At 39.3% G+C, this 576,716-nt stretch overlaps 6 protein-coding genes, 2 non-coding genes and 1 pseudogene across 10 annotated transcripts in view; 3 read left to right on the top strand and 6 right to left on the bottom strand.

Annotated features, from left to right (window-relative positions):
• ATP10D (ATPase phospholipid transporting 10D (putative)) overlaps positions 1 to 103,247 on the top strand; it is a 110,298-nt gene extending 7,051 nt beyond the window's left edge. Inside the window, exons 2-23 of the mRNA XM_056111437.1 lie at positions 22,219 to 22,539; positions 27,411 to 27,605; positions 32,306 to 32,510; positions 36,207 to 36,292; positions 41,306 to 41,412; positions 43,514 to 43,645; positions 44,494 to 44,621; positions 44,902 to 45,154; positions 55,228 to 55,466; positions 60,984 to 61,172; positions 64,533 to 65,133; positions 65,702 to 65,808; positions 69,209 to 69,335; positions 71,762 to 71,946; positions 78,477 to 78,786; positions 81,548 to 81,624; positions 82,809 to 82,934; positions 87,379 to 87,579; positions 90,936 to 91,016; positions 92,660 to 92,764; positions 96,150 to 96,337; positions 101,448 to 103,247. Coding sequence (XP_055967412.1) covers positions 22,256 to 22,539; positions 27,411 to 27,605; positions 32,306 to 32,510; positions 36,207 to 36,292; positions 41,306 to 41,412; positions 43,514 to 43,645; positions 44,494 to 44,621; positions 44,902 to 45,154; positions 55,228 to 55,466; positions 60,984 to 61,172; positions 64,533 to 65,133; positions 65,702 to 65,808; positions 69,209 to 69,335; positions 71,762 to 71,946; positions 78,477 to 78,786; positions 81,548 to 81,624; positions 82,809 to 82,934; positions 87,379 to 87,579; positions 90,936 to 91,016; positions 92,660 to 92,764; positions 96,150 to 96,337; positions 101,448 to 101,739 — 4,218 coding nt within the window. The 5' untranslated portion in view covers positions 22,219 to 22,255 and the 3' untranslated portion in view covers positions 101,740 to 103,247. The remainder of the gene's footprint in view (positions 1 to 22,218; positions 22,540 to 27,410; positions 27,606 to 32,305; positions 32,511 to 36,206; positions 36,293 to 41,305; positions 41,413 to 43,513; positions 43,646 to 44,493; positions 44,622 to 44,901; positions 45,155 to 55,227; positions 55,467 to 60,983; positions 61,173 to 64,532; positions 65,134 to 65,701; positions 65,809 to 69,208; positions 69,336 to 71,761; positions 71,947 to 78,476; positions 78,787 to 81,547; positions 81,625 to 82,808; positions 82,935 to 87,378; positions 87,580 to 90,935; positions 91,017 to 92,659; positions 92,765 to 96,149; positions 96,338 to 101,447) is intronic.
• On the bottom strand, positions 1,863 to 1,989 carry LOC130020850 (uncharacterized; annotated as a pseudogene).
• A 2,344-nt stretch (positions 103,248 to 105,591) lies between the features above and the next one.
• On the bottom strand, positions 105,592 to 343,707 carry CORIN (corin, serine peptidase). Of its 3 annotated transcripts, none has more exons than XM_056111214.1 (22): positions 343,534 to 343,707; positions 310,402 to 310,546; positions 292,725 to 292,922; positions 274,152 to 274,353; positions 259,116 to 259,297; positions 205,331 to 205,444; positions 191,481 to 191,588; positions 185,321 to 185,431; positions 184,038 to 184,154; positions 176,307 to 176,414; positions 167,262 to 167,493; positions 164,285 to 164,430; positions 161,541 to 161,648; positions 152,743 to 152,856; positions 149,878 to 149,988; positions 148,402 to 148,531; positions 129,853 to 129,969; positions 128,777 to 128,826; positions 128,442 to 128,616; positions 116,649 to 116,920; positions 113,926 to 114,059; positions 105,592 to 107,561 (listed from the first exon to the last, which is right to left on the bottom strand). In XM_056111214.1, the coding sequence occupies exons 1-22, from the start codon at positions 343,615 to 343,617 to the stop codon at positions 107,379 to 107,381; spliced, it is 3,141 nt and encodes a 1,046-aa protein (XP_055967189.1). In that variant the 5' UTR covers positions 343,618 to 343,707; the 3' UTR covers positions 105,592 to 107,378. The 3 variants fall into 3 exon arrangements, with proteins under 3 accessions (XP_055967189.1, XP_055967190.1, XP_055967191.1); XM_056111215.1 differs by having other exon boundaries at positions 176,310 to 176,414; XM_056111216.1 differs by having other exon boundaries at positions 292,725 to 292,874.
• On the bottom strand, positions 247,064 to 247,170 carry LOC130020867 (U6 spliceosomal RNA). The gene has a single exon (XR_008792062.1). It is a non-coding gene; the product is annotated as a U6 spliceosomal RNA (small nuclear RNA).
• A 9,850-nt stretch (positions 343,708 to 353,557) lies between the features above and the next one.
• On the bottom strand, positions 353,558 to 409,672 carry NFXL1 (nuclear transcription factor, X-box binding like 1). The gene is made up of 24 exons (XM_056111220.1): positions 409,641 to 409,672; positions 409,086 to 409,275; positions 408,439 to 408,491; positions 406,057 to 406,233; positions 400,346 to 400,455; positions 396,620 to 396,750; positions 393,865 to 394,043; positions 393,491 to 393,652; positions 393,292 to 393,392; positions 392,114 to 392,228; positions 388,552 to 388,676; positions 387,735 to 387,857; positions 384,915 to 385,005; positions 378,825 to 378,945; positions 378,235 to 378,394; positions 377,530 to 377,621; positions 374,678 to 374,699; positions 373,917 to 374,057; positions 369,904 to 370,070; positions 362,733 to 362,802; positions 359,340 to 359,444; positions 356,041 to 356,127; positions 355,147 to 355,200; positions 353,558 to 354,686 (listed from the first exon to the last, which is right to left on the bottom strand). Exons 2-24 carry the CDS (start codon positions 409,271 to 409,273, stop codon positions 354,513 to 354,515), a joined length of 2,748 nt encoding a protein of 915 aa, XP_055967195.1. The 5' UTR covers positions 409,274 to 409,275; positions 409,641 to 409,672; the 3' UTR covers positions 353,558 to 354,512.
• Positions 409,673 to 426,049: 16,377 nt separating this feature from the next.
• On the bottom strand, positions 426,050 to 448,108 carry CNGA1 (cyclic nucleotide gated channel subunit alpha 1). The gene is made up of 8 exons (XM_056111194.1): positions 448,002 to 448,108; positions 443,073 to 443,183; positions 442,087 to 442,149; positions 439,154 to 439,189; positions 438,680 to 438,796; positions 436,347 to 436,454; positions 434,844 to 434,950; positions 426,050 to 427,449 (listed from the first exon to the last, which is right to left on the bottom strand). Exons 1-8 carry the CDS (start codon positions 448,106 to 448,108, stop codon positions 426,050 to 426,052), a joined length of 2,049 nt encoding a protein of 682 aa, XP_055967169.1.
• A 29,446-nt stretch (positions 448,109 to 477,554) lies between these two features.
• NIPAL1 (NIPA like domain containing 1) lies at positions 477,555 to 500,904 on the top strand. The gene is made up of 9 exons (XM_056111193.1): positions 477,555 to 477,590; positions 477,635 to 478,044; positions 479,717 to 479,768; positions 487,409 to 487,478; positions 489,895 to 490,158; positions 493,961 to 494,017; positions 497,165 to 497,255; positions 499,096 to 499,256; positions 500,291 to 500,904. Exons 1-9 carry the CDS (start codon positions 477,555 to 477,557, stop codon positions 500,902 to 500,904), a joined length of 1,755 nt encoding a protein of 584 aa, XP_055967168.1.
• A 19,309-nt stretch (positions 500,905 to 520,213) lies between these two features.
• TXK (TXK tyrosine kinase) lies at positions 520,214 to 565,249 on the bottom strand. The gene is made up of 14 exons (XM_056111219.1): positions 565,179 to 565,249; positions 563,795 to 563,897; positions 562,955 to 563,160; positions 560,585 to 560,650; positions 557,017 to 557,071; positions 552,571 to 552,650; positions 550,989 to 551,116; positions 546,033 to 546,107; positions 542,775 to 542,946; positions 540,289 to 540,505; positions 532,187 to 532,251; positions 525,640 to 525,758; positions 523,252 to 523,409; positions 520,214 to 520,282 (listed from the first exon to the last, which is right to left on the bottom strand). Exons 1-14 carry the CDS (start codon positions 565,247 to 565,249, stop codon positions 520,214 to 520,216), a joined length of 1,584 nt encoding a protein of 527 aa, XP_055967194.1.
• Positions 541,835 to 541,938, top strand: LOC130020842 (small nucleolar RNA U13). Its single transcript, XR_008792045.1, has one exon. It is a non-coding gene; the product is annotated as a small nucleolar RNA U13 (small nucleolar RNA).
• Positions 565,250 to 576,716: the final 11,467 nt, after the last annotated feature.

Raw genomic sequence — 576,716 nt, 5'->3', positions numbered from 1 at the left:
AACTCTGCAAATCTTCTCTGTTGGGGACTGGAGTGATAGTATAGCAAGTAGGGCATTTGCCTTGCACACGGCCAACCCAGGTTCAATCCCCGACATCCTATATGGTCCCCCAAGCACCGCCTGGAGTAATTCCTGAGTGCAGAGCCTGGAGTAACTCCTGAGCATCACTGAGTGTGACCCAAAAAGTGAAAAAAAAAGAAAGAAGAAAAGAAAACCTCCTCCTCTGTTATTCTGTATATTCCCTAAGACTCTTTTAAAATGCTGTCTCCTAGAAGCTTAGTCTATTTTCCCTTTCCAACTTCCAAAGGACATTCTGTTTCCCCTGAATTACTTTTGTGTTAGTTTTTTTTTGGGGGGGAGGGGGGTCACTCCCGGCGATGCACAGGGTGTATTCCTGGCTCTGCACTCAGGAATTACCCCTGGCGGTGCTCAGGGAACCATATGGGATGCTAGGAATTGAACCCGGGTCGGCCGCGTGCAAGGCAAATGTCCCATCCACTGTGCTATTGCTCCAGCCCCCTGTGTTAGATTTTTGTTGTAGTGGAATTGAGTATTTTGGGGATTCTCTCTTCACTCTAAAATGGCCATCATTCTACTGAAGACAAGATAAAAATAATCAGGGCTAGCTAGAAGGTAAGCTTGTATGTAGTAGGTAGAGTTTTTTGTTGTTGTTGTTATTAATTGATTTTCTGTATTATTTATAAAAACACTTGGCTTTAGAGCTCAGCAGACATTAGTTGAAATAATGAAGAAAGTATGTTAGGTAGGCACAGTGAATTTAAAAAACAAATTTCTGTATAAAACTGTGTGAGGTAGATGATGGCATTGCCTTAGATTTAGAAGCTGAGTCTAGGAGCAGTCAAGAGCTCATGGTAAGTGACTGACAGTCTGTTGGCAGAACTTGTATTTTTCCTTCTAACTGCAACAGTTTTTGTCACTGTTTTGCAAACAGCTGACTTTACATAAGCACTTCATATTCAATCAGGATGAGGTTTTTAGTAGGCAGTGTTGAGAAATTATTAGAAGTGATTATCCTGAAACATTTTATAATTCTAGGAGCACCATAATTAATGTCTTAATTTCATTTAAAGCATTTGTCTGCCTCTCACTGGTGTTTGTATGTCATACATATTTAATCACATTTAGATTAGAGATGATATATATAATATGTAAAAATGTCCGTGTATAAATGTATATATCAATATATTATAATCTCCCTCTTATAATTTTTACCCATTGTGCAGAATACATCTCGTGTATGTGTGTGTGTGTGTAATATATAAAACGAATTTCATATCACCTGAAAACTTCCAGGAGTTACTCTTTAAATAGTCTTTAGAAGTTTTCCATTATGCTGAAATCTTCTTGTTTATTAGGGAGTGCTCCCAAGTGGTGCTGAGGCGTCAGGGAGGGTGCATTTTCTTCAATAACTGGCCAAGTAAGCCTGTGGGTTCAATGGTAGGGTCCATGGATATGCCAACCAAGGATATGCCTAGGCTACCCTGGCAGATTTGGTACCTCAAAGTGTTCAGAGTACCATATGGTGATGGAGTTTGAACTCTGGTCCCAGTACATGCAAAGCTGGCCCTTGAACGCTGAGCTCTGACCCAGTCCCTGAAATGTTCTTTTAATTCTTCACTTAGAATAATGACTGTCTACTGTATTTCCAATAGTATAAAGAAAAAAAGTATTTAAGTTTTATAGTCTTTGATGTGTTTTTTATTTATAGTTATGTTTCATATTAATAATCTTTAATTTTAGAAAACACTAGATGTTTTCATGTATGACTTAGCTTGTTTGGTAAATACATAACATCTCTCAGTGGTTAATTCTTTCCATTTTAGCTACAATTCCATTTCCCTATTATTTTTTGTACCATTCCTCATTCTTTTAAGTATATATTAGTTTTTGCTTTTTAAAAATTACTCATGAGAAACTGATAAGAACAGATACTACACTTGATCTTAGCCAAAAGGCCGAGAGCGATAGCAGGGCTGGAGCGATAGCACAGCGGGTAGGACGTTTGCCTTGCATGCAGACAACATGCTGACATGAGTTTGATTTCTCTGCCCCTCTCGGAGAGCCCGGCAAGCTACCGAGAGTATCTCGCCCTCAAGGCAGAGCCTGGCAAGCTCCCCGTTACCTATTCGATATGCCAAACACAGTAACATCTCACAATGTTACTGGGCCCGCTTAAGCAAATTGATGAACAACGGGAGGACCGTGACTCATTTGAAAATAATTGCCTTTTTTCATTTATATGAAAATTAGTCTCATCAACTATTTATGACTAAATAATATTCCATTGTGTATATATATTCCACATTTTCTTTATTCATTTGTTGGCTGAAATTTGAGTGATTGTTATATCTTAGTTACTGGGAAGAATTCTGTATTGAACACAGAGGCACATGTATCTTTTTAAATTGCTCTGGTGCTCTGGCTCTGGCCCTCCCGTTGTTCATCGATTTGCTCGAGCGGGCCCAGTAACGTCTCCATTGGAGACTTTGTTGTTACTGTGTCTGGCATATCGAATATGTCACGGGGAGCTTGCCAGGCTCTGCCGAGCGGGCGAGATACTCTTGGTAGTGACTTTGTATTTCTTGAATAAAACTCAAAATCGTCAAATCACATGAAAGTTTTATTTTTATAATTTTGAGAATCCTCCACACTGTTTTTCATAATTCCAACTTCCATTCCCACCACAACAGTAATATACAAGGATTCCTTTGCTTCCAAGGTTTATTACTTCTTGCCTTTTTGATATAACTATTTTAAAATGAATCAGGGGAAGTCTCATGTGGTTATACCAGATATTTGACCAATAGTATGTATACTATTTATATAGAAGTGATTTGGTGTATAAATAATATTTCATGATAATCCATGGACAAATATATTTAGGAATTTGAAATACGTCTTTCCAGGGCAGACCTGTACTGTCATAGTCAATTTTTCTTATCCCGCACTCAGAACACCCAAATGTGCTCCTGGTTCAGTGCTCTGGGGTTATTCCTAGCAGTACTCAGGAACCATATATAGTGCTGTGGATCTAATTCAGGTCAGCCCTGTGCAAAGTAGGCACCTTACCCAATGTACTGTCTCTCTGGCCCCACCCTCAGTTCCTAATCCAAAACTTCCGCAGGAGTGCCTGAGAATTTGCGTCTCCAAAAACTTAAATGATGTTAAATGATGTTGAGCACTGCTGGGTGTAATCTCCCCACCCTCCAAGTTTGAATTGAAACTCCTTTGATATATATGCATTCCCTGCCCACTGGATCTGAATTTTCTAACATAAAGAGCTATGGCAGTGATGTTTGAATAAAACATATTTTTGGGGGGGATTCAATGGAATATTATTTAGTCATAAATAGTTGATGAGATTAATTTTCATATAAATGAAAAAAGGCAATTATTTTCTCATGAGTAATTTTGAAAAAGCAAAAATTAATATATACTTAAAAGAATGAGGAATGGTACAAAAATAATAGGGAAATCGAATTGTAGCTAAAATGGAAAGAATAAAACATATTTTTTGGGGGGATTCCTTGGCTATCTAGAAATGGTTTTGCCCACATTAGTACAAGTTATTTTATTACACTTATTTGAACTTTGCAAAATGACACTTCAATTCTATTTTCTCCCTACGCAAAACTATCTGGACACTTAAATAAGTGTGCTCCTACTTCAGACACCTCTTGGCACGGGTCCGTGGCTACAAACTAAAACAAATGTTGTATTACTGCCATTTGTCATAGGTGTTTGCATGTTATTAAAGTAAATAAAATTCCACTGCATGATTAAAAAAAGTAAGTGTGCTCTTAAAGCTGAGTCAGATTTATGAGATATTTTTAGCAACTATCTTTTGACCGAAAGAGACCTGAATGTAATTGTGGGCTTTCCAACATTTTAGTTGATTTCCTTTTTTCCTGGCAGAGACACACATTTGCCTTTAAGATCAAGCTTATAGGTTTCATCATGTTTTTCTTGTTTTCTCTAATAGAATACTGAGTATTCTTTTTCCCTTTCCCCTTCCTTTGTAGCTGTCATTGCCTAAGCTGTAGTAGATGGACTCTCATACCAGCTTGGTTGTGCTACATGGTAGGGACCACAGGCTTTTCACTGTAGTGCTTGCATGTGTGCTCACCACGTGCCGAAACCTGACTGAGGGGCAGGTACACTTTTGGTTTGATTGTTTTGCTTTTGGGGGCCACATCCAGCAGTTCTCAGAGCTTACCTCTGACGCTATGCTTAGGAATCACTCCCGAGGAGGCATGAGTTTTTTTTTTTTTTTTTTTTTTTTGTGGTGCCAGAGATAAAACCTAGCTAAACTAAGAGCAAAAGCAGGTGCCCTATCCATTGTACCATCTTTCCAGCCCCTACTTTTTTTTTTAATTGTGGGACATGCAAGGGATCCCAGACTTCAGTTGTGCTCACTGACGCCTGGCTGTGAGATCCAGGAGAAGATATACTGTGTTGAGGCATGGAGAATAGTAGGCAGCAGAGCTGTCCCGGCAGTGCTCAACACATGTGGGCAGCATGGTGGATCAAAGGCCCAGCATTACACTTGCAAGGCAGGTACTGTAGCCAGTGGGCCATCCCCTCTTTTTTAATATTATTATTATTAGCACATATAAATGCTGTTTGTATCCGTGAATGGAGCATTCTTTTTCAGCGCTGAGGCAGCGTGCTTGTCTAGCATTTTATAAGATTGTACCTAAAAACAAAAATAGAAATGATTGCATCATTTCCCTCTCTGTAAACATAGAAGCAGTGCATGAACTTCTGTGTATGCTTTTTTTTTTTGTACCGTAAATATACTCTTTGGCATTCACTAAAGTTGGATAGGTTTTATGTGATTAGAATTTCGGTATATTTCTAGATGTGAATTAAGATCTCTTCTTTAGTATAAAGTCAAAATATATGGTCATGGTAAGACACAGTTACAAAAGATAATGTGTAACTTCAAATTAAGCAGTAGAAATGCTTTTAAGAATATTTTATTTTGTATTTATTCTCTGTATGTGTTTTATATATTATATGTGTACGTCTGTCTGAGTTGTGACCTTACAAACTAAGCATTTTCTTGCTCATAAAACTTCATTTGTGGGGCTGGAGCGATAGTACAGTGGGTAGGGCTTTTGCCTTGCATGTGGCTGACCCGGGTTCAAGTCTCAGCATCTCGTATAGTCCCCTAAGTACCACCAGGAGTAATTCCTGAGTGCAAAGCCAGGAGTAACCCCTGTGCATTGTCGGGATGACCCACAAAAAAGCAAAAACAACCCCCAAAACTTCATTTGAACACTGCTTATTTTAGGGGGTGAGGGGTGGTTGGACTCAGGGCTTATTCCAGGACTCTGTAGTCAGGGATCAACCCTGATGGTGCTTGGGGGACCATATGTGGCTCTGAGGATTGAACCAGGCAAGTTAAGTTACCTTAACCCCTGTACTGTCTCTCTGGCCCTTAACATCACTTTTATTAGCCTGATTATAGTTTCATTTAGATACACCCCAGTTAAAACACAATCCATTTTTTTTATTAAAAGACATATGATTTAGTGCCCCTTCCAGTGTTGAACTGAGCACTTTCCTACTCAGTACCAAAGAAGACAAACATTTTTAAGGTGTACTACCTTCTTCTACCTCAAGAAAAGCAAAAATAAACAAGACCTTCCAAAACCATATAAAAGCTTGTATTGATTGGGCGTTATGAATAAAGAAAATATTTGTCACATTCAAGGTAAAAAAAAATATACTCAGTCTGGACCAGAGAAGCATGTCATTAGACTGGGTGCTTGTGAAGGCCTAGGTTTGATCAACCCAAGTACAGAGCCAGGAATAGCCCCTGAGCACTGCTGGGTATGGCCTGTAAATAAATAAACAAAAATACTAACTCTGATTTAATTAGTTTTCTTAAGCTACTAATGAGCTTGAAAATATTTTGTCTGTTTTTTGAAACTCGTCAACCTTGGTGTTTGTTCATGATATTTTACCAAGCATGCACTTGTACATATTTAAACCCAGAAGAAATAGTACTGTAGTACTGTCTTCCCATTGTTCATTGATTTGCTCGAGCGGGCACCAGTAACATCTCCATTGTGAGGCTTGCTGTTACTGTTTTTGGCATATCGAATACACCACGGGGAGCTTGCCAGGCTCTGCTGTGCAGGTGGAATACTCTCGGTAGCTTGCCGGGCTCTCCGAGAAGGACGGAGGAATAGAACTCAGGTCGGCTGCGTGCAAGGAAAACGCCCTACCCACTGTACTATCGCTCCAGCCCTTCCAATACATACATGGAATAATAAAATTGAAGAGGAGAAGATAGGAGGATTACTTTCCTAAGGTGATGTGTATATCATTCTCTCTGAACTCACTTTTCTTGGGTTTACATAACTTTGTAATTGAATATTTAATATTTTTTTTAATTTTAAAACCATGCATTTTCTCTTATGTTTCCAAGTTTTATCTTTCCAAAAACTTTTTTCCAGCAATAAAGTTGATATCAAGTAATAAATGATCTCATAATAGTAAAATGCTGCCATTTATCGATTATATGTGCAGTCCTTTGCATATATTTCCATTTATTTATCACTCTAAGATTATGGAGTAATTATTACTTTTCTGATAAAGAGTCCTAGTATAGTTGAAGTGCCACTGAACTGTGTTCCTAGTCAGAATTTGAACTTGTGACTGGACAAAAATTTCCTCTCTTTGTGCTCTGCTATTTACGTCTCTTAAACAAATATAATAGCTTACTCTGCAATAGTATTTTCAGAAATAACATACTACATATTGGGGGTCACATTATTATTGTTGTGAAGAGGCTACCCTATGCATTATAATGACATCCATCATATTAATCCATTGTCAGTGTTTCCAGATATTACCAAATGTTCTCTAAAGCATTAAATTTGTTCCCAGTTGAGGACGATAGGTTTAATACCTATCGTTTAATATCAAATTTATCTTGGAGGGAAAATACAATAATCATCTTTGACAGAGGAAAATAGTTTTAGACCTGTCTTGGATTTCCAAGGTCAGGATAGAATTGACCAAGACGAATCGGAGTATAGGACCCCTCTTCGTCATTCAATACTTGCTGCATGCTTATTGGTTGTTTGACTCTTACCCTCAGGAGATAATTCTTGTTTGATGAGAGCTTATTCCCAGGATGTATAGTATACTACCATGAGACTGATGGGGCTTCAATTTACTTTAAAAGATTCATTGAGTACTTGCTGTGTGTTAGGCATTGTCAATTTCTGGCTAAAATAGAAAATGATGTGGTCTTGTATAGGTAGTAGGTATAAAAACAATTATTACATGTTACATTTTCTTTGCTTTTCTTACAACTAGATATCATTATCTATATATCTATTTATCTATGGGGAGAAAAAGAGAGTCACAATCCAGTAATTATGCTTTATATACCACAAGTTTTCACATAATTTTTCCCACATTTATAGAAATAGCTAAAGATCAAAAAATGGGTATTTTTCTACCTGTTTAAAAAGATACTTTGACTTTAATTTTCTTTCCTTTCTCTCCTTTTTTTTTGAGGAGATTGGTGGGAGGGGTACAGGGGCACCCCTGCCAGTACTTGGGGCCTATTCCTGATTCTTTGCTTCTGGGGTAGCTCCTGTATAGGTAGTAGATATAAAAACAATTATTCAGGAGACTAGAAAGTGCTAGAACTCAAAACCGGGCTCTGACTTTTGTTTTCAAACTGTGTCCATCTTTGAGGGAAAGCTTCACTTCAAAAGTTACTTGTTTATCTTACTAATATTGGCTGGCTATTCTTTTAGTTTTCTTAGTGTTTTGTTGCCCTAAACCAGGCCCTATACTTGTCAATTTTTCTCTCGTGAGAATTAACCTGCAAGGTATTTCAGGTAATTAGGGAATCTTCAGTAGCTCTTGTCAAATCCCTCTACTGAAGAATGTGCCCCGGAGGACCAGAACCATGGAGTTTACATAGGCCTTTTTATCGTTTTAGTTTTAGTGCCTGCAAGTGCCTAGCTGGCACAGGTTGGCTCTCAGTACCTGTTTATTAAGTAAATATCAATACTGAAAATAGGTTTTATTAAATAAGCCTTGTTAAGCTTTTATGTTTTGGTCCTGGTAGTCCACTGAGGTTATTGATTCAAAGGTATATATGTTTATTAGCTATTCCAAGGTTGTTGGAAGTGCACATTGTCTTGATAAAGGCAGGTATGTATTTGGACAGTGAAAGAAGATTCAACCCTATAGAATTCAAGGTGAGCACTCATATTGAAGAGGTCTTCTATGACTAAAAGGAACCTGTAGAAATGCTTCTGAAGACACAAGGGCAGCTTTGCTACTGAGCACTTTGTGATGATTGGTACTTAGAGGACTGGTGCAGAATTTTCAGAAGAGAACATTTATTTAAAATTTTGTGTGAATGACAGGAAAATTGAGAACAGTCTTATAATTATTTTTTTCACAATTGAAATTGTTTTTTCAGTATTAAATGGGACAAACTGTAAACTGTCTTTAAAAAAAGGGAGAATAGATTGCTATATAGATTTTTTTCCTGAGAGTGTTAAAAACAGTGACAAATTCTTCAGTTATTTAAGAAATTAGATCCTTCTTGTTTTCATTTTCTTTTTGTTTTTCTATCACAGAGTTCTTAGTAGTGACTATTTTAGAATATGAGATGTAATAACTTGCAAAATAAGTCATAACTTGCATATGTAAACTACCATAAGAAGCCCAGAATTAATTAATCCTATATCACTACTACAGCCAGTGTGTGTAATATTGCTACAAGAGTTTTTATCTTTACTGAAGGTGAAAGATGCTATTATTCATTCATGAGTTCATTCCATAAATATTTATTAAAAATCAACTTTGTGCCTGTTACTTTTCTGGCTCTCAGTGAACAAACAAGACATTCCTTTCTTAAAGGGGCCTGAGTTGGAAGACAGACCAGAACTAAAGTAGAAATATAAATGACATATTGTTAGAAGGTGACGCAAGAGTTCTAAGAAAAATGAAATGAGAAAAGAGTGTAGAGGTTGGTGAGATAAGACTGTATAGAGGGTGGCTAATGATGGGAGATGCATGATGAGAATAGACTATAGACCGAACATGAACATGATTGCCACTCAGTGTCTCTTTTGCAAGCCACAGCACTCAAAAGGAGAGAGAGAACAAAAGGGAATGCCCTGCCACAGAGGTAGGGTGGGATGGGGGGATGGGGCGTGGGAGGGATACTGGGACTGGTGGTGGTGGAGAATGGGCACTGGTGGAGGGATGGGTATTCGATCATTGTATAACTGAAACCCAAGCACAAAAATTTTTAAGTCTACAACTGTACCTCATGGTTTTTCACTAATAAAACTTTAAGGAAAAAGAAATTAAAAAAAATAAAAGACTGTATAGAGGGTGGGGCACAGAGGGGAGAACTGGTAGACTAGAAGGAACTTGGGAAGGCATATATACACATGGGGCATTGGAGTCTGCTGTTCTAATGAAGACAGGAGTCTTCAGAAAGTTATAAGCTATGGAAATGCTAGGCTATACTATAGGTTTTAACAGGGTTAGGTAATAGTTTTGGACTAGAGTGATTGGAGTGGAGGTGATGCCTTGTGATGAGCTTCTAGAGATGTCTATCTGTCTATCTATCTATCTATCTATCTATCTATCTATCTATCTATCTATCATCTATCTATCTATCATCATTCTGTCATCTATCTATCTCCAGTTGCTGCTGCTGTTTTTGTTTAGGGCTCACATCAGACACACTAAGGGGCTGCCTCCATTTGGCTGTGGGCTCCAAGGTGCTCAGTGGGCACCCAGCCCTCCTGCATATGGAGCCTACTATACTCGAGCCTGCAGTCATCTCTTTGGCCCCTGGATATATTTTAAAGGAAGAACAAGCAACTTACCAATGGACTACAGGTGGATTGTGAGGGAAAGACAGGGTACATACAATAGTTAAAGGTTTTTGTTGGCCAAGGCTCTGAAAGAATGGAGCTGCCGTCTGCTGACAGGGTAATCTTCAGGGGAAGCAGTTCTGTAGAGTGGGGATGGTGCTTAGTCAGCAGACAGATCTAGAGTCGGGTTCGGGAAGGAACTCTGCTGAAGTGCAGTTACCTGGCACCTACCTCTAGAAGGAAATTCTCTTTTCATGGCTTTGGTTTTCTCAGTAGAGATATGAGGGCATTAGCAGGAAGAAAGTTGGGAGGGAAGAAAGGAAAGTTTCAGAAGAGGAGAAGACATGAAACAGATGGTAGAAATCAGTGTGATTGCAGTTGATGTATTCGATGGCTAACTTGTGGTTCATGATCAAGAAGATAAAGTGACACTAGCCTGGGCTGCTGCTTGTCCGTCTTTAGTTTCAGCATGTAGGTATTGGAATTGGGTGCATAGCAATTTAGCTGTAAGTGATTTAAATGGTACTTGGGGAAGGATTTCATCATTAAAGAGGTGAGGGAAACAAAAGCTTTAATAGAAGATACATCGAAGTAACAATGAAGGAGTAAGCAGGGATTGAAGGCCACACACAGATGAAAGACGGTGAAAAGATGGTGGCTTAGTTCTTTTTTAGAGAACTGTGGCTCCTAAGGATATTTAAGTCAGGTTAAAAGGGAGTTATTTAGGGATGAGGATACAAGTCATATGCAATGCCTTAAGTTTCATCCCTACCACTACATGGCCTACTGTCATCACTAGGGGGCTCCTTGCCTCTGTTCCTATACACTAGCTGGTGGCCCTAATATAGCACTGTAGCACTGTTCTCCCGTTGTTCATCGATTTGCTCGAGCGGGCACCAGTAATGTCTCCATTGTGAGACTTGTTGTTACTGTTTTTGGCATATCGAAAACGCCATGGGGAGCTTGCCAGGCTTTGCCATGCGGGTGGGATACTCTTGGTAGCTTGCCGGGCTTTCCAAGAGAGACAGAGAAATCGATAGCACAGCAGATAGGACGTTTGCCTTGCACATGGCCAACCCGGGTTTGATTCCCATCATCCCATATGGTTCTCCAAGTACTGCCAGGAATGATTCTTGAGTGCATGAGTCAGGAGTGACCCTTGTGCACTCCCGAGTGTGACCCAAAAAAACAAACAAAAAAAGGGGAAAAAAGAGAAAAGTTCCATTTTTAAAATAAAAAAAAAGGATCATTGCTTTAAGTGCTAGTTTCTCTATCACATATAAAATTATTTTTCAAATACACGTAGAGAGCTTTCTTTAGTGTGCGTCTAATGAGTAAGTTTTAAACTTGTTGATACAAATATTAGAATTTATTTGCTCATTTGAGGTATACTTCATTTTTTTCTAAAGTTATATAGTTTTTTTTTAATGAACTCTTTTGAGGGAGGGGCCATCAGATCACACCTAGCTGTCTTCAGGGCTTAGTCCTGTGTTCAGGTATCACTTCTGGTGATGATCAGGGGACCCTATGCTATTCAAGGAATTGAACCTAGCTCTTCTGCATGCAAGGCAAGCACCTCACTTGCTGTATGTCTCCATTCCCCAAACTAATCCCTTTATCATCTACTCCCAAACCTCACATTCTTTGATACCCTGCCAGAGGCTAGGTGTTTTCCAGCACTTATTGCTTAAATGTATCAGCCTCATGTGTGTGGTTTCTAATAGTTGCAGAGGCCCTTATTCTATCTGAGATATTTGAATTAGGCTAGTCATCATCTATCAAACTGTGTCATTTAGGTGAATTTGTCAAAAGATAAGAATGTCGCTTTTCTTATGGGGATAATGTGTGCTTTGTTGTAAAAATTAAAGTGATTATATGTTTAGTCACACAAGCACAGAAATTGACATTCTTTTATAAGATATGAGTAGAAATATAATGAACTTTGGTTTAATGAATAATATCTAATTAGAGTTGAATAACTACATCATTTTGTTTTGGTTTGGTTGGGGACCACACTTGGCGGTTCTCAGGCTTACACCTGGCTCTGCACTCATGGTTTATTCCTGACATCATTTCGGGTGTCAGGGATCGAACTCAGCTCTGCTGCATACAAGGCAAACTCCCAACCCAATGTACTATTGCTCCAGTACTTGAAGAACCACATATTTAAAAAAAAAAAAAACATGATTTTCTTTCAATACCACTAGATTACTTAGGAGTATCTAGGATTACCAGTGTCAAAAAATAGTGTTAGAGATCATTATTAACTTTTGTTTGTTTGTTTGTTTTGGGGCCACACATGGTGGTGCTCAGGAATTACTCCTGGCTCGGTACTAAGGAATTACTCCTGGTTGTGCTCAGGGGACCACATGGGATGCTGGGGATTGAACATGGAATGACTGCGTAAAAGGCAAATGCCCTATCCATTCTCCTATCTCTTCAGCCCCAAGATCATCATTATTATTAACTTCTTAACATAGATATGTGGCATTAAGAATAGAAAAGACTTATGTGGGTATAGTTGAGATTTTGTTTTAGATCCCAATCATAGAGAAATAGGTATACACCTGCAATATTTTTTCATCTTTGTTGCAGCTTAAATCAATTTCAACAAAAGGTAACTCAATGATCTATTGTAAAATAAGTTGAAGAGTATTGAAGAAGAGGTAGGCAAATTTTCAGTGTCGAAATCAAATACATGTGTGTGTCTAATTGCCACAGAAGAATTTAAGAAGCATTATATTTAATGTACATTTGTAAACACTGAGTATGGGAACGATCTCATTTTAAGGCATTATATCTAGACCCCACAGTAGTAGTTTATAGCTACTAGGAACATGAATATTCCAACACAAGTATATTATATTTGAAAACCCTAATATGACTATCAGCAATGATAGAAAACCTAGCACCTGTTGCTAAGGAAGGTCTCTTCCATGAGCCATAATGAGAGGCTGATTTCATGAAACAGGAAAATATCTTTTAGTTTCTTTCTCTGCTAGTGTTGTTATGATTTTTTTTGAGGGGGTCCCACCTGGCAATGCACAGTGGTTACTCCTGGCACGTGCACTCAGGAATTACTCTTGGCAGTGCTCAGGTGACCATATAGGATGCTGGAAATCGAACCCGGGTCGGCCATGCATGTGCAAGGTAAACTCCCTACCTGCTGTATGATATTGAGTGAATGAGAACTGCGAAAAGCAGGATCCAAGTGCTCTTTTCTTTTAGAGAGTATCCAACTGAGTGAAGCTAGTCAGCAGGAGAGGGAGAAATACAGGATTCTTTCTCTCATATGTAGGGTTATAAAGAAATGTAAGGTAAAGGTAAAGGTAAAGGCCCTCCCGTTGATCGTCGATTTGCTCGAGCGGGCCCAGTAACGTCTCCATTGGAGCCTTTGTTGTTACTGTGTCTGGCATACCAAATACTCTCGGCAGCTTGCCAGGCTCTCCGAGAGGGGCGGAGGAATCGAACTCGGGTCGGCCATGTTGGCCGCTTGTAAAGCGAATGCCCTACCGCTGTGCTATCACTCCAGCCCAATGTAGTAATGTAGTAATTTACTACAAAGAAATGTAGTAAATTACTACATTAATTTGTAGTAATTTGTAGTAAATTACTACTTTGTAATTTACTACAAAGAAATGTAGTAAGGGAAAAACAAATGACCAAAAGTGACAGATTCTGAGAACTGGTCTACAGAACTGAACTTACCAAAGGGATAGTCTGGGGTGAATGAGAGGGGACCCTGAGACAATGACAGAGGGAGACAGGCACTGATGGATGGCATGATATTGGAACTAATATTATACACATGAATTCCTAGCATGAACAATATTGTAAATCACAGTGTTTCAAAATTTTTCAAAATTCTCATTTCTAAATATTCCTAAGGGTGATGTGCTTGAATAAATTTAATCTTTTCCCATTTTTGATCCTGAAAACAATAAAACTACCATAAAGTTTTATTATTGGTGAAAGTTAGCATGATTTAGCTTTGTATATATTGGTATAGCATTTATGCACATGATAATATTTAACAGTTATCAAAATGAATCAGTTCAGTGCTTTTGGTGATGAATTACCCTGGTTTTGCCTTTTGGCTATACCCCAAATTGATATCCAAAATATGAAATATATACTTCAACTGGAGTTTTCATGCAAAGAGTACAATTAACAGAAAAAAAAATGGACAGCATATAGAAAACCTCCAAGATAACTGACAAATTTGATTCTTCCTACCCAAAGGAAGAACACTGAGGATTAAGTGATTTATTGCTCAAGGTCAACCATTTTATTTTTAAATAAATCAAATCTACTCATGACCAAGGTCCATAGTAGATATCTTTATAATAATTCACATTTATCTTCTTTTCTAAATGTTACCTTGGGTCTATCCTCCTCCAATGGATGTTAGGAGAGTAGTTGCTTAGGGAGTGACACCCACACATTTCATTTCCTCAACGCAAAATGCAGCAGAGCAAAAACACCAAATGTTCCAATTCCTGTCTTTCTTAATGGTTCGATAAGGGGTTGATCTCCTTAAGAGAATAAGCTTCTTAGAGAGTGTTGGATAAATAGATCAGATAAGAGCACGTCTCAATTTTATTCATGCTCTTTGTGCTTCAGACCTATCTATAACGTATAGGTCAAGGGGACTTTGAATCTTCAGTTATTTCAAGATATATCAAACAGCTCAGAATCTTGTAGCTATAATATTTCTCTCTCCCTATCCTCTTTCTCCGTTTCCCATTTATCCTGTCCCTCACTCCTTCCAAGATTTGAAGAACATCAACATTTTCACATTTTGATAGTGTCTTCTCATCTTGGGTGAGAAGGTTTTATAGGTGTCAAAGCCAAGATGCATGGTGCTACATTTACTGAGATTTTGGAAATATTTGAAACTGGTTATGTTGCAGTTAAAATCTACAGAAAGAATTAGTCCTTAGAGCTGTATCACCACCCTCTCATGATCTGTGCCAACTAGACCTTCCCTATTTTCATTTTAGTTAATTCTTGCATTCACTGGGAACGTCTTTTGTATGAGCTTTCCAGGCATTAGTACATAGCCTTGGCTTACAAAACTCAAAAGAAGATGATCTTCCCAGTAACAGAAGGGATAGTTAATCAACTTTCACTTCTATTTTCAATTTTACGTTTTGAGACTTAGCATAGAGAAGTGATTTAGTGTGCTCCTATCATGAACTGGCACCTAGAACCACCTGGAAACTTATTTTTGTTTAAGACCCGGATTAATTTTGAGTGGTTGTGTGTGTGTGTTGTGTGTGTGTATGTATGTGTGTGTATGTGTGTGTTTGTGGGGTTCTGGTTCAGGATATTTTGATGCATGCTAAAATGTGGCAGGCATAATTATAAAGCACCTTGAAATGACTTTATGTAAGAATGGTTTTCTCTTTTAAGACAAGTGAGCTCATATGTATATTTCAAGTTGTTTGTTGACTGGTTATGATCTCAGAAATTTTAAAATACTAACTGGGCCCAAGGGAATTCATTATGTCTATTTACCTTTGGAAATCTGCCCTGCTTTAAACTTTTCATGAGCATTCACTAAGGGAAACAATTTTGAGAGTCAAGGTCCCCTTTAAAGGACATTGATAGAAAAGAAAAAATGTGGCATTGCAGATTATTTTAAGAATATTTTGTAACCAAGGGGTTTCAGTTGTCAATGTCTTCTAGAAAATGATGCCATCAGTAGAAGTAATATAATTAAAAATTATCTCATGATTATTTTAAAAATTATATATAAATAGTATGTAATATTTGGAAAGGCATGACTTTGGTACTTCTTAAGTTATGAAATCTCTTTCTGACTTTTTGTTTCTGATTCTGACAAATGAATATCCATGCCAAATTATGAATATTAAATTGAGTGTCAACTTTGAAAATTATTTTAGAAACAGGAGAATTTATTGATACAAGTGTGAGAATTTATGATGAAGCAATACTTTGCTTATATTGATTCATTTTGCTCGTTGAGTTTCATTGCCTTCTTCGTTTTTTCATCTAAATTTGTGTGAGCACTCTGGATTTTGGGTTATTAAAAGTGTGAAAGTCATGATGTTCTGCAGTTGGCTCTTGATTCTATTTTATTTTTAACAACTCTTTATTTATAAATCAGTTCATTTTCTCTCCCCAGTGTGACTGTTGTTGCAATGACTGGAGTGGCACATGCTTGGGGGGTACTCACATGCTTAATGGTGGTGCTCCCTAAGGGTTGCACATCTGGTGGTGGTGTGCGTTCCCCTAACTGTGGACCACTTCAGTTGTGGTGCTCAATAAATATGCTGACTGGGACTGAAGCCTTGGTCACATTTCTTGCACAGAACTGGTACAGGAGACCAAACTCTATTGCGGCATCAAGAGGTGGACAGAATTTCAGAGAGCAGAGCTGCTGGGACCAGGATTGGTGCTAGTGGGAAGAATTGGGACTTGAACTTACAATCTATCTCATGCTTAGGAAGCAGATACCTCAGCCACTGGGCCATCCCTAGTACCTTGATTTTATTGTTAACTCAGAGATGTAAGATAGAGATCTTAGAAAAATTGTTCAAGTATTTTTCTTTCTTAACTCCTCTCTTGCATATGAAAGTTTTGGTCAATTAACACTAGTAAAAGTATGATTGTAAGTTTTCTTTTAGTAATTTTATCATAATTTTTGCCTGAAAAATATTTTTGTCTGTCCACAATTTTTTAAATGAAAATTTATATGAAAAATTTAATAAAGGGCTTAAGAGATAGTACAGTGAATAGGGTACTTGTCTTGCTTTGACCAACCTGGGTTTGAAGTGTGTCATTGAACACTGCCAGGAGGGCTCCCTGAACACAGAGTCAGTAGTAAGCCTGGAACACTGCTAGTTTGTCCAAAAATATCTGAAAGGAAATAAATAAATAAATATTACTTAATTAAAAATTTTTATAAAATGTTTAAGTATATAAAATAGAAACTAACTTAATTTAAAGTTTGAAAGAGAGACTTAGGTTTTATTTTTTATAAAAATACTATTTATTCTCACTACCTTTTAGGACTTTATATGATGGCAGAGAGTCTAAATCTTAAGTATTTTTATGATTTATTTAAATTTTGTTTAAGTGACCACAATAAAATCTTTAAAATGGAATACTTTCTGTGGTCTACAATTTTGCTAATTCTTAGGGAGCAGAGTTCCTATCAGTTTTAGACTATCAGTATGAAATCAGTTCGCATATTAGCAGAAAACCATGGTAAATGAGCTCTTTGTAGAATAAATAAAATCTTAAAATTATGAATGATCTTGAAAAATCCTAGAAATGCTTCACACTAATTTGTTCTTTAGAGCTTTTGTCTGCTATTTTACTGAATTTACTCCTGGGAACAGTTGAGAGTATTGCCATGCTTGCCAATGGGTTGCCTGGAAGCCTTGCTAGCTAAATGAAAACAAATTTACTGAAGCCAAGTGTGACAAAGCTGTTAGTGTGAGTTGCAGTTTCATAAATTAAGCATAGTTCAGAAATAATTATGATTCAATCAGGTATAGTTCACATTTCAATACTGTGCATATAAATTCTCAATACTTATTAAATGCCATGGTTGAGATAATATTTTTCTATGTAATAACAATTTCAACCTTACTAGCACATTGTGTGATATATGCATTATTCTAAGGGACTTCTATATATTAACTCATTTAACCCTTGCAATGTTAGCTGTCAAGAGGATGTGCAGGAATTGATAGCAACATCTACTCAGAATCTGTTCTCTTATTCACTGGACTGCTTATTGGTCTTTGAGTACAATACACACACACACACACACACACACACACACACACCAAAAACAAAAACAGAAAAAAAGTTTTCTTCAAAATTCTTTGTTATCTGGAAAAACAGATTGCTTTTAGTAATAAAGATAGCACGGTGTGATTACAAGCTGAAATTTACTACCTCTGTTTTCTTAGATATAGATCCTTTACTCCTGTCTTTAATGAAAAGAAAGTCAGGCTAGGCCATGAAAGGGGTAACAAGGTATTTTTGTTTCTTTTCCATATTAGTTCATTTCTGTAAAAATGCAGTGATTGGCAATCACCTGATGATCATATCCTTTCGGCAAGCACTAGATAGACACGTGGAAAGAAATTTAATATGACTGAAGAATGAAGCTACCTGCAGTACATATGTCAGGTACAGACTGAGTCATGCTCAGGACTGTCATAGGCGCAGAGCTGGGGATGCTTACAGTAACTTCTCTATGGATCCTTTCCAATGCCTCAACTCCACAGTTAGACTAAAACTGTATAGTAGATGAATAGACCCTGTGTGAAGAGTGTATATTATGGTTAACCTGTCCTCCAGAAAGAATGCAGTATTTGCAAAGGTGCACAGTATAGACTGTGTTTTGCAATCTCCTTTGTAAGTCATCTGGGTACTAATTAAATTCCACATTCATTGGACTCCATTTGCCATCCTTGAATGAGATCTTCAGGGAGGGCCTCGGGAGATTATGATGAATTATGATGAATTCCCCAGGGAATTTTTTATCATGGGATCTTGGGAAAGACCAGACAAAGGGAACAGTTTGCTCATGAATGTAGTTGAAATGAATTTTAAAGAATGATTAAGGATAAGATTATATGTAACATTATTTTATGCCATGCTAGTCCTTTGTGATTGGTTTCTATTTCTATCCCACTTAATTCTGGTTACTTCTCAGTTATCAATAGATACTCTGAACTGAGCATTTATTTACTTAGGGACAAGCTTTCTTTAATTTAAAAGAAAATGTTAGACCTTAGTCCAATTTTTCAGGGTTTCCAATCTTGTGTTATTTATAACCTGAGAAACAGGCAAAGAAGAGAATAGGGAATAAAGTAATGTTGTTTATCTGCAGTCTGCACCATGGCTCTTCTTGGTGTCTCATTTTATTCATTAGCAAGCTGAGGCTGAGAGGTTAATTACATAGGTTACAATAGCTAATAAGTGATGCAACCGACATTCAAGCCTAGATCCATAGGGCAAATGATCGCCTCTCTTTTAAAGTTTCAGAAATAACATCACATTGTGCTGATTTAAATCTTAAATAAAAAGGTTTGTAATAAAGTTTATTGATGTGCATGGCATGAAATGTTTAAAAATTATTTTGCACTTTATCCATTGATTTACTGATGAAGCTCTGCATCCTACATCCTGTTTTGGGGGAGATTCCTGGATATGTTAGGCACCACTTTAGCAACTCAAGCTGTCATTACTAATTATAGGTTAAGATGCTCTTCATATACACAGAAGTGAAAGCCAGGGTTTTAAAATTACTTCAGAGGTAGGCTTTTAAAAATATGTTGTAAAGATAGTGAGAATTATTTTTTTTTACCAACATTTATTGATTAAGTTCCCTGTGAACAATATCTTAGAGAAAAAGTTCCAAAGAACAGAAGTTTGATAGAGTTAGAACCATTGTTTTAATAATGCTCTCTGGCCAAGTAGTAAACTGATAACACTGATACTTAGGTTATTTTCTTTTTAACTATAATAGAAACTATTTATTATAAATTGAATATCCAGCAACACATTGATATGCTTGGAGCCTGATATATTCTTCTTACTAAAAGTGACTTTATTTTTTTTTAACTTCTGGAATTTTCTGTATCTGTTGGTTAAATTTTCTTTTTCTTTCTTTTTTCCTTTTCTTTTATTGAATCACAGTGAGGTACACAGTTACAAAGTTATTCATGACTGGGTTTCAGTCATATAATGTTCCAACACCCCTCCCTTCATCAGTGTAAATTTCCCACCACCAGTGTCCTCAGCTTCCCTCCTGCCCCTCTTCCACACTGCCACCCCCTTCCCCCCCACACACACACACTCACACCAGCTCCCACCCCAGCCTGTTTCTGTGGCAGGCACTTTTCTTCTTTCCTTTTGGGCATTATGGTTTGCAATGTAGATACTGAAAAGTTGTCATGTATATCCTTTTACCTACTTCCAACACTCAGTTCTTGTCCAGAGTGATCATTTTTAGCAATTATTGTCATACTGGTTCTTTCTTCTCTATTCTGCCTTTTGCCCACCGCCTCCTCCCCACACCCACAAAAGTGAAGTTCTGCTTGTATTTGTTTTCTGCTTATATTTATTTTAGATGCATACTGAGTTTTTTTTTTTTTTTAGCAGTGCCCGGAATTGAACCTAGGGCCTCACATACTCAGTAAGTACTGCTGAGTCACATCCTTAGCGCTAATGCATATAATTTTTAAATGCCTGATAGATTTTTTATAAAATTACTTATGATTCAACTTATTTTCTGTAAATGGAGTGATAAAATGATGCTGCATCACTGTAATCTCATGGATCATTTAAGGACAATGTTTAGTGAACAAGTGTGCTAGAAAGAATGGATTATTAAAAATGCTGATTCACTGAATAATTAGAAATTAGTCGTACACTCATGCAGTTGACCAGAGAGTCACACCTCTACTGGTCCTAGACCAAATCTTCAAATGTTGCTATTAATGATTTTTTTTTCATTTAGATCCATGAAATCTGGGTACACTTTTAATCACTTACAAAGGCATACTAATTTCTGATTAATGTGATACTTGGGTGCAGCCAGCCCGGCCGAGCCGGGTTCGATTCCTCCGCCCCTCTCGGAGAGCCTGGCAAGCTACCGAGAGTATCTTGCCCATACGACAAAGCCTGGCAAGCTACCTGTGCCAAACACAGTAACAACAAGTCTCAAAATGGAGACATTACTTGGCCCGCTGGAGCAAATTGATGAACGATGTGAGGACAGTGATACTTTAGAAAAAAAAAATCAATTACTGTGTGATAGACTTAGAATGGAGCTTAGGAAGTGAGCAAACGTAGATAATTTCTCCAAACTACTTTTGTGCCTTGAACACTATTTTTCATGTAGGATTGCAGTTATACATTTTGCCTATTGTCTCACCTGATGCTGAGCCCTGGAGAACGTGATCTAGGTCTTAAGCATCTTTGTATTCTTAGACCAATGTCATTTCTGGTATATAACCTAATTTTTTTCCAGACAAGGCCATAGGCTTCTTGACCTAGATGCATTTTGAAAATTGTTAGCCTACAGTTGTACCATATAAGAATGTCTGAATTCCAACCTAACGTAACAATTAAATGCAATTACCTTGATAAAACAGGATAAAAATAAATAAACAGGCAATCTAGACTTTGTTCATTTGCTAGCTAATTTGTCACTTACTGAATGACTTTAACTGGGCATCTACAGAGTACCAGCTAATCTGCACTCAAAGATCAATCAGCTAAAATCAGAAACTATGGAGTTTTAAACATTTGGTTTAAATTACCTTTACCTCCTTACTACCACATATATTTCAGCAAGCCACCTTTCTAAGTTTGTTTTCTCTTTTCTAAATAATTAGTCTCTGGAAACTAAGAAAAAATTGGAAAACAAGTGATCTTATATCAGCTAGAGATTGTTTTATTAACAAACCACCCCCAAACTTGGTGATATAATCTTTATTGGTGGATTGGCAACTTGGCAACTTGAGTTTAGTTGAGATGTGTCCTGTCTGTTCTGGATTATTTTACCTGGTCCACTCATTATTAGTGGTCAGCTGGCAGTCAGGAGCTAAGGTGATAGTGACTCCTGATCATTCGCTATCTGGTAGAATAGTCTGGACTTGGGTCACATGGCCTCAGGATTCTCAAGAGCAGGAAGAGTGTAAGCCCCCTGAGGAAACACATGCTAAGCCTCTGCTTGTGTGATATTTACTAATGTGAAATTAGCCCAAACAAGGCAGGTGGTCAGACCTAGATGTCATGGCTTTAGAGAGTCCAGCACCCAAAGGGTGAAGAGTAGTGCAGACCTACCATGGAAAGAATTTGTGCCTATCTTTGTCATCTGATTGACAAAGATACCTGGCTGTTTACTCTTAATAAGACTATATGTTAAGTGATCAATATGCCATTAGTTTAATCCTCAGAATGATTTTTTGACTTGTTGGTATTCCCATTTATAATGTGAGAAGACTGGAGAGCAGATATTTATATGCATCAGGCCCACATTTTGTTTTGTTTCGAATAACAAGGGTTCTTTTTAAGGGCAGTCTTTTGTTATGATGATCAGATGTTCTGCCCATGAGGCAGAAAGTTTGTGCTTTATTTAATAGAGATTTCAGAAGGTTCAAAGGGAGGTTCCAAAGAGTGGTTTTACATTCCCATTTATATACTGAGTGATCTGGACCTCTATCTGTTGACAGAGAAAAACATGATACTATTCTTACTACTTTTCTTAAAACTTTCCAGAAACTAACGGGGAGTATTTCAGTGATTCTTTTATTTATTTTGCTAGACCTCCTACACCATCTGGATTCCACTGCATTTTGGACATGACTGAGCCTCTTCGATGGGCCAGATATCACTGGCAGCGGCTGATTGGTGGTAGAAACCGTGACGACAATGAGAGGCCCTACAACTATTCGTCTCTGTTTACCTGTGGGTGCAAGTCCTCACAGACCCCCAGACCAGCAGGAAAGCACCGGGTTGTTGTCCCTTGGCCCTTCAAGGAGGAGTATGAAAAGTTCTCTGGAGCCTACGTGAACAACCGAATCCGAACAACCAAGTACACGCTACTCAATTTTGTGCCAAGAAATTTATTTGAACAGTTTCACAGGTACTTTCTTTAATTTTTGACATGTGTCTTGAAGTGTGATCGTTCTAGTTGACTGAACATTTTTTAAAATAATTTTATTTTCATGAGGCTGTTCACATTAATTGATTACATTCAATATTTCACCACCTTCCCACTACCATTATTTCAAATTTTCCCACCACCATTCAAGTCTGCCTGCCAGGGGCAGGTGCTAGATCATTTATTTTCTATTGCTTATTATGAATATCATAAGAGGTCGCGCAGCTGCTTTTGCAGCTGAGTGCTTCTGGAATTCTAAAATTGTAAATGGTTGATTCCAGAGACATCTCTGTAGGGAGCTAATCCATTTTGAGATTCATCAGGGAGTCTCTGGATCAAGGCCATTGATGCACTGGGATGACGCCCAGAGGCAGATCTGGGGCATGACAGTCAGGACCCCAAGCAGGTGAGGAGACAGGAAGGGACAGCCTGTCTGCGCTGCCGCCATATGACTTGGAGTCATAGTCCCAGAACCCGAGTACCTGCGTTTTTCTTCTGGAAGCTTGTGTCCACCGGGATTTCATCTGGAGTGGGCAGAGAGAGGACACCCGCTCCATCTGAGGTGCCCCAGTGGAATTGGCTCAGTACAGGATCCAGAGAGATCTCCGGCAAGCTGCTGTCTTCCAGGATTTACTGCAGAGTCCCTGGATCAAGGCCGTTGATGCGCTGAGATGGTGCCCTGAGGCTGATTGTGGGCATGACAGTCAGGACACTAAGCGGGCGGGGAGATAAGAAGGGCTGGCCCATCTCTGCTGCTGCCATGTGGCCTGATGAGTGAACATTTTACACATTTTCTTCATATTGTGTTCCCTAGGCCTAAGCTTTGAGAATTTAGTTTTGACAATTCTAGTAGTGTCTATAGTGGAATGAAGACCACTCCACTTCCAATCACATGGCCCTTCACTATTGGTTATATGCTCTCTCTGTACTCACGAACAAAAGAGAGCATGCTCCTCATCAGTTAGGAAACTAATGTTCTTATTCCATGGTTTATCCAATGTTATTCCAGGGAACAGAGGAAGGCATATCTTCTTGAATCTTCTCAATTTGGATTTTGTGTTTGTTTTTTTTTTTCTCATTAAACTGTGCTGCATTTAAATCTTACCTTTCTCTTACCTGGCACTGTGGGGAACTTGTGCTCTAATGCAAAGGCGGATGTTATTGAGCGAAACAATGACATTAACTTGAAGTCAAATCACGAAAAGACATTGTGTATGTGGAGAGCTTCTCTTCAAGTAGAAGAGAAGTCTTGAGAAAAGAAATAGGACAGCTCTCTAGTAGGGGAGATGTGCTTGCATTTCATTATGGCAAGTAGTTAAGCTCTTCAAGGTTGGAGTTTCGGCAAAGTAGACTACAGATTACAGATGGAAGGTAAGTGAAAACAGAAAGGAGGTAGCACTGAGGATTTGCTTGAGGCCTGGGAAGTTGTTAATCCTGATGAACATAACTAGTGATAAACTACCTTCAGAGAGAACTTTTTTTTTTATTTGCTTGAAACTTTATTTACAACGTTGTTCATAACAGTTGTTTTGTTTTGGATATTCAATGTTCCAATCCCAATCCCATTACCAGTGTGACCCTCCCAACATCAATATCCCCAGTCCCCTCCCACACAACTCTGCCCCTTTAGCAGGTGCAAAATAAGTAACTTTTTTTTAAAAATTTTTATTAGTGAAACACCATGAGGTACAGTTGTAAACTTACAAATTTTTGTGCTGGGTTTCAGTTATACAATGATCAAGTACCCATCCCTTCAGATTTTACCCCAACACTTAGATCTGCTGAAAAGGCAATAGTAGACAATTTGTTTTCTTTTTTTTTATTTTGTAAATCTTTTTTTTTAATTTATTATTTATTTATTTATTTATTTTTTATTTTTAGTGAAACACCATGAGGTACAGTTGTAGATTTACAATTTTTTGTGCTTGGGTTTCGATTATACAATGATCAAATACCCATCCCTCCACCAGTGCCCCATTTTCCACCACCATGGATAATATCCCTCCCACCCCCATCCCTCCCATCTCACCCTGCCTCTGTGGCAGGGCAATCCCTTGTGTTCTCTCTCTCCTTTTGAGTGTTGTGGTCTGCAAAAGAGGCTTTGAGTGGCAAACATGTTCAGTCCATAGTCTACTTTCAACATGCATCTCCCCTCCTGGGAGGATCCTCCAAACACCATTTATTTGGTGCTCCCTTCTCTATCTGAGCTGCCCTTTCCCCTAGAATGCCTGGCTGGCCTCTAAGCTATGGAGTAATCCTCCTGGTGTTGATCTCAGCTATTCTTGAGTATTAATCTCATATTTTGTTTCTTTATATTCCCCAGATGAATGCAATCTTTCTATGTCTATCCCCAGAGAGAACTTTTAAGTAAGGTGCTTTATATACCTTGAGAAGTTGTGTGAACACTTGAATTTAGGCTTTTTCATTAAGAATGAAAAAAGAGGATAATTTATTACAGGAATCAGGGATTAAGTGTGGGGATAAAGTGAAAAAGTTGACGTGAACATGATGAGCTGCAAAGGAGAGGAGGATTAACTGAAAAACATAAAGACAGAAATAGAAAGAAATCTGATCGGAAAAATATTTTGTTTTTGCAAATGTTGATTGAGTTTGGATGCTAATGTTAGTATAGGGATTATCGGCATTCATTATTTGTTCTTATTCATTCTTATTCACTCTGGATACATTCCAGAGTCAGTGATGGAATAATGGGTACGTCTAAAGCATAATGTGGAGTTCTTCATCGTTGGCTTTAAATCTGAGGGGTGATTGCATCATATGTAGTTTGGAATATAGTACACTTGGTGGGATTAGAATCTGAAATTTGAATAGAGTTCAGGGCCAGTGCTATACAGAGATGGATGCATTTCACATAATAATTGAAGCCAATGAAGTCGCAAAAAAGATTAAGAAAGAAATGTTCAGGGTATAAGGAGTTGTAAGTGAGGAAGGAGAAATGTGGGAGATTACTTTGAGTAATTGGTGGGGAGAGAGATGGGCCATACCCAGTGGAGTCCAGGGACTCTTCCTAGCCCTATGCCCAGGAGTGACTCCTGGCAATTCAGGGAGACCATATGTGCTGGTAAACCAGGGTTAATCAAAGAGTACTTATGCAAGGAAGTGCATTACCTCCTGTGCTAACTTTTTGGCCCCTTAAATTGAGAAGTTTGATGAGTAATGATGAAAATGATGTGGTTAAAAAGTCAAGAGCTAGGCAAAATTGAGATTTTGTTTGTTTTAAGGAAAGGGACCAACTTCCTCTTAAACTTTTTGCCCTTAATAAACTGTAAGAGTCATTTTGAATCTATAAAAAGCAGAAGAATGGAGAAAGTTCGTGAGAAAGTGGTTCCAGGTAGAATATAAGTAGAAACAGAAGCATTGATCTCAAGGGAAACAAATCTTAAAGTTTTTCCTTATTTATTTTTAACCTTATTTTAATCTAATCTTTAGACATACAGATTAACTTGCTTGAAAGTTTGGATTTTGGGACGGGGGTGGATTTTTTTTATTTATTTTAATTTTATTGAATCACTGTGAGATAGTTACAAGCTTTCGTGTTTGGGTTACAATAACACAATGATCAAACATCCATCCCTCCACCAGTGCACATTCCCCACCACCAGTATCCCTGGTATACCCCCCCTTTCCCAACCTCCCCCTGCCTCCATGGCAGACATGATTCCCCATAATCTCTCTCTACTTTTGGGCATTATGGTTTTCAATACAAACACTGAGAGGTTATTATGTCTGGTCCCTTATCTACTTTCTGCGCACATCTCCCATTCCGACTGATTCCTCCAGCCATCTTTTTCTTAGTGCTCCCTTCTCTATTCCAGCTGTTGCCTTCTCTGCGGCGGTGGTTATTAAATCTATTTTGTGCAATATATTGGCTGAGTTTGCCTTTATTTATTTATTTATTTATTGTGGGGCAAAAAGGGGAAGCCACATCTAGTCTTATCTGACTTGGCTTCACACTTACTGGTGCTGGTGGATCATCTGGTGCCAGGGATTGAACTGATGTCCACCACATGTAAGGGAAGCTTCTTAACCCCTGTACTAACTCCCCAATCCCCAATTTTTTGTACATTATAAAAAAAAGGAAATAATCCTTCATATTATGCTTTATATCATCTGTTACACAGCTCAAAACTGGCACTATCTAATAGTAATATTATATATTTAATAAATAATGTTTCTTATTTTTTGAAAGGCTGGAGCGATAGCACAGAGGTAGGGCGTTCGCCTTACAAGCGGCCAACATGGCCGACCCGAGTTCGATTCCTCCGCCCCTCTCAGAGAGCCCGGCAAGCTACCGAGAGTATTTGATATGCCAGACACAGTAACAACAAAGTCTCCAATGGAGACGTTACTGGGCCCGCTCGAGCAAATCGACGATCAACGGGAGGGCCTTTACCTTTTGAAAGGCACACCTTGCACAGCAGGTAGGGCGTTTGCCTTGCAGGTGGCCGGCCCAGGTTTAATTCCTCTGCCCCTCTCGGAGAGCCCAGCAAGCTACCGAGAGTATCCCTCCAGCATAGCAGAGCCTGGTAAGCTCCCCGTGGCGTATTTGATATGCCAAAAACAGTAACAACAAGTCTCACAATGGAGATGTCACTGGTGCCCGCTCGAGCAAATTGATGAACAATGGGAGGACAGTGCTACAGTGCTTCACTGCATACCTTGAGTTAGATGTCTGGGGGATGATTAGGTACTTCATTCAGATTTCTAAGATTTTGTTAGCTCTCCCTTCAACAGCTTAGAGAAATTGTAGAAAAACGCCTGAGATGCATTTTTATTTTTCATTCCAGCTTCCACATAATTTTAACCCAATCTTGTGTGTGCTTGGCTTGCAGAGTCGCCAATTTATATTTCCTGTTTCTAGTTGTTCTGAACTGGGTGCCTTTGGTGGAAGCTTTCCAAAAGGAAATCACAATGCTGCCCCTCATAGTCGTCCTGACGATTATTGCAATCAAAGATGGCTTGGAAGATTACCGAAAATACAAAATTGACAAACGGATTAATAATTTAGTAACTAAAGTTTACAGCCGGTAAGTGTAACAGGATTTTGGTGGGAATACTTGTGTACTGGGTATCACTGAAAAACACATGTAACATGTTACGCCCTTTAGGTGTTGCCAGGGCCCTTATTGTGGGGATTGATATTTTCCCCTAATATTTCCACTATTATGTATTCAATCAGGGAATTTAATTTGAGTCATGGGAAAGCAAAAACTTCTAAGCTTTTGTCAATCCAGGAGTTGATCAAGCAAACGCTTTTATGACTCATGATGTATAAGTGGATTGAAAGACAGAAACTTCAAACAATGAGAAGAAAGGCAAACAGATTTAATCGTAGATGTTATAATTTGGGATTAGAGGGAGGATTAGGCAAACAAGATCAGAACTTTTAAAATAATTAATAAGATAAGAGCAGCTGGTGGAGGAAAGAATTTGTGAGAAATGGAAATTCTTTTTTATGTGCTTTCAAAATTAGAGCCTTTAAAAACTTTACTGTTGCAGCTGCAGAGGGCATTCCTAATAGGAGGTCTTTTCACAAGTCTATTTGCACTGCTGGATGACTGTATTTCTACTGTTTGTGAAATAAAGACTCTGTTACCAAGAATAAAGTCAGTTAAGGTGTTTTGTACTGCTCTGTATATTACATAGAACTCCTGGGTTCTTAATTTCTTTGTTGGAGGCTAATGCTTAATGAACAGTATGATTTTGGAGCACTGTTCCAAGTGAATACCTTCTAAGGTAATCTGTAAGGTGGAAGAACCCAGACGAAATATACTGAACTGGTGGTCCAATGGAATAGACCACGTAAACAGCAGTTCTCACAATTTGCCTGAGTACAGTATATGCCGGCTTAGTTCTGTACCAATATTTATATTTAAGCCCAAAGATAAGCAGCGTGATTAAGAAATAAAGAAAAATATGAGAGTGATATTACTTAATGCAGAATGGCTTAGTACTTTTAGAGTCTGAAGTTAAACTTGTTAAAATAAAAAAAATCATCTATCCCACTTGAAAACATTCTTCTTTCTCTATACATATTTCTCATTTTAAATGTTTTATCTAGGACCTCGGGAGATTTATAGTATAGGAGTTAAGGTACTTGCCTTGCATGTGTCCAATTATGGTTTGATCTCTGGTACCACATGATCTCAGTACTGCTGGTTGTGCCCCCTGAGCACAGAGACAGACGTAGTTCCCTAGTACCACAGGCATGGCTCCAGGCCCTTCCCCTACAAAGAAATCCTTGCACATGTGTACTGATGCAATTTCATAAGCTAGCTAACCCTCAGTTTCCTTATTTATTTATTATTTCCTATTTCCTTATTCCTATTAATATAATAGTTCAGAACATTAAGCATGGCACCTAACCCTCCCTAATGGCTAAGGAACGGTTAGTCATTATGATTATAGTTGTAGGTTAATAACGATTAGCTATTTTGGGTATGTTTGGGGGCCACACCCAGATGTCCTCAGGAGCTATTACTGGTTTGGTGCGGAATAGCTGCTTATAGAGCCCGAGGGAACCATGCCATGCTTGGGACATGCTGCGGATAGAACCAGTGCTTCCTGTTTGCAAAGCATGTGCTCCAGTTCACAGAGCTACCTCTGTGGTCCCTGGTAGCTAGTCATGTTATTGTAACATTTAGTCGATAATTTAGAACTCCTTATAAGTCTAGATATCTTTAATTCACTATATGGAAGACCCGCTTCCCCACCCCCCAACTCCCCCCACCATTGGATGTCCTTTCAGGCACCTTCCAGGTTATTTATAGAGCATTTGCATCAAATTTAAATTTAAAGACAATATGCAATATTCTATTAGGTTAATTCCAAGGAATTTATTTGATGATTGTGGTTCTGAACAGAATCAGATAACTCTTGACGTCTTTTTATAGATATTCAGTGCAATTTGCTTGTGATTACCATTGTAGAAGAAATAATACTTAGATCCTCCTCCCACTTGTTTGTGGAATATTTTATAAAAATATATAGAAATGAAAAGTTAGACTATATGACCATGCTTTGTTCATTGACTATACTAACTTTAATTTCTATGAAATACAAAAGAATCATTGTTGAGAAGAAATTTATTCTCAACAAAATTAAGAAAGTATAAGAGCACTAAATTCTATTAAATTTTGCAAGGCTTTGGAAGATGTGTGCTAATGTTTCTGTTAAGAAAATTTAGTTCATAATTGCCATATGTGATATCTCATGAGGTTTTAATTTTCTTTGGAAATATATTAGGAAATAATAAATGGTTATATTGAAAATAAACAGAGAAACGTTATTACAACCCAATCAAGTTAGTGAACTGTTATGAAAATCTGACTTTCTTAAGATTGCCTTTATAATCACCACCTTTTGTAAAGTGGAAAGGTTTTAAGGATAAAATAAATGTGTTGAAAATAAAATTATTAGACACTATTCAAAATTTTTATACCTGCTGTGTTGTAGGCACTGAGAGATTTAGAAGTTTAAAAAATAGATATGATGATAGCTCTTAGGAGCTAATATTGTTTTTGATCTTTAAAAATAGCTTTATTATTGATCTTAGAAGTTTTAAAATACCAACCAGTAGAAGATTTTAGAATTAAAACTTAAAGCATAAAGTTTCATGATTGTTGTAATGAATGACCTAAGACAATCCTATCTTGAAATTCATTTACTAATATGCTATTCAATCCTGTTTTATTTGGGTGGTCATCAGTGAGTGACTATAGCAGGAAGTTAGTTTGCTTCTTAACAGGTGGACCCAGCAACTTCCTGAAATTCCAAGATTTAGGTTCCGAGCTCTAAAATTATTGGCCCTCTCGTTGTTCATAGATTTGCCCGAGAGGGGCAGAGGAATCGAACTCGGGTCGGCCATGTTGGCTGCGTGCAAGGCAAACGCCCTACTGCTGTGCTATCGCTCCAGCCAGGTTCCAAGAGAAGTAAATCCTTTTACTCATTTTAGTCTCTATCAGAAAAGAAAATACAGCCTCATTTCAAGTCTACTACCATTATGAATTTCAGAGTTAGTTAAGTGTGATAGGAAGCTTTATCACTTACTTGTAGTTGCTTTCGCACACCATGTTCACAATCTCCTGTGTCCTGTATCATCTTGCCATTTAGTGGTGTCATCCTAAATACTCTGATTTAGTAATCTCACCTTTTGTGCATCTGACTCACTCTTGAGCATCCTAAAGACTCACCCCCTCCAGAAATAAATGTTCCTACTGTCTGTTCCTAGAGTTGACTGCACTAATTTCTTTATTAAATCACTGTGTGGGGGACTGAACAATAGTTTAGAGGGTAGGCAGACCCAGATCCTATCACCAGCACCACATACGGTACCCTGGACCTCACCAGCAGATTCTTAAGCACAGAGCATTGCTAGGTGTGGCCCCCCCAAACAAACAAAACCAAAAAAGATTTAGTGTTTGTGCCTCTTTCTCAAATTTCAATTCTCACTCTCTAGGATGGGATAGAATTTGGCATTTTCCTTTCTAGAATGACTCAAGACTTTGGTATAAACATTACTTTGTTGATCTAAACAAGCAATATTTATAGCCACTAGAGGTGTTAATATGATGTGCTAATGATTTTTGAAATGTTGCAGCAGGATATTTATGTAACTTCTTTAGTATTTTTTTTCCACATTACTTTTTTTCTTTTTATTGAATCACTGTGAGATACAGTTACAAAGCTTTCATGTTCGAGATTTAGCCATATAATGATCAAACACCCATCCCTCCACCAGTGCACTTTCCACCACCCGTGTCCCCAGTACATCCCCAATCCCAGTCCTCACCCTGCCTCCATGGCAGGCAATTTCCCCAATATTCTCTCTTTACTTTTGGACATTATGGGTTTTTTTTTTGTTGTTGTTGTTGTTATTTTAACCTGGGTTCAATGTGTGCATCTATATTCCCCAAGTCTGCCAGGAGTGATCTTTGAGTGCAGAGTCAGGAGTAATCTCTGAGCACCATCATTTGGGGCCCTTAAATCATAAAACAAGCAAACGAAAAATTAACTCTCCTGTGGGATACTCTCACTATTTGATACATTTTGTGTAGTTCTGGCTCTTTGGTTTCTGATCACAGGGCAGCTCCCAGAATTACTGTGTATAAGTGAATCCTTCATCACTTGTATCACTTGTCATCCTGTGGATTTTCGATTTGCTTGGGTGGGCACCAGTAACGTCTCCATTCCTCCCTGTTGTGTGCTAGTGTAACCCAATGGCATCTACTTGCTCCAGGAACACGAAGAGCCTCAAACCGTTTGTTCAGGGTTTTGACGAAGAAGTCTGACCACCTCATAGGGGGGCGACCACGCGTCCTTTTGACGAAGAAGTCTGACCACCTCATAGGGGGGCGACCACGCGTCCTTTTGACGTCCAGTGGAATCCAGTCAGTAACAGCTCTAGTCTAGCCTTCATCTCTAAATCGCATCATGTGTCTGGTCCATCTGATTTGAATCCTTCATATAAATATTAATTCTAATTTATTCCAGAATTACACTCAAAACAGCAAACCAATGGAAATAAGCAGTTGAAAAATATATTTTAGCAAGTTAACAACCAAATTTGCAAGATAATTCAAATTGTGGAATGTAGGCTTCATCTTTTGCATTTAATTGATTAAAATTTAGTCCTTAGAAATCAACCTACTTGAAAGTATAAACAAAACTTGAAAAAGAAAGAGTGTAATTTTGTCTTGCCCGTTAAACTTTTTATTTTCAACTCTAGAAAAGAGAAAAAGTATGTCGACCGGTGCTGGAAAGATGTTACTGTCGGGGACTTTATTCGCCTTTCCTGTAACGAGGTTATTCCGGCAGATCTGCTTCTACTCTTTTCCACTGATCCAGATGGAATCTGTCACATTGAGACTTCTGGGCTTGACGGAGAGAGCAATTTAAAACAGAGGCAGGTGGTTCGGGGATATTCAGAGCAGGTAAATAATGCATTCTCTGTGGGCGACTTAATATCATTTTCTTTTCAGAATGTGGTTGAGCTTATTTTAACAGAAATAGCTAGATTCTTAAACTCATCTTATAGCACTTAAAAATGGAATCGTAAGCTGCTTAATTCCGTTCCAGTTATCAGTGGAGATGATAAGATGATATAATGAGTTCTAACATTTTAGTCTGTCAATCATATTTTTTGAAGTGGAATTTAAGCAATCTAACAATTACCTTGCAATTTAGAAAATCACTTTGCAATAAAAATAATCACCATCTAGTTTTCTCTTTCTTAAGTTTAAATAATGTGTTTTTTGAAGCTAGAGGTAAGTCAGTTGTTACTCCTAAAATGTGTCATTTCTTTTCCTTCTTTCCTTCCTTCATTCCTTCCTTCTGCCTGGCCTGGCCTGGCCATGGGCGCTGGAGCAAAACTAAACCTGACCTTGCAAAAGGCTCATGAAGTGAGACCTCGCAAGAGGGAGTAATTGGGCAGAGATAGTAAAACAGGGTGTCTACACCATGTGTGAAGCCTTGAACCTCACTCCGTCCCCTAGTCACATAAACCTGAAATGCAGAAACCATGACGTACAATTTAAGCAAGTCATTCTCACCCCAACATATAGCCTAGAAAGGGATTGGAACAGGGACAAAGCAGAAAGGAAAAAGTGATGGACCAATAGTGTTAGGCTCTAATGTGATTGGACCTCCTGTAAGCCAAGACCCTCTATAAAAAAATGTGTGTGTTTGGCAATAGAGTGAGCTGTATTCAACTGCTCCCAGAGGGGTTTCTCCACATGCTTATCCTCCTTTACCACACAGACAGGTTCCTGCCCAGACCCAGTGCTTAACAAGTCCAGGCATGTTGGGGATAACTCTTCTTCCCTTCCCTCCCCTCCCCTTCCCTCCCTTCGCTTTCCCTCCCCTTCCCTTCCCTTCCCTTCCCTTCCCTTCCCTTCCCTTCCCTTCCCTTCCCTTCCCTTCCCTTCCCTTCCCTTCCCTTCCCTCCCCTCCCCCCTCCTCTTCCCCACCTCTCCCCTCATCTTTCCTCCGCTCCCTTCCCAATCCTTAGAGCCTACTCTTGGTTTTATACTGAGGAATCACTCATGGTGGTACTTAGAGGACCATATGTAGTGGCAAACACTGGGCCAAGTCAGATCTTTTAAGACTATTGTAGACTCCTGTGCCACAAAAGCCTTTTCAACATACTCTAGAAAGCAACACCAGGACTTGGAAATTATTTTAACATGAATTTGAAGGATTCCCACTCTAAAACTTAATCAACGTGTGACTTTGGGCAAGTCCCCGAAAGATATTTTTCTTTACTTTAAAGTGAAAATGGTGGTGTCTCCCTTGTAATGTCTCTGTTAAACTCAAATGGAGTAATATATAAAAAATGTCAAGAGGCCTAGAGTGACAATAGAATGCAGCAGTCAAGGGTATATATTTCACATGGTCTTGGACTGAATTAGATCCCTAGCAGAGGGGTGTAGATTTGGAGGCACCCAGAGCAAAGCTGGTGATCTTGGTGGTACCCAGCACCCAGCAATCTGCTTCTTTGGCCCTGGCATTGAACTGTCCCGTGTCTGGCCAAAGTGTTGCTGGGAATGATCCCTGGAACCCCTCTAGGAGTCCACCTCTTGAAAAATGGAAGCCCCTCATCCCCCTAGTAAGTCAAGAGACCTATCACTTTTCTTTGATATTTTCTTTTTAAAAGTGAGTTATTGTTGTAAAGTCAGATTGTTTTTAATTGTACACATGGGCCAAAGATTAGTTTAATTAGACCCTTATCTTTAGAAAATTTCATCACCTAATGACACGTTGAGTTAATCTTTCTGGCTATCACAGGGTATTTTAAATAAGTCACCCTGTGATTGCTTTGCCTCTCCAATTATGGTCGTTGTCACTTTTTTAAGTATTCCCGAGACACTGGTTAAAAAATCTGTACAACTTGGAATTCTCGTACCTAACACTCACTACCTACTTTGAAGGTGATGTTATTTGATTAAATAGTGTATGTTTTGGTTCTGGAGTGATAGCATAGCGGGTAGGGCGTTTGCCTTGCACTCAGCCCACATGGCCGACCCGAGTTCGATTCCTCCGCCCCTCTCGAAGAGCCCCGGCAAGCTACCGAGATTATCTTGTCCCCGTGGCAAAGACTGGCAAGCTACCTGTGATGTATTCAATATGCCAAATACAATAACAACAAAGTCTCATGATGGAGATGTTACTGGGCCCGTTCGAGAAAATCAGTGAACAACGGGAGGACAGTGACAGTGACAGTGATGTTTTGGTTCATTAAAGAGTAACTTTGGGACTGAATAGCACAATGGGTAAGATGCTTGCCTTGCCTAAGTCACACCCGTTCAGTTCCCAGCACTCCATGTGGTCTTCTGAAAAGTCTTGAATGATCCTCAATTGCAGAGCCAGGAGTAAGCCCAAGTACCACTGAGAGTGAACCAAAAACCAAACAAACAAAATAGCAAGGTCTGAATTCTTCAGATTGCAGTGACCTTGAATGACACTTTGTTTTGATATCTTTAACAAATTCTCCTGATCCTCTTTTTATTGCTTACTTATTTTATTAATTATATCTAATTATAATACCTACCTACCATATAGCAACTGCAAAATAAACCATTAACCTATTTAAAATGTATGATATGGATTATAGTTCATCAAAAGGACTTTAAAAATGTTTATGATTAGTAAATCAAATTGCTTAACTTATTTTTCATGTTTACCATGTTATTCTTGACATTACTTATAGAGTATATCAATAACATTTCTCTTATTACTCAGGAAAGCCATATCTAATCAAATAAATGACATAGTATTAACATGGTTATTTTTTAATGAATTTATATCTTACATTGTCCATGCTTATGTTTGTAGACACTTCACTTGTTTAATCCATGATTTCATAATTCATCCTTTCATAATGATTTCATAATGTAATTTTATTACACTTAGATCTTAAAGGTTTAACCTCTAATTCTTTTTGTTTTATGACCTAAAAAGATATGTATACTGGGCCCGCTCGAGCAAATTGATGAACAACGGGAGGACAGTGCTACAGTGCTACTAATATATATATGTTACTACTAATATATATATATATATATATATACATAACTCTGAAGTTGATCCTGATAAATTTTCCAGTAGGATAGAATGTGAAAATTTGTTTCACTAAATATTTTACAAGATATTAATATAAAATTTACATAAAATTTTCTGTAATATAATGCATATGTATTCAGAGTGTTCAGACACAGAGATGCATTACATCTCAGAAACTTTCAGGTAAAGAACAGTAGCTATCCTTTTAGTGCCTTCTAGATAGTGTATTATATGTGGAAAAAGCTCTCTGCTGTCAAGAGTTTTGTGTGGACCTCAGTATATGGTTCAGACATTCTCATCACCTGCACATTTTCAGTAGTGCTCTAAGACCATCTCATCTCATGCATTCATTCATTCATTATTATTCCTTATCTTCTTACATTGGATACTTGCAACATAAATTTAGTTTTATATTAAATGTTGGTGGAAGGATTCATCTTAAAGGTTTAGCTTCTAACTCTTTTTTGTTTTGTGACCTAAATAGGTATGCATTTATACATATTATTATCTATTATCATTTTATGTGTAGCATTATATATTATTTATATTTAAAATTATTATTTTTTTAGGACTCTGAAGTTGATCCTGAGAAATTTTCCAGTAGGATAGAATGTGAAAGTCCAAACAATGACCTCAATCGATTCCGAGGCTTTCTGTGAGTGATACTTGAAGTGTCTTTCTGGTGAGAGTAGAATTGTGTGTTGGAATAGTATTTAATCTCAATAAAACTGTTTTGTACTTACCGAAGTTAAATCACTAGAAGTCATATATTTAGCCACCGATAGGTTTGGCTTACTTTGGTAATTTTATATTTACCCGTGCATCTATATTTAAACAATAAACCTTGTGCTTTCAAGAAGTGTATAAAAAAAATCTTAGATTTATTCCCTATCAAGTCAAGGAATGTTAGGTGTTTAGAAGAAAGTATTAGACAGACAAACTGCTTTAAGTGGCGTGAAAGGCAGGATGGTATCCTTTTGCAGAATTAGAGAAGGAGATGGACAATTTTGATAACAAAAGTTGTGAATGTGTTTAAGAAAAGATTTGGGAAAACTATGATGTTGTGCATTCTGAATTAACTGGGACATTAATTTAGGGACATTAATAAACAAATATCAGGTCTAACTTCTGTCACTTAAGGGATTTGTCCCTCCCACCAAGTAATTTATTCTTTTTGAATATAGGTTTCCTAATTTTTAAGAGACAGTTGCTTCATGATAGTTTTTTTATGAGACGGTGCCAGAGAAAAGTTTCCAATTTTTTTGATACCAGAATTATCCTGATGCTATTACCCCATTACCAAAAGCAAAGAAAGTGATTTTAGGTAAAATTAATATTTCTTATCAGCATAGGTGCAAAAATTGTACACAAAATTATAACAAATCAAATATATCAGTTTAACAATAATCAAATAAGTCAGATCTAACATAATACAAGGATATTCCTTTCATATTTAAATCATATAATTCCTAATATAAATATTTTATAAAACTATTATATATAAACAATAGTTTTTCATAATAATTAGTGGGATTTCTTTGATTTCAGTTTTAAGCATCAGGGACATGAAATACTTAAGAGTAAATTTGACAAACTATCTACACACCTTTTAAAAGAAATTAAGGACCAAATTCAATAAACATATATTTCCTTTTAATATTGCTACTATTGATTGAACTTTTTCTACATTGATTTATAGATTCAGTGTAATTTCAATAAAAATCCATGCAGGTTCCTTTTATTAGAAAGTTGGAGATTTTTATAAAAATGTCAGTGGAGACCAGAGCAATAGTGCAGCAGGTAAGGCATTTACCTTGCACAGACTCATTTGATCCCCAGCACCCCATTTGGTCATCCAAGCCCTCTGAGCACAGAGCCAGGAGTAAACCCGAAGCACTGTTGGTTGTGTCTTAAAAACAGACAAACAAGCATTACCCATTTGGGTAATTATTCACTAAATTTATAATTTTGTTGCATATTAACTAAAGAATGTATAGGCAGCTAGAGATTTTTGGCATTAGTATGTGGTGAATTTTTATAAATAAAGTAATTTTTAAAGAAATGCATAAACTATTTTTTGGGTACAGAGTTTATATCCAGTTTTTAAGTTCTGTTTAAACTTTGGTTAATGAACAAGCTTTAAGTAATTTTCTTCTATTTTAAAATTTCTGTAATTTATTCAATTCTTGGACTGGAGCGATAGCACAGCGGGTAGGGCATTTGCCTTGCATGTGGACGACCTGGGTTCGATTCCTCCGTCCCTCTCTGGGAGGCTGGCAAGCTACTGAGAGTAACCTGCCCACATGGCAAGGCCTGGCAAGCTCCTTGTGGCGTATTAGATATGCCAAAAACAGTAACAAGTCTCACAATGGAGATGTTACTGGTTCCTGCTCAAGCAAATTGATGAACATGGGAGGACAGTGCTATAGTGCTATTCAATTCTCATTTTATGAATGTTGATACTTTTTTAGATGTACACATGCTCATTATAATTTTAGTCTTGAATGGTTCATTTTGCCTTTAGGTAATAGTCCCCTTGGTCCCAGTAAATGTGTGTGTGTGTGTGTGTGTGTGTGTGTGTGTGTGTGTGTGTGTGCGTGTGTGTGTGTGAAGTTCCTTTTCTTATTTTTATTTAAGCAGTATTCATTATTAAAGAATAAGTATAGAATGACTTCATCTTAATATGCAGAACCCAAAACTTTCAGTCATTAAAAATTTTTTCTAGTCTAAAGACAGAACCAGAGTGTGTAAGCCTCCGTGTGGCCCAAAACACTAATAAATCAACTAATCAACAATCAATAAAACTATTCTAAATTTTTGTCCTCAAACAACTTTACTTTAAAATATGCAAAAGGAGTCCCAGAAAAAGAAGGGATAAAGAAGCAGAAATATTTGAAGAAACTTTGCAAAACTCTGCCATGTACAATATAAATATCAAAATATATATGCATATAAAAATTCAACACATATTTATATATACTTAGGCATGATGTAATCATATGGCAGGAAATGAAAGGAAAAAAATCTTAAAAGACACCAAAGAAATAAAACACTTTACCTGTAGAAACACAAGATTAAGGATTATAAACATCTTCAGAAAATATGCAAGCAAGATAAGTAAACTAATGAATGCAAACTGTTGAAAGAAAGCCAAACTAACAAATTAGAATTAAATACCCTGTGAAATTACCCTCAAAAAGTAAAGGAGAAAGATATTTTTCAGAGAAACAGAAATTGAGGCAATTTATTACCAGTGAAAGTCTAGTGTAAGAAATGTTCAAAGAAGCTCTTCCCAGAGAATAAATTATATGACATTATGAAGAGAAAAAATATATATGATAAAAGGAAAAAATTATATCACATTATGGAAAAAGAAAAGTAAATGAAAAAGTCTTATTAAAATTAGTTTGAGATAGTGCAGGGGTTAATGTGCATTTAGCCAATTCTAACTATGCATCCTTGGCATCACGTTTTTCTTTGGTGTAAAAATACCACAGTTTCTTTTTACCACCATAATAATTTGATCAAGTAATTTCTTTGGTAATATTTAAACTAAAAAACATCTGTAATAACAGAAGTAGGAAGAAATGTATAGTGAGGAACCTCTGGATCTTTATCAGTATTAACTGTAGTGTCAATTTGTTTCATTCATCCTTCCTTTTCCTTTTCCCACCTCTATCTCCCATCATTTTTGTTAAATACATTTTAATTACAACTACTCCATTGAGAATATATCCAGAAAATGGTCTTTTCAGAAACAAACACAGTCCTACCACTATCATGCTCAACGGAGAAATAAGAATAAGATATTTCTTGATGTAATCTAATGTCTTGGGTTTGATCAAATTTCTTGAATTATCTCAAAAAATTATCTATTTGTAGCCAATTTATTCTAACCAGTGTCAAAGCTAGGTCTGCATGTTGCATTTGGTGGATATGTCATTAAGTTTTATCTCTCTCTCTATAGATATGTGCGTGTATATGTATATGAGTTAGTTAACTTCTAGAGTTCATCCCACATATTGAGTTACCTCCTTCCAATCTCTGCCCACTTTTCTTTTTTTTCTTTCTTTTTTTTTTGCAAGAAAATGTCTCCTTTTTTATTTTAGAATGGCATACACTGCAAGCAAATCAGATCATCATTTGTAGTATTTGATGGGAATGCATAATAAGTGCTAATATTTGGGAATCTTTTTTTGGACTATTTTCTTTTTTTTCATTTTTATTAGTGAAACACCATGAGGTACAGTTGTAGACTTACAATTTTTTGTGCTTGGGTTTCAATTATACAATGGTCGAGTGCCCATCCCTCCACCAGTGCCCATTCTCCACCACCACTGATATCAGTATCCCTCCCACCCCCCATCCTCCCCCATCCCACCCTGCCTCTGTGGCAGGGCATTCCCTTTTGTTCTCTCTCTCCTTTTGGGTGCTGTGGCAATCATGTTCGGTCTATAGTCTACTTTCAGTATGCTTCTCTCATGTTTCTCTGGCTCATATTTTTGTAAACTGTCAGGAATACTTCAGAATCCAATGAAAGAAATGTTTTCTGCTTATAGAAACTGACAAAATCTGTCTCACACAGATACCATCCACATACACGTGCACACATGTCATATTGCAAATAATTTCAAAGTCTCCGTAGAATTCCTAAACCTAGTTCTTGTCTTCCAGATTGATAGCCCTAATAGAAGCTTTATTCAACTTCTATAGGCATATATTCTGTAACTTCTGGTGGCCTGTGATGTTTCCTCTGATCATTGGGAGTTATGACTAGTACTGTCAACCTTACCCTTTTATTATAAAGTTCCCCATCAACGTTTCACCTAGTGATTTTAGCAATCACTCATTATCTTTACCTACATTCTGGACTCTAGAATGATTCTTGATTTCAGCTGGTTGAATGTAACTGTTTTCTAATTTCAACCAAGTGCTTTCTGTGTTGAGGTATTAAGTTTCCCTGAAATGCAATTTGCTTTGCATTAGAGATCCAGTTCTTTATTTGGAATATTTTTTCCCTTTTGTATTCAAAGTTGACAAACTATAACTAATGGAAAATAATGGTAGTAGAATTCATTGAATCTTATGTCAGAGAGATAATACAGTGGGTAAGGCACTTGTTTTGCACATAGCTGACCTGGGTTTGATCCCCAGCATGCCATATGGTCCCCCAAGAGCCACCAAAAATAATTCCTGGGTGCAGAGCCAGGAGTAATTTCTGAACATTTCTGCGTGTGATCCCAAAACAAAAACAAACAAACAAGAACTCATGAAATCTTTCTCCCAGCCAAAGTATATAACTTTGATATTGCAAAAACAAGTGTGCCAGAGAGTAGAAATTTTTCCTGTATGGTGCATAATCTATTACTCTAAGAAAGCTCAAGAGCCAGAAGATGACCCAAAGAGCTAGAGACCATGCTTTGCATGTGGGAGCCTTAGGTTCAATCCCAGCATCATATAGTTCTGAACATCCCCAGGACACATCCCTGAGCACGAAGTTGGGAGTCTCCCTGAACAAAATTGTGACCCCTAAAATATCAAAAGGAAAATAAAAACAAAAACAAAAAAGAAAGAAAAAGGAAACTCAAAAACCATAATTTTTATTTTCTATCTCTACCTTTGATGTTTAGAAATGAGACTAAATGAATCTGTATGCCATCTCTTGCAGAGAACATTCCAACAAAGAGCGTGTGGGACTCAGTAAAGAAAATCTCTTGCTTCGAGGCTGCACCATCAGAAACACAGAGGCCGTGGTGGGCATTGTGGTTTATGCAGGTTGGTGATACCTCTCATCTTTCATTGTTGCCTTCTCTGTGCTCTTAAAATTGACATTTTTCATGTACAGAAATTGCAGTCTACAGAACAGATAGGAAATGTTGTCTTTTGGCTTATATAATAAAGTGGCAGGCTGCAAAATCAACACCCAAAACTCCATGGCTTTCCTATATACAAATAATGAAAGAGAAGAAAGAGATTTAAAAAAATAATCTCGTTCACAATAGAGTCAAAGAAAATCAAGTACCTTGGATTCAGCTTAACCAAAGAGGTAAAGGACCTATACAAAGAAAATTACAAAAGACTACTTCAAGAAATAAAAGAGGACACTAGGAAATGGTGACACATCCCCTGCTCATGGATAAGGAGGATTAACATTATAAAAATGACAATACTCCCCAAAGCACTATACAGATTTAATGCAGTCTGTATTAGGATACTCATGACATTTTCAAGGAAATAGACAAAACACTCCTGAAATTCATATGGAACAATAAACACCCACGAATAGCAAAGCACTCCTTGGGAAAAAGAAGACAGGTAGAATTACCTTCCCCTACTTCAAACAGTACTACATAGCAGTGGTAATTAAAACAGCTTGGTATTGGGCTAGAAACAGACCCGTGGACCAATGGAACAGAGTTGAACATTCTGTCACAGACTCTCAAACATATGATCATTTAATCTTGGATAAAGAATCAAGAAATGTGAAGTGAAACAAGGAAAGACTCTTCAACAGTGGTGCTGGGAAAACTGGACAGCTTCAAGAAAAAAAAATGAATTCTGATCTCTGTCTAATGCCAGGCACAAAAGTCAGATCAAAGTGGATTGAAGACCATAATATCAGACTTGAATCCATAAGGTACATGGAGGAAAATGTATGCAGAACCCTCCATGACATTGAAGTTAAAAGCATCTTCAAGTATGAAATACCACTGCAAGTGGAAACAAACATAAACAAATGGGACTACATTAAACTAAGGGGCTTCTGCACCTCAAAATAAACAGTGACAAAAATACAGAAAGAGCCCACAGAGTGGGGAAAAAATATTTACACAATACCCATCTGATAAGGGGTTAATATCCAAGATATACAAGACACTGGTTGGTGGGAATGTCGACTAGTACAGCCTTTTTTGGAAAACAATATGAGAGTTCTTTCAAAAACTAGAAATTGAGCTTCCATATGACCCAGCAATAGCACTTCTGGGAATATATCCAGGAGATGCAAAAAAGCACAGTAGAAATGACATCTGTACCTGTATGTTCATTGAGCATTGTTCACAATAGCCAGAATCTGGAAACAACCCTAGTGCCCGAGAATAAACGACTGGTTAAAGAAACTTTGTATATCTATACAGTGGAATACTATGCAGCTATTAGGAGAGATTAAGTCATAAAATTTGCTTATAAGTGGATGGACATGGAGAGTATCAAGCTAAGTGAAATGAGTCAGGAGAGGGACAGATGTAGAATGACTGCACTCATTTGTGGAATATAAAATATTATGAGACTGACACCCAAGGACAGTAGAGACAGGGCTGGGAATATTTCTCCAGGTTGGAAGCCTTCCTAATGATCTGGAGGAGAAGGCAACTGGAATAGAGAAGGGATCACTATGTCAATGATGGTTGGAGGGATCGTTTCGGATGAGAGATGTGTGCTGAAAGTAGAGAAAGGAACAAACCTGATAACCTCTCAGTATCTGTATTGCAAACCATAATGCCCAAAAGTAGAGAGAGAGTATGGGGGAAATTGTTTGCCATAGAAGCAGGGGGAGGTTTGGGATGGGGATGGGGATATTGGGAACATTGGTGGTTGAAAATATGCACTGGTAGAGGAGTGGGTGTTCGATCATTGTATGACTGAAACTCAAACATGAAAGCTTTGTAGTTGTTCTCACAATCATTTAATTTAAAAAATTGAAAAAGGAAATGTCTTGATAAATGTAACATTTATTTATTTTCTAACTGGATCAGGAAAAGACTTGAAATATATTGTGTACCTGCATCGGAGACAATTTATCAGAGATTTTTAAATAGGATGCTTGGTATCTGGTTTTCATTTTCACTTTTTCTGACACATTGCATTTCTTCCATAGGCCATGAAACCAAAGCAATGCTGAACAACAGCGGGCCCAGATATAAGCGTAGTCAGTTAGAAAGAAGAGCCAATACCGATGTCCTCTGGTGTGTCCTACTTTTGGTTATCATGTGTTTAACTGGTGCACTGGGTAGGTAAAATGTCATTCTCTCACATCTTTTCAGCAAGACAATCTTTGGGAAATTATTTTGTTTTCAAAAGGACACATTATAGGGGCTGGAGCGATAGCACAGCGGGTAGGGCGTTTGCCTTGCACGCAGCCAACATGGCCAACACAGGTTCGATTCCCAGTATCCCATATGGTCCCCCGAGCACCGCCAGGAGTGATTCCTGAGTGCATGAACCAGGAGTAACCCCTGAGCATCGCCGGGTGTGACCCAAAAAGCAAAAAAAAAAAAAAAAGACACATTATGAATGTTAGACTTCTTAATGTGTAAGGGAGGTTTGATTTGCCAATTATTTTCCCCCCTTACATCTTGATCTTTCTCATTGTGTACCTAAAATATGTTGTCTGCATTCAACTTTCTGATGCCACAGTACTGAAGGGACCCAGGAAGGGACTTAAAGAGACAGAGAGTCCAAATGTATTGCCTTTTGGTTTTGAATCTGTTTTCAAGAACAAACTGAAGTAAATACGCTCATCTCTCATTCTTGAGAGCTTGTTTGGAGGTTCTAGCAGGGGAGCGCAGCTACTCGTATACCCTCGACCGAAGACCGGTCCGTCTCTATTCGGGAAAGGCCGTCCTCTTTGACGCAGCTTCGGGAGGGACGCACATGGAGCTGTGAGGGAGGAAGGGGACACCCGCCTAGCCAGCCAGATCAGCCGAATCAACCCTGGCGATCAATGGGGTTACAGATGTCGCAGCCAGGTGGCCCTCACATCCTCATCTCTCATTCTTTGGAAATAAACTTCTGTAAGTATGTAATGTGTCTGCAGCGTGTCTCTATACCTGTCTGTTTGCTTCCCATCTACTCCAGGTAATGGAATCTGGTTGAGCAGATATGAGAACATCCCCTTCTTTAACATTCCTGAGCCTGACGGTCATGTGATATCACCAGTGCTGGCGGGATTCTATATGTTTTGGACCATGATCATTCTGTTACAGGTAATTTATATCAAGGGATCCTTGCACTTTATTACTTGCTCAGTTGTTTTAAGGGACACTCCTGGCAGTGCTCTACCCCAGCAGAGCCACTAGAACCACACCCAAAAGGGATACACCATGCTGGCAATCAGCTCTGGGGCCTTACACATGCAGGGCATGTGCTGTCCCAGGTGGAGCCTTGGCTCCTTATCAGTTTTAAGATCTGCACCACTCATCTGGCTCTGCTTGTTTTCATATCCTTTTGTGTCCCTCATTTCATATTTTTATTGGTTCTTTTCAGGTATTGATTCCCATTTCTCTGTATGTTTCCATTGAAATTGTGAAACTTGGCCAAATATATTTTATTCAAAGCGATATGGATTTCTACAATGAGAAAATGGATTCTTCTATTCAGTGCCGAGCCCTGAACATTGCTGAAGATCTAGGACAGATCCAGTACCTCTTTTCTGATAAGACGGGAACTCTGACTGAGAATAAGATGGTCTTTCGAAGATGCAGTGTGGGGGGTTTTGATTACTGCCATGAAGAAAACGGTAAGTGTTGGGTTTTCCAAAACAACAACTTTATCCTTTTTGTTTTTGTTTTTCTGAACCTTTTGACAAGTCTGATAACCCTGGTATAGAAGTACTATGTTTAAACATTGGGTACTTAATTACCCAAATGGAAAATAGGTTTCACTATTGTGTCTCAAAAGTTTGTAGGTCAAAGCTAGGGAGTCTACTCTCAGATGTCATTGCAGGGAAAGGAAATTCCCTGTGGAGGTTGGGGAGACGGGATAGTGATACTGACACTGATAGATTTGAAAATCTAATGAAAGGAGGGAGCATGTCCCTAAAAAGTATTTTGAAATAATTTCCAAAGGTGCAATAGCTCCCCCCTCATCCCATCATTCAGTTTGTGGGTATCCATCAAGTCTCAGTTTTTAAGGGCATTTGGTTAAGGATAAAGAATATGAGTTAAACTTTTGAAACTGAGGAGATATATACATGAATTACAGACTTCCTTAAGTGCCAGAGCAATAGTATAGAGGTTAGTGCTTGCCTTGACATGGCCAGCCCAGGCTTGATCCTCAGCACCCCATATGGTCCCCCAAAAACTTCCAGGAGTAAATCCTGAGTAAAGAGCCAGGAGTAATCCTAAAGTATATCTGAGTATTCCCCCCACCAAAAAAAAAAAAAACAACTCAGACTTTCTTTACATAATTAAAAGAATTAAACATTGGGCCAGAGCTATAGCTCAGCAGTGGGGCACTTGCCTTGCATCTGAAGCCATGGGTTTGATTCCAGGACAGCAACAACAAATAAAAGGTGTGCATGGATAAAAGTCTGTAGATCTTAAAAAATCTACCTTGAAAATATACTAATTCCACTCCCACACCTCCCCCACAAATAATATGTTTTTCATATCTAGCTATGATGGGATAAAATTATGCCTTTTGATCTGTTGGATTATTGTAGAACAGGTAGCATGTCATTGTTTTGTCTCCAGTTTATAATGAGATACTTAAATTTCTGTTTATTGCCTCTTTAAATATACTTAGTAGACTGACCTTTTCCAATTTTGCAAATGAGTTTACCTATTTGGTTTATGCTCGGTTCATATATCTTCCCCTAGATTCACCGTGGCCAGAGTTCATTATTATCGGTGCTTGTCTATGAAGTCAATTGTTAAATAATTTTGATGTAAATCTGATATTATTTACTGTGCGGCAAAACTTTCTTAGTCATTGTTCATCACTGTTATTCTTCTGTTGGCCCATAATGAAATACACAATAACCCATGGCTTCTTGTGAGTCTGGAGTGTGGGTGCAGGATTGCTTTGTCCTCTTTCTTGGTCTTTCATTGGGCTGGTATCTAGATGTCCTTTTCCCATTTTTGGACCACACCTGTCAGTGCTGTGAGGCCATTCCCAACACTGACTGGAGAACCAGGTGGTGATGGCAATACAGCCTGGGGTTTGCATATGCAAGCACAAGCCCTAGTCTTCGGGGCCATATCCACAGCCCTCTAACCATTTCACATGAGACTTTACTAGGGCTCCCTTTCCGTTTTCCACTTATTCTTTCAGTGTTTCACTGTATTTTATTGTAAAAACTGCCATTATTTATGTAACTAAGCTGCCTTTAGTTTAGGTTGTTGGTAATTTTGTGATGGTAAATGATGCTTTAGTTTCTCTCTGAACTTCCCTTCTGTGCTCATTTGTGAGGTTCTTGTTTTCAAGAATTTCGTAGCTATCCATCCCCATTTTCAAGCAGTAATGTTTTATGAAATAAGTGGTGGCAAACACTAATTTTATATTTGTAGCAGTTGAGATTTTGTATTTGAGACCTCTAAACGAGTCCATAGCAGTGTTATGGATATAGAGTACATACCTAGCATGTATAAAGCCCTGGACTGAATCCTCAGAACTGTATGCCATGCCCCCGCTCCCGTCATGCCCCAGGCATCAAGGGGAGTAGGCCAGGGCCCCTGAACATTGATGGGTATGTCTCCCACAGCTATAAATATAGCAGCCCTCTCCATCCTTAATCCACGAGCAAATATATTCCTGCCCAGTGTATGCTTGTCTCCCATCATGTGAGAAGAGAGCAAGTGACTGAACTAGGACAGATGAGATGCTTTTCATGATGCGAGGAGTTTTGCTCTATTTCTAGAAGGAACTAATTATAGCCTGAGAATACTAATACTATTCTACTACAGACACATCCAAGATTTCTGGTCTTTTGTCTGCAATGGTTTCAAAATAAGCACACACACACACACACACACACACACACACACACACACACACACACATACACACATACAAACACAATATGCCAAAGATGGTAGATAGTTTTGGTGCCTGATATTTATCCCCAGAAATTAATTCTGAGACATATTTTTTTCATGAAATGAAAACTAGTTAAACTCTCAGCATTTTAAAGCAAGAGCATTGCTTCAGAGAAAGTCTCAGAAAGAATAGTGCCTCTAGGACATAACACTTACACATACACAATTGAACTGTGTGCAGACAGTGACACCATTTCATGTTTGAAAATCTTGCAACCTGGAGATTTTTTGGCTCAGGAACTAAAAGCAGCATCAGCAACACCTGGGTATGTATTATAAATTTAGCATTTCAGGTCCCACTTAAAAATTTTAATTAAAATTTTTTTACTAAAAATTTAATTAAAATTTCTTCTAACACTGTACCTAGGTGATTTATATGCATATGAAAAATAAAACTCCTCACAGATTACTGAAAGGGAATGCCTCTTTGAAAATGAAACTTTGAAGCTCAGTGTGGTTTTTGGATTTGTAAAAGATTGCAAAGTCATTGAGAGTTCCAGTAGGCCCCATACCCAACTTCCCGTTATCAGTATCTTATATTCATTAGACAGCGTCCCTGCTAGCATCCTGTTGTGATAAGGAATGAAATAATATTAGTATATCAGTGTTTTCTGAGTTCAGCTTTTAGTATCCCCAGTACTATCACTTCAGGCTCAAACTATGTCACTTATTTTCGAGTTCATCTAGATTAAAAAGTTGGGTATGTGGGGTGGGGAGAGGGTGTAGAGATAGTTACAGAGGATAATGTGCTTTTCTTGCATGCAGGTTTGATTCCTAGTACCCCATATGGTCCCTGAGCCCCTCCAAGAGTGATCCTTATTTGTGATCACTCTTGATCATGTGGACTGGATGTGGTCCACTCCCCCAAAAAAGAAAACCCAAAAGTACTTTGGTTTGGGGACCATACTAAGCAGTGTTTGAGGGTCTCATGGCAATGCTCAAGGCACTGTAAGATGACAAGTTGCAGCTGGGTGTCCTGAATGTAGAACCTGTGCTTGAACCCTTGGAGTCATCTCCTCAGCCACTATGTTCTACATGGGACAATTTATTAGACTTTTGATTTTTGGAATACTGTGAAAGTAGTTAAGTAGTTGGAATACTGTGAAAGTAGTTGAGATGGTCCAATTACTCAGAAATTTTGTAGAATATGCACCCCAACTTGGATTTGTCTGGAGCATGGTGAGAGAAAGAATGACATGGGAAGCCTATAGAGGAAACCTGCAGTGTTTCAATTGCTGCTAGCTGAAGACAGGAAAAGGGGCAGGAGCTACTGTGACAGCAAGTTACTGTGTGTGTTTAGCTGTTTTTAATTCTATACAGGAAAGAGTACATGAGGATTTCCCAAAAACTTTTGTTATCTGAACATTCTATAGACTATAAAAAGACAAACCTTATTGTGTCAGAGATTAAAGTTGTATTCTTAATCCACGTTGATTGGATTTTCCGGCAGTCAGTTTTTCAAGATGGGTTTTGAACTGATCAAGGTTCAAGACCTTGAAGAAGTTCTTGGAATGCTGGAAATGTACGAAAAAGTCATTTAGACCAGGTTGTGTATTGAAAATACAAGGATGATAGAGTTGGAAGAAGCTCAGCTGAGTGTGGGGTTTTCAAGTAGCTTAAAGTTGGCACATTAGAAGTGATTGGGGAATTTGTTTATAGCGAAGTGTTTGATGGAAGATATGCAAATAAGAAATGGAAGAAGTTTATCTGAGAGTGCTGTGATGTTCAGTCTTGCTGCCCCCTTCCTCTGCCCATTGGAAAGCGCATTAGAAAGAAAGTGATAAATGTTTTACAACATTTTTATGCTTGCATAACAACTTTGCTTCCTGGACTGACAGTTGGTGATAAACTTTTTGTTCCATAGTCTTTTGCTCACTTCAACTAACTGTCATAACAGTGCAAGGAATAGTAACCAAAAATGGGTTACTAGGTATTTGAAGAGAAAGCAGATTAGGTATTATATAAGAAACAAAATTAAGTAGTTAACCTATACTACTTTACCTAACTTCCCTAAAGGGGAAATGGCACAATGTGTATTTTGTATATTTTTTCATATTAGTCACAAAAAAGAATAACTACACTTTGGGGCTAGAGAGAGAGTATGGTGGATAAAGCACATTCTTTGCGCACAGCTAACCTGGGTTTGGTCCCTGCTACCGTTTAGAGTCCCCTGAACACTAGAAGTGATCTCCGAGCACAGAGCTATGAGTAAGCCCTGAGCACTGCTGGGAGTGGGTTCTACGAAAAAGCAAACAAAGAAACAAAAAATTCCTACAATTTAAGGTATCCATCCATAGAACCAATAAGAACTTTCTCTAAGAGACATGGAAAATCTTCATGTCACTTGGATAATTACGCATATCAGTATGAAAATAATTCTCTGAATCTTATACACAAGTTTTGAAAAATTCTTACTAAGTCTAGAGGTATCACCCCGGTAACTTTGTTCTCTGAATCACATTGCAAATTTCCTGGTTCATTTACTTGGAGCTTCACAAAGTTATTAAAATCCATATTACCTGAATTGCACTGTTGTAACTCATTGAGCAAGTTTGTCCTGCAGTAATAGTTGAGCTCTTTGACATTATACTAATTACATGGTTGCCTGATTACAGATTTCCCTAATGATGATTAGGAGACATTCCTAAATTGTAACCTCCCTACTTATAGATATTTTATAGACTCTGTTTTTTAAAAGACATAGCATTAATACATTTCTTTAGGATCTCAAGGACTTATCAACCTCAGCCCTGCTACCATTTGGAGCTGAATTATTTTTTGCTTTTGGGTACTGAAAGAGAATGCTTTTAAAAGGAATATGTTTAGGAAAGCTTTGGATTTATAGAGCAGTTGCACAGATCTTATAATATGTTATAATACATATGCTAGGATATTTGGAAGCAACATTGTCTTCTGTTCACTGAGTTAGGAAGACTTAATTTGAAATGTTCTTCTAATCTCAACTTGACGTTTGGCTATGATCAAAGTACTTAATATCATTAGATCTCAGTCTCCTTTACTGCAGAGTGGAGCAATGAGAGGACAGAGCCATCATACAGTGGGTAAGGTGCTTGCTTTGCATGTGGACAATCCAAGTTAAATCCCCAGCACCTCACATTGTCCCCAAAGCTCTGTCAAAAGTGACTCATAGAGCCAGGAGTAAGCCCTGAGCACAGGAAACAAACAAAAACACCCAAAGTGGAATAATAGCTTTAATCCAATCGCTTTATTTTTATGCTTTTAAAAAAAGTAATATATGTAACTGCTGAGACTGAAGCCATCATCGAAGCCCTAGCCAAACAGGATGGTCAAACTCAGTACAGGATCCTCCATGAGCTGTATTGTGGATTCACTACCAGGATCTCACCATTCTACAAGGAAGTGATCATCAACATAAAGAGAGGGGTTTGGTAGGGCGATACCATTTCACTGAAACTCTTCAGTGCCACCCTTGAGAATGTCATGCGACGACTGGAATGGGAAGGAATGGGAGTGAAGATAGATGGTCAGCAACATCATCTCCACTTCGCAGATTACATCGTTCTGATAACACCAAACATTAGCCAAGCAGCACAAATGCTGGCCAACTTCAACCGTGAGCATGGAAAGGTCGGACTGCAGCTGAATCCCACGAAGACAACGTTTATGAAAAATGAACTAGTTCCTGACATTCCATTTGCTCTCAATAAAATGAACATCTCCGAATGCAGCAGTTATGTGTACCTAGGTCGAGAACTCAACATGAAGAATAACCTGGCACCTGAGCTGCGCAGGAGGAAGAGAGCAGTGTGGAAGGCCTTCCAGAGTGTCGAAGAAATAGCTAAGAGGATGAAGAACCTATGTCTATGGGAACATCTCTTTGACTCCACCGTTTTCCCTGCACAAACATACATCTCAGAGACCTGGGCCCTACAAAAACAGGATGAGAATGCTATTCAGGTCTCCCAAAGAGGAATCGAAAGAGCTATGCTTTGAGTATCATGCTTCACTCAAGTGAGAAAAGGAATCCAAAGTTCTGACCTCTGTCAATGATCAAGAATCAGGGATGCTGTCTCGTTTGCCAAGGTGTTGAAAATCAGATGGGCTGGACACGTAATGCGATTTGAAGACGACCACTGGACTAGAGCTGTTAAGGACTGGATTCCACGTGATGTCAAAAGAATGTGTGGCTGCCCACCTCTGAGATGGTCAGACTTCTTCATCAAGACCTTGAACAAACGGTTTGAGGCTCTCCATGTTCCTAGATCGAGCAGATGTCATTGGGCTACACTAGCGTGTGACAGGGACAAGTGGAGACATTACTGGCGCCTGCTCGAGCAAATTGATGAGTAACGGGATATCAAATGATCAAGTGATGAAACTGCTGATATAAATCTTTATATATAAAAGACCTAGCCAGGTGCTTAATGTAAAGGAGGTGCCCAGTAAATATTCTGGCCCTATTCCACAACTTATTCTCCTGTGGCTATATATAGAGACAATATACATGAGGACCCAGATCACAGATTGATACGCACAGAATTTAAGTAATTTGTATCACTTTTGTAAAATGGAGAAAATTATTGCTTTTATTTATCTCCAAAATAGAAATATTAATGTTGTGCACCTCAGAGAGTTGTTATGATAATGAGACAAATGTCTGGCACATAATAACAATATTTGTAAGCCATTAAGTTCCAATGAGGGGTGTGAATAAGAACTGGTAGAATTACAGAAATTATTATTGAGGAAAGGCTTTGAAGTAAAACTTTAAAGATGTTCAAGGTTTGTGCAAGCAAAAAAGGAAGAGAATATGTCTTTTAAGCAAGGTTACAAGTGAGAATAGAAATGTTCAGAATGTGTTGGGTTTGGGAGCTGAGAGAATACAAGACTTAGTTGGAGGACTTGTAGAACTACAAAATTGGAAAAGATCTGGAAACTATTGAATCTAAGTTATTCATTCTGCTAATAAGAAAAAAGAAGCACAGAAAAATTAAGCAACTTCTTTAAATCCACTTATTTTTGAAGAGCTGGTTCTAAAACTGCGAATCATCACCTCTTATCTTCTTGTCTTTAAAAACACCAAAAAAAGGGATTTGGGAATTAATAGGATATGCAAAAGATAAATCTTATATAATCTACAAAAAGAGAAAATATTATTTTTATAGATTAACTTGCCCAAAGCTACTCATTTATCTGGTAACTTAACTTTGTCTAAATACAGATAACTAGAAAGCCAATGAGTGGACTCTGTTTCCGTCACTGACCATAATGGTAAGGAAATAGAGCTTCTGTTGGAGAAATGGTCATGTATAATTCTTTTTAAGACACTGTGATTTACAAAGTTATCTGTAGTTGGGTTATTGGCATGCTGTGTTACGTCACCATTTCCATCACCAGTGTCAGCTTCCCTTTAGTGGTGCCTACAGGTTTCCACCTCCACCCCCATCCCCAGCCTACCTCTTTGACAGACACATTATTCACATTTGGTTGTTGTGGTTTGGATCTCCTGCTTTCATCGGATCTCTTGCAGTTTGGAGATAATAGTTCTACCACTCCTCTATACCACTGATATACCCTATGTCTTTGACCCCTGCCCCTTTTCTTTTCCATCTGCCTTTTTCTTTTACCCTCGATCTCTTCTTCTCTCTTCTCCCTATGCTCTGGGGTCAAGCATGATCTAGCATCTTTACTATATTGCATTCTCCTGTGTAGTTATATACCACAGATTAGTAAAAAATACTTTGCAAATATCTTTTAAAGGAGTGCTATGATATAGACTGTTTGAAAAGCTACTTGGGGTTAAATAGTCATAATCTTGAAGCTTGGGTGCAAAAAACCTTACAGCCAGAGCGAGTAACTGATAGATCCCTCAATTGAAATGAATGTGGCAACCTTCAAAGTGAAAGAAAAAGGCCATGGAGGCTGGATTTTCAGTTGAAATGTTGAAGAGGAAGAAGGTGTGAAGGTCAGAAGGAATTAGATCATTGAGTTGTGAAAGCCAGTACAGAGAGTTGAGGTTTTATTATAATTGTGAAGCCACCAAAGAATTTTTCACATGGAATGATCTGATCTCCCTTATCTTTTAGGAAGATCACTCTAGCTACTATTTGAGGAAAGAATTGCAGAGGGGAAAGGAGATAAGTTATGAGACTATTGAACTGGTCCATTTGAGAGATGATGGTGTTTTGGACTAAGGTAATGAAGATGGAGACAAGTAAAGACACTTGGGATACATTTTTGATGAATGATGGCCTATTGTTAGTGCTATTTTGAATATAGGGGGTGATGAAGAAGGGAGAAATAAAGGAGAATTCTGAATTTGTGGCATAAGTAAGCAAATAGAAAGCCGGGTGTCATTTCCAAAGATGTAAAAAAAAATAGCACTATAGCACTGTCCTCCCATTGTTCATCAATTTGCTCGAGCAGGCACCAGTAACGTTTCACAACAAATTGTGAGACTTGTTGTTACTGTTTTTGGCATATTGAATACGTCACGGGTAGCTTACCAGGGTTTTCCATGTGGGTGAGATACTCTTGGTAGCTTGCTGGGCTCTCCGAGAGGAGCAGAGGAATCAAACCCAAGGTCAGCCATATGCAAGACAAATAAATGCCCTCCCGCAATTTGAAGATGAAGAAGAGAGTTCAAATTCATCCTCTAAAATCTAAGAAACTATTGTTTATTATGTTACAATCAGCCATTGCTTTGCGCTCTTGGAATATTGTATTAGCAATACAAAATTCTCTGTCCATTTTTCATATATACTATTGGATGATTTTTAAAAATTTTGAAATAAATATAATGGTGTGTAAATGGTGGTAGTGATGGGGTAGAACTTTGTAGAAGTGCAATTATATATGAGAAGTTCTCCACTGACAAGGGAATTTAATAAGTGACTTGAGCAAGGCCAAGTAGTGAATTGTGGATATATCTTCTAGAAGAACCTCCTAGATCCTAACTAGAGAATCAGATAATGAGTCTAGATTCCAATTAAGATCAGAGTCGAAGGTAAAGGTTTGGTGTCATGTGCACGGAGATGATATTTCAAAGATGGGATTAGGTGATATCACCAAGGAAAAGCATATAGATGGAGAAAGAGAGGCTCTCTGGCAGCTATCCTGCATTTGAGGGCTGAGAAGAGAAAATAGAAGAAACTACTTAAGAGCAGCCTTTGAAGCAGGAGGAAGAACAGAAACACATAGTGTCAGAGAAACTAAAAGAACGAGCTTTATCAAGGCAAGAATGGTTAACTCTGTTGGATATTGGTAAGTTCAAATAATATGTGGTTAGACACTATCTTTGATTCTGGTGAGATGGAGTTCCTTGGCAACCTTGGCAAGACTAGTTTTGATGGAGAGATGGCGACAGAAAGCTATGAGATGAGGTGAGATGGGTATAAGTACAAAGGCGAGAGTTGCAAGAACAAAGGAGGAGAACAAAGGAGGAGAACAAAGAAGTCAGATGCAGATGCTAGTGAAGGTTTTGTTGTTTGATAACTGATCCTTAGTAGTCTCTAGCAGGAGGAAGAAAGGTAGAGAGGTTGCATAACACAGTTGCGGATCAGTTGATAGACTTATGAAGGAAGAATGAGTGGTTCCTATCTGACTGCATCTGCGTTTCTCAATAAAGTAAGTTTGTTCACTCAGAGTTTTGGAAGAGAGAACTTTGAAGGTTAGGTTTGAAAGGGGAGGAGTCAGTGTGAAATAGCTACTTATGCCAATGCTTGACAACTTGACATTCAACTTGCAAGTGTTTTATCTCCAATAATGATCCAGTGTCATCTTTCTTCTGCAGCCAAGAGGTTAGAGTCCTATCAGGAAGCTGCATCTGAAGATGAGGACTTGGCAGACACTTCAAGTGGCTCCTTCAGCAACATGGGAAAAGCGAAGGCTTCAAGCTGCAAGATGGTTCAGAATGGGCCCCTGGGAAGTAAATCCTCCAATTATCTTGCTGGGAGCTGTTTTGCTCTAGGAAGTGGAGATGGATCCAGTGAAGTGCCGCATTCCAGACAGGCTGCTTTTAGTAGCCCCATGGTAAGTATGTATGTGTGCCTTGGATCTTGCACATCAAGGATGAGGGAAAGAGCAGCCTTATAATTATGACAGAGCTGAACCTGTTGTCTTTTCTGTGGGAAGAGATTGCATTATTACAGCTCAGTGTCACACAGAACTTCAAGGAGGAAAAAGCTATATCACCACTTCCTAATTTTGGAGATAATTCAGTGTTTAAAAGATAGTAAATTATTTCAAGGGTAGAGGGGAAGGCCAGATCATATTTCTGGTCACAGGGATCATGTCTGAGTTGGCAAAAGGCTGTGTTGGATTAAGGATCATGACTCACTCTTAGAAATTGCAAGCCTTTCTAGAATTATCTCTGAGATAGTGTGTCTTAAGTAATAGGGAAATTCAAGAGCCATTTGGCACCCTCCAAGATTTTTTTGTTGTTTCCTTTTTCGGCCACCCCCAGTGTTGTTTAGAACTATTCGCTCTCAGCTCAGTGCTCTGAAGTCACTACAGGCAGATCTTAAGAGACTTTGTGGTGCCAGGGATTGAATTTAGGCCACCTTCATGCAAAGCATGTCCCCAGCCCCTTGAACTATCTGTCCAGAGCCATAGATTATTATTATTTTACAAATGTGTCTTTAATCTTCCTCCAAATCTCACAAATCAGTATTTTCTTTTGTAATCCTAGTCCCCAGAGCAGCAGTTTCTAAAATTTCCCATTTACAACTCAGTCAGGTATGAGGGTCTTAAGTCAGGAGGAAGTGTTGACAACCTTTGACCAAGCCCATTTTACTGCAAAAATAACACTAGAAGACTATTTGGAAGATGAAAAATGACGTTTTCTGGGAGCTGGACTGACAGTACAGCAGGTAGGGCATTTTCCTTGCACACAGCCAACCTCAGTTTGATCCTGAGCATCCCATATAGTCCCCAAGCCCTGTCAGGAGTAATTCCTGAGTGCAGAGCAGTGATCCCCTGAGCATCACCAGGTGTGACCCAAAAAAGAAAAAAAAAAAAAGAAGTAGCCTGTATAACTGTATGAAAAGAATTAGAAATAAAATGTTTGTTGCCATGTTTAAAATTGCTTCTGGCAAGCTTCAGTTTCCTGCTCTGGCTTCCACATCCCATTAACTTTTATGATTTACTGAAATGAGGATTCCCCAGCCAGGAGACTGTTAACTGTTGCTCCCTCTAAAATAGAATACAGATTGGCAACACATTTCAGGGATAAAGGCTGTAGCCTTACAGCCTTGCATATGGTCAATCTTCAGCACCCGACATAGTCCCCTGAGCCCTGCCAGGAGTTATCTCTAAACAGAAGCCAGGATTAAAACCTGAGAGCTACCAGGTATGGCCCCTAAACTAAAGTAAAATAAAATTATAAAACGGAATGGATAGAAACTGGGGAGATAGAACAGGGATTGGGGTAAGTGGAGGGTGTGAGTGCCTTGCTTATGCAACGCTCCAATTTTGATACCCAACATCCTTGGCCTGAGCAGCTTTGTATTGACAAGTCCTGTGTTGAACTGTTTGATTCAGGTAGCCAAGTACCACTGAGAGTATCGTCCAGGACCCCTGAGCACTGCATGGGAGGCCCCAAAATGAATAGAATGTGTGCATAAGGAGAACAAATAAACTTCTCTGTTATTGTAGCGATGTTGTCTGAGCAAATGTCTCATTGGCCCTGGGAAAGCTTTTTCTCCTCTCAACCCCCCAGTCTCTCAAACTCTGGAAACTTCTTGTTTATTTGACTGTAGGTTAGTTTGGGGTCATTTGTTTGCTGCAACCAGAATGTGAGTTATGTACAAATCAGGATCCTGTATTGCCCCTGAATCCTTCTTTCTTTAAGAGGTACCTGACACCATAACTCTGCAATAAATATTTATGGAATTGATGAAATAATTAATGGTTTAATGAAAGATAATGAAATAATAATACTGAGGTATAAAATGAATAAAACAGCGACCCTGTCCTTCTATTTTTATTCTAGATAAGTCATGTACACAGAAATAAGTAAGCTTGTTTTAAGAACTTGTTTTAAAGATGTGCTTTAAGGATTAACTTACTTTAATGAGACAAAGTAATGTAGACAGATGCTCCAAGTTTTCAGCTTCATTTTGATATGTATTTTTCCCCTTAATCTTCTTTTGGGATCTCTTTCATATATAGTTTTAGGATGGTTTTATCATCTTGAATGGACCTGCCTCTTTGAATTTTTGTCACATTTATTTTGATCATACATTTTATAAACAGCTCTAGAGATAGAGCCCTGCCTCTACCTTCTGTATTTTTTGGTCACAGACAAGGACCTCAGATATATAGTCATCAGATTACCATCAAGTGATTCCCCAAATGGTCTATTTTGGGTTTACTTACACCGATGGCATTGAAAACTTTTTTATAGAAGTAACATGCTTTACAATAGTATATCTTTCATGCTTTTGGTGTATAAATTCATTCCATCTTTATCATCACCAGACCTGCTAAACCTTCTACTATTGTCCTGATAGCACTTCTAGTCCATCCCATCTTTCCTTCCAATCATCTCCCCCATACTCACACACTGCTTGGGAACCTCAGTTCTTTTGTCAGAATCCAAAGATTTGCTTTCAATCAGTAGCATTTATCATGAAAGAGGATAAACCTTTGATCATTATAGGTTGATTTTAGAAGGCAATAAAAGCCTTATGTTACGAAGCCAGTTATTAGCCAGTCTAAAGTCTGGTTAAGGTCTAAGGTCTCGAATTCTATCACAAATGTATTTCTTAGAATAAATGTTTCCAAAAATTGAAATTGGGAAGACCTCCTTCTTGGCAATTCCCAGCACCCATTAACTCTGAGAAGTGCTACAGCCAGGAAACCTATTTAACTTAAATATTTCTTAAACTGATTTCAGCACCAAATCTTTATCTTTTTTGGATTAATATATTTCAACATTCTGAGGATGACTCAGGAAATATTACTTCAATCCAGTGAAACTCGAAAGACCAGACAACAGTGTAATCATAGGCCTTGACTGCTATTCAACAAGTTTCAAAACTTTTCCATTGTGATCTAAGCCCTGAGTGAGGAAGAAATTTTTTAGATTTGAAGCTCATGTCTTCTGACTGGAAAGGAAGTCCTGAAAAAAGTCATTATTCTCTGGATATGTCAGGGTCCAGCACAAGTGCCCAGTCAGCATTGCTTTACCTGTGAGGTTCATGAGGAAATGTGACTGACCTCCACAGCCAGCAAGTAGCAAGTGCCTGCAAATCCCACTGAACCCTGAGATTCAAATGTTGCTAAGTATCACAGGACAGACACTGTGGATGCATTATTTTAAAATGTTTTTATTAGTGAATCACCGTGAGGTACTGTTACATACTTACAGATATTTGCGTTTGCGTTTCAGTCATACAATGCTCAAGTACTCATCCCTCCACCAGTGCTCATTCTCCACCACCAATGATCTCAGTATCCCTCCCCCCGCCCCTCCCCATCCCCTCTGTGGTAGGGCATTCCCTTTTGTTCTCTTTCCTTTTGGATGGGCTGGAGTGATAGCACAGCAAGTAGGGCATTTGACTTGCACCCAGCTGACCCTGGTTCCATTCCTCCACCCCTCTCGAAGAGCCCGGCAAGCTACTGCGAGTATTTCACCCGCACGGCAAAGCCTGGCGAGTTTCCCATGATGTATTCAATATGCCAAACCCAATAACAACAAGTCTCACAATGGAGACATTACTGTGCCCGCTCGAGCAAATTGACGAACAACAGGAGGACAGTGCAGTGCAGTGCTACAGTGCTCCTTTTGGGTATTGTGGCTTGCGATAGAGGTATTGAGTGGCCATCATGTTCCATCTACAGTTTATTTTTGGCAGCTCCCAACCCGAGCAGGTCCTCCCAGCACTCTTTACTTGGTGTTCTCTTCTCTGTCTGAGCTGCCTTTTTCTCCAGCATGTGAGGCCGGCTTCCAAGTCATAGGGCAAGCCTCCTGGTCCTTATCTCGACTATTCTTGGGTGTTAGTCTTCTATTCTGTTACTTTATATTCCGTGGATGCATTTAGATGGAAAACTGAGAATGCTTCGTGACTGTGGGTCTCTCAGATCTTTAAAGCCCTTTATAAGACTGGTCAACTACCCCTTGTCATTGGAGAAGGAAAAGAAACCATCCTGTATTCAGTTCCTATTGTACTGGTCTCACCACATTCATGGTCTCCTTTATGTAGTACAGTTCCCCTGTGAGATGGATGTTGCTTTTACCATTAGCAGGAAGAGGAAAATGAAATATGCAGAGAGTTAGGAAACCTGCCTGAGGTGATGCATGCCACAGCAGGTGTGAGTCCTGAGCCCAAACCCACATGATTCCTGCCCATGCTCTTTCATAATGAAACCTATGCTAATTCTCACCTAATTCCCAAGCACTAAAACGGAAGCTGTGGTCTACTGAGCCTAAAGAACACAAAGTTCCATCCTATTTTACCCTGTCACAGTAATCACCTTGCCGACCTGCCTTTAGTCAATAAATGTTGCCAACCAACATGATCAGAGCTTCTTCTTCTTTTGTGAAACTTAATTCAAAGTAGATCGTTCCTCTTTCAACTCATCTAAATGAGTTGATCGAATCTGGGACTCCCACATGCAAAGCATGCATTCCAACCCCTTAAACTATAACCCAGGTCCAAAATGATGTTTTTGGATTTTTTCTCAGTAACACACCTATTTGCCAATTTGAGTACATTTTTAAAAGAACAACACAAAGCTCAGAGCATAGTTGCCAAATATATTTAATGATCAAAATCTCTTGGAAGAAAACTCAATAGATCTTGTAGAATACTACTAGGACACAAAGTCATTAACACAACTCGGGTAGACTCTGTTAGTCTGCTTATAACAATTTTTGCTTTGGTGACTTCATTTTTTACAATAGTTGTGACTTGAGCTATAAAGTTTTTGGTTAAAAATAGCATGCTATGATTGGAACCCTAACTTTAAAAAGAGATGATACACTTTAGTCATTCTTGGATGGATCTATGCCTGAGATAGATTCTAGATACCATAAAATACAGTATTGGCATTGTGTATTAGAAAATAAGAAAATACTCATCTTGCTAGACTTTTGTGATAGGTATTATTTCCATTTCCTGTTTAGCTTTATAGTTCAAGTTATTTCCATTGATACTGTGTATTTTGGTTTTTTTTTGGGGGGAGGGGTGGTCACACCTGGCAATGCTCAGGGTTTATCCTGGCTCTGCACTCAGGAGTTACTCCTGACGGTGCTCAGGGGACTAAATGGCATGCTGGGAATTGAACCCGGGTCAGCTGCGTGCAAGGCAAACGCCCTACCCGCTGTGCTGTCTCTCCAGCCCCCAATACTGTGTATTTTTGATTTGTCATTTTATTTTTTTCTTTAATTTCTCTATTCTGATTTTTCATGACATCATATATATTGTTTTTTTGAATAGTAAGGTTTACCATTTCATGTTATGTAGATGCAACTATAGAAATGACTCATTTTAACAAATTTTTAGATTCTTGTTTTAGTAATACTTTGTCTTATTGGCTCTTCAGGAAACTGATGTGGTTGCAGACACCAGACTCTTGCACAAATTTAGTCAGATTACACCTCAGCTCTTTACCTCAGCAGATGGAAGTGTTCCAAACCCACCACTAGAAATGTTGTATATTATTGACTTCTTTATTGCATTGGCAATTTGCAACACAGTAGTGGTTTCTGCACCTAACCAACCGCGACAGAAGGTAAGATCACAAATGCAAGTAGTTCTAGAATAGAGCTTTAATTTCAGTGCACTTATATGGTTTGCATATGTGAATAATTGTTGCTAATATTTATACATCACTTAAGATGTTCCAGGAGATTTACTTGTACTGCTATGTTTAACTTAGGAGCAACCTAACGTGTTTATGCTTACTCTATTATTCTCCATTTTACACACAAGGTCACACAACTTGTCATGGTTACTAGATTGGTTTGTGGGAGGTGGAATTTGAACTCTAGAATTGTGACTCAGTGCATTATTTTGCCTCTGAATGAATGAAAATAACAGCTATTGCCGACTGCAAGGTGTTCTTTTATCTTGGTTTCCTTATCAGATTGCAACTATTTTAGATGTCTGAGACTTCCAAAACCATATGAACTATGTTAGGAGAACTATGACTTATTAAACTCATCATCATATACAGTAATAATTGATCTTTTTCATGTATCAGTTGTATAGTTTGAACATAATAAATCTAAAATACAGTACATCTATTTTATACTAAGTTTATATAGTTGTCACACGAGTTGGATTTTAAGTTTATTTGTAGCTTAGAATTTGTGGACAATTTATTTTCAAATAGGAAAGAAAATCTTGTTTTAGAGACCACTTGCTGTGCTAGTTTCCTCGTTTACAACTATTTCTCCTTTTGCGTACATTCACGTAAAATTCTATTTGCAGCACAATCCAATTAAAATTTTATTTTCTATCAGATCATTTTGGCAGCAGCAGAGGTGATCAGTTTTAACATAAAAATAATTTACTTCCAATTAAACTTTCATTTTTATCAAAAACTGTATTTTTCATAAGATTTCAATTAGAAAATTGCTCTTTGAAAACTGATTATGTAGTTAGGGAATAAACCGTTGAGTTCTTTTTTACTCTCACTATATTACAATTTTCCTCATAAAGCTATTTTCAAAGTATGCATATTGGGTATATTTCATATAAGAAATATTATTGTCCATGGTGATTCAATAAAAAAGGAAAGAAATATTATTGTTTTATCCCCAATGAATATAGTATTTTCTGGCCTGAAAAAAGTTCTGAAGGCATGCAAGAATTTGAGTTTCATATTTCAAGATAATGACTGAAAGGCTGTGAATTCAGTGCCAATCCAGTGTCAGATGTAATACAGGAACCTCATCTGTGAATGAGTTTCACTCCACATCTGAGTTGCTGATAAGTTTAAAAATTGACTGCCCAAATCCTTTACACTAGCATAAAATTTAAAAATTTAGAGGAATTTTTTAGTTCCTTGTGTATTTTCAAATGAAAAAAAAATAGGTTCCTATGGTGCTTCATATTTAGTGTTAAATTCTAAGTTTAATCAAGGATAAAAGTTCAGAACTAGAAGAAATCAGACTATCAAGAAAAAGTTCTGTTAAAATTAGAAAAATTCAAATTCATGTTATGATAACTACTGATAATGCTTCTTGTAAAAAATTAACTTACTTGTTTTAAAAAATAAAGTTATAATAAAAATCTTTAATAAAATATGAAAAATGAAAATTATACTTTGATGTAAATTCAAGTCCTTTTGATTTATTTTATTCCAGTGATTTATATATTACTTTTGTTTATTTACTGTAATTTGACTTTGTGTTGTATTATGATTTCATGTGTCCTTATATTTTTTGTACTACTTTTAATATTTCTAGTATTGCCCGATAGTCTTTATAAAATTTATTTTGAAAGTATAATCAAACATTTCAGGATATTGCTAGCTTGATATAATTTAACATTTAATTTGTTTAAAATTGCTATTTCCAGGATACAAATAATTAAAGTCATGTATTTTTTGTATTCTTAATTATTATTGCCTTAGGAAAAAATTGTTAAAAGTTTGCCCCCGCTAGGCATTTCTCTTTTAATGTGTTTTGCTTTCAGTCATCAAACTTCTTCTAAAATGATTGTAGAAATTTTAATGTCTTTGGCAAGGCATATCTTTTTCCTGTTTACAATTTTTACTTGTAGTAATATTTTCTGTTGCAGTCCTACGTATGAAGCAGGATGCTGTTCAAGGTAGTGAGAGCTCTTTTAAAAAATAAGAGCTTAAAATTCAATTATTTTAAGCACTATGTTTTTTTTTAAATTTTTATTAGTGAAACACCATGAAGTACAGCTGTAGACTTAGAAATTTTCATGCTTGGATTTCAGTTATACAATGATCGAGTACCCATCTCTCCACCAGTCCCCATTCTCCACCACCAATGATCCCAGTATCCCTCTCACCCCCTCCACCTCATCCTCGCCCCCCCCCACTGCCTCTGTGGCAGGGCATTCCCTTTTGCCCTCTCTTTTCTTTAGGGTGTTGTGGTTTGCAATAGAGGCATTGAGTGGCCATTGTGTTCGGTCTATAATCTATTTTCAGCACGTACCTCCGATCCCGAGCAGATCCTTCAAAGACCCTTTACTTGGTGTTCCCTTCTCTACCTGAGCTGCTTTTCCCTCCCAGCATGTAAGCACCATGGTTTACAACACAGTTACTGGTTGAGTTTCATGGATACATACTTCTAGCAGACTGTCCATTTTCCCCCCACCCCCACCCCCATGATCCCAGTGACCTTCCTCCATCCTACTCCCTAGCCCCCAAGTCGAGTTCTCTAGACTAGTTGTCAGGTTCTATTGCCTTTGGGTATTGTTATTCCCTTTCTCTGTCTCTTTATATTCCACTTAGAGAGATCATTCTCTATCTGTCCCTCTCCTAACTTCACTGGGCATGATGGTCTCTAGATCCATTCACCTGGCAGCAACATAGTAGCACTGTCATAGCACTGTCTTCTGGTTGTTCATCAGTTTGCTCGAGCAGGCACCAGTAACATCTCCATTGTGAGACTTGTTACTGTTTTTGGCATATGAATATGCCCCGGGGAGCTTGCCAGCCTCTGCTATGGGGGTGGGATACTCTTGATAGCTTGCCGGGCTCTCCAAGAGGGACGGAGGAATCGGACCCTGGTCAGCTGCGTGCAAGGCAAACACCCTACCCACTGTGCTATCACTCCAGCCTTGGCGGTAACATACATCCTTTTATCTTTTCTTCACACTGAATAGTACTTCTTGATGTCTATGTGCCATCGATTCTTTCTCTAGTCTTCTGCTCTTGAACGCTTGGATTGTTTCCAGATTTTAACTGTTGTGATTATAGTTGCAGTGAACACGTTGCTGCAAATGTCTTTTCTGAATAGAATTTTGGTGCCCTTGGGATGGATGCCAAAGAACTGGAATTACTGGGTCATAGGAAAGCGATATTGTGCCTACTCTTCTCCCAGTTTGACTTTAACATTACCAACTCCTTTTTGACAGTATGATGGAGCGCTTTCTAAATGTTCTTTTCTAGGTTGGCCTCTCCTCACTGGGCGGAATGCCCATTAAGTCTTTGGAAGAGATTAAAAACCTTTTCCAGAGATTGTCTGCCCGAAGGTCAAGTTCACCGTCTCTTGTCTGTGGCAAAGAGCCTTCCTTTGGGATCCCAAACCCCTTTGTGAGCAGACTGTCCTTCTTCAGTCGGGTGAAGCTGGCTTCTCCCCTGGAAGAAGCCCCCCAGAAGAGTGAGACCCCCGAGGACTCAGCATGCTGTCCTGCAGAGGCAGAGAATCAAGACAGTGATGCAGGCGTCACTTCTCCCCAGGGGGAGTCCCTTCCAGAGCAGCCCTGGGCCTCTGGTCTATGCTACGAGGCTGAGAGCCCAGACGAGGCAGCCCTGGTCTATGCCGCCAGGGCGTACCAGTGCTCTTTAAGGTCCCGGACACCAGAGCAGGTCACGGTGGACTTCGCTGCTCTGGGACCATTAACATTTCAACTCCTCCACATCTTGCCCTTCGACTCAGTGAGAAAAAGAATGTCCGTTGTGGTCCGACACCCCCTCTCCAACCAAGTTGTGGTTTATACCAAGGGGGCGGACTCTGTCATCATGGAACTTCTCTCCGTCGCCAGTCCAGGTGGGTATTGATTTCTCTATTAGGTCTTGGAGCCAAGGTCCCTCTGCTTGGTTTCATAGAAGGGACACGTCTGTACTTCGGGAGTCCATCACGTTTGGCAAAGTAAGGCAAGCTGCTTACAATTTAGCGAGAAAATATTTAAGTTTGGGAACTGAGTTCAAACCAGATCTCTGTTATTAGTTTTACCATGACAATATTACCTAACTATACATTTCCTAAGTCTTTAATACCCGAAGATTATAGAGCCTCCATTATGGGTTCTTTGGACATTTAATGTTATAGTATATGCAGTGTTTTTGGAGCCTTTGGCCTGGCTCACACCATGATTGACAGCTAAAATACCTGTTTTTATTAATGGTACTTGAACTGTATTTGCATTAAGTTCTTGTTCCTTTCCCCAGAGAACAAGGGGAAGATTTATTCTGAGGACTTCCTTTTGTAAAGGCTCATTTGGGATTCAGAACCGCAAGGTCTTTTGTTTTGTGGATTAGGCCATTATTGTTTTTAAAAATATGTCTATAAATAGGGCCAATGAGTGGAAGTGCTTGTGTTTTGTTAATTATTTCAGATGGAGCAAATCTGGAAAAACAACAGATGATAATAAGGGAGAAAACCCAGAAACACTTAGATGACTACGCCAAACAAGGCCTACGCACTTTATGTATAGCAAAGAAGGTAAGCCTCTTCCTGCCCACATTCTTTGTTTAACCATCATTTAATGGAAATTCGCATGTATCAAATCCTAATGCAATCATCCAGGAAAGCCCCTGAGCCACACTCTTCCTTTCCATTATTCCTTGAGGCCATATTTTGTGGTTGGAAGAGTTTATTTTGGCAGAAAGATACTTAAGGGTACTCTTCTCTAAATTGGCATCTAGTCATATATCTACAAGTGCCTTTGTAGGTAAATAACTGCTGAGCAGGAGGCAAACTGGGGACATTGGTGGTGAGAAATGTCCACTGGGGAAGGGATGGGTATGACTGTATGACTGAACCCCAATCATGAGTAATCTTGTAACTGTATATTTCACAGTGATTCCATTTTTTTTAAAAAAAAAATCCCTGGATCTTACTTTCTTTTCCTGAGCACTTTATAAAGATGTTTTGGAAAGAATGAGGTCAGAGGCTAGCTTTACTTTTTCCCCTATAAGTTCTTGATACTTTTTCTCTTACATGCTCATAAATCTTCTTCAGGTCAATTTGCAAAATATCTCAGCGTTCATTAATGTCAGTTCAGAATAGTTCTGGGACATAGGGCATCTTTTCAAAAATAGAATTAAATAATTAATAATTAAATAATAAAAGTGAAGACAGAGCTCTAAGAAATGATTTGAGGGATGTCCCCCTTTCCTGGGACAGGGGACAAATAGGAGAACCAGAGACGAGGTCTGTTAGTGTTTTTGTGCCATTTATCCAATGGCTTGGGCTCCAGCATTGTCAAGTCACCCTGCTTAACTGCTGTGAAGCTGTGTGGGTTTCCTGTGCCTCTTATACTTCTCCCTTCATTCCCCCCCTTTTTTTGTTTGTTCATTTTGTTTTGTTTTGCTTTTTGGACCATAACCAACACTGCTCCTGGATCACTCTTGCCCTGCTCAAAGGATCATGTGGGATGCTGGGGTTTAACTCTGATCTGCTGCATCAAGACTGGCACTCTACCCACTGTATTATCACTCCGGCCCCCAACCCCCAGTGCTCCAGTAATGGCTACAACCACAACCCGATGGTCTACAGGGAACCTATGTTTCTTCCTTCAATGCAGTCTCAATTATCAGACTAAGATAGGCAAGAGAAGGGCAGGAGGTCTGCTTAGGGTAAAGAGAACCCTAGGACTAGTTCAGGGATGTGCTTTGGAGGAGAAGAAGGCATTAGCTTAGAAAAAATAGAAAAACATAACAGAGACTTTGCGAGACACTGTAACACCGGCAATAAAGAGCTGGCATCCCAAAATAGGGAAAAGATTGGAGTGGAAGCAGGAAGCTCCTCTCCTTGCCCTCCTGTTTCCGCGCCCCTCGCTTCCTCTGGTTCCCTGGCTCTGCGACCTGGTTAATTTTTGTTTTAGAAGTCATTGCTTCTAACTTAATGCCTGCATTATGACTTACAGTACTATTGCTGATAGGGTTTCATACATAAAATTTTATCACCTTTCAGCACTACCTTCTCCTGCCAGTTGAACACTTGCCCCTCAAAACATATATTATATTAAAACAATATATAAAAATATATAAATATATGAAATCATATTATATATACATGTATATATCTATATACATATATGTATATATGCATATATATATTTCACCCTTCCTAGAGGCAGACTATTGGTTGGGGGGCAAATGGGGCCCAAGGGGAATTGGTGTAGGGAAGTGGACGCTGATGAAGGTATTAGTGTTAAAATACTGTATGCCCGACACCCAGTCTTGAATAACTGTAATTTCACAGAGATTAAGAAAAAAGAAATTAATATCTGTGCCCACCTTTCATTTTTGACTCGAGTAGAGAAGATAGGGATGTACTGTAGTAGATCACAGATTCCCAAATGTAATTTGGGAATCTCTTTTTTCAGCTCTTTTTTCAAGAAAATAAATAAATGAATAGATAAACAAATAGATAACTCAGTGCGTCCATCCCTGAAATCTACTTTCTTAAGTGAACAAACAGGAAGGGGCCCCCAAGGACTGACACCCAAGGCTGAATGGATTGTTCCAGTCCTCCCCACAAGGTGGCGGTATCTCCCACTTGATACATCGAGATTTAAGTGATGCATCAAGATTTAAGCGCCTGTGTGTTGGTAATGATTCTTCAGTGATTTCCAAGTCATTCCTAGTTCCTGGAACAACCTGAATTTATGCCCAGGATCCCTTACTTATTTTCCAAATTTCAATTCTTGGGCGCTACTTTAAGACAAATGGTTGTCTATAGTAGCCCGTTAGGCACTTTGTCAATCACCTTCTCAGTGAAGATTCAACAGCTTGGTTTCCTCTCCAGGAATTTCACTAAAATTTTGTCTGAGGCATTGGTTTCTTACTTTACCCACAGGGCCCATCTCTGTCTTTTTAAAATAGCTAATACCATAAACCAGTCAGTACTGGGCCAGCATTGTGATTCAGCTATAAAGTATTTGAAGCCCTGGATTCAATTTCTAGCACTGCAAAAGAAAAAAAAGTGTGTCAGCTCAAAAGAGAAATGCTGCTAGTATCTATCTACATTGTACCTCAAAGTAACGGACCCTGACAGGACTTCTTTCTTTCTTCCTTTCTTTCTTTCTTTCTTCCTTCCTTCCTTCCTTCCTTCCTTCCTTCCTTCCTTTCTTTCTTTCTTTCTTTCTTTCTTTCTTTCTTTAATTTTATTGGATCAACATGAGATAGTTAACAAGCTTTCTTGTTTGGATTACAATCAAACAATGATCAAACACCAGTCCCTCTACCAGTGCACACTCCTCACCACCAATATTCCGGTATACCCCCCATTTCCCACCCTCCCTCTGCCTCCATGGCAGACATGATTTCCCATAATCTCTCTCTACTTTTGGGCATTATGGTTTGCAATACAGACCCTGATAGGTTATCATGTTTGGTCCTTTATCTATTTTCTGCGCACATCTCCCATAGCGACCGATTCCTCCAGCCATCTTTTTCTTAGTGATCCTTTCTCGATTTCAGCTGCCTTCTCCCCTTTGCTCATGAGGCAGGCTTCCAGCTATGGAGCAATCTGTCTGTCCCATGTATCTGCTTATCCTTAGGTGTCAGCTTTGTGTAGACAGGGCTCTTTCAGTAGCATTGTCAGAGTCACTCTGGATTTAATCATAGCCTCTCCCCACTGCATACTGATGGCTTAATTGAATAAATTAACTCACGTTCATCATAGATAGTGCCTGGAGTTTCCAAGAACTACTGAACTACTTGGTTCGTACATGACCACACAAGGGTCCATGAGAATAGGGCCTGGTATAAGCGAGCTCCAAAAAGGAAAACAGAAAAGATTCATGCCTTAATATTGTATCAGGGTTTGTCTTGACATGACCTTGTTTTGTCCTTCCTCATAGCTCTCCCTTCCTCCCTAATCTCCCCAACCCCAGGTCATGAGCGACAATGACTATGCAGAGTGGCTGAGGAATCATTTCTTAGCTGAAACCAGCATTGACAACAGGGAAGAACTACTACTTGAATCTGCCAAGAGGTTGGAGAGCAAACTGACATTACTTGGTAGGTAGATTCGGTGATATGATCTGGAAAATGATGGAGAAACATCATTGATGGGTATCTTGAAGGCAAGTTTTCACCAGTGCCTTCTTGTTCCTGTTTTGATCTAATAAACATGTAGCTCTGCCACTCAATCTGATCCCTACCCAAATTTCAGTCCTTTCAATTCTGTTTTCTTCTGACGTTAATTAGGCTTAATTTGTGGGGAGAGGGGGTGGGAAGGGGGAGCAAGGATCAGAATGGTCATCCGTGATAGATCATGTTAAAAACTCAACACTTAATATGTGGTGCCAAGTAAATATCCTAGTTGAAAAGAAGAAAGCTAACTTTTTTTGTTTTTTGTTTTTTTGCCAGGTGTAAGATAGTTAATGCTCCATCTTTTAAGTCTGCACAAGCAGAACTTCATCTTTTTTAGGGAACCATAAGGTCCAGAGTGGTTTGTTCCAAGTCCTGTGCTCAGAACTGGCAGATCCAGGGAGAAATTGAGGTTTCCCTGAGTGTAATGCCCATGTTATGCACCTATAAAAGGAGCAAATGAAATTTATTTTATCTTCTTTGGTGACATGATTTTAATGGAACATTGTACCACAAACACCTTTTTTTGCCTTAGGTTGAGCTGCATCTTGAAATCATCTGAAGTGTTTTTGGAAAAAAAAATTCTGCCACTTTTATTTTATTTTTCAGATTCTGATTCAGCTGATTTAATATGTGGCGTGGGCATTTGCATTTTTTCAAAGCTCCCTCAGTAATCCCAAAAAACAATCAAGGTTGAGTACTGATGCCTTAGCGTCTCGAAGTCTCGAGTCTCCTGGAAGTATTCCCAGATCAGGAACCCAACCTCTCTGTGCTCCATTTCTGATTCAGGGTCACATCATGCTCTAATGTAGCATCTAGCTTATCCAAGTGTTGATCCCAACTCCCAAGTGATATCTCCATCACAGTGAGCAGTAATGGGTTCTGAATGACATAATCTTAAAACCAATATTCAATATCTGCTGAAGATAGAGCAGATATTAGGGAGTGCATAGTCCCTAATTGGATCACTGGCACCACATAACCACTCTGAGCATCACCAGGTCTGGAAACCCCCAAATGCTGCTGGGTGGGCCCAGAGCATGCCACCAGAATATCCCTGGTGGTCCCTAGCACCACAGGCTCCCATAGCACCAATGGGCCCTGCACATTGACCCGTATTGACTGAGTAACATGGGGAGTGACCCCTGGAGACTTTTTGGATAGTGCTTGGGACACTCCATCTCATGCCCAATTCTATGTCAGCTTAAGTGTCTGAACTTATTTAGGAGAAAAATCAATAATTCTTGGCTAAGGCTGTTTTCATCCGTATTATTCTAATTAGTGTGAACCTTTATAATTCTTGCCATGACAAGTTTAATATTTTCATTTCAGCACATGACATTTATGTTTAAAATCTGAAACTCTTTTGAATCCTAAAACATAGCTGGCCCAATAATTCCAGCAAAAGGAATTTATAAATTTATATTAGGAAGGAACACTGAAAATAGATCCTGTATCTTTTTGGACAAGAGCATGCTTTAAAATATCACCTGTAACCCTTGGGAATATCATACCTATATTACAGGGCAAGGTTACATAAGTAATTGAACCAAACCCTTTCACATTTATACACATAAGAAAATTAGCTAAACGAATAAAAAGTAAGAAAAATCTCATTAATTTGTAAGACATGCCTCTTCAAATATTATTTTGTTTATGACTTTGGTCTTCATATCTCATTATGATTCTTAGAAGTGACTGGAACAGTCTGTGATGTTCAGGTTTGGGCTGGTGCTTAAACTTCATTTAAAAACTAGTTCTTTTCTATGTGCTTCATGACTAACATAACTGTCTGTGGAAATCTTGAAAACATCAGCGACAGTTAAAGATTTCTGGGACCAGAGAGATAGCACAGGGGTTAAAGGGCTTATCTTGCATGTGGCCCCCTGAGCACTGCCAGGAGTGATCCCTGAGCACATAGCCAGGAGTAAGCCATGAGCATAGCAGAGTGTGACCCCAGTGTAAAAAAAATTTAAACCCTGTAGATGCAGTGAAAAAAAGTTAATTCAAAATCTACCATGTCATGATGCTGAGGTGTTTCCGGGGTTGTGTTGCATTTCTCAGAAAAAAAAGGGCTTGCAAGTAGAACAACTTTAAGAAGCGTTGGTCCAGGGGACTGGTGTGATATAGTATAGGGAGTCAGGGCGCTTGCCTTTCCCATGGCCAACTTGGACTCCATCCCCAGCATCTCATATGGTCCCCGGAGCAATGCCAGAACCAGAAGGGATTTCTGAGCACAGTCAGGAATTACCCCTGAGCATCACTGGATGTGGCCAAAAAAAAAAGTAGAACCAGCAGCTGCAGCCCTGGTCCTAGCATCAACTGACTCTTGACCAACCCTACTGCACTTTTAGGTGCTACAGGCATTGAAGACCGTCTTCAGGAGGGCGTCCCAGAGTCCATAGAAGCCCTGCACAGGGCCGGCATCAAGATCTGGATGCTGACAGGGGACAAACAGGAGACGGCTGTCAACATCGCTTATGCCTGCAAACTGCTGGAGCCAGATGACAAGCTCTTTGTCCTCAATACCCAAAGCAAAGTATGTATCATGAGACGAAGCCAGTTTTTTTTTTCAAAGCCAGGGGAGCAGTTTTGATCTGATGAATGTAAGGACGAAAGGGAAATTGATGACGTTAACTCCTTGATCATTGTTTCTTCTATCCAGCAATTTTGCTGTGTTGGAGGGAGGGCACCACACGTTTACAAAAGGCTTGGTTTAAAAAAAAAACACTCATAATGATTGAGAGAAATCCTTGCTGAATAAAGGCATTAACGGAAAGCTTTATTGTTATTTTGTGCTGCCTTCCCTCCTACATGATTACCACCGATTTTTAAAAATTCATTTAATCATGCCAAAATGCATAATTTTTGCGACAAGAATCTATTTTCATTTCAAGCTGAGGTAAGTGCTAATTTTTATCAGTCAGGTGAATAAATTAATGTTTACTGGGAATTCTAAAAATAGACTTGCAGGGCAATCGTGCCCTCTAGTGGCCATTCTGAATTTCTACGTCGGAGATAACAAAAGTGTGAACCGTTGAGGAAAGGAAAAGGAAGATTTGTTGTAAAGGAGAAACTGAATAGATTTGAGTTCATCTGTTTTCTTTCTCTTTTCCTAGACCGTATAACTCCATACACACACTAATCTCTAAGACAGACCTTCTGATCAGCTAACCTTTTTTCAAATTTCCCCCAGAATCTTCCTATTTTGTGATACAGGCCAAGATTTGTGCATTTTGTTAGCTTAGAAATTCTTCCTCCCTCCTGCCTCAGACATAATCAGACATAATCACCGACATTCATCCAATAATAGCAACTTTTCTGGCATGTCTAGTGGGTGAGTGATTTTTTAGGATTCCAGGCATAGCACTGTAGCACTGTCCTCCCGTTGTTCATCTATTTGCTCGAGCGGGCACCAGTAACGTCTCCATTATGAGACTTGTTGTTACTGTTTTTGGCATATTGAATAGTCATGGGGAGCTTGCCAGGCTTTGCCGTGCGGGCGAGATATTCTCGGTAGCTTGCTGGGCTCTCCGAGAGGGGCGGAGAAATCGAACCCAGGTTGGCTGCATGCAAGGCAAACGCTCTACCCATTCCAGCCCATTCCAAGCATAAGAAAAGTTTATGAAGGAAAAGGAATGCAAAGAAGGATCTGAGGGCCCTCCCTTCTGAGCACGGGGCCAGGGTGAGCCCAAGCCTTGCGTTTTATCCATGTTTATACACTTGAATGTTAGGGGGCTGTGAGGTGGCTGTTCTGGGGTGCAGGCCTGATGTCAAAGTGTGCCAAGGCATTGTTAGAAATATCGCCTACACCCGTTTCCGCCCTCCATCGGTGACCTGTTGATAAATATTCTGCTCAGTGTCTAGGTCTTATCTCAGGGGAAGTAAAGCCTGTCAAGAGAATTTGGAAGTTTGTCCTTCCATTGTTGCTGCCTGAGGGTGAGCCTCGGGTCTCCTCGAGCTCTCTGTCCTGACTTGTGTCTAGAAGCAAGGAATTTATTCAACAGTGACATCTTAGTCCTTGTCAGCCTTTGTGCTCAGAATTGGAGGTTTTTGCCTTCCAACATTCATCGAACTTATAGCTCAAAAATGCCCTGGAGATTCACATTTGGATCGAGTGCCGGGCCTTTGCGTTTATGGTCAGCTTTTAATCAACTGGGTCCCAACTGGATCATACTTTTTGAAGAAAGGGAGTGTTTCTTAAACAGCAGCAGAATGGGTTCTCCTTAGCAGCTTGCGGGAACCCATAGAACTCTCAGTTCCCTGCACTGAGGGCTGAGTGCAAGACAAACGCTTAGTCATTGAGTCACTCTAGGTGGTGACCTAAGACAGGTGAGACCTGACTGCAGGAGCTAGCCTGCCAGTAAGCAGGTGGCCCCTGGGAGTTAGTCTCTTTTTTGGTTTGTTTTTGGGCTGGAGCGATAGTACAGCGGGTAGGGCGTTTGCCTTACACGTGGCCAACATGGCCGACCCAAGTTCGATTCCTCCGCCCCTCTCGGAGAGCCCGGCAAGCTACCGAGAGTATTCGATATGCCAGACACAGTAACAACAAAGTCTCCAATGGAGACGTTACTGGGCCCGCTCAAGCAAATCGACGATCAACGGGAGGGCCTTTACCTTTACCTTTACCTTTTGGGTTATACCCAGCATTGCTCAGGCTCTGCGCTCAGAGATCACTTCTGGCAGGGCTTGGGGACCGCATGGGACACCAGGGGTTGAACCCGGGTCTACCATATGCAAAACAAACACTTCATCTGCTGTACTATGGCTCAGGCCCCAGGAATCAGTCATCTTTTGGTGTCTATTCCCTAGCTAAAATGTGAAAGTCATGTTTATTTTTAGGATTTGGGGGGTGTTAAACAAGAAGATATTAATCGTTGAATATAGTTCTTGGCAGTGGAAGGGGGTTCCGTAAAGAGTAAACCTTCCTTCTTGAATTTAGTTTTGATTTTTATTTGTGAATAGTAACATTTTATTTGTGAATTAAAATTTTTATTTGTGAAAAATAAATTTTAAATTAATTTTAATAAATTTTAAATAATTTTGAACATTTTTGAATAAAATAAATAAAATTGAAATGAAATAAACAAATTTTATTTGTGAATATTAACATCATTAGACTTGTGAAGTTGTTGGCACATATATGGTACGTGATTAAAGACATTTAAAATTGCTCCTTCAAGTTGTACTTACCGAGTATCCCCTGAAGGGTGTTCTGAGCATCTAAGTAAAATAAAATTAACTGCTCTATGGATGAATGGGAAGTTCTTGATTACTTTCCCACTCCCCAATGCAAACCTCTCTATGGCCAATTAAAAAGATCCCTGAAAAATTTACCACTTTGTGCCGATTTTATTTCACTTGGAAAAAAAAAAGGAGAAAACCATTAATAGCTATTCACTATGTGAATTCTCCAGATAAAAATGCACATAATTTAGTTTTATGATGATTCAAATTCATGCATGCAAAATTCTGGGCACACATTACAGACTCGGTCACAGTTATTTCCTTTCTCTTCTTCCCACTTGCCACCTCTCAGGAGTTAATGCTAAGCATTAAGAAAAGGAATTGAAGATCCTGAAGCACAATTTGTCATTTAGTCAAGGAATTACTTATGTAATAGTCTAAGTGGGTTTCCAGGCAGCCAATAGAACATCTAGTCATATCTAATGCTGCGCCATACCTTTCACAAATTTTCATCAAATTTTTTCCCAAAGCTTACAAATTAGATGATCATTAATATAGGTACTTAACACATTTCTCTGTTTAACATGAAATAGAATTTAAATTTCTTGACTCCTATTTCAGTATATTTTCTGTATTATGTTGCCTGCTTCATAACCTACATCCATACTCGGTAATCTTTATGTATAGGCTAATTATAGATAATTCTTTTGTATTCTTTTTCCTCTTCATCTGTGTTCAAATGAACACATCTCAACGGGCTGGAGCGATAGCACAGCAGGTAGGGCGTTTACCTTGCACACAGTCGACCTGGCAGATCCCAGTTCCATTCCTCCACCCCTCTCAGAGAGTTCGGCAAGCTACAGAGAGTATCTCGCCCGCACAGCAAAGCCTGGCAAGCTACCTGTGACGTATTTGATATGCCAAATACAGTAACAAGAAGTCTCATGATGGAGACATTACTGGGCCCGCTCAAGGAAATCGATGAACAACGAGAGGACAGTGCTACAGTGCTATTCTTTTTTCTCTTCAGCTGTATTCAATTTCAGGCATTAATTACCTTGTTGTGATTTATATTTTATTTTATTTCAATGGATAAGTAGTTGATTTTCATGTGTTTCATTATGAAATTCTAAGTTGCTGCCAGCGCTAAATGAGTGAATTTTGGCTATTTTTCCATAGGGGGAATACAGTTAGGTTCCTGGGAGCTTCTCTTCACACCCTCAGTCAATGTATAACCTTGTGTCATATTTGTTTTTGTTTAAAGACACATGACGAAAGAAATATACTTGAATCATTAGTATTAATGGGCCAACCAACAGTACATTCACTGTACCTAAACAGAGCACATCTGATACTTGGGTTTTCCCTGTCAGACACATCACAGCCAATTGGCACCCAAGGATGCTAGGCAGCATTTGTTCATCTGCTTAGAGGCCACTGTAAATGGGAACATTGCTAACCAGAGCACATAAATGTAAAAAAAGTGACAGTAGACAGTGAGAAGGATACTGTTTCCAGTGGAGGGCCAACATAAGGCAGAACATCCTTGCACATCTCAGAACTCAGAGTGTTTGTTGTAACTGCAAGCAAAGGTATCACTGGCATTACTGTAGAATTTCTGTACATTTTAGCAAGTAGAAATCACCCACAGGAAACCCATAAACCATGATGAACTATATTTGTGTGTGCATCTACCTTTATTTCTACATAAATGAAAAGAAAGTTAATTTATAAATCTAACACAGACATAAATAAAATTCTATAATTATTAAGCTACGTATAATTTTCATTTCTAGTTCAGAGAGACTGTTTGGTACGCTATGCTTATATAAATGCTACAAAAAGGGTACTTGTTGTATAGCTGCAATACTATAAGTTTTCCATTTAGCAGATGTCTTAAACCTCATCTCGTGTAAATAGTTGTCATTATTCTCAATGGCTGCAGGACATATTGTCTTCTAAATGTGCACTTTAATTCAACCAGTATCTGGAAGATTTTTAGAAATAATAATGTTTTACTATTTTATTTTGAATCTCTAATGAGCATGTATGATTCATCGTTCTATACCTTTTTTGGAGCTGTTCAGATGTGTGGCATTAATTTTCTTTCCCTAAAGTAATGGATGCCAGGTTGCTCCATTGTACAGTTGAAGTTCTTGCTTATATTTTATGTAGTTACTAAATTTGTTGAATCATACCTACCTATCCAATATCTACTTCTTCCCTACCTCTTATATTTCGTTATAAATTAGCAAATGCTTTAGCACCGCCCCCCCCACCTCAGTATTAGAAATAAGAGTAATTGGCTCTGAGTAGTGCTGTCAAGAGATAGACGTTACGTGGACAATCTTTTATGAATAAACCATTTCGGGTTTAATGGAGAAACACAAAAGCACCGAATTTTGGTTTGGTTCTTTCTTTGCTAGTCATCTGGGGTGGGGGTTGGGGAGCACTGCTGAGTCACAGACCTATGGAGATGCTCAAGGGATACTACTGGTTCTGTACTCAGGAATAACTCCTGGCAGGCTCAGGGGACCATGTGGGATGATGGAGACCATGCCAGAACTCAGGAAGGTCACATGCAAATCAAACGTCTTATCTGCTGTACTACCTCCCCCCCCACCCCCCGCCCAATCCCCTGTGCTAGTCATTTGACACAATATTTTTAGGTCAGTTTATTAGTTCACTTGAATCCATTCAATTCTGGTTTTTATTTTAGGCATTTATGAAAGCTTTTAAAACTAAATAAAAACTGATCCCTTTCTCTAACTCATAAGGTTAGGAGCAGAGACAGATTTACACAGGCCAATGATAATAAGAAACATTAAGAACCAGGATATACACTCCATAAGGGTAAAGATATTATGTTTATTGACTTATCCTTGGTGTTCAGAATATTTTCTAATATGTATTTATTTCTCAATCAGTACTAAATAATAAGTATATGAATGCATTGACTTAAAAAGTAGATAAGGAGTCCCAAAGATGGTTCAGAGGTTACTTGCATGCATCAGTCCCTATTGGTCATCCAACACCACAAATGATCCCTTGAGTACAGACCAGGAGTGATTCATGAGCACTGAGCCAGGAGTAATCCCTGAGCACAGCAGCATGGGACACCCATCCCCACAAAATAAGCCACTAAATAATAATGACTTTTAAATTGTGTGATATGCCATGTCTTTCTTTTTTTATGTTCTGGTATATTTAGTTTATTTATTTGTTTAGGGGGGCACTCTTGGCGATGCTCAGGAATTATTCCTGGCTCTCTGCTCAGGAATCACTCCTGGTGGTGCTCAGAACCATATGGGGTGCTGGGGATCTAACCCTGGTTGGCCGAATGCAAAGCAAACGTTCTACCCGCTGTCCTACAGCTCCAGCCTCTGTGTATGCCATGTCTTATGCTGAAACATTGTGTGCATTATTTCATCTATTCCTCATTATATTATTTCATTATTCCTCATCATTCAATCATTATAGTGTGAATAATGTTCACATTCTTTAGGTGAGAAAGTTGAAACTTAGTGATGTTACTTAATTTGACTAATATCAGGTAGCTAGTGAATCACAGAATAAAACCAAAGGACCCTTGAGATTCACTGTTTGAAGAAAATAAATTGCACACAGAGAAATTCTGCAGCCATTTGTTAACTGGGGTGGGCAGGGGGGGTAGGAGGCATTGGCTGAGGTGTTCTCATTCCCTTAACTAATCCCCACACACAGAAAGAAGTCTCTGGAAGAGCCATGAAGCCTTTGGAAGAAACTCATTATTCACTACCTAAGGATGCCTTGATGCAGCAATTTTAAGAATTTCAGTGATGAATCACCTCCTTGTCCCAGCAGAGATCTTCAGGGCTAACTGTCTTTGCCATTCATTTCAAGGATGCCTGCGAGATGCTGATGGGCACAATCTTGCAGGAACTTCGGGAGAAGAATCGAGTCTCTGCAGAACCAGCTTCATCAAGTGCAAAAGTGCCCCCATCCCCGACCCTCCCGCACGCAGAACCTCGGGCTGGCCTCATCATCACGGGGAAAACCCTGGAGTTTGCCCTGCAAGAAGGTCTGCAGGAGCAGTTCTTGGAGCTGACGGCCTGCTGCCAGGCTGTGGTCTGCTGCCGAGCCACACCCCTGCAGAAAAGCGAGGTGGTCAAATTGGTCCGCAACCATCTCCGAGTGATGACTCTCGCCATTGGTGAGTGGGGAGGGGACCTGAGTTGATTGGTGCTGCTGACTCAGGCACCGCTGGAGGCCGATGCTTCTGTCCATCTCTTCTCTTTCCCATCTGCCTGTTTCTTTTCCTCTTCTGTTTATTCCCTTCTCTCTCTTCTTTTTAAGTCGTTTGATTTGGGGACCATACCCAGCAGAGCTCAGGGTTTACCCAGAGCATCACTCCTGGCAGTGCTCCAGGGACCATATTCAGTGCCAGGGCTCGAACCTGGTTTGTTCTCACACAAGGCAAGAGCCCTACCCACTGTACTATCTTTCTGGCCCCTGTTTAACTCCCTTTTTTCTCTCCATCTTGCCTAGACCCTCTCACTTTCAAGTATTGCCACACCTGCTCAGAAGGTGATATTCTTTTCCATGGTATGAATGAGACATGAAAATCATAATGGTCAGGACTCTTGGAGTTATGTGTCAGACATAGTTCCACAAAACATCTGGGTTTAAGTAAGATAATGTATTCAACTATAGAACTGAGCAATCTAACTGTTCTTCATAAAAGGTATTACAGACATGAATTCATTTATTCATTCTACAACTATTTATGGAGTGTTTTCTTGGCTCAGGTATTTATTTAGTCATATGAGATATGAGACTGTAAAATACTAGCAAAATGCCTTGCCATTTTCTTTTCTTTTTTCTTTTTTGGTTTTCGGCACACCCAGCAGTACTAAAGGCTTACTCCTGGCTCTCACCCAGGCTCACCCAGGGATCACTCCTGATAGGGCTTGGGGGACCATATGTGGTGCTGGGGATTGAACCTGGGTCAGCCATGTGCAAGGCAGACTCTATTGCTCTGGCCCAAAGTGCCTTTTCTTTATATGTTTGCATCTAGTGAGAGGACTTACAGTAAAATAAAAGAAAAAAAAAGAAACATAGAAAGCATTAAATATATAAGATAGGAGATCGTTTCAGAGGCTATTGAAAATCAAAACAGATGCAGAAGGATGTAGGGCTCTAGAGGGCAGGAAGGCCACTGCTGAGTTTCACTGCTCGGTTTGTGTGTGAGCAGAGACTTGAAGGGAAGAATAAGGGAACTAGGAGTGATCTGTAGAAAGAACATTCCTGATGGCACAGACAATGAAAGTGAAGGCCAGGCACCACACTGGCTGTGTCTGAGGCCAGTGCTGATCAGAGCAAAGAGAGGAGTTTCCTGCGGGGTAGGAAAGGACAGCCAGATGGCTGGGGGCCAGAACACATAGGTTTTTGAAGGCTATTATAAAAATGAGGCTTTTACTTAAAGAGCTGGGGGCAACTGTAGGATTTTGAGCAGAGGAAGGACAGGATGTGCCTGAAATTGGAAAGGATCACAATGTCTGCAATGTTGAAAATCGCTAGACAGTTTGCAAGCCCACGATCGGGATGCTGCTGAAATATTGCAAGCCAGAGATGATGGCAGATGGAACTCAGATGGGTGCTGAGATGTGATATGATCACTGATAGGTTTTGAAGAAAGAGCTGATGGCATGTGCTGATGGATTGGATATGTTATATGATGGATGGAGTCAAGGGGGTTGCCGCAGTTTTTTTTTTCTTTCAGATCTGAAAAGATGAAGCTGCCATTTATTGAGATGGATTCACGGACTGGGTCTCACACATGTTAAATTTGTAGATGTCTAAGGAGTGATATAAAGTAGGCAGCTTATTATAAGGTCTGAAGTCTAGCAAAGAGAAATTGGCTAGCAATATAAAATTGGCTAGCATTGTAAATTTTGGAATAATAATTCTGGTGATCATTAAGGCCTTGATAATATTAGATGACGTTACCCCACCACCACCACCACCAATAAAAGAGTTTAAATGGAGATGAGAAGCAGTGTGAGATTACACGCTGAGATAATCGCAGAAGAGCAGGATCTGGGCAGAATTTTCTTCAACTATTTTATTGAATGAATATATAAATCAAAGAATTATTCAAGGCTCAGAATGCAGATGTTCCTGAGACTAGAGCCCCGGGTGTTTCGGATAAGTCAGTTGATTCATGTTCACATCACTGAGGTCAAGAATAGAGTATGTTAATTGTCCAGACCCAGATAACCCAGATGGATTATTTGCCCATCATAAATCTGGGGAGGTTGAGTTTATTCAAACACATTACATGGGCCTAGAGTTCCAATGGAAATTCCGGCTACTGTTACTAGCAACCACATGAATGATTGTTGGGCAGTCGAGAGCAATATATGTTCTTTACCAATAGGAATAGAATACTTCCTCTTAAGAAGTTCCCAGGGAGGACATTGCAGAGAGCAAGAAAACTAAAAACCATGTGACACATAAGACAGATACAGGGTGGTGATGGAACTTTAGGAAGAGACATCTGATTTTAAGGGAGCATGAAAAGCATTTTCCAGATGAAGTTTCAACCAAGTTTAGATTAAGAACAGTTGAAATCAGCAAAGGAGGGTGAGGGAAGGTTGGTAAAGGAAGAGACAGCATATATAGTAATTAGAGGGCCCAGGGTGTATCCTGAAAACTCCAAGTAGAGTAAGTGAAATAGAAAAGAGGAGGTTGGTCTAGGAAAGGGCCATAAAGTGAAGGAGATTCTGTAATATTGTCTTCTTGATGGCTGGCAGCTTCCACATTTCACTGTATTCATTAGTTTCCAGGTGACTTGGAGACCTGGGGTGAAGGGGAGGATTGATGGTGTGCTTGTGTGGTCACTATTGATTTGTAAAGTTGATGTCTTTTCTTTCTTCCTTGTATGTGGCTCTCCTGTCCTCTTGGCCCGGAAGGTGATGGTGCCAACGATGTGAGCATGATCCAAGTTGCAGACATTGGAATAGGGATCTCAGGCCAAGAAGGCATGCAGGTGAGTGGATGTCATATATGCCCAAGTACCATGAATCTGACCTGTCTGGCCAGTGAGACTCTGGTTAGCTAAGGATTAGGGTGTAGAAAGTGTATCCATTTATTCATGGGTTACTTATCCACTAGTTATCCAATGTATCTATGCATTCATTGGTTATTATTTACTAAATAAACATTGTGGTATTTCCCTGAGTTATTTTAGCTATGCAGTTTATTTTTTAATTGAGCTTATCTAACTGATGAGAATATACATTTTTAACCCCAAAATAGCTGTTAATTTTGACATTGATGCGAGCTTCAGTATTTGGTTAAAGGACCTAAAGATGCTAAAGAGCAAGGAAGAAGGTTTTAGAGAATGAGAATGAGGGGGTAGAAATTGTCTCATTTGTGTGAGTGTGTATATAATATATGTTTGTGTGTATGTGTGTGTGGAAGGGAGTGCAATTTAGACATAAAACTCTGGTAAAAACTTTTCAACCCGTCTGCTTTGTGTATATGAAGCAAGTGAGTAAAAGGAAGGGTGGAATGTGAATTTTGGGGTTTCCCCAAGAATTTTAAACCATGACATCCTGAGAAGTAATAAAGAATTCACGTACCCTTTGACTTGGTCCATTCTCCAGTTTATCAAATCCTGACTGTAATCCTTTTTCATATTTTCCCCGTTGAAGACAGCAATACATTCTATAGCACATAGCATTCTTGCTAGAGGAGTTGTTTGCTAAGGAGAACATAGTTGTTGAAGTTGTATTATCAGTGCTAACCAAAAAGAATTCTTATTTATGGTTGTGGGGGTGGAACACCTCAGGCCTTACTCATGGCTCTGCACTCGGGGTTCACTCCTGGAAGTGTGGGGGACCATAGTGGGTGCTGGGGATTGAGCCTGCGTTGGCTCTATTTAAAGCAAGTGCCTTGACCTCTATACTATCTCCAGCCCTGAAGAGTTCTCATTTCATACAGTTGATCAAATGGAAGAAAAGCTGGGTGGCTACTCAAGGCAGTTCATTAAGTTTCAATATTCATGGGTGATTTTTCAGTTTTTTGAATGTGGATTTTTACTTGTTGTTCTCTGGCTTTTGAGCTGCATGTAAGGTTGAGAACATCAGTTTGACTCACCTGACTCTAAGGCGCTGCTGATCAGGCCACCTTGTGCTATTCTAACGTGTACACTTTCCATTGTCTCTGCAGGCGGTGATGGCCAGTGACTTTGCTGTTTCTCAGTTTAAACATCTCAGCAAACTGTTGCTTGTCCATGGGCATTGGTGTTACACACGACTCTCCAACATGATTCTCTACTTTTTCTATAAAAATGTGGTATGTAGAACCATGGAATGAGTTCCTTTTCCTCTTCCGTCTTCCACCCCAGGAGTATGGGATAAAGAGGAGATGCACAGGGCTAAGCTATTTCCCTTATTAGAATATTAGGAGCAGCCAGGAACACCTCTGCCACATTTGCAGAAATAATCTGAGAATATACTATGTTAGCTGCTGACAGCAAATTACTGGGCTTGTCCATCTGCTTGCATTTTCTATTCCCTATGCATTAAAATTCAATTAAGCCTTGTCGGATTCATTTAAAATCCAATTTTTGACCTTCCACAAGAAGGTTGTGGCAAGCAGAATTATGAAATCTTTAATGTTATCTGTCAGGAGAAAATGAAAAGCTTTGCTTCTATTTTATAGGACGTGACAAAAAAAATGTCTCTGGTCCTCCAATTGATGTCCTTCATGGTATACTAACGACACAGATACAGAAGAAAGCCTACTATAAGGCCTTAGCTTATAGCTGACTAACACTCAAAGATAAAATATTTTGTAGTAAGACCAGAAAATATATTTGTAACTGGTAGTTATTTGATGTTCAAGGAACGTTAGTGTGATTAAGTCATTCCTAAAAGGACAGAATTTGATGAGAAGTCCTGGCTTCTCATCTTTGGGATGTCATGCAAATTCCAGCATCCTTTTTTGTAAATCTAAGATTGATTCATTTAATTTTCTCCCTTTTAGATGGGGTGTTGATGTAGTTAAGTCATGAATATTAGACTCATTTAATTTTTTTAAAGACTATAGGTAGCACGCTAGTTTACCTACAGACTTAAAATATAAACATAAATTTATACACTACTCTTTTGACATGCCGTCCTTCATATAATTGAAATAACTCATTAACTTAATTTTCTTCCAACAACTTCATCCAAGATGGGGTTGGGGTGTTTATTGTGTAACACTATCTCCTGAAGCACAGCTCTGGAAGCTCTTACATAATTTACTCATAGATATTAGCACATTTAAAAGTTTGATAAAAACTTAGAGACTTTTCAAAAACATTCGGAAAGATATAATGTCTCTGGGTTCAGGATTTTAAGGAAAGCTGGGGCTTAGCATTTAAGATTCCAGGACTGGGATTTAAGGATCAAACTCGGGGGCATCAAACATGAGAAGCATGAGCTCTCCCACTGAGCTGTACCTACCAGTCCTGTCAGCAGACATATATTAAGTTCTGTCTCTGAGATTCTGTAATGCAAAATAATAATAAGTCAAAAAAGAGGGAAATAAAATTTCGTGATGTAATACTCAATGACCTTTGGAAAGAAGCCCTCCTTCTAAGTTTCTTTTTTTTGTAAAAAAAAAAATTGCATTTGTCTATCTTTAATTCTAATGTAATGCAGAATACTTTCTTCATTTAATCCCAAATTAAACTCGTGTTAAGAAATACTAATATGGGGCTGGAGCGATAGCACAGCAGGTAGTGTGTTTGCCTTGTATGTGGCCGACCCGGGTTTGATTCCCAGCATCCCATTTGGTCCCCTGAGCACCGCCAGGGGTAATTCCTGAATGCGGAGCCAGGAGTAACCCCTGTGCATTGCCAGATGTGATCCTCCCCGCTCCAAAAAAAAAAAAATACTAATATTAGAAAGATATTACATGCTCTTGAAAAGAAGGAGGGCAGCATATTTTTGTTTAGTTGGGTTTTTGTGTTTTTGTTTGTTTTACTTTTTTGTTTTGTTTTTTGGGTGGCCACACTTGGCTGTACTTAGTGATCACCCCTAGTGGGGCTCAGATGACCAAATGTGGTGTTGGGAATCAAGCCTGGATGGGCACATGCATGCAAAGCATCTTAACCCTCTACTATCTCTCTAGCTCTATTTTAAAATTCAGCCAGTGGGAACTTACCTGGCAGAGCTCAGGGTCTACGTTCAGCTCTGTGCTCAGGAATTGTTTTCTTTGCACTTGGGGATCATGTGGTGCCAGGATTCTAACCCAGGCCATATGTAGGCAAAGTAAGAGTTCAGTTGACTGAGTTACCTCTTGCCCTACAATGAGATGTTTACAAATATGATTCCATCACTAGGGAGCAGAGGGACCCACAACTGGGAAAACTCATATTCCCCATGGAAACTAGGATGGTTGTGCACCTGCTGGCACATCCCATTTCACAGCCAGAGAGAAACTGAACCCAGAGAGCAAGAAAATGTGCCCTATGTTAAACATCTGCCATGTTTAACATGGCAGGCACTGGGCTGGGTCTTGTTTATCTAAACCAGTTTCTCCCCCTCTGACTCAGCTTCCTTCCTGCGACTCCTCTGTCCTATTAGTTGGCCCCCATTTGTCTCATGCTATGCCTCTTCCCCATTTAAGTGACTTTTCACCTGTGCCCACCTTGAAATACTCTGGGGAACCATAGGGAGCCGTATGCCCCCTCAGTGAGAAACACTTATCTCAAGCTCCAATGTCTCCATTTACATCCTGAGTCTGCCACATATTAGCCAAGTAACTGGGCATGTTCATTAGACTGTGACACAGATTTCTTCCTGTAAAATGGGGGGAAGTTTAGAGTTCTCCAGCTGTTATATAGGTCAAATGAATTCTTTTAAAACTCGTTAAATGGGACTGGGAGATAATACAAATTAAGGGCACATGCCTACCTTAAGGCCAACCTATTCCCAGTCCTGCATGATCCCCTGAGCATTGCCAGCTGAATGTGTAAGGGTCCCCCGAGCACCTCCAGGATGGTCTAGGTAATATCGGGCACTGTGAGATATCTTTAGTGGCTTCTTGCCCCCGGAGAGACCATGAGTTGGCCCCCATGAGCGGCTCTCCAGCACCACCATGGCCCCAGAGGCACACGTACCTAATTTGGAACCCAGCAGCTTTTGGCAGAAATGTGAATGGACTATGCATTAAGCTACGGTGCTGTGCTCCCTGCCCCCCCCCAAGAGGGAAAGGATGTCTGCCTCTTCCCCCTTTCCCCCTCACCCCCCGACAGCTTGGTGGCCACCGCCTCAGAGCTTATTGGACCACCAGGTATGAGCCAGCAGTGATGGGGCAATTGCAGCCTCATGGGATGGGGAGCAGGGGGGCAGAACTGGCATGTCCTTCTCACCCCATCGAAACCATGAGTTGCCCCCCACAAGTGGCTCTCCGGCATGGCCATGTCCCCAGAGGCACATGGACCTAATTCGGAACCCAGCAGCTTTTGTCAGAAATGTGAATGGACTTTGCACTAAGCTATGGTGCCGTAGGCCTCCCGGGAGGGAAAGGGTGTGTCTCTTCTGCCTTTTTCCACCCTGGTGGCACGGTGGCCACTGCCTCAGAGCTTATTGGACAGCCAGGTATGAGCCAGCAGTGACAGGGCAATTGCGGCCTCATGGGATAGGGGCAGAACTGGCATGTCCTTGCCGCCCCACAGAGACCTCAACTAGCGCCCCCCCCCCCCCCCCCCCGAACGACTATCCGGCACAGCCATGGACCCAAAGGCACACAAACAAATCTCGGAACTATGCGATTTTTGGCAGAAATCCCTCCAGACTTAATTAGCAAACTATCAGAAATCCAAAATCAGATGGTCTTCATAATCAGCAATAGAAAACAAATTATTTCACGATGCCTTTCCAGCAGGTCTGATTGTTGGGGTAAAATTCCAAATAATAATGGTGCATCTTTTGTCGAAATAATGAATGTAATCAAAGTAGAAAGAAAGGTGGAAATCATCTGCCTTACAGGCATGGGGAGGGGTGGGATGGGGGGTATATTGGGGTTCTTGGTGGTGGAAAATATGCACTAAAAAGGGATGGGTATTTGATCATTGTATGACCGAGACTTAAACCTAAAAGCTTTGTAACTGTTCTCACGGTGATTCTATAAATAAATTTAAAAAAAGACATCTTTAGTGAACCCCTCTGTATAAAAACCCTTAAAACAGTGCTCATCAACAATAGGAAGTGGTAGTTAATAGGTTTATGTGTATTTATAGAGTTTTCATTTGCTAAAACATATTCTAAAACTGAAAAAAATAAAAAGCTGCCATGTTTATTTATTTATTTTGGCTTTTTTGGGTCACACCCAGCGATGCTCAGCGGTTACTCCTGGCTCTGTACTCAGGAGTCACTCCTGGCGGTGCTCAGGGGACCATATGGGATGCCGGAGAGCCAAGCTGGGTCGGCCTCGTGCTGGGTAAATGCTCTACCCGCTGTACGATCGCTCTAGCCTCTGCCTTGTTTATTTTTGAACCACACTTTACTCTGCTCAGGGATCACTCCTGGCAGGGCTTGGGGGAACATATGGAGACCTAGGGATTGAGGTGGATGCAAGGCAAGCACCCCACCCACTGTACTATCACTTCAGCCCTGCAATATAAGCTGTGTTCTGTACAGAAAGAAGCTGAAGCCGCACAGTTCAAATGGGCAGTGCATGGCATATATAATCCTAGCACATTTTGCTGTGTCTAAGATGCAAATGTTCCTCTTTGTGTCCCTAGGCCTATGTGAACCTCCTTTTCTGGTACCAGTTCTTTTGTGGGTTTTCAGGAACATCCATGACCGACTATTGGGTTTTGATCTTCTTCAACCTCCTTTTCACCTCCGCGCCTCCTGTCATCTATGGTGTTTTGGAGAAAGATGTGTCTGCAGAGACTCTCATGCAACTGCCTGAGCTGTACAAGAGTGGTCAGAAATCAGAGGTAGGAAACAAAGCCATGATGCTTAGACTGACTCTCATCCGTCACACCTGGGCATCTTCCCATCAGCTCACCTCAAAGAGTGTGGGATATTCAGAGTAATTTACAACTTCCCAGCTTCTCTGCTGTTCTCAAAGATGTCTGCATATACCACAGACATTCAATTACTTGAGCCCCTTTTTCTAAGATAAACACAAGGAAAACCAGGAAAGACCTTCTGGGTTTGTAAGAGGGAAATTCAGTGTTTATATGCTTATACATCTAGCATTTACTCAAAGTCAGTGTGCCATGGATTGTGAGAACTAAACATGGCCTGTGCCATTTATCTTCACAAAAACACTTTGACACAGACCCTAGGACTTCCTATTCCCATAGCTGGGACATGAGATCTCAGTTATTGTAACCCTATGTGAGAGTGTAATGTTTCACCTCTACTATCAGGCAATATAAGGAAGTGATCTAAAGGGCTTTCTATTCCTCAAGCCATGCCGTTTCACTGTGTACTAATCTCTAGTCCTACTGGTCTACCTCTGCATTTGGATTTTTGTTTCTACCTTGCTATGTATCTTTAGGTCCCACATACGAGAGAGATCTTTCCATATCTATCCCTTTCATTCTGACTGACTTAATTCAGCATAATATCCTCTTATTCCATCCATATTGATGAAAATTGCATAATTTTTAGTGCTGCAGAGTATTCCATTGTATTCCATAGGACTCCATACATACCACACACTTCTTGATCTGTAACTGAGCATCTGGGTTGTTTTTATCTATTTACTATTGTACTAAGTAGAGTGATGAACATATGTGTGCATATATCATTTAGAGCTAATGGTTTGTGTTTTGGGTATAGATGCCAAGAAGCAATATTGCTGGGTCTTACAGGAGTTCTATTCCTATTTTTTTGAAAAATATCCATATTGCTTTTCATAGAGGTTGAACCAGAGGATATTTCCACCAAGAGTGGATGAGGGTTCCTTTCTCACCACAACCATAACAACATGGACTATTTCCATATTTTTTGATATGTGCCATTCTCTCAGGCATAAGATAAATACCTAAGGAATTACAATGTAATTCTTAACTAATAAACTGGAAGTTAGAATAAAGCCTGTGCTATGATTTGGAAAAGAGATTAGTTGTGGATAAATTTAGCTATTAATTGTGTATAATTTCAGACTACATTCTGTTCTTTTACAATTCTATAAAGTAAAATAATTTCACATTCCTTATCCCTGCAGGGTTTCTTTAGTACTTACTATGTCAGCACTATTTAAAAAAATTTTTTAAAAAACATGTTTAGTTGAATGGCACACAAAAATAAGTCTCCTTTCAAAACTTTATTTATTTGTATAAGTTATATTTTTATTGTTTTAATGTATCACCTTTGCTTCTTGTAACTAAAAGACTTAAACAGTTCTACATGATGAAAGAAAAGAACTTTGAGGCCATCTTTATCCACTCCTCCTCTGGGGCATTTAATGTCCAGAAATCTTACATGCTCTCACAGGTAGATTGTCAAGATCACAGGGACTAAGTTGGTCCAGGATCCTCTTGACACCCATGAGTGGACAGGGTTGATATGTTCTCCATTTGAGAAGAGAACTGTGAGTTGGAACCTTTTCTGTGACCAGTGATAGACAACTGGCTCAAATTGGCTTCAGTGAGAAGGAAGGTTTATTGGCTCTCAGGGCTGCAAAAGCCAGGAATACTGGGGATAGGACAGAGTCGTAAAGGCTTTGTGAATTCCAGTGCCTCATTGTTTTAACTTGAATCAACACCACTCTTTATGTTTATCACTGTGGCTTAAAAGATCATTTTCATTTTATCCTTGACTAGTGACTCATTTCATTGATGTCAGGGCTAAACTACATAAGCAGGACTGGGAAGAAGGGGTTCCTATAAAAGCACTGGACAGGCACAACGAGACCCCACATTAGCAATCTGCTATAGGGCTTTATTTGCTGTTCTGAATTCGCTAAACATACAATAAAGATGTGTTTAATCTGAGTTTAAAATTTTGTGTCGGTGGTATGCACCTTGGTAATTATTTTACTTGGGTATTTTTTTTTCTTTTTTGCCACTGTAGCACTGTAGCACTGTCCTCCCGTTGCTCATCGATTTGCTCCAGCGGGCAACAGTAATGTCTACATTGTCTAGATTTGTTGTTACTGTTTTTGACATGTCGAATACACCACAGGGAGCTTGCCAGGCTTTGCCAAGTGGGCAGGATACTCTCGATAGCTTGCTGGGCTCTCCGAGAGAGATGGAGGAATCAAACCCGGGTTGGCCGCGTGCAAGGCAAATGCTCTACCTGCTGTGCTATCACTCCAATCCTTTTTTGCCACATCGGAATCAAATCAAAGCAAGTCCTCTTTCATGCAAGACAAGTGCTCTGTGACTGAGCTATATCCTTGGCCTCACTTCGATTCAGGGTGTTGCCTCAAGACACAAGATTGAGATAGAATGTATAGAAGTTTCAGTCATTGTAAGCGTCTCATACTATTATTATTTTCACTCTTAGGATTAGAAAATTAAGGAAATCACAACTTTTAACGATGTATGTATTTTCATCCGTCTACTTCATTTTTTTTATTTAAAAAACTTTTCTTTGATATTTCAGGCCACCCAGTTGTGCCCAGCTCCTGGCTCTGGTGTCAGGGGTCAGTGCTGGTTGTGCAAGGGAATAAGACTAAGGACGTGTGAACGAATGACTAGTTCAGGAATATGATGCAAATGTTGTCACGTTTGTCCAGGGGAGGCATCACTAATACACAACAGCACTCTAACCTGCTGGGACTAAGTGTAGCGTCAGCATTCCCCACACTCATTACCATTTGATCAGAGTTAGTTCTTGTTTAAAAACTTTTTTTCAAGTCCTTTCCAATACCAACTTGATTTTTCTTATCTTCCTTTAGGCTTTTTTTTTTTTTGGTCAGCAGCAGGTTAGCACTTCTTATATTAAATTAGAATAGTTTATGAAGTCAACAAGTATTGGTTGAGTACCTATTATGTACTAAGCCCTGTTTTAATCATGGAAATAAAAATCTTCAAAATCTCACTCTTGATCAATAGGAAATTGAAAGTTACACAAGTATTAAGTTCCTATACCTGCCCTCATGATACAAGTTAAAAGAGAGGAAGAGGAGCCCTTCCCAATTTTCTTTTCCCACTGGTGAAGTCATCTCATTCAGACATCCACTGCTTTGTACAAATCCCATCTGTTCTGTGAGGGACGGAATGAAGGAATGCTGCTCTCCCAGAGCACTAGAAACAAGGCCTGCCTCATATTGTTTCTTGCCTTTGCCTTCCCTCTTGTTCTCTGACCCGCTCTCCAACATCTGTTTCATTTTCAGGCGTACTCACCTCTTACCTTCTGGATCACCTTGTTGGATGCCTTTTATCAGAGCCTGGTCTGCTTCTTTGTGCCTTACTTTGTGAGTCCTTGTTCACTCAAAGTATTTATTATTAACAGTGTACCTTTGAACTTGGTTGTTCAACTTCTGAATCAAAGTATTATAAACTACCCATATAATCTTGTTGTTAACTGAGTAAATGATAATTGCTTTCCAAAATTGGTTAGATTTGCAAAGAAGTACCTTGTTAAGTTCTCTCTTTTGAGTTGCCTTGTTAAGTTACTTACCTTGTTAAGTTAACTTACCTTGTTAAGTTCTGTCTTTTGCAAAGAAGTACCTTGTTAAATTCTCTCTCTCTTAGCCTTGTTGCACTTTTGTCAGGTCACTTTTATAAGTGGCTTGAATAAAATGGAAAGTCTGGCCTTACAACTAGGTGAGTCCTATCAAAAAGGCAGAATCAGAATGTGACAGCTAATATTAATGAGTTCTGGCCTAATTCTACCAGAATTGCAAAGAAAATATTGTATTGAAGCTTATATAAGTAGTCTTACCAAAATTTAAAAAATAAACAAATTTGCTTTATCGGCAAAGACTAGAGAAATATGACTAAAGAATATCCAAAAGATAATTAAAAATTTAGACCAGTACTAGGCATAAGGCTGCATGACATAGTTACTGCCTCTTCCTCAGAAGAAAATTAATCAGAAGTTCTTTGATTAGAAACAACCAAAACAGAAACAATCAGCCTAATCACTTTGTCAACAAAGTTGCAGTATTGGGCCAAAGAGATAATGCAAGCTTAAGGGACTTGCTCCCTTTCAGCTGACCCTGATTCAATCCCAAGCACCACATATAGTCTCCTGAGTAAGGTCAAGAGTGACCCTGGATCACATAAGCCCTGAGCACTGCTGGGTCTGGCCCCAACCCCCTGCCCCCAACCCCACCTCCCTGCCAAATAAATAAATTAATTCATAAACCTGCAGTATTAAGAAAGAGTAAAAAAGTTTATAGTCTTTAAATTATTTTAGTGTAACCAGCCAGAATATTTGGGGCTTATTGTATAGCAAGAGGAATGGAGATTAGGTAGTCTGCAGTATCTTCAGAAGAAAATGCTTAAAATTACTAAAAATTTTTAAAATCTTGGGGCTGGAGAAATAGTACAGTGGGTAATGCACTTGCCTTGCACTTGGTCAACTTAACACAGGAGTTATCCCTGAACGCAGAGCCAGGAATAAGCTCTGGACACTTTTGGGTGTTGCCTCAAGACACAAAAGCAAACAAAGAGCTATAAAACATTGTCATTTGAGAAATACTTTAAGAACTTTATAACATAGAATAGAAGAGCAGGAGGTATTTATTAGCAAGGATGTAGAGTTGGCAGACCCAGAAGAATTGCAGTTCTGTCTTCAGCCCTGTTATATGAAATATATTTGATTCTTCTTAATGCTTTAAACTGCTAGAAAGGTTCCAGTTTCCTTTGAGTAAAAGATTCGAGGAAGATGAACTATGATAAAGGATATAGAGGAATTCTCCCTGAAAAATTCAGAGATTAGATGGCCTCTTTAGGAGGGAGTCAGTCCACTTTTTCGAAAACTCAAATTTATCCTACATGATCAGTTGCGGGAACACTGCAGAAGAGACTTAATCCTCAGGTGAGCTATAGAGTAAAGTGATGACACCACACTGAGCTCTTGAGATCACCTGCTCTTGTACTCTGTTTGTAGACCTACCAGGGCTCCGACATTGACATCTTTACATTCGGAAACCCCCTGAACACAGCTGCTCTGTTCATCATCCTCCTCCATCTGGTCATTGAGAGCAAGAGCTTGGTGAGTGGTTTACCTGCCTCTGAAGTAGCTGGAAGCTCCTTGTGTCTGGATAAATGTCTCCTATTAGTGACCTTGCTAAGCCCTTCCTACCCGCAGGACAACTGGCAATGCAAAGAGTGATGACTCTGTGAATGAAGGATGATCCTTGGCTGAGCTTGTAGGTTTGTGGATTGCCATTATGTGGAGGTAGATGTGCAGCCAAGAAAGTGAAAACCCCCTATCGGGTCCCCTTGGAGTCATATCCATGGCAAATGATTCATGGGGGTATGAGCAAGGCTGGAGAAACAATTATCCTTCAGTGACCTGCATTCTGCAAAGCCAAACTGATACCATTCAACTGAAACAAACAAACAGAAACAGGATGGGGGTTCTGCCTCATCACAGAACCACCCGTATTTTCCTTATAAAACAAATCATAAATATATTTGTTCTTCTTTAATTAAAAACCCTTCTGTGGTTTCCTTTGTACTTAGAATTAAGTCTGAAAACCCTAAGGTGTTGTGTGTAACCTCATAAACAAACACTCACACTTTTCTCTCCAGACTCAATTCTACCTATCCCTGGGCTGGGACTACACACTTTTTTTTTCTTTCTATTCCTTAGACACATTGAGCTCATTATTACATCAGATTCTTAGCATTATTCTTCTTCTTGAATCCCTGCACTGCCTTATCTAGCTCAAATGTTATTTTAGGTATCAGGAAAAATGATATTTCTTCAAAGCCCTTCCCTAACCATCCATTTTCTCATACCATCCTCTGGTTTTAATTCACAGCTCTGATAATGATATTACTTTTCACATCATGATATGATTATCTAAGACTTATCTTATACATTAACTATAAAATTTTTGAGGGTTGAATTTACACATATTTTGTATATTACTATGTGTCAGTACCTAGTATAAGACTATAGCACATTGTGACTAAAAAAATTTTGAATTGATAAGTAAATGAATAAAGGTCTAACTAATGTTTGGCTGTATGTTTCATCCTCATAATGAAAGCAGGAATAGCTGAGTGAGGGCAGGGTTTGGAATTTTATAATAAGTTCCATGATAAAATTATTTACTATAAATAATTATAATGATTTTTTTGTATAGCAAGACTGAATACTTTGGCATCGCTTGTTTTACTTACAGCCTGCTTTAACTATACTGTACTAGTAAATAATATAGCAAAAACGTTCTTATCGGCAAAAACCATGGGTAAAGTAAAAGGAATTCTAAAACTAAAATAGTTGGGATTGTTTTGATATCTGTGTGATTTAATATTTCAGTACTTATGTCAGTGCTGTGGGCTGCTGCCCCAGGAAGTCATAGGTTATGATATTTATTAATGTGTCAGTTTGGGTTCCTGGGTTATGAGCAACAACAATCGCTTCTAGCTAACCTGAGCAAATAAAAATGTTCTAAAAGTAAGTTGAAGAACCATGGTAATACAAAAAAAAAACTTTCAGAGGAACCAGAGTGTGTCTTGGGATCTAGGGAGCTGAGACTAATGGAAAACGTGTCTGGGTCATACTCTGGTCTGAATTGACTCCAGGCATTTTCTCTCAGCTCTGCCTTAATTGGGCTCCAACTGTAGACTCCTGTGATGGAATTCTGTTTCTTTAGTTCTATTCATAGTCTTTTGCTATGGGAAGAATATTTTGCCAAGATTCCTTAGTCAATATTTTTGCCGGTAGGGCTGCACATCCTCCCCAAGAAGAGCAGGAGTGAAAGCTAGGTTCTAGGAAAACAGTAACTGTCATAGGAGGCCTGGGTTTGATGTCTGGCACTGCATGGTCCTTTAGGCACCATCAGTAGTGATCCCCGACCACAGAGCTGGGACTTGCCTCTGAGCATTGCCAGGTGAGATTCAAAACAAAGAAATAAAAAAATGTTCAGTCTTATGACTCTTGGGAAGATATCTACCATGAGAAAATACTGTGTAAGATAAAGAGAATGGAGAACATTGGATCTTGTTTAAAAATATAGTCCTAGGAAATAGAATAATAAAAGTTATACTTCAAAAAATATAATGTGGGCCAATATGCTATACCTCTGGTTTTTGCTGGTCCTGTATACTGCATTACATAATGCTGAATACTACATATGATGATGATGGTTCTCTTTTCATACTTTGCAATATTTCAGAAAGGAAGTCAGCCTGGAGAGATTCCACTTTATCATGATTATTCTTCCTAATTTCCCTTTGTAATAATGAGAGATCAGAGGCCAGACCCTGCTATCATGACAAATAGTGGTGATATTTTACTTAAGGTAGTGATCTACTTTTTTTTTCTTTTTGGGTCACACTCGGCGATGCACAGGGGTGACTCCTGGCTCTGCCCTCAGGAATTACTCCTGCAATGTTCAGGGCACCATATGAGATGCTGGGAATCGAACCCAGGTCGGCTGCATGCAAGGCAAATGCCCCACTTGTTCAATTCATGCTATCAATGATCTACTTTTTAAATTCTAAATTAAATTCTAAACAAAATTCTAAGTTACTTCATTAGATAGTAATTCATTGTAAAGAAACATACTATTTCAAGCTACACATGAGTATGAAGGTGGCTGGGATTAATACAACACAGATTTATTTCTGGTTCTGTAAATTAGCTGAGGCTGTAGATAACTCTAGAGTCATTGTCCTCTGAGGGACAGCTCAGAAACTTAGGGAGTGTCTCATAGCTAGCTGTACCATGGGGAATTGTCCCCAAGGAGAACTTTTTGCTTAGCAAGAAATGAAAGAAGACAACACAGAAGTGGATATCCCTGAGCACTTACACACTTGCTCTCCAGGCCTCCAGAATAGAATTTGTACCTACCCATTCATTCACACCATTCAAGGTCAAAGCAAGATATTTGACCGTCTTTAATTCCAAGCTGTCCTGTCCTCCTGTTGTTCATCGATTTGCTCAAGCGGGCCCAGTAACGTCTCCATTGTGAGACTTCTTGTTACTGTATTTGGCATATTGAATACTCTCGGTAGCTTGCCAGGCTCTCTGAGAGGGGCGGAGGAATCGAACCTGGCCAGGTTGGCTGCGCGCAAGGCAGACGCCCTACCACTGTGCTATCGCTCCAGCAAGTGAAGAAATGTAGTCCTGCTGAATACTCGATAAATAATGAAAGCAAGATATTAGTGAATGACAGTGAATGGGTGCAGTTTGAGATTCAATGGATTAAGATATTCTCGAAATGAAAAAATAGACCAATGTGTGGCAATATGAAAAAAAGGAAGAAGCCCCACAATCCTCATGGTTTCATGGATACCATGGAATGAACTAGTTATCTAGATTACCTTGGTGCATTTGACTTCATTTTATAGAAGTAAACAATGCTGTGGGACTACTTGCAAAAGATGCTCATCTTCAGTACTCTGTCCCTCTTGTCTTACAGACTTGGATCCACATGTTGGTCATCACCGGTAGTATCGTGTCTTATTTTTTCTTTGCCTTGGCTTTTGGAGCCATGTGTGTTACTTGCAACCCTCCATCCAACCCCTACTGGATTATGCAGAAGCACATGCTGGATCCAATGTTCTATTTAGTTTGCATCCTCACAACCTGTGTTGCTCTCCTGCCCAGGTACAGTATTTGTTTTATAACTCAGAGACAAAATAAAATCCTTGGGCTTAGAATTCTTCAATCAGCAGGTAAGGTGAGATGGTGATGCTCCTGTTTGTTAGTAAAGATGCCAGTTATGTATTCTTTAAATTAACGTTGTGAAGTATTTTGCTAGAGAACAAAAGTAGCTTAACCAAACTGGGAGATTTCCTTTTCTCATGGAAAACTCTAACCTGGTTGGTTATCTCCAGAAGTAAAGGCAGCATTGCTTTCCAAGGTTATCCAAGGACTAGATCTTTTCCTTTCTCTGTGTTTTGGTTCTGCCATCACCCAAGGGTGTTACCATCATCTGCATGAATGAAGATGACTCACCACCAGTAAATCCCTATACCTGCCAGTGGGAGGGAAAATAAAAAGTAGAGGACAAACACCCACTTCTTGCAATGGATGACTCAGAAGTTTCACACATCATTACTCATATCCCACTAAGTAGAATGTATAGAAAGACACAGTCTGAGTGGCTAAAACTTGGGAATCTCTAAAGAGAAGGGGGAGAATGAGTACTGAGAGACAAGTTGCAGTTTTTCATATAATCTGTGAACTCTGACGGCTTTATAATTATAAAGCTCTCATAGCTCACTTTCAGTCATCCTGCCCATTTCAGTTAATTTGATTTCTAATATGGGATAGAAATGGCTGAGAAGAATGGATGGGTTTTCAATCAGCTTTTTGTTTATTTGCTTGCTTGCTTTCTTGTTTATTTGGGGCCAGCTATGCTCAGACTTACTCCGAGCTCTGTGCTCAGCGATCACTCCTGGCAGTGCCAGGAATTAAAACAGGGCTGCCTACAGGCCAACTGATCTCTTTACCCACTGTATTATCTTTCCAGCCCTTATCTGTAGATTCATTAAAGTTTTAGGTTTTTTCCTCTTTATAGTTTATTTTGTTCGTTTGCTTTGTTTTGGGGTCACAAAAGGCAATGCTCAGGGTTGCTCCTGGCTCTGCACTCAAGAAGCATTACTGGTGGGCTTGAGGGACCACATGGGATGCTGGGGATCTAACCCAAGTCAGTCACATGCAAGTCAAGTATCATGGCTTCTGTACTATCTCTGGCCTCTTTATAATTTTGTTTTTAGATATGAAACATGAAAACAAAGTTGTGTTGGTCCTACATTTTCAAAAACAATGTAAATGTCAAAATAGTGGTTTCCTATTCTTTTATACAGGGTTAAAGAGCCATGGTTTGTAAGCCAAATCTGGCCTATTGCCTGTTTCTGTAAATTGTTTTCTTAGAACAAATCCATGCTCATTAATTCATGTATTTTCTCTGGCTACCTTTACACGATAGTGGCAGAGTTCAGCAGCTCCAACAGAACCTGTCTGGCTTACAAAATTTGAAATGCCAGTATCTCGTCTGTTGGCAAAAAAAAGTTTGCCAGCTTCAGTATGAAACTCCATCACTAGGAGCTATGAGTATAGCTCCTTTGTGGCTGATGAATCTCCCTTTCAGAAATGCAGAAAAACCCTATTGAGTCATTCTAGGGCAGTTCTGATTACATTCTTATAATATCACTGTTCAAGTAAGATGCTTCTGCAGTGCTCACCATCATTGCCTTCAAACAAGCCAGATAAGTTTGTGTTTTTGAAGAAATGACTGTGTTAAAGTTAGAGCCTTCTAAAAAGAAATCCTAACGTGTTTTAGCAGTACAAATCCTAGTGTTGCTTTGCTCAACTTAAAATGATCTCCTCAAGTCTAGTCAGATTCAAATCCCTGGAATTTGTAATTGCTAATTTTAATGTGCATGCGTGCATGCGTGTGTGCGTGCGTGCATGCGTGTGTGTGTGTGTGTGTGTGTGTGTGTGTTGTGTGTGTTTAAGAGAGAAAAAGTGAGAAGAGAGAGAAAGGGAAAGAGAATTGTATCTTTAGTTCCTTAGCAAAGAGAGACTTTTCATACTAAGGATCTTAAAATGGGTTGATAATCTGGATTATTGGGTTGGATGCCATGACAAGCATCCTTATAAGAAAAAGACAGATCCTGGTTGGGTTACCAGCACCACATAGAGTGTCCTGAGCACTGCAAGATGTGGCCTATATTTCCCCAGTTAATAAACAATGAATGACTTTTCTTGGAAAAAAGGAAACAAAGAGACAGAGAGGAGCTTAGAGGTAGTACAGCCAATCCAGGTTCAATTCCTGACACCACACAGTCCCCATATATCTCCGGGTATGGGCTGGAGGCCCCCAGTACTGCCAGGGTGGCCCAGATGGTCCCCAGTTCTGCAGGACCCAAGCACAGTATTCTGGGCTCTTGTACTGAAGTACTGACCTGGAGAAAGAGGCATAGAGAGATATGACAGCGACGGAAGAGGACAAAGCACTTTGACCATGATGGCAGAAGTTTGGGCCATAAGCCACAAAACATATTCTGTGGCAGCCACTAAAGGTGAATGAGAAGAAGCTTCTCTGCTAAAAACTCCAGAGCGAACCTGGATTTTCCATTATCTTGATTTTGTCTCCATGAAAGTGATTTCAGAGTCTTTAGAACTTCCAGAGAGTATGTTTTCTGTGACCCCTCAGCATTGTTCTGCAATTTATTACAATGGTCATAGGAAACAAATACAAATTTTGGTATCAACAAGAGGGGTATTGCTGTAGCATGCCTCAAATGTGGAAATAAAAGGCAGTGGACTGGAAAATTGTTCTGTAGAATTGAGCTTACCCAAGAAGGGTTGTACTTGGGAGGATATTGAATGAGAGGGAACGTTGGTAGAAGGAAGTGAACACCCCACTGATGTGTGTGGTGAGGACCACTACATGCATGAAACTATCATTGACAGTATTGTAAGTCATGGTAACCTTAGTAAAAATGCCAGAAGTGAGGGGAGTGGCGTTGAAATTGGGCAGTGGACAGAAGATGGAAGAATTTTTAGAAACATGATAGAAAATTACTAGACTTCCTTACCCAGAATGGCGGTCAAAATGGGGCCATTCAAGTTCCTCCTGGTGAGGATTCATAAAACAGTGAAAGCATGGACAGAAAAAGCCGTGTCTTTAAAAGAACTATTATCATCATGGATGCAGTGTTGCTTAAATATAAATGTGAGAAGCACTGCTTGTGATATTCAGAAGGAAATGAGGAACATGTTATCAAAAACTTGAGAAAAGGGATCTTTGCCATATAATGGCAGAACACTTGGCTGTGTTGTGCTCTGCTGCTAGGTGAAAAACAGAATTTGTAACTGATTGGTGTTTATCTGAGATCTCTAAGCAAAGTGATGAAGTTTTGGCCTGCTTTCTCCTTGCTATATTTTGTAAAATGTTAGATAAAACAGATTGAGGAAAGAACTAGCCCAGGGAAACTAAATTTAGAAAATTACCCGACCAATCAGATTTCAAAGTTGCAAAAATATAATTGACTATTGGGAGAAATTCCTACAGTAGAAGTCTCCCAACTAATTTGATCTGTCATCTCTTTTCAGGAAGAAAACTATGCAAAGACTACCCTAAAAACATACCTATTTACTTTATTTTGTTAGAAATATTTTAATTGTTGTGGACTAGCAACTGTACAGTTGGGAAGGCATTTGCTTGCATGTGGTAAACCCAGGTTTGATCCCTGAAATCCCATATGAAATCCCCTAAGCCCTGCCAGGAATGATCCCTGAATGTAGAACTAAGACTAAACCCTGAGCAAAATTAGTTGTGGCCCCAAAATGAAAACAAGAAATTTTTTTATTCTTGAGACAGTTATCCCACCGACAACACACAGTTTAAGTGTAATAACTAAACTAAGAAAAAGATGAAAAGCAGCCTTGAAGAAGGTAGTAGATAGTTAGGTTCATATATTTTTTTTCACCTAGAGTTCGCTCACTCTCCCAACTCCTTAGCAAACTTATTTCTTTAAAAGTTACTTATGGTTTGGGTCACATGCTTACACTAATAGTGGCTCAGGGTTTTATTGTTTAGTTTTTGGTTTTGGGGGGCCATAGTGTGCAGGGCATACTCGTGGCTCTGCACTCAGGTAACATTCCTGGGAGGTTCTGGGACCCTATGGGATGCCTGGAATCAAACCCTGGTTGTCTGTGTAGAAATCAAACATCCGACCCCCTGTACTATCGCTCTGACTCCAATCTCAGGAATTTGATGAACATATCTCACCTCTACACCACCAAAGTGTCCAAGACCCTTGGGCAAATGCCCTCTATCTTCTTTCTGAATAAACAGAAAGAGCCCTACCATCCCAATCCAGTGGCACCCGAGGCTTCTACAACCTCCCACCTTCTGGGACCACTCCAAAGATTTGCAGGGGGGTGATATTGCCCATGTTGGGAAACACTGGTCTAGAGAGAAGTCCAAGAGTGTTACTGTCTAGCAAATGGGTTTTGCTAGTGCTAAAGGGAATTAGTAACTCAGGAATGTCCTCAACCATCTCAGTAGCCACCATGAAAGGAGATGGAATTGTGCAGAACAGGTATGTGAAACAAACATATTTCCAATGGCTTTAATCCCTGTGACAGTTATTGGACACCCACAAAGTTTTTGAGAATACCATCGCAGCATAAATATTGCCATTTGGAATGAGGTAATTTTTTAACCAGTCCCCATTAGAGGACCTAGCAAAGAGATAGCCCCATGTTCTGAGCACATATTTTGCCTACAGAAGGCTGAGGTTCTTTTCCTGGTACTGTATGACTCCCTGAGTACTGCGGGGAGCAAGCACTGAGCTGGAAATAGCTGCTGAGCACTGCTGAGTGTGCCTCCAAAAATAAACAAACCAAAAGAACTGATAGCCAATATTTTTAATGCTTCCTATGTGTCAGCACTGCCTGCTTTATGCATATCTATACATATTAATCCTCTCATACTATGACATCACCAGATTATATATTTTGATTAATGTTCATTTTTTAATGAGCCCTGTTAAAGAGGCTCACTATCTTCTAAGTGCTCTATAGAAATTAATCTATATTATTTTCTCCTTTTTATACTTTGCTTATCCTCCCCCCTTCCCTTACAGAGGCCAATGGCCACCAGCTCCTTTTACTTTTTCTCACTGGTGAGTTTTTTGGTATGTTGTCTGACAAGTCCCTTGAGCTCTTTGTAAATCTGTGATGCGTTTTATATTACCAGGTTTATATACCGAGTTCTCCAGGGGTCTCTGTTTCCAACACCAATTCTGAAGGCTCAACACTTGGACAGACTGACTCCAGAGGCAAGGAGCGAAGCATTCAAGAAGTGGAGAGGAGCTGGAAATGTGGGTCCCATGACCTCTACGCATGCTGACCAGCCCCTAGTCACATCGAAACAAAAGCCCATGACTGAATCTCCTGCTGCCTTTGCAATGATGTCAGCAACCGCCTGTGCCACTGAGGAAGGCAACATCCCTGACTGTGAAACGGCTCTCAACCTGGACTGCTCGTGATCATGGCTGGATCCCCAAGGACGCGAGTGTGCCTTTGAGTCTGGAACAGAGAATTTGAAGAGATGCCTTGAACAAGTCACAAGGACTTGCATTTGTTCCCTGAAGGAAGAGAGGATGACAATTTCCTGGGCTTGGAAAAGCCCCTGTGATGACCTTTACTGTGTGTTTGTAGCTGTGTTTGTGAAAGACGGGATCATTTGACCTGAAAAAGTATAGGGAAGTGAAATATTTAATTCAGAAGCAAATGCTTTTATGAAACTTTTTGGATTTTGTGAAAGCATTTTACTTGTCTTAGAGTACAAACATTTTTCAAGGTGATTTATTTGAATTATATTTATTTTACGAGGAGATTTTCAGTTCCAGGAAAATGCTTTAACTTGAGCAGACTTTAATTTGAAGGTAAATTTTTTTTTTAATTAAGAAAGTGTTTTTTAGAATGTTTGAACTGAGAAATGATTATTTTTTTAAGTTATCAATAGTTGACTTCCAGAGGAAAAAAGTCTCAAGAGCCTTCTAGATAACAATGTTTACCTACACAAGGGTGATAATTATGCTACTTAAATGTAGTTAGTAATTATGAATAGTTTTATATTTCCTGTGGGAAGAAGACTTCGGTCTTCTAGTGAAAGATGGCAGGCAACTGTCTCAATTTATTGCCATGTTTCCTGAGGTGGGATCTTGGTTGTGGAATGCAAGGATGGAGAGCCAAGGTTCCTCCAGTGTAACTGATTCCTCTTAGCTCTTAGGGAGGTTTGAAAGAAGGTTGGCCTCTGGGCCATGTTGGGACTGGGAAACAGGCCTTAGGCAAAGCAGACTGGATCCACTAAGGCTAGAGTTTACCTGAAAATGTCCTTTTTTCTAAAACTGACAATAGTCTGATCAGAATGAGACAATCCATCCCCAAACAATCTTGAGGAGACCGTTTGAGAGTTTGATGTCTTTACAACGTCTTGTAACTTCTCTGGTGTTTTACATTCTAAAAAAATGAGATATTTATGAATTGAGATGAATAGAAGAATTTCTCAGTAGGATTCCAAAAGGTTCTTAGGAGAAACTAAATTTAATGAATTTTAGGACAGGGATGCCTATAGCAAGTTTGTGGCTATTACAGATCATGTATACTGGCTTTAGGTAAAATAAAATAAATGACTTAATACCAAGTGAGACCAGGTGCTATTATAAGATCATGTGTTCTTATTAAGTTCTCTTAAAATTCCATATCTATTCATCTGAAAATTATGTGTCAGCTATTACCCAGAATATTCTTCATGAAATCTCCATGCTAATGTTTCATGTCTGTATCAAGATCTTATTGACTATTAAACTATTATTCTCAGGGCTTAATCTCCCCATTGCCTCCAGTCCCAAGCTGGCAATTTTTGTAGTCTTCTCATATTATTGCAAATAGTCTTTTATAGAGACCATTATTTCTAGAACTTTTAAATTACCACATAGTTAATGGAAGTTGCTCTGTGCTTCCTTATGATTTTTTAAATAAACTGTTTAATAAATAACATAATCTGGACAACTGTCTTCATTCCTGAAGCTACTCACTGAATCCAACTCAATAACTTAAACATAAAATTCCAAAGTACATGTTTAACCAGAGGATTGTTTGGGTCTTTCTGATATGGAAAAAACAGTGATGTCCTGTCATCTATAACACACCTAACAACTAGCATCATTCCCTCAGATCTGCGTCTACTAATAAATACAAATGTCGGGATATAACTCAGACTAGAATTGATGGATTTTTTTAATGAGTCAAAAGAGGATAAGAATTGGTTGATCTTGGGGCTGGAACGATAGTACAGCAAGGAGGGTATTTGCCTTGCACACGGCTGACCCAGATTCGATCCCCAGCATCCCATATGGTCCCCCAAGCACCACCAGGAGTAATTCCTGAGTCCAGAATCAGGAGTAAACCCTGGATAACCCCTGTGCATTGCTGGGTATGACCCCAAAAGCGCTGTAGCACTATAGCACTGTCCTCCCGTTGTTCATCGATTTGCTTGAGTGGGCCCAGTAATGTTTCCATCATGAGACTTGTTGTTACTGTGTTTGGCATATCGAATATGTCATGGGTAGCTTGCCAGGTTTTGCCCTGCGGGTGATATACTCTCAGTAGCTTGCCGGGCTCTCCTAGAGGGGTGGAGGAATCGAACTCAGGTTGGCCAGGTCAGCTGTGTGCAAGGCAAATGCCCTACTCACTGTGCTATCGCTCCAGACCCAAAAAGCAAAACAAACAAAAAAAAAGGCTGATCTTCAAGAGGTGAAAGTATCAGCTTATATAAATTAAGTCTGTGAGAGCCACTATATCTTATTTATATTTCAAGTCCCAGTGTCTCTGAAAACTGAAATGTTTCATAAGTTAGTTATAAATTTTGTGCCTTGAATTAATGGGAAGGTATTATATAATCTTATATAATCTTCATGTACTTTGCTGAAAGTATATTTTTGTATTTGCATTTTTATTGCTGCATAAGATATATCTTATTTTAAATTTTTGAAAAAAATCCAGATTCTCAGGGCCAGAGAGATAGTACAGTAGGTAGGACATTTGCCTTGCACATAGCCAGCCCAGGTTTAATCCCTGGCTTTCCATATGGTCTACTGAGCCCCATCAGAAGGAATTCCTGAGTAGAGTAACCCCTGAGCATTGCCAGGTGTATCCCTCCCCCTAGAAAGAAAGAAAGAAAGAAAGAAAGAAAGAAAGAAAGAAGAAGGAAGGAAGGAAAAAGAAAGAAAGAAAGAGAGAGAGAGAGAGAAAAAAAATCCAGATTCTTAAACACATCTACACCTCAAGTGAAAGAGACTTAGAATCAGGATTAATCCTTTAAGTATTTAATTTATAAATGAATACCTCTTCTACAGAACATTGTCCAAGATGATCTTTTGTCTTTGGGAGTTCAATACATTTTATAAGAGGCTTGAGAGATAGTACAGGGGTTAAGGCACTTGTCTTGCATGTGGCCAACCCTGATTCAATCCCCAGCACTGCACCTGGTTCCACTAGGAGTCACTTCTCATCACTGAAAGGAATAGCCTCTAAGCATTGCCAGGTGTGATCCACCTGATCCCTCCCTGTTCTCTCTCCAAAAAAAAAAAAAAAGCCCACATTTATCAAATTTGGGGACCAAGTATTATATAATTATTCTTTAAAAATGTAATTTTTCCCTAAAAGATAAAAGAATTGGATAAGATTCCCAAAATGTACTCAGGTACACATCTCTGAACTTTTAAAGGTGTAACATTTTTCTTAGACACTCACCAGATCATTTGAAGGTATTAGCAACTTTTCAGAATGTCAAAGAGTCATCTATCATCAGAATTTTTTAAAAGAGTATAAGTGAGAGATAATCAGAAAAATTTTGATTGATGATGCCAACTTTTATAGTGGGAACCAATTTTTCTGAAACTTGTTTTTCTGGCATTCGCAGCCACAAGACTTTTTCTCTAATTCTCACTCTCAGAGAACCCGGCAGGCTGCTGGGAGTACCTTGCCCACATACATGCCTGACGGGAACACCTGTAAAGGTGATTAGAGACTTCCCCAAAAGCCTCCATCTCTCTAGGAGAGCCTGGCAAGCTACCGAGAGTATCCCGCCTGCACGGCAGAACCTGGCAAGCTACCTGTGGCGTACTCGATATGCCAAAAACAGTAACAATGATGGTCCTCATTCCCCTGACCCTGAAAGACTCCCAATATGCCATCAGGCTACACTAGCTACACAGGGACGAATGGAGATGTTACTGACACCTACGTGAGCAAATCGATGAACAACAGGGTGATAGTGATAGTGATAGTGATTGCTTTTCTGGAACATGCTCCGGGGTCATCCAAACAAAACATAAAGTGACATAATTTTATTTGTGATCAGAGCTACTGAAAATAAGTTCAATATGTACATATCACTGAACATAAATCGAGCCAAGCTAAAAGTTGTTACCTTAAGTACAAAATGACATTTGTTCTTAAAATTTCATACAGTTGTAATCACAATTTAATTGCTGGATTTCACATTCTCAACAGTTCATAAAAACTACAGAACAGGAGATAAATAACATGCAAAGTGTCATGACAACGTTTTGCATTTCAAGTATGAATATATATAGAAAAGAGTACAAAAATACATGTATGAAATTGCAGGTAGGCTCTGAGGAGCTGAGGCAATCCAAGATGCTGGTGGTTAGTAGGCAACCTACTTGTTCAAAGGCATTTACAAAAAAGAGCACCTGGCTAATTAAATTAGTATGTGTGAAGATTCATGTTTTGAAGACTTAGTGGGTAAAAAGAGTTTCACCACTAATTACTTCAGAAACTGTTGTGTGAAAAGTGTCCAGGAGCTTAAAAGCATTTTTTTAAAAAAAATATATTTATTGGCTTTTGAAGTCACACACAGCGATGCTCAGGGGTTACTCCTTGCTCTGCACTCAGGAATTACCCCTGGAGGTGTTCACGGGACCATATGGGATGCCAGGGATCAAGCCAGAGTTGGCCAGGTACAAGGCAAACACCCTACCCACAGAACTATGGTTCCAGACCCACTTAAAAGCATTTTTTTAAAGCACACTTATCAAGGGAAGATATGGTAATTACCATTGCTTCAAAGATATTGTAAAATTTTTCAAGGAAAAAAATTGCAAAATCTTGTACTCCATGCAAAATCTTAAGATGGTTTAAGATACATGTCTATGACTTTATTGATATGACAAATAGGAAAAATAAAAAATATTTCATTGAGGCCATGGTACAATTAATTTTTTTATTTCATCTCTTGAGTCTACTACAAATTCTTCTTTGTAAAATTTAATCTCATCTCTAATAATCTTGTAGGCAGAACAAAATATATCCCACAGGTATTTCTTTGTTGTGGCTGTCTCGGTCTTCTAGTTGATAATCAATAAACAAAACCTAATTATAAAAAAAGTTGCATGAAGAATTTTCTATAAAATTATGATCCTGATTTAAATTCAGCATGGGTAGTCCTATAACATCATTTGCTAATTGTTGAAGTCTAAAGTGTTTTGTATTTATGTCTTACTATTTTAGCTCCCTAAATAGAAGCAGCGTGGCTTTTTACCTCTGACCTCCGCTCAGAAGTTATTTAGCTTATGCAAACTTTTGAAGAGTGCTAGTAAATCATTTGAACATGTAAATTAGCTTGTACTTTTTAAAAAAAATCAAAGCAAATCTGCAATGATATTGAAATGTGTCACCACTTTATTTTGCTGGAAAAAGATAAGCTGCCAAAGATGAGTGAGCCTGAATCTCAGTGTCCTTTTTCTGATCAGATAAAAGAGAATTTTCTATACCTTGTTACCTGAGTGCCTGCCGTTGTCAAACTCTCTCCAGAGTTGATCATTTTATTCTACAGCCAAGATTAGATCTGGCAAAAGAACAAGCACTGTTTTGATTTTTTTCTCACTTTCACTGAACAGAAAATAAGAGGAATATAAAGTTGAGGGACAGAGTTGAATAAAATTAGACCAAAACAAACATGAACATTTGCAGCGCGCGGGTGAGCAGCTCTGTTCCCTATAAAGAGCTTCTGTATAACTCTGCAGGATGCGCTCCATAGTCGAGAAGGCCATTTACTTTGAGTATAGCCGGCAAATGTCTCCGGTGATCTTTAGAATTAATTTAGGAAAAAGGTATGGATGTATATTTGCCTTTGGATCCATTCGAGGAAGTATGACACATTGCTATAAACTCCAGGCCCCAGGACTTTGGAAAAGCAGATGGAGCCCCATGAAGTTAAACCAAACAATGTCCACTGTCCCCGAGGCTGTTCGCAAACAAGTGGTCCACCGCTGTCGCCCTGAAATGAACAGTGGTGGGTGTTAGTCATTGCTGTTTCAGAGTGCAAGGGCTCTGTGTTGTTCCAAGGGTACAAAAAAGCCAATCCCCACTCAAGCCACAAACTGGAAAATTTCACCCCAGCTTTCCTTTGTAGCTTATGTGGGGACAGTGCTTGTCACTATACAGATGTAACTTTCCAGGGGACATTCAAAACTGATCATCTAAAGTGTGAAAGTCTGGTGTAAAGACAATATTCTTTCTTTCTGTGGAATCTGAAGACATTTTTTGCATTTAGTTATCATTCATTTTTTATGTAGCAGAATTGATTTTTTTTAAATAATTGAATTCATTAACTTTGATTCATTTTATAAATCCATTAACTTTTGACCAAATTTTGCCAAAATGGAAAAAAGATTGCTTCTACCCATTAAACAATACTACAAAAATATTCTTTTTGAGGGAGGTGAAGAGTATACTTGGTGTTTCACAGGGACCATGTGGTTTTAGGGATTGAACTAGTGTCTCCCACATGCAAAGTTTGTGCTTCAACCCCTTGACACACCTGCCAGGTCTCCTAGAAAAATATCCTAAATAAATCTCTTCTTATAAAGTTCTTGCTACTTGAATGAATGCATCATGTAAAAAACATATACTGCATTTCCTGACTTTGTATGACTCATAACTAACATACTTCAGAGAAAAGATCACGTATCACTTAGTTCTAGTAAGATATTTCATTTATATAATCTATATTTTATCTCATATGCAGAGATTTTTATCCTTGAAATCTATGTTGTGGAATTGTACTTGAGTATTACTTATTATTTTGCCTACAAAAGTAGAACTATCATTTGCTAGACGTCAATGCTATATCTCAAAAAAAAGAAGAGAGAGAGATTAAGTTAGAGCGGTGTTTCTCAATATTTTTCCAACCATGACTCCCTTTTGACCTTGTTTCTTTCCTGCCCTCCCCCCCCTGCTTTTTTTACAAATTGGCCCCTGAGTCTTATGCCATGCCCACCCATTTATGTGATTTTTTTCATCTGTGGTCCCTTGGATATCCTAAGGGTTGACAGGAGACCACATGGCCCCTAGTTGAAAAACTGGATTAGAGAGTATATTCTGAAAGGCTTCAAAAAGGCTTCAAAAGTCTCCAAAAGACTATATTCTAAAAGGCTTTAGATTATTTTCTGTAATGTAAAAATCTCCGTATTTTCCGATTATAGAAAATATGGAAATATTTCAGTTCATGGTGGAAATATTCTTTTTCCTGCATTAATTTTAAACTTGGTAATTAAGGTCTTAATTTGACTGATACGTTCTTAGAAACCATCGTAAATTGAAATGACATATACTAAAGCCATATTCTCAGATAACGTTTCATTCAATGTTAGGTGAAATTCTTTTTTCTTTTTCAACAAAATGCCATTGTTTGTCACCTATTAGTTATTCCTGGGCTTTCCATTTGGAGATATTTGAGAGTCATATTAACTAAGCACTGCCCGCTGCCCGCTCAATTAATCCTTCCATGTTGAGAATATTAATATAATTACAATTATTTCCATTTTGAAGAAGATAAAAAATTGTTCGAAAAATTGTTCACAGGCAAAGGTAGAATTTAAGTCTGGTAGCACAATACCAGTTCTTTAACTACGAGGTTCCCTCCCTACAATTGTTAGAGGATATGGGAATACTCTTTTGTGCTCCAGGCTACTGTGGCAAAGGTGATCTTTATATGTATAATCTATAATATCACAAGCCTGAAAAATCCACACAGACTTTCAGCTACCAGGGACTAAGGGAATTGTTCTGCCCTAAAACCTAACGGAACTTTTTGAAAGCAAAATTTAGTGGAAACTTTTTTTTTAATTAGTGAAACACCATGAGGCACAGTTATAGACTTACAAATTTTTGTGCTTGGGTTTCAGTTATACAATGATCAAGTACCCATCCCTCCACCAGCGCCCATCCTCCATCACCATAGGTCCCAGCATCCCTCCCATCCCCCATCCTCCCCCATCCCACCCTGCTTCTGTGGCAGGGCATTCCCCCTTGTTCTCTCTCTCTCTTCTTTTGGGTCATGTGTTTTGCAAGAGAGGCATTGAGTGGCAATCATGTTTGGTCTATAGTCTACTTTCAGCACGCTTCTTCCACCCTGGGAAGATCCTCCCAACACCCTTTATTTGGTGCTCCCTTCTCTATCTGAGCTCCCTTTTCCCCTAGCATGTGTGGCTGGCCTCCAAGTCATGGAGCAAAATTCCTGGTACTAATCTCGGCCACTCCTTGGTGTTAGTCACCCATTTTGTTGCTGTATGTTCCCCCAGATGAATGCAATCTTTCTGTGTCTATCCCGCTCTTTCTGACTCATTTCGCTTAACATGATACTTTTCATGTAGTACCACTTGTATGTGAATTTCATGACTTGATCTTTTCTAACAGCTAAATACTACTCCATTGTGTAAATGTACCAAAGGGAAACTTTTTTTAACCAGATGTATTCCTAAAATATTTTCTCCTCTCTTTATAAAAAATAAGTTTTAAGATGATGCCTTATTCAGGCAGAGATATTCCTTATGCCAAAGAGTGATCAAAATGGAACAAGTTTACAAGGCCCTTCTCATTTCACATAAAAAATTGAATGACATCATTATTTAGCATGGGGTCTTTGCAAGATTCTGAGGTGGGAGCTACAGAGATAAAGAAAGCAAAAGCTTGGGTAACAAAAATATCTATAAAGAAAAGCAAAATCTTAGGACAGTAAATAAAGGAGTCTTCAAAGGAATTGTTTCCAAGTGAGCACGGCTGGAGAGGATCAAACATCTCCTTCCTGCGACATGAAAGTTAGGATCCGAGAGGCAGGTGAGCATTTGTTTGGTGACAATGAGAGATAAAGAAACAGTCAATTCAAAATAAAATGGAGATCATAACTTCAGGCACACGTTATCAGTCTACCGTTTTGTTACTCTGCCTCTTCCTGCATCAGTGTTGAGGTCAACATTGATTTTGGCTTCTGTATTGATCCCCAAGATTTCTGAAAACATAGTTATGTACAGCTTTTGGTGTGATGTGCTGTAGAAAGAAAATGATGGGTCTGGAACAAAATTTTAATGTAAGGGAAAAAAGCTATTTTTTTGGCTTTTTGGGTCACACCTGGCGATGCACAGGGGTTACCTCTGGCTCATGCACTCAGGAATTACCCCTGGCGGTGCCCGGGGGACTATATGGGATGCTGGGAATCGAACCCGGGTTGGCCGCATGCAAGGCAAATGCCCTACCTGCTGCGCTATCACTCCAGCCCCCCACAAAGCAATTTTTATAGTTCCTTTTTTCTGTGATATTCTTAGAGAACTTGAGAACATCTGGTATGCATTCAAGAGACCCAGAGCAATGAATTCCCTCTGCCTAGTATGACCTGTTGGACATGGGAAATCAAATGGACCTATGCTTGGAACTTCAATTCTATTTTTTTCTTGGACTGGAGCTTTGTTTTTTGGGGGTCATCAGGGCTATGTCCAACAGGGTATAAGGGTGGGGGAGAGTCATATGGGTCCAGGTGCTGGAAATCAAACTCAAGCCCTGCATGTGTTAAGCATTAGCAGTACCAGTTGTACTATCCCCACAGCCTTTGAATCCTTTTTGAAGGAATAACCTCCTACCCATTCCCTTAGTAATTACCAAAAGATGAGAGGCACTAGTTTTTAGCAGACCTCCAAATCATGTTGGGGAAAATTGTATTCACATTAATCAATGCTATTCGGATAAGGAAGAGGCTGAGTGGCTGGCTGGATTTGTGTTGCCGTGTGAGACCACCTAATCCCTCATAGCCTCATGAAGATGGCAGCACCTTTATGCTGGGTGATAGAGGAGAAATTACTCAACCTTTCTAGACCCTCATTTTTCAATCTGGAAAATAGGAAAAACAAGTATACCTTCCACCACGGGTGCCTGAAAAGATATAATGAATTATTATAAAAACATTTGGAGACCAAAAACTATCAGTGGCAGAGAGGGGATCCTGACCAGACTGTTCAGCCTACAAATATCCCAAGCTGTATTCATGTGGCTTCCCAACACATTTTTATTGACCTGCAAAAGCAAACCTGTGACCCCTGCATAAATTCCTCTTCCACTGCCCACTAGGAGGCAAAGGCAAGATGACCTCAGTGAGATTCTAAGCCCTCTGCCTCCCTCCTACCTATGACAACTATTTGCGGAATCCCCTGAGGCTATTTCCAATCTTCTTGAATCATCCATTCTGAAATGGACCATCAAAACCAGCTTTGTGGTAGGGCTGGAGAGATAGTATAGGAGGCCAATCTGGGTTCAATCCCCAGCATACCCCTGAGCCTGCCAGGAGTGATTCCTGATTGCAGAGCCAGAAGCAAGCCCTGAGTACTGCCAGGTGTGGCCCCAAAGCCCAACCCAACCCCCAAAACAAAACAAAAGAACTGTGGAGACATACATATAGTACAGTTAGGTTTTAGCACTTCCCTTCCATACAGCAGACCCAGATTCAATCCCTGGCACCACCTATAGTCCCCTGAACCCTTCCAAGAGTAATCTTTGAGCGCAGATCCAAATCTAGCAATAAACCCTAAGAATTGCTAAGGGTGTACAAACATCAAAAAATTGGGGGGAGGGGATTATGGTATGTTGAAATTATATATATGTATATATATGTGTATATATATATATTCTTGCATTTCTTCAATTCTAAAATGAGAAAAACTATTTGATCTACTCTAAAGCAGTGAAAGGTGCTTCATAGCAATGTGGCAAAGCCCATACTTAACACTACCAATCCCTGGCAACTTTACGTGAAATGATGGATAAGCAGTGTTTCTTCTAATCAGGTCACTGCATTCAGTGCTGGTGAGTGTTCTTTTCATTCTTCATCGCCTTACTATAAAACAATGATGTCGAACAAGACAGATTATTGAAGACTGCTCTCATTTAGATATGAGCATCTTTGATACTGTGCCTTTGTTTCCTTTCCTGAAAGTGCTGTATAATATCTAGTGAATGCTTATTAAATCAAAGCAAAAATGCTTTCCTGTGTTTTAAGCCAGCAAGCATTGAGCACTGCTGTAACCAGCAATCCAGTGCATCTAAAGGCGCATTTGGTGATCCTGGAGATCAAAATGGCAATTAAGTGTGTCATAGGCAGTGCCTGTGTGATCAACTCCTGAAACCAAGGCTGTTCAGTCACATACTCTGGAAGTTGGGACATTGTAGGTAATCCCCTGGTGGCTGAAAAGAAATCAAATAAATCTCCTTTAGTGTCCTCTGGCTTCCTGGGTTAGTCTCTTAAACCCATGGTTCCTAATACTAGCTTTTCTTAGAAACCTATTTGCCCTCCATTCAAGTGAGATAAACCAGAAAAACTTTAATTTGTATTTTGCTTGGGAGTGATAGCACAGCGAGCAGGGCGTTTGCCTTGCATGTGGCCAACCCAGGTTTGGTTCTTCTGTCCCTCTCAGAGAGCCCAGCAAACCACCTAGAGTTTCCCACCCGCACAGCAGGGCCTGGAAAGCTCCCCGTGGTGTATTTGATATGCCCAAAACAGTAACAACAAGTCTCACAATGGAGATGTTACGGGTGCCCGGATGCCCGTTCAAGCAAGTCAATGAACAACAGGAGGACAATGCTACAGTGCTACAGTACTTATTTGGGCCACACCTGACAATGCTCAGGAATTACTTCTGGACATGCTTGAGGGATGATATGGGATGCCAGAGGATCAAATCCAGGTTGGTTGCATGCAAGACAAGTGCCCTTGCGCAGAACTCTCTCTCCAGCCCCAGGATTAGAAAGTTTGGAATAGGGATTGCTGGAGCTCAACACAGGCCTAGTGGTTTGATGTTTGTCCCAATGATGCTTGGGGTTACTAGGATTATACCCAGTGGTGCTCAGGTATTACCAGCACTCATCTGGTGGTGTTTAGGGGGCTAGGGATCAAACTTGGGACCTTGAACATGCTAGACATGTACTCCACCGTTTGAACCATCTTCCTATGCCAGAACACTGAGTTCCCATCCTGGGGTGCTCTCTTGTTGTTGCTCCCCACAAAGTAAAGAAGCAAACGGTGGGTCTTAGGGGGAATTAGGGGAAATCAGCTGGAAATTGATACAAAAAGAAAACACTCTGATAATTAAACATTTGCTAATAAATAATATTCAAAAAAGGGGGATTGGGGATAGAGCACATGATGTGAACAGGCAAGTTCCAGCACTACATGACACCCCGCCACCTGGTCTAAAGCACAGCCCAAAGCAGCAGCTCCCACAACACTAAACAGCAAGCTCCCAGAAGGCCATGGGTGAATGCTCTGGAGTTTATAAAGAAGCTGTAGTCAGAGAGAATCTCCTCAATACCCAGCTCACCATGCAGGAGTCGACCGTGCCAGACTCGTAACCAGCACATATCATCCGGGTGGTGATGGTCTTCATGTCAAAGTATGACTGACACTGCTCCAGAGAAATAATGCGGACTTCTCCCTCTTGTAGCTTAAATGGCACTGGAGTAGATGTTGTTGTTTAAGGGAGAAAATAAAACATACAAGGAAAGTCAGGTTGGTGGGGGCAGGGGGGCGGAGAATGAAGTTATATATAAAATTATTATATTTTGTAGTAGAGAATCAATCAGAGGCTTTCTTTAAAATGTCACTTTAAAGATAGGGTTTGTCTGAAGTCAGATATTGCCAATTAGAAATGATCAGAGCAGCAACCTCATCAAACCCTTTTATTTATTGAGAAAACAGAGGCACAGCTTGTTTAAGCAGTTAATTCATAAGCCTTGGCCCTTACTTCCTTGCTTTTGTTAGATGGTGCATCAAAAACAATGATGACAGCAAGGAAAAGAAGAAAATCCTGCCAGAGTCTCAGCCAAGAGTTCTCAGCTCTGTGTCTACCAGATGTCGGTCCCTCTTCACCCAAGGACAAGAAGGGATGCTGTCTACAGTTTGAGTGTCTGAAGCTTTAATGCTAGAGGATATGACAGAGATGTTGAAAGGGTAAAAATCATCTCATCTCTTATTCTCAGCAGAGAGCATGTGTGAATCCCATGTTGCTTGTAAATTCTTAGAGTATAGCCATTGATTTCCTGAAGCAAGGCAGAATGAATCTTCTGTTTGCCAACCATACTAAAAAGCACTCATGTTTTTCCTATTAGATGGTGAGGGTGAAGCATTATGTATGTATACTGTCTGTTACTGGAAGATTCTTATTTGTAAATCAGTGTGAAAATAGTAGTGCAATTTTTGCAAGTTGGGGGGCCAGAGAGATAGTACAGGAGGTAGGGCGTTTGCCTTGCACGTAGTTGACCCAGGTTTCATTTGGGTTCAGTCTTTGGCATTCCTTAAGTTCCGACAAGCACCACCAGTAGTAATTCCTGAGTGCAAAACCAGGAGTAAACCCAGAGAATTACTGTATGTGAACCAAAAACAAAAGAGAGAAGGAAAGGAAGGAAGGAAGGAAGGAAGGAAGGAAGGAAGGAAGGAAGGAAGGAAGGAAGGAAGGAAGGATGCAAAGAAAGAAGAAAGAAAGAAAGAAAGAAAGAAAGAAAGAAAGAAAGAAAGAAAGAAAGAAGAGAGAGAGAAAAAAGCAGGCAGGCAGGCAGGCAGGAAGGAAGGAAGGAAGGAAGGAAGGAAGGAAGGAAGGAAGGAAGGAAGGGAGGGAGGGAGGGAGGGAGGGAGAAGCTTCCCGGATGTCAGAGGAGTATTTGGGGTGACTCCTCATATTCACTGTGTACCAGCCCCTGTACTTAGCACTCCCTTGACTAGTTGGCCTTAACCTTCATCACAATTCTAGGGACCAACAATTTCTTTTATTCACTCCACTAAACTAGAGTAGTGCATTCAGAGTCACTCAATTACACAAGTTAGTGATGTATATGTTGAAGTGTTGAAATAATCTAGGAAACCAAACCAATTAAATGCACTTAAGTAGGCATAAAGAAAACCAGTTTTCTCGAAGAATGAATTCCAACGCTGATTTGTCACACTGCAGACATATATAGTAAGTGTGTATGTTTATGCAATTGCTTGGAGTGTGATGTGGGGGTGTGGGAGGAAAAAATGTCAGGTTGAAAGATAATATATTTGGCTCTTAAAATATTGTACATTACAAATAGATCATACTGCAATATTAATGGTTGCTTTTAAAAATCAGGGTGACAGAAATGCTGACACATGTCTAAGATGCTTTGGAAGTTCTCACAGCAAGCTTTTCCAGAATCATTGACTTCTGTTAATCAACTGTCTCTTCTTTTCTCAGCCAATCATGTAGAAGAGAAACTCAACTTAGTGAGCAGCTTATCTGACTAAAGGTCAAGAAAAGAAATTATCCTTCAAATTGGCAATGGGAAAGGTGGCTAGAAGAATGTCAATATACAACAACATGCCTGCGAGGCTGGACATTTAGTTGCAGTGGCCGACAAGCAGTCACCGGGAAGATTGTGTTAATTGCATTCTTGTACTAAGCCTTGAGCATGTCAAGCACAGTCTATTGCAGAGACATAGCGAGGAGTGCAGCTGTTCAAATGCCTGTGTTGAGATTATCTAGCGGGACAAATTATTTCAATCCATTTAAATAGGAAGATAGCAAATTCGTTTTCTTTCTCAAAGGAAAGAACGTATAGACTGTGTCACCAGATGCCACTAAGACCAAATCAGAAGACCAGAATTGGAAATAGAATCATGCAACGGGTCTGTCTATAGCAGCCGAACTGCCTAACCCCTAGATAAAGTTACTGAGGAGCAGCCTGCAAACAGTGCAAATCACTAATACAGACCATTCAAAGCAGGGATTTCACGGAAAGATCTGACTCATACAACAGCTCCAAAGCACTGGTAATGGCTCCCAAGAGAAGGACTCTGAGGTGTGGAGAAGGAGCTTTGAGCATGGCAGGTTTATGTACGATGATGACATACTGACATTTATGATTTGCATAGAAGAGAGAGTGTGAATACAGTTGCCAATGATTTATCATTAGTGGCTAAACTTGAATTAGGGGAAAATGTGAAAGGATTGTCAAGGGCTAGGCAGGAACAGTGTGCTTCAGTAGCATGCTAAAGGTGGGTGCTCCTGAGGACCCTGGCTTCGCTTACTTTTGTTGCCCATGTGTCCCCAGCCTGTGATATAGCAGTAAGTATCAGGCTCTAACAACTTCTCCATGCTGGGTAAGCAGACAGGCCTGACATAGCTTGTTTCATTGATGTCTTCACTGAGCTCAACTATGCTGATGTCATAGTCCACCACCACTCGACTGTAGCGCGGGTGCAGGATGATAGTCTTCACCAGGCGGGTCTGCATGAACGCCGATGGGTGGTCAAGATTGTTGATGCCAAATACTACTCTCCAGAGGGCAGCATTCTCTCTCCTGAAAAATAAAATTCAAGGACAATTGGTTGACATCGTAATCCTGGATTTATTTTTTTTTTATGTACAGGTGCTTTAAAAACAAATCTTTTTGTAAATTCTGACTCTTTTCAAGTCCTTCTCCAACTCACTTATTTATTGTATTATCTGAGCCTTTCAAACATGAGTATTGTTGTAGAATATAAGTTAATTTTCAAGAAAAAGTCTAGAGCTTTAAAACGCCGCCCATAACTTTCAATGGTAAGCCATAGATTTCATTGTTTCTGAACAATAAAATATTTTAGCTAAGCCCCACCTTAAAGCACTTTCTTCTTTGGTTGGGGGGAAGATAGTATAGCAGATAAGGCACTTGCCTTGCACATGGCCAACTCAGGTTCGATCCCTGGCATCCAATATGGTCCCCCAAGAATCATCATGAGTGATTCCTAAGTGCAGAGCTAAAAGTAATGCTGAGCATTGCCAGTGTGATTTCCCCCAAAAAATGTGTTTAAAAAAATAACACTTTCTTCTTTTAATTTCCAGAACTCTCCTTGATCCACAATTTTTTAAAATTTAATGGTTCCTTCCCTCTCACTCTTCTCTGTAGAACCTTCTTAGTAGCGCTGTCCTCCCATTGTTCGTTGATTTGCTTGAGTGGGCACCAGTAATGTCTCATAACAAACTGTGAGACTTGTTGTTGCTGTTTTTGGCATATCGAATATGTCATGGGTAGCTTGCCACACTTTGCCATGTGGGCAAGATACTCTTGGTAGCTTGCCGGACTCTCCGAGAGGGGCGGAGGAATCAAACCCAGGTAGGTTGCACCCAAGAAAAACATCCTACCCGCTGGGCTATAGCTCCATTCCAGCTTCTTAGTGCGTTCTCAATATCTATGTTGAAGAGTCCCAGGGTTTAACCTACAACATTCTTGCTCTGTGCTAACTAACATCCTCAAAGATTTCATCTAGCTCAGTGGATTCAAATACCAAATACTGGGACCAGAGAGATAGCTCAACAGGCTGAGCACATGCTCTGAAAGCTGAAGCAGGGGCTGGAGTGATAGTACAGTGGATAAGGTGGGAGTTTGCTTTACATGCGGCCAACCCAGGTTCAATTCTCAGCATCCTATATGGTCCCCTGAGCACTGCCGGAGTAAGGAGTAATTCCTGAGTGCAAAGTCAGGAGTAACCCCCGTGCATTGCCAGGTGCGATCCGAAAAGAAGAAAGAATGGAAGGAAGGAAGGAAGGAAGGAAGGAAGGAAGGAAGGAAGGAAGGAAGGAAGAAAGAAAGAAAGAAAGAAAGAAAGAAAGAAAGAAAGAAAGAAAGAAAGAAAGAAAGAAAGAAGAAAGAAAAGAAGCTGAAAGAGTCATTAAATCTTGATACTGCTATATTACAGGCTGGAGGCACACAGTTAACAAAAATAAACTAAGCCAGGGTTCTCAGGAGCACAGATCTTTCAGCATGCTACTGAAGCACACTGTTCCTGTTTAGCCCTTGGCAATTCTTTTCCATTTTCACTTAACCAGTGCCAGCACAGCTACAGAGAGAAAGGAACCAAGAAACTCAAGCTTCATTCATTGTTTATAGGACTGGAAACTGGTTCAAATTCTATGGGAAAAAACAGGGTCTTCAATAAAAATTAAAATAAATTACTCAGCTTTAAAGAAAAATGAAATTTTGACTTTTTCTGAAGCGATAGCACAGCAGGTAGGGTTTGTCTTGCATGCCTCCACCCCTTCTGGAGAGCCCAGCAAGCTACCAAGAGTATCTTGCCTGCACGGCAAAGCCTGGCAAGCTGCCCGTGACCTATTCGATATGCCAAACACAGTGACAAGTCTCACAATGTTACTGGGCCTGCTCGAGCAAAATCGATGAACAACGGGAAGACAGTGACAGTGACAGTGACTTTTTCTATAAGTGGGACTAGAGGTTATCAAAATTAAGTTAAGTGAAATAAGTCAGAAGGAGAAAGACAAATATGAGTGATCTCACATATAGATGGTATAGAAAGAAACAAAGCAAAAGGAATAGACAATGATGAAGGCAAACCTTAACAGGACTGATATTTCCAAGCACGTTTAGATGGGTGGATAGTAGTGAAGGGGTACTGTCATTTTGCTGGTAAACCTGATGATGTAACACCTGTACTCCTAAAACTATAAGCATTCATACTTATAAGCCATTGTTAGCTCAACAAAAATCAAATAAAAAAAAATACCATCCGTATCTTGGTCCATCCTAAATGCTGTCCTCTTCCTTTAGTTGCAGATCAAACACCCAACTATATATTCAACATGCTTGATATAGCTGAGCTATTAGGGCTTACCATATATTTGGCACTGTTCTGGGCATTCATAATTCATATTACAGTTACTTAGTACAACCACCAGTTACGTGGTTGAATTGTCTCTTCCTCTTAAACCAATATTGACTTTATTAAGCAAGTTTTCACACTCCAGTTTTAACTATATTCTGAAACTTAACATTCTTTCATGGCTTAATCTAAATCTAATAATAATCTAACAATAAACTTTAACCTAAGCTACCCTCTCTCCTACTATTGCAGTGGCCTTACAAATAGCACCTCTTCATCTACTCATTGCTCAGGGGACCACATGAAGGGCTGGAAATCAAACCAGGCTTAGCTGCATGCAAGGCAGGTGCCTTATCCCCTGTATTATCTTTCTGGGCCCCCTTATAATGTTCTTATTATGAAAAAAATTCAAAATGTTGAAACTTTGGGAAGTTTGTTGTTGGAGTGGGGGTGGTAAAGTTCATCCCATCATTTTGATTCTTTAGCCTTCTTGAGTTCTTGAACTAAAATTTACTTTTAAAAAAACCTCTTCTATATATAATTTTGGCATATTCGATATGCCAAACACAGTAACAACAAAGTCTCCAATGGAGACGTTACTGGGCCCGCTCGAGCAAATCGATGATCAACGGGAGGGCCTTTACCTTTTACCTTTTATATATAATTTTATGCAAACATTTTCCATTATTAAAGAAAGGCAATTTTGGAATGATTAAACAAAAATTTATATCATTCTTTGACTATCTATAAATAGGTAGATATGGAGATACATAACAATTTCTTTGTGCCAATTATGTGTTAGAAATTATAATAAGCAAGAAAGACATGATTCATGTTACAAATTTTAGCATTGAATAAAGATGAACAATGAAACAATTATAACAAAATGCAAGAAGTGTGATCTCATGAGCATTATAGAATAACAATATGTATGAACTATTTTCATTAAAACCATCACTGAAAAATCATACTTTACTTTGTTTTTTCTCTATCTTGACCTTCCTCCTTTCTTTCCTCATTTTCTTATTCTTTCCTTCCCACTTCCCTTACTCCTTCCTTCCCTCGTTCCTTCCCTTTCTTAGTCTAGAGTAAGTCTTCTAAGTTTTATCCATTAGTGACCATTTTTTTTTCTTTTGGGGTCACACCCAGCAATGCACAGGGAATACTCCTGGCTTTGCACTCAGGAATTACTCCTGAGTGCAAAGGGACAATATGAGATACTGGAAACCGAACCCAGGTCAGTCGCACACAAGGCAAAGCTGTACCCGCTGTGCTATTGCTCCAAACCCTAGAGGCCACTTTTATCCCTAAAATTTTGACATGACTCTAGTACACAAGTATATAAATATGCCCTGGTGTACAAAATAGTCATGCAACTAAAATGTTTATTGATAAGAAATCACAAAGAAATTTATTTTGAAACACTTAAAAATGTTTTCTCTTAACTCACATCCAATTACATGACCTTGTATAGGGTCATGACCCACAATTTAAGAGGCTGGAGTCAAGGAAACTTAATGAATGACCATTTGACAAGTGCTGTAATTACTTGTTATTATATTAAGACACTGGAAATCAAACAGTCATTTGATTTTTGCTTATTTGAATAGCTTCTTGCCCTTGAACCAAAACTACTACATTTTGATTTTAATACACAATCTCAAATATCAGCCTTAATCCTAGATTTCAAAAAGTTAAAAGAGAAATAACAACAAAAAAATTCTATGGGAGGGATGGGGTGAGGGGAGGTGGGAGGGATGCTGGGATCATTCATGGTGGAGGGTGGACACTGGTGGAGGGATGGGTACTCGATCAGTGTATGACTGAAACACAAGCAGGAAAACATGTAAATCTGTAACCGTACCTCACGGTGTTTCACTAATTAAAAAAAAAATAGGGGAAAAGAGCTAAAAAAAAAAAAAGAAAGAAATGTGAGATTGGGTACATTTTTAATATGTTTATTGAGCAATAATACTTCTTCTTTTTTATCCTTTAAAAAAATTCTAGAGACACACACAGAAATCTTGGACCTGAACAACTTGTGGCAGAGATGGTCCGGGACTTTGCAATAGGCCTTCTCCACTGGGCCACTCCAGACAGGGGTAGGCACCGTCCCAGCGCCTGCCTGCTATGAGCTCCAGCAATCTCCATTTTCTAGAAGCCAGCAAGAAGCACCAGCTCCCATGTGGCCATGATTCAGAGACACACACAGGAATCTCGGACCCGAGCAACTGTGGCATAGATTTCTTCAGACCCTAATTATTAAAATCTTAGAATTCTTTAGAGCTCATGGCCATGCAACTTTATATTATATCAATAACAAGCAATAGAAAACACATTGTCTAGCAATTGTATTTTCAGCAGGTATGAGGGGAGTTATGACTGGTCTTGAAATATTGAAGGTAACTAAAGTAGGAAAAGAATACTTTGCAAATTGTCTGCCACACAGGCAGGGGGAGGAATGGGGCGGGGGGGGGAATACTGAGGATTTTGGTGGTGGAAAATGTGCACTGGTGAAGGGAAGGGTGTTTGGTAACTGTATGATCAAAGTTCAAACATGAAATTTTTGTCACTGTATCTCACGGTGAATTAATTAAAAAAATTCTAGATTTAATTACTACACTGACATCAATCCAATTATAACCGTAAAAAAATGTGTCAACTAAACTGCTAATAATTATTGACTTTTACCTATCATATTGTTACATGAACTATTATGTCCTTATGTCCTTAAAGAAAAACATATTAAGTACACAAAAAATTATGATACTTCCTTTATTTAATGGGACTATTGTTCTTGGCTGAGAACTCAGTTTGAGTAGGTTGGGGAGGATGGGAAGTGGAACTGGAAATAGTAACAGTAGGAGACTCTTAGGAATTTTACTCTGAATATTTTCAAAAATGGAGAAATAGTTGAAGATGATGCAGAGTCAAGAGAAGGAGGTTCCAAGAATAGCAGAGATAAGGACCAGGAGGTTTGCCCATGCCTTGGAAGCCAGCCTCACATGCTGGGGGGAAAGGCAGCTCAGATAGAGAAGGGACCACCAAGTAAAGGGTGTTGGGAGAACCCACTCGGACTGGAAGATGAGTGCCGAAAGTAGACTAACAATATGGCCTAACACTATGGCCACTCAATAGCTCTTGCAAACCACAACACCTAAAAGGAAAGAGAACAAAAGGGAATGTCCTGCCACAGAGGCGGGGTGGAGGGTGTGGGATGGGGTGGGGTGGTGGGAGAGATATTGGGATCATTGGTGGTGGAGAATGGGCACTGGTGGAGGGATGGATATTCGATCATTGTATGACTGAACCGCAAACATTAAAGTTGTAAGTATGTAACTGTACCTCACAGTGATTCACTAACAAAAAGTGAAAAAAAAAAGAGAGAAGGAGGTTCAAGTTAGTGGTATTAAGGCAGATTTTCCAAAATAAAGAACCAAATAGGGGGAAAATTGATGAGGCAAGATAGAAATAAAACGAATGACAAAACCAACTGTGAACAACAGGCAGACATCATGAGCTATTTCTTCTAGAAGATAAAGAGAAAACCTTGAGGATACAACAGGGGCCAATAACGCTAAGTGATCTGAAACCTCTAACTTCCTTTTCTGAATGACTTAAAAGACTCAGTTCAGGACAAGAAGGCCAGCACAATGATTTTGTTCTGTTGAAAATGAGAAAAGGGGCTGTCCAAAAATCGATGGAGAAATTACTGAGTAATTTCAAGGTTTTCAAATGATGCTGAAAGTAAAGCACAGCACTAACATGCATCCTTGGGGAAACTGTCTCCTTTCTGCTGAAGAGTATGAATTTAAGGATTGGAAATGCAGTGTTAACATTCTCTAATGTGAATTACAGGGCCGGAACAATAGTACAGCGGGTAGGGCATTTGCCTTGCAATCGATCAACCTGAATTCTAATCCCCAGGATCCCGTATGGTCCCCCAACAACTGCAGGAGTAATTCCTGAATGCAAAGCCAGGAGTAACCCCTGAGCATTGCTGGATGTGACCCAAAAAGCAAACAATAATAATAATAATGTGTATTACACAGTTATGGGGGAAAAATAAATTGGAAGATAAGAGAAATACTGAAGTGTGGAGCCCAAGGCATAAGGTAAGTTAACAGTGGAAAGAAAGGAGTAGAAGCATTTAATGGTTCCAGGATATGTTGGGACAAAAGGCCCAGCAAGCAACAAAAGGCTTTGTTGAAATAAAGAACTATTGTTCAGAAATTAAGACCTGCATAAGCTGAGAAGGCTGAGACTGTAGTCATCTAGAGAAATGAGAGATTTTCATTCAGGATTCCTGGAGAGGGATTAAAATTCAATGTTTCTAACATTTAATGCTGGGTTTTTTGTTGTGTGTGTGTGTGTGTGTGTGTGTGTGTGTGTGTGTGTGTTGCCAGTCTAAAATTTCATCCTTAAGTCTTTCAGAAGCTGAAGAAGATGGGAACGTTGCTTATTACATTACATTGCCTGTGAAAGTTTGTTGGATAATATTAGGTTGTCCTTGCTCCGCCCACAGGAAACTTAGATTTATTGAGTTACTCCCACCACAGTGCCCCCGAGGCACACCCAATTCCATCAAGCACTAATAATCCTATATTGCTTTTCTCTTTCCTTTATGTCACTTGCTTGGTTTAACAATGTCCTTTTTGTATAGACATAGGAAGACAGTTGATTTTATGCTTTTGTAACATGGGAGTTAGTTGGCTCTAAATAATATTTACTCTTGTGCCTCTATAATATTTACTTGACTTAAGACTCAGTTGCTTTCCTACTTAACACCCCCAAAAGGAAGGGCCAGGAGTAACCCCTGAGCATTGTGAACCAAAAACTTAGAAAAAAAATTCAAGAGAAGGTACTGATATTTGTATTTTACTCTCCCCCCAAAGCAATAAGAATAATTTAACATACAAATTTTATTATCAATAATTACATTATGTTATATTTATTGGAATAAATGTCTCTCTCCTAACTAATGTAACACTCCATGTAAGAAAAATGCAATTCCTCTCTATAACCTCTACAGGATGTTAACTGTTATGTTGGAACTCTATCCTATAGAAATAAGAAAACCAGTAAGTAAATATCTTATATAAAAATATGTTTTAAGCATTGCAAACTGGACCCAATTTGAGTGTCCATCAACTAAAAAGTAATTGAAAACATTATAGGAAATCAGATTGTAGAATATCATTTAGCTTTGACAAAGAATGAACTACATTTACTTCAATTGACTTGGATATTTATGGTATATACTTTACATAAGAAAATCAATCTACAGAAACAAGTACGGACTGTGATTCCACCCTATTATAATAATGGACTCAGAGCTGTGGAGAAATGTATAAGTTTTAAGAGAAATTACCTTGAAGATGACAAGAAAATTTACAAAGGAGAGCATAGGAGGAGAAAAAGATAGTGCTTAGAAATATTCATGTCACGGAGATACTAGAAAAGATTGAACATATATTTTCAGCAGTAATTTTTGTTTGGTTTGGGGGATACATCTGGCAGCTCTTAGAGGTCATTCCTGTCTCTGTGCTCTCAGTTTCTCCCAGTGATGCTCAAGGACATGGATTGAATATGGGCCTCTTGCATGCATAGCACATGCACTCAGCCCTTGAGCTCTTTCTCTGGCCCCCCTGCAATATATATATATATATATATATATATATATATATATATAATTTTGAAAGACCAGATAGTCTAGCGGATAGGGTACTTGACTTGCACGTAGCTGACCTCTATTCAATCCCTGGTATTCCATATTTTCCTCTGAGCCTGCCAGGAGTGATCCCTGAGCACAGAGTCAGAGATAAGCCCCAAGAAATGCCAGGTATGGCCTAAAACTGAAAAAAGAAAAAAAATTAAATAATTTAAAAGTTATGAGTAGTGAGGACTTGCTTATTCGTATCAGGCATCACTGAGACTGCTGTTGCTTAATACTCACACCAAACCAGTGGGAGAGAGAGACTGGGGTTTCCCCTCATCTCACAGATGCAACTACCATGGTCCAAAAAAGTTAACACCTACAGTTACAGTTACACAGTGAATGGCAAATAGAAAAAAAAAAACTGAACAAAAAAATCCCAACAATGAAACTGTACTGCACCTCTGGAAATTAACTTGGTCAAATCCAAATAATCAACTTACTTAAGTGATAGATACGAGTTGTTTTAAATTTTTGTTTTTTATCTAATGTTACTTTTGTGCAAGGTAAAATGATTTTAAAATAAATAGAATGAAATGAGGAGGATGGTGGTTATTAAAACATGCTTTAAGTCTCTGACACTTCTTCCAGTGAGAAAGGTCAGTTTCCTTCTTTAAATGTGGGTTCGATGTTCATATATATATATATATATAATATTTTTATTTTTTAATTATTTTATCTATGTTATTCTGTTTTTTAAAAAATTTTATTAGTGAAACACTATGAGGTACAGTTGTAGACTTACAAATTTTTGTACTTGGGTTTCACTTATACAATGATCGAGTACCCATCCCTCCACCAGTACCCATTTTCTATCACCACAGGTCCCAGTATCCTTCTCACCCCCCATCCCACCCTGCCTCTGTGGCAGGGCATTCCCTTTTGTTCTCTCTCTCCTTTTGGGTGTTGTGGATTCTATGTTCTTGCCTTTTGTTCTCCTTCTGGCCGACAATCAAGTGAGCTAGCTCCTTCCCAACTACTTATTTGGGCAGTGCCTGCTGCCCTCTAGCGATGCTGGCCGGCCACTTACTCAGCCCTGTGCAGAGAAACAAAGGCATCTGCCAAAAGGCATCATTTATAGTCAGGCTTCAAAGTGTCCTAGAACTTCCCGCTGGGGCCTCAGACAGTCTTAAACAAGGATAAAAGGAAAGACACCCTGTCTGGCTGTCTAACCTCTGGTTATTCTGTGAGCATATAAATAGTTGAGGTCTGGGTGTTTGATGGATGTTTTTGTTTTCTTTTTTGATTTCTTTTTCCTTCGGAGTTACATAACAAACGTAAGAGAAGAGCGCTCTCTACCAATTTGAGACATGCAACCTCTGGGTCTTTACTCTCTGCTTTTTGGGAGCAGAATGTGATGGTTAATTTTACACGCCTGGCTGTCCTCACCGGGGCCCCTTGGAGAGGAGTGGGTTGAGTTTTTCTCCCCGCCCCCACCAGGGCTCCTGCAGCCGAAGACCTCCAGAACCAGCCACCTCCATGCTGAGACCACTCTCCGCACACATGAAGGTACCGGCAGAGGAACAAAGGCATGCGGATCCCGGGGCTGAGATCTCCAAGCCTACTCGGATCGGGGCTGAGCATCCTCCACCCAGATCCTCCAAATTCCAGTAGGCAGGGGTCACACCCACCAACTTGACCCCTGGCGCCGTGTAATCCCATCAACGGCCAGCTCCCGGAAGTGCGCAGCCTCATTTGCCACATCTTATCATCTCATTCCTACTTTGGACAAATTGGCAGGCTACTGAATGTAACCTGCCCAAACGGCAGAGTCTGGCAAACTCCCCGTGGTGTACCCAATATGCCAAATACCAGTAACAATGAAGGGTCTCATTCTCCTAACTCTGAAAGAGCCTTGAATATGGCACTTTTTAAAAAAATCTCAGGGCTAGGACGAAGGAGACGTTACTGGGGCCTGCTCGAGACAATCGACGAATAACAGGATGGTTGTGATTGTGATTGAATTTTACATGCTGTGACGGGTGCCATGATGCTCAAACAGTTGCTCAACATTCATCTGGATGATTCTTTAAGGTGGTTTGGGAGAGAGAAACCTTTCGAAGGGTAGCACTATAGCACTGTCCTTTTGCTGCTCATCGATTTGCTCGAGTGGGCACCAGTAACATCTTCATTGTGAGACTTGCTGTTACTGTTTTTGGCATATCGAATACGCCACAGGGGGCTTGATAGGCTCTGCCATGCGAGCAGGATACTCTCGGTAGCTTGCGGGTCTCTCTGAGAGGGACGGAGGAATCGAACCCAGGTCAGCCAAGGCAAATGCCCTATCCGCTGTGCTATTGCTTTCGATGGGTATATTCTGAATAAGGTGGTTCTCTGCAATAAAGTGGTTGGGTCCCATCAAGCAGGAGAACAGACTGACCCTCTTGAGCAGGAATCTGGTCACACACTGCACCTGGGCTGGAACTGCAAATTTCCTTCCTCCCAACCTATTAGGCTGCCCCACCAGAGTTTAAGCTTGTCAAGCATCCACCATCCTATGAACTGATTCCTTAAAATAAATCTCCTTGGGAACAAAGGGTTAAGGCAGTTTGTTGAGGAGAAAGACAGAATGGGCAGGAAGCAGGACCCTGAAATCTGAGCCTCTGGCACCAAAAAAGACAGCTGTGAAGGCTCCAGGCAGGGTCAAGTGACTGCTTTTTCTCCTTTCTTTCTCCCTGAAGAAGCAGCCATTAAGATAAATCCAAAAATGTTTGTTCCACAAAGCAAGCCCTTGGATATGTAAAAAGTTTAGCCAGGCTGTATTAGCATAGATTAGCATCTGACTGAAGAATATATTCCTCCCACCCCCTTTCTTGAAATTGAAGTTTTCTTCTCCTCTGTCTGTCTGCCTGTCTCTCTTTTTTTTAGAAATCTTTTGGGTCGCAACTGGCAGTGCTCAGAGTTGACTCCTAGTTCTGTGCTCAGGAATCACACGTGGCAGGGCTCAGGGGATCATATGGTAGGCCAGGGGTAGAATTCAGAATGCAAGCAAGTGCCCTACCCCACTGTACTATCCATCAGGCCTCAGTTTTCTAACTTTACAGTGACTCTGCTTTAACCCAATTCACCTGGGGCAGGTCCCAGCAAAATCTTGTGTTCTATTTCTCTGAAGAATACAGACTAACATTTTTATTGTAATCTCAGTCCTCACCCACTTGTCCAACATCCTATCTACACACAAGTACCTAAATAAATCCCCTTTGCATGACTTCACAAGTATTTGTTGCAATTCAAGAGAGCTAGAGAAGAGACTGATGCTAGTGGGAATCAATCATTCAAACATGTTCCTCCGTCCTTATGATAGAAATCATAAGAAACACGTCTGCAAACCATCAAAGACAGTACATATATAGGATGGCAATCTCAAGGGTAGAAAATTGGAACTTTATTCTGCTTAAATCTACTGTGACTTTTGAATTGGCACAGCTTCGCAAAATGACATGTGTCATTAAAGTGCCCAAATAACAAACTGACCAGACCCAGGCAATGTGGGGGAAAAAAAGGCAGCTTACCCCTCAAAGCAGTGAGCAACTGTCAGAACCCACTTCTTGGCAATGAGGACACAGCCACAAATGTGTCCACTGGGGTCACTCTGCAGAGAACACTGCCATGGCCACCTTCCGGGGCGACTTGTCCGACCCCCAAGAATCCTCTTGTTCATCCGGGCAGCAGGGCGGCGCCCACAGTCTACCAAGGAACAGGAAAGTTGGTGTGTGGGTGTGTGACCCACCGCTCCAGGAAGCTAAAACCTGGTTTTTTGATGTGGTCACTTTCCTCGTGAGGCAATTTAGTTACAATCCAGTTAAATAAAGTTTATTTCCCATTGTTAAACCACTAGATCTCTTACCTTTTTTTGTGCACAGAAGAGAAATCTTTCTTCTGCTTTGACAGGACTGCCTACATTGGAAACAAGATGGTATACTGTGATTAGATATTTACTACTTGCTTCAAACACTTTACCACTGAAAAGCAAAATACAGGTTCAGCTGCTACTAGATGTTGCATTTTTGAGTAACTATCATTCATGGTACAGAAATTCTCATGGCATGTCATGGGTAGATATCACCGTGTGGATGGCAGTATATACAGAATTTTTTTTCTAGTTTAAAAAGTGTCATCATAACAAATATCTCACCTGGGTGGGGAAAAATTATTGTTGACAAAATTTCTCACATCATCTTGATAGACAATTACCACTCAGAACTTTGAGTCATATCTTGATTTTCAAAGTTGGGAAAGAAAAGAGGGGAAGTAGGAGCTTCTTAGAAACTACAGTGGGAGAAGGGAAAGCAGATTATATTTTGTTTGTGTTTGGGCCATAACTGGTAGTACTAGAATTTTTTCTTAGATAGAAGTCTTAGGTTTTTGTTTTGGGATCACATCAAGCAGTGCTCAGGGCTTACTCCTGGCACTAAACTCAGTAATCGCTCCTGGTAGGACTTGGTGACTATATGGGGTACTGGGGACTGAACCCAGATCAGTAAGGGTCTGAACCCAGGTTAGTAGCGTGCTCGACAAATGTTCTACCTGCTGTACAATTGCTCCAGCCCCTCAGACCCAGGTCTTTTTCATATCGTAACTTCATTTTCCTCTGTTGATTAGTGTCACATAGCATTTGTAGGTCATAAATCCATGAGAATTTCTTTTGACTCAGGCATGAAAATACTCAAAGATTAGGACCTAATTTTCTCATCGTTTACCATGATAGTTTCAAGAAACTTGTTTAAAGAAAACCATAATTAACCAAGAGGTATAAACAACTTATACGTAGAAAGAAAAATCAAAGAAAACCAAGGAGAAACATATAGACCAAAAGGCATACAAAGAAATCCCTTGATTAATGAGACAAATTTAGATTTTCTTTAATTTTAAAAAGAAGGCACTGATTCTCCATAATTGACAGAGTTCGTAAAAGTGCCATACCCTTTTACCAACAGCTCATGTAATGTAGTGCCACTGAGACTCTCCCAGTTGGACTGTAATGTCAGCCACGGTGGGTCTTGCTCCTGTTCCTCTATCAATTCTGTCACAGATGGTTCTCTGAGAGAAGAGGAAACACCAGGTAACTGTTTAAGGCACAATTTCTTTTACCAGGCAATCATAACTTGACACTCATTCTCCTCACAAAAAAGAAGCATTATTAGTCAATATTTCAAGAGGAATTTGCATTAGAAATTTGATATTAAATGTGATCAGTAATTTTATACTTTTCTGCTGTAAAAGTATACAGAAGCAATCAAGACCCATATTGTTACAGGTATTACAGTCATTTCTGCCAATATGTATTTTGAACTTCCTGAGGTAACTTCTAATACTTAAAATCACTGTCACTGTCACTGTCCTCCCGTTGTTCATCGATTTGCTTGAGCGGGCCCAGTAACGTCTCCATTGGAGACTTTGTTGTTACTGTGTTTGGCATATCGAATACATCACGGGTAGCTTGCCAGGCACTGCCGTGTGGGTGAGATACTCTCGGTAGCTTGCCGGGCTCTCCGAGAGGGGCGGAGAAATTGAACTTGGGTCGGCCATGTTGGCTGCGTGCAAGGCAAATGCCCTACCGCTGTGCTATATTAAAATTTTTTTGATAGCTATTTTAGTTTCAGAGTCATACTCTATGGTTTCCAGCAACTACTCCTAGCTCTGTCCCTGGGGGACCATGTGCCACCAAGGATCAAACCCACTGTTGGCTCCATGCAGGTCAAGTTCCTTAACCCCTGAACTATATTTCTGACTCCCCAAATTAGAGTAACTTTAAGCAGATACCAAAAGTAAAATAAAATTTATCTATAAAGGTGTTTTCTCCAATACTTTTGGTAATTATGATTCTGAAATATCAAAACATTTTAAAATAAATGAGAATCACTTGTCATAGAGTACTATTGAGACTATAAACTTGTAATGGAATTTCTTAACACCTTGAAAAATCTTTATGCACTAAAAATTAGGGAGTATTCTGAAAAATAGAAATGGGAGTTAGATATTATTTTGTTCTTAACATAACATCTCATTCAACCCCCACCAAGACTTTCTTGAACTGTCTTGAATGCCTCATTCAAGCTTTCAAATCAATATGATTGTATACAGTATCTAAGATTTAAAACCTTAGATTTTGAAAGTATTTAGGCTTTTATCTAAAGTAAACAGTTGGTTATTTTAATCAATCTATATTTAGAGAGAATCTTTTGACTTTTTTGCCACCAAATATTATCAAGGGTAGAAGAAATATAGATTACTTTAGGAAGGAAGAAAGAAAGTTTCTCTGAAACATGGGAGCAGGAATTTTCTCAGAATTGGTTACTGGGGAGAGAATGTAAAAAAATTATTGAGAATTCTAAGTAGAGAGCTCCTATTTTTCTTTTCAACTAGAAAATATGCTCTTCTGATAAAAGTTGTAGGGGTGTATCATGAGGTACATGATGAGGAGGAAAGTGATATGTATAAGAATTTGTTCCATGATGGGAGGGTTTGGAAATAGACCAAAAAAACTTAAGAGGAGTGGCAAGCAGAACTGAGGGTTCAAATGAAACTGGGAAATTTAAAGGGTTTTTTTTTTGGCTTTTTTTGGGTCACACCTGGCGATGCACAGGGGTTACTCCTGGCTCTGCACTCAGGAATTACCCCTGGCGGTGCTCAGGGACCATGTGGGATGCTGGGAATCGAACCCGGGTTGGCCGTGTGCAAGGTAAACGCCCTACCCGCTGTGCTATTGCTCTAGCCCCAGGAAATTTAAAGTTTTAAGAAGCATCAACTTTGCATGTTTAGTGACAATTTTTTTCATAACAAAATAGTATTTTTTAAAAGCGAGTAAGGAAAAGAAATCAGTTTATGACACGAGTTGTATGTACATGAATACTCAAACTATTATTGCTATAAAGTGAACTGAATCTTTAAAAAGAAATATTATTCTTGTAGAATTTAAGCAGATAACTAATTCAGATGAACATGGGATAAGGGGTTCAAGTTGACAATTATGCACCAAGGTAGACTGATAACAACACATTGTATGGAACAGAGGGGCCCTCCATCAAGGAGCTATTACTATAATAAGATGAACAAGCTAAACATCTTATTTATTGAGTAACTTCTGACATTTGTACTTACTTTGAAAAAGAAAAAATAAACAAATAGAAAGTCACTTGCTGAGAATTGTCAAAAAAAGTTTTTCTAAATAGTTGATACATAAGCTGAGGTGTGAATGATGAGCCACAGATGATCATGTGAAGGTCCAGAGACCAGTATTCTGAGTCAAAGTAAAATGAAGGAAAAGCTCCCAGAATGTAATGAGTTTACAGAGTTTGAATGTCATTAATGATCAATGTTTCTGAAGTTTAATTGACAAGTGGAGTGTACTGGAAAACTATAATATAAGGAGAGCAACAGTGAGATCTGAGTGTCTTTTACAGATCAAAGAATTTGGAATTATATTTTCAGTAAAAAAAATATAAATAATTTAAAAGATTGGTTTGCCATGTAGATTATATCACTACTAAATTCTGTTTAGAGGCAAAAAGATAACCAAATTGTAGGTTTCAATGACAACGTGCAGAAGATTCTAGAATTACAAGTTGCATCATTACCAGAAATCTGATGCATTTCTAAAAGAAAGATGGTGATATGTAACTACTTTTGTCACTGCCACTGTCACTGTCCTCCTGTTGTTCATTGATTTGCTTGAGCGGGTCCAGTAATGTCTCCATTGTGAGACTTGTTGTTACTGTTTTTGGCATATAGAATATGTCACGGGGAGCTTGCCAGGCTTTACCCTGCGGGCGAGATACTCTCGGTAGCTTGTTAGGCTCTCTGAGAGGGGCAGAGGAATCAAACCTGGGTTGGCCGCATGCCCTACCCACTCTGCTATCTCTCCAGCCCTATTAACAGAAATAACACTTATCTCTTGGGCTAATTTATGATTAGTAGCTCAGTTTGTAAATTATGTTCTTAGTTATCCTGTGCACATTAAGATAGATGTCCAATAGTAATGCTATAATCAAAATGATGATTAGGGAATTTGATACCCCAGAGATTTTAGGGTGATTGATTCTTCCCATTTCAGAAATTTCTATTAATATATCACCCTTACATTCTTAGAAGAAAGCTAGCACTTGATAGTATTTCATTCTGGAGGGTTCATGGAGAAACTGTCTTTGATTTCAGATATCCTGATGTGAATCTATTTTTTAGTTAACATTTTTGAAATTACAAAATGTAAGAGTAAAGAAAAGGATTAACTCAGAATCATACGTAGTTTAATCCCATTTAATAATGGTAAATTTCTCTGTGCCCTGAAGGATTTCCATTTAATTTCATAAATTATTCATTAACTCAACTGACACAGTTGAAGATTCAGTTTGTTTATAAATATCCAAATTTCTGAATTAGTGACCATATAGAAATGCTTATAAGACAATATGTAGAGTTGCCTTGCTTTGCTTATTAAAACTTCATACCCGGTGGTCTCATGAAAACAAAAAACAACTTAAAATAGATTTTTCTCTTCCTTCAGGATGTGGCACTTTTTCAGGGAAATTATCATTCTCTTTATCTGGCGGGCAAGTTCCAGGAAACACTTCACACACACATTGGGCTATAATTTTCTTTTCATCCAGGTACTCATTTAACCAACAGCTTCTTGGAAATAGATAGGAAATTAATTCCCTGTGCCCCAGCTGCATCACAGTCAGAAAAGCTACAAAACTGCTGTGTCAAAGAAAATAGCACTTCATGGGTATGAGTCAGCTGACTTTTGCTTATACGATGCCAAGCGTCTACTTATTGCTATAAGTGACTTTGCTATAAGTATTTTGCACTAGGACTGTGATCTTGCATGATGAATTTTTTCTTATCTACTTACTACTATTAACTTAAAAGTCATACAACAATAAGAACACAAGTGGTATTAATATTTAACCATTTATCTAGAAGAAGCTGGTTAGCCACATCAATCGAATCATGTTTATTAAATAATTGGGTGTGATAGGGTATCAACTCCTAGTACTCAAGTCCCCTTGCCTTTGCTTGGATTTGCATTCTAGTTCTGTAGTTTTCTGCCACCTATCACCTATCCTAGACTTCTCTAAATCTCATTTTCCTCACATGTAAAGTAAAAATAACAACACAAAATAATAATGTGGATCAACAGAATCACACACATCAAATACTCAAAACAGCTCAACACATTAGTCATTATCATCTTTTGTAACCTATTCTGTGAGATGAAGAGTTCTTAAAAATAACATATTGATCATTATAAAACTAAGATGAAAATTATAAAGTGCTGATTTTAAGTACAATGGAAAGTTTAGGGGTAAGCAAGATTGAAGAGATCCAGGCAGTTCAGTCAAATGATAGAACATATTAGAAAAGATAAAGTTGTGAAATTTGCATATAAGTGGATCAACATGGAAAGTATCATGTTAAGTGAAATGAGTCAGAAAGAGAGGACCAGGCATAAAAGATTGCACTCATCTGTGCAATCTTTTAAAGTAACAGAATGGGAGAATAACACCAAAGAGTAGTAGAGATAACCAGGAGGTCTGCTCTATGGCTTGGAAATCAGCCTCACATGCTGGGGGAAAAGGCAGCTCAGATAGAGAAGGGAACACCGAGAAAAAGATGTTGGAGGACCCATTTGGGTTGAAAATTGCATGCTGAAAGTAGACTAGAGACCGAACATGATGGCTGCTCAATACCTCTATTGCAAACCACAACATCCAAAAGGAGAGAGAGAGAGCAACAGGAAATGCCCTGCCACAGAGGTGGGGCAGGATAGTGGGGGATAGGGTGGGGGTGGTGGGAGGGATGCTGTGTCCACTGGTGGTGGAAAATAGGCACTGGTGGAAGGATGGGTACTCAACCATTGTATGACTGAAATGCAAGCACGAAAGTTTGTAAATCTGTACTCTACCTCAAGGTGATTCACTAATAAAAATATTTAATAAAAAAAAGAACACATCACCAAGTGATAGAGAATATTCTATGGGCAAGGCTCTGAGTTTGACCCTAGCACCTCTTGTGCAGTGCTGGGTATGACTGTGAATATTGCCAACTATATGAGTAAAGTTTTTCCAGGAGTGGCTATATATAATGTATGTTAAGAAAATGAGAAAGTTTCATAGAAGTCATTGAGTTTGAGAGAGACCCTGAGAAAGTTGAAAATGTTGAAGATGATGTTTATTGGACACAGAGGCCCAAGGAGGAAGGATGTACCCATGAATAGTGACAATTCAGTTTAGAAAGAGGAGGAACTTGTAAAGGTATGCTAGGGAGCTCAACAGAGATGGTGAACCCAGTTTATGGTGAACCATAGTTTATCACTTGAGGGAAATACTTCATGGTAGTAATTCCATTGAGATATTTTGCTAACTCATATTTAGCTGAGGACATGGTGATAAATGGTTTAATTATCAACATACTTCACAAAATTTTTTTTTGCAGATTGGATATTGGTTGAGGACTCAAAAGCGCCAATAAAAATTGGAGGTGAGAAGGCCCAGCTCTGGGCAACAAAGCTGAACAGCTCCAATTCCAAACAGGTACAGCCCGCCCCCAAGGGCCTGGGACCCTCTCTGGGCATGCGCAGCTAGATCCAGCCCCTAGAAAGCCGGTTTTCAACCCCTGATCTGCTCGGGACGGGCACGGAGGCCCAGCTCTGGGCAAAAAAGCTGAACGGCTCCAATTCCAAACAGGAGACATTCCCAACTCCTTGCCCAGTGCCAGGGACTCTTTCCGGATCCGCGGCCGCCTTAGCGGCCGCGAAATATTTTTCCACTACGTATGCCATAGGAACCATAAGCTACCTTCTTAGATGGAAACTTCTCTATTTTATCTCAGCCACTAGAAACACAGTAGCCAATAACTCATAAGCCTATCTTAACTCACACTGCATATCAAGCAGAATAGTAACAGTGAACGTGAAGGACTAAACCACACCTCTCACAATGGTAAAGCAACGCAAAAGCCCACCAAACTTTCATATTGAAGAGTCTAGCCCAGATGACACCAACAGTACTGTAGTGTTAGACAACCTCTCTGACAAGGAATTCAGAAGGGAGCTACTTAGGATGCTTAGGGAATTAAAAGAAACAATGGAAAGCAATGCCAATAGAAGACTAGAGGATCTGAAGGCAGAAATGAGGAAAATGCAATCAGAAATGTCAGACCTGAAAAATCTCGTAGGCGAATTGAAAAGCTCAGTGGAAGGCCTCAGCAGCAGAGTAAGAGCGGCTGAGAACAGAATCAGTGAGCTCGAAGATGAAGTTCAGAGACTCTCCAGAAAAGAGCAGAAAATGGAAAAGAGACTCACAATTCGGGAACAGATGGCAAGAGAAGATCGTGATGAAGCCAAGAGGGGTAACATAAGAATTATTGGAGTCCCAGAGGTACAGGAAGAAAACCTTGATGAAGAAGAAACTGTCAAAGACATCATTGCTACAACGTTTCCAGAGCTGAAGAAAACTTGTGACCATATTCAGGAGGCCCGAAGGGTACCAGCTAGAAGAAATCCGAATAAAAATACCCCAAGACACATTCTGATCAAAATGACCAAAACCTTAGACAGAGACAAAATTCTGAAAGCAGCAAGATCGAAGAAAGAAATCTCTTACAAAGGAGCATCCTTAAAATTCACAGCTAATTTTTCTGATGAAACCCTTATGGCCCGAAAACAGTGGTGGGACATAGTGAAAAAACTCAATGAAATAAATGCCTCCCCAAAAATACTTTACCCAGCGAGACTCTCATTCATAATAGAAGGAACAACACACAGTTTTACAGACAAACAACAGCTCAGGAACTTCATAGACTCAAAACCGTGGTTACAAGAACAACTAAATGGGCTACTTTAAGGCAAGAAAGGCCCCTCAAATACACCAAATTTTAACAGAACAATGGGACAAAATCCCATAACAATAATCTCTCTCAATGTCAATGGGCTAAACGCACCAATTAAAAGACATAGAGTGGCAGGATGGATTAGAAAATTCAACCCAACATTCTGCTGCCTGCAAGAAACGCATCTCAATAGTCAAAGCAAACACAGACTCAGAGTCAAAGGCTGGAAAACAATCCTACAGGCAAACAGCTCCCATAAAAAAGCTGGGGTAGCCATCCTTATATCAGACCACATCGATTTCAGAGTGAGGAAGGTCATAAGAGACAGTGAAGGCCATTTCTTATTGATCAAAGGATCTGTACAACAGGAAGAACTTACAATAATAAATGTATATGCACCTAATGAGAGACCAGCAAAGTACTTAAAACAACTACTCATAGATTTGGAAAAAGACATCAATAGCAACACAATACTAGTGGGAGACTTCAACACTGCTTTGTCACCTCTTGATAGATCAACCAGACTCAAGCTTAACAAGGACATACTTCATTTGAGGGAAACAATGGAAGATAGGGACTTAGTAGATATATACAGGACACTTCATCCACAAAAAGCTGAATACACATTCTTCTCAAGCGTACATGGAACATTCTCCAAGATAGACCACATGCTGAGCCACAAAACATGCCTCCATAAAATTAAGAAGATAGAGATTGTATCAACAATCTTCTCAGACCATAATGCGCTGAAATTAGAAGTAAATCACACACAAAAACAGAAAACTAAATCAAACACCTGGAAATTAAACAGTGCACTATTGAACAACGAGTGGATTAGACAGGAAATCAAAGAGGAAATCAAAAGATTCCTAGGAACGAATGAAAATGAGAACACGAGTTACCAAAACTTATGGGACACAGCGAAGGCTGTGTTAAGAGGAAAGTTTATAGCTCTACAAGCATTCCTCAGGAAGGAGGAGTGAGCATACATAAGTAACCTAACCTCACAGCTTAAGAGCTTGGAGAAGGACCAAAAAAAGGAGCACAACCAGAACAGGAGAAAGGAAATAATAAATCTCAGAGCAGAGATTAACGAGATGGAAACCCAAAAAACAATCCGAAAGATCAATGAAACCAAAAACTGGTTCTTTGAGAAAATTAACAAGATCGATAAGCCTCTAGCAAAACTCACAAAGAAAGGGAGAGAGAAAACCCTAATAAACCGAATCAGAAATGAAAAGGGGGTCATTACAACAGAAACCACAGAAATTCAGAGGATCCTCAGGGAGTACTTTGAGAAGCTTTATGCCACAGAACATCAAAACCTCGAGGAAATGGATAAATTCCTAGACTCCTACAGACTCCCAAGGCTGAACCAAGAAGACCTGGAATACCTGAACAGACCTATCACCATCAAGGAAATTGAAATGGTAATAAAAAATCTCCCCAAGCACAAAAGTCCTGGCCCGGATGGATTCACTAGTGAATTCTTCCAAATCTTTAAAGAGGACTTACTCCCAATGCTCTTTAAGCTTTTCCACAAAATTGAAATATCAAAAACACTTCCGAACAGTTTCTACGAAGCAAATATCACACTGATACCAAAAGCAGACAGAGCTACCACAAAGAAAGAGAATTACAGGCCGATGTGCCTGATGAACACAGATGCAAAGATCCTCAACAAACTACTAGCAAATAGAATCCAACTACTCATCAAAAAGATCATACACCATGACCAAGTAGGATTCATCCCAGGGATGCAAGGATGGTTTAACATTCGAAAATCAATCAACATAATCCATTATATCAACAAAAGAAAAGATAAAAAGCATATGATTATGTCAATAGATGCAGAGAAAGCATTTGATAAGATCCAGCACCCCTTTATGATGAAAACCCTAGCCAAAATGGGTATAGAGGGGACCTTCCTCAACATAATTAAAGCCATCTACCAAAAGCCTACAGCAAGCATCATCCTCAATGGGGAAAAACTGAGAGCCTTCCCTCTAAGATCAGGGACGAGACAGGGATGCCCACTATCTCCACTGCTGTTCAATATAGTACTGGAAGTACTTGCAATAGCGATTAGGCAGGAAAAAGATATTAAGGGCATTCAGGTAGGAAAGGAAGAAATCAAGCTCTCACTATTCGCAGATGATATGATACTCTACTTAGAGAACCCAATAACTTCCACCAAAAAACTCCTAGAAACAATAGACTCGTATAGTAAAGTTGCAGGTTATAAAATCAATACCCAAAAATCCATGGCTTTCCTATACGCAAACAGTGAGAGAGAAGAAAGCAACATGAAAAAAACAATCCCGTTCACAATTGTGCCCCAGAAAATCAAGTACCTAGGAATCAGCTTAACTAAGGAAGTAAACGACCTGTACAAAGAAAACTACAAAACGCTACTTCAGGAAATAAAAGAGGACATGAGGAAATGGAAAGATATCCCCTGCTCATGGGCCGGGAGACTTAACATTGTCAAAATGGCAATACTACCGAAAGCATTGTATAAATTCAATGCAATCCCTATAAGGATACCCATGACATTCTTCAAAGATATGGAGCAAACACTCCTGAAATTTATATGGACCAATAAACCCCCACGAATAGCTAAAGCAATTCTTGGGAAAAAGAAAATGGGAGGAATCAAACTCCCGAACTTCAAACTGTACTACAAAGCAGTAATAATTAAAACAGCATGGTACTGGAACAAAGGCAGAACTGCAGACCAATGGAACAGGGTTGAATACACTGACATCTCCCCTCAATCATATGCTCATCTAATCTTTGATAAAGGTGCAACTAATGTGAAGTGGAGTAAGGAAAGCCTCTTTAATAAATTGTGTTGGCATCACTGGATGGCTACATGCAAAAAAATAGACTCAGAACTCTGCCTAACACCATGTACAAAAGTAAGATCAAAATGGATTAAAGACCTCAACATCAGACCAGAAACCATAAGGTACATTGAAGATAAAGTTGGCAAAACCCTCCATGACATTGAGGCTAATGGTATCTTCAAAGATGCCACGCCACTGGCCGAGCAAGTGAAAACAGAGATAGATAAATGGGACTATCTTAAACTAAGAAGCTTCTGCACCTCCAAAGAAACAGTGACCAAAATACAAAGACAGTCTACAGAATGGGAAAGGATATTCACCGAATACACATCTGATAAGGGGTTGATATCCAGGATATACAAAATACTGGTTAAACTCCACAAGAAGAAAACATCCAACCCCATCCAAAAATGGGGCAATGAAATGAACAGAAACTTTCTCAAAGAAGAAATCCGAATGGCAAAAAAGCACATGAGAAAATGCTCTACATCATTAATCATCAGGGAGATGCAGATCAAAACCACAATGAGATACCATCTCACACCTCAGAGACTGGCCCACATTCAAAAGAACAAAAGCAACCAATGCTGGCGTGGATGTGGCGAGAAAGGGACACTCCTTCACTGTTGGTGGGAATGTCCACTGGTTCAGCCCTTCTGGAAAACAGTATGGACGATTCTCAAAAAATTAGAAATTGAGCTCCCATTTGACCCAGCAATACCACTCCTGGGAATATATCCCAGAGAGGCAAAAATGTATAGCCGAAGTGACATCTGCACTTGTTTGTTCATTGCAGCACTCTTTACAATAGCCAGAAACTGGAAGAAACCTGAATGCCCAAGAACAGATGACTGGTTAAAGAAACTTTGGTACATCTACACAATGGAGTACTATGTAGCTGTTAGAAAAGATGAAGTCATGAAATTTACATACAAGTGGTACAATATGGAAAGTATCATGCTAAGCGAAATGAGTCAGAAAGAGAGGGATAGACATAGAAAGATTGCATTCATCTGGGCGATATAAAGTAACAAAGTATGAGATTAATACCCAAGAATAGCTGAGATCAGCACCAGGAGGATTACTCCATAACTTAGAGGCCAGCCGGGTATCCTAGAGGAAAGGGCAGTTCAGATAGAGAAGGGAGCACCAAATAAAGGATGTTTGGAGGATCCTCCCAGGAGGGGAGATGCATGTCGAAAGTAGACTATGGACTGAACATGTTTGCCACTCAATGCCTCTTTTGCAGACCACAACACCCAAAAGGAGAGAGAGAACACAGGAGATTGCCCTTCCACAGAGACAGGGGGGATGAGGGGATGGGGGTGGGGGGATATTATCCATGGTGGTGGAAAATGGGCACTGGTGGAGGGATGGGTATCTGATCATTGTATAATCGAAACCCAAGCACAAAAAATTGTAAATATACAACTGTAAAAAAAAAAAAAGAAAGAAACAAATAAAAAAAATTTTTAAAAAATTGGAGGTGAGAATTGTTTAAAGAGACCCATCTTGAGAAACTGGTAAAATGGGACCTCAACATAGGAAATATTATACATGGGTCAAGTTTAGGGAAAAATGTGGGCTTTGTTTTGGATATATTTAGTTTGGGGTTTCAGTTCTCTAAATTGAGATTTTTATTAGACTCGAGTCTAGATCTTATTAGAGAGTTCTGGACTGAAGATATTTATCTGAGTCATCTGAATATATCACTATGTAGACTTATAAACTAAGTAACAAAACCACAAGATGAATATAAATGAGAAACCAAGGTAGTGAATATAAACAGTATGTTGGCCCTAATTTTACGATCATTGAAGAGAAGCAATAAACTAAAGGAAATAAAAACAAGCAATAGTGGAAACAGATTAATATAAAACTAGTCAGTGTAGAATTTTTTGAGAAATTTTGCTCTAAAGATGAGCCATGAAATTTGAGTAGTGGCTTATTCACGATCACAATCATGATCATGATCGTCCTGTGTCGATTGCCTCAAGCAGGCCCCAGTAACGTCTCCTTCATCCGAGCCCTGGGATTCTAAAAAGTGCCACATTCAAGGCTCTTTCAGGGTTAGGAGAATGAGACCCATCATTGTTACTGGTATTTGGCATATTGGGTACGCCACGGGGAGTTTGCCAGACTCTGCCGTGTGGGCAGGTTACATTCAGTAGCCTGCCAAGTTGTCCAAAGCAAGAATGAGATAATAATGAGATAATAAGATGTCGCGGCTGCGCGCTTCAGAGAGCTGGGTTTTATAGTCTCTTGGTCTTGGCCGTTTCGTTGATGGGATTACACAGCGCGGGGGTGGGGGGCGGTGGGGAGAGGAGTCGGTGGGTGTGACCCTCGCCTACTGGAAGAAGGAGGATCTGGTTGGAGGATGCTCAGCCCTGATCCAAGCAGGCTTGGTGAGCTCAGCCCCAGGACCTGCATGCCTTTGTTCATCTGCCAGTACCTTCATGTGTGTGGAGAGTGGTCTCAGCATGGTTATGGCTGGTTCTGGAGGTCTTCGGCTGCTGGGGTTCTGCTTGGGGCGGGGAGGGAAACTCAACCCACCCCCCTCCAAAGGGTCCCAGCGAGGACAGCCAGGTGCGGGGGCAGGAGACTCTGTGCTGTTCTCTTCTGGAAGCTGGGTTTTATAGTCTCTGGGTCTTGGCCCTTGATGGGATTACACAGTGCGGGGGGGGGGGGGGCAGTTGGTGGGTGTAACCTTCGCCTACTGGAAGATGGAGGATCTGGGTGGAGGATGTTCAGCCCTGATCTGAGCAGGCTTGAAGAGCTCAGCCCCGGGAGTCTCCTGCCCCCGCTCCTGGCTATCCTCGCTGGGGCCCATTAGAGGGGGGCAGATTGAGTTTCCCTCCCTGCCCCGAGCAGAACCCCAGCAGCCGAAGACCTCCAGAATCAGCCACAACTATGCTGAGACCACTCTCCACACGCATGAAGGTAATGGCAGAGGAACAAAGGCATGCGGGTCCCTAGTGGCTTATTAAGGAAATATAATTCAGAACTGTTTGGTGCGTCCAATTTCTTAGAATCTCTATCTCATGATTGCATTTTTAATAGAGGTCACCACGGTGAGCTTGCCAGACTCTGCCGTGTGGGTGGGATACTCTCTGTAGCTTGCTGGGCTCTCCGAAAGGAAACTGCTATGGTATGGTCTCTATATTCAACTGCTATAGACTAAATGTCTGCATTCCTTTCCCCAAGTATATGTTAAATGTGTGGATATCAAAACACAGTTGTACCTACACAGAGGATTGTTTTCAGCCAAAGCAGGATTGAAAGAACACATACATAAAAGGCATATACTGTATGATTCTATTTATCAAAATGTACACAAGAGGAAAATCCACAGAACATAAATTACTGTTTTCAAGGATTGGTGGGAAAGAGAAATGGATAGTAACTATAATGGGCATAACATATAAGTGATGAAAATTTTATGCAATTAAATAGTGGAAATGATCACGCAGGTATGAATATATGGAGCGAGGGAGGAAATCCTGAATGTATACCTTCACAAGAAAAAAAGAGAGAAAAAATGTTTTAAAAGTGTTTTTAATTCTACAATTCAGAATTACTATTAATATCACTAACTTGGCTTTGGGTTTCTTTTTCACAGTTTTTGTGTTTAGGAACAACAAACTCGCCTTGATTTACTACAGAGGATCCAATCTGTCTTTGAGCTTCATGGAAGTCAATAAGGATTTAATGCCATATTAAAGAGTTCTTACTTACCAATGAAATCTAAAGTTAGAAACATTTTCCTTGGAATATACTTTAGAAAAGCATGACAATGTAATTCATTATATAATGGACTATTACATAATATAATAGACACCATCTTTGAGGGTTCTTCTAAGTCACAGAAATATTCTCTGGAAAGATGTTTTCTTCCATTGAGTAGCTCAAAAAAGATTAGTGAATAAAATTACCTCTAATGACATAAAGGAGTTTCTTCCCAAAAAGTACAGTCTGTTTCCAGATGCTCTAACTTTATAGAAAGATAAAAACTATGGAGTAAAAAGACACAGAAAGTCACATTTCACTAACCTCCTCAAATACCAGATGTCTCAACAGAGAACATTTGGCAAGTATTAAAGGGCAGACTCAATTTTGATTTGTGTTGTTGATTAAACAAATGTCCATATGTTTTTCATTCTGCACATTCAGGTAGCAAAGTCAATATTCTGTCATGAGAATATTGAAGTCTGATTTATATATCCCTTGCCTAATCAAATAGTCATCATACTTTCACCTGAAGTGAACAACTATGATACCTGCAGATGGAGGCAAGATGACAGATTCAGCAAAGAACTCTGAAGCTACTTGTTTAAATAAGTACTCTGCATAGAGCCTGGCATTTGTACCATTTGACATGGAAGGCATAGTTTGGATCTTAAAAAACCCAAATACAGGTGTTTGTAATCAACTATCTCTACCGTGAAAGTACTGCAGTTAAGTTCTCATTAGTAAGTAAGTAAAGACCCTCCCGTTGATCATCGATTTGCTCAAGCGGGCCCAGTAACGTCTCCATTGGAGACTTTGTTGTTACTGTGTTTGGCATATCGAATACATCACGGGGAGCTTGCCAGGCTCTTTAAAACATACAATTTAGTGTAGCCTTGCACTTTGAGAAACTAAATCTAAAATGAATCTCCTTAAGTAGATGGATGGTCTGTTTGGACTTAGAGTATGTTGGTTTTGGACACTCCACTATAAAAGTTTTCTCTATAAATGCTTACTGTATAACTGATTTAATGAATAATGCAATGATATAATGACACTATAGTATCAAGAATTTTAGCTACTCTTTTTATGGAATTTTAATAGGAATGCCATATGCTATGGCATATGAAGCATTCTCAACTGACAATAAATCTGGATTCTCCCCCCCCCATCAACCTCATGTTCTTTCTGGGTTACTTAGTCATGTCTTCCCCGCTACAGTATGAGCTCTTTGATGATATTTTTGACCTTGCCATCCTCCACACAATGCCTACTAGTGCACAGGCACCACAGGTAGATGTTCAGAAATAATAGAGAGGAAGCAGAATAGAATTAGTTGAATTTTCATTTTCAATCTCAAGTTTCTGATGCAGAATGTGTTTGATGACATAAAGGCAGTTTTAGGGGCCGGAGCAATAGTACAGTGGGTAGGGGATTTGCCTTGCACGCAGCCAACCCAAGTTTGATCCCTGGCATCCCATATGATCCCCCGAGCACTGTTAGGAGAAATTCCTGAGTGCAGAGCCCTAAGCATCGCCAGCTGTGACCCAAAAAAGCAAAATAATAATGATAATAATAATAATAATAATGATAATGATAATAATAATAAAGGTAGTTTCATGCAGTGGATACTACTTCGGAGGCCAAAGAAGAGCTCTTCCCTCTGGGAGTCAGAGTGGAGATCAGTGACTAGTTATGACCTAATGAACCCTATTATATGGGACTTTGTATTCAGAAAAATTGCTTGAAGATTTAGGGTTACTTAGAATTTATTAGCATCATTACAAGTAGAACTGTGCTTTTGCATCAGAGTAGGTGGTCTCCTGCAACAGTAGTACAGAACAGCTTGTTTTATTTTATTTTTTGTTTTGCCACACCTGGCAGTACACAGGAGTTACTCAGGCAGTGCTGGGGGACCATGTTGAGCCAGGGATCCACCCAATCTCTAGCATCCAAAGCATGCATTCCAACCCTGTCTGCTAGCCTCCAATATAGCTTCTTAAGCAGTCCATTCCTTCTCAGGAATCTATCCTCATCTTACCAATGACCCCCAGTCTGACTCTCCAGAATCTTACCAATTCGTGACTCACACACTTAAAACTGAAGCATCAAATTTGCGTGCAATCAAAAGGTACAAAAGTACTGTCTTTCTTACTCGTGTCTTTGATTTTTTAACCTTTATCTTTACATCTTTGAATATATATGCATACATATATATACACATATATATAATTGAATCACCATGAACTACAGTTACAAAACTTTCATGTTTGAGTTTCAGTCAAACAATGATCGAACACCCTTTCTTTCACCAGTGTACATTTTCCACCATCAATGTCCTTAGAATCCCTACCTGGCCCCTTCTCACCTCCCCTCCCCCTATGGTAGACATTTTCCCTCTTACTCTCTCTCTACTTATGGGTATTATGGTTTACAATACAGATAGTGTGAGGTATCACATTGGTCTTTTATCTCATCATCTCTTGTCATAAATTAAAACAAGTAAAGTTATGGTTCTCCAGTCCCATTCTATTATTCTCTCTGATTTTCCTACCCACATATGAAATAACGGTTATCTTTAAAATACGTCCATTTACACTGGGTTATAGACTTGAGAGTATCAGGTTTGGGAATGGGATGGGGATTAGGTAGGCTGGAAGTAACATGGGAGTTTAAGGGTCAGAACATGATCCTTAGTTTGAGGGTCAGAACATGTGGGTGGTGCTAAGGGAATTAACAGTATGCATCAAACCATAACTGTCAATGAACAAATAATGAGGTAATAGTGATGTTGAAAGATACAGGATGGTTGAACCAGAGGTCACATAGGACAGGCATAGAAGACCCTTTGGTTACAGGCTCATGCGGTGATGATAGACTTAAACAACATTGAAAGCTTATTGACTAAATTATAATAAAACACTTTCAAAAAAAAGGTAAGGGGAAAATGTCCACTTAGAGTTTTAATTTCTAAAAATATATTTAGTATTAAAATGACTTGTCCCCATTATATTAAGAAAATTGAGCTAAAGGATTTTTTTAAAAAAAACACAGTACGCACATAGCAAAACAAAAACACTATCTGTGAATGGATGAATAGATCTTTAAAATGTGCTATACACTTGCAAGGGAATATTATTTAGTCACAAACAGAAATGAAGTATTAGCATATATATGAATGAAAACATGCTAAATTAAAAATGTTGGATAATGGTAATGGTTGCATAGTCTTCTGAATATATAAAATGCCACTTTTCATATACTTATTTTTATTATTTCCTTCTTCCTTCTTTCCTTCCTTCTTTCCTTCCTTCCTTCCTTCCTTCTTTCTTTCCTTTTCCTTCCTTCTTTCCTCCCTCTCTTCCTCCCCCCTCTCTTCCCTTTCATTTCTTCTTTCCTTCCTTCCCTCCTCCCTCTCTTCATCCCTCCTTCCCTTTCCTTCCTCTTTCATTCATTCTTTCCTCCCTTCCTTCCTTCCCTCCTCCTTTCCTTCCTCCCTCCCTCCTTCCCTCCCTCCCTCCCTCCCTCCTTCCTTCCTTCCTTCCTCCTTTTTTCTTTCCTTCTTTTCTATTTTTGAGCCACACCTGGTCATGATCTCCTGGCTATACTTGGGGGAACTTACTGGAGCCTGATGAACAAAACTAGGTAGATAGTGTACAAGGCAAGCACTCTACCTACTGTACTATCACTATGATCCTGAATTGCACTTCAAGAAATGGCTAAAAGATGAGTTCAGTGCTATGAATATTTTTGCCATAATAAAATTTCTACTCTAGTATACAAAGAATTGGGAAAAAAAACAAGAATATTTTGAAAAATAAGATTTCTTCAATTTGCAGCCAAACAGGGTGGCTTCTTAAAAGGATTTTGGTTGTAAAATCATTGCAGTTCAGACTTTCCCCCCTAGAACTTGTAATACAATTATGTTACTATTTAATCAAGTATTCATATTAAGAAATAACCTTGCACATTGGTAAAGGGAACATAAATCATATTAAAAGGCTTTTATTTTCTTTCTGATCACAATCATATCCCTTTTCACTTAGGCACAATGAGGAAATTTGGAAAATTAAATATAATTTAATGGATCATGGTAAATATAATTTTTCCACTCAGGAAAAGTTTTGAGTTCCCTTATTATAGATTGCATCACTCAATTTTCTAAATATGTGGGTCTTTAGAGGGGGAAATGAGTTGAAGTTACTAGGATTAACATAATTCTTCAAATTATGATAAAAAATAGCAACTAACTATTCTGAAATTGGATGGCTTATTATACAATTATTATGAAAAGTTTGCCCTGTAGAATTCTGGGATGTCACATGAACTTGATTTTTTTATTATAGAATTTTATTACTACCTTATCTGTTATTTCTTGATTTCCCCAAATCTCACATGCATAGTAATGAAAGAAAGAATATGTAAATATACACATGCACACATATATATTCTAAGTCCATTAATTTTTGCTTTCCAAATAGAACTGTGAAAGAACCCTCCCCCCACCCGAAAAGAGCTTTATCCAACTTTCAAAGTATCTATTTTCAGTATCTTTTCAGTCTATGAAGAAGCAAAATTTGTGAACTATTTCTTGGTATACATTTCCTAAATGACTGAAGAGAAATCGAAACACTATTCAGTTTCATTGTGAAGCAACTTCTCTTTCTATTTCTCAATTTATTTTCTTTCAAATGTGCATTTCCTAAGGAAGGAGTTTTCAAACATCTCCCGGGGAAGTAGGGAGAATAGTCAGATTTTCCAGTCTAGGTTTCTCAATAGAAACCATCTTGCTACCTTTATAAATAACAAAAGCAGTTCATTCCACAAGTCCTTCAAACACAGTGACTTCATTGACTCTCAGAGGCTTTGTCAATGTCCGGTTCCAAAAACACCCTCTTCAGAGCAGGTGGCTGTAAATTAAGCACTGTCCTTTCACCTGACTCACTTTCTGGGCATTGGAGGTTGTGTTTGAGAACAGTAACTCACTTTCCATTCACCAATACCATAGAACTGCTAAGTTCTGGGAAGCCCCCTGAAATTCATCTGCACTACAAACTACTGACCTTACCCTAAACCCATCTGCTTGCAGGCCAGCTGACTCAGTGTCTCCTGCCAGCCATCTGCACACACGTGGTATTCCAGGGCAGATCTGTGAGCGATCAGCAATGATGAGGAGTTGACATTTTTAGAGAGGGTCACTGAGAAAGAAAAAAGAAAAGATCTTAATTCAAAGCATTTTATCTGCTGAAGCCAAATAATAATTTTATACAACTTGGCTTCCCTTGCATACACTTAATTTTAGCTATTTTAGTTAAGTCATTTCATGAGTACCTCCCCCATGCACTGCTCTTCAGTGAGGCAGAAGACTAAACTAATAAATAAATTAGAAATGGTCTCTGCTCTCCAAGAACTGTAGGCTTTAAGGAAAGAGGCAGTTTTTAAGTTTCCTTACTAGGAAAAGCTGGCTAGAGACTGCCCCATTTCCTGAGATGACTAAAGTGATCTGGGTAATGATAAGAACCTAGCATAATTTTGCCATACCTTTCCTTTACAAGAAAGCATATACAGAATATAAGTGTGTGGTAGTTATATCAATTTAGTCTGTGCACTAATTCTTATCTTATAAAAGAGCATTCTCTGTACTTTATCAGTCACAGAGCATTTTTTAAAACACGAGGCAACCGATTACAACATACACAATAATCATGATTGGTCTGCTGATACTTAAAATATATGATATACTTAAAATTATTATAAGAGTGATAAAGCTTAAAATAAGCATCCAGAGAATGGAAACAGTGATGATGAATAGTGAGAGGATAAAACGAGTCAAATTTAAATACTAAACTGTAACACTCCAGTACTGGTGAGAAAGGGCTTAATAAGTTTTCTATGGGAAAGGCAATGGAGAGTTGCAAATCCCTTTTGCATCTGGAGTGAAAAGTATAGAAAAGTTAGAAAGATAAGAGCACATAAAGAAGGTTGCCTGTGGGTAAAGCTTTGTATTAGTTGATTTGCAGATAAAAGGCTTTGTATCTCAAGAAATTGCAATATCCTGGAGAGAGTATCTCAGAAGAGCAGTCTCTCTAAAGTCAGTAAATCCCCAGATATACAAACATCAGAAAACAAAATAAAAGGACATGATCAATACACAAACTAATGAAAGAAAAGAAAATAAAAGCAGGAAAGATTGATAACATCCTGTTTCAGTAGGTGTCAATGATATAAAAATGAGAGAATATTGATAATTGTGGGAAATGGACGATAATAGTTCTAAATACTATAATAGCAGTTATTATGATAACAGCTATTTGAACCCAAAATTTTATATATAAAAGAGACATTTCAAATGCAGAAGTAGGTTGGGAAGGTTATTCTATGAATTGAAAATAACCTATATGAGTCATCACTGTCAACTTGTAAGAAGTAAAGCAAAAGAGAAGGCCTTGGTTAGTAAAATTCCGTGAAATCATTTGGGATTCATTTAACTGAAGTGGCGGATGGGCCTGGAGAAGAGAGCAGATGGCAGAAACACGCCACTCACCGCAATCCCATTCATCTGAACTATCCATGCAGTCCGCTTGGCCATCACACCACCGGTCATGTGACACACACTCATGGTTTGCGCATTCTAGTTCGTCATCCTGGCAAAATGCTGGCACAGGGAACAGGAAGTGAGAGGACAGGAACTTTTTAGAAATAATTTATTAGAAGGAATGTGTACACTATTTTTAAACAGCAGAATCATGAAAGGATATTGTCACTGAGGCCCTCAAACCTGTGTGTAGATGAGTCACAGAAGGTAAAATCTTGTTTTATAGAAGCTCATTCATATGAATTACAAACATTGAATGGAAACTATGATTGCCACATGATTTGGTCCTAGTTCTAACAACAGGTTTGAAAAAGTGGCATCCAGAGCAACAGTAATATGGATGTGGTGTGTGTGTGTGTGTATGTGTGTGTGTGTGTGTGTGTGTGTGTCTGTGTGTGTGTGGTGTGGTGTGGTGTGAAAATCTGAAGTGGCATGAGCAGAGCACGGGGAAGGACAGATAAAGTTATTCATAGAATGATTGGGAATGATCACTCTGGACAAGAATTGTGTGCTGAAAAAAGGTAAAGGGATACTTGATAATGTTTCAGGTCTCAGTGTCTGTATTACAAACCATGATGCCTAAAAGCTGAGAGAGAGAGAGAGAGAGAGAGAGAGAGAGAGAAGAAACATGCCTGACTGCCAAAGAAGCAGCTGAAGAAGCAGCTGGGGGGTCGGAAACTCCCCATTGGGTGTGGGAAATGATGAAGGGAAGGGTATTGGAATAGTTTATGACTGAAAAATATACTATTATTAAATATACTACTATTAAATGGCTTAGTCACATGGTAATTCTTTCTTGGACTTTCAAAAATCACATTGGAACTCCTTAATTACCTATCTGGTGTCTGTTTCTTTTTTCCCCTCCTTTTCCTTTTCCTTTTTTTTTTTTAGGAACCTGATTTTGTCTAATGCACCTGATCCACACTGCACAGCTCCAGTTTCAGAGGAAGATCTGGATTCATTTAAATAGGATATGAATTTTTGTTTTTAACCATCTGATTTCTTTACCGGGCACATTATTAACATAGGAGAAAACAAGTGGTGCAAGATCACAGTCTTGACATCTGGTTTTGCAGGCTGGGCTTTGTAAGATCCTTCCTGCCAAACCAAACCCTACTGGGGGAAAAGGTGGCTTGCGGGTAATCACATCCTTTTCTAATTGATTTTTCTAGGGATGTTTCTCTTCACAGCTCAGCTGTTTTCATGAGGTCTTTTCCAATCCATCCTAATATTCAAACACTCCTGACTATAAAACTGGACCTGACCTGAGCCAGCCAATTTGAGTGAATCCCTAATTGATATTCCAGAGATGAGGACCAACTTCTTCCCATTGAATATAATCAAGGGATCATGGTGTCCCAGGTGCTTTTCAAAACTATTTTTGGACTAAGTGGAAGCCAGCTCAGGGCCAAGCCAAACAGAGAACTGTGGAAGAGTTGATAAATTTACATCCAGTCTTAGGAATCCTTTCCACACTTTTCATGACAAGTTATATACAACCAAGATGACAATTAACAATAACAAATGTGGTCCCATAGAGGAAATATTATGGTTACTTGCTTATTTTACATGCATCTGATACTAATTTAATCAACAGCATCACATATAGTACCCAGCACCTCCAGGAGTGATCCCTGAGGTAAGCCAGGAATGAGCCTTGAGCTCTTCTCAGAGTGACCCCAAAACAAACCAAAAAGCCAAACAAACATAATAATGATAATAAAGTGTAAGTCAGTGGCATTTCAGAAGGCATGTCTTAATTCACCTGTGTGCTAATACTTAATTTCTTATTGTGACTTAATAATAATACAGCCAAGCTCTGCCAGGAGTGATCCCTGAGCAGAGAGCCAGGAGAAAAGCTTGAGATTTTTGGGGATAGTAATTGGGGATAGTAAAAAAAGCCAAATAACAATGATAAGTATCATCATTGCTTTGGGCACTTTGATTTGAGTTTTCTGTTATTAGTATATAAGATAGAACTGGGCAGCACACATAAGTAGTTTCACTTGTTCTTATTGAAACTACTGGCTCTTCTTCTAGAAAATATTAAAAAGTTAGAGAAGCACATTTAATAATCCCATCACCCAGAAACTATTCTTTTTATTTTTATTATAATCTTCTGATAATTTTCAAGGTAAATAACATACATATACTTTACATTTTATATTATATCACTAATTATAATAATAAATTAAGGAAAATTACTCCTAATTTTATTTTTAATATTTTCATATTTAATTTATGATTATATTTTATTATGCTCTCTATTTAGGATTATTTGGAGTGTCTAAAATGTTATCCAATTTATAAACAATAATCAAATTGTATAGTATGTATAAGGTAAAAGTAAAGGTAAAGGCCCTCCCGTTGTTCATCGATTTGCTCAAGCGGGCCCAGTAACGTCTCCATTGGAGACTTTGTTGTTACTGTGTTTGGCATATCGAATACGTCACGGGGAGCTTGCCAGGCTCTGCCGTGTGGGCGAGATACTCTCGGTAGCTTGCCGGGCTCTCCGAGAGGGGCGGAGGAATCGAACTCGGGTCGGCCATGTTGGCTGCGTGCAAGGCAAACGCCCTACCGCTGTGCTATCGCTCCAGCATATTTTACACAAATACAATTGTTTTCTTAGCTAGACATACATCCTAACTATTGTACTATCTCCTGTCCCATTTGTCATACAAGTAGAGTTTTGTTCAAAATCTATGAATATATGAAGATCTTTTGACACTATTTTTAAGTTTTTGGATTATGTAAAAGAAGACATAAGTGCTTAAAATAAAAATTCCCTGTTAACCAATTCACGTAAGTACTTACAACAGTTTTTTTCATCCATATTATCAGGGCAGTCTGGGAACCCATCACAGATGACTGTGTGCTTCAAACACTGTTTATTGGATGGACATTCCCAAAGATCTCTCTCTTTACATCCTGGAAAAAAAATCTTACTGGCATTAGATGTGGAGACAAAAATAATTGATGAATTTGATCAAGGTATGGAGAAAAATTTCAATATAAAGGAATGTTTTGTTTCTCCTTAAAAAGTTTTCTTTCCAATATCCCATAAAAATGTAATTTCTAAAGTAGAAATTCTCAATAATCTCCATATTGCAAGACAAGTAGCATGGCTTTCCTAAGAGAAGATTAAAAGTGACATATGGGAAATTAAAAAAATGAAAAAGCAAGTACACATTAATGTTCATCTTCAGCTGTTCCTTTTGCTTTCTGAATCAATTTGCAACACATAAGACTCATCTATAAAATGATGAGTTGTACTTTTAAACAAATATGCCAAACCCAGGGATCTAAATTCATATTACTTTACATGTAATTGCCATCAACAAATGGCGAGACCATCTGTATGTTTAGCAAAAGAAGCTTTTCTATGCCAAATACCTACAAAATAGCTTAAGAGCCAGGTATGAAATCCTTTACATTGGTAATATAGTCAGAGATTTAAAGGTAAGACATTTTATAATTAATATGATAAATGAACATAACTAATACAACATCAAGATTATAAGTTTGGGGCTGGAGCAATAGCACAGTGGGTACAGTGTTTGCCTTGCATGCGGCCAACCTGGGTTCGATTCCCAGCATCCCATATGGTCCCCCAGCACCACCAGGAGTAATTCCTGAATGCAAAGCCAGGAGTAACCCCAGAGCATCCCTAGGTGTGACCCAAAAAGCAAAGAAAAAAATTATAAGTTTGAACACAAATTGCCTATAAAATCTCAAATAGCTGCAATGATAGATCCAATGCCATTTGGATCCAATACAGTCAATTTCTCATGTCAGCTGAAACACCAAGAGTCAAATGTGTTATCATCACTCCAGTTGGATCCATGGTCCTCAAAGGCTGTGAGTATATGAAGAAAAAAAGTCACATGGCTTTTACTACTAAGTATTTTCCTCCAGACCTTAATCCTGCCTAAAACAGCAACTAGCACTCTGAAAGTTCTCAACACACCTGCCTTTTAAGTAGAACTTTGTTTCTCATAACCAAAATGTCACTTGTTCCCAGAAAAAGACTGTAAGTGAAATGCGAAGTGGTGCTCAAATAAAATAGCTTAAAATGCTATTTTCCATCTGACCTGGAACAGATAATTCAGGGAATTATCTGACCTAGTACAGATAATTCAGAGAAGTTTTGACGATTATTGGACTTGGGTTTCTTGGAATTCATTATAAGAAAAGGTCTGCTCTTTTTCAAAATTGTCATTGAAAACATTATCAAAATAAGCCATCAGAAGAGAAATTTGTACTATCTCGTAAATTGGACTTGAAGTTTTATCATTCTAAAATATAAGAAATAAATAGTGACATCATTCATTAACTAAAAAAAACGGAAGATTTTAGCCCAGAAAGATCTTTTCTGAGAACTCAGGGAGATATCTGGAGTTATTCCCTAGAAGAGGATACAGACATCATCTGGAATTTTCTGACAATGAGAGTCCCAGAGTTCCCTCGAGATATAAGAAGAGCTGGAACCAATGCAGTCCATTTCTCATGTCAGCTAAAACATGCCAGAATTCAGGTTTTGTCAAATGACATAATCTGCTCATTCCATCAGGGAGCTGGGGAAATCAAGAGGTCTCAGTGTCCTGTTGTGCCATCCAGCTCTGGGGGATGCATCTCCTCTCATCAACCCCAAAACTTGCTAACAGAACAAGAGCAAACACAGCATGCCTGTCTGAATCAAAGGAACCCTTTCTATGAGCGGACAAAAACCTTGACAGTTCATATGAGTTGATGAAAGACTACACAAGAAGATTTTCTGAGACATAAATCCTGCTTTTCCATAAATAGTAATTATAATAATAACATAACATTTATTTCCCACTATTGTGCCACCTTCTAAATATTAGATTTAATTTTTACAATAGCAATACAATGTCAGTATTAGAACCACCATTCTATAAGTGACACAGTAGATTTAGAGAACATAACAAATGGTTGCCTGTGACAGATGAAACAATCTTATAGAGAAAATCCCAGTTGGAGTCCAGGTGCCAGCCTTTGGTAATAAAACTCATTCACTAAGCGCTCTGTAAGATGAGAGTATGCAGGATGCATAAGCGGTGGGAGTAAAAGAAGCATAATTTAGTGCCAAATACCTGCAATGAAAGCTACTTTCTATTTCATTAGTCATTAGACCTACAATAAGTTACTTAAGTTTTCTAAACCTCAATTTAATAATTTACAAAATAGTACTAACAGTTTCTGCTAGCATGGATTGTTGTAAGGATTAAATGAGTCTTCTACAAGCATTGATTTATTCTTCTGTATCTATTCTTTTCTCATTAAAGCTTTCATAGTCTGATAACTTTTTGGTGGAGTTATGATGAGTATAAAAATACATAAAATAAAAAAGGTCAAGATATTAATCATATGAAAGAATTATTATTTTATAAAGAAATTATTCTTTCTTTAAGAGACATGGTGGGTATAATTATGTATATAACGTATGTTCTAGAAGAGAAAGGGTATGTCTACTCTACTATTAAGAAAGATGAAATCATGCCTTTTGGGACAACATGGATGGGTAGTGACGTATTTCGGCTAAATGAAATCAATCAGAAAGTAAAAGAAAATTATGAGATAATCAAAAAGTAAAAGAAAATTATGAGATAATTTTACTCATATGTGGAATATGAATTACTAAGGCCAGGGGGAAAAAAGCTGGCAGAAACCAACAAATGATGGTGATTCCTTGAGGGAAATGAAGAAAGCAGATGGACTAGTTAGAGGAGCGTTTTTTGTGGTGAGAACTAGTACTTTCATGGTGGGGATGATAGAAATTACAGGCAGATTGAATTGTGCACGTGTGCATGCACACACACACACACACACACAATTTTACAGTGCTATAATCCAGTGTAAGTCAATAAAAATACTTACATTTAAATGAATAAGGGTTTGACACCAGTAAAAATTAAAGATAGGTATGAATGAGATGGACTGTTTAAAGAAGTTGTAGGTTATGAAATTAAATTATGTCAAAAAACCACCAGGCATGGAGTGACCTGCCCATGGAATGTACAGAGATTTGGTAAATAAATTCATTCTGGTTTTCCAAGGACTTTATTGATTTGGAAATTAAGCACCTGTCATTCAGGGAATCCCTCACAGTCCAGGGCAAGTCAGGATATCACTTCACTAAAAGTTCGCTAAGCATTCTTCCAGTTTCCTTGCTCATTCTGATTCTAACTTCCCCCAAATCCTGTGAAGCCATCTTCCCTGCCAGAGGCCAGTTCTACCTGAACAAGAGCACCTCTCTTGTTGCCCAAAAAACAGCTATTAAAATCTAGGAGAATAGATCACTTTATGGCCCCTTATAGTTTCTGTTTGGTAAGACTTTCATAGGTACAAGAATATAGAGCCTGCGGGTCTGATCGTTAGGTCTGTTTACTTTAGCTGCTTGCAGGAAAAACAATTTTCAGGGAGGAGCTGGTCACCACAGGAAGGTGGGCAGAAGATTCTGGTCCTGGGGCTGACAAAGACTGAACAGTCTGGATTGTCTCATCCAGCATCTGCCTCAGAAAGTGGCTGAGGATGTGCCCAGAGGGCATATCATAGAAGTTGTAATGGTAACATCGAAGTCTATAGGTATAAAAGCATTAACCCCTTATAGAGTGTGTAAATCAAGCCATGGAGCTCCAATATCCAAGAGCAGCCATTAAAGGCTATGCCCCAGCTGCTTTAGGGCCAGCAATACCAAGACTAGTCCAATTGCTCTTCACTTCTGCTATAATGTCTCAACTGTTCTCCTAATTCTGAATTACCTCTCCCTTTACAGTGTATGCTCCTGTCCTCAAATTTTAGAGCAAAATGAAGAAATGAAAGGGACTCTCGACAGCAAAGTGGGGTCCCTCAAAGACTGAAACCCTGGAGATAAAGACATCTGGCCCAAACAAAACAAGCCCTACTTTTGGAAGGAGAGTTCTATGTTTTGCTGTGAGAACAGGGACTTAGCCCAGTCTATGACTTGGACAAGACCTGTCGGCCTGCTCTTCTTGACTATTTGCAAGATCTCCATCTGTCACAGCTGTTTCCAAGCCAGACAGAACTCCTTTGCTCAAAGGATATCCCTGGAGTGAACTTTCTAGGAAATCGCTTCCTGGATTTCTTAGCACTGGGTTTTTGATTATTGTCTTCTATAAGAACTAACTGAGGCATGCTCTAAGCTGTGGTGGTTAGAAGAAAGAGTTCTCTATATTTTACATGAAAGGAAAATCAGGCCTCATGAAGTGAAGTGACTGGTCAAAAAAGTCACACAACCTATAATTGCTGAATTGAATTTGAGTCTAAGATTATACCTACACAGAACATTAAAGAATATTCCACACTGCCTGCCCAAAGACACAAACTAGGTAGCAAAGCAGATGACCAAGTAGTAAAATGTCAAAAGGAGGGGCCAGAGTGATAGTATAGTGGATAGGGCACTTTCCTTGCACACAGTATCCCAAGTTTGGATCTCAGCACCACATATGGTCCCCCCAAGCTCAACAGGAGTGATCTCAGAGAGCAGAGTCCTGATTACTGCCAGGTGTGACCCCCTTTCCAAAGGACCCACCAAAACCAAAAAAGAAAATATCTCCCTAAATATGGTAAATAATAATTACTTCCAGGAAGGATCAAAGATCATTCCCCAAACTGCAGATTGAAATTGCATGGTGGGCATACCACATGATTGGACACAATAAGTCTCATTATTCTCAGTGAGTCACAGAGCAAAGTATGCGGTCTTTTTCCTATCCTAAGAGACATGAGGGCTTAGAGTTACTATTTTGAGTATTTTTTTTAAAGTCAATCAAGTTCTATTTGAGAAGATATACCAATACTTTTAAGGAGATCAAACAGAAGAGATGGAGGGGAGTGGGGAAGTGCAGAAAACTGAAGTCTAAGGGCAACATAATGAGACAATTGATCCCTACAATTGAGTCGGGGGTGAGGGAGTGTTGAGATGAAGGGGCTTTGGGGCCTTTGGGAGAGTAAGGTGTGGTGTAGGAGTTAGATGCACTAGAAGCCATTATTAATAATATTGTAAACCACATAATCTCAATCCATTAAAAAATTTAAAAATTTAAGTTCAAGCTGTAGACCCACAAATATTACAGACAAGGTTTTAAAAAGTTTAAAGAGGCAAAGATTCAATTCATATTTGAAAGGTTTTTTTTTTTAATTTGTCCTTAAGAGGAGAAAACAATTCACAATTATTTAAACAGACAGGCACTTAATGAATAGGACACTGGTATTCTCAGTCTTTCTCCATAAGATGTCTATACTTTCATATAAAATGATGATAAATCAGAATTGTGATGCCATCTTTATGTAATATCGATCTCATTTCTACAGTAATTAAAGGACACTCTTGGAGTGATACTGCAAAGGTTAAGGCATTTTCTCTGAATGCAGCTAACCCTGGTTTGATCCCTGGAACCGATACAGTGATCACTGAACAGTCAAGAGTAAGTCCTAAACACTGCCAGGTATGACTCCAAAACCAAAAAATATTTATAAATACAAAGACACCGTATTAGCTATTTCTTGTTTAACAGCCCCAGTGAGGAGACCTGGGCTTACTCTACAGCCCAGGAATCACCTATGCCCAGCAGTTAACTCACAGCATGGACAGAGGTTGAGCTAACATCAGACTGAGATTCAAATCTATAGTGTGAAGGACAGCTCAGAAATACAGCCTTCTTATTTTCCTTAGCTCTCCTTTCTTTTTATTGTTCTCGATTATTTCTTTGCCCTGATCTCTTCCCTGCCCGCCATCCGACCTATTCCCCACCACCCACGGCATTTCATTGCTTGGATATCAATGCTTGGGAAGGAATTGCTAAAATATAATCTCATTTCATCAAGTTTTAGTCTTATAGAGTCAGCATATGTTCAATTCATGACAGATCACCAACCCTCAAGACACCGCAGTGCTTCTATGTTGATACAGTGTGGATTCTAGAAATCACTCCCATATTTTAGGCGTCCCTCCTTGAAGCCATTCTGGAATGATAATATTCAGATTTGTATAATTTTCCCATGTACTTGCTAAAACATTTTCAATGCTTTCAATGTTTCCAGCTGTTGCTTACATAAGCAATTATACCATTAATACAACCTCAATAACAAACATTTGCCACAGGAGATAATTCAGGATATAGTTCATTGCTAAACTCTAACACATAGGTTTAAAAAGTGTGCTTTGGATGTCATACCATCGTTTTTCTGCTGCAGTGGGGCAATTAAAAATATAAAGTTTTCAGCATATCAATTACTTTATGACTAAAGTGAATAAGAATTTTTAAGGGGTGAACCAAATAATATTTCTAGAAGTTCTGAAAGAGCTGCAGGTGAACGAATATTTCATTGTCACTTTATCCAGTGAAGCCCAAGCACATAAGTACCATCAAGCTCACAATAGACAGAGTAAATCAGAAGGACTTAAAACTTGTTGTGTAACTCAGCATCACTAGAGCTGTGGTTTGCCTTAATATGTTGTATGCATGCCCACGAACACTCACAGAACAAAGAGACAAATTGAGCAATTCAGCAAAATGAAAGCTAGATGATTTCCTAACAGTTTGTTTTTGAATGTGATTTTGTTATTTGATTTTAGATGGGGATGAGTTCTCAAAGCTTCAGACAGACCCATTCCAATAAATGCATTCATTCAAAGGGGGAATACCTGTATAATTTAAATCTTCTATGACAAGAAAATTTAATGAGGATGTTCTCAGAACTTAATACTGATGGAGCAATTAGTGTAACTCCAATGTGTTCATTTCTTACCAACCCTTCACATATCTTAATTAGATCTTTTAATAATGTGAACAATATTTTGAGAGTTTTATAGAGATCAGACATGTATTCCATTGTTTCTCTGTATCTTTAATTGTGTGATTAAAATATTGAAGAAAACTCATTATTTAACTAGCAATCTATCATTTAAAACTCTATAGTGCTTTAAATGTCTTTTTTCCCCCTTAAGAATATATTCTAGTACCTGCAACTTTTAGTCTAGGGAAGCTTCTTTACTAAATTAAGCTTTTACGTTTCTCAACTATTCAGTTTTTTACAGGAAAGTTTTGTTTGCAACTGAGTTCAGTGTAACCTCTTTGAACTATTGAAGGAAATCTATTTTAAATTGCATCCCAGAATACCATAACCCATAAAGTCAGAGCCTACTGAACAAATCTAACAGCTCTTAAGTAAATCACTTATATAATGGATATTCAATGAGTTTTGACTTATTTCTTTATCTAAAAAACCACAAACACACAAACATCTAATAGCTTCTTAGAACACTGTATATTACACCATAACAAAATTACCCCAGTCATTGTACCATCATTCTGACAGTTCTAATTTTCTAGAACATGCACTTGTCTATATTTATAGCAGTTGATAAGATTTCAGTAGATTGTCTGTGACATTTTGTGTAGACCATAAGGGCAATGTCTACTATGGAAAATTCATTTTGGGTAGCAAAGCAATCTTTCATACCTCAAAGGTTAAAATAATAAGATGATTTCAAAAGACATATTGTCTTATGTGATCCAGTTAAAGCATGTATATAAATATATTTTTAAATGAAAACAATCCATAAGAATAACCAACTATTCTTTGGCTAGTCCTTCATTCATCCTGTTTTTCTCCAGAATATTGTTTAGTAATGGATATTGTCCTTCTACTGGTCCTTGACACATTTTCGAAGTAACAAACATAAAGGCTTGAAAGGAATAAAAGGAATAAAATAGGAATTAGCTCCACTTAAATTACCATTGCATTTCTTGCCATTGGTGATTTTGGAGCTAAAGGCAGAAATGTCAGAAAGAATTTTATCCTTTGCCAACAGAAACAAAATGATGTAAGGCATGAAAATGAATTTCAATTAAAATTTAACTTGGGAGCCTGAACTCTGTCTTTATGTATCTAAATAGATGACTATTTAACATGGAAATCATATGCAAAGACAACTGTTTTATAGTCTCAAAAAAATAAAAATAGTTACTCACATTCATGAATTGTTCTTTTACTCAGAATGTATATACATGTATACATACATATATACACAGAAATTTATATATGTGTGTATATATACACGTATATGTATATATATGTATATATATGTATATATACAAGACTCAACATAAGAGTAATTTATAATCAGTCAATAGGGTTGAAGAATTTGGTATTTGCTTGTTATACAATGTCTTCGAACTCGGGTCGGCCATGTTGGCTGCGTGCAAGGCAAATGCCCTACCGCTGTGCTATCGGTGAATCGGTGAAGTTTCTCCTAAAGAGCCTTGAATATAATCTCAGGGCTAGGATGAAGGAGACGTTACTGGGGCCTGCTCGAGGCAATTGACGAATAACAGGATGATTTGTGATTTGTGATTTTTTTGTGACAATGTCTTCAAGAGGAAAAGAACTTAAGAATTTCTGCTTTGGGCTTTGATAATTCAAAAAGAAAACACGTTACTAACATTCGGTCCTCTTCACTACTTAATGACTATCAGTGAAATGTTGGCATTGGTCAATATGGCCCGCAACCTAAGTTGTATTGAATTAACTGTACATTTAATAAAATTGCTATTGCGTGTAATTACCACAGTTTTCTTCATCACTGTCATCATCACAATCAGCCTGGCCATCACATCTTCTGGAAGCCAGAACGCACCGTCCTGATCTGCACTTGAAATGACTAGGTGAGCATTCTGTTAGGAAACAATGAGCCATGTTATTATCAACAGAAAACTCAGAACCATTGACTAATTCATTATTTAGATATCATAAACAATATGGACGGTCCTTCAAAAACTAGAAATTGAGCTTCCATATGATGCCGCAATACCACTTCTGGCAATATATCTCTAGGATGCAAAAAAGCATCTGTACCTGCATGTTCATTGCAGCACTGTTCACAATAGCCAAAATCTGGAAACAACCCAAGTGCCCTACAACAGATGACTGGTTAAAGAAACTTTGGTACATCTACACAATGGAATACTATGCAGCTGTCAGGAGAGATGAAGTCATAAACTTTGCTTATAAATGGATAGACATGGAGAGTATTATGCTAAGTGAAATGAGTCAGGAAGAGAGGACAGACATAGAAGGACTGCACTCATTTGTGGAGCATAAAACAAAATAATATGAGGCTGACACCTAAAGACAGTAGATACACGGGACAGATGGAGCGCTCCATAGCTTGAAGCCTGCCTCATGAGCAAAGGGGAGAAGGCAGCTGGAATAGAGAAGGGATCACTAAGAAAAAGATGACTGGAGGAATCGGTCGGTATGGGAGATATGTGCAGAAAGTAAATAAAGGACCAAACATGATAACCTGTCAGGGTCTGTATTGCAAACCATAATGCTCAAAAGTAGAGAGAGATTATGGAGAATCATGCCTGCCATGGATTCAGTGGGAGGGTGGGAAAGGGGGGGGTACACCGAGGATATTGGTGGTGGAGAATGTGTACTGGTGGAGGGATGGGTGTTACAACCATTGTGTGGTTGTAATCCAAACATGAAAGTTTGTAACTATCTCACGGTGATTCAATAAAATTTAAAAAAAATATCATATGTTATAGAAGAACTATTAATTAAGAATAAATTTCCACAAAGAAGAAACAAAGAAGAAAGTTAATTTGGCTTTCCCCTGTCTACTTGTAGTATTTTCTGCATTAACAGTCTTATCTCTCTAGATGAATCGCTTAGTTTCTTTATGCTTTCCAGTAATTTATTATCTTTCCAATGAGAAAACTTACTGTACAGTTTCTGGAACCTGAAATGCCATGTGGAGTCGACAACCTAGTTGCCCCCACTATGTCAAAATGTTTCTAGTCATTATCTTTTCACCTGGTAGGTGGGTTTCTGATACCATTCCTCTCTACCTGATGGACTGATGTTGTCAATATCTCCAAATATCTTTCACTTGAAGAAACTAATGTTGATAGTCACCATTACCTTCAGGACACAGAGTGAAAAAATAGCATCTATACAAAATAGATTTTGTTTCAACAACAACAACAAAATCTTATAGTTCCATCAAAAAATGGAGAAAGAAGAACAAGCTCTTCCATAAAAAGGATTACGACTGACCAGTAGGCTTATGAAGAGTGTTCATTGTCTCTTATAAAAAGGGAAATTGAAATCAAAATGACAAATCAGATATGTCAGCAGTGAAAACAACACAAACACACACATACACACACATATACAAACAAAAAACTGGAAAAAAAAACAGTGTTTATGGGGATGTGATGAAAAAAGGGACCCTCATTCACTATTGATGGAAATGCTTATCAGCACCTTTGGAAAACAGTCTGGAGATTCCCAAAAAAAGTTAACAACAGAGCTTCCATACGGTGCTACAATTCCTCTTTTTGGCATTGACTTCCAAAACACACCCAAAAAATCATTTAAAAGGATATTTTCGAAAGTTGGGTATATGACATAGCAAGTAAAGTTGCTTGATTTGTCAAGTGGTTGACCTGGGTTAGATCCCTGGTACCACATATAGTACCCTGAGTATCACCAGGAAGGGCAAGGTGTAAATCCTGTGCACAGCCAGGTATGGCTCTAGAACCAAAATAAATTGATAAAAAAGAAATAAAACAACATATATGCACACCAGGTCTACTGTAGTACTAACTACAATAGTCAGGATATAGGAACTGGCCATATGTTCCTTAATAGATGAATGAATTAAGGAATTTGGAAATATATTCACAAAGGTATATCACATATCAATAAGAAAGGATAAAATAATGCACTTTGCTACAACTTGGAGAGAAGAAGAGGGATCAGGTTAAGCTAAATAAGTAACAGGAAGGATAAAAACCAGATCTCATCTGTGACATAAAGAGAAAGAAAACAAAGGAATAGATAGTGTTGAACAATGACAAACCAATGATCTTGGAATACAAAATTCAGTTTACCAAGAAGTGAGAGGAGGAGGGGAAAGGAGTAGATAGACTGGAAGTGACATATGAACAGTGATGGAGGGTCTTGGGCACTTTGGAGGTAGTAACAGTGCAGTAATTACATATCAAAAACCTAATCTTTTACACTATTCTTACCATATTACCTAAACCACAATGGTAATAATAATAAGAAGTAATAATAGGTTTTGTACATTAAGTGTGGTTAAAATAAATGCTTATAATATTGAACTCTACTCTGCAATTTGTTTTTTAATTGACTATAATCTCTAACAAATGAGCACCACATTTTCAGTGTAATCAAGTTTAGAGATTCATTTACTTATGCAGGAAAATTAGGAAACAACAACAGAGAAACTTAAAAAGATCCATGCTAGATTCCCTCTGTAGCAAATTCAAAAATTAACCTTCCACATCTTCATCAGGCATTAGACAAGTTTGATTGTCTGAATTTTCTTCTGGAAACTGATTGCAATCTGTGTCTTCAGGCCACTGGAGGCCCACAATCCCAAGAACAGACTCACAACGTTCTTTGGAGTGTTCACACAGCACTCTAAAAGAGTAAGAAAGAACATTTGAAGCAGAAATAATTATGCCTGAAATGTTTATTTTGAAAGTATGTTGGGTTTTAATGCTTCATGAATATGTATGTATGTAATGTATTTACATTTATATAGGATATAAATATAATATTCGTACATAATATGTATATAAAGTACATATATACATATATATGATCATTATTTAGGAGACAGAAACAGAGTATCCCTAGAGAAATTGTATCTTCCAGCAACACGCTTTCAACAAAAGAAATTTCAGTGTAATGTTTTCGTCAAAATATATTTAATATTCACATTGTGCAAATTTTAGTGGAAAATGCCATCCCCCCAAATAAATCACAGGGTCAACTAAACAGAAAATAAGGCTTTACTGCCAAAGACATATCTTAGATACATTGAGAAACTTTTCTAGCTATCACAGGTTATAGAACGAGCTTGAAAAAGAAGAAATGGGGGACTTGTTTCATGACCAGGAGAGTTAGAGTGATAGAATAGAATTTTAGTAGGAAAATTCAAGGAACTCATGAATATTCATGAGGGGTACCAGTGGGCACATAATGCTGGGAAATACATGCATCTTATATATGAAAATGTGGAAGAAACATCAGCAGGGATGTGACTTTTAACATGGTAATGAAGAGGTGACTGGGGATTGAGAAGGACTCCACTGCACAGTTTCCACCAACCAGTACTGTCCAGTCAGGGGTCTGGGGTCTCAATAAGTACAAAAATCTTGTTACGATTCTAACCTGGCTCAACCAAAACTGTAAGAATAACTTCTTAACATAAAATTTATAGATATTTTGTTAGCAGTACTTTAAAAGGTATGTAATAAATTTTTTCAGAATCAGTTTGGTGCAAGCCAATATTGTTTCACTATCTATTTGTATAATTCATTCATTTCCCCAAATTATTTAAAAATTTTACCATTTCCGGTCCTAACTTTAAAGATGTCCCTAGGTTGTCATCCATCTGATATTTGGTACACAATTTATTGTTTTTCCATCTGTCCAGTATATTGATATTATTGCTTTTTGTTAAAGCTCTATAGTGACTTCTGACCCCCACATATGGTTTTCAGTTACCACTGACATTTAGACAAGCACATCTGTGTATTCACCCCTTGATAGAAAACAGTATTGGAGAGCAGCAGCCACATTTGTGACCTTCACATTGTACATGCACATTCTCTGACTAACACCCTAGCATGTGGCATAGAAGAGAGATAAACTGTCACTAGTGTTTATTTAGATTTTATTGTTCATTGAACTATTTTTCATTGATTTGCATTTATTAAATCTTACAATTAATCTAACCCAACCCAATTACTATACTGATTTTGTAGGTAAAGAAACTAAGAAATTTATCTCAGGCTATACTGAAGCTATGGAAGAGTCAAGATTAGAATCAGTAGGTTCCAAAACAGTACTCTTTTTTGTTTGTTTGTTTGTTTTCTGTTTTGGTGACACCTGGAAGTGGCCAGGGCTGACTCATGGCTCTGAGTTCACGGATCACTCCTGGTGACTTGGGGGCCTATATGGGGTGCTAGGATTGAACCCAGATTGACTACATACAAGGCAAATGCCCTAACCACTGTACTGTCACTCCAGTCCTGACCAAAGTAGTACTCTTAATTCATTGGATATCACTAATATCCTAAGCCCAAACCACCATCTTAAAAATTTGTCTTGTATTTTATACAAGCAAACAGGAAAATATCAGTATCATTCATTTCCTGTCCAATTTGTAAGATTGGTGTGATAGCTCCCTCAGGCTATTTTTATTCTCCCTGGATGAAAATGGAGATGCCCACTGGAACCCCTCAGCAGGATATCTCATTTGGGGTAACCTGGAGGGGGATGGGTGAGTCCCTCTAGCTACCCCAACAAGCTCTAGCAGCCAAAAACCTCCAGAACTCAATCACTAGCTTGCTCACAGCTGATCTAAGCCTCATCCATGAGTGAATCTGCTGAAAAACCCAGGTGTGAGGGGCTTGTGTATGAAATCTCTAGGCTTGCACTGAGTCGGTAAAGGGTGACCTCCCCTCCCTCCATCTCCCTGTGCTTCCAGTAGCCTGGCAGTCATGCCCACGAACTGCTTCTGATGCCATATAAGCTCATTAACGACCATGATCTAGAAACTCATAAATAAATTTCAGAAGAGGAAGAGAGCAATATGCCGTAGAGATGCTTCTGGACCCCAAAGTCACCACCCAGTTAAAAATTTAATTCTAGCTGTATCACCCTATTTAGGTAAAGGTAAAGGTAAAGGCCCTCCCGTTGATCGTCGATTTGCTCAAGCGGGCCCAGTAACGTCTCCATTGGAGACTTTGTTGTTACTATGTCTGGCATATCCAATACTCTCGGTAGCTTGCCGGGCTCTCCGAGAGGGGCGGAGGAATCGAACTCGGGTCAGCCATGTTGGCCGCTTGTAAGGCGAACGCCCTACCCGCTGTGCTATCGCTCCAGCATCACCCTATTTAAAATCTTAGAATTCCTGGAGCAAGATCTCATACTCTATACAAAGGGCTTAGTGGCTCCAAGACAATACAACAATTTTCACATACTTTCTTCTAAGGAAACTCTTTTCTATCATCTTTAGCTGATTATTTATAACAAGCAATACAAGGTAAATTATTTAGGTTCTTCTTTTGGGGCAGACTTCGGGGATTGGGGTGGGATAATTTGATATATGATGGTGGGAAGGTGTAATGGTGGTAGGATTGGTGCTGGAATATTGAATTAATCAATTATTGTGACAGCTTTATAAAAATTAAATTTTTTTTAAAAAAAGAAGATGCTTACTGGAGACCCCATTGTATTACCTGCAAGGAGGGATACGTTGGCTTGTATTCATGTCACATTTTGGTACCAAAATGGTGCAAGCAAAGAACATGAGGTATTTGTAACAGTTGGTTTGAACAAGTGCAGGGAACAGAGAGGACTCCCAACTGATGGAAGCTTCATTTTGAGTCCTGTGACCAAGGTAATTTGGGTAATTTGTATAGTTGTAGGGCAAATTCATGCAGAGTTCCAAAGTAATCGGTTCACACTGACCTAACAAGAAAGCATACATACATATAGATATAAATTTCACACCTTTTAAAAGCAATTTTTAAATATCTCACAAAATTTAAGTACATCATTTCATTTTATTTTTTTGTTGTTATTTTATTTTGGTCCACACCCAGTGTTGATCAGGACTTACTCCTGGCTCAACACTCAGAGATCTCTCTTGACATAACTTGGGGTACCATATGGTATGCTGGAGGTTGAACCCAGGTCAGCTGCATGCAAGGCAAATATCTTACCCACTGTACAATCTCTCTGACCTCTTTCCACTTTCTTTAAACTATCTTAGTCTGCAATGCAATTACTATAAAATACTGTCTTCAAAATTGAAGTAACTTGGTCAACAAAGTGTCAAACTATAATTCAGCTTTGTACATACAGCTACTAACACCGTGCCCAGACACATATTTCAGAAAATTGTTCTCCTCTTCCCTTACTGTAGCTTATCTAAAAGTTACTCTTTTGTGATTTTTTTAGTCCCAATTTGTCTCATTACTTATTGCTCACTAAGTGTAGACTAATATATCACCGATCACCTTCAAACTATTAAAATCAATAAATTTGGCTTAAAAGGCTATTGCCCATTCTTTTTCTCACGTGTTTTATTGTTTAACAATGACTAAAATGGAAAGCTACAAGATTTCAGAGCAAAAGGAGGCAGAGAACTATTGAATACCCAACGTCACTGAGAATAACACTTAACCTTGTTGTCCAAGGTTTTCACAGTCTAACACAGTCTAGCTTTCCTGCCTTATTATTTGTGACTATCTCATCAGCAGTATTTCCTCGATGATCCCAGATATTTATTAATTTTATCATTGTATTTTATTTAATATGTTTCTAATAGTATTAATGTTTATTGGGGGGGTTGATGTACAGAACTTAATGTACTGCATCACTTTTAAAAGGTTGAACACCTTCCACCCCGTTCTTATTTAATTCTAGTCCATATCTTTATTCTACACCACCCCCATACTACATGTAAATATCAGTTTTGTAATCCAAGGCTAAGGGTTTGTCATAGTTTGATACTGTCAATTCACTTTTATATTGCTATGTGTACTATCTATGAATGGGATCATCTGGTATTTGTCCTTCCTTTGACTTATTTCACTTAACATGATGCTTGCCAGTTCTATCTAAGTGGCAGAAAACTTTGAGATTTCATTTTTTGTGATGTCATAGTATTGTATTATGTATACATACCACAGTTTTTTTATTCTTTCACCTCATTCTTGGACATTTAAGTTGTTTCCACATTCAGGCTATATTGTACTAGGTGCTGCAATGGACAGGGATGTGCATATATTTTTTAAATTCATGTGTTTGTGTATGGGGGATAGATGTTAATAAGTTCTAGATATTTAAAATTTTTATATATTTTTAAAATATATATTTAGATATTTTGGACACCAGATATTAAAAAATTTTTACATAGCTTTGTAGGTATGTCAGCTTTTCTTTTGGTCCCTTTCTTGATCTGTTTATGAGCACCTATCAAATGCAGTCATGGTACCTGCAGCATGAAATAATTCTTTCCCCTTCTCCTCACAAGCTAACTCCTCCAGATTCTGCGGAGTTCATCAAAAATAACTCTTTCATAAACCCTCTCCAGTTCTCAGACCTGATACACTAAGAATGTCTGCCGAATTCAGAGCATCTCAAACATGTGGCCACCGTTCACTCACTGCTCTCTGCTGAATTCCTTCTGTCTTGCTTTGCCTTCTTCCACAAACACAAATATAAGGTTTTTGAGAAATTAAATTTGATTTCTTAATTTCAAAATTATATATCTATAGCAATGCCAAAATGAAGAAAGAAAATGAGGTGGTGAGGAGAAGAAACACAATGAAAAACAGGCTTTTAAGGAACTCTACACTCCTAATAGAATAAGAGAAAAATAGGAAAAGGGCTTTTAAGGAAGTCTGCACTCCATACTCTTCATAGAATAAGACACATTATTCCTTATTTCTTAAATAAGAGTTTAAGGAATTCTCCACTCTACACACTTCATAGACTAAGAGACACATATGCCGGTAGCTGAACAGTAAGAAACAGGCAAGGCAGGCAGTCTGGATCAAACGCCAGGAGCACAGAGGGACAGGGTTAAGCAAGAAGAGCTCAGGGAGCCTTCCAGGAGAAATGAGGTGAAGGCAGGTTTGGGAGAATGTGCTAGAAATGCTCACTGATCCTGTTCCATCTGTTGGAGTCACATTACCTTACTAATGTGACTCCAACAGAGTCACATTACCTTACTAGAGGTAATGTTTGATGAGGTGATAGCAGGTGTGTTGACAGAATTATTCTGGACTGACCAAAGACCTCTTACCTTATTAAGCCTAATTATCCAAATTAAATTGAACTATTTGACTAGGAAGGGGAATGCATGGATATTGATTAGTAATAATCACTGACATAAAATTGTTAAACAGCTCTTATGACTTCTTACAAAAGAATTGAGTGATTCAGAGAGATTGTGTTACTAAGAAGTCTGATGCTGGCCAGATTCAAAGTCTCACAGACAAAATGAAATAAAGCTTCACTTTACTGAAGAATATGAAGTGCTGTAAAATTGGCAAAGTTCTGAAACCAGGCTTTAGGATGGAGAGAAGAGGAAGGAAGCAAGAGACTTGTTCCCTTTACCATTTCCCTTGATTTGTAAAATAAAAGTAATATTTAATAGTTTGATTTCAGGTTTTAATATGTGCATTTCTCAAAACAAAGATGAGTTCATCATCTTTCTAGTCATTTTCTCCGATAGTCTCTCAAAGCCAAAAAAGAGGGATAAATCCTTCCATGCATTTCACTTGCTCAGATCTAACAAATCCATATATTCCTATATATATATATAAATATGTGTATAAGCACTTACAAATATACCTATATCCACATATAAGCACTTAAATACATAGATGCCTGCATGTGCTCCTTTTTGCTGAAATACATTTTACAATTCCTATTTCTCTTCAATTTCCTTGTGTTGGTCATTTATCAGAACCATTTCACAAATCAGACACAGTTCTGACTATATTATTCCTAGTTCCTTTAATAAACTTGTAATTTTATAAAAATGAAATCAACCAGATTCTGATGCAATCTATTATTCTTTCTATGTTTTTTCTTTCTTTTCTACAAGGTTTATTTTTTGTTAGTATTATTTCGTTTATATGATTCATAGTCATAGTCATGTTGCATGGATAACTTTTATGCCTTCTGATGTGTGGAGAACAAATACTTTTGATTTGTGGTAATATATAACTTTAAAGTATTTCAGAGCCAAGGGAGATAAAAGGATTAAGTTATGGTCATACGTTATTCTTGAGATCTTTATTGAATGCGGCAAGGCAGATTGAATATTGTGTTTTATTTCTTCACGTGGCATTCTTCACATTAATGCTAAGCAAGATAAACTCTCAAGATATCTGGCAACTTTAAATTCTATGATTTATGATATCAATAAGCTTTTTCATCTTAAGCATTAAACTTGCTCACTATCCTGATTTGAGAAAACCGCTAGAGGGAGTTCTCTTCACAAAATTGAAAACCCTTCAATGTCTCAGAACTACTTTCCTGCAAGCTTGACACAGTAAGAATTAACAAGTATCTGTTGAAATGAGTGACCCTGATAGAGACTTAGTAGATTATACTTTTCAATGTCTGAAATAAGAAGCTGCTCTATGCAACTTAAATATGGGAAAATTCAGTAAATGATATTACATTCTTATCAAGATGTATGTACACTTGGAGAGGGATGGGTGATGGAACATTGTATGACTGAAACTCAACCATGAACAGTTTTGCAACTGTGTATCTCACGGTGATTTTCTCACGGTGATTTTTTTAAAAAGATGCAATTCCCTGAAGCTATTGACATCTATGTTAAATGATCATTTACATGGGAAAATATCACTTTAAACAGCATTAGTATATGTGATATTCCAAAATTTACCTTTGCCTTTTTAAAAGTTTGATAAATTATCATTATAACTTATAACTTTTATAACTGTCAGCAGACATACCAGAGGCCTATCCATATGCTGTATTCTATCAACCTTCTCCTTCCCCCACCTCAAGTAAATGTTGAGTAGTCATAATTATTATCTCATTTTATGAAGTACTATAGTTTAGGCCTGCACATTTTAAAAACCTGATTTGTCTTTTTAGTCTCACAATATCTGGGATCCTGCTCTATCCCTTTTTCCCTAATGATTTAACTGGAGAAGAGAAAAAGACTTAACCCCAGATTGTGCTAAAATTGTATTTTGCTAACTGCATACTTCCACTCTCAGTGAGATTAAATATGCCTTTATTGTCCCTACTTCCTGAACAGGGATTTCCTTCCCTTGGCAAGACTCAGGGTAAGCACTGTGGTATTCTCATCAGAAATCATGTCTGTCTTCTTGTTCCGGGTTCCGGGGCGGAGATCTCCAAGTCTACTCGGATTGGGGCCGAGCATCCTCCACCCAGATCCTCCAAATTCCAGTAGGCAGGGGTCACACCCACTAACTGGCCCCCTGGCGCCGTGTAATCCCATCAACGGCCAAGATTCAGAGGCTATAAAAACCAGCTCCCGGAACCGCAGGGCCGCATTCGCGGCTGCGCGACATCTTATTATGACATCTTATTATCTCACTGCTACTTTGGACAAACTGCTACACGGCAGAGTCTGGCAAACTCCCCGTGGCGTACCCAATATGCCAAATACCAGTAACAATGATGGGTCTCATTCTCCTAAAGAGCCTTGAATATAATCTCAGGGCTAGGATGAAAGAGGGCCTGCTCGAGGCAATCCACGAATAACAGGATGATTTGTGATTTGTGAATATTTGCTCCCAGGACTTACTTCTTTAGCATTTGTTTTGTCAAATTAGACCTTGCAAAAAGGAGATAAGAAATCGATAGCCCAGGGGAAATGTTTTAAAAATAAAAGTAAGTAAATGATGCTTGTAGGGCTTGCTCGGGATGGGAGATGTGTGCTGAAAGGAGACTATGGACCAAACATGATGACCACTTAGTACCTGTATTGCAAACCTTAACACCCCCAAAAAAAAGTAGAGAGAGAGAGAGTAAAAGGGAATGTGCCTGCCACAGAGGCAATGGAGAGGGGGAGGGGATATTGGTGGTGGAGAATGGGCACCGTTGGAGAGATGGATACTCAATCATAGTTTGACTAAAATGTAATCACAAAAGTTTATAAGTCTGTAGCTGTATCTCACGGTGATTCATTAAAAAATAAATAAATAGTCTACTTTCAGCATGCTTCTCCCATCCTGGGAGGATCCTCCAAACACCCTTTATTTGGTGCGCCCTTCTCTATCTGAGCTGCTTTTTCCCTTAGCATGTGCGGCTGGCATGTATAATTGAAACCCAAGCACAAAATTTGTAAGTCTACAAATGTACCTGATGGTGTCTCACTAATAAAAATTTAAAAATAAATAAATAAATTTTTAAAAAAATTAAAAACTTTAAATTTATCAAAACATTATTCCAAAAATTATTCAAAACATGTTCTTGACTTTTGTTGAGAAAATGCATGTCGAAACATAGAAATAAGGGTCATGGAACATACAGGAAATTCAGGAGGGATCCCTAGGTATCACAGTCACCATACAAGAGCTCATATGGCCATGAAGTTCATAGGTGCGATGGTGGGAAGAAACCTATCCAGAAGCTGCTATTTTTTTTCCATTTTTGTTTTGTTTTGTTTTGTGTTTTTGAGCCACATCTGGCTCTGTGCTCAGGTATCATTCCTAGTGAGATGAGGGTACCAAGGATCAAGACCACATGTAAGGCAAGTGCCTTGCCTGCAGTACTAGTTTCTCCAGCTCCCAGGAAGCTGCTCTTTCTGGCATTTCTCCCAGTTGTCTGTTTTACCACTATATGAGGGAGAAGTAATGGATCAGTTCTTCCATACCATACAGAGGAAATAATGTTATTAATTCTATCCTCTAAATCAAGGCTTTGCCGAATTAGGCCTTCCATCAGGTTACAGGTTGTTAAATGTGATGGATTATACATGATGTGATGTTACAGTGATACTTTAAGACTTTGAGTATATAATACCATCCAAAAAGGAGATTCTTATACTTTCTTTTGAAAATTGAACACTTATTGTATTTTAGTTGTAGACTCCCAGCAACTCTAGTGAGAAGCTGAATCCATCCACATTCTCCAAACTTAGCTCCTCCTCTGAAGCTAGAGAGGGTACTGTGTCACTGTGCTTCAGCGCCTACTAGACAACAGAATCTAATACTGGCAAAGATATTTTAGAAAGTAATCACATTTTCAAAAATACTATGCATTTTCTAAGAGGAGATGCTACTTTCCCACCTTTACAGGAGGGAATATTGGATGAAAGATAGAATAAGACACATAAGCATCTATTCTCCATACACTTATGCATCTCATACATAAGTGCTCACATATGATCCTGAAGCTCTTTGAGAAATAGGAAATAACATCTTGACTCTCAACTGCAAATAAGTATATGCACAGTTTTCAAGAACAGAGAATAATGAAGATCCACCACTGATCCCAGTGACCAGCATTCAAACGCTGGAATGCTCACAGGTTTACTGGAAAAAAAATATATATATATGAAGAGCATTTGACAAGACCTCTATAAAGAATGTTTAAGTGAATGGGCCAGTGAGATATTAGGGAAACTAAGTGCATTTGAAAAACATAAAGAGAAAAAACAAAATAGTATAGATTTGTATGAAGTTGGCAAGATAGTCTTCCACATTGAAAAATTATCTATGAAAAAGTATAAATCATGTCTTTTATCTTCACCATTGAAATGCCCAATATGGGACCAAATAGATAGTACAGTGGGTCAGGCACTTTGCACATGGCCAACATGGGTTTAATCCCTATCACCTCCTATGGTCCCCCTAGCCTGCCAGGAGTAATCCCTGAGAGTAGAGTATGAAATAAATCCTCAGTACTGTTAGTGTGGCCTCAAGCCAAATAAAATTAAATAGCACCTATGTCAATACTTGGAACGTTGTATGACACAGCGCTGGTTGGTTGGTTATGAGCCAGAGTAGATGCATGCTCTCCCTAACCCTTATGTTCTGTTCTGTTTGTTTTATTTGCCTTGCTTTGGGGCTACACCCGTTGTGCTGCGGCGGGGGAGGGAGTGCACCTGAGGGATATCTGGAGGACAATGTGGGTTAAGGATAAAACCTGGGTTTCCTGCATGCAAAGGATGCACTATCTCCGTGGGCCCACGTGACTTCCTTTAAATAATATATCTAAAGTTTGTGAAATCTTTCAAATACAGAGGAAATAGGGTTACATATACACTGTTATTCCCCACTAAAATGAAATGCGGACACTGTTTTTCCAACTTGTTGGTGTCTAACAGGAAGGGGCAGGCATATCAGGCACTTCCCCAGACTTTAACAAGACACACATCATATAGATGGCACTGTCACTGTTCCAAATGATTCAGCCCAAGTTCAAGACAAAGGACAGAAATGACTGAAAATCTTCAGGTGCACTGGGAGATCAGCCAAGTGAAACAATGGACCTATATAGACACACATATACACATATATCTAATGGACTTCTAAATACAAATGTATATACATTTTTATCAGTTTTGAATGAGCAAAATGGTAGCATGACTTAGTGTCAAACGGAGATTCACCTGAAATGTTTGCTTGTGTAGGGACAGAAGAAACTTAAGTACTGAGCTTTCATTTAAACAGTTCCAACAGCTATCAAACACCCATGAAAGGAAACAAACAGGCCAGCAACCTGGCTTTAAAACTAGCTGCCTCCCTCACTCCCTTCCGGACAACTTTTTCACCCATTGACACTACCCAATAGCGAGAGGGAATCTCCTATCAACTGGATACCTACTCAGAAAGGTCATGCCATTAAACTAGGATCGCAAAGGGCAACATACCCAAGAACCCAAAGCTCTTTAGCTTCCCACTTTTCACCAGCCTTCCCCGGATAGGCTCTGTTAAGTTTTTCCCCTTGGCCAATGAAAAGCTGGCAGTCCATCTCTAAACTTGATGTCTAGTCTGAAGTTGGAGTAAAAATTTAGTAACAAATAAAAATGAGAGCTGTGAGTTCGATATAAAAGCAGGTCCCAGGAGAAAGAAAGCATCACCAGAAATCAGAGTCTTGGAAAGTCAGGGATGAGTTCTGATTCATTTTAAAATTCCTCTGAGTCTATTCAGTCATCTATGTTTTTTTTCTTTCTTTTTTATCTATGGTTCTTAGACTGTGCATAACTCCTAATCATTCCTCCTTCTGAAAGCTCACAGAAATGGAACCACTTATATACATCAGAGAAATAAATGAAAATGATGACTACAAATCATTAACAGGTCAGCAAAGTTCCTGGAAAGGTGAGAATACATTTTGTCAAAAGAACAGAGCCTCTGAAGTCATATGTAGCTAACTTTACAGTATTGATTTCTTGGAGAAAGCTTCCATTTTTTAAGCCATGCTTTTCAAAAGGAAAGAAGTTAGCATCTGCCTGCAGATGGAGCCAAGAAAATAATATATAGGAGCTGATGTTGAGTTAAAAGTAATGGTAATAATATTAAACAATATGAATTTATAGCCCATTCACAATGACACATTTGTTTTTTATTTAAGTTAATTAAGACCATTTTGTTTCTTTTCTGCTAGACAGGCGACCTTTAAAAATTTTTTACAAATAATAATGTATATTTTTGGAGGGATTCCAGACTTCAACATACTCATGTCAATGAAAAAGAAAAAAGCTGAATGCACATCCTGCCATAGTAATTGCATTTGTCAGCTGCTATACTTACTACAGTTATTCAGACTGTTGCTCGGGTCACAGGGAGAGCTACCACCACATGAATCAAGGCAGGAATTGTAGAGGCATCTTTGGTCTCCTTCTTGACATGGAGCCTGACCTACAGGAGGGGGGAGGAGAGGCACATTCACTTTCATCATCCGTGAATTCTTTACACCAGGATCTAAAGGCTCAAGATGTCTAGGGGAGCTGAGGAATGACACACATTTAATTTCCTTCCAATTTCTTTCCAAATATTGAACACATGTTGAACAGGTACTTTCTGGATTTATTTTCCAGGCAGCTTAATATAACACCGTTATTCTGAAAGGATCTGTGAGGATGAATAAACTGAGGCAATCTATTCTTTAAAAACAAAAACAACATGTTACTTTTTAAAAAAATGAAACAATGTAGTTTTTCTTATTGAATGAAATATGCTTAGAAAGATGTGAGAGGAAATGTGTTCAAGAGAGAACACAGGCTTCTCCAATGGAAATAAGCAAAGAAACAGAGACAAACAAGCACACCTCTTATAAGAGACAAAGAAACAGAGACAAACAAGCCAGCCTTCAAGAACACTGACTTGAGGAGCAAGCCAGCTCGTCACTTTTAAGGAAAATAAAAGTTTTACATTTACAAGAGTGGTTATATTGATCACAAAATAAAAGTCAAGTGCTATGTTGGAGAAATCATTCTAAAGACGTGAAATTTTGACTTTAATTTAACATTAAAGATTAATTTGATGCCAATTATGCACTTCCTTTCAAGGAAAAAACTTGCCTAAAGACAAAGAGGAAACCAGTATGAGTACAATATACATTATCATAATAGAAATCCTACGCAGCTGTTATCCATATTTTCTATGTGTTCTTGAAAAGTGTCATTGCTTTAGCTGATGATCTGAGAATTGGGTTTCTTGTTTCCTGGAAAATGAGAGAAGCAATGCTAGCCTAATGGCTTTTCCTTAAGGTATGTAGAAAGGGAATTGCGTTTCCCATTGATTTCTGCTCATTTGTCGATTAAATGGAAAAAGTCATAAATCACTGACCTTTCTCTTCCTAATATTCATTACTATAGTTGATTACTTTCAGACACATCATCTAAAATCTTTTAGGGAATCGTCAAGTTAAAAAATTACATATGCATACATAATCATTCTTATCTGTAATCTGGGGCTGGAGCAATAGAATAGTGGGTAGGACATTTGCCTTGCACACGGCCAACCTGAGTTTGATTCCTCCATCCCACTCAGAGAGCCCAGCAAGCTACCAAGAATATCCCGCCTGCCTGACAGAGCCCGACAAGCTCCCCATAGTATATTCAATATGCCAAAAACAGTAGCAACAAGTCTTACAATGGAGACGATACTGGTGCCCGCTTGAGCAAATTGATGAACAACAGGAGAACAGTGCTACAGTGCATCTGTAATCTGAGACAAATGTTTATCACTATTGTGTGATAATAATAATAATAATTGCAGAAAAGAGGGATCTATTTTTCTGTCTATAATGTCATCACATTCAAATTTATTGTGAAGTAAGCAGGCTGATTACTATAAATTTAATCTCTTAAAATTATTAGAACACCACTTGATCACTTGATCACTTGACATCCCGTTACCATGGATTTGCTCGAGCAGGCACCAGCAACATCTCCATTCATCCCTGTCACGTGCTAGTGTAGCCCAATGGTGTTTGCTCACTCCAGGAACACGAAGAACCTCAAACCGATCATTCAGGGTCTTGATGAAGAAGTCTGACCATCACAAGGGTGGGCAGCCACACGATCTTTTGACATCCCATAAAATTCAGTTGGTAATGGCTCTAGTCCAGCAGTCGTCTTCAAATTACATTACGTGTCTAGTCCATCTGATTTTCGATGCCTTGGCAAATGAGACAGTGTCCCTGATTCTCAATCGTTGATGGAGGTCAAAACTCCGGATTCCTTCTCTCACTTGAGTGAAACGTGATACTCCAAGTACAGCTATTTTGGTTCCTCTTTGGGAGACCCAAATAGCGTTCTTATCCAGTTTTTGTAGGGACCAGGTCTCTGAGGCGTATGTTAATGCAGGAAGAACAGTGGAATCAAAGAGATGTGCCCAGAGCTAGAGGTTCTTTAATCTCTTAGCTATTACTTTGATGTTCTTGAAGGTGTTCCAAGCCACTCTCTTCCTCCTGTGCAACTCAGGTGCTAGGTCATTTGTCATGTTTACTTCTCGACCTAGGTACACATAACTGTTGTGTTTGGAGATGGTTGTTCCGTTTAGAGCGAATGGAATGTCAGGAACGAGACCATTTTTCATAAACATTGCCTTTGTGAGATTCAGCTGTAGTCTGACCTTTCCACATTCACGGTTGAAGTCGGCCAGCATTTGTGCTACTTGGCTAATGTTTGGTGTTATTAGAACGAACGATGTCATCAGCAAAGCGAGGTGGTGTAGTTGCCGATCTTCACTCCAATTCCTTCCCATTCCAGTCATTGCATGACATTCTCCAGGGTGGCACTGAAGAGTTTTGGTGAAATGGTATCACTCTGCCGAACCCCTTTCTTGACATGGGCGATCACTTCCTTGTAGAATGGTGAGTTCCTGGTAGTGCATCCAAAATACAGCTCACGAAGGAACCTGATGTATTGAGTTTGAATGCCGTTTGGCTAGGGCTTCAGTGACTGCTTCAGTCTCAACAGAATCAAAGACATTCTTTAATTCAATGAACGCTAGACAAAGCAGCATCTTGAACTCCCGAGAAACCTCAATGAGCTTGGTGACCATGTGGGTATGGTCGATCGTGCTGAATCCTTTTTGGAATCTGGCTTGCTCTCATGGTTGTCCTTCTAGTGTTCTGCCAATCCTATTCAGGATAATTTGAGTGAACAGCTTGTAGACGACAGACAACAGGCAGATCAGACAATAGTTGCCAATGTCGTGAATGTCTCCCTTCTTGTACAGTACTACAGTCCTGCTGATTTTCCATTGGGATGGAACATTGCATTCAGACAGGTAGCATGTGAAGAGCAGATCCAGTGTATTGAAGAGAACTGACAGCAGGTTCTTCAGGTGTTCAGGTCTGACCTTGTCCGGTCCAGGTGCTGTTCGCTTCTTTACTGACGAAATGGCGTGTTGGATTTCGAAAGTGAGAACGTTGGGAATGACATATCCATCCTGCGGAATTTGGTATGTGGGCAGGTAGACGTGGTCATCGAAGAGATCCGAATAGAAGGCATGGATGATCTTCTCCATTGTCCTTCTGGAAGATGTGATAGATCCATCAGGACAGGGGGGGAGGGAAGTCATCTTGGTCTTGTAGTTGGTGGAGGACAGGCAGGTGTTGCGAATGCTTTTTCCATCTTCTGCCGTATCTGCAGCACTGCTGCTCTTCTCTCTTTGAGGTCTTCCTTTATTGCTTCTTTGCACTGCTTTGCGAGCTCGGACATTTGCTTGTGGTTGCCTGAGGCTTGTGCCAAGCCATGTTGGCAAATGAGCTCAAGAGTTTTCGAAGATAGGCGTCTTTTTGTGACTTCTCTCTCTCTCAGTTTTCCTCGCACAAACATGGAGATGCTGAACCAGTCGATCATATTCTTCATCAATGTTGTCAAGGATGGCATCTTCCCGTGTTGCCACAATAATGCCAAAGAGCTCCCAGTTGGTGGTCATTCTGGGAGTTCTCTTCTTAAATTTTGCAGCCCTTTCTCCCAGCTCTGTGAAGTAGAATTTTGCACAAAGGAGATGGTGGTCTGATCCCATTTGGAATTTTGGCACAACAGCAACATCGGTCAGGCAAAACCATCGATCGAATATGATGTGGTCCACCGGTGACTCCCATGTCCAATGCTTAGATTCAGCTTTCTGGAACTGTGAGTTACCAAGGGTGGTCTTGGTCGACATGATGAACTCAGAGAGTCTCTCACACTGTTTGTTCCATTCTAGGCCAGGGGTCCCGATGTGAAGTTCTTTGGCTGATCTTCTCGGTCCTATCTTGGCATTGAAATCACCAACAATGATCTTGTAGAAGGTGTGGTCTTCTTTATAGAACTTCTCCAGCTCCCTGTAGAACTTCTCAATTTCTCCTTCATCATAATTGGATGTTGGTGCATAGACAATGGAGATAGAAACTGCAGGCAGTGAGCCACATCTATTCAAATGTAAATGTCCGATTCCTGTTGTTAGGCATCAAATGACTCAAAGCTCATGGCCAAGTTCATGTTGACAAGGACACCAATACCGCTGATGCCTCTTTTTTATAGCATGTTTCGAGGAATAGTTCTTCTCCAGTGTTGCAAATGACGTGATGTGATTGATGCCTTCTCATCTCAGTCAGACCAATGATGTCGTACTTGAATTTTCGCGCTTGCACCATCAGGTCCTCAATTGATGCATCCAAATCCAGGGTACGTGCATTGAAAGTACAGACAGTCATTTTTGTCCTTCTTCATTTTGGTAGCCTAGTTTGGCCTTGAGATTTTATCAGCCTCTCCTTCATCATCCTTCTTAATGCTGCCATATTTGTGGCTCTTTCAGGGTTAGGGGAATGAGACTTATTGTATTTACTGGTTTTGGCATATCGAATATGCCATGGATAGCTTGCTAGGCTCTGACCTGCGGGCAGGAAATCTTGGTAACTTGCCAGGCTCTCCAAGAGGAATAGAATACCACATACATTAATTTTCAGCAGTTATTAAGTATGCTAAGTATTTAAAGATAAAAGAGTTTATAACTTAAATTCTAACTAGGAATATTATCGTGAAAAGAACCTGATTACATTATGTGAACATTGCTCTACTGAAGGCCAACCTGGGAGCAGTAGAAGCAAACTAGGGTAGTAAAAGGCAATCTTCTCAAAGGAGTTTTACATGCAGATAAAGTTGGGAGAAGGAAAAAGGGACTTCCCAAGCAGTTGGAAGACTATGCAAAGACTGGAATTACAAAGTACTTAAAAGTTAACATCACCAGAACTCAAGTCACTGAGGAAGGTAGAGGGAATGAATTGGAGACTAGGAAGAATCTGAGAACTGTGAAGGACCAAATCTTAAATAGAACCCAATGACCTATGAGAAATGACCCTTACTTCCATTCTCGGTTTGTCTGGCAAAATTAGTCAGAGATCACCACTGACAGTTATTCCATAGTGGCATGCTCTCCTTCACTCTCTGCTTGCTAATCATAATGATTTTTTCCTAGTAATCTTTCGGCAAAGTGTTTCTGTGCCAAAGAGCTTTCTCTTTTCCCTCTCTCCTTTGATTACTCAATTTATTCTTAAGATCTTTGCTCCAACACTTCTTCTTCATGGAGGTGAGGAAGTTCCTTTAGACTTTTTACCACAACATGTTACCCATACATGGTAGTACAACACCTTGAATTTTCCTTCATAATTCATGTCACTTGACAGACCTTGACTTGCATATATGTTTAAAAAAGTCAGGTATATCTGCCCTAAAAATCTGCAATTTCCAATACCTTCTTTGTTTGTCATGGAATTCACAGGGGGTAAAACGTGTAGTAGTACCACAATGTGCATACAATTTACTTCACTGAAGTAAATAACATAAAATTTTATCTTCAATTCATTTTATTTTATCACTTTCTTACATATCATATAGTATAAGTTGTTTACAAAACCTTGAATTATATAGTGAAGATCCTAAAATTATTTCAAATAAAATTCATTCTATAGAAAAACAGAACAGTTTGATCCCAAGAGAGGCTCTTGACTTATACACAGTTACTAACTCATGTCTACAAAGAATTTTGTTCTAAATTTTCAAATTGGTAATATGAAACATACTCTCTCTGTGTATTTCTCTCTATATAAGATATTTATATATATAATAAATTGGTTGTATTAAATATCTTTATAGATCTTTTCTATAAAGCACTTATTTAAAAACCATTTAGTTGGAATGCTATTTCATTAAAGTTATTCTAACAATAAATATTCATTATGAAAAGCTAATTTGGGTGTCTGTAACATGTCTCATTTGCTCAGTTCAGATATACATAGCCTAAGACATGCTTTTGCATTATTCCTGTACTGTAATAATTAGCATTTAGTAAGTGTTTGTCATGGGCCAACTCTATGAAGTAGTTATCATTATTCTGAGTCTACAGTCAGAAACTAAGACATATTGACCTAAGACAACCAGATAGTAGATGGCAGAGCTGGAATCTGAACCCAGGCAGTGAGGTGGAAACAACACACTCTTACCAAAAGGTACATTAGGAACAAACATAGTGATTTTCAAGTCTACAGATATTCTGACAAGGTCTGGACTGTGAGATGATTTAACATAAACTGGACTCCAGACAAGCAGAGTGGAACTTCTCTGACATAAACCATCACATTTTTTAAAAAACAATTTATTTGATTTATGTTTTCTTTTGTGCTCCATAACAGATACCAACCTCCTTTTAATACATACTTAAGTATATTGCTTGCTAATGGGAGACATTAAGCTGCTTCTCTGAACGTGGTTATTTTAGGAAGTTGTTTACATATAATTTCAGAAGCAAGTTCTTTCTAATTAGAATCTAATATAATTTAATTGAATACTATACAACAAAATTTTCTCTTCATATGCCTTTTCCCATGAAACAACTGAATCACTTTTTAAGAAAACTATATGGCATTCCTTTAAAAACTAGAAATTAAGCTCCTCTTGACCCAGCAACACCATTTCTGGAAATATATTTCAAGGGTGAAAAAAACACAGTAGAAATGACATCAGCACCTGTATGTTCATTGGAACACTGTTCACAATAGCCAGAATCCGGAAACAACCCAAGTGTCCGAAAACAGATGATTGGTTAAAGAAACTTTGGTACATCTACACAATGGAATACTATGCAACTGTTAGGAGAGATGAAGTCATGAACTTTGCTTATAAGTGGATGGTCATGGAGAGTATCAATGCTAAATGAAATAAGTCAGAAAGGGACATACATAGAAAGACTGCACTCATTTGTGGAATATCCAATAACATAATGTGAGACTGACACCCAAGGACAGTAGACACAAGGGCCAGGAATATCGTTCCATGGCTGGAAGCCTTCCTCATGATCCGGGGAAGAAGGCAGCTGGAATAGAGAAGGGATCACTAAGTCAATGATGGTTGGAAGGATCGATTGGGATGGGAGATGTATGTTGAAAGTAGATAAAGGACTAAATGTGATAGCCTCTCAGTATCTGTATTGCAAACCATAATACCCAAAAGTAGAGAGAGAATATGAGGGAAACTGCCTGCCATAGAGGCAGGGGGAGGGGTGGTAGGGGGGAGGATACTGGGGACATTGGTGGTGGAAAAATGTGCATTGGTGTAGGGATGGGTATTTGATCACTGTATGACTGAAACTCAAACATGAAAGCTTTGTAACTGTATCTCACTGTGATTCAATAAAAAAGATGTATATACACATACACATGGATGAAGTTGCTCTTCTGAAGTGTATATAGTAATGTGAACCAATGGTGAGCCAATAAAATTTTCATTTAAAAAAAAATAAAACAATTGAATTCGCCTGTTTAAACTCTATTGTTGACTCTAGGGAATATTTTTTCAGTATAAATTTCATGAAAATGGTCTTTTCTACAAGAAAGGCTTTTCTGTCAAACCAGTGCCATGAGGACCAGTGTGTCAAGCAATTTGGAATTATTTATGTGGGAATGTTATTGAGGCATGAAGGAACTTCCAACTTTTTGTTCTGTTCCCAAGGAAAGAGCCATCAATAAGGAATGTAACACACACTTACTGTCACTGCAGTTCTCCTCATCACTTCCATCCTTACAGTCCTCGTCTCCATCACACCAAAATGTGCTGGGTATACACTGTCCATTTCTGCATTCCACTAGGCCCTGGCTGAGACAGGCTTTAAAAAGGTCGAAAATATTAACTTTATCTCCTTATTCTGTTTTCATTATGCAGATTACATAAATGACCCCATTTATCTAGCCTTCCTAAAAATAGACATGTTTTGAATGTCTGAATGATCTGTCAAAAAATAAATGAATACATTGCTATTTTTTAAAAAATTCTCAGTCATTCTGGAGCAGAAAATCTTCTTCCTTGAATGTTTCTTGCCTTATTAAAAACACTTATCAAAAATTACTTTTTCTTGATAACTACATGTGGGAAATCATATTAATGACAGTAGTATTAATTTACCACTATAAAAGCTATAATTTACTAAAGCTTACACCAATAACCATACTGGGATTACTATGTACCAAATCCCAAATTCTCATAATCAACTTGCAAAGTAAATATTATTAACCTTGCTTGAAATAAGGGAAGTTAAGTTTAGAAAGTTGGTACCTATGCAAGATCACATAGATGTTAACAGGTTGGGTCAGATGAAAAATATAAAAGCAAAGTTGCTTTAAATGCAAGTGCCAACCTGTCTTTCTATCCAAATGCAACCTAATGATTCATCAAAGTAATATGTATAGACAAACCTGTATAATATCTACCACCCAATTAACACCTCATTTTGAAACTGGATATGACATCTGATGTTTGAAAGAAACTGTCTAGTGCCCATTAACTTTCCAGATTTTAAAGACTGTCTAAATTCTATTGCTTCTTTGAGCATCAAAATTTTATGTGGTCTTCACTGGATTGCTTAATCAAATGTTAAAACTCCCCATTCTTTTTGCTTTGTTTTATCTTCGGGGCACAAAGGAGAAAAGTGTAGGAGCTCCTGAAAATAAGATAAATGACATTCCATTTGGGGAAGAATGTCTCCTTTGACAAATTCAATGCACAAAGGAGATGTAGGAAACAGAGAGAGAAAAAAATAAATAGGTTCAGCTAGAACAGCCAGATTAAGTCTGGACTTTTGGAGAGAAAGATGTGGATTTTGGCTACACTGCTTTGTGATTGCTCTCCACCACTTAATTATTATCTTATTAACTTTGGCCCAAAGTATCACGATCTTTCCCATTGAATGCTGTTTGGATAATGAGCCTCGAGAATTGTTGATTTAGTGGGCAGAAATAGAAAAATTAAAAAAATGAAGATCCTCATGGTACTCACAGCAATTGACTTCATCAGATTTGTCTACGCAGTCATGATCACCATCACAAACCCACTCTATTGCAATGCAGCGCCCGTCCCCACACCGATGCTCCTGGGTGGGATGACAATCTGAAGAAAAAAAAACTCCTGAGGACGTAGACAACTCACATGACCAACTCCTAGAACAGTATGACTCATACGTCCCATTGAGGGATGTCTTTTCCAAATGTCTGAAAACATTCAATAATTTTGTACCATGGATCTAGTGCCATCAAAGTGTGTGTGTGAGTTTCACTTTCCAGGACCCCTCTGTTTTCTGACGAGTAACAACTGTCCAGCTTTCTCAGGATATTCTTGAATTTTGTTTCATTTAATACTGTTTCTTACCTTACCAAAAAAAATTAAATATTGATTTTTTTCCACTGCTGCTTATTTGGATTTCACAATATAGTTATTTTATTTGAAGTATTTCTGACAACTCTCTTACCTTTCTAAGAACTGAAAGCTAGGTCTATATGGCAAGCTGAGAAGGCAGATAAGTCATCTCTCCTGAGCAAATGTTAGTGTAAAGAAAAGTAAAGGGCAGGGTGTAAGGCCCTAGTGCTTTCTAATGCCCCAAATCACTTGTAGGTAATCAATGAATACTCAGTCAATGAAGCATCTGGGCATGCTTGAGATGAAAACATCTGATGAATAGGTCAGTCCATCACAAAGATCACTTAGGTCGGGGCAACAATTCCTGCTGAGGCTAGTCTGCTGAATGTATCAGTCAAGACAGAAACTAACAAAGATTTTCAAACTTTTTTTTTTGATAAATAAAAGGAATCCTACTTATTTTTATGCATTTTTTAAAATTAAGGAACCGTGGGGCTGGAGCGATAGTACAGCGGGTAGGGGGTTTGCCTTGCACGCAGCAAAACCGGGTTCGGTGACCCAAAAAGCAATAAATAAATTTGCTCGATTTGCTCGAGCGGGCCCAGTAACGTCTCCATTGTGAGACTGTTGCTGTGTTTTGCATATCGAATACATCACGGGTGGCTTGCCAGGCTCTGCCGTGCGGGTGAGATACTCTCGGTAGCTTGCCGGGCTCTCCGAGAGGGGCGGAGAAATTGAACTCGGGTCGGCCATGTTGGCTACATGCAAGGCAAACGCCCTACCGCTGTGCTATCGCTCCAGCCCAATAAATAAATAAATAAATAGCACTGTCCTGTAGCACTGTCCTCCCTTTGTTCATTAATTTGCTCAAGTGGGCACCAGTAACGTCTCCATTGTGAGACTTGTTGTTACTGTTTTTGGCATATCGAACACATCAGTGGGAGCTTACCAGGCTCTGCAGTGCGATCGGGATACTCTTGGTAGCTTGCCAGGCTTTCCAAGAGGGGCAAGGGAATCAAACCCGGGTCGGCTGCGTGCAAGGCAAACGCCCTACCCACTGTGCTACGACTCCAGACAAATAAATAAATAAATAAATACATAAATTAAGAACCGTGATTTACAAAGTTCTTGATAGTTGAACTTTATTTTTAATTTATTTTATTTTTTTGTCTTTTTGGGTAACTCCTGGCAATGCACAGAGGTTACTCCTGGCTCTGCATTCAGAAATATCCTTGGCGGTGCTCAGGGGACCATATGGGATGCTGGGAATCAAACCCAGGTTGGCTGCATGCAAGGCAATCACCCTACCCTCTGTGTTATTGCTCCAGCCCTGATAGTTGAACTTTAGACAAAAAATGTTCTAGCACCAATTTCACCCCCTGGGTTATCTTCCCACCAGCCTGGCTCCTTGATAGGCACAGTTTTGGAGGTTGTGGGTTGTGGTTTGAACCTCAGTTTCCGGTGTTGCTGAGTCTGTGATTTTGATATAAGTTTTATATACTTCTCTACATTTCCAATATGTTCATGGCCCTGCCCCTGCTCCCCCGTTATTTCTTGTCCTCATGATTTTCAAACTTTAACCATCTTCAGTTCCCTCATTTTTCTGCAGATTGAGCCTTATACAGATGAGTCAGCAAAATAAGACCCATGTCACTATCTATAACTGGACCCAAAGCTCTAAAATGTCAATGTGGGACTGCCGTTTTGGGAGACTGCAGCTGCTGTTCTTACGGTCAGGGTCCTCCTGCCCGCAACATAAGTGTTTTGGACTAGGAGAAACAAAGCAGCTTCCATGCATCCCAGCCACATTGTGTGACTCTCCTCACACCAATGGGGGGAAACTGGCTCTTTGTAGGGATTTCCTAATTGATGATGTTCATAAACTCTCTCAATAAATAACTCATATTTGAAAGAATTCATGGGAAAGCAATGTAAAATATTTTTATGCTTTTTTACCATATACATAATCACTGTCCTAAAGTACATATTCACTGGGGCCAAGAGTGTGTGGGTAGGGGAAATAAGCAAGTGATGTTTTACTTTCCAGAGAGAGAAGAATCTGCGTGGCCTTTTTTTGTTGTTGTTATTGTTGTTTTTAGTTTCTTTTAGACTATAAGGAAGTAAAGGGGATAACTTACTTATAAGCAACCTTTGGGATATATATGAACAACAGGTTCAATCAATAAGGAACTATAATACACTTCTAATAACAGTGCCACTGACATGGTCTCCTAGAGGATTCTTGGACTTTAAAGGACATATTGGAGCAATAAAGAAAAATATAAGGAACATGAAGTGCAAAGAGAAGAAAGACATGGTAATAGGAGGTTTTGGCAAGGACCAGAAGAGTTACTAGTCAGTCTGCTAAAGATGAACAGCTGGAGCAGAGACTGGAGTGAGGGAAAGTTGTAATAGTAGCCATTAGATCTGGGTAAAGTCACTTTAAAAGAGTGACTTTTATATTCTTTTATATTTATAGTATTCTTCTACCTTCAAATGAATTATTCTAAGTGGTAAGAGCAATCATTTTCACACAGCAACTATATCCTGGCCCTCTCTACCAACCCATTCAGCTCTTGACTATCTCAAGTTATTGTCCTTAACCCCGTTCCCCAATATTTTACTGTCTTCTCTCCTGTTTTTAGTCAGGGATAACCCCTGAGCATCAGCAGGTATGACCCAAAAAAGAAAACAAAAGCAAAAAAAAAAAAAGAGTTCTACTCAGAAAATGTTAAAGAGATAGATAAAATTGTTAATATGTTAATTTTTTTATCTGTGAAAGTGATCTCTTCTGGTTTGAGCCTCTTACAGCTACAAATGTTATGATGTCCACAGATATAATTGCCCCTCTTTCTCTGTCTCAAACTCATCATCCATAACTATCTAGTGGCTCATGAGTTGATTTGCATATACTTCTTCTAATGGTCATATGAATGTCATAAAAGCAAGCTAGATTGTTAGAAAAGATGAAGTCATGAAATTTACGTACAAGTGGTACTACATGGAAAGTATCATGCTAAGCGAAATGAGTGAGAAAGAGAGGGACAGACATAGAAAGATTGCATTCATATGAGGAACATAAAGTAGCAAAATAGGAGACTAACACCCAAGAATAGCCGAGATAAGTACCAGGAGGTTCACTTCATGGCTTGGAGGGCAGCCGCACATGCTTGGGGAAAAGGGAGCTCAGATAGAGAAGGGAGCACCAAATAAAGGGTGTTGGGAAGATCCGTCCAGGATGGGAGATGAATGCTGAAAGTTGACTATAGACCGAACATGATTGCCACTCAATGCCTCTTTTGCAAACCACAGCACCCAAAAGGAGAGAGAGAACAAAAGGGAATGCCCTGCCACAGGGGCAGAGGGGAATGTGGGGGATGAGTGGTAGGAGGGATACTGGGATCCATGGTGGTAGGAAATGTGTACTGGTGTTGGGATGGGTACTCGATCATTGTATAACTGAAACCCACGCACAAAAATTTGTAAGTCTACAACTGTACCTCATGGTGTTTCACTAATAAAATTTTTTTAAAAAAACGCAAGCTAGAGAGGTGATTCTAAAACCTACCTAGTTCCCAACAATAAAGTCATTTCTGATACTCCCCACTTCAAAGTGTTCCACTAATCATATTCCTGATCCTTTTCCAGCATTCCCTTCAATAACCCCTAATTCTGGATACTGACTCGCCTCTTTAGCTCTGCTTTCCTCTTCATCCAGCATGACCTTTTGTTCATATGACAGATTCCTATGTCATTAGTAATATACAACCTAAAGCTAATGACAAATGGAAGATAAATTATCCAAAGGAATTTTGCTGGTTTTAATTCACAAGATGGCATTCGGAATAGGACACAGCTCTTTAAGAGATATATCCTTCCTTTTAAAGAATAAATCTGCTTCTATCTATAAACAAACGTGCTATTCTAGCTTCTGGTGTCTTTACCACAGAAATAGTTCTTGCAGTATTTCTAAAATGAAGGATTGATCTATGGTGACATATAGTTAGAATATCAGGTACAGACAATATATATGTCTACAAAATCTAAACATGCCACTGGCTCAAACCAGAAGAGGTCACTTTCACAGATAAAAAAAATTAACATGTTAACAATTTTATCTATTTCTTTAACATTTTCTGAGTAGAACTCTTTTTTTTTTTTTGCTTTTGTTTTCTTTTTTGGGTCATACCTGGTGATGCTCAGGGGTTATCCCTGACTCATGCATTCAGGAATTACTCCTGGCAGTGCTCAGGGGACCATATGGGATGCTGGGAAACGAACCCAGGTAGGCAGTTTGCAAGGCAAATGCCCTACCCGCTGTGCTATCAGTCCAGCCCCAACATTTTCTGAATAGAACTCTTGGTGTAAGAAGTATGCAATTTCTCATTAATCATCAGGGAGATGCAGATCAAAACCACAATGAGATACCATCTCACACCTCAGAGACTGGCCCACATTCAAAAGAACAAAAGCAACCGTTGCTGGCGCGGATGTGGCGAGAAAGGGACACTCCTTCACTGTTGGTGGGAATGCCGACTGGTTCAGCCCTTCTGGAAAACAGTATGGACGTTCCTCAAAAAATTAGAAATTGAGCTCCCATTTGACCCAGCGATACCACTCCTGGGAATATATCCCAGAGAGGCAAAAACGTGTAGCCGAAGTGACATCTGCACTTGTTTGTTCATTGCAGCACTCTTTACAGTACCCAGAAACTGGAAGAGACCTGAGTGCCCAAGAACAGATGACTGGTTAAAGAAACTTTGGTACATCTACACAATGGAGTACTATGTGGCTCTTAGAAAAGATGAAGTCATGAACTTTACATACAAGTGGTACAATATGGAAAGTATCATGCTAAGCGAAATGAATCAGAAAGAGAGGGATAGACATAGAAAGATAGCATTCTTATGGGGGATATAAAATAATAAAATATGAGATTAATACCCAAGAATAGCTGAGAGCAACACCAGGAGAATTACTCCATAACTTAGAGGCCAGCTGGGTATTCTAGGGGAAAGGACAATTCAGATAGAAAGGGGAACACCAAGTGGAGGGTGTTTGGAGGATCCTCCCAGGAGGGGAGATGCAGGTTGAAAGTAGACTGGACTGAACATGTTCGCCACTCAATGCCTCTTTGGCTGATCACAGCGCCCAGGAGGAGAGAGAGAACAGGGGGGAATGCCCTGCCACAGTGGCAGGGGGGGATGGGGGGAATGGGAGGATGGGGGGGAGGGATATTATCCTGGTGGTGGAAAATGGGCACTGGTGGAGGGAGGGGTATTTGATCGTGGTATGACCGAGATCCAAGCACAAAAATTTGTAAATCTACAACTGTACCTCATGGTGTTTCACTAATAGGTAAAGGTAAAGGTAAAGGCCCTCCCGTTGATCGTCGATTTGCTCGAGCGGGCCCAGTAACGTCTCCACCGGAGACTTTGTTGTTACTGTGTTTGGCATATCCAATACTCTCGGTAGCTTGCCGGGCTCTCCGAGAGGGGCGGAGGAATCGAACTCGGGTCGGCCATGTTGGCCGCTTGTAAGGCGAACGCCCCACCCGCTGTGCTATCACTAATAAAAAAGAAAAAAAAAGAAGTATGCAATTTCACAGAAGACCTGACTTAGACTAGTAATTTAAACCAAACCAACCCCCCCCCAAAAAAAAACCCTTATCTTTAAAAATTAATAAATCAACTTTTTGGTAATGGAACCTGATAACCATATTAACAATGTATTATAAATTCTTAAGAGATATATAATTTTTGCAGCTTCAAATGAAAATATTCAGGGTAACAGTGTTACTTACCACAGTTCTGTTCATCACTCAGGTCCCCACAGTCATCATAGCCATCACAGATAAGGCTGTAATTAAGACACTTGCCTGTGTGGCAGTGAAACAGATTCTTACTGCAATCTGCAAATTAAAGAAGGATCTGCTGTGTTATTTGAACTTAACAAAACATTGTAGTCATACTTTGTTGTACCAAAGAAGCATATCCAGGGAAGAAAACCATAATGGTAATCTGGTCCACAATTGTTGTCTTACAGGCAAAAAGATGGTGCAAAGAGATCTGAAGACTTATCGAGAGTCATGTAACGAATTACTAAAGAATCCAGACTTGGCCCCTAATCATCCAAGCCACTTTATTATTTTTTTAACTTCATTATTATTGAGGTAGCATGGTTTAGAATAGGGCTTATGTTTATTATTTTGATGTATAAAGTAACTGTATTTCTACTCCCACCAAAGTGTTCAAAACTTTCCCTGAGTCACTCTGAGCTGACCTACTTCAGTCACATTATCCCCACTTGGTAAATGCAGTTCTGTCATCCGGGTCTAAGAACCTGTTTTCACTGCACACTGTCCATTCCCTTGCTTTGTTTCTTCACACATCACATGTGAATGAGATTATCAATCACTGGTCCATCTTCCCCTACTTAGTTCACCCTAGTAGGACACTCTCTAGTTCCATCAAAATTATAACTAAAGGCAAGATTTCATATTTTCTTATTGTTGAGTATTATTGCAATGTGTTTCTTGATCCACTAATCAGTTTGTTGGACATTTAGATTGTTTACATTTTACTTAGCACTACAAGGAAAATTGCATATAACATTTTCTGGGGGATGGGTCACATCTGGCAATGTTCAGGGGTTATTCCTGGCTCTGGTCTCAGGAATTACTCCTGGTAGTGCTTGGGGTACCGTATGGAATGCCAGGGATGCTAGTGATCGAACCTGGGTCAGCCTTGTGCAAGACAAGCACCTCACCTACTGTACTATCACTCTGGACCCATGTATGTATCTTTTTAAATGAATTTTTATGCTCATTTATAGACTTAAAAATAAGAGCTATGTGGCTTTAAAAGATGGAGCACATGCCTGGAATGAACAAAACCCCAAATTCAATCTCGAGCACCAAATCCTCCACTCAGCATCACTTTACTTTAGTCTCAGTGGTCCCAGTATGTAATGTGGGTCGAAGCACATAACATAATCAGCAGGTCCAGTAGTCCCTAGCACAGATCCTGAGCACAGCTGAGAACAAAGAACAAGAGCTAAAATTTTTAAATTTTCAGCACTGTAGCATTGTCCTCCCATTGTTCATCGATTTGCTCGAGTGGGCCCAGTAATGTCTCCATTGGGAGACTTGTTGTTATTGTGTTTGGCATATCGAATACGCCATGGGGAGCTTGCCAGGCTCTCCCATGCAGACGAGATACTCTCGGTAGCTTGCCAGGCTCTCCGAGAGGGGTGGAGGAATTGAACCTGGCTTGGCCAGGTCAGCAGCTTGCAAGGCAAATTCCCTACCGCTGTACTATTCTTCCAGACGTTTTCAAAAAATATAAAACATTGCTATGACCTATTGTAAGCAAGCAAGTCTCGGATATTAAAGATTATTAAAATAAAAATGTTTGTATTTCCAAATATTTCATTAAGAATATGTAAAGATAAGTCAATACTCAAAATATTTTCAATTTATATTTATTTAAAGGACTTAAACTCAGAGTATGTATAGATGTATAGAACTCTTTTTGTCAAGGGCAGGGAGGAAAAAGGTTTTGGCCACACTCAGTGGTATTTGGTGGCTACTCCTGGCTCTGTGCGAAAGGGTCACTCCTTGTGCACAAGGGACCATGTGGTGAAGAGTACTGAATTTGGGCCTTTCTGTAAATAATATGTACTCCAGTCCATTGATCTATGTCTTATGTAGTATATACTCAATAATAACACAAACAACCCAATTACAAACAGGCAAAAGACTAAAAAGTTTTCATGAAAGACACAAATCACTATAAATTGGTGCTCTGTAGGAGTGATTGTTGCAATCACAAAATGCATACCCTCTAAAAATGACTATAATAAAAAAAAGACTGAAAATATAAGTGATTGAAAACAATTCTGAGAAACTGAAATGCATATATATAGTTGATGGGAATATAATTTCACGATGCTATTTTGGAAAATAGTTTGAAAAACTACTTTTAAAAAGGTAACTATAAACCTAGTGTTATGGACTCAATTCCATTCTTAGAAATCTATCCAGGATGGAGCAGGGATGTGACTTAATGGTAGGGTGTATGCCTTACATGTGAAGACCTGGTTTCAATATCCAACACCACATGGAGAGATAGCTCAATAGGTAAGGACATGCTTCACAGGCCAGGGAAGGGTTCAATGCCTTGCACTGTGTGTTCTACTGAGTACTTCTGAGTGAAGACCCAAGACAAAACCAAAAAACTAAATAAATCTAGCACTGCCAAAAAATTAATTTAAATTATCCTAAGAAATCCATATAAGTACAATGAAACATAAAGTCTTACAAATTGTATGCCAATATTCATAATAGCATTATTCATAATAGCCTCCAAATTAGAAACAATCTGAAAGTTCGGCCACCAGTGAACAATGGACAGTATACTCAAACTGTGGAATACCACCAGCCACTGAAGTATTGAATTATTGACAGATGTAACATGCTAAATAAAAAAAATAAAAATAAAAAATAAGCAGGTTCATATTGTGTGATCCTCCTAGAAAGTTTCTGGAGAAAAAAATTAGAGAAACAAATTGATGCAGCAGTTGCCTATAAATGGAGAAATAGGCATGAAAATAGACTGAAAAGAAGTCAGAAAGAATTTGTAGCAGAAAATAAAAATGTTGTAGAAATGGATTTGTGGTGACAGAGATGGGTGCACAACTCTAGAGCACTAAAACTTAAGTTAGAATGTGTATATATGCCTCAATGAATTAGTTAATATGTTTAAAACTGATATACATAAAGATGCAGAAATTAAGTTAGCATCGCATTTTCAACTAATTGCATTAGTTAATTTTGGGGGGTGCATTTTTGTTTTGGGGCCTCAGTCATGTTCAGGAGTTATTCCTGGCTCTCCACTCAGTGCTTAACTCCTAGCAGTGCTCAGGGAACCATATGGGATGCTGAGGACTGAAACCGGGTTAGCTGCATGCAGCAAATTATTTTCATAAGGCCAGAAAGAAATCTTGAAAGATGGACAAAATTTCACCAAAGTGAATGCAGTGAAAGAGCTTGTTTCAAATAGCGGAAATTAGAACAAAGGAAAGAGGTGATAATTGGGGGCATATTCGAAAATCAGTCTACTTGGCTAATGAAGTTCAGGAGCATAGTGGTCAATATCAAACCTTCTGAACTCCAGTTAATTATTTATCTTCAATCATAAACATATATCTTACACAACTGGAATGGGGTATCTCTTATGCCTCTTTACTACAAGCACTGCAAAACCAATGAAAATTCATTTTCCAAAGTCCTGAGTGTTGCTGGGCCAAACTTCTAGCCATATATATATTTATATATATATTATATTTATAAATATATATATATTTATATATATATTTGCTCTTTTTACGAATCATTTCATAAAATGATTAGTTTCAAAGAGTTTTTTTCTGGAAAGATGTTTGAACTGAAAAGGAGCCTAGGAGAAGGCTCAGTAGCAAAAATGCCAGCCAATCACAGTTCTGTGGCTTGCCTCTTTGGGTTCCAGGAGCTCCGATGGAGTGTGTGGTCTCAGAAGAACTACACCCAGGTGTGTGTAAGCACCACAAGCAAGGATGGATGTGACCCAGGTCATCACAACAAAGGAATAATGGCAACAGTGGAAAGGAAAGTGAGTAAACTAATATGTATGAAAAAGGGGTTACTTAGATGCTATTAGAACTACACTGCTTTTAAAATGAACTGAAATGTCCTCTGTTGAGTGCCTTTATGAAGATGAACTGGTTACAAACATGTAACCTGCTTTCACATATGCTCACACTTGTACACACAGAGAAATTTATAATACTGTTTTCTAAGTTACATAATTTTCAAATGTGAATAATTGCCATAAGAGAATATATAAGAACTGAAAAAAGACTACCCCAGTCCTCAACAAGTCTTCCCATATAGCATAGATCACTAACTCCTTTGCTACACCCCACAATTTATTGGCATTGCTGCACACATGGTAGCTCAGAGGAGCAAGTTTGTAACATCAGGGATCTTGTCCACCAGAGCCAATTTAGGGGAATACATTAAGATATGTGTACGTCCTTGGAAGGCTGTAGAATGTCTTTTCAATTTTTATTGTTTGCTTTTAATCTAAATTACTCTTGTAAAAGCTTGGGAATCAGAGAATAAGAATCAGCAACAACCAGGCTTCTCAATTTGATTCTCAGTGTAAAGTACTTTGAGTTCCTGATGATAAGTTTTAGACCCTATGAGTCCATTTTTCTCCTTTTCTAAGGTAGGACTAGAGAATTCAATACTCCTTTGATTTGGGGAGATTTGAATTTTAGTTTGGGAGTCACACCTAGCAGCATGCAGGAGTTGGGGCTTATAAAAATACCTCTTTTAGAATCTGATTAACATGAGACTACACTAAAATTTTCCAAAACTTCACGTGTCCTGTGAGTCTTCTCTGGAATCCCCCAATCATTCATTCAAACATGTCTAGTTGGAGATATTTTTTAAAATAATGCTGTTATTTATTAAAATATTTATTCAAGACGTTCAAGCATTTTAAAAAAATGTCTTCACTATTTATGCAGGTGCAGATTCAGTTTTCCACTGTTATGATTTGAAGGTTTAGAAGCTGTTTTCAGAGGTTAAACATAAAATTAACTGCATTTGGAAAACAACTTGTTACCTCGCAAAGGTCTGTATGAATAATAAACACACAAAACTTTGACAAGAGTCACTGCAAAGCCAGAAATATGAAGCAAAAGCAAAGATTACAGGGTTTCCTTTTATTGGAATAAATGTTTATTTGAACTGCAAAGGATGCTGTCAGTGCAATTTGGGGCCAACAAATCAAAAATTTCAAAAGTGGCTTGCTGTGATTTTTTTGTTCAATGCAAGCATAATTTTTCATAACCTATAAGGTAGATATTTTTCAGATACAGCTTTTTATTTCTTCATGAGAGCTTAATACAAACTCTTGTTTCTAAAATTCTATGTATTCCAACTAAATATCACATGTTCCTAACTTTTCTCTCAACATTATCATTAAAGGAGAAAGCTAAGAAGCTGAAATCTTGTGTGTAGAATTTTTCTCAGCTTGCTGAATTCATATCAGGCTCTGTGAGTGTATTCATATCAATATGTAGCCTCAACATGTATTCAAATATGGTGCTCACTGGCTACCCATAAACCCTTCATTTTTGCAGTGACCTGAGAGTATTAAAGGTTTGCATACAGTTACCCAGCTCATTAACATCAAGCCTTTCAGAAGACTTGACTCCTTTTATTCTCTTAACTTTTAAACTTGGCACGCTACAGGAAGTTTCCTCTCCTGTTTTCCTGTTGACATTTTTTGTGGGAGTTTTGTTTGAGGTATTTTTTGGGGGGTGGGAGTGGGAGGGTGGAGTGAGGAAGTAGGCTACATCTGGTGGTGCTCAGAGATTACTCCTGGGTCTGTGCTCAGGGCTCACTCCTGACAGGATTGGGGGACCATATGGGATATGAGGGATGAAACCTGGGTCAGACACATGCAAGGCCAATTCCCTACCCACCATACTCTCATTTCAGCCCCTCTTATTGACACTTTGGACTGAGTAACACTGCGGGAGTATCCTGTGCATTGTAAGATATTTAGCATCCTTCCTGGACTTTGTCAACCAAGTCCCTATAGTTTCCATCCCCAAACCTCCAAAGTTCTGACAAATATGTATGCATACATTGGAAATTATCTCCCCCCTCCCCTTCCCTGGGCAAAACTGCACCAATTGGGAATCACTGTCCTCCAGTATCCAAGACCACCTCCATCCTGGGCCTGGCTTGATCCCATCTCTTCCCTATCTCTTTTCACTTGAACCCAACTCCTAGTAATCCTGCTTCCTTCTCCATTCCCATCTGTGTTTATAATCATCTCACCATACCCTGTGACAAAGATCATCTATTAATATAGTAGAATCCCATATGAAATGATCTCCTTGTTTATACATTATTTCCTTGATTAGAACAAAAGACTCATGGAGAAATACATCACATCTTAACAATCTATTTACTGGCTATCTAAAATATGCTTCACATAGAGGCCGGATTCAGGAATGTTCAATGGTTTTAATGATTCAGTATAAACAGATTACCATAAAATAGAAGTGAAAATTTTAAACACCTAAATCTTCTTCTTCAGTATAGAAGACATTCTTTTTTAAGTTCAATTTAATTTTGTTGATGTAAGCACTTTTTTACTGTATTCAAATCTAGTTAGATACATTGTGGTATATATTTTTAATGTAAGTAAAAGTAAAAGTAAAGGCCCTCCCGTTGATCATCGATTTGCTCGAGCGGGCCCAGTAACGTCTCCATTGGAGACTTTGTTGTTACTGTGTCTGGCATATCGAATATGTCACGGGGAGTTTGCCAGGCTCTGCCGTGTGGGCGAGATACTCTCGGTAGCTTGCCGGGCTCTCCGAGAGGGGTGGAAGAATCGAACTCGGGTCGGCCATGTTGGCTGCATGCAAGGCAGACGCCCTACCCACTATGATATATATTGGCTTGAGAGCTATACCAGGCAGCATTTAGAGGCTTCCTCCTGGCTCTGTGCTCCAGGAACACTCTTACGGGGGCTCAGGGTGATGAAGAGCAAATCCGTTTGGCCACAAGCAAGGCAAGTGCCCTACTCACTGTGCTATCTCCCTGGCCTCTACATTTAATCTACCCCACCCCCAGTTTCATAGGTTAAAACTGGCATAGAATATTGTGCTGCTTAAGGTGTACAGCATAATGCTTTTATAGATTATAAACATTTATTGTAAGTAAGTTCAGGTCATGTAGCCTCATAGTTAAACTTGTTTCCTTGTGAAGAGAACTTCTAACTTGACTCTCAAGCAACTCTCAAAGCAGACAATATGGTATGTTAATGACCGTCACCAGGCTCTGTGTGACATACCAGAATGGATTTAAACTCTAATTACATTGTGTAACTTTGAGTACTCTCATTCATTTCCTCCTCCTTTCCCTCCATATTTGGCAACCAATCCCATCTTTTCTGTGTTTATATGAGTTGGGTGCTTTTAGATTCCATAGATAAGTGAAATCATATGGTACTTTTTTTTCTCTGACATTTTTCCCTTTGGAACATCATGTGTGTACAACATTCTGTTGGATTGATAATTCCTTAACTTTGAACATATTTCCTAACAACATTTTTCACACATTTTCACCAAAGTTTTAAAGTTTTGATGTCTAGTTTTACACTTTTATATTATCTGTAACCCTTAGTATAACATTGTAACTTGAGTTAGCTTCAGTAGTTCTGCATTCTAATTTTTATGCTTATTTTATTGAACATTAATATACTTTTACTGTGCAATTACATTTTCTTATGCAGCTTTTGTTTTTTTTTTCAGTGTTCTCTGCTTAGTGCCATTTTTTTCATTTTAGACAATCTCTTTCACATAATTTTTCTTTTTTTGTTTCTTAAAAGTCTGCTGAATGCCCTAAACTCAGTGCTCTACTATAATTTATTTTAAGATCTTCTCTATATCTTTAACTTTTGCCTTTTAAATTGTAATGTGTCTTTGTGTGTGTGTGTGTGTGTGTGTGTGTGTGTGTGTGTGTGTGTTTTCGGGTGAGGGATTCCTATCTGAAACTCTTTAGACTTTCTATACCTAGTGACTGTTCCCTCGGGTTAGGGATATTTTCCATCATCATTTCCTTAAATATTTTTCTGCCCTTTTTACTTCTTGTTAGGGGACCATTTTAGTGAATTTTATTCCATTTTTTTTTATCCAGAGGTCTTCCAGTTACTTATTTGTTCCTTCAGTGTAGTCAGGAAAATGTTAAACTTTTCTATTGTACTTTATTAGTCCTAGTATTGTATTCCTCAGGTCTCTAACTTCTTTTTTGGATCTCTAACTTTCTATTTCATCCATTTTTGCTGAAGGTCAATGAGAATCTTTGTAATCATGACTTTGAACATATCATCAGTTAGTTTGACTATATCAACTCTCTAGTCTTTTTCGGGAACTTTGTCTGATATAATTTAGAGCATACTCCCCTTCTCCCCGTTTTACCCAGTTCTCTATAAGCAGAATTTATAATGTTCTTTGTATTTGTCAACTCTATTGCCTCTTCCAGTCTTATAGGAATGGCCTTACACAGGTATCGTCCCATGGATTCCAGATGTATAGTCCTGCCTTTCATGGCACTGAGCTTGGTGCTCCGGGTGTGTTTCTGTGTGGGCTGTACATGTCCTTCTGCCCTGCTAGTGGGACATGGCATGTGCTGGTGTTGTCCATAGTGGGTCAGCACATTGAGGCACATGACTGGAATGTGCTGCGTGAACAACACTAGGTCATGTGCCAGGTACAGTGTAACACCCCTGTGTAGCAGGTGGGGTGTCGGTGAATGGAGAGTGATATCAACAAGAATCATAATCATATGACTTCAAAGACTACTTAAGAGCTAATACCTTTCAAACCTCTGTCTTTATGCATTTTATAAATGACTCATTCTGTACCATAAATTTAGCAAAAATCACTCGCATTGCTTTAATTTACTGATGAAGAAACAAGCAAAGAAAGATTAAGCATTTGCCCAAGTTCACAGACATGAAATGTTAATGAAGAAATTGGAACCTCGGCAGTCTGACTTAATTATTTTTATTATTAATCATTAATACTGATTATTAATCAAGTCTGTCCTTAGTATAAGTAGTCAAGGAAGCTAATCAATTCTATAAAATATTCAGAGCAAATTATTTCCCAAAGAATTTAACAGTGGTTTCAAGTGCTCTAAAGTGTTTGAAAAATACCATTGTATGCCCAGTACTACTCCAGGATCTGGTGATAGAATAAAAATATTATAGAATGTTAGCAATAGAAGACACACCAGACATATTCCAGTTTGGTGGTTGGGAATCTGGCTATACAGTAAAATCACCAGGGGTGGGATGGGAGAGAAGCTTTGCAAAGTTATTTATGCTGTACCTCACCTCTGGAGCAACTGAACTAGAAACATTGCAAGCAGGGTTGCTTAGAGATGCTGATGTGTGGTCTCAGCCTTGGCAAGGAAAGAAAGATTTAAAAAGTAGCCTGCTGAAAGCCATTGCACTAAAGAACAGAAAAGACTTCTATTTTTAATTTTTTAATTTGCTTTGGAATCACATCTGATAATATTCAAGGCTTACTACTGGCTTTGTGCTCAGGGATCACTTAGGAGACCATATAAGATGCCAGGGTTCAAACCCAGGTTAGCCCTATGCAAGACAAGTGCACTACCTGCTGTATTATTTTCCAGTCCTCATTTTCCCTTTTTAGTACACTATTAAAGTAGATTATAGTTGGTTGGAAATCTGTTCATTCAACAAATACTCATGAAAAGAATGATAAATAAGGGCCAAAGCTATAGTGCAATGGTTAGGGCACTTGTCTTGTATGAAGCTAACCTGGGTTCAATACAATCTTGGGGTAACCCATATGGTACCCCGAGCCTTGCCAGAAGTAATCCCTGAGTTCAGAGCCAGGAGTAAGCATAGCTGAGTGTGGCCCCAAAATAAAACACAACAAGAATGATAAAGAAAAAAATTAAGTCTGGGAGAATGTCAGTAAAAAGCCCCAGAAACCTTCAATAGCTCCATAATATTCAATTACTTTCAGAGTACAATAGAAGTACATACAGTGCTGGGGAGACAGTATAGTAGGTAGGGCATTTGCCTTGTAAGTAACCCACCCAAGATAGATTCCCAGCACCCTATATGGTCCCCTGAACCCACCAGGACTTTTTCCTGAGTGCAGAATAAGTCTTGAGTATTGCTAGGTATGACCCACCCCCCAGCCCCCACCAGCAAAACAGTAAATAATCTGAATGTGATGTTTCACTGAATTTGAATTTCTGTGGAAAAGGGAAAGTCAAAAGCAGTATAGTTTTATGATAGTAACATGAGATTTGAACTCATTCAGGACAGGATTCAAATCTCACACTTTAAACCAATGGTGAATCTATTCATTGTCTAAGCCTTGTCTCTGCATCTACTCAGAAGGGATAATACCTCGTCTACTGATAATTCAGGTAAAGGTAAAGGTAAAGGCCCTCCCGTTGATCATCGATTTGCTCGAGCGGGCCCAGTAACGTCTCCATTGGAGACTTTGTTGTTACTGTGTTTGGCATATCGAATACTCTCGGTAGCTTGCCGGGCTCTCCGAGAGGGGTGGAGGAATCGAACTCGGGTAGGCCATGTTGGCCGCTTGTAAGGCGAACGCCCTACCGCTGTGCTATCGCTCCAGCCCTGATATTCAATCAAACAAAATTTTTAAAAGTGCTTAAACAGTTGATTAGAAAACTCATAAATCATAAATATCTCCCTTACTTCCTTTGAAGGCTGTTTAAAAAAATAATAAGCAATTCAATAAAAATATACCTCTCCTAAATTTGACCACATCTTAAAAAGCAGACAAGAGCTCAGAAGGAGAATATTTTTGTCTCTAGTGCAGGGATGCTTGATCTCTGTGGACAATCCTCATCTTTCTTTATCTGCCAGAACCTTTAAAGCTTCCTGTATCTTTCAGCTCCTCACTGAGTATGCCCAACAAATTTCCTTCTCTAGGACTATTTTTATGCTCTAGACTGTGTCCACTGCCTAATTCAGCCTTAACACTATTCTTTCAATGTCTGGTGTTGACAAAAGGAGACAGGCACCTTCTTTAAGCTCATGTGCTGAAATGCCACAAGCACTAACAGCTGATGTGCAGAGGCAAGTGGCCTAGGAAGTTCTCACTCATCACTTTTACAGACAAGCATTTTGGAGGTGAACATTCCCTCAACTACTAAACCCAGAATCTTTTGGAGAGATGTTCTTGCGGTAAACTCATATTTTCCTAAGTAAAATCTCAACTCCCAGGCCATTACTAAATACCTCACAAAGTAGTAATTCCTTCTTTTGCACTCATCCACTAGAAAAAGTTACTCCTTCAAAGTAAGCAGGAACAAATGCGACAGAAAATGAAGAACATAATGACAAAGTCAGTGTCAGCCCAGCCTAAGGGAAACGGCATGCACGTAATTTAAACAATGCCATACATGGGTCATAATTTGGAGGATAAAACATACAGCATAAAAAACTGCATATGATTCTATTGAACCACTTTACATTCTCTATTGCAGCTGCTTTGCTATTTTCTCCTAAATTTTCAGCAATACTCTCTACTTTAAAATACATCCTATATAAAAGTGTTTTCTGGGGCCAGAAAGATAATATGGGAGGTAAAGCATTTGCCTTGAATGTGACCAACACTAGTTTTGCCAGGCGCAACACAGGGTCCTCTAAGCACTATCAGGGATGATCCCTGAGCACAGAGCCAGAGGAAAGCTGTAAGCACTGCCAGGCATGCCCTTTATACTCCCCACAACAAGTATTTTCCATATAAAAATATGTGCCATATGTTTTTCAAAGGGAGAACTTCTCAAACAATAAAACCAATGCATTAATAAAAACATTTATGAAAAAATTCATGAATTGCTAAAGTTCAACAGAATATGAGCTATTATGCAAACTAGATGAATACACACATGATAAATAATATATAAATGCATAAATACATAATAGTGAGCATATGGAGGAAAAAATAATTTTGACAAAGTATTATGTCAACAAAGTTAGTATTCTTTTGTTAATTGCAGGATTTCTCAGCACCTTAGGGTAGGAATATGTATTATAATTTTCCAACAAGAAGAAATTGTCAAGCAAATTTCTTAAACTTTTTAAAGCATTTCTCGAACTCAAGTACTGGAACATCAGTTTGGAAAAGACTGACCTGAAATATTAATATAATATGCTGCCTTTCAAAAATGATGGCAGTTAAACATTCTAAGTCTTAACATACAAGAGTGGATCTACCTGGCAAACCAGAAGAGGCTCTGTTTTGAGGGTGACAATTCTGAGTTTAGAAATTTTAGCAATTTATAAAGGGAGCAGAACACAATATTTCTCAGAGCACCTATTACTGTTCATATAACCACAAAAAAGTAATTAGAACACAATTCATATGGTTCTAATTTGGATACAGATACTGTAATGTACTCTTTGTTTGTTTTGGAGCCATGCCCGATGGTACTCAGGGCTTACTCTTGGTTCTGAGCTCAGGAATCACTACCAGCAGAGCTTGAAGGACCATATGGGGTGCCAGAGGTCAAACGTGGCTGGTCACGAACAAAGCAAGTGCCCTGTCTGCTGTACTATCTCTCTGGTCCTCCACAATGTATTCTTGAGGCTATTTTTCTCTTTTTTATAAAAAAGGGGGAAAAGTGCAAAAAAGCTTCCCAAGTGCATACTGAGTTGAAATCTGAATATATAAACATATAATTGAAGTTTAGGTAACATGGTTTGAATAAGTATTGGTAACGGTTTGAATGTTTCCTCCCTAAGTTCCAATGTGGAAGCGCTCAGGGTTTGAACACAGAGTCTATGAGGAAGTGATAAAGGTTAAATGAGGTCATGAGGATGAGGTTCTAAGCCAAAATGGCTAGTAATCTTATACGAAGATGAGAAGTAGTTAACTCAAAGGAGTGGTGCATGTCTTTGTGCATGAGGTCCTGAGTTTGTCCCTGGCATTGCATGGCTCCTTGAGCACTCTGGGTATGGTTCCAGTTACCTTCAAGCACCAAGCCATGAGGCCTGAACCACTGGACCAAGTATTCTAGGGAGAGGGAGCCTCCCACCACTACCACCAAGTTTCTCTTAAAGAAGAAAATGAGACACCAGAGGTTTCCTCTGCCTTCTTTCACCCTTATGTCTGTCTGTCTGTCTGTCTGTCTGTCTGTCTCTCTCTCTCTCTCTCTCTCTCTCTCTCTTCTCCGCTCCTCTCCACTCCTCTTCCTCTCCTCTTCTTCTACTATTTCTCTCTGTCTCCCCATCTCTCTCTGAGGGGTCAGGTGAACACACAGGACAGGTGTTCTCAAGTCTTCAGGAAGTAACACTCACCAGAAAACAAAACCACTACTGGACATTGACTTGACTTTCCAACCTTAGAACTTGTGAGAAAATAAATTTCTGCCATTTAATTCATGTGATCTGTACAATTACTTTTTCTGGGCAGCCAAAGCAGACTAATACAAAGTGGCTCAGACACACCATTGACACATGAAATCAAAATAAAGAATCAGATTAAAGCTGAATCACCTTACTGCTCAACTTAGAACTCTTAATAGTCCTCCACCACATCAGGTGCAGAGGAAATATAAAGAAACAAGAGGCTTTATGAATCACAGAGGTGAACATTCTTCCTAGGGAAAGATGTTCATTTTTCATAAAGTTGACCTTTATACTCACACAACTTGGAAAACAAAATCAAGAATCCTCACCCAAGCAAAATAAAAAACAACAACAAATAAAACCCCTTCTCCCAGTTTAAGAAACTTGAAGCAAGAAAAAAGCCTTCCATCCCTGCCCGATCCCCTATGCCACAGAGCTCTGGCTGGAATTGTTTCCAAGGGCATTTGGCCTTTGAAAGGTGAGCAAACAGGCCCTGCCATTGACAGGAAGATAAACACGCTCACTGCCTTTGGAAAGGAGAGTGTTGACAGAGTGAGGTAGGGTTGTCAGGCCTTGACAATGGAATGCTGGGGTTTCTAGGCCCCTGCATGGAATCCCTGCACACTCAGACACGCCCCAACATCCTGTCACCTACTGCAATGCGCCTCATCACTCCAGTCATCACAGTCGTTGTAACCATTACATTGCAGCTTCCTGGGCACACAGATTCCGCTGGAGCACAGAAAATTGTCACCGCCTCCGCAGAGCACTGGAAAAGGGACAGAAACACAACGTCAGAAGATTAGGATTTGAGCCTTCCCCACCTCCTTTAAATTTAGGAAGAGATCAATCAACAACAAGGAACCTTTTCCCGGGTATTGAACTGATTTGGTTCCAAATGCCTTTCTTGCCACTCTGTGTCTCGGGCCCTTCAGCGAACTGTGAAATTATCCAGGAATAGTGCAGTGTTTTCCTGACACAAGCGAGGAGCATGCAGGGTGGGCTCCGAGAGAAAGGTATCTTGGCCGGGCAGATAGAGCGGCCTTCTCCAGCATAATTTCCGGAGAAAATATGAATATTATTTTTTCATAATTGAAAATTATTTCCAAGTGAAGTATGATTCATTGAACGAAGATGAGAAAAAAAACTCTGTCAAAAACACTACTCAGTATCACAGAGAGAAAAATTGCATTAAAATTAGTTCATTGATGTGCGTGCCCAAAACAGAGGTACAGAGACCTCTTTGTCCTGTGTTTGAAACATATTTACTTGCCTTGATAAAATGCCAGTTAGAAATAAATGTCAGAGTCAGTTTAGACATTAGGAGTAAAAGAAAGTATTATTAGCTAATAATATCTTCATTCTTCTCATTTTCTTAACGTGGTTGTATTTTAGTATTCTTTGCTTTTAGTTGTAATTTGTGCTTTTACCTTTCAAAATTCAATCCCAAAACAACTGCCTCAAATTTATAGTAAGCAATGTAAGATTAAAAGTTTGAGTGAAATAAAAGTATTTGCTTAAATGGTTAACTAATTTCTTGATAAATGGGTGTCTAAATACATTTAAATATTTGGTGATGCACATTAAACTCCCTTTAAATGTTAATAACCTCAGACATACAAATCTCATTTCATGGATCAGACAAACGGACTCATTCTGAATAAGTAAATGTTTTTTTTTAAAAAAGAACAAGCACACTGTTAATAACAAGAAAACTATAAAGAAAACTTTTGCAAAGTAGAAGAGTATTTAAATTGTGGTGCCCCCATATAATAAGAAATACCCTTTGCAACCACTGAAAAGTATATGTAAAAAGTATTCAATGTCCCCAGACAAAGTTGAAGATCGTTTAAATGGAAAAACACAATTTGGTTCTAAACCATCGTTTGAATCTCACAACTTGGCACAGGAAGAAGTTTATCTAAGCTGACTGTGGTTATCCCTTTTTTAAGGATCCAAAGTAAGTCTTATTTTACCCTCCACCCTCCTTCCTTCCTTCCTGACTCAAAGGCAAGTTGACGCCTTGATCAGCTGCCTGCTCAGGCCACCACTCCCTGAACTATGGATTCCTTGATAAGTTGAATCTCATTGACTAATCAGAGGGAAACAGAAACCAGGGAACATTTCAACCTGGAATGAGAAATGCAGAAAAGTGCAGACTGAACCTTCCAGGCAATGAGGCCCCATGTGTCATATTTCCCATGTCCCAGTGGTATTGTAGGCTTGGAGAAGGTTCCTAATATTTGATGGCAAAATGTCATCCCCCTTTCAAAAGGAGTACGAAATAGTGGGACAAATCAGGAGGGAAAGGCTGTGAGTGGACTCTTTTCTAATACTCTTAAGGAATTAAATTTCTATTTGTTGTACATCAAGTACAAATTAATCTGGGCTGGAGCGATAACACAGCGGGTAAGGGGTTTGCCTTGCATTTGGCCAACCCAGGTTCAATTCCTTCACCCCTCTCAGAGAGCCCGGTAAGCTGTCCAGCGTATACCGCCTGCACAGCAAAGCCTGGCAAGCTACCCATGATGTATTCGATATGCCAAAAATAGTAACAACAAGTCTCACAATTTGTTGCAAGACGTTACTGCTGCCCGCTCAAGCAAATCGATGGGAGGGCAGTGCTACAGTACTACCATTTAGTGAATATTCTACACAATGTCAAGAAACAAGTCCAGTTTCCCATTAAATCTCACAATTTTTGATAGAGAGAGATAGTACAGTGGATAGTAGGGTGTTTTCCTTGCTCATGACCAATCCTGGTTTGATCCCAAGTACTGTATATGGTCAAACCCTGCCAGGAGTGATCTCTGAGCACAGAGCCAGAAGGAAGCCCTGAGCATCACTTAGAGTGTCAGCCCCACCAAAACAAGCAAACAATGAAAGAAACAAAAATCTCACAATTCCATATCAATACAAATTGTACCTATGAGTTTTTTTCGACTGCCTACATAGTTAACATGATTCTATGTTGTATACTCTTGGAGAATTTCTCATGGAACTATACTCCTATAAGGGTAGGCAGGGAAAAACTCACAATTCCATATCAATACAAATTGTACCTATGAGTTTTTTCAACTGCCTACATAATCAACATGATTCTATGTTGTATACTCTTGGAGAATTTCTCATGGAACTATTCTCCTATAAGGGTAGGCAGGGAAAAACTCACAATTCCATATCAATACAAATTATACCTATGAGTTTTTTGACTACCTATATAGTCAACATGATTTAGTTTTCTATACTCTTGGAGATTTTCTCATGGAACTATACTATTGTAAGGGTAGACAGGAAACCAGATATAAAATGAAAGCAAAAACACAAAGATTTCACTGTACAGTCAATACAATATCCTTTATTGAGGGATAGCAGAAATATTTCAAAGAATGCATGTTTGTCTTATTTTGAGATTGTTTCTGTATGATACCAAAGAGTACAGAATTCCATCTATCTGTATTTCAGCAGCTGCAATGCCTCAGAAGAATTATTGCATTCCCTACCTTATGTCTCTGATGATCTGTGGGAAAGGTAACTGAAAACTCAACATGCAAAAGCTCCTTATGTCTAGTTTTCATCTTTAAGACCCTATATATTTTACTCTTGTTAAGCCATTTCGGCTGTATGGTTATTATCAAATCTGGATCAAATTTAAAACAGAATTGTTGCATTGTTTTGATTATCAATAGTCCCTGTCTTGGCTGATTCATCAGAAATGGGTTTTTAATGTGGTTCTTCAGTGGGCATGACTGCTGTTTCTTTATTCTTCTTGGAAGTTCACTGTTTCATTGATATTATGTTTTATAAAACTAAAATATAACTTTTGTACATTACCTGTTTCTTATTAATCTGTAATCAGAATTTCCATTTTGGTTTAAAACTATCCATCTAACAAAATACTAAAACCTGTTTCATTTGGAATATCTAAACAGCCCCCTAGATGTAGGTACTGTAGTCATAAATTCCTTGGGAGAAGTGGTCATTTATAGACTGCACAACAGCATCATATGATGAAGACATTGAATGTCCAAAGTCTGTAGGTAGGAAAGTAATAATCAACCCAGAATAATGAGATCTGCACTCAAGGCTGACACCACACAACCTTTGCTTCTATTACAGGGACAATTGTGTAGCCATCTGACATGTGAGCAGATCAAGGACTCCAAATTCAAGTAAAAGTTTAAGCACATCATTTTTCTTGATAAATGAAAGACAGTGTCCTTCAAATGATCAATGGACAATGACATTCCAGATCATGAATAATTCCCACCCTTCCATAGATTCTACTGATCATCATCTGATGAAGATAGTCTTACCAACTATTGTTTTTTTTTTTCTTTTCGCTTTTTGTTTCTTTATTTGTTTACTTAAAAACACACTGGGGAAAGAGCTTTAAACAAGTTTTTAAAGACATTTTTTCAACCATAAAATTCACTTTTTTTCAGTTTTTGAGCCACACTCAAGAGTTCTCAGGACTTACTCCTGCTTCTGTGCTCAAGGATCACTACAGGTGGGCTTGGGAGACCACTGGGGTGTCAGGGATCTAAGCCAGGTTGGCCATGTTCAAGGCAAATGCCCTAATCACTGTACTATTGCTCTCGACCCAAATTTCACTGTTTTATAATAATCATCTTAAATCAATCTTTTTACTTGGTCATTAAAATGACAAAGGGAGGGGACTGAATAGATAGCACAGTGGGTAGGGTGTTTGCCTTGCATGTGGCCGACCCAGGTTCAATTCCCAGCATCCCAGATGGTTCCCTGAACACCACCAGGAGTAACTCCTGAGTGCAGAGCCAGGAGTAACCCCTGTGCATTGCCAGGTGTGACCCAAAAAGCAAAAAAATAAAATAAAGAAAGTACTGGATAACCCTTCTCTATTCTTTAAAAAAAAATGACAAAGGGAGGTTTCCTGAGGAGAAAACATGGTAACAACTTCAACATATTCCTACTATCATCATCTATAATTGGTATTAATATTTATTGAATTTTAAATTGATGACATATTGGTTAATGGAAATTTCATTGATGCAATTTTTAAAAAATTACTGAGTAATTGGGCTGGAGTGATAGCACAGTGATAGCAGGTAGGGCATTTGCCTTGCATGCATCCAACCCGGCGGACCCAGGTTCGATTCTCCGCCCCTCTTGGAGAGCCCAGCAAGCTACCGAGAGTATCTCGCCTGCTCAGCAAAGCCTGGCAAGCGACTGTGATGTATTCGATATGCCAAACACAGTAACAACAAGTCTCGCAATGGAGACGTTACTGGGTCCACTCAAGCAAATCGATGAACAAATGGAGGACAGTGCTACAGTGCTACTGAATAATTATTACTAGGTGCTAGGCATTATTCTAGCATGTGTAGATAAAGCAGTGACTAAAACAGAAATAATTCCCACCCTTCCATAGATTCTACTGATCATCATCTGACGAAGATAGTCTTGCCAACTAAAGATACTTCTCCACCAAAGATGATTTCCTACCTTATTCTTCTATTATTTGACAATTTATTTATCTTCTTATTTTACTATTATTAATGCAACAATAATAGTATACAAAGGTGCATTGTCCAAGAAATTACTTACATACCCATGTTATAGGGACCATCACCTGACCCTCAAAATTTCAGAGATTTTCATGTTTGTATGCCCATGAGGATAATCAACTCCTTTCAGTTCTCTTGACTGATAACAAGACTTCTGGAATAAGAGCCATGGCCTGAAATGACCCTTAGAGTTTGTAACTGCTTTGAGCCATTTTTAGTCACTCTGCCTGCATTATTACAAGCAACATTTATATTAGTAAATGCTCTTATTGACTGATTTTTAACTTTTAGAATCTTTATCAGAAATTTCTCCCCAATTACTGACTCTACATGTCCATCTACCCTATCTTTAGTCCTTGTTTAAAGTCTGAAGCTCAGGTTCAACTCCCTCTGCGGACAAATAGGACCTGGCATAGAGCACCCACTCCTAAGCCTATAATAAAAACTCATCAAGTTTTCATTCTGTATGTGGCTCAAAATTAAGTAATTATATGCATCCATTTGGTTCTATGTTTATGGTTCTATGCAATGTTTATTAGTGTGGTAGAAGAAAAATACCAACAAGTCTATGTGATGTTCAGAAAACAAGTGAATCAAATTGTCTCGCAGAGGAGGAAATGATCCACTGTGCCCAGTGAAATGCAGCTGATATGCAGGAATGATAAGAATGTGAAGTGACAACTGAGTTTGGTTTGACAATGTGGAGGTCAGGGAGGACTCATAGAAGAGCAGTTTCAGTGGAGTTATGGAGACGAAAATCAGATTTGGGTATGATTAAGAGAAAATGAGAGCAGAGGAAGTAGCTCAGAAATGACTGACAACTCTTGCCTCAAAAGAGAGAAAATAAACAAGGTGTCAGATGGCAAGAAAAGTGGGTGAAAGTGTTTCTTAATGCCTTTGTGTACATACATTCTCCAAGGAGGCACAGAATGGCACTAAAGTCTGTCCACGAGTGGTTTAAGATCAAAGTAATAACGACCATTTCCAAAAATGCAAGAACTGGGAAATGGAGGATCACTAACATCAGATATTTATTTGCAGTCTAAAACGGAAGTCAGTCTTACATGTCTGTCCTTCTAATCTCATCACTAAAATCTGACTTCCACTGAAGAAGATTCAATTTTTCAAAATGTCACGGTCAGGGTCCTCCCGTTGTTCATCGATTTGCTCGAGCGGGCCCAGTAACGTCTCCATTGGAGACTTTGTTGTTACTGTGTTTGGCATATGAAATACATCACGGGTAGCTTGCCAGGCTCTGCAGTGCGGGCGAGATATTCTCGGTATCTTGCCGGGCTCTCCGAGAGGGGAAGAGGAATCCAACTCGGGTTGGCCATGTTGGCTGAATGCAAGGCAAACGCCCTGATGCTGTGCTATCGCTCCAGCACCAAAAACCCTTATTCTCCATCTTCTTCAATACCTACTGACCATATGTCAAACGTGGGAACTCTGTTGGTCACTTCTTAAACTGTGATCCTCAAGAACCTCAAAAACACAGCTTGCTTCAAAAGTAAACCTATTTCTTTATCACTTGTATTAGCAGACCATCTTCATTCATTTACTATTACTCCACTTCTTCCTGCTAGAATCTAAGCTACTTGGCACTTTATTATTTTTTCCCACTATTGTTTCCAGCATCTAGGAAGTAATTACATACCTGTTGATTGAATATACACAAACTAAGAACATAAGGCACTTAGACAGGAACTAAATGTTAATTTTTATTTCTGGGTCCACTATAATCAAAGACAATAGATATCTCTCAATTTTATCCTTCTAATTTTTAAATTTATAACTGATGATAAAATATTAAAATTCTTCTGATGATAGTGCCATTTACCTCTACTCAAAACTGCAGAAAAGTCTGACATTGAGCAGCACTGATTCATATGTAGCAAAACAAGTATAAAAGGTTCTACCTAAAACAGTCATCTCCACTGGCCTTTAGTAATATGTATCATGTCCCAGCATTGTTATGGTAGCTTTCAGAAGAATTACAGATACCAAGGAAAGGGATTTTGAAGTGGGGTGGGGGGCATGTCACAGGATGGAAAGCTTCAACCCCTGAGTGATCCACTGTCTGCTTTCCACTTCTTAACTCATGTCAATTTTCCTTTGATAAAGGATTTTACTGTGCTCAAAGCCAGTCAAAAGCCCTCACCCTGATAATTTTCCATGTTGTGAGTTGCCGTCTGAGAAACTTTCTGTGGAGCTCTCTCTCTCCCCCCACCTCTCTGAATATTTACCTCTGAATTTAAGGATTTTGCTTTTCATTATGTTTAGTATGAAAGGAATTGTACATAGAATGAGTAACATTTGAAATGAGGCATGCCAGGCAGCTCAGGAAAAATGCAAAATGTGAAAAGCAAACATGAGAAGGGTGAGCTGAAACAGAGGCCTCCTCTGGGATCCGACCTAATGCTGTCACACATCGCCCCTGAAATGGCTTTTTCAAAGACTTTCCCAGAACAAATACATGTAAACAACTCAACTCATAAAGGGCACAAAAAAACATTATTTAGACATGTTTGTTGAGGGTTTCAACCTCTTAAATTGAGTACATAGAAGGAATCTCCCTAGCAGTATGTGGAAAAGCTTAGGAAAGGGCCCTTGCCTTCAATTCCTCCATGTTGCTGAGGTCTTCTGATTCTAAGCATTCAGGTTTAATGCTAGGCAGAATATTCTAGTATATCCATGCCAAGTCAGAGTACAAGGCATGGTCCCTACTGTCAGATTTCCTGGTCCCCACACAGTCATATCTCCCAAGATCCTGTTTCTTTCCAGTTTGCCATGGAGTTTACTCCCTTTCTCAGCCTCAGTTGCTCATCCTACTTCTTCTGCTTCCACCACCACCCCTCCAATCACTCACCCATGCCACCCTACTCAGGGTGCCCCTGCCAAAATCTCTACTCAGTCCTCACTCATGTCCTTAATGCAAGTCTCACTTTTCTGAGGACACACAGATATTCACACAGTGCTTTAGGTTTGCATCATAGATTATGCGATCACACAGATATTTATTGACTCAGGAAGCAAAGGCTATTTACACAAGGTTGCTGCAAAGTAGTAGATGGCAGGTAGCTAGAAAAAGCCTGTTTGGGATGACTAGTAAAAGCCTGTTTTGGTTTATTTTGGTTTGGAGGCCAAATCTAACCCTTAAGCATAAACCCTGAATGCTCAGAACTACAAGATGCTCAGCACCACTGAGGAATTGAAAGAAAGGACCCTCATTTTTTCCAGGACTTACTCCTGACTCTGTGCTCAGGGGTCACTCCTGGCAGGGCTTGGGGGACCATATGCAGAGCTAGGGATCTAATCTGGGTTTGCCACAGGCACAGCAAGCACTTTACCAGCTGTACTCTATCTCTAGCCCCCAGGAAATGCCTGTTAAAGCCGCAGATACCCTTGAAGAGATCCTGACTTTGATTCTTAAATAAAAAAGTAAGTGCCACAAAGACTTACTCTCCTATGCTCAGTAGTGTTCACTTGATGCAAAGACAAGTCAGTCTGGTGCCCTCACTCCTGTACTCTTAAATTCCTGTTGCCTCTGTGTTATGGTAATAACAGACTTCAGTTAGCGAGAAAGAATCTCTGTCAAACAAACGTTCAAAGGAAGTCCAGCAATCTCCCCCAATTAAATATCCGCCGGCCTAACGATTCCTTGACTTGTTTCTTCCCCCTCTGAAATAGAGTGAGGCTTTGATTTCAACAGAAACCCTGCCATCTGGCCTTCAGCTTAAATTCCTGAAAATAAGAGCTATGTACACATACAGCCTGCCTGACAGCATGATGGAAGATGTATCATTCTATAGAAAAAGGAGCCATTTGAAAATTATCCGAAAATCATTGGCAAGAAACAAATATATCTCTAACTGGTGGCCCTCTGATAGGAGAGAGCATGTAAATAGAGCAGGTTCTTGCCATCATTCAACTGTGAGGCAACGTCAGAGTATAGAGGTAGACAAAGGCCTGTTCAGTTCATTTGAAATCTAATAAGCAGAGGAGAAAGTTAAGAGAGGGTAGAGCAGAAGCAAGAAGCCAAGTTTATGATGAAGAATGACCAGGAATAGGCTGCCAAATGGGTGTCAAAGAAACTCTTTTTAAACTAGAATCTTTATTCATTTGCTATTTTAGTAGGGAGTGGGAGATTAGAGGAAGGAAAAAGGGAGGAGAGAAAAGGAGGAAAGAAGAAAAGAAGGAAGGAAGGGAGGGAGGGAAGATGGAAGGAAGGAAGGAAGGAAGGAAGGAAGGAAGGAAGGAAGGAAGGAAGGGAGGGAGGACAAGACATGCAATAATTTTTAGATTCAGAAATAATTTAGATTCAGAAATAATAATTAAAAAGTTTGAGGGGCTGGTTGATTTCTAAATTTGCTTCAACAAACATTTTATGGTCTATATAAGTAATCAGCAATTTGTGGTACTTTTTAGTGTTTTGAGATTTTCTCCAAACAAGTTTATCTTAAATTACATTTTGCAGTTATTGACTATAAATCATAAGTTGATAATGATGAACCAATATATAAATGACCTTTGATGTATTTCAATTAAATTTCAAATGCTTTATACAAACAGTTGGAGGCATTCAGATACTAATAAGGAAAAGAGGGGAAATAGATATAATTTGGAAAGAAAACAACAGCCTCCTACATGCATATTAGTATTATCTGGAATGTTTTATAAATTAATATTCTTCTTGATCATCACTAAATGTTTAAGAGTTGAAAGACTTGGACAATGCACAAAGGGAAAGAATCGCTTGGAAGAGACACCGTGTTATTTTTCTGATTCATTGGATTATACAAATTGGACCAATTTCATTTTACAAGTTAATACCTTGTGTATTTGCTCGAGCAGGCCCAGTAACGTCTCCATCGGAGACTTTGTTGTTACTGTGTCTGGCATAGCAAATACTCTCGGTAGCTTGCCGGGCTCTCCGAGAGGGGCGGAGGAATCGAACTCGGGTCGGCCATGTTGGCCGCTTGTAAGGCGAACGCCCTACACGCTGTGAGGGCTGGAGCGATAGCACAGCGGGTAGGGCGTTCGCCTTACAAGCGGCCAACATGGCCGACCGAGTTCGATTCCTCCACCCCTCTCGGAGAGCCCGGCAAGCTACCGAGAGTATTCGATATGCCAGACACAGTAACAACAAAGTCTCCAATGGAGACGTTACTGGGCCCGCTCGAGCAAATCGACGATCAACGGGAGGGCCTTTACCTTTACCTTGTGTATTTAATTTTCCAACCAGACCAATTTTTAATCAAAATTTCTTTAATTCCATTTAAAAATTTATTAAGTGTCTAGAAGCTAGAGTAAATTAGCAACAATTTTGCAATACTATAGTAAAGTAAAGTAAAGTAAAGGTCCTCCCGTTGATCGTCGATTTGCTCGAGTGGGCCCAGTAACATCTCCATTGGAGACTTTGTTGTTACTGTGTTTGGCATATCGAATACATCACGGGGAGCTTGCCAGGCTGCAATACTATATGGTCCCAAAAAATAGAAATCTGAATTTATTTAGAGTGAACTGTGAAAAAGAATTTTGAAACATATCTTTAAAGAACAGATTACAGATATACCCTGCCTAAAAATGCTTCTAATTCCAAGAAGTCTTCTTCATCACTTTCCCACCTAATCTCTATAGCCAACTGATTAACAATAATTTAGAGTATTTCAAAGCACTATCACACATAAAAAAAATCACTAAGCTGTAGAATCTTATAGCCCTCACCCATCTTGCAGTGCAGAGAGCTAACAGTTGGATGCCAAAATTCTGAAGCCTTCGTTGGATGCCAAAATTTATAACTCTGCTAGTAACTCTTTCCATCCTCTTTTTTTTTCTTTCTTTCTTTTTTGGATTTTGGCCCACACCTGGTTGTGTTCTCAGTTTACTCCAGGCTCAGTGCTCAGGGATCACTCCTAGTAGAGCTCAGGGGACTGTATATAATGTAGGGATTGAATTCAGGTTGTCTGTGTGCAAAGCAAGGATCCTAGCCACTGTACTATCTCTGGCTTTCTCTGTCCTCTTAATAAACTCCACAAACTGCCCCCAGACAGCAGCCCAGGAGGACAGCACAGACATGAGGGTGGGTTTTAGGCAGGGTTAGAAAGACCTACATATCGCTTAACTGATCGTTCAAGCCTAAATCATACCTAACTAATCAGGTGGTCTCAGTTCCAAATGCTATCATGTTTAAGAGAACATAATGGTGAGGAAATTCATTGGTAAGCATGCACCCCTATTGTTTTTACACACCAAAAATGTAATTGCTCACAATAAGGACCACGATTACATGAAAATATAGTTTTTTTGTAGAAGAGGTCTGGATTTGGATATAAGTTCTTCTGTGTGTGCTCCCTTTGACAAGTTATTTAATCTTTTTGGAAGTTTTCATGACCTTTTAGGTTTATCTTTTACCTTTTGGATTTATTTATTTATTATTGATTCACCGTGAGGTACAGTAACAAAGCTTTCATGTTTGAGCTTCGATCATATAGTCATCAAACACTCATCCCTTCACCAGTGCACGTTTTCCTCCACCAAAATTCTCAGTATCTCCCCCCACCCATTTCACCCTTCCCCCTGCCTATGTGGCAGACAATTTGCACAATACTCTCTTTCTCTACTTTTGTTACCTTCAATATTTCAAGAGCAGTCCCACCACCACTCATACCTGCCAAAAAGGCAATGCTAGACAATGTGTTTAGTATTGCTTGTTATGGATACAATATAATGTTACACGGCTTTAAGAGCGGCTGCGTGCTCTAGGGATTCTACAATTTTAATAATTAGGATCTGAAGAGATCACTGCAGCAAGTTGCTTGGGTCCAAGTTTCGTTTGTGTGTCTCTAGATCATAGGCATGTAGGAGCTTAAGTAGGTGGTAGCCTGATGTGGCATCATCTCAGAGTCCCATTGCGGCTGGGGGAAGGAGAAGGGCCCACTCCTCCCTTGTCCCGTGAGGCCTGGCATCTTCCACCATTGCCCCTTGTACCCGATGCTTGTTGCTGGCTTCTGGAAAATGGTGGCCGCCGGGACTCCTAGAGGGCAGGCGGAGGGACGGCACCTGCCCCCGTTTGGAACAGCCCCGTGGAAATGGCCTATTACAAAGTCCAGGCCCATCTCTGCAGCAAGTTGCTCAGGTCTGAGGTTCCTTTGTGTGTCCTGGATTTATTTTTAATTGAATCTTTATGAAGTTTTGTCTCAGTTTCCCTCTCTTCCACCAACTTTGAACATATTTATCAGTACTGCATAGGAAATGACTCAGACTGCATCAGACAGAACCCAGTCACTTAATGCTTCTTAAGGCAGGGAAATGAGTAATTTATTTCTGAAATCTATCACAAAGATGTAGGGGAAATGCATCATGTTTAAAGGATAGAAGCCATCTGCAAATGACTAGAAGTTTCCATTCTCCAATTTTGGGTTCATAGTACTATTTGATTAGACCTGGAAGGCACAGGGGAAGAAGAAGGGGAAGAGGAGGACGCTGAATTCCTTGTGACTATGAAAATCACTGGCAAAGTGCATGCTCGGAAGAATTTAATACACACGGGAACCAATACAGTAACATCTAGGGAGAGAATTTATAACCTGCCTCATAGAAAAGGAAGTCTATGACTTCTGAAACATTGAGACTGACTGCTAAATCATTCGTATTCTGTTAAAGGATTTCCACATGGGTGGAATACAAAGGTTCTCTCTATTTCTGTCTGTCTGTCTGCCTGTGTCTCTGTCTCTCCTCCTCTCTTTCTCTCTCTCTCTCTCTCACTCGCTCGCTCGCTTGCTCTCTCTCTCTCTCTTTTGCTGTGCTGCATTGTCTTTCACAGCTTGGATACTTAAAATTCCTCCTGGTATCCTTAGTTACCAGGATTGTACATTAAAAAGCCACACAGACTAAATCTAACATGAAAAAAATCAACCTTACTGAAAGTTCAATATAAGAGCAGTTTAATTAACTTGCATTCCAGAGTCATAGCTGCAACTTGCTAAGACTGGGTACACAGCACTAAGGAACTCACAGGGAGAAGGAAATGCTATTTTTTTCCACATGTTTCTTTGCCTTAGTAAACAGGAACACACTGTGAAAATACAATGATTCAATCAGACAGAAAGAGCCCTAGCAAGGAGAGGCGAGAGGTTAAGAGACCGATATCTTTTCCTGATAGCTCAGGAAAGCACACGGGGAGGGACTAGAAAGTCATGGCAAACAGTCTGGCATTACCACCGGCCTCCTTTAAAGTAGAGAAATGCCAATGAACTCTGAAAGAAGGAATAATATTTCTGAAAAGAATGCAAAATAAAAAAGTAGGCACCTATCCCTCTAACCTCTCAATGCTGCAATGCAAGCAGTTACATAGTCCTGTCTCCAGAATGAGCCTAATATGCTTAGACTAATCCTGCAAACTTTTGGACTTGAGGATTAGTCAATGGTAGTGTCAGGGGAGGGACTGAGTTTAACCTACAACTGGTTAACTGGGAGTTGGAGAAAGGTCCCTGTCCTGCCTTCTGCCCAACATGCCATTTCCACACAGGACCACGAGATGGCAGCCAGACTCAGCACATTGACCCTGTGAAGGAAGCCTGGGAGGAGACGCACCTGTGAGACCCTCACCAATGCGTCCCAGAAAATTCCTGCAGGAGAAAGCCACCCCTGCCTGTGTCTGCCACTAGGTACACGTGAGAGCATGAAATCCCTCCCCCACCAATTACAACTAGAGACATGAAAAGCCTTAATTGATGTGTACCTTATGCCCTGTGGGTTTCTTTTTTTTTTATTGATTTATCGTAGTTTCTTTGGTTTTACTTCTGTTTTCCTAGATCATCATTAGTTGGTCTTTTAAATATGCAATATCTTTAACTACACAAAAGTTTTACATGCATGTAAAGTCAAGTACGTCAGTCTTTGTGCCTTATGTCCATCTAAGTTTTGTCTAGATGTGTTACAGAACACATGTGAACAGAGAGAGATTTGCTCTAAGAGAGAGGTTTTTCATTTCACTGTCATCCACCTCATTTCTGTTTTTTTTCCTTTTTGGGTCAAGCCCGGTGATGCACAGAGGTTACTTCTGGCTTTGTACTCAGGAATCACTCCTGCCAGTGCTTAGGGGACCATATGGGATGCTGGGGATCGAACCCAGGTAGGCCTCATGCTAGCAAACGTCCTCCCCTCTATACTATAACTCCGGCCCCCCATCTCATTTCTTTCTGTAGTTATAGAAGCTAGCAGGGTGGTAGGCATAGCGCAAGAGATTATATCTTGGCATTCAACCCAGAGCATTTCTAGAGCAGGCAGAATACACTGGGGCTAAAATTAACAGATACATTCTGGCTAAAATACAGCAAAGACAAGCCACACGTTAGGGAAAGTAGTTCGAGTTTTCTAAGAATCAAACCTGGTTTTCTCTTGGCCATAGGTAGATGGCTACAGATTGATTAGTCTTTGTTAAAAGAAGAAAGCTTTTCATGTTGCTGACATGGGAAAACATAGTCTTATCTATATTCAATAAAATAGAATAAAAGAGCACTCTGGGAGCTTTTCCAGAGCTAAGTTTCACTGAAATGAGAAAGAGGTATGAGATACATCTGAAGACTTTCATACAGATACTTTTCTTAAAAACCAACCACCAGGAGGCAACACATCCTAAACTGAAACACATCCCATAAAATGGGAAATGCACAGGTGTATATTTAAATTTTTCTATTTTATGTGTTTTTAATATTCATGTTAAATTAGTATTCATTTAAAAATAATTTCTTATTTTTAATGTGGACACAAAATAGGAATTCTCTTTGGGCCAATGCATCGGAAAATGTGACTTTGTGTGTTTATTTCAGAATGAACTTTTCCCATTCTCCTAACAACCAATAACTTCAGAAATGCAATGCTATTTCAAGTGGCTTTTAATACATTTTGAAAACCATAATTGGTACATAATGTGATTTTTTTGTGGACTCAAAATGGATTTTTCAGCAGGCAATTTCATTACAAGATAATCTCATTACCAGGGCCAGTTAGAATGCCTCACCACGGCATCCAGATGGGAACAGAACTCTTCACAGCTGTAAAAGAATACATCTGAAATGTTAATATCCTAAAATCCAAACTGCACTGTTTGAAGAATTTTGGAGACAACTGCCGGTGTTTCTCAGCAACTATCCTCCTAAGAAAACTCTGTGGCAGCCATTCCATGGCAGTTTGTAAGGATACAGATAAAGAGACCAAATAGCTTTCTAAAATGTGGTTCTATTTGAAGACTCCTGGGAGGTCTCCCTGCCTGAAATATTTCCCAGCTGAAATTCCTCAGTTTGGAGCTTACTCATTCAGCTTCAGCCAATAGTTCTCAATTAAAAGGCAGTTCCTGGGGACTCCTTACTTATTCCCCACAATAATTCCAGAGGCTGTCTGTGGAAGGCAGACACAGGCAGGGCAGAAGTTATAAGGGTTGACAGAGAATATAAGAGATACACCATGATCAGTGATTATAACCTCCAGAGAGAGCACTTCATATGTACCTATAGATATAGATGAACCAGTAGATTTAGTTTATTGATTTACTTGTTTTCACTTTTATTAAAGAATTGTGATTTACAAAGTTATTGATAGTTGCATTTTAGGCATACAACATTTTAACACCAATCCCACCGCCATCGTCACCTTCCCTCCACCACTGTTCCCAGGTTCCCTCTCCACCCAAACCTCCACCCTATCCCAGCCTGTCAACTTGACAGGCACATTACAAAGTTTTCAGTGTTTGCAACTTAGATCTCATGTTTTCAGTGTTGTTGAGTCTGTGTTTTGGCTATATGGCTCTACCACTCATTCATATCACCGGATAACAAAAGCCTTGATGTTCGTTCAGCCAGTACTTCCTGTTCTCTTATTTCCTTTTCTGTCTTCTTTAAACACTCAAGTCAAGGGTGATCTAAGCACCCCACAACATGCACCTTTTTACTACAGTACATTTCTTTATCCAGTAATCTATATATCACAGACAAGTAAGATCATCCTGTGTTCTGCTTCTGGTTTACTTCATTCAATATGATAGCATTCAATATGATACTTCGTTCAATAGATAGTTCCAACCAGGCTGTAGAAAATAGCATGATTTCATCTGACCGGGAGATTTTAACAGCTGTTAGGGTGCATAGCTAGCATTCTATGACCTGGGTTCGATTCTTGGCACTACATGTTGTCCCAAGTATCTTCGGATGCAGCCCTGAAGGCCTCAGGCTCTGGAGGAAGCTCCAGGGGCTCCCCAGCACTATAGGGTACAGGTAGTATCATGTCCTTGACCCTGAACACTGCTTGGGAGTCCTCACCCAAATTTTTTAAATAAAAAATAAAATGAAATGAAAACTGATCATAAGCTTTTTTTCTTTATGGTAGTCAAGAGCTCTTCAGGCGTTTTAAATTTTCACTTTTTTAGAATGTTTTCAATGGACATAACTTTGTATTATGACATTATCTAAGCTTCGTGTGCTCACTGTTGCTAAACACAATGACTCATATATTATATTAAGTTCACCATTAATATCCCCATTCTGTTCTTACCATATAATCAACCACTTTCTCCCAATTTACTCATCTCCTTCCTCCTTCCTTTCTGGTAACCACAAAGTGGTCTTTCAATCTAAAAGTTTGTTTTGCCTTATTTAGTTTATAGGTTTGGTTTGGTTTCTCAATGTACGACACATAAGTGAAACCATATGGTATTTCTCTCTCATCAGCTGCCTCATTGCACTGCATTTTTGCATCCAATTATCTGCTCACTGGGCATCAGACTTTACCAGTAGCCACGAGCTGAACAACAAAACAGAATAGCTGGGCCATGGGGAGCAGCTTGGCCTTTGCCTTCTTCTCTTTCTCATTTATGATTGCTGACAAAATCCCAGAAGAGTCTCCAAAAAACTCTATGCTTGAGAGCAAAGAGAAAGCTACAGACGTGATATTTTCTAAAAGGCACAGACAAAACCAGCAAAGAGACGGTCAGTGGAAGTGCAGCAGAGAAATGAAGCCTACAGCCAAGACCAGAGACACAATTTTACCAGATCCAGTGGGAAATGAAGATGCAGTGTTCTGAGTAAGAAAAAGTGCATTAAGAACATTAAAATATGCCAACAAATTTCTTTGAAAATATTGTACCATTGGGCTGGAGCAATAAATAGTACAGCCAGTAGGGCATTTACCTTACACATGGACATCCTAGGTTTGGTCCCAGGCAACACATATGGTTCTTGGATCCCTACCAGGAGTCATTCCTGAGCACAGAGCCAGGAAGAAGTCCTGAACACAGCAAGTTATCACCCAACACCCCCCTCAATTAATAAAGTAAAATCAAAATATTGTACTACTTCTAGAATATAACAGAAATTATAGAGTTTTATGAGGAATAATGTATAGTTACAGAAAAAATTTCTCATTAAAAAGAATTTAATTACAGTGGTTGAAGCATTTGCTTTGTACATGAGCAACCTGGATCCTATCTCCTGCAGAGTCTACAAGCACTAAAAAACACTGGGTGTGGCATCCCAGAATATATAACAAAACAATGACACAGTCAGAATCCTCCTGTTATTCACGAGTGGGCCCAGCAACGTCTCCATCGTGAGACTTGTTGTTACTGTGTTTGGCATATTGAATACGTCATGGGTAGCTTGCCAGGTTTTGTCATGTGGGCGAGATACTCTTGATAGCTTGCCGGGCTCTCCGAGAGGGGCAGGGGAATCGAACCCGGCTCGGTGGGGCTGGCGCGTGCAAGGCAAACATTACCACTGTGCTATCGCTCCAGCCCTTAACAAAACAATGACAATATGAAATAATAAATAATAATACATTATTACTATGATCTTCTTATTGGCCATAAGATTTTTCTGACTTCCTTTTCTTTTTGTTTGCTTGCTTGTTTGTTGACTACACCCAGCTATGCTCAGAAGTTATTCCTAGCTCTGCAATCAGGAATTGCTCCTGGTGGTGCTCAGGGACCATAAGGGGTACTCGGGATCAAGCCTAAGGTATGAAAGACAAATACTCTACACCCTATACTATTGCTCCAGCCCCTCTGGTTTACTTCTCTATAAGCTCATTTACTTAGTCATCACTTACATACACTTTTTACAACATTATTTTTCAGTATGAATAGCAGAAAGTAAAGGTAAAGGCCCTCCCGTTGATCGTCGATTTGCTCGAGCGGGCCCAGTAACGTCTCCATTGGAGACTTTGTTGTTACTGTGTCTGGCATATCGAATACTCTCGGTAGCTTGCCAGGCTCTCCGAGAGGGGCGGAGGAATCGAACTCGGGTCGGCCATGTTGGCCGCTTATAAGGCGAATGCCCTACCACTGTGCTATCGCTCCAGCCAGTAGCATCAGAATTTTTAAATATTGCAAGATCATAAATAATTTTTGTTCATTTCTTTTTATTTTGAAAAGACATTCTGACTCAACCTTCATTAGAACTATTAAAAAGTTTTCTGTAGGCTGTGAAATACTGAGGTACATGTCTGACAAATTACTTTGCATTATGAACTTTAGTATATCTAGAACTGATGGCTATCATAGAGTAATTTTAATAAAAAGGTTTAACTATAAATAAGTTTTATGTAATTTTATTTTTAATTTTAATTGTTTTATTTTAATGGAAGTCAAACAAGAAATAAAAAGTAATGTTAAAATTTGTAAGTCATTCAAACTCTACATGCGATATTAACTTACTTTTAACACACTGAACTGCCAAGTTTTAGATAAATTTTCATATTATATAATCTTCCTCATTGATAAATGCTTCATCTAAAGTTCACATGAAAACAATGTTTTTGGCCATGGATGTTCTTGGTTCAGAGGTAGAGCACATACTCTTCAGGCATGAAGCTCTGGGATACCTTCTAGCATAGGGGCAGGAGTTGGGGTGGAGGGAAAGAAAAAGAGAAAAGGAAATAACAAAAGAAAAAAAAAGAGTGCTTATCCCCCTTCACGAACATTAACTGCTATTTCTAAGCCTTATTTATTGTGCATTAAACCTAGAAGGAGTCTTAATAATTCCTGGGTAAGTTCTCAGTTGCAGTGTTCATGTAAATGCTTCTATTGTGAAATATTTTACTGAACATCCTCTTGACTCAAGGTTCCAGCTGCAGAGTTAATATTTGGGCAGAGGCCTCAGGGATGGACTCTGGGGACACACAGTCAAGTTGGCCTCCCACAGAAACCCAGACCCAGTCCAGTCCCTCTTCTATCCCAAGATCATGGACCACTGCCACACCTACTATTTCTGCTAGTGTCTCTGCAGTAGGGGGCCAGTATGGTTTTCATTCTGGTTCTTGATCCAAGTTGGGCCAAGTTGGAGATTATTGGGTCCTTGTGATTCCTGTAGCATGTGTGTGTGCCTTGGACCACGAGGCCAATTGCTCACCCCCACACTGTCACTCCCTGTGCTGCTTGTCAGGTATGTTGGTACGTGTATGTTGGTATCACCTGGAATAACAACACTATTTACACTGCTGTTCCAAGGCCCCATCAAACCTCATGGATAAAATACAAGCTTAAAGACAGCACAGCAGCGAGCCAAGTCTGAATGCCTTCTCAGCACAGGGCCCTGTGTTAGTATACAGATCACCTGCCCAGGAAGTCAGCCCTCCCCTCCATCTTTGGGAGGAAACAGAAAGACCTGAAGGGCCAGATGGGGCTGAACACCCATCCGAAAAAAAAACTACAATGCAGGATCTAGGCATCTCAGGACTCCTCAAAACCTAACCCTTGGAACACTGTATCCCTACTCCACCCACATCTCTTCTGCCACACCCATCAAATTCCATTCTGTTGAGTCATCGTCTAGACAAGGGAACCACCACTTGCTATGGCAGGCACTACTGGCTGTTCATCCGAATGCACACTCCACCTCTCTCACGGCTGCCCAGCTAAAGACTACATTTCTCAGCCCCTCTGTAGCTAGTTGTGGCCATGTCACTAAATTCTCCGCAGCATAATAGGAACAGATTCTTCTTCTCTTTCTCCTGCTTCAAGAGAATTGCTTCCATAGACAACTTCTCTTTGCCCTCCCACAATCTGCACAGATTGGTTTAACCAGTGACCCTGAAATATAGTGACTTGAAGAAGAGACTGTTTTTCTCTTCAACAACAGATCAAAGTCATGAAATATTCCAGTTTGTCAGGTCACTCTTTGCCGTATAAAGTTAACCAATGACTGTATTTCAGGACCCCTTTGTCATAGCAGGTTGGTTTTACTGTAACTAATACAAATGATTTAATTCTAGGGAAATCTTATTCCCAAATCTATCTAGTTCCAAGACAGATCTGAGAATGAAGTCAAGTCCTTAAAGGAAAGTTAGGGCCCCACAAAGAAGACAGTTCATCCCAACCCTAAGAGGATTCCCACAATGACTTCACACAGGAGTTGACCCAAGCAGCCTTTGGTTACCTAGCCCTTCTTAGAAATAGAAATACCACATTGCTTCTATAAGAAAATGGCTCAAGGATTTGAAATAAATCATTTGTCACTGCATCTTTGGTACCCAAAGTTAACAATGGCTGGAATATGGAAGCAAACTTTCAACAGACAATGCATTTGCTTATAGATATTCTAATATTTTATGTTTGAGTTTCCTGCCCTGCTCTTTGTTGTTGTTGTTGGGGTGGCTCACACTCATACTCACACTCCCACACTTCCTGGTGGTGGTACTCACCAGGCTCAGATATTTTAGCATGTGAGTTGATGCCTGGAATCAGGGATTCATGGTGTTTGAAAAGAATCAACCTTAGCCTCAAGATTATACTACTTAGAAGTATTTGGGTTGATATTTAAAACAACAACAACTAAGAAAGCAGAAATTGAAAATTCCAAATGATCTTGGGTAAGTAAGAATTGTGAAGGAAACAAACAGTAAACATCAAATAATAGCATAACTAAAACACTAAGGAAAAATTATTCTTTAGCTTAAAGAAATAAAGATATAAAAGTCTATCATCAAAACCTACTGATTACCAGAAATGGAAATCACCTTCTCACAAAGTAACAAAAAGTTTCATCATCTACTAGAAACAGAACCCTCCAAAACTTTATCTGATCTTGTGTTAGGACCCCTCGGAGGAAGTTGCCCAAATGCTTTTTGGTCTCCATGCAGACCAACTCAGGGGTGGGCAGATAGCTCAAGGGATGGAATTCAATCCCAGGGCACCAAATGATCTTCTCTGTCCACTCTTCACCTCTACAGACCTGAGCAACAGTGCATCTCCTGGCCTGAGCATGGAAGAATCAGGCACACACTGCTGGCCAAATCTTACTGAGAGGGCCCTGAGGCCCCCAAACACCACTGGGGAATACACTCCCATAAAAAAAAAAAACTAACACAAAGAAATGCCTGTGGTGCAATGCGTGGCAGGGACAAATTCCCCATTTCATTTCATTTCATTTCATTTCATTTCATTTCATCATCCTGTTATTCGTCGATTGCCTCGAGCAGGCCCCAGTAATGTCTCTTTCATCCTAACCCTGAGATTATATTCAAGGCAAATTCCCCACTTCTAAGAAATATGATAGATTGCAATAGATTTGCCAAAGAATATTGCTCTGCTTTCTCTAGGGAAAAAGTATGAGAGAAGTCTGACTTTGCATCTGTTTGGCCAGGGATATCCTTTCTGAAGAGGAAAGAGAGAAGTAGCCTTTTTAGCATATGAATTGTAAGGGAGCTATTTGAATTGTTATTTGACATACTCAATTAAACCAAATGTAGTACTCCATTTTCCTTAATGTTTATGTTGCTCCCTAGTAGTTAATTGGTTGTTTAAAAAGCACATCTATCCGTGGAAGCACTCTGGAGTAACCCAATTATAGATGATGAGAGTAAGTTGCATTATATTGTGCCAACTTGCTCCCAACATCTGTTCAGCTTCTGCAATGACTCATTCAGAGTATTCTGTGTTTAGTGTAAAGAACTATGATTTTTTCCAATATTTTATTTGACCCTAGACTTTTCTGGGGTTTCAGTGAATGAATTTGGAAAAACAAAAGCATAAAATGAAGATTCCTTATCAATGAGAAGGAGATTGAAGAACTAGAGAGAGAGTATAAGGATCAAGACCCAAGCCCTCCACCACATATGGTTCCCTGAGCAAGACCAGGAGTAAAACCTAAGGACAGAGCCATAAGTAAGCCCTGAGCACAGTCAGGAGCTGTCCACCCTTCCCCGCAAATAAAATTTTATTTTATTTTATTTTATTTAATTTTTCTGGAAAGAGCTCAGGGATAGAACACATGGTTTGCATGATGAGCCTCAGATTCTATCCCTAGATCTTCCAGATACCCTGACATCACTGGGATCATCTGTGAAACACAGATCTAGGTGTAGATCTCAGCATCACTGACTGTAACCCATCAACAAAATACACACACACACACACACACACACACACACACACTCACACACACAACCCTGATACTAGAGCAGAAAGTGGTATATCATAGAAGGATGGAATAATTCCTATAAGCTTGTAAGCCTTATTACCAAGTTGCTTTAATTTTATGAACAATATGAACTTTATCTTTAAAATGTGCAGTATCATTAATTCTGGAAATAGTGTGTAAAATGGATACGGAATGATTGCATATATTTGATTATTGGAGGCTGCTTTATTTTCTATGGTTAAAGGCAGTAAATAAACTTTCTGCGAAAAAAATAAGATCCAAGCCCTCTCTACACCAAACCCATCAACATTCTAGACTTTAGACCTTGACGCCACCACATATTCCCTTGCGTTACATCCAGGGTGCAGTCCTGGAGGCCTGGATATCCCCAGCATGGCCACCAGTTCTCAGAACTTGCTGAGAATTGCTGAGAGGAAATACTGGGTTTCCTTGTGCACTGTTTGGGAGCTGCACCCACACCATCCCTCTTAAAAAAGAAGAGAAGAGAAAAGAAAAGAAAAGGAGGTTAGGTTATAACTGCAAACTTTATATATTGAAGCCTTACAGCTCAAAGGGCTGAGTCAACGTGTTGCCGTTAACCAAAAAGCATCTATCATTATCCACTGTGATTTCCTATACCTTTCTCTTTATATAACAAAAACAAAATAATTTTTAACTTCATATATAAAGAATCACAGTCTAGTAATAGTGTTAAATCACATAAGAGTATTATATATATGTGCATGCCTATAATGTATATATAAATATTATAATTATAATATTATAATAATATAGAATAATATAGAATATATTTTTTCATTTCATTTCATCATCCTGTTAATCGTCGATTGCCTCGAGCAGGCCCCAGTAACGTCTCTTTCATCCTAGCCCTGAGATTATATTCACGGCTCTTTAGGAGAATGAGACCCATCATCATAGAATATATAATATATAATAATATTATTTTGGTTTTGTAGTTGGTGAAGGACAGGCGGGCATTACGAATGTTTTTCCCAGCTTCTGCTGCATCTACCAGTACTGCTGCTCTCCTGTTTTTGAGGTCATCCTTGATGGCTTCTCTGCACTGTTTTGCCAGTTCGGATGTTCGCTTGTGGTTGCCTGAGGCATGTGCCAAGCCACGTTGGCGAATAAGTTCAAGAGTGTTCGAAGAAAGACGGTTTTTTGTGGTTATCTCTCTCTTGGCATTCCTTGCACAATCATGGAGGTGCTGAATCATTCGATCGTATTCCTCATCAATGTTATCAATGATGGCATCTTCCCATGATGCCGCAACAGAGCCAAAGAGCTCCCAGTTGGTGGTTGTTCTGGGAGTCCTCTTCTTAAACCTTGCATTCTTTTCTCCTCATTCTGTGAGGTAGAATTTTGCATGAAGAAGACGGTGGTCTGATCCCGTTTGGAATTTTGGGACAACAGCAACATCAGTTAGGCAAAACCGCCGATTGAATATGATGTGGTCCGTCCATCGGGAGACTCCCATGTCCAACGTTTAGATTCAGCCTTTGGGAATTGTGAGTTACCATGGAAGGTTTTGGTTGACATGATGAACTCAGACAGTCTGTCACCCTGTTCGTTCCATTCCAGGCCATGGGTTCCGATGTGGAGTTCATCGACTGATCTTCTTGGTCCTATCTTGGCATTAAAATCACCGACAATGATCTTGTAGAAGGTGTGATCTTCTTTATAGAACTTCTCCAGCTCCATGTAGAATTTCTCAGTTTCTCTTTCACCATAACTGGATGTTGGTGCATAGACAACAAAGATAGAAACTGCCGGTAGTGAGCCACATTTATTCAAGTGTAATCGTCCGATTCGGGTTGTTAGGCATTCAAATGAATCAATGCTCGTGACTAAGTTTGTGTTGACAAGGATACTGACACCACGACGCCTCTTTTATCACATGTTCCAAGGAACAGTTCTTCTCCAGTGTCGAAAACAGCATGATGGGATTGATGTCTTCTCGTTTAGGTCAGACCAATGATGTCATACCTGATCTTTCGCGCTTGTACCATAAGGTCTTCAATGGATGCACGACCATTAAAAGTACAGACAATCATTTTTGTTTTTCTGCATTTTGGCAGCCTATGTCTGCCTTGGTGTTTTATCAGCCTCTCCTTCCATATCCTTCTCGACTCTGCATATTCAGGGTTAGGGAAATGAGATCCATTTATTACTGGATTTGGCATATCAATTTGGTCTATTTGGCATAGACCACGGATAGCTTGCCAGGCTCTGCTGTGCGGGTTTGATATTTAAGGTACCCTGAAAACTTAGAGAAAAGTAAATAAATAGTCGCGCTGAACCCCTCTCTTGACATCGATGATGACTTCTTTGTAGAATGGTGAGTTCCTGGTAGTGAATCCGCAATACAGCTCATGGAGGATCTTGATGTATTGAGCTTGAAAGCCCTGATTGGCCAGGGCTTCAATGACCGCTTCCGTCTCAACAGAATCAAAGGCTTTCTTTAAATCAATGAACGTTAGACAGAGTTCAAGATGCCGCTCTGTCAAACATTTATATAAGGGGCTGGAGCGATAGCACAGCGGGTAGGGCGTTCGCCTTACAAGCGGCCAACATGGCCGACCCGAGTTCGATTCCTCCGCCCCTCTTGGAGAGCCTGGCAAGCTACCGAGAGTATTCGATATGCCAGACACAGTAACAACAAAGTCTCCAATGGAGACGTTACTGGGCCCGCTCGAGCAAATCGACGATCAACGGGAGGGCCTTTACCTTTATATAGAAAATAAAATTTTATTATATACATTTAATATTATATATTATGACCTTTGTGTTATGTAATACATACATTTTATGTAGATATAAGAATATATGCATATAATTATATCTTGTTCACTTGCAATGCAGTTAAAATTCACAATTAAATGCACCTGGGAGAAAAGCCTCAATTTTTTTTTTACAGCTAATAAACATTTCTTGAATCTACTTAAGTAAAGAAAGTTTCAATTATGTTACAAGAATGTTGATACTTCACAAATTTTACTGAATAGAAATGTAAATAAAGCCACTTTTACATTTGTTAAATGGTTAACTGAAAGATTTGTTAGGAATTAGAGAGAATACATTCATTACAATAAAAAGAGAAATAGCTATTGGAACTGCCATTGTAAACAAAAATCCCTATAGAAGCAAAGTATGGAAATCCAAACTGAAGATTAATTAGGAAGAAGCCCTCCCCAGTTGCACACCATGTGGTACTCAGAGGTGATTTGGTGCCAAGGATTGAACCCTGAGCACTGTGCAGGCCATGCATTTGTTCCAACCCTTTGACGTATTTCTCTGGTCCCTGAAGCATAATTTTTAAAAATAAAATGACAAGACGAAAAAAGATACCTGCCTTGTGGGCTAGAGACTTTATGCTTAATTTGCAAGAAAATGTCTTTCATTTGCTTAAAGGAAAAGTAAGTAACAACTTGTGTTCAACTCAGAAATTTCATAGATTCTTCTCTTTTACTTCCCATTGTAAAGTCCTTCGGGGATTTTGAGTGATACCAATGATCTCAGTGGTCTGAAGAGACAACTCTGGTGTGCAAAACCAGTACATAGTCAACGGTACCAGTTTGCAAAATGTATTTTATTTCTCACTTACAGTTTGACCCAGTCACCACGCCCCACCCCCCATCAGCTATTGTTCTTATCAAATGCAGATTCCCATTCTCAGCTTCAAAGGCCCCCCTTGGGTTTTTGTGGTCTTCATTTCCTCTCTAACCTCTGTATTCTTCCAGCCAAGAAATTCCACATCTAGTCCTTTCATTCATTGCCCCTAATCCTTCCTCTATATTATCTCTCACATGTCTAATACAGGCTCAGTAAACTCACAACCCACCTCACCTGTAAAATATGAGTCAAACTTGGATTTCTCAGTTTGAGGGCCAAAGAGTTTGTTAAGCTTTTTTTTGTTTTTTAAATTGAATGACATTTGCCCTGTACAAAAGGGATTGATTATAATACGGGAATAGAGCCCAGTAACAATTTTCTCAAGTGTTTTAGTCATTCCTGTTCAATCTATTACCCCTATAACAGACCTGGCACAGAATAAAACATAAATGATTTACTTAAATATGGGAGTGGGGGGAGAGTCTTACATTTGACATTGTTGGTTGTAGGAAATTTCATTTGCTATCATTTGGGGGTCCATATCAGGAGTAGAGGAAAACAACGGGGATGATTAGGTGGTATTAAAAAGATGAACAAAGGCATGAGCAGTTCAATATCACAGCATGAATGTGATGAGCAGGCAATGAGCCGAGAAGAAGGACAGAGACCAGACACCAGGGGAAGGGGGGCGAATTCAGGACAGAATTCCAAGTAGGTATAAAAATACCCCAGAGTTGTGATAAGTGACCAAAAGAATATATTTTCACTGAAATAATACGCTTTGTGGAAGCTCAGATAGAGAAGAGAGCACCAAATAAAGGGTGTTGAGAGGACCCTCCCAGGGTGGGAGAAGCATGCTGAAAGTAGTCTATAGACCAAACATGATTGCCACTCAATGCCTCTCTTGGAAAACACAGTACCCAAAAGAAGAGAGAGAGAACAAGGGGGAATGCCCTGCCACAGAGGCAGGGTGGGACAGGGGGATGGGGGGTGGGAGGGATGCTGAGACCCGTGGTGGTGGAGGATGGGCACTGGTGGAGGGATGGGTACTTGATCATTGTATAACTGAAACCCAAGCACAAAAATTTATAAGTCTATAACTGTACCTCATGGTGTTTCACTAATAAAAAAAAATAAATGAAAAAAAATAAAATGTATTCCTTCAGAAAAAAAAAGAAATAATATGCTTTGAGACACTTAAAGTATACGTACACAAATGATTGTATATATATATATAATATGACAAGCATATATTGTATTACTATATAAGGATTTATAAAACTATATTAAGGGTAATTATTTCTGGATGACATGATTATGGGAAGTTTTTGTTCTTCATTTTATTTGTCACTATCTTTGCTTTTATTTTAGATTGTTACAAAGGTGTACATAATTTGGTTTTGGTCATACAGTACTGCAACACCCACCTCTGCACCAGTGTACATTTCCCAGCACTGGTATCCCCAGTTTCCCTTCCATCACCTCCCCCCACCCGAGCCTGCCTCTATGGCAGGTATTTTCCTTCTCTGTCAATCTGTCTATCTGTCTCTGTCTCTGTCTCTCTGTCTCTCTCTCTCTCTCTCCACCCTCTTCCCCCTCTCTTTCTCTTTCTCTCTTTCTCTCTCTTTCTCTCCTTTTGGGCATTGTGGTCTGAAATGTTATCCCATATATCCCTTTACCTACATTTTACACTGAGTACTTGTTCAGAGAGATCATTTCCTTTTTGCTTTATTTTGAGCTTGAGCCTAGCTCTGCACTCAGGGACACTCTGGCTGGCTCCAGAGCGACCATATGTGGTGACAGGGATTAAATCCAGGTCGGTCACATAAGCACCTTCCCTGCCATACTCTTCCTGGCTCTTATTTGTCAGCATTTTAAATAATTGAACAAGACACAACTCCTCTTGTACAGTTAAAGCCAAAACTAATAATTTTTTTATTTGAACAAAATAGACCAGAGTTCAGTCTGTCAGACAGAACTGTTCATGGGCATTTGATGGGTTGGCAAATGCCAAATGGGCACATAACATTCATGACAAGAAACATTATTTCATCACATTTGCTCTCTGAAAGTTATTGCCTTTTCTGCAATAAAAATTATTATTTGCTTGTTTATTCTGTTGCTCAGATAATGATATTAATGAGATTCCCAGTTGCAATGCAAAAGACTAAATTAATTTACTTTCCCTTAAGGTATTTTCTTCACTGCTAAAAGCAGCTTCCTTTAGGCCATCATCCAGAAACAAATTGAGGAGTCAGGGAGATGAATCAAATGGTTGGAGCACATGCTTTGCACGCGTGAGACACGAAGTTAGATCTCCTGCTCTGTGTAGCCCCCTGAGCACTGCTGAATGTGGCCCTGGTGGTCCCCAGCACAGAAGGTCTGGACAGACGGAGGAACTACAGTGCCCAACACTGAACCTTCAGCCATACAGGGGCTGTCCCTGAAAGCAGCAAGGCCCGCTCTCATGAGCCTGCTTGGGAACTTGGAAAAATAAAATATAAGAGAGTATAGGGTTTTAGGTGTCTGCCTTGCACAGCCTGCTCTAGTTCGATCCTCAGCATCTCAGCATGGTCAGGATGACCCATCAGCACAGAGACAGGAGTAATTCCTGGCAAGGTTCAGTAAAATACCACAAATATATATATATATATATATATATATATTTTTGTATATCACTTGATCACTTGATCACTGACATTCTGTTACTGATCTATATGCTTGAGCGGGCGCCAGTGACATCTCCATCTGTACCTGTTGCAAGCTAATGTAGCCCAATGGTGTCTGCTCGATCTAGGAACAGAAAGAGCCTCTAACCTATCATTCAGGTTCTTGACAAAGAAATCTGACCAAAGAAGTCTCGTAGGTGGGCGGCCACATGATCTTTTGACGGCCAGTAGAATCCAGTCGGTAATGACTCTAGTCCAGCGGTCATCTCCAAATCGCATTACGTGTCCAGCCCATCTGATCTTTGATGCCTTGGCAAATGAGACAGGGTCCCTGATTCTCGACCGTCAACGGAGGTCAGAACTCCGGATTTTTTCTCTCATTTGAGTGAAGCTTGATACTGCAAGCATAGCTCTTTTGATTCCTCTTTGGAAGACACGAGTAGTGTTCTCATTCTGTTTTCATAGGGCCCAGGTCTATATATATAGAATGCTGTCTCGTTTGCCAAGATGTCAAAAATCAGATGGGCCAGACACGTAATGCACGTAATGTGATTTGGAGATGACAGCTGAACTAGAGCCATTACTGACTGTACTCCATAGGACATCAAAAGAATGCCTAGCTGCCCACCTACGAGATGGTTGTACTTCTTTGTCAAGGCCCTGAACGAATGGTTTGATGCTCTTCGTGTTCCTGGAGCAAGCAGATACCACTGGGCTACGGCTACACTAGCACGGGACAGGGATGAGTGGAGACGTTACTGGAACCTGCTCAAACAAATCGATGAGCAATAGGATGATTTGTATCACTTTTCATCCCATTGCTCATCGATTTGTTCGAGCAGGAGCCAATAGATAGATAGATAGATAGATAGATAGATAGATAAATAAATAGATAGATAGATAGATACACACACACACCACACACAAATAGAATATAAAATTCTGCTGTTTAGATGGAGATGTCATCAAAACTGCTTTTGCAGCCCGCTCTCTAAATTCCTACCTTTTTTGGTCTTCCTTTGCACTTCACACTCATTCACCAAAAGCTCATTTTCTTCTTGATTTTAGCTCAGTACAAATGCTAATGTTTCCTAAACTCTTGTCCCCTTACCTTGAAATTCTCTCCTGAATCTCAGGTACCCACAAGAAACTGATAAAACCAGAAACTCCAAATCATTTTCCCTCCCACCCTATTTATTCCCTTGTGATCTCCACTTTGGCAAGTGTTATGAACCAGGCCTTCTACTTCTTTCCAAGCAATAAACCACCTTTTATCATTATTCCTTCTACTTTTTCCTCTCTATCAGGTTATCCACTATTTGTTGTGTGAGACCTTGTGACCAATGTTTGGTTTGTCCTGAATCCCCTATGACTGAAAGCACCCCAGCAGGCAGGATCACTCCAAGTTTACCAAGTTCAGGAATGGCACACATGGCTGGTGTTTAACTGCTGAAGGAAGGGGTGATGCATTTCTTTGAGCCAAGTTCTCTCAAAAGGAACACAAAAAACCCTCCTTTACTGAAATCTTTCTAAAAATGTCATCTTCTACACAAGAATATTAAAGAATATGGACTGATTTTGTTTTCCATCGGAACAAAAAGAAAACTGTTATAAATGTTAATCCTCAGGCTGTTGAGTTTCACAACTACCCAAGAAGTTTTCTAGTCTTCAGTATTCTCTAAAAATCTGCAAATATCCCCTATCACAGTTATACCTAGCAAGGAGTCTTCTGAAATCTTATTGAGAAGATTAGAAATAGCTTAACCAGTCCAAAGAATAATATTACATAAAACCCTATGGAGTACAAGATCAGATCCTGTGGAGTCCCTGGCTGGGAAGACTGGGCTATTTCACAAAACATTAACCCTTTAAGACCTTGTTAGGTTGCAAGTAGAAGTAACTTGTCAAATGTTCCACAATATTTTGTATGACCAACTTTATGTTTCATTGAAAAATGTTTGTCTTGGGGCCAGAACAACAGTACAGCAGGTCATGCACTTGCTTTACTTACAAGCCATTTAGGTTTGATCGCTGGCATCACTTATGATTCCTTGAGTCCCACCAAGAGTGATCCTGAGCATAGAGCTGGGGTGAACATAACTGTTGGATGTACCTGCCCCCACCCCCACTCCCGCAACCTGAAAATACATAATAAAGAAAGAAAGAAAAGAAATGTTTTTATTCTTGTCGTTTGGATTGATTTTAGTAAACAGGTTTGGTTCTAAAGAATAAGTGCTACGTTCTTATGAGAAAAAATGTGAACTTGCAATTATCCTTGTATCAAAGTTTCAATCAAATCAATCTGTGTTACTTTGCTTAAGAAAAGCAGCAAAAGTGTTCTACAGATAAGAGAAATAAAAGGCCAGTACTTTCAAGATAGGAATAGGATGTTGCTTAATCTGTATTTGACTTGCAAAACAAATATATGACTTTTATTTTTATCCTTATGAATATATACTGGACATATCTGAACATTATGTTTACTTGAATTAGAAGACTGGCAGCAGGCTGATTTATTTCTGTACAAAGTCTTATCCTAAATTAAGCCATACATTTCTGACATCTTGTTTGCAAAGATTAAATGCCAAACCCCAAGCTTCTTTCCATGTTGACATCAGCAGTTTTCAACTGAATAGTTACTTTGGGAAAGTTCTATGCTGAGATTTATCTTAGAAATTGTCAAAAAATGAAGAAGAAAAGAGAAATGCTGACTGGATTTATAAAGACAGTCATTGCTATCTAACCACAGGTGATAGTTAATGAATAGCATTTGCTTTATATCTTTAATCATGCATGATAGACAACACAGAAATATCCCGTGCAACACCTGCATTTTCTATGAAATAAACCCTCTTCATCTTTGGGCCTAACACTATAGATCTAATCTGTAATGTGTTTTATACGTGCTTAAAAGGAATGAATATTTTTTAAATGTAGGAGTACTGCTATTTATTCAACCACTGATTAGCTGATTGATTTGTGCATGAACTCCACAAAAGGAATGAATATTTTTAAAAAATAATTTTTGTATTGCTCCAGCACAGCAGGTAGGGCGTTTGCCTTGCACGCAGCCAACCCAGGTTTGATTCCTCTGCCCTCTCGGAGAGCCTGGGAAGCTACTGAGAGTATCCCACCCGCACCTTTTAGTATCTGTATTACAAATCATAATTCCCAAAAGGAGAAAGAGAGAGAGAGAGAGAGAGAGAGAGAGAGAGAGAGAGAGAAAGAGAGAGAGAGAGATACAGAGAGACAGAGACAGAGAAAGAAAGAGGGGGGAGAGAGAGAGAAGTGTCTGCCATAGAAGCAGGCTGAGGTGGGGGATGTGATGGGAGGAAAACTGGGCACACTGGTGCTGAGAAATGTACACTGGTGTGTGTTGGAATACTGTATGACTGAAACCTCATCATGAACAACTTTGTAAGGGTCTCTCACAATGATTTAACAAAAGAATCTATTTAAAAAAATCATGTCTCCTACCCATTATAAATCTGCTAGGGTATGTCATTCAGGAAGTCAACATCTGAAGTTTCAGCACATAGACTGTTCAAAAGCCTTCCAGTAAGCTATCTTATACACTCATCCCATAAGTTTACTGAGAACCTCACGGAAAACCCAAAAACAAAACCAGCAATTTTTATGGCTGAGGTTGCAGCTCTGTGGTACAGTTCATGCCTCACAATGGAAGTACTAGGTTTGATCACCAGCACACCTAAAATATTAAATCAAGATGAAATTAAATTAATTTTAATAAAAGGTTATTTCTTCATGACTTTAGACACTAAGCAGCGAAGTTGTTCAAATAATTGAATATAATAATCTAATTATGAAAAAAACTCCTCCTATTCCATGTATGCTATGTGAATAATTTTTCAAAGCACTGCCATTTAGAAGAAATGAGGATGAGATTGATGTCTGTCATTATAGTATTCAAAAACGTTTTAAAAACAAACAAACAAACAATCATCCCAGCACCATCCCATCTAACGCAGGAAATGAATTTCCAACAAATGTCACACTAAAGTTTGGTAATCATTTATAATACTTTCAACAGATTTAAATAACAATTAAATAATAATAAAGAAATCTCTGATAATATTGTGAGTAAAGAAAAAATTGTAAGTACTAATTTAGTGGTGGGAATTTGGGCCACATCCAAAGTTGGTTATTTTGCAGTAGATACATATATTGAATCATGTTGTAAACCTGAAGCTAATGCTTTATGCCCATTATAGCTCTGTTTTTAATAAAGTGAAAAAGAGAGGCAGAGAGAAAGAAAAAGCACTGTGGTGGCAGATACTACAAGATCAGACATGTTCTGTTTCTAGCTCTGGCCTTGAAGGAAAAGGACACAAGTCAAGGAATGTGTGGCCACATTCTAACCACACAAGAACCTGAAAAGCCAGGAATCTTCAACCCTGGATTCCCCCATATAGAAATACAACCTTGACAGCAACTTGATTGTTTGTTTTCAGTGGACCACACTGTAGACAGAGGCTACTCTGAGCTCTGTGCCCAAGGGGTACCAGGAGGTACTTAGGAGACCATGCAGAACTGAGGAATGAACAGACTTTCCTGATGTAGAGAATGCTCAGCCTATTGTATTATCTCTCCAATCAAGCACCTTGATTTTAACCCAGTGAGACTCATGTCAGCCTTTTGCCCTCTAAAATTCGGATAGACCGTCTCCACTGGCTTAAACCATCACATTTTTAATAATTTTGCTCTGTTTTGTTTGGAGAGCATACCCAGAGGTGTTCTGGGGCTTCTTCCAGCACTGGGCTTTGGGATCACTCCCAGTGGAGTTTGGTGACTATATGGGGCCAGGGATGGAACCCACAGCTACTGCCTGTAAAGCATGTGCTACAAGCCAATTGTGACATTTCCCCAGCTTGTAATTTTCATTTTATATATAGTTTTGTTCTAGGGATATATAAAAATAATTCCAAGCATTAAAAATACATTACACTGGAATGGAATTCTATTGGAAAAGGGATTATAAATAAGAGTTCTGGGAGAAAGAGACATGTTATAATATTTACTAAATGTTAGAACAGGAGCTTATAATTTCTGAATGGATGGTGAGTGCCAAGTGGCTATGGTATCTAAATTCCATTTGGAGACATTTAAAAGAGTAATAAAACAGTTTTCATTTAGAAATGTCAATTACTATGACATCCTTTAAATTGTATTCCTTGTCAACTACTTACACTTATAATTTTAAAATGCTTACATGTTCACTTAATGAAAAAGCACATAACCCTGACACAATTTTAAGTTAATATCTAAGCATGCAAAGGGATATGTACATTTTCAAAACCATTTTAGAGTGATACAGAAAAAATATCTGGAAGATTGTAGCTTTAAAGCATTATATGTTGCCAAAAAGAATTTAGCTCATTCTTGTATAAATATGTGTTGGGGTTCAGACAAGAATAAACATAATGATTGAGCAGATGAAATGGAGAACGCAATTGCTTCTCAATTGCTGAGCTCAAAGGAATTGAAGTTATAAGGTCGCAATGCTATTTGGCAACATGAAGTCATAATTTCCAAGAAGATACGGGTTTTGATGTGATGGTTCAGAATCGTTCATTAGTTCCAGTTGGTGACCCAGAGTTTAGAGTTCAAACTCTAGAATAGAATCTGGATTACAAGGCAGTTGTCACATCACTGTTGCTCAATTTCAAGGAGAAATGATAGTGCTTGAGAAACAATTTTACCCAAAAGTGAAATATTTTGACACAAATATGAAGCTGATAACTAAGCTAATGTTTCACTTTATGAAAAAGGTGACATTTTTCCAACTACCTGACTGTGAAAATTTATTCTCTGTTGATTAAGTTGGAATTAGATTTAGAATTAAAATTGGTAGTATTCTGAATTGCTCATTATGCAAACAATTGTTATTCTTGTTAGAATGATTATACTGAGTATTGATCAAAAGAATCACAGAGCGACAGATTTAAATTATCTGCTGAAAAAAAGAATCAAACTTCTGGGCAAGGGCAATAGCAGAGCAGGTAGGGCATTTGCCTCTCACGCATGCAACCCAGGTTCAAACTTCAGCATCCCACATTGTCCCCTGAGTACTTCCAGGAGTAATTGCTGAGTACAGAGCCAGGAGTTACTCCTGAGAGTCACTGGATGTGACCCATAAAGCAATAAATTAATAAATAAATAAATATAAATGCTTCACAAAAAAAGTACAGGGTTTACCTGTGAACGTGAGCTTTTGAGTTATCAACCTCTGAGCTATGTTACTAATTTTCAAATAAAATAAGAATGAATATAGTGGAGAAAAGAAAATCTCTGCAATCTCTATGTTTCTCACTTCAGAACCACTATATCACCTCAAGCAAAGCAATATTTGGCAGAAAATAGAAACTTAATCTCAAATTATCCTTAAACAAGAATTATTAATCCCAAAGAGAATAGGTAGTATTTAGGCTTAACAATAAATCTCTCTTGTTTGGCACCATTTCTTTATGTTGGGTATGTGGTGTAAACAAGTCTAACTATGAATATGGTTCCCAAAGAGAAACAGCAGAGATCCACTGAACAAGTGTTTGCTGTTAGTTCACAGATTGAAAAGGTTATTAGGATATTACAATGATGTTTTAAAACTTTTTAAGTTTTATCATTACAACAATAATTGTTATACCAATTACTTAGAGTACTTCTCCACCTTACCTCTTTTTTTTTCTTTTTTGGGGTCACACCCGGCAATGCACAGGAGTTACTTCTGGTTCATGTACTCAGGAATTACTCCTGGCGGTGCTTGGGGGACCGTATGGAATGCTGGAAATCGAACGTAGGTTGGCTGCATGCAAGGCAAATGCCTTACCCGCTGTGCTATTGCTCCAGCCCCTCCACCTAAAAGGCTCTATGTTACAGCCTCCAGACAGGTGCTTAAAAGAACTGAGAGGGACAGCAGGGAGGAACATTGCAGGTGGGTGTAACTGGGTAGATGGAGCCTGAAAATCAAAAGGGAAAGTGCAAAGAGAAAAATCATAAATATAAGGGGCAAGATCATTTATTACTGTATGGGGATAGCCTGCAGGATCATAGAAAGCAGTGAGGAAGAGAATGAAAAACTGGAAAGAAAATCCAGGCAGGAGTTAAGGTGACCTGTTTGTGGGATACTGAATATTTCCGAATGTCATCAGGCAATACACCTAAAGATTAAACCAACGGAAATCTAGCATTTGTACTGAGTAGTAAGAAATATAACTATAGCTTATATACTGAACATGAGTGGGACTTCTTTCTCATCATTGTTACCTAAACAACATAGTGCAACAACTATTTTCATAGCATTTTTAGTGTGTTGGGGCCAGAGCAATAGCATAGTGGGTAGGGCGTTTGCCTTGCATGTAGCCGAGCCAGGTTCAATTTCTCTGCCCCTCTCAGAGAGCCCGGCAAGCTATGGAGAGTATTCTGCCCACATGGTAAAGCCTGGCAAGCTACCTGTGACATATTTGATATGCCAAACACAGTAACAAGTCTCACAATGGAGACATTACTGATGCCCACTCGAGCAAATCGATGGTAAATGGGACGACAGTGCTACAGTGCTTTATAGCATGGGGTCTTATGCATTATTAACAGGTAATTTAAAGTAAACAAAGGGATATGGTATATTACATTCAAATAACTGTGCAATTTTTCATCCAGGACTTGATCACACTTGGAATTAGGTATCCACAACAGTTCTTGGGGCCAGTCCCAAGAAGACACAGACACTTAGGAACCACTTTATTAACAGTATTAACAACTGTATTAACTGTATTAACAGTAGGACCCAGAGGACCTGCGAACAGAAGAGACATGGTATGGAAAAGAGTCAAGGAGGACCCAAGGTTTAGGGCTGGAGTAACTAGAAGAACAAAGTTGTCCTTAACTGAAATGGGGAAAACTTGAGAAGGATCAGTTGTAGGAATAATATCAGATAAGTTTAGTTCATGCTGTTGTTTTCTTAAAATTCTTAAATAACTAAAAAATATTTATCTTCAGTCTTTAGTCCACTTCAGTGGTAGTAAGGGATTATTCCTGGTACACCACGTGCAAGTTATTCCAACGGATCATGCCTGGGTGCCATATGAAATGCCAGGATCAACCCCAGGCCTCTCATATACAAAGCACACATAGTAGTCATTTTGAGCTAATCCCTAAACCACAATTTTATTATTATTTTTCATTAAAACAGCATTGCATTATAACGCTATGTAAACTTCAGATGTGCATTGATGAAAATCAATGTGTGTATACACTATATTAAACTGACCACTTATGCTCGATATGACTTTTGGTTACTCATTGAAAAGAAATAGAGAGTAGATTGTGTGAATGTGTTGTTCGTGTGGTGTTAACTATGAGCATACATGTTCAAGTAGGTTTATAGTTCAGAGAAGATGAAGGTTTGAGACTAGATTTGTAGCTGTCAGTGTGTGGTGATGTGGTGATATTTAAAGGCATGATCCTGAATTAGTCACTACAGAAAAAAGGGAACCAAGGAAAAAGACCTGGTGCAATCCACTCTTTAGAGGTGGGTGGGATAGGGAGGGTGGATAAAACTTCCTCAGAGAAGTAAAATAAGTGGACAGAGAAGGAAAACTCAACTGGAAATCAAGGAGAGAATTTATCAAGCCAGAGGCTGTGATCCAACATAGCAAATAGTTCAGAAACTCAAGGCAAAGGAAAATTGAGAACTTCCCACAGAATTTAGCAACATGAAAGAAACTACTTGGAGAATTGGGGTGGGAGAAAGGAACATTTTTTGCTTGAGAGGTGGAAGACAGAAAAATGAAATATGACTTTGGAGCTAGGGAAAACAATAAAAATTTGGGGTGAAATACATATTTTAGTCATCTTAAATTATGTGGCCACATGCTAGTATGAGAGTTCCCAGAGGAAACATATACAAAACGTTGAGGAAGGAAGGTGAAAACTAGAATCCTGCAAAATTTCAGCATTTAAGAGGTCAAGAGAGAAAATAAGAGAATAGACTGTGGTCAGAGTGCTAGGAAGCAGACCACCAAACAGAATAGTTTTCTAGAAAAGCAAGGGAAAGAGAATGTTACAGTTGAGGAGAAACCAACAGGGAGAGAAGCCTTCTACTGGAAGGTGCAGCCAAGTTTTATGCTTCCATAGTCCGGGCCTCTGTGCTTAAGGCATAAAACTAAGGAGTTACGGCAGATAATATCAATTTCAGACCGAAAAAAGTAAATTAATATACCAGTTACCTAATGTCTCCAATGGGGTAGTATATTACACACCACTTCTCAAATTTTCTCATAAAAATAGGCATGATAACTGGTTTAATAATTTAACCATTATCAGAAATCTTTCCTTCCTCAAATCTCCTCCCTTATCTCCTCCAAATATTATCTCATGCCATTTCCAAATACAGTTTTGTATTGTGTAATAATGGGGATATATTCCAGAAACATGTCTTAGGTGATTTCACCATTTTGTGTACATCACAAGAATAATTACACAAACCTAGAGAATATGGTCACTAGGCTACACCACACACCCAGACTACATGGTATGACCTATGTAGACCATCATTGTGTGATGGAAATGTCATGAAGTAATGGATGCTACTTACCATCTGTGATAAAAATCCATGTATCAGTTCTGCCTCTATACTACTTTTGTGTCTTGCTCTTTAAAAGCATTGGTGGAAGGATTTTGGCACTCTATGTTAGATGTGTCATTAGATACTGTATGCCTAAAATTTTATTATTAACAGTATTGTCAGAGCAATAGCATAGCAGTAGGGCATTTGTCTTGCAAGTCACCGGTCCAGCCAAGCTGGGTTCAATTTCTCCGCCCCTCTCAGAGAGCCCGACAAGCTACCGAGAGTATTTAGCCCGCACGGAAAAGCCTGGCAAGCTACCGGTGACATATTTGATATGCCAAACACAGTAACAAGTCTCACAATGGAGACGTTACTGGCCCTGCTCAAGCAAATCGATGAACAACGGGAGGACAGTGCTACAACAGTATTGTAAACAGTCCTGCTGGTTTTCCATTGGGATGGAACCTTACATTCAGACAGGTAGTGTGTGAAGAGCTGAACCAGTGTATTGATGAGAACTTAAGGCAGGTTCTTCAGGTGTTTGGGTCTAACCTTGTCTGGAATGGGTGCTGTTCACTTCTTTACTGACAAAATGGCTTGTAGGGTTTCGGAAGGGAGAATATTGGGAATGACATATCCATCCTGCGGAATTTGGTATGTGGGCAGGTGGGCGTGGCTATCAAAGAGATCTGACTAGAAATCATGGATAATCTCCATTGCCCTTCTGGAAGATATGATAGATCCATCAGGACATTGGAGGGCAGTCATCTTGGTCTTGTAGTTGGCGAAGGACAGGCGGGCGTTGAGAATGCTTTTCCCGGCTTCTGCCACATCTGCCATCACTGCGGCTCTTCTCTCTTTGAGGTCTTCCTTTATTGCTTCTCTGCACTGCTTTGCAAGATTGGACGTTCACTTGTTGCCTGAGGCTTGCGCCAAGCCACGTTGGCAAATGAGCTCAAGAGTTTTCGAAAGCAGGCATCTTTTTGTGGCTATCTCTCTCTCAGCATTCCTTGCACAATAGTGGAGGTGCTGAACTAGTTGATCATATTCTTCCTCAGTCTTGTCAATGACAGCATCTTCCCATGTTGCCACAATAGTGCCAAAGAGCTCCCAGTTGGTTGTTCTGGAATTTCTCTTCTTAAACTTTGCAGCCCTTTCTCCCCACTCTGTGAAGTATAATTTTGCACAAAGGAGATGGTGGTCTGATCCCATTTGGAATTTTGGGACAACAGTGACATCGGTCAGGCAAAACCATTGATTAAATATGATGTGGTCAATTTTATTGTGGAACTGTCCACTGGGAGGTTCCCATATTCAACGTTTAGATTCGGCCTTCTGGAACTGTGAGTTACCATGGATGGTCTTGGTTGACATGATGAACTCAGTCTCTCACCCTGTTCATTCCATTATAGGCCATGGGTCCTGATGTGGAGTTTTTCAGCCATAGTACTACTGTACAAGAAGGGAGACATCCATGACATTGGCAACCATCACCCAATCTGCCTGTTGTCTGTCGTCTACAAGCTGTTCACTCCAGGCATCCTGAATAGGATTGGCAGAATACTAGATGAAGGACAACCATGCGAGTAAGCCAGGTTCCGCAAAGGATTCAGCATGATTGACCATATCCACATGATAACCAAGCTCATTGAGGTTTCTCAGGCGTTCAAGACACCCCTATATCTAACATTCAATGATTTAAAGAAGGTCTTTGATTCTGTTGAGATGGAAGTGGTAATCAAAGGCCCAGCCAAACAGGGCTCAAAATACTTCAGGATCCTCCATGAGCTTTATTACAGATTCACTACCAGATTCTCACCATTCTACAAGGAAGTGATCATCCATGTCAAGAGAGGGGCTCGGCAGCATGATACCATTTCACGAATTCTCTTCAGTGCCGCCCTCGAGAACATCATGTGACGACTGGAATGGGAAGGAATGGGAGTGAAGATAGATGGTCGTCAACTACACCACCTCTGCTTTGCTGATGACATCTTTTTTTCCATTAATTTTATTGAATCACTGTGAGATAGTTATAAGCTTTCATGTTTGGGTTACAATCACACAATGATCCAACACCCATCCCTCCACCAGTGCGCATTCCTCACCACCAATATCCCCGGTATAACTCCCCTTTCCCATCCTCCCTCTGCCTCCATGGCAGGTATGATTCCCGATAATTTCTCTCTATTTTTGGGCATTATGGTTTGCAATACAGATCCTGACAGTTTATCATGTTTGGTCCTTTATCTACTTTCTGCACACATCTCCCATCCAAACCAATTCCTCCAGTCATCTTTTTCTTAGTGATCCCTTCTCTATTCCAGCTGCCTCCTTCCCTTTGCTCATGAGGCAGGTTTCCAGCTATGGAGAAATCTTTCTGTCCCATGTATCTACTGTCCTTAGGAGTCAGCCTCATGTTATGTTGTTTTATACTCCACAAATGAGTGCAGTCCTTCTATGTCTGTGCCTCTCTTTCTGACTCATTTCACTTAGCATGATAGTCTCCAGGTCTATCCATTTATAAACAAAGTTCATTACTTCATCTCTCCTGACAGCTGCATGGTATGATGACATCGTTCTAATAACACCAAACATTAGCCAAACGGCACAAATGCTAGCCTACTTTGACTGTGAAAGTGAAAAGGTTGGATTGCAGCTGAATCTCACGAAGACAATGTTTATGAAAAATGGACTCATTCCTGATGTTCCATTCACTCTCAACAGAATGAACATCTCTGAACGCAACATCTCTGAATGCAACCTAGGTCGAGAAGTCAACACGGCAAATGACCTGGCACCTGAGTTGCACAGGAGGAAGAGAACGGCTTGGAATGCCTTCAAGAGCGTCAAAAGAATAGCTAAGAGGACAAAGAACCTCCAACTCCAGGCACATCTCTTTGATTCCACTGTTATTCCTGCATTAACATATACCTCAGAGACCTGGGCCCTACGAAAACAGGATGAGAATGCTATTCGGGTCTCCCAAAGAGGAACCAAAAGAGCTGTGCTTGGAGTATCATGCTTCACTCAATTGAGAGAAAGAATCTGGAGTTCCAACCTCCATCAACAATCAAGAACCAGGGATGCTATCTCGTTTGTCAAGGCGTCAAAAATCAGATGGGCTGGACACATAATGAAATTTGGAGATGACCACTGGACTAGAGCCATTACCAACTGGATTCCACAAGATGTCGAAAGATCCTGTGGCCACCCACCTATGAGATGGTCAGACTTCTTCGTCAAGACCCTGAACGATCGGTTTGAGGCTCTTCATGCTCCTAAAACGAGCAGATGCCATTGGGCTACACCAGCCTGCGACAGGGGCAAATGGAGACATTACTGGTGCCCGCTCAAGCAAACTGATAAGTAATGGGATGTCAAGTGATCAAGTGATCAAGTTATTGTAAACAACAGTATCTAAATAAAATTTAGAAAACATTATGCATGACACCTTTCTTTTTCTAAGTCTTTTTTAAAGAGGCACTGGCTTTATTGGGGTGTCTGGGAGAGGGGGATGCAGAGCTAGGACCTCAGTTGGTGGTTGTCAAAAATATGGAATGCTTCACGAATTTACGTGTCATCTTTGCGCAGGGGCCATGCTAACCTTCTCTGAATCGTTCCAATTTTAGCATATGTGCTGCTGAAGCGAGCACTCCTTTTCTAGGTCTTGATAAACAAATTAGAACAAGAATGAATATGCTTCTGAATGCCTAGTGAACAGAATCATATGCATTTTCATGTTGCACTATGGCTTTAAAATTCTTTCAAACACACAGTTCATTAGTCCATGAAACAGTCACACCACTCTAGTGCTTTTCTAATACAGCATTATTATTGTAAAGTTGGAAAACATAGCTTAAAGGGTTTAAATAACTTCTCAAGACCACATTGTTATGAAAATACAAAGATTAAATATAAGTCTTCATTCTGAGTTTGAACAGTAGTACGGTCCTGCTGGTTTTCCATTGGGACGGAACCTTGCATTCAGACAGGTAGCGAGTGAAGAGCCGAGCCAGTGTATTGATGAGTACTGACGGCAGGTTCTTCAGGTGTTCAGGTCTGACCTTGTCTGGGCCGGGTGCTGTTTGCTTCTTTACCAACGAAATGGCGTGTCGGATTTCGGAAGGGAGAACGTTAGGAACGACATACCCATCCTGTGGAATTTGGTATGTTGGCAAGTGGACATGGCTATCGAAGAGATTTGAGTAGAAGTCATGGATAATCTTCTCCATTGCCGTTCTGGAGGATGTGATGGATCCATCAGGACGTCGGAGGGCAGTCATCTTGGTCTTATAGTTGGCGAAGGACAGGTGGACATTACGAATACTTTTCCCGGCTTCTGCCGCATCTACCAGTACTTCTGCTCTTCTCTCTTTGAGGTCTTCCTTGATCGCATCTCTGCACTGCTTTCCAAGCTCGGACGTTAGCTTGCGGTTGCCTGAGGCATGCGCCAAACCACGCTGGCGAATTAGCTCAAGAGTTTTCGAAGATAGGCGACTTTTTGTGGCTATCTCTCTCTTGGTGTTCCTCGCACATTCATGGAGGTGCTGAACCAGTCGATTGTATTCCTCGTCAATGTTGTCAACAATGGCATCTTCCCATGTTGCCGCAATAGTACCAAAGAGTTCCCAGTTGGTGGTCATTCTGGGAGTTCTCTTTTTGAACTTTGCAGCCCTTTCTCCCCGCTCTGTGAAGTAGAATTTTGCACGAAGGAGACGGTGGTCCCATCCCGTTCGAAATTTTGGGACAACAGCGACATCAGTCAGGCAAAACCGTCGATTGAATATGATGTGGTCTATTTCGTTGTGGAATCGTCCACTAGGAGACTCCCATGTCCATCGTTTAGATTCTGCCTTCTGGAACTGTGAGTTACCATGAATGGTCTTGGTCGACATGATGAACTCAGACAGTCTCTCACCCTGTTCGTTCCATTCTAGGCCATGGGTCCCGATGTGAAGTTCTTCAGCTGATCTTCTCGGTCCTATCTTGGCATTAAAATCACCCACAATGATCTTGTAGAAGGTGTGGTCTTCTTTATAGAACTTCTCTAGCTCCATGTAGAACTTCTCGATTTCTCTTTCATCATAATGAGATGTTGGTGCGTAGACAACGAAGATAGAAACTGCAGGCAGTGAGCCACATCTATTCAAATGTAAACGTCCAATTCGGGTTGTTAGGCATTCGAATGAATCAATGCTCTTGGCCAAGTTTGTGTTGACAAGGACACCGACGCCTCCAACACCTCTTTTATCGCATGTTCCGAGGAACAATTCTTCTCCGGTGTCGAAAACGGCATGGTGAGATTCGTGCCTTCTTGTCTCGGTCAGACCAATGATGTCGTACTTGATCATCCGCGCTTGTACCATCAGGTCCTCGATGGATGCATCTGATGCTAGCGTACGTGCATTGAAAGTACAGACGATCATTTTTGTCTTCCTTCGTTGTGGCAGCCTAGGTCGGCCTTGAGATTTTGTCGGCCTCTCCTTTCTCATCCTTCTCAGTGCTGCCATGTCGGTGAAGCCTTCAGGGTCAGGTGAATGAGACCAGTTGTAGTTACTGGTTTTGGCATATCGAATACACAGCGGATAGCTTGCCAGGCTCTTCCGTGCGGGCGGAATACTCTCGGTAGCTTGCCAGTCTTTCCGAGAGGTATAGAGGCTTTTTGGGTGACCTCTAATCACCCTTGTAGGTGTTACCATATTTGAACCCTATCAAATATGGTACGACAATTCCAGAAGATGGGTATTTAGTGTCTTATGATGTGTCACGCGGCCGCTTGCGGCCACGCGGGTCCGGAAAGCGTCCTGGAGTGTGGCGACGGCTGGGTAGTGGAAGTAGTACTACTGTTCAAGAAGGGAGACATCCATGACATTGGCAACTATCGCCCGATCTGCCTATTGTCTGTCATCTACAAGTTGTTCACTCGAGTCATCCTGAATAGGATTGGCAGAACACTAGATGAAGGACAACCATGCGAGCAAGCAGGGTTCCGCAAAGGATTCAGCACCATCGACCATATCCACACGGTAACCAAGCTCATTGAGGTTTCTCGGGAGTTCAAGATGCCGCTCTGCTTAACGTTCATTGATTTAAAGAAGGCCTTTGATTCTGTTGAGACGGAAGCGGTCATTGAAGCCCTAGCCAATCAGGGCATTCAAGCCCAATACATCAGGATCCTCCGTGAGCTGTATTGCGGATTCACTACCAGGATCTCACCATTCTACAAAGAAGTGATCGTTGATGTCAAGAGAGGGGTGCGGCAGGGTGATACCATTTCACCGAAACTCTTCAGTGCCACCCTCGAGAACATCATGCGACGACTGGAATGGGAAGGAATGGGAGTGAAGATAGATGGTCGGGAACTACACCACCTCCGCTTTGCTGATGACATTGTTTTAATAACACCAAACATCAGCCAAGCGGCACAAATGCTGGCCGACTTTGACCGTGAGTGTGGAAAGGTAGGACTACAGCTGAATCTTACGAAGACAATGTTAATGAGAAACAGCCTTGTTCCTGTTGCCCCATTCGCTCTCAATGGAACGACCATCTCCGAATGCAACAGCTATGTCTACCTAGGTCGAGAGGTCAACATGACAAATGACCTGGCACCCGAGCTGCACAGGAGGAAGAGAGCGGCTTGGAACGCCTTCAAGAACGTCGAAGAAATAGCTAAGAGGACGAAGAACCTCCGGCTCCGGGCACATCTCTTTGATTCCACTGTTCTTCCTGCATTAACATATGCCTCAGAGACCTGGGCCCTACGCAAACAAGATGAGAACGCCATTCAGGTCTCCCAAAGAAGAATAGAAAGAGCTATGCTTGGAATATCACGTTTCACTCAAATGAGAGAAAGAATCCGGAGTTCTGACATCCGTCGACGATCAAGGATCAGGGACGCTGTCTCATATGCCAAGGTGTCGAAAATCAGATGGGCTGGTCACGTAATGAGATTTAAAGACGACCGTTGGACTAGAGCTGTTACTGATTGGATTCCACGGGATGTCAAGAGACCGCGTGGCCGCCCACCTACCAGATGGTCAGACTTCTTTGTCAAGATCATGAACGATCGGTTTGAGGCCCTCCATGTTCCCGGAGCGAAGAGATGCCATTGGGCTACACTAGCACGCGACAGGGACAAATGGAGACGTTACTGGCGCCCGCTCGAGCAAATCGACGACTAACGGGAAGTGACTTAAGTGATTAAGTGATTCTGAATTTGTTGTTCTAAAAAAGTATCTACATATAAAAGAAAAATGTATTGTCTAATTTAAATTTTTAATATAAATTATAAGAAAGAAGAAAAGTGCCTGCCATAGAGGCTGATGGGGAATTGGAGAGAGGGACGGAAACTGGGATATTGGTGATAAAAAATACACACTGGTGAAAGGATGGGTGTTAAAACATTATTTGACTGAAACCCAAACATGAACAACTTTGGTTTTTTTAATTTATTTTTTATTCTTATTAGTGAGACATCATGAGGTACAGTTGTAGACTTACAAATTTTTGTGCTTGGGTTTCAATTATACAATGATCAAATACCCATCCCTCCACCAGTGCCCATTTCCCACCACCACGGATCCCAGTATCCCTCCCACCCCCCAGCCCCCCATCCCACCCTGCCTCTGTAGCAGGGCATTCCCTCAAACATGAACAACTTTGTAATGGTGTATCTCACTGTGGTTCAATTTAAAAAAGGTTATAAATATAAGAAAATAAGAAAATATAAAGTCTACACAAAGCTCATTTTGCTTGGGTTATCCATCGTGATGCAAAATACATAGCCAGTTTTTAGTCATTCCATAAATATCTATCTCTGGCAAATTATTAATATTAATTACACCAAATAATTAAAATTGCTTTGGTAAATGAACTAACACTTCAATAGGGCAAATTCAGAGTATATGTTTCACCAGGATCTGGAAACTACAATCAGCACCAAAATTTTTAATGCTCAGTAAAGCAAATAAGATACTAAGAAAAGTAAGAGGAAAAAGAAAGAAAAAAATGCTGAAGTTTTTTTTATGGCAAGGGAGACCTCCTTAGGATTATTTTTGAAATGACTTTCTGTATACAATTACACACAAGGTAAAGGATTAGTCAGTGAGTCAGAAATAATTGATGGGTTTTGACCTTTAGCCCCCTGAGTTCTCACAACCCAACTATGGAAACACACACCAATGTTTATTTTAAAACCTCTGGAGAACGGTTTCCACAGCATTATCACTTTAGCACATCATTTACTTTACAAGGGCTCACATCTACAGAAGACGAAAAGGATAAGACAACTGAATATACTTCCATAGGAGAGCAAAATGTCTTCAGAGTAATGACTGATTTGCAGCATGCTAAGAGAAGACAAACTGAATTTATTGAGCTGGGTATTGGGGAAAGCAGCTACTATCAGTCAGTGGAAGGTCTTGGCTCAGTTCATCCCAAAAAGATATTGAGGGAATTCTGTGAAGAAGGGGCTCTACCAGAGCAAACTTTCAAAGTTATTGAATTCCAGGGGTCGGAGCAAGAGTACAGGTTAAGGTGCCTGTCTTGCATGTTGCCACCCCTGGCTGGATTCTACAGATGAGCACTATCCAGAGTGATTACAGAGCAGAGTCAGGAATAAACCCTGAGTACTGCCAGGTGTGATTCCACTCAACCCACCCTCTCCATACACACACACACAAATAATTAAATTCCATATGGTTCCAGGATGGCGAACCATTAAGTAGATAATAGAAGCCAGGGCAGAGTGAGGATTGAAAAGAACCTGTTATAACCTCCCCGCACCTCGATTTCCTAACTATAAAAAGAAGTGAACAGCTGTGAATGTTAGAGGGAACAATTTCCACTTTCTGGGCACATCTTTCAACAAGTAGAGATAAGACTTAGTCAAGAGCCATCTTCTAATTATCCTTCATTTCATGCCCTAATAAAGAAACTAAAGAGCAAGACAAATTCATAATGTGAAATGCTTACACACACCACACCTTGTCCTGGACACTTTGCCAGGAGGCCCTTCCCCTTGGATTCAGAATTCCTTTATGGGACTCACTCCACTCAACTGCAGCCACAGTTACTTTGTGTCATCTGTTGTTCTATAGACAACATATTTAGAAGCAGCTACTAGTGTTCTTTTCATTTAGTGTTCTTTTCTCTGTGGGGGTGGTGGAAAGATATATGAAAATATCATAGGGAGAATATTCTTCCCTAAATATGCACTCCTATAATAAACTACAACTTATTAGCTCTAATAAGAAGATACTAATAGTAGCTAGCAATAAGCACAGCTAGTAGTTAATAGTAAGATCATCATAACAATTTGCTCTAATAAAAGCTGTTTGAAGGTAATCTCTATCATACACACACAAAATCATTGAGACTAATATTTTCATTTTTTATTTTTTTTGGGTGTCACACCAGCAATGCACAGGCGTTGTCCTGGCAGTGCTTGGGGGACCATATGGTATACTGGGGGTTGAATCCGGGTCAGCTGAATGCCAGATAAGTGCACTATCCACTGAACTATTGCTTCAACCCTGAGCCTAATCCTTTCAATTTACAGTTCACCACAGGTAACTGAAACAGCAGGAAGTGAAATAAAAGATAAGGGAGTGTAACTGCATTCTGTTTCATTTATGTGGGTGTATAGTAGGTTAGTTTTAGCACTTGTTAAAGTTAGGAAGCATGCTATACTGCTATCATCATTTTATTGCTTTCCAAAACATAAAGCAGAATTTCTTTATCAAAGGCAGCACAATTGACATTTTTAAATACTTGTTTTTTTCAGGGGAAGGACTTGTCCTTGTAGGATGTGTATGTGCACTCATCTGTCACTGGACACTCAAGTTGCGGATCTCCGCAAATACAAATAGTACTACAACGGTCAGAGGTGTTCATGTATCTTTTTTGCTCCAGCGGGCCCAGTAACGTCTCCATTGGAGACTTTGTTGTTACTGTGTCTGGCATATCTACTCTGGGTAGCTTGCCGGGCTCTCCAAGAGGGGCGGAGGAATCGAATTCGGGTGGGCCATGTTGGCTGCATGCAAGGCAAACGCCCTACCCGCTATTTTGTTGCTGCTGCTGTTGTTGTTGTTGTTTAGGGATAGATACCTAGAAGTGGAAATGCTGGATCACATGGCAGATCTATTTTTAATATTTTGGGAAATCTCCATACTTTTTTCAGAGCAGCTAAATCAGTATATATTACAATAAACAGTATTAAAGGATTCTTCCCACCCCCCCCCCCCACACACACATTTTCTACTGTTCTTTTTTCCTTGTCTTTTTGATACAGGCAGTTCTCAAAGATGTGGGGTGAGAATTCAGTGTCACTTTAACATATATTTTCCTGATAATAAGTGATAATGAGCGTTTTCATATGCTGCTGACCATCTACCTGTATGTCTTCTTTGGTAAAGGGTTTGTGCAGCTTTTCTCTCCATTTTTTAAATGAGGTTATTTGTTGTCTATTTGTTCAGTTTTACGAGTTTCTTGTATTAGCTTGGATATTAGCCCTTTGTCAGGTATATATTGTGAGATTATTTTCTTCTATTCATTGAGCTGTCTTTTAATTTAAATTATGGTTTCTTAAGCTCTGTAACAACCATATATGTTTTTCAAATGACCACTAATAAAGATCACTAAGAAAATGTTACAAAAAAGGGGAACATGGGGCCAGAGATGACAGGGGTCCCAGTGCTTGCCTTGCATGCGACTGACCCTGTTTTTATTTCCACACACCACATAAGTACCCAAGCAGGGAGTAAACCTGGGTACTAACAGGTGTGACCCACCGTCAAGCCCACCCCACTAAAAAAAAAGTGGTAAATATTGTCAAAAAAAGAAAAGATTTGAAGCACTTCTCCTTCAAATATACTCACTCTTCTAATAAGTCACTGATAAATACTACTTTTTGGAAAGAAGCCACATTTAGCAACTGACCTCCGCTAAATGGTATGTCCTAAAGAATAAAGCAAATTTCCACCTCTGGATACAATGTTATAACTTGCAGCAGGCCAATGCCTCATCAAGTAAAACTAGAAGAGCCAGATAAAACACAAGAAATATCTGTTTAAAGGAATTCAGTAGGTGATGAGATGGTTGGGCTATGGCTAGCCAAGATCCCAGAGAGAAGATAATTGTAGATCAAAGTTTACATCTGACACATGTTTTATTGCTTTTTTTGGGGGGGGAGGGGTTGCACAAGGGTTACTCCTGGCTCTGCACTCAGGAGCTACTCCTGGCTGTGGATGCTGGGAATCAAACCTGGGTCGTTCACGTGCAATGCAAACACCCTACCCCCTGTGTTATCTCTCTAGCCCCTGACAGATGTTTTAAGCTATAAAACTTGCTGATTGTCAATATGACCCTAGAAACGAATAATTTGGACATAAGGCAACAGCAGAGAGACAGAGCAGCCAGAACTTTTGGCAGTTCCATGATGGTAAAGGATAAAAATCAGGGTTTGGTACTAAGGAGATGGTATTAAGGGGCCAGGTATGTCCCTTGAACAAAGACAGAGAGAAGGAATGACTGAAAATTCAGAAATAAATGCCTTAATTAAGGACCAATTAATTTTTTCTAAGGGTGCCAAATTTAACCAAAAGAGAGTGAATCGTCTCTTAACAGTTTGTGCTGGGATAACTGGATAAAATTAAACCAATTTATCTACCTTTATACCTCAGATAATTCATAAAAAATTACTTCAAAATGGATCAGTAAAATAGCATAATATAAGACTGACACCCAAGGATAGTAGATACAAAGGCCAGAAATTTTGCTGCATAGTTGGAAACCTGCCTCATGAATTGGCGGATAAGGCATCTGGAATAGAGAAGGGATCACTAAGTCAATGATGATTGGAGGAATCTTTCGGGATGGAAGATGTGTGCTGAAAGTAGATAAAGGACCAAATGTGATAACCTCTCAGTATCTATATTGCAAACCATAATGCCCCAAAGTAGAGAGAGGGTATGGGGGAAAGTGTGTGCCATGCAAGCAGGGGGAGGGTTGGGATGGGGAGGAGGATACTGGAGATTTTGGTGGTGGAAAATGTGCACTGGTGGAGGGATAGGATCATTGTACAACTAAAACTCAAACATTAAAGCTTTGTAACTGAACCTCACAGTGATTCAACTTAAAAAAAAAGGATCAATGATGTAGAACTATAAAACTCTTAAGAGAAAATGTAGACATACATATTAAGTAATTATACTTAGATTAAGTAATTATACTTTGGACATGACAATAAATCACAAAGAGATCAAAACCCTCTCTCTCAAAGAAATCCAAGATAGCTGATTTGGACTTATTAAAAGTTAAAAAATTATAAAATATTTTAAAAAGTGAAAAATTACAGAATATAAAAAATGTTGGAAATTATATTCTTAAGATACCTTTATCCAGAATAGATGAGAAACTCTTATAATTCGACAATTAAAACACAAGTAACATAGTTTTTTTTTTAATGGACACTGCATTTGAACAGGATATATAATTTAGAAAAAAGGAGACATACAAATAGTTTACACACTGATGAACTGCTGAATTATTCACATAACCCACCATTAACAAAATGTCAAATAAAATCACAACGAGGTATTCTCACTCACTAGAATGACTAAAATCAAAAAGAATAACAAGCACTAGCGGGGATGCAGAGAAACTGAAACCCTCATACATTGTAGGTAAAAATGGTATTTAATTGAAATGTTAACTGTGTTATTCATACCTTACAGTAATTCTACATCAAAGCATGCACCCAAGAGATTGATAAGTTCACACAAAAATTTTACATGAATGTTCATAGCAGTATTAATTGTAACAATCAAAAAGTAGAAACAATATGAATGTCCTTCAACTAATGTATAGACTTTTTAAAAATAGTGTACTTAGGGCTAGAGTAATGTAACAAGTGGGTAAGGCATTTGCCTTGCATGAGGTCAATTCAGTTTCAATCCCCAGCACCAAATATGGTCTCCTGAGCCCCACCAGGAGTGATCCCTGAGGGCATAACCAGGACTAAGTCCTAAGCACCACCAGATATGGCCCCAACGCCCCTCCCCCCAAATTAAAACCAAATCTTAAAAATAGTAGTACACTTATAGTACAAAATAAAGAACATTTTCTGACAACAGCAAAAATAAAGTACTGATTAATGTGGCAATACAAATGAACCTTAAAAGTAGTATGAAAGAAACAAGACACAAAAGGTATTATATTGAATGTTTCTATTGAAATAATACATTCCAGGTAGTCAAATGAATAGAAATAGAAAGCAGATCAGGGGCTGGAGTGATAGAACTGCAGCTAGAGGTCTTGTCTTGCATGTAACCAACCCAGGTGAAAACCCCAGCATCCTATATGGTTCCTTGAGCCCTGCCAGGAGTGATCCCTGAATATAGAGCCAGGAGTAAGCACAGAGCACCACTGGATATCCCCCCATACCAAAAGTAAGAAAAAGAAAGTAAATCAATGGTTGCCAGAGGCTGTAAGGAGGAAATGGTTTAAGTTATTGCTAATGAGTATGAGGTTTCTTTTCCAAGTGATGAAGATGTTCTTAAATTCCTGATGGAAATGATCACACAATCCTGTAAGTATACTAAATAATCATACATTTTTTAACGTGAATTCTATGGTCTCTGAATCGTAGCTCACCAACCTGGTATTTTTAACAATATGAAGAAAACCATATCATTTCAATATATGTAGAAAACACAGTTGATAATATTAAAATTTTATGATAAACAAAAAACTTCTTATCAAACAAGCAGAATTGACTTTCTTAGAATTTGGAATAGCTTCAACTTTGCCCCTTAGCTGATAGACAAATAAATTAGCACAAGCGCTCTAGAATTTTTTGCTGTTGTTGAGCAAATACATAACAATAAATATATACCACGAATCCCTTCAACTAACATCAATCACAATTAAAGATAAAATATAAAACAGTATGACAGAAGCAATATAAGGTATAATAATTGAAAAGAAAATGTCATTATTTGTAGATTAAATTATATGTATTAAGAAAAACCAAATAAACCTATAAAATATATAAAGAACTATTTGTACTCAAATTAAAAAGATTTTAAATACTATTTATAGCTCCAGAAGGATAGTACAGGAATTAAGGAACTTTTATTACTACAACCAACCCTGGCCCAATTTCTTGCATCTCATATGGTCCCCAGAGCACTAAGCAGAATTTCTCTGAGCACAGAGCCAAGAGTAAGTCCTGAGTACCACCAGATGTGGCCCCCAAACAAACAAGTTAGCATTTACAATACCAAAAATATCAGGTGGCCAGGACTAAACCTGAGGAATTATGCTTACGTTGAAAGATTTTAAATAATAACTAATTTTAAAATGCTGAATGAATGGATACCATCTAATATAATTTTCATGGTTTGGATAATTACACACAGTAAAACACTTCTCCCCAATTTCATATTTATATTTTAATAATTCCAATTTAAAAATAGCATTTGGGCAGGGGATCAGTGGTAGACTGCCTGCCTGGAAAGCCTCATGTCCCAAGGTTTATCCCTGGCACCTCCCCACATACTGAGTGCAATCCTAGCCACACTGCTTTTGCGATTTCCAGATACCATAATACTATTACCAGAATTGTTCAAATAAAAAAACACTCCAATGCCAACTGGCATTGAGGATTTGGAATAGCTTCAACTTTATCCCATAGCTGATAGACATATAAATTGGCACAAGCACTCTAGAATTTTTTGCTGTTGTTGAGCAAATACATAACCACGTGCAATCAGAGACATGTATGAGAATAGTTTGCATCGCCACTCATAATAGCTGGAAATATCTCAAATATTCAGGCAACAATTGTAGACAAAAATATTATTGTAATCCTATTTCAGGCTGGAGAGATAGCACAGCGGGTAGGGAGTTTGCCTTGCATGCAGCCAACACAGCCGACCCAAGTTTGATTCCTCTGCCCCTCTCCGAGAGCCCGGCAAGCTACCTGTGAAGCATTCGATATACCAAACACAGTAACAAGTCCCACAATCTTACTGGGCCCCCTCGAGCAAATATATGAACAACGGGAGGACAGTGACAGTGACAATCCTATTTCAATGCTATACAACACTGAGAATAAATGAACCACAATAAGATGGAAATTAATTTTTCAAGCAAATGTGGAACAAAGGATACTATCTAACTATATTAATATAAAATTCCAAAATAGGCAAAAATTTCTAAGAAATGAGAGTGATTTCTTTGTGTTGTTGTACTTGTTGCTGTCTTTGGTTTGGGGGCTATTTGCATATACTCAAAACTTGCTTCTGGCTCTGTGCTTAGTGATCATGCTTGGTGGTAAAAGATCAATTCTTTTCTTTTTTTAAAAAAATTTTTATTTTTAGAATTAAGGGACCTCAGATTAAATTTAGGTCTTCACATATGAAAGATATGCATTTTATCATTGAGTCACATTCCCAACTCTTCGGTTTCTTTGAAGAGACCAGCCATTTTAATAAACTTGACTGAATTGTCCATATAATTTATGTACATCCTGGGTTAAAATGGCAACCTTAATAAAAACCCCTTCATATTGAATTGGCAGAGAGATACTTACTTTGTTTTCCATTATCTGGTTGTGGTGAGAAGCAAATTTTGCTGCCATTGATGCTTTCACTTTGGTTCTGAAACTGGGAACATTTGAGGAAATGGGGCCAGGAAGTGTTCACAACCCCCAGCACTGATTCACAGCCGTCCTTGGCCGCCTCACAGAAGGATCTGCAGGGCAGGAGTCCAGGACTAGAAGAAAGGAGAGGTGAAGATTAATGACTTTTTTGACAATTTCTTTAAAAAAATGAAATTCAAGGGCTAAAGAGATAGTACAGTGAATAGGGAACTTGTTTTGCATGAGACCAACCCAGGTTTGATCCGCAACACACTGTATAATCCCCAAGTCCTACAGGAGTGAGTGAGACTTAAGTGCAAAGCCAGGAGTTAGCCCTGTGCACTATGCAAAAAAAAATTTTTTTAAATGGACCAAAAAATAAATTCAAAATATGTTGACCACTAGTGTAGAAAAATTATTTACTATACTCAATCAGCAACTTGAACTTTGTACTGTGACAGGATCTGTTCTGTGGACTTCCTATGCATTGACTCATTTTTCACTACAGCCTTAATTGGTTGGAACTATTACAATCACCCTAAGCTCATAAATAAAGAACATGAAGCCCAAGAGAAAGAAGAGACTTGTCTAGAGACAGTGAGGAAAGGGTCAGAGACAGGATTTGAACCCAGGAGGGTTAGTCTAAAGTCCCATTCTATGAAATACTCTTACACGTGAGTGCTATCTGCAGTCATACAACTCAGGGATAGTCATAATTTAAAATGCACTTGCAGAGAGGGCTGAAAAGACAGTACAGAGGTTAATGTGCTTGTCTTAGACTTGGTTGACCACAGTTCACCAGGACCAAATGTGGTTCCCAAGTACCACCAGGAGTGATGCTTGAGCACAGAGCCATGAGTAAGCCCTGAGTACCACTAAGAGCACTAGTCCCTGCCCATTTCCATGAAAGTGAAATGCTTTTGTAGAGGACTTGACAGACAAAGTAGCTGGATCCTCCTTTCTTTATCCAAATGCCTTTAACCAGTAACTAATCCAAATTCTTTCTATGGATCTGGAAAATACAAAGGGATTTTTAAATTCTTTTCCCAGGTGTGAGATAGCTAAAAATAGACTTCAAAACAAGCTGGAGTTGGGGGTTTGATATTTTCCCTTTGTCTATTCAGTACCCCAGTGAGAAGGCACCTCCAAGAGAGCATCACTTGCATTTCAACATTTTCTTCCTTGGCTCTATTAAACCTACGTTCCCCAAGTGAACTGATCTCAATTAGGCTTTTTAAAATGAAAATAACACAAAGTAATTTGTAATCATGCACATATTCTTGAACCTCCTAGAGTTGTTTGCACTATTAGAAGAAGGTTGCTTTCTGCAACAAAGGCACCTCAAGTGTACAGGATTCCAGGAGCCATCTACAGAGAAACCTACCAGACAGGCTCAAACAGGTGGAAAGATCATTTCCTAGCTAACACAGGGCCCAATTCTCCTGACTGATGGAGGAAGTTTTGCTTACTTTTGAGCTCACATACTTTTTAATCACTCCCCAACTTTCTTCAAACTCTTAGACAGCAAGAGAAATGAAGACTCAGAGAGGGGCCCAGCAAAAGGTTTGCATGCTATGGGGCTGAGTCTTTATCTATCTATCTATCTATCTATCTATCTATCTATCTATCTATCTATCTATCCATCCATCCATCTATTTATTTATTTGGCTTTTTGGGTCATACTCGGCAATATACAGGGGTTTATTCCTGGCTCTACATACAGGAATTATTCCTAGCGATGCTTGGGGGACCATATGGGATGCTGGGAATCAAACCTCGGTCAGTCGCGTGCAAGGCAAATGCCCTACCCGCTGTACTATAGCTCCAGCCCCTGGAGCTGAGTCTTTAGCTCAGAAATAAACCTTGACTTGGACCCTGACTACTTTCAATTTTGATGAAAGCACAGGAATCTACAAAGCAAATCCCGCTGCTGTCACCTGGCTGTCCTTTTGGGGCAGGTGGGCTATTCTTGGGCCACTCTATTCATACAAAGACTCAGTTTTTCATTTGGAAAGTGAAGGGTTTGGAGGATCTGATTTTTCATAGGCCTTCTGCGAATTAAACCATTAAACCTTATGTGAATAAAAATTTTCCGTCTTTTATTTTTGACACAGTGCTTCACAGAGGGCCAGAGCAAATCCCACCAGTGGTGAGAAATTTCAAAAGGTAATAGATATTTTTTTTCTGGAGATTTAGTCTGGGAATATAGAAAGACATTAAAATGCCATTAGACTCTCCTTTCTGAAAATAGGGCCTAAGGAAAATGTTGAGAGTGTTTCTGTGTTTCTGAATATATTTCTTAAGAGGTGTAACCCACCGAGAGCCTTAAGCTTTAAATCTCTGGATTGGATCCCGTGCAACAGTGAGAGAGTATTAATAACTAACCTTCCTTTCAAAGAGTGAGCAACATGAGGGACCATTTGTCCCTGCTTTGCATGAAATTCAATTGCGTAGGAGGTTTGTAAGTATTTGCTTTTCATCACATGGAACGGGTGCTGACACAGACCACACTATTTTGGAATAATCCTGTCTATATCCAAGCAACAAACAAACTGGCAACTGAAAACAGTGCTCAGGATAGGAGAAGTCAGATTTGGCTATCAGGATACAATTTTAGAAACAGAGGTTAAGGTTATTTTAAATGGATGTGTGAAGTGCATTTGGTGTTGTGCAAAAGTCCCTGGCATGTTGAACTAAGGTTATAGAGGAAAACTCTCCCATCACCTCTGCAGTGATTTGTTGAACCATTTGATAAAGATATAAATAATACAACTACATAGTGATATTGCAGTTTTCCTATCTTCACTGGGATGTTCTAAAATGACTTATTACTTCCAAAATTATAGTTTTGACCTTATGTAATATTACAATAAATTTACATAGCATTTTAAACTTTTCCAAAAAAACGTTAGATATTTTTATTGTCCCATTTATCCAGAATCCTCCATTCCCTGGTAAATGTATAATCTTCCTTCCCGCCTTAGTTCTTTGGCCAGACTCAGTATGTAGGGACTACTTCTAAGCCCTGTGCTTGGGAGACCAGGAAGTGCTGAGGATCAAACTCACACATGTATTCCAGTCCTTAAAAATCTCAGTGATCCTAATATACAGACTTTCATCTGCAGAAGAAAAATTTCTGACAATATATTTTAACGTAAGATATTAGTTGAAACATTTAAAACAGACAATATGACCTATTGGAGCTTTAATATTTACAAAGCACTTTTCCCCACTTATCTTTTACCTTAAATTACTTTAGAGTTTATGAAAGAAGTTATAAAAATAGAAGGGAATGTTTCCATCAATTTTAGGGTTCCTGAAGGTAAATAACTTACATAACTATGAAAACCAGCAATTAACATTAATTTATCTTTGGCAAAAGTGTAAGCCTGATTCGAATATTCCCAGGATCTCCTTTCAGAAGTACACTTGCATGAGTCAACACTTTTTATCTTTGGCAAAGAAACTAACCTCTTTAATATATTAAAAGGCTCAGCACATTTAAAAGTTTTGTTTAAATAAGAAAATCAAGTCTTTGTGGCAAGCACACTCTCAGGTGGTCCTGAGTGATTTCTGCTGACTGATGTTCATGCCCTGGCCTAATTCATCCCAATACATGTAGGCTGATCTAGTGATTGGCTTCCAACTCTCTCCCTTACTGGCTTTGATGAAGCAAGTTAACAAATAGGGAGGTATTTACGTGTAGTATGGACTTGAAGGAGGCTTCTGGCCAGTCAACTAGGAACTGAGACTATCTATCTGCCCAACAGCCCTTGAGGAATTAAAATTCTTCTAAGAAACTTAAGTGCCCCAAAGTGGATCTTTTCCTAGTGAAATCTTCAAAAAAGAAATTAACTTTTAATAGGAAAAGGAAACTGAATAAACAAAAAAACAAAAAGCACTCTTATTTGTAGCATTTCATACTTGGAAGGTATAAATATTCCCTCTGAGAATAGTTCAAACTACAAAAGTGTTATCCGTGAAGAAGGGTTAGTAGCACACCAATATACAGCTTTTCCAATACCCCAGTACAATAAACAAGCTCACGTGTAATAGAAAAATAGAAAAGTGTAAAATAATAAGGATAAATAATAATAAAATAATAAAGGATAACACTTGTTATCTTTGCTTTTAATAATGTATTTAATCACAATACTGTAAACTAAATTTACAGAATAGCCGTGCTTTAAAAATATGCACACTGGTCCCCTAATACCACTGAAAGTGACCCTCGAACAGAGAGTCTAGAGTGTGGTTCCCAAAACAAAACCACACGTATGAGTGAGACATATAGCCCTGGTATTTACCTTGATCATACTCGTTTGAGTACCTAATCAGATCACTCCCAGATTTCAGATCTTCCAGAAACTGTAGGTAATGAATATGGTTGTTTTAAATGATGACATTTGTGGTCCTCAGGCAGAAATAGGCAACTAATATACTTGTCTTTGATGCACTACTTGGTTAAAGAAATATTACTGAGTTAGATGTAAAATTCACTGACGAGACATATACAAATTTGTCTTTTTCAGGCTGAATAGTTCAATGAACAATGTCATAACATCACAGTCACATACCACATTCAGAGCTGCAGACTGCAGACTGGAATCAGGGAGAGAATGATAGTATTATGGAAATTGCAGATCTTGCAACAATTTACTGTGATTTTCTCCTTTCATGCTGTGAAACTCTGAAACCTCAAAGGAGATCTCCTAGCCAGATACTAATAATTCCAGCTCAGTGCTTCAAAATGTTTTACCTATCATGCCTTTTCTCACAAACATGAGCCACAGAAAACACAGAAACACAAGCCCACAAATGACACAGGAACGTGAATTTATCACCACTGCTGGAAAATACATGAAAACAACAGATGGTTTGTTCTCTTTCTGATGGGCCAACAGCATCAGCTCCCTATGTCAACACATTTTGGTGGCCTCAAGAAACCTAAGAGATATGGCTGAGATGAGGCATTAGAATTCCTTGAGGTTCCAGCTGCACCAGACATGAAGGTAGAATTGGCACAAGAGATTTCCAGTATGCACCACTGTCCTGAAGCAGAAGTTAAATAATAGAAGAAACCAGGGTATTTTGGGGTCACATTGCTCTGAAACCTTAAAAATCGGGACTCTATCTGTCTGTCTGTCTCTGTCTGTCTCTTCCCATCTCTCTTTCTCTCTTTCATGTTTAATAGCCATGGTTCCAGCAGATAAAATGACCTTTAAAACAGAATGTCTGCAGAGCAGTCATTAAAAAGGACATAAAGGTGGGACTGGAGAGATAGTACAGCAGGTAGGGCATTTGGCTCTCATGCGACTGACCCAGGTTTGATCCCTGGTATTCAACATGATTCCCCGAGCACCATGAGTTTGGAACCAGGAGTAACCCCTGAGCAATGCTGGGTGGGGCAAAAAAAAAAAAAAGAAGAGAAAAGAATGGAGGGGAGGGGAGGAGACAAGACGAGATAGGAGGGAAGAGAAGGTTAAAGGAGTCAAGGGAGAAACAATGATTGAAATCTAGAAAGGACAACATGTAAAGGCTGTCTGATGGGTGCTATACTCTCTGTGTAGGGCGAGGGTGCAGCAATGCCTCTAATGAGGCAGAGAAGAAGCAAGGGGCACGTGATCCAGTCTTTCTTTCCTCCCACCTCTCATCTTCTCTGGTGTTTTCCATCAGCTGAGCTTCTGCCTGAAGTTAGAATGTAGACATAATTGAAAACAGCCTTTGGGAAAGGGTGGACTGGAATAGTGTGAAAAGTGGATATGAAGTAATGAGAAATATGCAGCAATGTACTGCCTGCTTTCCACCTAAAGGGAGGGAAATACTAGCCAGGGCATGAAAAGCAGTGTTGAGTAGATGGTTAAACGATTATTAGCTTAAAACCTGGTTAGAATTTTTATACCAGGGAAATCATCAAGTACGATATAGATATTAGTGCTGTTGGTTTCATCCAGCTCACCACTGGATGAAAGTATAAATATAATGTCTCCTGCAGAAGAGAGGCTGTTTTCATCTCCACTAAAAGGAAAATTACTGTCATGTATTTCTTGAACCAGACATTGCCCTATACTTACTGCTTATCTCTTACTACCACAATCATCAGTCTTCTTTCAACATACATTATTTTCTTGGTGGTAATACCACCTACCTAGCCTCAAGTCCAAAATCCCATGTCTCAATTTCACCATCTGTATGCAATTACATATTTACTGCTAAAGTTATTTCCTAACAAGTCCATCAATTCCATATTATCGCTCCTCATAAAAAAAAATGAAATGTCTTTTACTCCAACTTGTTCCACACAGAATAAGTGTTCATCGTCCAAATCCTTAGGTTCAAGTCCTACCTCCTCCCTGAAAGCATCCTTCCCCAACAGTGCTAGACAGAAAGTTCATCTTTTCTGTGTTATCCCCACACTTTGTGAACTGATCATGTTACATAGTACTTTAGCTATTTAATTGTCCCTAGAAGACAGGGACATTTATCTCTACATTTCTCACTTCAGTAGGTGCCTGCTACATAGCAAATGTCAATAAGTATTTCCCAAAGAAATAAAGCAACTGTTATCTACCCTAACATCCTTGTTGAATAAGCTCTCTCAGAGCTGAAAGAGTCTCAAAGCTAAATATTCCTGGCGAGACTCTCCACCCATCTCTGATTCCTGTCCCTAATGCACACACCCCTGCCAACAGTATTTACTACCGGGACAGATTCCATCATGTTCTCATTCCCCACTTCCAACTTACAACAGTTACCTGGATGTAGGATATCCCACCTACCCTGAATTCGCATCTCTTCATGTATCATGAGTAATGATGATAGCATATGATCTTCCAAAGAGAGGATCCCTGGATATCATGCTGCATAAAATTGCACTATTTGTCATCACACCACTTCTCTCCATTTTACATTCACTGATGCTATCTTAACATATTTTTAATTTCTTCCTCTAATAAAAAGAAAATATTCCATGAGAACAAGGATTCTCAAATGTTTTGTTGGCTGCCATTTGCCTTGTCAGTGCAATCAGCTCTCCTATATGTTTGCTGGGAAAATAAATGAGTCACATGCAGAGCATGATCCAGTGACTTGCCTGGCATAAAGCTGTGAGTAACTAATTTGGAGTGGAAATAGCACTACCTTCCAGCTTGTACATCTTGAAAGTACAAGAGTTCATGTCGTCCCTGTTGACGTGATTCCCTTGCCTTCAGGTCAGCAAATTCTCCATGTGCTGTTCAATCTTGAAATAATTCCCATATAAGAGGGAAAAAACATCAGCAAGTCTTCTACAGATATAAACCCTATATGGGATATCATCTGTTATCGAAGAGATAGTACAGCAAATAAGGCACTTCCCTTGAATGCAACCAACCTAGCTTTAATCCCTGGCATCCAATATGGTCTCCCAAGCACTGCCAGGAGTGATCCCTGAGTGCAAAAAGCCAGGATAACTACAGAGACAGGATAACTGTGGCCAAGATAAAAGTATGTCTAGAACTTTTATTTACCCACCAGAATATTAGCTAAAGCAAAAGCCACTCAAAATGAGCATAAAGCTAAAGGGAGAAAACTATACAACAGAATTTCCATTCTGCACAATCAAAATTTGAGAAACAAAACTCACAGAATTTAGTATGAGACATAGAATGATGTTGGAATCTGGGGGAGGACCTTAACATCTGGAGTCAGAAGTTCTAGTTTCTACCAGGAACTGTTTGTTTAACTCTGAGCAAGGGTGCCAAGCCACCCAAGACACACAGGTGTTCTGAGTTAATACTGAAACCCCTCCCCATGTTGAAATACTCTCAGTATTTATTTAAAATACATTTAGGAGAGAAGCTGAGAGCTACAATGAAGATCAAGAGGGCACAGGGTGGCAAGAACACAATATAAAAATGGCACTTGGCAAAGCAGAAGCCTGCTGTTTACTTAGCCCAACCTTTCTGAAGGCAGTTAGGGTGAACATCTGTTGTTACTGGATAATTTCCATGGGGTGTCAACACCCCCATAAAAACCCCTCAACTGGTTTCTATCCTTCTCCCCAAAGCAAATATAAAAGAATCCTGAGAAAAGTTATCGCAAATTTCATTTTCTTCATCTTTTTCATAAATATTTAGGACTCCTTTAATCAATGCCATGGGCTCCTATAACTAGATCTGCCCATTAAACCAATGGGAAACTAATTTGTAATGGGACGCTGGATCCCTGCCTCTGTGCCATTAGTCAGTTCTCATAAGTGTGTGTAAGTAACTCCAGTAATAGCAAATTCACCATTTATCAATTCCATACATATATATTTAACTTTATGATTCATCAATTCTTACATAATGTTTAAGCTTAGATGAGTTCTTTATTAAGTAAAGTTCTTACATAAAGTTTGAACCTAGTTAAGTTGGAATCGACTTTTCTGTCACTTTCGATTATCAGCACTATCTATGCTCAATGGAAACACTCAGGAAAAAAAAAAAGAGCGTTCCCGTGTTCATGACATAGCTAAAAGTATTAGTGAGTACTATGGTTACACACTCAGACTTGGCTGCTGTAGGTGCCTCAACAATTCTTCACATGAACAGATTTCAATTCATCCTTATCCTTATCCTCTAGATATCATATCAGTGTTTTGATCTCATTCTTTACATATAAACACTAATTATAAAACTTTCAATGAAAGTTGACTGAAATTTTTTAAAGAAATCATTAGGTCTCCAGCCTAACCTTGAAAACAATCTACAGTTTCCTCATCTATTTGATACAGAATTTTAAAACACTGTGGAAAAGTAAGTTAATATATTTTATCTGGCTAGTCTTCCCACTGATGTTCATTTGGAAGGAAGCGAAATCAGCTCTGAGTCCAATTCATTTTCAATTCATTTCAAATCAATTCATTTTCAATTCATTTTCAAATCAGCTCTGAGTCCAATTCATTTTCAAATTGATTCCTTTAGGACTAAGGAATATGATTCAAGTGGTGGTACATATGCCTTGAATGTTGAAAGGCCTGATGTTTGATCCCAGGAACTGCAAAGCCTCATAGCTAACTCCTCAAGAGAGTATAATTCATTAATATACATTAGATTAATTAATATACACTTTATTGTGTATGAATTTTCAGGAGCCTATCAACTAATTAATATTAAGGAACTCTAGTCACCATCTTTTGCCTACATATTTGGTTGCTTACATGTTTACTTGTCTATGTATTTAATACTTTTTCGGGATTATTTTCTCAGTCATTCCAACAAATTTAGCACCTATTATGGATTGGTCACTGATCTAAACACAATGATACATAATGTGTATATACAATGATACACAAAATTAGCAAGTTCTTGTCAGAATGGAGCTTATAAGATAAGACAAACAACACATAGATAAGCCAAAAAGTCTTGTGAAGAAATAGTCAGAGTAGTCAGAGAGAGTTTCTCTGTGAAGATATTGTCTGTGAAGATGTTTTTGGGGAAGAAAACTCAGTGTGAGGGAAGGTAATCCATTCAGGAAGAAGAGGGACCAGCATGTGTTGGGAAGTGTTTGGCATCTTTGAGAAACAGGAAGGTTAGTAGGATAAAAGCAGTGTTGATGACTATAGATACAAGGAATTCCTTCAAAAGTCATGACAAGGACTAAGTATTAATGGAAGAAAGACATAAGGGAAAGGCATCATCTAATTGGTGTTTTTAAATGATCACTTTGGCAGATAAATAGAAAATAGATTACAAGATAGGATGAAAAAAAAGTTTATACTATCCAAGAAACCAACATACTATCTTGAAATAACTTATTTTATTAAGAATAGTATTTTCTACTTATGGTGAAGTTCTTAAGTGCCAGATAGCATAAAACATGTATGAGCACATTATATAATTCACTTGTTTCCCTCAAACAAGTACTGTGAAATAGTTATTATAACTCTCATGAAAGAGCAGAGAAAACTGAAGTTCAGCCAGAATAACTAAGGAGTTCACGGTCTTGCAACTGACAATTGGCAGAGCTATGGTTAGAGTCAGTTTTCATCTGCTTCCAGACTTGTCAGCACTTTCTCAGAAGTTATGAGATAAAATTGCCTAATGTACATACTTATATGGGGGTAAGTATAGTGCTTATGAAGATGTTTATTTTAGGAAACTCATTTGATCTTTACCATGATCCTACACAGCTTAGTGCACTACAGAAAACAGACTAATAGTTCCTGACTTTGAGATAACAATTCTCTTTCTAATAATATCCAGATTAAATTTTCAAATTTTATTTCCACCAGTGTTAAGAATTTCTTCAAAGGACTAATTTTATAAAGAATTTTTATTTAATGTCCATAGATATTAAGATTTTGTGCAAGGGATCTAGCATCAAATCAACACTCCAGAGAAAAAATAGAACAAACATCAAATTACTCTTGTGAAGTCTGATTTCATGAGCAGAATTCCTCTGCTCTGTACTGGATGAAATAGTGATCATCAGTAGATTTCTGGGTGTGTTTGAGAGGCAAAACCAAGGCCAGATCTTCCGGACCATATTAATACCTTATCCACTTTTAAAGAGATAGGCCTATTATTTAAACAAAGTGGAAATGAGTGATAGTTACATGTCAAAAGCATGTGGGAGTAATATTTGTGTCCTCTTATAGTAGATGCATGTTGAAAGTAGACTATGGACCATACATGATGGCTGCTTGTTACCTGTATTGCAAACCATAACACTCAAAATGACAGAGAGAGTAAGAGGGAATGTGCCTGCCACAGAGGCAGAAGGAGGGAAGGGTGGGGGTGGGGGAAGGGATACCGGGAACATTATGGTTGGAAAATGGGCACTGCTGCAGGGATGGGTACTTTAACATTGTTTGACTGAAACGCCATCATGAAAGTCTGTAAGTCTGTAAATATATCTCATGATGATTCATTAAAATTTTTTTAAAAATTTAAAAAAAAAGAAAAGAATAATGGACTAAAATAAATAAATAAATAAGAAGTCTTTAGCATATCTTAAAAAGTAATTTTATGCTTATTAATAAAATGTTTTAGTATTTTTCACAGGGAGATTTCATAGTTATTTTGAACTTTATTTGTTGGAAAATACAATTTTTTCAATAGAACTGTGATTATTGTTTCTTTTAAACATTTAACTTATTAAATGGCTCTAATTTTATATTATTAAAAAAATTGTGTCCTCTTTCAAATATTAGAGACTTTAAGTATAACTTAAAGTCATGTAAGAATTGTTTGTTATTCTCTTGGCTCAGGAGTTATGAATATCTTTCTACCACTTGCTGACATTTTTAAGCTAATCCTTTTAATGTACATATTTTAAGTCTACTCAAATGATTTAGCACTTAAATCTCTGTATCTAAGGGACATTTAGCTAAATCTATATAAATTATAGTCAACTAAAAATTAGCCTGTTATAATACAGAATACACATCAAAATTTAACCCTGATCTAAAGCAGAAAATGTTAGTTTATTACAAGATTTAGTCAATAAATATTTAATTCAAATTAATCAGGTTATATATTTTAAATATAAGTCATTACATGTACTAATCTACATTTTAAAATTAAAATGATATTAGCTAGCTCTATTTTTTAAAATAAGATTATAAACATTTTTCATATTCAAGTAGCCTAATAAAGCAGTATAATGAAGGAGCAAACAGTAAACTATGAGAAACATGTCAGATTTTTAAATTTTTTACACAATGTTGTTATTATGTTAAGTTTTACCTCCCATGCACATAATAGATCACAACATTGGAAACACTAGTATCAAAGTAGAACTACAAAATTAAATATAAGGATAAATATAATAATAAATAAAATAGGATAAGTTCCCCAAAGGTTACCTGGAAATGGACTATGAATTATTAGACATTACAAAATTGATGAAAAACTCTCCTTGGAGAATGAGAGTGATACATCAAAAACATATGGGTAATATACCTGTATCCACTTTCAAATATAGATATTTTTAGTGTCAAGAGACATATTAACTATAAAACTAGGTCAAGAGAAAAACAGCTTTTACCTAAAAGTAAAATTAAGACAAGAACAGCCTGAACTAAAATTTTACAACTGATTTAACTCCAAGTAGAAGTAGAATTATTTTAAGGATGGCCAACTAGAAGTTAAATGCACTCTTTTTTCATTGTCTTATTAATGCACACATACACAGGAGTTTATGCAGAGAGTAAAGCAGAGAGATGTAATTGAAATTAAGGAAATATGGAATTAGAGTTCAGTATCAACAGCTTTGGATATAACAAATATAACACCTAGTTTTCTTTGAATCTACATAGTATTCTACAATTTATTTTCAATCTTACAATAGTTAGCACATGTAAAAATGTTTTTGTGTTCTCAGTCTTATTAACACTCCTTCTCCTTATCAATTCAATATTTTCTGGCATTTATTAGGCTCTTTGTAAAATCCAAACACTGTTCCAAGTTGTCTTTGTCATCTAATCCTCATATAAACTCTTTAAAATAGAGACCATCACTGGCAACCCATTTTACAGATGAGAGGACAGAGAACTGGGTCTGCATGGTCAGTTTTCTCAGCCACTATTGTGCTCAAGTTGAGCAGTGGTCTCCAAAAAGATGCCTATAAGTTTTGGAACCCGTGAATGAGAACTTATCTGGTAAACTTAAGTTAAAGATACTAAAACTTACAAATATGAACTTATTTGAGAAAAATAAAGTCTTTACAGATGTTAAAGATCTTGAGATTGTAAAATCATCTTGGGTTATCAGAACAAGCCCAACATGAGAAGGGCTTTCTGAAGAGACAGAAGAAAAGAACATAGACTCAGAAGTTTAAGAGAAAAGGGGCAGATACCAGGGAGATATAGAAGCATGTCTAAGAATAACAAAAGCCACCAGAGTCTGGGAAAGGAAGAAACATGACCCCACACCACCCCCAACACACTACCAAGTTCTAGAGTCTGAATCTCTACCTTCTAGAATTGTGCGAGAGGAAATTTCTGTTGTTTAAACCATCCAGCATGGAGTAATTTGTTATGGCACTTTTAGAAAGTTAACATAGCTACTCTACTATACTGGGACCCTCCTGACAACATAAAAGGGGGGAGATCTAATGTCCTTTTAACCATGAAAGCATCCTTTGTAAATGATTTCTTTGGTGTGAAATGCCTTCCTGAATGCTGTTTGCTAAAAATTCCTGACTTCTATAATTTAGAATCTATTGTATCACTCTTTTCTTTTATTCTATGGCAATGCTAGGTTTTCCAGTTAAAATAATAAATCACTTTGCCCTATTCAAAACATACTTTACACATTAATTAGGTTAGTTCAAAACAGAATGGATTTGCAAATGAAAAGACAATTCATTCTAACATTAGTTTTCAGAAAACTTTGTAACATTTGAATTCAACAGAGTACAATTAACTCTACATATGATTTTGTGCTAAACACAGATTTGAAAAAATATGCTTTTTGGTTTTTGTTCTATACCCAGCAATGCTTTGAGGTTACTTCCACCTGGGGCATGAGGTGTTGCTCCCAAGAATGCTTGGAGAACCATGTGTTGCCAGTATCAAGCCTGGGCCTCCTGAATGCAAAGCATTTTCTTCAGTCCATTGATATATCTCTCCAATCCACTTCAAAAAATGTTTAAATATATGCTTTTCATTTCAGTATTCCGTGACAATTTTTTTCATTGACTTGTTGAAAAATATTATTGCAATAGAATGCCATAGTAATGAAATTAGAATTTTTTATAAGTTGAAGGTAGTTGAAGTGTACAAAATTATATTTATAAGAGATCTATTTACAACATATGCCTATGAGGATGTAATATACATAGTTAATAGTATGACATTTCAAAGTTTCTAAGAGTGTAAATCTTATAAGTTCTAATCAAAAGAAGAAAGCACTGTGGCTGTATAATGATGGATGTTAACTAGAAGTGTTGTGTTGAAACTTTTTGGAATATATACAAATATCAAGTTATCCTGTGGTACACCTGAATTGATTATATGTCAGTTATATCACAGCCCAAAATAAAAAACCTATAGAAGTACACTCACTCCTATGTTATCCTTCACCACTCAAAAAAATGATTTCTGGGGCTGGAGTGATAGCACAGTGGATAGGGCTTTTGCCTTGCACGAGGCCGACCCGGGTTCAATTTCCAGCATCCCATATGTTCCTCCGAGAACTGCCAGGAGTAATTCCTGAGTGCCAGAGCTAGGAATAACTCCTGTGCATCACCAGGTGTGAACCAAAAAGAAAAAAAAAAAGATTTCTAATCCCATTGTGCAGTGCAGCAACCACTCTGCATCGACATTTCACCCTCCTCACTCTTTTCTGACACCAGTATTGACCCTAAAACTCATCCAACATTTCACGTGTGTAACTATTTTAGATTATGAAATTTGAGGTCTTTTTTTTTTTGAGATGGTTCCATTGGGATGAGATCTTGGATCTCGGCCCTTGCACTTACATCAGTAGTGAATTGTGGCCCAAAGACTGGTTGTGAATGAACTCAGAGGGAGGAGACCATGTGCAGACAAGGATTTACTCCTTCTTCCCTCTCTCTGGGGACTGAGGGTCTGGCAGTGACTGACTCCTCTGCTTTCCTTAGGGGCAGTATTGCATGTTCTATCATGACACCCTAGTGTTCCTTCATCACTTATTACTTCGCTTTGCTCTGCCCACACCACCCTATATAATTTTCAATGACCGTTTCCAATCACCCAATCTCTGTGCTGCGTATTGTGTCAGACCCTCACTGAAATGGCTACTGCATCTCAATTGATGATGGCATTAATCAGAAATACAGAACAACTTCTTCCCAGAGATAAAAAAAAAATACGTAGGTTTTTAAGCGATTTCCAGTGTAAAAGAACGGTAACTAGCTGTGTCTTTTTCTCCTTCAGCAACATCACAAATGAAAGGCGGTAGCTTGCAAAGACTTTGCTCTTGTCAGACATTTTTGCCACAGCTGACTCTTATCATGGAATGATTTTAGCTTCCCAAATACCTGTCATCACCAATGCACTCAGGGAAGGCAAGGCTACAGCCAAAAAGCAGGATATGTTGATAGCAACCGAGCCGGTGGAGGTACATGAAGAACTTGAGGAACTTGTCCATTTCCATGTTTTTGACAATTGAGTAGAAAGGTGTGAGCGTGGAATGGTAAGGTAGTATCTGGCACTGGCTGTACGTGATGTTCACACAGACACCTAGGAAACCAACGTAACTGTGTTAGGGACAGATACAACAGATTTTGTTACACAAACTCATTTTCTATAATGGGTCAACATGTCATAATATAAGACATATAATTATTATAGATAAACTAGATATATTATAGATATAGATATTATAGATAGATATATAAATAGTGAAATTGTGTGTTTTGGTATATACTGTAGCACTGTAGCACTGTCCTGTAGCTCTGTCCTCCCGTTGTTCATCGATTTGCTCAAGCGTGCACCAGCAACATCTCCATTGTGAGACTTGTTGTTAACTGTTTTTGACATATAGAATATGTCATGGCAGTTTGCCAGGCTTTGCCGTGCGGGCAGGATAGTCTCGGTAGGTTGCCGGGCTCTCTGACTGGGGCGGAGGAATCGAACCCAGGTCGGTCACATGCAAAGTAAATGCCCTAGCCACTGTGCTATCGCTCCAGTCTTTGTGAATTAAAAATGAAAACAAGTTACTAATATTCACAAAGATCATTCATGTGCTGGTAAAATATATGAAAAGTACACTCATAGATATACAGTAGACGTATAAATTGACAGCTACTGTTTTGGATCACAGATAGCTAAAAATACATCCAAAATATTTTAAATATGCATATTCTTTAAGAATATCCTTTCTCAAAATTTACTCGGAGAAAATATTAAAAGTAGTGACTTGTGAGCACAGATCTATGTATAGTGATCTTCCTGTCCTCAAAATTTATCATTTTAAATAACAGTCATCACCCAAACATTCAACAGAAGGAAATGGTTTTAAGTATTATGGAATGCACAATAGCATACTTAACTGAACATAAGAGGTTTCAGAAAACTATTTAGTTACAAAAATCAATATGTGTAAAAAAAATAAAAATAGAAAGTAAAAAAAACTTATAAACTATGATCCTGTTTATTATTTTGTGTTTTGGGAGCTTAGAAGACTGTTTGCCCATACCCAGCAGTGCTCAGAGCTTACTCCTGACTTTGTGCTCAGAAGTCACTCCTGGCAGAGCGTATGTGGTGCCAGGAATCTAACCAGGGTCACCCATGTTTAAGACAAGAGCCTCCACCTCTGTGATAGCTCTTCAATCCCCATGATATAGTTTTTTAAAATACGTGATTATACAAGAATTTTTTATTTTGCCTACATTGACATTTCAAACTGTGCTAAGCAACTTTTATTTCTTTTCTTTTCATAATTGGCTTTTTTTTGGGGGGGGGGAGGCCACCATGCCATGTCCATAGCTGTTGGTTTTCCTTTATACCATAAATTTTCTTAGTTGGTTTTATATATATATATATGTATATATATATATATATATAAATGTTAACATTTTAGGAGACTGTATTTTCTATATCTCTAGTTTATAGGAAGTTTTATTACTTTTTATTAAAAAGGAGATGGTTAAAATTTTGCTATTTTATCAAGCTACTACTTAAAAGCAGACTCTCTGGAAACATAACAGGAGTGTTCATTATATTTTAGGGGGACAAAAAACAAGAATAGAAAAAGGTTTAATAAAATGGTAATATGGACAGAACATCCTGACCCTGTACCAGGCTGTCTTCACCGGGGCAACTTGGAGGGGGGCAGGTTGAATTTCCCTCCCATCCCGAGCCCAACCCCAGCAGCCAAAACCCTCCAGAACCCAACTGCGCAGACACGCTCAAGGCCACTCTCAACAAGTTCAGGTGAGCCTCACCTATGAGGGCCTGCAGAAAAACCCAGGTATGCGGGACCCGTGACTGAGATCTCCAAGCTTGCTCAGAACAGGACTGGGCCTCCTCCCCCAGCTCCTCAGTTTTCAGTAGCTTAGTAGTCACACCCACAAACTGCCTCCAACATCATATCTCATCAACAGCCAAGATCCAGAGACTATAAAATAAAGCTCCCAGAAGAGAGTGATACAGAATGTCCTGGAGCACTGGGCCTCGACCTCTTATACTCTAGCCCACTGATGTACCAAAAGTAGCACACATTTGTTTGAGTTTAACATACATGCTTGTAATCTCTTATACGAGGCCTTAAATGGCTCCAGGATGAAATACAGCAATCTTCACACACTTTCCTCTTAAGGTGGTGGGAAGGTGCATGGTGGTGGGATTGGTGTTTGAATATGATCTGTAATGAACTATTGTGAACAAGATTATAAAAAATAAAATTAAAAATATTAAATAAGGGGAGCTGGAGTGATAGTACAGCCGGTAGGGCATTTGCCTTTCACGCTGCCAATTCCCAGCCTCCCATATGGTCCCCTGAGTACCACCAGGAGTAATTCCTGAGTGCAAAGCCAAGAGTAACCCCTGTACATCGCTGGTTGTAACCCCAAAAACAAAAATAAATAAATAAATAAACTAAAAATCCCCAGCCCAAAAAAATCAATTAATTAATTAAATGGAAACATGTCTCTTCTGAATACTATATAATTCTCAGGAAAAGAAATGAAAAGAAAACCTCTCTAAGACCAGTTTTAGTCTAATAAAAATAATATTAAAATAAGACCATAATTATGATTAAAATATGATAAACTATCGGATCTGCAATACTAAATATACACCATGATGGAAGAATTTCTAGTCTCCTTTCTGTTTCATTCATTCAGTTATCACTTCAGTCCACATTGCCCATCTTTCATTGCCTCCTCTGGTCTATTTCTATCTCTTTACATTTCTTTCAGACTCTGAAAACTTCCCTTAATCCTATTGTTTTTCTCCCAAATGATTAGACTGTGTGCATTAGCTCCAAGTCTCAACCTTCATAGAAAAACACAATTCATCATTATTAAAGAATACAGATTTATCATCACAAACCTGCTGAACACAATGGGGTGTAAACAAAACACAATTTGCTCTTTCAAAGGCCATCATCAAATGATAAGTGAAATTTCTCTACATCCAAAACCCAGAATAGCTGTCACAAAAATCATAAGGACACAACACTTTCTTGATCCTTATCAAAACTCAAAATACAAAAATGTAGGGGTGTGGGGTGAGAAAAAAATTCCAGTGGAAATGCTGCCAGAACACAAATCGACACACATATACATTAATTAAGCTTTTCCTGGCTGCCGAAATGGAATTCTAGGTCAGTTTCATGAATATGACTTGTGTAAAGAAAGTTCAAAAACATTTCAGTATGGTAAAGCAATACTTTAACCCAATACCTTCTGAGTGACTGCTTGATGACTTGGAGTCACTAGAGGCTAATGCAAATGGGATTATTTCATTTAAAACTTTCTTAAATATGATAACATCATTTTTAAGAAGATAATTCTTAATGGCCCATGAAAGAAGAGAACAAAAAGTAAGCATATAATGATATGTCACAAAGTCTGTATTTAAATTCATGGATAATACATTCATATTACATCATTCACTTTACATTACATTATTTTAGTTTTTATTTATCAGTTTTTAGATGTAATACAAAGAGCTTATTTTGCTGGCTGAAAGATGCATAAGGTCTGGATGGACAAAAGGAATAGAAAAGAATATATTATTGGTAGAAAAAATAAAGAGACAGAATCATAAGTGTATATGAAAAAGATTTAAAAATTTGATTCTGGGAAGAATTCAACACAGTTGACAATTTTCTCAGAGCCAACAAATAGAAAGGGGGATTAGTTTTCAAGACTCAGTTTTAAACCTTTTATATTCAAGTGCTTATATAAATTTTTATTTTCCTTCTCATTCCCATCTCAAGAATTGTGTCAAATATTTTTTCCCTTAGAATGCTTCATTGCCTTTAACACATGTAATTCCAGCATGGTAATTTTGTACATTCTTGTTGGGGACAATGAATTTTCATAAGCCAGCTACATGCCATGCATCATGCAGTTATTTCTCTGTAGGAACATAAAGAAGGGCACTTTTGGACATGAATTCAACTGTTGTTACTGATGCGTTTTATTCTGTTTCTTTTTATTAGAACACACCCAGCTGTGCTCAGGGATTATTCTCAGTGGGGTTCAGATGACCTAATGCAGTGTCGGGGATTGAACCTGGGTCGGCTGTGTGCAAGTCAAACGGTGCCCCACCTCTGTACAATCTCTCCAGACTAATGTAGCTAATCATTTAACTTGATTTTTTCCAGAGTTGAAAAAAGAGGGGGAATTTGCTTTACCTTTCTTGTGAATTTATTACTGAGTCTAATTGACATTAAAGGTTAGGGTTGTTAAGAATGTGCACAAAATACAGCAGATGCAATTAGCTTCATGTTCTTACAGATAATGTTCTTCTATTAGTTTATATCTCTTAAATTACTACAAGCAGGGAAGAGGGAGAAGTTATAAATGGAGCAAAAGAACAAAATTGCTTCCTGATGCAATGTGTTTCTAATAGAAGAGAAATAGTTATCTTACTAACTTGATTCTAAAACATCATGCTAGTAAGAAATGATTCAATAATAAATGTTCAGTAAAGGCTTTTAATAGAAAATGTATTGGAGAAAAAAATAAACAGTGAAAATTTAAAGCTGCTTGGGGGCCAGAGAGGCAGTATAGTAGGTAGGGCACTTGCCTTGCACATGGCCAACCTGGGTTCCATTCCTGACACTACATATGGTCCTCCAAGTCCCACATGAGTGATCCCTGAGCACTTCCAGGTGTGACCCGAAAACAAAACACACCCAAAAAATGTGCTTAGAACTGAGAGTATGAGCTATTAATTCTTCGTTTTCTTAATTTGACTCAATAAATTCTAAGTTAAACTTAAATTTTATTTGTTTTTATATCATATTGCTAACATTTCTAGGTGCTATAAATGAGAAGGAAAAGTAGGTTTGTTTTAGGATGTTTCTTTATATTTTGGAAATTGCATTTTGTCTATTTTAATTACAAAGTAATGTAGAGATAAAATTCTTTTATTATTAGCTTTTAAAGCGAATTTAGTGAAGAATGATTAACCTATTGTTTGTTTGTTTTCAGGCCACATCCAGCAGTGTTCAGGACTTACTCCTGGTTCTAAGCTCAGGGATCACTCCTGGTTGGGCGTGGGGAACCATATAGGGTTCCAGGGATCAAACCCAGGTTGGCCACATGCCAGGTAAATTTCCCTCCCGTGGGACTATCTCTCTGATCCCAAGAATTGTTAACTTTAAAAAAATGAATGTATATTTAATGATTTTTCTTTGGGAGGCAGTGTAGGTGAACTCCCAAGCAGTGCCCAGAGGGTCTGCTTCAAATAATACTTACTCCAACTATGCTTAATACTCCAACTGTGCTGGTGGCCCAGTGATACAGTCACTTGGTGTTAAGGGTGTCTGCCTTAACTATTCAGCAGTGTTAGGGGCCATCAGAGTCATCACAGAGGTGCCAGGGATTAAATCTGAGGCCTCAGACATGCAAGGGATGTCTGGGTAGTCTCTGCAGCCTCTTTAGGAATGAATCTTAAAATGATGACATCCATAGGCAATCTTATTTAGCTAGCACTAATATATCTTAGTTAAGGGAAGGGGGCAAGAGAATATTCATTACTAGATATCTTTTCTCCAATTCTGGGGCCATGCCTGCAATGCTCAAGGCTTACTCCTGACTCTGCACTCAAGAATTATTCCTATTGATGCTCAGGAGACCATTTGGGAAGCTAGGGATCAAACCCATATGCAAAGAGCCCTACCTGCATTCTTTCCAGCCCACTATACATTTCTGTATAGAGTTTTCATACTGGTGATGGTTACAATACATTCTTCACTCTCTCTTTATTGCATATGATTTATCTTAATGAGTGCAATGTCTCTGTAGTATATTGCACTGTAGCACTGTCTTCCCGTTGTTCATCAATTTGCTCGAGCGGGCACCTGTAACGTCTCCATTATGAGACTTGTTGTTACTATTTTTGGCATATCGAATACGTCACGGGTAGCTTGCCAGTCTTTGCTGTGTGGGTGGAATACTCTCGGTTCTTGCCAGGCTCTCCGAGAGGGGCAGTGGAATCAAACCCAGGTCAGCCACATGCAAGGCAAACACCCTACCCGCTATGCTATCTCTCAGGTCCAGTGCAGTATATAAAATTTTTATATTTGATTATGACTTATACAGATATTTATTTCAAAAATTCTTTTAAAAATCCCCTAAAGTTAATTTTTTAAAGGTATTTTAAAATAAAAGCGAAATCATATTTAAACCATAATGGGTTCAATTCCCCTGCCCCTCTTGGAGAGTCTTACAAGCTACCAAGAGTATCTCGCCCGCACGGGAAAGCCTGGCAAGCTACCCGTGAGATATTCAATATGCCAAACATAGTAACAACAAGTCTCACAATGGAGACGTTACTGGGCCCACTCGAGCAAATCGATGAACAACAGGAGGAGAGTGCAGTGCTACATATATAATTATCACAAACTGGTGCTATTTAGCAGAAAATAGCTTCTCAAATTAAAAATAAAAAAGAGGCAACTATCAAATGTACTGTGCTATCTTTTATTTAGCATTCTAACAGGAAACTTTAGTAAACTATAATTTTCTGTAAACAATGTACATCTCATCTCAGTTTCCTCAGAGTTTGGTTGGACTATCTTCATTTACCTAAGTGGATTCATTTTAACACATTCATTTGCTTGATAGGACTCCCTTCTACATTTTGGTCTCCTAGATTCTAAGAATTCGGTCTACTTGTAAAGGAGAATTCTTTGAACACAACCTGTTTTCAGGGGTTTGGGAAGAAAATGATGGTAGGGTTGGCCTTCCTTGTAAGGTTTTGCTTTTCATTCTTCTATCCAGTTCGAGTCATTTTGTGGCTACTGTGCATATGATGTTCTTTGTTCTCTTCTTAGTTTAAATTATAACACTTCTCCTTGGACTACAGCTTTAAGCCTTTTCACATTCACCATTTTCATCTGCATATTGCTCTGTTCCATATTAATAAAATGATTATAATAGTTCAGGCATTGTTCTTGCCTCATTAGCCTACACTAGCTCATCTGCCCTTCTGAAAACTATTAACTCTATTTCAAGATAAGGAAACAAGATAAAATAATTTCTCTCAAGATTTATGCACTAGAAAACAGCAAAGTTTGACTTTCATTCCAGTCGTCCTACTTCAATTCCCATCATCAATTGCCTCCGTAACCCAAACATTTTCGTTAAAGTCATATTCTAACCTACGCTTCTACCACTGTACGTGGGACCTATGAGTACTATGGAGACCATGAGGTCTTCCTCTAGGTTCATCCACTAGTTTTGTTTTAAGGCTTAATCTGTGTCAGGCAGCCTCTAAGTGGAGAACAAATAATATTGCATTAAACAAGCTTCCTGGCCTTCTGGAAGTAATAGCTTTGTCCAAAAGAAGAAAAAATGAACAGAGTCTGACACTGACACATCTAATCATAATCTAAAGTCTAGCAAGAACCAAGAAGCAAATACGCTTCTTTGTGGAGATTAATATCACAATAAATCTACGCTTATTAAGACCATACTGAGGACTGTTAATTTTGAAAGTGAATTTCCCCTTCTAAGAAATATTTTGTGGTGTATTATAAAATTCAGATGGCAAGAAGCAATTTGATCTGGTCTTAATTACTCAGTAATTTATACTCATATACAAGCATTTACTTCTTGCATCCTGTTTTCATTGATCTTATTATAATAGTTAAGTTATCATTTCATATATTTGTGGAGTCACAGATGTCAAAGACATCAAAGGGAAGCAAACCTCCTCTCTACTAGAAAAGGGAGAACTCCTACATCAGAGCAGACTTTGTTGTGTCACTAGAGACACAGGGATAATAACGAGGAAACACACAACAATCACTGAATGAATAAGAAATTTCCCAGAAACAATTTTGTTTAATGTGGGGCAAAAGCTTCACCAAAAAGGGCTTTTAATTTAACAAGGTAAACATAGGTCATGTACTGCTTAATGAGGGGGCTATGTCCTAAAATATTCCTACATGAAAAAAATTTTTCATGCTTAGGGCCTTATGCATGGAACATGCATATGTAAATGAATATATATGTGTATATCCAAATGAATAAATATATGTATACACACAGAGATAGAGATAGACTTCCTCTCCACAAAAGGTGGCATTTTCACTCTAAATCAGGTGTGGGCGAAATTTGATTCATTTTCATGAAGTATGATTCATCCTGGGGCACAACTCCTCTGCGCCAGTGAATCTATGAATCCACTCAATTTATGTGCTTCCAAAATACAATGGTGTGATAAGCATTGACAGACATTCCTATTCCAAAAGTAGAAATAAGAAATAAAAAAGGAGTGGAGGGGTAACACCTGGTTTGTATTACTTCTACTCAGATTGACTATAACCTGGGCAACTCACAATTTTCAAGTGCTAGAATGTGCAAAGCCTTCTGATAAAGATTTACATTTCCTTCCTACAGCAACCCTACCAATTAAAAAAATTTTTTGTGGTGCTTTTAAAAGATACATTATAAGGAAACATAGTCAATGGGGCTTAGTAACCACACTGTCATCTTAAATCACTCATCACTACTGTGTATCCTAGGCCTTTGCCCAGTGCCCCTTTGTAAGCATGTAACCAAAGTGGAAACAAACTCTCTGAGCTTGAATAAGCAATTAAAGAATTGAAAAGTTATTACAAGAAGGGAATTATAAAATTCTAAACATTGTATTTACAATTGTGATAAAATTTTCAATAATAAGAGTAAGTTTTATTACCATAGTCAACAAATAAAAATTCAAAATAAAGTCTTTGTTCAACTAACTAAAGCAATTAAATTATAAATGTTCAATATTAAATAAACTGTTACTTCACACATTAATGTAATTAGTGAAATGTTGTAATTTAGTAATAAAACAATTTAATTCAACTAAAAATGAAAGCTCCAAAACAGAACTTTGAATTTTTCTTTAAAATCGTAAAGAAAAATGACATTTTTATTATAACAATAAAATGGTATGAATTAGCAAGCTTGTCTTTCTTTTTATTTTTATTTATTTTATTTTTTTTTACTTTTAAAAAAATTTTACATGAAAAATCTTGTCTTTTTAAGAAAACAAAAATAAAATATGTCTGAACCTTCTCTTATGGAATTTATTTTTTTTTTCTTTTTGGGTCAAACTCAGCAAAGCTCAGGGGATTCTCCCGGACTTGTACTAAGAAATTACTCCTGGCAGTGCTTTAGGGGACTTTATGGGATGCCGAAGATTGAACCTGGGTCAGTGGTGTGTGAGGCAAACACACTGTACTATACTTCTGGCCCATCTTATGGAATTTCTCAATATCCCATTTTCTAGAAGTCGACTGCTCAGGGACATGATTTCTTTTTCTAAGTTTAGTTGTATTGTTGTTAAGGTAACACCAATTACAATAGGTTTGACGTTTAATTTTTGGTGTGCAGAGTTGTTGCATCACCACTGACGTACCAAAAGTCCTCCACTCCTGCCCTGAAGTCATCTCTAGTCCATCCCAGCCATCCCCACTTAATAACCCCAGGCCCCACTTAGTGACCTCCATTCTGTAGTCCACGGGTTGTTTTTCCACTACACACTATCCATTCCTTCAATTGTTTCTTTCTATACCACATGAGTGTGAACATGCAGCATTTGTCCTTCTCCATCTGTTGTATTTCACTTTCGATGATACGCTCAAGTTGTAGGGGGAAAGTCAGAAATATCTTCTCATAGCAAGTAGTATTCCATTGTCTAACACAATTTTTTTATTCACACATCTGTTCTTGGGCATTTGTGCTGATTTCAAATCCTAGATATTATAAATAGCACTGAGATGAACATAAATATGCACATATCTTTTCAAAATAATGTCTTTGTGATCTTGGGATATATACCAAGAAGTTGAACCACTAGATCATAAAGTATTTCCAGCTTTAATTTCTGGAGACATCTCTAATACTTTCTGTTGAGGTTGAACCAGATGACAGTCTTAAGAATCATGAATAAAGGTTCCATTTTCTCTGAATCTCCACTAGCACTGGTTGTTTCTGGTCTTCCACATACACACTATTCTTACCAGTGTGAGGTGATATAACATCATTCTGTTTTCATTTTCCTGATAACCAGTAACAGTGAATACTCTTTTCAAATGTCTTTGGCCTTCTATATATCTTCTTGAGGAAGTATCTATCCAGCTCCTCTCCCTGTTTTATTGAATGATCTTTTTGTGTACTTTATATACCTTAGATATCAGCCTTCTGTCCAGATGTATGGTGTGTGAATATTTTCTTCCATTTAATCAAATGCCTTTTTCTTTTTTTTTTTTATTAGTGAAACGACATGAGGTACAGTTGTAGATTTACAAATTTTTGTGCTTGGATCTCGGTCATACCACGATCAAATACCCATCCCTCCACCAGTGCCCATTTTCCACCACCAGGATAATATCCCTCCCCCCCATCCTCCCATCCCCCCATCCCCCCCTGCCACTGTGGCAGGGCATTCCCCCCTGTTCTCTCTCTCCTCCTGGGTGCTGTGATCAGCCAAAGACAAATGCCTTTTTCTTTAGACAACTATATCTTTCACAGTGCAGAAATTTCTAGTGTGATGTAGTCTTACTTGTTCACTTTTTTACTTCTGGTTTCTTTGCCAGCAGAGTTGAAGATACTTTTGAAGTGATTATCATGGAGAGTGTATCTATGTGTCTTATGGATTTGAGCCTAATCTTGAGTTACTCTATTCATTTCAATTAATTACTATGCCTAGTATAACTTAGGGATCCTTTTTTTCACTGATTAATCAGTTTTTCCAACACTGTTGAGAAGTTTTTCCTTGTTCCACTTCATGTCCCTAGTTATTTTGTCAGAAATTAACTGCCCATATTCTGAGGGTTAGGGCTGGAGCGATAGCACAGCGGTAGGGCGTTCGCCTTACAAGTGGCCAACGTGGCCGACCCGAGTTCGATTCCTCTGTCTCTCTCGGAGAGCCCGGCAAGCTACCGAGAGTATCTTGCCCGCAAGGCAGAGCCTGGCAAGCTACCCATAATGTATTCGATATGCCAAACACAGTAACAACAAGTTTCATAATGGAGACGTTACTGGGCCCGCTTGAGCAAATTGATGAACAACGGGAAGACCGTGACCGTGATTCTGAGGGTTTGGTTCTTGGATTTTTGATTCTATTCCATTAGTCTTGGTGTCTCATCTTATTTTAGTACCACTCTATTTTGGTTACTGTGCCTTTATAATGTAGTTTAAAGTCAGAGAATGTAATGCCTCAAATCTTTGCTTTTTTCAAATTGCTTTAACTATTTGGGAAGGCTTATCATTATATACACAAATTAGTAGTATTTATTCTATGTCTTTGAAAGAATGCTATTGCAATTTTGATAGGAGTTACAGTCAATCTATGTTTAAAAATGGAGTAGGATAGTCATTTTAACAATTTCAGTTCTTCCACACCATAAATATAGCTGAGGTCTGTTCCCAGGCCATTGGGGACAATGCGGATGCTCTCTCCTGCACTTCCCTGTCTCGTATCTTTGCTTCTGTATCTTCTTAGAATTCCATAATAGAGTTGTTCCCCTGCAGGAGGCTGCTTGAATTCAGCAGTGTTTTGCTGAAACTTTAAGAGGTCTCTCTGAGTTTTCAAGTTAACCACTGCTCCTTGCTCCATGTCAGAGAATCTCCCAAAAATGATGTCTGGGCTCTCCAGTAAACTTTCTCAGTGGGGCCTTAAGCAGGATTACGTCTTTCATTCTGTCTCTACTGCAGTTCCTCTTGTGAGATTCTGCAAGTACTTTCAAATTGCTCCCTTTCCCACTATCTTGGCCCTGCTCTTCTCTCAGGACTCAAATTCTGACTCATCTTTAGAGTTTATATAACTAACTCCCAGAGCTGCACACACAAAGAACTGCTACTGATGAATAAACAGTGCCCTCACAGGGTATTAGCCTCAGAAATTGAGATGTCTCATAATTCTTGGACGAGTATAAAAGTCCCAGAATGACTTAACACCAATTAACACAATTATAAAACTAGTACTGAGTGCCAAACCAATTTAAGTGCCATATGCAAATATTAGGTTAACAATAAATAGCATTGAAAAATAATAATAAAATATGAAATGCAAAAAGACAACAAATGGTTCACATTAAATGCAAACTGATGCAAAGTCTTGGCTTGGAAAACTCATTATCATACACATTTCTGCTATAAGTAAAAAGGCATATTCTCTAAAGGCACTAGTAACAGCAAACAGATTCCACTGATGGTTTTCTTGCTCTCAATACAAAATTATACAAAGACCCAAAAAACCTGAGATATTCAGTAAATTTAATGATTCATGCACTATACATACAGTGCCAATTTTCTTTCAGAACCAGAAGTAAAGTAAGTTACAGAGCTAGTTGGTTATTGTTTTGTTTTGATTTTAAATGTCATCTGTTGAAAAGATCGTTTCTGGCCTTGAAATTGACTAGAATTCTGTGTGCAGTGCTGTGCCAATGTGCTACTGTTCTGTTTGTTTTGTTTTGTTTTGTTTTTTCTCCATGTTGTCTCCATGATGAAGAATACCGGCGCTGGAGAGATAGTATAGCGGGTAAGGTCCTTGCCTGACACTCAGCTGACCCAAGTTCAATCCCTGGCATCCCATTGGGTTTTCTAAGCACCAATGGGTGTAAATCCCGAGTGCAGAGACAGGAATAAGCCCTGAGCATAGCTGAGTGTAACCTCAAAACAAAAAACAAAACAAAACAAAACAAAACAAAAGCATATTGAGCTATTCCTCCCAATGAGAAAACGGCAATAATAAATCCGGAACAGAAAAAGTGGGGGAGAGACAATGGACAGGGGACTTGCCTTGCACATGGACAAGCCAGGTTTGATTCCATATGGTTCCCCAGGACTGGCAGGAGTGAGTCCTGAGTTCAGAGGCAGGAGTAAGCCCTGAGGACTTCCAGATATGACCCCAAAGCAAACAAAATTTTGAGCCACAGGTTTTTGACATAAATATTTAACTCTCTCATTTGGTATAGTAATGTGCTACAGAAACATTACATTTAGGCTTGTATTACCTGTGGATATTGCAGGATTGATTTGAGGAGAGGGTCAGAAAATCTTGCCCAGAAATCTTTGAGAGAGAGGAATGGGACTGCAGCCAAAGGAGAGTGAAACAGGGACTGTTTCATTTACCCCTTTCATCTAAGCACTGTAAATGATTGAGTTTGTTCTCAACGGTAGGAATCCAATACATCCTAGGGAGAGTCAATCAAAGGATGGAATGAGGAGGAAGGAAAGGTGATCAGGGTTTTGGAATTTTGAGTTTCCTTTCTCTCTCTCCCAAGAATTGTGAAGGTTTATATTAGAATGCTACCATGCTAAACAGACACTATGCAATAATTATTTAAATGTTTCACTTTTCCTTGTTAAACGATGATGTTATCAAGAAGCCCAGGTCGGTACCTCATAACTTTTCTTTAAACCTGGAGAGGTTGATTGAGTAGAGACCAGCTGAACTTGAAGATTGGGGTTTAACACCAGTATCCAGTAGAAATCAAGGGTATGTTATTCAGTGTCATGATTACAGTAAATTTTGGAGGAGTAAATAAATTTAAACGAAGCATCTTATAGAGATGCTCTTATCAGTATTATCTCTACTAAACCAGGATATCTAGGCTGGTCATAGTTCTTCCCCTTCCTTAAAGTTCAATTTTTATTTTAATATTTATGAAATATATGAGAACATATTGAAAATAAAAACACAACTCAACACAAACTGATTTTTTTTAAAAAAAAAAAAGCATAAGTGATGGCAAGGACACTTTTGTACATCATCAGTTCTTTGAAGCCTCCCCTGCAGAAAAGGCAAAATAGATGAAATGACTGAGGGTGGGAAATAGTAAAATATAAGGTAGAGGGGGACAGCAGCCAGGTAACTTCCTTCTCAATTCCATGGTTATGCCCTCACTGAGGGCAGCTGCTTTTTGACCCCTCACCTGGGGGTAGATGGGTAGATGGCAGGAAAGCATCAGTTGTCACGTAAGAGCACATGGCTGGAGAACAAAGAAAATCCATAGGGACACAGAGGGACACAGAGCAGTGACTGGGTTATGGACCTTGAGAGGCAGGGCAGAGAGCTCCAGTAACAGACTACAGAGCTTTAGCAACACACCAGGGTCACAGCAATGGACTTTAAGAAACAAAGTCAACGATACCAATGTGCACTTAGAGAGATTTAACCAGCAAGAGACCAGCATAGACCAAGGACCATGGTAAACACAGGAACTATTGAGGAGCCAGCATGAGTCCAGGACATAATAGGCAATAACTACCTTTTTTGTGTGTATTGTCTATTTCCCCTTAATTGAATCCTGTGAATTATAAACTTGTTCATGATTGGTTTCAGTCATACAGTCCAATACCCTTCCCTTCACCAGTGTACAGTTCCCATAACCAATGGCCCCAGTTTTCCTCCTGCCCTCCCTCAGCCTGCCTCTATAGTAGATATTTTTCTTCTGTCTATCTGTCTCTGTCTCTGTCTCTTTCTCTTTCTCTCTCAATTTCCTCTTAGGCACTGTAGTTTGCAATACTGTTAGTGAAGGTTAAGCATCTCACTTTACCTCCTTTCGGCACTCAGTTCTTGTCCAGAGTGACTGATTCCAGCTGTCATTGTGATAGTGGTCTCTTCTCTGTCCTAACAGCCCTCCCCTCCAATCTGTGGCAAGTTTCCTACCATGGACCAGTCTTACTGGCTCTCACAAGTCACCTTCTTAAAACTGTTAAATCAATAACTATAACCTCATAAGCACCTAGAATTTTGTATGCAAACCTTTCATATACTATTCAAGGACACTTGCAGGAATAAAACCACTTTTGCCCTGATACAACCTAGAAAAACCCCTTGGTGAAATACAGCATGCAACTAATTATGGGCTACTTCACTTTTATATTATAATTCACTTTCAAAATGGCACTAATGAAACTCCAGACAGTACTGACAGCACAGAAAACCTGTGTCACAACCACATAACCCAGCTCTGTCAGATCATGTACAACATGTATTTTCTATGGGAATTGATTTGGTTGAAACTTTACAAACTCAGTAATTTCTGCCTTGAAATGATATTAAGTTTCCAGGTGAGAATTTCTTAAAGAAAAACTATTTCGTGGTACCTTTTGCCGGGAGAATTCCCATTTTTTCCTACCAAAATACTGGTGTAAGACAGAATGTCTAGCCACTGTTTCTGAATTGAGGTGAACTTAAATAGCTTCTCATATGTCAAGAATTTAAAGTATTTTAATCAGAGAATAGTTTTAAAGCTTGAGTAACTATAGATGAGATATTCCCACAAGCCTTCTCCACAGGTTCAATTATCTCTTTTTAACTTTTATTTTATCTTTAAATTTTATTTTACTTATTTTTAAGTTTTTTAATTCCCTCACTGTGATTATAAAGTTATCCATGATTGGATTTTGGGTACACAATGTTCTCATACCAGTCCCTTCATCAGTGTCCACTTCCCTCCACTAATGTCGCCAGTTTTCCTCCAGCACCCGGGCCTGCCTCTGTGGCAGACACATTTTCCTTTTCCTTTTTACCTTTTAGGCACTGTGATTTACAGTACTGCTACTAAGAGGGTATCATGCACGATTGCTAGAGAAGTTCAGAGAATGGAAAAACCCCATTTACTTACTAGATTACTGATCTATAATTAAAGGATATAGTACAGAAACATGCCAAGAAAAGGAATACATAAGGTAAAGGAATGTGAGAAGAGCGAGGACTTCCATACTCTTGGGTCACAGCATTTTCCCAGAATTTCGATGAGTTCACCAACCTAGAAGCTCTCTGCACTAGTCTTTTGGGGCATTTGTGGAGGCTTCCCCATTTAGGCATGATTGATGAACAAATTGGCTATTGGCTGGTATGATTCAACCTCCAGCCCTTCTCTGTGCTCAGGAGGTCAAGGGATAGAACTGAAAATTCCAGCACTATAAGCATCTGGTTGATCCATCCTCAGATACAAGCAAAAAGTCATCCCATTCACCTAAACAAAAGACAACTGTATAGCTCCACGAACAAAAAAAAATTTCCAAGCATTTTATAAGGAGACGAAGATCAAATATAAGCACATCATATAATAAATTACAGCATCACAGAAAGTAAAGTTTCATGCTGTCAAGTACATTAAACAATAAGAACTACATTTATTCAAAGGTCACAACCTTTCTCCATTTAATTATTCTAATTTCACCTGGATTTCCTGTATGTGTCAAGTTGCATTTATGCTTAAGAAATGTTTCAGTCAGAGGAAGTGAAAATGAGTCAAACTTCCATCAGACTTTTAAGCAAAGTCACAATTGCCATGTGCTTCTTTACTTTTCAGGGTGTGTGTTTGTCATCTCTCTGAATCTTCACAAAGAATGAGACATTCAAAATTGAGGCAAGTCCACTAGGCAAAAGAATAAAATTGTAACTTTCACACATTAACTAGACCGAGTTATTGTTGTTTTTTGTTGTTGTTGTTGTTGTTGTTGTTTTCAGAAATCACTCCAGAAATTCTGAATAAAAGTCAAGAAAGAAAACAAAACAAAAATAAAACGTTTCTGGGCTGGAGCGATAGTACAGTGGGGTAAGGGCGTTTGCCTTGCACACAGCTGACCTGGGTTCGATTACCAGCATCCCATATGGTCTCCTGAGCACAGCCAGGAGTAACTCCTGAGTGCAAAGCCAGGACTAAGCCCTGTGCATTGCAGGGGTTATAATAAAAATTATTTTAATAAGTACCTTTAATAAAAAGGCATTTATTAAAATAAATTTCATAAATAAATTTATTACCCCAAAAGCCAAAAAAATTAAAAAATAAAATATTTGTCCTGCAGAAAAATGACTTACTGGTGGTGGTGCAAGGAGCAAAAGGAAGAAAATCATGGGACATTGGTGGAAGGAACTGGACTCTCTGGTAGTGGGTGTGGTTTTAGAATACTGTATGCAGGAAACTGTCATTAACAGAAGCATAACTCACTGATGCCTAGGGAAGGAAGGAAGGGAGGAAGGAAGGAAGGAAGGAAGGAAGGAAGGAAGGAAGGAAGGAAGGAAGGAAGGAAGGAAGGAAGGAAGGAGATGATTTGCTTAAGGCATCATCAAAATACGAAAAATCCCAAAACTAAGCTCATAAGGAAAATGAATTTGACTTGCAATATTTGGGGCTTGCAGTATCACATTAGTGATACTGCACTGAACACGACGTAAGCAAATTTGGTGAACACCAAGCACAAGATACAGTTAATATCTCTAGGTGTTCTTTAAAAGAATGGAATTCAAACAGTCTGTCTCTCTGAAAGAGAAACGAATAATCCTGCTTTTCTTCAGACACTGGCAACAGGAACTGTGAGAGTTAAGAGTCTATTTAATCCTTCCCTTCCTGGCTCAGAAAGAAAATAAATAGTCTGTCCAAGACCTAAGATGTGCTTTTCCCTTTGTGAGTTTTCAGGAAAGAGAGAACAAATAAGAAAATGATCATGGATGGATGGGGCTTTTGCAATATTTAATCACATCACCCTGTTTTAGGAAGTGGAATATGAGAATAAAGACAACTACATGAAAGCTGTGCTCTCGTTAGGTTTTACCAGAACCCAAGGGATCAAAGCAGATATTCTCGCATTTTCTACATAAATCCATCTCCACCAATGCCCTGAAAATTTAGTAACTAGCAGATTTTAAATCTTAAAAGTTTTAAGGGAGTCACATTCAAGATTATATTATCTGCCACCATCTCTTTGTCTCTGTCTCTGTCTCTGTCTGTCTGTCTCTCTCTCTCTCTCTCTCTCTCTCCTACCAATTTCTACAATAACTGCCAAATCCCTCTGCTTGTCCTTAAGGTTTCACACAAAACTGTTTTCCTCAAGGTGCACTATTTGTCAGTCACCAGCTCATAAAAGTCTTGCCCAGTCAATTAAAAAAGGAGAAAGGGGAAGTTTACAAAAAAAAAAAAAACTTGGACACCTCAAAATAAAAGGGGGGGGAATCTGGAAAAGAACTCATCCTTTAATTCCCTTAGCATTCAAATACAGAACTGGGATTCCTCCATAAGCTAACCAGTAACCAACTGAGCAACTTAACTGGCTTATTACTTTAAACATCTCAACAGAAGTAACATGGAACTGCAAAAGAGAGGCACAGGCACACATTCTCAAAACCACCACCAAATCCTTCCTTCTATATCAGTGCCAGCAGCATTGAAAGTATATGTCTCAGATATGTAAGACAGCATTAATATATTTATCAATGATTCATCCTGTCTGGGTAGGCAAGCTGGTGACACTTCCTATTCAAGAGAAGGGGACCTAGCCAGACTGGCTGGATAACTGGACAGTGGTGGCCTGTGTGACAAGGAAATGATTGCGGTAAAAGCATTCATGGCCACACATGAATTCTAGCCATGGCTTCCACAGACATTAAAGGACACTTGCACTTAGTACCTTCAGTCTTACCTATATTGCTGTGATTTTGAACCCCTGAAGAACCCCCGGAGGTCCAGGCTGGAATGTGTTGGCTGGGATGAGCAGTTGCAGCCACAGTGCTCTGGTTAGAGATCACATTTGTAAGAATGACATCAGACACTGGGACTTTACCATCAGTGACTAAAGGTTCACTCCCATTTGACATAAAATAGGTCTTTTTTAATGATCCTAAAAGACAAAAAAAAAAGATAAATTCTTTAATATAATAGAAAGTTTTTTGTAAAAACATTTAAATATTTTTATTAAAGTGGAACTGGTTTAAAGGCATTATATAAGTTTCTGGTTGCACAACATTATAGTTCAATGATCTATATAGATTGCTTTATGATAATCACCAAATTTAGTTTCCATTGTGTAAGTGGTACCAATTGTGTATAATTGAGACCCCTAACAAAATTTACCCACCTTTTCATTAAATGTATTATGTATACATGTATGATGTGTGTATATATTATGTATGTATTGTGTATGTATTACGTATTATGTATTATGTGGGGCTAGAGCGATAGCACAACAGGTAAGGCATTTGCCTTGCACGAGGCCAACATGGCCAACCCTGATTCGATTGCTCCGTCCCTCTCAGAGAGCCGGGCAAGCTACCGAGAGTATCTCGCCTACACGGCAAAGCCTGGCAAGCTCCCCGTGACGTATTCGATAGAAACAGTAACAGTAACTGCCAGAAACAGTAATATCAAGTCTCACAATTTGTTGGGAGACGTTTTTGGTGCCTGCTCGAGCATTTCGATGAACAATAGAAGGACAGTGGTAGAACGCTATTATTATGTAGTATACATGTACATGTGCATTTATTCACTGTCACTGTCACTGTCCTCCCATTGTTCATCGATTTGCTCCAGCGGGCCTAGTAACATTTCCATTGTGAGACTTGTTATATTGTGCATATATTATATATTACATATATGTACAATGGGTTATTCATTATGTAATATGTCTTACATAATACAATTATGTATTAAATAATATGTGTTAAGGAAACTCTAGAAATACTTTCTCAAGTCTCATTCTCTTCAGTAAAACACAAAAAGCACAAATGGTTAAGTATCGACATCTACTTCATCAGGACCACAGTTTTTTTCTACAGCAAACCATGCATCCCTGTTGCTTTTTCAGAAACTTAAGGTTTAAAAAACTGAGACTCACATCCAAGTTTTAGATGCCCAAAGAATTTAGGGCAATTTCAATTATCTGGGACTCGCCACAAACAAATTTTAAGTTGATTTTGGTGTTTCTTTCCTGCTTTCTCAATTTCTCCATTTCTTTCATTATATTATGCTATTCACTATCAGGATAGCAACTCCTCATGCCTCCAAAACTGCCACTAAAGGTAACAACAATATCTGCTTAGCTTCAACCGTGCAATTTTATACATTTCGCACTAAATTTAAGTGGAGCACAAATTATCTATAAATAAAAAAAAGTGTTTAGATATTTACCAATATCTAAAGAAGTAATGAAATTTTGGTACATACAATGGAATACTATTCAGCTATAATTAATGGAAGTTTGTAGTTTGCTGCAACTTGCATGTATTCAAGGATGCCATGCTGAGTGAATTGAGTCAGAAAGTGAAAGGTACCAGATGATCTTGTCAAATGTTGAATATAAAGAAACAAAGAGATTAGACAGTCCCTAATGCAAACAAATTCAGAGACATTATCAGTAGAACTGGAACTGGAGGGGTAGGGGGGAAGAGGAAGGAATCTCAGATCTTAAAACATTGGTGGAGGAATTGGTGCAGTATTCTACAACTATAAAGAAATAGTTGGAGCTGGAATGATAGTACAGCAGGCAAGGCATTTGCCTTGCACATGGCAATCTGGACTCAATCCCCGGCATCCCATATGGTCTCCAGAGCACCATCAGGAGTAATTCATGAGTGTAGAGCCAGGAGTAACCCCTGAGCATAGCCAAGTGTGATACCAAAAGCAAAAAGAAATAAGGAGAAGGAAGAGGAGGAAGAGGAGGAGGAGGAGGAGAGGGAGGAGGAAGAGGAGGAGGAGGAAGAGGAGGAGGAGGAGGAGAGGGAGGAGGAAGAGGAGGAGAAGGAAGAAGGAGAAGGAGGAGGAGGAGGAGGAGGAGGAGGAGAAGAAGAAGAAGAAGAAGAAGAAGAAGAAGAAGAAGAAGAAGAAGAAGAAGAAGAAGAAGAAGAAGAAGAGGAGGAGGAGGAGGAGGAGGAGGAGGAGGAGGAGGAGAGGGAGGAGGAGAGGGAGGAGGAAGAGGAGGAGAAGGAAGAAGGAGGAGGAGGAGGAGGAGGAGAAGAAGAAGAAGAAGAAGAAGAAGAAGAAGAAGAAGAAGAAGAAGAAGAAGAAGAAGAAGAAGAAGAAGAAGAAGAGGAGGAGGAGGAGGAGGAGGAGGAGGAGGAGGAGAGGGAGGTGGAAGAGGAGGAGAAGGAAGAAGGAGGAGGAGGAGGAGGAGGAGAAGAAGAAGAAGAAGAAGAAGAAGAAGAAGAAGAAGAAGAAGAAGAAGAAGAAGAAGAAGAAGAGAAGAAGAAGAGAAGAAGATTGTAAACTATGATATCTTAAAGAAAGAGAGGGGGGTTGGAGCAATGGCACAGCAGGTAGGGCGTTTGCCTTTCATGCGGCCCATCAAGGTTCGATTCCCACCATCCCATATGGTCCCCCGAGTACCGCTAGGAGTAATTCCTGAGTGAAGAGCCTGTGCATCACCGGGTGTGACCCAAAAAGAAAAGAGAGAGAGAGAGAGAGAGAGGTAGAGAAAGGGGAGACAGAGTGGGGATGTGATAAAGAATGGAAAATGGAGGGAAAATTCTAATCCCAGTCCAAGTAATAGATGATACTATACTATCATATTCAATCAGAAACTACAAAAGATGATTGTAAGAATAAGATAGTCACTAAATTAACATTACAAACTGGCCACTTTTCTCAAGGCATTCATTCACTGACAAAATAAAGAGGCAAACCTAGGATTAATGAAAAGTACCTAGCTTTGGCTTTAGGCAGAAACTTCTTTAAAATTTGAAAGAGACAATGTATTTTTAACTCAGTTAATACAGGCAACAGATTTTCCACAATACAGTACTGTGTTTGAGTATGTGCCACTAAAACAAATGATAGTAATCCATTAGAGAGATACTCATGGGAGATTTTTCTCCCTAAAAACATTTACAGTGTATGCTTTAATTGGGTCTCACTTTTCCACACAGTCCATGGACCATTAAAAATAAAAAAGAAATATAAATAAAATGTTTAATATCAGTCTATGGAAAAAATGTCTCTACATGTGTTTGACACTTGGGAAACATTAACTACAAATCAAAATAGAAAAGCAGCTGTTCTTTTTTTTTAAGCTAACTAAGGTCACCAGTTTCATCTGCTAAAGGATTCTAAATAAAACATTGATGTATAATTGCTAAATCATGACCATGCGATACAGGTGACAAACTCAACTCTTCAAATTGTCTGATTATGAGTAGATAAAGTATGCAATGTTAAAATGAAATATTAATTTAATTATTTTTGATTTTCAGAATGATTTCAAACTTATCCTAGATCAAAGTAAATGCATGTAATAGATTTGATGGTGATACATTTCTTCACACATGCAAAACATTTACTGATTATTTAGGTATAATTTTATTTCCATCCATCTGTTAGCTTCTCTATTACTTATTATGGCATAAGGAGATTTTTCACGTATCATGTCACTTTCACTAATGTGACTGTAATGAATATATAAGACCCAATGAGTTAATTTATTTTTCATGTTAACCCTATGACTCAGCATCCAGTTCTGTCACCACATTTTTAGCAAATACCAATTCTCACAGTTATATGCCTGGAGCAATTCATATAAAACGAGCTCCATTTCACATGGAACATTTCAATATTTGTGCTTGATATTTGTTTGCAATGATTAGCCTAATTAATAACATTTTCTTTACCTTTCATCTAACCACAAAATTGAAAGTATTCGTAACATTTGTTTAAGACATTCTTTGAATGCTGACTTTCTTAGGAAATATTGTCATGAATAAAGGATTAATTTTCTTAATGTCAGCATTTGGGGCCTGCACAATAGTATAATGAATAAGGCACTTGCCTTGCATATGGCCAACCTTGGTTCCATCTTTGATATCCCATATAGTCTCCTGAGTCTCCAGAAGTAGTGATCCTTGAGAGCAGAGCGAGGAGTAAGTCCTGTTAATGGCCAGGTATGGACCAAACCCCCTACCCTTTTAGAAAAGGCATAATTTTTGCTCTTCAACTCCACATATAAAAGCTAATTTGCATAATAGAGAGGATAATATGTGATATATGATAGTCGTTATTGCTAAAATCTATAGTATATATTTTTGAGACAGAACAAGAGCGAAATCTATGGAACCTATCTTTCAGAGTCTGTAGAAACTAGGCAATTTGTTTTCAAGTCTCTCTGGTAACTGAAAAACCCTTAACTCATCCTTGATAATCTAATATGTATCTGTTGAAAAGCACAAAAAATTATAACCCAATAAGAATAAGTACTCTTCACACAGACCCATAATAAATTGTAAAAATACTATTATTAGAACAGAGTAGTATGTTCATTCTCCCAGGGTGGTCCCATTCTTTTCCACATTCTTTTTCCACTTTTTGATCAAAAAAATGCTTTTTGGGAGGCTGGAGCAATAGTATAGCGGGCAGGGCGTTTGCCTTGCAAGCAGCTGACCCGGGTTCAATCCCCGGCATCCCATATGGTCCCTCAAGCACTGCCAGGAGTAATTCCTGAGTGCAAAGCCAGGTGAGCATCACTGGGTATGACCCAAAAAGCAAAAAATTAAAAAATATAGTTTTCGGGATGATATATCTCATATTGTCATTCTTAGCATTTTTTATAAAAAATATGTATTTTTCAATATCTATGGAAACTATAGTATCATGATAGCCATCTCAGAGGAAAAGTGAAAATAATTCATCCACTTTTCCTTTTCCACTCACAGTGCTGCGGTTAAAAGCATAGGTACCACACCTGACCACCCAGGTAAAATCCCCTCTAGCACTTACTAGTTCGAAAATTTTGACCAGCTTTCAACCGCATAAAACAAGGATTATAAAAGTACCTCTTTATGGAGCAGACTCTTAAAATCAAATTTGTCAATATAGCAATAAAAACCTGGAATGTTTCAGGGTACCTAGAAAAACTCTCAATAATTGCTAGTCATTACTACACCATCATAATCATGAAAGTGAAGTTGTTTTCATCAGGGTTACTAAGGAACTTTAAAATAACTGCCAAATTCATCTCAGCATAACAAAGTTATGCTGGTTAAAAAAAATTTTTAAAAAGAATACCTAATCTACTTTAGAGTGAGGAAAGTATGACTTTTTAGGCTAATCAATGAATAGAGGTCACGTTGTATTAAGGTAGCCCTGCTCCTTCAGCTCTATAAGACAGCTCTGTCTGACAGTGTTTACGACAAATTCCAATCATAGTAGTTAAGCTGCACCAATCACTTAGATGAGTGGACTAAGCACTGTGCTCCCTGAGACATCCACATCCTAAGTTTCAGAATCTGTGAATATTTTACCTTACAAATGTTATATAGAAAAAAAATTCTGTAAATAGAGGATGGTAAAATTATATTGGATTATTCAGGAAGTCCGTCGTAACCCTCAGCTCTTTATAAGCAGAAGAAAGAGACCAAAAAATAGTACATGTCAGAGCTATACAGTCTAAGAGTCACTAGATCATTCCTCGTTTTACAAATAAGAGGCCACAAGTCAAAGAATGTTGAATCCTCCTCCAGGAGTTGGAAAACTAGAGAACAGATTGCCCAAAAGAAATATAACCTGTCAGAATCTTACATTTTTACAGTAAGACATATTTCAGATATGTGACCTTCATAACTCTAAAATTATATATTTGTATTATTGTAAGCTGGGCTGGAGCGATAGCACAGCAGTAGGGCATTTGCCTTGCACGCAGCCAACATGGCCGACCCGAGTTCGATTCCTCCGCCCCTCTCGGAGAGCCCGGCAAGCTACCGAGAGTATCTCGCCTGCACGGCAGAGCCTGGCAAACTCCCCGTGACGTATTCGATATGCCAAACACAGTAACAACAAAGTCTCCAATGGAGACGTTACTGGGCCCACTCGAGCAAATCGATGATCAATGGGAGGGCCTTTAAATCAAGCATTATTGTAAGCTATCAAGTTTGTAACAATTTGTTATAGCAGCAAAGAGAAACTAATACAGGTGATTTTGCTAAGTTTCCTTAGTAGAGTCATCTACTGAGTTAACCTTTCAACAATCCTATGATACAGGGACTAGAGAGAGTACAAAGCTTGAGACACTTGCCTGACAAACAGTCTATTCTGGTTTGATTGCCAGCACCAAATATGGTACCCTGAGCACTTTCAGGAGTGAAAGTGCTTGACCTGAGCAAAGAGTCAAGAATAAATTTTGAGCACGTCTAGCTATGATCCAAGAACCATCCCCCCCCCCAAAAAAAAAAACAACAAAACATATATCACTGTTGTCTTTTTATAGAATTTGAAGAGAAGGAAAATATGGTTTATAAGGTAATTTAGTTTACTAAAAATTGAGCTGGTTCTCCCAGTTGGATCCTGGCAGTCTCCATGTCCACTCTCCATCTCAGCAGGCCCAGCTATATATCTCCTAAACCAGCTCTACTCATCACACTTCTCACTACTCACACTTATACTTCCTGTCACTGGGTAAAGACAAGTAGAGAAAGAAAAGAACAACACCCAGCCTAAACCCTCAGAGATCCATCAAGGGTCTAGCTGCAAAGACAAGCTCGTAGCTCTGCAGAACACAACATACAATCGGAAGACCTGTAGAAGCCCACCAAGCTCAGTGTGCATAAACAGTAACACAAAAGCCCCTACGCTCAATCAGCTCTGTACACTCTCAGAGGATGACCTTAGTGACACTGTTGAGGATGTTTAATGAGCTCAGAGAAATGATAGCACAGAGAGTCAGCCAAGCACAAGAAAGCATGAGAGTGGAAATATGAAAACTATAATCAGTAGCGACAGAGCAATAGGGAAGGGTCCTTGGGACAGTAGTTGAGGGAAGCAGGCTCTCTGGTGATGAGTGTGGCGTTGGAATTATGCATGAAAAAGAGGGATAATTAACAGGATTGTAAATCCTAGTAATTCAATAAAAATAATAAAAAACAAAGAGGTGGTGCCACCACACACACACACAAACACACACATATATGCACACACATACACACATGCACACAAAATATGGCACACAAATTTTTAAAGATATATCTGTAAAAAAATAAATTGTCTTCCTTTTTAAAATTAATTTCTTTTCTTTAAATCTCTCTAGTCATGAAGTAACACATTTATGTTGCATTTTTTTAATGTGCCTTCTATTTACTTTCTGCTGAGATCACAAAATTTAGTAAGAGGTTCTTATCATCCAGATATCTATAGATTAATTGAGGGAGACTGGTGTACAGTCTACAAAATACCAACTGTGTTATAAGAACTTTGAAAATGATATGCATCTGGCAATCTGATGATAGAAGCAAAAAAGTGACTGCCATTCCATTGGAAAAGTTCAGGAAAGATTTCTTAGGGGAGACTGGCCCATGGCATGAATCTAAAAGATGATCAGAAATTTTCAATATTTGAGCAAATCATTTTGGGGAAAGAAGGGGTTGTGGTCATAGGTAGGAAGACCTTTCCAAATACAGCAAAAGGTGTAAGGATAAGGAAGTGGCAAGCAGCAATAAACAAGACAAGCACCCAGGAGATTGGCAAGAGAAAAGCCTGGAGAGTAAGGGCAAGCTACTCCAGGAAAGGTAGTTCCCTTTTAAACAGAGGTTTAGCATCTGTCTTGCTACAGAGACAAATGGAGAACTTTTCTTAAAAAAATTTTTTATTAGTGAGACACCATGAGGTATAGTTGTAGACTTAGAAATTTTGTGCTTGGGTTTCGATTATACAATGATCAAATACCCATCCCTCCACCAGTGCCCATTTCCCACCACCACGGATCCCAGTATCCCTCCCACCCCCCATCCCCCCCAACCCACCCTGCCTCTGTGGCAGGGCATTCCCCTCTGTTCTCTCTCTCCTTTTGGGTGTTGAGGTTTGCAAAAGAGGCAATGAGTGGCAATCATGTTTGGTCTATAATCTACTTTCAGCATGCTTCTCCCATCCTGGGAGGATCCTCCCAACACCCTTTCAAATTTTTGAAGACTCTTAACTAGGGTGGAATGATGGCTAGAATGATGGCCTTTGCGGAAGAAGATGCTTAAAGTTGTCAAATCTAAATGACAGGGGCTATTGGCAATGGACAAATGAGAAGAGAGGAAGGAGTCAAGGGAAAAGCTAAAAATACCAAGGCAAAAGTCAAAGGGACCATTAGAGAAGCGCTTTCAGAGGCAAAGCAGTGAGAACATTATAGAAAGTCAGAGGTCTGAGGGATAGGACGGGGAGTTAAGGCACTTGTCATCCATGTGGAATCAATCCAAAGTCCTTCATTGATGACAAGCACTGCTGAGAGTGACCATAGAAGACAGAGGCAGGGGGGTAGCCCCAGAACCATCTGGTATGGTCCTTCAAGCAACCACCAATCACCACTCCCTCCCACCCTCACCAGGGGAAAAATGGCTAAGGTTCAAGGTTTACTGGCTTAAACATCTGGGTAAATAAAGGTAGCCTGAAATGAAGTGTTGTAAATGTGAATCTAAAGGGCTGGGAATACCTAATTGATACTTAATTGATACTTAATTGCCAAGCCTAAAAAATTATAAAGGTCTCACAAGAACTGCCTTGCAGAAAATGTAAAGATGTTACAACTATTCAGTATGAACAACAGAAACTTAGGGGGGCGGGGGAATAAAAAGAGACTCATTCACGGGCTGGAGCAATAGCACAGCGGGTAGGGCGTTTGCCTTGCACAACTGACTGGGGTTCAATTCCCGGCATCCCATATGGTCTCCTGAGAATCACCAGAGGAAAGTCCTGAGTGCAGAGCCAGGACTAACCCCTGTGCATTACTTGATTTTTTTCTGGTTCTTTTTTATTTGGTTTGAGGTTTTGACAGTGCCAGAAATTAAAACCCATGTCTTGTGCATCCACTTTACCACTGATTCATATTCCCAGCGCTACCTACTTGATATTTTTTTTAAAACTCTGATACAGCCTGAAGAATCTAAGACCTGTTACAAGGCATGTTTTAGAAGGAAACACACAGAAAATACATTATCACTATGTGCAATGACACCTCCTTTTCTCCCTCCAGGTCCTTGTCCTGTTTGTTCTGAAATCCATCTCCTGGATTTATTTGCTTTGAACAGTTTGGGGGGCCACTCATGGTAATACATGGCTTAGTGGTGCTTTGTTCTATTTTATTTTGAGGTACGAGGGGCAGCGTAGAGCCAAGGATATGACTCAAGTGGTAGAAAACATGCAACCACCTTATGTTTTTAAAGAAATGATCAAATATTTGTTCAAAACCCTTCCTCTACTTATATAAATATCCACTGAAGCAAAGGGTCAGGCAGGTAGATTTGAGCATTACTTTTGTCTTCTCTGTGCCATGGACTGCAAAATCGTCCTGGACTTCTTCCAAAGCTAATGTGAGAACTTGGCAATGATGCTGGGGGCCTGTGGCCTTCTCTTTCAACACACTAGGACATTAATTTGGGGGTTGTATTCTCTGTTCTCAGTGTCTCTTGACATCTTTCACCAAAAGATGCAAACCTCTAGTTATAAGATGAATGATTCTGGCGATCTAATGTACATTGGTAACTTACAGTCGACAGTGCTATAGTATACACATCTTATAAAAGTTTAGTCTTTAGAGTTTTATTTTCCCGGCATTAATAACCACACAATTCAATCTAATAGCTGGTGCATTAATTTAGATATTGACGGCATCATCCCACCCAAACCCACCTTGCAAAGGCCTTGAAGTTCAAGTGAGAGATTGACTACTGTTTTTAAACCAATAGACTTCGAAGTTTATTTTTGTTACATAATATAGCAAATCCAACTCTGACTAATCTTCACTTATCTTCACTTAATCACTTAATCCCCGTTATTCATCGATTTACTCGAGTGGGTGCCAGTAATGTCTCCATTCATCCCGGTTGCGTGCTAGCGTAGCCCAATGGTATCTGTTCGTTCTAGGAACATGCAGAGCCTCAAACCGATCATTCAGGGTCTTGACGAAGAAGTCTGACCATCTTGTAGGTGGGCGTCCACGTGATCTTTTGATGTCCCGTGGAATCCAATCAGTAATGGCTCTAGTCCAGCGGTTGTCTGTAAACCTCATTACGTGTCCAGCCCATCTGATTTTTGATGTCTTGGCAAATGAGACAGCGTCCCTGATTCTTGAGCGTTGACGAAGATCAGAACTCCGGATTCTATCTCTCATTTGAGTGAATCGTGATATTCCAAGCATAGCTCTTTCGATTCCTCTTTGAGAGACCCGAATAGCGTTCTCATCCTGTTTTCGTAGGGTCCAGGTCTCTGAGGCATATGTTAATTCAGGAAGAACAGTGGAATCAAAGAGATGTGCTTGTAGCTGGAGTTTCTTTGTCCTTTTAGTTATTTCTTCAACATTCTTGAAGGCATTCCAAGCTGCTCTCTTTCTCCTGCATAACTCAGGTGCCAGGTTATTCATCATGTTGATTTCTCGACCTAGGTATATATAACTGTTGCATTCGGAGATGGTGACTAATACAATGGATAACAGAGATATTATATTATCTTATTTTATAATATATATTATATTATATAGATAATAGAGATAATAGAGAATGAGAAAGATTTGTAAGTATTTAGTTTTGTTGTTATTATTGTTTGCTTGCTAAACTCTGAAGGGGGAAGAATCTAAATCTACACATATTTCTTCGAGATTGCCTTGCCAGACTATACCATATTTTTTGTCTTGTGTTCCCAGAGCACACATTGCTACCATTTTATAAACACCCAAGTTGGAGTAACTTTTTCTTACTCGTCTCCTTGAAGAAATAAAGCGTGTTACATACATATACACCTCAATCAGCTAGTAGCATGCTTAGCACCCAGCATTGGCCTTAATAAGTGTTTGTTGAGTGTACGAATGAATGATAAAGGAAAGTGTGTGAGTGGATGACAATGCTATGAGAAGTCTGTGCAAAAAGTAAGAAGACCTTAGGACAAACAGCCTAAGCAAATATAGGCAAATATCAACTTTCACAAGATGGGAAATCTCAGCCAGAAACAAGAATATCAGAAGTGGTCACACACAGGCAAAGCCCTTTGAAGGAAGAAAGTAGTCAACACTGAGCAAGATCATATATGGCACTGGGGGTGTCACACCCAAGTGGATAAAAGCATTAACTCATAAAGAAATATCAACCAATAATGTACATGTTCATTATGAATTTGTGGAAATTAACAAATCCTTCACTTTAAAATTATGCTCAGACATACATTGGCTTCAAGTGCTGGCTATTGGATAAAAAAAGACCTACAGAACCTTGGAAAGAACAGATTTAGTACTATTAAAAGAAGGCCTCAGAACAACAGCACAGTGGGTAGGGCATTGGCCTTGCATGGAACCAAGCTGGGCTTAATTTCTAGTACCCCATGTGGTCCCCTGAACCTTGTCGGGAGTGATCTCTCAGTGAGAAAGAGAAGTGAGAAAGCGAGAAAGAAGAGAAAAAGGAGGAGGAGGAGGTAGTAGTGATGGTGGTGGAGGAGGAGGAGGAGGAGGAGGAAAAAGGAGAAAAGGAGAATGAAGAGAGGGAGAAAAGGAGCCAGAGAGATACCACAATAAGTAGGGCCTTTGCCTTACTTGTAGCCAGTCAGGATTTGATCCCTGGAACTATATATATTCCCCTGAGCACCATCAGAAGTAGTGTTTGAGCACAGAGCCAGGAGTAAGCCTTGGGTATCACTCAGTGTGACCAAAATCACGCTACGTGTCCCCCCACTCCACCTCCCCCCCACACACACACACAAAGAAGAGAGAAAGGAAGAGGTTTAGGTTAAATAGCTGTGGGTGAGAACTAACGATGTAGAAAAATCACCTGGGAGTCTTGTTAGAATATAGACTCTGGTCTGGCGTGGATCCCAAGATTCTAAATTTTGCATTTCACAAACTCCCTTGAGACACTGATACTGGTAATTCATGGACCACACTTTGAGTTTGAGGCTTTTAAAGCACCATTTCAAAAAAATTTGGACATCACACATGATCTCAGGCTGAGTAGAAAGAAAAATATTCTCATGATTAGAAACTCTTTCGTGTTAATGAACCTGTTCTAACAGACCAATGTTATTAAAGGATTTTGGATATATAAATATTTAATTTGGAGTCATGTCACAAAATATCAATGAGAATTATAAATTTTGTTGTAAGGAAAAAGGACCTAGAATGTTTTACAGTTTAAAATGATATTCATAAAACAAGTTTATAAGTTACGGAGCTAAGATTCTTATAATTCCAAATTCTTGTAAAAGCCACAAACTACTAAAAAATTTTTAAGAGAGAAACTATATTTAAATTTAATTATCTTTAGCTCACTTAGCATTTTTTGAGAGGAAAATCATTTTAGTAGACAATATTTCTCTTGAGTTCAAGAAAAACTATACTGTTTACCAAATTTTCTATGTTCTCCAGTACTATCATTTTTCTTTTTTCATGCTGTCACAGAAATAAAAATTAACAGGCCACACGAAGACCATTTGAAATTTTATTAAAATTGGAAATGCAATCTTGCAGTTCATAAGTTTATTACCAAAACAAATAAATTTTATTTTAGATGTAGATGAGTGGAAAAGTCTTTAATGCCAAAAAGAAATGAGTTTTGTAGAGCATAAATTGAGTTGAGAAGTGTAATAGTTGGCAAAAATCAGTGCAGACCATATCCCCAAAGCACTACATTTGCAGGACTCTAGCAGAAACACCCCATCCACTCCCTGCCACAGACTCTACAATCTTTGGCCTATGTCCACACTGGTGCTAAAGGTATCATTCTGCAACCCCACTAGGACTAGGCCGGCCGATAGCTCAAGTGAGAAACGCAAGACCCTGAGTTCAGTCCCTGACGCACAAGCACTGTAGGCTCCACCCTATTGTACCTAAGCACCAAGTCCAGAGCAGACTGAGCATAGTTGGGAGTGACCTTGGCCCCTGAGATTTAAATATCGCCCTTGTAGAATTAAGTTCCAACTGGTCACGTCCTCCTTAGCGCAGCAAGGCTGCTAAGAATTGGTGTTTATGATGAGAGCAGCCCTCTTTCAGGTAGCAAGGCCAACCTCTGCTCCCACCTATTAAGCTCCCCACCTAAAACCCTCCCTGTCCTTTCACCCACCTTTGCCTCTGTCATTGTGTGATCCTGTGGTTTGATGCCTTCCTTCTTTCTTGAACTGTAGCATCCACAAGGAAAGGATTTATTCAACACTATACCCTGGGCCTGTGGCAATCCACCCTGACATTTGCAGGGGTTGGGGGAATATTTGGTGTCTAGTGGTGTTCAGGGCTTATGCCTGGCTCCTTGCTCAGGAATCACACCCCCTGGTGCTCAGGAGACCATAGGTGGTGTCAAGGATCGAGTCAGAGCTGAATGCCTAAAAGGTAAGTGCCTTAAGCCCTAGGGTTTATATTTTATAGGATCCATTCCTAGTAGTACTCAAGGGTCACCAGGGTTATTTCTGCCCTGCTGGAGGTGCCGTGCATTGCCAGCATCATGTTCTGGGGCCTGGAAGATGCTGACTGACAGCCCCCCACCCCACTTCCTAAAGGCTATCTGCATATAAGCCATAGAGCACTTAGGCATGATTATGAATTTTATTCTTCCTAAGACTACACATGAAGACAAAAATTTCTCCCTGGGAGCCAGATAGATAGCAAAACAGGTAAGGCATCTGTCCTGTATGGGAAGACCCAGATTCAAGCCCTGCACCTATATATTCCCCAAAATACTACAGGAATTATCCTTGAACATAGAGTTAGGAGCAAGCCCCAAGCACAGGTGGGGTGGCCCCAAAACAAAACATTAACAAAAGAAATATAACAGATGTCCACATACTCAAAATATTGCATGTGAAAGTTCAAAGTAACATCTAGCCAAAGGATGAAATCACTCAAATATCCATTATCAGCTGAACAAACAAATCGAACATTTAGTCATAATAATGAATAAATATTGAGTAATGAATAATATTATAATGAAGTACTGATACATAATACAATATGAATGAACCTTGATAATAGCATGCTGAGCAAAACAAGTCAGTCACAAATGACCATCTCTCTATCCAGGGCCACATTTCTCCCCAGAGAGAGAAATCTGGTGATAGAAAGGGGATTAACAATTGCTTAAGGTTGGGGTAGAGATAAATATGGAAAAATAGGAAGTGGTAAAATTGGAAATAACTAACTGGTATAGAAATTCTTCTTGAAGTGATGAAATATTCTAAAATTGTGATGATGTTTGCCTTTGTTCATGAGTATTTTAAATTTACTGAACTACATGTTTAAATGAGTAAATTTTATAGTATATTTATTGTATTCTAGTAAAGCTATAAAAGATTACCATACAAGAAAAAAAAGCAGATAAAAAGAAAGAAAGAAACGAAGAAAGAAAGAAAGAAAGAAAGAAAGAAAGAAAGAAAGAAAGAAAGAAAGAAACAAAGAAACAAAGAAAGAAAGAAACAAAGAAAGAAAATGTAACAAGGGAAAGGAAGTAAAAAAGGAAGGAAGGAAGGAAGGAAGGAAGGAGGGAGGGAGGGAAGGAGGGAGGGAAGAAGGGAAGGAAGGAGTGAGGAAAGGAGGGAGAAAAGAGGGGAGCAAAGGAGGGAGGCAGGGAGAATAACGGGAGGATGAGGAAAGGAAGGAGGGAGAGAGAGGAAGAAGAAGGGAGGAAGGGAAAGGAAGGGAGGAAGGAAAGAAGGAAGGAAGGAAACCTACTTAATGCATTATTCTTATGGTATCTCTTTTACTGTGCTCAAAGATTTCTAAGTACTGGAGTACTCAACAGTGTCCTTTAAATTTTTTAACACTCAACACTTAGATTTGAAGAAAATGAAGTGTTAAGGGAAATAGACTTTTAAAAATGACGTCAGTGTGACTGAGGGAGATTCTATTAGATGGAGCTGTACTCAAGGTAAAAACTACAAATTTGGACAAAAACAAAAAATGCTACACACACTCACACACACACACACACCAAAAAAAAAACCCAATCAGGTCTTTTTCTAGGTATTTTTTTCATGCATTCACCTGAAAGCAGGCTACAGGCAGCATGTGAGGCCAGGCAACTCAACACCCAATGCAGAACCTGCATCTCTGTGAAGCACCTTCCATTCCTCTGACCATTCTTCCTGCATCTCTTACTCCCTCCTGGTTCTTTGTCTCTTAAAAACTAGCATCATCTGGGTGGTTTTCCATAGCTTTTCACCAGGACACTCTTCACAGTTCATCTAGTTGTGCTTTTTCAACAACCCTGAGACTTCCAACTTCATTAATCTCCTCAGGACTCCCTTCCCAATTTCCCTTCTGGAGACTTCTAGCATCAGACCAGAAACAGTGAATGGGGAGTTATACTCTAATATCAGCACATAAGCCAAAATTCAAACCATATTACAATTTATCTTAGGAATACAGCATGTGGGAGTTCTTATATTTCTCCATTTCTTGGCCCAGTCTATACTGCTGAAATTGGTCAAGATAGAAGACACTTAAACTATGATTTCACTGTATTTGGAGATTCCACAGGTATCACTAATTTGACATGTACATTCTGAGCTAGAGAGATTGTGGGACAGATAGAGCAATTGTCTGAAAAATAGCTGAACCAAGTGCCATCCCCCAAGTAACCACCAGGAGTAATCCCTGAGCATTAGAGCCAAGAGAAAACCCTGAGCACCACTGGGATTGACCAAACTGAAACAAGAAAGACAAAAATAATAAAACATGTACTTTGTACAGTAACTGATGGCACCAAAATCATCCTGGTTGTCCAAATCAGAATTCTAGGAGTCAACCTGGACTCTACCTCCCTGAGGGTAGAATCCAATCAATCCTAATTTCTGTTGCTTCTAATGTTTTAAATGCTTCATTTCAAGTCTCTCTTAGACTATTGCATGAAGCCCATTTTTTTTCCTCTCTGACTTCATTTGTTTCTTTCTCTTGTCCTCAGTAGCTTATGTTCAGATATGTCACTTGAAAATGCAAATATAACCTGAATTCTTTCTGCCTGGAAGGTCTTCCAATGATAAACTATCAACCCAAGTAGTGGCTTTTAAACATTTTTGTAGCAGTAATGTGTTATTTTCAAATGAACTTCACATAAGATTTTAATATTTACAAATAGATATGAGCTCTAGTTTATTAATTTTATTAATTTAGGGGCTTTAAACATACCACCTATAAAGTAACCAATGACAAAATAATAGCTTTAGTGAAAAAATAGATATGATTGATAAATAAATCAACATTGTTTTTTAAATAATTAAATAATTAAATCAACATAGCTATTTGTTTCTGTTTTATTTGACAGCACACAGTTTAGAAAATGTGAATTAATAGCAATTGGTAAATAATCACAATAAGATTTGGGATTTCCCTCCAACAATTCACCTTTTAAACTTGGTATATTGATCATCTAAAGATAGATAGCATATCTAAATACAAATAAACTCATCTAACAGCACAAATTACTTTGTTTTCTGCTTAGAAAAAATGTGTATGTAATACTTCATTACAGCTGAAATAAAATCTACTTTTTAAAAATAGAATGTCAGGGGGCTGGAGCAATAGCACAGCGGGTAGGGCGTTTGCCTTGTACATGACCAACCCAGGTTTGGTTCCCAGCATCCCATATGGTCCCCTGAGCACCGCCAGGGGTAATTCCTGAGTGCAGAGCCAGGAGTAACCCCTGTACATTGCCAGGCGTGACCCAAAAAGAAAAAAAAATAGAATGTCAGGGGGTCAGGATTATTGCTCCATTATGTAGTACATGACATGCATATGCGAGGCACTGAGTTTTAGTCCCAGAAATGCAATAATAGTAATAATGGGAAATCAAAGCAAATATTTGATCCTTGAGTTCCCTCAAAATCTTAGTTCTATGGAATAGAATTTGAAAACCGATAACCCGTGCTAAAGCCTAAATCTCTTAGTATGATATGTAAGATCTGGTATCATTTGGACTTTATAGGTCTAGCTTCTTTTCCCACCACTGCCAAATTTCAAGCAATGTCCTGAATTCATCTCTATTTTCTATTTCCTTGTCCCCAAATTTATGTACCTCTCTCATTAAAATTTGTTCCCTGAATAATCAGTTAGTCCCCTCAAATGTGAGATCCTAAGATTCTTAATATTATTAAGAAATAAGATTAATTTAACCACCCTTGAGTTGAGCAATTTTCAAAATACCTACTACCTAGAATTCAATTCTAAATGTTTTGAATGAGTTAATTTATTAATTCATATTAGTGATAATAACTTGTACAGTGACAATGATGATGGAAACCGTAAGTTTGTATTTGGCAGTCAACAGAGAATTTTTTCACTGAATAAATTTAAATAAGCACAAATAAGCTCAAAATTTAAATAAGCACAAAGTAGAAGAAACTCAGAAATCTTGATTTTTTTATCTTATTTTTGTTTTTCTCTAATAATGGCTTCGACTCACCCATAAAGGAAAGCAGGACAACCAATAGGACGATGAGTGCACAGATGCATGGAATCAGGACCAGCAGTAGGAAACGGAGAATGTTAGCAGTCACCAGCTTCTGAGAGCAGTCACCACTCACATTATTGTCATCAGCTCCCAAGACCTAAAATAGAGGATGAAAAAGAAATATAACTGTAGTATTGTGAATAACATCCACATACAGCATGATATTTGAGAGGGCAGCTATTCATTCCTAATAGTAATATTTCCAAAAGATTTTGTTTGGGTTTGGTTTTGTGCCACACATGGTATTCAGGGCTTACTCCTGACTCTATGTTCAGAGATCACTTTTGGCAGGCTCTGGAGGCCATACATGATGCCAGGAATTGAACCCAGGTCAGCCCTGTGCAAGGCAAGTGCCCTACCCACTGTACTATCTCTTTGGCCCCCAAAAGTTTTTATTATGAGTACCTTAAGAGCAAGATAAAGTTAGTCACCAAATCATATTAGTTTAAACTTTTTTATCTACACATCATTGCATTACAGAGCATATACTCACTGCTGATTGCTGAGATAAACTTTACTTTTCATAGCATTCAATTGTGATTATAAAAAAAACTGCTAATTTAGCATCATTGTATTGTATTGTACTGTGAATTACTGTGGTGAGGACTCAGCTTAGCACCAAACTATAAGCAAAGACTACCTAAAGTATAGATAATAAAGTATCAGTGTACCTGTATAGACAGGACATTATCCAGACTTCAATGTTTGTCTCAGTCCTAACCCAGATTTTCACAAATGTGGATAAGTTAAGTTTTCAACATTAATAACTCAGCAAGCTTTAATGTTACTGGCCATGTAGTTAGTGACAAGTTGAACAATGAGAAAGATTCTGTTCGATTGGCCAGTCAAATGCTGATAGTCTCTCAAGACTTCCCTATGTCTGTTTGTAAAAGGTTGATGAGGTATCATAGTGACATAGCTCAGATAAAGTCCTTTTCAAATGGTCTAAATTTGTGTTTAGTTCAATCACTTGCCAGAAACAATGTCTGAAAATTCATTTATAACAAATGGATATCTCAGTGATTTTTTTTTCTAGAGCTTCTGAGATAGAACTAGAAGTGATTAGTCACTCATTAGGAGAAACATTTTTGTCCCTTAATGAAGGTGTTCTCATGGTTCTCTCTTGGACTTCTGGCTCTCCTTGCATTCCCTTCTCTAACAGTTTCAGAAAGCAAGCTTTAACCTCTGTGAAACATTCATATAAATCTCTCTTGAGCCTTGAACTTTCTCACAAATTATGTGTTTCCTATGCCTAGTGGCTAACAGCATCTCTTCTCAGCATACTGAAAACTAAGCTAATCACTTTTTCTAGCTCTATATGCAAACTGATTCTTCTGACTTCCAGATTAGTATTAACAAAACTCCAAGAGACCAGAATTTTCTCCCTTCTCTATCATCATCCCTTTGCCACCATGTATTATCAAATCTTGTTGATTCTTCTTGTTATATAAATCCAATTTTTCAAGTGACTGACTTATGACATAAGAGTTTGACATAATCACAAAATTGTCCCAATAGAAGGGCCCTGTGCTTGGTCATTTCCTACAAAGAAGACAATGTTGATGGATTCTCTTGAACTACAAGACATATATGAGGCTTTCTTCCTGCTTTATTGCTTCTACCTCAGAATCAATTTCTATTCTACACAAATGAGCAGCGATAACCTCATATACTTTGATGCAATGACATCCTTTCTAATTTTAAGAATTGTTCAGGAGATACTGCATTTTAAAGCACATATGATATTAGCTTGAGCATAGTGTCAGCTCCTAGGCTAATAACTTGATTTGTCTATTTCCCGCTACACCCAATTTATCTATGAAATAATGTAAAATCTCTCACAGTTCATCTACCATTTGGTCTGTAAGAAGACATGACACTAACAATACAATGTGAGGTCTGAAATTGCTCATTGATTACAACGCAAACATTAGTAAGTGATGCCCTTTCACAGGTGTAAATGAAATGTATTCATAAAAAGCAAATGTGAAACTTCAACAGTGAGAACAAAAGAATTAACTTAATTATTCCATTTATTCAACAAGGAGTTCTTGAAAATATAATAAATACAACAAATATTGTTTTAGTTATTACATAAAGCTGCCATTCCCCTCTAGTAACACTAAGCATCTCAAAAATCTTACAGTCCACAGACCCTATAATATTTGTTCTCTAGCTCCTGCCAGAAAGTTTCCCAACTCCTGATATGGAGACCAATGAATTTGCATGAATAAGTATTTACATATTTAATATATTATCATATGTAGTGGTCATGTCCTTATATATTAAAGTATGGGTTCTCTTAAGAAAATCACTGTTTTAAGAAGAGCCACCCAATGTTTGGCCCAGCAGAACAGGCCAGACAATGCAGTGCTCAGGGGTCACCAGAGATACAACCAGCATTGCTCAAGGGGTCACATAGTTCCAGGGATTAAAACTCAAGTACCAGCACATGCTAGTCATGTGCTCAATAGCTTGCTATCTCCCCAGCCCAAGAAAATGCCATGTTTCTCTTTTCCTTAAAGGACTTAGCCTGATAGAAAATTTAGCAGGCAAAACTAACTTATTCTTGCTACAATACATAATTACTCTACAAAAGACTCAAAAAAATTTTTAAATAACCAAATAGAGGACAAAAAATTATTAGAAATATATTTACATTAGAAGAAAGAGAAGCAAAAGTTTCAGCAATATTCAAACCAAAGTAGAAGTATAATGTGCACTATAAACTTGAAGAATCTACAAATATGCATCAGATCACTAGAAGAAGGAAACCAAATGTCCTCTTTCTTCTGTGAAAATATAATCATAGTACATATAATTACTAACTCAGTTGTTTCTCCTTATAGTTATGTAAATAGAATCCTTTTCTCTTCAATGTATGCCCAACATCTGGAACAACATTTGAACACAATCAGAAATGGATTAATATCTATTGAATAAATGAATGAATTTAATTATATAAACAATTGATCTGTACATAATTATGCAAATAACTACTTTGTTTTTAATGGCATGTACTTTACAAAGTCTATTACTGAATCATCAAAAAGTACTTGGACTAGAAAATGTATTTTGGAAAAATGTAAAAACATTTCCCTTTTAGGGAAATATATGAAAATGAACCTAACTAGCTTTTACTAGGACTATTAGTACAATTCCATACTCACTCATGCTTCCTATTAGGAACTTAAAGTCATAAAATTTCGTTTCAAAACATAAACAATAATATTTTATTATAAACCAAAATTTCTCAAAAATATTTTAACTTCTGACCCTAACTTTACCTTCCTTCATTAAGACCAAAGTGATATTAACTCATCCTCCCCCACTCTGTCCCACCAAGTTGTCTGATGAGATTCCCAATACACCTACCATAATGCATTAGCCCAACCCTTTCTTGAATACAATGAGTTAACATTGTAGCTAACTCACCCTTATAAAATCCTTATTCCAAAGTCCAGCAGGCTGGACTCTCCCTCAAGAGTACACCCACTCCATATACAATTCAATAAATACTTTTCTTTCTAAATATGTCCTCTCTCCTTGAATTCTTTCTCCAAAGGCAAAAGACCTGGTGAGTGGGCTAAGGCTGCTCACTTCCCAATCTTTCAAACCTCAAGAATAAAATCTCATTCCAACTAATACTCCTGAGCTCTCCTGAGACCTAGGTTCTGGGAGGGGAGGAACAAACTCCCAGGCTGCACAGATCAAGCTGACTTGAATGCAGGCTGTTAGTGCCTTTAGAGGTCTGACACAGGTCTCCCTTTAGAGGCAGCTGACCACACAGAAAAGGAATTCCCCAGGCTTCTCATTCACTCCAGGGAGCCTACCTGAAACCAGCCTTCCACAATAGCTTAGTCTAAAGTTTAAACTGAATTACCGCAAGCTCATATTTCATCTGATAACCACTGCCAAAGTATGGCTAGGCTACCCTTGGCATTAACCAGAAAAGCCCCTGTGAATCTCTCAACAGCACAGCATACAGTACAGAATCATGATTATAGACTACTTATTTCTCAGAAATCCATTAGTCAAAGCCCAAATCCTTAACTCATATTTTCCATCATTCAGAAAGTTTTCCTAGACGATCCAGAGAGAAGTAATCTCACTGTTTCACCTGACTCTCTAGTATGTGGCAGAGACTAACTGATCCCTCATATGTAGCCTTATCTTTGATATCTCAGAAGTAGAACTCTAAAATTTGGCAGTGCCAAATTTTAAGACACTTCCCAGCCTTTCTTGCAGCTATGTGAGGTCATGTGGCTGTGGTCTGGACATAGCAGCAGCAAATGAGCTCTAGAAGTATTCTCAAATAGAGGGATGTAGGATAACATTGGTTTGTCCTTTCTGCCTTGCCACAGGGAGCTTCGGGTTATTGGGTTACTCCCATCACAGTGCTCCCATTTCCCTATGTTTATTTGTAACCTCTTTCTTTGTGCTCTGCTTCCCCAGCTGGTCAATTACCTTAATCTCCTAATCAGACTCTGTTAACTTGTAAATATTGCTTTTCTCTTCTCCTTAAGTCCTTTGGATAGTTAATTCAGAGCAGTATCCTTTTCTGTATAGACACAGGAAGACAATTAATGCTATGCTTTTGTAACTTGGGAGTTAATTGACTCAGAATGATATTCACTCCTGAACATCTGTTCTCTCCACTTAAGCCTCAATTGCCCTTACTTCCTAGACGTTACTGGGCCCGCTCAAGCAAATCGATGATCAACGGGAGGGCCTTTACCTTTACCTTATTAAAATGTTAATTAAGTTATTGGACTAAGGAGAGGAGAAACACCCATAGGAAGGTGGTATTTCTGCCCTTGCACCTGATTGGTGATCAGGAAGGGCTTTGATATCCCCAAAAGAGGATCCTGAGGAGGGATTGGATGGATCCAGGACAAGCTGTGAGCTACCATAGCATTGAAATGGGCCATGCCAAAGTGCCATAATACTTAACTATAATTTAAGAGCATGGTCATGACAAATTCTGTCACGATCCGAAAAGTACAACTAGATAAAACCCTGCTAGGGTTAGGAAAGAGTGATCTTGCCTGAGCACTGTACTAAGATATCTATAGTGAGATGTCCCCAGGAGAGCCACCCTACAAGCTTAATATACATTAAGCTTACTCTTACTGTGTAAGAGTACTCTTACTCTTACTTTGTGTCCATGCAAAATAACTAATATTAAGAAGTAAAATTAAGGAGGAAGGGGGTGGGCTCCCCTGTCCGTGCTCCCCTCCCCCCCCCCCCCCCGCGGCCGCTCAGCTCCTCCTTCCAGCCTCCTCTCAGCAGGGGCTGGAGCGATAGCACAGCGGGTAGGGCGTTTGCCTTGCACGCAGCCAACATGGCTGACCCGAGTTCGATTCCTCCGCCCCTCTCGGAGAGCCCGGCAAGCTACCGAGAGTATCTCGCCCGCACGGCAGAGCCTGGCAAGCCACCCGTGATGTATTCGATATGCCAAACACAGTAACAACAAAGTCTCCAATGGAGACGTTACTGGGCCCGCTCAAGCAAATCGATGATCAACGGGAGGGCCTTTACCTTTACCTTATTAAAATGTTAATTAAGTTATTGGACTAAGGAGAGGAGAAACACCCATAGGAAGGTGGTATTTCTGCCCTTGCACCTGATTGGTGATCAGGAAGGGCTTTGATATGCTGATTCCACTACCCCCAATGTGACCAGGCTGCGAGACCAGACTGCGAGATGGAGTGCGGAGAGATGAGCAGGAGAGACAGGAGGAGACGGGAATGAGGGGCAGTGTGAAACTAGAATGGGGAGCTTAGCGAGACTGGAACAGGTGCATGGGGAGAATGGAATAAACAGCAATTGATCATCAACCACCCTGGCCCTCGTTTCCTCCTTCGTCCACCCATGGTATCACTTGATCTGGGTGGGAAGTGGCTGGAGACCACCAAACACAGGTGGTGAGAGAGAGCTACGGGGTTTGCCAGTCGACTACTGGAGATTACACAGGAGATTATTGTCCCTCCTTTTCCCTGCTAGCTGAAATATGGATGCAATCATTGGAGCTCAAGCAACCACATTAAGCCCATCCATAACAGATCTATGCAGAGACAGGCTGACTAACAAGCAAAGAGTAAATATGAATCCTGATGAATTTGTTAGGCTATGAGCTCTGATGTGCTTCAGTTCAGATTCTATTTACATAACAAAGAAAAATCTTTCTTACTACTCAAGTTTCATCTGAGTGTTCTATCACTCGCAGTTGAAATCTTAAATGATTCTGCCCTTTAACACTTTAAATCATATTCAGGTATGGCCAGACAAAATTTACTAACTCTAGTCTTGTGATGTGAAGATTCATATTTAATTCAACAAGCAATTAAACCCAGGCCCATAACATTATTTTTATTCTTTGGGCAACTAATCAGAATTGAATACATAGCAGAATCAGAATGAAATAATTTTGATATAGCAAGTAAAAGGCTCATAATTAAAATCAGGCAAAGGAAAAAATGCACAACTTGGTAATTTATAACTTATCAATTTTCAATTACAAATTACTAAATATAGTGCAATAATCAAAATGTTTTAGAATTACTAATTTTAATATGAAAGTGCTAACAGAAAACAAGTTGTAAAAAATAAGGAGGTGTTAAAATGCAGGTAATCACTGTCACTGTCATCCTGTTAATCATCGATTACTCTAGAGGGCGCCAGTAGCATCTCCATTTGTCCCAGCCCTGAGATTTTAGCATTGTAAACTTTATGCTCTCTCTCCATGGATGCGGCACACCAGCAGGATGTCCTTGGGCATAATGGTGACGCTCTTGGAGAGGAATGCGCAGAGGTTGGTGTCCTTGAAGAGCCCCACCAGGTAGGCCTGGCACACCTCCTGCAGAGTCACAACAGCTGGGCTCTGGGAGCGCAGGTCAGTCTTGAAGTCCTGCGCGATCTCCCGCACCAGCTGCAGCAACGGCAGCTGGCGGAACTCGCACAGCACCACAGTGTTGGGCCTGTAGCAGTGCGGCTTCTTCATGCCATCCCCTGGTTGTCATGCTCTTGTGGGCTGCCTTGGTGGCCAGCTGCTTGCGGGGAGCCTTCCCACCTGTTGACTTGCACGCCGTCTGCTTAGTACGAGCCCTCTCGTTCTTCCCAACTCAGCTGGAGACTCCTTCAGGGTTAGCGAAATGAGACCCATTTTAGCTACTGTTGTTGGCATATTTGGTACATCACGGGTGGCTTGCCAGGCTCTGACATGCAGACTGGATACCCTCAGTAGCTTGCTAGACTCTGCAGGGGGCAGATGGAGGCTTTTGGGGAGATCGCTAATCACCAGACTAGGTAATTTGTCAGTCTCCTTAGAGACTCCCAACACACTAACTATTCCAGCAATCTCCTAGCTGGTTTTTCCATTTTCCCAATAACTACACTGTAGCCCAATGCTCTTTTCCAAAGTCTCCATTGATCATGTCATCTCACTGCTTAAAACCCTTCAGCAATTTTAGGGAGAAAGATTTAATTTTCTCAGGATAAGTTAAAAACAATGCTTCCCAAACATCAAATGTACATGTGAATCGTGTGGGGAGAAATCTGGTCTATTGTGTATGAGACAGAGCCTAAGATTCTGCAATTCTTCACCAGCTCCCACATCATGCTGGTCGTCTGAAGGCCGTACTATGACAGCATGATCTGAAGATGCTTCTTGATCAGCCCTTTCTATCTGTACTTAGATTCACTGGATACCATCATGTTTTCTCTATTTCTCTGTCTCTCTGTCTCTGTCTCTCTCTGTCTCTCTCTCTCTCTTTCTCTCTCTCTCTCTCTCTCTCTCTCTCTCTCTCACACACACACACACACACACACATACAAGCTCACCCATACCAACACCATCACTTCCCACCAGCTGGCTCTTTCAATCCCTCATAAGCCTACTATCTGAAACGTCCTCCTTAAAACTCCTGACCTGCCCAGTCATTGGGTATTCAGGATACCCATTTCAGACACCAACTCATAATTTCTTTTGGTATTTCTGTCCTTTATCCTAGTTACAATTTACATGTATTCGTGTGATTCTTACATTATGTTGGTTTCTCTTACTATATTGCAGGCCTTATGAGACCAGGGACAATCTTGATTTTGCTCACCACTGCAAGTTCCATTTAGCGATAGCACAGCGGTAGGGTGTTTGCCTTGTACGCAGCCAACATGGCCGACCTGAGTTCGATTCCTCCGCCCCTCTCGGAGAGCCCGGCAAGCTACCGAGAGTATCTCACCCGCACGGCAGGGCCTGGCAAGCTCCCCGTGATGTATTCAATATGCCAAACACAGTAACAACAAAGTCTCCAATGGAGACGTTACTGGGCCCGCTCAAGCAAATCGATGATCAACGGGAGGGCCTTTACTTACTTTACTTACAGATTAAAAAGCTTAATCTATAATAGGCATGTCATAAACATATAGAAATAGTGACTTCATGAACTATTCTATATATATTCTATTATTGTCAGAAAAGTCTTAAAACACAAGGAACCAAAGGCTATTCATGTGTGATTAATCACTAGTCATTATTAATATAGTCATATGACAGTAACATAATTCCCTTTTCATAAACTGGTATGGGCCTTAATTTGGCCTTAATGTAAACTTTCAGTGCTTCTTGTCACAAACTTTTCACTCCTCAGCATACCTTTACAAAGACATACTTGATTTTACCCACATTGTCATACAGAGTTAAAACAAATGTCCCCAGGCCTATGAAGGAACAGATATCATATCTTTCAACACAAGGGTTCCAAAACCACTCATTATTATAAAGCAAGAAATTGACTTTTCCCTGTTTCCATGCAATTGCACCTCTTCCCAGGTCAGATATGCCATAAGGAGAATCCTACCACACTACTGTGGAAAGGTGAAGTAAGTTTTAGAAATAGCCTGTCATTCCTAAAAAAAAATCTAGGAATTGAGCTTCCATTTGACCCAGCAACCCCATTTCTTGGAATATACCTCAAGTGCCCAAAATATAAAGTGGAAAAAAGACATTTGCACACCTGTGTTCATTGTGGTACTGTCCACAATAGCCAGGATCTAGAAACAAATCAGCTATCCAAGAATAGAGGACTGGACAAAGAAATTATGGTACCCATATACAATGGAATATTACTCAGCCAGAAGAAAAAATAAAGTCATAAAGTCTGATACTACCTGGAGAGATCTGGAGAGCATCATGCTAAGTGAAATTAGGCAGAGAGAGAAAGACCAATACAGAATAACCTTTCTCATTTGTGGGACAGAGAGAAATATAATGGCAGAATAATAAGTATAACTAAAGGCAACAGAAACAAAGAACATGAGAAATGGAATTCAGTAGGAAACATCATCTCAATAATAAATACTGGTCTATTTCATTTTCATATCAATCAGAAACTTAATTTATAACAACAAAACCCATTCCCTGACTGTCCCACGGTTTTAATATATATGCACCATTCTTGCCTTACAATGACTTTGGAAGTGACAACAGTTCTGCTTGAGTGATAAACAGTATCACTTGACAATACTAATAATTAAGAGAATAACATCATCTTGCTTCTTCTAAGGTACAGCATTACACAGAGTTCTTAGATATTCTTATCTCATACAGGACCTGTTTTAACTATGAGCATATGTTACATTAACAAAATCATATATGAAATGCTTCTGATTAACAATGTATTTTGAAATGTGAGGGTAAATTCTATCTTCACAATGTGGTACTACACTAAGTATTTTTCAAGAATTAAATTGATTATAGTATTAAATGTAATTATAAAATTTAGTAGACTTGATAAACACAGTACAGATAGTCAACAGTCTGTAAACTTTAGGTGCACAAATATTACTAGCCCCTAGCTCTCTTAGTCTTATCTATTATATTTAGTAAAATTCTATTTACTGCTTTAAAGTTTATGATATGAACAAATCAAAATATCAAAATATTCTTAAGCCAAGTATGAAAGTATACATTTTGATGGATAGGACTGTATACAAAATGTTAGCAGTTAAAATTATGAAATTAAAATTAAGGAACTGAAATTTGACTTTCCACAAAAGAGTTTACATTTCTTTTATTTATTTTATTGGAGGAAGATTGGGCCAACCCAGGGTATGCTCAGGGCTTGCTCCTAGCTCAGGGATCATTCCGCAGGGTTCTGGGAAACCATATGTGTTGATGGGAATCAAACCCAGGTTGGCTGTGTGCAAAGCAAAGCTCCTTACATTATTTTTAAACATTAAAAAGAAACAAAACTTCAAAAGCAAGACTGTGTATTGGTTTGAGACTAATTTAGCCCTTAGTTGGTTAGGAAGAAAAATGATGAATTGCAAATCTGTTTGCATGCTGCTGTTTCAACACTTCAAAGAACAGCCTGCAAGGATAACCAGGTCACTATGACTGATGTGGACAGAAGCTTCCTCTGAACCTCTGGGGATATTATGCTGTCACATGTTAATATACTCACAGTCCTAGAAGAAAAATGCAGACACTAGGATTCCACATACTGCAAGATATTCATCTTGGAACCTGGTTGTCATAACCATCAGCCCAAAATGTAATCTGAATTGTTTGTTCAGTATTAGAGGCAGAATTTCTTCAACTCACCTCTGTTCACTTAGCAAGAATAAGATGGCAAGAATTGTTGGCATTCGTTTCTTTCCTCTGCTTGCATTGTGAAAGCGTGCCTTACATAAGTTAAAAGTAGACTTCTTAAATAAGACTTTTCTCTTAAGTGATTTTGTCATTTCTCAAATCAAGTATCTAGCAGTTCAATTTTTATTATTGTCCTCCACAAATAATGCATATGCCTTCATAATCACCATTAATGAACAATGCTAAACCCAAATGTCTTTTGTTGTGATGTTTGTTTTTAACATCCCAAAAAGGCATGAAGAACTAGCATCTGGTTTTCAGTAAGTCTTTTCATCCCAATTTCTGGCATTTAATTGAAGCATAAAAGTTCAAATAACTCATGAGCCCTTCCTCAAAATGAAATTGCTCAATTGACACCAGAATACATGGTTCTGCAAGCCCAAATTACCCATGTTTACTCCCTTAAAACTTAGCATAATACTAGTAGCACCAGAAAGTTTGTTCTCCCTCAGAGACACATATTTCAGAATAGGTATCCAGTATGAAGACTATATGCCAACAAAATAATTTTTCTGTAAAGACTAGATAACGATAATCTAATGCTCAGGAAATAGATCTTTGTAGTGCTTCTTGAAAGTGGCATTGTTCAGCTGAAGTTTGAAATCTGAGAGAGAAAACTGGAATGTTCCAGGGGCAAATGCTATAATATTGTCTCTGTCACTGAAAATCTAGGTGGCCTTATAAAGTCATTAGCCTGTCCTAGACTATTTTTGTATGTATAAGTAAGGGGTAAAAAAAAATAGACGCCTTTTTCCTTATAATCATTTCAGAAGTAAAATAAAATTTTTAAAGAAAAAGTAGGCAACAAAAATAATAACAACAAGAACAAATTTTCTTTCTAGTTCAGGAAAGTCTAAGCATCCTGATTTCTCTCAAACACATCGTTGAATTGGTTCAATTCAGCTTTCCTGGAAGAAAGTTATCATTTTTATTCAGTTGAGGAGAAGTTTTCAGAGGCAATCTGAAAACCTTTCAAGATAAACCCTATTTTTTTAGAGCAAGGTGGGAGAGTTATAATTCTGTGATCAATAAGGAAAATAACCTTGGAAATCGTGGAAAGAAACAGCAGGTAACTTTCCATTTAGAGCAGGAAGATATTGAACTCTGCTCGCACAGAGGTAGGACGTTCGCCTTACAAGCGGCCAACATGGCCGACCCGAGTTCGATTCCTCCGCCCCTCTCGGAGAGCCTGGCAAGCTACCGAGAGTATTCGATATGCCAGACACAGTAACGACAAAGTCTCCAATGGAGACGTTACTGGGCCCGCTTGAGCAAATCGACGATCAACAGGAGGGCCTTTACCTTACCTTTACCTTTATCTCTTCTTTTGAGATGATTTTGCCTCCAATCTCAAATATATCACTGTGATCATTTTATGATAGCACAGAAATTAAAATAATAAATTTCTTTTTAACGCAAATATAATACCATAACTCTGCATATATTGGAGAGTTTGAAAAATATTGGAAAATAAAGAGATTAAATGTCTCTCTTTTTTTTTGCACTATATCTCTGAAAATAGAGATTTCAGGGAGAATACAAGGAGGGATTGTTATCCATCCTATAACTTACATTTATTCATTAAAAATGATTTAGATTTAACATACAGATTATAAATTGCTACATTGCTAGGGAAGCAAAATCCAGGAGTCTAGCACACTACAAGATGAAATCAAACCTGTTTTTCATGTAGCATAAAGGAAACTGTTGAATGTGTGCAAATCTTGAAGATCTAATAGACTCCCTGATCCTATAACAATGAAAATGTTGTGACTTCCAAAAATTGAAACAGATTGGAAAAGCTAATAGAGAACTAAAATATTGACTTGCTACAGCTGAAAAGAATCATACACGACAAAACAAATTTTATGCTCTACAACAATCCATTTCAATGCTCAATAAAACATAAACAGATGTTGGAAACAGTTAACCTACTGAACTCACCTGCTGAAATAAACCATGTCTTAAAAAAAAAAAAAAACAAGACAAACTGTTGTCTGTTTGATGAAACAGCCACTTCTTTTCTGAATACTTGGATCTGATGAATGAATTCAGACTTAACATTCATTCTGTGTTCTTCCATATAAACACTGATATCTGTAAAACTCTCATAAATTGGTTTATTCCATTCACAGGTAGTTAGCACCATTTTTAACTGCATTTTTAAAAGAGAGGTTGCCACAGTTACAAAAAGTTTGTCCTACTGTTGACATAAGATTAAAAAGAAAAAGAGGTGGCCTCTGGGGTGGTGTGCCGAGCTAGCAGCCACAGAAAATGGGGAGTCTCCTCCTCAGCTAAGATGCCCACATGAGCACATAGGCAAGAGGGGGCTCTTCTGGTTTTAGAAGTGTGCCAGAGTAGAACTCTAACCCAGGGCTGGTACCAAAGCAGGGCCCTTCCCTCAGGTACAATGGTGGCAGGGGGTGTTGCCTCCAGGGCAGTGACTGCTCATGAGAGTGGCCATAGTTAATTTCCCTTTTCATAGAACTTGAACTCATATCTCAACCTCTGCTACCTAATTCTTAAGAGGACAGCCTGGCTATTCCAATAGTCCACTAGTCTATTCCAATAAAAATTCTACCAAAACTCACCAAAATAATGGTGAACACAAGAATCTGAACAAGCCTAATATAAAAGAACACCTCCCCTAAAGCTTTAGAGACCCCACATAAGTCACACTGGAGCACCAAAGAGGAAGTTAGTGTTCTTGAAGAGGGAAAAGGAGACCATCATCGGCCAAGCTCATCCAGAATCCTCACTTGCAGTGAGAGGGGGACACTGATAGTGAACTGGAAGGATCCCCTTCACATTACTACAGTAACATGGGAAAACAGTGTAAATCCCCACCACGAGGAGTGAATGAAGAAAAGAGCCCTGAAGTCTCAACAGGGAATACCCACATATACAATCTCTCTAATAAAGAATTCAGAGATGAAATGTTGAGGATGTTCAATAAGCTCAAAGAAATAGTGGAACAGTCATCCAGTAAATTAAAGGAAGATATGAAAGAAACAGTAGAATGAACAGTCGATAAAATACAGGAAGAAATGAGAGCAGAAATAAGAAAGCTACCAAGAGAAGTGTCACTAAAAAAGAATTCGATCAATGAAATTAAAAATCCATGGTTGCCCTCAACAATAGAGTGACAACAGCCAAGGACAGAATCAGTGAACTGTTCTTTTTTAGAAGGCCATTTTTTAATAATCAAGGGATATGTACATCAGGAAGAAATCAGGAAGATGATCTGCAAAAAGCAACAAACTATAGACAATGGAAAAAGACTTTAAAATAGCTCAAAGGTGAGTAAGAGACCTAGGGGATGAATTCAAGAGGAACAACTTAAGAATCACTAGAGTACCAGAAGGACAGGAAGGTAACCCCAGTGAAGTAGTAACTGTTAGATATCATTGCTGAGAAGTTGAAGTTCCCAGAGCTGGAGAACGCAGGCATCCAGATCCAAGAAGCCCAAAAGGTACCAGTCAAAAGAGACCCTAATAAGAAAGACTCAAAGATATATCATAGTCAGAACAACAAATAACACAAAGACACAATACTGCAAGTAGTAAGATCAAAGAAGGAAATCACATACAAAGGAGCATCCCTTAGATTTACAACAGACTTATTAGATGAAACCATTCGAGACTAAGATAGTGGTGAGATACAGTTTAATACTCAATGAAATGAATGCCTAACCAAGAAACTTTATCTGGCTAGATCACTCAGATTAGAAAGAATGATACATTATTTCATGGATAAACAACAGCTCAGAAACTTCACGGACTCAAAACCAACCTTAAAAGAAGAACTGAAGGGGCTACAGTAGGACAAGACAAACTCCACAAGCACAACAAACTTCTACATAAAGATGGCACAACACCCCATAACAATAATCTCTCTCAATGTCAACAGTCTAAATACACCAATTAAGATATACCGAGTGGCAAAATGGATTCAGAAACTAAACCCAAGATTCTTCTGCCTACAAGAAACACATTTGAACAGTCAGAGCAAACACAGACTCAAAGTCAAAGGATGTAAAACTATTCCTCAAGCAAACATCTCCCTCAAAAAATCCATGGTGGTCATACTAGTATCTGATAACATAGATTTCAGGCTGAAAAAAAATTAGAAGGAACATCAAAGGCCATTTTTTAATAATCAAGGGATATGTACATCAGGAAGAAATCACATTCCTAAATATATATGCACCCAATGAGGGACCATCAAAATACTTAAAACAACCGCTAATGGACTCCAAGAAAGATAATGGTAGCAACACAATAATAGTCAGAGACTTCAACACCACCTTATCACCTCCTGATAGATCTAGAAGACTAAAACTCAGCAAGGAACTACTGGCTCTAAAGGAAGAAATGGAAGAGAGAGGGCTAATAGATGGAGACTGGCTAATTGACTGGCTCATCCACCCAAAACCTAATATACATTCTTTTCCAGTGCACATGAAACATTTTCCAAAATAGATCATATACTAAGCCACAAAACATGACTCAGTAGACTCAGGAAGATAGAAATTGTATTAATTATCTTCTCAGACCATGATGCACTGAAGATAGAAGTAAATTACACAAAATGCAGAGAATCAAATCAAACACCTGGAAATTAAACAGATCAATGTTGAACAACTAGGGGGTTAGAGAGGAAATCAAGGAAAAATCTAAAGATTCCTGGAAACAAATGAGAATGAAGACACAAGCTACCAGAACTTGTGAGACACAGCTAAAGCAGTGTTAAGAGGAAAATTTATAGCTTTGCAAACATTTATTGGGAATGAAGAAAGGTTCCACATAAACAACTTGACTTCACAGTTCAAGTTCTTTGAAAATGACAAACAAAAGGAGCTTAAACCAAGCAGAATGAAAAAAATAATAAAACTAAGAGCAGAAATCAGTGAGGTGGATTCCAAAAAAATCAATCCAACAGATCAATGACACTAAGAGCTGATTCTTTGAAAAAATAAACAAGATTGATAAACCACTGGCAAGACTCACAAAAGAGAGAGAGAGAGAACCCTAATAAACTGAATCAGAAATGAAAAGGGGGATATTACAACAGAAACCAAAGAAATTCAAAGGATCATCAGAGATTACTTTGAAAGTCTGTATGCCACAAAACAAGAGAACCTAGAAGAAATGGATAAATTACTGGATTTTTATTACCTCCCAAGGCTTAACCAAGAAGATGTGAAATAGACCTATTACTATTGCAGTAATCCAAAGAGTAATCAAAAGTCTTCCCCAAAACAAAAGCTTAGGTCCAGATGGATTCACTAGTGAATTCTTTCAAACATTTAAAGAGGACCTATTGCTATTCCTTTTCAAGTTTTTCCAAGAAATTAAAGAAACAGAAACACTCCCAAACAATTTCTATGAGGCACATACCACCTTAACACCAAGAGCAGACAGAGACACCATAAAAAGAAAAAGAAAATTACAGATGGATATCCTTGATAAACACAGATGCACAGATACTCAACAAAATATTAGCAAATAGAATTCCACGGCTCATCAAAAAGATCACACACCATGTCACTGGGATTCATCCCGGGATGAATAACATTAGTGTCTTTAATAACACATTATAATGTTATGTAATAACATTAATACATAAATAACCATCCCAAAAATGGTTTAACCTTCACAAGTCAATCAACATAATCCATCATATCAATTAAAGCAAATATAAAAACCATATGATCATATCAATAGACACAGAGAAAGCATTTGACAAGATCCAGTGCCTATTTATGATGAAAACTCTCAGCAAAATGGAAATTGTCGGAACTTTCTTCAATATAGTCAAAGCCATCTACCACAAGCCCACAGCAGGCATTATTCTCAATGGGGAAAAACTAAAAACCTTCTTTTTAAGATCAGGGACAAGACAAGGGTACACTCTTGCCACTTCTATTCACTATAGTACTGGAAGTACTTGCCATAGCAGTTAGGGAAGAAAAAGATATTAAGGGCATCCATATAGGAAAGGAAGAAATCAAACTCTCACTATTTGCAGATGACATCATACTATACCTAGAGAACCCTAAAGCCTCTACCAAGAAGCTTCTAGAAACAACAGTCTTGTATAGTAGAGTCACAGGCTACAAAATCAATACCCAAAAGTCTATGGCTTTCCTATATTCAAATAATGAAAAAGAAAGTGATATGAAAAAAACAATCCCATTCACAATCATGTCTCAGAAAATCAAGTATCTAGGAATCAGCTTAACTAATGCGGTAAAGAACCCATACGAAGAAAACCACAAAACACTACTTCAAGAAATAAAAGAGTTTCAATACGCAGAACTATTTCTTTTACCCTTCTAACTTTTGCGGGAATAAAAGTATATTACTATTAAATTAAAAAAAAGAAATAAAAGAGGACGTGAAGATACGGAAATACATCTCCAGCTCATGGATTGGGAGAATTAACATTGTCAAAATGGCAATACTCCTCAAAGCCTTATACAGATTAAAAGTTATCCCTATATTCATGGCATTTCTCAGAGAAATTGAAATTTCTCTGAACAGTCAGGAAATTTCATATGGAGCAATATTTCCCCCACAAATAGCTAAAACAATTCTTGAAGTGGGTGGAAGGTGAGAAGCATCACCTTCCCCAACTTCAAACTGTATTACAAAGTGGTAATAATTAAAACAGCATGGTATTGGAATAAAAACATATCCACAAACCAACAGAATAGAATTGAATATCTTTACACACACCCTCAAATACATGATCTTAATCTTTGATAAGGGTGCAAGAAATATGAAATGGAGCAAGGAAAGCCTCTTTAACAAGTGGTGCTGCAAAACTACACCAACTGCTACATTAAAAAAAAATCCCACAATGGTCTCAGACCTCTATCTAACACTATGCATAAGAGTCAGTTCAAAATGGATTAAATGCCTCACCATCAGACCAGAATCCATAAGGTAAATGAAGAAAAGGTTGGCAAAACTGTCCACAATATTGAAGCTAAAGTTATCCTCAAAGATGAAACACCACTGACCAAGAAAGTGGAAGCACATATAGCACTATCTTAAATTAACAAACTTCTACACCTCAAAAGAAACAGTAATCAGGATATTAAGACACCCTGTGGAAGAAGGAGGAGGAGGAGGAGGAGGAGGAGGAGGAGGAGGAGGAGGAGGAGGAGGAGGAGGAGGAGGAGGAGGAGGAGGAGGAGGAGAAGGAGGAGGAGAAGGAGAAGAAAAAAAAGCTGGGGCATGGTGGTGATGGGAGCAATCTGGGAACACTAATGCTGGGAAATGTGCACTGGTGGAGGGATGAGTATTGGAATACTGTATGACTGAAATCTAATCATGAACAGCTTTGTAAGTGTCTATCTCACAGTGATTCAATAAAAAAGTAAAAAATAAAATAAAAATTAAAGTATTTTAAAATGTGAAAAAATAAAACAAAAAGTAAAAAAGAAAAGCACCTCAAATTTATCAAATGTATGTACTGTTCTTTTTTAGAAATTTGAAAAACACTCATAGAATGTTGGAATCACAATAGAAAGTACCATTTTTCTGAATGCCTTTGATTTTAAATTGTTAACTGAATGACTCCAGAACATATTGATGAATATTTTCTACAAATGATGAAGCTCTCTTACTTAAAAAGAAATTACACTGACACATTCCTACTCTCAAATTTTCAAAGCCCAGTCAATTTTTGCTAAAACCATCCTTTATGCCACAGAGGTCTAATTTAGACTCAGATATTATACCTAGTCTTAATAGTTCTTTCTTTCTGTCATAGCTCTTTCCTTTGCATTCCATCTATGTCTTTTAAAATTTTTATAAGTTACACGCCAGCTGTCATATAAATTGTTCCTCAGTTGTAGATTAGGATTAAATTTAGACATTACAAACATGAGAGCTACTCCATTCTTGTCATTGGATCCTATCACTTTTTTTCCTTCCTAATGATAATCACATCAATGACGTGTTAAAGATGGTATCTTCCAAGCCTTCCCACAGACACACTGCTGTCCTCCTCTGTAGGATAACATTGGTTTGTCCTTTTTGTCTTGCCTCAGGGAGCTTAGGTTTATTGGGTTATTCCCATCACAGTTCCCATTCCCCTGTGTTCATTTGTAATTTATTATTTTTGTGCTCTGTTAATTTGTAAATATTGTTTTTCTCTTCTCCTTAAGTCCTTTGCATAGTTAATTCAGAACAATGTCCTTTTTGTACCGACACAAGAAGACAGTTAATACTATACGTTTGTAATATGGGAGCTAATTGACTCTAAATAATATTTACCTCCTGGACATCTGTTCTCTCAATTTAAGTCTCAGTTGCCCTTACTTTCTAACACCCCAAAAGCAGTGTCTCGACTAGAGACTGGATGGACCAGGGCAAGCAGTGAGCTATGTGCTACCCTGGCATCGAAATGGGCCTTGGCCAAAGTGCCATAAGTCTTAACTATAAGTTAAGAGCTTAGTCATGGACAAATGCTGTCATGATCCAAAAAGTAATAACTAGATTCAGACCCTGCTAGGGTTAGGAAAGATCAATTTGGCCTGAGCACTATAGTCTGAGTCTGTGGCATGGTGTTCCCAGGAGAGCTTCCCTACAAGCCTCAATGTATCTCTTTCTGTGTCCATACAAAAACAACTAATATTAAGATGTTAATTAAGTTATTGGACTAAGGAGAAGAGGAATACCCCTAGGTGTTGTTTCTGCCTTTGAGCCTGATGGGCAGTCAGGAAGGGTTTTCTTATGTTGATTTTGCTACTGGACTGGGTGTAGTGTCTGCCTCCAGTGCTGGGAAGTGGGAAAGACCAGGGTGTTGGAGGAAAGAGGAGAGAGAGGAGAGAGAGCAGGCAGCAAGATGGAGCATGGAAAGACTAGCAAGGGGGACAGAGAGAGAAGAATGTAGGAGAAGAATGAGGAGCAGGCACGTGGAGAGATGAGAGAGAGGCTGGGCAGCAAGATGGAGCGCAGAGAGATGAGAGGGAGAGACAGGAGGAGACGGGAATGAGGGGCAGTGTGAGACTAGAATGGGGGGCTCCGAGAGACTGGAACAGGCGTGTGAGGAGAATGGAATAAATGGCAACTGATCAACCAGCTTGGCCTTCGTTTCCTCCTCCATCTGCCCCATGGCACGGGGCGCCCTGTCTGGGAGAGTGGCCCGGGCTCCCCAAACCCAGGTGGCTATGGGGAGAGCCGCTGGGGCCTTCCCTGGCCACCCGGGAGATTATACACTCCTCCACCCCTTTGTCTATGTAATTAACATTTAATACAACAGTATTGAAATTATGTGAATATCCTATTGCTTCAAACTTTTAGTTATTCTTTTATGAATAACTATTCTGACATGCAGAGACTTCTGGCTGTCTATATTATTCAGTGGCTTATAGTGTTGCTTTCATTATTTGTTTCCATGCTCAACTGCCATCCCCCCACCCCCAAACCACTTGGCATTTGGGAACCCACTGGTGTCCATGTCTGTGTCCTCTTAGTGTGTTCCAGCATTTTTTGTTCTCTGGAATTAGATGTTTTAGATTCATCTTGCCGTTTTCTTGTTTCACTCTTGGCACCGGTCATTTCTCCAAGATTTCTATTCTTTATTGTAGAAAATGATAATTTTAAAACCAAGATCTGGGTGCCCCTTGGTACCAACTGCTCTTAAATTGTATGCTTAGTTTCTCCAAATAGACAGAGCTGGAAGAGAAATGTAATTCTATGGTCTGTGTGCGCGCCCCCCCACACACACACATACATACACAGATGTACATTCAACTGTATTGATCTCTATGTATCACCTTTACCCTAAATTCAATTGCCCTCACCTTGAGGGATCTGGAACCCTGCAATTCCCTCCCAGCACTTTTGAGTCAAGCCTGCCTTACTCTGCCACAGAAACACTTCTGACGCAGGTGTTCACCAAGGGGCAGAGATCAGGAAACTGAACAAAGGTTGGAAGTCTACGGAAAGCAATTCATGTTATTCCCTTTTCACCTGTAAAAGTGTAATAAAAGGTAAATTAAAGAAGACCTGGAGCCTTCAGCTACTTTCCATGGGGGGTTGTATGAGACATAGAATGTTTGTGTCTGAGAATTATGAGTAGAACATTTAAAAAAAACCCACCTTAAAATTATATCATTTTAAGTGTTCAAGAAATATATGTTTATTTATATTTATTAATTAATAATTTAATCGATTTGCTAGAGCAGGCCCAGTAACGTCTACATCATGAGACTTGTTGTTACTGTGTTTGGCATATCAAATACGTCACGGGGAGCTTGCCAGGCTCTGCCGTGCGGGCGAGATATTCTTGGTAGCTTGCCAGGCTCTCCGAGAGGGGCGGAGGAATCAAACTCGAGTCGGCCATGTTGGCTGCATGCAAGACAAACGCCCTACCGCTGTGCTATGGCTCCCGGATCGGCCGTGCCAGCCGTGTGCAAAGCAAATGTCTTACCGATGTTACTGGGCCCACTTGTGCAAATCGATGAACAACGGGAGGACAGTGCTACAGTGCTACAGTGCTACTAATTTAATAAATAAATGTTTATATAAAAAATACTTTTGTTTACTTACATTAAGTACAAGATGACATTTATCACCTGCTGGAGAAGCTCTTCTCAAGAGAAGGTGGAAATGTCATAGGAGTTTTAGGAGTTTCTGATACTAAGCGATTTGAGGATATTGTTAGTTGGGACTATTTCCTCCACTAAGAACCTTACAGTTCCTCTTACTGACTTTCCATGGACAGAAGTAAAGTTAGAACAACAAGCAACATCAGTGGTATCATCAGAAGAGTCTGGTAAGAGGCAATAGGTGTGGTAACCGTATCTAGACCACTGGCATCTTTCAGGGCCTTCCAAGGGGCACTAGTCTTTCTCTTGACTAAAAACCACTGAGAAAAGAACACACCTGACTTTCAAAAGTGTGTTTTGTGGAGCACATAGAACTCAGCTTTATGATTATAAAGGTTAAAAGAAATTGTCATAGGCCAGGCCTCACTTTATAGTTGCCAAGTTCAGAATTTATATTAACATACACAAAATCTAAAGGGAAAGAGGGAGTATGTCACTAAAACTTGTCCAGCCTCCTCCATGGAATGAAACTGGACTCGACTGGACACTCCTTCAGCCATTCCAGGCTTGATCCACCCACTCCCAATGCTTGAATCCGTTATCCCAAGTGGGCAGCTTAAAGGGACCTCCCCAGGGCTATTTTTGAACTGGTATGTTCAGCTTATAGACTTTCCACCAGGGGCAGCCCTGGATTTTGGGGAATCACTCCAGCTGGGAAATCAGAGACGTCAGCTGGCCTTCTATAAATGAGGTATTTTTAGCAGAGACTTGGGGATCTCAGGACTGTCATTACTTTAGACCTCAGGTCCAGAGACACAAAACAGAGTCATGCAAAATGAGTGGGTCTACTCTGAGGCTCCTTAGCAACAACTGCAGAGGTTATTGTTGGAAGTGGATTCTGAGGGTGTGTTGGTGGAGGTCAGGAGGCCTGGGGGCATCTTCCCAGGAATAATGGAGGGTCTATACCTTCAAAGGACAAGTATTCCCAGGAATTCTCCCTTACCTACCTGCCTGTGTTCGTATGACCAGGAACAAGTTAGAAATGTGAATTCTGCATCAGCACACTGAGACGGTGTTAGAAACACAGTATGGGGCACAGTATTCAATCAGGTACCCTGCATGGTTCCCATGCTCACTTAACTCTCTGAATGGCTTCATCACAGTCACATTCCCAGATAAAGGTAGAATAGTACAACTGGGACCTTACCAAGCCTACTTGGAAGTTATTTTTTTTAAATAGAAATTGTCATTTTAGTTCAGATTTAGAGTGACAAAAATACTGAGTTCAGATTGTTTTTAAATGTTTAGATTGACAAAAATAAGAGCTGGTAACATTCTTCTAAATCATTTCTTTTTATCCTGTGTCCTGTATTCAAATGTGAACCACTTTTCTCCTCCGTTCATTCTCAATGCGGGTGGTAATGTTTGCTGTTATGTGGATAGACCTGAAGCATATCATGCTAAGTGAGATCAGCCAGAAGGAGGGGAACAGACAATAATCTATCTCAGATGTGGGATATTAAAAAAAGCATAGTAAGGAAATAGCAAATGGTCCAAAGCAATAGAATCTATGAACTGGTCTCCAGGACTGAGTTTACCAAGGAGGAATATGGGGGCAAGGGATTTCTTTTTTGGGGGGCCACACCCGGCAATGCATAGGGGTGACTCCTGGCTCTGCACTCAGGAATTACCCCTAGTGGTGCTCAGGGTATCATATGAGATGCTGAGAACTCAGGTCAGCCACGTACAAGGCAAGGCGGACGACACTGTACTATCATTCCAGCCCTTGGGGGCAAGAGATTTGAGGAGAGGATCCTGAGACAATGGAGAAAGAAAATGTGCACTTTGGTGGGGAGATGTTGTTGAATGTTGTATGCATGAAATTCTGTCTTGACAGTATCGTAAATCACAGTAAGTAGAAAAAAGTTTAAAAATAAATAAGAGACCTGTGGATTTTTGCTATCAAAGGATACCATTGAGTTCAAGGGGAAGAAACTGCTCAGGACCTATGATAGCAATGTACCTCAATTGTGGGAATAATGAAAAATAGATCATTTATCATCATTTACCAGGACAAGCTGCCATTACATAATGAGATGATGCAGCTAGAACACCTTTTCAAAATTCCTTGGAAATGATGTTTTCCATATTATTATTATTATTATTATTATTATTATTATGGGCTGGAGCAATAGCAGGTAGGGCATTTGCCTTGCACGTGGCTGATCCAGGTTTGATTCCTCTGCCTCTCTCCGGGAGCCCAGCAAGCTACCAAGAGTATCCCGCCCATAAGGCAGAGCCTGGCAAGCTCCATGTGGCATATTCGATATGCCAAAAACAGTAACAAGTCTCACAAAGGAAACGTTACTGGTGCCCAGTTGAGCAAATCAATGTACAATGGGAAGACAGTGCTACAGTGCTACATTAATATTATTATTATTATTATTATTATTATTATTGTACAATTGTCATGTGTATTTTTCCTATTGCTATTGTAAAACAATACACATTGCCATAGTAGCTCATAAAACAAATGTATGTAATTCTGGAGGTCAGAATTCTGAAATTAGCTTCACTGGTCTAAAGTCTGGGTGTCATCACACAGCTGTGTTCTGAAGACTCTAGGGAAGGTCTGTTTCTATATCTTTACTACTTTTAAGTGGCCACTTGTATTTCTTGGTTTATGTTTCTTCCAGGATCTTTGAAGTGCAGCCCTCAAATCTCTGTTTTCATTATTCCATCTCCACCTCCTCTGATTCCGAACCTCTTGCCTCCTTCTTCAAATCCTTAACTAATCATATCTGTAAAGTCCCTTCTATCATATAGTTGGTATTCAAAACTCCCATGAATTAGCATATAAATATAACTGAGAAGAGGTCAACATATTCATATCATTGTCATAAAACCCAATATTAACCAATAAGGGTAGACACTAACTACATGTAGTTAAACCTTGAGTAATTAAATTGTGGTTCATCTAAATGGAAAGTGTTGCATGAGTCTTCCAACTGATGTGTTGTAAAAATCGTGATCTTTAAAGACATTAATGGGAAATAAAGACAATCTCATTATTTTTATATTATCTGCTAAAATAATTAAATCTTCACTATACCACTGTTAGCACTGTCCTCCTGTTATTCATCGATTTGCTCAAGCGGGTCCAGTAACATCTCCATTGTGAGACTTGTTGTTACTGTGTTTGGCATATCCAATATGTCACAGGTAGTTTGCCAGGCTTTGCCGTGCAGTCGAGATACTCTCAGTAGCTTGCCAGGCTCTCTGAGAGGGGCGGAGGAATCGAACCCGGGTCGGCCACGTGGAAGGCAAACGCCCTACCCGCTATGCTATCACTCCAGCCCAACATATTGACCTGTCACTGTCACTGTACTCTCGTTGTTCATTGATTTGCTCGAACGGGCCCAGTAACATTGAGAGACTTGTTACTGTGTTTGGTATATCAAATACATCACGAGTAGCTTGCCAGACTTTGCTGTGCAGCCGAGATACTCTAGGTATCTTCCCCAACTCTCCAAGAGGAGCGAGAAATCGAACTCGGGTTGGCCATGTCGGCCACATGCAAGGCAAACGCCCTACCCGATGTGCTATCACTCCAGTCCAATATATTGAAATAAAATATTAAAATGAAAGTAATCAGTCACTGTTTAGTTTATTATATATGGCTACTAGACACTTTTAAATTACATGACAGTCTACTTTTATGTTCCATTAATTAGTGCTGTTATAGACCTCAAAGAAAATAGAATGATGCTAAATTTCAGTTGCTTCATTTTGATCTTACTAAATTCATAAGGAATACTAGCATTTCCAACATTTTAATACTCCTGGAGAGGGTAGCTGACTATGCAGAACTAAGATTTCAAGTCACAAGCTATTAGGGAGTCACACAACTGAATTCTCCACTAAGTGGCAGTAACATACATACATACATATTGGAAAAGGTGTCTTGCTCCCATTCTTCAGAAAAGGAAATGGAGCCTAATGGAAATTTCCTTCTTTGAGGAGCATCCAGCTAAGAAGTAAAGAAGAACCCATGTCCAGGTCTGTACACCTTAGTGCCCAGGCCAGCCTCAAGTCTAGACTTGAGTTCAAAGATTCAGTCAGGTTCACTCCTTGTCTGGAGTTATTTTATATTCATGCCTCTTAAATTTCCATAATTATCTTCCCCCGGCAAAAAAAAATCTCTACTACTTTGCTATTCTAAGCTCTATCTGCTCTAGAATGAGTCTAGTCTGCAATGTTTATTGTTCTTGCTGTAGGCAGTCACTGTACAGATGCTCTGCTAAATGTGTGCCATTCAGCCATAATGCCCCAAAGGAGAGACAGATAGACAGACAGACAGACAGACACACATGCACACACACACACACACACAGAGGGAAAAGGAGAGAGAGAGAGAGAGAGAGAGAGAGAGAGAGAGAGAGAGAGAGAGAGAGAATAAAGAAAGTGCTTACCATAGAGACAGGCTGGGGCTGGGGGGAGAGTGGCTGGGGGAAAACTGGCAACATTTGTGGTTGGAAATGTGCACTGGTACATTTTCAGTGAAGGGATGGGTGTTGGAACACTGTGTTGACTGAAATTCGATCGTGGTCACCTTTGTAATTCTGTATCTCACTCTCGCCTTAGGATCGCTAAAGCAGCTGACTTATCTCTTGCACATCACTATCCCCAGCTCTCTGTCTAGTCTCTGCTACTCTTTTTGGAGAGTGGGAGGAATCTCCCAAGCAGAGCTCAGGGGGTGTGGGGGCATACTGGGCTGTGGTTCAATGCAACTGCCCGCTGCAGTGCTGGGGGCCCTCCAGGGCCACACTCACCTATAACTATTCTTCAGCCCACAGTATTTTCATTTTACTTGCAAAGAACCACCACAGTCCCAGAGATCTGGATTGTCTGTCTGTCTGCCTCCCTCCTGAATATCTGCAGCAGGGCTTGTTCAGCTCTAAGCGCTGTTGAAGGGTGCCCATCACTCGCATTTTCCTCTCAGCCTGCTGGCATCTGTGCCCCATAGTTCATCTTACAGCAGCTGTTTGACTAGTCTCCTGTGGTTCATTTGTCCATGCCTGAACCATCAGAGCTGGTGGTGGTGGTAACTGTGTGGTGTCATTGTTTGACAGAGCTAGTTGGAGACCCAGGGTGGTCCTCTATGCAATCCATCATGCCACTCAATATCAGTGTTGAAACTTTGAAAGCAGCTCAAGAAGACATCTGTGGAAAAGTACCAGCCAGTCAGCAGGTTGGCTTAGGCAGAGGGCAGGAAATTTAGATTTACAAAGACCAGTTTGAGCTTAGCTCAAAATCCTTTGAATTTTAGGCTTACCATATTTAAAGAGTACCTTTTATATGTGGGATGCAAAGAAATATCACAAGGGAGCAGTAGAACTAGAGAGCTGGTCTATGGAACTGAGCTTACAAAGGAGGATGGAAGGGTTCCTTGTGATAATGTTGGGGTTTATTTTGGTAGGGGCAAGTGAATTCTAGTGGCAGGTGTAGTTATGGAACATTGTATGTATAACTATTATTGATAGTATTAAGCATATTAATCATATATCTCAATTAAAATGAGGGAAAAAATAAAAGAGCAACTTGTTTCCAGCACTTGAGTAACTTTTCAAGAAAAGTGCATCAACTATGCAGGTATGAAAGTGGACATGTCAGTGTAAAGTGAGTTCTTCTAAAGAGTCACACAGCATATTCAAAGCTGATCATACAGGGGGTCTTCATTGGGAAACTCCATGAACCCCAGGAGCAGTGAAACTTCTCTATGAAGAAGAGCTCGATGTGATTTGATGGGGTTGGGAGTGAGAAGTCATACAGGGGGCAGAGCTAGGGACATCCAAATACCCATAGAGTCATAATTTGAAGAGTCATAATATGAAGTCATACAGGGGGCAGAGCTAAGGACATCCAAATACCCATAGAGTCATAATCTGAAGAGTCAGATGCTAAACCTAAATTACTTTAACTTATAAGAATTCAAGTACAGAGGGGAAAAAAGAGGAATGGATTTATCCATTTTTTCACCGAGCATTATTATGCCAGGTATAACACTAGGCACCTGGGATACGCCAGTAAATAAATCAGATAAAGATGTCCGCATGTGGGAAGCTTAATTTCCAACCAAGCAAAAATACTAAATCAGGAGTGCAGAGTAAAGAGATAACTGTTTTAATAATAGGAGTCATCTTGTCTGTCATTCAACCAGTGACCTGAAGTGAGAGCCTAAGAGAAGGGACTCCTCTCAGTTTCAAATCCCTGCTGCTTTTTATCATATATCCTGCCTAAGACTGACGTGTGTTGCTGTGTTTAAAGATTTGTGACCTTTTGTCCTTTAAACCTCTAGTCAATACATTCATCTGGTATTCAACTATGAGTCTGTTTCACTGCCAGAAAAACAGACCATGCGGGATTTAATGACAGAAGTTATACTGGTTGTCAATCAGATACTTTCCTAAGTATTCAAAGATTACTTTGAGTGTATACTTATTTCTCCATTGTGTGTCTATTCCAGAGTCCCCTGCTACTATAAAGATGTCTTTCCACTGTATATAGATTGGAAATAAAAGTCACATTATTCTACTTAATATTTTTCTGTGAACCTGTAAAACAATTTTGTTCAAGTTAAGCAAAATCAGAACTATGAGTTTTAGTCTTTATCTGATAATAAGTTTCTATGATATTTTACACAGATCACTCAACCTTCTGACTTCAGTTTCTTCACAGGAACAGTGAGGCAGTTGAACTATACTCTCTTCAAAGGCCTTTGTCCAGCTAAAAAACTGTGAGACACATTTCCTTAGTCAGAGGCTTCCTAACTGATCTTATTTCTATTTGTCCTTTGGGGGCCTTTGCAAATTCTGTTTAAAGTGATATTCTGCCAAAAAAATTTCTATGTACCCCAAAAGGAAGACTGTATACCAAGAAAGTTTTAGAGTGTTTAAGTCACTAGAACCTAGACGTCTCCAAGAATCTGCTTCTGGCTATAGGTCAAGGTAAGGTAAAGGTAAAGGCCCTCCCGTTGATCGTCGATTTGCTCGAGCGGGCCCAGTAACGTCTCCATTGGAGACTTTGTTGTTACTGTGTTTGGCATATCGAATACTCTCGGTAGCTTGCCGGGCTCTCCGAGAGGGGCGGAGGAATCGCCCCTCCGAGAGGGGCTATAGGTCAGAACTGAACATTCCATGCTTTTATACAACTTGTGGAGTGGAGATAATGGGAAAAAATAGTCATTGGTGATGGGGGCGGGGGGGGGGGGGCGTGGGGCTTCCAACTAAGAACCAGGATCAAGCTGGGAGTCAGGTTTACTTCTGGATACAGTCAAGAAGAAATCTGGCTAAAGATAAGCTCTTTCTTCAATATCTGGGTAAGGTATCTACCTCCTGCACTAATAATTAAGATCAAAATATAATAAGATAAAGGATTGCCTCTCTATGCATCTCTGCTGACTTGGACAGTCTCCCCCCAAATTTCATGTCCTCTGGGAACCAGTTGAAAGTGATCATACTTGACAATAGGATCTTTGACTTCATAATAAGATGAGGTTATACCGGATCAGGTAATGCTGGTGTCCATATTTGAGAATACACAGAGACACCGTTAAGAAAGTGATGTGTCTATGGAAGCAGAGACTTCAGCCAGGTAAATCATGCAGTGTCAAGAACCGAAACAACAACCAGTTAGGAATTCAAGAGTAAGGTGTTTCCTTTGAGCCTCCCAAGAAGGCATGGCCTTGTTGACATCTTTATTTTGAACTTCTGGAATGATGTAGCTTTAAACTTCTCTAACTTTTGAAACTATGAGCCAATGAATTACTGTTGTTTTAGATCATGCAGTTCATTACAGCAGCCCAAGGAAACCCATATATTTATCATAGCTAGTTTCAAATGTATTTCTCTGTAGTGATTCATTAATAGTTCAGAAGCACAGACATTGTGCCAGGCATTCTTCTAGCAATGAACAAAACTGAAAGATCTCTACTCCTACGAAGTTTATGTCTTCAAAAAGATGACAAGAAAAGTATAAAAAAAAAAAAAAAGAAAATACATGTTCTGTCCAACAGTGATAAATTCAGACAAGAATGAAATGTTTGTTTTCAAATCTGAACAAATCTAACACTCGCAGAGGACTTTAATGCAAACATTGAACCTAATGTTTTAGTATTTCATCTTTGTGAAAAATGTCACTGTGTAAATGTGTCTGGGAAAAGAAGTATCTCCTTGTTACTCCATAGTTTCTGCTCTCAAACAAGGAAAACCACTGGCCTACAAGTAAACGGGGAATAACAACACATGAGCAAATCTCATCAAGGCCGAGGGAGGAATTCCTAAGGATTTGGGGATTAACACCACAAAATGATTGTGGCTGGTTTCTAAATGAAATTAGTCATTTGCCTTTAACAATGCCCTGTGGGAGAGACTGCACCAAAGCGGGGGAGATTCTGCTTGACAAAACCCAAAACCCTCCCGGAGAGAACAAGCAAGGGGAACAAGAGAACAAGTAAAACTCTGATCATCTGAGAAGCTCATGAAATTCACACTTAGGCAAAAGTAAGCTCCATAACTAAGAGAGCGTTCTGCAATGGTGGGATGGTCTAGCTACATGCTAGACAGAAACTACGGGTCACTTGTAACTAATGAGCCCTGGAAATGTGGTCTGAGAGACAGGAAAGCTTCAATTTTAATTTAACTAAATTCTGATTAATTTAAATTTAAATAACTGCAAGTAGTCTGTGGCTACCCTAATGGAGAGTGGAAGTGGGAGAGGGGGATTTTTTTTCAAGTGACTCACCCTGAGATACAGAGTTACAAAGCTGTTCATAACTAGGGTTTTAGTCCTACAGTATTACAACACCCATCCCTCCACCATTGTACATTTCCTACCAACAATGTCCCCAGTTTCCCTCCAGCCATCCTCCCTCCAGCCTGTCTCTATGGTAGGTACTTTCCTTCTCTCTCTCTCTCTTTCTTTCTCTCTCTCTCTCTCTCTCTCTCTCTCTCTCTCTCTCTCTCTCTCTCTCTCTCTCCCTCCTTCTCTCCCTCCCTCCCCCTCCCTTTCTTTCTCTCTCTGTCTCTGTTTTTCTCTGTCTCTGTCTCTCTCTGTCTCACTCTCTCTCTCTCTCAGTATAAAAGAAAACATGGCTAAGGTCTTAAGGAAAAACAAGTATGGGAGCCTTCACAGGAAGGACATGCACTATACACAGCACTTCTAGGGTCTATTCATTTCCTTAATCCTTAGTGTTCTTATAGATGGTCAGCAGCATCCTCTCCCTTGTGCTGGAGAAGGACATCAAAGCTCAACTAGATTGTCTGATATGGCCAGAGGGGTGCGACTAGACATGTAAATTTAGCTTTGATACCAAAGTCCACTTATTACCTGCTAAGGTACTTTTCACTCTCATGATCTCTGCCATTTCTACCACTTCTGAACAGTCTAACAAGTGTGTATTTGTGTATGTAGAGATTTCAAAATAGGGAAGTCTGGGGATTAGGGGATTAGCTGAATGCTCAGTGTAGATGGAGGATTCTATAGAGGTCAGAGCACCCGTTCACCAACTAACCCCACTTTCCATTTGGCCCAGCAAAGTGGAATGCCAGAAACAGAGATAGGATTGCATTAATGCACACTTGCCAAATAACTTATTAAAGCCAGGAGGGGCACATAAAATGAACCTTTTCCCTTCGGACACAGGCAAAAATTCTGTATCACAGCTTTCTTGGTCCTTGGGAAGCTCCCATTTTCCAAGGAAATAGAGACATTCAGAAACCCTGGGCAACAGGCACCCTCATGAACAAAATGAAGATTTGGCAATAGAGGCTACAGTGAATGGCATGTCAGGCTTGGGGAGTGGCAGAGGTTCTCCCCTCAGCCTCCTGCTGGTCCCCATCAGTGGAGACAGGCCACTAGTAGGCCCATAGGGCAGTTGTGCCAGTCAGTGCTGGAATCCTGAGGAAGCCAGGCTGGAAAAAGCAGCCTTTGCAAAGCAAAACCCACAACTGCTGTGTCCTGGATGAACCCCGGCCTGTGCACTGCACTTATAATTTCTGCAACATTATGAGAAGGCTCCTGATGGGATTAATTTGTATTCTGTAAAGTTTCCCTGTGTCTGGAAATATACTGATAGGTTAATAAAACAATTCTCCAGTTGTTTCTATCATCTCATGGAAGGTTAACCGAGTCTTTCATTATTGGTCTGGTACATTTAGCCTGCAGGGAACCTTCTGGAAAGAACACTTCCTCCCCCAACATCTTGAGGGTTTGAAGTTTATGTGATTCCACACCCAAAATAAATCTAAAAATAGCTCATCCTAATGAATGTGGGGGGGGTGTCCTGGAAAGGAATTTATGGAAAAACTCTACTCAGCCAAGCACTCTCACATTTCTCTGTAGATGCCTCATCTGACTTCTTAACCACTCCCCCACCCTCTCCCCCACCTACAAACCTGGTCCTGAAGACATCTCTAGTGCAATTTCACACACTGAAACTATTGGACATCCAAGAATATGAATGAGCTGACACAAAAATGATTTGATAACTAGCAAATGCTTTGCTCCTATTCATTCCCTCAGGGTGAAGCCAAAACCACTGTGTTGCATTCTCTTTAATGTCAACACCTTCAGCAAAGATCAAGTCTTTGGGTAATCACCAATAATCCTTGCCTTCCTCCCCCCCCCCCCCCCCCCACCGCCCACACACACCTTTCTGGTGGTAGTTCGCGTTCTTTTGCCTCCTCTACTAAACTGCTTAAAGCCAGACTACAATCTACAATTGTGAGAGTCGAAGTCAGTCTTTGTGGTGCACTGCTCGCACAAGTTTCCAGCGAAGGAAAGCTCCGCTTTCTTAAATATTGCCAGGGCAACGTCCCTAGGAACGCCCAGCCCGGCTGCTTGGACTCGGTCCCAGGAATGACCGACCTGGCAAAAAGCCCCTCCACCGCCCTCCACCGGCCCAAAGCGCAGGGTACCAGGAGCCGGGCGCTAGTCTCGAGAGTCCCAGCAGGATCCGACACCCAGAAGGGCAGTCCTTGAATCTTGAGTCCCTGCTCGCCCCGAGCCATGCCGGGTGCTGACTCGGCGCAGTCGGGATTCCAGGACCCTCCTGCTATCACCGGCGAAGGGCAGCTGCGGGGTGCACCAGGTTCCCGGAGGAGCTCAAGTGAGGTTTATCTGGAGTTTTCTTGGCTATCTTCATCCCCGAACCAGAGGCAACATAGTCGCTTCCCAGGACACCAGCGGAGCGCGCGCGACCCGGAGCCGCTCGGATCCCGCGCCCGCGGGCGGTGGGAGCCAAAGAGCCTAAACCAGTAGGCGCCAGAGACCAAGTTTGCGTGCTGGGGATCCCAAGTTCCCAGCACCTGCCGAGGGGATCGGTTCTGTATGACAGCCCCCTCCTCCCCTCCCCGGATGTCCTGGCGCTGGGAGGCTCGGGACCGCGGCGAGCAGCCGGGCAGCCGGACACTGCAGCGTCCCTCCAGCGCGGGGCGGTCCCCGAAGCGCTTCCGACGGCTGCTCCGCCGCCCCGCGTCCAGGATGCGCCTAGGGAGCGGGGTGCCCGACGGTGTCCAGTGCGCATCTGTGGGTCATCCCTGACTCGAGAGCTGCAGTGAAACCCCCCACCCCCTCAGCTCCACCTCCATCCCCCAGCCCAGGACCCTGAGTGGACGCGGGACGATCGCGGACCCGACCGAGCGCCCGGGACCGGTTTGTAAGGTGCTGAGCATCGGGCGAGCTCGCAGACGGCGCGAGGGGCCAGTGGCATCCGAAGGGTGCGTGGCGGGGACCGAGGGGCTCAACTCCTCGCGACCCCGAGGTCGTCTGACCCGCTCGCCCGCACAGCGGGGCCCCTGGGTCTTACCGGCTCGGGAGCCTGGACGCGGCCGTAGCGCTCCTCGGCAGCGTGGGCAGGCGCGGCCAGGGCACGGGACCGTTGGGTGAACATGTCTCGCTTTTTCCACCCCCGGCCCACGCTCGAGTCACTGCAGTTGCCGCCACGTGCCCCGGGAAGAAGCACCGCGGGTGCCCTGCTCCTCACTCGGGCAGAGACTAGTTGACTTTGCAGGGACAGGGGCCCCACATTTTGTCTGCTTGACAGACCCCACCCGCGGACCACTCCCTCCCTCTCGTCTCTGAGTCCCACCCATAAGAACCCTAATGACAGATCTGCCACAACCCCACCTCTTTGCATTCAGGAAAGGGAAAAAAAAAGCATTCTTCAGGAGCTGAGAGGAAACTAGGCGGAACCCTGTCCCCTCACCTCACAGGACAGAACTGAAGCTTAAGCATGGTCCAGGCAGAGAAGTTGGAAATAAAGGGGTTACTTCTCAGCTCTCAGAATCTTATCACATCCCAGCCTATTTTAACCAAAGAGCTGCCAAGTAAAAAAATCAATCAAAGCAACTGCAAGTTCTGGCAATTACAGGTCGACATTGTTATTTAGAGAAAAGAGCTAATGCTTGAGGGAAAGCATTGTTTGCATGAGGCAAATAACAAACCCGCTTTCTGCTGTAGGTTTAATGAAAGAAATTGCTTTTTTTTCCCCCCAAGACTAAGACTTTGCCTAGACTGCAGCAGGGACTTGGGAGAACCCGGTTTGGCTCCCACAGACAAACCGGACAAAAATCCACAGACAAAAATCCACAGTTCTGGATTTTTCTGGGAAGGGCTGTACATTAGAAACTACATCTGGCTCTTTGCCTTTCAGCAGCATGGTGTGGTCTGTCCTCTCAGCCAGGGGGTGTTAGCAGTGAACAAGGTACTTAACCAGGGGAAGTTCATGTTCAAGTGTTTAAAGGAAAACAGTATGTTTTCCTTAGGAATGAATTTTCAGGCAACTGGAAATGTCAGTTATTCTGGGGAAGACCATCCATAGTAGTCAAAAATACAACAGACCTATTCCTTAAATATTATTGCTGGGGGCTGTATATGTTTGTAAAATTGGGAAGAGAAAGAAAGTATTGTATGCTTAGAATAAAGCACTTAAAAATACTGATTCCATTCTTGTTCCCACCTTCAGATGTGGACAGAATTCAGTATCTGACAATTTGATAATAATTCATTGAAATTAAACTCTGATTTGTGCCAGGTTTGTATTACACAATTTGCATTCTGAGTCTTAATTCAACAACCACTTTATGAGGTATCTATGTTTACTTTAGAGATTTAGGAGTCAAAATAAGCAGATTTAGGAGTCAAAATAAGTTTACACAGCTTCCAGGGCTAAGCTGGGATTTCTTCGGAGCCGCAAAATTTCAGGACTAAGTGCTTCCTAAGATTGCACCAGCCACACACTGTCACCAAGACATGGGCTCAAAAGTCAAGAGACTTGCAAATTCATTGTCCTTGTTGATCACAGTAAATTCAGCTTTAAAAATGAGGGTTGCCTTCCTCAAGGTTTGTTCAGGCATTCTGGAGCCAAGAACATGGGATTCTATTTCACCTCCTTTCTCTTCCACTTTCTGCCCTCTGCTGGAAGTGCTAGAGGAATTACGAAATCAAATCAGTTGAGACAGCTAAGGCATTAAAACCTCTTTTTTTCCTTCCACTACCACACTGTGTTCTGGAACTAACTCTGATTGTGTTGATAGTATAAAATAAGTATCCCTTAAATCCCTTTTAAAATGAAAATCCAACCAATTTCAGGTACCTGGAATATGGCTAGCTCTTGTCACCAATTCAATAAATTCTTGGATATACAGAGGAAATATCTATTTTTAGATTCTTTGTAACTTTGGGAATATAAGAAACTGCAAGTATATTCTCATAGTAAAACTAATTCAAGTATCAGAGGGCTCACTCATAGTTATCTTCAATGTCTTGGGTAATTAATTCCTAAAGTGACACCATTTATTAAAATACATTTTTACTCAGAAAAGACTGTCTTTTATATTTTTTAGCATCTAGTATTTCAAGCAACAAATTTAAAGAAAAGAACAAAATTAATGAAGTTTTTTTAAACAAATTAAAGATAGTCAATTTACAATCAAATTTTGCTTACACAGCACTCTACAACTTAGTGCTTAGTACCTGGTCTTAGAGAAGCAGGCAGTGGCCAAGATATGCTACTCCATGGCTTATCTATTAGCTAGATGTTCAGCTAATAGTCCCTTAGGACTTGCTATCAGACAAACAAACAGAACAACAGAACTCTTGAGTTCACAGAAATCTCATGCTTGCGAAATAAAAAATACAAATGACACACATAGAGTGTAACTACAGGGAGTGATTTCAAAGATTTTCCAAGTATTATGTGCCAGACTTTTCACGAAGAGGCACTTACATTTTGTCTTAATTCTTGAAACAAACCTTTGCCATAAGAATAATAATATATCCAATTCATAATCTGTTACATAAAATAACATTCATTGGGTATTTAATATTATTTCAGTTGCTTTACAGAAGAGGAGGAAAATGAGCCTTACAGAATTTAAAATTGATTAAGATCTAAGTTACTTAAAGTGGAAGAACCATTACTGAAGCTCAAGAATATGGAAATCTTCATTTCCACATGTGTAGTACATTATTGAGATACTAATGAAAACATCCACAGAAGCTGTGGCTTAGATGATAGGCTTCGAATTCACTGTTCATCTATCAGATATTTACTGAGTGTTGTAGTTGGTTGAATTGTGTCAACCCCCTGACCTAAAATTAATGTCCACCTAGAACCTAAAAATGTAAGTTTTCTTATACCAAAATAAGTTCTTTACAATTGTAATTAGTTAAGATATTATAGCATATTGTGAGCCCTCAATATAATGTCCTTTGAAAAGTCGTAAGGTAGAGATGTGTAGCGGAGATTCAATGGACTTTGGAGGAGGGATATTGGTTCTTTGGTGATGAGCATGGAATTATTAACATTTACAATTGTATAAACCATTCTTACCTTGATTGAATAAAGTTAAAACTAAATTATCTTCTTTTTGAAAAGAATATATTCACAGACATGAAGTTCATGTGAAATTGGAGGTGAGGCTGTGGTGATGTGTCTACAAGTCAAAAAATGCCAAAGGCTAATGTTCACACCCAAAAGCTAGAATTGTGGCTTGGAGTGGTCTCTCTTTCATAGTCTCTAGAAGCAAATAACCCTGATGATATGTGTTTAGACATGTGGCCTTCTGAACAAATAATAAATCTTTGTTGCTTTGAGATAGAATTCGCTAGGAAATTAATATCAGCCTTTATAAAACTAGGGATAATTCTCTATTCAAGTTAGTGCAGTATATAAAATTTGTAACATTTGTAATACAATGACAGCTGGTTGTCTCAGAAGGTAAAAATGTTGTAAGAAGACAGGATGGCCAGATGAGGGTAACAGGAGTTGGTTAGTGAAGGTCTACTGGGATGTGATTTAAGTCAAATTAATCTGCACTATAGAGAATTTGGCTATACACAGGTGAATATTCACATGACCATTTGAGTATGTCCAAAAAACTCATAGGAAAGAAAACAGAAGAACAAAAGCTCCACAAACAATAGGCCTAAACTTCCTTAACTTCCTAGGATTCTGAAATACATGACAATGGTTTCCAGATGAACATCTAGTTCTGTTTCTCAGACCTGCAGTTTTTGGAGAGCACAGAGGTTCCCAGCTCCTCCCACTACTCCCAAATTTACATCTTTTTTAGTAGGTAGCAATGTATGGTTTTGTTCTGCCTCTAAGAAACTAACCTCATAGGGCAACTGTCTGGCCAGAGTTTGGGATGGTCTAATCACTGCCAACAAATGATCAGGACAATTTTACTGAGCAGAGTGAAAACCAAAGAGGAAACATAGTTTACATCAATCAGCTTTAGCTCCAGAACAGCTGTCTCAATTTCCAGCATCCAAAGATGAGCAAATAAAAAGCTGGAGGAGTCAAACTGGGTCATAATATGAAGAGCCAAAAAAAAAAAATTCTTCTGTTATTTGTATATACTACTACTGATACTTGATCCATTTTTATGACCATAAAGTTCGAACCTCAGACTTCCTTGCAAAAAAACACGTATTTCCCCTCAAAGTTCCACTTCAGTCAGTTTAACAAAAATTACATCAGCCTGTTTGAGATTATTTGAATTTAGACTTGAAGAATAGTGAAATTAATTGAAAAGCGAACATTAAGTGTTGGGTCAATAGCCTAAATATTTCAATTTACGTATTTCGCAAATCTCAAACAGTGAGCCAATAAACTTTTAAAATGATACAAAATACACAGAAATAAGGTCACCATGTTCACAATTTTATCTATGTCATTTTTCACCGTGGCTATTTGGACTTTTCTTTTTTATTCCTTCTGTAATTGACTTGAAGTGGAGCAAAAAAGGAACAATGTGTCTTGCTTTCTTCCCAGAACAAAGGAGTGCAAATATTTAGGCCACATTTAACTTAATCTTGAAAAACTCACTTCTGCCCTGTTCCATTAGATCCTTTTCTGTTTACACCAACCCTCCAGGGCAAGAGAGATGTAAATGAAGCCCTGCACCACTGCATCCTGGCAACATCACTGTTTATCACACACCTCTAAGCTGTCGCCCAGGATGCCTCCCAGCTCAATGCTTGTCTAGTTCCCCCCACCCCCCCCCTTAAGAGTCCTTCCTTTGCACAGCAGTTAGCAGACTACATTTTTTTTCAATAAAGAGTTCAGTACTTAATCCCCACTTCATCCCCATTTTTATTTGGGCATCACGATACGCCCTCTCACAGCCCTCCCTCAATAAACGAAACTCTTGGTATCTGTCACAGTTGGCATTTGTTACTTCCTTACTATGCTCCTTCTCATTTTAAAGAAGTCTCTGTATGGTTTTCCATAGAGGCTGAACTAGATGACAATCCAAGCACCAGTGAATAAGTTGAAATTTTACTCCCTACCAGCAGTTTCTACTTTTGGATGTGTTCCAGTCCCATGTGTGTGACTGTTACCTCATATTTTGATTTGTATTTCCTTAATGACAGTGAAGAGCACTTTTTTTCAATATGCCTATATAACCTGTCTTATGAGGAAGTGTCTTTTCAGCTCCTCTTCCATTTTATTTTATTATTTTTTTGCTTTTTTGGGGGTTACACCCGGCAATGCACAGGGGCTACTCCTGGCTTTGCACTCAGGAATTACTCCTGGTGGTGCTCGAGGGACCATATGGGATGCTGGGAATCGAACGCTGGTCAACCATGTGCAAGGCAAACGCCCTACCCTCTGTGCTATTGCTCCAGTCTCTTTTCCCATTTTTTATGTGGTTCTTTTTGGTTTTTTTTTTTTGCGAATGCTTTATAAATCTTGAATATTAACCCCTGTCAGATCTGTGGTGAGAAAATATTTTCTCCCAGTCCATAAAGTGTCATTTACAAAGTAGAAAGTTTAATTTGTGCACTGTCATTTGTTTCCGCTTGTTTGACCAATGTATTGAGTCACTGAAGATGCCTCTACAGCCAAAATCATGTAGCTGTTATGTTTTCATTGATATTAATTTATGGTTTCAAGTCTCATATCAAGATTTTTAATCAATTTTGAATTAATCTTTTGTGTATTATGAGATAGAGATCTAAGTTGATGTTCTATTTTGCATGTTTGCGTGTGACAGTTTTCCCAAAACTTTTTTTCTTTAAGTATTGCACCACAACTACTAGTGTTAAGGGCTTACTCCCAGCTCTGCACTTACGGACCACTTCTAGTGGGCTTGATGGACCATATGGAGTGGTAGGGATCAAACCTGGGTTGACCACGTAGAAGGCCAGAGCCTTACCTGGGGTCCTATTATTCCAACCCTTTCCAAAGTTTCGTTGAAGATTTTTCTGCTTCATTTCATATAACTAGATCATTTGGCAAAGATTAGCAGTCCGAATGCCTGAGGCTTCATCTCTCAATTCTGTTTCATTGATGGGAGTTTGCCTTTATCACACAGTCTTATTACAGCTAATATAACTTCAGGTTGAGAAAAGAAAAGCTTCCAGTGTTTTATTCCCAGATTGCTTTATTTTGGAAGTTTTAATATTACACATACATTTTAACAACATTTTGTCTTTAAAAAGTGCCATGGCAATTTTTTTAAATTTTTTAATTTTTTTTAGTGGAACACTATGAGGTACAGTTGTAGACTTACAAATTTTTGTGCTTGGGTTTCAGTTATACAATGATTGAGTACCCATCTCTCCACCAGTGCCCATTCTCCACCACCACTGATCCCAGTATCCCTCCCACCCCTCATGTCCCCCATTCGCCCTGCCTCTGTGGCAGGGCATTCCCTTTAGTTCTCTCTCTCCCTTTGGTTGCTGAGGTTTGCAAAAGAGGCACTGAGTGGCAATCAAGTTCGGTCTATAGTCTACTTTCAGCATGCATCTTCCATCTTGGGAGGATCCTCCCAACACCCTTTATTTGGTGTTCCTTTCTCTATCTGAGTTGCCTTTCCCCCTAGCACCATGGCAATTTTTATGGGAATTACATTGAATGTGCCTTGGGTAGGATGCTAATCTTAACAATATTAGTCCTCCTAATGTATGAGGGGAATGTGCTTCCATTTCCTTCTGCCTTCTATTTTTTTCAGAAGATAGTAATTTAGTTTTCTTTCTATACATCTTTCACCTTAGGTATTGGGAATGGGGGGTGGGGAGCGTCAGTTTTGAATGGGATTGTTTTTCTCTTTTCTACTTCATTTTATGGGTTGGAGCGATAGCACAGCAGATAGGGCATTTGCCCTGCACGTGGCCAACCTGGGTTCGATTCCTCTGCCCCTCTCAGAGAGCCCGGCAAGCTACCGATAGTATTCCACCCACACGGCAGAGCCTGGCAAGCTCCCCGTGGCATACTCAAGACAGTACAACAAGTCACACCATGGAGACATTACTGGTGCCCACTCAGGAAATCGATGAACAATGGGACAGTGCTATAGTGCTACTTCATTTTATATAGAAATGTCAAATTACTGCATGTTGATTTTGTAGTCTGCCACTTTACCGAATTCATTTATTATTTGTAAATTTTTCGTGGAATGAGTATTTTCTAGTGTACCATGCAATTTGTAAATAGTGATATATTAACTTCTTTTCTAGTATGATACTCTTAATATCTCTTTCTTGCTTAATTGCTTTGGCAAGGACTTTCAATGCTATTCTGAATAATAGGGGTTAGAATGGACATTCTTGTCTCATGCCCTTCTTAGAACAAAGACTCAGTTTTTCACCACTGAGTATGTTGTTAGCTATGGGGCTCATATAAACTGCCTTCACTATATTGTATACTACACAATAGTATATTGTATAATACTGTAATTGTATAATAGTATATTGTATACTGTAACTTTTGACAATATTTGTCATGATACTTTCTCTGCAGATAGTTTTTGTCTTTCCTTATATTGACATGGCATATGAAATCAGATCCTTTCTCTGCACTGACATATAATTTCTTATAAATTCTCTGATTTTGTGTCATAAAGTTTTTCCATAGTAATCTCAGCAATCTCTGAAATTTGAGATCTTTTGAATTTTTCTTGGTAATCTTGAATATCTTTTCCCGTGGTAGTTTTTCTCCACTTTCCTTTCTGATCTGGTATATGAAGAGTTTTCTCTTTTATAGTGTGAGGCAGATGGCAATTTTCAAATAAGCAAATGAAACAAAACAAAGGATCCCCTCTTACAACTTCCCTAAGGTGCCCACTGCAACTAGAAGAAAACCCCAGTTTCAAACCAGAGTCTATCAAGCACAATATGGACTTATCCTAGACTATTCCTCTTATTACGCTCTAACCACATCAGCTGTTCTTTTTGTTCCTCAAACATGCCAACAATCTCTCCAATTGAGGGACTTGTATGCTTTCTCTCATTGACTTCTCTTCTTCAGAACCTCAAATGACGGTAAATTTGGATCATAAACTAAGCATCCCCATTTCAGAGAGATTTACCCAACATACAATAGCAATTGACCCTTTCACTTCTCACTTTCATCATTTTCTGAACCATTTCTTTAAATAATACCACTTAATAAAATCACATCAGTTAAACCTATGTAAAATCACATCATTTAAAACACACACATACACACATTTATATTTTCTCCCTCCTCTCCTTTTTAAGTTTCCTGAAAAATAAACTTAAAATAAGTATAAATAAAACATAAATATCTTAAAAAGGCTCATCATTACAACTAGTACCTATCACATAAGTGTCTGTCACATAGGAAATACATCTGGTGCTTAAATAAATGAATCAATGGGTTGTGTGACTGTGAAGTAAATTAAGCTCTCAACTATCAAGCTTACAAAAAAACAGCAATCAGCTCAATTTATCATTCATTTAATCTCTTGTCTCTGCTAAATGCTTTTCCACAAAAAAAAAAAGAACAGAAGCCCAACAGACACAAACTAGACTTCAGAACTTATAGTCAAGATAGTCAAGTTTTTGATAAACGAAAGTTTCCCAAGTAAACACCTAGCTGCTCATAGTGTTTGACACTATTTTTGAGTAATGCAATTATATTATTTGAGTATAACAAATTTAATTTAGAACTCCTGAAACATCAAGCTAATACTGTATTTGGGAAAGATTTTTAAACGTCTAAAATAAAGATACAATGCCCATTAAGAATGACTCCCCTTGGGGCTGAAGTGATAGCACAGCAGGTAGGGCGTTGCCTTGCACAGCCAATCTGGGTTTGATTCCCAGCATCCCATTCCCTGAGCACCACCAGGAGTGAATCCTGAGTGCAGAGCCAGGAGTAACACCTGTGCATCGCTGGTTGTGACCCAAAAAGCAAAAAATAAATAAATAATAAACAAATAAATAAAAGAATGACTGTCTTTCCAAGAAGATTGCTCCACAGTTGGGAGCCTGCCTCATGAGCTAGGGGAAAAGTAGCTGGGATAGAGAAGGGATCACTAAGTCAATGATGGTTGGAAGTTTCGCTCGGGATAGGAGACGTGTACTGAAAGCAAAGGACCAAACATGATGGCCTCTCAGTATCTGTACTGCAAACCATAATGCCCAAAAGTAGAGAGAGTAAACAGGAAATTGTCTGCCATAGAGGCAGGGGGTAGGGGGGATAGGGGTGGCAGGAGGGATACTAGGGACATTGGTGGTAGAAAATGTATACTGGTGGAGGAATGGATGTTCGATCATTGTATTGTATGACTGAAACTCAAAATAAATAAATAAATAAAGTTTTGTAACTATAGCTCATGGTGATTCAATAATTAAAAAAATGACTGCCCTTTAACTTTTATATACCAGCTAATATTTGATTAATAAACACGACATTTCAAAACTCAGTGAAGTAAAGTAGTAAAGTAAAGGCCCTCCCGTTGATCATCGATTTGCTCGAGCAGGCCTAGTAACGTCTCCATAGGAGACTTTGTTGTTACTGTGTTTGGCATATCGAATACGTCACGGGGACCTTGCCAGGCTCTGCCGTGCGGGCGAGATACTCTTGGTAGCTTGCCGGGCTCTCCAAGAGGGGCAGAGGAATTGAACTCGGGTCGGCCATGTTGGCTGCGTGCAAGGCAGACGCCCTACCCGCTGTGCTATCGCTCCAGCCCAAAGGTAAGGTAAAGGCCCTCCCGTTGATCGTCGATTTGCTCAAGCGGGTCCAGTAACGTCTCCATTGTTGTTACTGTGTTTGGCATATCGAATACTCTCGGTAGCTTGCCGGGCTCTCCGAGAGGGGCAGAGGAATCGAACTCGGGTCGGCCATTTTGGCCGCTTGTAAGGCGATCGCCCTACCACTGTGCTATCGCTCCAGCCCAAACTCTGAAATTCACCAAAATTTAAAAAAATTTCTTTGTACCTGTTTAAAACACTTTGACGTTTTACCATTAATTGCAACTATTTTAAAAGTTTTACGTTTAGTTTAACAATAGGCTAAAGTTTAAGGCTTCTATATATTTTAGATAAGAGAAAAAAATACTAGATTACAAATATGTTATAAAAATTTTTAATGAAAACATTAATCATACAAAAATTTAAATGAAAGAAACATAACTTACAATTCAAACAGATTTGGCATACAATTATTTCTCTTATCAGTCTGTTTTTATAAGAACTACTTTTGGTTGAAATCTACTTAGAGGATCATGGTAGTTAGAAATAAAAATAATGTACATAAAGCTCATGAGCTCTGTGCTCAGCACATACTGCTTAAAAATGTTAGTTTTTCTTTTATTATTACTTTGAAAAGACACGTACAAGTTTTATAAAACATGCTAACTTCAGTTTAAAGATTCTTATATGAGAAATAGCCATATATAAGTTATCTAGCCTGGCATTTTTCCCCCCAGCAATCATTTTTCCTTTGAGAACATACTAGATAAAAACTATTTAAGAACTAATAAAAAAATCTTCACTAATAAGCCAACTTGAAGAATCTAATTATATAACTCCGTATGATAACTTGAGATTTCTCAAAAGAGAATTGTTTTCTAAAAAAGTACAAAGTTACATGATCAAGAAAGTACCTTTTAATAAGTAATCAAAACATTGTGAAATATTCCTTAGTGCATATATGGCTCAGTTTCATCTTAATTTTACTTTCCCCTCAAAAAAGGTGGTTTAAAATATTACACGGAACAGCAATGTTATTAATACAAGGAAGAACAATGAACAGTTAACATGTTATTCTGTCACTAATTTACAAAATATTTTATGATTTCATTCATAAACTATTATAAACTCCAACTATTAAACAAAGACAGTTTGCCATTTCTAGTATACTAATTAGAATAAAGCTTAACATTTTGTATTTCTAACAACATCTGGAAGAGAACACAGAAATTAATGTGAATATGTACCATGTTCTATAATATACATTTTCTAATATTTTAAATTTAACAATTTATCAAAATCCAATCTGAGGTATACAGTAGCAGATAAAAATGTTTAATTCTCAGCAACAGCTATGTACCATGCAAACACCACTACCACAACTGCACATACTGAAAGGAGATAGTATCTGTATTTTTGCCATAGTGTTACTTCAACTGTCACTTCATCTCTCTTCCTGTTCTTCTTCCGACGACCCTTCAGTCTATTTTCAAAAGCCTCCAGTTCAGCCTAAATCAAAACATATTATTTTTATTATATTTGAATGCACACAGATTTAAAACTTCCACTTGATGCTTATCTAATCACGCAATCAACTAGAGAAATTTTTAATGGTAACAGTCATTAGATAACTTATAAGCTCTTTTTTATTTTAAACTTCTCAAGTGACCAGAGTGATGCACCACAGGGGCTAAAAGCACTTGCCCGGTATGCTGCTCACCCAGATTCTAACCCTGGCACCACATATGTTGTCCCCTGAGCACCAGCAAGAGTATAGAGCAAACCCTAGCCATGTGTGGCCCAAAACTGTCCCTTCCCACCAAAGAAATTAAAACAACCTGGAAAATCTAGGGCACTTTGGTGGTGATGAAGCTCCAATAACTTTGAACATCAAAACCATACCTCGTGTCCAAATAATTACTATCAATAATGCAAACAAATATAAAAGCTGAGTATTTTGTCTACTTACCTGTTGTCTTCGTTTTTCCTCTTCAAGAACAGCTTTGGCTTCTGCCTCTTTTATCTATAGACATTTAAGTGTAAGCAAACACTACGATTACTAATTTTATGTAGAATTTTTCACATCTTCCTACCAAGACTACACTAATCTGTAACAATTTTGTGAACATTATTTTAAAAATTATTAAAAAGCAATGTATGTTATACTGAGAAATAATATCAACCAAGATACAATATAGTATAGGATGAAAGAGTTCTAACACTGCAAACTAAAACACTTTTTAATTAAAAATGGAGCTTTTTCTCTTCAGTCACTAAACTAAGAATCTATGTTGGGGGCCAGAGAGACAGTACAGAGTTGAGGTTTTGTCCTACATCAAAGTGACTTAAGTTTGATCCCCAGCACCACATAATGGTCTCCTGAACACCAACAGGAGTGTCCCCTGAGCATAGAGTCAGGACTAAGCCCTGAGCACCACTTTTTATATAGGTTCAAAACAAAAAATGAAAAAAAAAACATAAAATCAATTATAAAATGACACTTTTCAGCTGATTTGAAGTTGACCATTTACCTTAAATGGTTGAAGAGGCAAACAAGTAATCAGTAAGAAGGGGTAACTCAAACAGTAAAAAATTCTTATACTAATTTACCCTAATTTTCCGTAATTTTTTTTCTAGCTTAAAACAATACTAAAATGAATTACTACGTCCCATAATACATTCACTAGTACAGAGGATAAAAAATCTAGTACACAATAGATAATAAAACACAATGAAAGATTCAAAAGCGTCCTATGAAACTACTTTTCTTGTAAAACAAAAAGGATACTTTTTTTATACACAAAGAAATTCATGAAACAAGCAAAAGGCCTTGAGCATGAGAAAAATGTAAACACAGCATTACCTCAGATGCTTTCCGTTTCATTTCCTTGCATGTTTCGTCACACTCTATTGAAATCTGATTTTCACGTACTTTGTTACACTGTAATTCCTACAAATAATTTTTTATTAATTTCAGATTTTTAAGAGTTTTTCCTTAAGTTCTAACTGTATGCTTTAAAAAATTTCCAGAACAGCTCAAGGTTAAGCAAACTAATAGTCATGTTCATTAATATTTAAGAACCATAACTGCATTAAATACATCGGTTCAAGCAATTACCTTATTTTCTTTTAATTACAAAAAAAGTACCAAAAAATTGAAATTATTCATCTAAGAATTATTTACTGTCACTATCAACTAGCTTATAATTTTATTTCTTTATTGTTTCTTCTTGTTCTAATGCTTCCAGGGAATAAGAGGTTCCAGAGCAATATAATCCAACACAGTTTTCTATAATAATGAAGCTCTAAATTTTCACTTCCCAGTAATCATATATAATTATTGATCATTCCAAATGTGGCAAGGCCAGCGATTCAAGGAACTAGATGTCTAATATTATTTAGGGCCAATTCATTCAAATTTGGCTAGTAGCTACCAATTCACACAGAGCAGCTAATAGGGTTTTCTGGAAAGCTACATATTTTACTCTCTAGTAAGCCTTTTATTTTTAAATGTATAAAGTTCTAGTGTTTATATTTTCAGTTTGCAGTCTCCTGAATGAAATGAATCTATTTTCGATGACTTGATATACAATATGCAACTTGTATACTGTGTCACTGTCACTGTCCTCCCATTGTTCATTGATTTGCTCGAGCGGGCCCAGTAACGTCTCCGTCATGAGACTTGTTGTTACTGTGTTTGGCATATCGAATACGTCACAGGTAGCTTGCCAGGCTCTGCCGCGCGGGCAAGATACTCTCAGTAGCTTGCCAGGCTCTCCAAGAGGGGTGGAGGAATCGAACTCAGGTTGGCCATGTTGGCTGCATGCAAGGCAAACGCCTTACCCGCTGTATACTATGCTATATAAATGGTTATTTTAAATACTTTTAAATGTCTTGTAGATCTCTCATCTACTTTTAATTCATTCTATTTTTTGCTCATAAAGTCTTTCGTTCTAATTGTACTTGTATTTATATCAATTCCTACTTTTCCACCAGACCCTTAGACTACAGACTTTTAGTTCTACCAGGTTAAGAAATCAGATCACTAAATCCTACGAACAAAATAAATATACTTAAATGAAAATATTTTGTTAACTTGAGGATTAGCCTCTTGTTATTTTCAGTTAAGGCAAATACAGTTTTTCCCTCCAAGGATAGTCCAGACAAAGGCAAATACAGTTTTTCCTTCCAAGGATAGTCCAGACAAAGGAAAAAAACTAGTATAAAAACATTAAAGATAAGTCATGTGTGGGAGCCAGACACTTAGGTCAGTGGTAGAGTCCAGGCCTTGCAGGTAAGAGGTCTGGGATTTACTCTAGGGCAAAAAAAAAGAAGTAGCACTCTTCCCAAGAGAATCAGGGGAAGGACAACCATCCCAAATAAGGAAATGTAACAAAGAATTAGTATTACTAGTTCTAGTAAGCAGAGCAGTAAAGGGGGAGTGGGGGAAGAAACTTTATAGAGAGAATACATATAAAGATATAGACTCAGATTAAAGACGACACAGGATATATATTAGGATAGGAGCGATAGCACAGTGGTAGGGTCTTGCGCACAGCCGGCCTGGCCAAGCCGTGTTCGATTCCTTCCTCCCCTCTTGGAGAGCCCAGCAAGCTACTGAGAGCATCTCGCCAGCACGGCAAAGCCTGGCAAGCTACCCGTGATGTATTCAATATGCTAAACACAGTAACAGGAAGTCTCACAATGGAGACGTTACTGGGCCCGCTTGAGCAAATCAATGAACAATGGGTGGACAGTGCTACAGTGCTACAGAAATAGATTCACAAAGACAAATGCTAGGGGATGTGACTAGAAAAGGAGGTAGAGGTAGTACCATAGATTCTCATATATGCCTAATGTTTCTTACAAAGAACTTTTTCCAAAAGTGATGAAAACCCACGGAAGAACTTAGATCCAAGAAGTAATTACTGGGACAAGAAAATCTGCTCAAGCTTTAGTCAAAGTTGAAGATAATTTACTGACAAAATTCTAATGGATGGCAAATTGCACTTGGACAGCAACTTGAGATTTGGGGGGCGGGAAGGGGGGGGATATATCTCAAGTTAAAAATGTTCTTACTATAGATTCACATGTAAAAGTGGCCCAACTGAAATATTTAAAATGTAATTCCAGAGGATATGAAGACTACAAATGTAAACCAGTATTTATCTATCTACCCAGTAACTGAAAACAGGAACTGTGAAAATAAAAAGCAAAGATTCTTAAAAAACATGGATGAAATAGTGAATTTAAGGAGAAAGAAAAAAAGACTAGTCCCATAGAATGATAACACAAAGGGGAAAAATGTAGTCACAACTATAACTGAGGGGGGTAAAAAGAGAAGTCAAAAAAGAAAACTTTAAGCAGCTCAGATTGTAAAGAGAGATGTTAAAGAAAATGAGAACTGGAAAAACAGCATTCAATCAACTGAGATCTCAGAGTTTGAGACTCTTCATAAAGTTTGCTGAGTGGTTTGCAATTTATTTCTTCAGAGCTACCAATAGTTTTGTTATTCAATTCCTTTGTTACAACTGCATTATCTGAAAACTAACTCTCTTCAAGTTTGAATGCTATTTTGTTTCCTATAAAACTATGTGAGTTATTTTTAAGGCAACATTTTCAAAACCTAATTCTGGTAACAAAAACTTTCAAAAAAAACAGCAAAGATTAATCCCAGCGATTTTTAAAATCATAAAACTCACTTATCACTAACACTGGGCTCCTGGTACAAAGCACTCAAAATATAGAACACAGATTGTATCAGAAAAACAATACTGAACTCAGTTTTAACCATTTTTATTGCTAACTACCAGAAAACTATACTTTCAAAAGTGGTAAGTCATATGCAGATATATGCAGAAAGACAGACTAATACAAAGCTTTCAAGATATAAGATCTTAGAGGATGGGGGTTAGAGAGACAGTAGAGTGGGTAAGCGCTTGCCTTTCTCACAGCTGACCCAGGTTCAATCCCCAGCACCCAATATGATCCCCTGAGTCTGCCAGGAGAGATACCTGAGTGCAGGGCCAGGAGTAAAACCTGAGCTTAGCTGGGTATGACCCGAAAAGCAGGGTAGAAAAAAATGATATAATAAAATTAAAACAAAAAAAATCAAAAGAACAACCAAAAATACATAGAAAAGTATTTTCAGTAAATATTTACCTTTTTAATTCTTTTACAAGGACATCTAAGTTTTACCTTCTGGTTGCAATTAAAGGGACATTCACCAGGATGGCACATCTCCTTGCATCTATGACCACAAGGAAGCTAAAATAAAACCAACATAAAGCATTACATACTTAAGGTTTCATCATAATCTATTCTATCTTGACTTCCCTGCGATCAGACCCTGGAGGCCAAGAGACACCACTGAGTTTCCTATTTATTGTGTATAATTAGGTTTTCAACGATGTACATGTGGCAAGCCTTTTTAAAAATATATATAAAAAAATTTATCTATTCTCCCCATGGGCTGGAGCGATAGCACAGCGGTAGGGCGTTTCCTTGCATGCAACCAATATGGCCGACCCGAGTTCGATTCCTCCGCCCCTCAGGGAGCCCGGCAAGCTACCTAGAGTATCTCGCCCGCACGGCAGAGCCTGGCAAGCTACCCGTGACGTATTTGATATGCCAGACACAGTAACAACAGTCTCCAATGGAGACGTTACTGGGCCCGCTCGAGCAAATCGATGATCAACGAGAGGGCCATACACATAATAGGAATAGAATTGCTATGTGACCCAGCGATACCAATTCTTGTCATCTATCCCCAAAATGCAAAAGCATTAATTCAGAGGCCCGAGTGATAGCACAGTGGGTAGAGTGTTTGCCTTGCATATGACCAACCCCAGCTCAGTCCCTGGTTTCCCATACGGTCTCCTGTGCACAACCAGGAATGATCCCTGAGCACTAAGCCCTGAGCACTGTATATGCCCCCCCCAAAAAAAAGAGAAGTTACCTGATACCCCAACCCCCTCCCAACTGAGGGACATTTCCCATTTGTCTGTGTGTCCCTTATTTGCACCTAAAGTATCTCGCCCACACGGCAGAGCCTGGCAAGCCACCCGTGATGTATTCGATATGCCAAACACAGTAACAACAAAATTTCCAATGGAGACGTTACTGGGTCCGCTTGAGCAAATTCTCCCCATAAGAGTGATCTTACATCAGTCTTGTCACTTGTTATACTCACACAATTAAGTTTTGATCAAGTTCTGACCAATGGCATGTTTTAAAATTTATCTACTATAAATCTGCAATATTTTGAAAAAGTTATGTCTGTCAGTTCACTGTCCTCCCATTGTTCATGGATTTGCTTGAGCGGGCACCAGTAACGTCTCCACTGTGAGACTTCTTGTTTTTGGCATATCAAATACGTCACAGGGAGCTTGCCAGGCTTTGCCGTGAGGGCAGGATACTCTCAGTAGCTTGCAGGGCTGTCCAAGAGGGACAGAGGAATTGAACCCGGGTCAGTCTCGTGCAGAGCAAATGCTTTACCCACTATGCTATCGCTCCAGCCCAAATATGACACCTCTGCCATGTTATTGCCTTCATAATGCCCTTGACTCGTTCATTCAGACTGAAAAAGGTTATATTAAGTTGAAATTATACATTCCTTGTGACCAAGAAATAATATTATATGCCTACAGAAATCTATGTGCATACATACCAGAAAACATACGTGCGTAGTTTAATTTTGCTAAAAGTCAACATTACGTATCTTCATCTGTGCTCAAGTATATAGTATTGTCACATCTCAGAATCTTTGAGGGCCACGAGGTAGCTCAAAGGACTGTAGTACATGCCTAGCATGTGGAGGCCCTAGTTTGTTCTGGTGGTCCCAGTACCACTAAGTGTGTCCCTGATAGAGACTAGCAGGCTAAGCAGAAAGACTGTAAGTGGGAATGGACCCTGAGCCAAGTGAGAATTTGGGAAATCCCCTTAAAAAAATTTTCAAGTCCCTATCTAACCACACATTTCTTCCTTCTCCTTTGTTAACCACCATGTCTTTTACAGTAATAATTTATTTTAATTTATAGTTTCTCCTATTTATTTGTATATCCAGAAACAATACTGATTTTTTACCTAACTTTATATTAAAAGACCAATGCTTGAACGTGAACAAGTTGGCTAGTTCCAAATTATGTTTGCCATTTTTATTGCAAGTGACTGCAGTCCATACAAGGAAATGCTAAGTTGCAAATTAGCCATTGCTGAATTATCATATTCTATATCATACCAAGGTACTATTAGAGCAAATATTAAACACTGACACATTAATTTTTTACCTGAAATATGAATCTGTACAAAAGAAAATTTATTTTAACAAGAGAAAAGTCAGGATTTGAAGAATTTAGAAATTAAATTTGAAATATCACACAGCCAGGGTTTTGCTTCTATAAAAAAGAGAGGACTATTAAGATAATCATTTTTTTTACATGAAATTGTATCCTTTCTTAAAAACCTTAAATGTTAAAATTCCCAGATTCCCACAATGAGTAGGCAAAAGTACATAAAAATGTTGGAAGTCTTAACTAAAAAGAGGCACTGCAGCAGAAGACATGCTATGCACTATTATTTTTAAAATCCTGCTGTTTTCTCTTCCTGAGTTTAAAGATCAGAAACACTTTGATAAGTATATAAAGACAAAGAATTGAAGAAATGCTATTAGTGTTACCAAAAATCTAAAAGACTTCTTTGTAAGCTGCCACCCAAATCTAATGGGCTCTACCCCTGTGACCAACAACAACAAAAAGTAGCCTTGAACATACGGGCTACTTTGGTTTCTCAATTTTTTGCCAGAATAAACAATAGTGAGTTATTACCCCTGAACAATTTTGGGCACGCTTTATGGGTGTATTTTTAATTTAAATCAATAATATAAAACCATCAGTCTTAAAACAAAAAAACCAAAACTTCATAGCACAGCGGGTAGGGCGTTTGTCTTGCACATGGCAGATCCAGCCTACCCAAGTTCGATTCCTCCGCCCCTCTCGGAGAGCCCAGCAAGCTACTGAGAATATCTCACCCGCATGGGTAAGCCTGGCAAGCTACCCATGATGTATTCAATATGTCAAACACAGTAATAACAAGTCTCACAATGGAGACGTTACTGGGCCCGCTTGAGCAAATTGATGAACAACGGGAGGACAGTGCTACGGTGCTACATATAAGAATGCTGACTAATTCAAGGCAATATTTTAAAATAACCTAATAGCAATTAACTATCTACTATGGCCCAAATAGTTATTATTATATCTTATGTCTAAATCATACTTAGGGGCAAATAAGCATTAACTAAACATTTTCTTTCCGTAATGGTTTAGGTATTTTTGAAATTGCTTTTGAAGAGAAAAGTTTTAAAGACTAGGGTCATTCTAGTTTTAGTACCCCCAAATGTCATAAAAAGATGTGCACCAACCTTGACCACATAGATTTTATAAACATGTGCTCTAGACCCATCTCCAGAAAGCACATAAAATAGAACAACTAAAGATGGGGAAAAAAAAGAACAATGTCCAAGAAAATAACTTAAAATGTTCTATTAAAGCTTACCTCTTTAGGACACTGATTTTTGCAACAAATAAGGAAATTCTTTTCATTAACATCAGCTGTGGTTATTTTTCTAAAAAGAGAAGGTTTGATGACATTTAAATCATTTTACAGCATAGTTTCCCAAAACTACCCACAATTTTAATCAAGGCAATAAAATGATTTCAATTCACTTTTTAGAGAACTATTTTAATTGTCTATGACAATTATCTTCAAATTACTTTAGCAATTGATACTGCATAGTATCAATAAATTAAATACCAAAGGGGCAATCTCCACAAGAAGGAAATACAAACACTGTGTTCCTGGTCTCTTTTTTTTAAAAAAAAAAATTTATTAGTGAAACACCATGAGGTACTTGTAGACTTACAAATTTTTGTGCTTGGGTTTCAGTTATACAATGATTGAGTACCCATTCCTCCACCAGTGCCCATTCTCCGCCACCACTGATCCCAGTATCCCTCCCACCCCCCAGCCCCCCATCCCACCCTGCCTCTGTGGCAGGGCATCCCCTTTTGTTCTCTCTCCTTTTGGGTACTGCAATTTGCAAAAGAGGCATTGAGAGGCAATCATATTCAGTCTATAGTCTACTTTCAGCATGCATCTCCCATCCTGGGAGGATCTTCCCAACACCCTTTATTTGGAGGATCTTCCCAACACCCTTCTCTAACTGAGCTGCCTTTTCCCCTAGCGTGTGCGGCTGGCCTCCAAGCCATGGAGTAAACCTCCAGGTACCTATCTCGGCTGTTCTTGGGTGTTGGTCTCCTATTTTGTTACTTTATGTTCCCCAGATGAATGCAATCTTTCTATGTCTGTCTCTCTCTCTTTCTGACTCATTTCGCTTAGCATGATACTTTCCATGTAATACCACTTGTATGTAAATTTCATGACTTCATCCTTTCTAACAGCTACATAGTACTCCATTGTGCAGATGTACCAAAATTTCTTTAACCAGTCATCTGTTCTCGGGCACTCAGGTTTTTTCCAGATTCTAGCTATTGTAAACAGTGCTGCAATGAACAAACAAATGTAGATGTCACTTCGACTATACTTTTCTGCCTCTCTGGAATATATTCCCAGGAGTGGTATTGCTGGGTCAAATGGGAGCTTAATTTCTAATTTTTTAAAAATTTTTTTTTAATCAATGAAACACCATTAGGTACAGTTGTAGACTTACAAATTTTTGTGCTTGGGTTTCAGTTATACAATGATCAAGTACCCATCCCTCCACCAGCGCCAATCCTCCACCACCACAGGTCCCAGCATCCCTCCCACCCCCTATCCCACCCTGCCTCTGTGGCAGGGCATTCCCTTTTATTCTCTCTCTCCTTTTGGGTCCTGTGGTTTGTAAGAGAGGCACTGAGTGGCAATCATGTTTGGTCTATAGTCTAATTTCAGCATGCTTCTCCCACCCTGGAAGGATCCTCCCAATACCCTTTATTTGGTGCTCTCTTCTCTATCTGAGCTTCCTTTTCCCCTAGCACGAGTGGCTGGCCTCCAAGTCATGCAGCAAATCTAATTTTTTTTTAAGTATCAGTAAGCTTTACTAATTCTCCAGCATATCTCTATATTAAGGAACACATAAATACACATGAACACACAAACGCATTTTTCTATTGAGGTTCCAGTACCATGAAGATTACATGTTTTTTTTTCCATTTTTATTAGTGAAACATCATGAGGTACAGGTATAGACTTACAAATTTTTGTGCTTGGGTTTCAGTTATACAATGACTGAGTACCCATCCCTCCACCAGTGCCCATTCTCCACCAGCACTAATCCCAGTGTCCCTCCCAACCCCCATCCCACCCTGCCTCTGTGGCAGGGCATTCCCTTTTGTTCTCTCTCTCCTTTTGGGTGCTGTGGTTTGCAAAACAGGCATTGAGTGGCAATCATGTTCGGTCTATAGTCTACTTTCAGCATGCATCTCCCATCCTGAGAGGATCCTCCCAACACCCTTTACTTGGTGCTCCCTTCTCTATCTGAGCTGACTTTACCCCTAGAGTGTGTGGCTGTCCTTCAAGCCATGGAGTAATCCTCCTGGCACCTATCTCAGCTATTCTTGGGTGTTAGTCTCCTATTTTGTTACTTTATATTCCCCAGATGAATGCAATCTTTCTATGTCTGTCCCTCTCTTTCTGACTCATTTTGCTTAGCATACTTTCCATGTAGTACCACTTGTACCAAGATTCAGAGACTATAAAAAACCAGCTCCCGGAACAGTGCAGTCTCCTGCCCCCGCGCCTGACTGTCCTCGCCGCCGGGGCCCCTTGGAGGGGAGCGGGTTGAGCTTTCCTCCCCGCCCCGATCAGGGCTCCGGCAGCCAAAGACCTCCAGGACCAGCCACCACCATGCTGAGACCACTCTCCGCACACATGAAGGTACTGGCAGAGGGACAAAGTCACACGGGTTCCGGGGCTGAGATCTCCAAGCCTACTCGAATTTGGGCCGAGCATCCTCCACCCAGATCCTCCAAATTCCACTAGGCGGGGGTCACACCCACCAACTGGCCCCCTGGCGCCGTGTAATCCCATCAGCGGCCAAGACTCAGAGACTATAAAAGCCAGCTCCCAGAACCGCACGGCCACATTCTCGGCCGCGCATCTTATTATGACATCTTATTATCTCATTCCTACTTTGGACAAACTGGCAGGCTACCGAATGTAGCCTGCCCACACGGCAGAGTCTGGCAAACTCCCTGTGGCGTACCCAATATGCCAAATACCAGTAACAATGATGGGTCTCATTCTCCTAAAGAGCCTTGAATATAATCTCAGGGCTAGGAAGAAAGAGACGTTACTGGGGCCTGCTCGAGGCAATCGACGATTAACAGGATGATTTGTGATTTGTTTGTGATTGTGACCACTTGTATGTAAATTTCATGACTTCATCCTTTCTAACAGCTACACAGTACTCCATTGTGCAGATGTACCAAAGTTTCTTTAACCAGTCATCTGTTCTCGGGCACTCAGGTTTTTTCCAGATTCTAGCTTTTGTAAACATTGCTGCAATGAACAAACAAATGCAGATGTCACTTCGACTATACTTTTCTGCCTCTCTGGGATATATTCCCAGGAGCAGTAATGTTAGGTCAAATGGGAACTCAATTTCTAATTTTTTGAGAATTGTCCATACTGTTTTCCAAAAGGGCTGAACCATTTGGCATTCCCACCAGCAATGAAGGAGTGTCCCTTTCTCGCCTCATCTGTGCCAACACCAGCTGCTTTTGTTCTTTTGGATATGGGCCAGTTTCTGTTGTATTAAATGATATCTCATTGTTGTTTTGATCTGCATCTCCCTGATAATTAATGATGTAGAGCATTTTCTCATGTGCCTTTTTGCCATTTGGATTTCTTCTTTGAGAAAATCTCTGTTCATTTTATTGCTCCATTTTTCATGGGGTTGGATGTTTTCTTCTTGTGGAGCTCAACCAGTACTTTGTATATCCTTGATATCAACCCCTTGTCAGATGTGTATTGGGCAAATATCCTTTCCCACTCCGTAGACTGTCTTTGTATTTTGGTCACTGTTTCTTTGGAGGTGCAGAAGCTTCTTAGTTTAAGATAGTCCCATTTATCTATCTGTTTTCACTTGCTTGGCCAGTGGTGTGACATCTTTGAAGATACCATTAGCTTCTATTTCATGGAGGGTAACTTTTTAGCTTTTCCCCCTGGTCTTTCCTTTAATAGTTCTTTTCACTATCTTTCTCTTTAGATGAAACTTTATTCATAACTTCAGGATGAAGTTTAACGTAGTAAATATACAAGGTAGTATTTTTATATTTGTTATTAAGTTGTCAGTTGTGGGGCAATACCCAGTGATGAGAAACCAGGTGGTCCTGGGGTTGGTAGTGACACATGGCACTGAAAATTGAAGTCAGTATCTCAAATTTGCTGCTTTGCATATCCCTGGCCCCACACGCTTATTTTTAATGATGCATACCCTTAAAACTTAAAAAATCCCCATCATAAAAAAAAAAAATCCCCATCATACATGGCAGTTTTCCTTGTCACTTTTCTTCTTTCCTTCATTCTTCCTGCTTTTCCTGCTTCCCTTCACTGATGGATATCTATGCCCAAATATACCTAAATTTTAGCCACTAGTATCAAAACAACTATTTTAAATGTTCATATAAAATTATAAATGTACTGTAAGAAAACATGTAATTTTCTTTTTAAAATTTCACTAAATATCAAAGTTTTTATGCTGGGTCAACTATAGGCTGAATATGTTCATTCTTACAAATACAGTATTCATCTTGAACTTAAAACTACACTTTGTTCCTGGGTGTTGAGAGGATCCTCCCAGGATGGGAGAAGCATGCTGAAAGTAGACTATAGACCGAACATGATTGCCACTCAATGCCTCTTTTGCAAACCACAACACCCAAAAGGAGAGAGTGAACAAAAGGGAATACCCTGCCACAGAGACAGGGTGGGACGGGGGGAGGGATACTGGGACCCGTGGTGGTGGAAAATGGGAACTGGTGGAAGGATGGGTGTTTGATCATTGTACAATTGAAACCCAAGCACAAAAATTTGTAAATCTACAACTGTACCTCATGGTGTTTCACTAACAAAAATTAAAAAAAAAAAAAGAGAATGATGGAGAATGGGCACTGGCGGAGGGATGGGTATTGGATCATTGTATAACTGAAACCCAAACACAAAAATTTGTAAGTCTACAACTGTACCTCATGGTGTTTCACTAATAAAAATTTTTAAAAAAACCTACACTTTATTCTTATAACTATATGTAGGAATACATACTCTTCAAAATAAGAATTTTTTATATCACATTTCTATAGAAGAAATTTTCTTAGAGCTAAAAAGTTATGAATGAATGAAAGACATGAAATAGTATACTAAACCTTTCAAAGTAAGTGAAACAAACGTAATAATGACTATAAGAATTCTATATAAAAACATATACCTATGTATTTAAGGAAAAAAAATTCATCTCTGGATAGCTAAGGTAATGGAAAACAGCACAATCCAAACATATCCAAAACTTCCCAAGAAATCATTCAAACTCATTAGTAGCAAATAAAATAACTCAAATCCCATAGCCTAGCATAAATGAAACAGAAATTCTATTAAACTTCAAATTGCTGTTGAGAATGAATCAAAAAACCAATTTCCAGTAATAATATTCTCCAGCCCCCATATTAAATTTCAGAAAACTGGAGTTCTGGAGTTCTGGAAAAAAACAGAAGAAAAGAAGGGAACTAAGCTAATACCACACCAGAAAAAAACAAACCTCAAATAGGAAATAAAGTCCTGGCAGATCGGAAGTAAAGGGAATAGACTTTAAAAAGTACACAAGGGCAGAATTCTTCTGGACCCCATGCAAGGCAGAGTCATTTGGGGCACCCCAGATTGGAGGTGGGTGAGCCCAGTGCCCGCACAAACAGAACCCCAGCAGCTGGAAACCCACACACTCCACAATCACTGCCATGTTTCCAGACGACTTCACTGTTACAAGCCTCACCAGAAATTTATTTGTTAAAAACCTCAGGTATGAGGGTTTTGTGAATGAAATCTCCAGGCTTTCACAAAGTTGGGATGAGCTACACCTCTGTACTTCTGGAAGTTCAGGCAGTCACACACACACAACACACACACACACACACACACACACCAAAGCCACCCAGTTAAAAATTTAACTCCAGTTAACCACCCATTAAAATTTTTTAACACACACACACACACACACACACACACACACACACACACACACACACACACACCAAAGCCGCCCAGTTAAAAATTTAACTCCAGTTAACCACCCATTAAAATTTTTGAACACCCTTGAGTTCCCCGCCTGCATGGCAGAGCCTGGCAAGCTCCCCGTAGCGTATTCAATACGCCAGAAACAGTAACAATGGAGACATTACTGGTGCCCGCTTGAGCAAATCGATGAACAACAAGAGGACAGTGCTACGGTGCTGCAGTGCTTTTTGGGTCATACCCGGCGATGCACTCAGGAATTACCACTGGCAATGCTCAGGGGACCATATGGGATGCTGGGAATCGACCCGAACATGGGTCAGCCATGTGCAAGGCAAGTGCCTTACCTGCTGTGCTACTGCTCCAGCCCCAGAGATACAACAATCTTAACTAACTTTCTTTTAAGAACATTTTTTTATCTTCCATTTAGCAAATTATTTGTAACAAGCAATATAAAATAAATTATTAAGGGCTTGCAATGCGGGCAGAACTAAGGGGTGGTTGAGAAAATTGGATATCATAATGGTAGTGGAAAGGTGCAACGGTGGTAGGATTGGTGTTGGAATATTGAATATCTGTAACCAAACTGATGACTTTAATACAGTCATAAAATGAAAAAATAACTAAGTAAGAAGTACACAAGAAAAAATGAGCCAATCTTGCAAACATAAGGCTTGAAAGAAAGTAGAAGGGAAAGGTACCCTTTAGATAAAGAAAAAAAAGTAGAGGGAAAATTTAGGAACCTGCAAGAATGAAGAAAACAACATCTTTCATCAGCATTCCTCATTATTACAGCCAAATTGACTTCTCAACTCCTTACTAAGCTTGTAATGCTGAAACTTGTAATATTTCCTATTTTTAATTCCAAAAAAAAATTTTACTATTTATAAAGAATAAAAGCTTGTACAATTTATGAAGCATCAAACTAGTCTGTAACAAAAACAAATTTAAGATTAATAGGCATTTTTTTTAAAAAGCATGAATGCTCAAAAAAATTAATTCCCAACTTAAACCTAAATAAAACACTTTAAAAAGTCCACATTACCATAATGCCCAAAAGGAAAGAAAGGGAGGGATGGAGGGAGAAAGAGAGAGAGGAAAAGTGCCCGACATAGAGGTAGATGCAGGGAAGGGGGGTGGGAGAGAAACTGGGACATCGGTGGTGGGAATCATACACTGGCATTATATGACTGAAATCCAACCATGAACATCTTTGTAGCTGTGTGTCTCACTGTGAGTCAATAAAAAAAATTAATTTGCAGTTAGAATTAAGCAGGGAAAGTACTCTACATTTCTTCCTTTCGAGTTATACTAGAAAATCTAGACCTCTAGAGTCTAGGGGACACAAAGAGGACCTTAAGATATACTATAAAGAATTCTGGATTATAAAAAAGACACCAACTGAAATAATTTTTGTAAAGCAAGTATTCTTCAGTCCACTTACCTACATTCCACATATAAATTTGTGATCTTGCAATGACATTTTATTCTAAGCATCTGAACACAAGGAGGACATTCTCCAGGGTGACATGGTAAAACACATGGATGAGGACAACCTGGCGGCCGTGACTTAGAGCACCCTTCTTCACACTGAAGGCATTCTGGGCCAGACTGACAAACAATGAAGGAGATAAGACACATAAGTACAAAAGGCTAGCATTTCTATATTCTGAAGTTAAAAAATTTATATTTCTAGCAAAAGAAAATACTTTGCAAGTCTTAAGACATAATTGCAACAGTGCAGGCTTCCATGCGTTTAAAAATTCAAAATGAAGATGACCATTATTCACAAAGATTTTTATTTCTACAAAGCTTATTAAACCAAACTGTGTCATCTCTAATATGGACTTGATTTCCTAAAGAATATCTACCAAACAAGGTAAATCACTTCTCAAGAAATAGTAGCAGAAAAAAAAAAATTCATTTCCACGCAACAACATGATCAGGGGCCAGAGCAATAGCAGAGCAGGTAGGGCATTGGCCTTACATGCAGACAACTCCAGTTTAATCTCTGACACCACACATGGTCCCCTGAGCCCACCAGGAGTGACAGGAATGATACCTGAGTGCAGAGTCAAGAGTAAGCCCTTGAGCACTTCTGGGTATTGTCCAAAACCAAAACCAAAAAAATTTAAAAAATGTTATCAACATCATCAACACACTGTTTAAGACTAACTAAAAATTCCCAAGGCATTTAATATTCAAAAGAAATTGCTCTCACCTTCCCTACAAGAAAACCATAGCGGGCAAAGAGGAGAAAAGACAGCAGGATATTTCAATTGATTTACAACTAAAATATATTTCAATACACTTAACATGAAATTTCATTGCTCTGGTGATATACTAATGTAACTAATATCTGGGCTGGAGCGATAGCACAGCGGGTAGGGCGTTTGCCTTGCATGCAGCCAACATGGCCGACCCGAGTTCAATTCCTCCGCCCCTCTCGGAGAGCCCAGCAAGCTACCGAGAGTATTTGATATGCCAGACACAGTAACAACAAAGTCTCCAATGGAGACGTTACTGGGCCTGCTCGAGCAAATCGATGATCAACGGGAGGGCCTTTACCTTTTTACTTTTAACTAATATCTATCTACTAAAGAAGGTTTAAGGTTATATATAGCAGAATAGATTACTTATCATACATGAGAAAAATGAAAGAACTATAGACATCGATACTAAGTTAAAAACTAAGAAAACTAATAATAATTCTAAATACAGCCACTATGACAAATTTATATCAATCAAATTCAAAGCCACATTTGACGTATAGAATTAAGAGTGGCAAATTTAAAAAATATTTTGAATTTAAAAAATATTAATTCAGCATTAATTGGCCAAGCATTGTTCTAGATACTGGAAACATGCATAATGCCAAATATTTCTGGTCTAAAGAATATACATTTAAGGGGCCAGAACGATAGTACAGCAGGGACCGACTCAGTTTTGATCCCTAGTAACCCATATGGTCCCCCAAGCACCACGAGGAGTAATTCCTGAGTGCATGAGCCAGGAGTAACCCCTAAGCATCTCTGAGTGTGACTCAAACAGCAGGTGGGGAGGGGGAGAAAACAAACCCTAAGAATATACATTTAAGTAGGTGAAAATGTCTTCATAAATGTTCTGGGGAAAAAAAAAAGGATACAAGAAGGAAGTCTGTCTGATAAAATTCATATATGACCAAAAATTGAGTCCAGTAAATCTTACAAATATGAAGTTTCAGAGAAAAGAACAAGTGCAAAAGGTCTCAGCTTTGTTATATTTAATAGCAAGAAGACAAAAATTGATAAGTAAGGAAGATGAGATTATATCACTTTTTAAGCCTAACAGGATGCTGTAAAGAATTTGAATTTTATTCTGAGTGGTTAAAATCTACTGAAGGGTTCTATGCAAGAAGATGACACCTAGCTTACATTTTTTAAACTGGCTCATGTTGACATCGAAAGAAAAAAGTGGAAGGTAACTCCAGAGGGCCAGAGAGATAAACAGTGGGTAGGACGCGTAACTTAAATGGGCCAACCAGGGTTCAATCCCTAGTACCTCATATGCTGCAAGTTTGCAAACAACACTGAATAGCAAAAGTCCATACATACATAATTAGATATGACACATAGGTGTGAGGATATATTTTATACTGTTTTCCTCTTTTACTTTTGGTGAGATTCCACCCCCCAAATTATCCTTATCACTGCTTTTCTTTTTTAGACATTCAAGAAATATTTGAATCTATGTGCCACTCTTATTTGCCATGAGCATTATATCTTTTCTATCAATCAGAGTCCAAACCACTACAGTCATTAAATAAGACAATAGAGAATTATAATAATGTTGCTAATGGTGTCAAGAGTCCAAATCACTACTTATTAAATAAGACAATAGAGAATTATGTGTTGCTATTGGTGTCAGAGTCATCACAAATAGTAACAGGGTTGACTGAACTGAGATCTCTGGGTATGGCAATGGACGAACAAAAGAGCAGAAACTAAAGTAAAAAGAGCCTGGATTCTGGTCAGTGGTAAATGCCTATTGAATAGGTGATATGTATTGAGCAAGGCTGGTGACTGTTTTTGAAGAATAACTATTTATTTAGAATGTTTGGGTCACTCACACGCAGCAATGCTTGGAAAGTCATATACAGTGCTGAGGTTAATTAAACAAGGACCACCCACAACATGTATAGCATGTGCTTATTAGCTTGTTGATCTATCTCTGATCCAGAATTAGCTTTTAATACTGTCATGCATTACAATTACCAAAGGTCAAGTGCCATGATTATATATAACTTTATATTTTGGGGGGGTTGTTGTTATAGGTCACACCTGGTAATGATCGGTGCTCATGGTTCACGCCTCAGGTCAGCCACAAGTAAATGCGTGCCTTAATCCACTGTACTATCCCTCTAGCCCCCCCAAACTTACAGATTTAATGTTACTTAATAAATAATCCTTAAAATTTTTAGCCAAGTAATGCCTGGAGTAGCTTCCAGGCCCTAGAAACACTGCTTGTGAAGAGGCCCAACCTCCCTCCAAAATATAAGATAGTATCTTAAAAATCTTAATATCTAATCTGATTGTGGTTATATAATTTACTTGGCTGGATTTTTGTTATTTAATATCTTGCAAACTGGCAATATTTAGAGATCTTTAAATGGACGATTTTACATATACACTTAAAATACTTTAAATAAATTTCACAAACCTCCCCATTCTATGCTTGGGTGATACTTCTAACCAAAGGATAGAAATGTATTAAAATTGTAAAGATCATTAATTAATCATGTCGGACTTTTAAAACAATTCAGAGAAAATACTGTGGACTGAGCTCAGAGATATGGAGAGAAGTGAAAGTGATACTATTAACGACTTCTGTATTTTTAATCATAAAAATGAAAACCTGTGTATTAACATAGTACCACAAATAAAGGGCAAATTACTATGGGTAAATACAAAGATAAAGGAAAAAACATCATGACAATAAAACTGCTTTATCTTAAGGAATGAGAGAAATGAGGGCAAGAAAAAGAAGACAAATTAAAACTAAATTAGAGCAGAAAAGTGTTTATGGTACTTTCCTGAGTGGTTAAGTATCACTCAGTTGAGTTATACATATATGAACATATATATAAGCATATATACATATCTTATTATCTAGTTCTTACGCTGGAGAACCTGGCAGGCTACCAAAAGTATCCTGCCTACACAGCAGAGTCTGGCAAACTCTCCGTGGTGTATTCAATAAGCCAAAAACCAGTAACAATGCTGGGTCTCATTTTCCTGATCTTGAAAGAGCCTCAAATGTGGCACTTTCTAATATCTAAGGGCTAGGACGAAGGAGATGTTACTGGTGCCTGCTGGAAGAAATTGATGAACTTGTTCATGGCAGTGATACAGTGATACAGTGATACAGTGATACAGATGGCAGAGATACAGTGAAATACATTCAAGTTAATGACATTACCTTGTTTTTGTTCTTGCAGGCATCAATTTCAGTTACTTTATGGCATTCTTTCATACATGTATGATTCTGACAATTTAAGATTCGTCCACAGACTCTCTTACAAGAGTAAGGTCCTACTGCATAGCATGGAAGAGGGCTCACCTTTAAAAAAAAAAAAGAAAAAGAAAAATTAGCACAATACCTCTAGTCCTATGTTTCTAAAGTCACTGTCATAATTTGAGAAGTTTTACAAAGGCCTATTACATTATAACAAATAATAATTACTAAAGTCAAACAACCTATCAAAAAATATAAATGACATAAAAGCAAAGTATTTCATCCTAAATGAAAAATTCAATATAATGGTTCTGAGGTAAGTACATAAAATAAAAGCACTGCTCAGTTTTAAACTCAGAAGACTTATGTACTACTTATATTATAAAATATTGATTTTATTATTTCTAATTATCATAGCATAGGGCTGGAGCAGTAGCACAGCGGGTAGGGCATTTGCCTTGCATACAGCCGATCAGAGCTCGATTCCTCCGCCCCTCTCGAAGAGCCCGGCAAGCTACCGAGAGTATTTAGCCCACTGGCAAAGCCTGGCAAGCTACCCATGAGGTATTCAATATGCCAAAAACAGTAATAAGAAGTCTTAGAATTTGTTGTGAGACATTACTGGTGCCCACTCGAGCAAATCAATGAACAATGGGAGGACAGTGCTACATCACAGCATAAAAACAGAATAGAAGTTTTATTTAAAACTAGTGCTTGTAAATTACCTCATGTTTTCCAAGACATTCCCTGCAAGAAAAAAACAAAATAAAAACATTGCAGACTCTCCAAAAAAACATATCTAAAGCAATGATCATCTCTCTGATAGTTTGTTGAGAAAAAATAGCACATAAGGAAATAATGCTTATGGAAGGTTACATAATACCAACTTAATATACAAATGCCAATTGTTTCCCTATATACTAGCAAATAGGGACAGGAATTAAATTAAAATCACACACTATATTAGTACACACAGAAAGAAATATTTAGGTACTCAGGATTAAATATAACACCACAAATACAGTATCTGAGAAAAATGAGAAAACTTCGAAATGTTGATGAGAGAAATCAAAGACCTGAATGAATGGAGATTCCTTATGATATAATACTGTTAAGATGTTTTTCTTCCCACCTTATCTAGATTCAACAGACTTCCGATAAAAATTCCTGCAAGTGTAGGGTAACATTGGTTTATCCTTTCTCCCTGGCTGCAGGGAGTTTAGGTTTACCAGGTATTCCAGAGGCACTCCCATTCCTCTATGTTTGGTGGAATACAGCTCTATAAAACCCTGCTCCCAGAAGAGAACAGTGCAGAGTCTCCTTCCTCCGTGCCTGACTGTCCTCACCAGGGCCCCTCGGAGGAGGGTGGGTTGAGTTTCCCTCCCCACCCGGAGTAGAACCCCGGCAGCTGAAGACCTCCAGTTCCAGCCACAGCCATGCTTAAGACCACTCTCCACAAGCCTCACGCATGAAGGAACCGGCAGAGGAACCCAGGTGTGTGGGACCTGGGGCGTAGATCTCCAAGCCTTCTCGGATTGGGACTGGGCCTCCTCCACCCAGATCCCCCATCTTCCAGTATGTAGGCGTTACACCCACCAACTGCCCCCCACCCCAGCACCGTGTAATCCCATCAATAGCCAAGACCTAAAGACTAAAACACCTGCTCCAGAAATGCAGCCGCGCAACATCTTATTATGTGGTTCTTACTCTGGAAAACCTGGCAAAAGTATCCTGCCCACACGGCAGAGTCTGGCAAACTCCCCATGGCGTATTCAATATGCCAAAAACCAGTAACAATGATGGGTCTCATTCTCCTGACCCTGAAAGAGCCTCAAATGTGGCATTTCTTAAAATCTCAGGGCTAGGAGGAAGGAGACATAACTGGGGCCTGCTGGAGGCAATTGATGAATAACAGGATGACAGTGATACAGTGATAGCTCTAAACATTTTAGGCTTAACACTAGTTTATCCCTTCTCCCTGGCTGCAGGGAGTTTAGGTTTATTGGGTTACACCCATCACAATACTCCTGAGGCACTCCCATTCCTCTGTATTTATCTTTAACCTCTTCCCTGTGCTCTCTTCCACAACCAGTTAATCACCATTTTCCCCTAAGCAGTGCCTGTGACTTGTAAAGCCAAATTCCTCAGAAATCTCTGATTTGTTAGTGAAATATTGCTTTTCTCCTTCCCTTCTCTTATGTTCTCTTATAGTTTACTTCAGAGCAATGTCCTTTTTGTATAGACACAGGAACACAGTTAAGCTATGCTTCTGTAACTTGGAAGTTAATTGATTCTGAATAATAATTCACTCCTGGGCATCTGTTTTCTTGACTCAAGCTTCAGTTGCCCTTAGTTCCTAGCAACCCAAAAGCAGGGTCCCAATCAGGGACTGGATGGACCCAGGTAAAGTTGTGAGCTACCATATCTACCCCCCAAACTAGGAGCATATTCTAGTCAAATGCAAAGAAAAGGCTATTTGAAATTTAGTAATAACTATTTAATCCAATGATCTCAAGTAAAATAAGACATAGATGTTAATCTTACTGCAAGCACCTCAAAGTTACTGACTACAGTGCCTATGAATCCAAACATCAGTTTCTCTTCTTTTGCTGCTCTTTATGAGAAAATCTAGGTTACTGCTAATCACTAATAATGTAAATCTAGTATAAGACACCATAGGCAACTTGGTCTCTCGTAATCATACCATGAGACTGGTTGAATATATACATAATGTGGTGCAGAGCTAGCTAAGAGGTCAAAGACATGTATCTCTGAGTTCTAGCATGGCCCAGAGCTCTGCTTGACAGCCTCTCCTTCCCAAACCCCCACCACACCCATTCCCCATACACAAATATTTAAAAAAAAAATGGAAGTGAAAACTATTAACTGTAAAGAAACCAAGAGCCCACACTTTAAAAGACCAATAGAAACAAGACATTTTCAATATTTAATTGGGAATTTTAGTTATAAAAAACAGTCCCCCCCCCCTCCTACTTTACATGTCACTTTTCAATATGTTCTATTTCTTCTCTTGCAGTTTTCGTAACATTACTGAAAGTATCAACTGTGCCTGGATTTCCTATTACTCTAAGTTTCACTCCTTACAACTCATTTCAAATCATTTCTGGGTCATCCAAGAAACAACCTGCTTCCACTTTAAACGGGTACCTCAAAAACTCTCTCTCCAAAATCCCTTTCTAAAACCTCTTTTTCTCTTTCCCAAAGTTTACAGACTCAGTCTCAATCAAGAAGATTTTAATATTTAGGTATCAAAGGTATATTATTGTAATTATAAACACAAGTTTCAGCAAAAGCTTTAGGAAGAACATCCAACTCCAACTGGAGAAAAGACTTTAAAAATTAAAAAAAATTAAACAAAAGCAAGCACTAGAAAAGGTTTTTAAACATTATGGAAAAACATATTTTGAAGAAATTGGGGCTGAAGACAGAAAACAGTTGAGGGAAAATTATTTTACAGGCTAAGGTCGACATAATGATAAATAAAATGCGGAGAAGGTGAATTTAGATACATGAACTGTATCAACAGATTTTTTTAAGTGAAAATTCTAATGCTTACATAGGAATAGGAACTTGACATGGAGGACAAGGCAAAGCAGTCTGAATAAACGCTGGCTCAGAGGGCTGTTCCCAAGGAACTGTAGGCTGGTGCTACAAGTAAAATACAAATTAATTTTAAATCACAGGGATTTAATGATATGGTTACTGTAAGAATCTAAACAGTAGCTTCATTTATTCCATGTGGAAGCAGCTTAACATTTTTTTTAAGTAATCAACAAATTATATTTACTGAAATATTTATTCTACCCATTGCCTCTCATTACACACTGAATATTAAAAATTGAGGAAAGCCAAGATTTTTAATGGCAGAGCAAAAGCTCTGTAGCCTTGTTCACTTCACATAAACCAAAAGAATTGAGTAAGAAACAGAACCCTAAAGTTATCTCCCTAGCATCCACTAAAATTCTGAACACACAAGTTAAGAATTCACTATAATCAAATATGTGGTAACTATGATTCTAGGCCATGAAAGACTCCCAAATTCATCACTATCATTATTACAACATGATTATCACACTGCGTTTGCAAACATTTCTTTACTGGCTTTTCTCCTTTTCTAAAATATACGATCCTTAGAGCACATCATATTTACTACCAGAGAGCATACACTCAGTAAATACTCAATCACTGTTTGTTGAATGACTATCTAAATTAGGAAAATATAACATATACCAAATTCTGTTCCTTAATAATATTCCCTTACCTTGCCAGTTTGCTTTATTAGAGCTTGGTCATGACAAGGAGCAGGACATAAATGACCACATTTCTCCAAAACTTTTTGGCAAGACTGATGACAAGGTGGACAAGGGCCAAAGTGACAGCGATGTTTTTCTTGACTTGCATGATGGCAAGTTGAAGGTTGACTAAATCAAAGTATAATTTTCAAAATTACATTTTCTCATCTAATAATTATATTTAAAGTGTAATGTCTTATATTTATTTTCGTTTCATACCCCCAAAAAAGCACTCTATGAATATTACTTTTGTTTTTGTTTGGGGGCAACACCCAGTGGTGCCCTGGACTCTAGCTCTTCACACTCAGGGATCACACCTGGTGGGATTTGGGAGATCATAAGGAGAGCAGGGAACTGAACCTCGGTCTGTTGCATGCAAGATAAGCACCAAATTTGCCGTACCATCTCTCCATCTCCAAATATTAACACTTTAAAACAAAATTAAGTGGTATTCAAACTAAGTATTAAAGCAAAATTAAGTGGTATTCAAACTAAGTATCAGTATGAACTTAAATTTGTAGGACACCAGATCTAAATTTACACAAAATTGTATGCTAACCTGCACTGCTCTTTGCACTTGGGTGGTCTTGTGGTGCGTTCTCGGCCACAGGGTACGGTCACTTTTGTCTTACCACAATTACACTTCACATCAACGGTTTCTGGGCAAGGATAGCAACTGCCTGGAAAAAAAAAATCTGAAACTTAAAAATAAATTTTCTTAAAAACTCAATGTCCATCAATGCAATCAGTAAGTTCAGCACATGTACAAAAAGAAGATAACTCTAAAACAAGAATAAAGAAACTGTATGAATGATCATCACAACATAATACCGAGCCACAGAGCATACCACATAAGATTCTCTTTACGTAAAGAAAACAAAAAATTATAATGCTCCAAGTTAGGATGGTGGCTATGAAGATAAGGTGGTTTTTGAAAATGTTAATGATGTTCTGTTTAATGGGTTTTGGTTGCATAGTTAAATTCAGTTTGTGAAAATTTACCAAGCTGGGCCATGAGATAGCAAAGTTAAGGTGCATCTGTACCTAGGCTAAATTTTGATTCTCAGCACCACATGGCACCTTAAGCATTGCTAGGTGCCATCCTGGAGGCTCCCAGGCACCACCAGGTATGGCCCTGCATGCTCCCAGCACTGTCAAGGTGGTCCAGGTTTTCCCTCGTACTGACTGCAGAGCTCAAGCAGCATCACATCCTCAGGCTCTTCTACTGATCCAGTGAGCTGATGATCCAGTAACTGAGAAGAATCACTGGTTGGGGCCTGGACCTGGTGGGCTCTAGGTTGGGAGGACCCCCACCAAAACTTTATCAAGCTGAAGGTTTTTGATTAATATAGTTTTCTATAACAACACTAGTATTTCAATGGAAAGTTTTATGTTTCTTTTAAATTATTAAATTTCTACTAGAAGTAACAAATTAACATATTACTCATTCAACTACAAAACCAAAATGGGTCTAAGTCTTTGAAAAATCTAATGTTAACAATATATTCTTGGTTTATTCTCATGTAAACTTCATTCAATTATTTTCAAATAAATTCTCCCCAAACTACTACAAGGAGGAACAATCATAAACACATTATATGAAGACAACATTCCATGATCACTAACTAAACCAAATAAGGATAATACTCCCCTAAAAAACTAGAGAATTGCATCACTGAATAGATACAAAAATCCTCAAAAAAAAAAAAAAAAACCAAAACACCAAAACTTGGCAAACTGAATGCTGCATTTTATCAGAAGAATAATACATTCTGACCCAGTAAGGTTTATCCCAAGGATACATATCAATATTTGCAGCACAATAAATATAATCCATCCCACATCAACAAAAGATAATGTTTACATATAAACAGACGTTGAAAAAGCATTTTACAAGATTCAATATCCATCTGTAATAATAAAAAAGCTTCAATCAAAGTAGAAAGCTATTACCTTCAGCCTTTCAAACATATTAAAAGGTGAAAACAATATTTTCCCCAAAGATCAGAAGCAAAGTAAGAATACCCATTTTCATTAATGATATTCAAAATAGGCTAGAGAGCTATTAGGCAAGAAAGTGTGAAAGGAATCTAAATTACAAAAGAATTAAAAAGTAACTATCATTTTCAGATAGAAAATCCAAAAGATTACACACCAGAAAACCCTACTAGAAATTATAAACAAATTGGCAGTAAATAAAACCAATATATAAAGCTTACTGCATTTCTATCTGCAAACAATGAACCAGGGTGAAAAAGAAATTACAATTCCATTTACAACTGCATCATAAAGGATAAAATAGATACCTGAGAACACTATACACACAAAACTAAACACTTAAAAATAACAGGAGACACAAAGAAATGGAAAGATACTTATGTTCATGGATTTAAAAAATACTGTTAAAATGTCCATATTCCTAAATCAATATATAGTCAACATAATCCCTGTCAAAAACTTGGGTATTTATCCAGAAAATAAAGAACATATGCTTAAATTTATATATAAACACAAGTTCACAAATAAATAAAGCAATCCTGAAAGGAAAAATACTGAGGGATCAAAAGTCCTGGCTTCAAACTATCTTACAAAACGACAGAAATCAATGCAGCATAGTACTGAGCAAAAACGACAGGCACCAATAAAACAGAATAAAAAGCACAGAAATAACTTACACATATTAGGACAAAGGAGTCAAGTCCTTACAATGGAGAAAGGAGAATCTTTTTGACAGATCATAGTAGGAAAACTGGACAATCACATGCAAAAAATCAAAGTGAATCACTATTAAACATCATTTTAAAAAGTTAACTCAAAATATAATTAAAGACATATAAAATCTTTATAAAAGATAGGGGGAAAAAAACAGGTGGGGTTGGAGCAATAGTGTAAGTGTGTAGGGCATTCAACCCGCAGCATGCCATATGGTCCCATAAGCATTGCCAGGAGTAATTCCTGAGTATAAAACTAGGACTAATCCTCTGAAGACTGCCAGGTTTGGTCCAATCCCTGTGCCCCCCCTCCCAAAAAAAAGGAAGGAAAAAGAAACCCATCTCCCCTGGACTTGGACATAAAGATGTAAAAAATGTATCTGGAGACTCAACTTCAGTGGGAAGGGAAACAAAAATAAAGACTATATCAAATTTCAATTCTTTTACAAAGAAAACTAGCACAAAAACAAATGAGCAACCTAGAAAAGGGGAGATTTTGCACATTATACGTCCAACAAAGATATTTATATTATATAGATTCATACAACTTAACAAACAAATCTAATCACAAATGGTGCAAGGGGCCAGAGATACACCCTAGGGTGTATATGCATATTATATATATTTTCAACCCTAGTTCAATCCCAAGTACCTGAGGCTCCCCTGAATATTACCAGATATAAATATAGGGCTAGAGGCCCCAAAGCACTTCTGGGTGTGACTCTCAGGCGCATTTCCCCCTGAGCACTACCAAAGTGACCCAGGTAATCCCCAGCACCACAGGAAACTGTGTCCTCAAGCCCTCTTACTGAACTTCCAACCCAGATGGCCGATAATTACCAGGAGGGCCCCCAGGTTCCCCTGAGAACCACTTGAGAGGCGCGTCCACCCTACTCTCCAAATTGGAAAGAAATCTAGACACTTCTCCAAAGAAGCAATATGGATGCCCCATACAAACACCAGATAACCTCACCTCTAGCCACGATCCAGAGACTCCTTGTCTTTCTCTCTCAGAAGAGAGCATAAAACAACTCTGCCCAATAGCCATGCCACCGGACTCCATGCCCCGCTGTTTCATTTGTGGCACCCCGGAGCGGGGAGGGTGAGACCCCTCTTCCGCCCCAAGGAATCCAGCCCTGGCAGCCAAAAACCTCCAGAACTCAAGCACCACCATGCTAACGGCTGCTCTCCACATGCTCGGACATGCCTCACCCACGAAAGAACCCACACAACTCAAATTTCAAGAGTAGCACATAACATTTGATGGTGTTTAAAGTAGAATGCGACCAATCTTAGAGAGAAATATACTCTTACAGATTGCGTGCGCGCGCGTGTGTGTGTGTGTGTGTGTGTGTGTGTGTGTGTGTGTGTGCATATAAAAGCATACAAGGCTCAGGGGTTGGGGTACAGTGGGTAGGGCATTTTTGCCTTGCACACGGCTGACTTTGGTTCAATTCCCAGCATCCTATACGGTCCCCAGAACACAACCAGGAGTAATTCCTGAGTGCTGAGCCAGGAGAAACCCCTAAGCATCACTGGGGGTGACCCAAAAAGCAAAATAATAATAATAATAATAATAATATTTTTTAAAAATTTATTATTGTCTAGTTCTTGCTCTTGGAGAACCTGGCAGGCTACTGAGAGTATCCGTATCCTGCCCACACGGCAGAGCCTGGCAAGCTCCCCATGGTGTATTCGATATGCCAAAACCCAGTAACAATGATGGGTCTCATTCCCCTTACCCTGAAAGAGCCCCCAATGTGGCACTTGCTAAAATCTCAGGGCAGGAACAAATGGAGACGTTACTGGTGCCTGCCTGAGGAAATCGATGAACAACGGGATGACAGTGATAGTTAATTAGAAAAATTAAAAAAAAAAAAGCACACAAGGCTCAACCTTTAACATGTTAGTAATCTCTTATAAAAGGGCTTAATGGCCCTTGGGTGAAATACAACAATCTTCATACACTTTCTTCTAAGGAAACTTTTCTGGAGCATTTTCAGCGGTTTAATCATAACAAACAATAGCACTGTAGCATTGTAGCACTTTAGTCCCGTTGTTCATCAATTTGCTCGAGCGGGTACCAGTCACGTCTCCATTGTGTGACTTGTTACTGTTTTTGGCATACTGACTATGCCACGGGGAGCTTGCCAGGCTCTGCTGTGCGGGCAGAATACTCTCGGTAGCTTGCCGGGCTCTCTGCGAGGCACGGAAGAATCGAACCCAGATCGGCCGCATGTAAGGCAAATGCCCTACCTGCTATGCTATCACTCCAGTCCCCATAACAAACAGTACAAAATAAATTATTTTGGTTCTGCTTTGGGGCAGGGATTGGAATTCGTGATGAAAACATCCGAAATATGATGGTGGGAAGGAGGTGTAATGGTGGTGAGATTGGTGCTCGAATATTAAATGTAATCAAATGTATTTATAAAAATAAAATTAAATTTAAAAAAAGCAAAGAATAACCTATAGATTGGAACAAGTGTTGGTAAGATATGGATAAAAAGGAACTATGGACACTGTGACTGAGCATGTAAACTAGTACTGCCTCTATGGAAAACAGCATTGTTTCCTTATTACTAGAAAACTGAAACAGAACCAAGGATATGGCTCAAGTGAAAAAAGCACAAGATTAGCACATCACTGGTACAAGGTCACCTCAACGACCTCCAGATAAACCCTTGGTGACCCTTGAGCACTACCAGGAGTGGCCGCATGTCTAAGAACACTGGGCATCACCCCCTATTAAAAATAAACAGATGATAATATAAATATCATATGCTACAGCAATACCATTCCCAGACATCAACCAAAAGAATATGAAAGTACCATTCAAAAAGACACATTTGAATTACTACATTTGTAGCCACATTATTCATAACAGCCCAAACAAGGACTAAACCTAAATGCCCATTGACAAAAGACTGGATAAATGTGGTATATATACTCACTTTGTTAAACACAAAATATTAAATACTAAGCATTTCAAAATGTGAAGTTGTGATTTTTTTCAGACAACAGGGATGGAACTTGAGGTGATAATTCTAAGCAAAATAACTCAGAGAGCGAAAGGTACTTACCAGACAGTTTTCCTCATATGTAGAATATAAACTACATCAAATGAACTGATTAAATACAATACAAACCCTCAGACTTTAGAATATACAGATGAATACATAGGGGTAAAGAGAAATGACGGAGTAATGACTTTGTAGTATAATGCCCTACAACATCAGTGGTCCCATGAGACTTATATGCTGTACCCCTCCAATATTATAGTATTATAAACCAATAGTAAAGCAATAAAATGTGCACGAAAAATTAAAATGAGAAACTAAATACATTTAAAAACAAAGGAGGGAGAAATCTGACAACAATAATTAAAAATGTATTAACTTTCAGTTGCAATATAAATAGCAAGGTCATAAACAGTTAACACTGCTGTATGAAAGTTGTTAAAGTATGTATATTTTTAAGAGTTCTCATCACAATGTTTTTTAAATCTAAGATGATAAATATTAACTATACTTATTAATCATTTTATAATACCTGTTAACTCGTATGCTATATATCTTATACATAATGCTGTATGTCAATTTTACATCACTGTAAAACAAAAATGCTATATATCCCAATAAAACTCAAAAAAAAAGAAAAGCCTACATGAGAAATGCTGGGACGAATAAGCAAATAACATGGTGTCAAAGAAACTTTCATATTTAAGAGATAGACCTATATTCTACTGCTTTAAAGGTATTTTCCAGACTAAGTCAATAAATAATTGTCTTTAGCTTTAATTTCCATGTCCATGAAATCATAGTATTTGCAACTGCTCTACCTTCTCAAAGTTAAGGTGAATAACAAGGAAATGAATTTGGAAGTTCTTCATCAACTACACAGTATTATGTATATATAAAATTATTTTTAAATTTTACCTCTGTGGCAAACAGATGGACACTTATGGTTTCTACATCCTAAAGTCCGTCCACAATTTTGATCACAAGGTGGACAGTTCCCAGGACAACACTAAAGAAAAAGCAATATATAAAGAAAAAGTAACTTGATAACCATAGATTAATATGAATTTAGTTACTAATAACTCAAAGAATTCATTAAAAGCAAAAGACACTTGTTTGCACTAAGGAATAAAAATCAATGTAGTATCTACATTTTTATGTTAAACAGATATGCTGTATAAGCCTAAATATGCAGGAACAAAATTTAAGGAAATCAGCTAATTTTTCTTGTCCTTCAGTTAATTATTCCATAATTTGTAACATTCCCATAGAATGTTTTGATTTCCACTTATTTTTGCCAGATTGACATTAACCAAAGGGTCAATCTAGTTAAGTTCAGATGAATAATTATAATCTGAGCATTTTTTAAATTAAATCCAGTTTAGAAATCTGTATGGCAAATCATAATGCCCAAAAGTCCTTCATAAAGGCGGGGGATGGGGGTGCGGAGATAGTGGGAGGGGAAACTGGGGACATTGCTGGTGGGAAATGTAAGGGTGTGAAGGGATGGGTGTTGGAACATTATATGACTGAAACTCAATCATAAACAATGTTGCAATTGTGTATTTCACTGTGATTAAATAAAATAAATGAGTGAATTTTTTAAAAAAATTTAAAATTTTTAAAAAAAGAAAAAAACTTAAAACTAGTTTCATGTTTTGTGACTATTTTCACAGCCTGGAATCAGAAATTAACTGAAGGAAAGAAGTAGAGAAAAGTCATTTGTTTCTAGCTTTCTTAATGCTCTTATTTACTGAGCAATACACCTATAACTATGCCCCTTTTCATTCATAAAGGACATCTAACTTAAACCCATCATTCTTTCCTACCTCCACTCTTCTCATCTATCCACACTTAAGGAAGGTAACACAAACTATAATAGTTTTAAAAATACTTAGTTTTAATTTGTTTGCAATAAGTTTCAACGCATAAGAAGTTCAAGCAAAACATATTAAACAGGAACTAAAAACTAGAAGAGTTCAATTAGACAAATATTAGCCAATAACATGCACCTGTCATTTTGCCAGTGACAGCACAGGAAAAGATTGTTAACCATGACTTACAAAGACATTCTTGACTCTGATCATAATGGAATCACAATGACAAGATTGATTTTTTTGCCTCAAACAACTAGAAATTCAGAAAAAATATATGAAACAACAGTTTATTTGACATTAGGAAGTTCTATACAACGGCATAGCAATCCTATGAGAAAAAAATGAGGTGAGTTTACAGTAACTCTAGTTTATACCTGGAGGCTTCCAGGATGCAGCACAAGGAGGAAGACCCACACAAGTTGAGTCTGGTGGTATCACACACCGGAGCAGACAAAACTCATAGCTCAGAGACCACTGTGACTAGATTTTGTGGGAAGTAGTAATAATACAGACATGCACAGGAATCAAGTATAGAACTTAAAAGAATCACTACTCTAGTGGTGGGGTCAAAGTAGTCTAGATGAAAAGGTGGTCTAGTCACAACTACCAAAGCCACAAAGGATCAAATGTTTTCTATGTCAGCACTTCAATTTTTTTTATACTTTGCAGACCAGCACCTGTCTGCCTACCGGTGCACATTATAACCACGACATAGACCACTGGTTTTAACTATCTATATCAGAAAACTAGCACTGGTACAGGGACTGGTCTAGGCCAGGACTGGAGAAAAAAAAAGAAAAGAAATCCAAAATTACATAAGAGAAGCACTAAAAATGATTGACCTGATAATCAATATAAGATTACTTTTTCTTATTGTTTCAAATGATTTAAAAATATATGACTTCTTAAAGTAAAATTTTACATTTGTTTGGGATTCATACAAAAATATAAAGTATATGAGAATAGGATAAAAGAGTTTGAAACTACTGAAAAAACAATCAGCTAAAAGAAAAAAAGAGGACAAAAAAAATCAGCAAATAGAAAAGAACAAAAAGATAAGTTTAATTCAACATATTAAAGATGAAAAAAATCAAAGTGGTTTATACCTGAATTACATTAAGAAAAACTGTCAGTTTTAACTAATATCTAAAGGCTATTTTTAAGAAGTCTACTGTAAAATAAAAGAATGTTTACCATGTTAACACTAAGGAAGAAAGCTAAAGTTACCATACCTCAAACCATTCAATATATTAAGAACAAGAAATCTTATTAGATAATTCATAATAAAAGGAACTGAAACATGCAATTTTACTGAGTCAAGTCTCTAAAATTTGAACAGAAATCAAGTCTGTTCCAAACAGTATCCAAACTATTACTCTATCCAGATAGTATTATAACTATAACTCTAATACTACTATGATGTTATAAAGTCAGAAAATAGAGCCCAAAGCCAATGAAAAAGGATTATACACAGGTCAAACAGTAGTTTTAAATCCATGTTAAGATTTAATGCTAATATATCCAGATTTTTAAAAATATTTCACCTGGAAAGCAAAAGTAACACCTGATTACTTAAGCATCAAGTCAAGGGTCAAGGTGGTACTTATTACAGTCCCAAAATATGATTAAAATAAAATTTTTTTTTTTTTTGCTTTTTGGGTCACACCTGGCGATGCACAGGGGTTACTCCTGGCACTGCACTCAGGAGTTACCCCTAGCAGTGCTCAGGGGACCATATGGGATGCTGGGGATTGAACCCAGGTCGGCCGCGTGCAAGGCAAATGCCCTACCTGCTGTGCTATCTCTCCAGCCCCTAAAAAAAATTTTTTTTTGAATGAACTTCAACACTTATAATACAGACCTTTCTCCTACACTGATGCTTCTGGCAGTCACGCATCTTCACACACTTGGTTTCACACAGGTAAGGTTTATGACATGGCATTCGCTTTGTGTGCTTCCCACAGCGACACTGCTTTTCCACTTCCTAGAAGAATCAGATAAGTCACACATGACTGACCTGTTGATTCAATTGTTTTTCACATTAGCATCTAGAACTACTGAAAAATGAAGGACAAAGTTTTAAAGCAAATTTATATAAAAGACAACCAAAAATGCAAAATTTCCTCAAGTATTTGTTTGCAGTATACTTTGTATCCAAAATGGCTTCAGAGAGACTTCCATTACTAAATTTTGTATAATAAATATTAAGGCAATATACACACTGAAGTCGCTTATACTGCAACCATACTATATATACTATATATATATATACTATACTATAAAATCTGCACATCCTGTCTCAGGAAAGCAAAGAAGCTAGATAACTAATATGAATAAAACCAGAATGAAATACATAGCCTTAAAATTGCAATTTAGTCTAGGTATTATGTCTTTCCACCATCAGTAAGTATAATTTATCATTGCTTTGAATATCTTCTGGGGACAAACTACTGCACACTCTACTGAGAACATTGAAAGTTTTACCAAACAAAATCAAAAAAGAAGATAATTTAGATATGCTTGCTGGTGTAACTGCTTCATCACTATAAATATTAGATCACTAAACTCTTATCAATCATGACATAAATTTTCATGACAGTAATGGAAACAATTACAAAACAACTACATTTGACAATACAGACTGCTCTTAAAAGCAATTATTAAAGGATATGACTAACTTGTCTACATGTTTCACAAGGACCTCGGTGACAACGCTGTGAACATCTGTGGATTCCACATTCAAGCACTTTGTCACAACTATCTCCACAAGTTGGTACATCTTCGGTACAAGGCAAAGAAAACTCTAAAAGCAGACAAAAATTCAATGTTAATAAGATAATTATTACAAAGCACCAACAACGTGCCATGTTTTTTAAATTGAGAATGACAGCCCTCTCAAACCTTTTCTAACAGCATGCATAAAACCATATCAAAATGGACTAACAACTTTCACATCAGACCTGAATCCATAAGTTACATTGAGGAAAATAGGCAAAATTCTCTATGACACTGAAGCTAGAGGCTTCTTTAAAGAGTCCATACCATTAGCCAAGCAAACAGAAGCTAAGATAAACAAACAGGGCTACATTCAATTAAGAAGCTTCTGTACCTCAAAGGATACAATGACCAAAATACAAAGACACCCTATAGGCTTAGAGAAAATATATGACCACCACTCATCTGGTAAAGGGCTAATATTCAAAAATACATAAAGCACTAAAGAACAAGAAAAAACCATCAAAAACTAGGGAAAAGAGATGAACAGAAAATTTCTCAGAGGAGAAACACAACAGCCAAAAGGTATATGAAAAAAATGTTCTATATCACTAATCCTCAGGGAAATGTGAATCAAAGCAACAATGAGATCTAATCTCATCCCAAAGAGGCACACACCAAAGAGGACAAAAACAATCAGTGTTAGTATAGATGTGGGGAAAAAAGGGAACCTCATTCACTGCTGGTGGGAATACTGACTGGTCTAGCCTTTTTGGAAAATAATATGGACACTCCTTAAAAATCTAGGAACTGTGGATTCATATGACTCAGTGATTCCACCTATTGTAATATAACCCCTAACATCTGCAAAATGTATGCTTATTTTTAATGATAGGGGTCACTACCAGGGATGCTGTGGGGAGGAGGGTAGAGTGGGATCCCAGCCATACCAGGCTCCCAGGTGTGATTAAGATACCCAGAACATAGTAGTGCTAGGGGCCCCCGGGGCCACATTCAGCAGTACTGAGGGGATCATGTGGTGCCAGCTATCAAACTTGGGTATCAAGTGCAGGGCATTTACTTCAGCCCTTAAACCCTTTTAGGATATGCCCCAGACTCCAACGATTACATTTTTAAAAGAGAACATGACATGACATTTGACAAGTTACCACTTTAGAGAAAACACACTTTTATGAGGTAACTACTTCAAAAATCTTAAAGAAAGAGGAAGAAAATTTCTGAAGAATTTTATAATTTAGGAAATTATAATTCAAAAGAATTTTTTTTTTTTACTTTTTGGGTCACACCCAGCAAGGCACAAGGATTGCTCTGCGCTCAGGAATTACCCCGGCGGTGCTCAGGGAACCATATGGGATGCTGGGAATTGGACCCAGGTCAGCCACGTGCAAGGCAAACGCCCTACCTGCTGTGCTATTTCTCCAGCCCCAAATTATTTTATAATTTAGGAAATTATTTCAAGAAAATTGCTTGTAACTATATAGGATTAAAAAAAGCATAGATTTAAAAGCATTATGAAACTTGAGTATACTTATAACAATTGTTGACAATAATCTTAAAATCATGGTTGCTGGATCATTGTTCTTCTCTTCCTTCAGAAGAATGAGGGAGAGGATACAGTCTATTCAGACTGAGATTATTCATCTCAGTTAAAAAAAAACATAGAAAATGAAATAAAAAATAAAAAGTATGGATGCTGCTGGAATTAATGCAGTAACAAGTAGACTCAGATTTAAACTAAGGTCTTTAACTCAAAGCAAGCAAACTAAACCTATCTCTCTAACATACAATAATGACAACAGTTTACGATTATAAGATTTCCTTTATCAAAGTTAAAGAGGAAAGTAATCTACCTAGGATAAAGAATGATTTTATAGGGCAGGACATGAAGTAGAGAGGGCAAGGCACCTTATTCACAGCCAGCCTGAGTTTAATCCCCAGCACCACAGCATAAGATGGTGCCCTAGCATTGCCAGAAGCAACACATTGTGTTATCCAACAATACCATTCCAAGTGGTATTCATCTGAACAATACAAAAACACTAATTCAAAACCAAGCAGCAATCACTCCCAGGGATTATCTGAGAAATATAAAACAGAGCCAGGGGGACAGCCCAGGGGTCAGAGGCTAAGTTTTGCATAAATTCAAACTCCAATCACGTGGCCCTCCAAGCACCACCAGGTGTAAATCCAGGAAACTCCGGAATACTTGAGGTGACCCTGGTGGTCCCTAGCACTGCAGAGTTAGAACAGCACTGCATCTTTGGATCCACTCTTTGGCCAAGGGTGACTGACAGTGGCCCCCTGGGCCCCAAGCACTGCTTGGGAGGTCCCAAAAATACATAAAGCCACTAATTCAAACACGTATGTACCTCTATGTTCATAGCACTATTACCCACAATAGCCAAGACATAGAAACAACCTAAATCAACCGATGACTGGATCAAGAAGTTCAGGCATATACCAATGGAACTCTGCTTAGTTATTAAACAAGATGGAATTTTGCCTTTGTAGCAATATCAATAGACTGTTAAATGAGCAGCTATGCCAAAAAAGTCAGAAAGTGAAAGACAATTACACGATAGTTTGACTCACTTGTGAAACCAGACAACAACCAGCAAGACACAACAAAAACAACAGACTCTGAAAAATATAGTGAATACCTCGAGAAGGAAAAGTAAGATGGGTAGAAGGTGTCACTTTGACAGTGCTGAGAGCATAATAACTTTGGTATTACGTAGCACTGTTGCACTGTCGCCCTGTTGTTCATCAACTTGCTCGAGCAGGCACCAGTAACATCTCCATTATGAGACTTATTGTTACTGATTTTGGCATAATGAATGCGCCACAGGTAGCTTGCCAGGCTCTGCTGTGCGGGCGGGAAACTCTCAGTAGCTTGCCGGGCTCTCCGAGAGGGACTAAGGAACCAAACCCAGGTCAGCCCGCACAAAGCAAATGCCCTACCCACTTATCTGTTTTCAGAAATGTAACTATAGCGTATTTAGCGCATAACTATAGCACTGTTTAGACTTTAGGGGAAAAAATGATTATAATAAAATCAAATTATTTTCATTTTTCCTGAACCAGGAAAAGTAGATATATCATCTCAATTATTTAAAGCTAAATTTCAAAGGATAACTTAAATCTCTTTTAATTTTTAAGAAAATGCTTCCCCCCAAAGTGTCTAAACAGAGAGAAGCCTGGCTTATTATCTGTGTACTAATGCTAAAAGAACTGTCTAGGCCCCTACTGTTCTGAGTAAAATAAAATGACATTTAATTAAGATCAAAAGAACTGTATTTTTTATTTGACCTACCCTTTATTTTATTTTGCACAAGACAGACCCAGGTTTGTTCCTGGTATCCATATGGTCCCCAACAGGAGTGATCCCTCAAGACAGAGTCAGGAACAAGACCCAACCACCACTAGGTGTGGCCCAGAAACAAAAACAACAACAACAACAACAAATAAACTAAATAAAAATCAATCATTTTTTAAAAATCTTACTTGACTTCTGACATGGACAAAATCTTTTCCCAGATCGAGGACAGTCTCCACAGGCACCAATATGGCAAACCTGCTCACATGTATGATTACCACACGTCAGAGTTTTTCCACATATCTAAAATAAAACACAGTAAGCACTAGTGAAAAATTTCCAACTTAGCAAAAAAGACTATACATGACAACTCATTTTCCATTCATAAATAAGCTACTTATCTGATAGTTATGCATATACAAACACAGCACTGGAGCACTGTCCTCCCACTGTTCATCAATTTGTTTGAGCGGGCACCAGTAACGTCTCCATTGTGAGACCTGTTGTTACTATTTTTGGCATAGCGAACACCTCAAGGGTAGCTTGCCACGCTTTGCTGTGGGGGAAGAATACTCTCGGTAGCTTGCTGGGGTATAAATATATCCATAATATATGGATATTATATAAACACACACATATGCATACACATACATACATTTCCTATTCCAAATGTATTACTGGTCCTTGAACAGTTTAGAGATTTGGGGACACGGATTTCCACAGTCACAGAAAAATTCTGCATATGATTTTTGACTCCCAAAAGGTTAAATTAGTTAATAGTCTGCTATTGACTGAAGACCTTACCAAAAAAATGCTTATTACTTATTTTATGTATTTTATCTAATATATGCTTTGGAGAAAAGAAACTATTTAAAAATCACAAAAAGATTATTTTATCCGTTAAAGTACCCATTTATACTATATTGTATTTATTATTGCTATAATTTTGCACTGCTTACCAAGAATTCCATATATATTAACTCACACAGATGTTAATTTGAAAAGAAAAACTCAGGAGCTAGAGAGATAGTACAGCAGATAGGGCATTTGCCATGCACGCGGCTGACACAGGTTCGATTCCCAGCATCCCATATGGTCCCCCGAACACTGCCAGGAAATAATTCCTGAGTGCATGAGGCAGGAGTAACCCCTGTGCAACACCGGGTGTGACCCAAAAAACGAGAAAAAAAAAAAAAGAAAGAAAAACTCCTCCAGAAATAATGGACTAGAAAATAGTTTTCTAAGACATGAATTGCTACCTTTTCTCTCTCTCTTCATCCAACTGAACCTAACAAACATTTCTAGTTGGTTATGCTGTGTTCTCTGATTCCCTTAATTCCCATACACACAACGCACATACACTTACTTGCTCACAGTGCCACAGTGGACTGGCACAGCTTCTTTCAGCTACTTGTTTGCCACAGACGCATCTTTGCTTACTAACTCTTGGACAGGGCTGACAAGTTCCTAAAAACATAATGTTCAATTAGAATGTAAACATAAAAGCAATAGACTTCTTTGACTTGTCCTTAGGAGTCAGAGCATCTAGCACAAATGACTTTTACCTGCATGACAAGGATTTTCACATTTATGTTGTCCACAGAGCAACTTCTGCCCACATGGCAGTTGGCAAGACCATTCCTTGGCACTGCACCGACGGGGAATAGGTTTTGCTTTCTTACAGTAACAAGTAATTGTGACCATCTTTGGACAAGGAGGGCAGGGACCTAAGAATCAAAAGGGAAGGAATTAAAATCGGATGTTAAAAGTGAAAATTTGGCATTCCTACAGCCATCAGTAAAGGTTCCCACACTAAATACTTCAATCCCTTTCAATATTTTATGAAAACTTAAGTTAAAAATGCAACATTTACAGTAGGTTTTGGCTCATATAATTAGAAATAACCAACTACCCACAAAAATCTTTACCTAAAATTTACCTGGATGACAAAGGAGTAAACACTTATGACCACAAGGAGGTTTAAATTCTCTCTCACATACTTGGCCACACGAATGCGGCACAAGCCATGGATCTAATGGTGGGTCTTCTACCTTTCCACAATAGCAGAAATACCTTGTAGGAGTGTCAGATTTCTTATATTCAAACCTACATTTTGGACTGCAAAAAAGAATGAAATTCCTCAAGTTATTTTATTTTGAAAGTGACTAAAAATACATGCAATATCTATTATTCATGTATAATACATATACATAATAATATATACAAACACTTAATAACATTGAACACTCGGTTTTATGTTAAGGCACTCTCTGTACCATCTTTGTATTAAAAAGAAACAAAGATAGTAGTTGCTAAGATCAATTTCAGCAATTAGATCAGTTGTCAGTATAATGCACTCAAATGATGGACTGTTTTATAATACCACTGTCTACTCCAGGAACCACTTTTAGGTTGTTAGTGCATTTGAGCGATAGCACAGCTGGCATTTGCCTTGCACACGGCCAACCAGGTCAGCCCAGGTTCGATTCCTCTGCCCCTCTCGGAGAGCCTGGCAAGCTACCAAGAGTATTTCACCCGCAAGGAATAGCCTAGCAAGCTACCCATGATGTATTTGATATGCCAAACACAGTAACAAGAAGGGAGGACAGTGCTACAGTGCATTTGAGACTTGACCAGCATATAACTTAATGAAAATTAATTTTATATACTTTTAAAATTTAAACAAATGTAGGTACTAGTTTCTACTATTCTATGTGTATTAAACAGCACAAATCTAACCAAAATAAAACAGAAGCAACATTGGGTTTTTTTTTTCTCTCTTTTTGGGTCACACCCGGTGATGCTCAGGGGTTACTCCTGGCTCTGCAGTCAGGAATCACTCCTGGCAGTGCTCAGGGGACCATATAGGATGCTGGGAATTGAACCTGCATCTGCAAGGCAGATGCCCGACCCGCTGTGCTATTGCTCCAGCCCCAACACTGGCTTTTCATAAACTTACATTTTATTCTTGAACATCACACTAAGCTTATAAAACTTGATTCTTTAAAAGTTTGATCGCATGGTTTACAAATAAGTAAAATATATCAGCAACATCAAATGGAATAGAGAATTCAAGTTAAAAGTAATCAATATAGCAGAAAGAAACAATTTAAAAATCTTGAATTAAGGGAAAATACTTGAAATTAAACCAAGAAGATTGCAGTTCTCAATAGCTAATACAAAATTGAATATATTTCAAATTCTCTGCTAAAGCATAAGATTTTTAGAACAAGATTAAATAAGTGTTGGTAATACTAAGTATTAACCATCGGCTCTATCAAATTCATGCAGAGCATAGATAACTTTATTCTCAAAAGATGTTCTAACCCTTAGCAACTCCTAGACAAATATAGTATATTAGAAAATGTTTCATAATATCAAATTTCTTTTATACTATATATACATTTTCATTCTGAGAATATGCTCTTTCTAAATATACCACATAAGTACTCAGAATAACCAAAAGACTTTTTTTTTTGGTCTCATTTGGTAAAAATAACCAGCATATTATTGGAAGTTAAGTTTACCTTTATGGAAGGAAAAATGTTGACAATTCTACAATACTATGGAAAAGGTTGTAGACTTTATGTAGCGTCAATATAGAGGGCTTAATAGTAACTCAATACCCCAAACCTGCTTATCAACACTGAGACTGAAGAAGTACAATATTTGCAAATGCATGTGTCTTATTTAAAATACTGGCATGACAACAAGTAAATGTAATTTTACCATACCTTATTCAAAACCATTCAATATTTTAGTAGAAATAGGCTTTAAATGTGCAGTTTCCACAAAACAATCTTAAAGTTTTTCTCAAGTTCTAGCTCCACCTTGATCAGATTACCAAAAATGCATTTTAAAATATAACAGTCTTTTTTTTTCTCCCTTAAAATATAAGCAAACTAAATAGTGGGACATGTACATAGCACTGCAACAAAGCACTTCTCTTACATGTATGAAGCATTGATCTAGTTTACCATAAATAAATAAATAAATAAATAAATAAATAAATAAATAAAAGAGCATCACTTGGAAGCTACCACCATCACCCACACCCAAAAATATCAGTCATCAAAAATAAGACAAACTAATAAAATAAACAACTTAGAAAGATTAGTTTATAACATAGAGTTACAATTACAAGATTTGAGGATAAAATTAAGATGCCTATGACCAAATGTTAGATGACAATCATGTTCAAACTATGAACACCAATAAGAACTATGAAAGAACCAAGATTATGAAAGATTCCAATCATATTAAAAATACATCAAAATGCCTGAGAGTTCAAGAGTTGGAGCTCAAGTTAGATCCCATCACCACGCATATGTGGCCCGACTCCTACTACAGCCCCACCCTTGCCCATCACACTGTCTGGCCTTGCTTGGCCAAGGACAACTGGGAGTAGCACCTAGATCTGCTGCTCAGTGCTTGGGAAGTCCCCTTTCAAAAAAATTAATTCAATCTCTTAAGGAGTTATTTTGCAGGGTAAAGAGTTTGAATGTTTTATTATACAGACTGAAAAGAACAGTAAATAAATGGTAGATGAGCGGTATTATTGCCAAAGTACCAAATCTTCACCCAAAAAATGAAGTGAAAGCTAAGTGTGAATGCTGAAACTGCCAATAAGGCAAATCACAGCAACAATTTTCATTTACTTTACAATTCAATATTTCAACTACAAAAGAAGTTACCAAGGCCAGGGATAATCTTTCTTTCCAAAATCGTCATCCGTCAGAGAAGATACCAAAAATTGGCTGTCTTTAGCCCATTTCTGAATACAAGGCATATGAAATATACAGAAACATCCTGAACAGCTCCAAACCTAAGACAAAAATAAAAAGATTAGCATACATGCACTGATTTTCTTAAACAATTTCTCAATGATATTTCTTGTTTGATCCCACACCAGTTTAAAATAACACATTATTTTCAAGATCTAAGAGCTAAAGAGAAATACATTCCTATCCAGTGTAACATAAGAATGTTCTTTATAGACACTGAAGGGTAGCAACTATTCTACTTACTGAGATACATCACCAGCTTCATGAAGAATAACTTAAAAAGAAATTATAATCACTAAGAGTCATTCAACTGTAAATACTACTAACATTCTAGACTGTCTTTAATTTTCCTTTTAGTCAAGATTTCATACCACATTGAAATGTGCCTTTAAAAACTCTCAACACAGAATCCTTTACACCTTTATCAAATATATTCACACAATTATAGTAATGTCATGAAGATTTATAACTGTAATTTAACTAACCAATTTCTTATAGCTGGGATTTTAGGTTTTTCTAACTGTAACAAACCTTATGTATCAATCATTAAACAGAAATATGCACATGTATAAGATGGGAAACTGCCAAGACATGGCATATCGATGAGCTGATTACTTCTATGTTCCTAAGATCCATCCTGCTATGGACCCACTGAACAATCTTGTGGAATAGGCATCAGACTAGGTTTGCATGCAGAGGAATTACTCATCAACTGCCACTGAAATCAGAGTAAGTCAAGCACATGTGACTCTAGGTGCCAAAGGCCCGTATCTGCTGTACATCTTAATCAATGTGTGCTAAACTTATGATTTACTTGATATGATTAACGCCTATATCTGGTATGATTTTCTCTCTCATTGTTATAACGGCAGTGAATAGACCTGAGGTTTAAATATTGAGTCAACTCTGGAAAGAAAGATGGCGGCCGCACGGGAGCCTTGTGGAAAGCAGGTTTGAGCCGGGCTCGGGGGGGGGGGGGGGGAGCGGCGGGGACCTCATGGGAAGGGGGGCTCTGTGGGCCGTCCCCCACGCCCCACCGAGGTCGCCAGCTGCCCCCCACGAGCGGCTCTCCGGCACGGCCACGGCCCCGGAGGCACAAGGACTTAGCACAGAGAACCAGCCGCTTGGAGCAGAAAAGCAAATGGACTTGTGTTGATCCGTGCCACCAAGCCTGCCCGGAGGGGGAAGGGCGTTGACCAGCCCGCCCGCTCCTCTCTGGAAAGAAAGATGGCGGCCGCACGGGAGCCTTGTGGAAAGCAGGTTTGAGCCGGGCTCGGGGGGGGGGGGGGTGGGGGGGGGGGGAGCGGCGGGGACCTCATGGGAAGGGGGGCTCTGTGGGCCGTCCCCCACGCCCCACCGAGGTCGCCAGCTGCCCCCCACGAGCGGCTCTCCGGCACGGCCACGACTCCAGGGCACAGAAACCAATCTCTTAACTAGCTAACTTTTAATAGAAATTCTTCCAGGGTCAATAAGTAAAATAGCAGAAATTCAAAACCACGCGGCCGCTATTGCGGCCGCGCAACATCATTTTATTCTTAAACCAAGTTGTAGAAAGCAAATCATTTCACAACGCTGTTTCAGCATGTCTGATTGGGGGGGGGTGGGTCATAAACTCTAAACAATAATTGTGCATCTTCTATCGAAATAATCTATCTAGTCAAAGTAGATAGAGTATTATCTAGAACTCATCTGCCTCACAAGAATTGGGAGGGGTGGGAGGTGGGGGTCTATTGGGGTTCGGGGTTAAAAATGAGTATTGGCAAAGGGAAATGTGTTCGGTATCTACATGACTGAGACCTAAACCCGAAAGCTCTGTAACTTTTCCCACAGTGATTCAATAAATAAATAAATTATTAAAAAAAAAATATATTGAGTCAACGCCCACGAGCGGCTCTCTGGCACGGCCATGGCTCCAGAAGCACAAGGACTTAATGCAGAGCCCAGCAGCTTGCAGAAGAAAAGTGAACGGACTATGCCTGCCCAGAGGGTAAAGGGTGTTGCTCCCTTCCGCCTTTTTTCCCTCTGGAAAGAAAGATAGCAGACACATAGGAGCTTAATGGAAAGCCAGGTATGAGCTGGTCGTGATGGGGTGACTTAAACCTCATGGGAACGGGGGCATTCCTGGCTTGAGAGGTCACGAGTTGCCCCCCACGAGCGGCTCTTCAGCACGCCATGGCTCTAGTGCACAGAAAACAATCTCATAATTATCTGACTCTCAGCAGAAATACTTCCAGGCTTAATAAGTAAAATACCAGAAATCCAAAATCTGTCGCGGCTATTGCAGCTGCGCGCGATATCATTTCATTCTTGTGACCAGCTGTAGAAAAAAAATTATTTCACAATGCCATTTCAGCATGTCTGATTTGGGGGTGTAAACTCTAAATAATAATGGTGTATCTTTTGTCAAAACAATGATTCTAATCAAAATAAATAGTGTTAACTAGAATTCATCTGCCTCACAGGCATTGGGAAGGTTGGGGGGGCTTTATTGGGGTTCTTCGTGGTGAAAAATAAGTATTGGTAAAGGGAAATGTGTTTGATATTTGCATGACTGAGACTTAAACCTGAAAGCTTTGTAACTTTTCCCACAGTGATTCAATAAATAAATAAAAATATTGAGTCAATCATATCAGTTATTTCTTCCCTTGAACAATGTTGCCAATGCCCCCTTTAAATTTACAAATAACTCTGCTGTTGGGCAATAGCTTTTCTAAATACATAAGTTATGCCTGAAATCACCACTCCCGTGACTCTTCTGGTACTTTCAAATGTCACTCCCCAGACACTCTCTGCCTTGCACACAGAAACTCACTAGTAAATCCTAAATATGACTGATAGGTTCTATTTTCTTCCATATAGGCAGAACTCTATCCTTCATTAGAGCTACTGAAAATTATCAAATACAAATCATTTTGACATTTTTGTATTTGTGGTAATTTTTCCAGTAGACATAAATGTTTTTTCAAGCTGATAGGTGCATTGAAACTGAAAATAAGTTTCTTCAATTGTATTTAGTGCTAAAAATAGTGCATACTGTTTAATATAATTTTAAATAAAAATTTAAAAATGAAATCAATTCATAGGTAAAATTCTCAAATGAAGAATTTGTAAAGAAAAGAAAAAGGGGTAGAAAAGATAGTATAGTGGGTAAGGCGCTTGCCTGGCATGCAGTCAACCCAGGTTTGATCCCTGGTACCCCATACAGTCCCCCAAGTCCCAACAGGAGTGATCCCTGAGAGAAGAGTCAGAAGTAAGACCTGAGCACCACTGATGTAGCCCAAAAACTTAAAAAAGAAAAAGAGTAATAAATAGTAATAATATTTTTAATAAAGTATTAAAAATACAAATTGGAGAAGATACATTAACACGATCAGGATCACAATCATCCTGTTGTTCGTCGATTGCCTCGAGCAGGCACCAGTAACGTCTCCTTCATCCTAGCCCGGAGATTCTAAAAAATGCCACATTCCAGACTCTTTCAGGGTTAGGAGAATGAGACCCATCATTGTTAATGGTATTTGGCATACTGGGTACGCCACGGGGAGTTTGCCAAACTCTGCGTGTGGGCAGGTTACATTCGGTAATCTGCCAAGTTGTCCAAAGCAAAACATTAACACAGATAAAAGAAAAACTTACTGCTTGGTTTCTCTTCACTGAAGCAATACAAATTAAGCATGTCATAGCTCCTGTTTGAAAAGCTTCATTTACATACTGCTTTGTTCGCTCTAATTCACGGGTATCTCCATCTTAAAATTGAAAAATTAAAAAGCTTGTGTTAAGCAGTATCTGAAGATAACACATAATACCACCACATTATTTGTTAACTGTCTGGTAACATAAATTATTCAAAACACAGCTGAAAAAGTTCAAAAATATGAAGAATAAGAGTTAGCTTCTAGAAGGTCACATAATCCTTATATCAGATTCCATATACTAGATAATAAAAATAATACTTTGGCCTTTTCTCAGAATATACTTGCTTTTGTTGCTGCTACATCTCTTAACAGATCTGGTGGGAGCAAAGCAACAATACATAAAGGAAGATCTAGCATATAAAAAAAAAAGTTGAAGAAACTATAGGTGTGAAAACTGAGAAGTCAAAACTCAACATTCCTTCAGCCTACATATAAGTACATGTGTTTGACACAGTACATCTTAATAAAAATTTGAATAAAAATGCCCTGAGGTCATACAGTATAGTAAGCATGTTTGATTAAGTTATAACCACTATTTCTATTCTAAAAGATCGTATTAGCATCTTAGAAAAAACTATTTTCCTTAAGCAATTATTTAGGATGTATTTACCAGACTATAGTACTGTAGCACTGTCCTCCCACTGTTCATCAATTTGCTCGAGCGGGCCCAGGAACATCTCCATTGTGAGACTTGTTGTTACTGTGTTTGGCATACTGAATATGTCACAGGTAGCTTGCCAGGCTCTGCCGTGCGGGCAAGATACTCTCGGTAGCTTGCCTGGCTCTCCGAGAGGGGCAAACGAATCGTACCCAGGTCGGCTGGGCCAGCCGCATGCAAGGCAAACGCACTACCACAGTACTCCAGCCCAGTGTAACAGAGGGCACACTAGTATACCAGACAGTACACTAGTATTAGTATTTCAGATGGACTAAATATTTTACTTTAATCTTTATTTTATTATAAAGCTAAGGTGCAGAGCAATAAAGCAACTTCACTTTGATTTTAAAGTGGGCCATATTAACCACTATGCTATAATGCTGTAAGAAGTTACTACAGAAAGGTCCAAGAAATAGCAGATAACAACAAAGTGAAAAGCCCAAAAAAAGACTACAAAGTCGTACTCAAAAGTATACTAATCATTAGTAAAGGAGAAACAAATCAAAATGCTTTAGTACAATAAAGATTGCTCACTAAAGATTAAGTATTCTCAAAAAATAAGGCAGATATAGAACATTAACTATTGCTAGCATAAACTTAACCAAGCAGAACTAAGTATGACAGTAAAATGATGCAAACCAAAATTTAAATTACCAAAAAGAAAAATTAAAACTTGCTCTACTATAATGTAAATGAATACAATTTAGGATATGAAACAAACTATACATAAAATCACTGCTGAAGAATTAAAATATTATAAAGCTTTAAAAACAACGGGTTTGGGAGCCGGAGCCACAGTACAGCCGGTAGGCGTTTGCCTTACACCAGGCTGACCCAGGTTCGATCCCAGACATCCCATATGGTCCCCCAACCACTGCCAGGAGTAATTCCGGAGTACAGAGCCAGGAGTAACTCCTGAGCATCGCTGGGTGTGACCCAAAAAGAAAAAAAGGGGGGGGGGGGCGGGTTATTTTATAGAAACATCAAAGTTTAAAGAATATCCTTAAAAGATTTCAATTGTATTGTGTCCTTGTTTTACTTTCCCAAAAGGTAAAGGTAAAAGGTAAAGGCCCTCCTGTTGTTCATCGATTTGCTCGAGCGGGCCCAGTAACGTCTCCATTGGAGACTTTGTTGTTACTGTGTTTGGCATATCGAATACGTCACGGGAAGCTTGCCAGGCTCTGCCGTGCAGGCGAGATACTCTCGGTAGCTTGCCGGGCTCTCCGAGAGGGGCGGAAGAATCGAACTCGGGTCGGCCACGTTGGCTGCGTGCAAGGCAAATGCCCTACCGCTGTGCTATCGCTCCAGCCCAAAATAAAATTTAAAAACAAAACAGGCTTTAATGGAAAAAACAACCTAACCTATTTACAAAATTTATGTTAAGATTTCTTTGAAAACTGTTAAGGTCTGGCTGCAGCAATAAAATATATTGCCCAAGATATCATAGTAAACAGCATTACCTCTGCTGCCTCGCATTTTAAAAAGATCACTGGGTATAGCAGGTAGGGAGCTTGCTTTGCAACAGAACCAGATTCAATCCCCAGCACCCTCTATGGTTCCCTGAGCCTGCCAAGAAAGATCCCTGAGTTCAGTGTCAGCAATAAGCGCTGAGCATCCTCAGTGTGTTCCAAACGTCCCCACTCCCCAAAATAAAAGACTTTCAGACCATTCTCACAAATAAAGAAAGTATCAGTATGAAGAGACCAAGACTAAAAGCATTAAGTACCAGTTAAAAATGACCTAGAATTCACTGTCTCAATTTTCTCATTTTAAAAATAATAACAGTAATAATTATCTTATCATTATGTGAATTTAACATACATATTAAACAGTTGTAAGGGCCTAAATTATAGCAGTGATTACATGGTGGTGGGGGGGGAACAGATTATGGAAATATGGGAAGTAAAACTCAGCTGAACTGGTTACAATTTGACTGTGCTAGTTTGTTTTTTTGTTGTTGTTGTTTTTTTGTTTTTTTAAAGTAGCTATTCAAGTCAACAATAAAAAGGAAGGAGTGCTGTAGTGGCATTCTCTGACACTGGCACAGTGAAGGAATGATAGTAAATCAAACATTCTGGCCACATAGTTTGATGTATCCAAGGACCATCAAGTAGAAATACTTCTCAAAAAAATAAGCAGGTAAGACTGAAATCAGAGAAGAGGACCACAGAAGTGCAAAGACCATGCTCAGAAAAAAGGAATGAACTTTCCTGACAGTTTCTGTTTTATTCACTGAGATAAGAGGCTCACTGCCTTTCTAGCATTTACTGCTGCTAAATCAAAAGATCAGATTTCTTCACTGTGACAAGGGCGAACACCAAAAATCAATACTAGTAGATGTGGCTCAAAATAACATGTGAAAAACTACCTGGCCACCTTATGATAAAAACTACATTAAAATATAAAACCTAAAAACGGTAATGTTTTCTGAATAGAAATAATACTTGAGTTATGTCATTTTCTATCCAAAAGTTAAATCTGCCTGTATATGAGATCCTAGTGAGGCAGAAAAACTTAAAAGTTTCTTTCTATGACATTCCCTGGAAGAACCTTCTAACCTTCAAGTTGCTTTAAAAAAAAAAAAAAAGAAAGAAATTGTTGGGGCTGGAGCTATAGCACAGGGGGTAGGGCGTTTGCCTTGCACGTGGCCCACCCGGGTTCAATTCCCAGCATCCCATATGGCCCCCTGCGCACCACCAGGAGTAATTGCTGAGTGCAGAGCCAGGAGTAACCCCTGTGCACCTCCGGGTGTGACCCAAAAATGAAAAAAAATAAATCACTAAAGTAGCATGATTTACAAAGCTACTCATACTCGTGTTTTAGACATACTATGTTCTAGCAACAAGCCCATCATCAGTTGCTTCTTTTCTCTCCCAAGGTTCCCAGGTTTCCTCCCACCCACCCCACCTCCACCCCACCAATCCTGGCCTGCTACCTTGATAGGCACAATTTTAAGTTTGGTTCTTAAGTCTGGATCTCTGTTTTCAGTATTGTTGACTCTGTGGTTTGAATATTTAGCTATCCCACTCCTTTATATACCTATGTACTCAGATCCCCTTGACCCTTGCTCCCCATTGCTTCCCATCTATTTTTTCTCCCCCCCCCCAATTTCTTTCCTTCTTTGCCCTTCTCCTCCCTTTACTCTGGGGTCAGGGTGATCTAGGTATTCCCCCTTTTAAACACTGCATTCAGGTTACTTTCTGTCAATTTTTTTTCAGACCTTGTCAGACTGAGTCAAGGGGTCCCAATTTAACAGACGTGGGCTGGACACGTAATGAGATTTGGAGACAACCACTGGACTAGAGGCATTACTGACTGGATTCCATGGGACGTCAAAAGACCGCGTGGCCGCCCACCTATAAGATGGTCAGACTTCTTCGTCAAGACCCTGAACTTTTGAGGCTCTTCGTGTTCTTAGAATGAACAGTCGCCACTGGGCTTACACTAGCACGTGACAGAGACCAATGGAGACGTTACTGGCGCCCGCTCGAGCAAATCGATGATTAACGGGAAATCAAGTGATAAATTCCTTGGAAACAAACTTGACAACGCATTCCTAAGCTCAAAATGCCTTCAGTATATTTAAGGTACCTAGTGTTGATAATACACACAAGAACACTTTAAAGATGATGGAAAATGGCTTCATGGCTATCAGGAAAGCATGATGAGATTAAGAGTTCTATCTTTAAGACTATCTATATGCACAGAAATGCGTCCACTGTTTCTGAGACACCCCCCACCCCACTGTCACAAAGTGTATCTCCAGCACAGTCAAAGGCGTAGGACTGTATGGAAACCAGAGTGTGCAAGTCATAGCATAGACAACTAAAGTACATGGGAACACTTCATCCAGGTGAACTACACCAGGTGAGCATGTGTGGGAAGAGCACAGAAATTCAAGCTCTATACCCAGAATATGCAGAAACATGCCAATGAAATGAGCACAACCCCCAACATGTGCTATAATCAAGTGTGCGAGCATGGGGTTCACAGCTGCGGCAGCAGGAAAGGGATGGGAAAAGGAATGGGGGGGGAGACTTTTTTTAATTTTAAAAGAATATTTTTTAATAATTCTTTAAATATAAATATGGAAAGTATATTAACTCTTGTATAAAAATAATCAGTTATTGCCCTTGGTCCCAAATCCTGAATAGTAGTATGTGCTGTGTCTGGTACTCTTTCACACTATAAGATATAGCTTTCAAAGTAACCCAGATATATAGAATACATGTGACTGGACATGACAAAAAAGAGACTTAGTTTTTTTAAGAGTTTCAAGCTCTACTGACTGAGCTAGCAGGGCAGGTGGAGACTTAGTTTTTTTTTTTTAAAGGTATATAATCAGTAAGGCGAACGCCCTACCCGCTGGAGCGATAGCACAGCGGGTAGGGCGTTCGCCTTACACGCGGCCAACATGGCCGACCCGAGTTCGATTCCTCCGCCCCTCTCGGAGAGCCCGGCAAGCTACCGAGAGTATTCGATATGCCAGACACAGTAACAACAAAGTCTCCAATGGAGACGTTACTGGGCCCGCTCGAGCAAATCGACGATCAACGGGAGGGCCTTTACCTTTTACCTTTACCTTTATATAATCAGTAACTATAAGAAATGAAAGGAGTAAAGACAAGAAGAATTCAAGACACATATAACATGATGAAAAAGAAGAGCAATAAAAAATATATTTTAACAAGCAAACAAACTTCTCACGTCCAATTTAGCCATAGCCAGGTATAACTTCACCCAACTAATTTTATAAATAGTTCAGCTCACCCCTCCCAGAATTCTAAGAAAAGGTCCACTAAACCATAGGACTTTTAAGGTTGTAAAAGACATGCAATAAAACACAAAGTGCAAACTATGCAAATATTTAATTCTAACACAAAAATACTCATTCCTAAGATGCAAAACTATTTTGCATCAAGGAAAGAGATTATCAGAAAAAAACTGGAATATATTTTCATTGATGTCAAAGAAGTCAAAAGACCAAGCTGTACCTGTCTGAGTAGTGTAAGTTGTAAAAGTATTAGCAACTATCTTTCCCCGTTTTCCTTCAAAATCTTCATCTCCTTCTTCTTCAGATGAAGAGCTAAACTGTTCTTCAACAAGTTTTTTGGCTGCTTCTTGATTAGCCTTCTTGATTTCTTCAAATTTTCTCTGAGACATTAGCTCTGCTTAAAGGGAAAAAACACTAAGTTTTAGTCACAACAACTTCTGTACTTCCATATCTTTTCAAAATATAGACCTCACTTCAAAAAGTCACTTAGGGAACATTCCAATTTATTACTGAAAAAAGCCTTTTCAATTTCTGTCACATTAACTAAAAAGAATACCATAATGAAAACTCAGTTTCACTGAATATTCTACCAAATGCATATAGTATTCTAAAAAGAGTAATGGATATAGTATAAAATATATGGCAAAAATATTTTTTAAAAACTAGTCACCTCAAAATAAGAATATCAACAAAACTTAAAAGTATGATCTTTAAAAACATCATTCGCAGTGATTTTGAAGAAATGGGAAACTTCACTGGAAACCCATCAGAATCCATTTCCACTCCAACAGTCCAATACCCAACCAAAGACTTCACAAGCAATATTAATTATATGTCCACTCTATTTCTATTCAGCTTCTTAGAAAGCTCAAGGGCATTTGCCCTCATTAAAATGTCACAAAAAGGCTTGCTCTTCAAGCCCACTGTTCTCCCTTATTCAAAAATTTCACTTGCTGGTCTGTTTCGTTGTTGGCGTATTTTCACTCTGAAGAAGTTCATGTTCTCTCTTAAAACAGGTACTTCCTGTTTTTCTTTCCCTTAACATCTTTCTAAACTAGTTTCAATAAAAACTATCTTGCTTCCCCAGAAATTTAAAACAGAATAAAATGTAACAAGAAATAGATACTACAGGGGCTGGAGAGACAGTAGACAGTCGAGTGGGTAGAGCACCTGCTCCGCAACCCAGGTTCAACCCCCAGCATGCCATATGGTCCCTTGAGTCTGCCAGAAGCGATTCCTAAGGACAGAGCCAGGAGCAGCCCTTGAGCACCACTGGGCGTGGCAAACAAACATATGAATAGGTATCATAAACAAATGTTGCTTAAATAGAAAATGTGCTTCTTATACCTTCATTCTAAAAAGAATATTAAATAATTTTTTTCTGCTAGCTCTTCCACCACTAGCTTTAGCACTCACTGTACTGTACTTCTCCTTTTGTTACTTGATTAAATAATAATGAAGACAGAATCAAATTGCTTCAGAGCACAATTCCCTAAAAGACTTCAAACTTGAATACTCCTCAAGCACTGTTAATAAACACTTATGGGCAACAATTTAAAAGTTTTAGAAAGCCACAAACATGCGAAATCGATCTGAATTAATTAGTGCTCATATTGAAAGACTTTTACTCATTTGAAGATTTAATTACTAATTTAAAAATCACTTTATGCTTGCAACTAGTGAACCACAACCAAGGTAAGTTTTCATACTTTGAGTATTCGTATTTAATGAGGTTTTATTTTTGTTTCCTCCATTAAATTTACCTTTTCTTATTAGAGCCAGTTTGATTGGCAATCAGGCATTTTTTCAAGTAAAACTGGAGTTTTGTAAATGTACAGAGTGCCTACCTAGGGATCTTTGGCTATGAGGAAAAACGTAATGATTATCAGATATGTGACCAAACACTTGACATACAATGGAAAAATGTCACTAGTTATGGGAAATCAGCACTTAAATATACATGTTGCAGCTGCATTTGATAAATATTAGCTTTAAAAATTTTTTTTTATTTTATAACCTGATTAATGTAACGTATCCACAGATCATCTCTAGGAAAAACTGTGACATCTCTGGGAAAAACTGAGAATGCAATTTCCCAAATGTTATTTCTTAGTCAAAATCCATTCCACCACCTACAAAATCAGCATTTACCAAAAGTGTTCTTGGGTCTCCAACTTGCACATCTCACTGCCACTCAAAATGCAATGCTGCCCAACTAAGAAAATACCACTCGTCTTTAGCTAAGAAAAATTTCTCAGACGCTCAGTTCGCTCCCCAACCCCACCAAAAAAGAAATAAAGTACTCATATATTACGTGCCAAACACACACACACACACACAGAAAAATAAATTTCAAAGAATTAGTCCTTCTGCCATTAGCTGGAGCAACTGAGAGTTGTATGTTTGATCGCGGGTGCCTCCGAAATCCAGCCTTGTATGAAAATAATTCCACCACCCATAGGTCCAAGCAGAGAGCAAGAAATCTGTGCACCGAGAACCAGAGTTCAAGTAACACAGGCCAGCTGCTCAATGGGCACGATTACCCTTCATTGAACTCAGGCAAGGTGACAAGGATGCAGAATGACAACTGCTCCAGCCAGGCTGGCAGCCACGTGAACCGTAGGGAGAGCCTCAGCCCCCAAAAATGAATGAGAGCTGCCAGACCTGACACAAAGGCGGGAGGAGCGCCTGGAAGACCTTAGTTTTGAAGAAAAGTTGTACATCGGGCTTGCATGCGATTTTCAGAGAGAAGAAGAAAAAAAAAAAAACAAACCTAGGGAAAAAAGAAAAAACACGGAGGCAATCCAATTCCAAGTCCTGGTATTCCAAAAAAAAATTAACCGAATTAAACGACTCCAGGATACAAAATACAGCAGCACATTTGCAGATCTCTGGGGCTACTTTTGCAACTTCTGGACTAGGGTTCTTGGAAGAGAAGAAAAGGACCAAAAAAAAAAAAAAGTACAAATGAGAGAGAGGGGGAGGAGACGAGGAGAAGAGAAGAGAAGAGGGAGGAGAGAAGGGGAATAGAAGCGTCCCGAGAAGTGGCCGTCAGGCGCCCGTCGCACGGAGGTGACAATTCAAGAGGCGTCCGGGACGCTGGTGCCTGGAAAGCGGCGCAAGGTCGCGGCCCGGAGCTCTGGGAAATGGGGGCAGCGCCGGGGGGACTCCCGGGAGAGAGAGCCCGGGGCGCGGTCAGTCCCCTCCCTCCCCACACACACACACCCCGTCCCCCCGCGCCCGGCCCACCTACCTGCAGTCGCGGCGGCGGCGGCGGCGGCGGCGGCGGCGGCGGCGGGGTCGCCCCCCGAGCCCTTGTCTCGCGCTCCGCCCGCGCCGCGGAGAGGGACTCCATTTCCCGACGAAGGGGCCGCGGCGGCCGCGCGCCCTCGACCTCGGCCGCGGCCACCGGCTACCTGGCGCCAGGAAGCGTCCATCCCTGAGCAGGAGGCAAGAGAGAAGTGAGGGGGGTGTGGGGGTGCGTCGGCGCCGCAGGCTGGCGGGAAGCCCGGGCGAGGACCCCCCCACCCACCCACCGACACACACCCACCCCGAAAAAGGAAGGTCCCCAGCGGGCGTGAGGAGGTCGCGGCCCTGCGTCTCCCGGACGGCGGCGACTACCGCGCTCCAGCCGCCTGTGGGGAGATGGACCCGAGCGGGGGACTCGGCAAGGGAAGGGAGCGCCCGGCTAAGGAGCGCCCGGCGCCCCAGAAGGAGCGCGTGGGACGAGGAAAGCGCCTGCACGCCGTGTCCGGGAAGCTCCGCGAGCGTCCACGGAGCCCACGGCTGCCGGCAGACACCCACCGCGCTAGCGGATCCCCGAGGCGAGCGACGTCTCCTTAACCGGCAGCGCCCGCTCCCGGAGACTACAACTCCCAGAAGCCCCTGCGCGGGGCGCCTCGGACGCGTGGCAAGCCCGAGCTCTTCCTGATCCGGGAGCCTGGGTTGCCCTAAGCGCGTGCGTCCGGTATAGTCCGGCGAGGGGAGGGCGGTGTAAACTACAATTCCCGACAGGCTCTGGGCTTTACGGAGGCCGCGCCGCCCACCGGGAAGGCGCAAGGTGAGGAAGGGGGCGGGCCCTGTTGAGCTGTTCTCGCCCCTGAGAGGATGTGGCCGCGTGATGGACGTTGCCCTCCACCCAATGGGGGAGTCCCGGATTACCCAGTCACCGTAGATCATTTCTTAAAACGTTGTCATGGTTAACTTTTTTGCCCCACGGGACTTTGTCCTTGGTCTGGCAGGTGGCTGGAGCAATCTCAGCGATGAAAAAAAAAATGAAAACGAAACCTTTCCGGTGGGAGAAGAGGGGGAGGACGACTGGGGAAGGGTTGCCGTCTCTATCGCCGGATCGATTGCCAAACAGATCGATTTAACGAACGCCTGTCTTAGACCTCTCTAGTTTACCATATACGTTTCCTGAAGCATGCCGATTGTTAGCTTCACGAAAGTTTCCCAGAGTTTATTAATGAATATGAGTTGGAGAGCCAAGACAGTTATTTTGTAACTTCCCAGCTTCCTAAAGTTAGGTGGTTTTTTGTTTGTTTTTTTACATTTGGAGGTTTGCAGTTTGAGGCAATGTGAAGGAGGAAAGTTGGGGGTTTGGATGGGGTAGTAAATGAGCACAAAGGGGATATATTTATTGATTTTCAATGATGCACAATGCAATTATACTTCGATTAAAAAAATAGTTAAAATTTCTTAAAGGAATTGAAAAACTGAGTGGAGGCATCGAGAAATACCTTGATTTCTGTTTGCGCGCATGCAATCCTTTACACAATTCTTTAGCTTCATTTTTTGACAATAAATTAATCAAAACTTTCTGTAACTTTATCTCTACTCCCAAGCTCCCCTTTCTCAGAGAGATAAAAGGAATCCTAGGCTCCGGGCCAAAGCAGGGCTGGAGAGAAAGTGCAGCAGGTAGAAGCTTGCCTTGCATTCTACCAACCCCTTCCGTTCCCAATGGATCCTTGAGCACATCCAGGAATGATCCCAGAGTACAGACACTGTGCCCTCTCTCCACCATCTCACCCCTACCACCACAACCAAAAAAAAGGGGGGGGGGCAAAAGTAGGGCTGGAGCAATAGCACAGTGGGTAGGGCTTTTGCCTTGCCCCTGAGCACCACCAGGAGTAATTCCTGAGTGCAGAGCCAGGAGTAACCCCTGTGCACCTCCGGGTGTGACCCAAAAACGCAAAAAAAAAAAAAAAAAAAAAAGGCAAAAGCAGACTGTCCTAAGCTTATAGTTTTATGCAACAATCTCTTTCTGGGAACAGCTGTTTTATTACATTGATTGGCCAAAACAGAGACTTACAAATACTTGTTTACTGACAGGAGCCCCAGGCTTCCAGCCAGACTGCATTAGAGCCCTCCTTGACTAGTCTCCTTTCTCCACATTACCATATAGAAAAACGCACTCTGAAGATGTTTCTCTACCGTTGTCTGTGTATGTGATGTATAATTATGTGTCTTTGTTACGTGGTCCTCAACTTTTTAGGGCCACCTTTTTCCTTCTTAAGTATGCACATATTTATTCTCCTGAACAGCTAACAATACATAGATATGCATCACCCTAACTATACCTGAATAAAATTAGTGAGCAGCTTTAGATGTCTTTTCTCTACAAGGAGTTGTTATATTTCCTGTAACCTCTCACACTCTTCACCTATGCCTTGTCGTTCTTAGTACAAAGGAGTATTTTCATGTTTGTGTTTAATGTCAAGTTAATCGTGGATGACAGGGAAGAACAATTCCTGGGTCTTCTAGAGAGAAAACTCTAAGAAAGACTGAGATAGAAATTGTTATTTTGCTGCTTTTACCAGAAACTGACCATCATCAAACCACTGGTGCCAGCCAACCATTAGCATGACAGGAACCCTCCACACACTGCCTGTTGTCCCACTATCCCTGTTTCCCTTTATATAAACCAAATCCCCAGAAAGAGGGTAAGATGATGTTGGGGATACAATAAATTAGCCTTTTCAAGTAGCCAGCACTTGAATAAACCTTTTCCTTCCCACCAGCTCTTATTTCAAGTATCGGCATTTTAGTTCATGAACAACTAGACCTTAAGTTCAGTTAACAAGACCAGACCCATACCCCTATTTCTTTCTGAAGTTTTGTGTACTGGTTTGATCTGCTTCCCAGTTTAAGTTCATTTTCTTGCCAGTGAAATTGTTTGGTTTTTCCTGTGATTATTTTTTTTGACAATAGTATTTATAAACTTCAAGCAATATTCAGTGTAATTTTACTTATTAAGTATTCATTTAGTAACCTTTATTTGGTACCTGGTAATCCTGTTATTAGCCCTATTTTACACTGGAAAACACTGATGTACTGAAATGTTAAGTAGTATGCCTGTGGTCATATGCTTAATGTTGACACTGCCTTCTTTTATCATTAAGAAACCTGACTGGAGAAGTTGGTCAACCTGACTGAGCACACACATGCTTTAAATCCAGGAAACCTGGGTTCGATATCCAGCACCTCCTGGTTCCCAGTATCACTGGGCATAACCCCAAATACAGAACTAGGAGTAGTCCCAAAGCATTGGTACTGGGTCCCCCTCTGCCCCCCTCCCCGCAAAAAAAAAATCAAGAAATGAGAAAATGGGGCCGAAGCAATAGTACAGTGAGTAAGGCACTTGCCTTGCATGGGGCTGACTGGGGTTTGGTCCCCAGCTTCCCATAAGATCCCCTGAGCCCTGCCAAGAGAGATCGCTGAGTGCAAAAGTCAAGAGTAACCTCCGAGTATAGCTAGGTGTGGCACCAAAAAAACTGAGAAAGAGAGAAGAACATGTTCTAATTCAACATCTTAGCAGAACTGTAGTACAATTCTGCAACTGCAACTATAATACAGCTTCTGACCTGAATTCTTGACCACTATGCTGTACAATTACTGTGTAATGTGTTTAATATTACTGAAAAATTCCAGCTACTTTTAAAGAAACTAATCAGACTGCCATGCCTCTAAGGCTCACATAATCAACATTCCTTCCCCCATCCGCCACAAAACTTAGTAACCATAATCGTTTGGAATTCAAAAGACATGTGTACTCACTGACTGAACAAATATTTATTGTAGTATTATAGTAGAGTTTAGAGACCTGGTGTATATCACCATATGCAAACCTATGAAAATTAAGAATACATTTTCAAATGTTATTGTTTTGGTTTGAAATTTTAGATACCATCTGTAAAAAAAAAAAGACAAAAGAGTTTTTTATGTTTATCAGAAGGAAAAATAAGGAATTTATATAGATGATAAAGGTATGATTTAAAATGATAAAAATTAAAAATATACATGTGTAGTTCTAAAATGATTAATTCTTCAAAGTAGTGTCCCCAGGAATAGTCAAAAACAAGACTGTCAATATTGCCAACATATATCAACAGGCATTCTCACAGTGGCAACAGAAGTTGCTTCAAATACTGTTGAGAAAATATTTGGCAGCATGTACTAAACATGACCAAATAAAGTCCTGTGACCAGATCCACTTCTGAATATATACCTAAAATAAATGACTGCATAGCTCCATAAAAATCAGTTGTATTCAGAATCACCAAAAATGGAACCTCATGTCTATAAGACCAGAAAAGCAAATTGTGGTATATTCACATAGCAGAATGCTATGTATAGAAAGAAAAAAAAATCCACTTGATATAATAAGATATGTATATCCCTGGTGGACAAAATAGGATAGAAACACCAAGTACTAACTTGTTCCTCCAATTTCATGAAGTTCCTAAAAAAAGTAACAAACCAGAGAGGTTCTTATCTGTAATGAGGTTGGGAAGATTTTTAACTAGAGAGAGAATGAATGAGGCATCTTCCTGAGTGACGAAAAACATTCATCTGGACCTTGGTAATTGTCTCACTTGTGAGTACATATGTAAAACCTTAGAAAAGCATACATGTATAACTTGTTCAATTTACTATGTGTATGATAATTTTTAAAAATAATTCAAAGATTAAATGTAGAAAAATAAGTCTGTATACTTCAATTGTCTAGCCATTTGAAATAATGTGATCTCATTTGTTTTTCTAGTAGAGACTTATCTTGTTACAGATTCTTTTGTAAGTATATACACATTCAACTCCTCAAATTTATGCTTGACAAAAATATCTCTATACTTAGTCAAACCTGTGCCAGATTATCAGTTTATTATGTTGCCATTTCAATAGATATATTCTGTGCACAGAGAACAGCAGAGGGCAGTGGAGAGACATGTTATGAGGGAAGATGATTGGTATCTTGGTGACTGCACAGAGAAGGTGGAAGACTGCTCTAGAAAAAAACATCTTTTCTTCCAAGCTCTGCTGAGTAACTATGTCTAGGGATTATTTTTTCCCAGTAAGACTGACATTTCACAGTACCACAGTATCTGTAATGTACCTTAATACTACAGCAAACATTCAAAAAGTCCAAGTAGCAAAGCAAAATCAAATGATTATAATCATTCTATATTTCTTATTTGATACTATGACTAGTATCAAATATATACTTTGAGGGTTTTGTGGGCTCTCTCTATCATGATATTGGATGTTTCTTTTCTTCTTCTCATCAAAGGTCTCTCTGTATTTTGTTTGTGTGTTTGTTTTCTTCAACTTACATGGAAGCTTTGAGTATCTCATAACATTGAGTATCAATAATATAGCAAATTAGTTTAATGTTAAGTCTTTCCAGTATTTTAATAGTCATCTGGGAAGCTTGGATGTTTTTTATTGATTTGCTTGTTTGTTTTTGTTTCACACCTAGAGATTTTCAGGAGTCACTCCTGACAGTGCTTGAGGGCCATATGGGATGCCAGGGATTGATCTTGGGTCAAGTACATGCAAGGCAAGAGCCCTACCTTCTATACTATCTCTCCGTTTCGTTGGCTGTTTTATTTTAAAAGAATATTTCCTTCAGCCTTTGTTTCTTGGCACATGCTTTCTCCCTCAACACCCTAAAGTCTTGTATCACTCTTTAGTCATTCTCCATTCATTAGACAGAAGATTTACAAGGACCATTTTATGAGTTTGATGCCTCACAATTTTCTACAAAGACAAGATATTTCCTCTTAAAAATTCCTAATAAAACTCTACCTTTGATGATCCTTTGACCATTCCTTGCTGGAAATCTTACAAGTTATAGAACTCCATATGGAACATTGGTTGCTTTAGAATCAATCATCTTTGTGTATGATTATAATTCTTTTACCCCAAGTGTACTTCCAAAGAACTTATCTTAGGTGAAACTGGTTTTAAGATCAAGTTTAAACTTGTCAGATATGATCATTCCTATCATGGAATCCAAATCTTATCAAAAAAGAATCCATTTGTTCTTTCCATTAATTATTGTATGCTCTCTATTCAAAATCCCCTAGGTAATTGGAAAATCAAGCCTTCATTGTTGTGATCTATATTCACTAATTTCTTTTTATCCACAATTCTGTTGACTGCTAAAATAAATTGTGTAGTATAGATTACTGTTGGAGTGGATCATATAATTTGAAGAAAATAACTTTATTTGGTGTTTAAGAAGCAAATACTCTTAACAACAATACCAGTAACATACTATAATTGATTTTAGACAAAGGTTTGAAATATTGCCATGTACCCTATGTGTTTCTCTGATCTATATGATTGACTTTTGAGAAACTTTCTGAACTGCAAAGTAATGGTTTTTAGGTTTGACTTGGGGGAACAGACCCCCTCTCAGGTAAGAGATAAGAATGAGGCTGGGTCAGTGGTATTAAACTTGGAGGTGGATATTAATGGATTTAATGTAAATAAAATATTTCTTAAAAACAAAGAAACATTTGTTAATTTACATCAGTCATATCACCAGAGTCTTGCACATCTTTATGAGTTTCGTATATCAAGTTCTTTGAGATATAAAAAAAATTATTATTATTATAATTTTGCCTTTGGGTCACACCCAGCAATGCACAGGGATTACTCCTGGCTCTGCACTCAGGAATTACTCCTGGCGGTGCTCAGGGGACCATATGGGATACTGGGAATCAAACCCGGGTCAACCACATGCAAGGCAAACGCCCTACCCATTATGCTATCAATCCAGCCCCTAAAAAAATTAATTTAATCAAAGCAAAGCTCACATTTTTATTGTGGTCTGCTCCTTTGATAATTTTATATATTTTGAGCTCTTTGGGCTGTTTTGAAATTATACATAAAAGGAATAATGGAAATGACTTATATCAATCTATTTATTAGGTATTGGGCTGGAGCGATAGCACAGCGGGTAGGGCGCTTGCCTTGCACGCAGCAAACCCGGGACGACTCCAGTTCGATTCCTCTCCTCCTCTCGGAGAGCCCAGCAAGCTGTCGAGCCCACATGACAAAGCCTGGCAAGCTAACCGTGCCAAAAACAGTAACAAGTCTCACAATGGAGACATTACTAATGCCTGCTCGAGCAAATCGATGAACAACGAGGGCACAGTGCTATACAGTGCTATTTATTAGGTATCAGTACTTTTTTGCAAACTACAGAACTAAAGAAAGTGGCATATTACATTAAAAATGTAATATGAGACAATTTCATTCCTCTTCCAGATCCTCTAATAATGGCAGGCAAATGAACTCAGTAGCTCATCTGTCATTCTTTCTGCCAAGAATAAACTATGAGGTCGCTGAGGGACATCATGGAATACTATGACCATTGGTGCGACTTAATAACCTATGTTCCCCAGCATCATGAATCTTTGAGACAAAGGAAAAAGGTTCCCTGCTCTCTGAAAAAGGAATGCAAGTAGCTACTTGGACTAAAGCCAACTCACTAAAGCTCAACCCAGATTAAATCGAAATGAACCTCACTGGGAAAGAGGAGAATTTGGCAATCTGACAAGAAATCCAATATCAACTCTTTTTAAGGGCCAATATTGTCAGGCTCATGAGTAATTTTGTGGTAAATTGCTAGTTTCAGAATCCCAGAGGAATGCATCAGTGAAAAATGCATTCTTTCACCTCCTTATATGTCAAAAACCCAAAACCCAGACATGAAATGTAATTCTAGAAAGTCCTCTTTTTGATTTTACCCAATGTGCATTCTGACTAGCTGAAAGTGGTAATCCAGATAACAGGCATGTTATCACCAAGTTAAACCCCATTCAACTTCATTCAACTTCATCTTTGTTGAAAGCAATCAAATACAGCTTCACCAGGACACAAACACTGAGTCTGGGATTGGAAATCCAGACTTTGCCGCTATATTAGTTGTATAGATTTAGATTTAACTCCCCTTTTTCCCTTTTATTGAAATACCTCTAACAGACCAAAATTTATAGAGTGAACATATATGTATATTTTTGCCTCAACTTTTCATATCTAAATGTTCAGATTTACTCCGGGATTTCTTTTTAATATAAAAGAGCACAGACAGGGGCTGGAGCAATAGCACAGCGAGTAGGGCGTTTGCCTTGCACGCATCTGACCCAGGTTCGATTCCCAGCATCCCATATAGTCCCCTGAGCACAGCCAGGGGTAATTCCTGAGTGCAGAGCCAGGAGTAACACCTGTGCATCACCAGGTGTGACCCCCCCCAAAAAATGCATAAACAGTTGAAGTTCCATGAATTTCTCACCTTCCTCCCTCTCTGTCTCTCATCTCTACTGGGAGGAACCACCACTACTCTGACTTCTGCTAACATTCCCATATTGGTCATTAAACTCTTATCTCATAGATAAGGATCCTTAACATCTTTCAGAATTGTATAGATGACACTACATGAAACTACAGAAATGACTGGGTAAGAGCAGACTCCCTTTAGAATTCTCTGTGGTTGGTTGGTTCCTGGTTATGCTACTCTCTGATCCTTGAGCAGATTACTTAAATTCTGTATCTCAGGGCCAAAGAGATACTACATGGGGCAATGTGCTTGCCTTGCAAGCAGCCAACCTGGGATGGATCCCTGACAACCTATATGGTCCCCTGTAGGATAATATTGGTTTGTTTTTTCTGCCTTGTCACAGGGAGCTTAGGTTTATTGGGTTACTCCCATCACAGTGCTCCCATTCCTCTTTGTTTACTTGTCACTTCTTTCTTTGTGCTCTGGGGACTTGTAAATATTGTTTTTTCTCTTCTCCTTTAGTCCTTTGCATAGTTAATTCAGAACAATATCCTTTTTGTATGGGCAGAAGTAGACAGTTAATGCTATGCTTTTGGAACTTGGGAGTTATTGACTCCAGATAATATTATCCCTGGGGCATCTGTTCTCTCAACCTAAGCCTCAGCTGCCCGTACATCCTAGCACCCCCCAAAACAGTGTCCTGATGAGGGACTGAATGGACCCAGGGCAAGCTGTGAGCTATGTGCTACCCTGACATCGAAATGGGCCTGGGCAAAGTGCCACAATGCTTAACTGTAAGTTAAGAGCATGATCATGGGCAAATGCTATCATGATCCAAAAAGCAAGAACTAGATTCGGACCCTGCTAGGGTTAGGAATGATTAATCTGACCTGAGCACTGTAGTCTGAGTCTGTGGCAAGATGTCCCCAGGAGAGCCACCCTACAAGCTCAGTGTATCTCTGTGACCTTTCAAAATAACTAATATTAAGAAGTAGAATTAAGATGTTAATTAAGTTATTGGACTAAGGAAAGGAGGAAAACACCTTAAGTGGTATTTTGCAAAGGTATTGAGCAAAGGAAGGGCTTTCTTATGTTGATTTTGCTGCTGGAGGGGTGTGGTGACTACACCCAATACGGAGAACTGGAGAGACTAAAGAGACCAGGGCAGCAAGATGGAACCAACAGACACTAGTAAGGAGGAAAGAGGGAGAAGAATGTAGAAGAAGAATGCAGTAGCAGGCACATGGAGAGACAAGAGAAAGACCAGGCTGTGAGATGGAGCACGGAGAGATGAGCTGGAGAGACAGGAAGAGACGGGAATGAGGGGCAGTGTGAGACTAGAATGAGGAGCTTAGAGACTGGAACAGGCACATGGGGAAAAAGGAATAACCGGCAACTGATCAACCAGCCGGCTTGGCCCTCATTTCCTCCTTCGTCCGCCCATGGCCTGGGCCACCCTGGAAGGGGGAGCGGCCACAGTCCACCGAACCCTGACTGCACGAGAGGGAGCATCGCCAGGGCTTTCCCTAGCCACCCCGTAATTATAGTCCCCCAAGCACTTCCGGGAGTGATCCCTGAGCACAGAGCCAGGAGTAAGCACTGAACACTACCCACTGTGATCCAAAAACCGGAAGAGTAAAACTAAACAATACAAAACAAACCCCTCTCTTTGTCTCCATTTCCTCTTCAATGAAACAGGGAACATAATGGAACCACCCTTACAAATTCTCGTGAAGATTAAACTCATTGACAGTTGGAAAGTACTTTAGGCTGTTCTCACTTTTTTAGAATAAGGAGTTGTATATCACTCAGGGTAATAATGTTTAGACCCAGTGGTACTCAGGAGAGACCAGCAGTGCTGGGGGTTAGGAGGAGAGTATAGAGTACCAAGGATCAAATTTAAGTTTTACACAGCTAGACAATGGCCCTACCACAAGAGCTAACTCCCTGAATCAGAGTCTCCAATTTTTTTAATTATTATTTTAAATATTTTTCAACCTGTCTCTCTGTGTGTGGCAGATTTTCCAGTAACTAGCTGGAATGAGCTTGGCAGGTTTTAGATCAGCCCAAGTTTGGGTTCCACCACGTTAAACATATTGCTCTCCTACCGCTGGTAAAAATTCCTGTTCTCTCAGCACGTCAGTGGTGGTGGAGAATGGGCACTGGTGGAGGGATGGGTGTTTGATCATTGTATAACTGAAACCCAAGCACAAAAATTTGTAAGTCTACAACTGTATCTCATGGTGTTCCACTAATAAAAATTTAAAAAAAAAATTCCTGTTCTCAGTTACTAAAATCATTTAATTCTCCACTGATTTTAGGCATGCCTGATTGTCGTTTCTGTGTTTGTGGGGTGTGAGTGTGTGTGTGTGTGTGTGTGTGTGTGTGTGTGTGTGTGTGTTAGGGGGAGGGCATGAACTAGAGGCTCTCTTGAATCTTTTTGTTGCATTTTCTCTATCTTCTGATTCCTTTTTTCCTTCTTATTTTCTCTTTTTATGTAGAGATAAATTGTCCAGTGACTAGAAAACTGTTTCTCTTAAGTCTATAAGCCTGCTATTTGGTATTTTATATTCTGAAAATTCTGGAAACTAAGACATCCAATATGGTGTTTTTTTTTTCTTTTTGGGTCACACCCGGCAAGGATTACTCCTGTCTCTGCACTCAGGAATACTCCTGGCAGTGCTCAGAGGACCACAGGAGATGCTGGGAATCAAACCCGGGTCGGCCACGTGCAAGGCAAAGGCCCTACCCTCTGTGCTATCACTCCAGCCCTGACATCAAGTATGTTCTAGTTGGAAACGCAGACATCCAATATTTCCTTAGGACTGACATTCAGTAGTCCTAAGGAAAATATAGCCTAGATCAATAGTTTACTTCTCAAAGAAACACTGCTTAAAGAAATCAATAGCTTTCAAACTTTAAAAGCAATACAACTTTTTGAAGTTAAATGTAACTTGAATTTTAATATAAATACTGCTGGCAGAACTGGAAATGTAACTCAGTGGTAAAGTAACTGCCTTAAATTCAGGAGATCTGATCCCTAGCACCATGAGCAAAAACAAAACAAAACAAAAAATTAAAAAAAAACACATTAAAACCCCACTTTTTCCTTCCCCCAGACCTCAGCAAGAGCAAAAACTGCTGCTTGCTCCCTTTTTAAAATTCCTTTTTCTGCTTACAATACATATTTTACGCATTTCTAGAAAAATCTTTGTGTAATATAATTATTATTATTACTTTGATAAGCTTCCTGAAATTAAGAAATATTGATATCTCTTAATACATCTTGTTACTTCATCTACTAAATTTGTATTTAAATTTTATTTGATCATGATCTCATTTTAAACTGACATTTATTTTGCTACACTGAAATATTCTGTTAATATCCACAGTAGAAAAATAACCCATTCTTGAAAAAAGGTTTTTATTTTGCTATCATTTCTATAAAGAAAAAGAACTAAGCAGTGGAATGTAAAGATTATAATTGTAAACCAACATTGCCACCTGGTGGTAAGAAGCTGTTATTTCAAGGTAGACGGTGTTTTGGGATATATATACAAAATCTTCATTGTCTAAGATATGGAAACAACCAGAGGAGTTTAAGTTAATGAATGAATAAAGATATGTATATACACAATTGAATGCTCTTCAGTTATAAAAATGAAATCTTGCCATTTTCATCAATAGAGATGGATCCAGAGAGTCGTATAATTAGTGAAAAAGTCAGATGGAGAAGCAAATGACATAGAATTTCAACTTACGTTAGAAAATAAAGGGGGAAATGAACAAATAGAATGAAACAAAGACAAACTCTTGTATTATGAGAACAAGTGATATTCCCAATGTAGAATGCAGATGCAAGTGGGGAAAGTAAAAAGGCAATTATAAGTGGTAGATGGAAACTAGACCAGTGGGAAACATCATGTGGAAACAGAGAATTATAATGCTGTACACCTGAAACATATACAATATTATATGTTGATGCTCAATAAAATGTCTTTAATATATGTAAAACTTTAAAGCAATCTCTTCTCATGAGAAGGTTTGTAGTAGAGATGAGATTGAACAGAATAAAAATATTTAGCAGACATAACGACAAAACTAGGTAGGTGATTGTGTTTCTGTTCCCTTATTGATTCAGCATCTAAAATTTTAAAAATTCTTATTCTCTCTTAGATGCAATTATTTAAAAATCTGAAAACTTCCCCCAGTCTTCCCTTTTTTCTTACATCAATCCAACCTGGTCTTAACATGTAAAGATGCTAGTTCCTGATAACCAGTTGGAGGCTTAAATTCACTTAATCACTTAACTTCCCGTTAGTTGTCGATTTGCTCAAGCGGGCGCCAGTAACATCTCCATTTGTCCCTGTCACGTGCTAGTGTAGCCCAATGGCATCTGTTCGCTCTGGGAACATAAAGAGCCTCAAACCGATCGTTCATGATCTTCACAAAGAAGTCTGACCATCTGGTAGGTGGGTGGCCACTCGGTCTTTTGACATCCCATGGAATCCAGTCAGTAACAGCTCTAGTCCAGCGGTCCTCTTTAAATCTCATTACGTGACCAGCCCATCTGATTTTTGACACCTTGGCAAATGAGACAGCGTCCCTGATTCTTGATCATCGACGGATGTCGGAACTCCGGATTTTTTCTCTCATTTGAGTGGAACATGATATTCCAAACATAGCTCTTTCTATTCTTCCTTGGGAGACCTGAATAGCATTCTCATCCTGTTTGTGTAGGGCCCAGGTCTCTGAGGCATATGTTAATGCAGGAAGAACAGTGGAATCAAAGAGATGTGCCCAGAGCCGGAGGTTCTTCGTCCTCTTAGCTATTTCTTCGACGTTCTTGAAGGCGTTCCAAGCCGCTCTCTTCCTCCTGCACAGCTCGGGTGCCAGGTCATTTGTCATGTTGACTTCTTGACCTAGGTACACATAGCTGTTGCATTCGGAGATGGTCGTTCCGTTGAGAGCGAATGGGGCATCAGGAACGAGGCTGTTTCTCATAAACATTGTCTTCGTAAGATTCAGCTGTAGTCCTACCTTTCCACACTCACGGTCGAAGTCGGCCAGCATTTGTGCCGCTTGGCTGATGTTTGGTGTTATTAAAACAATGTCATCAGCAAAGCGGAGGTGGTGTAATTGCTGACCATCTATCTTCACTCCCATTCCTTCCCATTCCAGTTGTCGCATGATGTTCTCGAGGGTGGCACTGAAGAGTTTCGGTGAAATGGTATCACCCTGCCGAACCCCTCTCTTGACATCAACAATCACTTCTTTGTAGAATGGTGAGATCCTGGTAGTGAATCCGCAATACAGCTCATGGAGGATCTTGATGTATTGGGCTTGAATGCCCTGATTGGCTAGGGCTTCAATGACCGCTTCTGTCTCAACAGAATCACTAAATCTCAACTGTCTCAACAGAATCACACTAAATACCCATCTTCCGGAATTGTCGTACCATATTTGATAGGGTTCAAATATGGTAACACCTACAAGGGTGATTAGAGGTCTCCCCAAAAGCCTCTATCCCTCTCAGAAAGACTGGCAAGCTACCGAGAGTATTCCGCCCGCACGAAAGAGCCTGGCAAGCTATCCATTGTGTATTCGATATGCCAAAACCAGTAACTACAACTGGTCTCATTCACCTGACTCTGAAGGTTTCACCGGAGGCTTAAATTAGCCTAGAAAAAATGTTGGTCTCTGAATTACTAAATAGTGAACTCTTTCTTTAGTATATAAGTATGTATGTACTTAGGTCAATGTACTTACCATGAGTTCCCCAAAATTACATATTTTTGTCTTTTTTTTTAAAGAGTTTCCTGATAACGTGGAGAGTATCATGCTGAGTGAAATGAGTCAGAGAGAGAGAGAGAGATAGACATAGAATGATTGCACTCATTTGTGGGATATAAAAAACACATTATGAGAATAATTCCTAAGTTCAGTAGAAACTTTGAAAGTAAAACTGCTGCCATGACAAGCTGCAGCTAACATTAAGTCTCAGCTAGGCCTCACTTTCTGTTTCCCCAAAGCAGGACTTGCAGTTTCCGGTAAACTCCCAGTCGAGTAATTTGCCGAGATAAGGAATTGGGCAGCTAGGTCTGGCCAGTCATGGAGGATAATTGTACCCTCTTTAGAATCTGTTACTAACCATTGTCTAATTGCTGACCACTGTTATAACAGGGCTAATGCTAAAAATAGACATATATATGTGTGTGTGTGTGTGTATATATATATATATATATATATACATATATATTGCTTCTTAATTCTGAACCCCATATAAACTACTTGTGATTTGGAGTCAGGGTCCTTCTCAAGACTCCACTGCATTGGATGAGACTTGAACCCTAGCTCTAGCTAGCAATGGCTCGAGATAGTAATAAAGTTCTTTTGCTTTTGCATTATCATCTGTGGACTTGATCTCTCCGCAATTGGGTATCTGAAACTCGGGCACAATAAAACAAGGGTCAGGAGAACTGGTCAATGGTTAGAAGCTTGCCGCAAGTAGTGATGGTGGGGAGAGGGGAGTTAGGGGAGAGAGGGGGCAGAGAGAGAGAGAGAGAATGAGAAATGAAAGGGGGAGTCAGGTGGGAAGGAAACTGGGGACATTGATATAGGAAGTGTACACTGGTGGAGGAATGGGTTGGAATGTTGTATATCTGAAACCCAACCATGAACAACTTTGTAACTGTATCTCACAGTGATTCAATAAATTTTTTTTAAAGTTTTCTGAAAAGCTGGGACCCATTTGTCAATCTCTGCTTCCATTGCAGGAGTCTATACACTTAGAATCTATACCCCACCACGTCCCAGAAACCCTGTTAAATGGCTTTGTACCACTTGTCCATCATAAGTATTAGCAACAGTCATTGGGCTTTGGGTCAGGTGTCATGTAATCAGGTGACATATATATCTTAACTATGCCTTGAGCCCATAGCAGACTGAAAAGTACCTATTTTCCTGAATTGGAGCTGCTTCTCCTTAAAAGCCAGTCCTGAGTCAAGTGTCAAATCTTACTCTCTCCTGTTGAATTGATATGAATGATATAGAAGAACAGGTCTCTTGCACAAAAAGAAAGAAAGAAAGAAAGAAAGAAAGAAAGAAAGAAAGAAAGAAAGAAAGAAAGAAAGAGCAAAGAAAAAGACTAAAATGTCAAGGGGAAGGAATGATAAGAACAAAAAAAAGAAGAGAGGAAATGGAAGAATCCTTGTCTTGGGCAAAATCCTGATTAACTTATGACCCACCCACTCCAGGACTAGCCATTTCCTCTACAGTCAAGAACTATTTGCCAGCTGATGTTGAAGAGGCGGACAAAATGGGGAGAAGAAACAGAAGACTGCAAAGACATAATTGATAACCCATTGGTATGGTCATATAAATTCTACTACTGGCCTCAACTGATGGGGGTCCATACAAATATATGAACATCAGATTAACAACAAGTCAGGCTAAGTTGAGTTATGATAGACAGGGAAAGCAATCTGATATCAACTCCAGTGATTAGTATAAGAATTTTTTTATATGAGCAAAGTTGTCTTAGGCCACACACATGCCCTGGAGTTCTCTCTCTTTTCTCTAACTCTTTTTCCATTAACCTCTTCCTAGTTCTCTAGTTGAGTGTTTATCAAGCTTTAAATTAGGTGTTAATTACCTAGGAACCTTTCTAAATGCATATTCTGTTACCGCATTTGGGGATGGATCTGTAATAATGTATTTCTAAAAAGATCCTAGGTAATACCTAGGATTTTCCATAGAAAATTTTCCAGGTTGCCTTTAAAGACATAACAACTGCCTTTGTTAAAAATTCAGCAACATTATTGCCATTAGCTCTTTTTCTTACCATTGCGCAGTCAGATAAGAAAACTATAATCAATGGCGTCAGGTTTTAAAAATTAGAAAAAAATCTTATAATAAAATATTCTTATAAATTTATCATTTTAATTATAATATATGTTCTCTATTTGTATAGCGAAGTCTGATATGACATGCTTTTATTAGTAAGAGCTTTCTCTAAGCCACCCTTCTTAAGTCCTAGAGTACAGTGATTCATGTCCTTTGAAGGAAATGAATCTTTAAAAGATTTGAAACAATATCAAATAAATAATATTCACTATAGTCTTAAATTTTATTTTGCTTTATTGTGTTCTGATTCTTTTTGAATCATACACTGAGCCAGGAATATGTTTCAGTGATAGAGCGCTTACCTTGGATGTGTAAAGCCCTGTTTCTGATGCCCAGAACCAACAAACAAAACAAAAATATAAATAGATAAAATGGAATCCTGAACATGATATACATGACAAGTCCTAAGTACTCCTGAATGATATAAATTTCCTGAAAGAGAGCAATACTTCTTGACTTTAGTAAAGATAATAACATAAAAGGAGAATCTGTGGGGAAAAAAATCAGAAGGTAGAGATAATGACAAGATAATTAGTTTACATCTCTGTTCATTATTCACTGTGGAAGATGAAGACCATCCCAGGACTTCCAGGTGATTGTGTGGGGCTGGCTCTGCACTAAAGTACAATCTGTGGGAAAATTCCCCAACTGAAATTCTTCCTTCCTCTTCTTCCACCTCACAGCTGCTTTAATTGCATCACCAAAAGGGTTATGACTTACATCCTAGGTAATAGCCAGCTTTTCAATCTTGTACAGAGTTGGTGGGTTCACTGTCAATTTCTGAAAATTCTGTGTCAATAATTGGTTTCAGAAATTTCTCAACTTTGGTTAATCTTTGCTTCAGTTTCTGCTGCATTGATTCATACTCAGCCAAGATTCGCGCAAACCTTGTTTGCATAAGGTCTACTGACCCTTCCATTCGAGCAACTTTCTCTTCAATATCTTTAGGATCACTTCCAGAATTTGCAATATTTATATCCAGTAGACCATCTTTCATCAAGATTTGTTTCCCTTTCTCCTCTAACATGGCTTTGGCATCTGGATACTCAGTTAGTGCTTCCATGAGGTCATCTTTTGAAAGACAGAACAGATCTGAGTAGCCAATACTTTTAATATTGGCTGTTCTTCGATTACCTGCTTTGCTGCCTTTAATATTAAGGATGCTGATCTCGCCGAAATAGCTGCCATCACTTAATACCACAAACTGAGTAATCCCATCATCTGCCACTACAGCAAGTTTGCCTTCCTTGATAATGTACATTTCTCTTCCAATATCCCCTTTCTTACAAATGTAATCACCTGGACTATAGACTTGGGGTTGTAATTTCAAGACCAGTTCCACCAACAGACCAGCTTCACAGTCAGCAAAAATACGAACCTTTTTTAATGTGTCTAAGTGAACATTGATGGCAATCTCTGCTCTGAGTTTATCGGGTAGATACTTCAAGACTTCTTTCTCATCAACTGTTTTTTTGTTGGTCCACAAATAATCAAACCATTTAATAACTCTCTTTTCCATGTCTTTGCTTACATTTCGAAAATGCATATATTGCTTGATAGCATCAATTTTTGCTTGAAATTCTGCTCTTGCTGCATTCATGTTGGAAATCATGGAGCCTATGTTACCAACAATTGTAGCAAAAATTAACACTCCAATTAAAAAATCAATCACCACAAAGATATACTCAGAATCCCTCACAGGTGGTGGTGTTTCACCAATGGTGGTCAAAGTCAGTGTAGACCAGTAAAGACTGTATACATATTTTCTAGCTAAACGGCCAAATTCTGGATCATTAATATCAGGATAGACCCATGTATCATTGCCAAACCCAATTGCTTTCGAAATAGAGTAGTACACACATGCATTCCAGTGGATAATGATGACAATATACATGACAAGGTTAGAAATCCTGAAGATGTTTGGGTAGTTTGTCCTTGTTTCTGTTCTCTGGAAGAACTCAAACATACGAGAGATCCTTAATAATCTGTTTAATCTAATTTCTGGATAGTTCCATCCCAGCTTAAAATACAACAGATCAGTTGGTACCATTGAAAGAACATCAAATTTAAATTGGATGTCTGATTTATATTTTTCTAGGAGTTTAAGCTCTTCCTTCACCAGCAGTCCTTGTTCTAGATAACCTAAAATTAAAAAAAAAAAAAAGGTCAATTCAATATTTTTGCTTTCCAATGCTATTAGTTTTTCTAAAGTAACTCTCAATGAACTTGACCATGTTCAAAAACAAGAATTCATTCCTGGTCCCTGGAGCCATCTTGCCACACACAGCAGCAAAAAGTTCCTGAGGGCACCACAACACAGGAGAATTCTCCGGGCCCCATACCAAGCCAATTTCACCAAGATGCCCCTGATGAAGCAGGTGCAGTCTCCCCGCCTTCTCCAGATGGAAGCCTGGTGATCATGAGCTTCTACAAGCAAGGGTCCGGTATGTGGGTGTCAGAACTAATTTTCCAATCTGCATTAGAATAGCTCCCTACAGAGATGTCTCTGGAACTGAACCATTTATAATTTAGAATCTCAGAAGTGCGCAGCTGCTTATGCAACAGCACAACCTTTCATGATATGCAAAGTGAGCAATGGAAAATAACTGATCTAGCGTCTGCCCTCGGAAGGCACACTTGAATGTCATCACGGTCATCATGGTCCTCCCGTTGTTCATCGATTTGTTCGAATGGGCCCAGTAACGTCTCCATCGTGAGACTTGTTGTTACTGTGTTTTGGCATATCGAATACATCATGGGTAGCTTGCCAGGCTCTGCCGTGCAGGCAAGATACTCTCGGTAGCTTGACGGGCTCTCCGAGAGGGGTGGAGGAATCGAACTCGGGTCGGCCATATTGGCTGCATGCAAGGCAAACGCCCTACCGCTGTGCTATCGCTCCAGCCCACACTTGAATGATAGTGGGAAAATTTTAGCAAAATATAATGCCCAAAAGTAGAGAGAGAGTATCTGAGCAATTGTCTGTCATAGAGGCAGGGTAAAGACTGGGATGGAAGTGTGTGGTGTGTGTGTGTGTGTGTGTGTGTGTGTGTGTGTGTGTGTGTGTACGTGGGGGGGGATAAATTGGAAAGTTTGCACTGATGGAGGGATGAGTGATCGATCACTGTATAGCTGAATCTCATACATGAAAGCTTTGTAATTATATCTCACGGTGGCTCAATAAAAAGTTTTAAAAAAAAGAATTCAAGAATTCATTCCCAATAAACATGCATTTAGAAATTTAATAAGAACAATTATCATTCACCATATGTCTGTGAGAAATATCCTTTTGCAGAAGTAAAAAGAAAAACAACTTCTGAGGGCAGAGAGGTAGAACAATAAGTACGGCTTTTGCCTTGAACATGGCCAAGATGGGTTCTACCCAGCACCACATATGGTATCAGAGCCTGCCAAGAGTTATCCCTGAGCACAGTACCAGGAATAAGCCCTGAGTACTGCTGGGTGTGCAGCCCCTACACCTCAAAGAAGTAAAACAACTTCCTGGAAGAGGTTCTTGAACACCTATAATGCCACACCTATCTATTGCCTCTTCTCCACTCTTGCCTGACTCACCATTAAATTTGGGGGACCCACCCTGCTATCATTATTTTCCTATTTTACCCCCTTTAATGTTTCATGATCAAAACTTCCACCTCTTGTCCTCAGAACTTGTTAGGCATGTGGGATCTTCCCTTCTACACTACTACCCCTGGTCTTGTGTTCAACCAGAATTCCTGTGCTATGATGTGTTACTGGGCAAAGAATTTCCTACTATACTGGCTATCTGAAACAGTCAATAGGATAAAATAACAAAAGCATTACTTCTGATCACTGCTACACAGGGAATAACATTTTCACATGATTTTCTTTAGATGTTTTAATCAATTTAATCTCAACTACCCAGCCGCTGTCACACTCCAGGCCACTTTCCAGATCATGCTGCCACTTCGCAGCTGCGTGACACATCATAAGACACTTAATACCCATCTTCCAAGATTACCATACCATATTTGATGGGGTTCAAATATGGTTTGGACAATGGGAACACCTTTAAGAGCAATTAGGGGCTGCCCTAAAAGTCTCTATCCCTCTCGGAGAACCTGGTAAGCTACCGAGAGTACCCCGCCGCACAGCAGAGCCGGGCAAGCTATCCATGGAGTATTCGATATGCCAAAACCAGTAAATACAATGGGTCTCATTCTCCTAACCCTAAAAGAGCCACCAATATGGCAGAATTAAAAAGAATGAGGAAAGAGAGGGTGATAAAATCTCAAGGCCGAACTAGGCTGCCAAAACAAAGAAGGACAAAAATGACTGTCTGTACTTTCAATGCATGTATGGTGGCATTAGATGCATTCACTGAGGACCTGATGGTGTAAGCACGAAAGATCAAGTACAACAACATTGGTCTGACTGAGACAAGAAGGCATCAATCACATCACACTGTTTTAGACACTGGAAAAGAACTGTTTCTCGGAACATGCGATAAAAGAGGTGTGGGTGGTGTCGGCATCCTTGTCAACACTAACTTGGCCGTGAGCATTGATTGATTCGAATGCCTAACAACCCTAATCGGATGATTACACTTGAATAGATGTGGCTCACTGCTGGCACTTTCTATCTTCATCGTCTACACACCAACATCCATTTATGATGAAGAAAGTAATAAATTCTACATGGAGCTGGAGAAGTTCTACAAAAAGAAGACCACACCTTCTACAAGATCATTGTCAGTGATTTTAATATCAAGACAGGACAGAGAAGATCAGCCAAAGAACTGACTCAGGCCATCAGAACTCATGGCTAGAATGGAACAAACAGAGTGAGAGACTATCTGAGTCCATTATGTCAAACAAGACCATTCATGGTAACTCACAGTTCCAGAAAGCCGAATCTGAAAGTTGGACATGGGAGTCTCCTGGTGGATGGTTCCACAACAAAATTGACCACATCATATTCAGTCGATGGTTTTGTCTGACCAATGTCGCTGTTGTCCCAAAACTCCAAACCAGATCGGACCACTGTATCCTTTGTGCAAAATTCTACTTCATGGATTGGGGAGAAAGGGCTGAAAAGTTTAAGAAGAGAACTCCCAGAACAACCACCAACTGGGAGCTCTTTGGTACTATTGTGGCAACATGGGAAGATACCGTCGTTGACAACATTGACAAGGAATACGATTGACTGGTTCAGCACCTCCATGATTGTGCGAGGAACACTAAGAGAGAGATAGCCACAAAAAGACACCTGTCTTCAAAATCTCTTGAGCTCATTTGCCAACGTGGCTTGGTGCAAGCCTTAGGCAACCGCAAGCGAACATCCAAGCTCACAAAGCAGTGCAGGGAAGCGATGAAGGAAGACCTCAAAGAGAGAAGAGCTGCAGTGCTGGCAGATGTGGCAGAAGCCAGGAAAAGCATTTGCAATGCCTGCCTGTCCTTTGCCAACTACAAGACCAAGATGACTGCCCTTCAATGTCCTGATGGATCTATCACATCTTCCAGAATGGCAATGCAGAGGATTATCCATGACTTCTACTCGGATCTCTTTGATAGTCACATCCACCTGCCCACATACCAAATTCCGCAGCATGGATATGTCATTCCCAATGTTCTCCCTTCCAAAATCTGACATGCCATTTCATTGGTAAAGAAGTGAATAGAATCCAACCCAGACAAGGTCAGATCCGAACACCTGAAGAACCTGCCATCATTAGTCATCAATACACTGGCAAGGCTCTTCACACACTACCTGTCTGAATGCAAGGTTCCATCCCAATGGAAAACCAGCAGGACTGTACTACTGTACAAGGAGGGAGACATCCACGACCTTGGCAACTATCGCCCAATCTGCCTGTTGTCTGTCATCTACAAGCTGTTCACTTGAGTCATTCTAAATAGGATTGGCAGAACACTAGATGAAGGACAACCATGCAAACAAGCCGGGTTCTGAAAAGGATTCAGCATGATCAACCATATCCACACAATAACCAATCTCATTGAGGTTTCTCAGAAGTTCAAGATGCTGCTCTGTCTAACGTTCATTGATTTAAAGGCCTTTGATTCTGTTGAGACTGAAGTGGTCATCAAAGCCCTAGCCAAACAGGGCATTCAAACTCAATACATCAAGATCCTCTGTGAGCTGTATTATGAATTCACTACCAGAACCTCACCATTCTACAAGGAAGTGATCATCCATGTCAAAAGAGGGTTTTGGCAGGGTGATACAATTTCACTGAAACTCTTCAGTGCCACCCTCGAGAATGTCATGTGACAACTGGAATAGGAAGGAATGGGACTGAAGATAGACAGTTGGCAACTACACCACCTCCGTTTCACTGATGACATCATTCTAGTAACACCAAACATTAGCCAAACGGCACAAATGCTGGTCCACTTTGACCATGAGTGTGGAAAGGTCGGACTCCAGCTGAATCTCACCAAGACAATGTTTATGAGAAACGGTATCATTCCTGACGTTCCATTCACTCTCAACGGAACAAACATCTCCAAATGCAACAGTTATGTGTACCTAGGTCGAGAGGTCAACATGATGAATGATCTGGCACCTGAGTTGCACAAGAGGAAGAGAGCGGCTTGGAATGCCTTCAAGAGTGTTGAAGAAATAGCTAAGAGGATGAAGAACCTCCGGCTCTGGGCGCATCTCTTCGATTCCACTGTTCTTCCTGCATTAACATATGCCTCAGAGACTGGGCCCTACGAAAACAGGATGAGAACGCTATTTGGGTCTCCCAAAGAGGAATCAAAAGAGCTGTGCTTGGAGTATCACACTTCACTCAAGTGAGAGAAAGAATCCAGAGTTCCGACCTCAGTCAATGATCAAGAATCAGGGATGCTGTTCTTGTTTGCCAAGGCATTGGAAATCAGATGGGTTGGACACATAATGAGATTTGGAGATGACCTCTGGACTAGAGCCATTACCGACTGAATTCCAGGGGACGTCAAAAGATCACGTGGCTGCCCACCTGAGAGATGGTCAGACTTCTTCAACAAGACCCTGAATGATCAGTTTGAGGCTCTTCATGTTCCTGGAGTGAGTAGACACCATTGGGCTACACTGGCACGTGACAGGCATGAATAGAGGTTACTGGCAAATGCTTGAGCAAATCAATGAGTAATGGGATGTCAAGTGATCAAGTGATCAAGTGATTTAATTAATGCATTTATTCCATAATCGAATCATAACTGAAATTCATAACATTTTTCAAAGATAAGGAAAATATGCCACATCATTTTTTTCATTTCATTTCATCATCCTATTATTCGTCGATTGCCTCGAGCAGGCCCCAGTAATGTCTCTTTCATCCTAGCCCTGAGATTATATTCAAGGCTCTTTAGGAGAATGAGACCCATCATTGTTACTGGTATTTGGCATATTTGGTACGCCATGGGGAGTTTGCCAGACTCTGCCCTGTGGGCAGGCTACATTCGATAGCCTGCAAGTTTGTCCAAAGTAGGAATGAGACAATAAGATGTCATAAAAAAAAGTTCTGATAAGATGTCCAGCGGCCGCATCTACATTCACAAAACCAACACCAGTCTTAAGTACTACTACAAAGGTGTTCTTTGTGTTGTGGTGAAATAACTGCATAACAATTACCCAGATTTCCAATGAAGGGCTGAGAAGAGGCAAATAACTTTAGAAACAAATTGCCCAATGATCAGAGGCTTCAAATAAAATCTGTTAATATTGTACTGCCAAGTGAAAAAAAAATCACTATTTTTGCTCCTTTAAGCCTTCACTGCATACATCCTGGATCCATACAAGTCCAGAAAGGCTTCTGCACACCAAGCTCCATCAGTACCCTCAGTTCACAACCAGGAGCAGGCTTCGCATAGTGAGGGAGAGTAGGGACCCAGAACCAGAGCAGCACCATGTGTTCAAACCATTATTTCAACTACTGAATGCCCTAAACAGATCCAGAAATTTTAATACATAGACCAAATTGTTCTCACCTATTTCCCTTTTTATTATAAAATGTTGAAAGTAGTTTCAATCAAAGGAAAAACTATGCAGAGCTAGAGAGATGGCTCAAAGGGCAGAAGCACATGCTTAGCATGCAGGACACCTGGGTTTCGTGACCCAGCACTGCATTGTTCCTTGAGTTCCTCTAAGAGTGACCCCTGAGCCATAAACTGGAAGTAGACCCTGAGACACTGCTAGATGTGGCCCAAAACACTGGGAAAGGAAAAAATTGGAGAATAAAGGGAAGAAGAAAAGTAATCCATAGGGTTTATGGTGGAAACAAAAAGCAGTTTTGGAGAGTAGTTCACTTGTTCCTGCTCTGGGAAGCCATGTAGAGGGTGAGTGGCAAGAGAGTGCCTCAGCCATCAGCATCTGGTGCATTAGGGCAGCATTCAGTTGCATGCTTTGGGTAGATGGGCATACTGTCAGATTTCTGGAAACAATTCCACAGCTCTGGAATTCTGTTTTTCCCAACAAAGTCTACACAGTAGGTTCAGAAGTTTGGGGTAGCAAATATAAAAGGCAGTGCTTCTTTGGAACCACAAGTCTTAATCTCTATGAGCTGTAGGTATCTGAGGCTCCTGCTCCCTCTAGTTTCTGCATGAAACCACTAAGTCTGTAGTACATGAAACCTAATAACCTGCTGCCTATAGTCACTGCTATGTGATGGATCTTGAAAGATGTACTCTATGCACACTGGTTCTATTTGCATGTGAAAAGCAACACAAGAAACAATCTCATACCAGTTTAACCAGACAACTCTAAGTAGAAGGTTATCATACCCTGTCTTCTGGTCAGTAATGCCTCACTGAGGATCATAAAGTTGAGCTCTGGACATATGTATTTTCTTTTCTTTTCTTTTCTTTTCTTTTCTTTTCTTTTCTTTTCTTTTCTTTTCTTTTCTTTTTTTCTTTCTTTCTTTCTTTCTTTCTTTCTTTTTTCCTTCTCTCTTCCTTTCTCTTTCATTTTTCTTTCTTTTTTTTTGCTTTCTGGGTCACACTTGGAAATGCTCAAGGGCTACTCCTGTCTCTGCACCCAGGAATTACTCTTCTTAGTGCTCAGGGGATCATATAGGATGCCAGGGATCAAATCTGGATCAGACACATGCAAGGCGAATGCCCTACCTTGTGTATTATCATTCTGGGCCCCCTTACTGTTTTATATAACATGTCTATGAAAGCTCTTTTGAAGAAAATGACAATTTCCTCTAGACTTCATTAAACCTAGTCACTATTAGGTAGCAGTTTCCCTTTTCTACAGAATGGGTAGGATATTTTTACTTGCTCTGGTCTTCTGACTTGGTATAGACTCAATCAACAGGATATTATAAGAACGTCACCAATTAATTCTAAAAGGTTGTCTAGAAATATCCTTCTGAACCCTCTGGGGTGTTCGAAGCTGGTGAGTAAGTATATAGTACTCATACTTTCAACAGTGTCTCTTTCCTCTAAACAGACTTTTGTAACTATAGTTGAAAATCTTTCAAGTTAATAAATTTAAAATTATAGCAATAAAAGCATAAAATTAACAAAATGTCCAAAAGTGAGCACATTTACCTGTCCTTGTTCGTACAAACATATCAATAAGATAGACTATATCAGCACTATAATCAAAAAAGAGCCAGTATCCTAGGTAATCAGACTGAAGTTCATCGAAACATGATCTATAAAAGAAAAACTGTATTAATAAAATGAAATCATGAGATTTTAAGTAAAAGCCTAATGTGCAAATTTTTAATCACATTGAGAAATATAATACCCTAAGACCAGAAGCCATCCTTAGAATTCATTTATTTTTTAATTTTTATTTATTTTTTTTGCTTTTTGGGTCACACCCAGCGATGCACAGGGGTTACTCCTGGCTCTGCACTCAGGAGTTACTCCTGGTGGTGCTCAGGGGACCATATGGGATGCTGAGAATCGAACCCGGGTCGGCCGCATGCAAGGCAAACACCCTACCTGCTGTGCTATCTCTCCAGCCCCCAGAATTCATTTAATCAGACATGGCTTCCCTGGAATCTTTCAGTGTGTTTGAATTAGGTTCACTCACACTTCTGAATCTTAATATTATTTCCACTATACTAGTTGTCTGTGAAGACATCAAGTAAGATGATTCTAGGGATGTGCTAGGGATGTGATTGGGCAAGTGTAAGGACCTCAATTACATCCCTGGTTCCACACACACATACAATAATAATAAATTAAATGATAAGTTATAAACTATAGACTTAGGATGATTAATTATATGTCCAAATAAGTTCATCAACTGTAACAAATGGCCACTGGGAGTGTTTATTTTTAATAGGAGAGGCTATGCATATATGGGAAATATCTATATATTTCACTCAGTATAAAATAAAGTGATGCTTAAAATAAAATCACTTCTTTTTATTAAAGAAAGGTGTATAAGTGGTCTCAAACTGAAGTAAAAATAAATAATTGGGTAAAACAAAATGAGAATCGGGTTTATACTGCCAATCTGTGTTCAAAATGTTTTAGGAGATTGTACTCAGTCCTGGACAGCTGAGATATTTTACTATCTAAAATAGAGGGAATCATACATAGCTATATAGTACACATAGCTATAACTCTTGACCTTTTTCTACTCTTGGAGTTATATTTTTCTTATCAATCAAAGAAAATAAAAGTTTCTCTCACATACTATCTAAATTATTGAGTATTAATCGTATGAGAGTATCTCTCCATGTTTCTCAAGTCTGTATTGAGATTCAAGTATATCAGGAACCAATGTATCTATTCCTGATCTTAGTAAACCTTGGTGGCAGAGCCTGACAAGCTACTTGTGGTGTATTCTGTATGCCAAAAACAGTAACAACAAGACTCACTTCATGTTCCTGGAGCGAGCAGAGGCCATTGGGCTACACTAGCACGCAACAGGGACGAATGGAGATGTTACTGGTGCCTGCTCGAGCAAATCAATGAACAACAAGATGACAGTGCTACTGTGATACAGTAAACCATGCTGAGAATAATGCAATCTTAATTTAAAACTTTTGTGAAGAGCTGTAGAAACTAAGACTCACAAAAATATACAGTTACCTTGCAATAATCATTGTCCAGTTGTACATAACGGGCAAGGTGATGCAGAAAAGCCAGTTGTAATATGTGTTTCCTGATGGGTCAATAATTGTGACTTCTTTTTTCTCCCTAGCAACAATTACAAAAAGACAGGACATTTTTTTCACATATCACATATGATGATGAGACCCATCATTCACAACTAATAAAATAATAGTAAGCTGAAAGAATAGGATTAGATTGACATAAGAACTCTAGTCATAAAAAACTGGTATCTGAGGGATAGTAAATCTTATACAAAATCATCACTATCACTATCACTATCCTCCTGTTGTTCATCGATTTGCTTGAGCAGGCCCAGTAACATTGTGAAACTTCTTACTATGTTTGGCATATCAAATATGCCACTGGTATCTTGCCATGCAGGCGAGATACTCTCGGTAGCTTGCTGGGCTCTTCTAGAGGGGTGAAGGAATCAAAATCAGGTTGGCCATGTTGGCTGCATGCAAGGAAAATGCCCTACACGCTGTATTATTGCTACAGCCCATACTTTTGCAAAAATAAACGACTTTGAAAGCGTTGTTTTACTATGATACTATAGACGCTTCTATCTTTCCAGTCACTGTGAGAAAACAGTAATGTTGATAAAGTCAAACTCTGCACATTCCACAGACCACTTTGGAAGATTTTGCAATAAAGGGGAAGTGGAGAATGGTGGGTTTTCAACTCTCCTACCTAGTAACAAGACTATCAGGATCTACATGATGAGAAGGAACTCACAGTCTGTATCTATATCACAGTCATGTATCTGGAAAGAAGAAGACAACACAATCTACTAAAAACAAAAAGTGTTCTGAAGGATGTATAAAGGATTAAGAGAGGCAATAGAAGGCAAGGGTAATGGAGAAAGAAAATAAAAAGTCAAATATAATTTTTCCTGGTATCTTGCCTATCATGAGGGGTGGGCCATAATTGGTCCGGTGGTACTCAGAGCTCATTCCTGGCTCTGTGCTCAGGGATCACTCCTATTGGCACTCAAGATATCATAGATGGTACAAGAGATCAAACCAATGTCAGCTACAAGGCACATAACTTAACCTATTTACTATCTCTCCAGATACACACACATATACATACATACATATATATATATATACACACACACACACACACACACACACACACATATATATACAGGATGTGGGGATTGATGCACGCATCCTGACCACTGTACTATCTCTCCAGCCTAGTCTATATTTTAAAGGATTTTTTTCTTATTACAAACCAGCAATTTTCTAAGAACCAAAAATAATCAAACCATTGTCTGGTATAAAAAATTCTTTAAGTATTTAGAAAAATTTACCCTTTAATAAAAAATTACTAAAATAGTTTTGCAAATATCACTCAGCCATACCCTTGTCAAATCTAATTTTCAAATATTTGTTACAAAACGAACCACTGAAAATGGTTGGTGTATTGATAACATTTGTGTTGTTCCAAAATTAGCCTTGCCTTTTACAGTAAGACTTCTTTGAATTATTTGTCCCATCTAAAAGGTGTCATTCACCACAACACCCAAAAGGAGAGAGAGAACAAAAGGGAATGCCCTGCCACAGAGGCAGGGTGGGATGGGGGGATGGGTGTGGGAGGGATACTGGGATCCATGGTGGTGGAAAATGGACACTGGTGGAGGGATGGGTACTTGATCATTGTATAATCGAAACCCAAGCACAACAATTTGTAAATCTACAAGTGTACCTCATGGTGTTCCACTAATAAAAAAAATAAAATAAAGTAAAAGGTGGCATTCAGAAAGTTAATAAAATTATTCAACTTTTGTTTGTTTCTGGGAACTGAATTCTTTTGGAAACTAAATATCTCCCAGTAATAGTAGATCTTCACAAATACTTTTAGAAGATAGCCATACTAAAGAATATCCTAAACAAAAAATTATTAACATATATCAAATACATATGTCTATATATATGTTCACATGTATTTATTTATATATGTATGTATATAAATATATATATGAATATTTATTTGGGTTCAAACTTGCTTGTGTTCAGGGATTACTCCTGGCTGGACTCAGGGATCACTACTGTCAGGGCTGGGAGGATTTTATGGAGTGCCAGAAATCCAACCTAGTTTGGCTGCCTTGTTAGACAAGTGCCCTACCCACTGTACTATCTCCTGGCCCCAGAAACCATTGCTAATTTTAATGAAATGAAAAACATTTTGATGACAATTTGCTTGGTCTTTACACAGGGCTTCTTGACTACAAAATTTCAGAAAATTATTCCTCCAAACCTCTCACAATTCAATCTTAACTTCACTTCAGTAAAAATACTTACTCTTCTTTCTTATCTTTGTCTTTCTTCTCTTTCTTTTTCTCCTTTGTCTTTTTTCCTTTCTCCTTGTCCTTCGTTTCCTTCTTTTTCTTCTTGGTGTCCTTTTGATCATCTGACTTGCTGAAAGAGTGAAATATGTAGTAAATATAAAAATATGTAAAGGCCAGTCAGCTGCTAGGTGAGAACCACCATCCATGTGATCTTGAGCTCCTGGGGCTGGAGGCAGCACAGTGCTTGTGATCCTTTGGGAAGGCTCCCATAGTGGTCAAAACCCAAGGTGGGCTGCAGGTGAACTGCTTCCCTGTCGTCCTCTGCCTAGCTCCACAATGTCTTGGATCACACAATTCAAGAACCCTTTCATTCTGTATAAACTACCTTTTCCCTCTTAAAGGCCTCCGGGGGTGGGGGGTGGGGGAATTTATATATATATTATATGTGTACAAAAATATGAATTATTCATGCAAAAGTCTAACTTACCTTTTCTTTTCTTTTTTCTTTTTCTCTTTTGGTTCTCTAGGAAAGAAACAATATTTCTGTTACATACTCAAATTCTATTCTAAGTTTTATTTTTGTTTACTTTTCTCTCCACTGAGCAAGAATTTAGGAATTTAGTGACCTACTATTTTTCTCACAAACCAGAAATCTGGAGAGTTGTACCAAAAAACAAAAGAACAAAACAGAAATTCATATTTATCCAGATAATAAAACATTTTTAATTTCATAGTTAAGAAAATATGGGGGAAATGAAGAAAAGAGAGATGGATAATAGCTGCCTTATTGATGATCAATTTAAGGAGGGAAATTAAACAGCAGCTTCTGAGAGAGTACTTTCAGTGTACACAGAGAACAATTATATAAAAGTTAATCTTCTTTGAATAAAGATTTTAAGAATTTTAAGAAAATACTATCAGTTTTCTTTTAAAAGATAATCTAAGTGAATCAGTTTTATGAATGGACAAAAAGCTCTATGGTAACACCATGGAAACCTATTAGAATCATTCACTGGATTTGATACTACCTTTTCCTCTATGTAATTTTTTCCAGCATGGAGAATATATAATTAGAGACCTTCTTCTACATATGATATCTATATCATTAGAGAAATGAATTATGAATTCAGATAGAGCCAAGGTCATAATAGACCTTGGGAAAGTTGATTTTGATCTTGGGAAAGTTTAATTTTAGACTGAAATGAACAGGCATCTCACTACACACTAGTCTTACCAGAAAAGATTATTAATGGGATATGCATGAGTCTAAACCAAGCTTCAAAGTATGGATAAGATTTGAAGAAATTTAGCAGAAAGAGAGAGGGACAGACATAGAATAACTTCACTCATTTGTGGAATATAAGATAATATAATATGAGACTGACACCCAAGGACAGTAGACCAAAGGGCCAGGAATATTGCTCCATAGCTGGAAGCCTGCCTCATGAGCTGGGGACAGGCAGCTGGAACAGAGAAGGGATCACTAAGTCAATGATGATTGGAGGGATTGTTCATAATGGGAGATGTGTGCTGGAAGTAGATAAAGGACCAAACATGATAGCCTCTCAGCATCTATATTGCAAACCATAATGCCCCAAAGTAGAGAGAGAGGATGGGCGAAATTGTCTGCCATAGAGGCAGGAGAAGGATTGGGATGTGGGGGGGCAGGGGTGTGGCATACTGGGGACAATGGTGGTAGAAAATGTGCACTGGTGGAGGGATGGGTATTCGATCACTATATGACTGAAACTCAAACATGAAAGCTTTGTCACTGTATCTCATGGTGATTCAACAAATAAAAGAAAGAAAGAAATTGGCCTTGGGACCAGAGCAATAGTACTGTGGGTAGGGTGCTTGCCTTGCATGCAGCCAACCCAGATTCAATCCTTGGCATTCCATATGGTCCCCTGAACACTGCCAGGAGTGATTCCTGAGTACAGAGCCAGGAGTAACCCCTGGTCAATGTCAGGTGTGAAAAACAAAGAAATTGGCTATAATCATCAGAAGTAAATTGTAGTGTTACACAGTGGAGTGAGAGAAGTTCCACTATTATGTCTTTTTGGTATTCTCATAAAAATTTTAGTTATGAGAGGACAAATATGGCAGCTATGATCCAAGAATAGTATGGTGACCAAAGGTGTAAATCCTTCACGGATAAGGGCATGTATCAATCATTCCACAAAGTATGTTATCTAGATCTACATAAGGTGCAGGCTAAGGGTCACAGTACCCATTCAAGAGGAATATCAAATGTTTCCATGGATATTTTAACACCTGCTTTAGCACTCATGCACTATAGTTTATCTATTGTTCTTCCTTTTTAAAGCCTCTTCAGTGGAGGAAATAGGACTTGAGCTATTTCTAAATGGGATGAATACTTCGTATGAAGAAGGATCTCTGAGCAGTGCAAAGAGACATGCGGCACAGATGTGTAACTGCATGGGGGTGGGCATTCATTGCCCTCCTTCCATGATAGTTGGCTCATGTCAGCTCTTTTCCTCTCCCTTTGACTGGCCTTGCAGGGAGTCCATAATCACTTCACATCATTCAGTCACTATGCATGGATGCAACGACCCAATCCTGTTACCCAGCAACCCTGAAGAACTATCCTTGCTCCAGACTACATGACAACTCTATTCTTGGACATTCCACCTCTCCTTCTACCCAGTCCTGCACTCTTAACTCTCTTTTAGGTGTTGGTCCTGAGAGCCCTTCCAGTGAACCTCTGCAACATAAACCTCTATTCAGAATCCTGGGGAATTTCACTTACTATCCAGTGGTTTGAAATGTAAAGGATTCATAATGTTTCAATTTCAGAGGTAGGGTGGGAGTGGCAAACAGGCTTTCTACTGCCAGAGCAATAGTACAGCTAGTAGGGCATTTGCCTTGCACATATCTGACCCGGATTTGATCCATGGCATCCCATATGGTCCCCCAAGCACCACAAAGAGTAATTTCTGAGTGCAGAGCCAGGAGAATGCCCAGAGCATCATGAGCTGTGACCCAAAAGGAAAAAAGAAAGAAAAAAAACTGCATTGTGCACTATGGTCAAGGATTAATTAATTGACTAATACTATGTATTACTTTTAATATTAATATTATTTTTGATACCTTTTTTATTTGTTTTAGTCACAGCAGGCCCTTCTCAGGACTTACTCCTCACTCTGTGTTCAGGGATCACCCCAGGCACATGAGGCCAGACCTGTGTACTATTTCCCCAGTCCCTGTTTTTTAATACTTTTAATGTGGGTGGCTACATTACTCAAAAATGAATAAACAACTAACAAAACAATGGAATGTCATTGCTATTGTACTAGAGTTTGCCTAATAGCTGTGTGCTCTGTATGATATTCAGATATATTTTTACCTTTATAGTTTTTTAAAAAAAACAAACTTGTTTTCTATTATAAATATACTTACTGTTCTTTATTGCTGCTGTTGTTAATATTGAAAAGTGCAAGCACACCAGGCAGGTATTGACCCCTGAGAAATAAAAGAATAAAAGGAGTGAAATCATAAAAGTCACAGTCTGTATAATGTTCATGGCAAGCATCTAATCTTCAGGGACAAATCCATTTCATTTCACTCATTGCTAACAATTTTCTTGACCATTTTTGGATATAAAGTCTCCACGAAGGCTAAGCTGACGAATATTAGTGCATGAATGAAAGTAATGTGTAAATGCCTCTTTATCAACACACATCAAAAATTAGGATCCTAGTAGGCCCTGAGTGGGCCACTTTGGATGTCACTAACTCCAGTAAGAAACTAAAGAAGATAAGAAGAGACACAAGCACAAGTAAAAATAGTGATAGCACTTTCGGAAGTCAGTAGGAAGAGAAGTAGAAAAGAGAAAAGGAGGAAGAAAAAGCAATGAAAAAGTAAATGCATTCTATAATGGGAGCCCCTGATCCATACCAACTCCACACTCCTTCCACATGTTTGAAATTTCCGTGGTTGCTCTAATTCCTCCCCCAGATTTCTGTCTTTTTCTTGAGCCACTCACTCTAGTGCTCTACTCCCTGACTATAGGGTCAAATGGAATAAAACACTTAGAGAATGACAGCCAAGCCCACTCAATCCAATTGTTTAAGAACCGAGGAAGAAGGATCGGAGGGCAGGAGGAAACCAGAGAAAATGGATCACAGGTGTTTTAAGCGCCAGACAGACACAGATCTCAGAACTGATCAGCTTGTTTTTAAACCTGTAGTCCGATGACATGACTAACCAACAGGTGGAGCGTGATGAGAAAATATTAAGGAGTAGAGGTAACAAATTACTCCTGCAATCCTGTGCAATGAATGGATCGCAGGATTATTGCCAAGATCACTAGGTGAGGAGAAGAACTTTCTCTCATTTAAGTACTAATTTGAAGACATATTTGGGGGGATAAATCCTACACTCACCTCTGAAATTCCCCTCCATGTTCATATGTAGCATTTTGAAAGGAATCCCTTGCATAGGTTTCCTTCTCTGGTTCTTCAAACATAGAGGCACTGTCATCATCAGAAAAAGAGCTACAGTCCAACAAGAGACAGAGGTGAATTAGAGCATTGTTTTAAATCATTACGAAGTGAACACTCTCTCTTTGGGAAAATCACTGTTTCTTCTTCCATTTTAAGCTACCACACACAGCCATTTTTCGTTAGGGTGAAATGAGAACTGAATACGTAGAATTAGAGTTTCATACACATGATTAAGTAAAATTAATGAGATTATACCACTTTTAGGATCCTCTACATTTTTAATGCTTGATGTTTATTAATATTAGTATTTATCAAACATAAAATGTGATGTCTGTGTTTTATATCATATTATATAGCTGTATGAATTGACTTGTAATACAATTGTAATACAATGTAATTTTTAATACAATTTACTTCTACTAAAAGTAACTTCAGTCACTTTTATATACATTCTAATAATGTTTAAGATAAATATTTTATGCTTTTTAAAGTATTTACACTTCATCTATATAAGTGAAATATTTATCTCAGGAAATGTTATTTGTTTATATTGACTTTTTCATAAAGAAAGGTGATGCTAATTACTAAGAAAATTATTTGGCATAAATACTTTGAAGCAATTACTGTAATAACATCTACATTTATTTGTCAGACAAGTACATAGTTTGACTCCTAATAAGTTTACCAATTTATTTTAAATTAATAAATGTAGCACTGTCCTCTCATTGTTCACTGATTTGCTCAAGCAGGCACCAGTAACGTGTCCATTGTGAGACTTGTTGTTACTGTTTTTGGCATATTGAATATGCCACGGGGAGCTTGTTAGGCTCTGCTGTGTGGGTGGGATACTCTCGGAAGCTTGCTGGGCTCTCTGAGAGGGACAAAGGAATGAAACCCAGGTCAGCCACGTGCAAGGCAAATGCCCTACCTGCTGTGCTATCACTCCAGCCCATTTTTTGTTAGTGGAGAAAGAAAATCATTGAGTTTTAATAAATACATAAAAATATTTAAAATAAAAAGTACAAAGACCAGAGAGAAAGTAAAGTGATTAAAGCCTATGTCTTAATATGACCAGTCTGGTTTGATCCCTACACCATATGGTGGCTTGAATACATGTACAGTCCTGGAGGACCCTTAGCATCATGAGCACACTGGAGTGAGCAGGTGCCCTAGCCTAGACCTAAACCTGTTAATTATCAATTTAACAATTGCCCTAAATTTAACAATTGCCCTATACTTAACTTTCACTGTTAACATGAAGCATAACCAAACCTATAAACTAACAGAATCCTAACCATTACCATAAACCAAACAAACCTATACAAGGTTCATTACCCTAGGTTCTATCTAAACCTACCAATTAGTATAAATTTAACAATTACCTTATATGTAACTTTTTTTGTTTTTATTTTGGCCATTCTCAGTGTGGTTCATGAATTACTCCTGGCTCGGCATTCAGAAATCACTCCTGAGGGTGCATGGGCAACTATATGGGATGCTGGGGATCAAACCTGGATTGGCCACATGAAAGTCAAGCACCCTAACCTCTGTACTATCTCTCTAGCACCCCTACACATAACTTGTATTTTCAACTTTGAACATAACCATACTGAATCCTGACCCCAAACATGAAAAACTAATCCTAACCCAAATCCAAATCCTAACCCTAATCCTATATAAATGTCACTGTAGCCTAAGCTAAACCTAGAGATTAGCATAAATTTAACAATTGCCCTATACATCATTTTAGCTTTAATTTTAAATATAGAAAATCCTACACCTTAACTCTGATATGCACTCTAACCCAACTCCCAACAATAACCTTCTACTAATGTATCCTAGTCTAGGCCTAAAGCTACCAATTAACCTAAATTTAAACATTGCCATATATCTAATGTTCATTTTCAACTTTGAACATAAGAAAACCTATGTCTTAATTCTGAGACAAACCCTAATTTTAACTCTACTCCTAAAGCTTACCATAAAACAAAGTAACAAATACCAGCCCTAACCCTATACTAATTTTATGCTAATCTAGGTTAAACCCTAATACTTAGTCTAAATTTATTAATCACCCCATATCTAAATTTCATTTCCAGTCTTAGCTATAATGAAACCTAATTTCTAACCCTAACACAAACTCTAATATTAACCCTTACCTAACCCTAAACCAAATTCAAATACTATACTTATATTTACACTTATCCAAGTCACCTTAAACTTATTAATTAACCTAAATAGAACAATCACCCCATAACTAACTTTGACTTTCAATTATAAACATAACCAAGTCTATACTGTAACTCTAATGTGAACCCTAACCCAAACCCTAATCCTTACCCAAACATGAATCTTAACACTATACTAAGTTGACTTAGCTTTGGTCTAATACTACTGACTAATATTAATTGAACAATCACCCTATACCTAAATCCTTAACATGAAAATGAACATTAACCCTAGTCCTTTACCAATATTACCATAGCCTAGACCTAAATCAAACAATTTGCAAAACTTAACAATTGCTCTGTACATAACTTTTACTTAAAACTTTAAACAGCTAAACCTATACTGTAACTCTAACAAGAAAGGTTAGGACCCTAACCGTAACCCTTACCTAAACCCTATGCCAACGTTATTATAGCCTCTGACTAAATCTACCAACTAGCCTTAATTTGAAAATCCTATCCCTAACTTTAATTTCAGTAGAATTACCATGAGATACACAGCTACAAAGTTGTTCATGATTGGGTTTCAACACGTCATACAATGGGTTTCAATCCATCATACAATGTTTCAACACCCATCTATTCCTAACTTTTATGTTTGATTTTGGACATAACCAAACCAATCCCTAATCTTAACACAAACCCTAAATGTAGCCCTCAATTTTCTCCCTAATCTAAACAATTAGCCATTTTTTTTCTTTTTGGGTCACACCAAGCAATACAAAGGGGTTAGTCCTGACTCTGCACTCTGGATCACTCCTGGCAGTGCTCGGGGGACCATATGGGATGCTGGAATCGAATCCAAGCTGGCTGCATGCAAGGCAAATGGCCTACCCGCTGTGCTATCACTCCAGTCCTGACAAAAACTTTTTTAAGAGACAGAAGCATATTTTTATTTATGTGTCGTGTGGGCTCAACAACTATATAGCCGTTTACACTATATAACTGTTTCCACTATATGGTTTACACTATATAGCCGAGCCTAGAGTTTCATTCATACAGTCTCATTCATTCAACTGCAGAGCTCCACAGGCCCCTGGGGGCAGGAGCATTTGCTACAGGGGACTGGGGAGGGGGGAAAAGGCTGCTGGAAACTACCAGAGCTATGTCTTACACAAGAAAATAGATCTTGCAGGAAGGGTTGATGAGTATTTCAGTCCTGAGAGAGGGTGTTTGTATCAAAGCACATGGGGGAGATTATTATATTAGGTATATCCTGCTACAAAAAAAATATCCTCTGTCAGGTGGGATGTGTGTCCATCCTAGACCAGCCGACCCCAGTACGGATGACTGCCCCCTCAGAACTCCTTTATGCTCTGCCCTTGCTCCACAGAGCTGCAATTTGGAGCGGTTGGGGAAAGAGGGCCAGCATGTGTGTGGGAACCTCAATTAGCCAAAATTTAACAATAGTCCTATATCTAGCTGCACTTTCAATTTTAAACATAACCAAGCTATATCATAACACTATCACAAATCCTAACCCTGGAACTGGAGCGATAGTACAGCGGGTAGGGCATTTGCCTTGCACATGGATGACCCGGGTTTGATTCCCAGCAACCCATATGGCCCCCAAAGCATCACCAGGAGTGATTCCTGAGTGCTGAGCCAGGAGTAACCCCCTGAGCATTGCTGGGTGTGATCCAAAAAGCAAAAAAACAAACAAACAAACAAACAAACAAAAAACAAACCTAACCCTAACTGTAACCAGAATATAAATCAAATCCTTCTACTAACCTTTATCCAAGTCGAGGCCTAAATTCACCAGTTTGCCTCATTTCAACAATGGCCCTGAACCAAGCTTTCACCTTCAACTAGAAGTATAGTAAGACCTATACCCTAACTCTGATACAACTCCTTAATTAAACCCAAACCCTTCCCCTAACTCCAACCATAATCTGATATTATTAACCTTACCCTAGTCTAAGCCTAAACTTTCCAATTAGCCTGAACTGAACAATCACAGTAAACTGAACTTTCACTTTCAACTTTAATAAACTGAACTTTCACTTTCAACTTTAAATATCACTAAATCTATAATGTCACTCTGAGTAGTATCACATCAATAGGACCCCACCCGCCCCCACCACCACCACTAAACTCTTGCTCTCCTTGGCCAAGAATCACCAGGAGGAATTCTTGGGTCTCCCAAGTGCTGGAAACACAGTCTTCCCATTGTTCATCGATTTGCTCGAGCAGGCCCAGTAACATCTCCATTGTGAGACTTGTTGTTACTGTGTTTGGCGTATCGAATACGTCACAGGTAGCTTGCCAGGCTCTCCGAGATGGGCAGAGGAATTGAACCCAGCTTCGCCAGCTGGCTGCGCACAAGGCAAACGCCCTACCGCTGTTCTATCACTCCAGCCCAACCACTGGAAATACATATAAAAATTTAACTGAGTGGACAAAGAGAGAGTACATGTGGTAAGGTGCTCACATGTAATGGACTCAGTGTCTCGCCCCATACAGTCCCCAGATCAGCACCAAGATGATCCCTGAGCTCAGGGTTAGGAGTGAGCCCTAAGCACTGCTAGGTTAGGCCCAGGAACAAACAGATCAAACCAAAGTTAAATCAAAGTTAAACCTAGTTTGCTATATGAACTTGACTGCCATTAAAGATACATGGAAAAATATATAGATTTACCTGCATGCTCCATTTTCCATCATTCTTATTTCCTTTTCGATATCTGGTACAACCACATTAGGGATGTTTATAAAAGAGTATTGCGTGTTGATAAGGTTTTTCTTCATCATTAGGTTGAAATCTTGCAAAAAAGAAGTCTTATTAGTAATATGAACTTATAATTTCTTTAACGAAAACTAAAATTTAAAAAAATTTTAATGAATCACTGTGAGATAGTTCCAAAGATTTTGTAACCGCGTTTCAGCCATGCAGTCTTCCAACACCCATCCTACTACCAGTGTACATTTCCCACCACCAATATTCCCCATATACGTTCTCTCACACCCCCTCCAGCTTCTCTTCTCTCTCTCTCTCTCCTCCACCTCCTCCTCCTCTTCCTCCTCCTCCTCCTCCTCCTCCTTCTCTCTCTCTCTCTCCCCTCCTCCTCTTCCTCCTCCTCCTCCTCCTTCTCTCTCTCTCCTCCACCTCCTCCTCCTCCTCTTCCTCCTTCTCCTCCTCCTCCTTCTTCTCTCTCTCTCTCTCTCCTCTCCGCCTCCTCCTCTTCTTCCTCCTCCTCCTCCTCCTTCTCTCTCTCTCTCTCTCTCTCTCCCCTCCGTCTCCTCCTCCTCTTCCTCCTCCTCTTCCTCCTTCTCCTCCTCTCCTCCTCCTTCTTCTTCTTCTTCTTCTTCTTCTTCTTCTTCTTCTTCTTCTTCTTCTTCTTCTTCTTCTTCTTCTTCTTCTTCTTCTTTCTCTCTCTCTCTCTCTCTCTCTCTCTCTCTCTCTCTCTCTCTCCTCTTTTTCTCTCCCCTTTTGGGCATTATGTTTTGCACTACCGATACTGAGAGGCCATCATGTTAGGTCCTTCACTGACTTTCAGTATACATCTCCCATCCAGAGCGATTCCTTCCAACCATCACTGTCATAAGGGCCCTTCCTCTATCCCAAATGCCCTCTACCCTTGCCATTGAGGGAGACTTCCTTATAAATGTACATATCTAATCTACCATTTTTCTAAGGCTATGATAACAACTTTTTTGTTGTGATGAGGACTCCCAAATAACTTTCAGATATGCCATACAATATTCCGACATATACCACATTACATTATAATAACAAATGTTAAATCTGTTTATTACATACCAGACATTTTTTATATTTGAAGTTTGTAACTTTTTACCTGCCTGCCTCTTCCCCCTGGCAACACAAACAAGTTTTCTGTATCTACAAGCTTGTTTATAGATAAAAGTTGTCATTTACCTGCATGCTTTAATATTCCATGAAAGAGAAAATAACAAAATGCCTTTCTCAGACTTATTTCACTTAGCTTAATGCCTGAAAGTTTCACCCACATTATTGAAAAAGATGAACTTCTCTTATTTTTATGGACTAGTAGTATTTCTGTGTGTGTGTATATGTGTGTGTGTATATATATATATCTATACATATATATATAAAGCATATATATAAAGCATCTTATTTATCCAAAGGTGAATACCTAGCTTGTTCCCATATATTTTTCTATTTCAAAGAATGTTGCAATGAACACGGGATGCATATATTTTATTTTGGTATTCTTTACATAAATTTCTGAACCACTGCCACGCCCCAGGCCGCTTTCAGGGTGCTGGGGCTGAGCCTCACACATGAGTGAAGCTCCACAGAACCAGGTAATAAATTTCTATCAAAAGAATAATATTGTTTCTAGGATCCTCCCAGGATGGGAGAAGCATGCTGAAAGTAGACTATAGACCAAACATGATTGCCACTCAATGCCTCTTTTGCAAACCACAACTCCCAAAAGGAGAGAGAGAACAAAAGGGAATGCCCTGCCACAGAGGCAGGGCGGGAGGGGAGGGATACTGGGACCCGTGGTGGTGGAAAATGGGCACTGGTGGAGGGATGGGTACTTGATCATTGTATAACTGAAACCCATGCACAAAAATTTGTAAGTCTACAACTGTACCTCATGGTGTTTCACTAATAAAAATAAAAAAATAAAAAAATTGAAAATTAAAAAAAGAATAATACTGTTTCCAGTTGTATGTAGGAATTATTTAGTTTTAATATTTTGTTATTTGCTTTTGTTCATACTGAGAAACTACTCTTGACTCTGTTCTCAGATGTCACTACTTAGGGTGCTCAGGGGATCATACATGGTTGACTAAGCATCCTACCCAGTGTACTATCTCTATGGACCCACAAAAAATTGTCTTGCCATCTCACAAACTTGAAGCCAATATTTTCCATCAATCATATGACAAAGGGCTAATATCCAAGGTATATAAAGCACTTGTAAAACTTGAAAAAAATTTCAAAAACTCCATTAAAAAATTAGGGAAAGAGGCAAAAAGTATAGTCAAAGTGACATCTGCACTTATTTGTTCCTTGCAGCACTGTTTACAATAGCTAGAATCTGGAAAAAACCTGAGTGCCCAAGAACAGATGACTGGTTAAAGAAACATTCCCAGTTAATATATGGCTTGGGGCATATATTTAAAAAGTGTATAGCGCACTAGCTTTTCCCTAATGTGATTCTGTTATTTTCTTTTTTCCCCCAAAAGGAATCTTTGAAAGTTATCAGTGCTATATACACAGAGACATTTTTTATTTAATATGCTCATTAATATTGTGGTACTTATATTCTATTTTGTTCCCTTTTGCCTTTTGAAGTTCCTCTTTTAATTAAATTTGTCAAAATTCTTGTCAAAATTTTGAACAGTGCAGAAATAAAAATACTATACAATATTTTTCTTAGACACATATGCAAGAGAGGATCTTATTTATAAAGCCAAAAGTGGAATTGCAAATTCTAGTTTTAGAGTATTTCAGTCAACCAAATGATTTCCCAACACAGCTGTAACTACATTCTGTAAGTCCTATACAAGACTATCTTTGTTCCCACATCCTGAACAAGATGTTGCTATATTTTAAAGATTTTTCCTGGGGCTGGAGAGATAGCACAGCGGGTAGGGCGTTTGCCTTGCACGCAGCCGTCCCGGGTTCAATTCCCAGCATCCCATATGGTCCCCTGAGCACCGCCAGGAGTAACTCCTGAGTGCAAAGCCAGGAGTAACCCCTTGCATCGCCAAGTGTGACCCCCCCAAAAAACAGATTTTTCCCACTTGACGAGTGAAAATGTATTTTCACTGTGCCTTTTTATTTACATCAGCAGTAAAGTTGGGTTAATTGTCATGAGTTGATTAGTAAGTTGATTTTTTCTTTGTAAATTATGGATATTGGCCAAATTTTTCAGTTAGGTCATTTCATCCTTTAACATTCAACATGTATTTAATAATTAACACATATCAGGTATCAGGCATTTTTATTCTCCAAGTGAAATGTACCCTGCTCCTCTGACTTCTGCTCCTCTGATTACTCCTTTACTTTTTTGAAATAAAAATAAATTTCTGTCACTTACTAAAGGCATTTGTATTGTTTATTGACCTGTAAACTCCCTGATATGTTAGAAATATTGATTTGCCAGTTTGGGCTTACAAAGAAAGCTAACTTCTGTATTCTCATTTCATAGTTGTAATGATAATAAAATGAATTGAGAAACCCCATTTATGGCAAAGTACAAAAACTTTAAATCTTATCTTTAAGCAAGGAGAGCTATATTATAAAACTTAGAGAACCACCTAAGTATTATTTGAAAATTTGAAAAGATTATGCAAAGTATACTCCAATCAGTTGAACTATACCTCTCCGGCTTTCTACAGTAGAATGTGATGTGGTTGATCTTAAGCACTGTTGTCAATAATTTTTGTTACTTATACACTATTCCTTTTATTGAAATTAATAGGAAAAATATATACCTTTCTAAGATAAAATTATATTCTCCATAAGTTCAAAACTTTTGTAAAGAAGTCACTCTGATTTGTCAATGTAGATAAGACTTTCAGGCCTCATAAAAGAATACAAAAATATACACTAAACTTAAAACAAGTTTCCTGTGGAGAGTATAAATATACAAATAAGTATTGCTTATATATATTTGTATAAAATTTATGACAAAAGGTGAAAATTTATGACAAGAGGTGGGAGCAGAGAGATAGTACAGGGGATAAGCGCTTGCTTTGCATGTGGCCGACCCTGTTTAATCCCTGGCATCCCATATGGTCCCCTGAGCACCACCAGGGGTCATTCCTGAGTGCAGAGTCAGAAATAACTCCTGAGTATCACTAGATATGAACCCAAACCCCAAAAAATTAAAATTTATGACAAAAAGGATAGAATTGATTTTTTTCATAAATCATTATTCACCAACTTATAGTAATGTTCAAACTATAGTGTTAAACAAAATAACATTTAAATCAACAGTTAGGGATGAAGGTATAGTTCAACTGACTGGAGTATATGCTTTGCATGTAGGTTCAATCCCCATAACACTTTATTCCCCTTAGCACCACCAGGAGCAATCCCTGAATACTGAGAAGTTAGTAATCTCTGAATACTGCTGGTATAGCCTCAAAATAAAAAATAATCACTCTAATGTATCATATTTTTAACAACATGTTTATTATAGTAATATATGTGGGTAGAAAGGAAAATACTTTGACAGAGATACTTCTAGACCCTGCCCCAGGCTGAGTCTCATAAGGGGTACCCTGGAGGGGGTGGGTGAGCCAACCATCCTCCCAAACAGAGACCCAGCAGCCGAAAACTACACTCTACAATTGCTGCCATACTCAAGGCCAGACTCCACCATTTATGACAAGCATCATCCAGAAATTGATCTATTGAAAATTCAGGCATGCGGGTTCTGTGACTGAAATCTTCAGTTTCTGGTGTCAGGGATGGACTACCTACCCCCATCTCCCTATTCTTCCAGGAGCCTGGCTATCAGGTTCATGAACTGCCTCTGGAGCCAAAAAAAGTTCATTAACTGGTCATAATCCAGAGACTCATAAATAAATCTCAAAAGAGAGCAACAAACTGCAAAGATGCCTCTGGACCCCAAAGTCACCATGCAGTTAAAAATTTAACTCCAGCTGCATCAACCCATTCAAAATTTTAGAATTCCTGGAGTGACATCTCAAACTCCACACCACTGATATACTAGGAGTAGTACACTACATTGGACGGCAACCAATCTCTATTAAGAAAATATTAACATACAAGGATTAACCTGTAATAACATGTTAGTAATCTCTTATACAAGGGCTTTATGGCTCCATGGTGAGATGCAACAATATTCACACTTTCTTCTAAGGAAGACTTTAATGAACATTTTTAGCAAATTATTTATAACAAGCAATATAAAATAAAGTATTTAGGGCCTGCTACAGGGACAGATTTGAGTGGTGGTTGAAAAAATTTAAAATAATGTTGGTGGGAAGGAGCAATGGTGGTGGAATTGATATTGGAATATTGAATGTAACAAATTGTCATGAACAACTTCATAAAAATAAATATTTTTTAAAAAAGGAAGAAAAGCACTTCAATGTTAAAAAATGTTGAGTTAATTAATGAGAATCTCTGTATACATATTTTTCATTATGTTTATGTTTTCTCTTCATCTTTTAATGCAGCAAAAATATTTTAAATGTCATGTGTTTAATAGCAAAAATAATCTGTCAGCACTTTTGCTTGACAATATTTTCCGGTCCTTGCCTTAGCTTAATATTTAAATGCAGAGATAAAGTTGCTTCTTAATATTTAATAACTCTCCTAGAGTTGTGTAAAAATCCAGAACAGGCTTTGCCTGCTCTACAACCAGGAGGAGCAGGGCTGAAAATAGCCATCTTCTAGTTGGCAATGGCTTGGGTTCTAGCACCAGTTTATCTTCAAGTCACTATATTTCACTACACGATTGTTATACTCTTTTGTCCCCAGTGTTCTAGCAAAATTTCTCTTGAAGTTTTACCCAAAGTGATACAAGTTTTTTTTTTGTGTGTGTGTGTGGAAAAAATGGCATAAAATCTGCAAATATTAAGCAATAAAATATGATACTTGTGAGACTTGGAAGGTATCTTTTGGAGTTTCTATTTTCTCTTCTCTGTCATGACAATGATAATATGATAATATCTTCCTGTTGGTTGTACCTATTTTTCACAGGGAGTTAATGAAAAAATGTGTGTATATATGTATATGTGTGTGTACGTACCTGTGAGGAATTCTGCAAATGCAAGTTGATGTTATGACATAACCCCCAAATACAAGAGAGAGGGAGAGAGAGAGGAAGAGAGAGAAGTGAGAGGTGAGAGGGAGAGGGAGGAGAGAAGGAGAGGAGAATTATCAGCTTTCTTATGGGCAAAGAGAACTAAAATGACCAAATCTACCATCAAGAGAGGGTTCATTGGTAGTGAGTGTAGTGTTGGAATTATGTGCATAAAAATACATTATTAATAGCATTGTAAACCACAAAATCTAAATAAATTTTTAAAAAGACTCTCCCCTCAACCCCTTGTACTATCACTTTAAAAAGTCAACTCTTACAAAGTAATTATTGCAGAAAAATAGTAATTATCAGTACAGCTTTATAACCAATTATAAATCTCATGAAAAAATACTGAGACACATCTAACACACACCTTTGCTGTGCACATACAGGATCCTGCCAGCTTGTGAAATCAATTGTCAGCTTATAAAGAAAAGTATTTCTCAGCAAGAGATAATTTCACCATGGAGGTGATTACTATCATAATCATCATCACCTTCATGAGCCACAGAAAATTTATAAGGCAACAGCACAAAATAAAATTTTTTTCTTCAAAAACCAATGTAGAAAAGTTATACAATCCTTAGATATATATTCCAGTACCTCTTTTTTTAAACAAAATATTTTAAATGAAAACAAGGTAACAACAAAATGGTTTAAATGTCATAAAATGAAAGCATTATGAGACCAACAATCTTCTCTTTTTAAAGTTTTGCACACTATTAATTCCCAGTAACTGTAACTGGGAGCAGTGTCACCAAAAATTTATTCTATAAATATAAGAATTTATTACACCTATACAGTCATAAGGGTTAAGTGCTACAACATCAAAGAAAATTCTTTTTAAAATCAACATGTTGTGTTGGCTAGGGGATAGCTTAGTGGTAGATAGGGATTGCAATCCAGCCTGTGGTCCAGTACATTGCTGTTTGGGGTGTGTGTGTGTGTATGTGTGTGTGTGTGTGTAAGGATGAAAGGGGAAACACCGAGATAAAGATGGAGGGAAGCAAACACTCTGGTGGAGGGTGTGGTGTTGGAATGTTGTCTGCATGAAACCCTATTACCCGCAGTATTATGAATCACTAGGCCTAAAATAAAATAAAGTTTTTAAATGTGTAACTCTCTCAGAAAACACAACCAAAGAGTACAAGTTCCTCCAAACACATCAGTCAAGTTTGTAAACTCTATAAATAATCCCCAGTTGGGGCCAGAGCGATAGTACCCCGGGTAGGGCGTTTGTCTTACATGTGGGTCAACCCAGGTTCGATCCCTGGCATCCTATATAGTCCCCTGAGCACTGCCAGAAGCTGAGTGCATTGCGAGGAGGAACCCCTGAGCATCGCTGGGTGTGACCCAAAATAGAAAAAAAAAAGAAGGAAAAAAACCCATAATTCCCAGTCATCACAAGCACAACAAAGCAACAAGAACAACAAAGGAGGGAGTGTTGGTGGGAAGGAGAATAAAAGAGAATAAAGTTCAAAAATAAAACATTCATCAGAGTAAGAACAAAGAATTCCTGCAATGTTTAGAGGCCCTAATATTTTAATCTTCTCACATTACTTAATCAGAAAATACTCAAAATTCTTAACACTAACATTAAAAATCAATACATTTTTCTATTCACTGTAGTTTTCATCTTTAATCTAGAGTTCATTCCGCCAGTGTATTTCACAGTGGAATTCAGAAATTGCAAGCTGATAAAAAGGTGTTTAGGGAAAGACTAATTTAGGAGTTCATCTCATCAAATTCATTGTGATTTTCCTCCATTATGTGTATTGATATATTTTAAATCATCCTTTTAATTCTACATATTGTTTCTTTGTATCTCTGTATTTGTATGGAATGTCCTGTCTTCCAAATATTTTACAAGCTTCTTGAAAGCAAAGGACTTTCTTTTTCTCTTTATACTCCCTTGGACAAAACACATGCAAGCTTTTGATGATGAAAATAATACAGATGAGTAAGCATATAAAAAGGCAAATACGCCCGCTCCTCTCTGGAAAGAAAGATGGCGGCCGCACGGGAGCCTTGTGGACAGCAGGTTTGAGCCGGGCTCGGCGGGAGCGGCGGGGACCTCATGGGAAGGGGGGCTTTGTGGGCCGTCCCCCACGCCCCACCGAGGTCGCCAGCTGCCCCCCACGAGCGGCTCTCCGGCACGGCCACGACTCCGGGGCACAGAAGCCAGTCTCTTAACTATCTAACTTTTAATAGAAATTCTTCCAGGGTCAATAAGTAAAATAGCAGAAATTCAAAACCGCACGGCCGCCCAAGTTGTAGAAAGCAAATCATTTCACAACGCTGTTTCAGCATATCTGATTGTGGGGGGTGGGTCGTAAACTCTAAACAATAATTGTGCATCTTCTATCGAAACAATCTATCTAGTCAAAGTAGATAGAGTAATAACTAGAACTCATCTGCCTCACAAGAATTGGGAGGGGTGGGAGGTGGGGGTCTATTGGGGTTCGGGGTTAAAAATAAGTATTGGTAAAGGGAAATGTGTTTGATATTTACATGACTGAGACCTAAACCCGAAAGCTCTGTAACTTTTCCCACAGTGATTCAATAAATAAATAAATTATAAAAAAAAAAGGCAAATAAATGCTTAGAAACCAACATGTAAGCCTACTGGACTCTAACCACAGAGATTTTGCCAGTCACAAAGAGTATTAGAAATTAAGGATAATTTATCTTGCTTTTCTTTTTCCGTGTTCCCAAATGAACATGTTAAGAGTTATATATACTTACTCGAAAGCAATTTACAGTTACCATAGTTTAATCTGTACTTCACATTTTTGCTTTTCAACATTTGTGGAGTGTGTGTAGCTTGCAGCTTGTCAAGTGGAAAAGAGAAAGGATAGAAAGTCGGTTTAAAAAAAAAGAAGAAGAAAAAGAAAGGCTTCCAGGTCTAGAGAAGGTAATAAGAGAAACCTGTAAGTATCAAACAAAAAAATAGTTATTTCTATATAGGCTAACTATTAGTATTAGGAAATTAACAAAACTTTCTACAGCAAGGGATATCAAAACAAGGGGAATGTAACCAGTATTTTGAAGAGTAACTAGGAGTCTGAGGAATAGTAGAAATAGAAGAAATCAGCACAATGACCAAGGAAGCAGATTTAAAACAAAGGTTAAGGAAGAAAAGCACAAATATGTCTAGTGGCTGGAATGATGATGCCTGAACACTCAATCTTCTCCCTCAACTCCTTCATAATACAGAGCACACCGTGGATCACTATTTTATTCTATTTTACTCATTTGTGATGATGTCTCTCCTACCAGATAAGAACAGGTACCAGCTCTGACTTTTGTATGTCAAGCAACAGCAGAAATATTTTTAACTTTTGCTATTTACTTTATTGCAGGTTTCTTTTTTATTTTATTATGCACATATTACAGGTATGTAATCTCCAAAACTAAATTTCTCCATTTTATTGTTGTTTAAATGATTTAATTTTAAATAATTACTCCAAAATATCTTTATTTATTTCCAGTTGCTGTTAGAGTAGCACTGTAGCACTGTCCTTCCGTTGTTCATCGATTTGCTCAAGCAGGCACCAGTAACATCTCCATTGTGAGACTTGTTACTGTTTTTTTTATTTTTTATTAGTGAAACACCATGAGGTATAGTCTTACAAATAGACTTACAATTTTTTACAAACTTACAAATTTTTGTGCTTGGGTTTCAGTTATACAATGATCAAGTACCCATCCCTCCACCAGAGCCCACTTTCTACTACCATGGGTCCCAGTGTCCCTCCCACCCCCATTCCCCCCAATCCCACTCTGCCTCTGTGTCAGGGCATTCCCTTTTGTTCTCGTTCTCCTATTGGGTGTTGTGGTTTGCAAAAGAGGCATTGAGTGGCAATCATGTTTGGTGTCTATAGTCTACTTTCAGCATGCTTCTCCCATCCTGGGAGGATCCTCCCAACATACTTTATTTGGTGCTCCCTTCTCTATCTGAGCTCCCTTTTCCCCTAACATGTGGCTGGCCTCCAAGCCATGGAGCAAAATTTCTGGTACTAGTCTCAGCCACTCTTGGGTGTTAGTCTCCTATTTTGTTACTTTATGGTCCCCAGCTGAATGCAATCTTTCTATGTATATCCCTCTCTTTCTGATTCATTTCACCTAACATGATACTTTCCATGTAGTACCACTTGTATGTAAATTTTATGACTTCATCTTTTCTAACAGCTACATAGAACTCCTCGTGTAAATGTACCAAAGATTTTTTAACCAGTCATCTGTTCTCGGGCACTCAGGTTTTTTTCCAGATTCTGGCTATTGTACAGAGTGCTGCAATGAGTTGTTACTGTTTTTGGCATATCAAATATACCGTGGGTAGCTAGCCAGGCTCTGCCATGCAGACGGGATACTCTCAGTAGCTTGCCAGACTCTTCCAGAGGGACGGAAGAATCAAACCCGGGTTGGCGGCGTGCAAGGCAAACGCCCTACCTGCTGTGCTATGGCTCCAGCCCACTGTTATTTGTGCCAAATTACCAAGAATATTTACAATGTGTTATATATATATATCATTGAATTTATGCATTAATTCTTGGAGGATCAATGTGCTAGTAAATCAAAACTTTCAAAATGTCACTCTTAAGAGATGTCTCATTATAGGCTTTTAAAAGTCTAGTTTGGGGCCAGAGAAATAGTACAAGGTTTAAGGTGTATGCTTTGCATAAAACTGACCCCAGTTTGACCCCTGGCATCTTATGCCCCCACCCAAGAATTAGTAGGTACATTCCTGAAAGCCCCAGCATCTCTAAGTGCAGCCCTGGAAACCCGATGAGCACAAGTTGGGTGGCCGGCCCAGGTAATGCCCAGCACCAGTATCACAGAGCTCAAGCAGTACTGTAGCATCCTAGTCCACACATTGAACCATTGGAGAGGTGGGCAGAGAATCTCTGGAGGGCTCTGCCTAGGCCTCCTGAGCATCACTTGGGAGACCCTAAATAAATTCTCTTTTATATGTCTTTTATACATCCATGTAATTTTCATCAGAAAACCTACGCATTGTCCGTATTTAATTCATTGTATGTCTTTAAAGCATTTATTTATTATAAAAGTTCTGCTGTCTATTATGTTGTCAACAAATTTTTACTGACATATAGGAAAACTATTGATTAATATTATTTTCATTTTGTATCCTACCATCTTAGTTTTAGTTTTAATTGCTTTTAACTTGATTCACTACCTTTTCAGAAACAAAAATGGTAGACAATCATATTAACTGCAGGTAAAGAAAAAAATATTATTTCTTCAAAATGTGTGTCTTTCTATTTTTCTTACTATACTGAGCAATGAGCAATGGGAGAACAGTGCTACAGTGCAAACTGAGTAGAAGTTATAGAGCAATTTTAAACAACAGGAGTTATAGAACAATTTTATCGAAACTCTTTGTCTTGTTTCTGTCACTAGAATTTCCTATTTTTATATATTTATTTTAAATAAATTTTCATTATTACATTAAGGAAGTTTTCTTAGTCACATATTTTCTATTTTTACCAAGAACATATATTTATAGACTGAAGAAATAGTACAGTGGTTAATGCACTTGCCTTGCACTTGACCAATCTATGTTTGATCCCTGTTACCACATATGGTCACCTCAGCACCATTAGAAGTTATCCTTGAGCACAGAACTAGGAGTAAGCCCTGAGCACAGCTGGTGTGGCTTCACTAATTCTCCACTCGTGTTGTATATTATATATTACTCTTTGATCTATTAAACTATATAAATTATTAAAACTCTCACTGACATATTTTGGGATGTGTTCTTGAATATCTTAATGCATGTAAACCAAACTATGTTAGTATCATTCAAAACAAAGATATAATAGTTGTCTGTTGATGAGAAGGTATTTTATATTTCTCCTCAATGGTATGTATAAATATACTAGGTGTGGAAAACATTCTTAGAGTCATAGCCACAACTTGAAATACAACAGCCCTATTGTCACATATGATCAGTCAAGGCAGAAGACTCTGGTATTATATGGATTTATTTTATTGACCTATTGATTTAGTCAAGGCAGAAGGCTCTGGCATTCTATGGATTTAGTCACTGACCTATTTATAGGGAAACAATAGGGTACAAAATAAAGTTTCTGTTTAAGGTAATACCTGGCATATAACAGCTAATAAAAAAATATATGTTGAAAAAATTAAGTAAAATAGCGGGTAGGGCATTTGCCTTGCACGCAGCCAACATGGCCGACCCGAGTTCGATTCCTCCGCCCCTCTCGGAGAGTCCGGCAAGCTACCGAGAGTATTCGATATGCCAGACACAGTAACAACAAAGGCTCCAATGGAGACGTTACTGGGCCCGCTCGCTCGAGCAAATCGACGATCAACGGGAGGGCCGTTACTAATTATTAAAATAGTACGGTGGAGAGTTGAGGTGATTTTTAAAAACATTTAAAATTTTTGTCTGTAATTTTTAATGTATTCAATTTGTGATGCTTAGTTAAAGTTTCTGGGTCATTTTATTTTTTACCACACCCAGTCTTACTCAAGTCTTACTCTCAGCTCTGTACTCAGGAATCATTCCTGGTGGTGCTCAGGGAACCATAACGAGGATTAAACAGTCATGTTCAAAAATTTGGGGGCCTTTTGTTTTTGCCATGGGCAATGCAAGTACCTTACCCACTGTACTCTCTGGTCCAGATTAGTAATTTAAATACAAACATTTGTTTTTGTGCAACATAATCTATGTAATCCAGACTTTTAAGAAACTTTTTTGCATACTAACATTCTAATAAAGAATAATAACATGAATATTAAGATTATAATATTGGCATAAGAAAAAATGATAGTACTTTTAAACTCATTTTTAAAAGAAACTATGAGGTTCCAGAGAGAAAGTGTAGGGACAGGGTGTTAGCCCTGCATCCAGTAGACCAGGGTTCTATCCCGGCACTCCATAGGACCCCCTACCCCATCAGAAATAAGCCCTGAGCACAGATGGCTGTGGCCCAAAACCCATAAATAAATAATAAACAAAAAGAAACAAATGGCATGTGAGTCAGAGCATTAGTATAGCAGGTAGGGCATTCGCCAGGCATGTGGCCTACCTACATTTGATCTTCAGCATTCCATATGGCACCCTGAGCCCTGCCAGGAGTAATCCCTGACACGAAGCCTGGAGTAAGCCCCAAGCACCAAGGGGTGTCATCACAAAACCAAAATAATAATAATGAAACTTTTTAAACCATAACAGCAATTAATAAGTTTTTGGTTTTTGAAGTCAACTCAGGGCTTACCCCTGACTCTGTGCTCAGCGTAACTACTGGAGGAGTTTGGAGGGATATTTGCAGTGCCAGGGATCAAACCCAGGCCATCCAAATGCAAGGTAAGAGCCTTGCCTGTTGTACTTTCTAACTTGATTAATAGTTTTTAATCATCTAGTTAAAATGCATGCCTGTCATAAGAATTAAAAAGAAGAGATGATTTAAATTACTGCTGTATCACATAATAATCAAGTTGCCCTAAGACTTTAAACCACTTTTTATTTCTATAAAAAGGTATAAAAGTTTATTATAATAATTAATACAAAGTGCATAATGCTTAAGAACTCACCAATGAGTTGGAACTTATCTTTTTTTTTATCATTTTTTTTATTAGTGAAACACCATGAGGTACAGTTATAGACTTATAAATTTTTGTGCTTGGGTTTCAGTTATACAATGATCAAGTACCCATCCCTCCACCAGTGCCCATCCTCCCCCACCACGGGTCCCAGCATCCCTTCCCCCCATCCCCCCCCCCCCCCCCGTTCCACCCTGCCGCTGTAGCAGGGCACTCCCCCCTGTTCTCTCTCTCTTCTTTTGGGTACTGTGCTCTGCAAGAGAGGCATTGAGTGGCAATCATGTTTGGTCCACAGACCACTTTCAGCATGTCTCTCCCACCCTGGGAGGGTCTTCACAGCACCCTTTATTTGGTGCTCTCTTCTCTATCTGAGCTTCTTTTTCACCTAGCACAAGTGGCTGGCCTTCAAGTCATGGAGCAAAATTCCTGGTACTAATCTCAGCCATTCCTGTTGCTTTATGGAACTTATCTTTTAAAAGTTAATTTTTTTTTGAGATTCATATGAATTGGTTGGGTTTTATCTCCAAACATTTGAGAGTCTATGAGATACAATCTTTGGGTAAAGACACATCTACCAAAGGTTTTGTTGGTGGTTTTTAAAAGTAAACTTGAAATACCTGAAAAGTAATAATTGTCATGATATAATATTCAAATTAGCAGAATCATATTGTCTAAGCTTAAATTATTGTTTTTTTAACTAATTCTTGCCTTGTTAAACTATTCGTTTTATGGTCCAAACATACAAAGAAGTTAATGAAATACAATAATCAGTTGTAACTAGAAAGTATATAATACTAAAAACAAGCAAACACTGATGTGTTAATAAATCAAAGCAGAGTTGTAAACATATGTAAAAAAACCAAATTAAAGCTGGGTGCTTACCTTTGTCTGTTTAATATATCTGTGTCTTCAAGAAAAGAAAGTCAGTGGTGTAGCCACAATAAACAGGGATATAGTATAAATCTTATTTTTGTCAATATCCAAATTCCATTTCTTAAAGTAATAAATATTTTTCCCCTTTCTCTAAGCAAGCACAAATGTTCAGTTTTCTTAATCATCCCCGGGGCAAGAAACAGTTCTATGGCATTCACAAAGAAGGATTTTCATGAGTCATTATTGGATTTGCGGATTTATATACAGATGCAAATAAGAGCAACCAAATCATTATCCTTTACCTGAGTCCAAGCTTATTAATATGCATGAGTTAGAACAGAAACAGGTTTCTCAAACTTCATACTTCATAACAAATTTGAAAGTAAAGTTATCCAAATATAATATTGTCTAATGAATTATGAAAAAGTTGCACTATCAACTTCACAGAAGATTACAATCTTAAAAGCACTAAGATTTTGCAAAAGATGTGAGCAAACATTGAAATACAGTGTCATTATCTTTAAAACTTTAAAAATATCCAGTATACTTAAGTATTGATCAATTTTACACACCCACACGCACACACACAACCACACACATATTTGTTTTGTTTTGAATGTCATACCCAGTGATGCTCAGGAACTATTCCTGGCAGTGCTCAGGAGCCCGTATGGAATGTTGAGGATCTAATCTAATCAGCTGTACTCAAGACAAGCTGTCACCGCAAAACCAAAGTTTTTCAAATATAAAAGGTAAAAGGTAAAGGCCCTCCCGTTGATCGTCGATTTGCTCGAGCGGGCCCAGTAACGTCTCCATTGGAGACTTTGTTGTTACTGTGTCTGGCATATCGAATACTCTTGGTAGCTTGCCGGGCTCTCTGAGAGGGGCGGAGGAATCGAACTCAGGTCGGCCATGTTGGCCGCTTGTTAGGCGAACACCCTACCCGCTGTGCTATCCCTCCAGCCCGGAAAGTAACAACAAAGTCTTAAAATTATTAAAACTTTAACAGCCCTGCCCGCTGTTTGTCTCTCTGGACCCTATTGTGTATTTTGAATTTCATATTTGGAATATGAAATAAAACAAAATAAGAGACTGGAAAGATAGCAGGAGTTAAGGTGCTTAGAGGTTAAGGTGTATGCTTTGTATACAATCCAACCCAGTTCAATCCTCAGCACCACACGTGCCCCCAAGAATTTCAGAGTGTAGTCCTGGGAAGATACTCAGTATTACTGGGTATGGTCTTGTGGCCTTGGCAACCAAAGCCCTGCAGAGCCTAAACAGCCACGCCTCCTAGCGCTCTTAGGCTGAACCCCCTTTCCGTTTAGCAGAGAATGGCCAGTGAGGTGCCTCAGGGCCTCTCAACCCGGCACTCCATCCTCCATCCCGTGCATTACCACCCCCACCCCGTCCCCACTGCACCAAAACGGAGAAAGAAAACAGAAGGAGGCTTAGTCTGTTTAAAAAACTAATTGATCTACAGTCTACTTTCAGCATGCTTCTCCCATCCTGGGAGGATCCTCTCAACACCCTCTATTTAGTGCTCCTTTCTCTATCTGAGCTCCCTTTTCCCCTAGAATGTGTGGCTGGCCTTTGCAAACCACAACACCCAAAAGGAGAGAGAGAACAAAAGGGAATACCCTGCCACAGAGGCAGGGTGGGATGGGGGAATGGGGGTAGGAGGGACACTGGGACCCATGGTGGTGGAAAATGGGTACTGGTGGAGGGATGGGTATTTTATCATTGTATAATTGAAACCCAAGCACAAAAGTTTGTAAATCTACAATTGTACCTCATGGTGTTTCATTAATAAAAATTTAAAAAAAAAACTGATTGAAGCATGGTAGAGCCTGGCAAGCTACCCGTGATGTATTCAATATGCCAAACACAGTAACAACAAGTCTCACGATGGAGACGTTACTGGGCCCGCTCAGCAAATCGATAAACAATGGGAGGACCGTGACGTGACGGAAAGTATACGTGGAACGTATATGACAAAGATAGGCCCGTTTCTGACTAAATATTACTCTAATGACCAGGGAGTAAGTTTCAAACTCACAAAACATGTTTATGGTTGAAAATCTCAATGGAATGAAATCAATATTGCCTCCATTTAGCAAGACTGCCTTCATTTCAATCTGTCAGTTACAAAAATGCTTTTTTTTTTGTCAGTGTTGGCAGTACTTGCATTATCTGTCCAACTAGACAATTGGCCATTGACTAGCCCAGAAATATTTACTGCATCAATTAAATGATTTCAACTGCCAGTGGTGCTAGAGGATTTTAGAAGAGGCCATTCCCCAAAGAAATTGGCAAAGAATAATAGTGGATACTAAGGACTTTTAACAAGTTAGCTTCTAAATTCTAGAATTTAAAAATAATATTTTATTCCTTATAATAGAATAAAACATGCTTACAAAATTTCAATATTATAGAAAGGAGAAAAATAAAAAAAACTTTCTGACTATTCTGGGATCATCAATATCATAATATGGTAAACAGTCTTTTTGTTTTGTTTTGTTTTTTGGATCACACCCAGCTATGTTCAGGGGTTACTCCTGGTTTTTCACTCAGGAATCACTCCTGGCAGTGCTGGAGGGACCATATGGGATGCCGGAAATCAAACCTGGGTTGGCCGCGTGCAAGGCAAACGCCCTACCTACTGTGCTATTGCTCCAGCCCCTAAACAGTCATTTTTATTTTATTTAGAAATACATTAATATCATTTCACTAGAGGACTAAATGTTTATTATTTTTAAGCTTGCATGATATTCTACAATATTCCACTATTCCATAAAATTATGTGATTTTTCTATATTGGACATTTTCCTCCAGTCTGAAATATTTCAAATGAATGCTTTTATTCTTTTGGAATAGGGAGGGGCGGGGGGAGTCCCAAGAGATCTCCTGCTAGTGACTTAATCTGCATTGCTGCTCAGGGCTGGTGGAATTGGGAGTTATCCACACTGCCCCTGCAGTGCAGGGTGACTCCAGGCTCACACTCAGCAAAGCTGAGATCACTCTTGAGCTCCGCTAGGCAGGCAGTGTTAGGGAGACCATGTGATACCAGGATCCATGGTCAGTCATGTGCAACACATATGCCTGAACCCCAGATTTATCTCTCTGGCCCTTGAATGTCCTTATTCTTAAAGTGTATACACATGGGACATTTACTATTTTCTTAGAAATGGTATTACTAGATTAAACCTATCATTTACTTTAAGTTTATATTAACATTTTTGGAGAATCTATGCACCTGTTTTATTTTATAAGTGAATTTTATTTGAAATTTGACTTCTGTCTATCTTTCAATGATAAATATTTGACTAAATATGTAACCTGGGCATAAAGTTTTTGTAATTGAATCCTTAAACATACACCCATAAGTGTTATTCTGTATGTTTTTGATCACCTATTTGTGTTTTAGACTTTCCTAAACTATCCAAGGTAGCTACTTATGACTTCACTGAGCTTTCTACTAAAATGTATTGTGTCTCTCCCTTCTTCCTGTGGACTCTTTAAGTCAAGTTATAAAATCTACCTAGGGCCATGCTCCTCTTGTTTTCAATATTATGACTGTGTCTGAAACTTGTATCCATGAATCCACTAACACTTCAGAAAATATTGAATGCTAATAGTCATACATAGGTAAAACGTAAAATAAGTCAAGAATAATAAAAATTCTCAAGACATGAAGGAATTTTCCAGTGCTAAGGATTACTTTAGTATTACTACCTCAGTGACGTGGAAATTATACACTTCATTTTATATATGAGGACATGAAATCTGGAGATGAATTTGCTTAGGATCAGAGTGGTTTAGATAATGTCCAAGTTAGCTGGTACTCACCTCCAGACAGTCAGGTTTCCAAATGTAGCAAATTAAAATGCAGCATGTGTTACAAGTATTCATGAAGCAAACTTATACTAAGTTCTTTGATATTTATCTAAAAATCAAGATTTAACTGGGTATCCTGGTTAGTTTGCCAAGAGAGAAGGGCTTGTTTGGGCTTCAGTTTGGGGGCTATACCCAGCAATGCCAGAGATCAAACCTGAGCGGGTTGCATGCAAGGCAAACAATGTACAGTCTCTATGGCCCTGTGTGCTCTATTTCTTATGTGGCAATCCCATCCCTTGGCATTTGCTATGGAGCGATAGCACAGCGGGTAAGGCGTTTGCCTTGCACGCAGCCAACATGGCCGACCCGAGTTCGATTCCTCCGCCCCTCTCGGAGAGCCCGGCAAGCTACTGAGAGCATCTCGCCCGCATGGCAGAGGCTGGCAAGCTCCCCGTGAGGTACTCGATATGCCAGACACAGTAAGAACAAAGTCTCCAACGGAGACGTTACTGGGCCCGTTCGAGCAAATCGATGATCAACGGGAGGGCCTTTACTTTTTACTTTTTTTTTTTATTTTTATTAGTGAAACACCATAAGGTAAAGTTGTAGACTTACAGATTTTTGTGCTTGGGTTTCAGTTTTACAATGAACGAGTACCCATCCCTCAACCCGTGCCCATTCTCCGCCATTTTGAACTATTTTAAATGTTTCTTAATTTGATCATAGCCATTTGGGTCTGTCATTCAAGGAAGCACCCAAATCCTTTGTAAAGCCCTTTAATATTTTTGATTAGGCATTACTTCTTGGGAATAAGAGTTTTGAGGAAATTTCTACTAGTCTCAAATTAAAACTTCTCCTGCAGATAAAGCACGCACTTAGCCCTGTGGTGTGCCCTTCATCTTTGCCTCTTTGCACATTTTCTTTTTTTTTTCTTTTTGGGTAACACCTAGCAATGTTTAGGGCTTACTCCTAACTCCTAGCTCAGGGATCATTCTTGGGGGACCAAGGACCATATGTGGTATTGGGATTGAACCTGAGTTGAATGTGTGCAAAGCAAATGTCCTCCCCACTGTACTATCTTTCCAGCCCCTACTTCTGTCTCTCTTCTGCCACCAATTGCTCCCCATTTAGGGTCAGGATGATTTTTGTTACACGCACTAGGGTTAAGTGCAAAGGTTATGGAGTCAGATTTGGTTTCAGCTTCTATGAAATGGGCATGATAATATCTTGCAGATTTTTCGTGAGGATTAAAGTGTCACAACAAAATATGAAGAATTTATTACTTATTCTCTTTTGTTTGGGGACATACCCAGCAGTGGTTAGGGGTTACTCCTGGCTCTGCATTCCTGATTATCAGGAATCATTTCTGGCAGGCCCAGAGCTCTGTAAGGGGTTCTGGGGATCAAACATGGGTTAGCCACATGCAAGGAAAGTACCCCCAACCATTTTACTATCTCTCTGGCCCCATATTACAGTTCTTAAAGTGCAGAAAAGTGGATTTCATTAGAACTTTTAAAAGCATAATAGCAATTTTAAAGTCATATAAATAGTTATCATACAATTGTTTTTTTTAAGTTGAAAATAAATGAGCTAATTAGAAAATATATTAGGGAGGGACAGAAAAAGAGAATGCCTTGCAGACAGCCAACCCCCGGCACCACATATGGTCCGCTGAACCCCACCAGGAATGATCCCTGACCACAGGGCCAGGAATATGCCCTGAGCACTGCTGGGTAGATCCTGCTCCCACCCCAAGAGAAAGAAAATATACTAGAGATAGGTTAGTCTTTCTCTACCACATATATCAAAGATGTATAATTAAAAGAAATATACCTAAAAATAAGATGACAAAAATAGAAATTTACTATCCTAGAAGGTTCACTTGTCATGGTTTTTTATTTGAATCTTTCTTAGATGATTTAAATAACATAATTGGAATAACAATTCTAATAACCTTCTTCCTGTCAACTTAACTCCTGAATGACATCATGATTTCATAGATCTTGTCATAAAACAGCTTTTCCTCCAATAAATCATAAACACACACCCTTATCTGCTCAGAGTGACTCACCTCTTTTATCATAAATGCACCTTTCTTCCTTGTTTTCCTATTTTCTCCATGCATCTTTCCCCCCCCCCCCCCCAATACTATAACAAAATTATCCTTGAGACAATTCTTTACTTGTTCTGTATTTTGAGGGGAATAGGAGGAAGAGTAGAGAGAACTACATAACCTTTCTGTGCCTTAATTTCATAATCTGCAAAATGTAAACCCCTCATGAGGCTTCTGTGAAAATAAACGGACCAAGACTGTGGCACAAACACCTTGTTGGTATATAGGAAAACACATAATAAATGTCTTCATTCCCTCTCCTTGGACAGCAGCAAACCTAGAGTTTTGCAGCATATTGGTGAGGCCTCACCTGTACTCAATATGTTAGAATAGGACTTCTGATAACAGGTACATGTGGTTATTAAATAACATGTGTAAAGATGCAGAGCCATAATGTCCAAATAATCCACTGTCATCCTCACAAAATGTGAACATGTTTAATAATGCATTTCAGTTTTTAATGAAAATCTATGCTTTATGTGTATAAATTACTTTGTACAATGTAACAATCCCTGATAAAAGCCTGGGAATCATTTACATGTTCATTCATTCACTCATTCAGTGAATAAAAAACTCCTGAGTGCCCATACTGTGCTGAGTTGCTATGCTGAGTTTAGGAACACACCTAAGCGTCTATAAGACTTTTGAAAGAAAAGAATTTCTTTAGAGCACAAGAGACAGATTTAAAAAGAGATATTATAACAGAGTGTAATCAAGAACTTAGAAAGTACATTCAAAAAAGCCTTAAGATTTGGGGAGGAAAAGAACTGAACTGGCAGGCATTTGTGAGGAAACTGTTCTTTTGCTGAAATTGAAGGCAAGTAGACATTTTCTTCTACTATATAAGACATATCCACAAGGGTTTTTTCTTCTTATTTGGCCAATTCTTAAAACGCCAAAGTTATTTTTGTTGTTATAGTTTTTTCCTCTAAAGTACAATTAACTTGGTGCAGTCAGTCCATCCCTGGATTTCTTCCTGGGACTTGCATTAACCTTGAGTGATGGAAAGAACAGAGCCACATTGGATTATCTGTTTAGTAAGCTACTTTTAGTCTGGTTCCCAGTCTTGCTTTGTCAGCTCTCCATAAATCTTTGTAATCCTGTTTAAATAGCCTCTAACTATAGGTACACATTTGCATGACAGAGAATGTTTTGCATTCTCATTTTTAAAGTGATGTGATTGGAAGAATTCTGACTCTTGACTCTGAGTCATTAACTATTTGTTAGTCTTTCTTGCAATAATACACCAAGACCTTCAGTTACAGAGGTTGGTGATGTTTTCTTAGCTCTTGAAAATACAATAATTAAATGTTATGTAATTAATTTTTTCATGTCTGTCTCCCCTGTAAGAATTGTAAATTCTACAGGGAAAGGGACTGCATCTGCTGTTTCATTACTGTATCTCTAATGTTTGGTTCAATGCCATGGTTGATCATTCATGCAGCACATTTAATACCAAAATTTAATATTAACTAAATTTAACATATTAACATTTAATAGTCATAGTTGAATTTTCTATTTAACAAATATTAACTAAATATCCAGACTCTCCTCTAAGTACCAGAGAATCAAAACTAAAGAATACTAAATTCCTGCCCTTATAGATTACACATTCTTGTGGGGAAGAAAGAAATTAAGCACAACAGGAAAAAGAAGAATTCACATGATTAAATAGAAGTTTAAAAGTGAGGGTGAGATGAGACTGGTTCAGATGGGGATAAGGGTATGCGGGGCAGTGAGGCAGGAGTAATTTTGCCAGAATGCAATAGCAAAGCTAACCACGCCCACTTGCCAGGGGAAGGGGTGGACGGGTCAGTCTAGTAAGAAGTAAACCCAGAGTCAGGAGCTTTGTGAATCTAAAGAACAGCAGGAGAGGGAGAGTAGGAGTCAAGATTCTTTTTTTTTCTTCTTTTTTTTAAATTTTATTGAATCACCATGAGAAAGTTACAAGCTTTCATGTTTGGGTTACAATCACACAATGATCAAACACCCATCCCTCCACCTGTGCACGTTCCCCACCACCAGTCTCCCCAGTATACTCCCTCTCTCACCCTCCCTAACCCCCTCCCCCGCCTCCATGGCAGATGATATTCCCCATACTCTCTCTCTCTATACTCTCTCTCTACTTTTGGGCATTATGGTTTGCAATACAGACACTGAGAGGTCATCATGTTTGGTCCATTATCTACTTTCAGCACACATCTCCCATCCTGACTGATTCCTCCAGCCATCATTTTCTTAGTGATCCCGACTGATTCCTCCAGTCATGATTTTCTTAGTGATCCCTTCTCTATTCCATCTGCCTTCTCCCCTCCACTCATGCATCAGGCTTCCAGCTATGGGACAATCCTCCTGGCCCTTGCATCTACTATCCTTGGGTATCAGCCTCATGTTGTTATTCTATACTCCACAAATGAGTGCAGTTCTCCTATGTCTGTCCCTCCCTTTCTGACTCATTTCACTTAGCATGACACTCTCCATGTCTTTGGATTTAGGTATCTCAGATCTGCCAAGTCATTTCTATATCTAGTTTATTCAATTTCATTGCTACTCCCACTTCTTCAGGGATCCTACCCCTATCTAGACTGAGTCAAGAGAACAAAGAGAACTTACACATACCATATGCCTAAAATTTTAAATATCTAATGAATTGTTAATTATATTCCCTTCTCACCTTGAAAAGCATACCTTCAAACAAAAAAAATAATAGGACCTATAAAACAATTGTTTTAATATGGATGAAACTTGGCAAAAATTCAAAGACAACTGTATTATTTCACGTGTGTGGGTGGATCTATAAATGTTCATAATAGTTCATACCAGGACTGCTCATCCTTATAAATATATATACAGGAGGTAAGGTACTTGTCTTGCATGCAGCACTTTGGCTGGTTCCAGGCACCTCGTAAGATCTCCTGAGCACTACTAGAAAGCACTCTTGGGTACAGAGTCAGGAATAGCCCCTAGGCAGTCTGGGGATGTGACTCAAAAACTCAAAATAAATAAATAAAATTGAAAATTTAAATGGCACTGTCCTCCCATTATTCATCGATTTGCTCCAGCAGGCACCAGTAATGTCACCACTGTGAGACTTGCTGTTACTGTTTTTGGCATATCCAATAGGCCATGGGGATCTTGCCAGGCTCTGCCGTCTGGGATATTCTCAGTAGCTTGCCAGGCTCTCCGAGAGGGATGGAGGAATCAAACCCGGGTCGGCCTTGTACAAGGTGTGCAAGGCAAATGCACTACCCACTGTGCTATTTAAGTGCTATTCAGCTCCAGCTGAATTTAAATGGTAAGCCACATAACTTATTCCACATCATTTTTCTGCCTCCTCAAAAAAAAACACTAAGTATATTATAAGCATTGAGTTTACATTACTTGTATTCTTTTCACAGAACGGAACAGTGAATTAGATTTTACTTTTGAGTAAATCAGATCCTTTTTGTTTTAGAAAACTTTTTAGTTTTTGCCATTACAACTCATAACACTAGGAGTGAGAAATGAATTGTGAATTTTAAATATTCAAACACTGTATCAGGTTTCTACAAATTACCTTTACAGTGGGCCTAGTTTTTGTTCCTGAAAAAGTAGCTTGACCTGAAAAACACAAATACATGAAATGAATGATTGCAGATGCCAAACAAGAGCAGCCCAACAAGAGCAGCCCAGAATGTAATATTTGCAAGAAGGGGTTAAAATTTATTGACTCCTGCCCAGAAGTAGATTTTGATTTTTGAGCTATAAAACCAAGAAGATTGGAAACCAAGTAGATCTCAGATATCTTGCTTCCTTGAAGAACTGAAAATACTATCTTAGAGATCAAAGTGGGTAGAATTTACAGAACAAAGTCCTAAGAAGGAGAAAACTGCAGAGAAAGAGTGCTAGCAATCCAGGAGTCTTTAAGTCTTTGGGGAATATCTATCTGCCTACATATAAGCTGAACCCCCACAGGCTAGGTAAAATAACTGCCAAGAAACTAGATGTTAAATGATTTCTGAGCCCACACATAGCTCGGGAACATTCCAAACTTAACAGAGTGAAGAGATTGTATTGAATACCTAGGAATTAATGGAGAATCCAGAAAATCTATGCATTAGCCTTAGGGCTAAAATGCATAGACATAGGGCAAAGGATATGCTCAGATTGTCATAACAAGTCTTAACACAACCTTAAAAAGGATCAACTACTCTCCAAGAAACTCACTTCCCACTGTCTCCTTCTGGAATGTAATAAAAAGTTATCAATGTAAACTCATACTGACTGATATTTAGTCAGAAACTACTGTACACACAAGGAAGCAGGAAAATAGGATCTAGAGTTTGGAGGGGGAAATCAATCAATAACTTTCATTTAGAAATAACAGAGCTGATGGAATTGGCAAATAATGACTAAAAATATGTTTAAGAATTAAAACAGGTGAAAATATAAAATAAAACTTTTAGAAATTAAAAGTAAAACAGATAAAACAAAACGCTTGCTGGTGTCTTCAGTAAAACAGTAGAGGATAAGGAGATAATACTGATGTTTTTATATGAACATAAAAATCAATAGACACTGTCCAAACTAATGAAAAAAAATAATGCACTGGATTCTCTGGTTCATAATATTGTACTAGAGACTCAGCATATAGGTGATTAGTGCCCTACGAAGGAAAAGATAAAACAATTATATGAAGAAATTATGGGCAGCAGTTTTCCAAATTTGTTGAAATATATAAACCCATATGTTTAAGAATTTCAATGAAGACCAGGCAGAATAAACATTACACATAGAAGTTCAACAAGACAAATAAAAGTCCAATTACTGGAACTAAGTGATGAAAAAAATTCTTAAAACAGCTATAGAGAAAATGTGGGTACATTATGGGAACAGAGAACAAATGAACAAAAATAGCCATGCAATGGGAATAATGTACACTAAAAGACAGTGAAGAAGTATCTTTAAAGTGCTGAAAGAAAAGAAATATTGTCAACTTATATAATTGCTTTAAAAAGTCAAAGAACTTTTTCAAATAATCAAAAAATGTAAAGAGATTATTTGTAGCTAATATGCATTCTAAGAATTTTTTGCTTTGTTTTGGTTTTTATTTGACTTTGGGGGTCACACCTGGCAATACTCAGGTGTTACTCCTGGCTCTGCACTCAGGAATGATTCCTGGTGGTGCTCAGGGGACCATATGGAACTCCAGGGATCAAACCTGGGTCACCTACATGCACAATAAATGCCCTACCTACTATGGCTCGGGCCCCAAGAAATGTTAAAGAAACTCTGGTTCTTAATCCAACCACATCAATAAATATAAAACATGTGATCAGACTAAACAAGCCAGTTAAACGATTTGCTTGACAGCTTAGCTTTAAATGTGAAATGCAGGGCCAGAGAGATGGTACCGAGTACAGGACATTTGCCTTGCACAAGGCTGAGCAAGATCGATTGCCAGCATTCCATAGGGCTCCCTGAACACTTCCAGGAGTGATCCCTGAGAGCAGAACCAGGAATAAACCCTGAGCACTGCTGGGTTTTCATCCCAGACCCCTAGAGTTCAAGGAATCTGAAGGCTTATACCTTGAAGCCTTAAGATTCTACTGATTGTTCATTTATTTTGATCATCAATATAGAATATATGAGACCAAGAAGACAAAAGGAACTGATAGTTTTAGAATTTATTTCATTAATTATCCCATCATAAATTGAATTAGAAAGTAAATGTTTCCAAATTAGATTTGGATAATTCAAGATTCTATTTTATTTTAATTTTTCATAAATTTTGCAGTGTGAAAATTAAACCAAGGGCCTAACCCATACAAGGCAAGTGCCCCATCATTGAATACATCACAGGGGCTTCATTTGAAATTTTTGAGTGCTCTTCTTTTGATTAAGTGAATTTCATGCTCTTTGTTGGGAATAAAAATCCCCAAAAAATGTCACTCACAAGACTCTGTAGCGCTGTAACTGAATAATATCCAATAGAAATGGGCCATGGCTTTGCTAGGTACGATTTAAACTGGGAAAACCGTGTTCTGAAACAAGTTCAATTTTTTTCTTTATTTTAGTTGTCAGAACTGAAAAGTGGGAATTATAATAAGTTGCCTCCTACCTAAAATAGGTCCTAATTTTTTAACTAAAATTTATTTTAAAAATCATCTTAAAGATACACTTTAGAAAAAATTTAGAGGCTGGTGAGATTAAACAAGGATATAGGGTATTCACCTTGCCTTGGATTCAATCCTTGCCACCACATATGGTCCCCCAAACCACCCCAGGAGTGAACCCTGAGCACAGCCAGGTGTAGTTCAAATTCTAATCCAACCCAGCCCTTATCTTAGCTGCTGAAGAGACAGCACCACAGGTAAGCTGCAGGTAAGGCAGTGCCCAGCCAAGTGTAGTTTGATTCTAGCCCATACATGTGGTTCCCTCCGCTCCACCAGGAGAAACCCCTGAGCATAGAGCGAGGAGTAAGCCCTGAGCACAATTGAGAACAGTCCAACCCCCTCCCCACAAACATCCTCAAAGAACAACAAAAACAAATTTTCTAAAGTTAGTGAATGAATTAAAAGTAGACTGAAGCAGGAGTCCTTAGCATCCTAGTTTTATCACTTAGCAGTTATGTGTGCCTAGACAAACTACTACATTTCTATATTCTTGTCTTCCTTGGTAAAGTAGAGATTGGTAATAGTATCTTTGGGATGATTTAAAAGACAAATATGAAGTGCTTAGAACTTCATGCTGTATGGAGTATCTATTAAATAATACTTTAGATCACATGCCCTACCATCACTGATAAAGACAAAATGTTCAATTCTGTCAGCAAATAACTGTAGCACTGTCCTGTAGCACTGTCATCCCGTTGTTCATCGATTTGCTCGAGCAGGCACCAGTCACGTCTCACAACAAATTATGAGACTTCTTGTTACTGTTTTTGACATATCGAATACATCATGGGTAGCTTGCCAGGCTTTGCGGTGCAGGCGAGATACTCTCGGCAGCTCACCGGGCTTTCCGAGAGAGGCGGAGGAATTGAACCCTGGTCGGCTGTGTGCAAGGCAAATGCCCTACCCCTCTACCCGCTGTGCTATCACTCCAGCCCAGCAGCAAACAACATGCTGAAATAAAAATCTAAATCTTAAGGCTTATCCAATAGCACAGCGGGTAGGGCGTTTGCCTTGCACGCAGCCAACATGGCCCACCTGAGTTGGATTCTTCCGCCCCTCTCGGAGAGCCCGGCAAGCTACCGAGAGTATCAAGCTACCGAGAGTATCTCGCCCGCACGGCAGAGCCTGGCAAGCTCCCCGTGATGTATTCGATATGCCAAACACAGTAACAACAAAGTCTCCAATGGAGACGTTACTGGGCCCGCTGGAGCAAATCGATGATCAACGGGAGGGAAATCCAAATTGGGCATAAGTATCTCTTTCCAACTTTCATCTATTCCTCACCCAATGCCACTCCTCCACCGAACCTTCCACAGATGAACATGTGTGCCATAGACTATGTTGACTGTTCTTAACTCTTCTCTCATCAGTCTAAAACAAGAAAATCAAGGTCGAGGCCCCTGCTCTGAAACTCCTAGGTGACAAACAGCATGGCTCATGTGACGCTGAAAAGCAAAAGCAAACTGAGCAGGCAGAGCATTTTCTTCAGAACTAAAGTAACAGAGACTAAGACGAAGATGTGTTACTGCAGTGAGAGTTTTTTTTTTCTTTTTTCTTTTTTTTTGGGGGGGGGGGGTAGTCACACCTGGCAATGAACAAGGGTTACTCCTGGTTCTGCACTCAAGGAATCACTCCTGTCGATGCTCAAGGGACCACGTGGGATGCTGAGGGTTGAAACTGGGTTTGCAAGGCAAATGCCCTACCCACTGTACTATACCTCCAACCCCTGCAGTGAGAATTTTAGCAGAATTTGTTCTCATTTCACGTTGTGTACTGGCCTGCTGCCAAATTTTCTAGCTAAGGATTCCTGCTTCAGTCTACTTTTAATTCATTTACTAGCTTTAGAATTTTTTGTTGTTCTTTGAGGATGGCTGTGGGGAGGGGGTTGGACTGTTCTCAATTGTGCTTGGAAATTGTTTAAGTCACTGTTGAATCTGATCCCTCCTCTGGAAAGTGGGATTTTGTTTTAAAACTCAAAAAGCTTATTTTGCTTAATATGATATCCCTCAGTTCCATTCATCATAACTATACAGTTTCAACATATACCTGGGTAGTATTCCATTGTTATGTAACATGACATAAATTATACCGTGATTTATCAGTGCATTTGTCAATGAATATTTGTTTATTTCCATAAACTGGTTATTGCATTAAGTGCTACAACAAACATGGATGTTTCAAATTGATGTTGTGGTGGGGTGGATGCTAATTGAAATTTCTGAACTTATTGAGAGTTCTATTATTTTATTCTGGGGGAAATTTCCATACTGTTTACCATAAAGGCTAGACCAGATCACATTCACCAATAGTGAATGAAGGTTCCTTTTTCAACACACCTTCCAACACTGATCATTTCCAGTCTTTTCAGTGTATGCTATTCTCACTAAAAATATCTCATGGCTGACTTCATTTCTCTGCTAAATGTGATAAATACTTCTGTACATAAATAAAATAAATATTAACAATATCATAACCATGCTACCTAACCTATAAAAATTAACCTGAAACAACTCATAAAAAAATAAATTTGCCTTTCGCGTGGCGGCGTTCAGACCCTGGCACCCCATATGGCCCCCCAAAGATCACCAGGAGTGATTCCTAAAGCACAGAGCAAGGAGTAAGCCCTGAGCACAGCCTAGTGTGACCTTCAACCCCCCTCAAATAAATAAGATACAATGAGTTGATACACATAACGTGAAGCGCACCCTATGTGCATGGCAACACAAACATATAATAGGTTTTAACTAATGTTATTTGGTAGGACTAAGCATACCCTTTCTCCTTGGGATTCACTGGCAGTAACAGTATTACAAAATGGGGAGAAAGGTGTTAACAGAGCAGAAACTTCGATGACTGCTCTAACGCCCAAGAATAGACATAATGAGGTAATAAGATCAGAATCCCAGTGATCAATAATTTCCCCACGCAGGGCTCTGAGAATCCAGCGGCTCCTGAGACCCTTCCACGCAAGAGGAGCCCGAACCGGCGCAGCCCTTACGCCCCTCCCCACCCACCCTCCTCCAATTTCCCAAATCGCCTCCTCCTCCTCCACGCTTTGAAAAACGCCTTTATCCTGCGCCGGAGGTCTGTGATGCTCCAGATCCAGACCCCCAAGGAAGTTGGCGTGCCCGCGAGTCACGCGAGTCCCCGGGAGCCGCCCGCGCGGCCCGGACTCAGTAAACTAAACGCGCCCCCTCGAACCTGGGGCGGGGCTCGCTCCGAGGCCCAGCCCCGCAGCTCTCATTGGTGGATCCTCTCCGGGGGCGGGGCCCGCGCGCCCCAGTCTGGGACCGGGAGTGGCTCGGGAGCGCGGGTCCACGGAGAGGCGGAGACGCCCAGGTGAGTGCAGAGCGAGCGTCGGTACCCGTGAAGCCCCGTCTGGGGCCATGGGGGCACAGGTGAGGCTGCCGCCCGGAGAGCCCTGCCAGGAAGGTGAGAATCTGTCCCCAAACCCGGGAAGCGAGCATCTGGGTAGCTATGAGACGGAGGGGGACCGTCTGGGACGCCTCCCACGCCACTCTGCAGGCGTTCGTGCCCCGACGCGCTCATCCAGCCACTCCTCAGCAAGTGGTTGTTGCTTTCGACCTTATGCCATGCCTGGGGGGCTGAGGGGGTGGGAAGCCGGGGTCTAACAGTGTTGGCGTCCCCACTCTGAGGCTGCGGACGGCTACCCGCGTCTGCGACGCCAGGTGCCAGGTGCGGTGGGGAGACCCCCAGATCTCCTGGAGGAAATGTTTCCTCTGACTCAGTAGTCCACATCAGCCCGTGGGCAGAGGGCGTGGCCGGGAGGGTGGGTCCCAGGGAACGCCAGGCGCCCCCCCTCCTCCGGCCGAGGGCATTAGGGGGTGCGGGACCCCCCTCGGTTGCACCGCCCAATTGGGCATCCTGCCGCGCCGCTGGACTTCTCTCTGACTAGCTGGACAGTCATCTCTAGGCTGCCGGACTGAAGGGACAGGGGAGCTGGGCGCAGTCTCTGAATTGATTGTGTTTGTTTGTTTGCTTGTTTGTTTGTTCGGGCCACACCCGCTGTTGCTCAGGGCTTATTCCGATTCTGTGCTGTAGGGAGTTAGTAGTACAGATGGAATCAGGGTCATTCCAGTGCAAGGCAAACACCTCAACCTTTCTACTACTTCTCCAGCCCTTCTGGGCGCAGTCTCTGTGTGATTTGTCACCGCTTGCTAGACTGGAGTTTCAGCCCCGACCCGAGTTCTAGAAATCTCTGGGTGCAACCCCTTCCTCTTTGCCAGGAGTTTGCAACCCTAGCGGGCTCTAGGCAGAAGTGGGTGGAGCACGCGTCCTGATAAAGTGAGGCCACGGGTTAGGCATGGATAGGAAGGGTGCATCCACTGAAATCACGCTTTTCACAATGTCCAGTGGGACAGGGCAAGAAAACTAGTATCTAATTTAACAATAAAAGACGTGAAGAGGGAGGAGCCACCGACGGGCATGGCAAGAGCCTTACTTTTCTAAAGCCTCAGGCTTCTCCCAAGGCTTTCTCCTAGGTTCTTCCCATCTTCGTTTTCTTGACACGCAGAGTAAATTAAAACAAACTAAGTAAAAGGAAATAGTCTGGAACTATGCCAGTGAAAGGGAAAGAAGAGACACAAAGGAGCCTGAACCATTCAGGTACTATTCAGAAGCTAAGGTTTGGGGCAGCGGTTGCCCAAAGACACCTATTTCCAGAATTACTTCCTAGCTAGTTTATATGATCTTTCTCTTAATGATGCTTAAAGTCACGAGTTAGACTGTGACTTACCCATCCATCCACCTTTGTTTACCAGGGATCTCTAAGTAAGAAGGTGTATGAATGACACCTGCTAGTTGGAACTTCTGAGACTTTTCCTGTTCTCCTCATGTATTTAATTCAAGAAGAAACCCTTTATCTCATTACTTAATACCTATGATTAATCGTGTGTGGGAGACTGATGGGAAAGAACTGAGAAAAGAATCCACATTGTCAGCAGTAGCAGGAAGAGATTATGGCATCAGCTTCTTCTCGTTTATGGTTTAGGCAACCTGAGTCTTCATCCATGAATTGGACAGAATTCCTCCAGTTTCCAGTTGTAAAGCTTAGATGGAGGTGGGATGCCACATGAAGCAGAGAGATCAGAATCTGATACTGAATAGAGGCTCAAGTGTTTATTCATTCATTCCAATCCTAAGATTCCTAGGTCAGAGGCACTGGTCCAAGGGACAGAGGAATTTGCATCTGTTTCTAGCAGGTTCCTGATCCTATGCAACTGCCTGTCTAAGAAGGCAAGAAATAGTTGAATATGACTTTTTTTTTTTTAAAGGAACATCACAGGTGTGAGGTTCAAAAACCATGGTCGCGAGGGACACAAGCATTCAGTGTCCTAGAACCACCTCCCCAGGCCAGCCAAAGGTGACAGGAGAATGAAGGAAAAAACGAGTGATTCACAGACTGATTGGTAGTCAGGGGACATTTCTTTCATTCTCATCTTCATCCTTACAGCTTCATTCTCCTGTAGCATAGTTGTTTCTTCCCCCAGCATTGTTATTTTCTTCCCCTCTTCCTCCTTACAGCATAGTTATATAGAAATCATAAAGGGTTGGGGTACACAAGGAGGGAGTGGAACATTATCATAACAACAAACAGATGTAAAGCCACTCCTTCAGGTCAAGTTCTTCTAGATTAACTCAAGGACAAAATCTCATCTGGGGGTTAGCACTCTAGATTACTAAGAGATCTGCTCAAGTGTGGGATCCCATCATAGGCATATTGCTTTCTCCTTTCCTCAGCTAATAATCCATTTAAACAATCATATTGGATACTAATATTTCTAGTCATTTTGTATGAACACGGTCAGAGATATATTAAGCTTAAAGGTTGGCTTTTCCTGGGGACATCTCACTCTATATCCCAGACTGCAGTCCTAGGGGCAGTTAGTCTCTCCTAACCCCAGCAGGGTCCTTATTCAGTTACTTCTTTTGGGGTCATGACAGAGTTTGTTCCGTGACTGTGCTCTTAACATTATTCTTAGTTGTCTCATTTTGATGCCAGGGTAGCTTACAGCTTGCCCCGGGTCTATCCTTGTTCCTTGCTGGGACCCTCCTTTTGGGGGTGTGAGGAAGTAAGGGCAACTGAGGTAAATATGATGGATGCCCAGGAGTAAGTTTTATTCGGAGTCAATTAACATCCATGTTTCAAAAGCATAGCATCAACTGTCTTCATGTGTCTATACAAAAAGGACATTGATAAATCACACAAAGGACATAAAGGAAAGAGAAGAGGAATATAGGATTATTAGTGCCTGATGGAATTGGGTGTGCCTCGGGAGCACTGTTGTGGGAGTAACTCAATAAACCTAAGCTCCCTGTGGGAGGAGCCAGGTTATGCAACAGTGGAGAGTGACATGAATGTGCTCCTTCAGGAGTTGAGATTTGCCAGTTGAATACCCAGGAACGGTTGCTTATGGAAAAATTGCATAAGTTAAGACCCAAATGGCAAAGAGTTCATCGTAGATCTGAAGGCAGAGATCGTAATTAGGCTTCTATGAAAACAAAGGTGAACCCCATACTATGTTTTGTACTTTTAAAGTTGCAGATGCTTCAAACCACCTTCTAATCCAAAATTACCTCAAGAAGCATGTTTTCTTTGTTTTGTTTGGGGGTCACATCTGGTGGTGCTCAGGATTTATCCTGGCTCTGTTCTCAGGGATCGCTCCTGGAGGGCATAGAAGACCAAAGGGAGTGCCCAGGATTGAACTTGGTTAGCCTCTGCCATGCTTTGCACACTAATATCTCCCCAGTCCCTCAAGAAGCAAATTTAAACACAGATGGAGGGATATTTTTCAGGGAAGTTTATTGTATTAAGTCACATACATTACAGAACTCAATTTGAATCAAAGCAGAACTTCATTAACTTGAAAATATGGTATAAAAAAAAAAATCCAGCCACCATCTATCTGTAAAGCTTGACCTTTATGAACATTAGAAACAGTTTCTTCAGAATTTTATCCCAAACTCATGAGGAAGATTGGAGACTAAGTGCATGTTTTTCCTGCTAAAGGCCCAGACTCGGTCCTCTACAATGCATTGCCTTGAGTAGCCCCCAAGTACCACTGGGTATGGTCCCCAAATTGAAACAAATAAACAATAAAGACAGACTGAGTCTGTTCTAAATAACGAGCAGAAAATTATTTGGGCCTTAATTTTTTTCCGGATGCAATGGCATACATTTTTTGTTTTGCATTGTTTTGTTTGGGGACCACAGCCAGCGATGTTTAGGGCTTATTCCTGGCAGACTCCAGGGATCATATGTGGTACCAGGGATCCAACCGTGGCTTCCCTGGGCCGCATGCAAGGGAAGCTCCTATCCACTGTACTATCACTCCAACCCTGCAATGGCCTACATTTTAATGATTCTGAGATTCTACTTTTTTTTTCCTTTTTGGAATTTTGCATCAAACCTGGTGATGCTCAGGGGTTACTCCTGGCTCTGCACTCAGGAATTACTCCTGGTGGTGCTCAGGAATTACTCCTGGTGGTGCTCAGGGGACCATGTGGGATGCCAGGTATTGAACCCGGGTCATCTATATGCAAGGCAAATGTCATACCCACTATACTACTGCTCTGGCTCCCCTGAGATTATACTTCTTTAAAAAAAATCATATCATTAGCACTTATGAAAATCCACCAAATGGGGTGCCAGAGAGATAGTATAGCAGGTAAAGGTACTTGCCTTGCATGCAGCCAACCTGGGTTCAATCTCCCCACTCCATATAGCCTGGAATAAGCCCTAGTACTGCGGAGGGTGCCCTTCCTCCTCCCAGAATAAAATAAACTACAACAAATGGAAACAAGTTTATCAGAACAAGTTGCATTTTTGTGTGAAATATAGCTGATTCCATGCTGAACTTTAAAATGGTTTTTCAAGGGCCAAGAGCTGGGTCAGGTGGAAGAATTCATGCTTAGCGTCTTTGATCCCTGAGTTCGATCCCAGCTTCCCAGCACTGTCTTCTAGGGGTGCAACCATAGTGCCTGCTAAATCCCCTTAAAAAATAATTCTCCAGATTTTTACAAGAGGATTAAGAACACCAGTTGTCTTTCCAGTCAGCCACACTACTGTAGACTTCTTTAAGTGCTGAATTTCAAAAATGCTTAAAGGTAACAAAAATTCTCCCTAAAGATTGCTCAGAAAACAATATTATGAATGAGTCTAATATTTAGTTTGACCTCTACACAATAATAATTTTTAAACCTAGATATAAATGCGTACTTACTGAAATAAATTCCTTAGTTTCCCTTTTCTGCATTTTAGTTGTTTAATTAAACCTTTTTTTTAATTGCAAGAGGATTTTCTTTAACAACTTAACACATTTTGTGATATATACATTATAAAGTGGAGACATCATGAATTTGTTTTGGAGGTTTTTGGGGGATTTGTGTTTGTTTAGGGTTGACACTGAGTGGTGCTAAGGATGTATTCCTGGCTGTGTTAAGGCAAAGCTCCTGGTGGGATTCATATGGGATGCTGGGATCAAACATGGGTTGGCTACATGCAAAGTAAGTATTCTTTAATATCTCTCCAGTCCCATAATTCTACCTCATTCTAATTCTCCATTGTAAGTTGTTGCTTTTTCCTCTTCTGCTCCCTTATCCTGCCATTTTGTTCATTCTCTCATTAAAAGTCAGCTTGAGGAGAAAAGGTGGGATCACCTGTCACTATCTCCCTTTAAAACATGGGTGGTGCTCTGTAAGAATTTGCTAAGTGTTGAATAAATAAATACCTAACCTTGTGTCTTGTCTGGTAGGTTTTCAGCAACTGTTTTGTTGAGTGAATACTTGGTAGCATTTTGGATATGCAATGGTATTCTAAGGCCATAATTAATCTATAAGAATGTTATAGCTTAATCAGAAGTATTAAATGGTAGAAATGATGGAAAGTGACTGAGAAATTGTTTTGGATTGGGAAGTCAGATAAGGCATTTCCAGTCCCCATTAGGGTGGTGGTTTGGGGGACTGAATGTTGCTGGTTGACGCCTCCACCATTGCCTGTAGGGAAACCTTGTGGAGAGGTAGAGAAGTACCTGGAGACAGGAGTCTGTAGGCTCATGAAAACTGGTGGTGATTTGGTGTTTTTCTGAAAAAGAAGGAAAGACAGCTGAGAATTTTGGAAGGAGAAATGACAAGATCAAAGCTATTTTTCAATAGGTTCATTTCACCTCACATACCAGCTGCCCATTCTATCACGTGTCCTATTTCCCTGACCTAATATTTGTGTATGTGTGTGTGTGTGTGTGTGTGTGTGTGTGTGTCTAAGTAAACTTTCAAAACTTTGCCAGACTAAGTTGAACCATGTTAAATTGTTATCTTATAGGGTCAAATGTCATCAATTATAAATTATTCAATATAATTAAAAATATTAGCAGTACTTGCTTATAAGAGAAAAAGCACTAGAAATAACACAAATGCCCACCGATCTTAAAACAAAAAAAGTTATTGTAAGTACAGGCCTGTAAAATAACACAATAAATTTTTTAAATTCAATTTTATTTTCATAAAGTAGTTCACAATATTTGATTACATTTAATATTCTAACACCAATCCTACCACCGTAATACCTGTATCACTGTCATACCGTTGTTTATCGATTTACTCGAGAGGGCACCAGTAACGTCTCCATTTGCCCCAGCCCTAAGATTTTAGCAGCCTCTCCTTACTTGTCTTTCCCAATGCTGCCGTATTGGAGGCTCTTCAGGGTCAGGGAAATGAGACCTGCTATAGTGACTGTTTTTGGCATATCGAATATACCACGGGGAGCTTGCCAGGCTCTCATGTGCAGTCAAGATACTCTCGGTAGCTTGCTGGGTTCTCCGAGAGGCATATATATATATAATTTCCCTCTGTGATTTGTTGCCTACTGTCTGAACCCCATCAAATATGGTGTGGTAATTATGGAAAATGGGTAGGGAGTGTCTTATGATGTGTCTTATGATGGCTTTTGGGGCCACATATCCAGCAATATGTTCACTCATATGTGAGGGTTAGCCTGAGCGTGTGGAAAGTGGCCTGGAGTGTGGCAGCAGTTAGGTAGTGGAGGTTGACTGCTGGGGCTGGGTCCCTTGGGGCAGGGAGGGCTTTCACCTAAACCCCTCTGGGGCTCCCCGAGTGAAAACAGCCTGGCACGAAGTCCAGTGGCATGGTTATGGGGGCCTCATTTTATGCTCCCTTCCAGGAGAAGGAACCGTGAGTTCTCGAGGGTGGCTGATGAGAAAAAATATATATATATATACACACACATATATATACATGTATATATATATCACTGTCCTCCCATTGTTCATCGATTTGCTCAAGAGGGCACCAATAATGTCTCCATTGTGAGACTTGTTGTTACTGTTTTTGGCATATCGAATAGGTCACGGGGAGCTTGCCAGGCTCTGCAGTGCAGGCGGGATACTCTATGTAACTTGCTAGGCTATCCGAGAGGGAGGGAGGAATTGAACCCGGGTCGGCCTCATGCAAGGTAAACGCCCTACCCACTGTGCTATTGCTCCAACCCAGCATATATATATGTATGTGTGTGTGTATGTGTGTGTGTGTGTGTGTGTATGTAAAATATATTTCCCTCTAAGATTGGTTGCCTTCTACTTTAACCCCATCAAATGTGTTGTGCTACTCTTGGAGTATGAGTGTGTGAGGTGTGAGATGTTGTGCAGCCACAAATGCGGCTGTGCAGTCCAGGGATAGGTTCACTCATGGGTGAGACTCAGCCTGAGCATGTGGGAAGTGGCCATGAGCAGGGCAGCGGTTGAGTTCTGGAGATTTTTGGCTGCCAGGGCTGGGTCCCTTGGGTCATGGAGAGGCCTCACACACACCCCTGCCCTGAATGGAGCAACCTGGCATGGGGTTCCAGAGGCATGGCAATGGCGCCACAATAAATTTTATAACAAATAAGTCACCAAAGAACACATGAAATAATACCTTTTATGTATGTTGCAAGAGGTAAACCTAAACAAGGTATTATTTGAACATATGACCATATCGGGTAAATAATTATTTTTAAAGCAGAAGAATGTGATGCAGGAAAACAGAATAGTCATTACCTCTGGGAGTAATGTTTTCTTCCTTAAATTGGGTAGTTGATACATCATGCATATTGAATTAATTTTGATTTATAAATATTTTCTAAATATTAATTGCCTAATATTTAGAAAAACAAATAACAATGTAAAATCTACTTGCTTATTATTGACAGGAAGATATATTGGTATGATCAGTCTACAGGCTCCTGACAATTTCTATTACAATGGAAAATAATGATTATAATTAATTTTTACTTTCCATCTTGAAGAATCTGAATTAAATTTCCTGGCTGCGTGCTTTGCTTACTTAAGCCTTACAAAGTCACATCTGATTTTGGCATCTTTGATTTCTCTACAATACTCTGAAATCCCTGCTTATACTTTCTACTTTACCCAGTTTGCTCCTTTTGTTCTGCACACACACACACACACACACACACACACACACACACACCAGCACAGCCTTCATTCCCTTGCCTCTCACTCCTGCCTTCCATTACATTGGCCCTATTCTCTTCACTTATCATATACCCCAGGAAGTTCTATTTTTTTTTTAATTTTATTACTGAAACACCTTGAGGTACAGTTGTAGACTTACACATTTTTGTGCTTGGGTTTCAATTATACAATGATCAAATACCCATCCCTCCACCAGTGCCCATTCTCCACCACCACTGATCCCAGTATCCCTCCCACCCCCTATTACCCCCACCCCACCCTGCCTCTGTGGCAGGGCATTCCCTTTTGTTCTCTCTCTCCTTTTTGGGTGCTGTGGTTTGCAAAAGATGCATTGAGTGACTGTCATGTTCGGTCTATAGTCTACTTTTGGCATGCATCTCCCATCCTGGGAGGATTCTCCCAACACCCTTTATTTGGTGCTCCCTTCTCTGCCCCAGGAAGTTCTAAAGTCAGCAATAAGACAGGGTTTAAAAATTATTTTTTTTCTGTCATAAAACTTACAGCATTAGTGCCTGGCACTTAGAAGAGCTAACAAACATAGCAGCAGTAATAGTATGCTCTCCCTTATCACTCTGCCTCCACAGACCTGGAAAATGCTGGAAACATTTTGCTATGTCAACAGATTAGAAAGAACATTGTTTTACTGGAATGAAATCTACCCACACCATGTTCAGAGATGGAAGTCTTGGAATGATTATGTTAACTACATAGTAAAAACAACACAAATACAGCCATGGAATTCACTGGAAAGTCAAATCAAATGTTTTCTCAGGAATTAATGAGCAAAATTCTTACTATCCAAAAATTCTTTCCCTCCTTTGGGTTTAGATGAGATGAATGGTGCTCAGAATAAGATTGTCAAGGACTAGTTCATTGAAACATTTGCTGTTTCTAGGGCCAGAGTGAGTTTAGCTGGTAGAGTGTTGCCAGTGGGTTCAAACCCCAGGATCCCATATGGTTCCCTGAACACTGCCTGGGTGAATTCCTGAGCACAGAGACAGGAGTTACTCCCAAGAAAGGACCACTGGGTGTGACCGAAAAACAAAACCAACAAAAATTGCTGTCTCTTTCTAAAAGCAACTGACAAAAGTTTCCTCAGTATTATTTCTAAAGTAATACAATTCTCCTTAGAATATTAAGAAATTTATATAAGAATGAATGTTATGTCTCTAATATGCTTAATTTTTAAGGTATAGGGAATAAGTGATGCTATGACTGTAAAAAGCTGGGATACAGTTATTTTACCTTTTCACTTACCTGATAAAGGTAAGGTAAAGGTAAAGGCCCTCCTGTTGATCGTCGATTTGCTCGAGCGGGCCCAGTAACGTCTCCATTGGAGACTTTGTTGTTACTGTGTCTGGCATATCGAATACTCTCGCCGGGCTCTCCGAGAGGGGCGGAGGAATTGAACTCGGGTCGGCCATGTTGGCCGCTTGTAAGGCGAACGCCCTACCTGCTGTGCTATCTCTCCAGCTTGTGATTATTTCTTTATTTTAGTGTTATGATTATTTCTTAACTTTATATGTAATCAAATTTAGATGACTTTATAACATTTTGCCAAGTAAGCACAAATTCAGTTGTTCAAGTTTTATTGCTAGGAGATTATTTCGTCAAGCTATACTTTGTTGTGTTGTTTAATGTTTTGTTGCACTATCTTAATATATTTTTGATACAGAACTGATTCTTTTGTTGGATTTTGTAATAGTATTTGATTTATTTTGATTAGAATAATTAGATATTTATCTTTCTGAGGAAAAAATGTTGCAAAATATAGTAAAAATTATATGAGTCAAAATTTCACCTTAATGGCCGCTTTTTAGAAAGGGAAAGGGGGAGGGGGCTGGAGCGATAGCACAGTGGGTAGGGCAATTGCCTTGCACATAGCCGACCCGGGTTCGATTCCCGGCATCCCATATGGTCCTTCAAGCACTGCCAGGAGTAATTCCTGAGTGCAGAGCCAGGAGTAACCCCTGAGCATCACTGGGCGTGACCCAAAAATTAAAAAAAAGGGTGGGAGAAGGGGAGCAATTATTATTTCTTGCATAGGGAGGCAGGGAGTTAGCTCCCAGGGCTGGAGTACTTGCCCTGCATGACTGCAGAGCACCTCCAGCTATAGCTGGCGACCCTCACCACCACAGAGGAGGCCCCTAAAGTTTCTCTTGTTTTCTCTTGTTTCAATCTTCTGAAATATCCTTTTGGGAGCTACACTGGATCTACATGCTTACTTGAATCCGAGTCTAAGAAAAATTTACTGATGGTTACTCTGTTCTATCATATTTTACTATGTTTAGGAAATGGATGGTTAGACCTGGAAGATCAGGGAAAGTAATACAGGAAGTCAAACCCACTGAAAAAGGCATTTTCTGAAATGTTCAGTTCATACCCCACCCAATAGGTTGGATAATTTCTTATAAAGACTTGAAGTGGCTGTACTCTCAGTACTTTCAGAAATGGCACACCCTACTTTTCAGGAGGCACCCAGGTCCTGTAAGGCAGGATGGCCATGCGGGGGGGTGGGGGGGGTGAAGAACTGCAGAGGATACACCAGGCCCAGAGAACTACAGGATGCCTTAGCAGGTTACTGTTTTGCTCCAGGAAAGAACCAAGTGTTGCCAGATCTTCTGATTAACAAGAATTCAGGTGTTCATGTGAAAGGGGGCTGGAGCAATAGAACAGTGGGTAGGGCGTTTGCCTTGCACATTGCCGACCTGGGTTCGATTCCCAGCATCCTATATGGTCCCTCAAGCACTGCCAGGACTAATTCCTGAGTGCAGAACAAGGAGTAACCCCTGAGCATCGCTGGGTGTGACCCAAAAAGAAAAAAAAAGCAGGTGTTCTTGTGAAATCTTTCACTTTTAAATGATAAATGATTTTTAAGACCCACGTTGTTGTTTTTGTTTTGGATAATACTCAGCAGTGCTCAGGGCTTACTTCTGACTGTGTGCTCGGGAATCACTCCTGGAAGTATTCAGGGGACCACCTGGGGTGCTGGGGATCAAAGCTGTGTTGACTACGTACAAATGCCCTGTTCACTGTACTATTTCCCTGACCTCCATTAAGAATCATTTTTAAGATCCTGTGTGAAGCAAATCTAGTGTGTGACAGGTCTGGGACCTGATGCAGGCAGAAGGACAGACACAAGTGAAGAAACAGGATAAGTTTATTGGGTGCACTCCTGGGTGGACCCAGTTCACCTTTAGTGAGACTGGGGTAGAGCCTTGCCCTGGAAGAAGCTTAGTAGGATCTTAAATTGTCCTGGGTGGGAAAGGAAACCAAGAGCAGTGGGAGGGGTGTGCTTGATAAGGAAGCATGGAATGGGGCCTGGGGGCTCCCAGGCTTGGGGTGGACCATCATCCCAAGTCCTGTTTTCGTATGGGAGGGGATAGGGTGATCTTTGATTCCTGACTGTCTCATCAGCCTATCTTATCAGCCGGCTGCCATTTGGTTCTGAGCAAAACTTAACAGCATGACCACAGGTGTGAGTAGCACCTGCTGGGGACTCCCCTTCTTGCCACATAAGCACCTTGTCACTCTCCTCTGGGCTTCCTGGTTCTGACAGGAAGGGAGTCAACCCTGATAGGCAATCCACATTAACCCCTCCTTTGTATTACACTAGTCATTTAAATTAACACTAGCCTCTCCTTTTGTTTGTTGACTTCTGTTTTGTTTCTTTTTTTCCTAGGTTATGTGCTATCTCTGGTGTGTCCCAACTCCTCCCAGGCTTGGTGCTCCATCACAAATGTGTCACAGCTACTGGCTTCAGAGCTCTCCGGGGACCCGAATGCCAGCAGAACCAACCTGAGCATTTCTGCAAACATCGAAAACAAATACAGCCTCTATGTGGGCCTGATACTGGCAGTAAGTTCCAGTATTTTTATTGGCTCCAGCTTCATACTGAAAAAGAAGGGCCTCTTGCAGTTGGCCAACAAGGGTTTTACCCGAGCGGGTAAGGAGCGGATGCGACTAACCAAGTCAAGTGTCAAACTACAGAAATGATCTCCCTGTACAAGACTCTAATGCTTTGTTAACAACATGTTACTGCCTCTGTTGTCCGAGCCTCTGTGACTGTTCTTAGCAATTCCTTATCAGCAGTTTGAGCCCACTATGAATCCTGTAGCGTGAAACTAAAGTCCTTGCTTTAAGAGGCTAAGTGTGTGCAGTGGGTTTTTCTTTCATAGCTTTAGACTATAGTTTTGGTATCCAGTCAGATCACATTCCTCCCTTTTTTAAAGCCACACTGGGAGGTTTCTTTGCACGCTCAGTAAGAGCTGAACATCCTTCCCTATGCTCTCAGTTCCTGTTTGCAACAGGCCCTGTTATCTCTTCAGCTTCATCGGCTGTTCCCCCACCAACCATCTGTCTCTCCCTGGTTCCTGGGATATGCCAAGTTCTTTCCCATCTCAAAGGTTTTTCCCACTGCCTGGAACTCTCCTCTGCCTTTCATTTGACTGACTCATCCTTTAGGATTCAGGCTAAACATCATCATTTCAGGGAGACTGGCATGGCCCAGACCCTTAGGGTTTGTCTCTCACTACCATCTCATTATTCTCTATCACACTCTATTTCCTTTGAACCAAGTGTAATTTGTCATTGAACATTTATTATTAACTTGACAGCAGCTTTCCTTGTTTATTGAGAGCAGGTTTACAAGAGCAGAAACCTTCCCTAGAACAATGTTTGGCATCCAATAAACATGTGTTATAAGAAAATTGAAGGTCATAGAATTTGGTTACTGTTTAGAGTAGCATTTCACTTACTGGAAACTCTGATTCTCCTATATTGCTAATAGATTTTTAATTGATTTTCAAGTATAATAATATAAAAGTCCAATATTATTGAGCCAGAGAGAGTTAGTACAAGGTTAAGGTGCTTGCTTTGCACGTGGTTGACCCTGATTTGGTCCCCAGCACCACATATTATTCCCTGAGCACTACCTTGAGTGATCCCCAAGCACAGAGCCAGAAGTAAGCCTTAAGCACTCCCTCCCACCCCACCCCCAAAGTTCAAATTTATTTCAATATGGGAAAACAAACACGTGATGTATAAAAGAGTACTTTCCAATGTGGAAAAACAAACACCTAAAAATTACACAAACAAATGATATATAAAAGAGTACACTGGGAGATTTGTGCATCAGAAAATATATGTTGATATATAATGTTTATAATTAAAACAGCTCAGCACTGGCACTTTTAAAAGACTGATAAAATAATAAATGGTAACTGAAAACATAAATGCTTTAAATAAAATAACATTTAACATGTGATTTTAAGTGACAGTTCAAAACACTAGAATAGGGTGTGAATTATTCAGTTAAAAATATTGAGACAACTGACAAAAAATTAGAGAAAACTGTAAAAATTTATTTAGTATCATTCAACAAAATTCATTCTATAGAGCTTAGAGTGAAATTTAAAATAACTTTTAAACCTAAAAGAAAACTTTTTCTGAGCATAAAAATAATGAAAAGAAGGTATTATCTGGAATATTTTTTAAAATCCTATTTAGAAACAAATGAAATGAAAATGTAAATGACATATGGGAGGAGAATTCCAAAATTTATGACAAAGTGCGATGAAGATCCATGATCTATGAAGAATGACTGTAGTAAATTAAAAATAAAATAAAAAGAATACCTAATAGAAAATAGGGAAAACATATAAACTCATAAAATAAGACATTTTAGAAGCTAATAAACAAATGTAATTAAATATAATTATATTTGTTCCCACAAAGATATCATCTATATAAATATAAGCTCCTGAATGATTGTCTACCATTTTAATAAGGTCTTATTTTTTTCTTTTAAAGATAATTCCCATATGTCAATTATACATCAGTAAGAAAAATTAATACTAATATTTTATGTTTGTGAAGGACTACAGGAAATAGCCTACCCAAATATTTTATGTGAGACAGTAAAAGTGGGTCTATACTTTCCAGAGAACAATTTAGGAAAGCTTAAAAGTAAGCTTTAACCTAATAAAGCCCTTAGATCTAATAATTCCACTAATAATTAAGATAATGGGAATTATCTTAAGAACAATGAAAGTACAGGAGCTAAGAGATAGTACAGTAGGTTGGTTCATGCCTTCCACACAGCTGACATTCCAGAAACAATCCTTGAGTTCAGAACCAGGAGTAAGCCCTGAGCACAGCCCACTCACACACCCAAAAAAAAGGAACAGTGATACCTCCTAAATTCTTTTTTTACCCTGTTATAGATTCTTTTTTTATCCTAAGTTATAGAAATAAGGAAGATGGGGAAGGAAATTAATTTAGGGGAAAAGTAAGAAGAGGTGGCCAGAGAGATAGTACAGCAAGTAGGGTGTTTGCCTTGTACATGGCTGACCCAGGTTTGGTCTCTGGCATCCCATGTGGTTCCCAAAGCACCACCAGGAGTCAATCCTAAGTGCAGAGTCAGGAGTAAGCCATGAACACTGCCAGGTGGGTCCCAAATACAAAACAAAAAAAACCCTGAAAGTAGTAAGAGGCAGACAGGAGGCATCTGAGGTAGAAGGCAGGGGCCTGGCTGCATCATTGGTGGGGCAGAGATGTGGTTTAGGGATATATCTAAACCACAGAGCCAACAGCACTGCCAGCAGGAGGTCCAAACAATAAGCAAACTTGCAAAGGTCCCTGTCAAAGAGGCAGGCTGAGGGGTGGGAGAGAACCTGGAGACTTTGGTGGAAGAAAGATGGGGCAGTGGTAGGATTGGTTTTGAAACATTGTATGTCTAAAATTCAGCTATGAATAACTTTGTAAATTATGGTGCCTTCATAAAAATCTCTTTATGAAAGAACAGTGACACTATCTAGATTTATATACTAGAGTATTTCAGATTTTATGTAATTACAGCAACACTAAAAGCAGTATATTGTAGGTATGTATATATGTTAGTAACTATATATGTAACTATAAGTATATGTAACTATATATTTAAATAATTTATACCATTATTTGATAAGATCAGAAGTTGTTTTGATATTACTTAATTTTTTAAGATGATGAAATCATAATGCAATATGATTGTGATGTAGATTTATGAATTTGTAAGGAGAAAATCCTAAACAGAGCTAACTTATTTGTGCAAAGAATGTTCTCAGTGGTAGAGCACAGGCTTGACACTTAGGACAGAGAGATCACAGTCTCAGGACTAAATATATTACAATTGATGAGAAAAGTCCATGTTCTGTAATCAGTCTAACAGTGATTTACTATCATAATTGTATTTGTAGGAAAAAACCCTAACTACCTTAGCAAAACTGCTTCTCCTTTACAGTGAACTAAGCCAAAAGTTTTATGATATCAAAGTAAAGAGTAAACATTAAATCCAGCTGCTGCTCATGATCCTCTTTTGACTGTCCCAAATATCAGAAGTTCTGTACTAATCGTCTTCTTCCTATAAGGTCCTCATTAGGTGCCAATACATGGTATTCTGGCTTTTGTTTTTAACTATGATGAAACAAAGAGTAAGACTTAATAGTATTCTATTCCTTGTCCCTGACAGGCATAAGTAAAGTAGTCCTCATGATTCAAATTTCCCTGAAAATGAAAAATCCTTCTGTAGAATTCAAAGATGGCATGATATAAATAGGTCTTTGCAAATGACCAAGTAAGTTAGCTGAAGTTTCCATATACCAACTCTCTGTCTTTCTTTTTCCAATGTAGTACTTTACCCAGAAGTCTGTTCTTCAATCCTTCTTTACCAACTTAGCACTTAATTTTTATATTTATGATTTTCCTAGGACAAGGTGGACATTCTTACCTCAAGGAATGGCTGTGGTGGGCAGGGCTCCTGTCAAGTAAGTTCATTATATTGAGAACATGTGCTTATAAAGTGATCAATTATATGAACATGTTCAATATCGGTTAATAAACTTTTCTTATAAGAAGGGAATTTTATACTTTTTCTCTAAGTCTAGAATTTTAGTGAGTATATGCATATATGGTTTTAAAATGTAATGTCATATTTATAATTAAGTTTTATTCTTTTCTTCCCCCATGCATCCCATGTTCTTAATATGATCTTGGAATACAAGGGAGAAAGTTAACTTTTAAAATATGAGGGTAGGGAAGGTACCCCTAGAGGCAGAGTATAGTGAGGCCCTGAATTTGATTCCTGCCAACCTTCACCAGTGTGAGTGGGGTGGGGGAAGAGGTGCAGGAAAGTGCTTTGAAATATATTTTATCATAAACTTCTGTTATATTTTACTTCCCAGAACAAATGAGGAAAATACTTCTTCCCCAACAATCTCCCAGCAATTAATTTGAACCTGCAATTCTTACAGTTGCATACTTTCTATAGAATGAGTACATCTTCTCAGTCAGGATCCAACTCTGGCTATTTACCACGGAGTCAGTGGAAAGAACAGGACCCTTCTCTCTGACTTGACTAAGGATTAAAAGAGACTGAATGAGGGGCCGTATCAATAGTACAGTGGGTCGGATGCATGCGTGGCACACATCCGAGACCCTGATTCAGTCCTCAGCATCCCATATGATCCCCTGAGTACCACCAGACTGATTCCTGAATGCAGAGCCAGAAGTTACCCCTACAGATCAGATAGAGAAGGGATCACCAAATAAAAAGTGTTGGGAAGATCCGCCCAGGATGGGAGATGCATGCTGAAAGTAGACTATAGACCGAACATGATTGCTACCCAATGTCTCTTTTGCAAACCACAGCACCCAAAAGGAGAGAGACATAAAAGGGAGTGCCCTGCCACAGAGTCAGGGTGGGCTGGGAGGATGGGGGTGGGGGGGGGGGGTAGGAGGGATACTGGGATTGGTGGGAGTGGAGAATGGGCACTGGTGGAGGGATGGGTACTTGATCTTTGTATGACTGTAACCCAAGCACAAAAATTTATAAGTCTACAAATGTACCTCATGGTGTTTCACTAATAATAATAATAATAATAATAACAAAATAAAAATAAATAAAAAAGAAGTTACCCCTATCACCAGGTGTTGCCAAATAAATAAATAAATAAATAAAATTTAAAAATAATAAATAAAGAGACCAGATGTCAGGAAAGCACTGTCATGCCAATGTGATGTCCTAGTAGAATAAAGTTGTACCTTCCCCAGGTCCTTCTGTAGATTTCTCTCTACCTCATCATTCCTCTAAACTTTCTTATACCCCAAGCCTGTACCTTCTCAAGAAAGATCGAATAAAGCCCAGATTCATACTTTTTAGTATCACTCCCTCTCTGCCAGAAACCTTAGGATTGCCTTGCCAATATGAACATGTTTCAGTATTCTTGAGACCTTTTTATAAGAAAGAATTGGATCACTTTTTAGATTTTCATTTAAATTTATTATAGTTGAGTCAGTATGGCTGCAGCACTGTAAACGTTTATGCTTTGAATGTATAGAGCTACTGCTCCTTCACTACCACCAAAGTGCTTCAGAGCCTCCATTCTCCACTGTCCTTGTGTAACTTCTAGGTTATCTCTACCTTCCGTTCCCCTCACCCACTCCTGCCAGATCTTGTGGCAAGCTCAGTTCTGTAGTCAAAGCCCAAGTGTTTGTAATCACTTGAGACTGTCTATTCCCTTGCGTTGTTTCTTTTTTTTTTCACCATAGATGAGTGAAATCATCTTGTGTTTATCCTAATGTTAGAATCTAAAAGAAGAGTAAATAAGATAATTTAAATGTATATAGCGCTTTCCATTTTTAAGGTATTTTCACATTTGTTTTCTTCCTTTGAATAAAAGTGAACAGAAATTCTGGAGAGATATTTGGGTTATTCTCTCTCCTTGTCTCTCTCATCTTGCTTCTTCCCACCCTCTCAGGCACAATTAAAACTATAAGGAGAGCATCACATGGTTACATTGATAATTTCATTCTCATTCTCAAAGTTGATGCCAGTTTTGAAGAGAGAAAAGCAGTAGACATTTTAGGGGAAATTCATGGGAAACATAAACTAGTGATAAAAATCAATATTTTTCTGCAAAGTTATCTAGATAAAATATAAATAATATAAAATATTCAAGAAAGCTTAAAATTTGAAGAAAATTACCACGGCACTTCTAATAAAGATGGCTCTGTTTGTTCTAATTGTTCTTTAAATTTAGGTTTGTTTTATGATATTTTTCTCAGACTGAGTAGACCCATAGATTTGACTGGATGGTGGTACTGGAGGATTAAGGAAACAAACATGTTGCTGTCTTTCATCTGCCCTGAAGGTGTTTGCTTGGTATAGTTTCCCAGTGCAAAATATTATTTTTTATGGGCAAGTGTTCTGTTGTGACTTGTGAGAATAGTTTGGCCTAAATACAAGCCCTGGTCTTAAAATGATATTTCCTTCATTAGATGTTATTTGCATGACAGTATCTCTTGCAGGTCTAGAGTGCCTCAGAGAAGAAAAGATTGCAGAAACCCATTGCTTTAGCTCTTGTAAATAGCTACTTGGATTTCAGTAGCTTCTCTGATACTCTTATATGCTTGTAGAGATCAGAAATTTCTGGCTGCATGGCTCTGGGTTTTTGGCTATCCTCTACCCAGATAGATCACCACAAAGCAGTCCAATGTCACACAATTGGTGTGTGTGTGTGTGTGTGTGTGTGTGAATAAATCTATCTAGCAGTAGATTTTCTTGAATATATAGTAATTCTAAGTTTCCTCCACTACCAAGTTATCTGCTCAGTTTCACCACTGACCAGATAGGGTTTTGGTACTGGAAAAACTTAAATCTCTTGAAAAATCACTTAAAATTTGTATTCTTCTATCACTACTTTTGGAAGTACAAAATTTTAGCATTTAGTTGTATATCACCAAACAATCAGAGTCTATCTGCATTTCTTCATTACAATTATTCACAACCCTTCATAGAATAAATTAGTTAATTTCCATTAGATTTAACATATACTGCTTTGGATATGATGTATATTTTTTTCTTTTATCAGTTAAGTTGGTTTTTTATATATACACTGTTGCTCGCTTTTCAGTGGGAGCAGGAGAAGCTGTGAATTTTGCTGCTTATACTTTTGCACCAGCCACATTGGTCACCCCACTGGGTGCTCTGAGTGTTCTTGTAAGGTAAGTAAGACAAAAATAAAGCACTAAATTATCTTTCATAGGGATCTTAATGCCATGATAAATTGAAACCAGAAGTGTATTGCTACACGTACCTTGAAACAGTCTTTTAGTCACAAAAATAATTTGAGAAGGATTTCAATCAATAATAATAGAAGTAGGAAGTTCATCATTCATCTTACTATTACTTGTAAGTTACAGAAGTGATGCTATTCTTGTGCTAATATAGAATAATTGTGTTTTATATTCGTGATGATTCTACAGGACCTGGTACATATTTGTCCTCATCTGAACAGATTGCCTTCTCCTTTTTGATCTTTTCTGTTGTCATTGTGGTTAATGGTCCTGGGCATCAAAGGACTTTTAAAAAAGCATAATGTTCAGGTTAAGTTTCAGCTCTCTTCAAAGTCTTGAAATGTCTGTTGCATGCTTCGATTTAGTTCCCTTTAGTGCTAGAAATAGGAACCTTTTATCTATTCACAGAATGAAGATCTAATTTTTCTAACTTGGTTTTTATAATGAATCCAAAAGAATGTGTTCTGTAAACCCACAAAACTCTTTTATTGTGTAGCTAAGGTACAGTTTTGCTGTTTTCGTCTTTTTACCTTTTTATTCACCACTAATAGAAAGGTTGTGGAGAGGCCTACCCACTTTTTCACCTTGTGTGTAGGAACGTTGTGAGAATTATCTGAATGGGCATATCTGGAATACTTGCACCGTCTGCACAGTGAGTGAAAATTATTAATAGTAGCAATGGTTTCAGTGTATTCTTCACTTATACCTTAACAAGATGACTCTAAGCCAGCGGCTAGTCCCTGAGCACAATCTTGGGGACTCCAGTGCTTCAGAGAAGGGAGGTGTGCAGAAGTAACACTAGGCCGCAAGGGTAGAGGAGCAGAATAGCATATCCTGAATATCTGAGGTGAGGCTAATCTGAAACCATCTGAAATTTAGTGGGAGTGTTACATAGGTGAAAGTATCAGGGAAGTAGAAGCTGGTAAGGAAATATGTGAACAACCCACATACTTATACTGGTATTTATTAACTAAATATCAGCCCTGGGTAATAATTCTTCTTTTAGGGGCTGGAATAATATTACAGCCAGTAGTGTATTTATTTGCCTTGCATGTGTCAGACCTGGGTTCCATTCCTGGAAACTCTTATGGTTGCCTGAGCCCTACTAAAGGTGATCCCAAGGAGCAGATCCAGGAGTAAGCCCTGAGCACTGCCAGGTGACCCCAAAATACAAACACAAAGCCTTTTATTAAAAAAAAAAATCTTTTGTCATGTACCTTTTTTTAAAGCTTTCATGAGCACACATTATGATGCCAATGAGACAGAAAATAATTTCCATTTTGTTTGATATTGTAGGAGATGATGGAGAAAGTAAAAGTAAAGTAAAGTAAAGGTCCTCCCGTTGATCATCGATTTGCTCGAGCGGGCCCAGTAACGTCTCCATTGGAGACTTTGTTGTTACTGTGTCTGGCATATCGAATACTCTCGGTTGCTTGCCAGGCTCTCCGAGAGGGGCGGAGGAATCGAACTCGGGTCGGCCATGTTGGCCGCGTGTAAGGCAACGCCCTATCCGCTGTGCTATCGCTCCAGCCCATGATGGAGAAAATTGGAAATAAATGAGTGGGACCTCTTAAAAAGTGATGGGATGATTACAGGGGTGTAGAATTCTTTAATTATAAAGGCATTGAAGCAGATTTGATTAACCATTATTTCAGAGTTTTAAAACTAATCACCTTTTTCAGTGTCACACTGACTGGAATATCGGAGAAATGTGAGCCACTATGGAATCAAACAAGTTGTAACTAAACAACTTTTCTTCTGCCAACAGTGCAATACTGTCTTCCTATTTTTTAAATGAACGCTTGAACATTCATGGGAAAATAGGCTGCATATTAAGTATATTGGGCTCAACTGTGATGGTCATCCATGCCCCACAGGAAGAGGAAGTCGCTTCTTTACATGAAATGGAAATGAAATTGAGAGACCCAGGTCTGTGATTCAGCCATAAGAAACACTCTGGACAGTGGTGGAGGAATATTGGTAATTTGTTGGTAGATCTGGTATGGTAACACTGCATCTCTAAAACATACATAAACATTTATCCTCTTATAAACCAATCTTTAAATGTCTTTTAAAAATATACCTAATGCGGTTAGGGCAGAGAAGAGGACATTATGATAATGATAGTTGAAAATGAGCACTTTGGATGAGTGCTGAAATTGGTAAGGTAATGTCCATGATACCCTTTCAGTAACAGTAGTGCCAACCACAATGCCTAAAAAGAAAAGAGAGAAAAGAAAAGTATCTGCCATAGAGGAAGGCTGCAGGGTTGAGGTAGGGAGTGGGAAGGGGGACAGGAGGGAAACGGGACTGAGGACATCAGTGGCAGGAAATATACACTGACTGGTGAAAGGTTGGTTGTTGGAGGACTGTATGACTAAAACTTTATCAAGAACCATTTTATAACTGTGTATCTCACAGTGATTCAATTTTTTGAAAAGACACTCAAATTATACTCTACTTTTTGTGCTCATCAAATGATATTTGTAATAATATTAGAATAATCTTTGTATTATAAACAAGCCTGGTCACAGGTTGTGAGATGCAATAAGGTTTGACTGAATGTTATAATAAATCTTCTGAAAGGTGACATAACTTATATTTTGTGTTCATGCTTTCCCTCTATATAATGAAAAGAAAGAGGAACTATATTTATACTCCAACCCAAACTCTGAACACTATTTCTTCTGAACATAAAGTCAATAAATAACAGCTGTCACATTTCAGTGTTATTTGTGAGATTCAAATCATATTTTTGTAAGAGTATTGTACAATTGTACAATTGTCCATTGTACAATTTTGAGAAACATGGAGTAAAATGTGTGATTGTTTCATGTTTTTTCAGTTTTACTCTCACTTCTTCTTAAAACATTTATTCTCTTAAACTTGTGCCTAACAAGATTTCACAAAGGCATCTTCCCATTATCGTTTTCTAAAGGCTAAATCTTTTTACTTCCTAACAGGATTTATTTCCTTTGCTGTCATCATAGTGGTGATCTGCTTGGTGTTGATTTTGTTTGTGGCTCCCAAGAAAGGACAGACCAACATATTGGTGTACGTTTCAATCTGTTCCTTGATTGGGGCATTTTCAGTTTCTTCTGTCAAAGGCCTGGGAATTGCGATGAAGGAACTGTTGGAATGGAAGCCAGTTTACAAGCATCCCCTCGTCTTTGTTTTGCTAGCTGTGCTTGTGCTTTCAGTGATGACACAGATAAACTATCTCAACAAAGCACTGGACACCTTTAATACATCTCTGGTGACTCCTATTTATTACGTGTTCTTCACTTCCATGGTGGTGACTTGCTCTGCCATCTTATTCCAGGAATGGTACGGAATGAAAGCTGGAGATATCATTGGGACCCTGAGTGGGTTCTTCACCATCGTCAATGGCATCTTTCTTTTACATGCTTTTAAAAACACTGACATAACCTGGAGTGACCTGACATCCACTAAAAAGGAAGTTTTCTCTCTGGATGGCAATGAAGATAAATATGTCTTACTAGAGAACATAGAAAATTCCCCAGGATATGATGATGATGTCACATTGTTTACCAGGACTAGTGATCAAAGTCTTTAAGAGCTTGGATTTTAATCAACATGGGACAATAGAAAGAAGGGATATGTGATCTTTGGAAGGACTGTTAGAAAAGTTAGCACTTTTAAGGCTTTGGCTATTATTGCAGATGCAAAACCAAATAAAAATAACTTGATTTCTAGTCCATTCCAACAGATTCTAGAATCAAAATTTTGATCCTCTTCTAGCATATTTCTGACATTTTGTACTTCTGCAAACTTGATTTCCTAAGGATAAAAGATGTCAAAGAATTTGGTGAATCTCACATTAATCTCTTTCTTCTGGTCACAGTATCTTTGGTTCTGACAGGTGGTTCTATATTTTTTAGTTGATAGTTTTGCCCCTGGTAATTTGTAGATAGATTTAATTGTGTGCTGGTATAAGTATAATATCCATCATTATTCTCTGATGAGTTATAGTTTCAAATTATTAAAATTGAGAAATGAGATCACTAGTGCTTTACTTCCGTTTCCACCTCTTCCTTATTTCTAAACTAAATTTATTTTAAAAGGAAAAAGTTATTTTTGTTTTTGAATTTGGGCTATGCAGCACTGACTCTTGGCTCTGTCCTCAGGGATCATGCCTGGTGATTCTCGGAGACCATAGGTAGTACTAGGGAATATACCAAGGTTGACTGCATGTAAAGCAAGTGTTCTCCCTTCTGTACTATCTTTGTGACCCCTAAATTAAATATTTTTTTAAAAAAAATTAAACCCACTTTGCAAATATGCATCTCAATGGACTAGCATGCACAAGACACATATCTAGGAAGGTTTTATATATTGTCACTTACGACAACTTCACTATTTCCAAATAAAAAGGAAGAATAGTAGCAGAGAAAAATATTTTCTACTTTAAAATATTTTCTACTTGAAACATTTTAAATGAAACTTAAAAATCTTAATAGAAACACAAATGATTGTGTTTTATTTAGGGTTACTTTAATCCAGACCTGGATAATATAAGACAAAATTGAGTTTCAGAAGTCCAAATGAATTCAACCTTAGAGTTACTTAAATTCATTGTTTTCTTTTCTCATACTGTAATCCCGAAAGTAATTTTTCTTGCTGATATAGACATTTTTGTTATGTGATTGCTATATTATTTTAGGGTTACGTTGTTCAAGTTTTCTCAAATGTTGGAGGGTGAGTTTAACATGGACCATTTGGAAACAATTAGATTTTTCATCTTTGTGAAAAATATTTTTTTTACAAAATCTTTGTGAAAAGATTTTTCATCTTTGTAGAAAATCCAAATGAGCTTTCAAAAATGTTCTTGAAATCTGGCATTTCCATCCTTGTTTAGGAAATTCAGTTACTAACATTTAAATATATGTGAGTTTTTAATGTTGGCATACATGTATTTATTTTTATATTATATACCTACTTATAGAACAGATATATCTACATTCTAGCACAGTAAGTAGTAAATGTCTTTTTATATTAATTTAAATTTTGCCCTAGCCATTTTTTACTGTTGTTGTTTTTACATTTTATTGATAAAAGTTTGGGGAGAATAGGAAGGGGATTTAACATTCTAGAAAATAAAATGTTAAAATTAAAAGGATCTACTATAGGAAACACTTTCATGTATATTAAACCTTTATAAAATTTTCCTGTCTCGTTGCACATCAAAATGAATAATATTTTGGGCAGCTTATAACATTAATACATAGAGTTCTCATCACTCATTGATTTAATGAAAATTAAGATGTTAGCTAGTTTATTTCTTCCCTAAACTTTTTTTTTTCTTCAAAATGAAAACCTAAACCAAGAAAGTTGTGCCATTTTAAAATGTCCTTCAGGTCGAGTGTTTTTGGGTGTTTTGGCTGTAACAGTAAATGTTTTCATTGTATTTGTTTGAAACCTTTATATATCTATCCAGGGTTTTAAGAGTAAATTCTGTTATCTAAAATTCCATTAATTCTTGCATTACTCCAATTCTAGTCAACCATCACTGATACTCTCTGTGATGACCTGAGATGAAAACCATGTCCTAACATGTCATGATAATCTCTGTGGCATAATTTAGTGCTGAGTGCAATTCAACACATGATAAGCATAGATAATTGATAGTCCTTGAAAGATACGTAGATTTAATATGTCAGGCCTAATGCATGTTTACTTGGTTGATTGTTTTAATTGTATATCAGATATACAAGCTATGAACACAACTTTGTAGGAAAAGCATTCTTTGGAAATGTGGTCTCTGAAAATTGTAGAAATTATTTAAAGTATTTCTTTATTGAGAACTCTATTGAATTCCTAAGGAAACCTTCTTAGTGATCTGAGGTAGTGATGGTCTCTCCATCTCAGTGAATTTTAATATCAGGCAGTTCTTAAAGGTTCCTGAGACAGTGCAATATTCACATTCCAAAACATCTCTGTGGACAATAACTTACTGAATACATATGAAATGTCCTCAAATATTTTGAGTAAAACATGATTATGAAATTTTCTATTTTTCAAATGTTTCAAAGTACAGTTCATTGTAGAACTTTTACAACTTTAAAATTTTCTATATATTTTTATGTGCAATAAAATAATGTGATTTAATGATGCTTGTGGAGTTCAATTTTATTTTACTCAAGTTAAGTGTATGTAATGAAAATAATATCCCCTTTTAGATTTGATATTTTGATGATTATAAGAAAAATCTATACTTTGGTGTTGCTTATTTTTCTTGAAATTGAAATCTGGTTTTTTAGAAGCACCTCTTCACGAAAAACATTTTTTGTCCAATTGATTTGACACATAAAAATTGTATTGATCACTGATTGTACAAATTATTGTATATGTTAATAACCATGTTAGCAACCCTTTTATATATTGAATAAAAAATAGTTTTCTTAGAAGCATGTAGTTTCAAGTGGACTGTAGAAGCTCTTTGTCAGCTGTGTTCATGGCATGCTTGGTCCTTTTTGGTTTTTTGGGGGGGAGAGTTGTTATTTTTTGGGTCATACCTAGTGATGCTCAGGGGTTACTTCCAGCTGTTTACTCAGAAATCACTTCTGGTGGTGCTCAGGTGACCATATGGGATTCTGGGGATTTCATACCTGGTGATGTGCAGGGGTTACTTCCGGCTATTTACTCAGAAATCATTCCTGGTGGTGCTCAGGTGACCATATGGGATTCTGGGAATTGTACCTAGGTTGGCCAGGTACAAGGATAATGTCCTACCCACTCTACTATCACTTTGCCCCTGGTCCTTTTCAGAGATAGCCAAGTTGAGCCCACATGAGTAACTTCCCTCATCTTCAGTGGCCCCCACAAATATATATGTGACTGCTTTGCAGGACATTTACATTTAGAAATTCTCATCAAATTTTAAAATCAGAGAGAGAAAGAGAGAGAGAAATCTTTATTTAAAAATATATATTTAGTAGCATTATGTTAGATTTACATTTACAAACCCTCAGCAAACTTCCTTCTAGTCTTTGTGGAGATACAACTTCTCTCTCTGATGACCACTTTATGACTTTTCCTTGTTTAGATCTGGACTCAAGTTGAATTCTCAGTTGTTTCTATGGAAAAGAATTGTTTAACATACAAAAGACCCCTTTCTTACCTGTGTCCCCCTCCCCATCTCTACCTCACTCACCATTTTATAAATGAAAAAAAATCATATACAATTCCCTAAAAATCACATAGAGGTATTATAGGTGGTTTATGTGAAGTGGGGAGGAGATAGACAGCAGCCTGGAGGATATCTACTGTTTCCCTCACTACCCACCTCAGCACCCAAGGAAGTGTCTGGGAAATCTAGGACTGATGAGAGTTTGCAGTGATCTCCTGAATGGCACAGACCTCACATCTCAGCATCCCCACACAAGTGTTCCACTTGCTGTGCCCAGTGTGGGAGATGATCCCAGACACCTGCTTTCCTGAGGATCCCTGGAACTCAGGCAGGCATAGGGAATTGCTCTTTGGAAAAGAACATCAGCCCTGAATCTGTTTACAGAACCCATTGCCTTCCCTCACAGACAAGAATTTCAGGAAGACATGAATAGAGAAGTAACACATTTGTTTAGAGTTCTTGAGGAAGGAAAGGGAGAAGAACAAGGCAATCTCCAGAGGAGGGAGCTCAGAGTCACATCTCAGATGGAGATGTGGCCAGGAAGTCCCAGAATGGGGTTGAACCCTGTTTGCTTTTTCAGAGTTGGTTTATAGATTTTCTCCCAAATTGCCCCCATGTGGCATTTCCTATGTAGAACAAAGTCCTTTTCTATGGCATTGTCTAGGGGAAGAGCTTGAACTTGGTGGTCCACCCTTATCACAATCCTTTGTTCTTGCCAGAACTTTTTTCCACAGCAGTCCAGACTTCTTGACCTGCGCTGGCACCAGATAGAGTCTTATCAGCCTAAGTTTCTGTGTCTACAATGTAGTTCTGGCCATAATGGCAACTTGAGGGCTAGTGACTGAGTAACTCCTTCAAATCCCATTTTGGTTTTATTACTTCCTCAATAACTCATTTCCAACTCCCCTACCCCCATCTGCCTGCTTCAGAGTTATGCCAGAATGAGAACCAAGCTTTCTATCACCCCAAATTGTGTTGTGCAGTGCAGACATATCTCAGGAGGACTAGATTTGTCCTATTGCTTTGAAGTTGCCAGTTGCTAACTCAGAAATGTACCCAGAGTCTCACTATGGCAAAGAAAAGATGGCAACTGATTCAAAGCACCTTCTACACTGAGAGTCTAGTAGATCTCTAATGAGTGGATCATGGATAGTGATAAGCAGCTTCTCCCTGAATCAGCTGCACCTAACAATAAGAAAATAAACTCAAGAATCTTGTCTAATAAAGTGAATTGTTTCATATACCAAAATAGGAGAAACTAACCCTCCAGCTCCAAATGTCTCCATTTCTCAATTAGCTTTTGCCTTTGCTTTCACTATTAACCTTCCATTACCATATTACTATGCCCCATTTAAATAAAGTGTATTTTAATAAAAGATAACTCTTCTCTCTCTTACTTCATGCAGCTGAAATTTAACAGGCAAACCTTGGTGGAAGCAGAAAATAAAATACAGGTAAAATTATTTACCTTTATTTCCTGATTTAAACTTAATTCCTCCTGACTAATCTGATAAACACAGGAAAATAAAACAAAGAACAAAACTCTCTACCAATCTACCAATTTTTAAAATCTGTTTTCCGAATCCCAGGGTGGGTGCTTTAGTAAGGCAGTGAGTCTATCTTTCCAGCAAGTGTGGAGACCAACAGACAAATACTCAGAAAAGGGAGGTGGCTGGATTACTTTACCAGGACAAATAAGAGGATCCAGATCAGTGACATGATCATATAATCTTCCTGTGAGAGCCAAACAGACTTTCAATCAGAGGACTTAAGGAATTCGATGCAATTTAGGTTACACACAGTAGCTCCATAACTCACAGGGAGGCGCCTGCTGATTGAAGATTAGCCCGCAGCAAGAAGGAAAAATAAGACATGCGGAGGAACTGGTCAAACAAGACCAAGTGCTATGTTATTTGTTTCACAGCACAGTGAGGAGGAGCTGGGCTGGGTGAAGCAGCTGCTCATATCAGGAGCACACGATCTCCTCTCTTGACAGCAGAAGCGTTTAGAAGTGAAGATTAACCATATCCACAAAATACATCTGTGTGCCCAGTGTCTCTGAAAGGCCCTGATTCAGAATCATGAAGGAATGAAGCACACAGAATAAGAATGAAAATATGCAACTAGGCAGAAATGTGTTCAATTGTGTTAACAAGTAGGTAAGAAAATGAGACTTACCTCAAAGACAGAAGACTTAGCTGACTTGCATTTCTCCCAATCAGCAGATTCCAAATAAAAAAGATCCCTCCCTCCCCTCTGCCCACCCCCCTCCCCAGGGCTTGCTGGAGGGAATCTCAAGGGTGCTCCCAGAACGTACTCCTCCAGAATCTCATGTGCTCTTCCCAGGGATTCAAAGTCAACTGCCAGAGGTCTAATGTGGTCCTGAGGATGTGATGTTGGAAGGGCCCTACAACTCTGGGATGCCAGGTTCCAATTAGGTCAGCAAAACAAGTGTCTAAACACCTGTTTTACCTCTTCAGACCTAACCAAGCCCATTTAAAAGCCCATGGACCTCTGGGGCCACGGATGTAGCTCATCAGAAAAGCACCTAGCTGCATGTGTGAGAAGTTAATCACTTAATCCCTTAACTTCCCGTTAGTCGTCGATTTGCTCGAGTGGGCGCCAATAACGTCTCCATTTGTCCCTGTCGCGTGCTAGTGTAGCCCAATGGCATCTGTTCGCTCTAGGAACATGAAGAGCCTCAAACCGATCGTTCATGATCTTCACGAAGAAGTCTGACCATCTGGTAGGTAGGTGGGCGGCCATGCGGTCTTTTGACATCCCGTGGAATCCAGTCAGTAACAGCTCTAGTCCAGCGGTCATCTTTAAATCTCATTACGTCTTTAAATCTCATTAGTGAGTGGTCGCAAGATCAACCTAAAGTCAACTTGCAGTGAGAAGTTAATAAAAAAAATAAATAATATTCGGACTTCAGCCTCTTTCCTGATATTTCATGGATCCAGTGTGATCCAACCGACCCCTGCTCCACCAAGAAAATAATTTTTTAATTGAATTACCGTGAGATATAGTTACAAAGCTTTCATGTTTGAGTTTCAGTCATACAATAATCGAAACCCACCCCTGTAGTACCCATTTATGATGAAAACTCAGCAAAATGGGCACTGAAGGAACTTTCCTCAATATAGTCAAAGCCATCTACCACAAGCCCACGGCAAGCATTATTCTCGATGCGGAGAAATGAAAATAATCATTTCACCAATTTCTTAGCATTTTTCATAGCTTCTCCAGAGACATGCCATCCTGGGAATCAAGAAGATTGAAAGCTTGCATCTGGTTTCTGGCTCCTGGTAACAAGCAGTTTCCTCTGCTCCCCCTAACTTTTTTTTTTCATTTCAAGACATCTTTTCTTTGTATTTATTTAAAACCCAAGAGTGAACACATCCTCACCCATTTTGCTCCCAGTAATAGTAAAATAAGGTCTGTACTCCAGTGCTCATTTTCTATTTCATTTGGTCATTTGCTATTTCCTAATTTTTTTTTTATTAGTGAAACACCATGAGGTGCAGTTGTAAACTTACAAATTTTTGTGCTTGGGTTTCGATTATACAATGATCAAATACCCATCCCTCCATCAGTGCCCATTTCCCACCACCACGGATCCCAGTATCCCTCTCACCCCCTCAACCCCCCCAATCCCACCCTGCCTCTGTGGCAGGGCATTCCCTTTTGTTCTCTCTCTCCTTTTGGGTGTTGAGGTCTGCAAAAGAGTCATTGAGTGGCAATCATGTTCAGTCCATAGTCTACTTTCAACATGCATCTCCCCTCCTGGGAGGATCCTCCAAACACCCTTTATTTGGTGTTCCCTTCTCTGTCTGAGCCGCTCTTTCCCCTAGAATGCCCAGCTGGCCTCTAAGCCATGGAGTAATCCTCCTGGTACTTATCTCGGCTATTCTTGGGTATTAATCTTCTATTTTGTTACTTTATGTCCCCCAGATGAATACAATCTTTTTATGTCTATCCCTCTCTTTCTGACTCATTTCGCTTAGCATGATACTTTCCATGTGGTACCACTTGTATGTAAAATTCATGACTTCATCTTTTCTAACAGCTACATAGTACTCCATTGTGTACTCTGGAATCCCAAGAGTTGTAAGGCCCTTCCAACATCACATCCTCAGGACCACATTAAACCTCTGGCAGTTGACTTTGAATCCCTGGGAAGAGCACATGAGATTCCGGAGGACATTCTGGGAGCACCCTGGGAACTTTGGTAGATGTACCAAAGTTTCTTTAACCAGTCATCTCTTCTCGGGCACTCAGGTTTTTTCCAGATTCTGGCTGTTGTAAACAGTGCTGCAATGAACAAACAAGTGCAGATGTCACTTCGACTATACATTTTTGCCTCTCTGGGATATATATATTCCCAGGAGTGGTATTGCTGGGTCAAATGGGAGCTCAATTTCTAATTTCTTGAGAATGGTCCATACTGTTTTCCAAAAGCTCCCCCTAACTTTAGCTCCATGCCTTTCTGGCCAACACAGTGAAATAGCAACATATTAGCTAAAGCCTAAAACCAGTTAGCAAAGAGCAGTTGTTGAACAGCTATTAGTCATCGGCATTGATGAAACATCTGTCTTTCTCCTTTTGTTACAACTTTTAATAAACTTTACAAGAAGGTGTAAGTATGAATAAACATCTCTCCATGTGCATGTGATTTGTCTAGCACAGCATTTCTCAGCTGGGATATTCAAGGAGACCATGACGTGAGACACGGGGCCGAACCAGAATAGAGGGAGCCACAGGAGAGAAACAAGATTGGAAACAGTCAAAGTGGGAGAAAGGTCAAAAACTATTGGTTAGAGCCATGATTCTGGCCTCGATAAATTTTGCCCTCTCCTGGAGTAGCTTTTGTAAAAGAAAAAAGCCTGGGGCCCACCCCAGACCAATGAACTAGAATAGTGTAGGGTGGAATGCAGATTGCAATCTTTGTTGGGGTGAGTGGGGGAAACCTGATGATTTGAATATCCACCAACCCCCACACACCCCCATCTCTAACACATCACATCCCAAAGGCAAAGTGGTTTTTGGAAAGTGCTGCACTGTAGGATTTGTACATTCTTTGGGAGTGGCTATTTTCAATATCTTAGATTGATTTCAACATGCTTTGAAATAAGTTACATAATCCATAACCCCTACCAGGGTATTTAGGATAGTAGTTTCCAACAGAAGAGACAGCACATATGTGTCAATTAAAACTAGGCTTGGCTTCAAATCATTGAAATATGACCAAATAGTTCCTTAAGCACAGGCCCACTTGCTTGCCAGGACAGGTGAAATGTGGAAGTGAGCACTTTATATCCGAGTTGATATGAAGACTCAATGGTGCTAGCAATCCAGGATAATTCTGTTTCTACTTTATAGATAGGTTGCCAGATTTAACAACAAAATACACCCAGTTAAATTTGCATTTCTGCCAAAGGACCAATAAATTAAGTATAAGTTTGCCTCATGCAAACATATTGACTCTAGTAAAGGGTCCGACTCCAATGTTTTATGTTTGCTGGCAGCATACATGCCCACTTCCCTCCGCCCCGCACCTGAACAGATGATAAGGTAAAGGTAAAGGCCCTCCCGTTGATCGTCAATTTGCTTGAGCGGGCCCAATAACGTCTCCATTGGAGACTTTGTTGTTACTGTGTTTGGCATATCAAATACTCTTGGTAGCTTGCCGGGCTCTCCGAGAGGGGCGGAGGAATCGAACTCGGGTCGGCCATGTTGACCGCTTGTAAGGCGAACACCCTACCGCTGTGCTATCGCTCCAGCCCACAACAGATGATAAGAAAGACTAGATGCTTGCTCCTTGGCAAACCATACAGGCTCTGGCCACTCAGCCCCACCTCGGCACCATCCATATGCTGTCACCCCTCCCTAGTCGCTCCTATTTGGGGATGTGATGGGTCACCACCTTCCCTGAAATGACCCCAGAACCCTTCGTTTATATGAACCTTTCACACCCTCTTGGTATGTAAGAGTCATCTCCACTTTGAGTTCTTTAAGACTTATGCGCCTACTTTGTTACAAGTAATAAATCTTTGTTTTCAGACACTCCTTGGGATCTGTCTATTGGCTCACTTGATCTAAGTGGCAAGGCCCTCAAGCTCTGTAACAGACCAAACCCTTCTTCCCACAGGACACTTGTTCCTTCCCAGGGTAACAGGATTCTGAGAAGATTCCGGCGCATAGGGAAGTGAAGATATTTCAAAGATAGTGAATGGACTCATTGCACACAGCAACATGAAGAATCCTCTGGGTTTATCTCTCCAAATTCAGTTACCTCGCTTTATTCTTCCAGTCATGAAAGGTTACATCACCCTCCAAGCTCTCCCTAGGTACTCACACCCACACCGGGAACTTCCACATGATGATATGCATCTCAAAGCCCTGCGAAGAGCTTCCCTCCCCCCATAAAAAGTCACATCTCACCAGAATGCAAATGTTTTGGCCTATCTTTATTGAGAAGATGGCTTTGTCCCTGCAGTTACCTCTGACTCGGGAAACTGGAAGATGAAGCCTCCTGGAGACTGAAGCAGGCAGGCAGACAGGGCTACCTCCCCATGAATCAATTCAGTAAGACAGTTATATTCTAGCAGTGTTTCCCAAAGGGAAAGATATTGTCCCCTGACCCAGGCCCCCACCCCCAAGACACCCAGGAGGCAGTGGAACAATCCAGGGAAGTAGTAATAATCCCAGGTGTAATTAGGAGGTGCTTTTGGTTGGTTAGTCTGAAGGAGGTGGATTTCCAAGGTGGGGTGGGATGAAGGGAACAACTGAGTGCTTTCATTTTTCTGGAAAGGTAAGAGACTGAATAGATCTGGGGACCTCTGAACTATACGTAGTAGAATAAAAGCTGTGGCTGGGGTGATGTCAGGGCAGGAGAAACTTTAGTGGGCATGTGCAGTGGCTGGTCTTGCAGCTTCATGTGATGTAGCATGTTCAGAAAACAGCATTCTTTCCACCTGCCCAATGGCAGCTGTTTATTTTGAATGGAAAGAAATGAAAAGGCAGAGCAGGCAAGAGTAAAATTTTTTCTAATTCTGTATTTTTGTTTGAAAAAGGGAAATGAAAGTGTAAACGGTCTGGGAGTTGAGAGTCTATGCTTTGCAAGCCTTATTCTTGAGGTATATGCTGATAAGCCCCTAAAGATTTTCCATAAAATTGTAGCTCTTTAGTGGGTGTATTTCTTCCTTTCTTTAGACTATAGTGTCTCACTCGGTCAATCCAATGACAGGTTCTATTATCACTTATCTGAGCTTCTGTAAACATGCAGTCTGTCTTTTCTCTTGCTAATTTCTCTGGTATCAACTTTATTCTTTTTTGCCTAGAAGGGTAGAGAAAAATCAGCTTCCTTTCACACCTTGTCATGGAAATAATATAAAGAACTAAATTTTTGGTTTGTTTTTGTTTGCATGCCACATCCCATGATCCTCATGTTGCTGTGCTCTCAGATCACTGGTTAATCAAACCTGGACCTTCTAAATGCAAATCATTTATTTAGCCCCTTGAATCCTCTGGTCCATTACAGGAGATTTAAAAAAAAAGGGGGGGGTGTCTGTGGTTTTGACCTCAAGATTCTGATTTAATCGGTCTAGGATGCAGCCTGGGAATTGGGATTTGAAAAACTCTCCAGAAGATTCCAACGAACTGTGAAGTCTGAGAGTGACTGGCCTAGAGCAGCTGAGAATTATTCAGGGCACTTAAACCCACAAATGCCTGCCCCACCCTATCCCCAATACACACACACACATACACACACACACACACACACACACACACACACACTAGTCAACTCAGGATAGGCACAGGTATTTTTGAAAAATTCTTAGATCATTCTAACATCTGAGAATGATGTCAGGAAGAGGAAGTAAACTGCTCTCTTCTGAGGCCCAGTTACTTGTGAGTGGAAGGGAAAATGGGGTTTGGTGGGTGGAACGGACGATGAGGCAGGAGAGTCAAATGAAGGATACTGCCAAGGGCACAGGTTCCTAAAGCGAGTTCCCTCATGATCAGTCTCTGCACAAATCTGAAGGGCAACAAGATACAGCAGAGTATGTTCAACAAGGGCAAAGAGAGAGAGTCTGGTTACAGAATTTTCTCATTCTGAGCTAGTCTCAGTCCCCATGTGGTCTGGAAAAGAAGGCCTGCAATTGCTCAAGATTAAGTTCGCACTCAGGAAGCAGCTGTGACTGAGAACCGGAAGGACTGTGTGGCTCTTGCAACCTCTGCTACTCATGGGCAGCCCATGGACAGCCATAGAGCCAAATGGAAGACCTGGTAAGTCTCAGAGGGGTCAAGGGTACATTTGATATGGAGCCAGCCAGTGACCAAGTCAGGAGTGATTCATTCACAGGAGCCATTTTCAGGGTCTGCAGTGTAAGCAACAGACCACCACCACCATTCCCCTGCTAGGAAGCTTGTTGAGGAGACCAGAGTACCAGGAGCTCTACTCCCATAGAAGCAATGCTCCCTTTCACCTCTCCCCATTGCCATGGTTGATAGAATTTGCAATGCCGATGCAATTAGAGATAACCTTTCTGGTGGCCATTGTGTGTCCCTGTGCCAAATTAGGTGTGAAATACTCTGAATATGGATAAAGTCACCCCTCCCTTCTATATCCAGTTGTCAGAAATTGGGAGATGGAAAAGCAGTCTCTGAGAAACCACCCACTTTACCAAAAAAAATGATTTTCATGTTTTGAATGTTTAAGTGATGAGATTAAGCTCAATCTTAATCTGCCACTCTACAGAGTCAGTAGGTGCATGAGAGGAAAACAAGATGTTTACAAACTTTAGTAACTGAGGGTTATCTGAACCTCTGACAGTGATGAAAAGAATTTTCATCCTCACTGTAGACCTAAGGATAATGGGGTTCTGCTTTTGACTGTGTTCATCTCTATGGAGTTCTACTTTCTGTAGATTTATCCAGCTGTTTTTGTCTATACTAATCAAATGTGTCTAGTATATTGGGGGGGTTTCTCCATTTTTTTTTTGTAAATAGCAAAAGGGAGACATAAAAAATTTGTGTCTGAGTCAATGTGACCTGAGGCCCTCTACCATAACCAGAGGGAAATAATCTGTTATTGTGTGCAAAGTAATGGATTAACCAGAATCCCCAAAGGAAGTTGCTCACCAGATTGGATTCCATCTTTGGGACTTAGAATTTCTGGATGTTTTCCCTACTTTTACTACATGGTTTGTCACTCTATGAATATTTTTTAAGAGAATTAACATTGGTTTATGATTCTGTATATATTGGGCTTTTGTGGGGTTTTGTGGAGGGAATCTTCGAAGTAAGGTCCATGCAGCCTAGGGGGTCAATCTCAGTGAAATTTGTCTAACCAGGCAGACAGGCCCGATGTGTTATGCAACGTGGGTACAGCTGTGCTAACCCTGCAGTGCTCAGATGTCATGCATTGCTGGGGATCAAAGTCTTCAGGGCCTCTCAAAGGGCAGGAATGTTGCAAAGCAGACATTCTAACTCTTTGAAATTAACTGCCCAGACCCAGCACTGTATATTTTAAGAGTACAGTGTCACACCCCTTCAAAATATATGTTACCACTCCACACCCTCCACCAAACTACCAACATCTTTCTATCATAGCCCACTACAGCCCTCCCCTTATGATCAAGAACCAGATGTCACTGAATACAGAAAAAAAAAATTTTTTTTTTGTCCTGAGTGCTGTGTAGAGAATGTAGACTGGTAAAGTGTAAGTAGTTTTCTGTTTCATATATCATTTTTCTGGTTCACACCCAATGCTCCTCTGAAAAGGAACCAGAGAAACTCAGGAAAATGGTTCCATTCTGGTCCTGATCTTATAAGTTTTTTTTATTTTATTTGGTTATTGGCTAAAGCTCTTCTATTACACATTCTTTAACTCACACCATTAACTTTTTTTTATTTTTCTAATAACATAGCTATCATTGATACATGAACTCCTTGAATCTCCATTGTCCATCTCGCCAGAAATTAAGTATCTGTAACCGAGACATTAATGAGTTTCTTTCTAGCCTTGAAATCTAGTTAAGCTGACTCTACAACTTCCACCCACCTCTTCTCACACACATACACAATACAGCACACTGCAATACACCATTCATGAGCCCAAATGAGCCCAACTGACTCTCCCAAATAACGTGAAATGGATGCTGACATTATGGACAGCCTAAGAGAATAGCTGTTCCTCCTCCCTGTGTGTTTTACAGTCCTCAAACAATTCCTGACCTCCATCTCCTCTCTCTGCTGTTTCTCCAGGTTCTACTAATCGGGCAGTGACAATCTCACCAATGCCATCCCCCCAAACTTGTTTGATCAAACCTAACAAATTTCTCAACAAATCATTATTCTCTACTAAACAAGACAACAAGGTCTTTCTATTTAACTTGGGAAAAAATGTTAGAACCCCAAAGACCAAATGTGTATGTGTGTGTGTGTGTCTGTGTCTGTGTGTCTGTATCCACTTAAATCACTTAATCACTTAACTTCCTGTTAGTCGTCGATTTGCTCGAGCGGGCGCCAGTAACATCTCCATTTGTCCCTGTCGCATGCTAGTGTAGCCCAATGGCATCTGTTCGCTCTAGGAACATGAAGGGCCTCAAACCGATCGTTCATGATCTTCACGAAGAAGTCTGACCAACTGGAAGGTGGGCGGCCACGTGGTCTTTTGACATCCCGTGGAATCCAGTCGGTAACAGCTCTAGTCCAGCAGTCGTCTTTAAATCTCATTACGTGACCAGCCCATCCGATTTTCGACACCTTGGCAAATGAGACAGCGTCCCTGATTCTTGATCGTCAACGGATGTCAGAACTCCGGATTCTTTCTCTCATTTGAGTGAAACGTGAAATTCCAAGCATAGCTCTTTCTATTCTTCTTTGGGATACCTGAATAGCGTTCTCATCTTGTTTGCGTAGGGCCCAGGTCTCTGAGGCATATGTTAATGCAGGAAGAACAGTCGAATCAAAGAGATGTGCCCGGAGCCGGAGGTTCTTCGTCCTCTTAGCTATTTCCTGTGCAGCTCGGGTGCCAGGTCATTTGTCATGTTGACCTCTCGACCTAGGTACACATAGCTGTTGCATTCGGAGATGGTCGTTCCATTGAGAGTGAATGGGGCGTCAGGAACAAGGCTGTTTCTCATAAACATTATCTTCGTAAGATTCAGCTGTAGTCCTACCTTTCCACACTCACGGTCAAAGTCGGCCAGCATTTGTGCCACTTGGCTGATGTTTGGTGTTATTAAAACAATGTCATCAGCAAAGCGGAGGTGGTGTAGTTCCCGACCATCTATCTTCACTCCCATTCCTTCCCATTCCAGTCGTCGCATGATGTTCTCGAGGGTGGCACTGAAGAGTTTCGGTGAAATGGTATCACCCTGCCGCATCCCTCTCTTGACATCAACGATCACTTCTTTGTAGAATGGTGAGATCCTGGTAGTGAATCCGCAATACAGCTCACGGAGGATCCTGATGTATTGGGCTTGAATGCCCTGATTGGCTAGGGCTTCAATGACCGCTTCTGTCTCAACAGAATCAAAGGCCTTCTTTAAATCAATGAACGTTAGACAGAGCGGCATCCTGAACTCCCGAGAAACCTCAATGAGTTTGGTTATTGTGTGGATATGGTCGATGGTGCTGAATCCTTTGCGGAACCTGGCTTGCTCGCATGGTTGTCTTTCATCTAGTGTTCTGCCAATCCTATTTAGAATGACTCGAGTGAACAACTTGTAGATGACAGACAATAGGCAGATCGGGCGATAGTTGCCAATGTCATGGATGTCTCCCTTCTTGAACAGTAGTACGGTCCTGCTGGTTTTCCATTGGGACGGAAACTTGCATTCAGACAGGTAGCGAGTGAAGAGCTGAGCCAGTGTATTGATGAGTACTGATGACAGGTTCTTCAGGTGTTCAGGTCTGACCTTGTCTGGGCCGGGTGCTGTTTGTTTCTTTACTGATGAAATGGCATGTCGGATTTCGGAAGGGAGAACGTTGGGAACGACATATCCATCCTGTGGAATTTGGTGGACACTACTTCCACTACCCAGCCGTCGCCACACTCCAGGACGCTTTCTGGACCCGCGCGGCCGCAAGCGGCTGCGCGACACATCATAAGACACTAAATACCCATCTTCCGGAATTGTCGTACCATATTTGATAGGGCTCAAATATGGTAACACCTACAAGTGTGATTAGAGGTCGCCCCAAAAGCCTCTATCCCTCTCAGAAAGACTGGCAAGCTACCGAGAGTATTCCACCCGCACGGAAGAGCCTGGCAAGCTATCCGCTGTGTATTCGATATGCCAAAACCAGTAACGACAACTGGTCTCATTCACCTGATCCTGAAGGCTTCACCGACATGGCAGCACTGAGAAGGATGAGAAAGGAGAGGCCGACAAAATCTCAAGGCCGACGTAGGCTGCCACAACGAAGGAAGACAAAAATGATCGTCTGTACTTTCAATGCACGTACGCTAGCATCAGATGCATCCATCGAGGACCTGATGGTACAAGCGCGAATGATCAAGTACGACATCATTGGTCTGACCGAGACAAGAAGGCACGAATCTCACCATGCTGTTTTCGACACCGGAGAAGAATTGTTCCTCGGAACATGCGATAAAAGAGGTGTTGGAGGCGTCGGTGTCCTTGTCAACACAAACTTGGCCAAGAGCATTGATTCATTCGAACGCCTAACAACCCGAATCGGACGTTTACATTTGAATAGATGTGGCTCACTGCCTGCAGTTTCTATCTTCGTTGTCTACGCACCAACATCTCATTATGATGAAAGAGAAATCGAGAAGTTCTACATGGAGCTAGAGAAGTTCTATAAAGAAGACCACACCTTCTACAAGATCATTGTGGGTAATTTTAATGCCAAGATAGGACCGAGAAGATCAGCTGAAGAACTTCACATCGGGACCCATGGCCTGAGAAGTGTCTGTATCCATCCCACAAAAATCATTCATGGAACATGTTTCATAATATGTTGATATTTAATTTTCTTTTATGATCCTCCAAATTACTATTCTCAAATATTATTTATTTTAGGGTGTGCACTAGCATGTTGCTATGCTGACAACAAAGAATGGGAGTCAGAGATGACACTTGTAGCATAGTTTAACTAACAACTTAAAATTAAAGATGAGGAACCCTGACCCTTTAAAATCCTTTGGCAGTTGTAATGGCTGAAATAAATCCAAATGTTGTTGAGCATGTAAAGCAACTCAAACATGGGTACACTGCTTCCGGTTGTGTTGTAGTTATCCACTTAAGAACACTGTTTGGCACTATTTACAGAAACTCAACATACACATACTATTCTGTCCTATAATCCTACATCTGGGCACATACCCAAAACAAATACAGATTTATTTCATCAAATGACATGTAACAAAATGTTCATAGCTGTACAAATCTTATTCATCAAAAATTATAAATAAACTGTGTCCATCAAGAGTAGAATAAAAAGATCTGTGGTATAATTAAACAGAAGAGTACACAGAAGTGAGCATGAATGACTAATGCAAATACATACAATATGGATGGATCAAGTAAACCTATTAAATAAAAGACAGAGACTGCTAAACTCCTGTCCATAGATATTTTAAATTGAAACATTTCCCAGAATCTTAATTACTTATGTGATAACATTAATTATTCCTATTCTTAATTGTGTATCTCGAACTTTTCTAAAGTGTTTTTTTTTAAAAAAAAAAAAGAAGAAGAAAAAAGCTTGTCTTGCACCAACAAGAAGTGCCAGCCAGCACTTCTTGTGATCTGTCATGTGATCCTTAAGACATAGAGCTGAATATCCTCATTTGCACTGGGTGTCCCAGAATTACATCAATTTGGTTGCCCTTCCTCCGTAACGAGTCAGATCTTTACAGTGTTTGGGATTTTTATCTTTGATGAGCAGAGTGAAGATTGTTGAGTAAAAGCCAAGAGATGTATCTCTTTTATTTTCAATTTTTTTTTGAAGTAAACTAGTTTACTGAGAAACGCCTCTGATTGTTTATACAGCTGCTACAATTTCCTTCACTATAATCTTAGCCCACTTTACCTGCAGTTGAGACTTGTGCCTTCTTGTGCTTGAGTTTCACATTTTACTTGAGCTACTATCTAGCAGTAGGGTCCTTCTGTCTCACTTCCCCCACAGAAGAAGTCATGAGGGAAAAAGGAGTGTGGGCGTCTCCAAAGCAATCCAGTAGTTTCTACCACTACTTCTGAAACTACCTCTTGAATGATCAAGATTGATCATATTTGTGCCCAGTGGTGCTCATTATTTCAATGTATATGGGCGAATTACCAAGAACTTGCAAGAGAGTCATTCTTTTTTTAATTTTTTTTAATTTTTATTTTTATTAGGGAGACATCATGAGGTACAGTTGTAGACTTACAAATTTTTGTGCTTGGGTTTCAATTATACAATGATCAAATACCCATCCCTCCACCAGTGCCCATTTCCCACCACCATGATCCCAATATCCCTCCCACCCCCATCCTCCTCATCCCACCCTGCCTCTGTGGCAGGGCATTCCCTTTTGTTCAAGAGAGTCATTCTTGAAGTGGGTGAATACGCTCCAAAAATCACCACGACTGACATCTAACCATTAGACACTAACAATAACCATAGAACATGTTCCCCTGAACTGTGATGCAGGTAGGGATGGAAGGCAGGTAATAGGCTGCCAGTACTTAATAGCATGGCAATGACACTCTTTAGATAGTATCCTTTCTCTGGTGGTAACTTAAGGATAAGGATCACTGTTCAATAACATATACATATATATATAATATAAATGGAGCATGGGAACTTAGAATTTCATTATGATTACAGTCACTTTTTCTTAATTTCAGAAGTAATGGAGTCTAGTGTCATGTTTAAATATCTTGTTTTTCTTCCTGTTCTTGTGAGAAAAATATTTACCTAGAAATGTACTAGCAGTACTTTCTGCAACAAAATAAGGCTTCTTAAATTGTTCAATTTCATACGTACAAAGGATAAAAATCTTAGAATTGAAATTCAGGTTCTGAGTTAATCCCTGGAAATGGAAATGTCATGGGAATCTGTTGAAAGAACTTTGATTATTTAAAATTCATGCATATTTAAAGCTAGAATACAAAAAAAAATCTCTAAAATAATTAGATATGTGCAACAAACAGAAACAATTTATTAAATAACAGGGGGAGAGTATAAAAGACTGTTCTAGAATGTTCACTCACATTCATGTGGTTTCTTAAAAGTGCATTTTTTTTATAATGATCTGTTTAGGGAAAAAAACATGAAATTCTGCAGGGAAACTTCCTTTAATCCATGCACTGACCATTTTTATATTTATATTCTATGAATGGACTTTGGAAGTAAAGACTGTCACTTCTCTTCAGGAAAGAATTGTCCTTAGTACTAAAAATACATGCTTTTAGGTACCCTCAGGGCTCTGGCTGGTTGGCATGAAGGGCATTCTCTCTGAAGCCGTTTTTTCCTTATCCACAGATAGAATGTGACGTCTGCCACAGAAAAATAAGTGTGTGGAAGTTCCTCTCAAACACAGATGTAGAAATATCAGAGTCAGAATTCTCTTCAAAGTCAAAAAGTTTGAAAAGCCTGTGATCTTTGCTCTGTTTCCAAGAGCCAGCAACTCTACCAGGAAGGCCAGTTAACACTGGATTTTCTTTTGTGACAATTTCACGTGACCATCCTCTTGGCTTGCCCGCGGTTCTGGTCACCAGGTTTCTGCAATCTCTGTAAGCACCTGCAGCAGCTCAGCAAACATAGGGCGACCTTTCGGTTTCTAGAAAAGGGAAATGGAAGGAGTCCACTCAACTTAGGTTTCACTTAGACACTAACTTTGCAATTGGGTGACAGGAACTTGGATCCAGGCAAGTTCTCACACATAGAAGAGAAAGACATCTGGGCTGCCACACCAGGAATGGCTGGCAACTGAGGGACATGTGAGTGGGAAAAGAATGGAGTAGAGCATTATCAAGATAAAATTTGCGACAGCACACAGCTGTACAGAGAGAAGAAGGACCACATGGAGGGCTGGCCCCACAGCTCCCGGAGAAGAAACCAGGTTCCAAAAAGAGCCGAGATCACCGGGAAGTCCCAGATGGGGTAGGTGCCGCATCCCGCCTCCCCCAGAGGGAACCACGGTGACCAGAAGCCTCCACAAGCATAGCTCGAGTATGCGGGAACTGGGACCTTTCCTCCAAACCGCGTGGCCACTTATGCGGCCGCGCAACATCTCTGTGTATACAAAGGGATCACTGGGAAGTAAATCACCCAACGTTTCTCCCTGAAAATCAGAGTTAAGTTTGGAGCACGGCCACAGCCCCAGAAGCACAAGGACTTAATGCAGAACCCAGCAGCTTGGAGCAGAAAAGTGAACGGACTATGCGTTAATCCAGGCCATCATGTCTGCCCGGAGGGGAAAGGGTGTTGCCCCATTCGCCCTCTCCTCTCTGGAAAGAAAGATGGCTGCCGCATGGGAGCCTTGTGGACAGCAGGTATGAGCCAGGGGTGTGGGGGCGACAAAAACCTCATGGGAAGGGGGGTGTTCCGGTCCGTCCTTCACGCCCTACCGAGGTCACCAGTTGCCCCCCACGAGCGACTCTCCAGCACGGCCTCGGCCCCAGAAGCACAAGGACTTAATGCAGAACCCAGCAGCTTGGAGCAGAAAAGTGAACGGACTATGCGTTAATCCAGGCCATCATGTCTGCCCGGAGGGGAAAGGGTGTTGCCCCATTCACCCTCTCCTTTCTGGAAAGAAGATGGCGGCCACATGGGCACCTTGTGGAGAGCAGGTGTGAGCCAGGGGTGCGGGGGCGACAAAAACCTCATGGGAAGGGGGGTGTTCCGGTCCGTCCTTCATGCCCTACCAAGGTCACCAGTTGCCCCCCACGAGCGGCTCTCCAGCACGGCCACGGCCCCAGAAGCACAAGAACTTAATGCAGAACCCAGCAGCTTGGAGCAGAAAAGTGAACGGACTATGCTTTAATCCAGGCCATCATGTCTGCCTGGAGGGGAAAGGGTGTTGCTCCCTTCCGCCCTCCTCCCTCTGGAAAGAAAGATGGCGGCCGCATGGGAGCCTTGTGGACAGCAGGTATGAGCCGGGGGTGCGGGGGCGACAAAAACCTCATGGGAAGGGGGGCGTTCCAGTCCGTCCTTCACGCCCTACTGAGGTCACCAGTTGCCCCCCACGAGCGGCTCTCCAGCACGACCACAGCCCCAGAAGAACAAGGACTTAATGCAGAACCCAGCAGCTTAGAGCAGAGAAGTGAACGGACTATGCATTAATCCAGGCCATCATGTCTGCGTGTGTGTGTGTGTGTGTGTGTGTGTGTGTGTGTGTGTGTTGAATCACTGTGAAATAGACCCTTACAAAACTGTTCATGGTTAGATTTCAGTCATACAGTATTTCAAGACCCATCCCTCCATCAGTGTAAGTTTCCCAGCACCAGTGTCCCTAGGTTCTCTTCCACCACCCCCCAACCCCCCCATCACCCAGCTTGTGTCTATGGCAGAGACTTTTCCTCTTTGTCAAACAGAGGTATTTTAATTGACATGCTGGCAGCAATTTGATATGAAAACTATTTGCTTGGCCTTCCTTTCTCTCTCAGTGTCCTACCCACAACTTTCAGTCTCCTCTGCCCAGGTGGGTAATTTCTCAGTCTTCTATTATATAAACATGCAAACTGTCTATTATCTAGACAGTTTCATATGCAAAATATACAATCTCTAACTGTTTCTGTGGTGCAAAGATGCTTCAGGACAAGAGTTGGTTGCTGTCACTTAATAATTTTCAGACTTCCAAGACTCCTAGCACAGCAGTTAATGCCATTATAATTCTTTTATGCTTTGGGTATTTTTTTAATCCAGTGTATTCTTCTATGGAGTGCGAGCAACTGCATTGCTCTTGCATTATTGAATTGTTTAGAATTTGTGTGTTAGGAGACAAGTGATTTCTTTTTCAATCAAGGATGAGGGGCAGGGAAGCTGTATCCAGTTGTGGTTTTTAGGACCTAAAATGCCCCACTGGAAAGAGAGGCACTGTCAGGATCAGGAGGTCTCATAGGAAGGGGGAGAAGCAAGAACATGTGGAGTCAGTTTCCCCAAGAGGTGCAGGTGAACAATGATTTAGTTCACTGGCTTTATTTTGAAGGATGACATTTCAAGAAAAAAAGAAATTGGGTCCGGAGAGATCATTTCCTTAGTAAAAGCTCCTGGCATACTTCCTGCCTTCATTCCTGTTCTGATTTGATATCTCAGGAATTGTGAGTGACCAAGAGAGAAGAAATCTGTTCCTTTTATCCTTGGGAAAGCAAGGCAAATCAAAGTAGATGTAAGTAAACAAAAACACCTCCTCTCTCTTTCTAAGGGGAGAACAAACCTGATCCTATCCGGAGTTTCCACCAGTTAAGTCTTAAGAGGGGTAAACAACTAAATTCTGAGACTTGGGAACACAAGAATCTTCTGGAAGAAGCAATCTTAGCAAGTTTATTCTTGGGAAAATGGCCTAAATTCATCCAAGGGAAGGACATTTTTAGAAACAAACAGGATGAAGGACTATAATGCAGAAGGCTCAGAGAGAAACTGAACTTCTGAGTCTCTGAGATTTTGTTACAGAGAAAGAGACTTTCCTGCAAAATAGATTCTCCACTGGGTGATGTTTGTGATAGTCAGGTTATCTTTCCAAGTCTGGTGCTGCCAACCCCACCCCACCCCCTCCCCCCTCCCCCCAAGAAAGGATGAGATACTCACCTCATGCCAGCAGCTGTACATGACTTCATAGATGCACATTGGTGCTAGGTGAGGTCGGTATAGCCTGAAACCTTTACAAATGGCTTCAACAACTTGTAAATTTGACTTATTTTCAAAAGGCATTTTTCCTTCTGTAAAAATTTCCCACATCAACACTCCTGCAAATAAAATGCATGAATACAACAAAATGAAGGAAATTGCTTCTTAGATCTGAAAGAAGTGTTTCCAATTACAAGGCATAATTTTCCTCCTCCAGCTTCTGATTAGAACCTTCCAGATAAAAGCCCCTTAGTCTGAAGATGTGGCTCAGTGGTCAGAGCGTGACTTCTATTACAAGGGCTGTATTTGAGCCCCAGTACCACAAAACAAAGACCCACAGAATAAAAACAGTTCTATTTAGGAAGCTAATTATTTGCATCACAGTTTTAGAACAAGTTTGTAATCTGAAAATATTCTAAGTGATAGTAATGCCTTTCCATTTTCAATGTCTTGACTAACTCACTGTTGGGGAAAATAACAATGATAGCATCTTCATTTGTAACTGATGTTCATGTCCTCCAAAGCCTAAATTCAATGAAACCTTCTGTAATTCTATAGAAAATGTGTGAGCTTAGGCTAACAGTCAATATATGGCATGAATTTCCCCCTTCCTATGAAATATTAGTCAATAGAGACCCAGAATATCTGAGGGGGTTTTTGATGTACATAAGTAAATATTCAATAATCATTGGTAGAGTGAATGATGAAGATCAGTTTCCTCATTTTAGTATATTTATTTACTTATTCAATATATATGCATGAAGTATTAATTAGGCACCAGCCTTGAGCACAACCAGAATTTTCTTCAGAATGAAACCACTCCACGTGCTTAAGAAAGGCAATATTCAGTCAGAAAGAGAATGGTCAGGTACTTGGTGAGGTATGTGTTGCAATACCTTGCTCTCACAACTTAATTGTTCTCTAGGACAGCTTAAAATTTCACCTGCTAAAACTAGCATGTGACAATGGAGAGATAATAAGATCAATGACACCAGAATTTTATAGTTGATAATAAAATGCACACTTTTCTCAAGGTCCAGATATTCTCCACACCCAAGAGCTTTCAAAGAAGGTCTGAGTAAAAGGGAATAAATTCATTATCATACAGCTGTCGCCATTTAAAAATTAAGTTCAAAGAGCAAATACTAATATAAGTGGACCTACAGGATCTCTTTCTCAAGGAATCATACTATCTGATCACAAATCACAAATCACAAATCATCCTGTTAATCGTCGATTGCCTCGAGCAGGCCCCAGTAACGTCTCCTTCATCCTAGCCCTGAGATTATATTCAAGGCTCTTTAGGAGAATGAGACCCATCGTTGTTACTGGTATTTGGCATATTGGGTACGCCACGGGGAGTTTGCCAGACTCTGCCGTGTGGGCAGGCTACCGAATGTAGTTTGTCCAAAGTAGGAATGAGATAATAAGATGTCATAATAAGATGTCGCACGGCCGCGAATGCAAATGCGGCCGCGCGGTTCCGGGAGCTGGTTTTTATAGTCTCTGAGTCTTGGCCACTGATGGGATTACACGGCGCCAGGGAGCCAGTTGGTGGGTGTGACCCCTGCCTACTGGAATTTGGAGGATCTGGGTGGAGGATGCTTGGCCCAAATCCGAGTAGGCTAAAACTAGCATGTGACAATGGAGAGATAATAAGATCAATGACACCAGAATTTTATAGTTGATAATAAAATGCACACTTTACTATCTGATAGAACTGTCAATTAATAGATACTAAGGAGACTAATATCTAAATCCTACAAAATATAAAATTATAAAATAATGAGGTAGTACCACTTAATTTTTAGACAAAAAAATTTAATGATTACCCAAAATTCAGTAATGCTATATGACAGGTTTCTTTGTAAGTCTTTATAATATGGAAAATATGGCTGTTAGTTTTCTACATCAGAAAGCTTTTTTTTTTGACATTATAGCAAGTACTTAATAGAAAAGAAAAAGGTACAAAGAATGATTTATATAATAAGTTATGACACCAGTTTCCAGGGATAGTTTGTATGTATTTAGAACATCTAAACCAGAAGCACGGAATAAGAAAACTTTATTATTTGAGGTAGAAAAAAAAGGGATTGGGTCACACTCAGGGGCTACACTGGCTCGGTGCTCAGGGATTGCCCTCAGTGGTATCCTGGGAGACCCTCTAGTGCTAGGACTCAAACTCAGGCCTCCAGCATACAAAGTTTGTTTTCAGCCTGTTGAACTATTTCTCCAGCCCAGAAGACATTTTTCAAAATGCTGTGCTGCATCCAAAAACTGTGTTGCAGAGGAAAGTTTTGTCTATCTCACTAAATCAAGTTACCTTAAATAAACACCAAATTCACTCACCAAATGACCAGACATCAGACTTGCTGCTGTACTTATTGAAATGGAAAACTTCAGGAGGAGACCACTTGATTGGGAACTTGGCTCCAGAAGAACTTATATATTCATCATCCAAAACATACCTAAGGCAAGATTCAAAGTAAATGGCATTATTCAGGTTCAAGTTCTGTTTACAGCAACTCCCTTTAGTTCACCTTGGGTTCAAAAAGACAAAATATTGTTTCCACAAGCATTCTGAATACCTTTCTTTTCTTATCAATATGTAAACTATCTCATAGCATTACTTTCCCCAAAATTAATTCTCAATTGTGTTTATTTTGTGTGGATTAGAAAATTTAGATAATCATACTCCAGTGTTTACCTTAGCTATGATTAGTTCTTAATTTTTCAAAGAAACAGACTAAATGTTCTAATAACCAATACTGCACCGCACTGCACTGTCCTCCCATTGTTCATTGATTTGCTTAAGCGGGCCCAGTAACATCTCCATTGTGAGACTTTGTTATTACTGTGTTTGGCATACTGAATACGTCATGGGTAGCTTGCCAGGCTTTGCTGTGCGTGCGAGATACTCTTGGTAGCTTGCCAGGCTCTCTGAGAGGGGTGGAGGAATCGAACTCAGGTCGGCTGGGTTGGCCTCATGCAAGGCAAAGGCCCTACCCACTGGCCTATCACTCCAGCCCCAATAACCAATACTATAAAAATAAAATGAGAGATATCTAGAAATACTACAATTCTCCATACTTTATACATATAGTAGAACAGAAAAAAAAAAAAAAAGAAAAAAGGCCCTCCCGTTGATCGTCGATTTGCTCGAGCGGGCCCAGTAACGTCTCCATTGGAGACTTTGTTGTTACTGTGTCTGGCATATCGAATACTCTGGGTAGCGTGCCGGGCTCTCCGAGAGGGGCGGAGGAATCGAACTCGGGTCAGCCATTGTGGCCGCTTGTAAGGCGAACGCCCTACCCGCTGTGCTATCGCTCCAGCCCAGTAGAACAGAGAAAATGGAAAATTAAAATATTTGAATGATGTGGAAAATTTCTAATGAGCTAAAATGGCCATTGTGGAAAGAAGTCAGTAATAACAATCACTTTTTTAAAATAACCAAAGTAATCCTTTTTTAAAAATTGTATGCAAGAACATCGAAGTATGTGAATCTGAAGAGAAGTCAGTAGTTAACTTGGGTTGTATAGTTCCTTGTGCATACAGTTTAATAGCTTTTAATTATTTATTAATGCCTTCCTACATTTTTCTTTCCCATATACTCATCTTTACTCCACCTTTAATCCTTTTATGGAAATAAATCATTCTACTAGGAGAAAGGATGCTAGAAAACCCAAGGAAGCACTATAGCACTGTAGCACTGTCCTCCCATTGTTCATGGATTTGCTTGAGCGGGCACCAGTAACATCTCCATTGTGAGACTCGTTATTACTGCTTTTGGCATATAGAATACGCCACGGGGAGCTTGCCAGACTCTGCTGTGTGGGTAGGATACTCTTGGTAGCATGTTGGGGATCCTGAGAGGGATGGAGGAATCAAACCCGGGTCGGCTGCATGCAAGGCTGATAGTACACCCTACCCGCTGTACTATGACTCCAGTCCAGAAAACTCAAGAAAAGGAATCAATTTTTAAAAAATCAATTAAAAGACTTTTTTTTTGGTTTAGCCTTTGAAGAAAAGGGAAAAGACAGCATTAACAAAACATTTGTGAGAATGAACTGTGAGAAAGAATGATATCTCACTAACACCATCACCATCACCAACCATCTCTCTAGGTAAAAAAAAAATCCCCTGAGCTGGAAGACGAGGAAAAACAGAAAGGAAAGGGAAGAAGTACTCGGCTTTGGTGGGTGGTTGACACAACATCCTGGCACTCCATCAGGACTTCCCGGATCACATGGCAGGAAAGAAGCCTCATCCTCCACAAATCAGTGGGATTCAAAAGCAAAACAGAACCCAAGAATTGCAGTTAAGCCCAGGGAAAAAGCAGAAAGAGTCTCAAGAAAATATGTGGATTGAGGTTGGAGCAATAGTACAGCGGGTAGGGCATTTGCCTTGCAAGTGGCCGACACGGGAGTAATTCCTGAGTGCAGAGCCAGGAATAACCCCTGTGCATCGCCGGGTGTGACCCAAAAAGCAAATAAAAAAAAGTAAATATGTGGATCTGCTCAGGTCAGTGAGAATTCGGATAGACTGGTGGAGAGTGCTAATAACAGAAAATGTAGAAAGGAAGGAAAGGAATCTTGCAGATTGAAATGTAGGATGAGTCGACTGACCTCTGTGGGAAAGGTCCACCAAGAACAAAACAAAAAGATGATGCAGGCAAGGGGGCCAGTGTAAAAGAATAGGAGCCAGCCCCCTCCCCACTGACAGTCCACAGACCCAGGATATACACAGAAGTTGTAAATCCTGAAAAGAGACTGAGAGAAATCCTGAACTGACTGGGATTAAGTTTGTGACAAGTGAAAGGAAAGGAGACTCAAAATACAAGTTCCATTGAGTTGTGAAAAAACAAAATTTAGTTTGTTTTGTTATATTTTAGTTTGGAGACCACACCCAGCATACTCAGGATTTACTTCTGGTTCTGTATTCAGAGGTTGCTCCTGCTAGTGCTTTGGGGGCCATAAACGAGAATTGAAAAGGTACCTGGGGAACCATAATTGGTACTGATGATTGACCTGGGTCAGCCACACACAAAGAAAATATCTTAACCCTTATACTATCAATCTGGCCTAAAGGATCAATGTTATACTTATTTATTTATTGGTTCGGGGGCCTCATTTGGTGGTACCTAGGGCTTAGTCCAAAGCGGAGGTGGTGTAGTTGCCGACCATCTATCTTCACTCCCATTCCTTCCCATTCCAGTCGTCGCATGATGTTCTCGAGGGTGGCACTGAAGAGTTTCGGTGAAATGGTATCACCCTGCTGAACCCTTCTCTTGACATCAATGATCACTTCTTTGTAGAATGGTGAGATCCTGGTAGTGAATCCGCAATACAGCTCACGGAGGATCTTGATGTATTGGACTTGAATGCCCTGATTGGCTAGGGCTTCAATGACCGCTTCTGTCTCAACAGAATCAAAGGCCTTCTTTAAATCAATGAACGTTAAACAGAGCGGCATCTTGAACTCCCGAGAAACCTCAATGAGCTTGGTTATCGTGTGGATATGGTCGATGGTGCTGAATCCTTTGCAGAACCCGGCTTGCTCGCATGGTTGTCCTTCATCTAGTGTTCTGCCAATCCTATTTAGGATGACTCGAGTGAACAACTTGTAGATGACAGACAATAGGCAGATCGGGCGATAGTTGCCAATGTCATGGATGTCTCCCTTCTTGAACAGTAGTACGGTCCTGCTGGTTTTCCACTGGGACGGAACCTTGCATTCAGACAGGTAGCGAGTGAAGAGCCGAGCCAGTGTATTGATGAGTACTGATGGCAGGTTCTTCAGGTGTTCAGGTCTGACCTTGTCTGGGCCGGGTGCTGTTTGTTTCTTTACCAACAAAATGGCGTGTTGGATTTCGGAAGGGAGAACGTTGGGAACGACATATCCATCCTGTGGAATTTGGTATGTCGGCAAGTGGACATGGCTATCGAAGAGATTTGAGTAGAAGTCATAAATAATCTTCTCCATTGCCGTTCTGGAGGATGTGATGGATCCATCAGGACGTCGGAGGGCAGTCATCTTGGTCTTGTAGGTGGCGAAGGACAGGCGGGCGTTATGAATACTTTTCTCAGCTTCTGCTGCATCTATCAGTACTTCTGCTCTTCTCTCTTTGAGGTCTTCCTTGATCGCATCTCTGCACTGCTTTGCGAGCTCGGACGTTAGCTTGCGGTTGCCTGAAGCATGCGCCAAACCACACTGGCGAATTAGCTCAAGAGTTTTCGAAGACAGGCGATTTTTTGTGGCTATCTCTCTCTTGGCGTTCCTCGCACATTCATGGAGGTGCTGAACCAGTCGATCGTATTCCTCGTCAATGTTGTCAACAATGGCATTTTCCCATGTTGCTGCAATAGTGCCAAAGAGTTCCCAGTTGGTGGTCGTTCTGGGAGTTCTCTTTTTGAACTTTGCAGCCCTTTCTCCCCGCTCTGTGAAGTAGAATTTTGCACGAAGGAGACGGTGGTCCGATCCCGTTCGAAATTTTGGGACAACAGCGACATCGGTCAGGCAAAACAGTCAATTGAATATGATGTGGTCTATTTCGTTGTGGAATCGTCCACCGGGAGACTCCCATGTCCAACGTTTAGATTCTGCCTTCTGGAACTGTGAGTTACCATGAATGGTCTTGGTCGACATGATGAACTCAGTCTCTCACCCTGTTCGTTCCATTCTAGGCCATGGGTCCCGATGTGAAGTTCTTCAGCTGATCTTCTCGGTCCTATCTTGGCATTAAAATCACCCACAATGATCTTATAGAAGGTGTGGTCTTCTTTATAGAACTTCTCCAGCTCCATGTAGAACTTCTCAATTTCTCTTTCATCATAATGAGATGTTGGTGCATAGACAACGAAGATAGAAACTACAGGCAGTGAGCCACATCTATTCAAATGTAAACGTCCGATTCGGGTTGTTAGGCATTCGAATGAATCAATGCTCATGGCCAATGCTCATGGCTTTGCTGATGACATTGTTTTAATAACACCAAACATCAGCCAAGCGGCACAAATGCTGGACGACTTTGACCGTGAGTGTGGAAAGGTAGGACTACAGCTGAATCTTACGAAGACAATGTTTATGAGAAACAGCCTCGTTCCTGATGCCCCATTCGCTCTCAACGGAACGACCATCTCCGAATGCAACAGCTATGTGTACCTAGGTCAAGAAGTCAACATGACAAATGACCTGGAACTCGAGCTGCACAGGAGGAAGAGAGCGGCTTGGAACGCCTTCAAGAACGTCGAAGAAATAGCTAAGAGGATGAAGAACCTCCGGCTCCGGGCACATCTTTTTGATTCCACTGTTCTTCCTGCATTAACATATGCCTCAGATACCTGGGCCCTACGCAAACAAGATGAGAATGCTATTCAGGTCTCCCAAAGAAGAATAGAAAGAGCTATGCTTGGAATATCACGTTTCACTCAAATGAGAGAAAGAATCCGGAGTTCCGACATCTGTCGACGATCAAGAATCAAGGACGCTGTCTCATTTGCCAAGGTGTCAAAAATCAGATGGGCTGGTCACATAATGAGATTTAAAGATGACTGCTGGACTAGAGCTGTTACCAACTGGATTCCACGGGATGTCAAAAGACCGCGTGGCCGCCCACCTACCAGATGGTCAGACTTCTTCGTCAAGATCATGAACGATCGGTTTGAGGCTCTTCATGATCCCAGAGCGAACAGATGCCATTGGGCTACACTAGCATGCGACAGGGACAATGGAGACGTTACTGGCGCCCGCTCGAGCAAATTGACGACTAACGGGAAGTTAAGTGATTAAGTGATAAGTGAAGGGCTTAGCCCTGGTTCTATGCTCAGGTTTCACTCCAGGTGGTGCCTGGGTGACCATACAAGGTCCCAGGGATTGAACCTCAGTAAGTCACTGGCAAGGCAAGCACTTTTACCTTTTTTCAATCTCTCCATTCCAAGGTTCAATTAAAAAAAAACTTTTAAAATTGTATCACCATGAGACACACAGTTACAAAGCTGTTTATGATTGGGTTTCAGTAATTCAATGTTCTAACACCAGTCCTTTCACCAGTGTACATTTCCTACCACCAATGATCCAATTTCCTTCCTGTCCCTTGCCCCCAACTATGGCAGATACTTTTCTTCTTTTTGTCTTTCTCTTCCCTGTCTCTCTCCCTCTCTCTTTCTCGCCCTCTCTCTCTTTCTCTCTCTCCCCCTCCCTGTCTCTCCCTCTCTCTGTTCCTCTCTCTGTCCCTCTCTTCTCTCTCTCTCTCTTTCTCTCTTTTTCTCTCTGTTTCCTTTGGGGCATTATGATTTGTAATACAGGTACTGAAAGATTATCAATGTATATCCCCTTACCTACTTTCAGCACTCAGTTCTTGTCCAGAGATCATTTCCAACTATTATTGTCATCACTATCCTATTTGCCCACTGCCCAACACACACTTGTGGCAGGTTTCCAACAAGGTTTAATTTTTTTTATATTAGAGCTGTTGGCTCAAACCAACAACTACATATGATTATGGAAATCAATGCTGATGACAGAAAAATATTAGAGCTGAGGAAAGCTACTCTTTTTTCTTTCACAAATAGACATCTATCAGAAATTTTTTTCTTAGATTCTTGCAAGTGATAAGTAGACTGAAAAACTCTTTAAATTTTAAGATACAAAATAACTTATTCATGGAGACCTAAAGAAGATAAAAAAAGCATTGCTCGTGATATCCATTTGTCTCACACCTAACATGGGTACAAGTTTTAAAATATTTAAAGTTATATAGAATTGATTAGTAAGCCACACAAAGACATCAACATATCCCTCAGAGGGAAAATAAAAAAAGCAAAGCTACTAATATTTTCAGTGTGTTGGTAGACAAACAGGAAGTCCCCTTTGTGAGTAAATGAAAAATGTCACATACCTTGTCATTCCAAAGTCTGAAATTTTTACAATACTGGAGGAACTAACCAAACAATTCCTTGCCGCCTACAGAAAGAAAAGAATGCAAGTTTGAAAACAAGTTTTTCTTTCAAAAGTTTCTGCTCTCCTTTTCCTTAGGGTATTTGGATTCCTGCACCTTCTCTGTGTGCATAACTATGTTGATCTTCTGTTGATGCCTGGCACAACTATGTAGGTTTTAACATATGATTGACTTTAATGATTCATCTAAGAAATCACAGAAAAAAAGTAAAGAAAATTTAAAACTTTTTCTTTGAGATTATTAAATTTTTAACAAACATTTTGGATAAATATAAGGATTAGCTCAATCTAAGTGATAGTTAACTATGAATCTTGACATAATAGTCTAAACTTTGGTGGACGATGTGGGGTTAGAAAGTTGTTTGCATGGCCGTTAGGAAAAATGAAGTCATGAAATTTGCTTATAAATGAATGAACATGGAGAGTATCATACTGAGTGAAATGAGTCCGAAGAAGGACAGAATGATTGCACTCACTTGTGGAATATAAAAAAAAAAACAGTATGAGACTAATACCCAAGGACAGTAGAAACAAATAACAGGAGAATTAGTCCATAGTTAGCTGCCTCAAGTGTTAGGGGAGAGGGTAGTTGGGATGGAAAAGGGACCACTATGACAGTGATGACTGCAAATGATCACTCTGGATGGGAGACGTGTGCTAAAAGTGAATAAAGGACTAAATATGATGACCTCTCAGTATCTGTATTGTAAATTATAATGCCCAAAAGGAGAGAGAGAAGAGAGGAGAGAGAGACAGAGACAGAGAGAGAGAGAGAGAGAGAGAGAGACATAGCAGACAACAGACAGACAGAGAAAGAGAGAAGAAAGTGCCTGCCATAGAGGCAGGCTATTGGCTAGAAGGATACTGGGGACATTGGTGGTAGAAAATGTACACTGGTGGGGCCAGCCACACATGCTAGGGGAAAAGGCAGCTCAGATAGAGAATGGAGCACCAAATAAAGGGTGTTGGGAAGATCCTCCCAGGATGGGAGATGCATGCTGAAAGTAGACTATAGACTGAATATGATTGCCTCTCAATGCCTCTTTTGCAAACCACAACACTCAAAAGGAGAGAGAGAACAGAGAGGAATGCACTGCCATAGAGGCAAGGTGGGATGTGGGGAATGGGGGGTGGGAGGGATACTGGGATCCATGGTGGTGGGAAATGGGCACTGGTGGAGGGATGGGTATTTGATCATTGTATAATTGAAACCCAAGCACGAAATTTGTAAGTCTGCAACTGTACCTCATGGTGTCTCACTAATAAAAATTTAAAAAAAATATACACTGATGGAGGGATGGGTGTGGGAACATTGTATGACTGAAACCCAATCATGAACAGCTTTGTAGCTATGTATCTCATGGTGACTCAATAATTTTTTTAAAATGAAGAAAGTTGTTTACACAAATCCAATCATTAGGCATAGTGTTTTTAATGTTGCTGCACATAAAAAATTTATAAATAGTCTGCACTTGAAAAGTTAACTTAATAATTTTTTTTAAAAAGGAAAGTTCAAGATACAGAACAAATAGAGAACAGTCATTACATATTTCTGGGATCTAAAAGGAACTAATAAAAATGAATCTTTTTAACTTATATTTTATTGAAAATAACTATTTAAATGGGGCCAAAGCAAGATAGTACAGTGGGTAGGGCACTTGCTTTGCCTGAAGCTGACCAGGATTCTACCCCTGGAAGAAGTGATCTCTAAGCACAGAGTCAAGAATAATCCCTATGCCCAACTGTGTGATCCCAAACTCAAAATATATAAATAAGAAAATAACTATTTACAATAATTTCACATTTTCTTAAAATTCACCACAGTGAACTAAGTTTAGGATCATATAACACAGAGACAGTCTGTTTGATGCGAACACAGTTGATTTTTAACTCTAGAGATGAAAATGGTATATTTGCCCTTATGTAAAACAATAGGTGGAGAGAATTTTTCTCTTTTTCATTAATTTATGCTGAATTTTGGTGAAATTTGCAATAGGGATCCAGAGGGAGACTCATTGGAAGATGCAGGTAAGTGTCAGCAATAGTCTCAGACCCAAGCCACAGGCAAGTCCTTAGTTTGCCAAGTCCAAAACTGCGGCAAAATACTTGTTGGTGCTGGGATGTGTGTAGGGGTTCTCTCCGCCCTTGGAGAAGCCCACATTTTCTCTGAAGCATTTCAATGATTAATCTGTCTCTCTTACTCTCCACTCTCTCCCATTTTTCTCTTCCTCCTTCCCTTCGAAAACCCTCCAAATAAAATCTATTTGCTTCACTGAAAAAAAAAAAAAAACAAAAACAAAGACCTGTTGGTAATGAATACATTTTAAGTGGTATCTAGGTTAATAAACAGAACACAAAAGAAAGAGATAAAAGAATAAACCAAGGATGGGGGGGGGGGTGTAGAGAAGCCATTTGGAGCAAATAGAATAACTGAAACTATCACCAACCAAGTCTTAAATTCTAATCTCTATCAAGAAAGACAAACAGTATAATAATGGTTGTGGGAAGGTGAAATGATGGTGATATTGGTGTAGGAATATTGAATGTGACAAATCATCGTGAACAACCTTATTAAAAATAAATAAAACGTGCAAATTAAAAAAAAAGAAAGACAAAACAGGTGAAGCCTCAGAAAGTGAGCTAGGAAAAATTGAGATCATATTCATCCATTCAAATATCTGCTCAATAGACTTTTTTCCCTTCTGGAAATGTATTCTCCCTTGAGCATGTGTGTAGCTCTCTTTTCTCTCTCCTCACATCTCTCTAAATTTCTTTCAATAAAAACTACTTTATTTCACTTTTTAAAAACTCTGCCCAATAATTAAAAAAAAAACATCAAAATCCACTCAATTACCTATAGCTCCATCTGCTTGCTATACTATGTGCTGGATATAGGAGGAATATGCCAGAAGAACACAAACCCATGGTCTAGCTCTGCCATTGGAACAGCAAGCATGGCAGAGCGCTCTAGGTACCAGACACTGTCTCAATGTCCTTGAAACACTTTTTTTTCTTTTTGGGTCACACCAGGCTTTACACAGGGGTTACTCCTGGCTCACGCACTCAGGAATCGCTCCTGGAGGTGCTCAGGGGACCATATGGGATGCTGGGAATCGAACCCGGGTCGGCTGTGTGCAAGGCAAATGCCCTACTGGCTATGCTATCTCTGCAGCCCCACCTTGAAACATTTTGGAACCCTGCTCACAAATTCATAAGAGGTTATAATCCTTCAACAAGCCCGTAAGAGGAAGGTGTTATAATTAACACCACTTTACTTGCTAAGTAGCTGGTCACACCACTTAGTAAGAAACACAGGTGATTTTTCAACCCAGGCAATCCAGTTCTCTGTGGTTCTCAACCTTGGCTTCACATTGGACTCATTATAGAAATTATTTTATTATAATACCATAACCATATAAAAATATATCATATTAATGCAATATATTACTAATAAAATTAACAAGGTGGATATAAGAGAACCCTGTACGTTTTGTTCCATTTTTTCTTTAAACCTAAAACTGCTCTAAAAATAAAGACTCGATTTTTATTTAAAAAAAAAAGAAATTATTTTAGATATTGAATGACTAGATCCCTGGAGATTCTAATTTAATTGGTGTGGGGTATGATCTGGATAGCGTAATGTTTTAGGAAGCTTTCAGCCGCAGGGAGGGGTGGAAAGAATGAGGAGAGAGGGCTTTTACTTGGTACCTGGAGATGGAGAGAGAGGTGGAGCGAGAGGGTAACAATTAAACGCTAAAGAGATCAGAAGTCAAACTCGGAAATTCTATTACAGTGTAAACCAACGTTAAGGCAATGAAACACTCTCCTAGTGGTTCTAATGTACAGATGTTTGAAACCCGTTTCTCTGTGTGTTTTTGCTGATTTTTCTTTATCATTTCCTTTTTTTTTTAAGGGGGAGGAGAGGAATACATCCAGCTCTGTTCAGGGATTACTCCTGGCTCTGTGCTCAGAGATCACTCTTGGTGGTGCTCAGGAACCATATGTGGTCTGGAAATTAAACCTGGGTTGGCAGCCTGCAACCTTATTCCCTGCAGGATCTCTGCAGAGCCTCTGCAACCACACTTTGGTGCACTTCAGAAATCTGGACCTTCATCTCAAGGAGTTTCGAAGCCTTAGGGAATCAATGTAAACAATGAACAGTAATATGAAGTGATAAATAATAAATGCCATGATAGTTCTCGGTCATGAGTAGGACAAGCAATGGTGTCCAACTGAGGTCCAATGACATGACATCTTCCTCTCTCCTTTACATGACAGCATGAATGATGAAGAATCTGTTCCCCCTGGCCCTGGTTAGTGGAAATGTATGATTACTTTTAGGTAACAAATTAAGGGGCTTCTCACTTAATCACTTAATCACTTAACTTCCCGTTAGTCGTTGATTTGCTCGAGTGGGCACCAGTAACGTCTCCATTTGTCCCTGTCGCGTGCTAGTGTAGCCCAATGGCATCTGTTCGCTCTGGGATCATGAAGAGCCTCAAACCGATCATTCATGATCTTCACGAAGAAGTCTGCCCATCTGGTAGGTGGGCAGCCACGTGGTCTTTTGACATCCCGTGGAATCCAGTCAGTAACAGCTCTAGTCCAGCGGTCATCTTTAAATCTCATTACGTGACCAGCCCATCCGATTTTTGACACCTTGGCAAATGAGACAGCGTCCCTGATTCTTGATCGTCGACAGATGTCGGAACTCCAGATTTTTTCTCTCATTTGAGTAAAACGTGATATTCCAAGCATAGCTCTTTCTATTCTTCTTTGGGAGACCTGAATAGCATTCTCATCCTGTTTGTGTAGGGCCCAGGTCTCTGAGGCATATGTTAATACAGGAAGAACAGTGGAATCAAAGAGATGTGCCCGGAGCCGGAGGTTCTTCGTCCTCTTAGCTATTTCTTCGACGTTCTTGAAGGCGTTCCAAGCCGCTCTCTTCCTCCTGCGCAGCTCGTGTGCCAGGTCATTTGTCATGTTGACTTCTCGACCTAGGTACACATAGCTGTTGCATTCGGAGATGGTCGTTCCATTGAGAGCGAATGGGGCATCAGGAACGAGGCTGTTTCTCATAAACATTGTCTTCGTAAGATTCAGCTGTAGTCCTACCTTTCCACACTCACGGTCAAAGTCGTCCAGCATTTGTGCCGCTTGGCTGATGTTTGGTGTTAATAAAACAATGTCATCAGCAAAGTGGAGGTGGTGTAATTGCTGACAATCTATCTTCACTCCCATTCCTTCCCATTCCAGTCGTCGCATGATGTTCTCGAGGGTGGCACTGAAGAGTTTTGGTGAAATGGTATCACCCTGCCACACCCCTCTCCTGACATCAACGATCACTTCTTTGTAGAATGGTGAGATCCTGGTAGTGAATCCGCAATACAGCTCACGGAGGATCTTGATGTATTGGGCTTGAATGCCCTGATTGGCTAGGGCTTCAATGACCGCTTCCGTCTCAACAGAATCAAAGGCCTTCTTTAAATCAATGAACGTTAAACAGAGCGGCATCTTGAACTCCCGAGAAACCTCAATGAGCTTGGTTATCGTGTGGATATGGTCAATGGTGCTGAATCCTTTGCGGAACCTGGCTTGCTCGCATGGTTGTCCTTCATCTAGTGTTCTGCCAATCCTATTTAGGATGACTCGAGTGAACAACTTGTAGATGACAGACAATAGGCAGATCGGGCGATAGTTGCCAATGTCATGGATGTCTCCCTTCTTGAACAGTAGTACGGTCCTGCTGGTTTTCCATTGGGATGGAACCTTGCATTCAGACAGGTAGCGAGTGAAGAGCCGAGCCAGTGTATTGATGAGTACTGATGGCAGGTTCTTCAGGTGTTCAGGTCTGACCTTGTCTGGGCCGGGTGCTGTTTGTTTCTTTACCGACAAAATGGCATGTTGGATTTCGGAAGGGAGAACGTTGGGAACGACATATCCATCCTGTGGAATTTGGTATGTCGGCAAGTGGACATGGCTATCGAAGAGATTTGAGTAGAAGTCATGGATAATCTTCTCCATTGCCGTTCTGGAGGATGTGATGGATCCATCAGGACATCGGAGGGCAGTCATCTTGGTCTTGTAGTTGGCGAAGGACAGGCGGGCGTAACGAATTCTTTTCCCGGCTTCTGCCGCATCTACCAGTACTTCTGCTCTTCTCTCTTTGAGGTCTTCCTTGATCACATCTCTGCACTGCTTTGCGAGCTCAGACGTTAGCTTGCCGTTGCCTGAAGCATGCGCCAAACCACACTGGCGAATTAGCTCAAGAGTTTTCGAAGACAGGCGATTTTTTGTGGCTATCTCTCTCTTGGCGTTCCTCGCACATTCATGGAGGTGCTGAACCAGTCGATCGTATTCCTCGTCAATGTTGTCAACAATGGCATCTTCCCATGTTGCCGCAATAGTGCCAAAGAGTTCCCAGTTGGTGGTCGTTCTGGGAGTTCTCTTTTTGAACTTTGCAGCCCTTTCTCCCCGCTCTGTGAAGTAGAATTTTGCACGAAGGAGACGGTGGTCCGATCCCGTTCGAAATTTTGGGACGACAGCGACATCAGTCAGGCAAAACCATCGATTGAATATGATGTGGTCTATTTCGTTGTGGAATCGTCCACCGGGAGACTCCCATGTCCATCGTTTAGATTCTGCCTTCTGGAACTGTGAGTTACCATGAATGGTCTTGGTCGACATGATGAACTCAGACAGTCTCTCACCCTGTTCATTCCATTCTAGGCCATGGGTCCCGATGTGAAGTTCTTCAGCTGATCTTCTCGGTCCTATCTTGGCATTAAAATCACCCACAATGATCTTGTAGAAGGTGTGGTCTTCTTTATAGAACTTCTCCAGCTCCATGTAGAACTTCTCGATTTCTCTTTCATCATAATGAGATGTTGGTGTGTAGACAATGAAGATAGAAACTGCAGGCAGTGAGCCACATCTATTCAAATGTAAACGTCCGATTTGGGTTGTTAGGCATTCGAATGAATCAATGCTCTTGGCCAAGAAGGATGAGAAAGGGGCTTCTCACCGATCCTCAAAACCTCACTCTGAGAGGTTCATTTTGGCATTTAGGAATGAGATAGGGAAGGGAACAGAAGAACTAGGAGCATTATGAATTCATATTTTTTTCCTTTTTGAATCACACCCAGCAATGCTCAGGGGTTACTCCTGGCTTTGCACTCAGGAATTAGTCCAGGCAGTGCTCAGGGGACCATATGGGATGCCGGGAATCGAAACTGGGTTGGCCGCGTGCAAGGCAAACACCCAACCCACTGTACTATAGCTCCGGCCCCTATGAATTCATATTTTTTAATTAATAAGGAGGTAGCAAGGCTGAGAGGCAAAACTATTAGCAGTTGGAGCAAGACAAACTATTACTAACTTTTTTGGTAGAACTTTCCTGGACATGTTTTCATTATGCCACTGATGCCACTAACATGAGGGCAGAGAATCCACCTTCCCCAGGGACACCTCTCACCTGGGTGAGAGCCCAGAGGCAGGCAGCTCTCCCCATTGCTGCCCCAGTGCCTAAGTGTGTTTGGCATTGAACAGGACTTGGTACATACCTGACAGTTGCATTGAAAACAGAAGGGAGAAGGAAGTAAGGAAAAAAGGGGAAAGAGAAGGAAAAAGAGAGGTCAATGGGCTGAGAGGCACCACTCTGTATAGGGCACTTGCCTAGAGCACAGTCAACCTGGATTTGATTCCTGTCATCCCATGGATCCCCTGAGTAGGAATTCCTGAGCGCATAGCAAGGAGTATATACCCCTGAGCATTGCCAGTATATCCCCAAAGCAAAAAGGGGAATGTACATTATTTTAGTTAGTTGATTAATACACTTGTTAATTGGGTGAAGTCATATTTAGAGTATAACCTGATTTGGCTATCCATGGCATCAATGGGAGAATAAAAATAAAGTTATACTGCACCATGAAGTCTTTGAATAGGGGAATACTTAAAATCCTAGCTAAAGAAGAAATATTCAGAGTAATAAAAACGTACACATTATTTCTTATAAAGTAATCAGAGATTTCAGGTGACACTTACTAAATCTCTATGAATGAAACGGTTTCTCTCCAGATACTCCATTCCTTCGCATATATCCTGGCACATGCTCAGGAGCACTTCCTTCCTAAGATTTCCTTTTCTCTCCCGGAGGTAGTCAAGCAGGCAGCCTTTTTCCATGAACTCTGTCACAATATACAGGGGCTTCCTCTGAATACACACTCCGTAGAGCTGAACCAGACGCGGGTGAGATAATCTCCTGATTGGAGAAAAACACTGTCATGAAGGGCCAGAGAGATAGTTCAGTGGGTAGGGTGCTTGTCTTGCATGTGTTCAACTGATGTTTAATCCTCAGCATCCCATATGGTCCCCTGAGCCCCCCAGGAGTGATCCCTGAATGCAGCGCCAGGAGCAAGCCCTGAAATAGGAGACAGGGTTGTGTGGCCCAGTGGTTGGGTTCATGTCTTGCATGTGTGATGCCCTGGGTTCAATTTCTGGCACTGTCCACAAATAATAAAATAGAAATTAAGCCATGCAGTGGTGGGGGTTGAACCCATAAACAAATATTCTTGTATTTTTACCCAAAACATACAAGAACATTAATTCAAAGAGAGACATGCACTCTCAGCTTTTTTTCTAGCATTATTTACAATAGCCAGAACTGGAAACACCAAGTGCACATAGGACTAGAGAGACAGTACAGGGGTTAAGAAGCCTGTTTTGTACAGACTGTACCCAGTTTGAATCCCAGCAGCCATATATAGTTCCTCGAATTTCACTAGGAGTAATCCTTGAGCACATAACCAGGGATAAAACCTAAGCACCACTGGGTGTGGCCCCCAAGCAAAACAAAAGTGGTATATCTACCCAGTGGAATATTACTCAACTGTTAAAAAGCTAAAACCTGTTATGGTGGGTTTAGGGTAAAATCATTGGAGATTCAACCCCAGCAGCAAAATAAACAAAAGCAGAAATAAACAAATTAAACCACATCAAACTAAAAATCTTCTATAGAGTCAAATAAACCACCACACATCACAAAGGTGATTTAATGTCTGGAAAAAGATTCCTGGACGTCACACATTCAAAAAGAAGTTAACAAGCAAAATATGTAAAGAACTGAAACACCAAAACCAAAAAATGTCTATTTTTTAAATGGAAGAGAATAGAAAGAATTGTACAGTGGGAAAGGAGCTTGCCTTGCATGCAGCCAATCAGCTTTGATACCAGGCACCATAAATGATCCCCGAGCCCTGCCTGGGAACGACCCCTGAGCACCACCACATGTAGCTCACTCCCGAAATTATGAAGAGACTCTTCTCCAAATACACCATATAGATGGCCAACAGCTATACCGAGAAAAGTTCAACATCATTTATTATGAGTTAAATGCAAATCAAAACCTAGTGAGATATCACGTCAGATCTACGAGAAAAACCTTTATGAAAAGACTAAAAACAAGAAGAGTTAGGAAGACTGTAAAATTGTTGGTGAGAATATGAATTGGAATTACTTGTTTGTAGAACAGTATAGAGATTTTTTTAAAACCTGAAAATAAAGAATGCCATGTCAACCAGCAAGATCAAGGAGCATTTTCCGGTTCTTAAGCATGATTATTGGGTGTTCATGTGTTTGAGTGACATGTGCCTCCCTTAAATCTTGTTAAGCATTTGGCACATTACCCATCTGACATGAACTTAAAAACAAAAAGAGATCACTATGAAGCTCTGAAGCTCTATTCAAAGGAAATGCAAACAGTTTTGAAAGGATACACACACACACACAGACACACACACACACATTTGAAAGAATATATGTACTCAAGTTATAGCATTATTCACAACAGCCAAGAAACAACCTAATATCTATCAACAAATGACTAAGTAAAGATGCTGAATATACGCACTCAGCGGAAAGCTACCCAACTATTGGGAAAAAATGAAATCTCACTTGTTTCGACAACATGGATAAAATTTGAGGTGACTGTGATAAGCAGAAGATGCCAGATAATGAAATATAATTACTAAATGATCTCCCTCAAATTTGGAATGTGAGCAAATAAAGCAAGATAACAAAACACTGCAAAAATACTCCAATTCTGTGAAAAAATAGGGTGTTTCTAGAGGAAAAAGGGAGAAGGAAGGAAGAATAACGGGTAGGAGGGGTCAATTTGATAGTCAAATGGCACTGCAATTTTGGTGATGGGTGGAGTGAGATATATGCTCATATGGTAGTGCAAATCTGTACTCCTGAAACCTCTATTACAAATGGTAAATCAATACAATTTTATTTTTTTAAAAATAGCAGTGTCTCATTGATCCAGAAGTAGACATTTTTTTCTAACACCATTTTACAGGTGAGAAATAGCTTGTAGGAAAGGTGACATAACTTATGCAGGTCACATCGAGACCTGCCGTCAACCAAGAATAGAAAGCAAGGTGACAAAAAGTCCTGTGCAGCTGATGCCGAAGTTCACATTCCTTCAAGGACACCAAGTGTTTGCACTTCCTCTCTGTGTTTATACTTACATCATCACTTTAGCCTCCTCAATGAAATCCTCTTCAGACATGGAACCTTCGTTAATGGCCTTGATAGCCACATGGACACGTGCCCTCCATTTTCCTAAATGGACCACGCCAAACTGACCACTTCCAATCTCTCTTACAAAAGACAGCTCAGATGGGTTAATCTCCCACTTTTCTGGAAAAGTCAAACAAATACTTATGCACTCAGCCAGCCCAGGTTCAATCCCCAGCATCACATATAGTCCCCCACCCGCTATCAGGAGCGAACCCTGAGCTCATACATATAATAATGACATAACCCTCTTGAAATTGCAGAGAAGTACCATGTCTCAATTTTTTAAACCTCTTTTTGTATATCACCACTGTCACCTGCTGGAACTTTTGAGTACTGCATTTAAAGAATTCTAAGGGATAGAGTATCCTTGTACCAGCTTTGCAAAATGCAGTCATTGTTTTTATTTGTTTGGTTTTTTTCCTAAGCAGTGTTTGGGGAACCATGGTGCTTTGGTCAGGAATAAAGCTAGGGCTCCTGTCTCAAAGCATGTGCTCAAGTCCTTTTTTAGTATTTCCTTGGCCTTAATATCTGCTGGCTTAAAAGTAATATCGGAGAATATATTTATGGCCTGGGGATTGGCATGCATTTATTCAGCAGAGCAGAACTATAAAGGAACACAATTATAAATAGCACTGCAGCATGTAACACTGTCCTCCTGTTGTTCATCGATTTGCCCAAGCGGGCACCAGTAACTTCTCCACTGTGAGACCTGTTACTGCTTTTGGCATATCGAATAGCCACGGGGAGTTTGCCAGGCTCTGCCATGCGGGCAGGATACTCTCAGTAGCTTGCCGGGCTCTCCGAGAGGGATGGAGGAATCAAACCCAGGTCAGCCACATACAAGGCAAACGCCCTACCTGCTGTGCTATCGCTCCAGCCCAATGATAAATAATATTTAATAAACTTGTGTTCTTCCTGAATGGAAAGTAGCTCCAATGGTTGAGCACATTCCTTTCATGAAGGATCCCCAACTTTGATCTGCAGCACAGAGTCCCCCAACACATCGGGAGTGACCCCTGAACACCAGTCATAGCAACCCCCAGTGCCACTAGAAGTGGCCAAAAACCAAAAAGAAAAAAATTTCTCTATTAAATATATCCCAATTAAAAGTAAAAATTAAGCCAAAGATTTGGAGAAAATATTTCCAAAATATGTACTGAACACTGAGCAAACAATTTCTACTCAGAATTTGAATAAATTAATCTAAAAAGACAAATCACTCTGTTTTTAAGGGTTAAAATTTTGAACAAAATAGTATCTTACCAAAAAAAAAATTCAAGTGGGTGGCCACTTGGCCATGTAAAAATTGATTAACGTAATCTGTCATTAGAGAAATAAGTATATTTAAGATGTAGTGATCATCAGACACCCTAAAGGAGATGTAAAACATAAAAATAATAAATATTGACAAGGACAAAAGTGCAGAGTAACTAGAAATCTTGTCACAACACTGACTCAAAAAATTTTAATAGAAGCCCTTTGGACTAAATCTGAATATGTACATACCCTCTGACCCATCAATTCTACTATTTGGTACATACTCAACACTGTTGTGTTGGAGTTGAACATCAAAAAACATGTAAAGAATAATAGTAATACTTGATAGAGGATAAAAAGGGTTGTACAAAGAAAGAATGGTGACTCAGTGGTTGTATACTTGGGCCACAGATCACTACATTCCTATCGTAAAACCCATTCACATCTAACACCATGGGTGAAATTCACAGATGGGATGATGAGAGAAAGAAAGAGGTCAGATACAAAAGAAGACACACTGTTCAAATTAATTTTACATAAAAGTAAAAAATCAAGCAAAAATGAATAAAGATACAAACATATGAATAGCGTACCCTTTTGTATTTTGGAAATGAATTTTTTTAAGTAGAAACAACACAACTGAAGAATAGGTAATAAAATAAGTATTTTTTTAAAGTAAAGAAAAGAAAAGAACTTTTGGGGGGACAGAGAGATAATCCAAGGATTAAGGCTTTTTCCTTGCACACAGTTGAGCTGGGTTCAATCTCCTTTATTGCATGTGGTCCCCTGAGCACAAAGCCAGGAGTAAGCCCTGAGCACTGCTCGATGTGGCTCCAAAACAAAACCCAAAAACTAAATTTTCAAATTATATATTATTTAACTTAATAAGTTATAAGTAACAAAACTTTTATTATATAGATGTATACATATGTATTATTTATGGGGCAAATAGTAAGCACCTATAACATTCTGAATTCCTTTTCTATCCAATTAAAATAAAGAATCTGAGTCCTGGTTATTGTTGCGCAATATAATTACATCACCATTTTTTAGTAGATTCTGAATCCCATTAGTGAGAAAAGTTGAAGAGAATAAAGTGCTGCCATATTAAAAAATAGGTATCCTTAGCTCTTATTCTCACAGATTTTTCAGAACCACAGTTGTTAGAAAAGGGACAGACTAAACTGCACAACTTCTATTTGAAATATCTGCAGAGGATACTTTCAGCTACTCTTTTTGGTTGATAATTGAAGACCTGTCACTCTTATAGCCTAGAAAAAACAACAGCCCAAACGTTCAAGAAAAAGAAAATGTTGTCAGGAAGCCAGAGTGATATCGTAGCCGATAGAGCATTTGTCTTGCTCCTGACTGACCTTGGTTTGATCCACCAGTTGTGCCCCACCCCCGCCCTGCCAAAAAAAAAAAATAATAATTTTTTTAATGTGTCAAAAGAGTTTCCAGTAATGTATAATGAAATTTGAAATAGAACTAAGACATTTATCTCCAAAGTTTAGATGGTCTTATAAGATGCATATATGAAAGGTAAGGTAAAGGCCCTCCCGTTGTTCATCGATTTGCTCAAGCGGGGGCCCGGTAACGTCTCCATTGGAGATTTTTGTTGTTACTGTGTTTGGCATATCAAATACATCACGGGTGGCTTGCCAGGCTCTGCCCTGCGGGCAAGATACTCTCGGTAGCTTGCCGGGCTCTCCGAGAGGGGCAGAGGAATTGAACTCGGGTCGGCCATGTTGGCTGCGTGCAAGGCAAACGCCCTACCGCTGTGCTATCGCTCCAGCCCAAGATGCATATATTAAACATCAAAAAAGGGGCTTTAAACTTTGAAAAGGGATCTAGTTAGACACCAGGAGTGATGAGAACTTCAAGAGCATCTCAAGACTGTTTCTTCCACTGGATCTGATATTTGACATGAGCACACATGCCGACGTTACCATAGCTAAATCCAGCAGTGGCTGGCAGACAGCTGCCCATTAGTCCAACGGGGTAGCGGAGACGGGTCAGGAGGCCTAGAGAGAAAGGGAAATCAGCATTACAAACCTATACCAGGGGGGAAAAAACACCAAAACATACAAGTCAAGACTTCTCTTTAACTAAAATAAGCAAAAATTATTCTCCAGTCCTGTTTATTTTTTCCACTTGAAGCACACTTTTCATAACTAAAATATGTTCACTGAATATAAGTGAAAGAACCCTAGAAAACGTAAAGATGAAATAAAAATCCCACATGAAACCTTAGCACCCAGAGCTATGTAGCTACCATTTTGATGAATCTTTATAAGATTTTTTTTTTCTTTTTGGGTCACAACTGGCGATGCACAGGGGTTACTCCTGGCTCTGTACTCAGGAGTTACTCCTGGCAGTGCTCAGGGGACCATATGGGATGCTGGGAATCGAACCCAGGTTGGCCGAGTGCAAGGCAAACACCCTACCCTCTGTGCTATTGCTTCAGCCCTGTAAGAATATTTAAAGATTTGCATGCTCCAGACAGGAAAAAAAAAGCATGTGCAAAGACTGGAAAACAGAAGCTAACTTGGCCAATAATAGAAAGAAGCATCAATGTCCATTGTGTGCAAAACCCTCAGCTAGGCAGATTAAAAGATGCTAAAAGCTCCCAAGAGGAACAAACACACACAGACTCCATCTCAACCGGGGAGGAAAGGCAGATAAAGGCAAGTACAGCATTAATAATAATAATAATAATAATAACAGTAAGTCCTGTTATAGGCATACAGAAGGTAATCTGAGCTCCAGAGAAAAGTTGCTTCATACATTGTTGGATTCCACTGCTGAGACCACTCTTCGCACACATGAAGGTACCGGCAGAGGGACAAAGCCACGCGGGTTCCGGGGCCGAGATCTCCAAGCTGACTCGGATTGGAGCCGAGCATCCTCCACCCAGATCCTCCAAATTCCAGTAGGTGGGGGTCACACCCACCACCTGGTCCCCTGGCGCCGTGTAATCCCATCAACGGCCAAGACTCAGAGACTATAAAAACCAGCTCCCAGAACCGCGTGGCCGCATTTGCGACCGCGCAACATCTTATTATAACATCTTATTCCTACTTTGGACAAACTGGCAGGCTACTGCATGTAGCCTGCCCACACGGCAGAGTCTAGCAAACTCCCCGTGGCATACCCAATATGCCAAATACCAGTAACAATGATGGGTCTCATTCTCCTAAAGAGCCTTGAATATAATCTCAGGGCTAGGATGAAGGAGACGTTACTGGGGCCTGCTTGAGGCAATCGACGAATAACAGGATGATTTGTGATTTTGATTTGTGACATTGTTGGATTCAAAGGAGCAGTCTTCTGAGGCGAATAGCACCAGTTGTGATCTGGGAAACTTGGGTTTCCTGGCAATACATATGATCCCCTGAGCACTGTCAGGAGTGATTCCTGACTGCAGAGCCAGGAGTAACCCCTGACTAGTGAAGGGTGTGGCCCAAAAACCAAACCCCAAAATAAATTAAAAAATAAATAAGATAAACTTTTATATTGTCAAGCATTTTTATTCTGTGAATCATTATGATTATGATAATCATAATGATAAATGATAATAATAATGATAATAAAAATGATAATAATGATAAAATGATAATAATAAATGATAATAAAAATGATAATCATAATGATAAATGATTCTGTGAATCATTTAATGGTTGTGCATCTCTCCAACAGAAAAAAGCCCCTGGTTCTCTCTGTGTGGTGTTCCTACTTCTTGAAATGAAATGAATTGTCACAAGTCCAATTGATTCAACATCAAAAAGTGAACAGGGGGCTGGAGTGATTGCACAGAGGGTAGGGCATTTGCCTTGCGCGCAGCCGACCTGTGTTCAATTCCCAGCATCCCACATGGTTTCCTGAGCACCTTCAGGAGTAATTCCTGAGTGCATGAGCCAGAGTAACCCCTGTGCATCGTCAGGTGTGACCCAAAAAGAAAAAAAAGTGAACAAGATGAACTATCATGAGTTCTGATTCATACACTTTTCTAAAACGGGACGCACCAAAGCATTCTTCCATGACTCCATTCTCTCTTTGAAAGATGTACCGGTAATTGAATGCAAGCCAGTGAGTCAAATGACTCCAATGGCCTCAAGGATTTCTATGGTTCAAATGACGAGCCTCACGCGTGAAGGAATCAGCAGAGGAACCCAGGTGCGTGGGTCCTGGGGCTGAGATCTCCAAGCCTGCTCAGATCGGGACTGGGCCTCCTGCATCCAGATCCCCCATTTTCCAGTACCTAGGCAGTTATACCCACAAACTGTCCCCGGCCCCATGAAATCCCATGAATGGCCAAGATCCAGAGATTATAAAACAAAGCTCCTGGAAGCTCCTCTTATAGTCTAGTTCTCCTTCTCAGAGAACCTGGCAAGCTACCGAGAGTATCCTGCTCGCACAGCAGAGCCTGGCAAGTTCCTGTGATGTATTCGATATGCCAAATACAGCAACAATGATGTGTCTCATTCCCCTGACTCTTAAAGAGCCTCCAATGCGACACCATTGGGAAGGACGAGTAAGGAGAGGCTGATAAAATCTCAGGGCTAGGACGAATGCAGACATTACTGGTGCCATCTCGAGCAAATCGATGACAGTGAAACAGTGATGGGGAAGGGAGGTTGGGCCACATTCAGCTATGCTCAGGGCTTACTCCTATGCTCAGGGATCACTCCTGGATGTGCTTTAAAAAAACATACTTGTTCCAAGGATCAAATCCAGGCGGACTGACTGAAAAACCTGTTTCTTACCAACTGTACTTTTTGCCTAGCTCCAGTGTTATACTTTTAAAGAATTTTTTTCATTTTCTGTTGTTTAATTTGGTCTTTTATTTTGTAAAGTTGTGTCTATAATATTTGACATACTTTAATAATAAATTTATTATTAAAATATAAATTTAATAATAAATTTAAAATATTATTAGCACTCTTATAATTTATAAGAGTGATGATACTTTATCACTCTTATAAATTATAAGAGTGATAAAAATATTCACTCTTTAGAGGAATCTATAAAGCAGAAAATAAAAGTGGTTTTTTTTGTTTTGTTTTTTTTTTACTTTCTTCGAGAGAAATACAAACAGTTTTTAAATTTCCTGCTCCATTATAGTTTCATTTCCACAATATCATTTCTCAAATGTTGACAGTTTTTCTATGTATGTATACATATATGCGAATGTGCTTTTGTTTGGTCTATTTTTATTTTTACTAAAGTGGAACTATAAATTTATTGCTTACAAAGAATCTTTTAATTTTTAAATTTTTTTTGAATCACTGTGAGATAGACCATTACAAAGCTGTTCATAATTAGATTTCAGTCATAGAGCGTTCCAACACCCATCCCTCCACCAGTGTACATTTCCCCAGCACCAGCATCCCCAGTTTACCTTCCAATACCCCACTCCTCTCACCCCCCACCCTCAGCCTATGGCAGGCACTTTTCTTCTCTCTCTCTCTCTCTCTCTCTCTCTCTCTCTCTTTCTCTCTCTCTCACCCTCGCTCTCACTCTCTCTCTCTCAGAATCTTTTTTAACTCAACAACTTATAACTAAAATCTTTGCACGTCAGCACACCCAGATCTACCTCATAATATTTTCTAACCTCAACACCATAATATTTTCTTCAGGGGGAGAGGATAATAGAGAACAAAGGAGGAAATTTAGAACTGATTTTCTTATGTAAAGGTTTTCTATCTCTCAATTCAAATACATCTTCCCTGGTCCTACCCAAACATAAAGGCACTTCCTGTCCATCAGACATTCAGCAACCATTTGTAAAGTCCATAAGGACACATTCTCTAAGTGGATACAAATTTCCTTTGCTACTTTTCTGATATTTAAAACTACTGTAATGGAAAAGAGGCTGCTTTCTAAAAGGGATTATTTTTTGTTAGCAGAACTTTTCATGAGAGAAATATTAAAAAGTACTACATGATTAGAAGTCAAAACAATATGAAAAGTTACAGTGGGTCTCAGATTCTAAAATGCTAAGGCAGGAAGATGTCTCCCTGGACTTAAAGTGGTCCAAGACAAGTTGGGAGAGATGGGGCCAGACATGTGATTATAATTTTGATGGAACTTTCTGGAATCTATGATCTTCCTAGACTTTACACAAGTAACAATTATTGCAAACAAATCATCAAGTAGGTATACTCAATATGCCTTTATATATTTAAGCTCATTTTTAACTGTGTTATTTTTCTACTATTATTTTATTTTTCTTCTCTCCAAACAATCACTGTCACTGTCACAGTCCTCCCATTGTTCATCGATTTGTTCGAGCGGGCCCAGTAACGTCTCCATTGGAGACTTTGTTGTTACTGTGTTTGGCATATCGAATAGGTCGCAGGGAGCTTGACAGGCTCTGCCGTGCGGGCAAGATACTCTTGGGAGCTTGCCGGGCTCTCCGAGAGGGGCGGAGGAATCGAACTCGGGTCGGCCATGTTGGCTGCGTGCAAGGCAAACGCCCTACCACTGTGCTATCACTCCAGCCCCCTCCAAACAATAACGAACAGAAAATAAGAAATATCAGAGCTATTTTCTATTACAATTGCCTAAAACAGAAAGTACATCATGCATCATGATTTAGAACATTTGAAATTGATTACATTTCACCCTATGTAAACTTCAAGAGTAAGTGTATAATGATTAAATTGCCTTTGGCTCAATAGCAATCACTTTTCTAACTGGTTGAAATGAGAAAATATGAAATTTTTCTCTTGTCTAGAAAAAATATGAATGGCTGAGGTGATGAATAGCTGAAGTGCATTGCTCAGAGGCAGGTGTATTTCAAGCTCTTAGCCATTTATTTCTACAGGGTTAATTGTGTATGTTGAATGATGGACTCAAGATGACTGGACCTTGACTCACATAGTCTGAAGTCCTTGACTTACCAGCAGCATTATGTTGATGGTACCAGATCAACTCAGGGATAGAAGGAAAGAGGTGTCTTTCAGCCACATACCACTGTCCTGAGTCATTCTTTTTAATCTGATAGTGTTTGATGGTAGCATCCACATTTCTAAAAGCAAACCCAAAAAGAAAATCATTTTGAAACTAAGTCAAACAATAAATAACAGGATTTTTACCTTTTGGGTATGTAGTGTTGCAAGGATGTGAACTTTAAAGATGGAGTCCTGTTACCCTTTGTAATCTCCAGGCATCTTGGGAGACCTGGCGGCTCTCCCTCTCACCGTCCATGTTAGGTGGTCTCCAGCCGCTCCCCTACCCTGGGCTGCCCAATGCCATGAGTGGATGAAGGAGGAAATAGGGCCAAGCTGATTGATGATCAGATGCCGTTTATTCCGTTCTTCCCAAGCACTTGTTCCAGTCTCTCTAAACTCTCCATCTAGTCTCACACTGCCCCTCATTCCTGTCTCCTTCTCTCTCTCTCTCTCTCTCTCTCTCTCTCTCTCTCTCTCTCTCTCTCTCTCTCTCTCCCCCACACTCTAGGATAGGTTGTAGAAAACTACACACACATACAGACATACACACACACACATATCCAGGTAGCAAAATCAACATATCAAAAGCCCTTCTTCCGCTCAAGGGCAAAATACCACTTTAGGAGTGTTTCTGTTCCCCTTAGTCTAATAACTTAATTATAACTTAATTGATATCTTAATATTAGTTATTTTGTATGGATGCAGTAATAGATACACAGAGCTTGTAGGGTTGCAGGGTGGCTCTCCTGGGGACATCTCACCAAAGACTCAGATTATAGTGCTCAGGCCAAATTAATTATTTTTAACCCTAGCAGGGTTCAAATCTAGTTATTATTTTTTGGATCATGACAGAATTTGCCCATGACCATGCTCTTAACTTATAGTTAAGCATTATGGCACGTTGGCTAGGCCATTTTGATGCCAGGGTAGCATATAGCTCACAGCTTGCTCTGGATCCATTCAGTTTCGTCATCTGGACCCTGCTTTTGGGGTGCTAGGAAGTAAGGGCAACTGAGAGAACAGATGTCCAGAAGGTAATATTATCTGGAGTCAACTAACTCCCGTTACAAAAACATAGCATTAACTGTCTTCCTGTGTCTATACAAAAAGGACATTGCTCTGAATTAACTATGCAAAAGACTTAAGGAGAAGAGGAAAACAATATTTTCAAGTCAACAGAGCACAAAGAAAGAAGTTACAAATAAACTCAGAGGAATGGGAGCACTGTGATGGGAGTAACCCAATAAACCTAAGCTCCCTGTGGCAAGGCAGAAAGGACAAACCAATATTATCTTACATTTCCCCAGAGATACATTATCTCCAGAGATTATTTTATCCTTGTGTTTTGGGCCATACCAATGACTAAGTGCTCAGGGGGTCCAAACACGGAATCCAGGGATTGAATCCAAAGGATTGATTCAATCCAGGGATTGAATCCTTCTGCATGCAAAGGAGGTGCTCCGGCACTTCTAGCTCTCTCTCTCCAACCTCAGGATCATTATTTCTAAAGTGGCAAGAACTAGTCACTTACCCCCTTGCACTTATATACACAGAAATTGTGTAGGATCCCAGATGTCTTGAATCTCTGACAATAAACGCTCCTTCTTTAGACTGTAAAACAATACATTAATTGTGAAAGTTTATTCTTTGTCAAAAGAAAAAGACAAATCCATATCTGAGTAATAAAAAAAAACCAATCTAGGCTAGTAGAGATTGTTTTTACAATTACATGTAATCTTACCTCCCTTAAACATTTGGAAATAGTACCTTTAAGATAAAATTGGGTCAAGAATTTTATTCTAGCCTCTGCCCAGTTCTGTGTCTTTATTTTCATTGTGCTAATTGGACTTCCAACAGTTTCCACATGATTGTTTTATACTTGCAGTGATACTACACTGCCATCCCACACTGTGAAAAACTTTAAACACTGGAAACACATTGCCCTTGGCTTTTCTAAGCAAACAAAACTATATTTGATAACCTTGTACCCCACCATTTAGGTTTTTTGTTTTTTTGTTTTTCTTTTTGGTTTTTTTTGGTTTTCTTTTTTTTTTTTTTGCTATCTTTCTCAAGATAATAGATAAAAACTACAGATTAAGACGACAAAATGAGACAAGCTGATGGGTTTGAACTTTGGAAGGAAAGAAACATAGAGATAAAGGCTTCTGGGAAAAACATATAAAAAAAGGAAAGAGAGGGAGAAGAGAGACAAAACTCAGGGCAAGGGTGAAGAGGTGGTAGGTTTGAAGGAGGAGAGGAGCAAGAAACTGCCTCTAGTTCTGGAGATATGAAATATATCAAAAGGAAAACGTAAGAGGGGAGAATATTATACCAAGTTTGATGTCATGTTATAAAAAGGATTGCCACTAACAGGAATTGGAAAACTCTCATAAGGATTTCAATGTTGCTTTCAAATAATCCTGCATGTCGGACTGTTTTTGTTTGGTTGGTTTGATACTCGAAAAAGTTTCAGCTTTATTCAAAGTGCTTACACATAGTGAAAAGGAAAAGAACTCAGAATCTTGCTAAACTCATGACTATAGACTCTGGAGAAATGCTGTTGCTTTGCTTAAGAATGTCACCACCCACACAGAATGACCTGACCCTCCAAGTAAACCTAATCCAATAAGCAGTTTTCTCTACCTCCTCCCATACATGTACATTTTCTCATCTTTTTTATTTTCCCTTAATTTTCCAGTACCAGGAGATTGAACCTAGGTCTTCACACATGCAAGGCATGTGTTCTACCACTACACTATAGCCTTCAAAGGAAAAACAGTATGTGGCCAGGAAGACACTTGAATGGCTTAGAGCACATGCCCAGCCTGTGTAGGGCTGTGAGTTCAATTCCTGCCACAACATGCTCCACTCAGCACTACCAGGAGTACACACACACACACACACACACACACACACACACACACACATGATGATCCCATGTGGTCTTTACAAAAACATAAAAAATGGATATAAATTCTATAGAGGGAATCTTAATATATATCAAAAATAGAAATGTATATTTCACACTTTGACCCAGTTTTCTACATAAAAATTCACAAAAGGAACTGACAATAGTGGTTTGCCTTTGGATTGGAACTTTTGGGGACAGAAATTAAATAAAACTTTTCAAGTCTGGGGTCGGAGTCATAGTACAGCAGGCAGGGCTTTTGTCTTGCATATGGCCAGCCCAGGTTTGATCCCTCGCATCCCATACGGTTCCTTGAGAACCACCAGGAGAAATTCCTGAGTGCAGAGCCAGGAGTAACACGTAAACATCACTGGGTGTCACCCAAAAAGACAAAAAAAATTTTTTTCAAAAACTTTTGATTCTTAAATCATAAGAGCATAATGAGTACTGAACCACTGAATAGATATTTCTGTGAATAATATGTACAAGAAATTTTAAAATAGATATAAAGCAGATATTTTTTGAGATAAGGTATAAATTATCAAGCATCTATAAAAGGAAATTTAAATCATTAGTCAAAACTTATTTGAAAAAAACACTATTTTCAAATTATATAGAGAAATATATCTAACTTTTAAGGAACTAATGACGTGTGTGTATGCGTGCGTGCATATATCTTCATTTAAAGTAACAAATTCTATCCAATTATTAACTATTCCAGAGATTGGAAAATGAAACAGTGTTCCATGCCTCAAATCATTTTATGATGCTACTATAACCTATACAGAGAACAGGAAATTAGAAGTCAGGCTCTCTTGTGAACCTAACAGAATAAAAGCTACACAAAATACTAAAAACTGGGCTGGAGTGATAGCACAGCGGTAGGGCATTTGCCTTGCACGCAGCCAACATGGCTGTTCAATTCCTCCGCCCCTCTCGGAGAGCCCGGCAAGCTACCGAGAGTATCTCGCCCGCACGGCAGAGCCTGGCAAGTTCCCCGTGACGTATTCGATATGCCAGACACAGTAACAACAAAGTCTCCAGTGGAGCCGTTACTGGGCCCGCTCGAGCAAATATATTTATATACATGCACAATATGTATAAAACACACGTTTTTGCTTTTCACAACCAAGTAAGTATTAATCAGGCATATTTTAAAAACAAACAATTGAACATGTGGACATTACAAAATAAAACGTGGACATTACAAAATAAAACGTTTCTAAATACATTTTAAAAAGCTATATGTGCCCATACCAACCAAATTTTAAATATGAAGGTAAAAGGTAAAGGTAAAGGCCCTCCCGTTGATCGTCGATTTGCTCGAGCGGGCCCAGTAACGTCTCCATTGGAGACTTTGTTGTTACTGTGTCTGGCATATCGAATACTCTCGAATACTCTCGAATACATATCGAATATGAAAGTTTAGCTAAAATACCAACATACCTGTGATGCTGTTATGTCAAATGTTAAAAATGATACACTTGGACTAGAGTTTTTTCTGCATATACAGAAGATCAAAAGATAAACTCACAGACCAAATGGGAATATTCCTGTTGGTTGAGATTGCCTCAGGGGAAGAAGAGTGAAAGAAGATAAGGAGGGGCTGGAGCAATAGCACAGCGGGTAGGGCATTTGCCTTGCATGTGGCCTACCTGGGTTCAATTCCCAGCATCCCATCTGCCCCCCCCCCCAGCACCGCCAGGAGTGATTCCTGAGTGCAAAGCCAGAAGTAACCCCTGAGCATCGCAGGGTGTGACCCAAAAAAGCCAAAAAAAAAAGAAAAGAAAAGAAAGAAGATAAGGGGGTGAGTGGGTTTCATGTGTTTCATCTGTTAAGGGTTGTTTCCTCTGTTGTATCTGGATTGTGGCTAATGAGGACCATTTCCTAATTCCTGTTCTAGTCTCTGCAGGGACAGCAGGTGCCCGCCTGGGTCTGGCTTCCTTTCTGACTGGAACTCTCCCACTGAATTTGCATAGCCCACGCTCCACCCATGTCACCTGTGACCAATACATGTACTAGTGTTGTGCTTACGACATCCCTTCTCCATCTCTGATGAGCCATAACACCTCAGTCTCTTCTGGTCCTGCTACTGGCACTTTATAAAGACCCCCTGTTGTCACCATGCCTGACAGGTAGCACATTATTGCCCTTCCTCCAAAACAAAGGAAGACAGACCCAGACACTGCCCTTCAGCCACTGTCACCACTGCCCCTGAGGCTCTGTCTGCATCCCAAATAAATTACCTATCTTGCCTGCTTCTTCTGTCATTACTGGCACTGACACTTCTGCTTACAGACATTATCATTTCTCTCATCTGTCTAGATTTCCTTCACCTTCAAAACCAGGGCATAATGCTGCCCACACCGCTCACCTAGTTTCTAGTTTTGACTCTCTATTTACTTACTGTCTGTTGGAAATTGAAGCTACACACACTTTTGTTCTGTCTTGACCTGAATTAGTAGTTTTGATCTGAGTTTGTTATTTCATTGATCCTTTTCTTCCCTTTGTTCCCAAAAGGCACAAAAGGGGGCCTGGAGAGAAGTACAGCGGTTACTGCATTTGCCTTGCACACAACTGACCCTAGTTTGATACCTGGCATCCCATAGGTTGCCTGAGCACCACCAGGAGTAATTTCTGAGTGTAGAGAATAACCCCTGAGCATCACCAGATGTGGCCCAAAAACCAAAAAGGGGGGGAAAAAACCACAAAAGGTACAGTGGCATGTAGATTCCTACTTTTTTGATTTTAAGCAAAATGTAGGCAGATGGTACAGTGGCAGACTATATTTTGGAGTAAATGAAGATGCTTCAGTGTGTGGAATTGAAATCAGTACAGAGAAACAGACTTGTAAGATTCTGAAGAGAGTAGGTGGAAAACATGATTAGACACAAATTCATCTAGTTACAACTCATTACAAAAGGCGTAGTACAGATGACTTAGTAATAATATCTTCAAAACTCAAGAGAGAGAAGTCATAAAACTTTTTAGTTTGGTAAAGACTTTATAATGCACATCTCTTAGAAAGTTTGAACATATTGATATTTAATCTTAAATAAATGGAATTACCTCTTGTCTCAAAAAATGCTCAGCCTGGTTTCTGGTAATGTTTCGATGGTACCACCTGTAAAAGCAGTAAACATCATCTTTTAAATGTTATTATTTCCAGAAAGGACACTCCATTTCTTTGCTTTCTTTATTTTTTCATGACATCCTCAGAAACATTAGAGGACCAAGTTTATTAACTAGAGAAGGGTGAGAGGGTCCTTGACACTGCCCTGGGTCAAGATGCCCTTCAGTCTCACCTGTCTCCTTCCCCTCCCCTTACACTAAGTCCTGTCACGTTGGAATTTCTTTTATCAAAATCTCCAAGCTTTTTCCTCCAGTCTTGTGTCTTCTCTGCATAAAACATGTCTTTAAATGACTTCATAGGACCGGAGTGATAGCACAGTGGGTAAGTGCACGTGGCCAACATGGGTTTAGTTCCCAGCATCCCCTATAGTGCCCCAAGCACCGCCAGGAGTAATTTCTGAGTACAGAACCAGGAGTAACCCCTGGATATTGCTAGCTGTGACCCAAAAAGTAAAAAAAAAAAAATCATATACACTGAAAATAAAAGAAAAACACTTTTAAAAATGACTTTATAACTTCAGAATTGTGTACAGTAAATATGATTAGATCATCTTGTGAGTTAAACATTTAGTCTGCTAAGAGTACCTACTAAGTGAACAAAGGTTGTTCAGGAAAGAGAGAGGAAATAGTAGAACAAAGGAGAGAATAAGAAGTACAGAAAATTTCTCATTTCGTAGCAAGATTCTTAACAGGTGTTACCAGAAGTGCTTTATTATTATTTTTTTTTAAAATGAGAAATGAGAACAGCAGGCAATAAAATGTGAAATGAGAACAGCAGGCAATAAAAGCGCTAATGGCCCCACCTTGAAACTAGGTGTTAAAAGGAAAAAAAATGATGAAGAGAAAGAGAGAATGACTGAAGATGATCCCAGACAGAAAGTCAACTGCTCATCACCATGGGGAAAGCATAACAGTGATGCTGTGATTTTACACTCTGCTACTTTCTGAAAAAGATCCAGGCCATGCCAATGCTCATCTAAATAACTTTCACTTTCCAACTGTTTTCCCCCCAGAGTCCCACCCTCTCCCTTCAGGACACCACCCTCTGAAATATTTAGTTGTTTCATGTCCATATGAAACATGGACCGTAAGTTCCTGAAAACAGAAACTGTATTCTGTGTTGTATCTCCGCAGCTAACATCTGCTGCATCGTGACTGTTCAGTAAACAGAGAAACAAAGAACTGACTCTGCTGAAGTCAGATGGGATGCCATCCATCCGTCCTCCAAAGGGTCAATGCTTTTCTTATTAGTTTCACAGTCCAGAAGAATAGTAGAATGGCTAGAACACTTTCAACATTTTCCATATACTGTATAAAATAGTGGAGCCCCAATTTTCAGTTTTTATTTAGATTTTAGAGACAGTAGGTAACTTCGTTACTGTGTTTGGCATATTGAATACATCATGGGTAGCTTGCCAGGCTTTTGTCATGCGGGCGGAGGAATCTAGCCCAGCTCAGTCGGGCTGACTGCGCACTCCAGCTCACACAGTAACAACGAGTCTCAAAATGGAGACGTTACTGGGCCTGCTCGAGCAAATCAATGAACAACGGGAGGACAGTGCAGTGCAGTGCAGGTAACTTTGCTCAGACTCATACTGCTGTGAATTGCTGATGTCAGGATCTGAATCCAGATTTCTCTCATATCTAAACCCAAACTATAATACTCTCTCTTCAGGATCTCTATGCAGTCATGAGCAGGGTACTAGGCACATAGTAAATAGTTGATAAATTTTTGTGAAATATATATCAATAATTATTACATCTTTAGTTTTTAATTTTTTAAGTAATAAATTTTTAAAAATTAAAGCACCAATAATAAAATTAAAAACTTGAATTTCTACCATGGAGTGATGAAAATAGATGACTTTAAAGACATATCAATGGTGGTGGGATTGGTTTTTGAATATTAAATGTAATCAAATACTGTGAACTACCTTATAAAATAAAAGAAAATAAAGACACATCAATCAAGATCTGAGGAAATGATAACTCAGCTAAGATCAGAACTATTTGGTGCCAAATGACCCAGTTATTTAAGCCAAAAAATGTTCTGCGTAAAACTAGGTGTGGCCCCCTTAAAAAAAAATCAAGTGATCCAATATCTAGAGCATAAACAAGTTTCTAGAACCAGACTGTGTCAGTTACCTTCAAATTTAGCTCTTTTCATCTCATGGAAGATGCTAACAGGGAATATGAGATTCATTCAAGTCTCATCTTCTTTTCAACTTCTTAGCAAGAGATTAGCAGATAAACAAATCCCCACCTGCCACCCCACCTGCTGGGGATGTATAATTCACCTAGGGCAGTGATGATATGTGGGAGGGCATTAGCAGGGAGAGCCCTACTGAACATGCCCAGTAGAGCCTGCGTGGTGCAATTGTTTCATTTTATCTGTTTGGGAACCTTCTCAGCTGTGTTGGGGGTCGCCAGGGCTACACCCAGTGATGTTCAGGAGGCCCTGTAGTACCATACAATCAAAGTGGGCTCCCAAAGCAAGCACCCCAGTTCTTTAAGCCATCCTCCAGCCCAGTCAGTACTATTTTGGGCAATAACAAGGGATGAAACCCAGGGTCAGGTGTTATTGGTGTATCACGTGTCCTATGTTCGATCTTCCTGCTTCCCCAGTAAAATTCACATTATTCACCCATGCTTGTGAAATTGGATCTGCTTTAGGAGATGGATACGCTGAGGATAGCCTCCTGGTTGCAACAGAGCAGACCTGTGTCCTATCTACTTGTATACTCAATTTCTACACCTGCCATCGCCCGCTGGCAGCCTATGTAATCGTAAAGCAAGTACCTACAGCCCACAGCACTCAAAACTCACATTGCCAGTCTCAATGCCAAAATCACCAGGACTGCTCCCTGCTCTGCTGCTCTATACCTGTCAGTTGATCTGTTGGCTTTGAGCTACAGCATGACAAACTGTAATGGGAGGCTACGGTATCTTCGTGACAAAATTAGATTTCTAGGTAGACCTCTAGTAAACATGCTTGAAGTTCTTCCAAAGAACAGTCACAAGGCTGTTTCTCATCTCTAGCTAGTTCTAAAACTTTTCAAACATGAGTCAAACTAGAGTTAAGTATCCATACATTAAATCCAATTTACCATTCATTGAAATTTTACAATTTTTAAATAACTAAATTTTCCAGTTAGTACAGAAAGAAGAGACAAATATTTGGTTACTATTGCTGGAGAGAGAGAGAAAGAGAGAGAGAGGGAAAGAGAGAGAGAGAGACAGAGAGAAACAGAGAGAAACAGAGAGAGAAAAACAGAGAGAGAAGAAAGCACTCATTGGAAACAAAACAAAAAGCAGTTTAACAACAACCAAAACAAGGTTTCTGAATCAACCAGTAGAAAGATCAAAGATCTCTTAAGTTAAAGCAGACAAATGTGTTACTTTCTTTTCCTTTTAAAGCCCCAAAGAGTAGTTACACTTATAAACAGCCAAAATGAGCTTTGATTTTCATAGATTAACTAAAGTGCATATTTTGGAAAAGACTTACTCATATATTTCTAAATTGGTTATTTTGTTTTCAGTCACGTAGTTGCTTGGGATTAAGCCTTCTTTCCTACAACAAAAGGCATAACAAAAATCAAACAACTTGGTATGTTTGTGGCATTTTCATAGCAACACTCTTTTTAATGCCTTAAAGGTGAATTGGGAAACCAAAATCATTTTAATGATGAAATTACTAAAAGAGGGAAAAGAAGAATTTCTTTTCCACATTCAACTAATACCTCTGCATGATAAACACTAATATTCTGACTTATAACTTAATAATTAATGTAATTTTATGACAACAATATCAAGGAGTGAAAAGAGGGGTCAGATGGATAATACAGTGGTTAAGTTTCTTGTCTTGCATGCAACTCATCTGGTTTAATCCCTGGCATCACATACAGTCTCTGAACAGTGACCCCTATACACAGTGCCAGGAGTAAGCCCTGAGTATATTCAGGTATGACCAAAAAAAAAAAAAACACAACCCCACACAACACAAAAAGAAGAGTGAAAATATGTACTCTTGTGATCATTGGGTCATCATATTGACTGGTTAAAGCAGTTCTATTTCAATGATATTGACCTAACTTTTCTTAATTGCTGTAGAATATTCCAGAAATATTCTGGAATGTAGCCAGTCTCTATAGTTTCAGTCTTCTAAAGAAATTCTTGAACATCCTTTTTTCTGTACAAGTAAGAGTATTTCTCTAAGAAAGTTACTAAGTAGCATTTTTCTAGGCTGTCAAATGCAAAAATCTTTCAGTAGATGCAGCAAACTAACTTTGAACCAGCTGACTATGGACTGACTTACACTCTCTTAGCAGACAGCACATTTCTCTTTTATTAAATTTCCATCAACACTTGAAATTATGAGAAGATGACCAAAATATATTACTGAGACTTAAAAGCAAGTTACAGAATGATGCATAAAGTATAAGATTTAGGTGAATGAAATATGCAAACAAAGCCATATATTTCAAAATGTGCATAGGTTACCAAAAATTATTCAGAAAAGTACTGGCATTGTGGTGGTTTTGTTAGAGTGAGATTAAATTTAGAGCTAGAAGCAAATAACAGTGCTGACATTTTTATTATGTTTGCATATCATTAAGAAACTTCATTAACATTGAAACAAAAAATGAACAGATTTACTTGTTTAATTTTGGGTCACTTTTTAAATCTGAGGCATGATAACCGAGCATTAATAGAAGTGGCTTATTACACAGACCTCAACTTACTAATGTCTTTATTCCCAATAAAAATTCTCCTTTACATGTTAAGCTTAAACTAACAACTGGTTTTTAAAAATCAAATGATCAGGAAAATATTAGTACTGAGAGATATAATTTACATATTTCTAATAATTGTAATCATTATAATATTTTTGAGCCACCAAATCTTGGCAAAAATCAGAAATCAATGTCTACTCTCTCAGAGAGCCCAGAGACTCAAAATTCTTTTATACCCTGAACTTGATAATCTATTATGACAAACTGAAATCTAATTGCACCCGAGGATCTTTTTTCTTTTTTAACTAAATTCAACAATCAGGGACTGGAACAAAAGCACAGTGGGTAGGGTGTTTGCCTTGCACATGGTGGATGCGACTGACCTAAGTTCAATTCCCAGCATCCCATATGGTCCCCTGAGCACCGCCAGGAGTAATTCCTGAGTGCATGAGCCAGGAGTAACCCCTGTGCATCACCCTGTGTGACCCAGAAAGAAAAAAAAATTCAACAACCATCTCAATGCTTACTGTGATAATAAGTCATTATAGAAACGTGCGAATGTGCCAGAGCGAGAGTATACTGGGTAAGGCGCTTTCCTTGCACGCGGCCAACCCAGGTTTGATGCCAGTTATCTCATATTGTCCCCTAAGGCTGCCAGGTGTGAGCCTTGACCCAGGAGAAGACCCAGGAGTAAGCTCTGCGCATTGCTGGGTGTGCTCTCCACTCCACCCCGTCCCGCCAAAGAGAAGAGAAATGTGCATCTGAGTAAGATACGGCTCCTGTCCCTACTCAACGGTTTAATAGGGAAAAGGTGGGGGTTATGGATATCAGTACAAAATCTTAATCATAGCCAAAATGGTAGAGACTATGATTCCCAAGTTACAAATATAGAAATTGAAACCAGAGAGGGTAAATGTGTGCGTCGTCACAGCAACAGGTAGAGGCAGAATCAGGCTGTGTAGCTCCAAACTCTTGGACTCATGAATCTATAGCGTTCACATGGATAGGAAGGTATTGGCACAATGAGGCAAACGCGAAAATCCTGCAGAAACAGATCCACTACACAGAGATTTCTTTATGTTTCAGAAGTCTTCCAAGCATGGAAGAGGAGGAAACTTGAGAACCAAGAGTGCCAGTCTTACCCAAAACGGTCTCTTGCCTTCCACCAGTGAGGATTATACTTCTCCACTATTACGTATAACTCGGCTCTCCTCAGGGCTAAATCACAGGGCTCTCTAGGCACAAAATCATACAGCGCCTTGACTTGGATTTTCTCTTCACCAACCTCGGAGGGGGGAAGTGGAGGCAGGGGCTTGCGTTTTGAGGGCTGTGCGCGGCCCCGGTTAGACTGTTAAGTACGAAGGAATAAATCAGACCATTAGTTTAGCAAGCTGTGCTTGGAAAAAAAAGAGAGAGAGAAAAGGGAGAACATATAGCCTGCCACTTCCCTCTCCCCTTCGACTGCACCGAAGCAGAAACCAAGGTAGGCTCAACTTTGGACAGGAGTAACAAGAAAACATTTATATCCAGAAACACACCCACCATTTTGTAAATTTTTTAACCAGTATCACTTTTGCTGTTTTTTTTAACATAATGATTTTACAAATTTACCTTTTCACCAATGGTTTCACTTTGCTCTAAGGATTTTTCTCTCTTGGAAAAGGAAGATTAGCCCTTCCCATTTAAACATTGTGAACTTGTGTTTCTCCCAACATCACACTGAAAACACCAGCCCTTAAGACATATTAATAACCAAGACACAATTCCCTCTTCCCCACTTGCCATTCAGTGTCAACTTCTGCTCAAATACAGCAAAATACTCTATTTTTTACTCTTACAATCTTCTAGAGATTTAATCACTAATGATTATTAAGCAACTTATTGTGTTGCAAGGATTTTGCGTTTAGCAAAGAGTACCTTGTGAATGTAGGTCATAAAAATGAACCTTTCTCAGTCCCTTTCTTCCCCCAAATAGTACTCACTTTCTTCTTCTTTTGCAATTCATGAAACCACTTTCTTCGATGCTGAGGATATTTTTCTGAAAGTTCTTCATCTTTGCTCAGGCATATTTGTGTTCTCTCTTCTCTGCATTGAAATAGGATCACGTTACAAAGGATTATTTGTACTTGTATTATCTATAAACCCAGTAGTTGATTACGAAGCTTGTAAGAAAAAATCCATGTTCTGTCCTGTATTTTTATTTGGAAGTGCTCTTAATTCCATTTCCCTGAGCAAATATTTTCCCAGAGTTTCTTATTTGAGAAAAAGGGTTACTAAAAGCATAGGCAGTTATTAAATATAGTTGAGGAAGCATATCCATTCTCTGGAGCATTTTGAGGACTTAAATTATAACTGTGATGATGAAACTATTTTTAGTCACAAAGTTTTTCATTTATTTAAATAAATATAAACATATAGATACATATATAACTATTATGTCTACTACACACATAGATAACATATTATCTATATTAACCCATTTGATGGTAAGTATTACCAGTTGTCAAGGTATAGTGATTAAAACCTTGAGTCTGAATTTTAGCTCTACATTTCACTGTTGCCTTGGGTAAGCAATGTAATCTTGCTAAACCTCAATTTCCTTGTTCACAAAATGGAGATTGTAAAAAGCTATGAGAAACTCTGAGAGCTACTTACTTAAGCTTAATAAAGGAGACCCTCTTAGCCCTATGACATACAGGACAGGTTCATTAAATGTAGCTGTGATGTCTATCATGCTACTTGGATTTTACTCTTTTTAATTTTGTTTTGTTTTGTTTGCAGGTCACTCCCAGCTACTCCCAGTAGCTCAGGAACTACTCCGAGAGAGGTTTTAGTGGGGAGAAGTGTACTCCTGGAGGTGCTTAGCAGACCATGCAGTACTGCCAATCAATCTCAGGGCTCCTGCTTGCAAAGCATGCACTTCAGTCTGTTGAACTCTCTTTTTTGCCCTGGATTTTATTCTTAGACAATCATTTGCTAGGCACCAACCAAAAGTAAAAAAATAAAAAGCACTGAGCTTGAGGAAAATGGTCAAATAAGTAGACAGGATGCTTGCCCTAAAAAGGGTAAAATTACAACATGACACATAAACAGCAAACATGAAATAACTGTAAAGTAGAAAATTAGGACACATGTTGTGGAAACACAACCAAAGGAGAAATTAAGTCTATGAATATCAAGAAATGATCATAGAAGACCCAACGTTTAACTATGTCTATTAATGAATGGCTCTCTATGGAGGAAAAATGGGAATAGGGAATCCTGAGCAAAGGAAGCAATAGATACAAAGAGACATGGATTCTCAACAGACAATGAAGAGAATGAATGGATTCAGTTTACAGAAGTAACCTTAGGAAGATGACTTACCGTTTCTGCACGGAACAGCAACAACAGCAACAGAAAATTGACTGGATGGAATTATCTGAAAAGCACATCATTCTCAATGGTTAGAAAGCCATAGCTGGCAATATTGAGCAGATGCGGCCCCAAATGGTATTCGAAGAAAACATTCCCAAGAGTAGAATAATATAAATGATTATAAAGCATAAACAGAGTCTTGCCTATACCCTCCTTCACTAGTACAAGACAAGAAAACTGTCACTAGAGCAAAAAAAAGTTACTGGCACCCTGGCCAATGTGGTTTCCCTTCACAGGTTCTTGTCCCCAGGTCTGGTTTGTGTATTTCCTCACTCTGCAAATGACAGATGACCATTGTGCTCTAATTTATCGTGATCAGGACTAATGTCAGCAAACAAACATAGAAAAGAATATGATGCTAAAGACAACGTTTTCCTAGGACACATATTATGAAGGAGTTCGAATTCAGCCATCACATTTATTTATTTATTTATTTATTATTTATTTTTTAAATGAATCACCATGAGATGTAGTTACAAAGTGTCTCATGATTGAGTTTCAGTCATGCAATGTTCCAACACCTGTCCCTTCACCAGTGCACATTTCCTGTCCCCAGTGTCCCCAGTTTCCCTCCCCCCCACCTCTCATCACCATACCTACTCCCTTGGCCTGCCTCTATGGCAAACACTTTGCTTTCTCTCTCTCTCTCTCTCTCTCTCTCTCTCTCTCTCATTTTCCTTTTTGGCACCGTGGTTTGCAATGTTGTTACTGAAAGGTTATCATGCTCATTTCCAACTATCAATGTCATAGTGGTCCCATCTCTATCCTAACTGCATTTCCCCACCCACCCTTTGTGGCAAGTTCCAACCATGGACCAGTTTCCCTGACCCATGTTTCTATGTCTTTGGGAATTATTCACATACTATGTTGTTGTTTTGGCATTTTTTTCATATCTCACAAATGAGTGGAAATCATTTCATGTTTGTCACTCTCCCTCTGACTAACTTCACTTAGATTGATATTCACCATGTCCATCTGCATTACATTTCTTTAAAATATATATACATTTTTAGGTCAGGTATGTACCTCACTGATAGAGAACTTGCTTAGCACAAGTGAGGCCCAAATTTTATCCATAGTACCACACACACACACACACACACACACACACAAAGACAAAACTATTGAAATATAGTTTATATCAATTTAATATTTTATAAAATTGTATAAATGTGTGTAACATGATACATTATGCTATTTATTTTAGGTTCATATAGAAGTATATATATATAATTTTGACTAATTTACCTTATGATTAATTCCAAATATAAGTTGAATTTTTTCTTATATTCACATATTATTCGATATGCCAAACACAGTAACAACAAAGTCTCCAATGGAGACGTTACTGGGCCCGCTCGAGCAAATCGACGAACAACGGGAGGGCCTTTACTTTACTTTACTCTTATATTCACATATTAGACAAATAAATATTGTTAAAATGGCCAAGTTACCAAAGGCAATTTACAGAGAAAAGAAACTGCTATCTAAATGCCAGTGGCATTTTTCAAGGAGACAGAAAAATCTATTTTTAAATTTCTATAGAACCATAAAATACACCAACTGGTCAAAACAACACTAAAGGGGCAAAAAGAAGAATGGATATAAGTTATAAAGTGATTGTAGTAAAAGCAGCATGGATGAAAAAAACAGACATACAGACCAATGAAATGGAATTGATAGCCCAGAAATGAAATTACAAATAACTGTGCAATTAATTTCTGACAAAGAAATCAAGACCATCCAATGGAAAAGGGGAATCCTCTTCAACAAATATTGTTGGAAAACCTGGACAGTCACACACACAAAATAATAATACAAATAGATTATCATTTAACACTATAAACAGAAATTAATTCAGAAAATATTGAAGGCTTGAATGTAAGACCCCAAGCTATAGAAGAACATAGGAAAAAGACAATACACTTCCGAGCATTGACTTCAGAGAGATCTCTGCGAATCCAACTCCCATGACACAGGACACAAAAACAGAAATGAACAAATTGAAATATATCAAACTAAAAGCTTTTATACAGAGTAAAGAGAAAAATATCCAAAATGTGAAAGCAACCAACTTAATGGGAGACAATATTTATACAGTATTCTCTGGCAAGTATTAATCAAAATAAAGATACCATCCAATTCAGCAACAAAAAATTTATGACCCAATCAAAAAGGGAGCAGAAAAGCCTGGTAGGGCTGGAATGATAGTACAGTGGGTAGGGCATTTGCCTTGCATGCAGTTGACCCGGGCTCTATCCCCAGTATCCCATATAGTACCCTGAGCACCACCAGGATTGACTCCTGAGTGAAGAGCCAGGAGGAACCCCTGAGCATCGCCAGGTGTGACCCCCCAAAAAAAGCAAAAAAAAAATCTCTTTGAAAAGAAAAGAAAAGAAAAAAAAAGAAAAGAAAAAAATGCCTTGGATTCTGATTTCAGAACTACGGTTACCAGAAGGAGATAAGGGAGAGGCATCAAAGAGGTGGGTAGATGCAGGCAGATAGTGTTTCTTTAGTGGTGGACATAAATATTCACAAAATGAAGAGTTGTCAGTCAATGTTTCCTCCATTTAAGAAACAAGATTAATTAATGAGCAAAATATTTGAACAGACTTTTCAAAAAATGACATACAAGTGGCCCAAAGGCACAGAAAAATGCTTGCATTTACTTATTATTAGGATATGTAAATCAAAATTATAATGAGGTATTACCCCACATCTGTGAGAATGTCATCACAAAAGATTGAAAATAGAAAATATTGATGGGGACATGAAGACAAAGGAACTCACACACCATTGGTGGGAATGTAAATTGGTTGAGCCTCTTTGGAGAATGATGTGAAAATTCCTTTTGGGGGGTATGGGGTGAGGTTGGGGGAGCTCAGGATTCAGTGTTGTGTAGGTCTTGCAATATCTAGGCTCCAGGGCCACAGTCAGCAGTGCATGAGGATCTCCAGGGTTGCACCCAGCAATTCCAGGAGTACATATAGTGCCAAGAACAAAAGTAAGGTTGAAGTCATGCTAGGCATGTGGCCTAATCAACACACTCACTCCCAGCCCTGAAGATTCTTTTTAAAAAACAAAACTGCCAAATGATTTAATAATACCACTGGTTATCTATCCAAAAAATATAAAAACATAAATTTGAAAAGATCTATGTACTCTGATTGCAGCATTATTCACAAAAACCAAGACACTGAAAAACCCAAACATTCATCAATGGAAAACTAATAAAGAAGATGCAATGCATCAGAGCTATCTCTAGTGATTTGACTTCATGGGTAAAAACAGCAGAAAAAAAAAATAAATGGGACTAGTAAGTAAAGTAAGTAAAGGCCCTCCCATTGATCATCGATTTGCTCGAGCAGGCCCAGTAACGTCTCCATTGGAGACTTTGTTGTTACTGTGTCTGGCATATCGAATACTCTCGGTAGCTTGCCGGGCTCTCCGAGAGGGGCGGAGGAATCGAACTCGGGTCGGCCATGTTGGCTGCGTGCAAGGCAAACGCCTTACCCGCTGTGCTATCGCTCACACTGTTTGCATGGCAAAAAAAAAAAAAAATGAGCTGAGATAAATGAGCAGAAATTTTATCACTGCTGAATGGAAGAAAATATTTGCACACCATGAGTAAGGGAAAAGGGGCTAACGTCCAAGATACACAAATTACTCATGAAGCTCAATAACAACAAGACCTCAACGAGCCTGTCAAAACATAGGAAGAGGAGATGAACAGATACTACCTAAAGGAAGACATTTGGACAGCCAACAGGCATAAGAAAAAGTGTTATTACTACTTGTTATCAGGGAATTTCAAATCAAAATGATAATGAGATATTATCTTACACCAGTGAAAATATAATATAATATAATATAATATAATATAATATCAAAAGGACAGGAAATAACCACTTAATATAATATAATATAATATCAAAAGGACAGGAAATAACCACTAGGAGAAATCTAGTGAAAAGGGAATCTTCATAACTATCGGTGAGAATGATATCTGGTTTAGCCCCTGTGGAAACAACATAGTGACTTCTCAAAAAAGTAATAGGAGCTGGAGCAGTAGCACCGAAGATAGGGCATTTGCCTTGCATGCATCCAACCTGGGTTAAATTCCCAGCATCCCATTTGGTTCCCCAAGCACCGCCAGAAGTAATTCCTGAGTGCAGAGCCAGGAGTAACCTCTGAGCATTGCTGAGTGTGACCCCAAAAGGCCCCCTCCACCAAAAAAGTAAAAATAGAGCTTCTGTACAACGCAGTGATTCACTTCTTGGCATCTGTTCCAAGAACTATAAGAGATATATGAACACATGTGCTTACTGCAGTACTCAGGGACCATTCCTAGCAGTGATGGGGGAAATCATGTGGGATACTAGGGATGGGACCCAGGTCAGTCATGTGCAAGACAAACACCTGGCTTTCTGTACCACCTGATCTCCAGCTCCCAATGGATTATGTTCTTGAAGTTCTGGAAGGATTTTATGCCAACACTTCTGACATGGAGGTACACTGAACCATCTGCCAGTCAGGTCTAAACTTTTTTCTTTCGTTAGCTAATGGAACTCAGATTGAGACTTCTGGCAGAAGCTGAAGTAGGAAAAATAGGCACAATGGAAATATAAGTCACCCGCTCATGAAGCTTTCACAAGCCTGCTGAATCTTCGGGGGGCATTTTTATGGAGCACACAGTTTTGCATTATGATGAATTACTGCTCTACATGCTCAGTGCTATGGTTCAGCTCGTCAGGTAACACAGCTCATGATCGGCAGTTGGAATCACAGAAATAGTTCATGACCCATTCCCAAGCATTCTGTTTTCATCAGCAGTGAGACAGGAACCATTTTTCAAATTGTTAGAAAAGTTAATCAGCCCAGAGCCAAGACAAAACTCTAAATTTCTAGGAGTTTGGGCTCTGTTTCTTTTAAGAGACTGTACAACCAACATCATGCCTTTCTTCTGTACTTCATCCTCGGTTACTAGCAGTTCAAATAACTGTGAGCTAATTTTCCCAGCAAGGAGGCTATTTCTACACTTGAAATTTGACAAATTAATTCTGCATCTGGTTTAGACAGTTCTTAAAGCCACTTTTGATCCCAATTACTGAATATTTTCAATAGAAAGTATAATATACTTTAACTAGGATATTTTTTTTTCGTTGTGGGCCACAACCAGTGATGCTTAAAGAATACTCATGGCTCCATACTTGGTCCTCAGGACGTCACGAGGTGCCAGACATCAAACTCAGGCCTTTTTTCTTATTTTGGATATTACCTTTACTCATCCTTTTGACACACTGTTGGTCCAGAAGAGAACATTTCATTTCTACCCTAGAGAGACAGCTAGTCCAACCCACAGCAAAGATACATCTTTGCTCCCTCTGCAGTTCTAGCACTCATCCCTGCTTTAGGAACTTTCTCTCTTCCTTGTACAACCCAGAAACCATCCACTTCCTTTTTTTAAAATTAATTAATTTTTTTTTTTCATGAATCACCGTGAGATGGGGCTGGAGCCATAGCACAGCGGGTAGGGCTTGCACACGGCCAACCCAGTTTTGATTCCTAGCATCCCATATAGTCCCCTGAGCACCACCAGGGGTAATTCCCGAGTGCAGAGCCAGGACTAACCCCTGTGCATTGCCGGGTGCGACCCAAAAAGAAAAAAAAAACGAATCACCATGAGATTCAATTACAGACTTACAAACTTTCATGATTACATTTCAGTCACACAATGATCGAGTGCCCATCCCTCCACCAGTGCCCATTCTCCACCACCAATGTTCCCAGTATCCGTCCCACCACCTCACCTCCCTGCCTCTGGATCTGATTTAGACAGTTCTTAAAGCCACTTTTGATCCCAATTACTGAATCAGAGTTCCAATAGAAAGTCTAATATACTTTAACTGGGATATTTTTGTTCCTTGTGGGCCAAAACCAGTGGTGCTTAAAGACTACTCATGGCTCCATGCTTTGTCCTCAGGGAGTCACGAGGACCACATTCCCTTTTACTCTCTCTCCTTTTGGGTGTTTTGGTTTGCAATATAGCTACTAAGTGGCCATCATGTTTGGTCCATAGTTTACTTTCAGCATGCATCTCCCATCCTGAATGAGCCCTCCAAGCTTCATTTACTTAGTGGTCCCTTCTCTATCCCAACTGCCTTTTCCCCCAACATGTCAGGATTCCAAGCTGAAACCACCCACTTTCTAAGTAACATCCCTAAATTTGATTTCTGGGACTAAGATCAAATAAATTACCAAGACTCCAAACTCTGCACCACATTGTATATTATTGAGTCTGGGGGTTTAGTTTCTGATTGTCTGTTTTCATCTGGCAGTATTTGTATAAGTAAATTACCAAAACTATTCTTCAGAGAGAGAACACGTTAGCACCTGGGGGGCTCTGTCTATTTTGGAAGAGAATGTCTAATCGACGTTCTTGTTGTTTATTCCAGTGTTTTTTTTAAGGTGTATTTTGCTTTGGTGTTTCTGGTTTTGCATTGCAGGACCTTGCACATGCAAGGCAAGCTCAGAACCACTAAGCTCCATCCCTGGCTCTCCCAGTTCTGCTTTGAAGCCCCATATAGATCTGTATCTATCCAGGCCAGGAGATGCCATGCCAAAAGGCCGTTACACAAATGGGTGAAACAGGTCAGAGATGGTGCATTGTGGCAAAATGCTGTGTCAGAGTTCCATTTAGAGGTTTGCAGAAACAAAATTTTGAAAAACACTCTCTACCTCTCCTCCATCACCATTTTACACCCTTATTGCATTTATCCCAACAGCATACAAATACTCTGTTACTTCATCTATTAAAAACAAAACCAAACAAAACAAAACAAAACAAACAAACAAACAAACAAAAAAACCCCAGCTGCACTGGTGGAGGGATGGGTATTTGATCATTGTATAATTGAAACCCAAGCACAAAAATTTGTAAGTCTACAACTGTACCTCATGGTGTCTCACTAATAAAATTTTTTTAAAAAACCTAGCTGCCATTTTTATTCAGAGGGCATCGCTATTTTTTCTTCTTTTTTCTTTTTTTTCCTTTTTTTTTTTTATTAGTGAAACACCATGAGGTACAGTTGTAGATTTACAATTTTTTGTGCTTGGGTTTCGATTATACAATGATCAGATACCCATCCCTCCACCAGTGCCCATTTTCCACCACCATGGATAATATCCCCCCCACCCCCATCCCCCCATCCCCCTCTGCCTCTGTGGCAGGGCAATCCCCTGTGTTCTCTCTCTCCTTTCGGGTGTTGTGGTCTGCAAAAGAGGCATTGAGTGGCAAACATGTTCAGTTCATGTCTACTTTCTTTCTTTTTTTTTTTGAAATTAACTCTTTTTTTTTTCCCCTTTATTTTATTTTATTTTTTTTAAAGTTGTAGATTTACAATTTTTTGTGCTTTGGTTTCAATTATACAATGATCAGATACCCATCCCTCCACCAGTGCCCATTTTCCACCACCATGGATAATATCCCTCCCACCCCCATCCCCCCATCCCCCCGTCTCTGTGGCAGGGCAATCCCCTGTGTTCTCTCTCTCCTTTTGGGTGTTGTGGTCTGCAAAAGAGGCATTGAGTGGCAAACATGTTCAGTCCATAGTCTACTTTCGACATGCATCTCCCCTCCTGGGAGGATCCTCCAAACATCCTTTATTTGGTGCTCCCTTCTCTATCTGAATAGCCCTTTCCTCTAGGATACCCGGCTGGCCTCTAAGTTATGGAGTAATCCTCCTGGTGCTGATCTCAGCTATTCTTGGGTATTAATCTCATACTTTGTTACTTTATATCCCCCAGATGAATGCAATCTTTCTATGTCTATCCCTCTCTTTCTGACTCATTTCGCTTAGCATGATACTTTCCATATTGTACCACTTGTATGTAAATTTCATGACTTCATCTTTTCTAAGAGCTACATAGTACTCCATTGTGTAGATGTACCAAAGTTTCTTTAACCAGTCATCTGTTCTTGGGCATTCAGGTTTCTTCCAGTTTCTGGCTATTGTAAAGAGTGCTGCAATGAACAAACAAGTGCAGATGTCACTTTGACTATACATTTTTGCCTCTCTGGGATATATTCCCAGGAGTGGTATTGCTGGGTCAAATGGGAGCTCAATTTCTAATTTTTTGATAATCGTCCATACTGTTTTCCAGAAGGGCTGAACCAGTCGACATTCCCACCAACAGTGAAGGAGTGTCCCTTTCTCGCCACATCCGCGCCAGCATCGGTTGCTTTTGTTCTTTTGAATGTGGGCCAGTCTGTGAGGTGTGAGATGGTATCTCATTGTGGTTTTGATCTGCATCTCCCTGATGATTAATGATGTAGAGCATTTTCTCATGTGCTTTTTTGCCATTCAGATTTCTTCTTTGAGAAAGTTTCTGTTCATTTCATTGCCCCATTTTTTGATGGGGTTGGATGTTTTCTTCCTGTGGAGTTCCACCAGTATTTTGTATATCCTTGTTATCAACCCCTTGTCAGATGTGTATTCGGTGAATATCCTTTCCCATTCTGTAGACTGTCTTTGTATTTTGGTCACTGTTTCTTTGGAGGTGCAGAAGCTTCTTAGTTTAAGATAGTCCCATTTATCTATCTCTGTTTTCACTTGCTCGGCCAGTGGCATGGCATCTTTGAAGATACCATTAGCTTCAATGTCATGGAGGGTTTTGCCAACTTTATCTTCAATGTACCTTATGGTTTCTGGTCTGATGTTGAGGTCTTTAATCCATTTTGATCTTACTTTTGTACATGGTGTTAGGCAGAGTTCTGAGCCCATTTTTTTGCATGTAGCCGTCCAGTGAAGGGCATCGCTATTTTATATGCACAACTAAATCTTTGTCAAATCACTTCTATTTTGTTTCCTATTTACAAACAAACATAACAAATGAATAGAGTCTTCTCATTTCCTCTTACTCTGTTCCAGTCAAACTCTTGTCTCAGTTCCCTCAGACTGTTTTTGTTAGGTCTTGAGTCGCCATTATACAAGAGTCAGCTCTGCATCTTCATCTTATTTGCAGCATTCAACCCTAAGTTCTGTGCTCTCCTTCTCATCATCTTTGCTGAACTTCTCTGTACTTCCCTAACCTCCTAGACTGATGTTAGGCTGTCCCCAGAGATTTTTTTTTTATCTTTTTTCCTCTTCTGTTCCTTCCACTTTCTTGATGATCTGATTGCTTCCTGTGATTTTAAAACCATGTGTCGGATAACATCCAAATACACATCTCTTGCCCAGTTCTAAGAATTCCATACTTGATTACCCAAGGCATTCTCAAACCCTTCACTTAAATGCCTCGAAGACAACTTAGGTGAACATAATGAAACTCGAACTCATCCTTTCCTCCCTCCATGCTTTCCCTATGTATATGTACCCATCTCATTGATTACAATTCCCTTTTTCCCAGGTGCCCACTAGTAATCTTGGTGTCATTTTTGACTCCTTTAACCTCTCACATCCCAGTTCATCAGGAAATTATGCTACTCAGCCTTTCTTTATTTTTTATTATTTATTTAACTTTTCATTGAATCGCTGTGATATACTACCTCAGCCTTTATTGTTTTTATTTTTAATTTTTATTTTTTCTGTTGAGTCACCATGAGATACTCAGTTAGAAAGTTGTTCACGATTGGGTTTCGGTCATAGGATGCTCATTGTACATGCCCAGTGTACATTTCCCACTACCAGTGTCCCCAGTTTCCCTTCCGCCACTACTCCCATCCACACTCTCTCCCAAGTCTGCCTCTATGGCTCTATGGCAAGCACTTTTCTTCTTTTCTTATCTCTCTATCTCTCTCCCTCTTTTCCTCCCTCCCTTCATCCCCCCCCCCCTGCATTATGTTTGCAATTCAGGTATTGACAGGTTATCATGTATATCCTTTTTGTTGTTTAGCTTTTTAATTAAATCACTTTAACTAAAAAGTGAGATAGACCCTTACAAAGCTGGGTTTCAGTCATACAGTGTTCCAACATGCATCCTTTCCACCAGTGTACATTTCCTAGCATCAGTGTTCCCAGGTTCCACCTCCCATCACCCCTCACCTCCTACCCACTGACTGCCTTTATGACTGCTCTTTTCTTCTCTCTCTCTCTCTCTCTCTCTCTCTCTCTCTCTCTCTCTCTCTCTCTCTCTCTCTCTCATTCTCTCCCTCCACACACTCTCTCCTTTTGGGAGTTGTGGTTTGCAATATTGATACTAAAAGGTTTTCAAGAAAATTCCTTTACGTATTTTTAACCCTCAAATCTTGCCCAGTGTGATCATTCACAGCTCTTATTGTCATACTGGTCTCTTGTCTATCTTACCAACCCTCAGCCCCACACACTTGTGGTTAGTTCCAACCATTGACCAGTCCTCCTAGCCCCTGTTTTCCCTGGCCATGGATTTTAGTTTTCTACTATATATTTTTTATATACCACAAATGAATATAATCATTCTGTATCTGTCCCTCTCGTTTTGACTCATTTCACTCAGCATTATACTCTCCATGTCCATCGATTTATAGGCAAATTTCACGACTTCATTTTTCCTGACAGCTGCATAGTATTTCATTGTGTAGATGTGTCATAGTTTCTTTATCTATTCATCTGTTCTTGGGCACTCAGGTTGTTTCCAGATTCTGGCTATGGTAAATAGTGCTGCAATGAACATAGGAGTGCAGATGGTGTTTCTACTCAGTGTTTTTGAGCCCCCTGGGCATATTCCCAGAAGTGGTATTTCTGGGTCAAATGGGAACTCAATTTCTAGTTTTTTGAGAAATGTATATTCCTTTACCTACTTTCAGCCCTCAATTCTTTTCCAGAGTTATCATTTCCAATTATTATTGTCATAGTGGTCCCTTCTTTATTCTAACTGCCCATCTCTACTTGTGGACCAGTAGAACAGTAGAACAGTCCTTCCAGCCCTTGTTTCTACTGTCCTTGGATATTAGTCTCATACTACGCTGTTTTTAATATCCTACAAATGAGTGCAATAATTCTATGTCTTTAAAGTATATCTAGGGCCAAGGGAGATAGAATAGGGGGTTAGGCACCTGTCTTGCAAATAACTGAGCAGAGTTTCATCCTAAGCATCACAGAGCCCCTCTAGGAGTGATCTCTGAGCACAGAGATAAACCCTGAGCACTCTTGGGTGTGGCACTAAAATGGCAATGGTTGGGCAACAATATGAATTTATTGTTGAACCACTGTAATGGACACACACCAGTGGTGAAAATTTGGGCTGGAGCAAAAGCACAGTCGGTAGAGCGTTTGCCTTGCACGCCGCCGACTCAGGTTCAATTCCTCTGCCCCTCTCGGAGAGTCCAGCAAGCTACTGAGAGTATCTCACCCACAAGGCAAAGCCTGGCAAGCTACCCGTGACGAATTCGACATGCCAAAAACAGTAACAAGAAGTCTCACAGTGATATATTTCACCACAATTTAACACAAAAACACACAATCAATCTTATTTATTTTTCCCACCCTACTACTACCACCATGATCTTAT

Source organism: Sorex fumeus, unplaced genomic scaffold (assembly GCF_029834395.1).
Source record: "Sorex fumeus unplaced genomic scaffold, SorFum_2.1 ptg000013l, whole genome shotgun sequence".
Taxonomy (NCBI): domain Eukaryota; kingdom Metazoa; phylum Chordata; class Mammalia; order Eulipotyphla; family Soricidae; genus Sorex; species Sorex fumeus.
This window is presented reverse-complemented; position numbering and strand designations above follow the sequence as displayed.

Coding starts and splice junctions, on each gene's coding strand:
- CORIN (XM_056111214.1), bottom strand. CDS start 343,617: ATGTTCACCCAACGGTCCCGTGCCCTGGCCGCGCCTGCCCACGCTGCC. Junction 184,155..185,320: donor ATCTGATGAAGTCAATTGCT/GTGAGTACCATG, acceptor ACCTTTTTAAAG/CCTGTCTCAGCCAGGGCCTA. Junction 107,562..113,925: donor GCACGGTCGACTCCTGCATG/GTGAGCTGGGTA, acceptor TGTTCATTTCAG/GGCGACAGCGGTGGACCACT.
- NFXL1 (XM_056111220.1), bottom strand. CDS start 409,273: ATGGACGCTTCCTGGCGCCAGGTAGCCGGTGGCCGCGGCCGAGGTCGA. Junction 387,858..388,551: donor CTTGTGAAACATGTAGACAA/GTTAGTCATATC, acceptor TGATTCTTCTAG/GAAGTGGAAAAGCAGTGTCG. Junction 356,128..359,339: donor CTTGTAAAAGAATTAAAAAG/GTAAATATTTAC, acceptor AATTATTTGTAG/GAATTACAGTGTAACAAAGT.
- CNGA1 (XM_056111194.1), bottom strand. CDS start 448,108: ATGAAGAAAAACCTTATCAACACGCAATACTCTTTTATAAACATCCCT. Junction 442,150..443,072: donor CATGGAGGGGAATTTCAGAG/GTGAGTGTAGGA, acceptor TTTATTTCTCAG/GGGTCAATACCTGCCTGGTG. Junction 439,190..442,086: donor AACAGCAGCAATAAAGAACA/GTAAGTATATTT, acceptor TTTCTTTCCTAG/AGAACCAAAAGAGAAAAAGA.
- NIPAL1 (XM_056111193.1), top strand. CDS start 477,555: ATGACTGCTCTAACGCCCAAGAATAGACATAATGAG. Junction 487,479..489,894: donor TTTTCACTTACCTGATAAAG/GTAAGGTAAAGG, acceptor TTTTTTTCCTAG/GTTATGTGCTATCTCTGGTG. Junction 497,256..499,095: donor GCTCTGAGTGTTCTTGTAAG/GTAAGTAAGACA, acceptor TTCTGCCAACAG/TGCAATACTGTCTTCCTATT.
- TXK (XM_056111219.1), bottom strand. CDS start 565,249: ATGATGTGCTTTTCAGATAATTCCATCCAGTCAATTTTCTGTTGCTGT. Junction 542,947..546,032: donor CACTGCTGGATTTAGCTATG/GTAACGTCGGCA, acceptor TGACTTTTCCAG/AAAAGTGGGAGATTAACCCA. Junction 523,410..525,639: donor GTCTGATGTCTGGTCATTTG/GTGAGTGAATTT, acceptor TTTTATTTGCAG/GAGTGTTGATGTGGGAAATT.